The sequence below is a fragment of the Lycorma delicatula genome, chromosome 9 (genome assembly GCF_047948215.1).
Source record: "Lycorma delicatula isolate Av1 chromosome 9, ASM4794821v1, whole genome shotgun sequence".
Taxonomy (NCBI): domain Eukaryota; kingdom Metazoa; phylum Arthropoda; class Insecta; order Hemiptera; family Fulgoridae; genus Lycorma; species Lycorma delicatula.
The window spans coordinates 62,773,987-63,210,793 of NC_134463.1; the positions used below are offsets into that span (position 1 = coordinate 62,773,987).

The 436,807-nt window shown below is 29.5% G+C and overlaps 1 protein-coding gene across 1 annotated transcript; it reads right to left on the reverse strand.

Moving 5' to 3' along the window:
• Nucleotides 1–3,859: 3,859 nt before the first annotated feature.
• Nucleotides 3,860–274,843, reverse strand: LOC142329964 (sodium-independent sulfate anion transporter-like). The gene is made up of 15 exons (XM_075374952.1): nt 274,573–274,843; nt 204,013–204,076; nt 129,436–129,788; nt 117,921–118,278; nt 27,522–27,811; nt 25,356–25,551; nt 23,678–23,898; nt 22,521–22,698; nt 18,697–18,861; nt 15,077–15,238; nt 12,778–12,918; nt 10,700–10,845; nt 8,137–8,310; nt 6,213–6,366; nt 3,860–4,516 (listed from the first exon to the last, which is right to left on the reverse strand). Exons 4-15 carry the CDS (start codon nt 118,096–118,098, stop codon nt 4,458–4,460), a joined length of 2,064 nt encoding a protein of 687 aa, XP_075231067.1. The 5' UTR covers nt 118,099–118,278; nt 129,436–129,788; nt 204,013–204,076; nt 274,573–274,843; the 3' UTR covers nt 3,860–4,457.
• Nucleotides 274,844–436,807: the final 161,964 nt, after the last annotated feature.

Genomic DNA, 436,807 nt, shown 5'->3' on the forward strand with positions numbered 1-436,807 from the left:
ATTTATGTATTGTATATCAATAAACAAAAAAAAAGAAGATATCCGTGAAGATAGAAGGAAAGAATTATTAAGGTTTAAGGTGTTTTGTAGATGTCAAGGGCTATTGTAGGACAAATGACATTGTCCAATCAAATGAACTATTGGACCTAATTTATTGCTACCATCTCATATTTATCATTATTTTCAATACATGTCCGAGGTCATAATATAAAAAAAAAACTTTTTAATGATATTCTCATTACCTTGCATAACTAGATATTTATATTTAATAAAGTACCTAATTTGATACCTACGTTTTTGTTTTACTTATTTATGTTATAATTACTAACTGAATCAGCATATGGTAACCCATAAAAGAAGCAATAATATAAAAAAGTTTCAAAATGCATTCTGTGGAATAATAAACATGCTAAATAGTAAAGAAAACAAAACTCATCTGTATAGTGTAGTGTTCTTAATAGATTTGCTTTTTAATATTTTGATCTACTCTCGTCAAAAGCATTTTTACTTCCTTGTACGCAGTAAAGGAAGTATATGATTGTGAAATTTTTGGTTTTCAGATTTCAATGGAAATATCCATTTTGACCGTCCCTGAAACCATTTTGACTAGTTTTGTCATGATGTCTGTGCGTACGTATCTCGCGTAACTAAAAAACAATTAGCCGTAGGATGTTGAAATTTTGGATTTAGGACTGTTGTAACATCTAGTTGTTGCACCTCCTCTTTTGATTTTCAATCGACTGGGCCAAAAGTGTCCAAAAAAGCCCAAAATCCAAAAAAAATTGAATTTTGAACTTTTTCTTACTGCAGTAATAAGCCCTCAACCAATGAAATAATGCAAAAAAATATTTTTTCAGATTTTTTACTCGCGCGGTTTTTTGTGTAGGACCTTGTAAAAAGGTTTCAAAAAACAAAGTTTGGGTAATTACAAAATAATAAATTCCTTAGCTCTTTAAGAGATAAGAGAGCTCATTTTGATGTCATTTTAAAGCTATTGTAATGAGCTTTCATATGAAATGTCACTTGGGAAGGTTTTGTGATATTAATAGTTCAAAGTAACCAACAAATTTCTTTGACCTTGAATATAACCAAAATTTTTTTTTTTTTAAATTTGAAAAAAAAAATTTTTGCTTCCTAATGTGTTATACATATGGTAAACATTTCATAATGGGATTGCAATGTGATCATGGTAAAATAAAATAATGGACTTGTACATACTCACCACTTAATTGCAATTCGTATAGCTTCCAACTCCTTCACAAACTGAAGTTTTGAGTGAAGATTTGAGTGTTCTACACTCAAATGTGGAAAATCAAACAGTGAGGATGAAGTTCTTATATCCACATGGACCTTCACTTTCTTCCACTACCCAGACTTTGAGGATGTTCTTAATATACATAGGAGTGATGTTATTTGAAGAGTAGATTCCAGGGCAAATCCAACAGGAAGAGTTTATTACCTCTCAAAGCAAGAAGTGGATAGTGCTTACCAGAAGTTGTAAAAAGAAGAAGTGTACACTGTGTAATTCTTCTGTAATTATCTTTGGAAACACGTTAGGAAGCAAAAATCTTTTTTTCAAATTTAAAAAAAAATACACTTTTGGATATATTCAAGGTCAAATAAAGTTTTTGGTTACCTTGAACTATTAATGTCACAAAATCTTGCCAATTGATATATCACATGAAAGCCCATTCCAAAAGCTTTAAAATGATATGAAATTGATCTCTCTAGCTCTTATAGGAGTAACCCACCGGGTTGGTCTAGTGGTGGATGCGTCTTCCCAAATCAGCTGATTTGGAAGTCGAGAGTTCCAGCGTTCAAGTCCTAGTAAAGCCAAATATTTTTACACGGACTTGAATACTAGATCGTGGATACCGGTGTTCTTTGGTGGTTGGGTTTCAATTAACCACACATCTCAGGTATGGTCGAACTGAGAATGTACAAGACTACACTTCATTCACACTCATACATATCATCCTCATTCATCCTCTGAAGTATTATCTAAACGGTAGTTACCGGAGGCTAAACAGGAAAAAGAAAAAAAAAAGAAAGCTCTTATAGGAGCTGAGAAATTAAATTTTTTGTAATTACCTGAAACATGCTTTTTGCATTTTTTTCACATTTTTATGGGGTTTTACACAAAAAACTGAGTGACTGAAAAATCTGAAAAAATTTTTTTTCATCACTTTATAGATATAATCCTGTGAATTTTGTTGAAATTGTTGGTGGTCAAGTTGTGAGGCTTGTTGATTTGACGTGGATTGACTTAGCTAGAGCTTCTTTCAGCCTAGTAGGAATGTGCCTTTCAGGAGTCCTAGTGTTTGGAGGATGGAATACGCTCCCCTTTCTGGAGGGAGTCGCATGTGGTGGCGGTAATTTTATTAACAGATCTTCTTTTACGAAAATAGAACTATATTCATTTAATTAATTTAAAAAAATCAGTGTAGAAAATTAAGAAACATATTTAGTTATGCTTTTAGAAGATGCACAAAGTAATTACACATGTTTGTGTAAAATAATTGTTTTTAGGCCAGTTTTTAAGGAACAAAAACCGATTATAGAATGAATGCTTATTTTGGAATTTTTAACAACCAGTTTATATAAAGCTTTTTATTATAAAAAAAAATCATCTTTTTTAGTATTACATTTCTTAAATCACTCATAATGATGTTCTAAAATGTTTTTAAAATAGTTGTTATTAGGATAGAAAGATGATAGCTCAGCATTTGTAAAACTTCTTTGCATTTCTAGTTAAGGGTCTTTCATCATAAATCATGAAATTTTCTCTCTCAACTTCTTTTATAATAAATATTTTATTTACTATTTCTACGGAGTTGAATTATTAAATGAAAATCAACTGCAGCAAGGGCATTTTTTCATTTACCACTTATTTTTAATTTTTTTATTTATTACTTAAATCTTATTGATTTTTTACTGATCAACTGAACCGGATTTTTTTGTATTGTTAGGGGTACTATGGACCACACTAAGAATCAGTTTATTTCTTTTTCTTCTCTTTCCATTTGTTGTCTCATCTTCTTATAAATTTGAACCAAATTTTTAAATATTTGTTTAATTCATATCATTTGGGAATATTAGATGCAGACCTTTTGAGGAATATTAAGGTTATTAGGATAAAAAGATGACTGCTCAGCATTTGTAAAACTTATTTGCATTTCTTAGAATGCTTTTAAATATTCTGTTCACTTTTTCATACTGAATTCACACATGTAAACCCTTGAAACATCTTTTATTGAAATCTAGTAAAATTGTTTTTCTTTAGTAACGCAAAAGAATTTCATAGTATTCTGTTAATAATAAACAGACTCAAACCCATGTAATGAAATACATAGATTCACTATTGAGATGTTTGCTGAAAATTATACTGTTTTTGTTGTACTAACATGCAGAATAAACACCAAAACTGTTGATGTAAGTGCAACACTAAGATGGAAGAGGAGTCAACCCTAAAAAAAAAATGTTGGGTAGATTAATCTCTATCTTAAAGTTGAATGATCATTAAATTCTCTTATTTATTAATATATCTTGTCAAAATATAGATTTTATAAAAAAATGTTTGTATTAATTTTAAAAATTGCAAATTAAACTAGTGTAGATAAATCATCATTCTTTATTTTTCGTTTAGTGAGACTTTGCGTAACTGCATTTCATTTTAGAAAAGTATTAAAAATTTAAGTTTTTTGTTCTCTATAATTTTTGAGTTAAAAACTGTACAAAATGTGCAAATTGTTGCACATAGCAAAACTATTGTAATTATCATAATTAAATGTAGTTTTGAAAAGTAGGTGTAATTTTATTAGATTAATTTGGGAACAAAAAGAAAAAACACAGTTCTGTAATTAAATAACTTATTCATTTCTAAAAATATTATTATACATTTCATTTTACTTAGTTAATTACAGTTTATACTGATTATTAACACACATACACACATGCAAACACTGACACTTTACATATATATATATATATATGTATATGTACTAACATTTCTATAATACTATCAATTCATTAAATGCTTTTTAACATTGAGTAATGTTAAATATCTAAGCTACATAGAAGTCCATATTTATATAATATTTATCACATATGATATGAATAGTTAATAACATTTTTAATTAAACATTAATAAATTATGTCTTATGATATTGGTGATCCAAATTTGGCAGATAATTTTTTTTTTTATCGGCCCAGTCTTAACTACTGATTTATTATTTTTTTAATTTTTATGTAATCACAACCCCATATATCAAAATGTAATAAGTCTAAACAAGAAAATTCTATGTACATTAAAGTTCTTTATTTTGTATTTAATACTAACTATATTTATATATCACTTTATACATTTTGGCTATAAGCCTTATCATCTAAATTTTCTCTTCATATAAAAAAAGAATTTTTTTCACTATACACATTATTATTACATAATAAGATTATTCTTATTTTTCTCTGATGGAAGGTGGTTGTACTGTTGTAACTGAAGATTTATTACTGTATCCTGAAAAAGAAAAAAATTCAGATTATTGTGTTATTCTAATAAAAGTAATTTTTTACGTATTAATACTCTTCAAATGATTTGATCAATTTTCTCCTTATCAAGTGACCTTGGTCAGCCAGTGGTTCATAAATTGGTATCTACTTCTATCCCTCCACTAAACTTCTTCATAAACTATTTCTACTTCTATAACTAATTAGAATAGTTTATTTAACTGCTTTATCCAAGGATGGTGTATCTCTCCAACTTTGTTCAGTATTTATATGAATGATTTAATTAGAAGCTGGAAATTAAATTTTGATTTGGGAATACAGCTTATCCTGGTAATTATCTCAGCTCAATTTGTATGTCAATGACATGGTTGTCTTTCAAAATTTAAAGGATTCTTTGCAAGGGTCTGTTTATACTTTTATTTTTTTGATTTTTATTGCAGCCTAAAAATATAATCACTTAAGACAAAGAATGTAGCTTTTAATGGAAAGGGTCCAGTTCGATTGAAAGTTTTGTATTTGATAACATCTAATACTTTATCAAGTGACTCATATATTTGTATTTAGATAATTAAGGATATTATGAACCTAACAGAGATACTGGGTGTAGATTGAGTCAGTTCAATCATTCATATTGCAGAATTCAATGAATACTTCATAATAAAACAAGGAGAGATAGAGAGAGAGACTTGCTTAAGTTTTATAAGTGGCTGAGCCTACTTTATGTTATAGCAGCGAGAAAAGTATTAGTGAGTGATCTCACTGATACTTTTTTTTGGATAACTAGTGGAAAATTTTTAAATGAAAAACTATTCCATCTACAGAGAGATCTTAAATTTTGTTATCATCATACTTATTTAATACATTACATTATTGTAGTGTAATGCTATATTTGTTGTACTTCTAATGTGTACGTTGCAGTCTGTTCAACTAGTGAATAATAACATCCATCCTCCTTTGGCCCAATTAGATGAGAAAGATATGTGCAATATAAATGAGGTGTAGCTTGTACAGACTCAGGCCAATCATTTTTGAGTCTAGTATTCAAATCCATATAAAAGCAACTAACTTTTTCTAGGATTTGAATCTCAGTACCTTCAACTTCAAAATTCAGTTGTTAAATAACTGATTTAGCGATGACGAGTTAACTACTAGACCAGCCTGGTAGGCTATTGATTGATGTCAATGATGTTTTTATCATTATTCTTAGCTTCAATATAAACTTTCTAAGCCATTAAAAAAAATATATTTAATATCAGAATTATAACATTGAAATAAAAAAACCTTTTTTCTTATGAAAGTGTAAGTTTCTCACATCTTTGTTTCTTGTTAGTAGTTTTTCTTCAAATAGGCAGTATTTTTGTGTAGGTCTTTACGTATTTAAAATAGAAAAAAACTAAAAAAATATAAAATAACATATACATAAAAATATATTAAAAGAAAAGAAAACCAAAAAAGTACAAAACTAATAGTTGTCAAGTTTTATTTATTTAGTTCTGACTTCTTGAAGTTGGTGTTTAGTTTAAAACATCAAAATATAAAAAAGAATCAAAAATAGTATCATTTTTAGTGGTTTTTAAAAGTGATTTTATTATTTTTTGTCAATCCTGTTACACATGTAATTACAGTTGTTTTTTTTTTTGTTTACAAACCATTTCTTTAACTTCTAATTAAACAGTTTGTTTTTTTATGTAAAAATAAATTTTTACCTTTTAGAAGATCATACAACTCCATTTCAGTTTGGCAGTGAAGGAACTTTACCGGCTGAACTGCTTGAAAAACTTCAACCACACTTGGCTTCAAGTTATAAAATAATAATGGTTGATTTCGTTTGACAAAATCATCTATGAGTGATTTAACTCCCTAAAAGAGATTAATGCACATATGTTAGTATTTTATATCATCCATAATATTATAGTTTATAAGTGAAACTCTTTGATTAAATGCCAGAATTAACAAGCACTTGCAGAGTAAGAATATATATACTTGTAAGAATATATATATATATATATATATATATATGTGTGTAATTCATTTATTACAAATTTGATTGTTATAGTAAAAAAAAAAAAAAAATTTAAAAACCGACGTAATATATTTTTTAATTATTTTTGTTGATAAAGTTTGTCCAGAGTCTACAGATACCACCATACCTGTTATTGGGCGTATTATCAACTAGTAGGTTATCATGTAACCTACTAGGTTATCATGTATTCTCTATGACTGATTTCAATAGTTCAGTGACTATGAATCTTATTTTGTATACTTAGCATCTGCCACTTGACTTGTTCACAGATATTTTGACTCAAAATTTATGAAAATTGGTTCAGTGATTTTGGGTTTATAAAGGTTTATTGTTTATTAGTGAATAATTCTTCTTTGATATCACCTTTAAAAAAAATTATGACAATTTTTATTAATTTATATATGGGAATAAAATTTGTAAGTGTGATTCATATATTTTTTATTTTTTTTGTTATAATGTTACATGTTCTTATCAAGGGAATATCTTCCGTAGTAAAAATGACTGTCCTTTGTGGACACAATTCAATAAAAGTTAATTGCAGTTTGACGCTACATGTAATTTTAGTATTTTCATATATGGCAATATAATTACAGCTTATGTACATCTAAATACATTATAACAGAATTTAATCAATAATAATTGAAAAAGAGCTTTCTCTAAATAAAATTTTATTTAAAAATAGATAATTTAGTGTGTTCAAAGTTGATGTAAGTTTTACTATATTTACAATCTAAGGTGGAACTAAAATTTATTTATTCTCTTTCTAACGAATAATGTGAATTATAATATATGCAAAATCTAAAGGTGGATCCTTCCTACAAGCTGCCTCTATTTGCCTCATCTACCCCACATGCGACTTCTATAACCCGGCTTGGAAACATGCCAGGTTATAGTTACCGATTGCCACAAAAGTAATGCGTACTTGCTATTTAAAAATAATTTTCGTAATTAACTATGCCACATCAAAGAAAATCATAACATTACAGCTTATAATAAATAAACAACTCATTTCATATACTTTTGTATTATGTCATTGTTATTGTTTATTTATAGCAAAACCTCAGTTTGACATACTTAAAAAAAATATATACTTTCAAAAAATAAATAAATAAATTACTTAATATACATCTTGAACAAAATATTGGCATAAATAATTTTATTTTGTAATAACAAATTACCAGAACAGGTTTCGGTACTGTATTAGTGAAGTCATAATTAGAAAAGGTGCAAATCATTGCAAATTAATTGATGTGACTTTTGGAATACACTACTTTGGATACTGGTGTGAGGAGAAGTCACTGAGTGATGTTAAGAGTAATGGAGGGGATGCCATAGTGTACTAAGAACCTGCCTTCAGGTATTACATACACTATAATATAATTTCTTTGTGAAAGTTAAGACTTAGATATATGACTTAACTATATGAGATTATGATTTTCAGTTATATATTGTAATATAAGTTTTAAAGTAATATATATTTTTAAATAAGAAAAAATGAAAAACCTTTTTAAATTCTACAAAAAAAATTAAGGTTCTGTTTTGGAAAATTATTTTAATACTGTAATAAAGTATTGTAATTAAGCAAATTAAATTAAGGAATTGACTACCTTTGCTGCAGTGAAATCTGCACATTGAACGTGTCTGCTATCTATTACTACTGGAATTGAACTGGAACCTTGTTTAACTCCAACTTTGGTCACCAGATTACGAACATATTCTACAGATGGAAATACTAAACTTCTATCTGGTGTTATCATTAAATATTCACAACCCCATTCACTCTGAAAGAGAAATAAATTAGAAATTACATGATTTATTTATACTGTGATGGAAGTATTGTATGCATTAATTTCTAATCAATATTTTAAAGTTTAGTCACAAATTATTTGCTAAGTAATTATTTGTTAACTTACTGTTGTAATTAATATTATCTTTAAAATGATTCTTAGTTATTATTTATTTAGAATAAAATTACTGTATAAAAAATTACTTGATGGGTAATATGAAAAATGCTTAAAAAATATAATCTAAAATGGACTAAATTTGACTATAGAAAGTTTTAAATATCAAACATCTGCATTTTTTTTAAAGCTAATGTTTGTACTAATATATTTATTTAATATTTAATTGACTAATCTTATAACAAAATAACTTATTATGTTATTAATTATTAAATAATAATTAACTTTAATTAGATTTGTTTGCCTTTGTTGCTAGTGTGGTTTAGCCATTAAATTTGTAATAATGGTACTGCTAACTCAAAATAGTTGATCTGAGACTGTAATGCTGAACTGTTGTATAATAGGTTTGCTTTATAAAGGGCATTTGATAATTTGTTAGAATGACTATGAAAACATTTTTTTTATAAAAATTTTTTCCTTTAGCTTGATAAATTTATTTTGGCCATATTTTAGTATTTTGATAATATCAAAAAACATGATCACTAAAAACCTCCAAAATATGCTTTTGTTTCATTGATTACTTCATTTTTTAAAGTACGAGTAAATTTTTTTCCAGCAGGTCTCTTTTCACATTAAGAAGAGAAATAAAGTGAAAATATGATGTATATAGACGCAATATGTAATTCATACAATTTGCTTGTATAATTACTACTTTATTAGTAGGTGTATTGTTATTAAAAAAAGATAATTCTTTCTTTGTTAAATAAAGTTATTTTTGCTCATTTTCATCATTCAGATGTCTTAATATAGTTGCTTTGTGTTGTTTTTTTGAAGATATTTAATTAATAATGTATCCTCTGCACCTCAAAAAACAGTACCACAATTTCTCCAGCCTATGTTGTGAATTTTGCCTTGATTGGAGCATTTCCACCAGTCTTCTGCTGATATATTTTTTTGTTATTTAGTTTTTGATGAGCAGTAATGAATCCATATTTCATTAGCAGTTATGGATCACTGGAGAAATTAATTCGAATTATCTTGAAATATGCTTAGAAGTGGCCACGTGATATTTTTGATCAACTGCTAACAAATGCAGCAGCCATCTTGCTGATACTGATACTTGCAGATGTTCATGCAAGATATTGTGTAAGTGTTCAGTTAAGATGTTTACATTGTCAGCAATCTTGCAAATGTTTATTCATTGATCTCACAAAACTATATCATTGATTCTTTCAATGAATTCTGATGTTTTTCATTTGGACATTCACTATACAGTTTACCATGTATAAGTACATTTAAGTTCACCAAACAAAAGATTAATAAAAAAAAATAATAAAATGGCCATTATAATAATATAATGGTATGGAGTTGAATAAATCTATTTAACTCTTATACTCAGAAAAAAAGGTGAAGATGTGTTAAGAATGTTTTTGAGCTCTGTGATCATATCCTGAGTCATTAAGCCTTTAAAGACAAAAATAATTAATCTCACTGAATGATGCTTGTTTCTAATGAATTAAAAAAAAAAAAAAATCAAAAGCTGCTTACTTTGAATGGCTATAGCAAATAAATTAATCAGTAGAATGTCATGAAAATTTTGATTGAAATTATGTAAAGGTTGATTTTGTGCTATTGTGCTATTCATTAGTGCTGTCATCTGTTACAAATGTAATAATAATGTATGCTAATACATACATCATATGTTATCATACATCCTTTGTGTTTCGTAAATATATAAAATCTTTAAAGATTACATAAAATCCATTGCGATTTAAAAAGAATTAAACTTATAGAATTTATATTTTTATTTTGAAATAAAAAATTATATTCTAAATTTTTCTTAATTAATATTATTTAATTTCAAAATTAATTAGCTGAGGTTAAAATTACAATGTGAATTTATAATTATTACAGATTTATTAATTTACGCTTACATGAATTTTAGGTAATAAATGCTTTACTCAGAGAACTAATTAGCAGCCAGTTCTTTTAAAAGTGAACATACTATGACACACGTTACAGAGTAGAGCTTGAGAGAACTGTAGACAATGCTATATTTTAATGATAATGTCTTAAATTTATTCATTATATCCAATTTAAAAAAAGAATTAAAAATAGAATAAATTTATGTTAGCTTTTAATACCACTCATTCCAATGAAGATGATGTGGTCTTACATACTGTAATATATATATATATAGAATTAACTATTTTTATATAATTTAGAATTTTTGGTTAAATTAAATGTACACCTTTAATAAATTACTTACTCTGAGTTTTTCAACGTGTACTGATGGTCTAGCAGAAGCATATAATAAAAATAGAATATTAATCCCAATACCAATAACAATGCCTAATTCAAGTCGGATCAACAGACATGATAAAAATGTTGCTGCAGCAGGAATCAGATCCATTTCTGTGTTAAAAAATAAAGAAGTTGTTAATAAAGATGGCAATCAAATTTTACACATAACTTGTAATATTGCAAACTCAGTACATTTTAATATTAAATATACAAATAGAAAATGTATTAAATTAACAAATTATTAATTGGCCACAAATTACTGAAGTTTTACAACCACTTCAAGACTATTGCTATTTACAACAGTGCTATGCATGTGTATGCCAAATGTCACAATCAAAATAAATGTTCATAGGTAAAATGACACAAGATATAAAGACAGCCATTCTCAAAGTAACTAGCACCCTATGTCGGGCTTACTAAGGACAATGAGGAGTAAAGTGTTTCTTTGCTGAACCAACTGTACTGTTGTACATCAGTATTACAAGCTCACAATCATGCAGGAAATGTTCAGCTGTATAACTTGACACTTTCACTCTGGCTGTATAGTAAATATCATTACTCATAGAAAAGAAAATCTAATTGGTGATTCTTCTGTTTCAAATGCTTTACATGCATCACAACTATAACAAAGACTGAGGCATATAGTGTAAAGAAACTAACTAATGAACTCTGCTGTTGAGAAATTATGATTGTGTAAATGGCCTCTACTCAGCAGCTGGTAAAAGTAACTATGATAAAGATGAAAAAAATACTTAAAAATGGTAAAGATGATGATGAATCAAAAGTCATTTAATAAATATATGTATGAAAATTGATACAAAAGAAGTAATTTTAAATAAATTTAATTAAATTATTGAACAAATTATTATTATTGAATTATTATCATTATTTAAATTTAATTAAATTATTATTATTTAATTAATTTATAGTACATTTAATTATTGTACTGGAAAAAATACATAAAAATTGATAAATTTGTATTGTAGTCATCAAATAAAAATTTTAATTTACTATTATCAGTAAGAATAACTCTCTCCATCTAGTTCAGATAGCTTTGTAAGTAAGAACCTGTTAAGGTGTAGGCCTGAAGTCTTGACACCTTTGTTAACCCTGAATGTTTCCTTGCAAAATTTTCTTTCATGCTATGTTAATTGATGTAATTGTAACAGCTCGTTTGTAATAAAAATAATTTTTTTTTTTAATTCTTGTAAGCACTTTAATTAATAATGTTAATTATAAAATTTAATAGGCATTAAGTCATTTTAATAACATTTCCTTATAACATCATTTATTAAGTTATTTTTAATACTTCTTGTTTGAATTATATATTTTTCAAAATTATTCTTTCGATTTTGAGATTTAGTATGTTTATGTCTCTTTTATTACCAGTAATTGTGACTATGAATGTAATCTATGACTAATTTAGTTATGGCATCGGTAAGTTATGAGAGGAGATTCATACTGGTGAACAGAAAAAATAAAATTTTTATGTTTAAAATTTTATGTTTTTCTTTTTATCATATTAAAAAGGTTATTGCCACTTTTAATACTTTTCACATCCCAACCCTGTTGGGCAAGATGCCTTGTGACGTTGCTGTTCACCACACCCTCCCTTCCTTGCCCTGATCGGCTTTAACAGGAATTGTCTTTGCCCTCTAACTTTTTACATCTCACAGTAATAAGCCAGGACTCATTCGGATGCCACTGGTGTAAATGGCTCAGTAGAAATTTATATCTGTGATTTTCAAACTCAGCTTTTGCCTTCACTGTAGGCCTCACCCGGACATCTTGAATGTCCTACATTGTTGCCCTCTGAACTAGCTAACCGAGTTCATGGAAGCACGAACCCTGCACCTAGTTCTACTTTTACTGAGCCACTGTCTTGTAAATGTCTCATAGATTTCGAGGCAAATTGAAAAACAACATACCACCAAAAAATTTTGGTTTGTAACAACAAAAATTTAGTCCTAGTTCCCTTAGTGAACTCAAACTTTCAGTTCATATTTCTGATTTGATTAATACTTTTGACAATATAATACTCACTGTTTGTCCTCCATATGGGTTTAACTACATGAAATTCAACCATAAATACAACAGCAGCAATTATAACAGCAGCCAAAGATGCTTTTGGAATGTAGTAAAAACATGGAGTGAAGAATTGTAATGAAAGAATTACAATTATACCTATAACAGAAATGACAATGAATTATTTAAAAAAAATTGACATTATAAATAACAATAAAGTTGTACATAAAATAATTGGCATAGTCTGGTTGAGATTTGTTTTTATTACTAAAAAAAAAATGTATTCTTATTGCTTTATTTTTATTGAGGTAACATTTTTTTATTTTATACCAAATTATACGTAGTTTACAACTACTCTGTATCACAATCACAATCAATATTATGTATCATAATCTTCAATCAGGATCATATTTAGAGATTATTAATCATATTTCTTATGATGTACTCTAGTTTCATTAGGTACATCGTGAATATTTTTGTTATATATGTTTTCCTTATTAATCTATATTCCTACCATTTATTTAATGGTATTATTTTGTCATATTCTGTTTCTAATTTTTTTTTTGTAGATGAGATCTCCAAATAGGGTTAGAGAGATCATCAGTTTAAGATAATCTCTGTTGTTTAAACTTGAATTATATTATCTTATTAATAATGTTTTGTCTATTACAGTGTGTTGTTAAAGTTTTACTTATTCAATTATTGTTATTCAGATGGAATAAATTACATTAAAAATGTGGAACCGAAATAATTCTAGAAGATATTTTCTGACCTTTTATTAGATTCTTAATTAATTGTATTGTTGACATTACCCGTTTTGAGGTATTAATGGAAACATGTAGAACAGAGGGACTTACTATATGAAATTTGTCTCAAGTATTTCAAATAATACATTTAAATCTATGGTCTGTTTGTGTTTATGTAATATGTTTTTTCTTCAAATTTAATGTGTATGTAAATTTCATAGTGCTCAAATCTGCTAAGTTTATGGATTTTTATCGGTATGGATACATGTGACATTTTCTTATTTAGTGTCTTTGTACCATTGCTGTTTCTTTAAAGTGATTTGTAATTTTTATTTTGTTTTTATGTGTAGTGCTTAGTTTTATCCTTTTTCCTAAGGTACATTGTGTATCAGATCTACAGACTATAATTTTTTTATGGAATAATTGGTGATTAATTTGAATACTTCTAAAATGTTTACTGGTAGTATGGTACTATTTTCTTAACTTGTTTTTTCAAAAATATAACCACATTTAGTCATGGCACCAGTAAGTTATGAAAAAGGAGATTCATCCTGGTAAATTGAGAAATGAAACACTTCCAAATGACATTGTATTAAGTTAACTGAAATAAAATTAAATATTTATAAGTTCAAAAATAATGTGTAATTTCTGGATTCTTTCAATAATGTGAGTACAGTGTGTCTTGCATCAAATTGTCATTTGCAGTAAAAATTCTTTAGGATGGAAATTAATTTGAATAGCATAACATTTTAACTTCACTAATGACTCATTTTCTCTCTTATTTGTTGAGGAGTTTTTCTCTGACTATCTGTGATGCTCCTTTGCCAGTACTCGATAAAGTTCTTTGGTGGCATAAAAGTTGTGCAGCAATTACAGAAGGAGTTTTTATTAGCAAATAATATAGAAAGGGAAACATGTAAATTTAATTATTTTCTCAGTCATTGTTTCACACAGACTATGCATCCATATCATGATTTTTTATCATTATCATTTTACATATATCTTTATTTTGATTAATGATAAAAAATCATGGTATGGATACATATTCTGCTTGAAATAATGATTGAGAAAATAATTAAATTTACATGTTTCCCTTTCTATATTATTTGTTAATAAAAACTTCTTCTGTAATTACTGCACAACTTCTATCCCACCAAAGAATTTTATCGTGTACTGGCAAAGGAGCATCACAGATAGAGAAAAACTATAAACTATAGTTATAATTATATTTCCAGAAGATCTTTTTGGTCTGATTTCTTCATCATTAATCAAAATAAAAATATATGTATAATGCTAATGATGAAGAAATCAGACCAATAAGATCTTCTGGAAATATAATTATAACAATATACAAAAATAATAATTTTTTAATAAAATTGAAATTGAGCATTGTACTCGGATAGAGTAAAGAAATCTGAAAGGTTAAATTCTGAATTATTAGGAAATTGTAAATGAAAAAAAGATGGTTGTGTTGAAACTTGTTAGAAAGACCAGGAAAATATTAACTTAAGAAATGAAAGTGTTACACTAAACCACCAGATATTCTATAATAGCTTATAAAAGAGAATTACCGGTATAAATCCCTCCAAATGTTGTTTGTACACCACTTGCGTTATTAACTGCACCTCTTGACAGTGCACCAGAAACTGGCATTGAACCAACGAAGGAAGATACAAAATTGCATAAACCAAGTGCTAACATCTCTTGTGTAGCATCAATACTTTTTCCATCAGCTGAAAAAGGAAAAAAAAACATTTGAAAGGCTGTGAATTACTCTGCATAAACATTTATAATAAAGCTTAATATCTCTTACAAGTAATGATATATTTATACTTAGAGAAAACAAATAGTATATAATTTCATATCACGTTTAAAAATTTTGACATACAACTGTGGAGTTATACTCATAATATAAAAAAAAGTACGATTAACTTTTATTTGTTGAATTAAAGTGAACTTGAAAAGAATGAGATTATGTTAAGATTCTTAACATGAATATGAAAAATTTGTTTATGTATATTAAAGATTTTAACCATTTAAAGTATTAAATAAATAACTTTCTAGAATAATTTTTCAATTGAATTCATAGTGAACAAAATAGTAATAGTTGGGATTTTTAAAACATAGTATCAAATATAACAGCCATTCTAAAATATTTGTTAAGAGAAAATTTATTTTTTTGTGCACCTTATTTTAATAAACTGAGTTGAATATCAGAGGACAATAATGATATTTATTTCCTTTTGCAAATTTTTCATTACTATAAGAGTTACTATAGTCAGATAGATTATTAGTATGTATGCTACTAATATATGTATTAATATATTATGCAAAAATTTTTTTTCAATCATAATTTCATTTATCACAGTCATTTTTTATATTAAAGGTGTGTTTCACTCCTCTTCACAGATGCTTATGTAAGTCAATGCAGTTGAGTTTAATTATAACAGTTGATTTATCTCACATCTCTTGTAACTCCCACCATGTTTTTTTCCAAAATGTTATTCGTACACTGCCTTTCTACCTTCAGATCTGTCTATCTCTTGATTTAGTTTTAACGACTTACTTATTCCTTCTCTTCTTTTGTTTTCTTTTATCTGTAAATTACCAAAAACCTTAACTTGATGTAGTTGATTTTTATGATTTGCATTGATAAATACTTCTTGATGTTATGTTCTCATGTACATATAGCTTTGTACATTGTACATCATCTACGTCTTACATGCTTCTAAAGCAGAAATTATGATAAAGAAATTAAGATGTTTATTTCTTGGTGTATTATATGAGGTTTAATAAAAAAGTAATGAGAACTTTTAATTTTCTCTGAAATTATTTATTTAGCCTTTATTGACCCCTTCAAAGTAGTCTCCCTGTGATATTATACACTTGCGCCAATGTAGCTTTCAGTTTGAAACGCCTCTTTGAAAAATAGATGTTTCACCATATGGGTTTAAGTTGAGTTTGTGACTTCTTTCTTTTTCTGTTTAGCCTCTGGAACCACTGTAAAGTGTTGCTTCAGAGGATGAAAGAGGATATGTATGAATGTAAATGAAGTGTAGTCTTGTACATGCCTGATGTGTGCCTGATTTCAACCACAAAAGAACACTGGTATCCATGATCTAGTATTCAAATCTGTATAAAACTAACTGCTTTTACTAGGATTTGAACTTTAGAACTCTCAACTTCGAAATCAGCTGATTTGTGATGATAAGTTGGTTAACTTGTCGTCACAAATCACAAATGACTTGTCGCAAGGTCGGGCTGATCTAGTAACCACTAGATCAGCCCGACCTTGCGACTTATCTCATCTCATCTATTTTTGAAAAACTTTTTCGGAAAAGTTTTAGAAAAAATCACGGAGCCATTTTTGGAGAATAGGGTGGTTACAGCATCACAATGGTATTATATTTTGCCAAGAACTGTTCAATAAGTAAACTATGTGTGCTGGTGCATTGTTGTGATGCAAATCCACAAGCTGTCTCTTCAAAGTTTGGATCATTTTTTCCGGAATGCCTCACGCAAATTGTGTAAAAATTCTGGGTAGTACTTGTTGACTATATAACCTTGCGGTAAAAATTTGTGATGAACAGTTGCATTGTAGTTGAAGAAAATGGTTAGAAGGATCTTGATGTTTGATCAGATTTGATGCACTTGATTTTGTCTTGGCTCCTCAGAAACTTTCTGAGACAACTAAGCCTTTGTTGCAACGTAGTAGCCATACCCTTGCTTTGTCACCATTTATGATGCGTTTGAGTAAGTTTCTAACCAAAATTTTTAAAATTTTTGCCATGTCTAAGGCGTTATTACCTTGTCATGACAATAAAAATTAATTATATTTGACATAGATGCTCTTGATATACACATGTGGAGATGCTCTAAAAGATTATGATGAAAAACCTATTATTAAATAGTATATATTCTTTTGTGGTATTATTAACTTAATAGAAGAATAAGTTAGCAGTAATAATAATTAAACAACCCCAAAAAATAACAATAATACAATGTGTAATACTGAAATATGGTATTTACTGTATTCTACTCTGTGGGTGGGAATTCTCTTTACATTGTAATAAATCTTCTGGAAATATAATTATAACACTATATACAAAAATAATAATTTTTTAATAAGATTGAAATTGATCATTGTTCTCAAGAGAGAGTAAAGAAATCTGAAAGGTTAAATTCTGAATTATTAGGAGGTCTACTGCTGCCAATTCTCACTGCTGACATCGCTTACTGCTGCTGGAGAAGATATCCTTGGTGGGGATGGTCCAGTATGTACATTCATGGTGGGATAACCTTAGTTGTAGTTGAGTGTGGAACGATGGCAGATACAAGTACGTTCATTGTTGAACAACATTTGTTTGCTTGTGTGTGGGTCCACAAACATTGACACCTTGTAAAATATTGGAAAACATTATGAATGACTTCTTTGTGTGTTCTGGGAAATCATCACCATACACCAAACGTTACTGACGTCAGAGAAGAAGGCTTTTGCAACAGGAAGTGTTTTTGATATGCCACACTGTGGAATGTGGGCGCTTGAGCTGAAACATGTACTGCTATGGAGACACTGATTCAGTGATCACCGATGAAATCAATGCGCAAACGTTCTTCAGAGTTAGGCATTCAAAGATCGACAGTGCTAAATGTTTTCGTCCAGCCACAGTTAATGAGTTGGGTGATAATGATCTTGATTAATGAGTTTATGCATGTCGGTTATTGCTTGAATGCTTTCTGAGAGCAAATAATAAAAAGGATGTCATATTCTCAGATGAGTGTGCAATTTATTGATGCTCTCGTAACCAAAATGTTTTTTCTGGTTGAAAGACAATCCTCACTTTTTTGAGGAAATCAAACACCATCCACCTCATGTTATGATTTGGGCTGGGATGGCAACTAAACATCTCCTTGGCCCGTAGTTTTTGCTAGCGTAAGTTTTTATATCCTTAAAAAATAAGCACTTTATTGATGATAAAGTACTTTCATGATTGTAAGATAGTAAGCCAGTGGTTTGGAGAGAAAATTGCTACAGTTTGCTTAAAAAATGATATAAATAGGTCATAAACTTACATTAATTAATCTATATATGTTGTAGAATGTAAGTGACAAACTGTTTGTTAATTATAAATACAATTTATTATATATTATATAATAAATAACTATACTAAATAATTTTAAATAAACTTACAGAAAACTTTAGCAAGGGAAATATTCTCAACTAAAGATAACAAAGGTAGTACTATCACAGCTGATCCTAATTTTGAGCATAACTCAAGAAAACCCACAGTTTGATTTCCATTACTTATTGAAAATGGTGGCATCTGCCATGTTGGTAGTCCTGGTTTAACTTCACCTGAAATATATTATAAATCATTTGATTATTCTTTTTTAAAATGATTAAAATATAATAAAAGTAGTTAACTAAATATAATTGTGCTACCAGATCTTTTCAAGGCTATTATGAGGCTCCTTATTCATCACAGTGTTGTGGATGTACTGTTATTTTCTTTTAATAATTGAATTATTTAATTTCTTTAAAAATTTTCATCATAATGAAGTATAATGTTGTATGTGTATTTTATACATGTACTCTGTTGTAAATAATAATCTTATTTAATAATGCACAAAAGAATTGGATGTTGTTTAAAGTTCAAAACTAGGAAAGGACATCAGAATTTTTCGTCAATTTTTAGGTAAATATCATATTTCATATAAATTTAAAATTTTAGGCAAAACTAGAACTGTTCTCAGATATTCAATTTTATCTCTTTCTGTTCATGTTACATTTCTTAACTAATTAAAATAATAAGTTGGTAACTAAATTACTCCATCATGTTGTGCGTTTTTTGAAAATATTCTACACTGTGAACACCTTAGTCATATTTCTGTATCCATATACCAGGGAAATACAATATATCACAAGTGAAAATATTTTTTATATAGAGAGCAAAATTACAAAAGGTGGATAAAGTTAAGCAGATATAAAAACATACATCTGGCAAAGGAAAGTTTTATGAATGTAGAAAAGAAGTTTGTTAGCATCAAATATTAGATCTAAGAATTACAAGGAAATTCTTAAAAATATTTGTAAGTGGAATGGCTTATGACTGTGAAACTTGGACAGTTGGAAAAACCTCAAAAAGAAAATAACAAATTCAATTGAAATTTTGAAATGTACTATTACAGGAACGTTTTAAAAATCAGTTGGACTCATCAAATTTTAAATGAAGAGGTTTTAATATGAACAGCAGTGAAAAAAAATCTGTGGCAAAATCTTGGAGACACAAAATTGGTTAATGAGCCATTTATTAAAACATGCAGATTTATTTATGGAAATAGAGGGATGTATAGAAGGTAAAAACTTTACTTGTAGACAAAAATTGGAATTTGTAGAAGAGATAACTAAAAGAGTAGGATTTAGTATGTTGAAAATAAAAAGGTTTGCCCAAAACAAAAAGAATTGAGAGATAACCAAACCAGTCAACTGACTTGATCAAAATAGAAATAAAAACTGCTATGTTTATCAGTAATGAAATGATATCACTTCGCCTATAATGTAGGTAAACTGTTTGCTCTCATTGGAAATCCTTTTACAAAGTATGAATTTCTTATTGTTTGTTTAATTATCAAGATACTGCACTAAAAGTTATGGATGCTCAATTAATTAATGAAAATATTAATGTTAATGTATTCGTTATTATTTTCCTACATTGATTACAAAGGTATTTGAAAGATTTAATCTGCCTGGTCAACAGATTTACTTTTTGTTTGTACTGTTTATTTGCACAAGTATAACTAAATGACTATGCTATTTATGATCCTTAGATGGTGACCTGTGATGTTTCACACATGTGTGTTTAATTGCTTGTTTGTGGCAATTGAATAAAATAAACAAATTTTTATATTTTCTGAAAAATTAATAAAATTCAAGTTCGAGCTGTTATAAAGTACTTTGTATTAAAAGGTTTAAGCCTGATGAACATGCAAAAAGAATTAGATGCCACTTTAAAGGATTCTTTCCCTTAGTTTTCGATAGTAAAAACGTGGGCTGCTGAATTTAAATGTGATCAAGATTTGGAATGCTTGGCATGTCCAAAACCACTATGACCAACATAATCATCACAAAAATCCATAGTGCCATATTGATTGATTGTCAAATGAAGGTATATGAGTTTTCTGACATTTCAAACATCTCGATAGACCATGTCCAGTACATTTTTATATGATGTTTTGGGTATGAAAAAACTTTCTGCGTGATGGATGCCACATTTGTTAACAGTTTACAAAAACGTATTTAACAGATCAGTTATCGAGGGTGTTTAGACTTTTTAAACCTTATTCTGCTGAGTTTCTTTGATGTTTTATAACAGTAGATGAAACATGGATTCACTCCATGACCTACACTTTGAAGTGTTTTCATATGCACAAAATTACCCCTAAAGTTAATGAAAAATATGAGTTAGGGTATGTATTTAGAACAAGTGGTATTTTTGTTGGGGTCGGTTGGCAACAGTTTTTTATGACACATTCCGAGTAAAAGACAGTTGTGCTAAAATTGTCTAACACGAGTAGCTAAGTGTCTGGGAGCGATTAGTGACAAGTGTATGGGTTCATAAACGACAACATATGAATCTAAATGATGAAGTTAATTAGTGATATGTTTCGGCAATGCTTTAATAAGCTGCCAGCACGAAAAGCAACTATGTTGGCTTGGGAAAAACGTGCGTTTGTTAAAGGTAGGCTGCAAAGTGGACGAAAGTTAATACGGTTAGAAACGTGCTGCTGTTGCAATTTTCATTGAACAATTCCCAATGAAATCGACTCGTAAATGGTCAGCTGAACTTCATATACTCTGGATGGCAATGCAGTACCACATGAAAAAGGACTTGTAAGTTAGGCCATTTCATCTGAAGTTCATCAATGAACTGTCAGATGCAGACATGGAACTTGTGCTGCATCCTACTGGGCTTTATTAGAAACATTCCCCACTGCAGTGCACCGTGGAAAGGTGCTTTTTACTGACAAATGTGCACTCTATCACAGTTCGTGTACCAGAAATGTGTTATTTTGGGTAAAAGAAAATCCTTATTATGCAACATAGTTGAAAAGAAATCCACCGCACGTCATGATGTGGACTGGAATGACAGCTCGTCATTTGTTTGGTCCTTATTCTTTTGACAGGCCTTGAATGCACAAACTTATTTGGAGATGTTGGAGGCATGGTTAATACCACAGCTTCTAGAGAAGGGGATCTCATGGGAGTAATATGGTTGCAGCAGGATGGAGTACCTGCACATTTTGCTCTATCAGTCCGTACGTTTCTAAATGAAAAATTTCCAGGACGTTGGATTCGCCGTGGTACTCCAGCGTTACCAGCTTTGTTATCATGGCCACCATGAAGTCCTGATCTTACCAGACCAGACAATTCATTATGGGGAACTATCAAGGCACATGTACCATATCTGTACGTTGTTAAACCACAAATGAAGAATTGCATGACACTGTGAGGGACACCTTCTGTAATGTAACACCAGAAATGATCTGTCACATGTTGCAGAGGATGTAGTGACATATAAAATTGTGCGTGCAACATGAGGGCGAATACACAGACCCACTGGACCATTAAAATTAATATTATGTATCAAGTGAGTAAATAAAATAATTCATTATTGTATTTTTCATTTGTAACTCATTACAAATTTTTTGTTCTAACTTTGGGGGATACAGTGACTTCCTGGCCAATCTATATATATTTAGTATATATATATATATATATATATATTTATTTTTTATTTATTATATATATATTTATACTTTTATATATATTTTTAATACGTTCACCTCTCATATTAAATATGAGAGGTAAATGTATGAAAAAATGTGTAATCTGATTATTAACTGAACCAGTGCTTTCAGGATCAAGTTCAGATGTGCAGATGATATTTTTTGATGTTACAAGAATAATAATTTCTCTAGCAGTTATAGATGTTAATAAATAAGTAAAATATTAACCTGTAAGTCTAAATGGTTCCATATTATGTTGATGAAACAAAAAGCCTATAAACGCACAAAAAACTACAACTAAAATATTTCTTGCTGTTGAAATAAACCAAAGGAATGATGCCAGTGTGCGCTGAGATGATGTTTTATCTTTGGTATCTGTAGGACCCACGGAAATGTCTTTTACTTTCTGAAAAAAAAAAAAATTTGATACTTTTTATTACATTATAGATTTCATTTCATTATACATTATGTATATATTACACATTATAGTAAAGGAAAGGTTCATACAATTTATGGGCAGAGATCAAATATCCATTCATTTTAAGATATTTTGGATTGATCTTTCCTCATAGTAATAATGGGGAACCTCTCATTTATTGACAGGCATTTTAGTCAATTTTAGGGTTCTTAATACAATATTTGAGTCTGAAAAATTCCCTGGACTAGCACAGAGAGCTAGATTTTTTTTTATTTTAGTGTTAAAAATTCAGACATGCTATAAGTGAAATTTAGTGATGAAAATGAACTGAGAGATGAAAAAATGCCCTCTCCTAGAATCAAACTTAAGCAGGTGGGCTACAAGCCAATATACTAACCATTACTCCAATTGATATATTTGTTGTTCTCATAAAGCTCTACCACGCTTTGCACTCATATAATGACATCAGATTTTATGCTTTCTATCCAGGGGAAAAAAAAGAAAGGAAAAAAATACTAGGGAGATTGCATTTATTAATCACAATGGCAAAACAGCAATGTTGTCTCATGACGATGGGACAGAAAATGAGGGTCAAGTAGTTTATTATCTGGACCAGAATGAACAGTTCCACTATGTTGCTTCAGTACAATTTTATGCACAATGCTTAAGGAACATATTATTGTTCAGTGTATTTCTTTGACATATTTTGATTTTTTCCTTTACATTATATTAAGTGAGACATAATTACCAGAATAGGAAATTTAGAATTAATTTATGTAATGTAATATTTTATTTATTAATATATAGTTAATTAATATTATTTTCAAAAAGTTTTGAATTAATATTCTGGATTTCATCTCCCATCAAATGTCTTATTTGTTAGCAAACCTTTAAAACAGAGAATGAATGATTTTAACACTATTTTGTTATAAAATTTAATGTCTTCTAAAAGAACAATTATGCTTACCCTTAGAAGTAAAAGTATAATCATACAACTTAAACCGAGAACTGAATCCCATAATTCATATTTATCTATATTATGGTAGATGTTACACCATGTTTGCAGAAATTCACTGCCAGTTATCGGTAAACCCAACAGATCTTTAACTTGTGATGTAGCTATAATTATAGCAGCAGCAGATGTAAAACCAACTGATACTGGTCCGGAGATAAAGTCTATTAAAAAGCCTGTGAAAAAACCAGAAAAATTAATAATGTAGTACTCCGAAAAATAAATTTAATTTAATAATTTTTGAATCTTTTATGATTAAATTTCATCATAAATAATAAATAGTCCTTGAAAATGAACAATAATAAAACATAAAATTATTACTTTTTATATGAAATAAACATCTATAAAAAATATTTTTTTTTTTACTTCTGTAAATATTTTCAACTACACTCAGGTAAATTTTATTTTAATTAACATTTTTGTTATTGTTATTACATTTTAATTTCATCTGAAACTTTTCTAAAGATAAAATATGTAAGATTTTTAGTTTGTCCATGAAGGTAATCGTGCTTTTTTCCAACATATAATAATGGTTATACCACTTACTTGAGCAGCGTCTGCTCATATTAAAAAAAAAAGTAGAAATTTAACTAAAAACTTTTTTCTACAGAAGACATGAAATAAAAATGGCATAATACAAAAGTATTAAAAAAAACCTTAAAAGAGGTTATTTTTAAATAAGAAAATTTAATAACTGAGTGAATTGAGGATGTGTTCTAACTTGAGCTTTTGGGATATTTAATGTTTGTGAAGCAATTATGGCGAGAAGGCTTTTTCTGATTTCTATGAAATATGGTAGTGTTCCATAGTAATAGACAAAACAACATATGTGTAATGATTTTCATAAAATTTTCTGTTTTAAAGGGTTTTTTCTTAGACAGGATATGGTAGAATGGAAGTTCATTCTACCATACTCTCAGTTCATCAAAAAGTTACTAGCTGTGAAGAGGTGATCTATTACTCCTCCACTTCTGACTTCACCCACATTTTCAATTTGTCATTGGCTGCAGATTATAATACTATGTTTAGATTCATCTTTTAGCCTAACTTTTGTCTTCGATCATTCTTTTACTACTGAATCTTTCCTTTCTCAGAGAATTTAAACTTGGTTGGTTTTCAATAAACTTTTTTTATCAGATATCTTATTTATAAGGTAATTTGAAAAATATAAAAATAAAATATGGTGAAGTACTATTCCAATGACTAGTATTAACAATATATGAATGTATTATTAATGTAGTTTGTATACAATGTATGCATTAATAATGTACACCTAGTATTAGTAAAACATGGTGAAGTATTGTTATTACTCAATAGTGTCTGGTGCCTCTATAATCAGTACTTAATGCTAATGCAGTAAGATTATTTTTGGCAGTGACAAAAGATTCTGCTATCAATTATGATCCACAATCCTGATTAGCTTTTTATTTTATTAATTTCTGTTTTCTTGTAAAGTAACAATTAGTTTTGGAACAGTACTGAAATCTATTGTTCACAAATCTATAGTGTAAATTAATAACCTGTTTTTTTTTTTACTTTATTGTGTATTAATATGAATTATTTATATTGTTTGCATAAAATTTAATGTTCTTAAATATGTACTAATATAATTTCTTTTACTAATAAAACTTACCAAGCTGAAATGCTCCCATAATTAGTTGAACACAGCCGGTTAGGAAACAAAGTAGTATGGCAGCTTCTGCATTAAGGCCGTGTAAATTTTCTCTAGTTAAAATGGCCATTATTGCTGTTGGACCAATAGGACTGTCCTTACAGCTACCAAATATTGTATAAACAAAACATGCCATAAATGATGAATATAACCCGTACTGAAACAATAAAATTACATTAAATAAATAAATAAATAAAATAAACTTTTTTATTCTAATTGGAAGTTGTTAATACCGTTTATACATCACAACATTACCAAATAGATTGTAAATACAAATATAAATTATAAGATAAATAATAAATGTGACTATAGTCCAAATTAAATATTTAAATACATATACATAAAATGATAAAGTAAATAAAATATATAAAGGTACTAAGTATTAAAAAAAACTACAAAATAACTCACAATACAGAAGGTGCTATTTAAAATTATTTTGAGGACATATTTATATTTATTATTGGGTTGCAAATAAATAAGTTTTTGTCATTAATATTATTTAAAAATTTATTGACAGCAATTAATATTGTTTCTGTAAAAGATCTTTTAACTGTGTTTTAAATAAATTGGTAGGAAGATTTTTCAAATGGTTTGGCAATTTATTAAAAATGTCAGCAGAAGCATAATAAGGGCCTTTCTTGTAAGCTGAAGTATTGTGTTGAGCTATAAGAAAATAGTTCCATTGTCTGGTTTGGTAGAGTTATTTAGATATTGTTATTTTTTTTTTTAAGACTTAAGACTTCTTTTTAGCAGAGATTGTGCATTCATAAATAAAACATGAGAATTACTTAATATATTTAATTTCCTAAATACTGGTCTACCCAATTCATACTTATGGGTCTCAAACAACAATCTGACAGCCCAGTTCTTATCTTAAAAACTCATTCTGACTTTTTTTAGAGTTATGTTTTCATTATAACATTTCATTTATATTAAATTTTATATAACTATATCTTAAGGACAGGATGAGGTTCGGTAGAAAATATTTCAATGTAAATAATTAAAAAAAGATTATAATTACTTTCTTGATAAGTTTAATCGACAGTAGTGACTATCTTAAATTATAAGAATATAACTGTGCATGAGTTTTTATTTAATATTAACTTGTCAAACCTTACTGAATATCAAACTTAGAATCCAGAATAAATCACCAAAATTTACATTAAAAACCAAATAAATCTCTTAATAGTTAATTTTATGAAGTTAAATCATTATATAGTCTTTACGTTGTATTTGTTTCTTAAAGTCCTTTTATAATTGATAATGATAGTAAGCATAGAACGACCCGGATCTAAGTATAATTTAATAAAAGATCAATCAAAATTGAATGATTAGTGATGAAGTTGCAAAAATTACTATCTGACATTGAATTATAATTCAGTTCATTGAACATTAAGTGACAAAATAAACAATAGAAAGGTTACTAACGAACAGATAATTATTATAACATTAAGCATGTAAGCATTAAACATTCCTGTTACAGAATTAATAATATAGGTTAATGAATATTTAGTTAGTACAAATACTTTTTTATTAAGCGATATTAATTTTTATAAAATGTAATGTTAAAAAGAAAAATTAGTTTCGAAATTCGTGTAATACTGAGCCAAGTAGTATATTGTTCTGTATTATTTGTTAAACATTTACGTTTTTTGTCAAATTTATTATATTTGTTAATTTCATATTGTTCATCTGTATTGAGTTCATGGCTTATATATTCTATGAGTAAAATTTGCATCCAGTCTTAATATGTTTGTATGTGCAAAAGTTTATTCCTTTGTTGTTATTTAATGTTTGTTATGTGTTGCTGCATCTGTATATATTTATCCATAAATATTGCAGTTAACATCATTTGGACTTTTAACCTCAAACTATTTTTTTTTTATACAAATTGTCAAATGATATTTGCTTTGTTTTTACCCGTGATGGTTGATGATGAAAATTATTTACAGCTGTGATTTTATAAATAAAATATTTTTAATAACTTATCATCAGAAAGTTTTTGGCACCTTTTGACCGTCTTCAGTTTATCAATAAATCAGTTAATGTAATAAAAATATTTTAATTATAAAATTATGTTTGGTTAATTATTTCAAACAAGCTTTTAAGCTTTTTCATATTTCTTACCTGGGCCGGTAGTCCAGCAACATTTGCATAAGCTATTGCTTGCGGTATAACAGTAAAACCAACTGTAATACCGGCTAATAAATCAGCTATACCGGTGCATGCTGAGTAATGAGGTAGCCAGCCAAATACAGGCACCCTTTTATTTAATACTTTTCTTGTACAACTACGTCGTGCTCTGTTTCCTGCCCAGCGTACAATTTCTTGAAATCCTATTCCGTTACTGTAGCTGTTGTTACCACTTCCTTTTCCTTTAGTATCCGTTATTGGTAAGGTGACCGATACATGGTTTTCTGGAAAAAAAAAAATAGTTATTTTAAAAATATGTAGCATGACAATTTTTTTTTAGTTTTTATATAAACTTTTCACATGCGCGCGCGCGCGCGCACACACACACACACACACACACACACACATACACTTACACTTTTTCATTTAAAGAAGAAATATTAAGTAAAATTTTTACAGCTTCCTGAAATCAACTTTTTACGAAATTCAACTATATTTTATGTAAACCTATTATATAATTTTATTGTACATATTAATAATAATTTTATAGAGTTCATTTTAATTTTAACGTAATAAATACAAAACAGAAAACAGTTTTATGTTTATGTATTATCTTGTCTGTTTTATTATCATTATAAATATTTCTATTTGTAATAATAATTTATAAATTCTCTAGAATATGGGATTTGATTACTGATTTAGGTGCAGTCATTGTTCTAAGGAACCCTGATGAGTTTGGTAGTAACCTTTGATTAAAAAGTATGAATATGTATGAACAAGTATGACAAATGAATATGTCAAAATTTAATCCTTGCGAATATAAGCTGCATGAAAATGGTTTAGTTGCAAAAGATTAGGAATCGTGCAATGAGGTTTATAAACCCAAACTTTCTTTTTAAAATAAATTTTTGACTTGTTGAAAACAAAGTTTAAAATGAGGTTAAAACGTATAGGGTCTCCTTGTCCCTATACTTTTCCTGAAACCAAATTGGTCTTCTCCTAACTCTTCTTCCCCTCTCCTCTCAGTTCTTCTGTACAGAATTCTAGTTAAGATTAATGATGCATGGCTAGTTAAGCTAATTGTTCTGTATTCTTCATATTTATCTGCTCCTGCTTTATTTGGTATCATGACTATAACACTCTTTTTGAAGTCTGACGGAGCTTCCCCTTTTTCATAAATATCACACCCCAGTTTTTTATAATCTCTCAATCGCTTCCTCACCAGTACTGCGCAATAATTCTACAGGTATTCCGTCTATTCCAGGACCCTTTCTGCCATTCAAATCTTTTAACGCTCTCTTAAATTCAGATATCAGTATTGTTTCTCCCCTTTCATCCTCTTCGACTTCCTCTTCTTCCTCTATAACACCATTTTCTAATTCATTTCCAACGTATAACTCTTCAACATATTCCACCTACCTATTGACTTAGCCTTTCATATTATAAATCAGTGTACCATCTTTGATTAACACATTATTAGATTTTAATTTATGTACCCCAAAATTTTCCTCAACTTTCCTGTATGCTCCATCTATTTTACCAATGTTCATTTCTATTTCCACTTCTGAACACTTTTCTTTAATCCACTCTTCTTTTGCTAGTTTACACTTCCTGTTTATAGTATTTCTTAATTGTCTATAGTTTCTTTTACTTTCTTCTTCACTAGCATTCTTATATTTTCTATGTTCATCCATCAGCTGCAATATATCGTCTGAAATCCAAGGTTTTCTACCAGTTCTCTTTGTTCTGCCTAAGTTCGCTTCTGCTGATTTAAAATTTCCTTTTTAACATTCTCCCATTCTTCTTCTACATTTTCTACTTTATCTTTTTACTCAGACCTCTTGCGATGTCCTCCTCAAAAATCTTCTTTACCTCCTCTTCATCATGCTTCTCTAAATTCCACTGATATATCTGACACCATTTCTTCAGGTTTTTAAACCGCAATATACATTAAATTAATTAATTTATTTTTATTTCATTTCATTAATTTTAAATAGATAATTAAAAAATTTTTGAAAGTAAATAAATTTTAGTAATATTTATGTTACTGAAATTTAAATATCTCGTATTTTATTGAACAAACTAGGAAATATTTCTATTTAATAAATTTTAACTTTCATAAGTCTTTATTCATTAGCTTACTTATAAGTGTGATGATTATTATCTTGTTTTAAATTTTTTTTTTACGTTAATAAATTTTGCTAATATGAGTAGTGTGCAATAAAAGTTGTATATTCATCTTTTTTTTTACGTCTAATTAAAGTAGCCTAACTAGTACTTATAGTAAGCTATAAAATGGATTTTAATTATTTTTATGTACAAATTTTATGACTGGTAAACTGGAAACTTCCTTTCCTATAGCAAACATAAACCAGTTCTGTTATAACTAAATCTTTTTTCTTTTTTTTTTAGGAATAAAAATAATTTCCAATATTTAATTAAATGCAATACAAATTAATTAGTGTTGTTTTTGATAACCTATTAAACTTTTGATAACCTTGTTTCAGTTTTTATATTATTTATTAGGAATTAAACACTGGATTCTTCAGGTTAAGTCTTCTTTATTGTAATGGTAGTTATCAGATTTAAGAGGAATTTAAAAATGCTGTTCTTTCATATTAAACAGCAAGAAGGGAATATAAAATATGTTCTCTGTTATATTTATTTACTCAATTTAGTATTTTTCAGTCTTCATGATTTTTCTGTGTATGTATATTTATTAATTAGCTCTTGATAAATTTTGATCTTTTGTAATATGCCTTTGAACCAGTCTTACCTTCAGCTAACTTCCTTCAGGTCCTCACTACTATTACCATCAAATCTCTTTATGTCTCATCCATCCATTTTTTCTTGATAAAGTCCCTCCTTTATATTCTCTTTAGCATTCTTTATTCCTCCAATCATATTACATGCACTAAGCACGTTGATTAACTTCACTATATTTTTATCATCCATTAAATCTTTCAACTCTTTGTTTTTGTGCAACCCTCATTCAGTGCTCACTTAATCAGAACAAAAACTTTCTTCAATATCCCTTTACAAAATGTTTTAGGTGATTTTCATGTGATATATTAATTGTTCATGTTTAATGCTTATATGAATGATGCAGTTATGCAGTTACTATAAATTTGATTTTTCTCGTCTTTTAATTTGACAATTTGTAAAAAATGCATGATAATGAAATCTTAATTTGTTATGTAAAATATGCACAATGTTATTTCTTATTTATTTGAATTGAGTATTATTAAATTTTAACTGTATATGTTATAATAATAAAATGATTTAAAAAAATACATATGTAATGAAATTTCTACATTTAAAACTAGAATAAACCGAATTAATGTAACATAATTAATAAGACATATCTCTGAAAATAATAAATATTTTTTAATTGAATTAAAAATGATATAATATTGAAAATCTCAGTTACAGAAGATTTTACTGTAGTCTATTTGTCATAAGAGGACTTGACATCTCTAGAACGATGTAAAATTTGTATAAAGTTAATTCTTTGAACAGCTAATTGATCAAGTGGTTTTATCTAGTAATACAGCAAGTTACTTTTACAAATTTACTTCTTTTTTTTATTTCTTATACTATTAAATAAGAAAAAAATAATATAATGCAAGATGAACAAAAAAGCGAAATTGAAGAATATATGTATATATATATTTTTATGATTAGGAAGCCCAATTTTACCCGATGGAAAATCCAACCATTTAGCTTATTATGCATCACCAGACAAGAAGCACATTTCCTAAATTGGTCAGGCAACACCCTCCTATTAGATACCAAGGATGCTCTGATTTTTCAGGTTCTGGGATCCTTATCATAGAGAACCTAGCAGGTCAGACTTTCACATCCACAAAACCAATAGTGGGGAATTTTCTTTTGGAAAGAAGGATCAATTAATGGTGGGGACCTATATGATGGTCCTTCAGTTACTAGTTTTGGCAAAATTCTTGTTTTTAATTTATGACTTAACGTGTTTTCCCTTTTTTCCCTCTGAACATTATCAAGCACTCTTCTTGAAGTACCAGTATTCATAATTTTTTAAATATACAATAATGAAATTAATAATTTATAAATTAAAATTTTTTACGTGTGGAGAAAAAAGTATCTTTTTCTTGCTTCAAAGGGATTTTCTATCGGAGAATAAATTATTATTTTTAACAAAAAAAGAGTGAATTTTATTGAAAAATTATATTTTTTAATATAATTAGTTTAAAATGATATTAAAATAGATTGCAATTTTTGAAAAAATTAATTTCTTTTTACAAATACTATGTCAAAAATAACATTGTTATTTTTATTATCATTATTATTTGTTGTTATTGATGACAATCATTTTATGATGGAAATATGCTGAATGAAATCATGTCATTTCCTTTATCAAATACCATGACCTCTAGATTTTTTTATTTGATAAAATATTTTTTCCGTTTCAAATAGTTTTTTAATACAAAAAAAAGTTGTTTTTGAGAAATTCTTGTAAATATTTTTACCCAAGTATAATTTGGTTAATTTATAAAATAAAATTTTATTGGACAAATTTATCATAGTATCAGTTCATTATGGGTAAACAAATTTGCTTTTCCTGAAATTTAATAAGGATAAAACTAGGGTTTTTGTGAAATTTAATAAGGAAATATAAAAAAATAAAAAAAATAATTTTTTAATGCATCAACAATTACAGTTATTAGACAAGAAATGTAATATTACCTGACCAAATGGAACGGTACCCAGGTTTATATTACTTTACATGATCTATAAGAACTGGTTTATTCAGTTTGCTTTAAACTACTTATTTCAGCCTTCTGAAATTACTATGTAGTAATATGGAGCTAAACTCGAGGGATCATTTGGTAAACTATTATATTTGGAATAAATTGGTTGTGAAGTATTAGATTCTAAGAAAAAGAGAAAGAGAAGGCTGTTGGAATTTGAATGTAGGAAGGGTTGGAAAAAATGAAATGTAGAGAGCGGTGAAAAATGAAGAAGTAATGAGAAGAGTAAACAAGAATAAAGCATAATCAGAACAATTCAGAATAGAAAGCTAACTGGCTGAGATATGTCATGAGAGGAGAAGTTTAAGTGGACGGTGGAAAAAACAGAGGTCAGAAATGAAAATTGTAGATGATCTATCAGGTTGACGGGAGCTATAAGGAACTCAAAAGTTTAGCTGAGAATATAGGTGGACAATGTAATGAAGATGGACATGATGTAAGGATGTAAGGGACCTATCTAAGGGCAAATAAACATGTGATGATGATAGTAAATGTTTTCTTTTCTCATCATTTTGATTATTAATAAGAAAACGTTAATAAAAGATCTGATGTGATGATGTGGATACCACATGACTTCCTTGTACGCCTATTAAATTACATATACACATTTTTTTCTGCACTTCATTTACACTTATTTCATTTGAGAGTGAGATATGATCTTCAATTCTTTAATAAAGTGGACAGTTATGCAATTGCATTGTGGTTGAGACCGCATTCCATTACGTTTTTTTGTGGTGTTCATATCAGCATTTTAAATTAGTTTACATATTAATTTTGTTTCATGTCGCTCAAGTAGTTATGTGGTGTAAGTGAGAACTTATCGGATTAATAATTATTAACATCTGTAAAAATTTTTGAATTAAAATTAAAAGTACATAGAATTTTATTTCACTAATAACTTGTGATTTTTTTTTATTTTTATTGTTATTATTGAATTATTATTTATTGTACAATTTTTTTTACAATCTGAGGTTAATAATTATTAATAAAACAATATATTTTAAATTAAAAAAAAAAAAATATATATATATATATATATATATATATATATATATATATATAGGAAATCGGATTTGAATTGATGTGTCTTCCCCTTGTAAGATCCAAATATTTCATTAATTAAAATTTTATTTGGCTATTATTCTGGAACCAATGAAAATAAGTACCACTTATGATATATCGTTGAAAAGCCCTCAATGAGGGTTTATTACTGTAGTTAAAAAAAGTCCAAAATCCAACCTTCTGGGAATTTGGGCTTTTTTGGACAGTTTGTCCAGTCAATTACAATCAATGCAACAACTAGATGTGCACAACTAGATGTTACAACAGTCCTAAATTCAAAATTTCAACATTCTATGGCTCATTGTTTTAGAGTTATGCGAGATGCATATGTTCGTACGTATGTACATACAGAGATCATGCCAAAACTAGTCAAAATGGATTCAGGATTGGTCAAAATAGACACATTTCAGTTGAAATTTGAAAACCGAAATTTTTGTGATCACAGTACTTCCTTTACTTCATATAAGGAAATAAAGAGATAATGTTCTTTACATGATTAGTACATGCATGGAGCTTAGTGGGGGAGTGACCTTGTGTGCTTTCTGACCTTGTGACCAGGAACTTTGTTTTCTGACTAGGTGTTGAACATACACCACATTAGTGATTGAGGCTTCAAGTAAATAAAACTATGCTTTCTATTACTTCATAATCAGTCGATCAGATGGTCTGGTAGTCAAGTATTTTAACAAGGAATTAAGTAATCCATGGATCCACACCAACAATCATGGTTATCCTTTTATTTACTATAATTAAACACCTTTCCCTACTTCTATAGATTGCTGCCAACTTTCAGACTTAATATGGCAATCCACAAAATTTAGAACGCCCTCAAAATTATAATTTATATCCCACAAACAGTTCTATATTGTTTGTCAGCATTTTATTTAATTTCTTTTCCAGGTACAACTTCACACTTGGAATTTAACATAGGTATTCCCTAGTTATTCGTTAAGGTGATCATAGTTAGAATATAACCTAGGAAGGTTATGTAGCTGATAGCTGGAAGTGTTTTATTTTATTTTTTACTTTAGTATATTGACGTCTGTAGTACTACTACAAATATTTTAACAAGGAATGATGAAATGATAAATGGAAAATACCTGAACTTCTTGGAACTGTACCTGAGAGCAGCTGATCTAAAAGCTAGTATAATAATACTTACTATACTAACTGGCCAGACTAAAAATTACTAAAGCGTAATTAAAATATTTCTTAAGCCTTTTTATTGGTTTTTGGGAGTAGGTAATGTTTACTCGATAGATACTTAAGCCATTAAATTTATTGTGTAATCATCAGTCAGTAAACAAGAGTCTCTGGTTTCACGAGTTGGTTCACAGGCGCTCCTCCCAGTGCTAGATACCAAGAATGCACAACCTCTTCACGCCCTGCAACCTCAGAACGAAGAATGTTGTTCTTCATGCACCCAAAAAAAATTTGATCCTTGAGAAGGGATCAAGGATAACGAAATGGATGATCTGTTCATCTGAATATGTTGGGGTAGTTTAGTAAGTTAAATTTAGATACAAATAATGTTAATTATGTTAACTATAAGAAAAATTAATTAATAATTTAAATTTTTATAATGACTATCAAAAAAAAGCTTAGCAGCTTGATAGTTTATTGTCTCATAAGATTTTTTGGTAATATAATTTTATATTAGTGCTGCTGCTAACAGCTTTTAATCAGTTAAATAACAAATGCTATTCTTATTTAGTCACTTCTCGCCTAATATCTATACAATTTCAGTAACTTTCTTCATATGTATATATGTACGTGCGCAACTTTCACTATTCTGTTGTTAACTTATTCACACATGTGAATTAACTTTCTTACAAATGTTTGTTTACTTCTCATTGAACTATACAATCTTGTCAACTCTCTTTGAACATGATTTATTTCAAAATATATAAATATGTTTTTTTTCGTAACACTACAACAGATATTAATTAATTAATTGAATGTTTATGGGGAACAGAGCACTTTTGTCCTAATTTACTTTCTTGATAAATTTCAGATAATTACAAATTAGAATTATACATATGCTAATAATTAATTGGTAAAATTATAACTATTTTGCACTATAAAATATTCTAAAAGAAAATTATTAATTTATTTGAAGTAAATTATAAATTTAAAAATTAATTTAAAATGAAAAAAATCGTATGATCTTAAAAAATGACAAATGAATTCCAGAACCTGGGATGTGTAATTAAATTACTAAAATCCATATGGATTTAAGACATTTTTTTTTATGCACAGATTTTTAAATGCATTGATTTACGGTGTATGTATATGATTCAATTAAAAAAAACATATATATGTGCTTATGTATTAGATGTTATTAAAATACTGTCATGTTTAAATTTGAAAAATTAATTTTCAAGCACTGATCTCACTTTATAAAAAATATTTGTGTTTTTAAAAGTATTGTAAAATAAAACTGAAATATATTAATGGAACTAAATAAAATGTATGCAAGAGAGAATTTCTATTACTTAAGAATGCCATTATATAAAATTTTTTTAAATTTATTTTAAAATTATGTAAGAATTTCTGTTGCAGCCTCTTTCATTGATATATCTCATTTTCTCATTTATTTTATATATTTTTAGATGTTAGTTGGATGTGCCATTGCACTTCAATTGTCACTTAACATAATTATTTATTTATTTTCCTTAGGCTTACATTGCAGTCTGTTCAACTAGTGAGCATAAACTATATTTATTTATAGTTAAATAATTTGGCTCAATTTGGTGAAATGTTGATCAACAAGACTAAAAATAAAAACAATCATAGATCACTAAAAAAAGTGTGAATACCGAGATGCTCTCTTGTCTGAGTGTCAGAAATCAAAGCTGAGATATATGTAGCCAAATTTCACCTCTTTTGGTCAATATGTTTTCGAGATATGAGGCAAAAACTGTTAAGAAATAATGTCACCTCTAAATCATCCGAGTGACTTAGGTATTTAAATGTTAAATAACAATAATTTCATTTTGTTAAAGCTTAATTTCTTGCACGGCTATACAAAAATTAAAAATGGTTAAAACTAACATTCCTTCTTTTTTATTTCGTTTAAAATTTAATGCTTCACATATAGACATTTTTCGAGAACCCACATGATGCTTTTCATTATAGGTTGGCCAGATTTGGTTTGATTAATTTAGGCTTGTGTCCGGAGTGTAGGGCCATTAATGATATCTTGTCGTATCTGCCCTAGGTATGAAGCTGAACGTATTAAAGTTGCCAGAGAGCTTGCGAGGAACAATTCTGGTTTTGATCTCCAAGTTAATTGGAAAACCGAAAGAGAATGATGGAACGTAGTTGCTGGCTTCCTTAGATTCTTAGCCCTGCGGTGGATGGCTGAGGGAGGTATGATGCTTAGATATATAGATAGAATAGCAATTCGGGTGACTAGGAGCCTGCCTGGATGCTTACTTCGCCAAGATAGGCGTTTTAGTGACATCGAACCCCGGTTAGCTGAGATATTCACTGTTAGGATGAGATGGATGTGTGGAGAACTATGGTGTGGTAGGCGTTGACCTTCCTCCTGAAAGTGGACCACAGCACAGAGGGTATTTTTCATTAGAGGCTTATTAGATTTGTGAATCTGTTTCTTGATTTTTAAGTAAATCAAAAAGACTTGGAGTAAATTGAATTGTAGGACAAAATAGTCATTGTTGCGATCAACACTTGTTTTGTTGGTATTAGGTAGTATTTTTGGTGTTTAAAGACTCAACCAAGTAATGATCTGAGTATGTAGTTTAGTTGAAGTTAGATATAAAAAGAGTTTCTGTGTGAAACCCTCGGTATTAGAGGAAGGCGCGGGGATTGCGCTTTCACAAATCGGTTAATTTGATAGTTGAGAGTGTAAGTTTTGGTAGGTGGTCGTGGTTGGGAGAGGCTAAACGAAGGTAATAATAATAATGGGTTGTGTAAATACACTGATGAAAATTTTTGCCGAAGGCATACGCATCGGTGCCATCCTGACAGAGGAAAGCTGATGGCTGTGGTGTGTTATTAAGTTTAGAGGGTCTAAAAGACGACTTCCGGTAAAGCCCATCAAGACTAGGAACCGTTGTGATGGTGTGGCCACTGGGATAGTCATAAGACGGGGGTGTCTTCTCCTACGGGGGTCAGGATGAGCGTCTCCTCACATCTCAACTTATGTTGAGCCTAATTGAAATAAAATTGAAAAATTAATTTCGGGAATTGAAAAACTGACTTACTATGTAATTTTCATTACCAGTAATGCATCATACTAGAAACCGAGAAACTGTGAGCCCAACTAATAAAAGTTAATTTTTAATTGTTATTAATAATGATTTTTTTTTTAAATATTAACTATGAGCCCAACTAATAAAAGTTAATTTTTAATTGTTATTAATAATGATTTTTTTTTAAATATTAACTATTAAAAAAAAAATAATGAAAACAATAACAAAATATAATAATATCGTATTATAAAACATTAAAAAATGTGCTGACTTTTTCAGTAATTTGACAGACGGACTTTATTTTACAATTTTAAAGGAATTGATTAATGTTACACATTTGTAGACGGATATTATTTTTTTTCTTTTAAGCAGTTTACAGAGATAGAATTACAATAACAAAGAAAAAAAAATTAATTTGATGACATCAATTATTTAATTCTATCTGAAAGCTTTTCCTGACCTTTTCCGTTAGGATTTATTTTGCATCTTCTTATTATCTGAAAAAAATTATGGTATAAATGAACGTATGTATTATCTTGCATCCGGTTTCATTTTACGTCGGATTTATAATTTTTTCTATCTTACATGATTTTAATTGCTAACAAAGTTAAATAGAATATTAATATAATTTTAGAGTTAATATTCCCTGTTATCTTTTTAACTTTTTTTTTTATTCACACGATTTAAAAAATATTTTAGTTAATTACTATATTTTCTTTTTCTTTTTAGCAGACCAATAAATTACTGTTTTAAATTTAATCCTTGTTTTTGCTACGTTAAAGCTCTAATTTTCACGAAATGAGGCGATTTCAATAGTTTTTCTTTAGTAGAGGAAAGTCCCCTGATGGTTTTCTTGAAGGTTTTTTTTAGGTAACTTAAGTGGAAAATTCTGTAACAAAAAAATACTTACGATGGCAATTTTAAGTTGATTTTATTTTATTATGTTGTCATTACTGTTTATTATTAAATTATTTTATCATATTGATATATTTTGGCTGATATCATTGTGATATTCAAAGAATTTCCACGTGGAAATCTAACAAAATTAATTGGAAAACTTAAGGTTAAAAAATAATATATATTCTTATATTCCAGAGAGCTTCAAATCATACCTGTATAACAGTTTTCCATTTTTCATTTCTCTGTTTCTTACTATTTTTTTCATATTCTTATAAAGACGCAGGCTTATCATATTTGAATTTATTAAAATGAGATAGTTTTAATACGTAAAGCGGTTTTTATAGGCGTATTAAAATTCTAAATTAAAATAAGAAACAAATTGGTATTAAGTATTAAAAATTATATTTTTTCAATTTTTTTTAATTTGTCTTTTTGAAATCGGCGTTAAATTAAAAACAACTACCAACAATTTAGTAATCATTAATTTTTAGTTCTAAATGTAGAAATTTAAAGAAAAATTGACAATAAAATTGATATTTATAACGTTATTGTTTTTTTATCGGCTTTATTTTGTTAAAAACATTATTCAACGTTCTTATAATTTCACTTTATTTATTCAACACATTAATAACACTAGTCAACATGATTTTTGTCTTACGAGTACCAATAGGTATACTTAATGCAGTTTTTTATCCTGTTTTCAAATATGTATTTGGAATTTCTCCATCACTCACAGTTTTTTTGTTATTTTAATTTTGTTAAATATTTAAAAACTTTTTGTCGTCCATTTGTCCATTGATGAGTAAAAACTCCTAGAGCATTGCACATATGATGGAATCAAATGAGCTAACTCAAACGGTAGCGTTGCTACTGTTCTGCAGGTTCAGACGTGTTAGACATATAAAAATGTGATCTAGTCTAGCACACATTCATCAGAACGTTGCCAGTTGTGAGATAGTAATGAACCAGTAAACACGTCATTGTGAGTGCTTTGTGTGTCTGAATTATTGTATATTACGTATTTTCATTTTATTTCTTTCAATTAGTCGTTAGTTAAAAAATGCCTAGAGTTTGTTTAAATCATTCTAACTATTTTTGTTATGTATGCGGTGAAGTGACGCTTAAGTCCTAAAGGCGGAACCCTTACCCCATTAGTAAAAAGGTGTTATAAACTTTATTTTGGTTGTAAAGTCGGGGAACCAAACAAGGGCCTTGGCCCCACACACATGTTGTTTATCGTGTTCTAGGCTTCTCACTGCATGGAAAAATGGCACATGCCATTTGCTATACCTATGATTTGGAGGGAACCCAACAGTTATTTCTGCTTAAAAAACATTAAAAGGATACATCAAAACATACAGGGGTGTACCCTAACTTGCAATTTGCAATGAGACCAGTTCCACACTGCGAAGAATTGCCCATACCAAAGCCTTCAGAACATGTGACATTACATGAAGAGAGCTCACTCTGATGGAAGTAAGGAAGAAAAAGAAACAGATTCTTGTGATACAATTTTTGAATAAAGTAGTTTATTTGAGCTTCATTTACTGATTCTGGAAAATCTTAACAGCTCTCATACAAGATGTAATGTTATCCAAAAAGAAAATCTTTGCGGCTAAAAGGATAGTAGAATCTTCTTCAAAAGAATACAAAGATATGTACTTATCGTAATTGTCATTCGGAATGTAAAGACTATATTTCTGAAGAAAATGGCTTAGTGTTTTGTAATGACATTTCTTCTCTTATGGAGACAATTTGTAATGAACATAACGCAACAGAATGGCGCTTGTTCATTAATTCCTGTAAAGTTAGTTTAAAAGCTGTGCTTCTGCATAATGGCATTAAATTCCCATCAGTACCATCAGTGGCTCACTCTGCTAGTATGAAAGAAACATATGAAAACTTTAAATTTATATTGGAAAAGCTTCAATATACATTGTATGAATGGAATATTTGTGGTGATTTGAAGTGAGAAAAAACCATTTCATTAGAAAAGAATGACCTAAATGGGAATCACTCTTTCCTGAACAGAAAAATGTGAAACATTACCCATTGTGTAATCCTAAAAATGTGTATCTATCTCCGTTGCATATCAAACTAGGATTAATGAAGAATTTCGTCAAGGCCATGGAAAATACGCCTGGTTTCATGTAATTAAAACAGAAGTTTCCTTAAATTAGTGATGCAAAAGTTAAAGAAGGAATATTTGTTGTGGGTCCACAAATACGATCACTAATCATGATGAAAAGTTGAGAAACTATTGAATCCACTGGAGAAAGCAGCTTGGCAGGCGTTCAAAAATGTTAAGAGTTTTTTGGGAAATTGAAAGGTGGAAAATTACCGTGATAGTGTCAACAATCTTATAACATCTTATAAAAATTTGGGTTGTAATATGTCCTTAAAAGTACGCTTTCTGGACCCTCACGTAAATTTCTTTACGGAAAATCTTGGCGCAGTGAGCGATGAGCACGGGGAACACTTTCATCAGGAGATTTCAGCTACGGAAAAGAGCTATCACGGCAAAAGGAATCTTAATATGCTGACCGATTATTGTTGGTTTAACAATAATCGGAACAATAATTGGAGCATCAAAAGGGATGCTCCACAGGGGAAATGTTGCAGAAAATCGTCATTTCTTACTTTATAGGTAAATCAAATGTTTGAATATTGTATAGTTACGAATGCAGAAAGTATTAAAATGTCTGAAATTATAAATGCCTGTTTCTCGGAAACCTTGCGTGTTGGAGGAAAACCGATAACATATTTGAATTCAGGAAAAAAAATACTATCAAAATCACGTATCTTGAGACAAAAAGAAATTCTGTTTTGTTCCCCAATTTAATTATTAATATTAGTTATAGCGTACAAATGAAACTAGCAATTTTATATACATAGTTTCCGTAAAATAATATGATGTTTTAAATGGTTATAGCTTTGGATCAAAGCATTGTAGAGAGGTAAACTGTACGTTAAATGAAAGAGAAATACTCCAAGTTTATGTACGAGAAAGCTAGCTCATGCCCGTTGTGTTTCCAGTACGCGCAAGCAGCACGTGCGCGTTAGTCATCATATTTGCGGTGAATAGGAAGATTTCAATGTGTGTTTTGGCTTGCTATGTTTGAGTCAGTTACATATGTTAGATGTGAATACCGTCATATGTATAATGAACACGCCCCTTCGCATGAAAATAACATTCGGGGACCGACGACTCAAAGAAGCAGGCAACCTACTGAAGCAAACATATCCAGGACGGCCATCAGTCTCTGGTAAAACGATTGAAGAGTGCAAGAAAGTTCCTTTCATAGCCCGAAGAAATCCGTGAGGAAGTGTTCTAACCATTAGGGCATTTCTACGACAATTCTTCACAATGTGTTAAAAAGACGGCTACGTTTTACTGCGTACAAAATTCAGGTGTAAAACAATTTTATCCACAGAACAAAGTGAGACGATTTGATTTTACTGTAGACATTCTGGATAGGTTAGAACAGGATGATGATTTTTTAAACAAATTCATTTTTAGTGATGAGGCAACGTTTCATGTTTCTGGACGAGTACATTGGCATAATGTTCGTATACGGGATACTGAACAGTATTATTACAATTATATAATTATTCTGGCATTAGATACTGTCACTATGAATACTGTTTATAATTTTAAAGGTTGTTATTTGTTGTTTTTAGCAAGACATTACAATTAAACGATTAATCATTTAATTTTAATACACGTTAAAACTGAAATTTAATAAGTTAATTAAACATAGTAACGTTTACATTAGGCCATTACATCAGTTAGCCACTTCTTTATGATTAAGTCATTCCCCTCTCTGTCTATATATTTTCTCCTTCTCTAACCTTTCCTAAGGTCCTTTTTACAACAAACGACCTTTAAAAATTTTCATTGTCCGTAGCTGTAATATTTAAACGCTTCTGTTTATACCGTTAAACAAATACAGCTAATAATTTGTTTTATTAATTATATATTCACGAGTATTTAAATAAATTAATCGTGTCTGGTCGGTTATATAACATACATAAATTTATTTATAAAAAGGTTACATACCATGTAATTATTCTTCAGGTTTAAAATAGAGTGGAAATAAAATGAAAAGCAAGAACTGTGATATTTTAAAGATGAACAAGTTTCAAATAAAAGAAAAGTTTTAACCTTGAAATTTATGTATTATATAAAAAAATCTTTCATCTTGATCTCTTTACATTTATGTAACATCTTAGAATATTTATGTGGTTGCGATAAATATATAATATTATAAATTTAAGAATATGTAAATGTTTTTACGGGATATTTCTTTTGATCGCAATATCTCGTTTAGTGTTAATTATTATAAACATAAAAATGTAAAACCGATGTTGTGTTATATAATAATATTTTAGATTATATTAAAAAGCCTGGGTTTAATTAAAGCAAATTTTTATCAATAGCTCTTAAATATAATCACACACATGAAAGCAAACGTGCGCTTACATATTTTATTTTGAAATTAGTTAAGTAAATGTTTTTGATGAATAAACTTAATTTAAATCCCTACGTACAAAGAAACACAATAATTTTATATATATATATATATATATATATATATATATATATATACATATATTTATAAAGCGATATAGAACGTTAAAGAATCTTATGTAGCAAAAACATATCTTTATATAAACCGTGGGAATAAAAGTACTTAATTAAAATATTTGGTGTAGTAATTTATAATTTCATTTTTAGCGAATAGGTTCTTAGAAATTTTTAGAACTTCTAATCTATTTCAAAACTTAGAAGTTAGAGAGGAAGAAAATTAATTTAAACGGGTTTAATCAGTATTGAAATTTTTCTTTAATAATAATAATATTAACAGTTATTTAAAATGTAATCAAATGAGATTTACCTGTTCAAACATTTTTCTTTTGGTGGTCAGGTTGGATTTTACGACACAAAATAATCCGTATATCTTTAAAAAATATATGTAATACGTTTTAAAATGAAAATTTAATTTTTTTTCTGGGATTAATCTTAAAGTAAATTAAATAAAAAGAAAAAAAAATTTTAATATTTTCTATCTTTGATGAAATGTATATTTTTATTGAAAATGTTGTGTTACATAGAGAGTTAACGTAAATTTGAAATAGTTGAAACATATTAGTACAAACATGGTTAATTGTTTAATTATTTAAACGAACTTTTTCGTTTTCATAGCAAGTATATAAAATGCTATTTTTGATTATAATTTACGTTATTCTATTCCTTAGCTGTTAATCAGGTTGACATACGATTTGGACAGGCAAATATTATGAATTGAAATTATATAAAAATCTGTAGAATTTATTTAAAAAAAAAAAAAATAGTTTTATTATATGTTTACATAAAAGAAAAGTATAAACTACTTACATTTGTCGAAAAGTATAAACTAAATACTGTGGTATAGTTTGTCAAAGTTAACTTAGTGAATTTTTTGTATAGATAGAGAAATGGTGACGTTTTGATTGCGTTCGTTATGGCTACGATTAGTTTTAAGCGCAGATGATTTGTATAATCTTTCTTACACCTTGTATCTTCAATTCCTGTCTACTTTCACTACCACCACCTTATATTCTGATTATCTCCTCTAATAACCCTTTGAAGGCCACATTTTTGATGGCTCGAAACACTCAATGACATTTTTAACCTTTTTACCATATTTCAAATTCATGGTAGGAATAGAATTTTATTCAGTAAAAAAAAAAAAATGTTTACTCATGGTGTTTCTTATTCGTTTTATGTACTCTTATCTATTAAAATTGTTGAATTATTTTCACTTTATAACAATTTAGCTTAAAATAAATCCTGATATTAAACCTTTTTTAAAGTCCATTTATTTATTGACTACACGTGTAAGGCATTGTAAACTTTTTTAAGCGCTAAGAATTGTCTGTGCTATGAAAATCTTTAACTGTATAATACGTGAGCTGAAAGTTCACCCCTCGCGAACTGCTATGTCTGATATACTAATTAATAATAGGAAGAATCGTGAACGAGTCGTTCCTTCGATTCGATTCTTTATACTGAACGAAAGAATCGAGAATCTGTTTGCCGGAGAAACCGATTCTGTTTTCGATTCTCAACAATGAATTGGATAGGCGATAGGAAACCAAATCTTTCTCAGTTACGATTCGATTTGATTCATAGCAATCTTTCTTTAGGAGTCGAATAAGAGTTGAAAAGAGAAGAATCGAAGACATTTCGTAGGTATGCATTAGTCGAGTCGAACAGGAGTATGAAAAGAAATGAAACGCTAAACACGGGTGAAGAAGAGAAAGAGAGCATGCGCATTAGAGTTACCACCACTACCAGTAAAAGAAAAAGAATCGTTGAATCGGACAAACGATTCTTTTTAAAAAGATCCTTTCTGAGAATCGAATCGATTCTTGAAAAAAGAATCGTTTATACCACCACCAGTACTAATCATTGTATTGTACTAGTTTGTTGTGTTTGTATTTTATATACAAATGTGTCATGTTATTAGTAATCGGATGATGTCATTTAGTTAGCTAGTACAACAAACCCCGCTCGCCCGTCCAGCCATAGCCAGCCAACCGACAGTTCGGTTGATAAAGACAGGGGTAAACCTTCAGTTTACTTAGGAGTACATTAGTCTACAAATTTTTTTTTAATGCACATATTACAAAGCACCGCATATAACATGAATTGACAACGGGCGGACGATATTTTCTCTATCATGTGCTAAGATTGGTGCACTAAATGGTTTGATAATTCTTTCCTAGGGAAAGATTTGAAGGCATTTACTCTTTCTATCTAATTATTGTTAAATAAATTTAGTTGATATCTGAATTCTTTTCTGGATAAAAGTTTTACTTATTATACTAACTTGCTTTTGAAATAATATTACATTATTTATATGAAAAATACGGGTTTTCCGTTGTTTTTCTTTTAACGATTTTTGTAATTTGATCTGTTTTTGTATTTGTAATTAAAACAAAAGTTCGCTAAGTCAAGAAGTGGTATTTTTCTGTTCAGATTAATTAACTTTCAAACTAAAGTGACTGCAATGAATTAGGTATGCATACGATGTTGGGCTATGCAAGTTAAATTAATAATAATAATTGTTTATAGCTTATGACAGATTTATTATAGGTTGATTTAAAACATGATTGATTTACAAATATATTAACATAGATTTTAGTTTTACTTCCTTCCGTTTATGGCAATCTCTAATAACTTATTTTTCATTATAACATCACTTAAATGATAATGGGTCAAGTACGACTAGATTTATTGTCGGGATTTACATTAGCTTATTCATATAAGTATAATCCGTATATGGTAATGACATTCAGAATTATTATTATTTTTTAATCCAACATCTATGTAACTATTATGTTATACAGTAATAATATAATATTTCATTGTGTTCTTAAATCGCAAATATGCAAACATGTACAAATATATATAAATTATAAACACTTGTACAGTACAGATTATAATGTTAAATCAGTCTGAAATTTCTTGATCTTGATCCAAAATTAGAAATATTTGATAATAAATATACTTTTATTTGACTTACGTATTATACATTTCAATAAATTTCGGTTGTTTAAAATTTTATATTCTTATCAATTAAATAATTGTAACAATCATAAGTATTAAAAAAATATGATTACAATATAAAGTCATTAATAGAATTTAAAAGTAAAGGTTACCGAAATTGGTTTACCTACTTCTATAGAAGAATAACTGATCAGGATAAAGGAAAATTAAATATTTCATTTTTTTATTAAATAAATATCTAATTATAGTAAATTATATGAAAGTTGTATTATATAATCAATATTCACGGCGTGAATAAATATTTTCCAGTTTTTGAAGTGAGATTACGAAAATTTTCATATACTTTTATTGTATTATATCATTTCTTAAAAAAGAAAAAAATGTTTACATTTTATTATTATTATACGATTTTAATTTAATTTAATTTTATAAATAATAATGGAAATATACGAGTAGTATTTAAAAGATAATTGATAATCCTTGACTGCCAGTTGATTGGAATCTTATACCTAGAATTATAGTAAAATATTAATAGTTTGCTTCTTTAAATCAATCTATGCGCTACTATAATACATGATAAGTTAATAAAAAACTGATATACTAAGAATGGATGAAATAGCCCGTAGTATTCTGTGAATTTCTATCTCTGTTGAGATGTATTAAAATTTTTTAAGTAAATGCCAGAAGAAAAGAATTGTAAAACTCGTTATTTTCTTTTATGTTCTCATTTTTTAGATAAAAATAATTATTTAATTTCGTATATATTTTTTTAAATTTTGAGAAAATAAGAGTGAGGAGTATAAAATCGGAGTGATAGCCTCCGAGCTCAAATGCATTTGGTTAGAAACGTTTATGTCATTGTATTTAAAATACTAATAAAATTTGTTTTAAATTTTATAATGGCTGTATTATTTTTCATAGTTTTCTACGTTATTATCGTATTACTCTCTATTGCAAGTTAAAAATTTAACAATGGTATGTAGTGATAAAAGTTGATAGCTTACGAGTTCCCATGCTAAGATTTTTAACTCTAATATCTTTTATGTAATAGAGATAATTTTGGTTCATCAAAACTATCATTTCATTCCGTTAGTTTCTACGTAAAAGTAGTGTTGAAATCTCACTTTTACATGGTTTTAAGGAATAAAACGAGAAAATACGGTATTGGAGAGATAGCGTGTTTATATATATCCGTATCTTAATCTTTTTAGAATATGTTGAAGAATCATACAGGTTATATATTGTAACAGGAACAGTATAACGGAGGGTAACGGATAAAAAAGATAAAAGAAGGTAACGGATAATAGAATCACGAGAAAATATTAATGAAAAGAAGAATCAGAAGGAAATAAAAGGGATCCTTTTCTCAGAATAACGGGCCCGTTTAACACAAACTGTTCTTCGATTGTTGTTCAACCAAAGACTGTTTGTTCGATCAGAAGGGTTACCGGACCGGAATAAGACTTTATAGAAAAACACAAGAACGCGGGCGATAAAAATTATTACGCATCAACAATTAAAGGTATGAGGTGGGTACTGTTTCTGCAGGCCAGGGGATATAAATACTGCCAGAGATCAGCGAAGAGTTAGTAGTTCTCCGACGCCGTGTTCGACGCAGTCGTGATAACAAACGATAACACAGTAGTTTCGTAAGCCCCAGTTCGATGCGGTTGCGGTGACGACGATATCAGTAAGCGTGTGGTAACTACGACTGAAGAGTACGTCACGAGTATCCCCGCGTGGACAGTGTAACCCACCGGGTTGGTCTAGTGGTGAACGTGTCTTCCCAAATCACCTGATTTGGGAAGTCGAGAGTTCCAGCGTTCAAGTCGTAGTAAAGGCAGTTAATGTTTACCAGGATTTGAACATTAGATCTTGGATACCGGTGTTCTTTGGTGGTTGGGTTTCAATTAACCACACATCTCAGGAATGGTCGAACTGAGACTGTACAAGACTACATTTACACTCATACATATCATCCTCTGAAGTATTATCTGAAAGGTAATTACCGGAGGCTAAATAGGAAAAAGAAAGCGTGAACAGTGGGTGAATGCGGGAAGTTGTTCGGTAAGTTATTCGTAAACCGTGTGAAGGAACAGTATTCTACTTATTCATAAAGTACACTTTGTAATTGTATTTTTGTTGTAAACATAGTTGAAGATCTGTTTTATTCTATTTCATAAAGTGACTGAAGAATTATTCTCTTCTTTTTCTAATTAAAATGACAATTTCATAGTATTATTGTATTTGGAAGTATTTAGAAGATTTTCATTACTTTTGTTGGTCCTAGAATTTTTCCTCAAGATTTTTCTTTCTTTTTATTCCTTGTACGAAGTAAAGGAAGTATTGTGATCGCGAAAAATTTTGGTTTTCAGAGTTCAATGAAAATATTCATTTTGACCATCCCTGAATCCATTTTGACTAGTTTCAGCGTGACGTCTGTACCTGCGTACGTACCTACGTATTGTGTCACATAACTCAAAAACGATTAGCAGTAGAATGTTGAAATTTTGGATTTAGGAATCTTGTAACATCTAATTGTGCACCTCACCTTTTGATTGCAATCGACTAGACCAAAGGTGTCCAAAAAATTTGGATTTTGAACTTTTTCTTAACTGCAATAATCAGCCCTCATTGACAGCCTTTCAACGATATATCATAAGTTGTACTTATTTTCATTGGTTCCAGAGTTATAGGCAAATCAAATTTTATAATTAATGAAATATTTGGATCTTACAAGGGCAAGGCAAGGCACATCAGTTCGAATCAGACTTCATTTCTTTTTTTAAAGATTTTTTGTTTTAATTTAATTATATTGATTTATTAGTTATTATTAACCTGCGATTGCAAAAAAAAACTTTTAACAATAAAAAATTTAATAATAAAAAAAAAAATGGAAAAAAATAAAAAAAGTTTTTATTAAAAAATTGGAGGACATATCTCCCTTTCAAATGAAATAAGTTTTTAATGAAGTGCAGCAAAAATGTATATATGTAATTTAATAGCCGTACAAGGAAGTCATGTGGTGTCCACATCAAATTTTTTTACAGTACTAGTAAGGTTAGAACGTAAAATCGGTTAAAATATGCCATAAGTAAAAAGATAGTTTTTTCGAACTTTTTGGGAAAGTGGAGAATTTTGGGGCAAAGTTTTGTTAAAAATTGTAAGATAAGCAGGTACACATGTATTGGGTTTACTATAAAGTGGGCTTATGCTTGCAAAATTTTGAGAAAATTGATCTCAAATCTATCCCATCTCTTGGAAATATTGACCCCCAAAAGTTTAGCTAAAAGTTGCCCCTTCTATTATATATATATATATATATATATATATATATATATATATATATGTCTTTAAACAAAATTTCATCAAAATCAGTTTATCCAGTCAAAAGTTATTAAGTTGCAAACGTGCCGGCCTCCATGGCGCGAGTGGTAGCGTCTCGGCCTTTCATACAGAGGTCCCGGATTCGAATCCCGGTCAGGCATGGCATTCTCACTCGCTACAAAAACTGTCATTCATCTCATCGTCTGAAGTAGTATCTAACTATAGTCCCGGAGATTAAAAAATAAAAAAATAAAATAAACAAAACGGACGTACGTACGAATATTATCCTCACTTTTTTCTTTTTTTTTGGAGTCCCTGGGTCATAAAACGTTGAGGAATGAAAAAAACCCATACCCCATTTTTTTTAACTGATTATCATACTTTCCTTCCTACAGCATAACTCTAGAACTATGATGCTAAGAAAATAATAAATTAATGCCAGTATGAAGAGTTAATCACTTCGTTTATTATAAAGCACACCTATTTCAAATCAAATTGAAAAAAAAAAACATTTTAAATACTTTTTACATTTTTTTTTAATTTAAAAATAATGTTTTCATTCTGTTTAATTTGTATTTCAAAGAATCTGTTTCTATATTATTCAGCCTTTTTGCTGCTGCAGTAACCCATACCCACACTCTTAACTGATTGTGAATTTTAAATCGTACGATAAGCAAGCGATACATATATAATGAAGAAAGAGGGGGTACTCAAGTAAAGAGAAACGTTTCAAAAAAGAAGACCTTCAACAAATGAATGTAAGTTTTAACAATATCAAGAATTCTGCAAACGCGATTACATAATCTATTGGCAACGTTTATGTTTACTTTATTATTGTTATACACACACCGGTGACTGTTCAATTTCTTGGATCTTAGCTATCGTAGTAAGAAATCTAAAACAGGTTTTAATACGCATCTAACGAATCATGGAGGAAATTACTAATGGCTTAACACGATACACTGTACACCGAACACCTTGAAAACCTTGACTCTGAGTGATACCAGACTGTTCAACTGTAATTTACGTATATTGTAACCGCCTATAGGCCAAGGAAGGCTATCGACACCGTATTATGAAAAAGGACATTGAAATGTTACATAATAATGATTCATAAATACATAGTATAATATTTCATATGCAAAATAAATTAATATAAAGGGTAACAAAAAAAAAAAAACGAACTAATGTACAGTTCATTGAATACATGAAAATATAGCCTAATTTGATTTTTCCTTAATTATAATTATTCTTTTTATTGTAATCATATTTAGTCATTATATTTTTGATATTATTCTTTAAAAACTATACGTTGAATATAATTTTACGAGTCTTTTTTTAATGAATAAATATGTAAATTTGTTTAATGTATGGGTACTATTGATTTCATTATATCTTTACAGTTGAGTTGAAGTTAATAACATGGTTTATAATAGACGTATAAAATAGAGCCTGTATTTATGTTCTTTCCTATCTAAATATTTTTTCTTTTAACCTAAAAAAAAAACTTTCTCAGATCTACGCAAGAAGATCGATTTTTCCTTAATTTAATTTGGTTTTAATAATTTAATATTTTTACTTTCCCCTCTATATAGCGCTGTAACCGAGCTATAGCTCTAGAAGGAAAAGTACTGTAATCGGTCAGATTTGAGCACAAGCGGTTTTCACCGGATCTTGACGTTTTTACACCTAAGGAACCCAAAAAAACCGGATGGAAATTTTCTGGATCTTAATGTTCGTATGTACATTTGTGTTCGGTGTTGGCCTCTAAATCACCTTATATTTCCAGAAGTACTGGACCGATTTTGACCGTACTTGCACAAATTACTTTATATATGGAGCATTGGAACCATTAAATTTTCAACTTAAAAGGTCAAGAGGGTGAGGCTGTAGAGCAAGGTTATCCTTAGTATTTCGAGATTTCGCCTAATTTTAAGGTCATATTTTTTTTAGGCACATTCGTTAACAATGAAAAAATAATATTTTGCAAAAAAAAAGTTTTTGCAAAATCGCACCTCCACCCCAAAAGATGATGTTATAGTCGTCTGCCATGTTGTGACGTCACAAGTGAACGGTAGAATTAAATAAATGAATAATGTTTAAAGTGTAAAAAGTAATTCGGTCTGGCTGGGTCTCGAAGTCGATCGCTCTGTCGACTCGGTACCTGATGCGTTAAGCCTCAAGCTACACCAGTCTGCCGACCGTTCAAGCGAAATTTATTTTGTGTAAGTTTAGAAATTACATTTGTTTAGTTCGTGCCGACCGTTGCCGCTTGTACCACCAAATCTGCGCGAATTAAACACGGTATACGCACGCGTTTTATTTAGAATCATTGAATTAGACGAAAAAATATTATATTTAAATAAAATGATAAATATTTAAAATTAAGTTGTGCTTGTAAGCCTAGCATCACGAATAACTGCGTTGTCAAATTTTTTTTAATTTGGTTTAACAGCTAACAGTAGATACGTAAATAAAGAAACGTCTACGTTCCAACTTGTATCATCACAACGAACCACGCTTTTAACTTGCACCGATAAAATTTCTTCTACCTTAAATTGTACGTAACTCGGGAACGTCTCAAACAATCGTTATCAAATTTTCACACGCACTATTTCTGATAATCTGCTATTATATAAAAGTTCAATAAAATTGATGTATTAGGTTTGGAGATTTTTGAGCAACAAAATTTTATGCATAGGCCTATATACATAAGAAAACCCAATTTAAGTGAATGGTATTTTCGTACTCCTCATTCCTCAAAACATAAAGAAAATTAATTTTCATTTCCCCCATTTCCATCATACGACCTAAAGTAATACTACCGTACTTTTTATCATGTTTTTCAGAAAAAAAACATGAAGGAAAATTTAATAAAATTTGTTTTTTTTTTTTATTGTTATTCTTAATCTAACTCGACCTAATGCCAACATTAAACTAAAAAATAAATTTGAAAACCATAGATAAAAAACTCTTCACTTATTTTCTCCTGTCTAATTTCGAAGATTTTGGAACAACATACAACACGGTTAATTTAATCAAAACAGACTAAGTATATTATTAGCATGATATTATTTTTTTCAATCACAGCTTTATAAGTTAGTTTTCTAAACTGAAAAAAATGTATTTGTATTGGTTATATATTACACAATATCTTATAAATAACCATAAATAAATAAAAATCATAGATAGTTTTTTTGTTGTCTTTTTTACATCTGGGACCACCATTAGGTACTATTTCAGAGGATGAGATGAACGAAAATTTTTGTAGCTTGTGAAAATGCCATGCCTGACCGGGATTCGAACCCGGGCCCTCCGGATGAAAGGCGGAGACGCTGTCACTCGCACCACGGAGGCCGGAATAGATATTTATATGGTTATATGGATAGTAAAAAAGGAACTTTCCTCTAAATTTTCCTGAAAGGATCAGCATTTTTAAGTACAAAATTATTAACAAAAAAGTAGTTACAGTCCATAATTAATGAAATAATAATACACACATAATAAATAAATAAATCTATATAAAATAAGATAATATAGGGTACGCTATAACTTTAAAGACTTTTAATTGTTAGGTACGCCTATTTGAATAAGTATTCAAATTAGATAAACAGATTTATGTTGAAAACTATCAACAGAGTAATACAATTTCTGTAAAAGAAAATCTGTTAATTTAATTTTAAATAAGCTGATTTGAAGATCTTGTAAATCGATAGATAAATTTTTAACAAGAAGTCTGATCTAGACAACACATGACTTCCTTGTAAATTTACCCGTTTTAAAAAAAATGAAAAGTATTTAAAATTTTATTTCATTAAAAACTTCGGATATTTTTTCATATTTCTTCTTTTCTTTTTGTTATTATTGTATTATTATTCTAGAAATTCTTTTATCATGAGAGGTTAATAATTATAATTAAATCAATATATTCAAATTAAAAAAAAAAAAAAATGTTAATAAAAAGAAAAGTCTGATTCGAATCGATGTGCCTTCCCAAATATTTCATTAAACTTTATTTGGCTATAATTCTGGAACCATTGAAAATAAGTACTACTTATGATATATCGTTGAAAAGCTGTCAAGGAGAGCTTATTACTACAGTTAAGAAAAAGTCCAAAATCCAAATTGTTTTGGATTTTGGACTTTTTTGGACACTTCTTGTTCAAAAGGGGAGGTGCACAACTAGATGTTACAATCTTAATTTCAACATCCTAAGGCGTTTTTGAATTATGCGAGATACATACGTATGTACAGACGTCACGCTGAAACTAGTCAAAATGGATTCAGGGATGGTGTAAATGGAGATTTCTGTTGAAATCTGGAAACCGAACGTTTTCGTGATCACAATACTTCCTTTACTTTGTACAAGGAAGTAAAAAGGAAACATAAGCATACAATTTTTTCGGTGCTTTTAATATCATGCTGTTTTTTTTTCTGTCTTTAATTATATTACTGGTTTTTGATACAGTTCTCTAAGATTCCCTATCTAGTGCCAGTCGTTTCATTTCGGTACACTCTCTACATCCTACATTCCTAACAGTTTGTTTTATATTCCAAACGTTGCCTGCCTGCACAATTTTTCCCATCTACCTGTCCTCCAATATCAAAGCGACTATTCCAGGATGCCTTAATATGTGGCCTATAAGTCTGTCTCTTTTTTAAATCATACTTTTCGAAATTCTTCTTTCTTCATCAATTTGATGACGCAACACCTTTTCATTCGTCACTTTATCCACCCATATGATTTTTAATATTCTCCTGTAGCACCACATTTCAAAAGGTTCTAATCTTTTCTTCTCAGGTACTTCGATCGTCCAATTTTCACTTTCATACAAAGCTATGCTTCAAATATATACTTTCAAAAATGCTTTCCTGATATTTAAATTAATTTTTCATGTAAGTAAATTATATTTCTGACTGAAACCTCGTTTCGCCTGTGTTATTCGACATTTTATATCGCTCCTCCTTCGTCATCTTTAGTAATTCTACTTTCCAAGTAACAAAATTCTCCTACCAGTATAAGCTTTTCTCGTCCTACATTTATATTCATTGGTCCATCTACTTTCTTTCTACTACATTCGTTACTTTCGTTTTGTTCTTGTTTATTTTCATGCGGTAGTTCTTGCGTAGGACTTCATCCATGCCATTCATTGTTTTTTCTAAAAAACTCTCAGCTAGAATTACTATATCATCAACAAATTGTAGCTTCTTATTTTTTCACCTTGCACTGTCACTCCGGATCTAAATTGTTTTTTAACATCATTAACTGCTAGTTTTATGTAAAGATTAAAAAGTGACGGGGATGCTGATAAGTTTGATATAAGTTAATATATTTTTTTAAGAATAAATGAATATTAGCAAAATTAGTATTTCAAAATTTTTTAATTTATTCAAGATCGTTGTAGTCATTTTTACAGGCGCCGAACGAAAACGTAACAACCTATTTTTCTACATGAAAAACACATTATACTTTTTCAAATAGTAACAAGAGTATAATATAGTTATACTTTAGAAAATAATAATAAGTATTTAACAATGACGCCAACCTTAACGATGGGGGCTAAACTTAGTGGGGGGTATAACTTAGAACGTAGTAATTTTCTACCCATAACAACAAGGACTTAAATTATTAGTTTATGTAGGAGAACCCGAAGCAACTGTATGACTTAATATGAGTACTTAAGTATGATTTATATTAATGTGTAGATGAGATATAAGTTGGATATACCTACAAAACACAAAAACATGCACTTGAAATAAGGAAAACCTTTTTCAAGTATACTTTGATTAGATATTAAACTATTAGAAATATTAACAGGTGAAGTCTTACGGTCAAAAAATGGTTTTAAAACAATTTAGTGAATTTTTATTAAACTAGAATTGTAATATATTCATAAATCTATTTCATGAATATAAAAATTTATTGCAATTGACAGTTTTTAAATTTGTATATTTTATATTTAATCAAAAGGTTGTTTTATTAGAACGGTTTTAATTTTGAGTCAGGATCTCATCGTTTTGATCATCCTTCATCGTTACATCCTTAAATTATGATACCATTAATTCAAGGGTTGGTAATCTAGCATTTGATTGTATTTCCTCTGGTGAAGACAAAATTTTGTTACGGTAGACCTTCTTAACGTAAATGAAATAACATTTTGGGTAGGTGTTGTTAGTTGTTACTCGTCTTCGTTTTCCTGTTTAGCCTCCTATAATTACCTTTCAGATAATACTTCGAGGATGATATGTGTATGAGTGTAGTCTTGTACAATCTCAGTTTCAGTTCAACCATTACTGAGATGTGTGATTAATTGAAACCTAACCACCAAAGAACACCGGTATCCACGATCTAGAATTCAAATCACAAGCACAAGCTTGGAAGGCACAAAAATAAAATAAAATTTATTTTATTTATTAAAAAAAATAAATAAACACGTTACATTACACTTCACATTCCTTGCGCAGAAGGCACACTCCTTGCTCCTGCTCACCGGCTGGGTTAGTTGTTACTATGGGAACGTAAGTCAACAGCCAATGAGAAGAGACGATGTCGTGTATTTTTATACAGCAGCAATACTTCCTACAATTATTTCACTATTTCAGAATTCTATTTTACTAGATATTTTTATAGATGGTAGGACTAAAGGTTAAAAATTTTTTAATTTTCTAAACAGGCGTTTATCAATGAAATATATTTTGAAATTATTGTTTTATTAAATACGTATATTTTATTCTAGAATATTCTGTATATTTTTAAGGAAAAATAAAAATAACATTTCTGACAAGAGTAATTTATAAATAATTACTTTTTATTATTTTTTTTTAAATTATTACCTGGAAAGTTAACTTTTTTTTTACAAAATAAGAAAAAATTCCGGTTTTGTATTTAATATTATCTTAAAGCTTCGAGAACTTGTCTTTCATTATCTTAAACACTTAACATATTTTATATTACGTATATACTGTATACTTGTTTCACATTGGTATTCTTTAGTTTATTTGAAATGCTAGTTACAGGCGTTCGGAATGAATAAAATACTGACCTACTGTTTTTATCCCTACTACTAATAATTTATATCGATAACTTTCCCTCTCTTTCTCATTCGTACATACATATACATTTGTATGCGCTTCTTACTTATATACGTATAAAAGATTATTAATGTTTATACGTGATGATCGATATAAAATAAAACATTACACAGTTGACGGGTAAAAAATTTATGTAAAAAATAAATCTTAAATTTATTACTTTTATATTAATGATTAACAAATTTATTGTATTTTTATATATATATATACGAGAAGTAAAAGATTATTTTAGTTTCGGTGATCACTTTTAATTTAATCTGTTTCGTTCGTTTAATGCATTTAGCCAATAAACTTTCGATTAAAAAAAATAGTTTTAAAACGAAAAATCATCGTTAATCAATAAACTTATTTTTGTACTTCACACCCAGTTTTTTTTTTAATTTTCCTTGGATTTCGGCGGGATTGAGTTTGTAAGACTTACATGGATGGGCTCCTTTCTAAAACCAATCTATTAGAGTACGGGGAACACCTCATGAACGCTCACCCATCCATTTTTATAATCCTACTTGATATTTCTTAACTTGAGTTTTCATATAGAAATCAATCAGTTGAAACGATCAAGAAGATTTTTTATTAAATTATTTAGATTTAGTTTTAATTATTAATATGAATGGAAATATTAAAATATATGTATCGTTATATTAGGCCCGATTGACCCGGTAATAGAATGGACCCGTTAGAATTTTATGAATCGTTCGAAATGTAAAATCGTAAATTCCTAGAAGGAAAGTGGGAGGGTTTATAATATAAAAAATTTTTTTTTGTATATTAAAATTCGAAAAGTAATGGACGTATTTTTTTAAATGGATTATTCACATGTCGGATTTATAAATGCCAGCCTATACATAAAAATGTATTGTCCGAAGGGGATAATAATAGGAATTTACTAGGATTATCAACGGGATTTCCAACTGAAACTTACAATGCACTAATAACATAAAAACAAATCCAATTCTTCCTGACCATGAAAGTTTAACAGATGGAGTCCCATCACCACTAATTAATTATAATCGATTCCTTCTTCTTTCTTCTGGCTGGTACCTGTTGTTGAGTTGTAATTAACAACATCCTGATTAGCGGGTAGGAATTAACATAATTAGTACAATTTATTTCTATAGAGTGTTCGCAAACTGTTTCTTCACGAAGAGGAGATGCTGGTATCTATCGGTTATACAATATATATATAATATATATATATATATATATATATATATATATATATATATATATATTAGGTGAGTACTTAATTAAATCGAGATGGTGGATGGAATTATATAACGGTCAGGAAGTGCGGGATTTGTTTTATTTTATTACGGCATTGTAAATATCAGTTGGAAATCCCGGTGATAATTCTAGTAAATTCCTGTTACTCCTATTTTAAGGCATTAAATTTTAAACGTGTATATGGTTATACCCCGAAGGATCTATTTATAAACGGTCTACTTGGCTGATAGATTGTAGATATAACTGCAACAATTTATGAAAACATAATTCAGGTTTTAACGGTGGATTTTATAATTATCACATATTGAAGAAGATAAGTTCTTAATTAAATAACGAAAATAACTTCTTAGTGTTTGAAATAATTGCAGTTTTCCTTTTAACCATCCAAGTGTAAAAAGTCTGATGTAGACACCACATAACTTCTTTGTACCCCTATTAAATAACGTATACAAATTTTTTCCTTTACTTCATTTAAACTTATTTAATTTGAAAGTGAGATACGATTCTCCAATTCTTTAATAAAGTGGACAGTTACACAATTGTTTTGTGGTGAACACCACAGTGCTTCACATTTTTTTGTGATGTCCGTATAGCATTCTTTATTAGTTTATATATTAATTTCGTCTCACTTTGCTCAAGTAGTTTAGTGGTGTAAGTGAGAACGTATCCGATCCATAACCATGCACACATCGATTCGAATCCGACTTCATATACATATATATTTTTTTAAACTTTTTACTTCCTTGTGCGAAGTAAAGGAAGTATTGTGATCGCGAAATTTTTCGGTTTTCAGATTTCAACGGAAATCCATTTTGGATGTTGAAATTTTTTGTTTGGAATGTTGTAACATCTAGTTGTACACCTTCTCTTTTGATTGCAATCACTGGACCAAAAGTGTCCAAAAAAGCCCAAAATAAAAAAAAAAATTTGGATTTTGAACTTTTTTTTGACTACTGCGGTAATAAGCCCTAATTGAGATCTTTTCAATGAGTTAAGTGATACTTATTTTCATTAGTTCCACAGTTATAGCCAAATAAAAGTTTAATTGAAAATAAATTTAAATAAAAGTTTAATTGAAATATTTGGATCTTAGAAGGGGGAAGGGACATCGGTTCGAATCAGACTTCATCTTCTTTTTTTATCTTTTTTTTAAATTTAAATATATTGGTTATTTACAATTCTCTGATTGTAAAAAAAATTACAATAAATAATAATTCGATAATAACCATGCAAAAAAATCAGAAGTTATTAGTGAAATAAAATTTTATATACTTTTAAAAATGTGTATATGTAATTTAATAGACGTACAAAGAAGTCACGTGTTGTCCACATTATATATTTTTTTAATTTAAATATATTGATTTATTAATAATTATTAACCTTCGTAAAGATTTTTGAATTAAAATAAAAAGTAATAAAATTTTACGTAACTTCTGATTTTTTTCATATTGTTTTTATGGTTATTATTGATTTATTATTTATTGTAAAACTTTTTTTACAGTCTGAGGTTAATTATTAACAAATCAATATATTTAAATTAAGAAAAAAAAAATTGTTAAAAAAAATATATATGTAATGAAATCCGATTCGAGTGCCTTCCCCTTGTAAAATCCAAATATTTCATTAATTGAAATTTAATTCGGTTATAACTCTGACGCCAATGAAAATAAGTACCGTTTATGATATATCGTTGAAAAGCTGTCAATGAAGGCAGTTTCATTGCTTATTACTGCAGTTAAGAAAAAGTCCAAAATCCAATTTTTTTTGGATTTTGGGCTTTTTTGGACACTTTTGGTCCAGTCGATTGGTGCACAAATAGATGTAACAACAGTCCTAAATTGATAATTTCAACATTCTACGGCTAATCGTTTTTGGCTTTTATGCGAGGTACATACGTGTATGTACGTACAGACGTCACGCCGAAACTAGTCAAAACGGATTCAGGGATGGTCAAAATGGACATTTCCGTTAAAATTTGTAAACCGAAATTTTTCGTGATCACAATATTTCCTTTCGTCGTAGAAGGAAGTAAAACCAAAAAAAAAATATAAATTCTCTATTTCGTGTGAATGTCTTTTAGAAGTAGAATAAAAATAAATATTCTGTAGGTGCTAATTACGAAATTCTATAGAAACGTATTTCGGGATTTCCAAGAAATCGCTGGATTTAACAAAAGAATCACGTGACCAGACATACATAAATACATAGATAGAATTTCGTTTATAGATAAAATTTCAAACTAACTTGATATGTAAATTACATATAATTTTGCTGGTACATGTTTTTCTGAACTAAAAAAAAAAAATAGTATTAAATTCAGTATTTTATCGTGTAAAGAATATGTAATGTCATCTAATGACTAAAGCCGCGCAAATATCTAGAATATCATACAATTCTCTCGCTTACTCATTAAATTCTTTTATTTCAACGTGATCTCTTCCTACATCTTGACATTTTGTCACTTTATTTTGCATTATTGTTTTCGTTTTCATGGTTAAGTTAATGAAAAAAAACTGCTAAAAATAAATATTCGGTTCTATAACCTTTTTACGAATAGATCCATTTCATTCAGATTCATGCCAGTTTTGTTATTCGAAGCATAGAATTCTTGTTCCCGATTCGAACTTAAAAAGGAAACTTCAAGGAAAGTCGTTTCATATTATCTATCAGTTGAATTTTTTTTGTTAAAATACATCCTAAAAAAACCACCAGCTAAAAGAGAGCGGTTTTAATTTTTTATTCTATCCTTTTTATTTTTAATTAAATACATCCTCTCAGTAAAAACAAAAATATATTTCTCATCAAGAGATCCGTCGGTAAATATCTCAAAACGTTTTATTTTAAAAATATTTTTAAAAAATTTGGCAGTAAAATTCTAATCATATATATTATTGCCATGTCTGATGGAAACAATATAATTCATCATATTTTGTTACTACATATATTTTGCCGTCTAAAGGTAATCCCAAACAAGTAGAAAAACAAATAAAATCGAGATAATTGAAATAATAAGTTTTTGTTTGAATTTGTGTGAAACGAAAAAGACAATATGAAAATATAACGGATCTATGAAATTTCTTGGTGTAATTTTAATTATTTGCATACTAACGCTCATTATATAAAAAAAATCACTTCAATCACTTAGTTTAACTGAAAAATTTACTTAGTTTAACTGAAAAATTTGTATTTATTTATACAGCAACTACAGACTGAAGCTCAAAATAGTTAGTATCTGGTGAAATGAATCTTGTAGCGTGTGGAAACTGCCATACTTGATCGGGATTTGAATCCGGAATATGCAGATGAAAGATAGAGGATATTAACACTACGCCACGATCATCGGTCGAAAATAGATACAAAATTTTCTATTAAATTGCTGATATAACGAAAAACGTTTATCAGATTTACATAAATGATTTAAAAATATAATTCCTTTTCTTTGTTAAATTTCATTCGTGGATCCATTCACCTCTCTTACAGAATGTGGTTTAGCGAATGGATTATTAATACATGAAAAATAACGCTGTATCGTTACTGATATTTTCTTTGTTTAAGTCTTACTGCTACACAATTAATAGAGTAATCTTGCCGATTTAAACCATATCTAAAATTCAATAAAAATATTACTAAAAGAATCTTCCAGAAGATAAGAACAGGATTTCTTGTCTGAGTTATTACAAGATCATTAGTATATACACAAAAATAAACATACGAACATTCTGATTATATTTATATATATATATATATATATATATATATAATATAATTCTCAGTAGGTTTACATCACTTTATAAAGTTTCGTCAAAATCGGTTGAGATTTGCGTCCGACAAAGCGGACAAAAAGATCTTATATATACATATGCATATAAATATCGTAGAATTGTGTTCATACGCTGGGAGTACTCTTTGATGTCACCTTTAGTGGTCATATCTAGTCGGACCGGTGAGCTCAACTCCCTAACTTTATGCAGAATGTTATGCACAAAACATTTCTTCCGCGATTGAAGGCTCTTTTCCGAGTGACCTGCTTCTGGCCCCTCTTCTATACATGAGACGTCCATAAGAGATTCAGACCTCACTAAATCAGCAAGTATAAGGAACTCCAGGAACTTACTTCTGACTTTTCTTCTTACCCTCGCCTACTGGTGGGGAACCACAGAGCCTTTGCTTCCCGAAAGGTTTCAAAGGACGCTTCCCGCCATTCATGACGTCGTCCGACCGGACCGGAAGTGCTGGAAAGTCTTCCTCGACATCCCTGCTCGTCGATAGATTCAGACAGACAGCCCTCTGCTGCCTCCGAGTCATCTTCTCAACCGTTTTCTTCCCTTTACGCTTCGTCAACAACCGACCAGTGCGCCCAAGTTATCACGGCCATTACTGTCCGATAGGACTTCTCTCACCTGAACCCTAGAGGCCTCCTTCCTAGTGGATCGTCGCCCCATCACAGGAGAGAACCCCTCTTCGTCTGGTGGAGGCACTCCCTCTGACTGATGAGGGTCAGCCATAAGAGTAATAAAAATATTGAAACAAAATTAATTAAACCAAAAGAAATTAATTAAGTGAACGAAAAATAAATTAAAGAAAATTAATTTAAACAAATCAAAAGTGAATCTTTCAACTTAGGAACTCCCTCAACTCGAATGTAAATAGTCTATAACAGCTGCGTGACTAGGTAAACAGACCTTAGTTACCCTAATCCCAAAACCGAAAAATAAATATAAAATATTTATTTTACAGAAAATAAAATAACGAAACAAATAAACAAACAACAGAAACATAAAACAACAGAAAATAAAACGACGAACTCAAAACGATAAGAAACAATTAAAAAGCAATAAAAAACCTCGGTAAAACAGCGTACGTAAGTACAGCGTAAGTACGTAGCATAGAAAAAGCAGTATCGATCTAGATCTCAACTTAACCTCCCCAATGCTAGTTTTTTTTTTTTTTTTTTTTTTTTTTAGAAGATGTTGGTTTGATATATGTACATCAAATTTAATTAAAATATCTCAATAAGTTGAAAAAAATACATAATGACGGTCAAAGGGAAATTAAGCTTTTGTCCATATGAAATTTTTTGTTTATTTTAATGGCCTGAATCAGTGACTTAAGTTTTGTCGTCATGTTCATATATATATAACGAAAATAAATAAACAGTTACATCACTTTAAAAAAAAAAAAAAAAAAATAGCAATAAAGCTATGCGCATACATACAGTTTGAACTTCCATAAAGGTAAAAATCATAAAATATGATTTAAAAAAAACGGGATGTTTATTACTGCAATACAATCAGTGTAGTATATTAATATTATTTATAGTATTTAAACATGGAATTGTAGTTTTAATAAATTATTATTATATTGCATTTTATACTATTTATAATAATATTAAATTAATTAGTTATTATTACATGACAGTCGTTTATTTTTCTATTATTGTTATGGAAATAAACTTATTTACTTTCACCATATTTTATAAAATTCACGTTTTCACAACGTACATTTAAATATCAGTCCGACTGGGCAGAAATCCATTATTTCTTATATACTGGTGTATCACGTTGTCTTAGCTACTACTAGACGTATGTACAAATTGAATTCCATTTAATTAAAATGAATGAATGTTCTTAGAGAACACTCACCTTGATAAAATTCTCAAATTTTCATTTTTATTTCACGTTTGTCTGTTTTAACGGACATTATAAATTTAGAATTTTGATATAATTATTATCCGCTTAGATCTCATTTAAACATCTTTGAATCCTCAGCACGGACCTGATTCAGGTTAAATCTTGATTAAAGAATCTACTCGGTTTGAAATTAGCAAACTGAGATTAAATAAAAAATTAAGTATAAAAATAAGATTTTGTTAGTGAAAACAATGATCTAGTCATTTAAAAGACAATATGTGGTATAAAAAATCTACGGGAAAGATAGCTTTCAGGTTCTCTCCGTGTACAACCCGTTCGTAAGTCTACGGAAATCGAAGTGAGATTTAATAGGTCATTTGACCAAGTTAAGTGTGGGCCTAATATTATATTATATTGTAAAAACTTTGTTTTGGAATAAATCTAAAGTAGGCTAAGGAATTGTTTTAAAATATGTTTTTTTTTTTTAATCGGTATAGCGGAGAAATACCATTTACGTATCCCCTACCAGTGGGTGAGTGTCAGACTTGTACGGGTCCTCTATACCTAGGGTGTTCGGACCTATTCACGCGCAAGAGTGGGTGGGTCGTCGGAGCTCTTCGTTGATGGCATAGGGGACCCTCGAGGTGTGCTTGATGGGACGCGTAGCTGTGAAGGGCACGCGAAATGCGTGTCTGGATCGGGTATGATAGGAACGGGAAGGGTAGCTTCCATGCGGAGAAACATTCCGATCACCGGAAGATGTGATTAGTATGTTTTCGAGGAGGCACGGGAGACCCCGATGGGATGTCCGAGTACGGACGAGCTGTGGAGGGCAGACTGCGCTGCCACAACACCTTGAGGCGACTGTGTTAAGCATTTTAGCATAAGCTGGTCGTCTTGGGAGTGTCTTAAGAAGTCTAGAAAGGTAATAAAAGGGTTCGGCTAAAATCGACCGAGCATTGAATAATTATAATAATACGTTATAATTATGAGATAATCTATTATTTTATACCCTAAAAAAATTAAGCTGTTGCCTGTACGCAATAAAAAATTAAAATAATATTTATATATTATTATTAATTATGCTTATTAGAGGTCCTTTAGATTTATTATTCTATGTCAGGCCTGACGTAGCCGGACATTTAGTGCAACATAAGTATAAGCGTCCAGTAAACATTTGGTCTTTCTTTCTTTTTCCTGTTTAGCCTCTGGTAATTACCGTTCTGATAATACATCAGAGGATGAATGAGGATAATATGTATGAGTGTAAATGAAGTGTAGTCTTGTACAGTCTCAGTTCGACCATTATTGAGATGTGTGGTTAATTGAAACCCGACCACCAAAGAACACCGGTATCCACGATCTAGTATTCAAATCCGTGTAAAAATAACTGACTTTACTATGACCGGAACGCTGGAACTCTCGACTTCCAAATCAGCTGATTTGGGAAGACGTGTTCACCACTAAAACATGTAGTCCGGAACAGACTCAAGTCAATCACTCCTGAGAAGTGTGATTGAAACCAAATCACCATTATCCACCAGAACACCATTATCCATAGTCTAGCTTAAAAAATAATATTAATTTCTTAACCTTTGATTTTTTAATTTTTTTTTATAACATCAATTTGTTTCAATTCTTTCCACTTAAATTTATTTTTTAATTAGCTATTCATATCTATCTATTAAATAAATAAATGATGGTATAAATGTATTTGTATTAATAATGATGTATATATTACAGATCATGTTTTAATTTAATTTTATAATTATTTTTAATAAATTTTATATACTTTTCTTTATAAAAATATATTTCTTTATTTGCTTACCGTTTATTATTATTATAATATATATATATGTTATATATTTTATGTTATATATATCAGAATAAGTTTTATGTTAATCGCTTTACAGAGATCTCTACAGAAACGTTGTTATAAATTTATTTTTTCTCAATTGTATCTTCTATACGTCATGTCTGTGATTAAGAGAATGGTGTAATATTTATTTCATGATAATCAATGAATCGATACTGGAATTACATACATACGAACAAGCAATAGAGAACTTCTCTACTCAGACAAGTTAACCTTCTTTTGGAGTATCGATTCAACAGAAATTTAATTTTTATTTTGTTACATTATGTTAATTTGTTTAAAAAAAAAAATTATTTTTGTATGCTTAGGGAAAAACTTTCTTCAACTTAATACATTTTTAAAATCCGGTTCAGTATTCCTTATTCGTAAATAATAAGTTAAATATGGTGTAAGTAAAAGAGGATAAAATGCGAAAAGAATGGGGAAACAATAAGAAGAAAATAAAAATAAAACGAATAACATACATAGCACCTAACAATAAAAATTTAACATTAATTTATTGTAGAAGTTTTCTTAAAATTATTTTTCAGGATTATCTTAAAAAAAAAAACTATATGATTATTATCAAACATTGATTAATCAACTCGGTTACAAGAAATGTATTTCTTTGCTTACTGTTAATTACACAGACATTACATTTCTCTTTCATCGTTATAGGTCTACGTATATATTTGGATGTAGAGTCCATAGAAATGAAAAGCGCTTTAGGTGTTTGCACGCATTCAAGGTAATGTTTGAGACTATTCCGTAGGAATAACAAAAGAAGACTGCTTCGTAAAAGAATAATACATTTAATTGATGTATGAAGTATATGGGCGCCTTTTGTTTGGACTCCGATCTCCTTGGGTGAAATTTAATAGGCCAGGTCTACTGTATATTGTTGGTTTAGCTTTTTATTATTTTATTTTGTACTGTACATTTGTACAAAACGCACGTGTTACACTTCTTTTTTCGACCACGATATAAAAACGCATTTTTAATCTGTTGTGAGTATCTACGTCGATTTTATTTTTTTTATTTTAACGAATTAATATTTATAGTTTAAGTGCAGCAGCCAAAAGTCATTAGCAATGTTTTTTTAAAAAATAAAATATCATTTATAACGCATTAGGCAATTATAATTGGTAGGAAATCAGTGGATGGTATTTTCGATTCGTTTATATGTTCAATACTTTTTTTTTTTTTTAATGTAAAGTCATTTATGTAAAATAATATTTCATTATACCAGTAATTATTAATAGTATGTTTTGTCACGTATAGTGGAAGTACTCTATTAAATTTAATATATATTTCATTATGTATTGTCATGTATTAAACTTTTAACTCCTTGATTTTTAGCACCTTGCGTTATTTTTCTGTATACTCAAAAAGTGATAGTTCTACAGAATCATGAAGATTATATACAACCGGTTTCTACATGCAGACATTAACAGGGTAATTTAGAACGATTCGTCTAATAATAAAAAATTTTCTACTTAAAAAGAATTGTCTTGACGATAAGAAAAATATCGTTATACCGAAGCATATACGAGAAGTTATAAGAACGACAGAAAACTCTCAAAGTATTTTTGTAATATGTAAAGCTTTCGAAGTTTAGATAAAACTACTCTTAATGTACTTGAATTTGCGAACGAAAGTTCATTAATTTAAAAAAAAAAAAAAAATGTAATCTTATATATATATATAAAATGATGTTTGTCCCGTATGCGTTCCTATACCATTCATCCTATTGGGATGAAACTTTCCTGAGTTGTTGCGCGCACGCTCGTGAAGGTTTCTGAATTAGTTTGGACTGGACCTGCTAGATGGCGCTGGGGACGAGATATTTCAAAAAACTCGATTTGACTCTTATTCAGAATACATATTAGTTGCGTGAAAAGAAATATTTTTGCAAAAAAATGAATCGCTAGGTGTGGCTGGGGGGTCGAGATATTTCGAAAGATTATATTTGTGGTCCGATTTGGCTCAAATTCAGAATATATTAGTTATGTAAAAATAAATATTTTTGTGATAAAAAGGGAAAGCGGTGATGTGAAGTGGCGAAGGGGTGAAGATGAGAAGTTTGAAGACGGGCGGAGGGGAAAAAGGGAAAGGTTAAATTTTGTGATCTTCCGTAATGTTAAGTTTTTTAATGTTTTTTCAAACTTTAATTTGTGTTCATTTTATCTATCTATCTATCTATATATATATATATATATATATATATATATATATATAGTATATATATATATATACTTAAATCTGGTAATAGTGAATATACTGACCCGGCATTTCGGGTCAGCTAGTATATAATAAAATAGTATAATTGGTTACGTAATAGAAGAATTTGTTAGAAATAGAAGGAAAAGAAGTTGACAACGCAGTTGTGTTGCTACAATTGTGGGTTGTTTCTGATGCACGGCTTACACACACAACTTAATGTAAAATATTTATCATTTTATTTAAATATAATATTTTTTCGTTTATTTAATTTAATGATTCTAACTAAAGTGTGCGCGCGTACCGTATTTAATTCGCGCGGGTGTGGCGGTACTTGCGGCGACGGTCGGCACTAACTAAACTAATGTAATTTCACAACTTAGCACAATTTTCGCTTGTATAGTCGACAGACTGGTGTAATCGCAAGACTTAACGCATTAGGTACCGAGTCGACCGGGCGATCGAGTTAGAGACCCAGCCAGACCGAATTACCTTTTTATACTTTAAATATTATTCATTTATTTAATTCTACTGCTCACCTGTGAAGTCACAACATAGCAGTAGTTTAGAGCATTTTTGGTGGTGGGGGTACGATTTCGCAAACTTTTTGCAGATATTGTTGTTTTTTAATCGTTAACAAATTTGTCTAAGAAAAATATGACCTTAATTAGGCGAAATCTCGAGGTACTGAGATTAGCCTTGCTCTTAAGCCTCACTCCCTGGAAATTTTGTTGAAAATTTAATGGCATCATTGGCCCAAATATAGAACTAATCTGACCAAGTTTGGTGAAAATCGGTCCTGCAATTCTGAAGGTAGAAGGTGATTTAGTGGCCAATACCGAACACGCACACACACACATACATACAAACATTAATATCCAGAAAATTTCCATCCGGTTTTTTAGGTGTCTTAACGTCAAGATCCGGTGAAAACCGTGTGTGCCCAAATTGGACCGATTACAATACTTTACCTTCTAGAACTATAGTTCTGCTATAGCGCTATCTAGACGGGAAAGTAAAATTAACAAATAACTGAAAATTTTTCTAGAAAACTGTTCATTTTATGAGGAAAACAAATTTTTAAATGAAAATAACATCGTCTGTTACAAGTTTTCAAAAGAAAATTTAACGGGTTATTTTAGATTTATTAAGGACAACAAAAATTTAAATTTTAATTAAACTCAAAATTTATGTTATGTTAAAATATTAAGTCTTTTATTTTGAACAAAATGACATTTTATTTTTTTAAATCGGTTAACATGAGTTATGGGAGAAAATTGATGTAAATATGTCTGTTTTCATGTTCACCACTTTACGTTAATTCTATGAAATATTACTTGTTTTTATAAATTGTTAATTCTAGTAATGTAAATTAATATCAAATTAAGTATAATTTTCTCACAATAATACACCTAATAATTATGACACAAAATTACATCAATTTTCTCCCATAACTCGACTCTTTGTTAACCGATTTAGAAAAGTGAAATGTCATTTTGTTCAAAATAGAAGGATTAATATTTTAGCAAATAACATAAATTTTGATAAAGCTAATATTTATGGAGATATAACGGATTAAAAAATAATATAAAAATAAAATAAATAATAATAAAATATATATTAATTAATTAAAATTATAAATAATAAAATAATTTTAAAACTTTATTACCAAGATGCTTATCAAATATTAATGTGATTTGTCTATCCGAACTTGAGATATAAATTTTTATATAAAAATAACAAAATGGCGGACAGGGGGAGAATAAAGGAGAAATTGCCATTTTTCCTAAGGATATTTTTTTTTTGGGCTGGCTATAGTTTTTTGGATTCTACTTGTAAAACTAAACAAAAAAAATATTCTTAGGAAAAATTACAGTTTTTCCTTCGTTCTTCCCCTGTCCGCCATTTTCTTATTTTTATATAAAGTTTATATCTCAATTTCCGATACAGGAATTGCATTAATATTTGGTAAGCGACTTTGTAATAAAGTTTTAAAATTATAAAAAAATCAGGACTTAAATACCTTCGCAAATTACAAAATGGCGGCCGTGTTTATTTTTCAATCCGTTATATCTCCATAAATATTAGTTTTATCAAAATTTATGTTATTTGCTAAATTATTAAACCTTTTATTTTGAATAAAATGACATTTTATTTTTTTAAATCTGTTAGCCTAGTTATAGTAGAAAATTGATGTAATTTTGTGTCTGTTTTCACGCCATCCACTTCACGTTAAATTTGATTAAATATTAATTGTTTTTATTTATTGTTAATTCTAGTATGGTAAATTAGTACCAAATTATATAATAATTTTTTCATATAAAATATAATATATATATATAAATAAAATTTCTTGATTTAGTTGGGAATAAGTTATTATATTCAAGGTAATATCTGTTGTTCTAACGATCGAAAAATACACATGCTTGGAATTTAATTTACTACTATGTAATCATAAAGTCTCTATTTCGCGTAACTGATTAAAATGTATGTTTTGTAAGAATTACTTAATTACATATAACATTTATTTTTTATTATGTTATTGTTTGTAGTCATTTTTAAGAAATTTTTCTCTTAGCAATAAAAATAATACAAATTTCCTTGTACATATTAAGAAATATTATTTCATTATTAATTAATAAAGTGTTAATAAGCGTAAATAAATATTATTTTTTAATTGCTACGTAGAATTTAATAACAATAATTATTTATTAATTAATAACATGTTAAATTATATATTTATACAGTTAATGAAGGACAATAGACTTACATACATGATTAAATTTTAATCAAAACTTACTGATTATTCAGTTTTCATATTCACAATTTGTCTTTAAAATTTATAAATGAATGACATAAAAACATTTGTGTTTTTGAACTGAAAGCATAATTGTTATGAGTAAAAAAGAATCAGGATATTGTCTACATCATCCTTCGTTTTCTTTTTGATCACCATACGGCTTATTCGTATAATAGACATCATTATTCTTATAAATAAGTAATTATAACTAGCATTACGTGTACTTTACATTTTTGTTACATATATCATAACCATGAATAAGACTTGAGTGATTAATTTGTTGTTAGGATAAAGTAAACAGATTATAATGTACGGTGTCTTTTTCTGTCAAGAACACATTATGTATAATCGCTCTACCCAACAATAGAAGATGTATGCTTATATATTACTGTATAATAAAATAATTATACTTATTAAAAATGTATTATTATAAAGCGATTTTATTATTTCTCACATTGAACTAAATTTTAGCAATAAATTTATTGCGTAGATCCTATAACTGAATGTAATATTATATGTTACGCGTTTCTAATAAAGTAGTTGTATGTTCAGGTGGGCGGTAGATTATGAATAGAGTTAGGTATAAGAAAGTAGAAGAAAAGGTATAGATTTTATTGGAAAAGAACGAAAAAAAACCAGGTGGTTAACCTTGCTGAAGATTTTATAAGTCTTGGAGTAGTTGTAGTAACTTTTTGTTGGACAAGAGCCAGCAGGGTATCGAAATGCTGTTTATTTTGCTCTGAAAATGTTGTACAATACAAGGTCGTAAATCTTATGAATAAGTCTTCCGCGTTATTATTTTTTGTAATAACGTTATCTGTAGAAATCTGTTAGTTTTATGCATATATTTGCATACTATGATAATTACATGAAGTATAGAAATTAATTTGAAAAGAACAACTTTATTATAATTTTACAAGTCATTAAAAAAATATAATATTTCATATTACGTTGTTTTATAATATAATAAAATTTTAAATATAATTATGTTAAATAAATGTGTGAAATAATTAGTTTGAAGACGTGTGGTCTTTGTGATAAATTGTGCAATATTGGAATACTTTGCGCAATAATGTATATAGAACGTTAGTTTTCTAGCAAAAAAAGTTGGTTTCAAAATAAATTTAGCAGGATTGATTTTATTTAAAGAAAAAGGAATTTTGATTTGATAAAAAATTCATGAAATATTTGAGGCTACTTACTGAAAAACAGTTTCCTAAAAGCGTACAGATTTTTTAGTTTATATATAAAAAAATTCTTGTTTATTTGAAAGCGCATAAAATTCAAATAAACAAGAATTATGATGAAATCCTTTATAACAATTCTGAAGAATTAAGAATGATAAAATTCTTTATTTTCTTTAAATAAGAAAATTAAAAAAAAATTCTTTTAAACGTTTCTTTTGGGAAGATTCTTTTATGCCATGAGAAAGTTTTCTAAGCTTCACATGAACTTTGAACTAATATTGAACAGAAAAAAGCCAGCAATGAATTAAATATGCATTTAAATCCATTTTGATTTTATTTAAATCTTTTAATTTTTAAAGCCAGGATGCTCAACGAACGAAATCGATAACTAAAATTTATAATTTTAATGTATTAGCATCACAATTTCTAAAAATAAGTTTAGACATTTTGAAAATTTGGAGTTCATGAATCAGTGGGCTTTTTAATGATAAAATTTTCATTAAAAATTGATTTTAAATAAATAAAAAAACATTTTTCATTTTTTTAATAAAAATCCCCGTTAAGTTCCCCATTGGAGGGGAAGAGTATTAAGTTATTTTAGCGACTTTATTGTTAAAAAAAAGGGCATTAAAAATTTTAAATTGTGAAAAAGAATTTTTTCATTTTGGGGGTTCATACTCAAGGAGAAGCATTCGGGTAAAATTAATTTTTAAGAAAATAATCCCTAAATGATGATAATAGATTTAAAAAACTTTTTAAAATTAAAAAAAAATATATACAAAGATACAGACATCTAAATAAAAAATTCTGATGTGGACACTACATGACTTCCTTGTACGCCTGTTAAATTACATATACACATTTTCAAAAGTTCTTAAAATTTTATTTTACTAATAACTTCTGATTTTTTTTATTGTTATTATTGAATTATTATTTATCGTAAAATTTATTTTAGTCAGGTTAGTAATTATTAATAAATCAATATATTTAAATTAAAAAAAAAAAACGCTAAAAAAGGAAATAATAAAGTCTGATTCGAACCGATGTGCCCCTTGTAAGATTCAAATATTTCATTAATTAAAATTTTTATTTGCCTATAACTCTGGAACCAATGAAAATAAGTACCACATGAATATCGTTGAAAAGCTCTCAATGAGGGCTTATTACTGTAGTCCAAAATCCAAATCTTTTTGGATTTTGGGATTTTTTGGACACTTTTGGTCCTATTGATTGAAATCAAAAGGGGAGATGCACAACTAGATGTTACAACAGTCATAAATCCAAAATTTCATTCATTCTACGGCTAATCGTTTTTGAATTATACGAGATACATACATATGTACATACAGACGTCACGCCGAAACTAGTCAAAATTGATTCAGAGATGTTAAAATGGTTATTTCTGTTGACATCTGAATACCGAATTTTTTTTGCGATCCTTACTTCATTTACTTCTAACAAGAAAGTAAAAAAGAAATTTGATTTTCATCAATTCAACCCATAATTCGAGATATAACACTCCCACATTTCATTATTATCATATTCGACTTTACAAAAAATTAATAAAATCATTTTTTCTTTCTTATAAAATCCCAGACCAAGTTTCATATTTGCGAGTTCAAAACTTTCTTGATATATAATACAGTATTGAAACCACATAAATAAAAATTTATAGAATTTTACATGCAGTATTTTATTATATTTTTTTGTTACGTAGCTGAAAAAACGAGGAAAGTAAAAAAAAAATCATCTCTTTCTGTTACATCTTTCAAATATTAATATTTCCACTGTCATTTCCTTTCTGATACTCGAATCAGTACTACTTATAAGCACTTAAAAAATAATATAATTAAAAGAAAATTCATCGACTGATTTAATCATGATAAAATTACACTAAATTCACTTAACACTGACAAGTTTCTTCCACAATAATGTACAACACTTTAATTGAATAACGTCTTTACTCTTCATATGCACATTTTACAACTAGTAAATACCAGTACCGTGAATCTGGTTTCTGATACCATGAATACAGAAATGGTTTAAGGGATTTTATCCTCATTAGACAATATCAAGTTTATTAGGAAATCCCCTCTAAATAATAGGTAAAATATGTATTGTTAATATTAGCAATACCATCTATTTTTATCAATAGGTTACAAATTTAAGGCAAGCCTAATAGTTATTTTTAGACTATTATTTAGTTGAATCAACAATTTTAAAAAAGATACTATCATTAATTTTTAACGTCTTTACTAAGAAATGTATTATTATTATAATAGCTAAGTTTTCCTTTACCTCAATAATATTTTGTTTATTTAAAAATAGTCAATTTGATGTTTCACGATATTCTTTCGATACTAAACTAATATTGTAATTATTTAATATTTATTAATTTTTATTTTGCCTTACTGAATATTGCTAGTTCACTGTTTCTTTATAAAAAAGGGCTAACTACATTAATTTTTTTATTCTGTATATCTGTCACATTCTTTCTTTAAGTTGCGATGCGTGTAAAGCATCTGTGGTATTAGAAAAATCAGTAAGATTTACTTTCTCTGAGATTAATGATATTCATTTGTGTAGCCAGTTACTGTGGCGAAAAGAATGATAATAATTTTCATTAAATTAAATAATAAATAAATAATCTTCATTCTTGCAGGGCTGAAAAATCACTTAAATTTTTTTGGCTTGTCTCACTGATTAATAGCAGCAGTGGTGGCTCGTAGCTAAAATTAGTGGGAGAGTTGCTCCAGAAAATCTTTTTCTGTACTTTTTCAAGGCCATGGTTAAAGTTTTCAGTAAAATAAAAGAACCGAAAAAATGAATCAAATGGAATTGCTGGAAGCAGGATTATAATCTAATTCTACACTTTATCATATTCAAGAATATGGTACACGGTTTTTAAGCACAATACACGCGGAATAAAATAAAACTACCTTCCACCAGCACGTCAGGGTCGGCACTGCGGGAACGACAGTGCTCCATCGCAGCCTCGCGTACAGCTTCCTATGTGCGCATGCTTACAACAGCCAAACACCATGCCGCTGGAACTGTTACATACAAAGCGCATAGTTCCATACAAAGAGTTTTGTATCTTTTTCTTAAACGCTTGGCTTTTCTTAAACGATGGCTACTGATATTAAGCTTAAGGATTATTTATTTTACAAGTATAAAGAAAGAATTAAAAAAAACGGGATTCGCTATATTAAATGTCATCGATAATATCAAGTGGTTATAGGGGGTGCTGGAGTTACACGGTGCTTATACGCGAGCCGCCACTGAATAACAGGATATCCAGCTCAGTGGAGTCAAAATGGAATAATTAATTCACTATTTCTCTAGTAAGTCCAGTAGTAGACCGTTGTTTACTCTTAGGAATATCTATACTTTCAGGAGTGACGTGTCTCATGTCATATCACCTACGATCATTCGGTTATAGATCTGTTTATATTTAATGGGAAATATAGAAGCTCAGGTTTATCCGTAAGTATTTTAACCATTAGTTTTATTTTTTAATATTTTTTAACCATCGGACAGGAAACGACTCCACGGATCGGCGTAACCATCACACTATGTCAAGGATGTTGTGATTTTACAGGTCCCGGTATCCTTAACATGAAGATCAAAATCGTGAAGAAGAATCGAGTTAAACGAGTCGATCGATGATTGGAAAGGATGATCGATCCATTAAGGATTAGCAGTACAAAACTAACAATCCCAGCCCAAAGGATGCCTTAATGCTCTTCCAGGCAGTGGATGCCCATCCTGTATACATTCCTAGGGAGATTTGAAATTTTTACCTAGATGGGGCCGATCCTACCAGTAATAAATAAATCCCGATATAGGTTTGCTGCAGGATCAGCTTCGTCTATTTGAAAAAAAAAGAAAGAAATTATGTGCCGTGCAGAAATATTCAACTAAAATGATAAATATTCTAGTTTGACAGAGTCTTACTGAAAATTAATGGCCTCTAACGAACTTTTGGGAACTTTTAGTTCCATCAAGATAACCCACCGGTTGGTCTAGTGGTGAACGCGTCTTCCCAAATCAGCTGATTTGGAAGTCGAGAGTTCCAGCGTTCAGGTTCTAGTAAAGCCTGTTATTTTTACACAGATTTGAATACTAGATCGTGGATACCGGTGTTCTTTGGTGGTTGGGTTTCAATTAACCACAGATCTCAGGAATGGTCGAACTGAGAACGTACAAGACTACACTTCATTTACACTCATACATATCATCCTCAGAAGTATTATCTGAACGGTAATTACCGGAGGTTAAACAGGAAAAAGAAAGTTCCATCAGGATGATGAGATATTAGTCGAATATCATTCCGCAAGATTTTTTTCTTTTGGCCAAAGGAAATATGAAAAAGTTAACAATGACGTTCGTAGAGATAGACAATTCACTGTTATTAAATTTACTGTTGTTGTATTTGTCAAATTTTAAGATCTGTTCTTTATTTTATGAAGAACAAACCAAAGATATATTTAACATTTTTACCAAAAATGTTTTATGGAATGGGTTCCTGAACTATTGATTGGAGAAGACAAGAAAAAGCGAATGAATGAATCTTGATTGATATAAGATAGAGGACGACGAATTTTTTAATTGTATTGTTACTTTTCTTTTCTTTTTCTGTTTAGCCTACGAAACTACCGTAAGGTATTACTTCAGAGGATGAATGAGGATGATATGTATGAATGTAAATGAAGTATTAGTCTTTTACAGTATCACGTCGACCATTCCTGAGCTGTGTGGTTAATTGAAACCCAACTACCAAAGACACCGGTATCCATGATCTAGTATTCTAATCCATATAAAAGTACCTTTACTGTGTTATTACTGGTAATGAAAAACCCTACTGAAACCAAACGCCAATCAATAAACGTTATCATTCAGGAATTTCTTCAAAACCGAAGAAAGTCAAATGAATTAAACACACTGAAAATGATGGCGAGCGTTTCTTACCGGTAAGACTCTTGTTGATTTTATGCCAAGTGAAATGATACACGTTTATTGGTGAAACATTTAACCGGCTCGTATCGAAATATAAAACAACGCATTCTATTGCCAAGTTCATTTATTTTCTTACAAGTAGGACCCGGTTGCAATAACGCAAGAACTTTCTGAGTTTGTGAAGTATTCGAGTACTCATCATTATAAATTCGATATATTTCCTGGTGATTTTACTTTTAAGTAAATTTACTTTTAAGGGCTGTCATTTTTAAGGTTTATAAAATTAATTGCTTATAAATTGATGAAGCAGATATAATTTGTGATACAACATAACTAATTAAATTTATATAATGCCTATGAAAAAAACATAAATAAAAAACGTCTTTTCTATTCCTAAATACCTTACAAATAATTTTTGATGATTTTTTCATTGTAAATTTATTACATCCAAATAAATCTTTATATCTGAATTTCATTTGTATTTATAACAATAATAATAATAATAATATTTTGTTATTATTAACCGCCATAAAAAAGTCATCACAATACAAAAACTAGAACATGTGAAGTAAAAAAAAAACATAAAACGAATTGCAGCCTGTTATAAGATTAGTAATTGTATAAACATAATAATTATTACTATTATTCTGTTTTATTATAGATTTAAACTTTCTTATAAACTCGTTTGAAAGTGCATTCACGATTATGAATATATTACAGTAATTTTATGACTCATTATATACACAATGAATTTATGTACGTACACCAACTTACGTCGTTTATTACTGTATTATTTTCGTGATTGGGTAAAAAAATAAATTACTAAGATTTAGAATGAAGAAAGAGGAAAATTTATTCGCGCATTAACAATAATAATTAATATTTACAGACTGTATTTCACTGGTACTTCTTTATAATTAAATTAATGATTATACCACAATTGAAAAGATTTTTTTCATTCAGCGTTATCAGTAGTAATATATTAAATTCAATAAAATGCATTTATTTTTATTTTTAAAATCTATTCCTTGAATTTATGGAAATTTTAGCAATAATTTTTTTCACTTTTTTTAAGCTATAAAATATCTTTTTAGTTTTTTGTGCATATGAAATCATTGCGAATAAAATATCAGATTTGTGGTTATTTTTATTACTTATAACTGCTGGACGAAAATTTATATTAATATAACGAAAATTTTATTTTGAAAATTTCCGTTATATTTCAATTACTTTTGATCTTTTTACTTTAAAGAAGTGAAAAAAATGATTTTATTATTTTTAACCGATTTCGTAAAAGAATGAGGTTGTTAATTCAATTGATAATTTAAAAAGTAATTGCTCTTGTATTTTTCAGAATTGTACGATAGATTTACGCGGCAGGGAACCTATAATAACCAATATTAAAGGAACAGCTTATATTAAAAGGAGAAGAATATTTATTTCTCATTAAGTTCTCCCATCGAGCTGTGCTTAAACTGTCAATTCACCAATCTGTACCCACCAGTATTATCAACCGTTGCGAATTCATCAAATATTTACTTGTGTAGGGCAGATAATTGCTGGTCATAGAGCAGGAGAGAAAACAAGTGAATGGTGGTTGAATATACGTTATGACGTCTTTATTTTCTGAAAGATGAGCAATTGGTGGGGATAAAAGTACAGTCGAGTTCGGATGGTTGCTTTTTTAATATCGTACACTCTAGATTTTACTTTCTTAGCATCTTAGCTCTAGAGCTGTGCTGCAAGAAGGAAAATAGGTAATCAGTCAAAAAATGGGGTATGGGACATTTCTCGACGTTTCATGATCTACGGATTCCAAAAAAAGGAAAAAAAACGTGTGGGAATAATATTCGTACGTACGTATATACGTCTGTTGGCGTGTTTGAAGCTTAATAGCTTTACATTGGATAAATCGATTTTGATGAAATTTGGGACAGAGACTCATGTACACGGGGCAATCGTTTGGTATAAGTTTGGGGTCAATATTTCCAGGGGGATAGTTTCTTTGGGATCAATTTTCTTAAAATTTTGCAAACATAAGTTAATTTTATATTAAAAAAAAATAAAACCATCTCACTCGGTTCCCCCAAAATCTATCCTTCCCAAAAAATTGAAAAAAACTATATTTTTTTATTGTAATTTTTTAACCGAATTTTTTTTGTGTCTCAAGGATATCAGTTAGGTAGCCCAAAAAAATAGTTTACGCTGGAAAAGCCAATCAGAGTTTAAAAACATAGTTATTTTTAAAACTTTTTTCACGTATAATTATTTTTCCACTGTATAAAAATAGATAATCAGTGCCAGGAAAGTATAAATACTTTGTTGTCAGCTTTTTTTTTGTAGGCATTGGCTGTGATCATGACTGCACAACACTTACATTAAACCGGGCGCAACGTTGTTAAATAAAATCGTCACGTTAAGCGGAGACGTTATTTTGGTACAGTGTAGAAACTTATATGAAATATGAATACTGGTCTCGTGTTTATGTTGACCGTTAACTATATTTCGGGCATGGCCTGCCGGCCTCTATTTCAGCATTCAGATCTGAAAAATTTATGATAATAGATCTGGAATTTTTTTTATCAAAACATAACTTTTTGGTTTTTAATTATGGTGAGATGCGGCGTTGAACTCTATTTATCAACAGATTTTTAAGTAAATACTCTATTTTTATAAAGCTTTATATCCAATTTAAGTCGTTTTGAAAAGTTTTAGTTTAATTTATTCGATGTTTACTCTAATTATCTCTTCGAAAGATAAAAGGAGGAATTTTAAATACTTTGTATACTTCATTAAAAGATATTCTATAGAAAAAAAAGAAGATATTTATTTGTAATTGCAAAATAAAGAATGATGGATTATTTCAACTTTCTAGACTAACTTGTAGAATTCAGAGCTGTTAACCATTGGAAGTTAAAAAAAACTTTTTTTAATGATTTTATTTTATGTTACTTCTATAAATCTGTTTGTTGCATGAAAACCTCCGGAGGTCGCACTCTTTTCATTTGCGTAATCATATTTTCGTAATAACTAAATTCAAGAAAAGTCGTAAAAAACAAACCAGTTATATTTTAAACCGCTTTAATATTTAATCTACTTTTTTAATGTATCGATATTATCAAGATGTAAATGAATGATGTATGTAACAGAATAGTTTTATTTTGTTTAGATAATACCAAATGAAATGTTTAAATATTATAAAAATATTTAAATATCACATGAAATGTCATAGTGTGATATTTAAATATATTATATATATTTACGAATCGTTAATAGTATTTGATTAAAACATTTCGCTTGTTATTATACGTTAATGTATTAGTTACAAAAAAAAAAGAATGCTATAAGAAAATAGAATAAAGTGTGAGATGATTAAAGTAAATATGTAGTCAAGAGGTAATTCACGAATTACTTAATGCACTCTTCATGTTCCTTTTGATCGCTGTCCAAGAATTCATGTATGTACGAGTATCTTTAATTCATTACGTGATTATCAGTCGTATCTCTCTTGAATAAAAATTTGTTTAAAATTATGTATTAATTATGCATAATGGAACGCAAAATTCTATCTAACCAAATTTATTGTTATCGTTATGTTGTTTAAGAACCACTTCTTTAATGATTAAAAATAAGTTGTTATATTTAATTAAAATTAAATTTACAACGTTCAAAAACATTTTGCAATAAGTAAAATCTGAATGTGTATTTAAATTATTAAACTATCATCGTCAGTTTAAATAAATGCAGTAGTAAAAATCTGACAACATTGTTATACTTTCCTGGAATTTGTCATTTATTCTTATACAGTAGAAAAATAATGATGATACATGAAACAGTTTAAAAAATTGATATTTTTTACTTTTTTCTGCTCCTCCATTCCCAAAATCACTTCCCAAAAAATTTTTGTTTAATTTATTTTACGTTAAATGAAAGAAAGTAAACAAAGTTCCACTGAAAAATCTATACCCAATAAATAAAATGTATTAAAATTTATCTTTTTTGTGGGGAGAAGTGAATTATGATGATATTTTATTGTTATTAATAGAAATATATGATTATTAAAAGCTTAAATAAACTAAAGAAGTTTTTAAAAAAAATCAAAAAATCTATATTTTTAAACTTTGATCGGCTCAACCGCCTCCAAAGTATTTTATTTGGGGTCGCTTTAATAGTACTATGTCTAGGAAACCCCAAATCAAAATTCGGTTAAAAAATATAGAATAAATAAAAAGATAGTTTTTTTTTTTGTTTTTTTAGGAAGGGAAGAATTTGTAGGACAAATTTTTTTTTAAGTAGTAAGATTAGCGTATACGCATATTCTAACCTTTATATAAACTGGTTTTATGTTTGTCAAATTTTTATGAAGTTGACTTCAAGAAAACTACCTACTCTATCCCTGGAAATATTGACCCCAAATTTTACTAACAAATTGTCTCCTGTACAAAAATCACTGTGCCAAATTTCATCAAAATCAGTCAAAAATTATTAAGCTTCAAACCCGCCAACACACGTACAAATAATACCCGTTACGTATTTTTTGTTTTTGAGGGTTCCTGGGCCATCAAACGTCGAGAAATGAAAAAAAAAAACACCCCATTTTTTGACTGATTACTATACTTTCCTTCTTGCAGTGTAGCTCTAGAGCTACGATGCCAGAGAGTAAAATCAATAATTCAAATAAATATATTCGAGAGTGTATATATATATAATTTGTTTTTCTTATTACGATTAGACCCTGTTGGATCTCACTCGAGCTATTATGATCCAATTTTCTGCGTTTCTATGCAGCTCTCATTTTTTCTCCATGGATTCTCTTTCTTTCTTCTGTCCACTTGTTTCCTGGTCTCTTCGCGACTTTATTCTCTGACTGTACTTCCCATTTCCTAATTTTTGTGGGTAAAATTTTCCATCTAAAATTTCCGACGAATTTATCTGAGCTTTTTCTACGTCTTTTTTTTGACTTGTTGGATCCAGGGGATGCTTTTCAGTTGTTCTATGTAGGTTAGAATTTTTTTTTGTGAGCCTTGTTGTTGCGATTCTGTGGGTGTGTGTAAAACTGTAATCTAATCTTTTTCTTTGGATGTCTGCTGTAATTTTGGATAATTTTTCGGTTGTTTTCCGCGATTTCAATCTGTAGAAATCTTCTGCTCTTTCCGGGTCGAGAATTTTTCTCATTATTTTGCGTTCGTCTTCAAGATGTTTTCTAAATCTTCTTTTCTATAGATTGTGAGAGTTTCGCTGGCGTATAAAGCTTCAGGTTTTACTAACGTGTTGTAGTGCCTACGTATCAACATTTAAAAATTACATTTTTAATTTTTACTTCCTTGTACGAAGTATTGTGATCGCGAAAATTTTCGATTTCCAGATTTCAACGAAAATATCCATTTTGACCAATCCTGAATCCATTTTGACTAATTTCGGCGTAACGTCTGTACGCACGTGTGTGCGTACGTATATATACGTATGTATCTCGCATAATTCAAAGTCTACGATTAGCCGTAGAACGTTGACATTTTGGATTTAGGACTGTCTAGTTGTGCACTTCCTCTTTTGATTGCAATCAACTGGACCAGAAGTATCCAAAAAAGCCCAAAATTAAAAAAATTGGATTTTTGACTTTTTCTTAACTGCAGTAATAAGCCCTCATTGAGAGATTTTCAACGATATATCATTAGTGATACTTATTTTCATTGGTTCCATATTTATAGCCAAATTCAATTTTAATTAATGAAATATTTGGATCTTGGGAATACTCATCGGTTCGAATCAGACTTCATTTCCTTTTTTTAACCTTTTTTTTTAAATCTTAATGTATTGATTTATTAATCTCCGATTGTAAAAAAATTGCAATAAATAATAAATTCAATAACAAAAAATCATCCGACGTTTAGTGAAATAAAATAATGAATTAATTAAATTTTTAAAATTATATACTTTTAAAAATGTGTGTATGTAATTTAATAGACGTAAAAGGAAGTCATTAGGTGTCCACATCAGATTTTTCTTTTATTAAAAAAAATATAATATTGATTTTAAATCATCAAATTCAATTGGTTAAATTTGGATGTAAAGTTACAGTTAGCATGAAGATTTAATTTGATCTTTACAATGTCCATGTAGGTAAACCTATTTTTTTTGTTTCAAAATAATTAAATTTTTGTTTTAATAATTACTTTCTGTTTACTGATCGATTGTTTGCATTAAAACAACGTATTTAGTTCTAAATTTTGCTTAACAAATATTTTTATATTTTATTCTAAAAACCGTTCAGGATATCTCATTTGGATATCGTTTTTTTTTTTAGATACAACACCTTTTTGAAATTATGTTAGAATTACTATTAAAATATTATTAGGTTTTTTGAGTCAGACCAGAAATACTGGTTTACGGTCACCTTCTATTTTTTTTTCGTTTAATCTCCGGGTCCGCAGTTAAACATGTTCTCGCAAAGGATGAGATGAATGCTTTGTAGCGTGTGTGAAAAATGCCATGCCTGACGGGATTCGAATCCAGGACCTCCGGGTGAAAGGCCGAGACGCTACCCGTCGCGCCACGGAGGCCGGCAACTTCTATTTTTTATCTATAACCAATAACACGGTTTTTTATACGTGTTATATTCCCGTACTTTGTACCCGCACATTTTGTATTCGATTAATAAATATAATCTGAGATAAAAAATTACTCTAAAGAGAATATTTACTAAAATTTTATAGTTTATTCCTTAAGAAGTAGTAAGTTTTAGTTTCAAATGAATATGATTACGTTTCAATTTTTAACTAATTATTTAAGGAATATAAATGATTTAGTTTATGATGCTTTTTAATATTTTTTAGTATGTTTGCAAAGCTTAGTAAATTAATGTACGTTGTACATTGCAACGTTGTACGTTGACAATAGCCGATCTTTATATACGTTGATGCCAAAGCTAACTTTCTTTTTTAATAGTGGCTAACACGGTAGAGAAGACACGCCCCGTGCTTACAAAATATAGTCACGTCAATGGGTATAATAATGGGCGCGTATGTAAATAAAAAGAGCGATCAACACGCTCTAAAACATTTGATTAATAGATGAGCCACTCCGTCATGTTATTCGTTACGTTTACGCATGCGTAATCGAACTTCGATAATCTGGCAACATTACTACTTAAAGATCAATGTTTTTACTAAGCAAATATTATTTATTTTTCATTATGGTATGATGGATATTAAAAAACGGGTATAGAGCATAGATTTCAAGGTTGGATATCTTTTAAACTATTTATTTATCTTATTTTCTTATAAAACAGTACTGTTATTTGTAAAAATATAATTTGCCGTCTTTCGTAATAATAATATCTCCTGAATAATATTATGAAATAAAACCTAACGTAAGTGATTATTAGTGGTGAATATTAAAGTTATTTTTTCGGTTTAAGTTATTTTTTGTTTTACAAAACGATTGATTTGCTTTTTTTTCCATGTAAACGAAACTAGAAAAAAAGTTTCGTTGTACTTTCACTCTTTTTTTTTATAACGACTATTCATCAAGGATTCTTTTATTCATTATTTCTTTTTTATTTAAAAAATTATCTGGATAATTAAAAAAAAATTCTAGGTTGCTGACCTTTAGAAATATAAAAACATTCAATAATCTGTGATTACTATCAAATTTTATTATTATTATTATTATTAATTTCCTTTTGAAAGAATAACTGAGTTTGTTACCTTAAGGTAACAATTACATTAAACAATTTTATTTACAACTATAATATTACTTGTTAAACCTGTTATAAATTCTAAATAACAGGTTAACAGTAATTGTTATTTTATTTCTTAATAATTCATTCTTAAATTTTTAAATGGGTATTTTTCAGTAGCCTACTTATTTATTTATTTTTTTTATAAATAAATGTTTCTTATACAGGATATCATTTTTTTAAAGTAATAATATACAGTAGTACTAAGAATTGAAGAAATCTTATGATTAAAAACGTTACGATTAATTTACTGCTTTGAAACTAATTTTTTTTCGTATTTTCTTTCTTTGTCTTATATTAGAGCATTTCTTTTAAATTTTCTTCTGACTTTTTATTTTATTAAAGGATTTGTTTACTGTGTTCGACATGTTACTAAACTGTTGTTTAATTATTTACAAAATAATTTTAAATAAATTAATAATATTTCTGTTCATTTTTGTAAAAACATTCTTTATATCTTCTTTAAATTTCATCTTTTTGAAATCATTGTCAAAGTAAAACAAAGTAAAAAAATTGGTACTTTCTCCAAAAGGATGAAACTACTACCCAAAAGGAGTATAATGTATATAGGGTGTATGTATATATGTATGTTTATTCACCGTAACATCTCAACGGCTGAACCGATTTAGATGTATAACCCCGCGTTGGAATCCTTACGTTACCGAGAGGTATCGTAAGCTATCTAAATATATATTTGAGAAAATTACGGATTGAAATGAACGGCTTTTTCTCTTCTATAATCACTTAAAAAATTAAAATCTTAAGTTAATCGTTAATATAATTAATATCCTTCATTAATATTATAAAAAAAGTTTGTAATTTTTTATAAACATAGATTTTATAATAAAACTTTACGTCAATTAACTGTTGGTTAAGAAAGAAAATCATTCGAAATTGTAGGTTTGCATCAGGCTATTATTTCATTAACGTCGCTGTGAGAGTTGTGGTCAATAATAGTCCATGTGATTCATTGTACAATACAATAATATTAAATAAAGAGTGACTTTAATTAAAGTGATGCTATAGCGTGATGTAAAACTTCCTTTTGCCTCATGTCGCGACTTATTCATTATACAAATTTCCTAATATTATTTTAGTGAACTTGAGAAAATATTTGTTTAAGATCTCGCTATAACATTCCGTTCTATGCAGCGATGTTCTATTCATTGCTGAATTTTCATCGTAGTCTGATAATACAAATACTTCGTTGTACATTTGACAATTGATGTATTTTAGATATTTTGTAATATTGTATTGTCTACTATGCTAAGAAAAGTTACACGGATTATCGTCAACAAAGCACAGAGAAGTTGGTATGCTGAACCAGACTTTTTACATTTTTACGAAACGTATACATACATATAAGATTTTTATACGAAATAGTGTAAGATGAGTTGAATAAAACTAAGAAAAGTTAAACAATTTGAATTTTATTTATAAAGAGTACACTAGACCAAAGAACAGTATATTATAATAAGTGTTCAAAAATCAGCCCGCCATTTTCAACATATTTCTTGCTACGCTGCTGACCTGCTTTTGTTACTCTTTTTACTTCTGCTGGACTGTCCCTAAGTTGCTCAGACGCATCCATAACCCGGACAATTAATTTCTCACGAGAATGTATTTTCGTTTTGTAAACAATATTTTTCATCCATCTCCAGACGCAAAAATCTAAAGGTGTTAGATCAGGTGATATTAGTGGTCAGCAGTTGCACCCCCACGACCGTTCCATTTCTAAGGGAAATAATAATTTAAGTGAATGGAAACGGCATAATAGAAGTGGTAGGTGCACCTTCGTTCTGGAAGTATAATTTGCGTCTCGGTTCTAGAGGAACATCAAGCAGCTGTGGCAATTTTTTTTTTGTAAAAAGTATAAATGGACCTCAGCATATAAGCGGCCAGGTAATATGAACGGTCCAAACAGCTGATTGCGAAGAAGGCCGCACCATGCATTGACACTAAATCGGTGTTGAAAACTTCCTTCCACCGTTTCATGAGGATTTACTTTTGCTCATGTATGCTCACTGCGTAAGTTGTTGATGTGCCATATCGATTGAAATATGAGTTGTCGATTTGTATTCCACCAGTTGCAGAATCCAAGCGAAACGAACAGTTTCTCGGGTGTAGATGTTAAACTGGCTGTTTATGATAAGGATAAAACTTGTTTTGTTTAAATGTCCTCCAAACCATCTATGCGAAACTCCATACCTGTTAGAAAGACGTCGTGTACTGACGCCTGGACTGCGCTAACTGCATCGATAATATCAATTTCATCAATAACAGCGTCGTGTGGGACAGATCGTTCGTAGCTGGTACGAATAATAGTAGTGAACCCGTTTCCCGTAAATTGCGAAAAGCCGCGCTAATTATTTTGGTATCTGGAATTCTGATATTCGGAAAACGTATTTCATATTCCACTGCAACAGCTACAGTATTAGCAGTACACATACCCGAAATGAATACCATATCAGTGCATTTTTCTCTGTAAATAAATACGGCATTATTTAAATGGCAAACCGATCACTTTTTAAACTAAAATTCACAGAAAACCTTCACTTAAGATAGTACAGTTCACAGTACCCGATGTACTTAATGTACCATACAGAATGATTTAAACACCAATACAGTATTGTGCTTTGTAGATCAGCTGTTTTTTATTGTTGCCAACTTTGAAATAATAATTTTTCAAATAATTTATTGTATTTCAATCATTAATAAACAAATTATTAACGAAGCAATTTTTATTTCAATTGTTGAGTAATCTCCAGTTTTTTTAAATTTTTTAACAGAAATATTTTACAATAAATTTTGGTTTTACAAATTTTTCGCATCATCAAAAAAGAATTTGGTTTTTTTTTTACATTAAATAAGTACTTATAAATGTAGTAATGCACCGCTTCTAAATGAAATTTGAATATTTCTTCTTTTTGTTTTATTCAACTTATCTTACACCATTTTATTCAGAATTAATTTCTCTGCAAGTTTTGTTTATTACCTATTTAACAAAGTTATTGTCCGTCAAACATAAAAAAGCAGGGGTTTTACCCCCAATTTACTGGATTTTACCCCAGGTTTCTCAAAAACGACTGTAGATATTCTGGAACTTATTTTATTCGATTTTCAGGTCAAAGGCCGTATGAAATCACTAATTCTGTTCCTTAATTAACGTTCTAAACGTTTCAATACGATCTCATTTCACCGAGGTAGCTGAAATCCAAGCGAAACCTTTCACTAGCCGTAACTCACAAACGAAGCATTTTAGGATATATGTTTATATGTACTTTTTCCATTATCTTCGCTGGTAGAATAGGTTAGGAAAGTCCCTGTAGAACTTCATGGTAAACTCTGTATGTACAAAATCTATTTCAATATGGATTTTAGGGTACCAAACTGATAATTATTGAGATAACATTCTTGGTGTTCATCTCTCTCTCTCTTTAGATATTTTTTGGTTTACCTGGGTAGTTTCGTATGTTTTATTTGTATGTATAATTGAAAACCGATCTTGTCATATAAAGTAATAAAAAAAACGCAAGAATATCTTTTCAAATATCTATATTTGTGTTTTTTTACTTTTATTAAAAACAATTATGTACATATATTGTTTAATGTATGCGTATTTTTTCAAATTTAATTCTTATTTTTCTTTTAAGATAATTTATCGTAGTTCTGATTCACTCTATTGAAGAAACTTTCGTATTTACAAATTAATTGATATCTACACATGTGAAAGTTTGTCCGGTTATTGTTAAATTTGTATGTATTTTTTTTAAAGGAAAGTTTAATTTAATTGACTTTGCTTTAGAAAATTAACGTCTGATACTTAAAAAGATGCAATCCTCTCTAAACTTATCAGTTAAATTCATGGAAGAAGTTTTTAATATTAGACAAGTTATTTAATTGTACTTTATATTATTTTTAATCGGTTATTAAAAATACTATAATTTTTTTTAAGGAGGGGAAAATGTACATTTTTGGTAAATACCCATGAATATAAATTGAGTGTCGGAAGTAAATCTTATTTTGAGATTTCTTTATTATTAATATTATTACCAAAGGAATGCAGTTGATCTGCATTCTGTGAAAGAAATACCCACTCCTAAATGATTATATCTCTTCTAGATTATTCTTTAAGGCCACCATGTGCTTACTGCATGATTTTTTCCACTCTCTCTATGTACAGTTTTACGTTCTCGTATTTCTTAAACTATATTTCTTTCATAATTTAATACTGTCCTCTCACTTAACGTAGTATATAGTAATATTGTAACGGTTCACAGTCGTCTAGACTGTTCTGTGATATAGGATCGTAGAAAGGTTACACGCATTTATTATTACTCTATCTTTTATAAAGAAAAAACAAATAAATGAAAAATGTAAAACATAGTTTTTATTATAATTACTATTAAATTTTAATTTATTTTTTTAAAATTTACTTAACGAAAGCTATTCATAAATACAGTATGTTCGAAAAGTCAATGTGCACTTAAATTTATATAGATTAATAGCCAGCCATATACATTGATTATGAAAGACAATGAAAAATAATCTTGTATGTGTGTCTTGGTCATGATTTAGTTTTTTTTTTTTTTTGCTTGGTGATTTCGCCAAATAAGCTTGAAGCTTGTGCGTGGGATACGGGAATGGAATTTTGTAGCGTATGAAAAAAATTTCATGGCTGACCGGTATTCGAACCCAGGACCTTCGGATATTTTGATAACGATTCGTATCGTAAGAATTATTTGTTCTAGGCTCTTGATAAGTTGCAATAAACTTGGATTTAGAACTCCTTATAGAAAGTAATGTGGTAAGCTCAAATCCAGTTATCGGAGAGGCTTTAAAATGAATCTTAAACATGATCTAATTTTTTCTGAAGACTACAAGAATGTAATACGGTGTAATACAAATTTTTTTTTTTGAAATTAACATAATTGATTTTCGCTTCTCTGAATTAATCAATTAAATTCATTATAAATTACAGAAAAACAATCAGTCTTTTCAAAAGAGATAAGGCCCACAATACAATTGTGCCTATAATTTACTTTTGATCGAGTAAAGGTTTTATATTCAAATATTAGTATTTATCAGATAATATTACATTCTGTGAATTAATATATATATATATTAAAACTTCTGTTATAAAATAAATTGTCATTGAAATTTTGTAAAGAAATAAAGAGAAAAAAAAACTTGCCCAAAACGTTTCTCTGAATTTAAAAAAAATATTAAAAGTAAGATTTGTAACTCTAGCGATACTAAAACTAAAAATGTTGTTAATTGAAGAATATAATTCCGCTGGATTACAAAATTTTCCAACTTTTTATCCTTTGCTCTTGATTCAACAAGGATTTTTTGAAATTCAAAATTTAGAGTTAAAATGGAATAATAATAAAATTTACATTTTTTTTTTTAATTTCTCGGTAATAAATCTAAATATCAATTTGATTTTGATGTGTGTAATCTTTATCTGAATATTTAAAAACCAGTTTCTAGATTTTTTGGAAATAAAGTCGAATTCGAACAGATGTGCCTTCCGCTTGTAAGATCAAAATATTTCATTAATTAAATTTTTATTTGGCTATAACTCTGGAACCAATGAAAATAGGTACCACTTATGATATATCGTTGAAAAGCTCTCAATGAGGGGTTATTACTGCAGTTAAGAAAAAGTCCAAAATCCAAATTCTTGGGATTTTAAGCTTCTTTTAGACATTTTTGGTCAAGTTGATTGCAATCAAAAGGGGAGGTGCACAATTAGACGTTGCAATAGTCCTAAATTCAAAATTTCATTATCCTATGGCTAATCGTTTTTGATTTATGCGAGATACATACGTACGTATTACAGACGTCACACCGAAACTAGTCAAAATGGATTCAGGGATGGTCAAAATGGATGTTTCCATTAAAATCTGAAAACCGAAATTTTTCGCGATCACAATACTTCCTTTACTTCGTGCAAGGAAGTAATAAATTGTGGAATTTTCAGCGAAATCGGTTAAGTAGTTTTTGAGTTATTAGGGCAAACACAAAATGAAGATTGTTCATTATATATATATATATATATATATATATATATATATATATATATATATATATATTATAATTATTTACTGATCGGAACAATAGAACCAAAATATGAAAATGAAACAATTTTGGTTAAATGGAATTTACTTATGGACATAGTTGCATATGATAGTTTATATAAAACTGAAATCGATACTATTTTTTATTAATTAGTTCTAAATTTGCGGTCATTTGACATCTTAAAATTTTGCTGACTATAGGTGTCATCCTAAGTGATGGCAAAACTTTTATAACTATAGACCTTTAACAAACATCGAGTAGTGTATTGGCCGAACTAAAAACACAATAAAACATAAACATTAGTATGGCATTTTTAATACGGTATAAAATAACATTTCCATATTCTCACGAACAAGCTTTTCTGTGAAGCTTTTGTGGTGAATTAATTCATCTAGCAATATTTTCATGTAGTTAATTTCTATTAGTTGTCATTGTGGGAAAAAAAAGTTTGTGGTAACGTAATCGGTTGTTATTTTAATACTGTAATTTCATTGTTTTATTATCTTGGTAAAAGTATGATTGTATCTAAAAATAAATTTTTAGGACGAAAAAATAATTTTTTTATAAGAAAGGAGCAAAATTTATGTTAATGTTTTCTTTACAGAGAAACACGAATTAATCGTTGAATTTTAACAGATTTTATTTAATTTTTTTTTCGTTATGTTGCAAATCTGTTCAATTAGTGAATAATATGCAACCTCTTCCTCCTCCCGACGCCCCAGTGTGATGAGGATGATATATATGACATGTAAATTGGTTGTTTTGTTCAGGCTCAGGCCGACCACTCTTGAGACTTGTGGTTAATAGAACCCCAACCACCAAATTACACCCGAGTAATATTTAAATCCGTAAAAGTAACTAACGTTTACTAGGATTTGAACCTTCAACTTCGAAAATCAGCTGTTAAACAACCGAATTGCGACGACGAGCCGCCCGGCTAATCTAGTGGTTAAATTTTGCTTAATTTTGATCTTAAAAATTTTGTTTTGAAACTAGTTTTAATTAGTTAAAAATAATTTATATATACTCACAAAAGTTTCCTCCTCTATGAATCATGAGACCTTGCCGTTGGTGAGGGGGCTTGAGTGCTCAGGGATACAGAGTAGCTGGACCGAAGGTGCAACCATATCGGAGAGGTATCTGTTGAGAGCCAGACTAAGGAATGATTCCTGAAAGAGGGCAGCAGCTCTTTCAGTAGTTGTTAGGGGCGTGAGTCACAATGACTTAAACGGCCATATCAACATCACTCAGTCCTCTGAGTACTGCGCAGCTGAAAGCAATGGAAAACTACAGCTGTTTTTTTTTTCCAAGAAAATGTGGCTCTCTGCATTTTAAAAAGCAATAATGGAGGCGCCTTCCTTGGTAAAATATTCCGGAGGTAAAATAGTCCCCCGTTCGGATCTCCGGGTGGGGACTACTAAGGAAGGGGTCACCAGAAAAGTAAAAAATAACATTCTACGAGTCGGAGCGTGGAATGTTAGAAGCTTAAAAAAGGTTGGTAGGCTAGAGAATTTAAAAAGGGAAATGGATAGAGTAAACGTGGATATAGTAGGAATTAGTGAGGTTCGGTGGGATGAGGAAGGCGACTTTTGGTCGGGTGACTTTAGAGTAATTAACTCAGCGTCAAATAATGGGCAGGCAGGAGTAGGTTTCGTGATGAACAAGAAAATAGGGAGGAGAGTGGAGTATTTCAAGACGCATAGCGATAGAGTCATTGTAATAAGGATAAATTCAAAACCTAAACCGACAACGATTGTTAACGTCTATATGCCTACAAGCGCCCATGATGATGATGAGATAGAATGTGTATACGAAGAGATTGATGAAGCAATTAAACACGTAAAAGGAGATGAAAATTTAATAATAGTTGGAGATTGGAATGCAAGCATTGGAAAAGGCAAGGAAGGAAATATAGTGGGTGAATACGGGCTGGGCAAAAGGAATGAAAGAGGGGACCGACTTATAGAGTTTTGCACGAAGTATAATTTAGTAATTGCCAACACCCAATTTAAAAATCATAATAGAAGAATATACACTTGGAAAAAGCCAGGCGATACTGCAAGGTATCAGATAGATTATGTCATGGTTAAGCAAAGATTTAGAAATCAACTCGTGGACTGCAAAACTTACCCTGGAGCAGACATTGATAGCGACCATAATTTGGTGATAATGAAATGTAGATTGGGGTTTAAAAACCTGAAGAAAAGGTGTCAGATGAATCGGTGGAATTTAGAGAAGCTTGAGGAAGAGGAGGTAAAGAAGATTTTTGAGGAGGACATCGCAAGAGGTCTGAGTAAAAAAGATAAGGTAGAAAATGTAGAAGAAGAATGGGAGAATGTTAAAAAGGAAATTCTTAAATCAGCAGAAGCAAACTTAGGCGGAATAAAGAGAACTGGTAGAAAACCTTGGGTTTCAGACGATATATTGCAGCTGATGGATGAACGTAGAAAATATAAGAATGCTAGTGATGAAGAAAGTAAAAGGAACTATCGGCAATTAAGAAATGCTATAAACAGGAAGTGCAAACTGGCGAAAGAAGAGTGGATTAAAGAAAAGTGTTCAGAAGTGGAAAGAGAAATGAACATTGGTAAAATAGACGGAGCATACAGGAAAGTTAAGGAAAATTTTGGGGTACATAAATTAAAATCTAATAATGTGTTAAACAAAGATGGTACACCTATATATAATACGAAAGGTAAAGTCGATAGATGGGTGGAATATATTGAAGAGTTATACGGAGGAAATGAATTAGAAAATGGTTTTATAGAGGAAGAAGAGGAAGTTGAGGAGGATGAAATGGGAGAAACAATACTGAGATCTGAATTTAAGAGAGCATTAAAAGATTTAAATGGCAGAAAGGCTCCTGGAATAGACGGAATACCTGTAGAATTACTGCGCAGTGCAGGGGAGGAGGCGATTGATAGATTATACAAACTGGTGTGTAATATTTATGAAAAAGGGGAATTTCCGTCAGACTTCAAAAAAAGTGTTATAGTAATGATACCAAAGAAATCAGGGGCAGATAAATGTGAAGAATACAGAACAATTAGTTTAACTAGTCATGCATCAAAAATCTTAACTAGAATTCTATACAGAAGAATTGAGAGGAGAGTGGAGGAAGTGTTAGGAGAAGACCAATTTGGTTTCAGGAAAAGTATAGGGACAAGGGAAGCAATTTTAGGCCTCAGATTAATAGTAGAAGGAAGATTAAAGAAAAACAAACCAACATACTTGGCGTTTATAGACCTAGAAAAGGCATTCGATAACGTAGACTGGAATAAAATGTTCAGCATTTTAAAAAAATTAGGGTTCAAATACAGAGATAGAAGAACAATTGCTAACATGTACAGGAACCAAACAGCAACAGTAGCAATTGAAGAACATAAGAAAGAAGCCATAATAAGAAAGGGAGTCCGACAAGGATGTTCCCTATCTCCGTTACTTTTTAATCTTTACATGGAACTAGCAGTTAATGATGTTAAAGAACAATTTAGATTCGGAGTAACAGTACAAGGTGAAAAGATAAAGATGCTACGATTTGCTGATGATATAGTAATTCTAGCCGAGAATAAAAAGGATTTAGAAGAAACAATGAACGGCATAGATGAAGTCCTACGCAAGAACTATCGCATGAAAATAAACAAGAACAAAACAAAAGTAATGAAATGTAGTAGAAATAACAAAGATGGACCACTGAATGTGAAAATAGGAGGAGAAAAGATTATGGAGGTAGAAGAATTTTGTTATTTGGGAAGTAGAATTACTAAAGATGGACGAAGCAGGAGCGATATAAAATGCCGAATAGCACAAGCTAAACGAGCCTTCAGTAAGAAATATAAGTTGTTTACATCAAAAATTAATTTAAATGTCAGGAAAAGATTTTTGAAAGTGTATGTTTGGAGTGTCGCTTTATATGGAAGTGAAACTTGGACGATCGGAGTATCTGAGAAGAAAAGGTTAGAAGCTTTTGAAATGTGGTGCTATAGGAGAATGTTAAAAATCAGATGGGTGGATAAAGTGACAAATGAGGAGGTATTGCGGCAAATAGATGAAGAAAGAAGCATTTGGAAAAATATACTTAAAAGAAGAGACAGACTTATAGGCCACATACTAAGGCATCCTGGAATAGTCGCTTTAATATTGGAAGGACAGGTAGAAGGAAAAAATTGTGTAGGCAGGCCACGTTTGGAATATGTAAAACAAATTGTTAGGGATGTAGGATGTAGAGGGTATACTGAAATGAAACGACTAGCACTAGATAGGGAATCTTGGAGAGCTGCATCAAACCAGTCAAATGACTGAAGACAAAAAAAAAAACACAAAAGTTTATTTTAAATGTTGTAAAGATAACTTCAACAGTTATAATTAGTATTATGAAAACAGCTAGGATATTCTATTTTTCATATATTCCTATACTTCATTTTTAAAATAATAAACACAGTAATTAATTCCAACGAGAGATTAGCGGAAGTTAAATCCGGTTTTGCACAACATAATTCATATCTTGTTTAAGTTGAGGTTATCTGGATTCAGGTATATCATCTTTATCCATCTAATCCTTATTGGATTTTTAACATAGTATGTATTGTACAATTATAAAGGACGAAACCTTTTGATAAGATTTAATTGACGTTTTAATCGTTTTCGATGAAATTGTTTAATGTTTATTTATTATTATTTTTTTAAATACAACTAAAAATTAAAATTTATTTTAACAAACTTTTGTAAAATCTACAAATATCCTTAATAAATATTTAACATTCGTTTTTAATTTCCTTTAGAGCTATGCTGCAAGAAGTATGGAAATCAATAAGTAATGGGGTAAAGTTTTTTTTTGTATTTCACGTTTCACAACTCGGGAACCTCAAAAAACAAAAATGGGGGGTAATGCAAACGTACGTATGTACATATGTTGGCGCGTTTTAAGCTTAATATTTTTGACTGGATGAACCGATTTTTATGAAATTTTGTACAAAAACTATATATGAGCAATTTATTGGTAACATTTTGGGGTCTATGGATATGGATTGGGGGCGGTGGTGTAGATAGTTTCTTTGGGGTCAATTTTCTCAAAATTTTAACACCATAACCACGTTTATATTAAGCTCAGTATATGCTCGGTTCATGCATGTATGCTTATCATACAGTTTTTTTAAAAATTGCCTCAAAATTTTCACCTGTTCTCCCAAAATCGAAAAAGCTATCTTTTTATTAATTGTATATTTTTTAACAAAATTTTTTTTCGACTTCCTAGGCATAGTAGTAATGCAAGCAACCCCCTCCAAAATAAAAAACCTTGAGGACAATATTGGGGGTGGAGGAGCCGATCAAAGTTTAAAAATATCAATTTTTTAATCTTTTAAAACTTTTATTGGTTTATTTTTATGTATCATTATTTTTCCACTATATAAAAATAAATAACCATTGCCAGGAGAGTATTACAACTTTGTTAGTTTTTTTATTTTTATCTTTTTTGTTAATATTATAGCATTGTTTATTTTATTTTATCCAGTATTGTAAGCTTAATAGTTTTAATTATTCAAATATAATAAAAGGTTCTTTAGAGAGTAACATATTTAAATTTTTTTCGTTACCGCGCAAAAATAATTGGTACATAAAATTCTTCAATAATTCATGGGAACTCGCTTATTACAACAGATTCTCAGAATTATTTTATATCAGATAATTAAAATGGCATTATAAATTATACAACAATTATGGGAAGATTTTTGTTTTCCCGTAACATATCTTATGAAAAATAAATTACGGTTTAGACATTATTTAGAACTATTTTATTTCATACACACACACACACACTCTCTCTCTCTCTCTCTCTCTCTCTCTCTCGCTCTCTCCCTCACTCACTCTCAAAGTGAACGTGTGCTCTAGTTATTGCCTGGCTTCGACAGGATCGAGACTTGTTCCTCAAAGAAGGGATATATCTTTGTTAAATATTTAAAACCCATATTAGGCCAAGTCTAAGTACCGCTTTATTTATTGTGATGTGAGAAGAATAGATACATGAAGGTACTTGTAGATTGACGGAGTTATAATTGGGCTAACAGACAAAATAATTATTATTAAATATATACGTATACAGTCTGGTTGTATCCGTGAATCTATCAGATACATTTCTATAAGCTAGTATAGATATTTAAAAAAAAGTTATAAATATGGAGAATATATATGAATACTTTTAGAATTTTTCTTAAAATTTATTTCCCACCTAAAAAAAAAATTATATTCTGTTTTTTTTTTCTCTATATCTTTTAATTTTTATTACAATTTTATTTGGTAGTATTTTCTTCATAACTTAAAGGTCTATAAAAATTAAAATAACTTTGGCATCTATATTATATTCCGGAACCAAGATGGAGTGGAATGGGTTGCAAAGTTGGCAGGAGTTTATATATTCTCCCTACGGATCGCAGAACCTGGACAGAGTCCCTTGCTGCTGGATGATTCTATCGGGCGTGTTTTTAAGGTCTATTTTTTAAATGACGGGTCTAATTTTTCAAGTTTTGTCTTACTTAGTATTTTGCATTTTAAGGACGGATTTAATTGCATTCCAATCCGTTGTTAAACCAGCGTTATCGAACCCATTTCATGGGCCGACCGCGGAAGGCTAGGCTTATGCAACCTGTCCTCCCGACGAAATTCCCCTTCAGACCGTCCACTGAAGTCCTTTCGGTGCTAACGCTTAATAGGCTAGCAGGAATACGCCACAACGGGGCACTAACTATCTGGAGGGAGCAATGCGACCCCTTCTCCGGAGGAGTTGCTGGTTTAATTTAATTAACTTGTAAGTGTTAAAGGAGAGGTTAGGTAGAAGTTCTTCATCCACTTCTGTTATGGCTGCCTTTCAGGACGCATCTCTGCTGGGCTCTGTTCCGGACTCCTGTCCGTGATGTTGGGACGAGTAGAGGGTCTTCCTTCTTCTTCTTCCGATGACCTCTTCATTCTTCTTTGGCCTGCACTTTCCGAGAATCGGCAGTAACCGAAGTTACATACCGTTAACCTTAGTATTCCCGTGGCCCCGAAGGGCTGAACGGGGGAAAGTGCAGGGTTCTTCTTTCTTCCATGCTGTCAGTGGCTGCTGGGCAGGTGACTGCTGGGCTCGTTCCCTCATTCTTCTTTCTTGAAAGGAAAGGGAATAGGGAACTTACAAATTGGTGGTACCTATTCGCGATCGCGGTTTTGGGGCGGCGAATGCCTTTTCAGAAGCAAACAGAAGTTCTTTACTGTACATAATATTAATCTCCAGATACACGTGTGTCCGGGAAGGGGAACCAAGATGAGAAGCAATTTTTTAAATTACTTTCATAAAAGTTATCCTTTATTTTATCAATATTTTTAAACAATTCTCTTTTAAATTAATTTTTTTTTTTGTTATGGGTCACTCTTTTATTAATAAATTTTTCCTAAATTTTCACCACAGAGTAAAAAACACTAAAATGAAAACTTTTTTTATTCCAAATTTGGGTATTTTGATACCCAGATTTGGTAATTATGAATTGACCGTCGTAGCCGGTAAAGACATGCAATTAATTCTTTGCCAGCTTTTTTAAATCGTAGAGTGTTTTTTATTTTAAGTCTGTGCAGTTTTGTTATTCGAAGTTGATCTTACTTTTTTTTTAATAGTAATAATTTTGTAAGAACTTTATAATATAATACTACCTTATTCGCATCAAGCTTGAACTTTATCGTTTATGTGTGATTTTTACCTTAAATCTTATCGGTGAAAAAATAATTATTATTCGGAACGAATCGTATTATACTGTAACCTATTGAATAATGCAAAAAGTAAATCGTATATATTATTTTTCTTTTCTTTTTTACAATGTAAAAGTATATTGTAAAGAATAATCATTAAAGGATTGTACAACATAATTTTATACGGCCTTCTACTAGTAATTATTACAAGAAATTGTGTTAAAAGTTTTATTATTTATCCTTACTAATGTAGTAAATAATACGTTATGCACGCCAATAAAAATAATTCAATACCTATGACAACAAAAATAAAAAATTCTTAGGTTATAACAGTTGGCGGAAACAGAATCATTAACTTCCGGTACCGGATGTGATGTCACATTCAACCTATCTATTCAATTCAACCGTAAAGTTACAACACTAGTTTTCTAAAATGTCTGTTTAATTCTGAATTTAATTTTAATATATTCTTCTAAAAATAAAATATTTTGTTAACTAGAATAACTTAACTAGGAAATTATTATGAATTGATCTTTATTAAATTGTCATACACGCGTAGAAAATATATATTATTCACTGTTTTACTAATTAATTTACTTTTATAAAACATGTTATGAAAAAAAGCTTACAACACAGTTGTAGGACTTTCCCATCAAGCGGCTTTTTTCTGATGCACGGCTTATACACACAATTTAAAATATTTATAATTTTACTTAAATATATTAATTTTTGTTTATTTAATTCCCTGATTCTAACTAAAGCGCGCGCATACCGTATTTTATTCGCGCGTGTGTGGCGGTATTAGCGGCCACTTTAAATGCTTTTTTTATACTTTAAATATTATTAATTTATTTAATTTTACCGCTCATCTTCTTTTTCCTGTTTAGTCTCCGGTAATTACCTTTCAGATAATACTTAAGCGGATAAATGAGGATGATATGTATGAGTGTAAATGAAGTTTAAGTCTTGTACGGCCTCAGTTCGACCATTCCTGAGAAGTGTGGTTAATTGAAACCCAATCACCAAAGAACACCGGTATCCACGATCTAGTATTTAAATCCGTGTAAAAGTAACTGACTTTACTAGTACTTGAACGCTGGAACTCTCGACTTCCAAATCAACTGATTTGGGAAGACGCGTTCACCACTAGACCAACCCGGTGGGTTAATTTTACCGCTCATCTGCGACGTTACAACGTAACGGATGACTACAGCAGATCTAGGGGTTAACTTGTCGTCGCAAATCAGAGCTGATTTCGAAATCAAGAGTTCTAAAGTTCAAATCCTAGTAAAGGCAGTTTTTTTTTCGGATTTGAACACTAGTTCGTGGATACCGGTGTTGGTGGTTGGGTTTCAACTAACCACACATCTCAGAAATCGTCGACCTGATTCATATCTTCCTCATTCACATCTTCTGAAGTAATTCCTGACGGTGTTTCCCGGAGGTTAAACAGGATACAAAAAGAGGTTGACCATCCGCCTGATATGTGTGGTTAATTGAACCCCGATTCAAAGTACATCGGTGTGCAATGTCTATTTCTCAAATCCGTATAAAAGCAACTAACATTTACTTTACTAGGATTTGAACCTCAGAACCCTTGAATTAAAAAATCAACTTTTAAACAACTGCTGATTCTCGACGATTAATTAACCACTAGACCAGCCGGATGTCTATATAAATATATTTTCATTATAGATTCAACATGAATTTCATTTTTTGATCATAAATTAGATTGAATTTATTAAGGAGTGTGCTGTATAGATAGATCTGAATAATTGAGAACATGTGTGTTTGTGAATAAATACTCTTTACAGTAATATGCATAAAAAAAAACTTATGTTTTTTAAACTTACATGTGTACCGGTGCAGTTTTAAATTGCCAGCAGGTAGAGACCTAATTCCTTTTTCAATCGATTATTGATCCTTGAAAAATTATAAGGAACCTTATCTGCGAAACCATGGTTTCGTATGGTTGTGGTTATTTCTTTTTCTTTATTCTAGATTAAACTACGAGTAATGTACCTTTTTTTTTAAATGCTCGATGTAAATTCTATAAAATATTTTTTATTATTAAAAAAGACTATTGCGCAGTTCTGCGCAAGAGTAGCTTTTTTGTTAGTTACTCTCTATTGGTAAATACTTTACCAAACATTTATAAAAAGAAACATCAATATTCAAACTTGCGTAATTATAACGAACCACATTTCTAACTTGCCCCGCTCATTTTTTTCGACCTCAAATTGAGCGTAACTCAAGAAGACTCAACCAATCCTCATTAAATTGTCACAAGCACAAATTTAGATACACTACTACAGTATATTTAAATTTCAGTAAAATTGATCAAGTAGTTTGAAGATTTTTGAGCCAAAAAACTTTATACATAGGCCTATATACATATATATATACACAAGAGTATATACAGTAAGTATCGTTTATAGTGACATCGGATATAGTGACCAAAAACTTGTCTCTTGGTCAGTTTATGTATAGTGGTACCATACATAAATATAGTAAGTACATTGTGTATAATTATATCGGTTGTAGTGAGATATCGGTTATTATGACTTATTTGTTTTACTGCAATGCAACATTTTATGGCTTATAATGACGGACGGAAGTGATTTGTCGCTAACGTAGTACAACTACATTGTAGCTACAGAAATATTTTGACGGTTAAAATGAGTCCCTTTACCTTTTTACCTGCATATGTAGTATAGTTCTTGTTTTTCTTATCTTCTACTTGTACAAATATGACTGCAACTGACAAAAAAAAAAATCTTCTGGTTATAGGGAAAAGTGGTAAACCCTGATGTTTAAAAATTTGAAATCGTTTCCTGTTATGTACGAAAGTAACAAGAATGCTCGGATGACAAGTAAGATCTTTATCGTACTTTTCTTAGAATTATTTTTTCACTTAATTTTTTTTCGACCAAATTAAAAGTAACTTAAGAACGACTGAACCAATCTTGAACAGATTTTCAAATGGACTTCAGATACACTACTACATCATACATAAATTTAAAGGAAATTGATCCAGTAATATCTTACTTTTCTTTGTATATTATGTAAAAAAAAAATTAGAAGAATTAACGGTAACTTATTGTTGTCTGTTCAAAAAAAAACTTATTAAATTTCTTTCCCCGTACAGTGTATCATGCCATATGGATCTTATAATTACAACCCCGCTGTTATTATTAGAGAAAAAATAATTCTGTACCTTTACACATAATATATTTCTTTTTCTGTTGTATATCTCAACTAAAATAATAGTTTATGATGCATGGTTAATCAAGGAGACATTGTGTGTCTATACATAATGGCGCCATGAACTGCAAAGTCATCATGTCTGCTAGTGACTTTTGTAGAAACAATGATATTACGCAAAGTATTTTGTTTACAGGTGCAATTAAAATATTAATTTATTATTTTATTAAGTAATAATTAACTATTTTTGATATTAAAGACAAAATACATCCACGTGTCCTTAAACAACAATTAATAATTTATGTAATTAGATCTTATTAAGTATTAAATGTTAATTCTTTAATATTTCAGCAATAATTCATCTTTGTATTCGTGTATTATTGACTGCTAATTTATTTTTCATTAATATTTACGAATTGTTTTTCTTAATTGATTTATTTTTTCCTTCCAGTTTTATTTCCTTAGATATGTGTTAAATTTTTAAAAAATTGTAAAATTTTAAGGAAGATAGCTATGAATGCAACTATATCAGTGGGCAGGAGTTTCCCCTTTGTTGATGTGTTAATGATTATAATTTATATATAAAATTTAATTAATTCTTAACTTTTTTATTACGTGTAGTATTTACTTAATATAACAATTTAATTTAATTTCTTTTGTAATATGTCTATGCGTGAATAAATTTTTATTTTGGGAATAAATTTTAATTTCCGTATAGAAAAATTGTGCGCGTGCGTGTATGAAATATATATTTTAATTGTATTAAAATAATTGTTTCTAAGTATTTAGTTCTCAGTTGTATCAAAAGGGAATGAGATGCTAAATGTATGAAGTCAGGGCTATGGAAAGCGTCAGTATAGAGGACATCGTATAGCTGTGCACATTGCGTGCGAGAGAGATAGAATTATAGAACGGGTGGAACATTAGATAGTCATTCCTTTGCGAAAACATCTCGTTTAGCTCCGTATACTTACGTAGTATGCAGTACATTGTCAGAGTACATTAGATATTTTCAGGATAGTTAATAGCGTGGTAAGCTAGCAGTCAGCCTATGTGCGCAAAGTACGCCGCTAGCTATACGTTTGTTTACAGCCGCTATCAACTTAAATGAATCTTTTCCAGATAGAATGTAAATTAAAATTTAACCACGAAAAATCAATCAAATATGATGAAAATATTTAATTTAAAAGTTGGACGTAGAACAATGTTGCGAAATAAAATTTATCGCATAAAATATTATTCGGTTTTATAAAATTATGAATGAAAAAGATGAAATTCCGTGATAATTGAAGAAAATAAATTTCAAATAATTTCTTATTTTTAAAGTAAAACTATTATTTAACTTTTTATTTTATGTCAAATCTTTTTTCTTAATTTTTTTTTTTTTTGCGACAGTTAACAATAATAGTAATTCTTGACGTATTAATTAAAAAACTGGACTTGACTTGAAATTTTTTTTAAAACTGTAAGTTATAATTATTTCTGTATATATTTATTTTATTTAGGGCAATTTGGTTAAGGGATTTGCACACAAAAAAGTATATATATATATATATATATATATAAACGACAATAATAATTATTATAATATGATTGTCAGTTACATTTTGCGTGACATAATAACTTGATGTCCTTCTAAATACAAGCCAACTCCCTTTCCTATATTGCCGACATAGATTGTCTTTTTATTATATTGTAAATCATGATTTCGTTCAACCATTCACGTTATAAATTAACTTGCTTTATATAAACTTATACTAATATATGTTTATTTAAAAAATATGAACATATTTTATTATTTAAAACACGCCTTTTTACATCGCTAAAACATTATTGTTTTACATTTTTTATTGCACTGAATTATCATAATTTTTAGTTCATTTGTAATGTTATCTGTTATTGTTGGTATAATAACAATTAAGGTAATATTATAAAATATAAAGCAGTAGTTTATTTTTTTCGCGTTTTGTTTGTTCATGACCTTTTGTTTACGATCTGGCGTATCTATTATATACGTAAATATGTTTATATATATTAACGAATACCTTTTATTTATAGTGTTAAATAAAATTTTATGTATTCTTATAAGCAATACGCAGCCGGATGGAAAAATTGTAAACGAATGCCTACGATGTTTACGATCCGGAAAGAACATTAAATATAATCAGGTAGACTATAATTAAATGCTGTTAATTGATAAGTTATCTGATAACAATAGAAAAAATAAAAATGTGGAATTAAGTTTTTATTTGAGTTGTGACATTTTATTATCGGATTAAGAACTGAAATTATCATATTTTATTTGCCCCGACGCTAGTTCCTTGGAACATCTTAATCTACATCTATTTATATTTCCAACTAAACTCTTTTCTTCAAGATAACTCAACTTTTTTTTAATCGTCTATTATTTTTATGGCCGCTCTTTTTTGCGCATCTTTTACAGATTTGTTCTTGCACTGGATTTTTTTTTGCTTGATAAATTAATTCACCACAGAAGTAGAGAAACTTGTACGTGGGAATGTTTTAATGGAATTTTGTATCGTATGAAAATTTCCATACCTGGCCGGGATTCGAATCCGGGATCCCGGGATAAAAGGTCGAGACGCTACCACTCATACGGAGATAGGTGAGATGTTTTAATATAACCTTTTCCTTTATCGAGAATAACTTTAATGTGATCTCGTCGTTTATAACCGCAGTTATAAAGAAGAAAGATGAGGAAGGTCGTCAAGAAGAAACCGCTCGCTGATGACGGCTTGTCGTAGGTGGAATTTCCGTTTGTCAATATTTGAGAGAATGAGCAATATTGAGATATAGCTCTGAGTGTGGTTTACACACCAAAAAAAAAAAAAAAAATTATAAAATATGTATAAAAATGTATTAATATACTGAAAACTTACAAGAGGAAATTGTTTGTTGTTGAGGGGAAGCTGATGATGGAGCTCTGGTTTGTAGGTTTTATCGGATAAGTGGTGAAGGAACTTATAGATTCTTAAACTTGTGTTTCTTATATTATAAGTTTATAAAAATTTGTTAAAAGATACTGAAAACTGTCATAAGGTAACTGTTTGTTGTTGACGGGTAATTTAAGGTGGTGCTCTTGCTCGATTGTGATGACGGACAGCCGAAGGTGGAGCTCATGCTCGTTCGTGGTTGCGTGGATGGGCAGAGAGGTGAAGAAACCTGAGGACTCCGTGGCTTAAGTTTTAAACTAATTGGTTGGGTTGGTATGATATCATATAAAAAAAAAGAGAGAGAGATTAAAGAATAGGGGTGACTGTTACTGAGAGAACAAGGGTGGTGGACTCTCAGTAATCAGTGTATGATGAATATCTATAAAAGAAATAAAAGAGCTAACCGGTGAACTGACCTGCCGTGCCGGACATACAGCCGGCGGGCGGGGAGGCGAGCTAGAGTAAAGGACACTCCTCTGGCGCGAGTCAAACTTGATTGTAGATCCGTTCCAGAGGAGTAGGTGGGATTATAAAAAAAAAAACAAAAAAAAAAAAAAAAAAAAACCTTTTCCTTTATGATATATCTTAATTTAATTTATTTAATCTTGAATTTTTATGATTAAATTCCTATTCTAGTTCTATTTCATCATTATTATTATTATTTTTTTTATGGCCATATGTTTCATATAGGTACTAAAGTAGACGAATATTTTACAAGACGCTTCTTTAACTTTTTCCCCATAATTGCTTCTTTTTTTTTTTTTTGTTAAATCTTTTATGACATTTCTATAGTAATATTTATTTCATTATCGACTTTGCAAATTTCTGTTAACATCATGAGTAATCTCTCTATTTCTATAGAATTATTTATTATCTATAGAATATTTCTATAGAAATAGAGAGATTAGGCACGATATAATGATGATTCTCGGAGGCTAAACAGGGAAAAAACCTTTCAGCGGATTTCCAAAGAATTTGGAAATTGCTACTGCGCCAGTCTTGTTTGTAATTTATCTTCGAGTATGTATCTTTAAGATTTTTATCGTCCGTTCTACAGAGCGCAAATTTTAACCGATTTAAACGAAACTTGGTGGGGCGATGCAAACCTCGTAGAAATAGAATCCTTTTGATTTTCAGTCGAATCGGTTCACAGTTACCGGAATTATAGCAAAAAAAAAGAAGATTTTTTGGTACATTTCGCTTTTTTCTTTCTACTGAGTACAATTTTTAACCAATTTTGATGAAACTTGGTAGGACGATGTAAACCTAGTAGAAATAAAACCCTACTGATTTTCAAGTGAATCGGTTTACGTGAACGATGTTTGAGGCAAAAAGAGTGAATTTTTGGGTACGTTTTCAAGGTTTACTAAAACCGGAAATCCGCCCTTCTGACGCATTTACTGCGACAGAGTTTTTGTGTATATTTCCCTTATTTTATCCCATTTAACACGATCATGTTAAATATTAAAATAAAAAACTTAATGAATAGTAGCAGAACATATTAAAAATTATATTAGATACATAAAAAGAGTTACAGAAAAATCTTATGTTTAGAACTGAAGAATTCAATTCATTCTTTCTGGTAACTTTCAGTTTTAACAATTTTTCTAATCTTGGTAAGGTAGGTCAGTAGATAATGGTCAGTGGGATGGTTGTTTATCGTGTTATTATTATGTACTTTCTACAAACAGTTTCTTTAGATTGTGTTCAATGACACTCATTATTTTAATGGAATCAAATCATCATGGACGTTTTAGTTAACAGATTATACGATCTGTTCTTGATAATTTGTTCTTTATCTCAATTTTATCACTAATGGTTGTTTTATGTTTCTCATCGGTTTCTTTATTTACTGATTTAGTGAAATTTAATAATTGAAATAAAAACAAATGTTTGGATTACCTTTATCTAATAAACCGTTATATAAATAATGACTTAACAATGCAACTTACGCTAACAGTATTATTTGTAAATGTCTTAATCACATGTTTACTGGTGAACCACAATTACAAACATTTTTTTTTATTTTTCTAAAATATATTCATTCTTCTTTTCAATAATAATATAATATAAAATGAATTAAAACCTGTTTATAAAATTTATTATTTATAAATTTTACGATTTAATTCCAGCAAATGTCAATTCATTATAACCATAATTTTTCATTGAATGAAGGAAAATTATAGTAGTAATCTGTGTCAGCCCGTGCCTAACATTTGTGCAAATTGCCTTATTTTATTCCTCAAAAATAAACAGAAAAAAATCTGCTTTTAACCGGAGACATTGCTCTATTGAAGAAGCATCGGTTATAATGGGAAAGTATAGCGATCGGCCTAAATTTTAGGAATCGGAAGTTTTGTAAATTTCGACTTTTCAAGACCCCTCTTTTTGGAATTTTAAAGTTTTAATTAGTAGTATATTTTTAATTAATTTGTTATTAAACAAAGTCCTTTAAAAATAGAGATCTTAAAAAAAATACTAGATTGATATTATTAAAAAAAAACTTAGTGAAAAAATGATATCAAATTTTTTTTAATTCCCTATCGTGTACGTTGCTCTCTGTTCAACTAGTGAATAATATGTACCCCTTCCCCACTGCCCAACGAGATGAGGACGATATATATGATATGTAAATGAGGTGTTGTCTTGTACAGACTCAGGCCGACCATTCCTGAGATGTGTGGTTAATTGAATCCCAACCACCAAAGTACACCAGTATTCACTCTCTAATAATCAAACCCGTGTATTTAAGTAGCTAACGTTTACTAGGTTTTAAACTTTGGACTTCGAAAATCAGCTGTTAAACAACTGATTTGCAACGACGAGTTAAGCACTAGACCATTCCGGTAGACTAGGTATAAATAATAAAAAAAAAAAAAAAAAAAAAACTGCAGTTAGGATGTAATCTGTTAATTAATTTATGTAATTATTATATGTTATTTTGATTTCCCATGTGATTTTAATATAGGTAAAACTAAATTTACATTGTAACATATATGTGGTTGTGGTATAATAAATAATTTCTTATGTAAGTATTTCCACACATTATTGCATACATCAGTTAGCTATGAAATTTTGTTATGCAATTCTCACTTAAATTTAATCTTTGTTATTAATAAATTGAATTATAATTCTCTCGCGTTAAAATATTGTTATTAAATTTAATTTTATATTTAAATTAAATTAATTATTTAATTACCTTAATATTAAAAAAAAATTAAGGGTGACCGTACATAAAGTACTAAATTTTAATTGATTTGTATAAATATGAGGAATACGAGAGGATAAAAGTATAATAGAAAAGGGTAAGTTTGAATCTTTAATTCTCCTCACCTTGAAATACGAATAATATTACATTTCTCTCTCTCTTTTATTTTCCTTTTAATAAAATTCTAATAGTATCTTTATTATTGATCATTTCTCTTTTAAGTACACTGTGAGCTAAAAATCAGACTTCCATGCGTATACATTTTACAATCTGTAACCAGTAGGAAAATTTTGGTTTGCTAGTTGGTATTAATCAGCTTATCTAATTACTATTCAGTTCTTGTTTAATTCATTTTTATATCTGCATTCAGAATAACAATAAGGTATATAAAAGAAGAATGATTTTTTTATTCTGAAGTGTTGGCAGAAATGATAATGATACTGCTGTCGTACGTGAAGAACTGCATGGGAGATTTCTTAATTTTTCCATTACTGACCCGTTAAAATTTCGATAAGCGGTAGATAAAATTTTGAAGTACTAAAAATGTTGGATTAGCTCCAAGATCAGGCAGGCCTAGAACGAGTTACATTTTAGAAAACAAAGACCTTATTGAGTTATTTATAAAAAGCCCTCAAATATCAACTGAAAAGAGTTTTGTTATGCTAGAAATAATTAGAATAAATTTTCAAAAAATTCAAACGGAATTGAAGTTGACGTATTATCTCATGGTTATTTCCTGCATCTCCGTTAAAATGATTTTGACCGAAGGCTGGAATATTGAAGCATATTCTCATTTTATGTGGGCTGAGGAAGTATTCTTTAAATTGAGTGACCTGGATATCTTCATAAACGAGGTTATTTTCTGAAGAAATTCCTGGAAAATTATGAAGAAGGATTTTATCTCCGGTGTGAGATTTACCAAAGAATTGAGTGGTAGGATTTATTTTTTCGACGGACTTTTAACAGGCGATTATTACCTTAAGATGTTACAAGATTTTGTTATTCTATAGAATTTAAATAATACTTCTGTAGCAAGATAGGGTACCTCCCCATTTTTCTCTTTAGGTTAGAAACTAACTAGATCAAACTTTTTTATTTTTTGGAAAGGACAAGACTCTGAGTAACAATTGATTAGCCATCATGTTCAGGAGTTGTGATGCTTTGCAGTTTTCCATTTTGAGGTATCCTGAAGATTGTCTTTTTTAAATCCAAATAAACAGAACCATCTCAAATTGTCGGGTAAAAATTCAGTTGTTTTTATGAAATTTTGTTGGAAAAATATGAAATTCTATTTTAGACGCCGCCGTTCTTCGTAAATGTAGAAGGATGTCACATTAGACACTTTTTCGGATGTATATTAAATATCTATTAATAAAAACCTTTTGCACAGTTCTGCCCAAGAAGACCGTCAGTTTGTTTCTGGCACCCCCAACTAATTTTCAGTCAGAAATGCTCTGTTTTTAGACTATACTATATACTTTCGATTAACTAGTAGACCCTACACACAAACATCAAGTTTCAACTCGCTCACCACTGTGACACACTGCATAAGTACGTATGAAATATACACCAATACACAGACAGGATAACCTCAAACTGAGGTTATGTTGCCTGTTTTCAACATTAAATTGAGCTTAATTCAAGAACGACTCAACCAATCTTCATAAAAGTTTCACTTGTATAACTTCAGATACACTACTTTAGCAAATCTAAATTTCAATGAAATTGATGAAGTAATATTGGAGATTTTAAGCCACATATTTTATACATAGGCCCTGTATATATATATATATATATATATATATATATATACAGGGGGAATTGGCTCGTGATACTAAATCAGAAACGTATACCTCCTCGTGGGATGCACGGTGTATATATATATATATATATATATACAGGTTGTCCCATATAAAACAACCCAACCTTATATTGGTCGGTATTGAAATATAAAAAGGCTTGTGTAAATGTAATTTTTATTATTACCATCCATTTCCTTACATTTAGAGTAAATGTGGGAAGTGGCCGCCATCTTCTTGAATACAAGCTTCAATTCTTTTTACAGCGATTCTTGCAACTTTTTTCAAAGTTTGTGGCTGGATATTTAATACAGCTTGTTCAATATTGACTTTGAATTGTTCAAGTGTTCGTGGTTTGTTGCTGTAGGCTTTTTCTTTGAGGTAACCCCGTAGAAAAAAATCCGCCGCAGTCAAATCTGGAGATCTTGGTGGCCACAAGCCTCGACCGATAACACGATTACCAAAGAATTCCTCAACGAAATCAGAAGTTGAACCTGCGTAGTGCGATGTCGCACCGTCGTGTTGTAGCCAGCAGTGTCTGTCTTCCTCTTCCAAGAGTGCAATGAACTGAAATAAAATATCCTGATATCGTTCTGCATTAATGGTGTACTCGAAAAAAATAGGACCGATTATTTTCTTCCGCGATATCGCGCACCACACGCCCGACTTCTGCGGGTGTAATTGTTTTTCGTGATAAACGTGGGGATTTTCAGCACTCCAAATTCTACTGTTTTGGCTGTTTACGTAGCCATCCAAATGAAACCGTGCTTCATCTGTGAAAAATAACGAATCCATAACATTAATTCCCTCACGCAGAAATCGACGGAACCGTTGACAATATTGTAGCCGTTTTTCTTTGTCTGGCTCAAGAAGTCGATGAACCGTTTGAATGCGATAAGGTCGTAATTGTAATTGTTTGGTCCCCGATGAATAGTTGATTTAGACACAAATTAATTTCAGCAGACAAACGTCTGATCGATTTATTTGGCGATGCGAGTAATCGGTCTTTGATTTCAGTGACTGTATCTATATTCAACACTGACGCACATCTTTTGCGTTCCTTGTTATTAACAGAACCAGTGTCTCTAAATTTTGCAACTAACCTTAATACTGATGTTTTGTTAGGAGCTGGTTTATCTGGATACTTATGGCGAAACAAATCTTGCACTACAACCGCTGATTTCGTACTGAAGTACGACTCAACAATGAAAACACGTTAATCTAGCGAAAACACAATCTTGTCTCTAGCAATACACTGAACGTTATGATTGCATTGTTGTTACTATCGGTAGTGTTCTACTGCGTCGCCGCGATGTTCAGATGTTGGACGAGTCCATTTCAGTAACGAGTAGGGTAGTAAGCTTGACTTTTGAAATTTCATGGATGAGTGATTGATTGATGGGTTGCGTTTATATGGGACACCCTGTATATATAGTATCAGGAGCCAATTCCCCCACCGATTCTGTTGAAACTTAATAGCTCTTTTAACAAAAGTTCCCAAAATGTTCTGTGAAAATTTCAACATTCAAGGACTTATAGAAACAAAATGGAAGCTTTCAAATAAAAACATCAATTTCAGAAAAACTACATGTTTTATTCATTACAAAATAGCTGAGAAAATAATTAAAAATAGATGATAATTAGAATTAGAATAATTGAATACAATTAGATAATTATTAACGATTATGAATAATTATTAAAATGCTTTATTTAACTTGAACAACTGTTTTAACAATACATCATCTGCTTTTAATCATTTTTACCAGTTATTTTGTAACGAATAAAAATGGGGTTTATCTGAAATTGGTGTTTTCATCACTGTTATATTATTTCTCTCTTGGACTATGTATGTGAGATTCATGATACGGAACCTTTCAGTCGAATTTTGAAGCACTTCCGCTTATCCATTTGCTCTGAAAGTTTGCATACAGGTTTGCTCCTGATGACAACGCATTTTAGCAACATTTTCAAGTCGCTATGATGCTCCTATATTGCCAAATTGCTAAGTGAAAAAAATGCTTCTTGAACGTATGCCTCCTCATTTACATGGATATTTTCTTAGTGAAAGAAATTTTCTTGGTAAAAGATAACCTAGCCTGTTTCGGTAAAATTGGATCTAAAATTCGCACGCGTTTGAAATACATGATTTTACCAAAAACGTAGGGTTCTATCTACTATAACAACTGACTGGAGCTAAATGATAACACGCTGTAAGTTTTATAAACAAGTGAGGTATATATTAGAGTATACAGTTGATACTAGAAATTCTGTACAGTAGCAATCGAAATTTTGAGAAAATTTAGTACTTTTTAACTGGATCCGAATTTTCGGACGAAAATCGCAAATATCTCGAAAACGGTCGTCCCTAGCGCTCTGAAGAGTTTTTTCGATCCCCCTCGTCGTTACCTCATCTGTTTTCAGCGGTGCCCGTCGGATGATAATATTTTCAAGTACCCTGTGCGCCGTTCGGAAATTGGGGAGGGGGTGCGATGGGGTGCCGTCGTAATATCTCGGCAACCGCTTGTCCGATTTTCATGATTCAAACGGCGTATGTATGAACAGGTTAAGCACTAACTGTTGAACATACCTGGTACATTCTTGATTGACCGGATCTTGGTTAGTTCAGCCGTATTTTTTGAATGCGCTCACCCACCGTAAAACGTACCGATGTGATCTTTCGCTAAATACGCTCAAGCTTGTGCGCTAGCGCAGCTGTAAAGTTTAAACTTATGAAGACTAAAAAGTAGAAAATAAGAAATATATTAAAAAAACTTTTTAAAACCACACTCATATTAAATGCACTAAAAAGTAGAAAATAAAAAAAAATATGTAAAAAAATAAAACACTATTAAATTAAATGGTAAAATTAAAAGGTAAAAAATAATTTTAGGACGGTATCTCAGAATGGATTTGGCAAGCTTTGATGGTAATATGTAAGATTATGTGAAAGTCATAGCTTCAAATTAAAAAGTTGATGTTTTTGCCAATTTTTTCATATGTGTGATGAATGACCTAAAGAGTGGGGTGCAAAGATTTGTAGTTTGACATGAGCACCCTAATATTTAGGCCGTTCATCAGGTATATGAAAAGATTGGCAAAAACATCAGACTTTTAATTTCAAGCTATCACTTTCACATTATCTTACATATCACCATCAAAGCTTTCTGTCACTCCATTCTGAGATACCGTCCTAAAACTATTTTTTACCTTTTAGTGCGTTTAATTAAGAGTGGTATTTTAAATATTTTTTTTACATATTTTTTATTTTCTACTTTTTACAGCATTTAATATTAGAATGTTTTTTTAAAATTTGTTTTAATATATTTTTCATTTATATTTTTATTTAAAAGCCGTCTTTTATTTCTATAAATCTTAGAAGGTTGAAATTTTAACAGAAAATTTTTAGAACCTTTGACAAAAAAACGTTAAAGTTTCAGTAGAATTTGTGAGGGAATAATTGAGTCATACTACCTCTTCGTGGGACACGCTGTATAAAAAAATTACATTTTATGTAAATGGTATTTTCTTCTCGTCATACCTCAAAACGTAAAGAAAATTAACCCCCCAATTCCACCATGCGACCGAAGTAATACTGTACTTTTCTTCGAAAAATCAGTAAAAACATTTTTTTTTATTAACTGCCTTATTACTAGTAATTGGGAAAACAGAATTTTTGCATAATCGGTACTTCATTGTATACTACAAATGTGTATCAAATTAAATGATTTTTATCACAGTCTTCTGTATTAACACTGATGTGTTAATGTAGTGATGTGACTGTATTAACATTGACCTAATTTTTAAACTTTATACTTTTGGAAAATCCGTACTCCAATATCAGTAAGCTAAAATATAATATTATGTTATATTGTTCTCTTTCTTCCATGGATCGGTACTTATTTAATAAGTTTGATTTCACTAAGAAGAACTGGAAAAACAGAAAATTAGAAATATACAAAAATCTTTTAAGGTTGAGGTTTTCAGGGATTGATTTGTTTCTTCAAAAATAGAAAATAATCTTCTTGGATAATAATTTATATATATTATAATATAATACAGTCTGGAATATTTTCCAGAATTTACCAAAACCGAAGATATAGGTATTGGAACTGAAAGTGTAATTAAAAAAACTGGGATCTTTATATAGTATAACTTAAAATGAAATGTTCTAATTTTTCAAAATTAGTTTATTAAAGCATACAATATAAAATAGTAAAATTAACATTTTTATTAAAAACCGAGGTAAAAGAAAAAGAGTTACTAAAAATAATATATTCATTATTGTTCATTAAAGTAAGTCATTTGGTTTTGAAGATTGTCACATCAATTTATGTGTTTACGGATAGTTAGCATAAAAATATCTTACGCAAAGATTTAACTGTTATGTTAAAACCATGCACGGGATTTTTTTATTTTTAAGTTGCATCAACTACTAATGTCATTAGCGATTTTTTTTAGGTTAATTTGTTATAAATATTTCTAGATTGTATCTGGGAGTCGATCGAACCTGAAACCTTCAGTATAGCAGATAAGTTACCAGCCACCGAATTTGGCTTTAGTCTGTTTATTTGTGTAAAGACTAATAAACTTTAATTAAAAAAAAATTCTCCAACTAATGTATTTAAATTACAATTAGAAGATCTTATTTTACAGAACCAATATTACTTTTTCGATGAATTTTGAAATAATTGTGTAATTAAAAAAAACTTAAAAAGCTCTAAAATATGCATGAATTTTGTAATTCTTTTTTATGTTTAGTTTTTTCATATGTTTATGTTTTAAATAATTATTAGGATTTTTAATTACATCTATTTTTTATTTTACAATAATTGTATACCTATGCTGCTCTGATCAAACTTTATCAGTTTCCCTTGATTCGTTCAGGCAAATGTTGGAGGAGCTTCTTTTTTATTCATGAAGTAACACATCTATCCATTTCTAAATTTATTCCCATATGATCTATATGTATCATTATATAGATTATTTTATACACATTATATTACACGTAATATACACATTGTATATTACATATTACATATTATATACATTATTTTCCGGTCATAATAAAAGATTTATTTATTTAAAATAATATAACTAACAGTTTTCTACATTATTATTTAATTTAGGCCTTATCTTTACTTGTTTAAGTTTTGATTGAAGAATTAAAATATACTAATTTTTTATACTTTTCTTAATGTCGTCATTTTTTATACTTCGTTATTGTTTAGGTTTATTTTAAATGCAGTATATAAATTACAACTAAAATAAAGAATTTTATTTTATAGCATTTTAAAACGCTCATATAAAAAAAATATATTTATCATAGAATCATAAAAATAAAATATGCTGTTAAATGAATAGAAGCAATTTAAAAAAATAATAGCATCTCAGTTTACAAAGGGCCGATCGCGAACAATGACAGTATATTCTTAGGAATGAATAGTTAATGTGTTCGTAGTTGTTATTTGATCAATACATTACTAACAATAGCTATTTAAAATCAACTTACATGGCAGATCTCTTTTTAATCCTCTGAAATTCTTTCAAATCTTATAAAAATGAGTTTGGACATTTATGTCAGGTTTTAAGAAAAGTATATTTATTTATTTATGTTTTTCACTAATAACGGGATATTGTCCGATAACAATTTCTTATAATGATGAAGAAAGATAAATTTTTTTAGCGTGTGAAAAGCCTGATCATGTTTCGAACCTAAAACCAATCAGTCGTGTGAAAGGCAGAGTGTTATCTACTCTTCTACGGAGTGCAATAGTATATTGTAATTTTAAAATAAAATTTTTGAACCAATTCTCTAAAATGGCAATAAACGTTTTTTGTTTAATCTCTTGACGGGTTATTACTTTTCTGCCTAGCGATATAGCAAAGTATAATAAAAAAAAGAAGGTAAGACCAAATTTCGAATTCTCCTAACCAGGAAATATGAATAATCTTTCAAAACTCCCTCTTTTCTTTTACTTTCCCGTCTAGATAGGGCTATAGGATTAGAAGGGAAAGTATTTTAATCGATCCAGTTTGGGCATATGGGGGTTTTTACCAGATCTTGACGTTTTGACATCTAAGGAACTCAAAAAACCAAAATACCGGATGTAAATTCTCCGTATGTACGTGTGTGTGTTCGGTGTCGCACTTTAAATCACGTTATATCTCCAGAACTATTTGACCGATTTTGATCAAACTTGGTCAGATTACTTCTATATGTGGGGCATTAATACCGTTAAATTTTCAACTTAAAAGGTCAAGGAGGTGAGGTTGTAGAGCAAGGTCACCTTCAGTATCTCGAGATTTCGCTTAATTTTCTTAGGCATATTTGTTAAGAATTAAAAAATAATATTACCAAAAAAGGTTTTTTGCAAAATCGCACCTCTAACCCCAAAAAATTTCTGTAATTAAACTAGTGGCTAAGTGAGTATAGTATGTCGATATTTAACCCTTCTCACAACAAGAGAGAGTCTTACATAATTGCTAGTATAGCATTGATGTACAGCTTCTATAGTCGTCTGATATGTTGTGACGTCAGAGGCAACCAATAGAATTAAATAAATGAATAATATTTGAAGTGTATAAAATTATTTTAAGTGGCCAATTGTACCGCCACACACGCACGAATGAAATATGGTATACGCACGCGCTTTAGTTAGAATCATTGAATTAAATAAACAGAAAATATTATAATTAAATAAAATAATAAATGCTTTAAATTATAGTGTGTTGTGCGCGCGTGTCTGTTTAAGTCGTGCATCAGAAAAAGCCGCGTGGCGGGAATGTCCTATAACTGTGTTGTAAGTTTTTTTTTGTAATTAGTAGTTTTTTTAAGCTCTTGATTATCTTAATGCATAAATAATAGTTATTTTTTTATTTTAGGTGTGGCAGATTTTATAAAAATTAGTTGTAATATCTTAATTAAAAAAGTCTTTATTTACGAGTATTCTCCATTATTTGTTCGTTGTTGAAGTAAGTAATTTAAAAATTGGTGTTTGTAAATTTTGTAAAAAAGTTTATAACTTTTATTCTATTAACTTTTGTGTGTGTATATATGTATAAAATTTTACCACATGAAATTTTACAAAGAGGTTATACAATTTACGAAACAGCGTACTATATGTTTTATAAGTTTATTTATTTTTACATAAGAAAAATTGGACAGTAATTGAGGAAAGCGCAAATGAAAAAAAAAAAACAAATACGCTATTTTTACCTGTGGAACTGTGGGATTGCTTATTATTGTAAAGGAATATTACATGTATAATACTAGAACTTACAATTCAAATATTACTCGTTCAATAACAATCAGTTTCATTGCCTGGTTGAGGTTGACTTAATATAAATTTTTCCAACCGTATTCAGAAACGATTTCAGATTTTTTGGTATGGTAGGCGAGCTCATTTTCATCTGGGCCACTGAGTCTAGTTTGGTTTGGAGCCCTTGGCGAGCGAAGCTCCCCAGAGGGCGAGCCTCCTCAGTGTTCCCCCGTTCCCTGTTCCTCCGTAGTGTTCGTTACTCTAATGTTTGTGACAATAATATTGTTAACAGTTGAGTGCTATAACGTATTTTCATGTATTTGCCAACTTTTTTTGGTTATAAATAGTACAAAAAACACTATAACAACACTTTATATATTTTTTCTTAATTGTTACTTTAAAATAAATTCAAATATTTAAAAAAAAACATTCAGCAAAAATGACCCAAATTTTTGTTGTTGTTGAATAATCAGTCTTTGATTTGTTCTCGGAGAAATAAATATTTCTCTCATACCACTCAACCTGTTAAATAACAGTTAAAGCACTCAGGTTTTATAGAAATAACAAAAATAAACTAAATTAGAAAAGGAATAATAATAATAATAATAACTAAAGTACACACATCTATGACGATGCGTAATGTATTTAAAATTCGTAATATATTTCTGTTGCCATGGTGATATGAAGTAAAAGGATTAATTTTTTCTTTAATGTATATCTTTATTTCACAATTTCACCTCTAAGGAGGCTAGGGCCTAAGTTTATGTTTTAAGACCTTTCCTGTAATAACACGAATGTAACTTGGAAATTTGAAAGCAATCGGTCAATTGGTTCTCGCGTGACAAACAGACAAATAAACAAACGTTCGGCTTTACATATATAAGATAATGTGAATTCTTATTATTTGATGAAAATAAAAATATTTTTAAAAAGAAGTTTTAATGATGTCTAAAAGAATAACGAAACATTTTCTTCGATTATAGTTCAAACAAATCACAATAATAGTAATTTTATCAAACGTGGTTCGTTGGTATGATTATACAATAAATAATTAGAATATAAAACCCACAACAAATCTCTTATGTGTTTAGGCGCTCTCGGAAACGAATTCCATCTTCAGGAACTTAACATTTTTATATTATTCTTAATAAAACTAAAACTTCGTTGTTTATGTAAACTATATAACATATAACAGGAGTCGTCATGTGTTTAAAATTATGTCGACTTAACGTCCTTTCATTATGAATGTCTCCGCCGACACAATTTTAAACACATGACGACCACTGTTATATATTTTGTACACTGTACATAACAATTTTACTTCTGACAATAAAGTTTTAGATTTATTAAGAATAATATTAAAATTTTAAGTTCCTGAAGATGGAATTCGTTTTCGAAAGCGCTTGAACGCATAAAAGATTTGTTGGTAAATGGGTTGTGTATTTTAATTATTTATTACACAATAATAGTATTTGAAAATCTTAATTATTATTAAATAACAACAAACGAGCAAATCAAACTACTTTTTTTAGTTAATTTTGTTAAGAAGTTCGTGTTAGTCATCAAAATAAAATAAATTATATCGCTAGTATTAGAATATAATGAAAACATTTACTCACTTGGTTGTGAATTGTTGTCTTCAGGATCGATTAAAAATCCCTTATTCGTCACACCACCGTCCATATCGGCTGACAATCTATCGTCGAGCGGATTAGAATTAAACCCAGTCAATTTGACCTCCTGTAAACCATCCTGACCGTTTGACTTCATGTCGTATTCTTGTTTATTGGTGAACATTACCCGCTCATTAAATCTTGTCTCGGTCTCACAAACATTTCGCTTAATCACTTTTACTTTTGTCACTATAATTTTTTTTTTTAGTCACTAATTTTATTTTTATCACTATTTTATTTATAAACACTCAATAATTTCACTCGTCTTTAAATAATAAATTAAAATCCACTCTGTATATTTTACCTGAAACATAAAATAATTTATTTTTCAATACATATTTTATTTATATATTATTAAAGAATGATTAAAAGTAATAGTTTAAGCCGATTAAAGCATTAATTATTACATTTTTGTATCTTCGTATAGGTACTTCATTTTAGTAACAGCTATAGATGATACTAGTATCGATTTTTAAGTACAATAATATCGATTTCTACGATGTAAAATATTATATAGTATCAATATGTTTGTTCAATATATTAAAAATTATGATCTGAATTATTTTATGTTTATATGTGTTGCAAATTATTAAACGACCTTGAAAGATGAGGAAATGTAAGGTAAATTAAACGATTTAAAATGGATATACTCTCGATTAACTTCTTCCGTATTTATAACACTGTGACCGTTTGGCTGGCGATTGCAGTTTCGATTTCCGTTGTACCTAAACATACGTTTATTGGTTCGTTAAAACGTTTATAATAAATGACAACTGAAAGAAGTAGTTGATTAAAACCAGTACATATTCATTCGATTAATTTTTTTTTTATTATTGATGAACGTGGAATGCGGAAGGAATTTTAAATAATTATGTTTTATGCTAAGAAGAAACCCTGAAAAACTGTCATTGAGAAAATCTGGAAAACAAGAAAATAAACTAGACTTTTCAAGTTTAAAAACAGTTTTTTTTTTGTTTTTATGATTATCAGTAGATAATGAAGAAAATGTATTTAAAAGAAAATTGTTGTATAACAACATAATAAGGATATGATAAAACATCTGAATTACTATGTATTTTATATGAGTAAGATTTAACAGGATATTTAAATTAGAAGGAAAAATTTAACGTCAACGTAATAAAGACAATAATACACACAATTTTTTTCAAAAATGAGAAGTCATCATTTTAGGCATTTCCAGTCGAAAGAGTAAAGTAAGCTTAAGAAAAAAAAACCTCTCACAGTAAATGCATCAGAAGGGTGTATTTCCGATTTTACTTAACCTTAAAACCTTCCCAAAAACCAAGTTTTTCTCTCCGTTCATACGAATCAATTCGCTTGAAAATCGATAAGGTTCTAATTCTACTAGGTTACGTTATCCAACCAAGTTTAATTATGTTACATTAATAAGAAATACTGTGGCAAATAGTGTAAAGTAACAAATTAATGATTTGTTTTAAAACATAAAACAACACATTCATTATATTCATTGTAATAAGGAATGTAACACGTGTTAAAATGCTTTTATCTTTTTTTTAACATAAGGATTCACAGCAAGAAAAAAACATACTAAAACTTTTTTTTTCATTAAATGTGATAAACACGGAATATTAGTCCGTGCCGGAACTTTTTATTATTCAGGTATAATGTACCGTACATTATAAATTATGCAAAACATGTTTTACGAATGTACAAAGTCTTTTCCTTATTATTCTACTTTGCAAGAAAAAAAATTATATAGGATTGTTAAGTTAAATAAAAATAAATATGCGTTTTGTGTATTTTTTTTTGTAGTTCAAAGATTTTGAAATGTACGTTCATACAGATGTGTACGAATAGAAAAAATAATATTTGTAACTTTAATTGATTAAGAAAATTTTTCGTTCGTTTTTTTAAATTTTTATTATGTTTGTTATTTATTTAAAGTAGTATATTAGATTTAATTATACAAAACTATAATGAGAAACATAAAATTGATTTCTGAATAATTGTTTTATTTATTTATTTGATATTTCATTCTGTATATTGTCTTAATGTTAGTGTATAATCTCAGAAAAATTGCGATACTTTTTTGTTTTCCTGCTCATAATGTATGTATATAAATTTTTTAAATTATTAAATCACCATTGCCCTCCTTTTAGTATTGCTGAAGCTTTAAGTAATATTATCCAATCGGGGAGAGAAAAAATCTTATTTTCAAAATTTCTTTTTAAAACGAAAAATCGTTAAAAGTATTTTAATATGTAATATACGAGTGCTAGAAAAACGCGAAATGTTATATGAAAAAAATTATATTTTCTAAATATACAGTAAGTACCGTTTATAGTGGCATCGGATATAATAAAATATCGGATATTGTGACCAAAAACTTATCTCATGGTTGGTTTGGTATCCTGTTAATACATAAATATATATTATGTATAATGTTTATAATTACATTGGTCGTAGTGACATATCAATTATTATGACTTATTTTTTCTACTGCAATGCAATATTTTATCGTTTATAATGATGGACGGAAGTATTATATCTACACTGTAGCTACAGAAATATTTTGACGGTTAAAATGAGTCACCTTTTCCTTTTTACCTGTACATGTACTATATTCCTTGTTTTTCTTATCTTCTTTCTGTACCATATTGTTGTAAACTGAAGCAGCCTCATTCAGTTGTTATTAATCTTTTGCTGTGAGCGTATCATATCGTGCGGGTACAGTATTTTATTTTACGTATCTGTGCAATTCATTTAATAGTGATTTAATTATGACTTCGCGAAAAACTTTCACGATATAGGAAAAGGCGCACATTACCTGGCGGTTAGAGTACGGTGAAACTAATAAGGATATTTTCCTTATAAGAATTAGGCGTAGGTCATTTGATAATATCGGTGGTGATATGGAAGAACCGTGAAAAATTTAAGAAAAATTTTGAAACAAATTCTAAAAAAATCAAAAAAATTACGGCCTAATCAAATAATGATGTAGGGCCAAGCGCTGTTAAAATGATTTAAATACCAGAGGGATAGTTATATCCCTATTAGCGGCCCTATATTACAAACTAAGGCGAACGATTTTCATGGAAAACTCGGTAAACCACATGAAATAACTTCAGCTTGGTTACAACGGTTCCGTTAGCGTTACGATATTGTGTCGTGGAAAATAAGCGGCGAGGTCGCAGCAGCTCCAACCTGTGTGTCAGAAAAATGGCTAGAAACCATTTGGCCAAAATTAAAAGAAAGGGTTATTCGGACGATAAAATCTATAATGCTGATGAATCCGGTCTTTTTTTAAACTGTTGCCAGAAAGAACCCTTTGCCTTAAACCCACGGTCAGGCGAACCCACGTTTTGCGAAACTTGTTCGGGGGGAAAATTATCAAAAGAAAGACTAACAGTATTAATTGCTAGAAATATAACTGGAACTGACAAAAAACTTCTGGTTATATGGAAAAGTGCTAAACCCCGATTTAAAAAAATTTGAAATAGCTTTCTGTTATGTACGAAAGTAATAAGAAAGCTTGGGTGATAAGTAATATCTTTACGTCTTGAAAATGGGATCGTGAATTAAAGGTTGAAAAAAAACAAAATACTGCTGCTCATTAACAACTGTCCGGCTCATCTACACGTTGAAAATCTTTTTTGTATAAAGTTAGTGTTCTTATCACCGAAGACAACAGCAGTTTTACAACCTCTAGATCAAATCTGTAAAAGTCCACTATAAAAAACACCTGATTTTTACAAATGGTACAGGATCAAAAAAAGGAAACACAAATAACTATTCTGGATGCTATAATTTTGGTTGGAAGATCATGGAATGAGGTTTCTCCGCTGACTGTAAAAAATCGCTTTCGACATGCAGGATTTTTTCACCACAAATTGGCGAAGTTACTGATGTCGCATGCGAAGAAAAATCTTTAGCGGAATGGGGCAATAGTCTGCAAAACCAATTGTTGTCAAATGCATTGTTTGAAGATTATCAAGAGGTTGACAAAGAGACAACAGTCGTTGAACTTTCCTCCTGGCCTTCCATAAAGAGTAGTCGTCCTTATTTGAAGGTACGAGATTACTGGATACATTTTAAATGTCTCCTCCTTGAAAGAATTTAGAAGTCGTTTTATTACCTTCAAGTAGCCTTATTTAAAGACATAGAACCTCTGATCTCCTCTTGAGACGTCTCTTCGTTAAATGTGGTCCATTATCTCCGGTGGATAGTCTGCTTCACCTTGCCTCTCATGCTCGTCTCCAGGCATTGAGCGGCAAGCTGCTTCCTACAATACCGAGATCAGGTGTTCGGTCGCATAGTCTACATGAGCAGAATATTTTAACTCAGTGAGTGCGTCTCGTTCATCCTCGACACAGTTCCTGTAAGACTCCCAATCTATTCTGTTATTGTGTAGAATCGGGGGTCTCTTCTTCCAAAATGTCACTGTGCGAACAGGCGAATGATCAGACTTAAGTCGCCAATCCTAGCAGAAGATGCTATACCAAAAATCACATAAACGTCTAATAGGTCCTGTACCTTTTTCAGGTCTGATGGCCAATATGTCAGTTGTAATCCGTAGATTACATCAAGCTGTATGTTCATAATGCAACTCCTTAAAGCTCTACCTCGGGTTATTGTAAAAGTCGTGATTCCCATATAAACATATTTAGTATTCCAGTCCCTACCCGCAATGAAACACGGATCCAATGTTTTAAAAAACTCGATAAAATAATTCACTCGGGATCATAAGCCTACGAGGGTGTAGGCTGCCGATAGTTTGAGGGACCGGAGCCAGTCAAAACTTTCAATTGAGGTCGCTTGGATATGATTACTGCTGAAATTCGGAAAAAGTGATGATGTCTTATCGTATTACAAGCAGCGCAGTGTTCCCATGCCCCCTACCGTATGGATGGTTAGTTGAGAAGTCTGCGGGGCGCCTCTTGGGTGTCTTCTCACAAGCATATAACTCATGTTTTTTTCGGGCGATGGTGGTTTTAAGGTAGGTGATTCGTTTCGGCCTGGCTGATTAAGGTCGGTATCCGTGATGTGATATATAAGATGATGCCTTCCTTGTTTTATATGTCTGCTATCGGTACGATGCAAGACGATTAGAAGTAGTAAGGCAGCTCGGGGATATTGGATCTACGTTAGATTTAAATTTAAACTGGAAAAGCCGGGCCGAATGGTCAGTTGTGGGGAACGTCATGAAATATTTGGTTCTTTAGCAAGTTGCAGAGGGAGTGTATGATGGGCGTGTATGACGGGTGATTAGGGATCGCTTGGGCGTTCTCTTGTCGCCAAGATAGGCGCTCCGTAGTTGTGTTTTTGTTTGGTTATTTCGTAATGTTCGTTTATTTCGTTGGTAGGGCTATAGCTCAAAATTTATATATTTTATTTCTACTCATTTCTGTTCATTTGAGTAGTTTGTTTTTGGCTTTGTTTTGTGTTCATTGATAGTACGTTCTTACACCGATAGAAATATCATTCGTGGCATTTAAATCGATGGCAATCTGACGGAGATCAAGCTGTTAACTGAGAAATGTTATTCAGTGTGTGGTTTCAGAAGATGACCTCCGATAAAGCCCATCAGGACTAGATACGGAGGGAGTGGTGGCGTGGCGACCGGAATCGTCTCATGGCGGGATTATTCCCTTCGGAGTCAGGATGTATATAGAGAATAACCCCTAAGATAAGGTAGTTTTGATCAGTGATAAGAGTTTCACAAAGTAGGACAATATCTAACGATTTTGTGAACGCCTCTAATTCTTGTCTGCGAGTAGCAGGATCATTATTCTTCCAGGTAGCTACTACAAATTAAAATTTAAAAAAAATTAAAAATAACATTACATCATTAAATACTTAATGTATATTAGTAATCAAATAGATTTAAGACGATTTGAAGTTAATACTGACCTAGAAATCCGACCTATAAACAAAAAGGACCACACCTCAACACGTTTTAATGATGTAAAATGTATAACGTAATTTAAATTCAATGAGGTTTTCTAAAAGAATTACAAAAAAAGAACACACGCCTTCTAAATTCGGTTGTGAACAGAATGGAGAGCAATTAAAGCTATAATAATTGATGAAAATTATCGGTGCGTAGGTAAAAATATCTTGATTTTATTACAGAATCTGAAATATTCCGGGTCTTTTTTTTAATAAAAAATCACTTTATATTATGCTCAATGTCGAAAGTAGGAAGGAACAAAATTTTTGAATTTATAATGAAAAAGCTACGAAAGAAACATGAAATATATCAAAAGATTTATTTGCGTTTAATAACATTTAAGTGAAAGTCTCATACAAAATTTTATTAAAATGTTATTTTCAATCAACAGATAAGAATAAAAATTATTCACTTGCAGTCATGTATGTGTTAAAAAAATTAATTTATGGGTGTATGGAAAAATTATTTTTAGTGAAATGTGTGCGTTTTTTACATTAGTGTTTGGAATGAAGTTTACTTTTTAGCTTTAATTAAAAAAAAAAAAAACAATTAGCCTAAATTAATTCTGGAATCTTATGTAAATATTACGTGAATCATTAAATTTATAATTAACGTTTTATTAATCTACATAACGCATTGTTCTATTGTGTGTAAAAATTGCTGCGTCCAATCAGAACCACAAAATATTTTTTTTTTTTTTTTTTTTAAGAAAAGGTATTTAATCATATGTTCTCTTAATTACTCTGTATGATTTTAATCAAATAATGACTGAAACCTTCTTCATATTGTTCTGAAAAGAAACACATTGGTATTTTTTTTATAAATATTGACCGTTCGCCAAAAATAAAAATTATTGGAGATGAAATACTGGGATGGTCTTACAACAGATATGCGTGAGAAATTTGGAGTTAACTCCAAATTAAATGCACTGAAAAAAAATGTTCACCCTCCCGATAAAATAAGTATCATATTACTCTGATAGCCACGAACATAATTTACTTGTGTAAGAGATGGTCTATGAATTTTGTTAACGATTAATGAAAATTATAAATCTGTAATAAAGAACAAAAAAATATATGCGGTTAAGTTTTAGTTACAAAGAAATATTAGTCGTATTGAAATAGTACCCTTTTCTGATTGCAAATTTTTCCGTAAGAATATTCTGTTTCACCATAACATACGAAGATATGTATTGTTAGTTTTTAAAACTCATTAATGATTTCTTTAAACGTTGACTCAAGCATGCATTATTATTACTGGATACAAAAGTCTATGGATTAACATTTTTTCAATCAATGAACATGTGCAGGCTAGAACAATAATGAGAATTATTAAAGTTGTAATATATCTAGCAACGATAAATATAAATTCGGTGATAGTTCAGTAATTTTTATTGTTTCTCAGCTTTTAATTTAAATCTACTGACCAAATTATATCGAAAACAGGAATTTTTAACTCCATTTAACATAAAGTGTAATATCTAAATATGTATTTAAAATACACTTTTATCTTACTGCTTCTTGATACTCCTTCCTGACATCTATTCTATTATTGGATTCTAATTGACAATGCTTTTTGAAATGGCTGTCCAGAGAGAGATGTACAGACGGTAGTATCTCATTATATGAACAAAGAAATCCAGCTACGAGTTCTGAATCAAAAATATATTTCCAGAAAATTGGGTTATAAGAATCCCGCCTTTATTAGTTCAGCTAATTATTGATCTTATGCGGGCACCATTTAAGGGAGAAAAGCAGGTAGAGATAGGTTACGGGCTAATCTCCCATCATATTACACCAAGAATTTACAAATCCCGGTGAAATTAGCTTTTGGACCTAGGATTGATATTGCAGAATTCATAATGAGGAAAACCCAACGATAAGGAAAAGGATTGAACGATGAGAAATATCTGCTAATGATATAACCGCAGTAAACAATCTTTGTTAAAGGAAAATTGAAGATTGCCTCCAGGGAACGGGCGCTCATTCCACCGATAATTCTTCCGGAGATCCGGCTTTTTTACCCAAATGAAAGTAGCACATTACTGGTAAACGGTTTTACTTAGACCAGTACGACGAAATAAAAATTTAATTTTTTATCAAAAATTAAAGATGTTCGAGAATAGGTGTAGTGTTCCCACAGAAAAAACCTCAGAAATGTTTTTGAAATTCTGAGGTGCTTGGAAGAATCCGTTACTTCGGAAGGAAGAAGCATATAACTTCTGCTAGTTTAAGTGTACTCTATTTTCCAAAAAAACTTGAATTTTTCTAAAGATTAATTAATTAGTTAAGAGAAAAAAAATTAAATATAATAAAAACGTTTTTTCATTCGCCTTTATTGTTATCTTTAAATATTTTTTCTACGGCTGTTTTATAACGTTTGAATTACGCGGCTAGAACCTGTGTCATAATGAGATTCAATATGAAACAGATTTTCAGTATGGTGCAGGTGTTCAACTGATCAAAAGCCTACTCTGTTCAACCACTGACCAATCTGAAACGGATATTGTTTTATGTATATTGTGTTTTTAGATTGATTTTATAAGAAAGCTACCTATTGTAATGAGTGCCATGATTCTACTTTTGGAAAGTTTAGACATATTCGCTTCGCTTTTAACATCCTTCAGACCCCAAAACCACCGTCAGTTCAAGAGTTTACGCAAAATTAGGGAAGTTATCGTAATTTTGCGATAACTTCACAAAAAAGTGGAAAAAAAAAATATTTTTTTTCGCTTTCTTGTGGATACGATAACTTCCATAATTTTGCGCCAATTACTTTCAAATTTATACATAAAATGTAACAACCCAAAATCTCGGTCGAGTTCGTTAATGGACAATATCGGACCATCGTGGTGGAATGGGGGGGGGGGGATTTTACGAAAACAACAAAATATCGTTATAACTTCTTATTAAGTAAAATGTCAAATTCGTTTAAAGTTCCTACTAGTCTTTGAATAAGGACCTAAAACGTATCTAAGTAAAGTGTTTGATATCACCAACCATTGGCCCAGAGGGTGGAAAAAATGGGGTTTCAGAGAGAAAAAAATCATATTTACCATAATAGGTGCAGTATCGAATCGGTTTAAATTGGTCATTAGATCTGTAAACATTACCTAAAACTTTTTTCTGAAATAATTTTTGATATGATCAATTCTTACGGCAAGGGATGACCAAAATTTTGTTTCAATTGTAATAAGATGGGGCTTATCGTATGCTGAATACGTGAAACGTTTTTTCACATGCATTGTCGTATTGAGTAAATTTGAAGTTTTTCTTAACTTTAAGGTGGAAATCTTTTTTATTCCCTAGTTAGCACTGGTGAAATCTACCTCCGCCTTCCGGTGTGCCGAATGGGATATTTTTTTTTACTTTGATTTTAATCCGATTTAGTAATTAGTAACCAGAGGTTAATTTGAACGTGCACCGATAGGTAACTAAGTTTCTCTATTACACTGTTTATCCTTTTGTTAATTATGTTGGATTCTGAGGAAGAAATATCCTTATCAGCGAGCGATATTAAAGAAAAGGCAGAACGTATGACTAATGACCTAGTACCACAGAAACGTATTTTTTAATGTATTTTGAAAAATTATAAAAAAATATTCCGTAAACAATGTATTCTATCATTGATTTAAATTAATAATCCCAATATTTCTCAGCCGAAGAAAAAGTACGGTATATAACTCTTTATATTGCCCATTAATGTACTCTTGCAAATTAAGTTACGTCACTCGTTAAGGTTCGTTTAGCATATTTCGCATTCGTATGTATCATGATATGGCTGTCATTATAAGCTAATTGCATAATCTCGTATTATTTTAGGAATTCAGAATGATTTCATTATGTTTTTACTTTTTTCAGGGTTTCATTCTTGGTTTCTCAAATGTATTAATGTATCTGAACAATGTAGATTCTTTATATCGTTTTCCAGTAAAAAAAAATCTTACAACAGTTGTAGGAATTTCTACAAACTGTGGGTTGTTTCTGATGCATAGCTTATACACACAACTTAATTAAAAATATTTATCAATTTATTTAAATATAATATTTTTCGTTGCTTTAATTCAATTATTCTAAGTAAAGCGCGCGCGCACACCGTATTTAATTCGCGTGGGTGTGGCGGTACTAGCGGCGACGGTCGGCACTAACTGAACTAATGTAATTTCACAACTTACATAAAACAAATTTCGCTTGTACGGTCGGCAGAATGGTGTAGCCGCGAAGTTTAACGCGCCAGGTACCGAGTCGACCGGGTGAACGAGTACGAGACCCACTCAGACAGAGTTATTTTTAAATTTTAAATATTATTCATTTATTTAATTCTATCGCTCAGCTGTAATGTCACAACATAGCAGACAACCACAACAGAATTTTTTGCGATGGGGTGCGATTTACAAATGTTTTATTTTGCAATTATTATGATTTTTTAATCGTTAACAAATGTGTCAAAGAAAAATATGACATTCATTTGGCGAAATCTCGAGATTCTGATTGTGACCTTGCACTACAACCTCACCCGCTTCACTTTTAAGTAGAAAATTTAATGGCATCAACGGTCCATATATAAAAGTACTCTTACCAAGTTTGATCAAAATCGGTCTAGTAGCTCTGGAAATATAAGGTTATTTAGAGGCCAACACCGTACACAGGTGTACATACGAACATTAATATCCTGAAAATTTTCATCCGGTTTTTTTTGGGTTCCGTAGGTGTCAAGATTCAGTGAAAACCGCATATGCCCAATTTGAATAGATTACAGTACTTTCCCTTCTGGAGCTATAGCGCTATCTAGACAGGAAAGTAAAAGATAAAAACATACCGGATTAAAAATATTTATCATAATCTACCTCTTTTAACTGTAACCATGAATTTCGTTGATAAATGTTTACGATGATTAATATTTTTATTTTTTTTAAATTGTAAAACCGTTGTCAATTTCAATAGAATGATATATATCTTTCTAGAAATATATCAGAATTTTTTTCCTCATCTTTTATCGTTCAAATAAAATTTTTTTCTGATTTTATCTGCTGATCAGTATGATTAATAGAGTAATTAAAATATATTTGAATATTATACAGTAATATTATTAAATAATTGTGGTTCAACGTTCTCAACGGTTGATTAATTTAGATATATTCTACTTTTTTTTAAGCTATGTTACACTAAATCTGTTCTATATTTCGTAATAATCTAATATTGTGGTAATGAATTAATTAAAAAGTTATACTGAAATGTATACATAATATATATATATATATATATATATATATATATATATATATATATATATATATATTTATTTTTTAAATGCACACGAATAATAATTTAAAAAATCAGAATAGTATGATTTTATACCGTTACATATAATAAATATATGTAACGGTATATATTTATTATATGTACGGTATGTATTTATTATAATACAACTAATTATCATACGATAAAAGTTTTGGTATAATTTCCACAAAAAAAAATATAAGATTTCATTAAAACTTAATTATAAAATTAAATGCTGTAATTAACTTACCTATTTAAATTTATTAACTAAAGTTCTTTTACATTGAAGATATTTATGAAGAAAAGCAACTTGTTAATCAAACAAAAATAATTATATAAAGACAATTAGCACAGTTCTTATCAATTTTATAGATAAAGAATATGTTATATCACACACGATTATCAGGCCTGATTATTTAATCAAGTATTAAATATATTAATTTAATATTTCTAAATGGTCAGTTGATTATGCAATTATCTTTTTTGATATTTATCTATATATATAGACTTAGTGCTTAGATTAAAAAAAAAAAAACAAAAAACGGACGGTCGTGTGCTGTTATAATCGTTGATATTGCAACGAAAAGCTGTACCACTGGATATCTGAAACAAACAAAAAGACAAAAGAATTAATTCAAATGAAAAAGGTAATAAAATAGCTGACATTAAAGTTGTAATACTTTCCTGTTTATTGCTTATTTTTTCGTATGTGGAAAAATAATTATACATGAAAAATGTTACCTAAAATTTCTTTTTTCGAGGTTGGGATTAATTTATAATAACATTCTTTTGTAACATTATACGTTTAAATAAAAAATAAAAAATCGGTATTTTTTCATTTATTCCCCCAACTTCAAAATTATCTTCCAAGAAAACGTTTTAATTTTTCTACGATTACTGTATTAAATGAATGAGAACAAAAAAATTTACAAAAAAATTACGTAGGATTTCTTTTTTTTGGGTGTGGGGAGTCAATTATGATGAAATTTTAACGTTATATTTCGACTTAACTTTATTATTTAAACTTTTCACAACATTAATAGTTTAAATAAACAAAAAAAATTTTTTTTTAAATTAAAAGAATCGATATTTTAACTTTGTTTAGCTTTCTCACTACCATTATTCCTCCCAAAGTATTTCTTTTTGGGGCCGTTTTTACTACTACTATACCTTTTCTTTTTCTGTTTAGCCTCTGGAATCACCGTAAGGTATTACTTCAGAAGATGAATGAGGATGATATGTATGAATGTACATGAAGTACAGTCTTTTACAGTCAGGGTCGACCGTTCCTGAGATGTATGGTTAATTAAAACCCAACCACTAAAGAACACTGGTATCCACGATCTAGGGTTCAAATCCGAATAAAAGTACTACTGCTATACCTAGGTAGAAATTAAAGAATATGCAATAAAAAAAGATAATTTTCTTTAGATTTTTGGGGCTGGGGAAATTCTGGGCCAAATATTTTTTTTTTAATGGTAAGATTGGCATGCACGCATGTACTGAACTTAACATAAAGTGGGGTTATGTAGATTAGTTGAGTCGTTCTTGAGTTAGGTTCAATTGTTCTAAAAAAATGAAAACTTTGTGCCTCGAAAATCTCCAAACTTACGTGATTAATTTCATTGAAATTTAGATATTCTGTAGTAGTGTATCTGAAGTTGTGTCTGTGAAAATTTGATGAAAATTAGTTGAGTCGTTCTTCAGTTACACTCAATTTAAGATCGACAACAAACAACATAACCTCAAAGTGAGAGTTTAAACTTGATGCTTGTACATAGGGTCTATCGTAATTTGAATTGTTTTATATAGTTGCGGTTATAATAATTTAATTTTCTTATCAACAAAAAATATATTTTTATATTAAATAAAAACTAAACCACCGGGTTAGTGTTTTGATTAAATTCGTCATCGCAAAATCAGCTGATTTTTAAAGTTGAGAGTTCTAAGGTACGATTCCTTGTAAAGACAGTTGCTTTTATATGGATTTTAACGCTATATTGTAGATACCGGTGTTCTTTTCTAGTTGGGTTTCAATTAACCACACGTCTCAGGATTGGTCAACCTGAACCTTTTCTAGACTACATATTTACCGGTATATTTACACTTACATCGCACTGCATCTACAGCTACATCAGGCCTTGGTAAGCCGGTAGTAGCAGTAATGAATTTTTTTTTGCTTGATATCGCACATAAGCTTGAAACTTGTTCGTGGAATGTGGAATGTAGCGTATGAAAAATTCCATGCCTGACGGACAGGATTCAAACGCAGGACCTCCGAATGAAAGGTCAAGATGCTACCAATCGCGCCACGGAGGCCGGGAAATTTGCTTGTATAAAAATTAAACAGACCCGGGAGTAGCTGGAAAAACCAGCTGGGGAAGTATATGTATATATATTAGATTAAAAAAAAAAATTATACCTCTTTTAGTTTTCTCGTTTAATTTGTTTTGTACATCTTTTGCACCAAAAATTGTTCAAAATAATTGAAAAAAAATTATATAAAATAATTTAACGAAAAGTCGGTCGTCTTGTGCAGAACTGTGCAAGAATTTTTTTTATTTTATAAGACGTAATCATTATTTTACATATATTAAAAATAAGTAATTGAACATTATTAAACATTTGATTTGAAGTTAAGCTTACTTATCTCAAATCAAGTCGGTTACAGCCAATCAAAACAAATTATTAACCTATATATAATATAGTTACACGAAAACAGGATGGAATAGATTAAGTCGTTAAATATATATATTGTTTTTACATCTTAAAAATATATTTTCTGTTATTATATATATTTATTTAAAAAGAAAAAAAACAGAGGTTAACCATGAATGTTAATTTATTTTTAAAATTAATGCAACAATTTTTAGAAAGGTATTAAAATATATATATCTTTTTTTAGTAATTTATCATTATTTATTAACACACATTGTAAAAATTGTGGTTAAAGATGTCTTTAACTTATTTTAATATCTCTTTAAATAAACGGATGCAGACGAATGCAAATTTGTTTACTGAACCTCGCTGAACTTCCGGTAATTATCACGGTAAACTGTACAACTAACAAATATAAGATCAAACTGGATTTAGCCAAACTTATTTGTAATACAACGGACTCATATGAACTTATAAGCCATGTATAATGACGCTATGACACACACATAAATACATAATACGTACTTTATTGTGACTCAAGGGATGTACACATCCTAATTAAGATTATTACTAAATGCTTAGTATCAAAAATTTGATTAGATTAATTCTATATTAACTGTAATAAAGTATAGAGAGACAAGATAATTTAAGTTATAGTATTTTACCCGGAGATATATGTCGTTTTATTAAGACGATGTGGGCCGTAAAATCATGGACTATTGTATTAATTATATTGCGTAATAAACCTAAATAGTAATAATAATTATGATTATTATTATTACTATCAGTGAATAACGGTTGTCTGTTAAAACGCCCCGCTACGATTTTACGCAATTTTATGTCCACATACACGAATCTATATAGGCTAGTCTACGTATCTGCACGTCTTTTAAATTAGCGTTAAAAACAATTATACATAACACTTCCTTGTACGAGTATTTATAAATATATTTTAAGTACAACGAACTGTATGTTGACATTTTTATTTGTTTTCTTTTCTCAGTTCAATACTGATTTTCTATTTTATTTTTTTTTTGACTTATCATTATTCTTATTATTATCATCAGGTTTTTAGATAATGGTAGTGTTAAAGACCTACATTTTATTGTTTATAAATTAATTTCGTTTATAGTGCTTTATTTCTTAAAATTATTTTAATGGTTTTGTACCATTAATAGTAGGCGAGTTAATTCAAGAAAACTTTTACGAAAAATTTTAGTGAATGATTCCTGATAACCATTACTTCCCTGGCAACATAGCTCTGCGAAAAGGAAAGTATTAAAACTGGGGTATGGGTTTTTTCATTTGTCGATGTTAAATGATTCAGGGACCCCCCAAAAAAAAAGAATAGGGGGTAATATTCGTACTACGTACATGCGTTGGCGTGTTTGAAGCTTAATAACGTTTGACTGGATAAACCGATTTCGATGAAATTTGGCGCAGAGACTTGTGTGTATGAAGAAATTTGTTGGTAAAATTTTGGGGGTCAATATTTCTAGATTGTGGGACGAAGGTTTGGGGGTCAACTTTCTCAAAATTTTACAAACGTAACTTCACTTTAACCTCAGCACATGCATGCATGCTAATCTTACCATTAAAAAAAAAGCCTTTGCCCCAGAATTCCCCCTTCTCTAAAAATCTAAAGAAAGTATTTTTTTTTTTTTTACTGCATATATTTTAATGTCTTCCTTGGCATAATAGTATTTTAAGTGGCCAAAAAAAAAATATTTTGGGCAATATTGGAAGGGGGAGCCGATCAAAGTAGTTTATAAATATCGATTCTTTATATTTTTGTAAACCTTTTTTGGTTTATTTAAACTGTTAATATTATGAAAAGTTTAAATAATAAAAGTTTAATCATAATATGACAATAAATCTTCGTCATTGTAAGTATGTACGTGTGTTGGCTTGTTTGAAGACATAACTTTTGACTGGATAAACCGATTTCGATGAAATTTGGCGCAGAGACTTGTGTGTATGAAGAAATTTGTTGGTAAAATTTTGGGGGTCAATATTTCTAGATTGTGGGACGAAGGTTTGGGGGTCAACTTTCTCAAAATTTTACAAACGTAACTTCACTTTAACCTCAGCACATGCATGCATGCTAATCTTACCATTAAAAAAAAAGCCTTTGCCCCAGAATTCCCCCTTCTCTAAAAATCTAAAGAAAGTATTTTTTTTTTTTTTTACTGCATATATTTTAATGTCTTCCTTGGCATAATAGTATTTTAAGTGGCCAAAAAAAAATATTTTGGGCAATATTGGAAGGGGGAGCCGATCAAAGTAGTTTATAAATATCGATTCTTTATATTTTTGTAAACCTTTTTTGGTTTATTTAAACTGTTAATATTATGAAAAGTTTAAATAATAAAAGTTTAATCATAATATGACAATAAATCTTCGTCATTGTAAGTATGTACGTGTGTTGGCTTGTTTGAAGACATAACTTTTGACTGGATAAACCGATTTCGATGAAATTTGGCGCAGAGACTTGTGTGTATGAAGAAATTTGTTGGTAAAATTTTGGGGGTCAATATTTCTAGATTGTGGGACGAAGGTTTGGGGGTCAACTTTCTCAAAATTTTACAAACGTAACTTCACTTTAACCTCAGCACATGCATGCATGCTAATCTTACCATTAAAAAAAAAGCCTTTGCCCCAGAATTCCCCCTTCTCTAAAAATCTAAAGAAAGTATTTTTTTTTTTTTTTTACTGCATATATTTTAATGTCTTCCTTGGCATAATAGTATTTTAAGTGGCCAAAAAAAAATATTTTGGGCAATATTGGAAGGGGGAGCCGATCAAAGTAGTTTATAAATATCGATTCTTTATATTTTTGTAAACCTTTTTTGGTTTATTTAAACTGTTAATATTATGAAAAGTTTAAATAATAAAAGTTTAATCATAATATGACAATAAATCTTCGTCATTGTAAGTATGTACGTGTGTTGGCTTGTTTGAAGACATAACTTTTGACTGGATAAACCGATTTTGATGAAATTTTGTATACAGACTGGTGTGTGCGAAGCAATTTGTTGGTAAACGTTTGGAGTCAATATCTTCAAGGGGTGAAATAGGTACTTTCTTTGGGATCAATTTTCTCAAAATTTTGCAAACGTAACCCTAATTTATACTATATACATGCGTACATTTTCAAAAACAAATTTGCCCTCAAATTCTCCACCTTCCCCAAAAATCGACTTTTTAAATTATTATCGATCATTAATTGTTATGATTATTATAGATTTATTTAATTTTTTAAACTTTTTTCATGTATTATTATTTTTTCACGGTATAAGAATAAATAATCAATTCCAGAAATTCCAACAACTTATTAGTTAGATTTTGTAATATAATATTTATGTTAATACATTAATTTTATTTGTTCAATTTTATCTGATATATTTTCGGTTATATTAGTACTATCTAAACATGCATTACTACATAAAAAAAATCCCTTTCGGCACGCCGGAAGGCGGAGGTAGATTTCGCAGGTGTTAAGTAAGGGATAAAAAAGATTTCCACCTTATAGTTAAGAAAACCTTTAAATTTACTCAATACGACAATGGTTAAATGTGAAGAAAGTTTCACATGTTTAGCATACGACAAGCCTCATCTTCTTACAATTCCTGCAACATTTTGGTCATCCCTTGCCGTAAGTGTTTGGTCATATAAAAAATTGTTTCAGAAAAAAGTTTTAGGTAATGTTTAGAGGACTAACGACCACTTTAAACCGATTCGATACTGTGCTTATTAAGGGAGGTATGATATTTTTTGTCTTCGAAACCTCATTTTTCCACCCCCTGGACCACTGGTTGGTGATATCCAAAAACTGTACTTAAATAAGTTTTAGGCCCTTATCCAAAGAATAGTAAGAACTTAAAACTAATTCGATATTATAATTAATAAGAAAGTTATAGCGAAATTTTATTTTTTCCAAAAAGCCATTTCCCATTTCCACCCCCATGGTCCGATATTGCCCATTAACGAACTCGACCGAGATTTTTGGTCGTTATATTTTACGTATCAATTGGAAGTGATTGGCGCAAAATTATGGCAGTTATCGTGTCCATAAGAAAGTGAAATATATATATAAAAACTTTTGAACTGACGGTGGTTTTTACGTATGGGGAATGTGAAATGCGAAGATTTGTCGAAATTTTTTGGAAGTCGAATCATTGTGCCCATTGCAATAGATAGCTTTCGTATGAAATCTACGTAAAAATACTGTATCGGTTTTTGTTCCTATTACAGGCGAAATAAAGAATAGTAAATTTGTGAATGAGTATATACGTATAAGAGTGTGGTGTAATTAAGATAAGTAGCCAATAATTATAAATAAGTATTTGCATGACCAGTTTCGCCAAGGTCAGTCCTCATAACTGGTAAGAGATGATTTATCTCCGTATATATATGCTTTTTTTTTGTTAATCTGAAATTTCCTTTGGGTACTTTGTAATGCATCCGTGTCGAAGTGTGAATGACCGAATTTATGCATCCATGCGTGAAGTAATTCTTTCTTTTAGACTACATTTTTTTTTTGGAAGATCTATCTAAATTCTGTTAGTATGAATTCCCCATGAACAATTTCTAAAATCGACATTGGCTAATGTTGTAATTTTATTTTTTTTAAATGTATTCTTTTTTTTTATAAAATTTTAGTAATTTTTTTAAAAATGTATTAGAATATAAGATTAGTTTCAAAACTGTTTACAATTTTCCTAAAAACTAAAACCGTTCTTTTGAAACCTTTCTTCAAAAACGGTTTTTTTTTTAAATCTTAAATTTCACGGCCATTTGGATTGTCAAACAGTCATAATAACTAGACTACGAGTAAAAAGTACGAACAGGATATAACTAAATTTATTGATCAAGAAAAAATTCTATAGTACAAAAATAAATGATTAACAAATAAACAGTATTTAGTGAAATATATATATATATATATATATATATATATATATTTCAGTGTAAAAGTAAAATATATATATAAAAAAATTGTGTAAAATAAATATATATATATATATTTTTATGAATGAGCGGGCATCAGCAGCTATGCTCGTTAGTCCGGTGGAAATTGGTAGCGCAAGTAAAGATGCCATACCTGACCGGGATTCGAACACAATGACCTCCGCACGTAATGTCGAGTTGCTACCCACTCAGCCACGAAAGTTAAAATAATTATTTTTTCTACACTCACATTATCCATCAAGGTTAATACACACTTTTTTGTTATCTGATTAATTACATCCAGAAAAATTATATCAATGAAGGTAAGAATCAACACGAACCTTAAGCAATCAAAGAATTAAACGTGATTATAAATAGGATTTAAGGAAAGGATGTCATTTTAATGTTCTTAAAATTTCCAAAAATAAAGATTTTTAATAAATTTCGAATTTAGAGAAAAATTACTGATACCGTATTTTTAGTTGATTGGGTCGTGATGGGCGATCTGATTTCCTGGTTTAAGTGGTATATTTATCTTTTAACTAAATCTACGCTTTGTATTGGAAATATTTAAAACTACACCGGTTAATATTTTTTTTAACCTTTATTACACAAAGTGTTAAAAATTCTCTTTTTTTATTGTTTTGTTTGTGCTGATTATTTGGCAATTATTTGGTAAATAATTGCCAACTTATTGATAAAAAAATAAATAAAAAACAAATCCTCCTCAATTTCTACAGTTGATGATTAATTTTGTAATAATCTCATCAACAGTAGCTAAAATTATAGCTACTTAATATTTTAATAAAAATTTTGTAAACGATATATAATATTCAAGTTCGTTATATACCCATATATATATATATATATATATATATATATATATATATATATATATATATATATATATTAGCATTTCCCGTCGCGTCTTTGCTCGAAATACATAACAAAAATTAGAGCATAATACAAAAATTAATTTCTTAACGCCAAATTTATTTTATTTTTTTAATTACAAAAAAAGAGTAACTATTCAAAAATACAAATTTTCTTAAAAATAAATGAACAGAAATAGTACGAAATGTGGATGAGTTGGAAAAAGATAGAAATGTAGCCGGTTAGGGGGCTCTGCCCACTGGACCCTCTGTCTTCATTATTGTTTAATTCATGCTTGTAAGTATAATAATGATAAATAGAAATTAAAACCTTTTCAATCTATAAGAAATATCAGTGTAATGTAATTTCTCCAGCGCAATAGTTTGTTCAGTACAGGACTCGAAACTTTGATTGCTCTAAGAATGTATTTCAAAACTGTCGATCTCGATGTTAAACATTTTAGTTATAACGAGTTACCTGTACTTCGTACAGGTAAAAATGCATTTTGTCCGGTTCTTAGCGTTACCCGACAAACACCACTAGAAGGCGGCCGTACTTCGTTTCTCATTTTTTTTTAAAATTTTAATTGCTTTTATTTTATGATTTTTATTCAAGTAACCGGGAGGCAGGTGCACCCAGTCGCGTCACACATACAGTAACAGTTGCTCTTTAAAAAAAAATGTAAATGTTCTTAAAATTACGCGGCGTGCCGCGCCGCGTCGCGCTGTACCCGTAAGCACTCCTTTAAAAATCGTAATTTAAAAAAAAACCCGAAAATTGTGTTTAGATATTTACCTTAAGAGTATTTGTAAGCCCAAATCTAGTGAAATTTCGTTTAGCATAGTCTGAAATGGGAAAAATTTGCAATTATTGTTCAAATTTTTTTAATTTACTTCACCCCTTTCATGGTTGAATTTCGAAAAATCTAGAAATTGGTTGTTAGATATTTCCATGAAATTTACACACACAGCAAAAGTCAAGTTGATACCTTCATTTCTTATCAAGAAATTAAAAAAAAAAATAATAATAATAGCCGGGTTTCAAAAAAAAATCAAAATTCATTTTAGTCCTTTAAACTTGAAATTTCAACAAAAAAAATTCTTATTGTGCACTTAAATCATAAGCAGGTCGTGTATACAAATTTTCATCTATTTATCTTTAGTAGTTTTTGCTGAACGCTGATGAATCAGTCAGTCAGTCAGGACAAGTTACTTTATAGGTACATACATACATATATATAAAAAGGTGACAGCTGCGGGTTGTTAACATACACACACAGGTTAATTTAAAATATTTTTCATTTTATTTAAATATAGTATTTTTTCGTTTATTTAATTCAGTGATCTAACTAAAGGGCGCGTGCATACCGTATTTAGTTCGCGCGGGTGTGGCGGTGCTAGTGGCAACGGTCGGCACTAACTAACCTAATTTCACCACTTACATACAAAAAATTTCGCTTTGCGTACGGTCGGCAGACTGGTATAGCCAGGCTTAATGCATCAGGTACCAAGTCAACCGAGCGATCGAGTACGAGATTCACTCAGACCGAGTTACTTTTTACATTTTAAATATTATTCATTTATCTAATTTCACCGCTCACCTGTGACGTCACAACGTAGCGGACGACTACAACAGAATTCTTTGGGATGGGGGTGCGATTTTAGCACGTTTACAAAATTTTTTTTGCCAACATTGTTATTTTTAATCGTTAATAAATGTGCCTAAGAAAAATATGAACTTTATTCGGTGAAATCTCGAGATACTGAGGGTGGTGACCTTGCTCTACAGTCTCATCCCCTTGACCTTTTAAGTCGAAAATTTAATGGCATCTGTGCCCCCATATTTAGAAGTAATCTATATTACTATTTATTTTATTTTGAATTTGACCACGTTTGGTCAAAATCGGTCTAGTAGTAGTTTCGGAGATACGGTAATTTAGAAGAAAACACCGAACACACACAGATGCATATAAAAATTACTATCCGGAAAATTTCCATCCGGTTTTTTGGGTTCCTAGGTGTCAAAACGTCAAAATCCGGTGAAAACCGCATATGCCCATATTGGACCGATTATAATAGTTTCCCTTTGGGAAAGTAATATATAAAAATAATAATAATTATTATTACTGTAAAAATTGTTCTCAGAGTCTACCTTTTATATGCGGAAGGTCGTTGGCATTTTTACACTCTAAAAATTCATTTCTTACCGTAAAAAAAAATAATTTAGCGTAGATGTAATTGGGCGAAGCCATATGTAGTTACCGGAGAAAGAATAAATAAATAAATAAAAATATATATATATATTTTTTTTTAAATATATTTTTTATATATAAATGTATATACAAGATTTGTATATACATGTTGCAGGTACATTGTACCTGCAACAATTAGACAATTTGCATATTATGTTGCATTGGAGGCTAACGCGCATGCCTATGTGTGCGTGCGTAAAATTACCAATCCTGCGAGTATATGCATAGGCTTTTATGGTTTGCTAATACTCTAAAAAGCTGGTGTACATATATAAACATTAAACGTAACTAGGTTATGAATGATCTTCAACAAGTAAACCGACAAGTTAAAGAACATTTTTCTCTAATTTACATAACATGAAATGTATCAAACTGGTTTTTCTACGAGCACAACTGATGTATAGTTTTTCTTTTTATACGGTCGATAATTCGGCACGAAAGGTATACCAAATACGGTATCTCGCATTTTGCACAGTTACTTTTTTTTTGCAGAGTTATAAAATGGGAAGTGTTTTCAGCCAAATGTTAATGATATAGTCACGGTTTTTAACGTTTAATTTAAAGACAATAATAATAATAATAATAATAATAATAATCGTGATGTAAATTCGTTTTGAATGTTGAATTACAAATGATGATAACTATGTTTAGGTTATGCGATGTAATTGTGTATTCCAAAACATCTAAATTATAGTCAATCGAGAAATTGTGAAATATTTTACTCCTCAAAAATTTATATAATATTCCTAATTTAAAACGGAATTATCTATTTCGGATCATTTTTATGCATCATATCTAAACTCACCATCTAATAAATATTTTACGAGTACATTTTAGATTTTCAGAGAGATTGTTTTATATCTGAATATCGCTCTGCCATAGTATTACGAATATTTGCTGTTATAGCTTTATAAATATTGTAGGAAAAGATGTTAATAGTTAAACGTCTCAAACAAAAAGCAACTGATAGCCGATTAAAAAGTTTAATTTATAAAAATGTTACTTAACGAAGAATTAGAATGATAGGTCATATCTTAAGGTTAGTTAATTTTATAATGGAAGGAAGAGTTATGGTTAAAAACTGCAGGAAGACAAAGGTTAGAATATGTAAATTAAATAATTGAAGATGTAAAATACAATAAGGATGTTTGAGATTAAATAAATGGTAAATAGAAAAAAATAATGGAGAACAATTATGTGTAAAATTAATTAACTTGATGTTGACAGTAGAATAATACAAATAATCTTAATCATTTCATAAAATTATATATGCTTTTTAGTTTTCCATGACCGTCAAAAATTAGATTAATTTGAAATTTAAACTTTTGTAACAATGCATTTGAACCAAATTATATTATAAAACTTTTCACTCGTTTTTTCGACCGTACTTACCGATTTCAAATAAAACGCCAGCAGTAATATCAGCTGATACCACTGTGAAAACAGCGACACCAGTCACTGAGTTGGTCCCAAACCGTTGCCCTAAGTTTATTAAAAAGGTTCTATAATTAAATCTGGTTCGATTAATCATTAAAAAAGTTTGAATTTAATATATATGTTCTTGTTTTTATTATTTATTGAAGTGATTATATAATTTTACACATGTAAACTCATGGTGAAATAAATCATATCCGAATTAATGAATGAATTTATACGATAAGTAGGGGAATGAAATAATACGATGAGAAGACAGATTTTTCTATGGACTTCAGTCCGACAATAATCGAAAGAACGAATCAGTTGCTGTGTTTATTAATATTATATTTTTATTATTAATATAATTTTACCGATGCGCAAAGATCTAACACATATTTTGATGTAACAAAAATCTAACACTTCAAAAAGCGAATACACATATTTTTAACTGGAATATATATTTATTTATATCAAGAGAAAAAGACAGGAATTTCAACCAAAAAGGACATTTAACTGATGTATAGTGGAAAATTCAATGAAGTTCATTCATTGGTTCTTTAATAATGAAATTTAAGCAATTTTTTTATATTATCAAACAAATTTTATAGCTATGTATTCGTTAAATAAGAATTAAGTGATACATTATTTTTTTGAGGTAAAATATGAAACTCCATTTCATTTTCTTCTTACCTACTACTGACTATTTTGCTCTACGAATTTATTTTATTGTATATTAGGAAATATTTTAAAGATATGATAAAAAAAAATGGGTGTGATTTTAACTCTTAGATTAATTTTGGCAACCCACCGGGTTGGTCTAGTGGTTAAACTCGCCATCGCAAATCAGCTGATTTCGAGAGTTCAACGTCCAAATCCTAGTAAAGGCAGTTGTTAGTTTTATACGAATTTGAGTACTAGATCGTGGATACCGGTGTTCTTTGATTGTTCGGTTCCAATTAACCGCACGTCTCAAAAATGGTCGACCTGAGACTACAACACTACAACACTTCACATAACACTCATACCATCCTCATTCATCCTCTGAAGTAATACCTGACGGTGGTTCCCGGAGGCTAAACGGGTGAAAAAAAAAGTTTATGGATTTTTTCCAAATTATTATTTTCTAACAGTTATTGATACATTACAATAATAACCATATATTCTGTTTTAAAATTGATTCGTAACCCTCTTTAAATGAGTTGTAGTTTAATTTAAACCCTATAACAGTTTCTTAGGAAATATTTCGTTAATAAAAATTATATTATTCAAATAAAATGCTTTTAATTTTTTTGTTGTAGAAAAACGTGTTTCCTGTTAATATTTATACTTCTCCTTATCACAATTCTATTTTACCAAATAAAAAAGAATAATTTTATTATTTAAAAACAAAAAATAATTGTACAAATCCTTCTTTATTAAAGTTACTAAATATCAGCGTATAGATTGAATGTTGAACTGCGAAAAGAGAATTTTAATAAAAATATTTGTATTATTATGTTTAATAAATAAATAAATATTACTGTGATGTAAAAGAAACAAAAAATGTTTTATCATAAACTTATTGGACTATTTTAACTAGAATCTTTGTGTTGTATTCTGTGTACAAGTATACCGCATTTATTCGATAATTCCTGCGTAATTTTTCGTGATTTCCTATTTAAGATTACGTGGTGCAGGTCTTATTCGAATCACTATAATGATTGATTGATTATTTTTGCATGAACGTTATATTACGGGTGATTAAAAAGAACTTGACAACTTTAAAAGCATACAAAAATTTATTAAGATAACATATAGATTCGGTTGAGGTCTCATTTCATAGCAAAAAATCTCAAGTTTTGATCCTCTTAGTTCATTAGTACCGAATTCTGCAATCAGCGTTGTCAACAATATTGTTAAAAATGGATGCATTTACTATTATGGGACGTGTTCGCAGTGTTTTTTGGTTTCACGATTTGCAATCAGCAAATCGTGAAACCAAAAACTGCTAACTCACTGATCGTGAGTTCAAAAGTTCAAGAGTTCAAAGATCGTGAGTTTTGAAACCAAAAACTTTTGGTCTCACTGATCGTGAGACCAAAAACTGCAGGTCGTAGACAGTACGGCAGGGAGCCTCCTGGTAGCATAAAATTTATTCATGGCACCAAAGCTTCATTGAGACAGGGTTGTTCTGTTAAACATACAAAATCACCAGGATGCCCACGCGTTCCTGAAGCTGCTGTGGAACGACTCAGAGAAAGATTTGCATGTAGTCCGAAGAAATCAACTTGACGTGCGTCACTTGACACTGGTGTTCCACAAACTACTGTTTGGCACGTATTATATAAAGGATTACACTTGAAGCCATTCAAACTAACCAAGCTTCAACACATTACAGATAGCGACAAAATTGTTCGAATGTAGTTTTATACGCAAATGATGGATAGATTTGCGGACAACAATTCATTTTTAGACAATGTAATTTTTAGTGATGTGTCAACGTACCGTTGACTGGCCGTACAGTGTGGCCGTGTGAACGACCTTGTTGACCTGGCTACATTAGTGGCCATAAACTGTCGAATATTGGGTTGCGAAAACCCTCCTAAAATTTTGCAGTGAATTCGTGATAGCCCTAAGGTCTTTTGTGATCCAAGCAAACAAAGACGGTGAGGGCCGTTCTTCTTTTAGGAGGCAACCGTAAATGGTATCGTTTATCTGGATATGCTTCAAAGTTTTCTAATTCCTCAGTTAGGCTGCAATGATGACCAAGATGAACGCCATTAATACCAGCAAGGGATCGGTCGTGAAGGTCCAATTACATGGCCATCTCGTTCCCCAAATTTAATACCAATACAGTTTTTCTGGTGGGGTTTCAATAAAAATCGGGTTTACACTATTTTCGCCTTCTGATCTAGTTTAGCCGAGACATTTTTCGAATTAACGCCGTAGTTACAGAGGTAATGCCCGAATTACTGGTGACAGTCTGGAATAAAATCAACTTCAGGTGAGATGTATGTCGCATTACAAGTTGAAGCCATATCGAACCAAAGTGAATGTTGGATGAGAAATTTAGTTCGGTTTTATTATTTAGTTTTTTTATTTATTTTAAGTATAATTTTTTTTATTTTCTGATATGTTTTCCTGTAAAATGAGACCTCAACCGAATCTGTAAGTTATCTCAATAAATTTTTATATGCTTTTAATGTTGTCCTTTGTAAATCGTCCGGTATATTTTATTAAATATAATATAATATCTGTAAATTTTATATTTGAAATGATCACTCAAGAATTTGTAAATAAGCAATCTTAAAGCTAGCATTGATTTATTTTTTAATTAATTAAAAGTAATTTGCGTGTATTTTTCATCAAAAGATCATCATCATTGTTGAAAATATCATCCACATCCACAATAAGTTCAAATTCTTCCTTTTCCTGTAGCTCAAATTCTATTAAAATGTCTTTCGTCAACAAAAATACGTTTCCGTTTAAAAAACACTGGTACACAAATAGGAAAAAGCTCACGATCAAAAAATAAAAAAATTTCATTCACAAAAAAGTTATTTTTTTACCAGCCAATGTTGTATATGACTGTAAATATTACAGGTTATACAAAAACAGGTACAAATCGTAAAGATAGATGAATTTTACTATAATACCTTCCTTTGCCACTAGAGGAAAAGTAGAAGGAAAGATACTGAAACTTATTATGATGTGACAATAGATGGCACTTCGGTAGAGCAAAAATGGTGAAGTTCATGTCTGATACGGCAATACCTTGTACATTATGGGTTGATACTGTCTTGTCTCCATTATTAATTCTTTATTTTGTAACAAAATACGTAGAATGAAACAATTTTTTCTTTCTCATTAATTTTAAAAGTAACCACCTATGGATAAATACGATGGATCCAATCGTTAAAAACCTACAACATTATTCCACTGACTCCAGATAAACTAAAAAATCTGATGTGAACACCACATGACTTCCTTGTACGCCTATTAAATTACACTTACATATTTTTAAAAGTACGTCAAATTTTATTTCACTAATAACTTCTAATTTTTTTCATATCTTTTTTTTTATTGTTATTGAATTATTAATTATTGTAATTTTTTTTTACAATCGCAGGCTAATAGTTATTAATAAATCAATATATTTAAATTTAAAAAAAAGGAGATGAAGTCTGATTCGAACCGATTTACCATACCTAGTAAGATCCAAATATTTCATTAATTAAAATCTTATTTGGTTATAACTCTGGAACCAATGAAAATTAGTACCACTTATGATGACACATCGTTGAAAAGCTCTCAATGAGGGCTTATTACTGCAGTTAAGAAAAAATCCAAAATTCAATTTTTTTTTATTTTGGAATTTTTGGACACTTTTGGTTCAGTCGATTGCAATCAAAAGGAGAGGTGCACAAGCAGATGTTACAGCAATCCTAAATCCAAAATTTCAACATCTTACGGTTAGTCGTTTTTGAGTTATGTACTTGTACGAAGTAAAGGAAGTATTTTGATCATGAAAAATGTCGGTTTCCAGATTTCAACGGAAATATCTATTTTGACCATCCCTGAATCCATTTTGACTAGTTTAGGCGCGACGTCTGCACGTACGTATGTATCTCGCATAACTCAAAATCGATTAACCGTAGTATGTTGAGATTTTGGATTTAGGACTGTTGTAACATCTAATTTTGCACCTCCCTTTTTGATTGCAATTTACTGAACGAAAAGTTTCCAAAAAATACCAAAATCCAAAATATTTGGAATTTTTCTTAAGTGTAAGAAAGCCCTCATTGAGAGCTTTTCAACAATGTATCATAAGTGTTACTAATTTTCATTGGTTCCAGAGTTAGAGCCAAATAAAACTTTAAATAATGAAATATTTGGATTTTAGGAGAATGCACATCGGTTCGAATCAGACTTCATCTCCTTTTTTATAACGTTTTTTTAAAATTAAATGTATTGTTTTATTAATAATTATTAACCTGTGATTTAAAAAAAATGTTTACGATAAATAATTCAATAATAATAATAAAAAAATATTAAAAAGAAATCAGAAATTATTAGTGAAATAAAATTTTATTTTATTTTTATTTTTAAAAAAAATGTTTGAATGTAATTTATTAGGCGTATAAGGAAGTCATGTGATGTCCACATCAGAATTTTTAAACAGTAATCTTCCGTTTTTAAGTTCGTCATCTTTTTCATGTAAATTTAAAAAATCTGTTAATGGCTTAAATAGTCCTTTTTGTTTGTGCTAGTATAGTTTATATCCGCTATATCTGTAACAAGATGTCCCATATTTTCTGTAAAAAGTTTATTATTACTTATTCCAGCATTGGTTACTCTTTTTAAATCCATTTCAAGTTAAAAAATTTTATTGTTGTATCTGGAGTAGTTGGAATTTATTTCTAAGTACCTTTTCCTCAATCATATTCTTTGTTTCTTCATTATAACACATCACCCCTTTCTTTTCCAATTTGTTTAACACTCCTATCCATTTTCCAATTATTTTCTCTTGTTTTCCCTTACTTTACATTCTACCTAATTCTTCTTGATTCATCTTATTTTTGATTCTGTTTGTGTTGTTAATATTATTAAATTTCTGTGGAGATCTTTATAGTATTTAAGTAGTTGAAAATTTGTTAATTTCAAAGGTCAGGCTAATTTTTTATTTATCTGATATTTAATTTGAAGAAAAGGTTTTAATGGGCTGTGGTTCAATAGAAACAATGTCAAAATTATTTTTAAAGAATGTTAAGTGAAAATTATCATAATAGAAAATCCATTGAAAATTATTTTAAGAAAAAGTTAAGCGAGAAGTTTTTTAAGATAAAGTTAAGTGAAGCTTATTTTAAGAGAATTGAAACTCTCTTTTTGCTCCAAACCATCAGTTTACTACTTTGTGTATGGGTGTGTTTGCTTGTGCGCGCGCGTGGCGTGTATGTGTTAATTATTAATAGAATATTTTATGCTTATAAAAATGTTTTATTTCTACTGCAATCATTTGTTAACAAGGTACTTTATGAATTCAAATAGTAGCCTGTGTGTGCTCAATATTGTTGTAACAGATGTTATAGGCATTCAGTATCAACTTCAGAATCTTTTAATTCTATGTACTTAAAACATTTCTATGTAGATTTAGTAATATATTGTAGATTTATGATTTAAATAATTTATATTAATATTATATTAAGTTTTTTATCAGTAATATGAAACGTTTTCTTTTGAAAGGTGTTTTTTAGTATCTTTACATAATCTAAATTTCTATAATAAATTTCGTAAAAATGTGATAAACGAGTAAATAAATACGTTTCGTACCGAATATTATGCATATTTATTGTGTGCTGAATAACATCACAACTTCATTTCCATTTCTTGACAAGAATCACAAGTCCTTTTCTCTTATTAAGATAGCGTTTTGTATTTTAGAGATATTTATGATTTCAATCTTAATCATTTGTACATTTACTGATTAAATTTATTAATTATTAAAGTTAAAAAGAACTAGTGTATAACTATTGGTAGAATCATAATGGAATTTTACTTATTTAACATCAATTAACCCAGAGGCGCAAAGTCAATGTACTATGATATATAGATTGATAGGTGGGTAAGGAACAACGATACTTCCTAGACAAGTTAGAACAATAGGGTACAACGGAATGAATTGCGTGCCGTACAAACAAACAAATAACAAACAACCTTCAAGAACATTCTTATTAACTATTTTTATTTTCGTTACTATTTAGTTTTCTTACATGTTATTTTTCATCTTGTAATTTTATGATATATATACCGATTTGTTTACGATTTTTAAATAAATTTTGAGTATGTTTTGTACGTTCGATTCAGATTTCCGTGGTTGAATGGTATGGCATTTTTACCAGGTATGATATGTAAGTAAATGCGCAGTGTGATATGTAAGTAAATGTACCGGTAAATGTGTAGTCGTGAACGGATTTAGGTCGACCACTCCTGAAGCATGTGGTTAATTGAAACTCAACCACCAAAAAATACCGGTATACACAATCTAACATTCAAATCTGTATAAAAGGAACTGCCTTTACAAGGACTCGAACCTTACAACTCTCGACTTCGAAAATCATCCTGATACCCTAACCCTCCGTACGAAGCCCTGATGGGGTTTACCGGTGGTCAACTACGAAAATCAGCTGAATTATAATCGGGTATCAGCTAGTTTAATGAATAAATAAAAATATCATAAGTGAAATGCGGATTTTGCTGTAGATTTACAGGCCGGATGCGTCCACTACTCTTAGTATTTCGAAATTGTATGGAATAAGTTTATAAAATTTATTTACATTAAACAAGCACTGATGGAAAATTTTTATTTAGAAAAAACTGTTGTTTTTGATATTATTTTATCTAATTATTTACATTCTGAAGTAGGGGGTTATTGTACCAGGTGAGCAACGTAAAACTGAACCGAGCCGACTCGAACTACAATTACTTGGTGGCAAATTTAACGCTGCTACTGGTAGCGCTCCTATTACTTGTGTATATTACTGTTCTCATCTATTGTTGTCAGCAGTAAACTTTTCATGTTTCAGTGCAGTATAGTTTTGTTCTGTAAAATACTTATTCGTTTGATGAAAGAATTCCTATAGTGGAAGCTTTTGTGCGTTCTAGATCCTTACAAGAAACGCGTAAAAAATTCACGGAAAAATATCCGAATGCCAGTATTACAGTAAAGAATAGCATACACGATTCGATTAAAACGTGGGGTGCAATGGGGTCGGTTTCAAAAACAAAATAGGATTTTTCCGTTAGGACTCCAGAAACCGTAACCGATATTCAAAGAAGAATTTCTCCCGGTGTGAAAAATAAAGTGGTGTAAAATACATATCTTACCGTAAGATTCTTCATTATTTAAATTTGGAACCGTATTGTTTTACAACCGTGCAACATCTTGGTGAATAGACAAACTGAAACGTCTTAATTATTACGACTGATTTCTCAAAAATATTGTCGATGGTCACATAGATGCTATATTTCATATCAGTTATGGCACGTTTTTATTTATCTTTCTTTTTCCTGTTTAGTCTTCGGAATTACAGTTCAGGTTAAGAACAGAGGATGACTGAAGATGATATGTATGAAAGTAAATGAAGTATAGTCTTGAACAATCTTAGTTTGACCAGTCCTAAAATGTGTGGTTAATTGAAACCCAACCACCAAAACCACCGGTATCCACGATCTAGTATTCAAATCCGTATAAAAGTAACTGCCTTAACTAGGACTTGAACGCTGGAACTCTCGACTTCCAAATCAGTTGATTTGGGAAGACGTTCACCACTAGACCAACTCGGTGGGTCGGTCTTATTTATCCTTTCTTTCTCTCTTTTTCCTGTTTAGCCTCCGGTAACTACAGGGTTAGATAATTCTTCAGAGGATGAATGAGGATGATGTGTATGAGTGTAAATGAAGTGTAATCTTGTACATTATCAGTTCGACCATTCCTGAGATGTGTGGTTAATTGAAACCCAACCCCAAAGAACATCGGTATCCACGATCTAGTATTCGAATCCATGTAAAAATAACTGCCTTTACTAGGACTTGAACGCTGTAACTTTCGACTTCCAAATCAGCTGATTTGGGAAGACGCGTTAACCACTAGACCAACCCGGTGGGTGGTCTTATTTATCCTTCTTTCTTTCTTTTTCCTGTTTAGCCTCCGGTAACTACCGTTCAGATAATACTTCAGAGGATTATCTTATTTATCCTGGGTATACACTTGGATTACTGAAAATCCTTATCAGATATTTAAGCATCCACTTTATAATGAGAAGATATACGGTGTGCTGTTTTTGTTAATCATATAATGGAGCCAATATCTTTTGGTCGGACTGTCAATACATCCTGACCCCCGTAGGGGAAGACCCGTCTTGTGACAATCCCGGTCGCCACACCACCCCCTCCGTTCCTTGACGTGATGCACTTTATTGAAGGTCATCTTTTAGACCCTCTAAACTTGATAACAAAACACAGTCGTACCTCTGTCAGAAAGCCACCGATGCAAATGTTTCGGCAGACATTTCCATCAGTGTGTTTATACAACCTAGTATTGCCTTCGTATGGTCTCTCCCAACCGCGACCACCTACCATAACTTACAACCCTCAGCTATCAAATTAACCGATTTACGGAAGCGCGATCTCCGTGCCTTCCTCTAACGTCGAAGGTTTCACACAAAAATTTTTCCTATAGCTAAATTCAATCAGACTATGCACTCTGACTAATAATACAGTAGTATATCGTACAATTGTGGAAAAATTTTACGTTCAGATAACAGATCGTGAAAAGTAGTACGACTTCTTTAAAAAAACGGGGCTGCGTGTCACACATCAAACTGTTTACTAAGACGCGTTCTTGCGGCTTTTAAAGAAGAACGAACTCTCGCAGAGAACGGTGACCCCCGAATTCCTCAGATTTCTTTAGTAACGATTTTTTTATTTAAGCCTATTTAAACGATAGAGTTTATGAATTGGTCCCCCATACTTTCAACGACTGAAGGTGAACATTCAACAACTCGATGGTATCGACAATATTATGCGTCAGGTGACTAAATATAAAACTGCATCGCGGCTCAGGGCGCTCACTTCGAACTTTTTTTTGTAAAAATATGATAAATATGTAAACTTCTGTTAATCTAAATTCAGGATTTAATTTACGGTTTCATTTTTTCATTTCGTTCATAAAGTGTTGCATGTTGCAATCGTGTTTACTGTGTGGTGGTTCGGTTTTAAGTTGCTCTTCCATTATGTAGTCTACCGAAAATAGTTTTGCAATGTACATAACAGAATGAACAACCTTGCAGTTCATCCTTATTCAGTTATTTAAACTAATATACAAACTTCACTAAGTTTACCAGTACCGGTATATTTTTTGGTGTAATTTTCCTCAATAAACTTCAAAATTTTTCTATCTGTTTTTCTTCCTGATTTAATGACTCGTGCTTATATTTCAATGTCGTCATATTTTCTCAATGTCTCGAACTAGCAAGCTTATCTTTCCTTACTTTGTGGTTTTTATTTTTAATGCCAATAAGTGTTAATATCGTCATTATTATTATGCTATAAATGTGTTAATAACTTGTTGCGTGGCGATATAATACTATCTTAAAAGGCCGTTTAATAAAAACTGTTAAATAATAAAAATTTAAATACCTTTCCGCTTCATAGTTTTATTTTAATTATAACAGGCATTAATTAATAGACAGAGCGTATAAAATATTATTGTTGTAATTCTAAGGTATTATAATTATTTAAAAAAACAAATTACTAAATTAAATTACGCATTAAAACTAATACATTTATTTAATAAAAATTAGTTTACTAATTTGATTCTATTAATTTACTGAACTGAAACAATAATTATTTAAAAAAAAAAAAAATACTACAAAAAAAGGTGTGATGACAGGCATTAAATTTATGATTTTATTGCTGTTTTCCAAAGTCATGGTCATTTTATACAAGGACAACAGTATTATTATTATTTCTATTGTTATTATTGAAGTGAGATTTATTTTATTTATTCAGTTTTTCTAATAGGTAAACTTAAAATAACAAAAGACAGGTACGGTTAATTTAATTAGTAAACAATAATAAATATCGGAAAAAAAGAGAAATCATATTATTTATAAATATAAACTTTCAAATAAAAATTTAAAGTGAATAAATTGCATCCTAGTTGCAAAAGTTTACTATTTATAAAATTACGGTTATTATTTTCACTTACTGCTTTGATTTTTTTTTTAAATTTAATACTTTTGATGAAAAAATCTCTGCTTCATCAGAATGTCTTTTTTTTAGAATTAATTAAAAAATAATATTTAAAGTATTAACATTTTGAAGTGTTTAAACAACCAGTCATTAATATAAAATTATTTACTCTGATGCTATTACAATCTGTAGCAAATAATGAATCAAGATTTGAATATTTAAATTAAATGTGTTTTCTAAAGAAATCATGTCTCTATATATAATAGGAAAGATGACAGTTTTGCACTATTTGTAAAATCTCATCACTACAAACCTCAGTAGATGTGGCATTGAGAATAAATGTGGTATCTAGAATTACTCCCCAACAAATTTAAAATGAAAAAGTAAGTGAAAAAGTATTGAAAGTGCAAAATTATCATTTAAAATTCAAACTTATTACATTTCCCGTTGGTGCGTTCAATCTCCACCAACGGTCAACGGTCAACTGTAATGTACTAAGTTTTGTGGCAGCTATATTTTTCATGTTTTTTAATATTTTCAAAGTTTTTTATTGTAACATTACAAACATTGTACGTACTTTTCCTCTGTTTAGAAATAAATTATTTCTGCAGTTTTTTTTTCTTTTTATAAAATTTAAACTGTGAAATTTTCACATGGATCCGCTTGTTATATTCAAATTTTACTTGTTCATATATATATATATATATATATATATATATATATATATATATTTACTTACTTATTTATTTTATTTATTTACTTTGCTTATTTATTTTACTATTTTACTTAGTACAGAAGCTTACAAAGAAGCTTGTACGTGGTAATATGCAAATGGATTTTTTAATATATGAAAAATGACTTCCCTTTCTGGGATACTAACCCGGAACTCTCGGATTGAAGGCCGAAACGGCCTTCATTCGGGGGCACTCCACCAAGGAAATCGGCGTATTAATTCTATTATATATATTTTCTCAAGAGTAAGGATTTAATTTTGTCGCTGTTGGTTTCTAATAAGTACATTAACCCTTTACCCTCCATTATGAAATCAAATAGTGCCGTTGGATCTCCGATTTTTTGATTAATTAGTTCCCTGTTAGCTATTAATTAAATTTATGGTTGGTATATGATAAAATTGCTTATATCAAAAAAATTAAATTTTTTTTACAAATACTTCATTTAATAAAAAAAAAAAAAATGGCCGTGCATGTCAATTACGATAATTTTTTTCAGTGTGATATTTCTTGAAACAATTTTCTGGGTGTAAACCCGGGTTTCTGGAACGTTAGGAGTAGTAGAAATCAACTATTTCATCATCACTACCTTCACTTTCACTACAACTGTTCAAAATAGTGTTTTTTGATCACGTTCTTCAAAATTATAATCAGGATATTCATCACTATTACTATTAGACTCATTTTCAATATCAGAATCAGTTAAAAACCTTGAATGACATGTAGCTGCCATGCCGACTTGTGGAGTACACAACCTCACTTCAAGAACGTAGTTAAGCGTAAAACGATCTATTTTCGATTATATCAATTTGGAATATCGATATTACGTGGGTTTACTATTTTACAAATAGATGTCCCGGAGGTTAAAAAAAAGAAATAATAAAAAAAGAATAGATGTCAGTTGCCGGCCTCAGTGGCGCGAGTGGTACCGTCTCGACCTTTCATGCGGAGGTCCCAGGTTCGAATCCCGGTCAGCCATGACATTTTAGCACACGTTAAAAATCATTCATCTTATCATCTGAAGCAATACCTAACGGTGGTCCCGGAGGTTAAGCAAAAAAATAAAATAAAAAGTAGATATCAGTTCGTTTTTTAATTTCTGTTCTTAGCCGCGGTTAGTTTAAAAATGTCAAGCCATACTCGAAAAAAGAGTGCAATGGGTTAATTTACAAAGAGAATTTTTAAGGTTTCTTGTAGTTATAAATCAAAGATTATTTTTATTGTAGTAAAACTGATCTAATAGTGAAAGGTTACATGTTTTTTTTTTTTAAATTGAACACATCGATTTATAAATTTTTATACTCTATTTTGTCATATTATGAAAATATTTGTTTATGATTATTCTTATTTGTACTTATGACATAAATCGTAAAAATAAAAAAAAAAAACACCAAATATTTGGTGATTTTTCATAATAATAATTTTGAACGTGAATTAATGATGACAATATGAATAATATGATTAATTGGTAGACAAATATAATAATAATAATTTAAAATAAATAAATATATATGTAAAATAAAAAACAATAATATATATTAAACAATAGTATATATTTATTTGGTGATAAATATAAATGTGTATATATATAAAAAATATTTTTTTTTTCAACGCTATATAAATCTAATTCTTATAAGAAGATTTCATTTTTTTCCCTATTGTTTAGGTAACGTAAATGTTAAGTTACGGGTCAAATATTTAATCGTTTTAATGGTGTTTACACGTGCTTTGAATTGGTGTCTTAAGAATACATCCTGCACAATAAGTGATATCATCACTTTAAAATTTAATACAATAAAATATTCCACAGAAGTTTAGTTTAGATAATGAAAAGAGATCCTTATCATAATTGAAAACCTGAAATGAAAGTTAGACATTTTTCGTTATAGATAGGAGCGCTATTCTGTTGGATTTCAAATTTGATTTTCCCTAATATAGTTTTATGATTTTAATAAAATTACTCTATGTATCATATTATAAAAAAAATATTTTTTAAGTCTGTATAAATAGTTTTCATAGAATTGTAGTAAAAAAATTCACTTTTGCAAATTTAAATTAATAGTCGGAATTCATGAGTTAGAAGTTACTCCGTAAAACGATACACCATTGCTATTACAAGCATTACATGGTAAGCATACTTGCAAAAATTGGGAGGATTATTATTTCTTTTAAAACTCTTATCGCATTAAATATATATATATATATATATATATTTAAATAACCGCAGATGAATTCGGTTATACTTATCATGTGCTAATTCAAATAAAAATTTTATTTATTGTCTCTTTTATATTTTACGAAACAAGAAAATAGTTTTTCGTTTTAAGATAAATCTATTTATTTTTGTACTAGACAAACAAGAATTATTTCATCAACCTCCGTGGTGGAGGAGTTGATTCCCTAGTCAGGTTAGTTATTTTTTATACGTTCCAAAAATTCATCTATCATAAAAAATAGTAATTATTGTAATTTATTGGGCGAAACCCTATTATTATTATTTTTTAAATAATAAATAGTTATTATTATATATACATGCAAAAATGATTTTTACACATACATAGAAAATTTCTTTAGGTCCTGTTTAGGATCTTATCTTGTTAGATCTTTAGGACCTTATAAAAAATGATTTTTTTTTTAGATATTTATAGTTTTGTTATTATGGAAGATAGATTTATTCAATCAAAACAACAAACAATTTAGATTTCTATAGGCTCAATTCAAGGTTAATGCTTGAATTTTAAAATAATTTTTAACCGACTTGAATAAAAAGTTCTGTAATCCGACCAGAATATATATATATATATATATATATATATATATACAAAACATATGTTTCATGCAAATAGACCAACTTTGATGGTTCTATTTTTTTTACTGTAAGAGGAAACTCCTCTTCTGATCACGTAATAATTTCTCCATGTTGTTTAATCAGAGCATGATCCTAAGCATTTTATTAAAATAAAAAGTGTTTAGAAATGGTGTGTTACACTGTATTAATATCTACACAGATTTTTTTTTTTTTAGTAGTAAGAGAATTTTTCTCGCTTACATTCAATTTAACTGGTATGAATACTGGATTAAAAAAAATCTGATGTGGACAACACATGACTTGCATTTTATTTTTGCTTGATGATATCGGCATATAAGCTTGAAACTTGTGCGTGGGAAATGGAAATGGAATTTTTTAGCGTATGAAAAATACCATGCCTGACCGGGATCCGAACCCAGGACCTCCGGATGAAAGGCCTATGCCCCAATGAGATGAGGATGATGTGTATGACATTTAAATGAGGTGTTGTAGTCTTATAAGACTCCGGCCAACCATTCTAGAGAGTGCAATTAATTGAACCCCAACCACCAAAATACATCGGTATCAACTGTTTAGTATTCAAATCTGTATAAAAGCAACTATTACTAGGATTCAAACCTCAGAACTTTTAAGTTCGAAAATTAGCTGTTAACTGATTTGCGACGACGAGTTAATCACTAGATCAGCTCGTGGGCTATATAATTAAAGATATATTAACTAATATAAAAGCAAAAGTGGTCTATAGATAATTAGCACAGCAAACTGTCAATAAATCTAATGATGTGAAAAAAAGTTAAATGATAGATGTGACGTAACGACAGAAAAAGAAAAATTACTGTTACATTTATAACGGTAATTTATACTAATTATAGAAGCTTATCTTGTTAAATATAGGTATTACTTTCATTAAAGTGTCATTTAAAAATTTAAGTTCAAATTTAATTTATAGAAACGCGACAAAAAGTTAGATAATTTCAATAAAAATCGCCCATTAAGAAGATATGACTACTTTTAGAAAACGTATTTATTAATAATTTATATATAATCTTGCTTATTTTTACGTAATCTAATGCGACTGACGACGTTACAAAATCGTTTAGTACTAACGAATTCTTTTAAAAGTATTTTGTAACAGTTTTTACTGAAGATGCTTTGTTAAGAAAAATCGAAACGCGATTTGATTGAACAGGTAACAAAATAAGAGTTTTTAAAATAAGTTATCAACATTATTCAAATATAATAATAAAATTAAAAAAATAAATAATACAATAAAGAAACGAAGAGACGAGTTTATTGGTAATTTTTACAGATAAAATAACTTTATGGTGAACTTAATCTTTGTAAACCTATTAAAACGAAAAGTGCAAGGTAAAAGAGAGGCGAAAAACCAAGGAAATAATACTTGTAATATTTTTAAGAGGATGTTGGGAAATATTTATATAAAAAATTAAAAATAAGAAGAGGTTGCAAAGCAGAGAACTGTGATGAGGAAAATATTATACTAATCATCAACCTTTCGATTGAGAAGAAAATATCACCAATTTTTTTAATTTCTCAAAAAAAAAAACAGTTCGTAGTTTTCTTTTTTAAAAAATAAAACAAATATATCTTTAATTTATATTGAATAATTCATCGCATAAACTAACATTTTACTAGCAGAATTATGGTATAGAAAATCCGTAAATTATAAAAAAATTAAACCTGACTGAGAAACGAACACGGTCACTTAAATTCGTATACGGCGTTAAATCTATGCTACCCTGGTAGGCATCTGTAAAAATTAGTTATAGTTTCTGTAAAAAGGATGACGAATAAGCTGGTATGTATTGAGATACTGACTCTTGTAGGGGAAGATATTCGCCTTGTGACGATTTTGTGACTCCCTTACTTATTACGGCTTCTTTGTTATGTTCTTCAATTATTAGTGTTGGTATTTGGTTCCTGTAAATGTTAGCAATTTTTCTTCTATCTACAGAGATAGAAGAAATTAGGGTTCAAATACAGATTTGAACCCTAATTTTTTTCAAAATGCTAAACATTTTATTCCAGTCTACTTTATCGAATGGCTTTTCTAGGTCTATAAATGCCTAGGTCTATAAATGGTCTATATATATATAAATTGTTTTTCTTTAATCTAACTTCTACTATTAATCTGAGCGCTAAAATTGCTTCCCTTGTCCATATGCTTTTCCTGAAATCAAATTGGTCTTCTAACACTTCTTCCATTCTCCTCTCAATTCTTCTGTAGATATATGATATACATATATTTATGTGTGTGTGTACGTGCGCGCGTGCGCGTGTGGTGGTAGTAGTAGTGAAGACTTGCCGGTTGAAGCACAAACTTTAATGAAATTTGAGCCTCAATCACTGTTTGAGCTGGGTTTGAACTGATTGATTCCAGTAAACCGAATGAACAATATTACAAAAATAATAGAATTAAATTTATGTTTAATAAAATAAAATAATATTGAATAAATTAAAAAAAAAATTTTTTTAAATAATAATGGGCTTCCCGTGGGGACTATATATGAGGCTAGAGTAATCATCACCATTAACTGGTAACAAACGGGACACTGGTTTGGAAGCTGCAACGCATCCACGGGCTAGTGGTTAACTCATTATAAAACATCAGCTGATTTCGATGTCAAGAGTTCTAAGATTTAAATCCTAGTAAAGGCAGTTACTTTTATACGGATTTGAATACTAGATTGTGGCTACCGGTGTTCTTTGGTGGCTGGGTTTCAATTAATTATACATTTCAGGAGTGGTCGACTTGAGACTGTACAACACTATTCTTCATTTATATTCATACATATCATCTTCATTCAATCTTTGAAGTAGTACCTTATGGGGGTTTCGGAGGCTAAACAGAAAAAGAAGGGAGAGGTGCAACGCGGTGCTCTTATAATAACTTTGCAAACAATCGTCCGATTTTCTAATTTCATCGAGATATTTGTTTGTAGGTTAAAGGCTAACTTTTGCATGCTTCAGGTACACTCTTGATCTAACAAATCAATTACTATTATTATTTTTTATTCGGAAATATTGATATATCTTCACAATCAATTTTCCTATTTTCAAAATTCAAACGGGGTATTTGCTAGTATAATACAAAATCAGGATGGAACCAAACCAGAACAAAAATTAACTGATATACTTAGAAATGGACCTTATTTACACGATTTTCCAAAAAGGAGTGTAATGTATTTAGAGCGTATGTATGTATGTTACTTCCACTGTAACAGCTCAACAGCTGAACCGATTTAAATTTATGAACCCACGTTGGAATCCTTACGTTACCGGGAGTGTCATAGGCTGTATGTATGTACAATATGTATGTTTAAATAAATTTAAGGAAATCTGATGTAGACACCACATGACTTTCTTGTACGCCTATTAAATTACATTTACACATTCTTTTAAACTAAAAAGTACATAAAATTTTATTTCATTTATAACTTCTGATATTTTTTCATATTTACTTATAATTATTAAATTATTATTTACCGTAAAAGTTTTTTTATTATCAGAGGTTAATAATTATTAATAAATCAATATATTTAAATTAGAAAAAAAAGTTAAAAAAGGAGAAGAAGTCTGATTCGAACCGATGTGCCTTCCATGTCTAAGATCTGAATATTTCATTAATTAACATTTTTTTTTGCTATAATTCTGGAACCAATGAAAATAAGTAACAGTTTTGATATATCGTTGAAAAGCTTTCAATAAGGGATTATTACTGCAGTTAAGAAAAAGTCAAAAACCCAAACTTTTTTGTATTTTGGGATTTTGATTCAATCGATTGCAATCAAAAGGGGAGGTGCACAACTTGATGTTAAAAAGTCCTAAATCCAAAATTTCTACATCCTATGCCTAATCGTTTTTAAGTTATGCGAAATACATACGTACGTACGTACAGACTTCACGCCGAAACTAGTCAAAATGGATTCAGGGATGCTCAAAATGGATATTTCCCTTGAAATCTGAAAACCGAAATGTTTCGCGATCACAATATTTCCTTTACTTCGTACAAGGAAGTAAAAATTGAAAATAAAATTATACTGTATATAAATACTATATAAAAAAAATTGTCGTACACACACACACACACGCTCTTTGATTATCCTACATTAAAGAGTAACGTTTTTTATTCTGGCAGTCGTGTTTTTTAATTTTTTAAATTTATATCTTATTCTGTACATTGAGTAGCACGTGCGTTACTGTCATGTTCCAGTTTGAATGCGTAGATTACAAAACTAGACAACGATAACTTTTGTCAACAGGACTGGGGGAATTTCACTACATTGTGAGATCACGTCGCTGTTGTGTCCGATTAGATCTTTTTAATCTTATTTTTCCTGATTAACGTTTTCAAATCAATATAGAGTTTATTTAATTTTCCTTTATATTTTCATTTTGAAGTTACAAAAAGTGTTTGTAATTCGATACTATTAATTAAAAATATTTAAGTTTCATAAATTGAAAACTATCGATACTACATGAAGAAAAATTCGATTGATAGAAGTTTAAAAATTTTTTTTAATTTGATAAACATAATTTGACTACAGTATTTTCAAATATATTTAACACGCGTATCATTAAAATACAATTAATCAGGTTTATTTGTTTTAATCACGTTTATTTCTTAAATATTTATACTATATTGTAACATTACTCACGTACGTATTGTTCTAAGATGTGAACCAGTAATAAAATTTAAACAAAGAACAAATGTAAAATAATATTTATTTTTATTGTATAGACCATACAATAAATTATTATCATGTTTTCACCTTTGCCATATAAATGTACGAAGGCCACCGCTTAACACATTGTTAGAAATTATGAAGATTTCATTATTTCTTTCTTTTTTTATTTTAATTTACTTTTTTTGAATTTGCATTCGGGTATTATTTATTATACTGCACTTTATTTTATAACTATTCATTAAAATGTACTTAGTAATAATAATCTTTACTCGAATAGTGGGAGAGAACCGGTTTTTATTGCAATTAATAGCTGTTTCGTTTTTTTTCTTAGACTATGTGGTCATATGTGGCCTTAGTAAGTGAGGAAGATTCGGTGCAGGATCGATTAAAAACAATTAAGGTTTTGACTCACCCGTGAAAATAAAATATGTTTTAATTAAGTATTCCGATATTTAATTATTGTGGCAGAATTTTTAAATGATAACTCAGTTGAAAAACGATTTTAATGAGGAAATGATTGTAGGTTGTAGTAATATATTTGAATGAAAATATTTCTGGAGAGAATAATACTGTTGGGTAAAACCCAGTAAATTCAGAGCTGATACGGCTCATCTTGAATTTAATGTTGTGGTTTGTGCGTTAAAGCATTATAGGAAATTTCATGATGATCGGATAAGGTTTTAAGAATTAGTGTAAATTACACAACATATAATTAATTCAATTCGAATTTGTTTTTTTTTTTTATAGAAAAAATCGTTTAATATCTTAAGTGTGTAATGTATTTTCCCTGAATTTTTAACGTAACAAAAATTTTTTAAACGTTAAAGTTTATTGAAGATAATATAATAAAAGTTATATTCTTATTAAATAAATATTTTATTTACCATATCATAATATACAAAAGTAAATAGTGTTAATAAAGTATAAAAATCCTTTTAAATACCTTTTAGACAGTTAGGCATAAAGTAACGGAACTTAACATACTCGTATGTTCCAAACTCGATTTCGTTTAAAATTTTCCGGGTTTTCCCCCTACGGGTATTTGGGGTGTGGTGGTCTCATACTGAAAAATATATAGTTTCGAGGTATGTGCATCTGCTAAATTTAATTTTTTTATGTTTAACTGTTTAAAGATTATTTAAGAGTTTTAATTAACATCCTATTAAATTAGCAGGATATAAATTTAAAGTTCGTTAACTTAAAGATTACAATAAATGGTTACATATCAAGTGTTTACTCGTATTAGTGAATAAATTAGTTCAATTTATAAATTACTATTAAATGAATTACAATTAAGTGAGCAATAATAAAATTACAAAATAAAAAATGTTGTACTAAACTATTAATACAGTTCCCAACACGTGTTAATCATTAAAAAAAATAATCAAGGCTAAAGGAAAATATTATAAAATAAAATTTATTAAAAAAAAATATTAGTGGTTTCACAATACCACATAATGCTATTTATATAAATTAATGAACTGTGAATAAATTGAAACTGTGAATAATGATCAGAAACTGATTTTTTTTTTTTAATTAACAATATATATTTTGAAAAAAAAAATGTTTTAAATATATATAGTGTATCATTAAATTCTTACAGGACTTTCATAACCTATTTTACTTGTGAAAATAATGAAAAAAATTCATATAAACATATGTCCTAAAATGCTTTCTTTGCGAGTTGCGGATAGTGAAAGATTTTTCTCGTTTTTCAGCTACCCCAGTGAAATGAAGTCGTACTGTAATTTTTAGAATGTGAATTAAGGATCTGAATTAATGATTTCTTATGGTTATTGACCTGAAAAATCGAATGAAATAGGTCCCAGAACCGTATCTGTAGTAGGTTTTGAGAAATTTGAGGTGAAAATCAATAAATTTGAGTAAAAAATCCTTATTTATTTGTTCATCGTATAAATTTGTTAAATGGGTAATATATATATAAAATTTTTAAACAAAACTTGTAGAGAATTTAATTGTGAAAAAAATAACAGTGTAAGATATGTTGAATAAAACAAAGAAAAGTTAGAAAGAGTGGCATTTTAATTACAAATAGTACTTTACTATATTTATCAGAAAAATAATATTAAATGCAAACAAAAAACTAAATTCTTTTTAGTGATGTGAAAAATTTGTAAAAACAAAATTTGTTCTTAGAAAATTAAAACAAAAAAACAAATTGGAAATTATACAGTAATTGTACAATAAAAATTACTTTAATAACTTTTTTTTTGTTAATGACAGAAATAAAATAAATTATTTGAAAAATTATTAATTCGAAGTTGGCAATAAAATAACAGCAGCTGATAAAAAAAGCACAATACTGTGTTAGTGTCTAAATCAATCTGTGTTTAAATCAAAGTTTATATCAGTAGTCTGAACTGTTTTGTCGTTAGCAAAGGTTTTCTGTGAATTTTAGTTAGAACGTGATCTGTTTGCCATTGAAGTAATGCCGTTCAACGAAGAATATGCTAATATGGTATTCATATGCTAATATGGTATGTGTGTATTGGTAATGTTACAGCTGCTGCAGTAGAATATTAAATACGTTTTCTGAATCGCAGGGTTCCAAAACCCAAAACAGTTAGCTCGACTTTTCGCAATCTTCGGGAAATAGATTCACATCTTAGTATTCCTACTAACTACGAACAATCTGTGCAACATGACGCTGTTATTGATGGGATTATTATCGATGCAGTTTACCCCGGTCCAGGCTCAGTACACGATGTCTTTCTAAGCGGATCGGAATTTCGCATTCGATGGTTTGGTGGACACTTCAACAAAACAAATTTTATCCTTCTCATAAACCGTCAGTTCAACATCAACACCCAGGACATAGTCCGCTTCGCTTGGAGTTCTTCAACTGTTGGAATGCAAATCGACATCTCTACAAGTATGTTTTGTTTACCAACGAGGCAAATTTCACTCAATACGGCGTCAAAAACTTACGCAATGAGCATACATGGGCAGAAGTAAATCCTCATGAACGGTGAAAAACAATTTTCAGCACCAATTTAGTATCAATGTTTGGTGCGACCTTCTTCACAATCAGTTGTTTGGACCGTTCATATTACCCGGTATATTACCCGGTCGCCTAAATGCTGAAATCTACTTTCACTTTCTTGAAGAAGAATTACCACAGCGGTTTGAAAATGTTTCTCTAGCGCTGAGATGCAAATTATACTTTCAGCACATTGGCGTGTTTTCTCAATTTTCCACCCGCTTAGATCAATTCCCTGAGAAATACCGTTGTAAACCGTTGAAATGTGGACCGTTGTAAAGGTTCACATTTCTGGCCTCCAAGATCACCTGATCCAACACCTTTAGATTCTTGCGTCTGGGGGATGGATGAAAAATATAGTATATAAAACAAAAATACATTCTCGTGAGAAATTAATTAGCCGCAGTACAAAAGCGTGCCAAGAAAATTCCTGAAAATAGCGGTCTCAATTTTTTTAAAACTGGTACGTAAAATGCAGTTTGTTCTAGTACTGTTTCTAAATAAAATTCGTTTTTTTTCTAAATTTTCTTTGTTTTATTCAACTTATCTTACACCATTTTTTTCAGAATTAAATTCTCTACAAGTTTTATGTAAAAGTGTTTTGTGATTATTTTCCGAATAACATAGTTATTGTGCGTCAAACAAAAAAAACAAGGTTGTTTACCCCAACTTATTGGTTTTCACTCCATATTTCTCAAAAACTACTGCAGATACGGTTTTGGGGCTTATTTTATTCGATTTTTTTTTAGGTCAGCACCCATAGGAAATTACTATTATGATCCTTAATTCCCGTCCTAAAATTTCAGTACGACCTTATTTCACTGGGGTAGCTGAAATTCGAGCGAAATTTTTCACTATCCGTAACTCGCAAACGAAGCATTTTAGGATATATGTTTATACGAACTTTTTCCATTATTTTCACGAGTAGAATAGGTTATGAAAGTCCTGGGAAAACTTAGTGATATATTCTGTATAATTACGGTGATACTGAGAAAAATTATGTTACGTAGTGTTTCTAATGGTGGGTTGCTATACTTTTTGGGATTCTACTTGTAAAAATAACAAAAAATATCCTTAGGAAAAATTGCAATTTCTCCTTCTTTCTTCCATTGTCCGCTATTTTGTTATTTTTATATAAAAATTTATATCTCCAGTTCGGATAATCACATTAATATTTGTTAAGCATCTTGGTAATAAAGTTTTAAAATTATTTTATTTTTATATTATTTTTTAATCCGTTATATATCCATAAATATTAGTTTTATCAAAATTTATGTAATTTGCTAAAATATTAGGCCTTTCATTTTGAACGAAATGGCATTTTATTGTATAAATCGGTTAACAAATAGCCCAGTTACGGCAGAAAATTGATGTAATTTTGTATCTGTTTTCATGTCCGCCACTTTACGTTCAATTTGATTTTCATTATTGTTAATTATAGTATTGTAAATTAGTATTAAATTAAGTAATAATTTTCTCACAATTACAATATAAATTTTCTGCCATAACTCTGCTATTTGATAACCGATTTAAAAAAATAAGATGTCATTTCGTTCAAAATGAAAGGCTTAATATTTTAGCAATAACATGATTTTTGATAAAACTAATATAACGGATTGTAAAATAAATATGGCCGCCATTTTGTAATTTGAGAAGGTATTATTTAAGTCCTGATTTTTTTCTAATCTTACAACTTTATTACCAAGACGCTTACCAAATATTAATGTGATTCATCTATCCGAACTTGAGATAAATTTTTATATAACAATAACAAAATGGCGGATAGTGGGAGAACGAAGGAGAAATTGTAATTTTTTCTAAGGATATTTTTTTTTAGTTTTACAAGTAGAGTCCAAAAAAGTATAGCCAGCCCACCATTGCATAATTCGGGTTTATAAATTACAATAGGTAAATTTTTTTTTTGAGATCTGGGCTGGTGATAATCTTTGAAATATGATTAAGAAGATTAAATTTCTTAGATTTTATGTATTTATTAAACGTTGGTTGTTCTTTTAATGTATGTATCTTTGATCAGATGCGTGTTGTAGGTATATATTTTCTATGTTAGTAATCTTTGTCATTTTTTAGTTTTTAGTTTCGTTTCCTTCGAGGATCAAAACTTTCTTTATTGTATACTAATTACCGATCATTCAGGTAAAATTAATGCCCTGATTTTGAAATATTTAAAAATATTAACAAGCAATTAATTTTTGGGTTGTTAATCTTTTGAATGGTTCCATGTCATTATCCAATTATGTTTTATTAAAAATATAATAATAATAATTCTCTTGTTTTCATCCTACAATGTATGTATTTGATGTTATTAATGTTTATATTAAAATAATCAGTAATTATTATTTACAATTACATCTTAATTAAATCAAAAATTGAAAATTTTTTGGTAATAGTAGAAATTTAAATTAATTTAAACAAAATGTTGAATTTAAATTAAAAAAAAGTAATATTGTGAGACTTTAATCGTAATGTGAAATAGAAATAATTTCTACAATATACTTGAATTTGACATAACGTTACTTTCCTTTAGTATACAATATAAATTGTCGTTTAGGAAAGCAGAGTCACGTTTCTTAGATAACGCATTAAAATTACCGTAACCGAAATGAATAAAACTAAAATTTATTGTTTTTGTTTTTTATTCACCGAATGAGAAGTGATTATAGTATTTGATGTATGCATATTGATTTAGATACAAAGAGATTGTTAATATGTGGTTAAGTTTATTCATTTAAACGATAAATATTTTTAACAGATTTCCTTTGTTTAGTATTGGGTTGAAAAAAAGGAGTTTTTGAGAAAAATTACACTTAAATTTTATAATTTGAATTCAAGTAAATAATTTTCTATCCGTATTATTAGATAAATTAATTAATTATTGTTAGTTTTTTGATTGATTCGTATAAATTAATTTTCCTTTTACAATAGAAATCTGAGTATGCTGATTTATCCATATACGATACAATAATAAAAAAAAGAACTTTTGCGCAGTTTTCTCAAGAAGATTGACCTTTCATTATTTTAACTTCTTAGGCCCGCTCAAATTTTGTCGACTTTAAATTAAGCTTAACTCAAGAAATATTCAACCAATCTTTGTCAAATTTACGTATGCATAACTTCATATACGCTACTACAGCAAATCTAGATTTCAATGGAATTATAGAGTAATTTTGGAGATTTTCGAGCCACAAAATTGTATATATAGGCCTATATAAATGTAAATTATATAAAGAATATATATTATATTATTAATTAATATTATTATATATAAGAATATGTAAGTATGTAAAAGAAAATTATATTTTAATTAATACTATTTTCGTACTCCTCATTCCTCAAAATTTATTTTCATTTCCCATTCCCACCATGCTCCCGAAAGTAATACCGTACTTTTTTCTAAAAGTCGGTAATAAATAACATTTACAGTTTTAGGACTTTTCTGGTGCCTCTTTTGAAAATGTTGTAGTCATACACACGATAAATAAACCTGTTCACCATTCTTCAATTCATATCGTTATAAAAGTATGACTCACAATGAAAAAAGTTAATTAATTTTTTTTTATGATACTGTTTTACTATATATCGTTTTTGGTATAGCGCTTTATTTTACTTTCGTTACTTAAAATAACTTCATTTTCTTTAACAGTTCGTGCGATACTCAAATATTTGTTTGGCAACAGAGCATCAGAACAAAAAAATACTGCCTTATTCTAAACTCTTGAGTAGTTCCAGTATGAAGAGGACGTATTGTCAGTATTCTGTTCTAATTAGAGAAATTAATTTATTAATAGCATACATTTCCATACGTTTAAGTCGGTTTGTTGTAACTAATACTACAAAAATAGCTCTAGTAAAATATTTCTAATCAAATATATTTCCTATTACAGCGCAAATATGACATCATTTCTTCCAGTTCGTTTGAGCGTGGACTTGACTAATTATTGAAAGAGTACTGGGTTGTTTTTGATGTACCTGAAATGTGGTAACACTTTTCTTTTTTTTTTTAATAAAGCCAACTGTAAGAAATGAGATTATATATATATATATAATCGTCACAATTTTTCATCTTTACCAATATTTCGGTGGTTACAGTCAGTCTTATTTTTTATTGAAATAGAGCTTAGGTCTGCTAGGGAAGTAAACAATGATTTGCTTAATCTTACATTAAGACGAATTAAATGATTAAATTTACAGCAAAGAAAAATTAAAAAAATTGAATTATCATCGGAGAGCGATAAAAGGTACCCTTAATATTAGCGGCACTGAAGAAAACATTTTGGCTACCGGGTCGGTCAGCAGTGGCGGCGGGCGTCCACTTTTATAGGTTGATTCTGGAAAGAGCGGTTTGGTCCGTTAATCTCCAGGAGATGACAGCAGTGACAGTACAAAAGTCGTAAGTCTTGGGTTGTTCTTAGGAGAAACCTTTTAGCTTTCTATTAGGTGGCAGTCGGTAACCCGACCGGGCCAATCTCCGTTGACAGCGTTCTATTCTAGACATGCAATATGCTCTTTTTATAGTTACCGGAATGCATTGATTGGTTAGGTGGAAGCACTGTATTTTTCCAGAATAACGATCACTGTGATTGGTTGCCGTGGCACGAGTCCTGTACTTCATTGGTAAAAACAACGAGTCTTTCTATTGGGTTGTTTTGTTCTAGACTGGTAGTGTAGTAAAATAATATTCGAAACCTTAAAGGATTAATACGTGTCTTTATACAGAGTGTAAAAATTTCCATAAAAATATGCTTATTACACAGTTTTAGTTTTACATTTCACTGATTACATCTGTACCTAAGTTTGATTTCCAAAATTTTATCAAATCGCTTAGACGAGTATATCTAAAAGTTATTATTTTCTACCATGTATATAAAAACTTAGTAAAATGCAAGCCTCCAATCATTTTTTGTGTTGTACATATTACCTCGATACTTAAAATGATCTCACACACACACACACAAAATATATATATACGCGCGCACGCAAACCTTTTACAATTTTTTAATAGTTATCATTTTTTTTAAATTCATTAATTTATTTTATGTTTCGTTTGCCTGTATATACTTTTACTAATTTTTCTATTACCTGTTGCGGATGATTATTTGATTATAGAAATTCGCATCTAATATAAAATTTTATTTTTGTTTTAACGGATCTTTAGCTTTTTCTTTTTGAACATTTTATTATAATAATGATTTAACACAGATTACTGTTTTGTATTACATAGAAAATAAATTGTACAACTTTTTTTTTTACATTTAAAAAAGAATAGTTAAATAAAATTATTCTCGATTCAATGTAAAGTTACATTTGTAAATTACAATTTTCTGCTATTATAATTATATCATATAAAAATTCATGAAGATTCGGAGAAACTACTTTCCTTTTTTCCTAGAAAAAAAATCCATTTAATGCTTAAGTAATAGATTATTTTTTTATTTAAAATCCCTGTTTGTTAATACGAAACCATAATGTCGGATATAATAAGTATGAATGGGTGACCGTTCAGTTACATTATGTACAGCAGTCATCCTTTACACTAGTAGGTTGAGGTGAACAAAGTCTAGATATCCGACCGTGAAAATATTCAAACATCTCCCGCCTAAGGCCAGAAAAAATAATCGGTAAAATAGAATCAATTAAAAAAAAAAAATGATAAACGAGCTGAAGCAAAATTTTAAGGGACACAAAATTTGATAAGACACGATTTACATAATTTAAAATCTGTGTGTCCTAAAATTTTGGTTAAATTATATTACTTAAAACAATTTTTCCGTTTTTTACTTACCTTATTCGCAACCAGTTTAGAAACACTGGTCAGAAGGACTGTTATATCGAGATGAAGTCGAGTTTGCAGTACTATTATTAAAAAACAAGCTGTTAAAATCTGTGTAATATCGACATGGATGGATTAAATACTATCAAATGCACGAACGTTTCGTATTTACTATCGTTGCAGAAAGTAAGTGCACTCGAGTTTAGGTTTAATAAAAATAAAACTCCATCAGATTTCGAAACAAATTGTATCATTTTCAGATTTTTTTTGTTGAAATTCATCTTTTATTTTTTGCTAATTTTTTGAAAACTTTATTATTATGAGTACGTAAAGGGACCGTTTTTAAACGATTCTGTTGCATAGCTTTAACTTTATTGCAAGTTATCTAAATAAATTTTTATATGCTTTTAAAATTGTGAAGTTCTTTTTGATTCACCCGTACTTACATGCCTAATTAATGATATAAAAATTTAATTACCATAATTAAAAAAAATCTTTACATTGAAATTTGAATTCGTGTTCATTATAATATTTTTAAATATTATTATTATTATTTTATGTTACTTTCGTGATGAATTAATTCACTTAAGTAGCAGAGAATAAAATCTTTAAAATAATTATAAAACCGGATGTTTATTACCTTTAAGTATTTACAGTTTTCCTTTTATTTTAATCTTATATATATCATTATGATGCAATTCTGTAATAGTTTAGAATTGTAACACAAAATTACTCGGTTGAATGCGATTTATAGAATAACTTGAGAATTGTATTTAAACGGTATGTGTGTGTATGTGTGTGTGTGTGTGTGTGTGTGTGTGTGTGTGTGTGTGTGTATATATATATATATATATATATATATATATATAATTACATAATGTTACAATAAACCCTTTCACTCGATGATAGAAACGTTACCTTTCTATTAACTTATTATCCATAACAAGAATAATTTAGAGGTCGTAACAATATTCGTGATTTTTTAAATACTTTTTTTTTTACTTAGTTAACGTTTAATTATTTTAATTACTATTCTTTGCAATTTTTTCTCAATGGTTATTTTCTTATTTTTATTTTCAAGAATGTTACAATTTAATTTGATTTTTAATTAAAATGAAAGATTTTTTAAAAATAACACGAGTAAATCAGTAAAATAAAATTAACTTTATTCAAATAATTTTTAAAATAAAATAATGTTAAGGTAATTTTTAAAATAAAATAAGGTATATTTAAAGTTTTATAACTTGAAAGTGTTTGGTTGTCAATTTTTGAAGAAAAAACTTATATAATCACAATGGAATATAGAAAGTGATTATTCTGCAAAAAAAAACGGGGCCAAAATCGATCCTGGAATATACCACCAAAAGTACAACCATAAGACTTCAAATTAAAATATCTCATTGTTGTTTTATTCCGCTTTTAACATACATCATCGGCGTTTTCCATTTTTAGGGTGTTTTCATATTACTGGGTTTCAGTTTTTAATTTAATTTTTAATATTTATTTATTTACTGTATAAATATCTTGTCCGGGCGCTGAACCCGGAAAAAATGGTTAGATTTCTGCTTACAAAAAGAAATGGGCAGAACATTTCTTAAAAATGCAGGAAGGTAGAATTCTCAAGCAAGCGTTAAATTACGCACCGGTTGGAAGAAGATCAATTGGATGTCCGAAAAAACGCTGGAGAGACGGACAGGTCTATGATCTAAATCGATGAGGAAGTGTTGATGAAGTTAAAGATAATCCTTTTTATCACTATGTGTGTTAAAAATCATGCTAAATAAATATCTTGCTTGATTTAATTTATTGTTAAAATGTAAGAGAAAGCGGAATTATTTGCCATAAAATTTTCGAATATTTCACATTAAAATAATTCAAAACTCTGATGTACGAGCAAATATTTATAATATTTTTGAAATTTTTTATTATAAAATATTCATTTCTAAGAAGAAATCATTTGTTTTATTTAATAATAATAATTAATTATGATTTGATTTTTTCTGCTTTTATTGATGATCACTGTTATAATATTACTCGTAAAAAAAACATTCTCGTAAAAAATAATAGAAAGTGGGATGATAGAGTCGTTATTTAAATAATAATAATTACATGTTGCGTTGTATTGATTTATTTTGCCAAAACATTTAATATTCAGATGAAAAAAAAACAGGTTTGTAACTTTTTAAAGGGATACCAAGGTTGTTAATGTTAATAATAATATACGTTAAGTAAAAATTATTATTAATTATTTTATATTGATTAATTTAAAATTAAAACAACTTAGTAAACTAGATAATCTTTTATTTCATTAAGTTAAAGTTTTTTTTTAATTTTATGGTAGTTTTTCAATGTGGGGTATTAACTCATGCCTTGTTTTTTATTTCTATGCTGTAACTTTTTTCTTTTCAAGATTTAGGTTAAAATTTTAAAATCCTTTTTAAAATATTTTCCTGTAAAATTTTTAAAATAAATTTTGAAAAAAACAGTTATTAAATGAAAAAAAAAAATTGTTGTTCAGATAATTACTATTATCATTTCTGCTAAGATCATTATAGTTTCTATGTTTAGTACTGCTTACCTTTCTTAGCTTCATTATTTTATATCTCCGAAACGCATCAACAAGAGATAAAAGAATGAAGACAAGAAAGGTAAGTGATGCTAAACATAGAAATTAAAAAAAAATTATCAAACTGCTGAACAATATTTAAGTTTGAATACCTTGTATGCCTGTTACACTATTACTTCATTCTATGGTTGCAACTGTTGTATTGAATAAAGTATTTGATTTAATTACGCAAATGATGTAGGTAAAATCGATAAAAATATTTTGAAATTTTTACTTTATATATTTTTGTTTATAATTTCTCATAATCAAAATTTTCGCTTTTTTTTGTCTTGGAGATTCAGCTCTCCAAGATTCCCTATCTAGTGCTAGTCGTTTCATTTCGGTATACCCCTTACATCCTACATTCCTAACAATTTGTTTTACATAAACACAATTTTACCCTTCTACCTGGTTCCAATATTAAAGCGAATATTCCAGGATGCCGTAATATTTCGTCTATAACTCTGTCTCTTCTTTTTACTGTATTTTTCCAAATGCTTGTTTCTTCTTCGATTTGCCGCCATACCTCTTACCTCTTCATTTGTCACTTTATCCACCAATCTGATTTTTAACATTCTCCCTTAGCACCACATTTCAAAAGCTTCTAATCATTTCTAATCAGGTACTTCGATCGCCCAAGTTTCACTTCCATAAAGCTACTCTCCAAACATATACTTTCAAAAATGTTTTCCTGACGTTTAAATTCATTTTTGATATATACATTTTATTCTTCTGAATGAAGGCTCGTTTCGCCTGTGCTATTCGGCTTTTTATATCGCTCCTGCTTCGTCCATCTTTAGTTATTCTACTTCCCAAATAACAAAATTCTTCTACCTCCATAATTTTACTCTTGCTATTTTTGCATTCAGTGGTCCATCTTCGTTATTTCTACTACATTTCATTACTTTCTTTTTGTTCTTGTTTATTTTCATGAGGTAGTTCTTAAGTAGGACTTCATCCATGTCGTTCATTGTTCCTTCTAAATCTTTTTTACTCAGATAGAATTACTATAACATCAGCAAATCGTAGCATCTTTATCTTTTCACCCTGTACTGTTACTTCAGATCTGAACTGTTCTTTAACATCATTAACTGCTAGTTCTGTGTAAAGATTAAAAAGTAAAGGTGATAGGGAACATCCTTGTCGGACTCCCTTTCTTATTACAGCTTCTTTCTTATGCTCTTCAACTATTACTGTTGCGGTTTGTTCCTGTAAATGTTAGCAATCGTTCATCTATCTCTATTTGAATTTTTTTTTTTAAATGCTGAACCTTTTATTCCAGTCTAAGTATCGAATGCCTTTTCTAGATCTATAAATGCCGAATATGTTGGTTTGTTCTTCTTTAATCTTCTTCTACTAATTGCCTTCCTTGTTCCTATGGTTTTCGTGAAAGCAAATTGGTCTTCTCCTAACACTTCTTCCACTTTTCTCTCAATACTTCTGTACAGTTTTATTCTTAATCATCCATTTATCTTTTATCACAGGAATTGTGCTGTTTTAGGAATTTATTTGATTCTGTTTTAGGTCGATGCCATAAGAAAGCTACTCCTTGTAATGGATACCATGATTCGATTTCCGGAAAATTTCGACATATCTTCACGTTTCACATCCCCCAGACCCCAAAACCACCGTCAGTTAAAACGTTTATTTATTCATTATATATATATATATATATATATATATATATATGTATTTATTTCACTTTCTTGTGGACACGATAACTGCCGTATTTTTGCGCCAAGTCTAATCACTTTCAAATTGTTCTCTAAAAATAACTCGAGTTTGTTGAGTGCTAAAATCGGACTATGGAGGTGAAAATTTGGGGTGGGGGCTTTTTCGAAAAAAAAACAAAATATCGCTATAACATCCTTATTAAGTAGAATATTTAATTGGTTTAAAGTTCGTACTATTCTTTGGATAAGGGTCTAAAACATATTTAAGTAAAGTTTTTTGATATCACCAACCACTGGCCCAGGCGGTGGAAAAAATGGGATTTCGAAAACCAAAATAAATCATACCTTCCTTAATAGAGACAGTATCGAATCGGTTTAAAGTGGTCGTTAGTCCTCTAAACATTACCTAAAACTTTTGAGTGAAACAAGTTTTGATGTGACCAACCCTTACGGCAAGGGATGACCAAAATGTTACTGGAAGTGTAAGAATGGGCTTATCGTATACTTGAAACGTTTTTCACATGCAACCTATGTCGTATTGAGTAAATTTGAATTTTTTCTTAACTTTAAGGTGGCAATTTTTTATCCCCTACTTACCACCGGTGAAATCTACCTCCCCCTTCCGGCGTGCCGAAAAGGATTTTTTTTAAAAATTATTTTATATAATTTCCTTTTTTTAAAAATGAAAATTAATGGTGGGTACAGTGTCATGTGTTAATAACTCATTTGTCTTAATTAAGATAAAAAATGTGTAAAATTAATCGTGTATCATTAAAAATAGTTTGTATTATATATTATTTCCTCTTACATCATTTTTTTCGATTGCCATATCTGGATCTTGGAAAATCAAAAAAAAAAAAGATAAAATTGATCAAATATCATTATATTCTAATAAATTAGTATAATTAGTACGTAAAAATGTTTATGTAAGACGTATTTTCAAAATATTATTAGTTTTCTCCTACTAAACTAATATTTTTAATTTAAAAATTTATTATTTAATCATGACGAATACCAAATAATTAAAATATAATAAGACGGGGTGGTATACGTCGTGTAAAACTTTATTGCGAATAATATCGTTAGAGAATATGTAATTACATAAGGTTATTATATTACAGTGAGCGTAGCAACAGAAGTAGCAGGCTAGGGAGTTGACCTACTGATTAAAAAGTAAGAAGAGTGGTGGAAATGTAGTCTTATTTACAAGATGAGTGGGGGTAAGTTGGTGTTAAAACTTTATAAAACCGCTCTATATTTATTTTTAATGCTCATAATATTAACTGATATTTATACTTAATTATAAAATGTATCACTTTTCAAGGAAAAATGTTATTGTTTTCCTGTAATAAATTATTTTTAAATATGTATCATTCGAGATGTAACCATAAATATTAAATTATAAATAAAACTTGACCACAAATAATTAGTTTTAATGAAGTTAATCTTCATCTCCTGTAAAATAATATTTTATTATTATTCAATAATATTATAAGATAATAAATAATATTCTATTATCTTCGATTTTATTTATATAATTTCTACTTAAAATTTATATAATGATTTAATTAATATAAAGAAACTAATTAATTTTGTAGTTAGGAATCGAAAATATTTAAGTTTTTCTATTTAGTTTTTCCTTTTGAATTTATTTTAAAATAACATTAAAACAAATAATATTCTTTTTATTGTTATCTCGTATCATATTTTCTAGTTGATTTAACTCCAGAGTTCTTAACAGAGAAACCTATTAAAAATATATATATATAGAAAAATGACTGAAAAAGCACAGGGGTACTTATAAAGCTACTTGTCTTGGCTGATTCATCAACGCCCAACAAAAAATACCTAAGATAAATTGATGAAAATTTGTATGCATATTTTTCTTACGGTGTAAGTACACACTAAGAAAGGAGCTTTTGAAAAGTGTTTGATATTCCGATTTTAAAGTGTTAAAATGAAGTAATAATGAAATTTTTTGAATTTCTTGTTTATTAATGAACATATCAGCTTGATTTTTGGTATCTGAAATTTTTATGTAAATATCTAAAAAGCAACATCTAGATTTTTCGAAATTCAACCTTGAAGGGGTGAAGAAAGTTAAAAAAAATCCGAACAATAATTGTAAATTTTTGAAATATTTACTTGATTGGGGCTTGCAAATACTCTTCAGATAAATATCTAAACACAATTTTCGGTTTTTTAAAAAAAATGTTGATGTTTTAAGGGATGCGACGGTGTACGGCGTGGCGGATCAACCAACTCAGCCACTGTTACTGTATGTGCGACACGACTGTGAACACCTGCTTCCGGTTACCTGACTAAAAATAAAATAAAAGTAATTAAGAAATTTAAAACAACTATAAACGAAGTACGGTCACTTTTTAGTGGTGTTTATCGGGTAACGCTAAGAACCGGGAAAAATGGATATTTACCCGTAAGAAGTACAACTGGTTAGTTATAATTAGTATTTTTAAGATGGAGGTTGACTTCCCGCATTCTTCACTAAATTTTTAGGTCCTGTGTGACCAAAAACTGTTGTTTAGAACTGCTGCTCTGAACAAATTACAATACGCTGATGGTTTTTATAAATTGAACAGGCTTTAATTTTTATTTATCATTATTATTCTCATAAGTATGGGTTTAACGAACACAGCGATCACGCTGTGTTAAATAAACCCATGCTTGTTCCCGCTGTGTTCAATTTTCACCGGATCTTGAAGTTTTGTTACTTAAGAAACTCAGAAAACCGAATGGAAATTTTCCGGATGTTAATGTTCGTATGTACGTGTGTGTATGTTCAGTGTTGGTCTCTAAATCACTTTATATCTCCAGAACTACAGGACCGATTTTGACCAAACCTGGTGAGATTACTTCTATATATGGGCATTGATGCTATTAAAGTTTCAACTTTAAAGGTCAAGGAAGTGAGGCTGTAGAGTGCAAGGTTACCTTCAGTATCTCTAGATTTCGCGTAATTATATTTTTCTTAGGCACATTTGTTAACAATTAAAAAATAACAATATTTTCAAAAAACAAATTTTTGCAAAATCGCACCCCCATCCCCAAAAAATGCTCTAAACTACTGTTATGTTGTGACATTACAGGTGAGCGGTAGAATTAAATAAATGAATAATATTTAAAGTGTAAAAAAAGGTAACTCGGTCTGGCTGAGTACCTGATGCGATAAGCCTCGCGGCTACACCAGTCTGCCGGGTATATAGGCGAAATTCTTTCTATATACGTGTGAAATTACATTAGTTTAGTTAGTGCCGGCCGTCGCCGCTAGTATCACTACATCCGTGCGAATTAAATACGGTATGCACGCGCGCTTTAGTTAGAATAATTGAATTAAATAAACGAAAAGATATATATAAATAAAAAAATAAATTTACGTTACAATTGCATAGTTCAAGTGTTCGAAGAATGTTAGTAAAGGACTTGCAATACCATCCATACAAGTTGCAGATCGTCCAGGAACTGAAACCGAACGATGCAGTTGTGCGAGCACAATTCTGTAATGTAATGCTTCAGAAGATAAACGATAACGAAGAGTTTGTTCAGGAACTGTGGATGTCAGACGAAGTGCATTTCCACCTGAGTGGATTTGTTAACAAGCAAAATTTCAAATACTGGGCACAAGAAAATCCTACGCAGCTACACCAGCGTCCGTTGCACAGCCAGAAAGTGACCGTGTGGTGTGCTATGCCATCTTACGGTGTTATAGGCCCTTATTTTTTTGAGGATGACAACGGTCTTGCGATTACAGTGACGTCGGCTCGTTACGTAGCCATGCTTGAAACCTTTGTTGCAGAACAACTAAAGAGATTTCCACCGATTCTTAACACAGCCTGGTTTCACAGCAAGACGGAGCATCGTCACATACTGCACGAATATCGATGGCATCTGTACGTCGATTGTTTGGACAACGTGTCATTTCACGAAATGGTGACATTAGATGGCCTCCCAGATCGCCTGATCTCTCAGCTTGCGATTACTTTTTGTGGGATCACCTTAAAAGCAAAGTGTTCCACAGTAGACCTGCTACAACGAAAGAACTGAAGGCAAAGATCCGAGAAGCAATTGCGCAAATTCCAGTTGAGATGTTACATCAAACCATGAACAATTTAACGAAGAGAGTTCGTGAGTGTTTACGTAGAAGAGGAGATCACCTGCAAGATGTCATCTTTAAAAAATAAACTAAAATGTATGTATCCTAAAATGGCAACATTTGTACAATTACATGAAATAAAATTCATTTTCTAAAAAAAATTTTTCATTAACGTTATTTAATTTTTAAAATTTCCCGTTTCTTTGAATCACTCTGTACATGTATATTATGGAACTTTTTTACAAGTCAAATTACTTTTATGACCTGTTTCCAGGTAATCTTCACAAATAGTAATTTTGTTAAATTCAATAAAAAAATAAAATTTTCAGTACTTAAAGGAAACTTATACTTCATCTAAATTTTAATCCTTTCTTACTAGATGGATTTTTGGGTCATATTTAACCGTATGGTTATTCTCAGTTATTATAAGTGCACGTGAAAACGTGAAAGCAATTACACGTTTCACATGTAGTCCACGACCCTGTTATTATCATAACGTTTGGATCTAGTTTACCTAATCGGAACAAGCACACATAGTCCTTGTTTCAATTAACTTACTTGCAGAATTTAAATGCAAGTAAAATCGAATAAATAAAACATTAACTGTTAAAAAAATGGTTCATAAATCTATCGAGGAAAAGTATCGTTTGTTAAATTATTAGTTGTAACCTGTTTTTTTATCTTTACATCCGAACTACATTTAACTGTATTAAGGTAACTTAAGTTTAGCGACAGTAGAAATTGTTCACTGAGAGAGACCTTCTGGTCATTGTCAGAACGTACTTAAGCATTAATCTATTTGAATGTGAATTATTATTATTATTTTATTTTATAAACGACATTTATAATTTATCATTATTATTGTTAATTATACATTATTATAATTTAATTAATGATATAATTATATGCAGTGTTAAATATTATTTATCTGATTAATTTTTTTGCGTGGATTTTTACAAAAACAAACTAAGGGACCTTGTCGCCTTCTTTAACTTATGTTTGGTATAAGCTTTTAACCCCAGCAGCGAAAGCCTTGCAAGGGACAACTTAAATAACCTCTAACGTATCGGCCTCGCTCCCGACCTCTTCTTCAAACAAGGCCTTCCTATCCCGTAATATAAGCAAAAGGGATATTCCACTAGAAATATTGCGTATTGCTACTTTTCCTGGTTTTTTTTTCGGTATTTAAATTAAAAATATGAACCCTTTTATTTTATTAATTGTTGTTATTAATTCATAAATTATCAGAATTACATGTAATTTTGTTAATTAGGATATTTAAATAGACTATAAAATATTTTAATTTTGATATTTTTTTTGCTTCAAAGCCGATTAATATCATTCGTCTTCCATTTTAGATATATTAATCCAAGACATTTCATATGGTACAATGAAAAATTAATTTTCCAATAATCCATTAACAATAAAAAAAATTTTTTTATTCGGGTTTAAAAAATTGATGAATAACCATCCCGCACGCGCGCGCTCATGCACATACATAATACACACTCAAAGATTTAAATAAGGTAAACTAGAACTTAAAAAAGGTTTCGGTTTACTAGAAATTTCATTTATTTGGGAAAATTAATCATTTACAAAGTATTTCCATATTTGATAATCCCTCAACTAAAAGTAACCCGCTCGACTACATTTGGTAATCTTGCATAATAAATTACCGCATAAAAAATTTGAGGTGGATACCACATAACTTCCTTTACGCCTATTAAATTACATATTCACATATTTTTAAAATGAAAAGTACATAAAATTTTATTTCATTAATAACATCTGATATTTTATCATATTTTTTTTATTATTACTGAATTATTATTCATTGTAAAACTTTTTTTTGTAATTAAAGGTTATTAATTATTAATAAATCAATATACTTAAATAAAAAAATAAAAATAAAAAACAGAAAGGACATGAAGTCTGACTGAAACCGAAGTGCCTTCGTTTGGTTAAATCAAATTATTTTATATTTTGTGATGCGCCGGGCGGCTGCGCGCAGCGTACGAATGATTCATTCGTTCGAACGATTTATATTTCTTCATACGAACGATTTCTAAAATCTAAAATTATATTTGTTTTGTGGAAATAAAAAAAGGAAAACATTGAGGTTAGAGCTGTGTTATAAAACACTCAAAAACAGCTAAAAATGTTCAGTATTTTGAAGATTTTCGTTGTAAAGGTTTTTGTTGTTGATAGTACGGTAAATTTTATGAAGGTTATTTAGTTACAATTGGCAAAAAGTTGTTATAAATTGTAGATCTACCAGTATTACCTACTTGTAGATGGTATTATTAAGTATTAAATTAAAAAAAATAATCCCTTCATTCATTACTAATCACTAAAACATTAAAAAGATTTTACATTTATTACAAATACTTAGAATTTTCAAAAGTTATATTTTTAGTAATCCTAAAATTATATAACACTGCATTTGTTCATACCTAAAAACTAAATATTTGAGTTATTTTTTAATTTTTATTTATTATAAAGGATATTTGTGTGTTTTGTTTCTAATTAAAGTTCTCAAATTTGTGTTTAATTTTAATAAACATCATTTATATAAATTTTTCTCAGAATTAAATTCTCTACAAAATAACTAAATAATTTTTATTTTTTTTTGGTAAATTAACAAAGTTTATTTTATTCCAAACTTTAAAAAGTATTTTCCATTAAACGTTTTCTGTTTTAACCCGTTCTTCTTAAAACCTAAGTGAGATAGAGATCTGGAACTACATTTGTCCAATTTCTTAGGTCAAAAACCATAAGGAAGTACCGAATTTACTCCTCGATTTATACTTCAAGTATTTTAGTACGATTTAATTTCACAGAGCGAGCAGAAAGCAGGGATAAAGGTCTGGGACCACTTTTATTCGATTTCTTAGATCAGAAACCATTTGAAAGTACCAAATTTACCCTTCGACTTGTACCCCAAGAATTTTTGTACGGCTTAGTTTCACAAGGGTGCAGAAAGCAGGACTATAAGTTTCGCAAGCTGAAACTTACCAACGAACCGTTAAGGTACGAAATATGTTTATATGAACTCTTTCTTATTTTTGGTTATAAAATCATCTCCCCAGAAATTTCCGTGCAATTTGGAATCTCTCTCTCTCTTTCTCTCTCTCTCTCTCTCTCTCTCACTCTCTCTCTGTGTGTGTGTGTGTGTGTGTGTAAACGTAGTAATTCCAATCAACTATTTGCCGCAAGACCTCCAGCGCTATAATCTATTTTATATATATACACATAGTAACTCCAAATTGTACATGAAGAATAAAATAATTTAAATAATGAAATAGTAGTATTTATAAAACGAAAAAAAAGAAAATAAATAAATATAGAAACATTATTTAACTCTCAATAAAAATGATGATGATTTTATACAAAAAAAGAAGAAATAAAACAAAAAAAAACTTAGGTCTATTAACTTATACTGTTATTATTAAATATAATAATATTATAATTAAATATAACTGTAAAAGAGAATGTAATTTTTAATTAAATATAATTTATGTCCTCGCACGAAATATATTACGTATAATGTATATTAATAAAAGTAAGCCTAAATGTTTATATGTACATTGTACTGAATAAAATAACTGAATTGTTTTATTCGACTATTTTAAGGCTTCTGTTTCTCAAGGATAATTCAATGCCAAGGCAAATAGAGCGGCTTTGTTTTTTTTATTTGTTTTTGTCTTTTTGTTGAAATATAGTATTTTTGTCATCTTTAAAACAGGTGTTAAATTTTATTTATTAAAACCAATACCAGAACATAATCGTCATTATTAGTAATATATTAATTTTGATATTCTAAATACTGCTTATTCATTTCTTTTACATCATGAGCTCTTTCGTGGTGACTGCGACTAGATCAAAGAAATTAAATTAAATTCTAATTTAAAATTATAAAGAGTATATCTACCATTTATAATAAATAATTATTTATTATTTAAGCAGTAACAAGCTTACAATCTTTTACAGTCTATCTGTAATACAGTCAATCTAATACAGTCGTTTTACATTACATATAATTCATTGAAAGTTACGAAAATTGCAAAGCCTAATTAGGATTCGAAAAACCTAGAAGCCTCTAGTTGAAAGGCAGACTGTCATCAATTCATCTCGGAAGTTGGCGGAGAGATAGCCAAAATAAATGCGAAATTCGTTTAATAAAGAGAAAATTACCGTACAAAGATTATTAATTCAATGAAATTAACCGTACTTTTTAATGTAATCTCCAGATAAATTTAAAACTTTTGTTAGATTTTTCTGTAAGCTTTTTATTCTACTATTAAACCTCGGTTCACCTCGGTTCTGAGTGATTCTTCATTCACGATCTGCTCATTTTTTTATGAATATGGTTTCACATAAAAACTCTTTGAGAAGTCCAAACAAAAAGAACAAAATGTGATAGTGTAAAATCGGAACTGTACGGTGAATACGGCAGCATCTTCCAACCGACGTTTGAATCGTTTGCTATATTCTTACAGCAGGACGGGAGTTATTATGCAAAATAATTATGGCTTCTGAGAGAGAATCAGGGCGTTTCCTCCTAACGGATTTCACTTTATTTTAAAGTACATCACAATACTACTCGCTGCTAATTTTTCGTTATTCTTCCAAATAATAAAAATAAATTGCACTTTTATATTCCTAAAATCACAGTTACTATCATTTTATCGGCTATCCAGTATTTTTTTTTCCTAGTTGGCGATATTTTTATTCAATACTCTTTAACATTTTGATTTCGGTTCAAAAATTTGAAGTTTTATCACAAGTAATTAAAAAATGCATTATCTTCCGCTAAAAAACCATTATTTAAGTTATTTTAAAATGCGAATTCAGGTTTCTCTGTGATCTCGGAAACTAATCACGTTTTAAGTAATTTAGCTTATCATGGAATGGAAAATTCCGATAATCACACTTAAAAATTTCACCAGTTATTGAAATTTTTACCCCACTGTCCTTGAAAATAAAATCATGAATACGATTTTACAAAATGGATTTCCGTTACGATTGAAATAAGTGACATTCAACTTGTTCCAACGAAATTCTTACACAATTTTTGGACGGTTAATACACTTGTAAATTTTTTAAACCTCCACGAGTTAATTTCAACCGGTCTTAAGCCTTTGGAAAATAAAAGTCTTCAAGCGATTTTACGTTTCAGGCGGAGCTGAAATTTTGAAATAAACAATGAAAGGTTATATTAATGTAAATTCTTTTCAAACAGCTGATATTTTGTCAGGGATCCCAACAACTTGTTCGTCAACAGATTCAGCTTATTCTATTAAATAGTTTTTTACGCTGTTGCCATTTATATCTTTAATTATTGATTGATCCTCGAATAAAAATAAAAAAATTAAGTTTATATTTAAATTTTATAAATAAGAAAGGAGGTAAAAAAGATTGTTAAGCAATTTACGGTTTAAAAATATATACTTTTCTCTTCGTTAGATGATAATAAAATAGTACAGCCGAGCTGACATCAGATTAAAGTTATTCCGACAACCATTCTCAAGAATAAGTATCTTATGCAAGGCTTATTGTGTAAAATGAGGAATTGAACATATTTTTTGTGGTTAAGAATTGGGTGTATTGCTGTTAAAACCTACTGAAATACAGTTAATATTTGAGTGAAGCCTTGAAAATGGTATGGACTAGCTGTAATATGATCATTATTTCATAATACGAGATCTTTAATTAGATAATTAAACTATAAGAAGAAAAGGAAAAACTAATTTAAGAATTGAATTGATTTATCTTCGTTTTTCTCGTGAAACAATGCATTTTATTTATAAATACGTTGATCTTAACCAATAGAATAATACATTATCTCTTACAATGAATAAAAACTTATATATTAGATATTAATAAGTGTTAACAGGATCTTCAACGATTAATTTATTTATATTTCAAAGAAAAAATACATTAATATATGCATTAATAGATATACTAACCTTTGTAAATTAAAAAAATAAAAAATACAATAAATCCTACATATCCGTTCGTGTAAAAATATATATGAATAATAAATAATCTTAAAAAAAAAAGAAAACACTAAGAGAATGAATATAAATTTATGCATTGTGTAATCCTTCAGAAAAATAATGATAATATATTATGACATAACTAAATAAAAATTAAAATATTACAATGAAATTTTAAAAATAGGAATAATATATTATGCAATATAACAATAAGTATGAATTTTATGCATTTATTAGTCATTAAAATTAAATTATTATATATTGCACAAAAGTATATATGGTTGTTATTTCACAATTTATTATTTTAAATACAGTGTACGCTAAGCCCTGATATTTATATATTTATTATGTGAAATTTTGGAAATAAACTAAGAAATAATTTACTAATCTACTAATTTATTATTATTATTTATATATATATATTTTTTTAAATTTAATAAAATTACTTTCATAACTACTAAAAAATATTCTCTAGCAAAAAAATAAGTAGAATTGAAAAAAATCCTCAGATAAAATATATGGTCCGAAATATAAGGATGGAATGTACCGACTAAGAAAAGCGAAATATTTATATCAAGAAATATAAAATATTAAAACAACAATAAAGAAAAGTATAAAATTTTATATTTATATACAGAGTGTACCTCGAAGTTCTTCTGAGACATTGATAACCTATTCTACTCGTGAAAATAAAGGAAAACGTTCATATAAATATATGTCCTAAAATGCTTCGTTTACGAGTTACGGCTAGGGAAAGATTTTGCTTGGAGTTCAGCTAACCCGGTGAAATGTGGTCGTATTGAATTTTTAGGACGTTAAGGGGAAGAGTTAGTAATTTCTTATGATTTTTGACCTGAAAAATCGAATAAAATAGGTTTCAGAACCTTATCTACAGTAATTTTTGAGAAATCTCGGGTAAAAGACCCTGTTTTTTATATTTGACGTACAATAACTTTGTTAAATTGATAATAAACAGATAAAACCATTAACAAAACTCTGAACAAAACTGTGTAAGATAAGTTTAATGTCTTAATGGTAGAACATTATCAATGAATCTATACAAAAAAATTTGAATTTGAACTTAAAGCAAAGATTAAATCAGTCTCGAATTTATTTTTATATTTTAACCGTAATTTTACATCGTTTAAGTACCTTAATATTAGTTATTCTACAAATTTTAATACGATTAGTAAAGGCAAAAATAAATTTTCAGAGGAGCGGATAAAATGTAATGTATACTGGAACATAATGGGTTATAAAATATCGCATAAAGAGACAGTGTTCTCATTTTTAATTCTATTTACTTACCGGTAGCATTCCGAAACTCGCTGACCTACGCTCTCTTATTATTTATCAGTTGAACAAAGGAAAAATGAACTCTAGTGATATTCTTCTTTTTAAAAGCCACTTCTGATTACGTGATGATTGTAGGAGTAAAGTTTTGTCCTTCAAAGGCTGGTAAGCGAATATTATATTGTATTCGGCAATCCATGTTGTCAATAATTTTGGAACACGATAATATCGCATATTTATCGCTTTCAGCCGCCGGGTCTAAGGTAAACTTAAAATATGACCTCTACACCCTACACTCACCAGATTTAGCGCCCTGTGATTTTCAGTTCTTTCTGCTACAAAAAATTAATTTCCCCATGGATACTGAATTGAAGTACGCAGTGAGGTCGCGGTTTAATGAAAAACCGCCTGAATTCTTCGTGGACGGAATGAGAAAATTTGTTCACTGTTGGAAAAAACGTGTAGGTGGAAAACAAATGTAAATTTATGTACAAAATAAATTGTTCTTTTATGTCATATTTTTTTCATTTGCGAGTTATATTCGAGATTTCGGTACAGTTCAGCCATTCCTCGTATAAGAAGGCTTTATTTTTTCCTCAAAAAGATACATTTTTTTTTTACTTTTCATAAGTTTAGTGCGGGTTAACTTAATAGGGAAATTTTTGAAAATCAGTAAAAAAATAAATAAAGGTTGCTTGTTTTATATTCAAACTATTCTTTCTTTTATACATCTGTAACGAAAGAATATAGCATATTTTCTGATGATAAAGAAAATTTGTAACAGTTATAAAACATAATTTTTATTACCAATAATAAAAATTATTATTGTTTTGATATAAAAAGATTATATCATGTACTAGTTAAACTACTTTTATTATATTGTAGGGACTATACAAAGCATAAACGATATTATTATTTTAACATTTAAAGATTTTAATGGCTAATGCTTCATTTATCTTAATAACAATGTATAATAAGATTTTTATAACTCAACTGAAAACAATTCTCTTTTATTTGTAACAGTGATAATCAAATCTTTATTAATCATATTGTAAAAAAAATAATTATTTAATGTTTAATATATTTATGATTATATTCGTAATATTATTTTTCATATATTTTAGATCCCTTTAATATAAAATAAAGATTTATATATTTTAAATAAAGATTTATATTCGTGGAACATCGATTTTCTAGTAAGTACTAAATGTATCGCATTCAGTTAGTTACAACAGTTGCACAATAAATCGAACTCATTCGGTGTTCACGTGACAGAGATGCTTATCGCATTGTCTAATTCAACCTAGAAAGGATAACTGATTAAACGATAATATAAATATACTCCTATATGATACTATCCAACATTTTTTAGTAACTGTTGCATTGTAAGTTTGGCAATGAGGCGGATTTAAATCTTAATCTTAGTAACTGTTTAAAAATTGACGATATTATTTATTTTATTTCTTATTGTTATTATTGCTTCTTATTATTTATTTTGTTAATGAAATTTTGAGTAACATTTCTTCCAAAAATCTATTAAAAAGCTTTTTACTCATTTTTTTGTAATCTAATTTGAATCTATTTATCTATAGGAAATGCAAAAAAAAAATTTTAATTATTTTCTATTGAACATGTAATAGCTTATCTTTTCAAAATATCCTGCCCATTTTAAATGTTGTTCACCAGTGGATTCGTGGATTTTTCATAGTTGTCACTGTGTTGGAGGAAAAGGGCTGAACTTGTCTGAAATATTGTTGCCGAATTGCGTGAAAATATTTTTTTCAATCAATCGCTCTTGTACATATGGAAGCAGCATAAATTATGGTAATTAAAAGCGGGACGATTTGGCAGTGTTGCATCCAGTTGATAGTAATGTTTAGGTAATTAATGTTGATAGTAATTAATCCAGTTGATTGGTAATAAAACAGCTTATTAGGACTACAGCCAATGCCAATAAAGGTCATAGGTACCCTCCCAACAAAATCTAGTGTTATTTTAGAAAAAAAATAGTAGTATTAAATCATCATGTTTACGGGTAGCAGGCAAACACAGCACAGTGGGTTTTGTTATAATAAACTAAAGTTTCTTGTCTAACCCACCGGGTTGGTCTAGTGGTGAACGCGTCTTCCCAAATCAGCTGATTTGGAAGTCGAGAGTTCCAGCGTTCAAGTCCTAAGTAAAGCCAGTTATTTTTACACGGATTTGAATACTAGGTGTGGATACCGGTGTTCTTTGGTGGTTTTGGGTTTCAATTAACCACACGTCTCAGGAATGGTCGAACTGAGAATGTACAAGACTACACTTCATTTACAACTCATACATATCATCCTCATTCATCCTCTGAAGTATTATCTGAACGGTAATTACCGGAGGCTCAACAGGAAAAATAAAAGTTTCTTGTCTGATGGGCGTATTCGCATTGGGTGGGTGAGCTGTCGGGTTACGCAGCGTGCCTCCGACGACTCTGCTTTAGATGCTGGAGTTTAGGCCGCAGGGCCAAGATCTGTAATGGCGCAGATAGAAATGGCCATTGGTTTACGTGTGGGAAGGCCGGTCATATTCGTAAAGATTGTAAACAGGAGCCTCGATGTACATCCTGCAAGTTGTACGGTCATGCGCCCGGAGGTCGAGGATGCAAGAGGGGTCCATCTGCGACAGGTGTCTTCAAAGTAACATCATGGTGACCTTTGAGGGACAGCTTCACCCGGGACGGATAGGAGGCTTCAGTCTTTCACCTTCAATGATCGGGTGGGGACCACTTTCAGATGCCATTAGGGGGAATGTAAGACCGCAGCTCCGGTGGGGATCCCTTTGGGGGTTCTCACTAGAGACGAGACGTCAAGACCGGAGTCCCGGTGGGGAGTTTCCTTCTGGGAATTCCTCATTTGAGACATGGCATGCAAAAAGATTGAGTCTCGGCTGCCTGGGCTAGGCCTTGCGTCCTTTCGAATTAGTTTCAGACGAAGCCAACCACCGGATGCTTAATTGCGAGACCGGCTCCGGGAGGCGGGGTAACTACATATGTAAAAAAAAAGGTTTCTTGTTTTATAATGAAAAAAAGAAAATTACATACAAATCTGAGTTTTTTCGTGCAGTTTTTTCGTTAAACCGGACATTCTCGGAGTCATGCGTATAAATGTTTTTACTTGGTAGATGTATTACTCTTGACCAAAATTGGAGCAACCAAGCATATATATCAAGAAAAATCTTTAATAAAATTTAATGTTTAAAAAAATGAAGCTTACATCATGTTCCAGAAGTTTCAAACTTTACACAAATATATTTTATTTCCTGAAATCAAATAACAATTCTTGTTTGTTAATTTTATTTAAAAATCAGTTTTTTTTCTGCTTGGGTTTTTCTTTGTTTATTGTTTTAAAAAATACATTTTAGTAATTTCAAATATTTTGTGTTATTATTCTAATTATGTTTCTTTTTAATTGTTTTTTTTTTAAAGATAAAACAAATAAACAAGGTTTGTATTTTGATTGAATTTATTTTAATATGATTAAAAATGGTTTAATCTTCAAAGAAACAAAGATATGTAGAAAAAGATATGAAATTTTAAAAAAAATTAGCTGTTTTTATTTAGTGGTTTTATTTTCTCCTTTAATTTTTTAATGTGAAAATTAATCGAATAAATATATATATATATATAATTATTTATTCAATTAATATATAAATACACAACACACACACACACATTTGTATTTACGTGCCTAGTTTTACCAGACAGAAAAAATAGGCTACACAACTCGTTCTACGCCCATCGCGTGAATTGTTGCTTACGTATAATGCTCCCTTTTCCGTGAATGAACCGTACATAAGCCTAAGATTAATTTCTTATCAAATAAACTGATCACACCTTCCATTCCAGACCAAACCAACATTCTTTCGACCTTCAGATTTTAATAAAAAATTACTTTTAGCAAAATTATCTTATTTACATGTCCTTTCTACTACATTAACAAGTTTATTTCTTTATGATTGTTTTTCTTCTAACCGATTATTTTCAGTTTTTCATATATTTTCATTTCGGACCAAATATATATATATATATATATATATATATCATTTTATTTGTCTGATGGTAATGTTTCATGAAAAATAAAACTATTCTATTTTATTTTAAAAAAAACTATGCACTAAGCACTAATTACTTTTTTTTTAAATAAGCTAATTTTATCGACGTAATCAAAGATATCAGACACCGTTTTGCCATCTAACATCGCCAAAATCTGCTCAATAAAATATATGTCGATATTATTACTGTATAATACATATTTACAGTAATTCTTTTTTATCAGTATTGAAAAGATCGACGACACCTTCACAGTTATTATCTTGAATTACTTCTACAATGTCGCTGTTTATTTTATGTGTTTACACTATCGTCTAGTCACGTATTCGTATTCATTCTGAGAAGTCTGAAACATTTAACAGAATTTAAATATGATAAAACCTTTCAGAAATTGTATGTTCAATTTCTTTTTATTATATTATGATTGAAATAAATTTCAAACGTGGACGTTACTAAATTTCATATTGTTCATAACATGTTATCAATTTCCAAGTAGCAATATAATTTTTTATTTATTTTTGGTCTGAAAACAATCAAATAGATTGTAAAACATGTCAGGCAATTTACAATAGATAGTACTTAATTTGAAGAGGATAAACTGTTCATGAGGTAGCTGAAAAAGCGATGGCTTTTCGTAACTAACTTTGTAAAATTGTAGAAATAATATAAATCAGAGGTGGAACGGATTCCTTATGTTTACGAAAACTATTTCTTCAAATTTAAAAAAATATTTTCAGCATTTTATAGATATATTTATTTTTTAATTGTTATGTAAATGTCGGCAACAAACATATTTTCTGGCATTAATTGATATTCTTTAAGCAAAGCTTTGTTGTAAACCGAAAAGAAAAAAATATTATTATAAAATAGCATGTAATAAAAACCACAGACAAATTTAAATACATCGGAGAAATAACATCAAGAAACATAAATGAAAAACCAACAAACCAAAATAGAATCAATAAACTCCAACTTGTACAGAAACTAACAAGGTCCACATACAAAAAGATGTCCCTCTCTCAGTAAAGACAAAAATTAGATACTACAATACAGTAACACAACCAAACTAATCTATGTATGTGAAATACTATTCAATTTTACAAGTAAAAATAGAACAGAACAACTTAAGAAAGTCGAAAGAAGAATCCTAGGAACAATTATTAATAAAAAAAAATATTAGTAAATTGAAAATATCGACTAATGAAATCGTATATCAAGAGAACGAATCCTTACTGAACAGCATGAGGGAAAGAAGATTCGTCTTCAAGTCATCTAGCAAGTCTTTCAGAAGAAAGGCTAAAAAAGAAACTACTAACCTACCGATAAAAAAATAAAGTTAAAAACAACTGGCTAAAAAAAAGCAGACGTCATTAAAGAATTTAAAATTACAAAAGAACAGATTTTGAACAGGGAAGAATAAAATTTCCTCAAAAACAAGAAAATAAAATTAAAAATCAAAACTGTGAAATAAATAAATTATAATGTCGCAGGTGAATAAAAATGCCAGAGGTCTAAAAGAATGAGAAAGTATTGGGCAAAGAAGAAAATTACCTAGAAATGATCTTCCCAACATTGACTAGAATTGCTCTTATTAGGACCTAAACCATATAAAAAAAGGTAGCGTATCGGTTGAAACGGAAACTGATTAATAATATTATATACGAGTATAATACAAACTGCTTACAGTATGTTAATCGTTTCCCTCAAGCGCTTTCGGCTATTCTACCATCTTCAAAGGGATTATAATTTTTTGATTAAAATACATAAAAACATAAAATTCTAACAGAATACATAAATCCAAAAATGCATAAAACCAGTAAAATTGCAAATAAGGAAAAATGATTGAAAACATAAAAGAGAGATTTATTACAATGTAATTGCATAAAAATGAAAAAAAAAAAATGTGTCCTATTTAAAACAAATTCAACTTTCTTTCCGTACATTGATTCAGTTCAAGGATAAATTTAAACTGTTGGAAAATTTAACTTCATATTTTATTACCTTTGGTTTTGAATTATAAGTTTAATTCTGAATAATAAATGTTCTTTCCTTCGATCGGCTGTTAAAATTATTCTAATTAGAGTATAAAAAAAAATTTAAATTATCATTTTGATGCATCGATTGCATTCTATTTATCTAAAATTGTTTTTAAATGGGTATTTAGATTTTAGATACATATTTGTTGAATAAAGACGTTCTAATAGGCTATAATAAAGTGGCCTTCGTTATGTTTTGTTTTTTCATTTCAGTTCATGTATATTATATTATATGTATGTATATACCGACAGGTTTGACTTTCAAATTTGCTAGCAGCCTTGTCATGATCTCTTATTACATTATAAAATATAATGAACTGCCATAAAATATTGTATAATGTTGTGTATATATATAAAAATTAATTCAATATGAGTACGATATAAAATAAATTACATCGTTAATACACGTGTAACCTTATATCGTACTTTTATATACAATAAAGTAAATCAAAGTTTTACGCATTTAAACAATTTTTGTTTACTGTGTTATAGCCGAACATATAAAATCCTGTTCCTTTTATTTACCGATAACGAAAATTAATAACATTATATTAACAATATCGAAAGGAATAGATAATACTACATTTATCGAGTTTAAAAACAAATAATTTATATTAAAATAAAAAGTTTCAAAGATTAACTTAATCAAGTGTAATAAAATTATTTTTTTCATATACTGCTCTTATTTTTTTATCCCCTTCTATACAGAGAGGTTTCTAAAATGGTGGGTTGGCTGTACTTTTTCAGATTTTACTTGTAAAAATTAACAAATAATATCCTTAGGAAAAATGGCAATTTCTCCTTCCTTCCCCGCCGTCCACGATTTTGTTAATTTTATATAAAAATTTATATCTCAAGTTCGGATAGAGGAATCACATTAATATTTGGTAAGCGTCTTGGTAATAAAGTTTTAAAATTAGAAAAAAAAAATCAGGACTTAATACCTTCTAAAATAACAAAATTTTCGACAATATCTATTTTTCAATCCGTTATATCTCCATAAATATTAGTTTTCTCAAAATTTATGTAATTTGCTAAAATATTAGGCCTTTCATTTTGAACGAAATGGCATTTTATTGTATAAATCGGTTAACAAATAGCCAAGTTACAGCAAAAAATTGATGTAATTTTGTATCTGTTTCCACGTCCACTTCTTCTCACAATAATAGACCTAACAATTATGAGACAAAATTACAACGTAAATTTTCAGACATAACTCGGCTATTAGGAGATTATAAAATCAGTTAACAAATAGTCGAGTTATAGGAGAAATTGATGTTGTAATTTTGTGTCGTAATTGTTAGATCTATTATTGTGAGAAAATTATTACTTAATTTGACAATTAATTTTTTAAATTAATTATTACTTAATTTTTTTTATTACTTAGTTTACAATACTATTAACAATAAATAAAAACAATTAATATTTCATCGAATTGAACGTAAAGTGGTGGACATGAAAACTCACACAAAATTACAACATAAATTTTCTGCCACAACTGCGCTATTTTTTAACCAATTAAAAAAAAATCCATTGATTATGTGCAAAACAAAATAAAATATTCTTAACAAAAATATTAACTTGAATGAAGTAAAGAGTTATTTGGAATTTCCAAAGTTCAGTTCGTATATATATATATATATATAAAAAGCATTTCAAAAAATATATATTAAAAAAAAGGAAACAAATGTATATTTTTATTCCTAGAATAAATAATAAAATATCATGAGGTAACGGGAACGATAAAACCAGATGATGTCAGGCCAAGTGTAACTAATGTTTACAATATGAAGTTTACTTTACTGAGAAAATAATCGTAAAGGTTTTCCAAAATTATGGAATACGTCATCCACGTTAAACTCTATAGCTACTTCAAATATTAGGATAAGGAGAAAAAACTTTTTCACCTTTTTAATCTAATGGCAAACTTTTTTTTTATATTACATACAAAAACCATTGGTAATTTACCTTAAGTTTTATGTATTCTGGAGAAAAGCTTCATGTTTTAATTCATTAATGTTTAGAAAAACTTGCGGAAAAGCCTGTTTTATTTTATCATTGTAAAATGTAAGCGTAATTATAATTTGTTTCATTAAACTAATTATTTAATTCGTTGCGGTAAGACATAAAATGTTATGTTTATGGTCGTATTGACGTTATTAATAGTTATTTAATAACTAATATTATAATTATTAAAAATATTTTATCATTCCAATATTAAATAAAACTACAACAGATAATATTTTTGTTTGTCTAATGTTATTAATGAGACGATACGTCTATCGATCAAATATTTCCCTCCCTTTTTTGTATATGTCTCATCGGTTTGAAGACCCCGATCTTCAATCATATTCACCACACTCAGCATGCACTGATGTAGAAAGTTGAATAAAAATATTTTTATAAAAAAATTGAACATAAGGCAAACCATCTAACCATTTATTTGTATAGTTATCCATGCAGTTACTGTATTCTGTATATTGCGACTGCCCCTTTCAATTTATAAAATGCTGAAAATTTGTTTAATTTTTTTATAAATGCGGTGAATTTGATTAATCTCCTCCAATGTGAAGAACAACATTTATAATTTATAAGTTTAACGTTAATCAGACGAGGTTGGCTGGCGAAGCGAGCGTAGGTTATGTTTCACTTGAATTAAACTATATTTTATTCACAAGGGTTTGTCGTAATCTATTTATCTGAGAGATTGGTTTTGGGTGATTTTTTTTTTAAATTTCTAATTGTAGTTTCAACCTCCTCCAGATTTTATCTGTGTTTGTTGACGTATACCGGCGAAGATCCGAATAAGCAAATATTTCGGTATTTCTTCGATGTATTTGGTATGTGTCGACATTCACAGGAGAATATTTACGTTCTCTAATTTAGGTCTTTCACGGTAACATACATAATTATTACAGAATCGAGTTCAGGATACTCCAAAACGTAAAGAAAAGTTGGTCCCTCTTCCCCCCACAAATCACCCTTATAAAATCTGACCGGCCGCAATAGCGATTTCTTCTAATTCATTGGAAATTCGCTATACAGACGCTCCTCAAACTTATAATGTGCATATAAAATTTAAACACGAAGGATATCTCTCAAGAAAAGACCGCTGAGAAATTCGTCTCATTAAAGTTGGCGAACCTGTGTCGTTTACGGCCACGCTAGTAATGTACACACAGCATTGTTGTCTGTAAGTTGTCGCGTTGTAGTATCTTTGATTACGTGTGAGTTATTGCGTTATAAAATGAATAGGAAAATCGATGTTGCCGCTGACTGTGAAATAAGTGGAGTCGTACGTTTTTTATACTAGCCGGCTGAAATTCGTAGGCAGTTAGTTGCTGTGTACGGTAATGTAATAAGTGAAAGAAACGTCCGAAAATGGTATGGAAGGTTTACAGATAACAAAATGTGCATGATGAAGAACGTTCGGGGAGGTCCTCGATAATCACCGAGGACTTGTTGATACGCATCGATGATGAAATCAGAAAAGATCGTCGCTCCACGTTTTTCTATCTGTTCCTTCTTTTTCCTGATGTTTCAAGAGCTATTATCGGTCACATTCTTCATGACCATTTAGGCTTCAGAAAGTTTTGTGCACGTTGGGTGCCGTACGTCTTAACAGAATGCCACAAAAATCCGATGGGATCTGCTTTGGAATTTTTGATGCGCTACATAGAAAAAGGTGATGAGTTCCTTAATTTAATTGCTACCGGCGATGAAACATGGATTTCGAATTACACGCCAGAGAGAAAACTGCAGTGAAGTGAATGACGTCATCTCAGTCACCAACAAATGTCAAGCCACAGACATTTAGACGCAAACTGATGACCACAGTCTTTTGGAATGAGTTTGTCAAGCTGCTGATTGATTTCATGCCACGTGGAACAACTATAAACGCAGAAACCTACTGTGAAATTCTACGTAAGTTACGGCGCGCCATTTAAATTCGGTGACGTGGGCGGCTGACCGGCGGCGTCGTCCTGCTGCTCGATAATGCACGTCCACATGTTGCTGGTCCGACACGTTATTTACTAAGAATATTGGGATGAGAAATTTACGATCACTCACCATATAGTCCGGATTTAGCTCCTTCTGATTACCATTGTTTGGGAAATTGAAAGAATTTTTGAGCGGTAAGCAATTCCGGGTTTCGATGAACTTAAAAATGCTGTTAATCAGTGACTAAATGGACTGGCAACAGAGGAATATGACGAAGGTGTATTGAAGCTGATTTATCACTACGATAAATGTCTTAATTCATGTGGCGAAAGTAATATAATGTATGTAAGAGAAATAAAAAAATATTTATATACTTTTTAGAATAAATTTTTTTATAATGAAATTGTCTTTAATTTAGAGATAACCTCTAGTATTATTTTATATTAATAAAATACTAATTAATTTTGTACAATTTTACGAATTATATTTAACAAGGAATAATTTTTATAACGATATTTCTTCTGTCAAGAGAAAATAACGGAGGTTGTTTAAATGGAACACATTATTTAGGGAAAGAGATCATTATTCATATATTTTAATACCCAATTTTTTCTCTAAAATATTTTGATTCTTAATTTAATTTTTTATCTTTGATAAAAACTGTAATAACAGCTGTCAGATTTTCACCTGCTAATAATCAAAGGTCTTTTGAATTTTTGTATTGGAAAACTTAAAGATATAATTTTTAGTATTAAATTTTACCATATTATCATTTGTAAATAATAAAAAGTTTTAATTATTAATGAAATGATCTTTGCAAAATTTGTGTACTTTATTACACAGTCAAATAGTACTTGTTTTATTTTTTTGGGGGGGTGGTCTGTAAATAAATGTAGGATCAATATTATAATGTTTTGTTTTCAATAAACTACGAAATTCTTACGTAAGTTAATACATACGATTTCAGATTTATTCATAATCTTAAATAAAATCAACTTGAACGCAACTTTGAGACGTATAATGTCATAGTATGTACGTTGGCTACAAAAGCTAACATCGATGAATTCTGCGAAAGGACTGTGTTCCTTTGGCACCGTTTCTCCTTAGTACAGTACCGTACAGAACTGTGTAGGCCACTTAAATGGTCCGATCACTATTGCGAGCCATTGTAAACCAAGCTGTCGTAAATTGTGGTTTACTGTATATCTTACTATTCTTTTTTCATATTAAATTAGTGTTCTTCAGTATGCCATGTGCCTATTTTTTTGTATAGATTTTAATTAGTATTTTTGAGTACTTGAGGTTTACAAAAACTTGATAGTTTTTGTGAACTTTTTTCGTACTACTTTACTCAGAATCAAATTCTCCATAAGTTTTGCTTAACACGCTTATTATTCATGTAACAAAGTTATTTTACGTCAAAACATAAAACAGTTTGTTTTCCGACCCGAATATTGTATTCTTTTACCCCAGATTTCTAATGAACTATAAAAATTCAGTTTTCGGACCTATTTTTTTCATTTTTTCAGACAGATTTCATATAAAAACACAAAATTTATCCTTATTCTGGGATCTAGGAATTATCGAAGGCGCAGAAATAAGGGCGAAATCTTTCGCCAGCAGACACTCGCTAGCGAAGCGTTTCCGAATCTGTGTTTTTGGTTTTTATTTTAACCTCCTGGACCACCGTTAGGTATTGCCTCAGAGGATTCATACATCTAAATCGTTTTAAGTCTAAACAGATTACACGCCTTTTTCGGGAGTCGTGTAATAAATTATTAAAATATATACAAACTACAGTGAGTATATTTTAAAAGAAAATTAAAAATATTATAATTTTTCAAAGGACTAAATTTATTGTATAAAAATCTGATGTGGACACCACATTACTTGCTTTTACGCCTACTAAGTTACATATAAATATTTTTTAAAATTAAAAGTACATAAAATTTTATTTCACTTATAAATTCTGATTTTTTTCATATTTTTCTAATTGTTATTATTGAATTATTATTGTAAAAATTATTTTTTAGTCAGAGGTTAATAATTATTAATATATCAATATATCTAAACTAAATAAAAACGAAAATGAATTCGGATTCGAACCGATGTGCCTTCCCCTTGTAAGATCCAAATATTTCGTTCATTAAAATTTATTCGGCTATAACTCTGGAACCAATGAAAATAAGTACCACATTCATCGTTGATAAGCTCTCAATGTGGGCTTATTACTGCAGTTAAGAAAAAGTCCAAATTAAGAAAATCCAAATCTTTTGGATATCCAAAATTTCAACATTCTACGGCTAATCGTTTTTGAGTTATGCTAGATGCATACGTATGTACTTACAGACGTCACACCGAAAATAGTCAAAAATGTATTCAGGGATGGTCAAAATGGATATTTCCGTTGAAATCAGAAAACTGAAATTTTTCGCGATTACAATACTTCCTTTACATCGTACAAGGAAGTAAAAACAGCTGTTTTTAATTTTTACTAATTCATAGGATTTTTTTTCTTAAGTTCGTTATTATTAATAAAAGTTGATTTATTTTTGTTTTTCATAGAGTTTATTATATCAGTTTTCTCAGAATAAAATTTTCTACACGTTTTGATAGCAAAATTTACACATTTATTAGTCGTTTAATAAAGTTATCGTACTTCAAACCTAAAAACGTTTTTTGTCACCGAATTTTTATTTTACGTTGGATATCATAAAAACTACGGGAAATACAGTTGTGGGAGCTATTTTATTAGATTTTTTTAGGTCAAAAAACACAGGGAACTATCAAGTTTACCCCTAATATACTGAAATTTCACCGGCGGAATTAAAATCCACGCGAAATTTTTCGCTTACTGTAACTCGATAACAAGGCTTTTTCGGACGTATGTTTGTTTATTTCAAGCCCTAGAATTAGTTTCCATATTATTTCTCTTCCCTTTTGAATGACATTCCTTTATACATATATTCATATTTACATAGTCTATGACACTCCCGGTAACGAAAGAATTCCAACGCGGGGTCATACATCTAAATCGGTTCAGCCGTTGAGCTGATACGGTGGAACAAACATAGACGTACACCTTAAATACAATACATTCCTTTGGTGGCAGTCGTGTAAAAAAATCTTCAATATTTTAATTGTCCATATATGTTTTTCGTTAAAAAGATTTTCAGCATAAGTTATCAATTTTATAAAACCTCTCAAACACGATAAGAAAGCTAAATGAACCTTTATTAACGCAAAACCTGTTTTTATTACGTCTTAATAGTACGTAGAATTTCTAAAAATAAATAGATTTTATATAAATGTTTAATAAACTACATTTTAAATGATTTTTACTCATCATTTAAATAAATAATTAATGATATAATTTGAATAATTAAATGAAAAGATTTAAATAAATGATGATGTAATAAAAATTCACATAACTAAGTCTTTATGTAGAGAATGGATTTTAAAGTAACTTTATTTCGTTTATACCGTCGGGGACATTTAGAGGTGAGAAGAAAGCATTATCGATAGATCGGTTGACGATTTAACAAATTATCTTTTAATTCGATCTAACTATCTATCTGTTTGAGAATTCATCGTGGGTCTTATCAAAGAGAAAAGTAAGGTAGAGGGAATAACTCGTCGATCCTGCTTAACGGCTACCGACTGACTTACTACAGCGGTTGTTGTCTTATACTTTCACGCCACCCACTTGGGTCGCATTCCACTCCGGAGAACCCGGGGGCCATCATTTCCCCCTCTTAATGATGGTAGGTTGTATCATATACCGCTTGTCGTAGTCTCTTGTTAGCTTTCAGTCTTCGTAAGCTTTCGCAAGTAGCTTTGCTTTGCTCGTTAGAGGACCTTGACCGCCTGCAAACATAGCCTAAGATATAGCGTACTGTGCTTCGAACGTCTATATGTTCAACGTAAACTAAACGAAGCGTCTTCAACATCCGGTTTACATTGTTATGTAAATTACCTATCATTATAATAAAATATTAAATATTATTCTTACGTTAATTCTTTTAAAGGCCATCAAAATCATTCAGTTAACAGTCAGGTGTCAAAATAAAAATTTCTTTATAATTTAACAATCTATTATGAAATTTAAAATGTTAGAAAAAATTACAAATGTTTAATAGTTCATAATGAATAATTGTTATTAAATTATAAATAAAATTATGATAAATATATTAAAAGAAACTAATTTGCTAACTTAAAAAAAAAAATTAATTACAAAAAAATTATCAGTAATTATTGCCAATATTCTGGGACGGTATTAGTAAGATTTTTTTTTTTTAATATCTAAATAAGTTATTATTATTTATCATTTTTTTTAAATAATTTATCATAAACTCAAAATACAATCAAAACTTTTTGTAAGAAACAAAACTTGCTTCATTTTATAAAAAAAAAACCGTAAAATAATTTAATTTCTTATATGATTATATGTGTACATATATATAAAGCCGAAAATTTGTTTGTCTATCTTTGTTCAGGTACTACGCGAGAACTAAGCAACCGATAGTTTTCAAATTTTCAGGATTCAGTCCTCCAGTCCTTCCAGGACTTTATTCTGAGATACAGTCCTGGGAAGGAAAGGTTTAAAAATAAACCGAGGACCTTGCCCCCTTAGGGGTGAAGTTGTGAATTAAAAATATTTACTAAAGAAAAAAAGATTAACACTTTTACGTCGTTATTATATATCTGTCAACATGGCAACTAAAATAAGATATGAATTTTTCGTCATCTTGCGTACTTTAGTTACCGTAGTTACTAGTTTTCTGTCTTGTAATTTAATTTTTTCAGGTTTTTTCTATAAAGCTTGAATACTTTAAATGTTATTTGTCACTATTATTCTCACATCTATAAGGGTAATCAACACTACAGGGGACCAGGAGTTCTCTGGCTAAGGAAGTGGTGACCGAAGCGAGCTTGCGGTCTTGGGGTAGGACCGGGAAGCCTTTGAGTCAGCTCCGGAGTTCACCTGATTCCATTGTCTAGACAATGCCGTAACCAAACACCTATGTGTGTGTGTGCGCGCACGCGCGCGTAGATAAAAAACTAAATAAATGAAAATTGAACAAAAAATAATAATAGTAGTAATAAAATATTAATTGAAATATAAACAGTTCTTATGAAATGCCATAAAACTAAAAATTTTATCAGGATTTACGGTGTAAAAGTAAAATATACAAACAACTATTGTTTTAGGCTAAAAAAATCGAAAACTTAAGTAAGTTTAAAAAACATTTAAACACCTGAAACCTCCAATTTTATGAAAAACATAAACTATATTTATTTTCATAACCTCTGTAAGCAGTATTAATAAGTCGTGGGGCGCAATTTAATTTAAAAATTTAAATGGTTGAGATGTTTTCCGTAAACCTTAAGACAATAAAAAATACATATCCTAACCCATGAAAAAAAATCTTTTCTCTAAAAAAGTACATGTAATTTACATGTTTCTGTGATTGTTTGTAAAGCACTTCTTTTAAGATGGTTTTCTGCTCTCACTCTAATTATACAACATTGGATAAATCCTGCAGATGACATAATAAAGAGGGAATAGTAATATTGAGTTGGAATCGATTGAATAATTAAAGATAAGATTTAACATAGTAAAAAATATTCAGCAAATACAATTAGTAACAATTAACTAAAAAAAAACTTTAAATAAAAATTATGTTTAATTTTCTTAACAAATTAGACAAATTATTTATTTAATTGTTTTAGACGCTAACTGGCTTATAATTTATAAGAAACTATTAAATCATAAATATTTGTTTTTCTTAATTTTATTTATAGCTTTTGTTTGTATTTAAAATTTTTATTTTATTATATTTTGTTAAAGTAATTGTAATAATAGATAATTAAATCAGATGAACATTTTGATTAACGAATAATTTGATGCAAAACTAAATTGTGTGAAATTACGCATTTTTTATTATATAACATTTTATTTTCATAAATCTCATAACAATTATACAATGGTTACGTAAAACTGACTTGAATTATGACGAATAATTAACATTTTACTCATTTTTAATACCGTGTAATTTATAATTTTAACAAAAAAAAGTTAATAATATCATGATTAAAATTTTAAAAAAAGAAGAAGTTGTACCGTGTTTAATGTAGTTATTATTTTTCTAATCTTATAACAGAAATTACATACACTTAGATTAATGTGAACGTTTTGGGCATTTAATCGGTAGCCTCTTTATTGTTTTTACGCTTTTTATTGACTGAATGAGGTGTTTGAAACAATCTCTCTGGTGGTGATTTTAACTTATAATTTTTGAGTTTCTCAAAAGAATCACTATAGGTGAAGGATGACTGTACCTCATTTATCAATACTTAGTTTTTTTTTATACCAGTAAACATATATAAATCCTATAATTTCTTTTTTGTCTATTTACAAGTTACTTAAACGTCCGATGCTTTTTAGACATTTTGTATACTATTATTTATTTATGCAGCAACTGGTGACGTCCAACAAATTGTCTGATGAATAATAAATAAATAAATATTGTATATTTCACGTACTTAGCAATATTTCATATACTTAACAATATTTTACGTGCTTAATATAGATGTCATTTTGTTTGCAACAAAAGGCCTAACATTTATCTAATAAAAACAAAAAATAAGCTAATCTTTCCGAAGCTATTAATGATTTAAAAATTGAAATGGCCGTCAATTTTCGGTTTCCATAGGTAGAATTTTCAAAAATATTAATATTTTAGAAGATATAGGTTTCTCGTGTAATAAATCTATTAAAATTTCTTGATCTGTCCTTACATATTTATTAAAAAAAAAATTCCGAATGGATAGAGGGGAAGTAAAGCAAGATAGGGGATTTGTCCACATGAATTTTTATGATTTTTTTATGTCCTGAATCAATCCCTTAACTTTGGCTACGATCTCCTGGGATCCACTATATATATATATATATATATATATAATATTTAAAACTATGTAATTTAAAATTGTTAGTTTTTTCTTAAACAGAAAAAAAGCTGACAACACAGTTGTAGGACTTTTCCAGATCGCGGCTTTAGCCAAAAACTTCGGGTTTTTCCGATGCACGGCGTATACACACTACTTAATTTAAAATATTTATGAGTTTATTTAAATATAATATTTTTTCGTTTATTTAATTCAATGATTCTAACCAAAGCGCGCGCGCATGCCGTATTTAATTCGCGCGGGTTTGGCGGTACTAGCGACTTTAACTAAACTAATGTAATTTCATAAGTTACATTGAACAAATTTCGTTTGTACGGTCGGCAGACTGTACATGTAGTCACGACGTTTAACGCACCAGGAACCGGGGATCGAGTTCGAGACTCAGCCAGACCGACGTATTTCTTTACACTTTAAATATTATTCATTTATTTAATTCTACTGCTCACCTGTGACGTCTTAACATAGCAGAGGACTACAACATTTTCTGGGGTTGAGGGTGCGATTTTGCAAACTTTTTTTTTACAAATTATTATTTTCTAATTGTTAACAAATGTGCCTAAGAAAAATAAGACCTTAATTAGGAAAAATCTCGAGATACTGAAGATGACCTTACTGTATAGCCTCATCCCCTTGATCTTTTAAATTGAAAATTTAATGGCATCATTGCTTCATATATAGAAGTAATCTGACCAAGTTTGGTAAAAATCGGTCCAGTAGTTCTGGAGATATAAGGTGATTTATAGGCCAACACCGAACTCACGTTTACTATAATCCGAAAAATTTCTATCCAGTTTTTTGGATTTCTTAAGAATCAAAACGTCATGATCGGTGAAAGTCGCGTATGTCCAAATTGGACCGATTATAATACTTACCCTTCTAGAGCTATAGTTCTGTTATAACGCTATCTAGACGGGAAAATAATAAATCAAACTACAGTTTTCATTTTCAACTAAAAAAATATTTTTATTTTGTCATGACAGATGACAGTTTAATATTGTTGTGTTTCATTAACAACTAACATTTTCTAAAAAAAAAGAACATAAAAAAGACCATATTTCACAAAAAAGACCATATTTTTAAACATGTTGATATCATTTAAAAATAGAGTGATTTGTACCAGATAAATTAAGTAAAAAACTAAAATTTACACGTCAGTTTTCTACAGTATAAACCGACACCATAATACATAGCAGCAGCGGTAATGTTACTGAAGATGGTGGCAATAGCAACTGAAAGCGTGTTACGATAAAAGTTAGTAAAATAAAACAAATCGGTTGAAAGTAAATTTCGTTCGGTTTTTCATTAAAAATTAAAATATTTTTTATTTTTACCGTCGAATACATATGCAATCATATTAAGAATTTATTTAAGTTAATGAATTTCACTACGAAAATGTCGTAGTTTCTATAATAAAAGAGAAAAATTTCTTTAATCTTGTACTTGTATTCCCAAACTGAGCGTCGCAGCACCCAGAGGCGTCAACAAATGTAGGGTAAGCACCATGACTGTCTATCCTAGACACCATGACTATCCTCTGTTATTTATTTATTTTTTGTACACTTATTTAAATTTTGTACCTTGGGGGGTTAATATTACAATTTTATGTTTTTACATTTCATTAATAATATTATTAGATGTGTAACTTGTGTGTGTGTGTGTGTGTGTGTGTGTGTGTGTGTGTGTGTGTGTGTGCACGCGCGCGTGTGTCAATATATATTTACTTTCTTTTTTTTTCCTGTTTAGCCTCCGGTAATTACTGTTCACATAATACTTCAGAGGATGAATGAGGATGATATGTATGAGTGTAAGTGAAGTGTAAGTCTTGTACGTTCTCAGTTCGACCATTCCTGAGATGTGTGGTTAATTGAAACCCAACCACAAAAGAACACCGGTATACACGATCTATTATTCAGATCCGTGTAAAAATAACCGACTTTACTAGGACTTGAACGCTGGAACTCTTGACTTCTAAATCAGCTGATTTGGGAAGACGCGTTCATCACTAGACCAACCCGGTGGGTTATGTCAATATATATGTGGACGAAGACGAAACTAGTGTTGTGTAAAGCGTGACTGGTTTTAAAATTCTACGCAATATTACTTTAATATATGATCGTTCAATTCTTGTACACATTTTTTCTTTTGTTTTTTATATTTTTATCAGAAATAAATAATACAAATAATATTGTCGGGTACGTTACCTTTATGTAATTTTTCAACTCTAGTAGAGAGAGAGGAACGCAGCACTACTGCTCTCTGTTAATCCTGAAAGAATAAACAATTTTTTTCAGTAATATTATTCACATAAAAGAGTAATAGAAAAAATCAAATATTTTTCCTGTTGGATGCAGGTATTTTTTTAAAAGATCTATTTTTTCAAGATAGTAAAAAAAAAAAAAATACATTTTATCTAAATTATGACTAGCTAACATAATTATATTAATAGTATTTAAACTACTATCTGTACATTAAAATATTTGAATTTTGAAACGTTTTTTATATTCTTATTACAAAGAGATGGTTAATAATATTAACTGCTTATATTTGAATTAAACATTCATCATATCAAATGATCTTAAAAAAGAATCACAACCGTATTTAGTTAAAAAAAATTGTGAATTTTTTTTAAAGAAAAACTGATTTTCGTCATTTTGTTGTTTATCTTGCCTTCTATCGAAATATTGATAAACGATAGATTTAAACACCCATACAATTTTTCATTGTATTTTAAAATTGATTATACGTTGCTCGTATTCTGATAAACAACCATTCTTAATTAAGAAAACATTAATTAAAAAACGGTCGACAACGAAGAATGTTTGGTTAAAAAACATCAAAACAAGACGAAGACAAAGTGAGAAGAATACATATTAGGTATTTAATACTACATAAATTTTTTTAGCGTTCATTTACACGTAAATCCAAATTAATTTTAACAAATAATACGAGCGTTTTTTAATAATTAAAAGAGAAAAATGACTGAATAAAATCATTATTTATTACATAACAATGAAACTAACACTACTTTTCTACATACTCTTCGGTTATATTTAACCACTTTTCCCATCTCTCTGTGAACTTTCTTATTCCAGTAATAAATAATTGTTCACCTCGGTGTCTTGTATCGTATTCTTGACCCGATTTTATAAACCATTTGAAAGAACCAAACAAAGATTATGATAGTGCCAGATGGGGGCTATAAGGTGGATGTGATATCATCTCCCGAATCGACTTTTGAATAATTTCCAATGTCTTCTGAGCGTTTCCTCCTTATTTCCGGTTTCATTTTATTTTTGGGATGATACAATAGTGCTCGCTGTTAATTGTTAGTTGTTCTTCCAGATAATCACAATAAATTGCGTCTTTATAGTACCAATCACCGTTAGAATTATTTGACCGGCTTTCTTGTGGGTTTTAAATCTTTTCTTGGTGGGAGAACTCGGATATTTCCATTCAATACTCTGATATTCGGATACCAGACTCATGAATTCAGGTTTCATTACAAGTTAACGATCTAAAAAACCCATAACTTTTCGCTAAAAAAAATCATTAAGTTCCATAAAAATTTTAATTCGGGCATTTTTGTGATTTTGAATCGTTTGTTTTGGAACCCAATATGAACACGTTTTACGATAATTCAGCTTATCATTGATAATGAAATTGACACTGCCGATACTAGTACCATAAAAATTTCTACAATTCCCCTTTTTTTTTTGCGTTTATCCTTACGAATAAGATATTTATAATTAATAGAAACTTCTATTGATTTTCCGCTACGATGTAAACCTGTGATTCTTATTCTACATGATTTAAACTTTTGGATTTACTTATAAAAATTTGGACCGTTAATAAATATTTTACTGCATACTGCTTTAACATTTGGAAGGAAATTTCTGTCTGATTTACGCCTTCAAAAAATAAAAAAAATCTTATCGCATTATACTGCTGTTTCGCAGTAAACGTTTCAAACGAAGCCGATATTTTGAAACAAAAAGGAGATGTTTTTAATAGTTGATAGTTTCTACGTCTTGTATGCCAACTTGAATGTCATAAAGTTTCGGTTATTTAAAAACATTTTTGCTTGATGAATTAATTCATCACAAATAGTTTGAAACTTGTTCATGGGAATATGAAAATTAAAGATTAAAGGGTACGAAAAATGTCATGCTTCATCAGAATCGAACCCGGTAGAAAACCCCGACGTTACCATTCCGCCACGGAGATCGGAAAATAATTTGCTGATAGATAAATAATTTATTAAATAGTTTTCCCCTGTTGTCATTTATCTACTTAATTATTTATCTATTCCCATAAAAAAATACACCTTTATTATATGGTTTTTCTTCAGTCTATTAATTAATTTTTAAACATTTTTAAAAGTGTCCGTAAGCATTTTGAGACATAAATTTTCTCTATTGAATATTAATTTCGATCGTCCTGCGGGTCTGTTGTTAAATTTTCACGAGGTCATAAAAGAAATGTTCTTGAGATGCTCTATTGACCCATACTATGGGCGTAATTTTAATCTCCGGATATTATTTAGTAGAAGAAGCACTATGAAAAGTGATTGGGTAACTTATAAAAAAAAAAAAACGTATAAAATTCTAAGTAATTATAGATAAATATTTTGTTCAAGATGTAATGGGATATATAATTTATTAATTCTTTCAGCAAATATAACGTAGATTAATTTATTGAGATATAATAATGGTTTTCTTCTTTGATTATCAATTTATTTTTCTTATTATCATAGTAAACATTTTTTTCTTTTATAAACTAGTAGCTTAGCATGTTGTATTGATCTATTATTTTTACAAATATTTTAAAAAAAATCTAATGTAGACACCATATGACTTTCTTGTACGACTATTAAATTACATATACATATATTTTGCTGCACTTCATTTAAAATTCTTTCATTTGAAAGTGAGATACGATCCTTAAATTCTTTAATAAAGTGGACAGTTACACAATTGCTGAAATATTAGTTTTTATTAACATAAAATATTTTACAATTATTAATTCAACAATCTTACATGAAATATTAGGATAGAGTAAAAGTCTCTTTATTATTTGTATTTACTAGATCAGTATTATTCGTATCTTTCGTTTACTCTTCCGTTTAGTGAACTCAGTTTAATACTATTCAGTTTAGTGAACTCCTGTATACTGATTACAAATGTTAATTTCGACCTTACTGTGTAAAATATTAAGTTTTTATTATTGGATTATTTGGTGAATAATCAAAAATGAAAAATAAACAATCATACAGGAAAAATAAAGATAACATGAAGAAATATATCTCAAAAAACGACAAGAAGATTAATATGAAGAGTAAGAAAATGTAAAAACAAAACAAAGAATAAAAATATTAAGAGAAGATGATAAATATAAAAAGGAAGAAAACGTTAAGACCAACGAAAGAATAAAACGATTAAGAGAGGATGATGAATATAAAAAGAGAGAAAATTTGAAAACTAGAGAATATGAACAAAAATTAAGATAGAAGAATTATATCAAACCAATGAGCAATTAAATGATCGCCAACAAAAAACAAATAAACGAAATGATGATCGACTCCGACCTAGGGAGAATATTATCTGACAGTATCAGAGGAGTAGTGAACTAAAAAGTAAGAATTTTTTGCAATTTATTAAAGATCGGGCATGTATGCCTCAGTATATATGTTGTTCTTGTGAGGTTTTTTTCAGTCACCCTGTAGTTAACTTTAATGAAGATAAAATTAAACAGTAATTCCAGAATAATTAAATAAAATTAAACTAGAAAATCCAAAAATAATATGATTCTAAATTATAATTTTCAATTAATATTAAATAATCAGATGTTTCACCAAATCTATTACATATACAATAATGTGCCGGCCTCCCTGGCGCGAGTGGTAGCGTCTCGGCCTTTCATCCGGAGGTCCCGGGTTCGAATCCTGATCAAGCATGGCATTTTCACACGCTACAAAAATTTCATTCATTTCATCCTCTGAAGTAATACCTAACGGTAGTCCCGGAGGTTAAAAAAATATATATAAGTAATAATGCCTATTAAATTACATATACACATTTTTAAAAGTACATAAAATTTTACTTCACTAATAACTTCTGATTTTTTCATATTTTATTTTTATTATTATTTATTGTAAAACTTTTTTTTTACAGTCACGTGTTAATAATTATTAAACCAATATATTTGAATTAAAAAAAATATGAATCTGATTCGTACCGATGTGCATTCCCTTCTAAGATATTACATTAATTAAAATTTTATTTGGCTGTAACTCTGGAACCGATGAAAATAAGTACCACTTGTACTTATATGATGTACATCGTTGAAAAGCTCTCAATGAGGGCTTATTACTGCAGTTAAGAAAAGGTCCAAAATCCAAATTTTTCTGGGTTTCGGGCTTTTTAGCATGCTTTTGATTCAGTCGATTGCAATCAAAAGGGATGTTACAATAGTCTTAAATCCAAAATTTCAACACTTTACGGCTAATCGTTTTTGAATTACGCGAGATACGTACGTACAGACGTCACGCCGAAACTAGTCAAAATGGATTCAGGGATGGTCAAAATGGATATTTCCGTTGAAATCTGAAAACCGAAATTTTTCGCGATCACAATACTTCCTCTATTTTATACTTACTTTATTCCTTTACTTTACTTACTTTATTTCTTACTTTATACTTTATCGAGGGAAGTAAAAATATTATTTTAATTTAGTTTTGTATTATTTTTAATCATGCAATTTTATTGTGTTCATATTTTTATTTGGCAGAAGAATTAGAAAATTACACTTTTCTTTCACGTACTGTTAAATTATTATGCATATGTATGTAAAATGTAGAGATATATTTTTATTTTTAATCCCCTTAGGTCATTTATTAAGTTGAAGGTTTAGATAATAATTTATTTATTTCGGCAAACAAAAAATTTTATTAAATTTTATAAAAGAAAATAATTTTATCTATTTTGTTTGAATAAAATTAATATAACCTAATTTTAAAATTATTTCCATTTGAATAATTTTAGGTAAAATTAATTTAAACATTAATTTTGTGATCGTTTTGTAAGGTGAATGTGATAATACATCTACAATTAACGTGTTTGAAAAGGACTATACTGTGACAATCAAACAGTACACAAATAATACATAAATTTATTTCGATGATAAATTTTCTTAAAAAATTAAATACAAGGTAGTCAACTAATAATAATTAAAACACGTTTATATGCAATTATCATTATTTAAGGTTAGCAGACGTGCAGATTTTTACATATCGCTTCCGGTCATGGCATAAATGTAATGCCCTTCGATTACCCGTAACTTGAAGCTACATGTGTTATAATATTTGGGTATCTCCCTCCCCAAATTGATTTAAATACCATTATTTGATCCTACTTTGAAATATTTTCTTACCGGTAAAGCATATCTATAATATTTATCATACTGAATATTAATTTCGATTGTCCTTCTGCGGGTCTGTTATTAAATTTTCACGAGGACATAAAAGAAATGTTTTTGAGTTGTTGTAATGACACCTATTGTGGGCGTAATTTTAATTTCCGGACTAAAATATTATGCACTAGAAGGATCATTATCGACAAAGAGATTATTCCTTCTTCCCGGATTTTAGGTAGATTTCATAAGAAAGCTTTTGTTCTTTTTTCTTTTTACCCTTCGGGTTCACAGTTAAGTATTTCTTCAGAGGATAAGATGAATAATTTGTATTGTGTGTGAAAATGCTATGCCTGACCAGGATTCGAAACCGGGACCTCCGGGTGAAAGACCGAGACGCTACCACTCGTGCCACGGAGGCCGGCTAATGCATAAGAAAGCTACCTATTGTAATGAGTAACATGATTCGACTTCCGGAAAATTTCAACATGTCTTCGCGTTTCACATCCCCCAGACCCCAAAACCAACGTCAGCTCAAACGTTTATATATACGTTTATGTATATATGACTTTCTTTGTGGACACTATAACTGCCGTAATTTTGCGCCAACCACTTTCAAATTGTTTCCTAAAAATAACTGGACCCAAAATCTCGGTCGAGTTCGTTAACAGCTAAAATCGGACTATGGTGGTGGAACTTTTACGAAAAAACAAAATATCGCTATAACCTTCTTATTAAGTAAAATATCGAATTCGTTTAAAGTTCCTGCTATTCTTTGGATAGGGCTTAAAACTTATCTGACCAAAGTTTTTTGATATCACTAACCATTGGCCCAGGGAGTGGAAAAAATAGGTTTCGAAGACAAAAAAAATCATAACTCCCTTAATAGGCACAGTATCGAATCGGTTTAAAGTGACTCCTCTAAACATTATCTGAAACTTTTGATTGAAACATTATTTGATTTGACCAACCCTTACGGCAAGGGATGACCTAAATGTTGCTGGAATTTTGAGATGGGCTTGTTCGTTAAACATGTGAAAATTTTTTTCACATGCAACCATTATCTTATTGAGTAAATTTAAAGTTTTTCTTAACTTTAAGGTGGAAATTTTTTTTATCTCCTACTTAGCACCGGTGAAATTTACCTCCGTCTTCCGGTGTGCCGAAAGGGATTTTTTTTTAATTATTAAGTTTTAAATCTATGAGTTCAAAAATAAAAAGTATTTTTAAAAATGAAATTCTATACGTGGAACATATCCATGTAGGTATTTGTGTTACTGTATTTTTCTTTGTAACTCAGGAACGGTGTATTCTACATTCCTCATGTTTAATGTCATAATTTAAGTATCTTATGTGTAATTTAATAACATTAAACTTTTGAAGAATGAGGACATATTGAATAATGTTCTACATTTCAAAGTAATTTGATGAACCATTTTTTATTTTTTATTTTTAGGTTATTAACTTCTATCCGATTTAAACTGTTCGATCTACTTAATAAAAATTTGGATATTGAATAAATTTTTTTTTATTCTGCTTTAATATTCCCGAGTGAATTTCGGCCTATAAAATCTTATCACAGCCCACTGTTATTCCGCGGTATACATTTCAATTAGTGCGGACATTTTGAACTAAGCAAAACAGATGGAAATGTTTTATATACATTTATTATATTTATACATATGTCCGATGAATATAATTATCCAATGACATACATACATATGTATATATGTATATATATATATATATATATATATATATATATATATATATATATTTAATAATAGTATCGGTATATACACTGTGACTCACGAAGAGGTATACGCTTTTGAAACTTTACAGAGCTTTAACGAAGGTTCTAAAAATGTTCTGCAAAAAATTGCAACCTTCTTGGATTTATTAAAACAAAATGGTGACTTTCAAATAAAAGTATCAATTTCAGATAAATCTCATTATTATTTATTACAAAATAGCTGGTAAAAATGATTAAAAACAGATGATAATTAGTACTAGAATAAATAAAAACAGTTAGATAATTAATGACTAATTATTAACTTGTTTTATTCAATTTCAACAGTTGTTTAACAATAGATAATCTGGTTTTAATCATTTTTATCAGCTATTCTGTAATGAATAAATAAAAATGTGGTTTATCTGAAATTAATTTTTTATTTTAAAGTCATCATTTTGTTTCTATAAGTCCTAAAAGGTTTTAATTTTCACAGAACATTTTAAGAATCTTCGTTAAAACGTCTGTAAAGTTTCAGTAGAATCGGTGGGGGAATAGACGAATGATACTAAATAAAAAGCACTCTTCGTGGGATACGCTGTATATTAAAAAACAAAATTGGAACCAAGCACTTCTAATTATTAAAAAAAAAATTGAATAGATTTTCAATTTTTTTTTTATTCTTTTAACAAATCAACTTGAATTTAGAAAAAATATAAGTGAAGGTTTTTCAGTATGAAGGTAATTCTAAACTATTATATCAAAAGAATGTAAATATTTATTTATGTTAAATACTCTAATTTCTGGGCACAATTAATATGGCAATAAAATTGTCAAAAATATAATCTTACAGGGAACCTGACGTAAGTAAAAAGTTACTTCTCCAAAGGATATTGACGTACTTAAGAAGATAAATAATCTCGTGCCAGAAACACTGGGGTTAAAAAAACAAAAAACTAACGAAGGGGTATTTCAATTTTATTTCCTTGTATGAAGCAAAGGAAGTATTTTTTTTGCGAAAAATTTCGGTTTTCAGATTTCAACGGAAATATTCATTTTGACCATCCTTGAATCCATTTTGACTAGTATCGGCGTGACGTCTGTACGTACGTATGTATATCGTATTACTCAAAAACGATTTGTTGTAGAATGTTGAAATTTTGGATTTAGAACTGTTGTAACATCTAATTGTGCACCTTCCCTTTTGATTCCAATCGAGTGGATCAAAAGTGTCCAAAAATGCCCAAAATCCAAAAAAAATTTGGATTTAGGACTTTTTTAACTGCAGTAATCACTCCTCATTGAGAGCTTTTCAACAATATATAATAACGGGTATTTATTTTCATTGGTTCCAGAGTTATAGCCAAATAAAATTTTAACTAATGAAATATTTGGATCGTACAAGGGGAAAGTACATCGGTTCAAATCCGACTTCATTTCCTACGTTTCATTTTTACCTTTTTTTCAATTTAAATAAATTGATTAATTATTAGCTTCCGATTGTAAAAAAATGTGTATATGTAATTTAATAGGCGTACAAGGAAGTCATGTGATGTCCTCATCGGAATTTTTTTTCACTGAGCTGAATAGCCTGTTGTTAATCAACAAAAAAAAAACCCAATAAATTGTTGTTGATATTCAAATTTACAAGTGATATCTTCATTTCTACTCGCTTTATGGTTAGTTATATAATGAACATCATTATTTTCATAGAAAGTAATTTTGATAGGTACTTTCTAGTATCTCTGATATTTTACAAGTGTCAGCCGTAATAAATATTTTGGTAAGTTGATGCAACCCTTTCAGTTATGAAATGATAAGTTAATTGTTAGGTTTCTTTTTTTAAATAATATTAATATAAAAAAAAATTATGAAAACATCCTAAAATTTTGTGATTTAAATTTTTACGATTTATTAATATAAATTTAACAAATTAAATGTTGAATTTCTTTTAACGTGTTTGTTCCGTTCCAAGTCGAGCCGCCCGGTGCTGCGATCTAGTGTGTGCTAGCGCTCACCGGAGAGTTCCGCTCGTACTATCATTCGGCGCTCAAATCTGATCCAAGTCGGTCACGTCATACTTTTAGTCCGGATGGAGTCCATTCTTTGTTCTGATGAACGTTAGCTTTAATGTTATTAATTTACATTTTTATATGTAAAGTTATACGTTATGTTACAATTCATTTCATTAACTGTCAAGACAAGTCATTAAACCATTATTCAACAAGCAACAAGGCGTTGTCTTTATTCATCACCTATGAACATACAGTCCAACCTCGCTCTAAAATCTACCAGTGTTATTATAGAACATTTATTATTATTTTTGTTTTGATGAAAATGTTTTTTTAACTCTTTTATTACTGTGCTTCATGTATTTGATAAATTATAGCATATATAACTTTTTTTCACTTTTTAAAAAATCTTTGTAAAGAGACTGCTTTAAGAACTTAATTTCTTTTTAGTAAATATCAACTTTTTTTCTTAAAAATTATTTAACCCGAATTATATTTTTAGCTTGTTTTGTTTTATAGAAATATAGATGATAGGGTATTCAATTTTTGTTGAACAAGAGAGAAAGTTTGTTATAGTGGATATCATAGTAAATGTAAAGGTTGAATGATTTTGGAACAGTCTTAAGCTGGTTAAATTAAGATGGCCCACCACTCTAACTTAGCTCAGTAGTACAAGGTAAACATGTATAGTTGTGCCACATGATATGGCTCTCTAAGATATCGATTAATTTTTTTAAAAAAATAATTAGTCTCCTTAAAATTATAATTGTATTGAAGGGAGAATTAATTCTCAAAATTTTAAGATTTATTTAGGTGGTTATTACTATCTGTTTAAAATAACAGAATCTCTCGTCGCAGACTCATCCGTGACAAAATTACAGCCTAAAGAATTAAGCACATTCAAAACACATTTTCAGTAATTCCTATTAAGTTTCTTCGCTGCAAAATAGACTAAAAAATGGAAATACATTTTTTACATCCTTAATCTTTCAAAAAATAAAATAAACAATTAAAGCAAGAAAGTTGATTTTTTTTAATTTTGGAATATGGAATAAGTATATATACACCTAGGTGTCAAAAATTTAATGATTTTCTGTAACCTGAAAATAAAAACAAATACTTCATCGGAAGGATAAAATCCCAAGCCAGCTATACTAAGGAAAAAGAAAGTAGTGTGATTTCCTGTTGTCTCCTGTTAACTGATTCGAATATAATAAACCTACTTTTGCTACTGCAAAAAAAGGTTTTGCATAGGCTACACTAATAAAACGTATTTAATATCCAGTTTCAACGTAGGAACGTGGGTGAATAGTGAACATCATAACTCAATAAAATGAACTCTGTGTACTTTTGTTTCATACGCGATAGTATATACGTGATACTTTTATGAACTGGAATATAATGTAAAATATTAAATAAATGCACTCTTCTTTTTTTTTTACTGAAACAATAAAAGTATCTAAATAGAAATAGTATTAGAAAAAGAATATTTTTTAATTGGTTTACATTAAAAACTTTTTTTTTCAATTAAAATTTCTAAAAATAAAAAAAAAAATTCTCATGTTTTTTTCAATCGTTTATGTTTGATATAAGTCTTTTGTCGTATCAACGACAAAAGTCATTAGCGACTTAAATATAACTAAATGATCATTAATAATTAGATAATTATTACCAAAAAAAAACTGGAACATGAATAACAAATATTGGAACATCACTAGTAGACTGTATTCACTGCGCACACAGTATTCCGTAACGGATCTCACGTAAGCAAAACCGATAAATTAAGTTCTTCATCCCATTTTCACAAAGAAACCGCAACAGTCTTTTGATATATTTTTTCTGTTGGAGTAAAGCCTCCACGTCTGAACCCAGGTTTAATTGTCGACAAATAGACCCGAACATTGGATAATCTATGTTTAAGTGGTTTACGATTTTACATTGCAAGCCTCACAATTCTGCTGAGAGCCAAATAGGTGGACGTAGGTTAAATTTGTGTGTCGGATCCTCAGCCGATTTAGTCTTGTTGTTCAGGATATAAGGTTTCTCGAAGACGTTCTCCCGGATGCCATGTAATACCGTGAGAGGACTCAGCAGCCGGAACTTATTCCATAATAATAATTTATAAAAACCACTTACCAATAACTTTTTTTATGTGTTCAAGTACTTTCTGATACCAAATCCATCTTCAGGAACTCAAAAAACTTTTATATTATCTTAAAATAAAAAAAATAAAACTCTTTCATCGTATAAGTCGTTATGTAAAATGTAAAAACGTACAACAGTGGTCATGTTTTAAAAAATTATGTCGACTTAGCGTCCAGTGACAATAAAAGTTTCACCGTTATGGTAAAATTGAAAACAAACGGCGTGGTCAACTCATTCTATAGTTATAGTTCAGAACCTGCCTATACAATATATCATTGTCAAATCTTGTTTGTTCATTCATTAATTTATTATTATTATTAGTACCTTGTATATTATTTGAAAAATCAAAAATTTCAATAAAATTTACCGGATTATAATTATGGTTATTATTGTTGTGTTTAGCAATATCATACCAACGTGCCATGTTTGATAAAATTATTATAGAACTTATTCCACTGAGTACATTATTTGACACGGACTGTCTTCGTCAATTCGCTCTCACAAGTTAATTCTAATCGGAGGCCATTTGTTGCTGTTCTCTTGGAAGCCTCATCAGCCCGCTCGTTCTCGAGGATGCCGCAATGCTCTGGAACCCATACGAATACCACTGACTTGTTTACACTGTCTCATGTTTTGTGTTTTTTTTTTTTTAAATATAATTTTTCCAGTAATAAGGTTTTCATGTTCTCGTATGAAAACTAATTACTAAATTTGTAACTTTAAGAGTTGAAATATGAGGAAGTAATGTATGTACATGATGTACTAATAGAAAAAAAAATTAAATGTAATAAAAATTTGCGTAATATAGATTTGTCTTTTTTTAATTGCTACATGTATTTTTTTTGTGTGTTACTAACAAATGTTAAACTATAACAAAGATTCTTTTTTTTTTTTTTTTTTTTTTATTAAACAAGGATATCACATAATAAACCTTATTACACTAATAAGATTGTGAAGGATAGAAACTATGGAAAAAATGAAGAAAATTTACGTAAATATGCAAATTTTAAGTAGACTGCAATTATCCAAATTATTTAAAAACTAATATACAGTGTTTACATTATTTAAATACAGTGCATCTAGTTTAAATGGAAAATGCAATGTTATTGTTGTGAAATTAGAATCGTATGGAGACTATTAAAATAAAAAGAGGTATTTAGAATTATATTTTTCAATAAGATGAATTTTTTATTGACATTAAAGTACTACAATTAAAAATTAAAACAGTACTGTTAAATTTGAATGCAGAAAAAATGTAAATTTATTAAAAACTGCATAATAGAACCGAGATAAGTAATAATATTATTGTAGAATGAAACAATACCGACTAATCATGTAATTTTATTTTCCTTTTGTCAATATACGTACGTGATTTTTCTGAACTAGTGGAGACAATATACGTAATGCATTAGTCCAAATAAGATAGAGGTACGTTAATTTGTTGTTCTAAAATATTCGATTCGGTCATTTTTATGGGTATGAAATATATCAAACATTTCAACTAACGGAGTGGATTTAAAGTTATTTTCTCTGAGAATAATGATGATCATTATAAAGCCAATCCTTGCGGTTTAATAAAATGAAAGTATAAATTTCAATGGATTTAGCTTACTGATACGTACCAGTATATTCATCTCGGTAAAGAAGGCCACATGTTAACCATTTCCATCCCTAATAATCCTGGCATGGAATAAATAAAAATATTTAAAAAAATATATATACTTAAAAATTTAACCTAGATGGCTGTTTCGATTGTTAAACTATTATCATCAGTAGATACTGTGTAGAAAGTGTAAATAAAAAAGAATACAATACATATTTAAAATAATAAATCAGTCAGAAATCATGATTGAAATTGGTCGTTCCACAACTAAAACGATACGTCTAGGAGATTATAAATGATAAAAATATCTTTGATAAACGTAAAATTAAATCCTTCAAAAGTACGATCATATTTATAAATTGATTTGTCAATGCAATAGTTATAATTTATAATAGTGTGGGAATCTTAAAGAAATTTAAATTAGAATAAATTTCACTTCTAGATTTGAACTTCCTTTTTTACAAGGGTTTCTCGTAATCTATTAATCTTAGAGATTGGTATCAGGTAATTTTTTTTTTAATTTCTAGTTATCGTTTCGATCTTCACCAGAGCTTATCTGGGTTTGTCGACATGTACAGAGGCGAAGGAAATAAGCAAATATTTCGGTATTTCACCGACGTGTTTGGTATCTGTCGATATTCACCGGAGAATATTGGCATTTGCCAGATATCGTTATTTCACATTATCATATTTATATACATATATATCCCGTGAAAAGTTAACGGAAAGCTTTTTAAAATAACACAAAAGAAATAGAAAAAAAAAAAAACATTTACTTCACCTAGTACGTACACATACTCAATAAAAAAATTGTTTCTTTTATTTTTTATAAAATACAATTTTTGTTTTATGAATTTATATTTTGTAATAATGAGTTACTGTGACTATAATGTAGCACTACTAATGAAACCAGACAACGGACGCTTAGTGACAAGAGTTAAGATGAATGATTTAATAATAAGAAAAATAATGAATATTCATAAAATTATAATACAATAAATGTAACCAGTAATATAATTTAAAAGTTAAAGTGTTTGTCAAGTTTACATTGATTTATATCACTTTTTAATAGCAAATATCTATCTATACGACAGTAAAACAGAATAATATAATTGTAATAATCCTGCATTAAAAATGTTTTTATGCAGGATTATTACAGTAGTCCTTCTTAATAATTTACCATTCAATAAAACACCTCAGAAAATTTAAAAAGTAAAAATAAACTACTAAAAACGTATAGAATAAGTTTTGAATATGGATTTTTAGTAAAGTTAATTTAAAAATTAAAATTATAATAATGTATAAAAAAAGTTTTTTTTAATCTTACACTTATAAATTTACCTTGTAATATATCTATAATCTCTTCATAGAACAATAGATAAATCTGTTGTTTGTTTGATGTTTTGATTGAGAAGATACGTCCATTTGTATACCTCTAATATTTATTTATCAACTGTGGTCGTTTATTTATTAAAATAAGTCTATTAACTTTTCAATTATATTAGTCGCTTTGTATTTTCTGTTTTTTTTTTTTTTGTTGTTGTGACTTTCTAGGTTTTTTTTTTAATTTTAGGTAGATTTCATAAGAAAGATACCTGTTGTAATGGGTACCGTGATTCGACTTCCGGAAAATTTCGATATATTTTTGTGTTTCACATCCCCCAGATCTCAAAATCATAGTCAGTTCAAAAGTTTATATATATATTTCACTTTCTTCTGGACACGATAACTGCCATAATTTTGAATCAATCACTTTAAAATAAATATAAATGCCATAAACGACCCAAAATCTCGGTCTAGTTCGTTAATAACCAAAATCGGACGTTGGGGGCTTTTTTGAAAAAAAAAAACAAAATATCGCTATAACTTTCTTATTAAGTAAAATATCGAATTCGTTTAAAGTTCCTACTATTCTTTGGATAAGGGCCTAAAACTTATTTAAGTAAAGTTTTTTTATATCAACAACCATTGGCCCACGTACTGGAAAAAATGGGCTTTTGAGGACAAAAAAATCATACCTCCCTTAAAAGGCACAGTATCGAATCGGTTTAAAGTGATCGTTAGTCCTCTAGACATTACCTAAAACTTTTATCTGAAACAATTTTTGATATGACCAACCCTTACGGCAAGGGATGACCAAAATGTTGCTGGAATTGTAAGATGGGGCTTGTCGTATGCTAAACATGTGAATTTTGTTTCACATGCAACCATTGTCGTATTGAGCAAATTTGAAGTTTTTCTTAACTTTAAGGCGATTTTTTTCTTTAATAATCAGCACCGGTGAAATCTACCTCTGCCTTCTGGCGTACCGAAAGGGATTTTTTTAAATATGATGCTAAAACATGTATATTCATCAACCACTTAGGAAGTGTTCATATCACTACCATTGATTATTCTAACTAGATATTTCTAACTGGAATTTCTGAAGTACCTTATCGTATTACGATTTTTTTTATAAACAAAGCAAACAGTTTTTCTAATTAAATATTTTTTTTTTTTAAGTTTGAGTTGTGTGCGAATTCTAAATTTAAAGATAAAAAAAATAGTATTAATAAGTTTAAAGGTATTCCTAAATACAATATTAGAAACTTCAGTAACAAACCGTGTTTTGTGATTTATTCGATAATTATTAATTCTACTAAAAGGTTATAAAAACCAAAATAAAAAAACATATTCATTTTTATAGAAATGGCTTTCTGAAATTTTAAATTATAGCCCTGTCTCCTTTTAGAAAAATTAATTTTAATAATTTATTCCTTTCGAGTACATTTTAGTGAAAAAATCTACAAATAGTAATTAGATTGATAAACCATATTAGAAATATTTTTTGAAATTTTCACTCGGTGGTTCCGTTTTTACTTGGCAGAATTAAATAATTCTTTTAGTTTTATTTTATCTTTTAGTAATTGAATGAATTTCAGCAAATGATTTCAGGGAATAAAATTAAAAATAACGTTTTATTTTTATGTTTTTGGAATATTTCATGATTGCATTCCTTCCAGATATGATGATAATTGTTGATACTTTGAGCAACGCTAAGAAATTGAGAAGAGTCATATCTCACTAAACTTTCATCGACAAGAAAAAACTTTTACAATTTTTGTTGATTTTTTAATTATTAATATACATTACGCAAGAAGTGTTGTGTTTTGCTGCAAATGTTTTAGTATTAAGATATTACTAGCATTATTACTTCCTGATATCGCCATAAAACAGAATTCTACCGAACTTTTAGCAACTAGAAGTCTTTTTTGCATCAGCTTAGGTACTGAGAACGCGATTATAAAATTCCATTATTTTTCATTAGTAAAACTGCCCTAAGAAAGGTATCAATTGGTTCTCCATCTGTCTATATTCCATTTCCTACGCGTCCTTTGTTTGCTGAACGAACTTCCTTTTCTCATTATGTCCGATAATATACTAGTCCTTTTTTTATTCCTCTTTCTATTTTACCTTCATATTATTTCTTGTTTATACTACTTTCATCAGATATTTTTCTTTCCCTACTCCTTAGCACCAGTTCATTTCAATCCCTCCAATTTATTTTATCAGTTTCCCACAACTACATAACAGAAATTTCAAAATATTTCTCTTCTTCCTTCTTAATGGCCCATGTTTATCCGCTGTACTTCATCACACTCCGAACAAAATATTTTGTAAATTTTTTCCTTAATTCTAACTGTATTTTTCTGGCTGTTAGGGATCCTTGAACCCTTTAAAAAAACTGTGTAAGTTCTTCTTTTTATTTCCTCAGTACAGCTTCCGTTTGAGATAATTGTTTCCTAAGTACGCTCTAACCCGCTATAATTTCTTTTCCTCTAACTAAATTTTGAAATCTCAGTTTTACCCTTGTTTTTCCCAGTATTTGAAAATGTGTACTCTGCTTTTACAATTCTTTCCATAATGTTTTGTAATTCTTTATTTATCTCTGCAATCATTGTCTCAATAATTATAATAAAAAATATATAAAAGTGCTGGTGACATGCAACATCCTTGTGGTACTCCTTTATCGATAATTCCTACTACTTTTCTGTTTCTTCATCTTCTGATTTTACTACTATTTCAATAAAATTACAATATTATTCCTACATAAAAGTCTAAAATTATAAAACAAGCAGTTCATTTTATTTACGGGTATCATAAATCTACCGATTAGTCATTAGTAAGGATTATCGAGATTTGATCCGCATTCAGATATTTACAGTATTTTATTAAATAGTATAAGCTATAAAATTTTAATGCTTAAGAAATAAAACGAAAAATAATAAAATACCCTTCATTTATGACTATTATAAACACCTACACATAACTAGATACCAAATGTGAGTACCGTATAAAAGATATGTAGAAAGAATTTATTTATCTTTTATTTTATTTATATTTATATATTCGTATTTATATTCATAATCATATTACTCAATCGCAATAAAAATTATTTTTAAATGACTTAAAAAAATGCTGTACATTCATTATCAATAATATTGCTTACTCAACACATTATATTTTAAAACGTAATTGCATTGTTTCCGTTTTGTCATCGTTAACTTACGATAGGTCTTAATATACTACAATTACATATTGCAGTAATTATATAAAGGATTTTTATTTTCTTGGCTAATTAAGAGTATATATGAAAAACAAAAGGAAAATTTTTACGTCAAAATCTCCACTCCTCCGCTCTTACGTCCTCTCCTCCATTGATTTTTGTTTTGTTTTTTTATACGTACTGTTTTCAAATAACGGCTAGAATATAACAGTATAAACTATACGGAAGATAAAAAAAATTAATAAAAATGATTGTTTCATTATCACGAAATAGGTATCTTATGTTATGAATTATATACATAACAGAAATATTGTATGCTGTGTTAATGTCCTTGGTTCATTTTTTCTTCTATTTTTAGTGTTATTATTTTTAGTTCGTCCTTCCTTAACGTTCTTTTCATTTTACTATTCTTTTCTGTTTTCTAATACAACTGCTCTCTTCTGTCCATTATTATTAATGTACATACGTACTTACCATTACGCAATGTCATATGACGTTAAATAAGTAATACACAATTTATAAAGCGGTTAAAATAAATATCTAGATTGACATTTAAATGAATGATATTAGAATCCATGTCGTGTAATACACTACGTAATTATAAGAGATACATTTATTTATATCTAAAAGAAATTGATTTTCATGGATTTACGTTATATATATATATATATATATTAGCCGCTAGTGTAGTTGTTAGCCTATAAATACAGAAGTTCTGGGTTCAATTCCCAAAGATTCGGAATATTATCACTTAATTTTGTATTAATCTAACATTACTTAGATGCAAATTTAACGATTTGTATGAAAATCATATTGGATAACAAATTCTAACATAATTAAAATTATTTTGGGGTTTGATTTAAAATTTAAAGAGATTGATAGGTTTGTATTAAGGGCAGATTTATTTACCCTGATTTTAGAAGGAAATAGAGTGAGTAAAAAATTGAGGATGTACAATGTAAGAAGTATATTGAAGCAAAGAGTATTGTACAGTTAAAAAAGAGTAGTGGTCCATCAAACCAGTTGGAAGGACCGATAAAACTAGAAAACAAGTTTTTTTTTGTTGTGCTTTTTTCAGTACCTGTTCGAATTAAGTATTTAAAATAGGCGCCAGTGGTCATATTTTCATTTATTTAAGTTACATATCCCTATTAAACTTCAAACAAATGATTTAATTAGATATACTTTCATATTTCTAAAATTTTTTTCTGAATATCATTTTTCCTTGATCGGAAATAATTGAATTTTTTGTTTAATAACCATTATTTAGTACTTAAATTGTATTAAGTATTAAAAAGTTTCTTCAAAATATTAATTTTTAGAAAATTTAGGTTTTAGCCATTGATCTATATAAGCTGTGAAAATAAATTGTTGTGGAGAATCTGTATAGTAAGAAAAAAACTACGTCTAACAGCAATAAGCCTTTTTAAACGTATGAATTTGTTATGAATTTGATTTCCAAATGCTTTCTTTTTCCTGGCATGTAAGCTCTAGAGAGCTATGATTCAAGAAGTAAAGTATGGTAATCAATGAAAAAATTTATTATTTTGTTTTGCATTTCTCGATGTTTCACAACCCAGGCAACTCGCCCCCCCCCCAAAAAAAACAAGTGAGGGTTATGTTCGTAAGTACGTATATATATGTACGTGTATGGGAGTATTTGAAGCTCAACAACTTTTGACTGGATAAATCAGTTTGATAAAATTTTTTTACAGAGACTCGAGCATATAGGGAGTAATTCGTAGGTAAATTTCTGGGGTCAATATCTCCAGAGGGTGCGGTAGGTAAATTTTTGGATCATCCCAATTTTTTCCCCAATTTTGAAAATATAATACCAATTTACATTAAGGTAACAAGTGTCTATACTTATCTTACCATTAAAAAAAAAATCTGATGTGGATACCACACGACTTCCTTGTACGTCTTTTAAAATACATACACACTTTTTTTTTAAATGAAAAGTACCTAAAATTTTATTTCATTAATAACTTGTGATATTTTCATATATATTTTTTTATTGTTATTATTGAATTATTATTTATTTGTAATTTTTTTTTACTATCACAGGTTAATAATTATTAAAAAATCAATATATAACAATTAAAAAAAAAAAACCTAAAAAATGGAGATGAAGTCTGATTCGAACCGAAGTGTCTTTTCCTTGTAAGATCCAAAGTTTCATCAGTTAATAATTTTATTTGGCTATAACTCCAATGAAAGTAAGTACCACTTATGATGTATCGTTGAAAATCCCCCAATGAGGGCTTATTATTGCAGTTAACAAAAAGTCCAAAATCCAAATTTTTTTTGGATTTCGGGCTTTTTTTGGACACTTTTGGTTCAGGTGATATGCAATCAAAACGGAAGGTGCACAACTAGATGTTACAACAGTCCTAAATCCAAAATTTCAACATCCTATAGCTAATCGTTTTTGAGTTACGCGAGATACATAGGTACGTACGTACAGACGTCACTCGAAACTATTCAAAATGGATTCAGGGATGGTCAAAATGGATATTTCCGTTGAAATCTGAAATTTTTCGCGATCACAATACTTCCTTGATTTTGTATAAGGAAGTAAAAATATATTCCTCAACATTCCCTACTTTCCCAAAAATCGAAAAGAGCTATCTTTTTATTTATTACATATTTTTTAACCGATTTTTTTTTATCTTTCTAGGCAAGTAATAGTGCAAGTGACCTTCCCTCCCCTCCCCCCCAAAAAAAAATACTCTCTGGAAACGATCAAATTTTATAAATGTTTTTGGTTTATTTTCATGTATAATTATTTTTTCCGCTATATAAAAATAAATACCCTTGCAGCTTATATATTTTAAAACTTATTATTTATAAAAAAAACTTATAATACTTAGCGAAGTATTCCAAGTTTTTTATCAAATTTTATGATTTTCCAATTCAATAAAAACGGTGTATCAAATTTTATGATTTTCCAATTCAATAAAAACGGTGTCAGCTCTCTGCAACTTAAGGATATTTAAATCTTCAGATCATAATCAGTAATATTACTATTAACAGGACAAATGAGATGAATTATTCATTAATACCTATTTCATGAAAATGTTTGTTGATTTTTTAGAATAAAATATAAGAGAAACATTTGATAAATTCTATGTGGCAAGGTGTTATTTCACCATTAAGTAAAATATTTTTACCATAATAAACCAGGAAGTTAAGAATTTAATATGTTAGAATACCTATGTTGATGTTAAATTATTACAAAACAGAAGTTTAATTATAAGTAAATGCATAAATCAATTCATATAACTTTGACAAAAAATTATATTCATTTGAATTATAAAAATTATATTTTATGGAAATAACGTGGGAAAAAAATATTTTTTTAAATCTATTTTTATTATTATTTAGTTTAAGTATCCCAATTATCTTTAAGTAAATAATAAGAAGGAAATTATTCATGAATTGAAATGACTTGAAAAATTATATCATTATTATTATTTTTTTATAAATAACTTTTTAAAATATGCTTGGATTTTTTTTCATAAATGATTTAATGTGATTAACTTGTCATCGTGTCATAGTTAATTACTTCCTTGTACGAAGTAAAGGAAGTATTGTGATTGCGGAAAATTTCGGTTTTCAGATTTCACCCGAAATATCCATTTTGACGATCCCTAAATCATTTTGACTAGTTTCGGTGTGACCTCTGTACGTACGTATGTGTCTCGTATAACTCAAAAACGATAAGCCGTAGAATGTTGAAATCTTTGATTTAGGACTGTTGTAACATATAGTTGTGCACCTCCTCTTTTGATTGCAATAGATTAGACCAAAAGTGACAAAAAAACCCAAAATCCAAAAAATTTGGATTTTAGGCATTTTCTTAACTACAGCAATAAGGCCTGATTGAGAGCTTTTTAACGATACAAGTGGTACTTATTTTCATTGGTTTCAGAGTTATAGCCAAATAATAGTTAGCCAATAATATATTGATGTAATAATAATAATTATTATAACTGATAATTATTAACCTGTGATTGTAAAATGTTTTATACAAAAAATACAAATAATAACAATAAAAAAAAAAAAAAAAGAAAAAAATCAGAACTTAGTAGTGTAATAAAATTGTATGTACTTTTAAAAATATGAGTACGTAATTTAATAGGCGTACAAGGAAGTCATGCGGTGTCCACACAAAATTTTTAAATTAAATTTTATAAATTATGACTAATAAAGTAGGTTCTGGATATATTTAATGTATAGAAAAAGTACGTTATTGAATTGAATTACTGTATTAAAGTACAAATTTATTATTTTTGTTTTTTTAAAGGGAATAACCTAGATCAGAAAATTTTGATCTCCGTGGCGGAGAGATAATGTCTACGGCTTTCATCGGAGGTTCCGGGCTCGAATTCCGGTCAGGCATGGCATTTTTCATACGTTACAAAATTTCATTGAATTAAATGACCAAAGCAATCGATGCCCGTAATCTCATAAGAAAAGAATAATGATATGAATCTTTGCCAGATAGGATGGATTACATTGGTATTTTAGTAGAATCAAATTGGAATTGTATAAGAAAGATTGAATAAGATATATACACTGGCTGTTACGCCTACGCTCGCGGGGATTTTGCATTTATATTTAAAATAAGTTTTCAAGAGTTTAAATTTTTACCACTTTTCGAAGAAAAGTACGGAATTAATTTCGGCTGCACGTTATGATTTAGGGGGTTAATTTGAATTTTCATTACATTTTAAGATATGAGGATTACGAAAATACTATTCAATTAAAATTGAATTTACTTATACATATAAGCATGACGAAGTTCTCCCAGGATGTTCGTAACCTATTCTACTCAAGAAAATAATGGAAAAAATTCATACAAACATATGTCCTAAAATGATTCGTTTGTGAGTTACGGCTAGTGAAAGATTTATCTCGGATTTCAGTTACCCCGGTGAGATGAGATCGTATTAAAATCTTTTCGATGTTAATTAAAGGGCGGAATTAATGATTTCATATGGTTTTTGTTCTGAAAAATGAAACAAAGTAAGTCCCGGAACCGTATCTCCAGAATTGTTTGAGAAATTTGGGATGAAAACTAATAAATTGAGGTAAAAACCCCTGTTTTTTTATGTTTGACGTAAATAACTTTCTTAAATGGGTAATAAACATCTACAAATTTTAAACAAAACTTTTAGAGAATTTAATTCTGAACAAAAGTTGAATAAAACCAAGAAAATTTAGAAAAATTCGAATTTTATTTAGAACAGTACATTACTATATTTGTCAGAAAAATACCTATTTAATGCAAACAAATTATAAATTTATAAAAAATAATAATTTACTGTTAATTTTTAATTATTAATTTTTTTTATTCTTTAATGAATATTTTTAACTGACAACTTAAATCCCAAGGAGACTAGAACCTCGATCTATGGCTTAAACCTTCCCAGAGATAACATGAATTTATGCTGTAAATTTGGAAGCTGTCTGTCGATTGTTTCTCGCATGATCCGAGAACTTATAAACAAACAAAGAAAAAAAGAAACAGACAGATAGTGAGAAAAACAAACTTTTGGCTTTATATAAAAGATATATTTATTTAACGTTGATTAATTTAAATGTATTTTAAAAGATTACTTATAAATTTAGGTTTTTACATTAGATAATTGCATACTTTACTATTGAATCTATAAAAGATTTTTGTTTTTATATATAATGAGCTAAATAAAATAATAATAATAAAAATTAAAGCGTAATGAAATATATCAGAAAGAGGAAGAGAAGAAAAGAGAGAAATAAATTATTTATCAGAATATAATACCAAATATGTAAAAGAATATTGATATTTTTAATATTTATTTGTTTATTGAGTCAGCAACAATAGGCTGACGAACAACTGTTACTGTGATGAATGATAATGAATATTTATTTATAGTCTCTGAAAAATTACAGGTAGTAAAATTATAATGTAAAATGAAGGTAAGTTAGATAGTATTATTATATGTACAATATTATTAATTACCAAAATTACAGTGATTAAAAAGTAAGGAAATATAAAATAGTAGATTATTAGAACAAAGGAGAGGTTTCACAAATAAAAGAAGTTTCATAGTGAAAATAAAGTTGTACGAATCTGAAAGAAATTCATAAAGAAAATTTTTTTCCCATGTATAACATTTTTAAATAAAAGCTTATTTTTACTCCTACTTATATGTTTTCAGCAGATACAAGTGGACTAATGAAAAACATAAAGAAAAGAAATATATTATTTTAAAATACTGTTATATCAGGTTGAAGTTATTTATATTTAGTCATCCCAGATTTAGGAATTAATTTTTAATTACAAGAAGTAAATTTTTTTGAAATTAAAAAGATTGGTTCTAGTAGAAAGAAATTGAAAATAATACATAAATCAAGTATATTTATTTGAGTTTATGCGTATTTTATCTATCAGTCATTTGAGATTTCTTTAACATTTTTTTCCAAGTCTTCAGTTAGGTTATTGGTTTGATATTACCCACGATTCCATCCACAATTATCAGTTTTATTTTTTCCAACCTTTGTCTTCATCTAAATTTTTCTTCTCTCCTATTTCTACTAAGGACTCTTCATTTCAAACATTACCGATGCACGTTATTTTCAATATCCTTCTATAACATCATATTTCAAAGGTTCTTCCCCATCATCCATATTTTTCTACGTAAAGTACTAAAAAAATAATAAAAATTTTTAGTTCTAATTTCTTAAATCTACAATATTTTACGCTAGTAAACTTCTTCATTGCATAAAAACTTTCCTAGCTTATCCCACAATTTTCCTTTTATGCATTACTTCCGTCTTTCTTTTTCCTGTTTAGCCTTCTGTAATTACTCTTCTGATAATACTTCAGAGGATGAATGAGGTGATATTTATGAGTGTAAATGAAGTGTAGTCTTGTACAGTCTCAGTTCGATCATTCCTGAGATGTGTGGTTAATTGAAACACCCAACCACCAAAGAACACCGGTATCCACGATCTAGTATTCAATTCCGTGTAAACGTAACTGACTTAACTAGGACTTCATATATATATAAAACTCAAATCTAGCAATAGCTAAGCATTGCCGGGTCTGCTAGTTATTTTATATAAATTTGTTATTTATTTATTTTATATTTGAGTATCTGTCTACTTCTTTAATATTTTAACAGTATTTATATTACAAAAATTATTAATATGTAATTTTTATAATTTCTTTTTTGTAAAGTTATAAATTTTTTAGTTTTTATCTTATTTCATTTCTTTATAGATCATTTTATTTACCTCGTATATTTAAATCGTTATTTAATGTAATTCATTTCATTTAAGTTTGAATAATTGTATTATTGTCATGTTGCATAATATGTACAGTTCGATCGATCATATTTTTGTTCATAATTTGTTATATTTTAGTGGTAAGTATATATTAATTAGTCATTTATCGTTGTAACTTTACATAAATTCCTTATTTTTGTTTTTCTTTTTCATTTTGTATAATGTTTAATATTTAAGAGAATTATTCACCTTTACTTTAATACGCATTTTATAACATATTATAAATTTATATAATTTACAGACGAATAAAATTCGTTGTGGAATCTGTAAAAGGTGAAAGCTAGTTGTTTCAGGAAGAGTTTGAATACAAGGAATACCATTCTACCCTTTATAATAATCTTATAAAGTGTGATTAAGTAGAATAAAACAACCTGTATGTTATTTATAGATCTGGAAATAGCATTTAATAATGTATAATGAAATATTTTTTTTTTTAAATTCAAAAAAATTAGAAGGAATATGTATAAACGATTTGTAAAAAAATTAAATAGCTATGAAAAAAATGAAGAAAGGCAAATTTTTATTCAAAAAAGTTAAATTTAGACCTGTTGTTAAATTGCATATTGGAAAAGCAATTTAGGAATTGAAAGAAAATTTGGGTATGGAGTAGTACCTATCAAAGAAGAAGAAAATAAAGATTTAAAGATTCTTCGATGGGAGAATGTAGTAATGAATTTACAAGAAATTCTGGTTGGCTTAGTTTTAGAAGGGAAATTCAGTTTAAAAATAGAAATAACAAAACAGAAATACTGTGAAATAAAACTGACAAGAGGATAATGAAGAATTAAATAAGAAAATAAGTGAGTATTATATCATAAGAAATGGAAGAAGTATGTTATTTAAGAAATTATTAAAGAATGGACGAATTAATACGCGTTAGCACACGCAAGGAGAGTTTTTTTTTTTGAGAAAATCTTAGTATTAAATATACACCTATAATTATTTCATTCATTCATAGTAATGAATGAAATAATTATAGATGTATATTGGAAATAATTATACATAATAATGGAATTTTTATTAGTAAAATTTCGCTTGGACAGTATCAAGTTTATTTGATACTCTCGGGAAGTTTCATTCACTCAAGAGTGTTCTGCCATTAGGACAGGTCCTGTTACATTTGCTGTTCTCCACCTTGTTCTGTCCTTTGCTAACCTCTTTGTTTCCGCACATTTTCCCTTTTCCGTAATCCCATCCATCATTTGAAATCTCTTCCTTTTCTTCCATTCATCAAACCTTCTATCCCATCTACTAATAAACACTTTCTTCTCATACAATATCCTAGCCATTTCCTTTTCATATAATCAATCGCATTTAGCATTTTCCTGATCTCTCCAATTATCCTTCACACTTCATTTGCTACATGGTTTTGCCATCTGATATTTATATTTTGCGTCACACTCACATCTCAAAATCCTCAATTCGTTTTCTGATTGCCTTTCTCATCGTCCTTGTTTCAGCTCCATAGAGCATCACATTCCAAATAAAAAATCTCATTAATATCTTCCTTCTAAGTTTAAATTTCTACACAGCAGTCTTCCCCGTAATTAGTATAATTAGGGAAGTTCTATAATTAAAATTTCTCTAAAAAAAATATTTTTATAAAGGATCCTTTATGTTATTAAGGAACTTAGGAAATAAGAAATGTAGATAGGAAAGTAACAGAAATCTTTGAAATGTAATGTTAATGGCAGACATTAAAAATTAGGTGATGAAATAAAACATAAATTAGATTTTAAGTTGAATAGAAATGGAGAAAAAGTTACAAGGCAGAATCTTGTAAAAAGACTACCTCGGTTGGTGTTTCATCTTTTAAAATACCCTGGTTTTGTTAATTTGTTGAAAGATTTGTAGGAAATGAAAAATGTAGAGAAAAATGAATATTAGAATTTATATAACAGATAATTGATAAATGAAGAATAGCATCAAACCTGTGAAATGACAAAATTTCTAATTTTTAAAATTACAAAAAAAGAAATGCATTACTATTATTATTCTTGTGTTTTTTTTCATGTAAACTGCAGAATTAATTACATATTATATTTTGAATTATTTTTTATTGTAAATTACTAGAATTATCTACACACCGATCCAGTTTTTGTTAGTATTTATAATATTAAAATTTGTTATTTGTTTCGTAAGTCTTAAAATACTTCCAAATTATTATTTCTTTGGAACGAATTTTTAAGCCTTAATTTTGTAAGTACTAATAAGTAATCATGGGACGTAGAACAATTACTTCGATTTATACATTTTTGATACATAAGGGAGTATAACATTAACATATACTCCTAAATGTAATAAGACAGGCCAAAAAAAATTAGTAATATAATATGAAAGTTATCATCTCTAATTAAAAAAAAAACAAATTTTTATAAAGCAATTAATCATTGCTATTTCTTTAATAAAGCTTTTCATATTGGTAGCATTGACTATATATTATAAAATGTTGGCAATAGTGTTTATTTCTTTTATAACTGGACTGGACATCAACGATTTACTGTTACAGTATTTGTTGGATATATTACAAACTTTCTCAATTGCTTAACTTGAAAGTTGATAGGATAAAATCATGAAGCGACAATTGTCATAAAATAACTTAATTTATAGTCAAATAAAATTCTTATAAAAATTGTTTTATTATATTTACGTTTCTTGTCATTATATTTATATGAATTTGTGCTCAATTAAACTTGTCCTTTTAATTTATAGAATATAGCGTTCATAAATTTTCGTTCTTTAACAGAGTTAATTTGAATACTTCAGATTATCGACGTCTTTCGATGGTATAAATAGCAGAAATAAATGTATGGTTTATTGAATAAATGGGACATTTATACGGTTAGGAAATTCATAAAATAAAAGTTAGCGAAGCTTATTTATCTATGTTTTAATGGTTATAAGAATATTTTTGTACAAGTATTCCAATATTATACTTGTTTATTATCTGAAAATATTGAGAAATATATTTATTATTTATACTATAAATTAAAATATATATATATATATATATATATATATATATATATATATATACATATATATATGTTTATATATATATATATATATATATATATATATATATATATATACATATATATATGTTTGCCTAAGATTATTACAGTTACGAGTAGAAACTAGAAATTTTTATTTATTTATTATTTTTATTTTATTATATTTTAATATATATAGAAAAACCAGTAAGTGAACGCGTAATAAATGATTTAACACAAACGGCCAAATTTCGGAAAGTGATAAATTGATAAGAAAAAAGATTTCCGTTAAAAGAAAATGCTTATTTACTTCTTATATAAATATATACTTTCCTTAATTTACAACGGTTCAACCGTGTCCTCAAATCTTGCAACCTTAACTAAACTCGCTCATTTATCGACGGTATAAAATAGTGAAATTTTACACAGCGACGTAAATCGGATGACAATATAATATTCCATTCTAAATTTTATGTATTTCTATATTTTATATACAGAAAATTTATTTATAAGTTGTCGGAGTTACGAGGGGATCATCTTGTGGAAGGGAGTAAATCGATAAGATGTAGCTATCGATCCGATTGATTTTGACTGTCGATTCAGTATGAATAGATCAGGTGGCAGTTGAAGCTGATGATTTTAATATATATTATTGCATTCTAAAATTTATGTACTAATCATCTGATTTAATTATAAATAATCGGGATCATTTATAATAATGGAAACTAATTCTTCAGGTTATGGAATAAAACTGTGTATAATTTTTTTTTCTTTTGCTTAAGAACTAAAACAACTAAAAGTAAAATCTTACTTGTCAGTTTAAATACTTATGCAAAAAAAAATATAGCGGTAAAATTACCACTTAACGAAGAAATTTTATAACTTAAGAAAATTTCATTTGTTCAAATATTTCAAACAATTCAGTTCTGTGGAGAAAAAAAAATATATAAAATATTTTTTCAATTGTTTAAAAACATGCTTTTCTTCAAAAAACAAAAAAAAATTATTAAATTACGTATATTATATTTATTTAATTCTACGTGTTCTGCAAATAAGTAAATAAATAATTCGCCAGTCTTAATGTTTTCAAAGTCCCGGAACGTCGGCATTTTGGAATTTTTAAAACATTTCTTTAACTATTTATGATTCCTTAACTATTAGTTCATTCAAATTTATGTTTTTTTACGTAAATTCCTTAGAATTTTTAAATGTTTACTTATTAAACTTATTTAAATATGGTTAAAAATTATAGAAATTCTGAGAAAATTTCTTTAGCGTGTTGACGCTATATAAAAAGAAACTAAATTTTGAGCCGGTTTCCATTTTCTTCTTTATGAGTAAAGAAGATATTGTTTATTAATAAATCTATAAATACTTATTAATGCTAAATAAATAAAAAAATATTTACTTTATGTGTAAGAAAGAAGAAACCAGATAGGAGCAACGTACTTTATCGATATTTCATCGGAAATTTACTTGCAGGGATCTTGGAACGCATTCAGAATCCTTTATTAAAAAGAGCTTAAATATGTAACGAAGGTTACCACTTTGTGCACTTACTACAAGTAAAGAATCATCAAATTTTATTTAATAAAAAATAATAATAATTTGACGAGATTAATTGTTACAGAGGTATTCGAAGATATGATTCGAAAATTGATATGTTTGTTACCATGAAAGTTTTAAAATATAAAAGCACGGGATTTATTTATTCCGTAGACAGCATCGGATAAACGTATATATGAAATTTCAGTGGAATCCTCTCTTGTTATATGATAAATATTTAAAAAATGTTTTAAAAAAGGCGACAGATGGAGATGAGAACTTTTCGGGGCATTTGTTAAAAGGAATGTTTTAGCTGAGTTATTGTCTTGAATCATTTCCTGGAGAGGTAAAACTAGATTCATTTATCCAGAAAATTATGTTAAATTTCTACCTTTACCATTATATTTTGAAGATTTTTATCTAATTTTATAATGAGTTTAGTTGATTGGGAACCGTATCTTATATAGCCTGTAACACTATCACTTAGCTCCATGCCTTCCAGGGCATCAGCGGTTACCCACCGGGTTGGTCTAGTGGTGAACGCGTCTTCCTAAATCAGCTGATTTGGATGTCGAGAGTTCCAACGTTTAAGTCGCGTGTTATTTTTACACGGATTTGAATACTAGATCGTGGATACCGGTGTTATTTTGTGGTTGGGTTTCAGTTAACCACACATCTCAGGAATAATGAACTGAGACTGTACAAGACTACACTTCATTTACACTCATACATTATTACACTGACAATTATTATTATCGATCATACATTATTAACGATTATTATCTATAGTCAGAACATTTGAAAAAGTTTCGAAGGATTATATTACACCATTCTCCGTACAGTTTGGATGTAGTGCCATCTGAGTTTCATATTTTCCTCTGCTTGAAGGAATTTTTTATCGAAAAACGCATACAAGTCGATTATATCATCCGTCGAAGATGTCACTCATTGGTTTAAGGAAAATGTAGCGGAATTCTTTAACGAGAGCATCGTAAAGCTCGGTTTCCGATCTAAAAAGAATGTTTGGATGTCAACAGGGAACATGTTGAAAAATAGTTTAAAACGTATTTTTATACTAAAGCCAAGATCTTTGAGTTCAACATTTTATGACAAAACGATTTGATTATTGCTTAAAACGTCTGATGTGTACACCCTATAAGTTCCTTGTAGACCTATTAAATTATATATACACATTTTTTTAAAAATGAAAACTACATAAAATTTTACTTCATTAATAACTTCGGATATTTTTTCATTTTTTTTTTTTTTTATTGTTATTGAATTATTGTTTATCGTAAATTTTTTTACAATCACAGGTTGAATTATTAATAAATCAACCTGGTCAACTAGGTTGAAATAATAAATATTTAAAATAAAAAATTAAAATTAAAAAAAGAAAAAGGAGATGAAGACTGATTCGAACCGATGTGCCTTCCCCTTACAAGATACAAATATTTCATTAATTAAAATTTTATCGGGCTGTAACTCTGAGATCACTGAAAATAAGTAAGCCTTATGATATCGTTGAAAAGCTCTCAAGGAGGCATTATTACTGCAGTTAAGGAAATGTCAATTTTTTTTTTTGGATTTTGGGCTTTTTTGGACACTTTTGGTCCAGTCGATTGCAATTAAAAGGGAAAATGCACAACTAGATGTTACAACAGTCCTAAATCCAAAATTTTATCATTCTACGCCTAATCGTTTTTCAGTTATGGCGCGATACATACGTACGTACAGACGTCATGCCGATACTAATCAAATGATATGGGTGGTCAATATGGATATTTCCGTTGAAATCTGAAAACCAACATTTTTTATCGATCACAATTCTTCTTTTACTTTGTAAAGGAAGTAAAAATTATCTTCGTGAATAAAAAAAAATATATATATATAATGTAGGGTAGAATTAAGGGAAAACCTCTTTCTTTTTCTGAAGTCTGTTGAAGATTTAGTATAAAAAACTTTTATATTCATATAAATTTATATAAATTTACGAATAAATTAAAAATATTTTTCGAGAAATGAAAATTTGAAATTTTATAATTTATATAAAATACAATTTAGTAATTATTTTTCAATAATATTACGATAATTTTTTCCAGTTACGAAAAATATGAGTCGCATATAAAAAAATTTTCCAAAATAGTAAACCGTAAATTAGTAATAATAATAACAGTAATATATATTTTTGAAATTAAAATTTGATATTTTGGAAAAAGGTAATATTTTAGCTAGTTGAAGATAAAAAACTGGAACATAAAAAAAAAATGTCTTAATAAATCTAATAGGAAATTTTATTTCATATGATACAGTCCGATTTATGAATATTCAAGTGGAAGTTATGGATACGTAGATTAATAACTGTGAGTATGTATGTATATATATATATATATATATATATATATATATAAAATCTCATACAGATTTTATTACGTCTTATAAATCTTGAATTTAAAAATATACGACTATATGAGATAAACAAACAAACCTTAAGTGAAAGGACCAATTATGTCACCTCTTAAATAAAATTCAACCCCTGAAGGACAACCAATTCAATTCGAATAGCCTTCTCCCTTTCTTGCACCTATTATTACCGTTTCTCTATAATCACTGTTCAGTCTATTTACTAATGACGCGTTTCATTTTGTATTATTTTTAAGGATGTTGTTCTTCTTAATACCGTGAACTATTTTCACTGCACAAAATTTTTTAAATTTTAAAGCGATTACGTAAAACGAATTCTTGTATTTATTTGCTTTACATTTATCATTTCTCCTTTCAGATGACTTTCAAAGAACTACCTCTGTATAGACTACTAAGACCTACTGACCCATTCTTCTTCTTCCTCTTTTAAGATTAATAATCCTATTGCATTATAAGAAATATATCATATGTTAATATATATGTATATTAACATATTCATCCGGAGATCCCGGGTTCGAATCCCGATCAGGCATATCATTTTTTCACACACGCTACAAATCATTCATCTCATCCTCCGAAGCATGCCTAACAGTGGACTCGGAGGTTAAACAACAAAAAGATATATATGTATATATATATATATGTATATAAAAACTGTAAAATATAGTATGTATTAGTTAAAGTTTGTATTTTTGGAATATATATATATATATATATATATATATATATATATTAAAAAAAATAAAAATAAATATAAATATATATTTATATATATAAATATATATTTGTTTGTTAAGTTTATTTAAACAAAGGATTTCACAAGTCAATTAAGACGTTCATCAATCAGAAAATTTATTTTTTCAGTCAAGAGTTTTATTTAATATATTTTATTTTAAATGAATATTAAAATAGTAATAAACACATGCATTAGAATATAAATAAGCTTTGAGTACTATGCAATGTATTTATCATAATATTTCCACAGGTGAAAAATGAGTTTTAATTAAAGTATAACATTAAGTAATTTTACGGTAATTAAAAAATTATTTACGTAATAGAAATATCACAACCTTACATGATAATAATTATGATTGTTTTTGAATTAGTTTTTCATTGTATATTTATTATTTAAATTTCGATTTCCGTAGCGGAGTTGTAGCGTCTTTTCTTTTTTATCGTAGGGTGTGCCGGGTTCGAATTCCGGTCATGATGGCATTTTTCATGCGCTACAAATTTTTTCAATATTCCTAAGTATAAGCATCGTTTCCTTCTGTTGTGAATTAATGACTTAATTCATCATTAAAAAAAAAAAATACCATAACCTTACAGTCATTTCCAAAAAAAATTACGTAAAATATTTATTAATGATAACACGCAACTCATATAAGATTTAGATGGGAGATTGAAAAATGATGTTACCACTAGGCCGATCTTTGTGGCGAGTAATAATGTATTACTCTTTCATTCGGAAGATCCCGTGTTCAAATCCTGGTCAGCCATAGCATTTTTCATACTTAACAAAATTTTCATCCAATACTTTTACGGTAATATCTTGTTAAAAAAGTTCAATTTATTAGAGATTTAGAGTATTTTTGAAGATATTTTTACGACCTGAAAGTAGCTCGGATTAAAACATCTAATACTGTGATATCAATAAATATAAAAAAAAATTTTTTTTTTTGCTTCATGAAATTTACTATAGAAACTCGAATTGTGTGCGTAGAAATCTGAAATGTAATTTTGTAGCGTATGAAAAATGCCATGCCTGACCGAGATTCGAACCGGGACCTCCAGATTAAAGGCCGAGACGCTACCACTAGCGCCACTGAGACCAAATAGATGCTTAATAAATAGCAAAACGTTCTAAAATAATAAAATATTTAATTTTAAAAAAAGTTTAATAATTTTTGAAAGTCAAAATTTGAGGATAAATAAATGTTTAATTTTATTGCTGTAGACGTAAGTTTTTTTATTTGGTTTGTGTTAGAAAGTTTTTACTATTTGTAAGTATTTGATTTTTAACACTCATTTTTATGTTGTTAACAATTTAATTCATTCATAATTAATTAAAATAAAAGATACTAACACTGTTGTCGTTTTCCAATTTAGTTTTAAAAATACAAGTATCTAAGCTGCTGAAACAACCAATTAGATTTCCCGTCACGACTTAATATAGGTTGTACAGATGAAACTTATCTCAAGAAAAATAAAGATAACATCAACTTAATCAATCAAAAACGGATACCACTCATGAACTACGTAGTTGCAAGGAAGGGGATAATCGTTCAGTATTCCTATACTTAAAAACTTTCACAAAACAATTGTTTTTTATAAGTTGAAAATTCTAAAAGGCTAATAAATATTAGTTTCTTTACTGTAGTTCAACAATGAAATTTACACTCGCTCAAAAAACACCGCAAAAAATATTCGTTTTTTATAATGTTTCGTATTTAGTATTTAATATTATTATTTTTTGTTTGTTCATTTATTAATTTAACTATTCTCTTTTGCATACTTTTTCGTAATATCTCTACTAATGATGATTGATTATAAATCATTCATTAGTTTTAAATTTTAATTAAAATTAATTAATTTAAACTGTTTTTTAGCGTTATCCTGTTTTATAATATCAATAGCATAATATTTTCTATTCTTTGTAGATTTTGTACGATTTTCATTATTATTTAAAATAATATAATAGTTAAAATTATCGAGCGACACAATGTAATATACTCTAAATAAAACAATAAACTTTATATTTAAAGCAAGAAAATTTTATTTTTAGCTCATTTTTTTTAAAGTTTTAAATAAATCTGATTATTTCTTATTTAATTAGAACAATTGTAAGAATATTACATATTTTATTGTAATATAATACTAATGGGATATAAAATATGTTATTATAACCGCTTATGACATAATAAATAAAAAATATCTCGCTCATAACAATCAGTCAATTGTGTTATTACAGATGATATTTTATTAAAATAATGCAGAGATGAGATTTTTTCTTCTTTTTAAAATTTAATTTATTTCTACATTTTAAGATTATTTTATAAGTTATTTATATTTATATAAATGTATTTTTATTTAAACGTAATTAAATCATTATATATACTTCTTTTTTATGATTCTTTAAATGCTATTTTATTATTATAAAATTAAAAAAGTAATAATCAAACTGTATGGCTAAAGTAGATTAAGTAATACGATAACTGATTCGTTTGCGTAAATATTTTTTATGTACATGACCTGAACTTTTTTGAGGATTAAGTGAACTGTACTTATCATTTTGGCTCATAAATGACATCCTGAATGATGAAAAAAATATCCCGAACATACATCTAAGGCCCCTTTAGAAATCGCTTAGCAAATAGGTACAGGCCCCTTAAATATAAATTACATTTTTTATTAATGGAAATAGATTGTTTCGAAACTGTCTGCTGTGGGGTTACTCTGAAACAATATCTTATATAGAGTTTGTCATCGATTTCCGGTGACTGTAAAACATATTATCCTTAAATCTATCGCTCTTAGTAGTAAACGTTTCAGGTTTCGGGAGATATGAATTTTCCTTAACGGATTGGTAAGGCATTAGAAGTAACAGACCCCGATAAACTCGAGTTAGATTTCCGGTAGTATAAAATATGGCTGCTTTAATAAGTTCCTATGTGATAGGAAGAGGAGCAGCTCGCCGGAGTGTAGGTATTGTGGGCAATGCGATACGGTTGAACACACGGTGTTTTAACTGTTTTAGATGGGAGGAGACTAGGACGGAAGTGCTTCTGCACTTAACGTGCCCAGCACGTTTTTATAAGTTTCAGCACTTTAAAAATAGTTAGTTTTAAACAAATAAAAATTTAAGGATAACGAAAAGGGAGAATAAAGGAGACAATTTAATCTCGAAAACGTCCAGTGAATTCAAAGGAAAATCAACGTTCCTCCAGGCGGCAGATTCCTGGAATTCTTTCGCCATTCCTTGGAATCCCTTCGAGATTTGCGCCTTTTACTAAGATGGTTGCAGAACATTATTGATCAATCTGTTTAAATGTATGATGGATAAAATTTCTTTTCTTAGAAAATTTAATGAGCCGTCCTCGAAGAAGAAGTATCCATCCCAAATATTTCGTGACATGAGGAAGCCCCAAATTGAACTACAAACCGTTCAGCTAGACCATCAATGGTAGCACATACGAGATCTCGAAAAACGAATAAAACTTTTATCTAGAAATTGGAATTCTATAATTATTTTCTAAATAAATTTAAACATTTTTTTTTCTAAATGTTACATTTTCCTAATGGAAATAACTTTTAATTATTATGACAAGGACATGTAGTAATACAATGTGTTTCTATAAATCTGTTAATCAGTTTAAACTACATAGAAAATTTTTTGTAAACAAGGCTTTATCAGTGTAGAATATTATGTTGGAAATGGCGTAAATATCGGTAGCCTTTTCATGTGGGAGGTTGATAATACGAAGCCAAGCTAAATCAGTTATAATTTCTCCACATTGTTGTTTTAACAGCAATATATTTGTTGTTACTCGCATATTTTTTATTTTTCCATATTGTTGTTTTAACTCCTCCATATTGTTTCCGACCACAGTATTGTTGTATTCTAATTCAACAACGTATATTAATTTATCTAAACACAGATGTAATAACTACAACACAGATGTAATAAGCTACAGGTAGGTTCATTACACAAAAAATCATCGTAAAAATTGTTTTACAATCAGAGGTTAATAATTATTAATAAATTAATATATTTAAATAAAAAAAGGGAAGTTAAAAATAATGGAGATGAAGTCGGATTAGAGCCGATGTGCCTTTCCCTTATAAGATATAAATATTTCATTAATTAAAATTTCATTTGGCTATAACACTGGTACCAATGAAAATAAGTACCACTATATGTCGTTGAAAAGCTGTCAATGAGGGCTTATTATTGCAGTTAACAAAAAATCTAAAATCAAATTTTTTTTTGAGATTGAACTGTTTTGGTTTAGTCGATTTCAGTCAAATGGGAGATGCACAACTAGGTGTTACTGCAGTCCTAAGTCCAAAATTTCAATATCCTATGGCTAATCGTTTTTCAGTTATGCGACATACATATGTACGTACTTACATATGTACTTACAGACGTCACGCTGTAACTAGTCAAATTGATTCAGGGATGGTAAAATGGATATTTCCGTTGAAATCTGAAAACCAAAATTTTTCGCGATTACAATACTTCCCTTACTTCGTACAATGAAGTAAAAAGGTATACAGTTGCCTTTGAATTCCAATTAAAGAGATTTGCTTTATATATCTGGACGCTTTCTTTAATATGAATCAATCGAAAAAGGTAGGAGGGATATATTGTAGCCTATAAGAGTGAAAGTAATTTTTAACGTTGAGAATAGAAGTTAAATTTTAAGCTCGGTACAAATATCAGGAAAGTTTAACAACAGATACCTGAATTTTCCCGTTTAATTGATCTCTGATGTCTCAAATTCGAGGTTAAAATACGAGAAAATTCATGGTTTTTTTTATTTTATAGATATCCTCACATTAACAGCGTGTAGTAAATTTTTGTTGAATTAATAATAATAGCTTAAGAATGATTAGTCAAACTGTAATTTCTTTTAGCCAGTGTTTTTAAAAATTAAGTAAGAAATAGGACATGTTTACCATCAATTTTTTATGTAAACTTTTAAATAAAATATTTTAATTATTTCTTGTTAAAATATAACTTATTCTTTTTGCGTATTTAAAGTTGGGTAAAGGAAATTAAAAATGGAATGTACATTTAAAGTTAGATTAAAATTTTTTTTCGCCTACATTTCAATTTAATTGTGGGCGAAATTTACGTAGAAAAGAGTTTGTCCTTAATAACAAATTCAATCCATTATATTCATATATAAATTATATATTATTATCAACTTGTATTTTCACTGATACCATATGTAATAATATATTGTAAATAATTGTATATAATTATGAACATAATATTGGTAATTCAGTTTATGGGATGGCAAGAAATGTCTTTCACAATAGAAATTAAATGGCACATTACATAAGTACAAGCTATAAAATATTTATATTCCTAGAATTTTCACTTTTATTTTCATCATCAATTGAAGAATAATTTTGAACATAATAAATTTGTATTACTACTTAGAATTTACTTCCGTGTATACATAAGGAATGTGGGAGGGAGTAATGTCTTACATTGCTACATTATATGGATTGAGACCGACCTCTCTAAACTTGAGAGAGACAAATTTGGGTTATATCGAAGCCTAAAACTAGACAGAATGTACAGACACTGTCTTGACCAAAATTAAACGAAAGAAATCAGAACTGTTATTGCACAACTGCCCAAAAGGAATATAATGTATTTAGGGTGTATGTATAGTATGTTTGTTCCATCGTATTGGCTCAACGGCTGAACTGATTTAAATGTTTGACCCCGCGTTGGAACCCTTACGTTACCGGGAGTTTCATAGGCTATATAATAAATAAATAAATATATATATATATATATATATATATATATATATTTATTTATTTATATATATATATGCACGTGATTCAAAAGGAAAGATACACTAATACTTGCGACATTATTGGTTGTGAATGTTACTGCTCTCATCTGTTGCCATCTAAAAACTGTTCATACTTCAGTGTAGTATAGTTTAATTTAAAAAAAAATGCCTTTTACCATCGCGAAAAGGTTGCTATAGTAGAAGCTTATGTGCGTTCCTTTCAAAAAACCCGTCAAATATTCTTGGAAAAAATACCCAGCAAAGATTAGCATACACAATTCGGTTAAAAAAATGGCGTATAACGGGGTTGGTTGCAAACGATAAAAGAAATAGGCAATCTTCGGTAAGGATTTAAAATAACATAGCCGATATTAAAAGATGAATTTCTGCCGGTCCAAACAAATTTATTCGTATTTATCACAACAAAGTAATGTAATATACATATCATACCGTAAAATTTCTGATGATTTAAATTTGAAACCATATCGTGTAACAACTTTAGAAAACAAACAAACCGAAAAGTCTTAAATATTGCGGTCGGTTTCTCAAAAACATGTCGCTGGACAAATAGATTCAATGGTATATTTTATATCAGAAATCCTCACCCGATGTTTGCGGTCCACCTCTTGATAATAAAAAATATGTTCCGTGTATTGCTTCTGGTAATCATATATTGGGGGCTAATATTTTTTGATCGGATTGTCAATACAGAATTGTACCGTACAATTTTCGAAGAAAAATGTTAACACTCATTTAAACTGTAAAAAAAAGTTCAGCTTCTTCCAACAAAACTTCCACACGTCGTACATCAAACGATTCACAAGCATCTTTTACAGAAGAACGACGAATTGTCAGCAATGAGCAGTGGAATCTATGTTCCTAAGATTTGTTTGTAGAGATTGTTTCCTTGGGCTGTTTGAAGGATAGAGTTTATAAATCAAATCCCTCACACTATCGATGAAGCAAAGATTGAACATTCAACAAGATCTGGCGCAGTATTGACAACATTTTACATCAGGTGATTTTCAATATGGTCACTAGAGCACAAAAGTTCATCGCTGCGCAGGGACTTACTGCGAACATCTTTAGTAAAAATTTCATATGAAAATAAAGTTTAAAGTTTACAATGCAAATAAGTAACACTTATAATAAATCGTTAAATAGTTCTCAATGAGGGCTTATTACTGCAATTAAAAAAAAGTCCAAAATCCTAATTTTTTTGAAATTTGTTTTTTTTTGGAGGCGTTTGGATTCAGTCGATTGAAATCAAAAGTGGAGGTGCACAGTTACAATAGTCCTAAATCCAAAATTTGAACATCCTACGGCTAATCGTTTTTGAGTTATGCGAGATACGTACGTAGTACAGACGTCACGCTGAAACTAGTGAAAATGAATTCAGGGATGGTCAAAATTGATATTTGCATTGAAATCTGAAAACTGAGATTTTCGCGATCACAATACTTCGTACAAGGAAGGAAACATGTAATAAATATGTTAAATTTTGTTAATGTAAATACAGAATTTAATTTAATTTATGTTTTCATATAATTCATAAAATATTATATGTCAAAATTGTGTTTAGCATCTAGCAGTTCGATTTTAAGTTTGTTCACTCTGTATATATTTATTTTATTTAATAAAAATGTTAAAACATATGTTGTCAATGATGAAATAATGAAAAAAAATTACGAATAAAAAAACAATTTTTTCTTATTTATCATATATTTATATATATTATCTACAAAGTGAAGAAAATTGAATAATTGGGATGACAGAATGTTCAATAAGGAGAGAGTGAACTGGAACCGGGAGCGTTACGGTTGAATGACCACCTTAGGCGACTGCGCGTCTATATAGAAAAACTGCTACATCGTATACGATGTGCATAACAACTATTATTGTAATGCTCATACTAAAAAATATGTTTTTATAAAGCATTATTATGAAGAAATAATACTTTTCGTAATTTTGTTTATAATATAGGATAAATTTTATATTTACTTTTTATTTACAAATAAATTTCTCATTATATTGGTCTAAGTGTATTTAAAAAGCGGATTTGAATCATCCTCTTGTTTTTTAGATTAGAAAGTACTGGAGTTTCGTTTCATGCAGTTCTCCATTACATACGTTTTGCAAATATCAAGTGATGTATGAATGACATGAAACATCGTGTTAGAGGACTCGAATACCAATGACAAATATTTGCTGTACGGTCTTGTTCCTATTACAATTCATATTGTTACATCTAGTCCAAAAGCTTTCCAATTATTGTTCACCTCGTTTATTGCTATCGTACTGGATGGTATTAGCACAGATGTCCTTGAATCCTTCCATTTTATTTCATTACCAGTCTTATTTAAAAGTAGTGAATTCCAGTTATGAGAATTCAATTTTTATATACATTATTAAAATTCATGAGTCGTGTGAGATGAATAAATTTATGTAAATATTTCAGAGCAATTGAAAAAATATTTATAATTCATTGAAAATGTCATATATTTTATGAAAAAAAAGTTATAAAATATATTTATTTATATATATAAAAGATATAACTTATAATCACATACATAACGTTTTTTGCTGTCATCTAAAACTTTCCATGTGATAATGATTAAACTGTTTAACCTATCAAAAAAATTTTCTGTGTAGAAATTTCATGGTTTTGTTTTTACTTTTTTCGCTTTTTTTTTTAAAGCTTTCAGCACAATTGAAGGACTTTCCTGTCACGCGGCTAAAGCCGCTTTCCGGGAAAGTTGTACAACTGTGGATTGTTTCTGATGCACGGTTTATACACACAACTTAATTTAAAGTATTTATCATTTTATATATATATATATATTAATTTTTCTTTTATTTAATTCAATTCAATTAATTTAATTCAAAAATATGTGCGGTCGGCAGACAGGTGTAGCCGCAAGGCTTAATACACCAGGTACCGAGTCGACCGGGGATCGAATTCGAGACCTAGCCAGACGAATTATTTTTTTATACTTAAAATATTATTCATTTATTTAATTTTACTACTCACCTGTGACGTCACATAGCAGACAATTACAGCACTTGTACGTCAGTGCTACACTAGCGCTCCTTGTAGTGACAAGGGGTATTGTTGACGCAGTATATCCACTTAGTCACTAGTTTTGAGCATTTTTTGGGATGAGGATGGGATTTTGCAAAATTTTTTTGAAAACATTGTTATTCTTTAATCGTTAACAAATGTAACCTTAATTAGGCGAAATCTCGAGATACTGAGGGTGACCTTGCTCTACAGCCTTACCCCCTTGACCTTTTAAGTTGAAAATTTAATTGCATCAATGCCTTATATATAGAGGTAATCTAACCAAGTGTGATCAAAATCAGTCCAGTAGTTCTGGAGATATAAGGTGATTTAGAGGGTGTCACCGAACAGAGGGTGTATATGAACATCCGGAAAATTTCCATCCAGATATTGGGTTCCTTAGGTGTGAAAACGTCAAGATCCGGTGAAAACCGCATATGCTCAAATTGGACCGATTACAATACTTTACCTTCTAGAGTTATAGCTCTGCTATATCTATCTAGAAATCGGAAGTAAAAGCGCCTTATATTTCTAATGTTTAAATTATCTAGAACATTAAGTTGTCCGTTTTCTTATCGATGAGAGATTATTGTTCAAGATATTGAAATAGATTTTTAAAAAATGCAATGCATATTAGTTACTAAAATTAACTATTTAAAAAAAAAACAAAAAGAAAGAAAAATAAACAGAGAATAAAATTTTAGAATTGGAAAAAATATTTCATAAAAACAAAATTTGTGAAAAACTAGGCTATGAATTTCTTTTTCATGATTTTTAAAATAAAATAATAATAGAAATATTGCTCGTTCTAATAAACAATGTATAATAATGTTCTATAATAAACAAATGTAATTAATTTAAAGCATTTCTTAACTTTAAGAGAAAATAAAATTTGATGTGGACACTACATGACTTCCTTGTACGCCTATTAAATTACATATACAAATTTTTTTTAAAATGAAAGTACATAAAATTTTATTTCCTTTATAACTTCTGATATTTTTTCAAATTTATTTTTTTTTATTGTTGTTTTTGAATTTTTATTTATTGCAGAAAATTTTTTTTACAATCAGAGGTTAATAATTATTAATAAATCAATATATCTAAATTAAAAAGAAAGTTAAAAAAAGGAGATGAAGTCTGATTCGAACCAATGTGCCTTGTAAAATCCAAATATTTCATGAATTAAAATTTTATTTGGCTATAACTCTGAAACCAGTGAAAGTAAGTACCAGTTATATATCGTTGAAAAACTGTCAATGAAGGCTTATCACTGCAGTTAAGAAAAAGTCCAAAATCCAAATTTTTGGGGATTTTAGACTTTTTTGTTTACTTCTGGCACAGTCGATTGCAATCTTATGGGAGGTATACTACGAGATGTTACAAGAGTCCTAAATCCAAGATTTCAACATCCTTTGTCTAATCGTTTTTGAGTTATGCGAGATACATACGTACGTACAGACGTCACGCTGAAACTAGTCAAAATGGATTCAGGGATGGTCAAAATGTTTATTTCCGTTGAAATCTGAAATTTTTCGGGATCACAATACTTCCTTTACTTTGTACAAGGAAGTAAAAATAGATTCTTTTAATTGCATCAACTAGATATTTGTTTGTATATTTTATAATATATACTTTAAAACGGAAATGATATATTTAATAAAATTTACGACAAATAAATAAGGAAAAATGATTTTAATTTAATACTCGTACATTATTATTACTCTATTAAGACATTTATGTTGTAACAAAGTAATTATTATATGGTAAATAACTCTTCTGTAACATATATTAAAATTGGATTTGTACAGTAAAGAAAATTAATTCTGATGACAGAATTAAATTATAATCGTTATGTAGTTGCGTTTTCTTTTTTAACTTTAGAAAAAACACATACAATTGACGGAAATTAAATTAACAAAATATATTTATTTAAATATATATAAATACAGGAAAATTAGTAATGTTATTATTTTTTTTTTTTTTTTTATTAAAGTAACAAATTAAAAAAATTGTGTTAATTTAATGTCAGTCAAATCAAAAATTTTCAACAATACTTGATTTATTTAAAAGTCACAAAGCGTATCCATTATTCATAAATTATATCCTTTAAAAATGTATTCATATTTAATTGTTTACAAAAACAAAAAAACTGATGTGGACACCACATGACTTCCTTGTACGCCTATTATATTACATATACACATTTTTAGAAGTACATAAAATTTTATTAAACTAAGTTCTGATTTTTTTTAATTTTTTTTTTATTGTTATTATTGAATTATTATTTATTGCAAATTTCTTTTTTACAATGAGAAGTTAATAATTATTAATAAATAAATTTATTTAAATTAAAAAAAAAAAGTTAAAAAAAGGAATGAAGTCGGATTCGAACCGATATCTTTCTCTTGTAAAATGCAAATATTTCATTAATTAAAATTTTATTTGGCTATACATAAAAATATGCGATAAATAAAAAAATAGCCCTTTTCGTTTTTTTGGGGTTGGGGGAATTTTGGGACAAAATCTTTTAAAAGCTTAAATATAAATTGGGGTTATGTTTGAAACTTTTTAAGAAAATTAACTCCAAAGCACTCTCTACCCCAGCCCGTAGAGATATTGACCCCAAAATATTACCCCATATCTTTCATCAACGTTTATTTGTGTATGTACTTATTTATTTTTAGTATATATTTATGTATGTTGTATAATATATGTATGTATATACGCAGTTGTTTGAGGTATTTCAATGGAAACCCCTCTCTGCATGTAAATATTTTGTTATTCAAAATTAATATTGGTTCAGGTAGATTGGAACCGATTGTAAATTAAATACTGTAACAAAAAAAAAAAATAATAAAATTTGCCCCATATAAATTCTGACAAAAATTTTTATTTGTTGGTAAAATTTGGGGTTAATATCTCGAGGGGATGGGATAAATAGTTTTTGGAGGTCAATCGTAACAAAATTTTGCAAATGCATCCCCCACTTTATATCAAGTTCAGTACACGCTTCATGCTTATTTTACCTCTTAAAATAAATTTATCCCAAAATTCACCCTACCCAAAAAATAGAAAAAAGATTTTATTTATTACATATTTTAACCGATTTTAAAAAATATCTTCCTAGATGTAGTAGTAGTGCAAGCGATCAAAAAAAATATAAATTTGTTTTTCCAACAGTAAAATAAATATTTTGGGGACAATATTGGTGGAGGGGGGAGGGGGTTAGCCGATCAAAACTCTTAATAATATTACAAATTTAAGTAATAAATTTTATTAATAATATTACATTAAAATTTCAACATAATTCATCCTCCCCAATTCCAAAAAATAAATCTAGGTAACATTTTATTTGGTTGTACATTTTTTAGTGATTTTTTTAATCTATTCTATTTAACATACTAAACGTAGAAAGATAAAAAAAAATTCTTGAAGGTGATTTTGGAAATGGGGGAGCAGAAAAAACCGATTCTTTGAATTTTTAAAACTTTTTTTGGTTTATTTAAACGTATAATGATAATTTTACAAAAACTTCATCATAAATTATCCCCAGCCTAAAAAAGATATCTTAGGTAAAACATTTTTTCATGTAACATTATTTTAAATAACCAGTTCCAGGAAAGTATTACAACTTTTTTTATATTTTTTTAAAAGAGCTTTTAAAACGTGATGAAATATCGAATGCTGGCGGAGAAATAGTCAGTAAATTAGACTATTATAACGTTTATTATTATTATTACAATTCCTATATTATATTATTACGAAGTGCAAATTTAATGTTTAAAATCACTGATAAATATATAATATTATTACTTTAAAAATATGTGACTATTTGATTTTTTTACACGATGTAAAAGAACTTAAGCAATTTGTGGTTGATTAGATTTTAATAATGCATACAATTTAACTACTTCTATTTTACATTAAAATTAGACATTATTTATAAAACATATAATTTACGAAATAATTCTTTATTTTTTCTTCACTTATCATGATTTATTTTATATATATATATATATGTTATTCTACGGATATGAATAATAAATATATATAACGTAAAAAGAAACATAATAATAAAATTCGTATCTTATCTTTACAGTGATAAATGTATAATTGCACTGTTCGGTATGTTGCATTTTGATAAACTGGCAAAGAAAATATTAATAAATAAAGGACAGCAGGTAAATGTTCAGTATTTTAATATCTTATTGCTCAGTAAAAAATCTGATGTGGAACTACATGACTTCCTTGTACGGTTATTAAATTACAGATATTTTTTCTGTATTTATATTTTTTATTAGATATATATTTTATTAGATATATATATAGATTTTCATATTTTTTGTTATTACTTAATTATTATTTATTTTTTTTACAATCAGAGATTAATAATTAATTGATATTAATATATCAATATATTTAAATTTAAAAAAAAGTTTGAAGTCTGATTTGAATTGACGTGCCTTTCCCGTGTAAGATCCAAATATTTAATTAATTAAAATTTTATTGAGCTATAACTGTGGAACCAATGAAAATACGTACCACTTATTATATATCGTTGAAAAACTTTCAGTACGGGCTTATTACTGTAGTTAAGAAAAAGTCCAAAATTAAAAAAAAAATGGATTGGGCTTTTTTTGAGCACTTTTGGTAATGTCGATTGCAATCAAAAGGGGAGGTGCACAATTACATGTTACAACAGTTCTAAATCCTAAATTTCAACATTCTAGCTAATCGTTTTTGAGTTATACAAGACACATACGTACGTTTTGGCGTGACGTATGTCACGCCGAAACGTGTCTAGTCAACGTGCCTAGTAAACATGGATTCAGGGTTGGTAAAATGGATATTTTCGTGAAATCTGAAAACCGAAAATTTCGCGATCACAGTACTTAAAAGCGAGAAAAAGAATTCTAAGTGTAATTTTTATGCTTTTTATTTTAAAAGTGCATAATTTTTTTCTTTAACCGCTTCAATAAAAAAAGCTGACGTAGTGCTGTATAAATTTCCCGGCTACACCAGTCAAGTCATGCAATATCACGCACAGCTTTTTCTTTGCTAAGTTTTTTCTGTTTTTTAGGTCCAGAGTCTATAATATAAAAATCCTATAGACATTTCTTGATAGTTCTGTATATGAAGTATAAACTTTCAAAGGTTTTTGAAAATTGAAACCGAAGGGAACAGATAGAGCAAAAGAACAAAAATAGGTATATTTAAATTTTAAGAAGTGCATGTTAATTTTTTAACATGTTACACGAGGTACAACATAGTTCTTACTTCATAAATCGAACGTTTAGTTGATTTTTTTAAATAGAAATATATACTCTGGTATTCCCGTTATAAACAATCTTTTTTAAATAATTTAACGATGAGATTTAAAAAATATATATAGTTTTTTTGGCTATTTTAGCGGTCATAATTTTTTATTACTGGATTGTTATATAACTAAATAATATTTTCGATATTTAGGTGAAAATGCAAGAAGATTAATTAGAAAAGTTAGGGTTAACAAGATGATACTTATTCCTACATTCGAGATAACAAGCCTTAGTTATCATCTCTAAGTAACTTTCTTTACGTTCTTTCTTTGCATTTTTTTACTTTCACGAAAACGAAATGAAAAATTCTTCTGCAGTTCTGCGTAAGAATACCTATTTTTCGTTATTATTTTGTATAGTATTCTTTGTATCATTCTTTGCCCAAGAAATATATAAAACATAAATTTAAAAAAAATCATTAAATTAAATATTTATTAATTAAATGTTTTTAAATAATCAGTGTTTATTAAAAAAGATCCCTTTCTTCTCGCCGGAAGGCGGAAGTCTTCTTTCTGCGAGGTCTGTCCGCCTCTCCCTTGTAGACCAGACAGGAGTCCGTAAATTAACCTAAGTCAGAGGTATGAACTGAAGTTGAGTTCACGAAGGGAACTAGGACTAAATTTTGTTGTTGCGAACATTTTTGGTAGTATGTTGTTGTTAATTTGCCTCGAATTTCGAGACTTTTACTAGAAATTGGCTCAGTAAAAGTAGAACTTGGCGCGGGGTTCGTGCTTCCGCGAGCTCGGTTAGCTAGTTCAGAGGGCAACGACGTAGGACATTCAAGATGTCCGGACTAGGTCTACAGCGAAGGCAAAAGCCTTGTGGCCCGGATAAGTTCCAAATATATATTATGTAAGATTTCATTATCCAAGGAAACATATTTCAGCAAATTTAAGAAGAAGTCAGATGTAACTTTCCACTTGAAATTAAAACCATGAACAATGGATCTAATAAGTATGTTGCATAACAATCGATTAGTTCAACTTAGTGGTATGTTACTTAGGAACATATATATATATATATATATATATATATATATTTGAAAAGGTCTGGCGGCTATTTTATCAATAATTTTTTTATCTATATATTAAGTATAATTAATTAATTTATAATAAATATAATTATTTTATTCTGTAGATTGCAGCCGAAGCCGCAAATACAGCTGGCCTTATTGTGAAAATGTTTTATTCTAATATATACGAGTATACTCCACTATACGTAAGTTTTACTTCATGCAACTCAAGTCACATCTGTCTATAGTTTATAGTAAAGAAGATTAGGTATGGTAAGTTTGCAAGCTTATTATTTCATTTTCTTTTATAGCATTTTATTCATACTCTCTTTTAGCCTTTCTTTCACTTTTTCATGATTGTAATCATCAACATTATTCATTGTTATTCCTCTTTCTTTCTCTCTTATTTCAAGGTTAAAATATGCGTTTGATTAGACTAATAACGTTTTTATTTTCTTTCTCATCGTTCACTTTGGTATTTCTTTTCAGTAAAATTTTAAAAATAGAACGGAATATCATGACGTTGTACAAACAGATACACGCGCGCGCGCGTAATGATTTTGGATGTTGTATGAAGCATTTATTGAATTAATCATTGATTTAAACAAACAAAATGTAAATTTAAATATTATTATAAATTACATTCCAATAAAACAATAAGATATATTTTTAGATTTGTGTGAAGCGTATATGATTTATAAAATATATAACTTTTTTTTTTTACAAAATTACGGGCTCAACTGCTACGGTCATTAGTCCAAATGGAAATTTGTAGCGTATAAAAAGTGCCATGCCTAACCGTTGTTCGAACCTGGGACCTCCGGAGGAAAGGCAGAGACGCTACCACTTTGCCACGGGGATCGACATCTAACTATTACAATTCATCGTATAATACCCCTGGTTTTTCTTTTTAGATTGTCTACCGTTTAAAAGACCCCTTTATGATTATTTTCGATAAATTATGTGTCTTTAAATCAGCGGATCCCTGAAAGTCCGTTTCGTTAAAACTCTGTTGTACGTTTCATTACTTTAGTGTTATCATTAAAAAAAATCCTTAAATTGCGCACACACGTACAAGTTGCAAAAGGTTTTGCAATTAGGTATAAAAGTTACTTGCAGCCCACAGACTAAAATATTAACTCGTTATCGCAAATCAGTTGTTTTAGGAGATGATTTTCGTAGTCGAAGGCTGTGAAGTTCAAATCCCAGTAAAGGTTAGTAGCTTCTATACTAGACAGTGGATACCGGTGTACTTTGGTTGTTGGGGTTCAATTAACCAAACGTCTCAGGAATGGACTGGCTGAGTAATTAGTAAGCAAAAATTATCATGTAAGCTTTGTTCTTAAAGTACATTAGTAAAAGAATATATGCCTTCACTTCATAGTCCATAAAAATAAACAAATAAATAATCAATAAAAACAAACATGTAATCAAGCGATATCGAGTCGATAAACACATAACAATATAGAAATTGACAAGACAAAACAACATGCATTATAAAAAAAAAAAAGTAAGGAAGTATACAAAAATAATATCACTAGATTTGGTGATAGTAACTGCAACCTGTCATTCAAAAACCCTTAACCCAGGCACATTCAGTAACCATGAAGTCAAGCGCATGAAGACGTTTCAATGTTCGGACGTCCCCGCTGTTATCAAGCCGATTGATTGCTAAGTGATTTACGTGATTTTCTAGAAGTTGTTGGTATTTAACACTGCGCTGTCTCACAACCTCATGAACCGTCGGAAGCTCCAGATATTCGTGAATATAATATAAAAAATAAATAATATAAAATATTCATATTATATATCCATAAATAATATGATATAATATTCGTGAATCTCATCATTCCAATTGAACGATGGCGCCTCTGCAACTTTTCTATTTTGGAAGCGTTGTATATCTATGTTACTATTACTTGTTGTCCCCCACAACTCCACGCCTTAAGTTCAGGTTTATCGTAAGATAGATTTGTGTATTAAAACTTTATTGGATAGTGTGAGGTGTGAGTTTCTCCGCAAAAGCCAATGCAGTTCTCTGTACTTCGCGTTCACTTGTTTTCTTTTCACTCTCACGTGATACTTCCAGATCAAACGTCGATCTCGGTGTAGTGCTAGGTAAGCGTACTTCATACTCTGTTTTTGGGATAAAGACACCGTCCACGACCACACAGGGGGAATTACCCTTCTCGTGGCATTTTTGACGTGCTTCGATTTATCCTGAAAACTTTAATCCTTCATTGTTCACTAATTGAACAGATTGCAGCATACACATTAGGAAAAAATAAATAAATAAAAAATGAATTGGGCGAATAAATATTGAGTGAATAAATAAATAAATATAAATTTTAAAAATGTAGGAAGACTAGTTTTAGATCATGTTGTCGTCACCTTACATAAGGTATGATTTGAGTACTTATGGAAGGAAAAATTTAACTATAAGGAGCGCTTGTGGTAATACATATAACATCTTGTAATTAGTGCATGTTGAGACCTCTTGGAGATTGATCGACGGTTGACTGATGACTGATCGAAGACAGATATTTATGTAGTAGTAAGGAGCCGTGAATCTGCCCGGAGCTGTGTGAACTGTACGGAGCCGAATGAAGCCGACAGGACCCGAGTGCATCCGAACGGAGCCGCTGAATCGTCAGGAGCTGTGTAAATCCGACCGTAGCCGAGTATTTTTTCTTTCCAGAACGGTTGGACAGTTTTTATGAAATAAATAAAAACCGTTCTTTACAAGTATTAGAATTACATTTAAGTACATGACAATTTTAAAAAAATAATATAGCTGTACTAAACTAAACCAGGCGTAAGATCTGTAAACTTTTGAAAAATCATAAAAATAAAATTATTTAAAACTATTTAAGTTAAATGGAGGTATATAAATAAATATTACTTAGAAAACGTACCTCAAAAAAACATTATTGAAGTATTTTCAAATAATACATTTTCAAATTAATACGTGGAAAATAAGATTATTTATCAGAAAATGTTTACGCTGTGAAAAAGTCCAAAATTAAGAATAACGTATCAAAATATTCATCTTTTATCTAGAGGATCTATTCTACTTCGGAGTTTTATGTTCACAGAATAAAAAAGCAAAAAAAAAAAAATCGAAAAAATGTTAATCTTAATAATTTTATTTAATTCACTTTTACTAAAAAGTCGCTGAAATTATTTCTAATTTAGAAATTCTTGTCATAAAAATTTGTTTTCTTCTTCACTCTATCTTCTTACAATATATATTTAATTTTTCATAATTTCTTAAAATTCGACTTGAAATATGATTTTTTTTTGTTTTCATACCGGTTAACTAACATCTATTTTACAGCTTTTCATTTGAATCTTATTCGATAGCGTTTGTTATTTTACAGTAAAGGATTTGATTCATATAACTTCAATTTGTTAATTACAACTTTGCGTTGTTGGTAAGATTGTTGAGTGAAGTTCAAGTTTACACTTAATTTTTGTTCATTAAAATATATGTCTTTAAATATATATATATTTTTTTTTTTCTTCATAAAATGACCTTAATCTGGTTAAATCACCTTAATTTGGTTATTTAAGAAACACTGAAGAAAAATGTGTGTGTGTGTATATATATATATTAACGTTAATATATATATATATATATATATATATATATATATATATATATATATATATATATATATATATATATTAACGTTAATAAAATTATTTAAAAGTTTTGTTTTTTTTGTTGTGAAAAAGCAGGCATCAACACCTATGGTCATTAGCCCGATAGTAATTGGTAACGTATAAAAAGACGCCATGTTTGATCGGGATTCGAACCCGGAACCTCCGCACGAAATTTAAAAGTTTTGTTAGTAATATTCATAAAAATAATTAATTTAAAAAAAATCATTAAGATTCAAAGTTAAATCGTATCATTTAAGTAGTTAAATCTTATAAAACAGTGACCTTATTTTTCATTATACAGATTATAATTACTATCACACATATTACAATATAGTATCATTATTACTATATGTTTATATTATTATAGTCGTACGTTTATTATTATTAATTAGGTAACATTCTTTTTGTTTTAATATTTACAAATCAGTATCTTTCATGAACGGTTCATTTTTATAAACTATAGTATATAAATTATGTATTTTTCACCACAGCTAATATATATATATATATATATATACATACTAGCTAGGCTCTCCGGACGAGTTGTCCTGGCAGGCGGCGTCTTGGAATGGGATTATTAGGTGTCCGAAATTGATTACCTGTTGTGTGAAAATATTTTTTTTTTGAATGATGAAAATTGATATAGCGAAAGTTAAATCCGAAGTTTTAGTTTAACCTTCGGGACCATGGTTAGGTATTGCTTCAGAGGATGAGATGAATGGTTTGTATGTAGCGTGTGTGAAAATGCCATCCCTGACCGGGATTCGAACCCGGTACCTTCGGATGAAAGGCCGAGAAGCTACCGCTCGCGCTACGGAGATCTGCCAAATTAGTAGCTTAACTCTAGAAATTGATACTAACGAATCGGGATTTTCCGCTAGTGATCGGTACATTCCGGTCCCTACTCTTTGGTTATAGTTCATTATTTTATGAACAAAAAGAATCGCTTAAATTAAAAAATGTATTGTTAATATATATTTCACATATATATCGATATATATATATATATATATATATATATATATATATATATATATATATATATATATGCGATATATCGATATATTATAATATAAAAAGTAAACACCGCGAGACATGTACTTACGAATCAGGATTTTCCTGTAGTGATTGGTACATTTCGGTGCTAAGCTAGGGGCACGGACACACATACAAACTGACACACATACAAATGTCCTTTAGTAGGGTAGGATATACTTATATTAAATCGGAGGTGTTACTCAATTTTATGGTTTTCACTAATAATTACATTTTTCATTGTAATGATGTAAAGAATTTATAAATATAACCCGTATGAGGTAATAGTTATAAGCACTCAAGTAAGTTTTACTGTATGTAGGTAACTTCATATAAAAATTTTTTTTTTTTAAGTATTACTTTTTTTTCAATTTATTTTCAAAAAAAATTATTAACAGCTTTTCTTTATAATTTATGTAAAAATATTCACATATAACTGGGATTTAAACTCTCAATTCTTTGTTAAACATGATTGTTTGACAAACAACACCAGTTTTTTTTTTTTAAAGTTGTATTTTAAATACTTTAATATGAAAGGTCATCCTATTTTAAAAAGATTTCTGACCTACTTCCATTATTTTTTTTCATTAAATGATTATTAATTTAAGAAAACGTTTATGAAAAACTTTACGGACAGAATGTGAAATCAAAGCGTTGTGTATTTAAGTACTTAATTAAGACTTAATGAAAATAATATTCCATTTTTATTCTTAGTAACGCTAAGAATAAAAACTTTACTAATAACAGAACCAATTTTTATTTGAAAAATAATTAGTGCAAATAAATGCTTCAGAAATTCAAAGGGATTTAAAATTTAATAAAATAAATTTAAAAAAGTTTTGAATTAAACGTTCTGTAGGTGAAAAATAAAACTCAGCATAGGAGAATGTACAGAAGAAATAAATGCTAAACAGTCCGAAAGAATGAAGAACTTTTAGAAGAAAAAGAAAGAAACTACATGAAATATTTGTGTGGTCCTTGAAGAAGGAGAAAAAAATAATAAACTTACAAATATAGAAAATATTAAGTATTTGTTATTCTGATTTTTTTAAATATATTTTTTATTGATAAATAATAAGAGTTATTTCCCTTTATTAGTTTAAATAAGTTCAGATTTAATAAATTTTTTTTTTAAATAGTCTGAGAGGCAAAAAAAGTATTCTTTCATTAAATAGCGATTTTCCTTAGGAAAAAAATTATCATGATTACGAATATTTCTATTTAAATTACGCATATATTTGAATAAGTAAACGGAAAGGAAATGCTGTTTTATAAATGATTCATTAAAGATGTTATTCGGTCGCTAGTTCATGTAATATACCTTATTACCATACCAGTTTTCCTTGAAATGGAACATTTTTGTCATATGTTTTACGCTACACCGGTAAATTTTTTTTCGTCAGATACGAGGCCAACATTTTTTATTGTGATTTCCACGGGTTTTTGACAATCTATTTGAAATTATATCAAATAACTACGTACATAGTTAATTTATTCATAGTAAACTAGTAAATGCATAAATATTTATATTTTTAGATCTAGAGCGGAACGGAACTAACTACTCATGCTCTTATTTATGAAATATTAATATCAGTTTATGGTTGTTATTTAATTATTTAAAATTATGAAATGTACTCCTTTGTATTCATTTTTTCGATCTATTTTTTACTTCATCAGCAGTAATGAAAGTGGTTAATGTAACTAATGTCGTACAATTTTATATTAATATATGAAAAATAAACTTAAAAAGATCTGATGTGTACACCAAATGATTTCCTTGTACGCCTATTAAATTATATGTATACATTTTTTTTTTTTTTAAAAAGTACATAAATTTTATTTCATAACTTAGATAATTAATTTTTTTTTTTATTGATTATTAATAGTAAAATTTTTTTACAATCAGAGATTAATAATTATTAATAAATATATATATATTTAAATTATAAAAAAGAAACAGTTAAAAATAAAAGGAAATGAAGTCTGATTCGAACCGATCATGTGCCTTTCCCTTGATCCAAATATTTCATTAGATAAAATTTTATTTAGCTATAACTATGGAACCAATGAAAATAATACTTCTTATGACATATCATTGAAAAGCTCTCAATGAGAACTTATTTCTGCAGTTAAGAAAAAGTCAAAAATTCTTTTTGTTTGGATTTTGGGTTTTTTGGTCAATTTTGGTCCAATCTATTGCAATTAAAAGGGGAGGTGCACAACTACATGTTACAACAGTTCTAAATCCAAAATTTCAACATTCTCCGGCTAATCGTTTTTGAGTTATGCGAGATACATACGTATATACGTCACGCCAAAACTATTTAAAAAGGATTCAGGGATAGTCAAAATGGATATTTCCGTTGAAATGTGAAAACCAAAGTTTTTCGCGTTCACAATACTTCTTTTATTTCGTACAAGTAAATAAAAAGTTAAACAATTAAATAAAAATTTGCCTAAATAGAATTTTTTTTTATTACTGTTTAAATTTTTCATTTTAATACTTCATTTCAAATTAAAAACGAAATACCTAAAATTTAATTTTTCCATTTGGCGACGATTTTAAACAGTTGTAATTTTAAAATTCGACTGATAAAGTATTATTTTTTAAAATATTTTATTGCAGACTTTTTTTGAAGTCGGTTGTCTGTAATCTTTAAGTTTATTTTATTTTATATTTTCTAGGTTTTTAAATTTAAAAACTGAATCAGTCAGTAGAAATCCTACTAATATTAAAAAAGCAACTTGCACAAAACAGGTAATAGAACAAATAATAACTAAGTATAGACAATGATAACAAGCATGAATTAGGAGAATTGGAATAGAAGAATAAGTTTTGTTTTTATCTGAGTTTTCCAACTTGTGTCATTGAATTTTCTTGAATTATATATCATTATGCTATAATACGTCAATGATGACCGTGAAAAAATTTTTTTACGAATATTTTCAAATCTTATATTAAGACAATGTATTTTTGATTAAAAAATTTTCCATTAAATAATATGAAAAATATTACAACGGGATTCCCACTTGAAAATTTCCAGTCGAAAATAATGAAATGCAGTCATCAAAATCAGGCCATTTGATGATAAGTAAGGCTTGAATATACACATATAAATATATATATATAAAACTATACATATATATTTATGTATGTAGATTGAGTCATGGAAATCCCCTCAACAACTTTAAAACTTTTCCAGAGAAAGAATCCTGTAACTTTCAGGATACAGTTTTACCTTTCAACTACTTTAACTTTTGCCGAGAAATAAAATTTCAACTCCTTCATGGAGTGAAGGGGAGTGTCCCAGGGGTTATAATTAAATATTTTAAATGGTAACACTCTTTGTGTGATACATGATTTTAAAGGTCTCTGTAAGAGAAGAGAATTACATAAATAAAAATTTGGTAAAAATGGCGGCTGGATAAAGTTTAATTTTGGAAAATTTTATTTTATCTTTTAACACAAAAAAATTGTTTTTGTCGCAATTTAATGAATAAATAAATAAAAATATTGTCACCTAATCATTCTTATCACCTGATCATTGATAATCTCTTACCATTGTTGCAGAAATGAAGCTTACTTCATTGTCGTGTAATATTACATTTAGAGTGCTTCATTACTACACTATTAGTTTCTTATGAGAATTTATTGTGATCGGTTGGCTAATTGATTTTATCTTTTTTTACCGCATTTGTAAGCTACTTTTGTTATTTATATCTATTTTCCCTTTTTTCAATTGTTTTTTACTTAATTTATTTTTTTGTGTTCTACCTGCTAACATTGCTATCAACATGTCACTTAATGAACAGGAGAGGGTCACAATTTTTTAATGATGAGATGGTTTGGTGATTGAATTTGATTATGAAGTTTGTGAATTGTTCAACGCAACAATTAATAATTGCAACCCTAGTTCAAAAGGTACGCTGTCAAAAAACAGCAAATGATTTGAAAAAACGGGAAGCATTAATAATAGGGGAAAACTATGGAAAGCTAAATCTACAACAAATAATAACAGATCGTTAGAGATTACGCAAGAATTTTTTTGAGAAACCTCATTACTCGATCCGGATAGCAGCACGAGAACATAACATTAGCCTAAGTTCAGCGATTTAAACTTTAAAAAGCGAAAATTTCAAGTCTTTCAAAATTCTTCTGGATCAAGAACTTAATGAAGAAGACCACTCTCGAAAATTTGAGTTCTGCGAAATTATGATGAACAATATTTGTGTAGATCTAATTGATTAAACAACATAGTTTTTAGTGATTAGGCCACATTTTTTAAAATAGTAATGTAATCGCCATAATTGTCGATATTGGACTAATAACTACACTGGTATCCACACTGATCGACATTGGACTGATCCACAGTGGTATCTTGACACATACACATGATCCAGTCAAAGTAAATATATAGTCAGGTATTGTTGGTGGAGATTGATAAGGCCTATCTTTATTGATGGAAATTTAAAGGCAGTGATATATGAGGTTTTGCTTCTCGACCATATCATTCCAAACATTCAAAACGTTGTTGGCCCAACTTCCGTTCTCGTCTGATCACCGAAGTTAAGCAACGTCGGGTGCGGTTAGTACTTTGATGGGGTGATGGCCCCAACTTTCTTTCCTCGTTCTGAGCAGATCAGCTGATGGGGTATAAGTAGAGTAGTACCCCGGGTGGCTAGGGTCCGCCTGGGCAGTTGATTGGTCGGAGGTAGGCGAATTAGCATCGAGCGACGGATAGTGAAAATATGTTTGGAAGTAAGTAGCAGAATTGCTGTCAGCGGACGACGACGCGTTATGGAGGGTGTGGTAATCCATGTAGTTGAGAGGTGTAGGGCCGTTTTGATGAGTGCGGTTAATGAATGAGTAATAGTATCGCTGCCGGGGGAATGGTGACTGCACTGCCGCGGGCATGCTTTTCTATGCAGCCGAGAGGTGTAGCACTATCTTGACGAAGCCAGTTTTATGTGATGAGGTAAATGTCACACGGGGCTCTAGTGGGAGTAAGAGGTCTGTACTTTTTTTCCCTGGCAGACCAGACCAGAGTGCGTAGTTGCTGTTTAAGTTTAAAGGCTTGGAATTGATCATCGCTATGAGAACTAGGTCTAAATTTCGTGGTTGCTAAAAACATTTGTTGTGGTGTGCATTATTGTTACTGAAAATAGACTCGTATTAATGGGACATCACTCGTAGCTTGTTTACGATATTGAACTAGGCGCAGGGTTCGTGCTTCCACGAACTCGGTTAGCTAGTTTAGAGGGCAACGATGTAGGACAGAGAAGATGTCCGAAAGAAGCCTACAGCGAAGGCAAATGCTGATTTTAAAATCACGATGTAAGTTTCTACCGAGGCATTTACATTATTAACATCCCAACTGAGGATTGGCTAATGATTGTGATATGTAATCAGTTAGAGGGTCAAAAGACGACCTTCGTTAAATCCCATCAGGGCTATGAACGGGGGAGGGGAGTAGTGACCGGGATCGTCGCAAGGCGAATGTCCTCTCCTACGGTGGTTGGGATGGCCCCAACTTCCAAGACATTTGGTTTCAACAAGATGGTGCTCCGTTTCATTTCGGTCATCAGGTACGTGAAATTTTAAATGCATTTTTCCTGGAAGATGGATTGGCCGAAGGGCCAATAGAAAGGCTAGCGAGATCACTCGATTCGTCACCATCGAATTACTTTCTATGGGACCATTTAAACAGTGTTATTTATTATTATAAAACCCAAGACATCGATGATTTACAAAATGGAATTCAAGAATCAGCACAAAATATCACTAAGGAATCATTGAATAATGCAATATCATTCATCCTTTTATAACCGACTGGATTACTGTCAAACAACAGAAGGAAGACGTTTTGAACATTTATAAAATGATATGTAAGTAAATAAGCAAATATGCTTAATAATTTTTTTTTTAAATAAATTTATTCAAAATATTCATTTAATAAAATTTTTATAAATTCATTTATTTTTTATAACAGTTCCTCAAATTATCCATGTATTTTTCTCAAAAATCCAAAATTTATTCCGATGAAAGTTTAGGTACAGAAATCGTACTAACGTTTTATTTATAACTTATTTCTTGTCTTAAAGAGAGCTCTAAAATGATGTGTCACACAAAGGGTGTTAAAATTTAAAATATTTAAGTTACAACCCCTGGACCACTCCCAAAAAAAAAATTCAATTTCTTGTCAAAAGGTAAAGTGGTTAACTGATATCTTTTCCTGAAAGTAATAGTATTTTATCTGAAACGGTTTTAAAGTTGTTGTGGGGTTTTCATACTTTTGACTCAAACTGTACATAAGCAAATTGAGAAGCTTTTCTTTTGTTCGAACGGAGTTCGATTAATAAAAAATTCAATGGCTATGCATATAACAACAAATAACATTTAAACAGTTATTTATAAAACGAATGTAACGTTTAACTAAACATTACAAATTTACTTTATATGATTTTGTTTTATTTTTATACACTAATTTACATAAATATATCGTTATTTGCAATTTGTTGTTAGTCTTTTTTTTATTTAACATACTCGTCACAGCTTATCAGAAAGTTAATTATTAAAAAAAAATATTACGGTATTTACATATTTTAACTGTTTTGTTAGTTGTATTAAATTAAATTATTTAAAAAGATAATTTTAAAAATTGCATGATTTATTATTCATAAATTATTACATTATATAAATTATAATCTTTGTTTATTATTATTAATGGTCTGAAATTTTATTTTAATGTATCTGTTTATGTGTTTGAAAGTAAAGTTTTAACGGTTGAATGAAATTGCAAAAAAAAACAAACAAAATGATTTTTTTTGTAACCGGAGAAAGAAGTAGTTTTTTAATTTGTTAAAAAAAGGAAGCAAACAGTTTCTAAAAATTGTTTACAGTTGGCTCTATTTTTTAAACATTTTAATGAAAAAAAAGTTATAACTAAAAATCAAAATGATTAGAAATGAATGTAATAAGATATTCACAAAACAAAAAAAGTATTCACAAAAATAGTAAATATAAATATCTGAAAATACAGTGAAAATATTTCGCGAGTAGAAGTAAAATAAAATTCTCTTAGGGACTGTAAATGTCTCTATATACAACCCGTAAAGAACACTATTTCTGAAGATAATTTCTAGAGATAAAAATATGGAAAAAAATCATATTATCACAGGTTCGAAAATGTTTTGTTTTCTGTATCCTACTTCGGAAAGATTTAACTTTAATTTTTTCTTCGTAGGTAATACAATGCAGTACTAAAAATTTTTTGGTCACTAATTGGTATAAAATATTTATTTAGTTTAATGTTTTTCGGCCTGAAAATTATTTTTAAAAAATAAAAAATTTCTCAAAACAATATTTATAATATTTTTTGAGAAAAGCCACGTAAAACTAAACATAATCAGAGAAAGATTAAACGGTTTAGCGTAAAATAACTGTTAAATTGCCAATTAACAAAATGTTATAAAGAATTTAATTACGTGAAAATTAATAAGAGTACTTATTTATTTCTAATCATACTCATGAGATGTATAAAAAATAATACTAAATGATTCTATTTAAATTTAATAATTTAAAACGAAAATGGCAATTAAAAAAAAAAAAAAATTTACAAGCGCACGTATATATAAACAAATATTTATTATTAAACAATAAGATATTAAAGTAAATATATAGCCAAAAACGTATATTTCCTACTTTTTTCTCTTATTACAAAGAAAAATCCTGTCTGTGTGCTTATCTTTTTTTTTCAATTCTATTCATCCGTTAAATCTTTACTTTCAAACAAATAAATAGATGCATTAAAACAAAATTTCAAATCGTTAATAATAGTAAACAAAGAGTTTAAAAAAAAGATTATGATAAATAATACCAAATACTTAAAAAACCAATAACATTTACTTTGTTAATAATGTATAAATAAAAAATCTGATGTGGACACCACATGACTTCTGTACGCCTATGTACGTAACTACATAAAATTTTAAGTACATTTTCTAAACTTCTCATTTTTTTTTTTATGTCATCTGTACATCTACTAAAGTGGAACTATTTGCAATAATTATTTAGATTTCTTTAGTTTGTTATATATTATTCGTATCAGTATTTAAAACTTAAACAAATAAATTATGTAAAAAAAGATATACCTGTATAACCGCAATTTTTTCTATTTATAAATACATTTCTCGGTAATTACGAAGACAAAAAATAATATCTAAAGATCATTTTCACGTATACTGAAGTAAGATGCATAACACGTCAACAGACAATTTTTTTCGAAGTTTCAATGAATAAAAAAAAAATCTGATGTGGACACCACAAGACTTCCTCGTACGCCTATTAAATTACATATACACATTTTTTTTAAAGTAAAAAGTACATAAAACTTTATTTCATTAATAACTTCTGATATTTTTTTATTTTTAATTTTATTGTAATTATTGAATTATTATCTATTGTAAATTTTTTTTATAAAAATTAATAAGTTTTAATAAATCAATATATTAAATTTATATGTATAAAGAATATATTTAAAAAAGTAGATTCGAACCGATGTGCCTTCCCCTTGTAAGATCCAAATATTACATCTATTAAAATTTTATTTGACTGTACTGAAACCAATGAAAATTGTGACATATCGTTTTGTGATATATCTTTGAAAATCTCTCAGTGAGAGCTTATTACTGTAGTTAAGAAAAAGTCCAAAATCCAATTTTTTTTTTGGAATTTGGGCTTTTTTGTACACTTTTAGTCCAGTCGATTGCAATCAAAAGGAGAGGTTCACAACTAGATGTTACAACAGTCGTAAATCTAAAATTTCAACATCCTACGGGTAATCGTTTTTGAGTTATGCGAGATATATACTTACAGTTGTCACGCCGAACTAGTCAAAATGGATTCAGGGATGGTCAAATTGGATATTTCCGTTGAAATCAGAAAACTGAAATTTTTCGCGATCACAATACTTTCTTTACTTTGCACAAGGAAGTAAAAGCCTAACACCTGTTCTTCTTTCTAAAAAATCTGGCCACAAAATTTTTCTCTCTCTCTCTCTTCTAATAATAGTTTTAAAACATTTTCATTTTGTACTCTATCAACCCACTTAGTTTTCAATATTCTTAAAAATAACATTTTAAAACTTTTTTTTACTTTATATTTCATAATAGTATATTTAAGAATTTTTTTTCTAATTCTTAATATGAATGTACCAGAATAAAGTTTTTTTCTTTTTTTTTTCTTAAAATATTCTCCTTGGTTGAACAAATTTTTTTTAAATTTATTTGATACTTTTATTTTTTGTACAGATCTTATTTCCCAAATAAAAAAAATTTTGCAAACATATTTTATTTTACAAAAATATAATTTTCAAAAATTAATATTATTTTTGTCATGTTCATTTTCAAATAAATTCATACTATTCATTACATTTAGCTCATTCCTAGTTATAAATAAATTAGTAATATTTTAAATAAATATTGCAATTTAAATTTCTTGTCTCTGGAATTTATTTTAATTTTTTATTGTTTCTTCCTGATAAATTAAGAAATAAAAGAAACAAACTTATTCATTATTTTCTTATCATTGTGGCAGAATAATAGCTTATCCCAACATTTCATTGGAAAGTTTCGGGTTTGAATCCCCCAGTCAGGCATGTTACTTCAAATAATCTACAAAATTCCCATTCCAGTTTCCCATTAAGTTCTCATTTTTCCATTCATCAATTAAGATTTAAGAATTGTCATCAACCCTCAAAAACCTTTCCTGATTACATATTTTTCTTATAGAAATCTTTTACAAATTATAACTAATGTTTCTTTTTCTAAATTTTAATGAGGATTTTAAAAAAAATTATTCCATTTCATACTATTAAATAGTACTCTACGACGTAGATTGTTTTTAAAACCCTCCATACCCCATTCGCTTTTCTAATATTACTTTCAATATTCGATCCTTCATCAAAACAAAACTAATTAATTAGGCGTAGAAGGAAGTCATGTGGTATTAACATCAGATTTTTTAAATAAAAGTCAAAAAGTAAAACATTTTATATATCACGTTGGTCTTATGGAATTATAAAAAGTATTTAAACAATTTTATTTCTCTAGCATCATAGCTCTAGAACTATGCTGCAAAACGGAAAGTATGATAACCAGTCAATAGATGGGGTGAGGCGGTTTTTTCCACATTTTTCGGCGTATATTCAGGGACCCCAAAAACAAAAAAAAAATTGCAGGTTAATGTTCTACGTACTTACTATATACGTGTGTGGGAGTGTTTGAAGCTTAGCTTACAATTTACTGGATAAACCAATTTTGATGAAAGTTTTTAAAGAAAGTTATTTGTAGGGAGCAATTTTTAGGAAAATTTTAAGGTCAATTCTCCAGAAGGTTGGGTAGATAGTTTTTTGGGATCAATTTTTCCAGCATTTTGCATACATAATCCCACTTTATTTTCATGCTTTTTAACACATTTTGCCCCGAAAGTTTCTCTTCCTAAAAAATCAAAAAAGTTCTTTTTTTATTTTTCCAAACTTTTTAACCGAGTTTTAAGTCTTACTAGGCATAGTAGTCGTGCAACTCACTCCAAAAAAGTACTTTGTGGGTGGGGGAGCCGATTAAAGTTTAAAAATATTGATTTATTTTTAATTTTCAAAATTGTTTGGCCTATTTAAACCCTTAATATTGTTAAAAGTTTAAATAATAAACTTTTAATAATAATATTACGATAAAATTTCATCATAATTTACCCCCCCCCCCCCCAACCAATAAAAAAGGACTCTTCGGTAATTTGTTATTGATTGAACATTTTTCAGTGGAATTTTCTTTAGTTTCTTCCATTTAACATATTAAACGTAGAAAATCAAAAACATTTCTTGGAAAGTGATTTTGGGGTGGGGAGAAGAAATTTTTTTTTAAAAATACCGATTTTTAACTATTTTTTTGGATTATTTAAACATCTGATACTTTTACAATAAAACTTCATAATAAATTACCATTACCCCAAAAACATTTTAGGTAACTTTTTTTTCATTATAGAATAAATAACCAATGCTAGGAAAGTATTACATCTTTGTTGTCACCTTTTTTAAGTTAATGAATGTAAAGAATCTTTTCTTTGAATTATTATCCTTTCTTTACAATTTTTTTTTTATTAGTAGTGGTTAGTTTTTTCCAATTTATTTTAATAAATAAAGGAATTTATTCCTTTAAAATTTGTAAAATTTACAAATTTATATATATATATATAGGTTACGGTAAAACCCCGAATACCGGTAAATCTTAAGTTTTACCGGTAAATTCTAACATTTACCAAGTCACTTGGTAAAAGTCCGAAAAAATCACATTTATTTCGGACTTTTACCAAATCGTTTTGGTCATTGTTGACAATTACCATAGACTTTTGGTAAAAGTTGACAATTCTGTAATGAAATCACTCAAAAGTATGAATTTAAAAATGCTCTTCCCAATTTCGGAATTTCAATGCACTGCAAGTGAAAAATGAAACAGGTTTTTTTTTCAAAAGATTACAAAAAACTTTATTTTGCTATATAATACTAAATCATTCAAAAACTTTACAAGTAATTAATTCATATACGCTAATATTCAGAAATGAATCATTTTCAGCAAACTTCTACAATAGTAAATAGCAATATGTTCGTTGTTGTGTTTAAATGAATCCTTTCGAGACTACAAATTTAAAAAATACTCTATAACTAAAAATAATGCCCATCTCAAGTACTAGATAATAACTCGTATGCAAGAAACATTTGCTCTTCATATTAATTACTTTTTGAATCAAAAATTTTGTTATCCTTTTCAAAGGATAAAGCCTGTAAAATACAATTACCATTAAGAATAATCGATTAACTTTTTTGTGTGAAAATTATTCTTAATAATATTAAATAAAATTCAATCACATTTTCTTAGCAGCATGTTTTTTTAATCATGGTGTTTTGTATATGGAAAGACGAATTTTACGATAAACAGAAAACTGGAAGGCTATATTTTAAAAAACAGAATTTTTAGTTATATTTTTTAGGTTTTTTATATCTTTCCTTAAGTTTTACAACGGTTTGAATGGTATTTAATGAAAAACGTCAGTTGGGATTCAGAACTTTTTTCCCGCAGCAAAAATTGAAAATAAACTGGGTTAAAAAACAATCCGGGAGTTAGACACAGACTGTGTGTTTAAGAGTTAACTATTAATTGATTATTCTCACGTTTGAAAATGATTAATTTTAATGCAATTTTTGAACTGAAATCCCGAAATTGAGAAGAGCATTTTTAAATTCATGCTCTTTCCTATTTAGAAGTGATTTCGTTACACAATTGTCAACTTTTACCAACAGAATATGGTAATTGTCAACAATGACCAAAACGATTTGGTAAAAGTTCGAATTAAATGTGTTTTCAAGATTTTTTCGGACTTTTACCAAGTAACTTGGTAAACGTTAGAATTTACCGGTAAAACTTAAGATTTACCGGTATTCGGGGTTTTACCGTAAGATATATATCAAGACTTGTAGGAATATTAAAACAGGATTATTATTATTATTATTATTCTTTGGTTGTTAAAAGTATAATGGAATACTGAAAAATATTACATATGAGAATAATTTATACTACATACATATTATATGGTGCATTCTTACAGTACGCTTCTGATTTATTATAAATGGAATATACTCAGACAATTATTATCATGTATCATAAATGATTTTAATTCTAAACTTATATATCCCTTATACAATATCCGGTTTGTCAGGGTTTTTTTTTACTAGTAAATCGTTAAACAGGTAAGAATTGAAACTAACTTTTCTTTATACGGAATGGAAATATCTATCTGGTTTTTCATTTTACGTAATTTGAAAATTTAAATAATTATAAAAAAAAAGTAATATGACAGTCCGGGAATTTGAATTTACGATGTTTATAAATATATTAAAAGGTTACGTTGTCGTCAAGATCGATAAATTGTAATTAAAGATTAAATTAAGTGTACAAATAAATAATTATTTTTAAAATAACTATTTTTAATTTAATTTCATAGGCGTTATAATATTATTAATATTTCATATTCCATTTTTGATACGTTCTCTATAGTTAGTCACATTTTAATTTATTTCTTCTTTTTGCTTTTAATTTTCTGTAGTATTATTTCATATATAGGTCATTACTTGAGGAGATTTAATGGTGTATTTATGTGTAATTATGATTTTTTTTATTAACAAAATGTTTATAAATGTTTAATTATTACTTACTTTTCTTGTTTCATTTTTATGTTATAGTTGTAAACATAATTTTGTATTATGATTAATTTGGTGTTTATTAATTGTTAGTATTATTGTTATTTATCAGTGATAATATCTTAGTTAGATATTTTTATTATTTTAATGACGTGCTTAAGATAAAATTATAATATACGTAATGTATAAAATACACGTTTGTAAACCAATTGAAGAATATGTATGTTACATTCTTTAGATAATCTATTACAATTTAATTTCCTTTACTTTGGAGTACAGTTCAAGTAATATATTTACATATTACATATAATTATATGAACCTTCTCGTACATTTTCTTCTGATTTAATATCAAATTAATCACTTAAATTAGGGTTAGAAAAAAAATCAGTCCCCGAAAAAACTATAAACTTTAAACTTTTCAACAAATTATGGTGAAATATTATACATTTTTTAAATGTAGTAAAAAAAAATACAGAGGGTTGCACTTTAATATAAATTTTAGTTATGAAATAATTAAGTTTTATTTTTAAAATTAGGTTAGGTTTTTAATAACTGTTATAAAGGATTTTTGTGTTGATTATACAACCATTACTGGAATATTTTTCGACCCACCGAGTTCACTTTATTTTATTTTGTTTATGTTTTAATAATACTGTAATATTATTCTTTAAATAACTAATTATAAAACTGTAATAATACTCTTTAATTGTGCCCTTGAAAAAGTTATAAGAGAATGGAAGAAAGAGCTTAAAAAGTTAAGAGTACACAAAAACATAAAAATCGGCGCTAAAACTAAATTCATGAATACAAAAATTCTGGCCTTCGCAGACGATATTTCAATTTTCGCAAAAGATGTAGATGAGGCAAAAATCAAATTCAAAAACTAAGCGAATTTGAAATCAAAATTGGTCTTCAAATTTCGTATGAAAAAAATACTAACTGGTTTTCCATTGACAAAGAGAACAAAACTGAAACTTTTAAAATTTTCGACAACAAAGATATGAGTAGAACTCAAAAATGTAAATATTTGTTAGAAATCATAACACCGAATATAATGGGCTGCTGAAGGGTAAACGAAGAATAGAGTACGGAAAATAGAAACTATCATCACACGAACTACATTTACAATAAAAAAAGCCTTTGTCACATAATTCCAAATTGAGGCACTATAAAACTGTAGTCCTACCAGAAGCACTGTATGGGGCAAAATATCTGCATTTTTTTTTCAGAAAAAGAAATAGCAAAAGTAGAAAGAATAATTTAAAAAATGATTTTAAAAAAATATTATGAACCAAAATATGAAGATGAAATTTACAAATTGAAAAGTGAAAAATAATTTATAAATATACAGAAAAAATAAAGCACTTAATCCAGAAAAGAAGATTACAGTTTTATGGACATTTACGCAGAATGAACGATCAAAGTTTGACAAAACAAATATTTAATTTCTACATAAACAGAGCCACTAAAACCAACTGGTTTAAAGAAATAGAATTAGATTTAAAAACATTAAAAATTTCGAAGGATTTGTATAAAGATAGTGATAGATTGAGAAAAGAAATTCGGGAATCTAAGTTTCCAGAAAGAAAGAAAAAGAAAGGTATTAGCCCGAATATATAGACGAAAGAAAGGCGACAACAGAGCAAAAGAATAAAGCTTTTGGGAAAAGAAAAAGAAGTCAAAATTGTATAAACGTGATCCATAGTGTCGGAACGAAGAGAGAAAAAATACTGTAATGTATTTTTATCTTTTTTAATATATAATATTTTGTGAAATTTTTTTACGGGAGAACAAAATTACAAGAGGTAAGATTTATTTTTGTAAATTCTACAGGAAATAATTTTTTTTAGACACAAATAATTAGTATAATTTCTAACTAAATTTGTTTTCTTACAAGTAATAAATAAGACTGTTATTTTCCCGGCGAATATAGCAGGAATATGTATATTAAAGGGGAAAGTATGAGTCATATCAAAATTGAGTATCAAACTGGGTTTTGAAAACTTTTACGTTTTAAGGTCAACTAGTTCATCTAAACAAAAAAAATTATTTAAAAAAATAATGGAACTGACATCAAGAACATGTAATGTTATGTGATGCACGTATATAGAATAATAGGATTCCCACTGTTCCTACCGATTGGGTATTGGGTCTGAAATGTTTAAGACGAAGTATCTCGATTTTTTATGATTTTATTAACTTAGCTACATATCTTACGCAGAAAGTCACATTACCTTCTTTATAGAAAACCATATAACCTCATCTAACGTGACGGATACATATAGAATATCAGGATTCCCACCTACCCAAGGGACGGCGAAAAAATATTTTTTGTCAATTTTTAGACCGATTTTTGTATTTAAAAAAATTTTTCAACATCATGGTACTACTGCGAAAAGCAGTTGCGTCGATTCCAACAAGATTTATTTCAATCGGGTTATAGGAAAAAAGTTATGCGCGAACAAACATAAAAAAAAAAAATTACGGGTCGAATACATAATCTTCTTTTAATTCCTTTTTTGTGTGTGTATGTGCGTATGTATGTATATCGCACTGCATTTGACCTTATATGTCAAGATTTACTGAACCGATTTTCTTCAAATTTGGCTCAAATATTTTTATATATATGAGGCATTGGATCATATTAATCTTTTTTCAAAAATCGTTAAGGATGTGAGAGAATTTCGCGAAAAAAACAATTTCGATTTATTAAGAGCTATTTTAAAGAAAATTTTACTAAAGTAAATTTGTTATCTATAATGCATATATAATAATAATATAAGAAAAACTTTCCAAAAATCAACCCTCACTTCTTAAAATTGAAATATGTATATTTTTATGTCCTTTTGCTCTATCTCTCTTCGTTTTAAATATTTTTCAAAAATGTTTTGAAAGTTTATACTTTATATATAGAGCTTTCAAGAAATGTCTAAAAATTAAAAAAAATAATATAGACCTAAAATTCAGAAACGTTTTTTTATTTAAATAAAACTCAAACAAATTTGTTAAGCTTAATTTATATATTAATATTTTTTAGGAAAGTTTTTTAAAATTTATACCCACCCCTAAAAACCAGATGTACTTTTTTTTTAATTTTAACTCTGAGTCTTTGTTATTAATAGTCATGCAATACTTTGCCAGCTTTTTTGTTCATACAAATATACTTATTTTATAATAAATTTATAAGTAATAAATTTATGTTCATTTATTAAAAAAAAAACGTAGTTCGGTTTGCTTATGACGTATTAGTTTCAATATGTAAAAACTTAAATATCGGCAGAAATAATGGTCATATAACAAATAAAACCCAGTTTTTTTATGCTTTATTAATTAAAATATATGTTTATATATAGCAATAAAAAAATTAATTTTTATTCATTTTTTAAAATTTAAACTTTCTAAAGACGTTTAATAAAAAAAAAAATCTAAAAAACAAAATAACATATAGATATGTATGAAATATATATAATATAAACATCTATAAAATGTTAATAAAAGAGTAAATTTTAAAAAAAGGATTTGAAAAATATTATTATTTTTATTTATCCTACGATTTTTTAGTCAGTTTTTTATTTTGTTTTAAATTTATCGTTAAATTATATAAAATTTCAACCGGTCTATAAAAAACTCAGCTCGTTTGAAAAAAGCACTTTGTAAGAAACTAAAAGGAGAGAAACCTACATATTAATAAAAACAAGAAAAGGAATTCTTAGATGTTAAGAGACTACAACCAAGCATGGGTTAAGGGTATCTGAAAAGTAAGAATATATAACTTTTTTAACTAGGTTTTTTTTTAAATATCCGAAAATACTTCTTTATGATATAAAAATTAAGCAAACATCGTTTTATCATTATAGAATATTTATATACGGTATAAGTTATATTAAATTATATTATATCTTGATATCAACCATAATAATAATAAAAAAAAAAAACATGTTCAAATCATTATTTATACGGAATGAATGATAATTTCTCGTTAAATATATACGAGTAATCTTTTATTTTAAGATATGTAGAAGAATCTTACAAAGGGAACAATTAGAGCAACTTTCTCTAAAGAAAAAAAAATCATTGAAATGGATCTATTTTATAAAAAATAAATCTTAAATATCCATCATATAAATATATATAATTCGAATTGGAAACCTATTTTTTTTTTTTTAATTTGATTAAAAAATAAAATTTAAATTAATTTATATAAAATTCATTTAATTATCAAGGACATTGTTTTTATCTAATTTGTTTTTGTGCAGCTGAAATATTTTCCTCTATTAACAAAACACAAAAAGTTAAAAATATTTACATATGTATGTGTATTGTATAATTACAATTGAACAAATACAAGATGCATTATTATTACTTTTGCCCTATTTACTAAAATAAATGTTTCATATACCCGCATAAAAAACTGTAGTTTTTTGAATAATCCCTCTCTTTTACTTTCAATGTAGGTTATTCCATTTAGTATCAGACTGTTAGAAATTTTATATTATATATATATATATATATATATATATATATATATATATATATATATATATATATATATATATATATATATATATATATATATATATATATATATTAGTAATTTTACTCAGTATTCTAATTAATTTGTGTTAACATTAAAATATCTTCTTTAAAAGTTATTTTTTTTATTTTTTAAAATTGAGGTAACGTACATTTCACAGAATATGAGGTAAAGTATATAAAAATATACACGTCATTAGAAAATAAATTGATTTCTATTAATTTCAAACGTGAATTATATATGAGCTTATTTTGTATAAGCGTATTCTTTTTTATTTCTGAGTTATTTAGTTATAAAATTTTATAAGATACATTTTTTGTTATATTTATTATCAATTTATTAATTTTTTTTAAATAGTTATAAAATTTTTAAGAAATTTGTTGTATTTTTTCCTTAGCATCAAATTTTTGTTTATTTATATATACTTTCTAAATAAATATATTTAAATTTAATCTATAATGTAGATTAAATTTACAATTATTTTTTGTAAAACAATTTAATTAAAATCAGGAAATTTTATGCTTTTATAATTTTTAATATATAATAAAATAAAGCAATTTAATTTTAAATTAAAAAATACAATTATAAATTAAAATAACTTACCAGTTTTTCCAGAATCTTTTAAATATTATATTTTATTATAAAATTTGGTCCATTCATTAATAAACGATTTTACACAGCACTATTTAGGCTAATAGTTCGCGACTGTCTACTTTTAATGTAGAGATTATTACTGAACAACAGGTGTTGGCCGATTGCACTCACTGTCCTGTCCTAGTGCAATGTAGTTCCACGAGAGGCGCTGTTGTGCTGCAACCGACCGGTTAGCTTGACGACCTATCCACGACTAAATATTACCGGTGTTAAGTTCCCTCTACTAAAGGGAAAGAATATTTATTTTGTTTTCCTGATTATACGTCAAAAACGACAAAATAAAAACAACCTATCGAATGGCCGCGAATTATCAGAGAATTCTTGTCTCCCACCGATCTTAAATAATTATTATATAGAATGACGTAAACACTGTTATAATCTTATTATATTTTTGTTGTTACAAAAAGTAAGTGCTAAACCGTCGTTGTTTCATATCACGGTTACTAGAGGTCGTATTCGATCAACATACGATTTCATATTGTTGTAATGAATCCGAAGTTCCGTGAAATAAAGGTTTCTCTTATTGTAGTTTACAATTTAATTTATGACCGGCTTCATTCATATTTATCATCGATTTTATTCGTATCATATCACCCACTTATAAACCATTAATTTATAAATATTATGTATTTCTTATTAATTAATACAAAATATAGGTTAGCTTGGATTTAACAATAATATAATAATAGTCTTATAGATTTGAGTATTTAGTGTAGAATATATATATATATTTCTTCTCTCCACTGTTAAATGCCTAAATAAAAAATATTTGTTGGCTAAATTTATTGAAATCTTTCATTTCACTGTATTTTTTTAACCAGTTATATATATACAATTTTTTAATTGCTCTTATTAATTTGTTCTTTTACAGAATAATAGAACTTATTAAATCTTATAAATAAAATGATGTAAATTATTTGATTCTGAGAAAACTTAGCAAACCTAGTAATCCTATCTTGAAAGAAATATAATATATATTAAAATAATATATATATATATATATTTTTTGTTTACAAGTTTATATCAGATTCTCGGGTACTATGTTACTGGAATAGTATTTCATGTAAACTTTGGGATCTTAAACTGAAGTACATCAAGAAAAAATTTTATGAACGGGTAAAATTTATGTTGTGTCATGTTTAAAGTAGAAGATAGTTTTTTTTGAAGTGCGATCTCGCTCAGCATCTGATCAGTTTTCTTTTGATCAATTTCCTTTCCAAAGTAATTTAAAACTTCCCCCCTAGTGGGAAGATATATATAAATAAGCTGTTTTTTTTTTTTTAAATATAATCTCCAAATTTTTGAACTGGTAGATTGTTACAAAAAAGGTGGTAAATATTACTTGATTTTCCCGGTTATGCAGATCAAAAAGTAGTACTTTGAAATCGTAAAAAAAATTTTAAAAAAATTGTAAAATAAAATGTTCAATGAATTAATAAAAACAATAGTAAAATAAAAGTTAAAAAAAAATAAAATCCCAAAAAATTCTACGAAATGTTAAAGTAAATTAGACTACAAGTCATTATATGTTCTTGCAAAATTTTGCAATATTAAGAACTCTTTTAATTCTTAATAACGCTTATAGTCACCAAAATTAGTTTTACAAACGTGTTTGATTGAAAACTAAAAAAAATATTTTCCTAATTTTTTTAATTTTGGAGCCTAAGTATCAAGGGTCGTTTTTTATTGATTATGATGATGATTACCGAAATAAGATAAAGTATAAAAATTTCAAAATTTCGAATAAAAAGATTTTTGATTTTAGGGGCTTCGTGATTTTACACGGATATGAATACTAGATCGTGGATACCGGTGTTCTTTGGCGCTTGGGTTTCAATTAACCATACATCTCAGGAATGGTCGAACTGAGACCAAGTGTATAAGACTACACTTCATTTACACTCATACATATCCTCATTCATCCTCTGAAATATTATCTGAACGGTAATTACCGGAGGCTAAACAGGAATAAGAAACGAAAGAAGGGGTTTCGTGACTGTTAGGGGAAAATTTATGAAATAATTATTTATAAAAAAGTGATTCCTAATAAAAAAAGTTAATTTAAAAAAATAATTGTTTAAAAAAACTTTTTTAAAAAGTATAACTTTTATGAAAGTAATGAAAAAAATTCTTCTCATTTTGGGTTCGGAATATAATATCGGCGCCAAATCTAGGCTAATTTTAATAGCCCATTAAATGATGAAGAAAAAAAATTGAATATATATATATATCTTTCTTGTGTGCGTGTGTATGAAAGTGAACTCCTCCTAAACGGCTGGACTGATTTTGATGAAATTTTGTGTGTGTGTTCAAGGGGATTCGAGAATGATTTAGATTCACATTTTGGTCCACTGGAAAATGTTTTTTTTATTTATAAGTAGTTGTTGATTTTGGAATGTTTTACATTGGATCCGGCAGACTGCACTACCATCGCAGTATCGAATATTCAATAATATTCTATTTAATTTTAGTTTGTCCCGACAGTTGGTGCTGCGATCAAATTGAGAAAAATATTTCGTAATTTTGTGTTATTATTGTGTTACAAAAAATCGCGAGAAAACAGTTTTTTAATAAATAAGAGGCTAATAAATCAGATGGAATTGTAAACAAAGGAAAACCAATCAGATTAATGCAAGATGGCCGCTGTCAAACATAACGACCACAAAGAGCAACACCACTGTCAATCACAAAGAGCCCGTATGGCCGTTGCCAATGTAAACAAAATCACAACTGATTAAGTAACAAGGCAGCACTGCGATCGCGTTTAGAATTGTGCGCGTATTGAGAAATACGCGCATAATAATATATATTATTATTTATTGAAATAACGTTTTAAAGTGTAATTAAAAAATATACATTGTGCAAATTTGTAAGGTACAGTATTGAAGTGAAAATGTTTTTTTAATTTATTTATGTGTTGTTGATCTTGGGATGGTTAAGGTTCACAATTGGGTCCGGTAGGCAGCGTGTGGGTCCGGTAGGCAGAGCTGCGATCGCGTTTTAGAGGTTTTTTTTTTTTAATTTTTGGTTTATCAGTCAAACCCGGTAGTTGGTGCTGCGATCGGATTCTAGGAATTTTTTTTATTTTGTTGCTTTTTCGCATATCAGTTACTTGCGTCGTAGCTTAGTGTTGTTCTTACATTAAAATTCGTATTTAGAGAATAGTTTGAATTAAATCCGATAGATAGTGCTTTTCAGACAATTGGATTTATTTACATTCTGACTTTTATAAAGTGAAAGGTTAAATTTTGTTAAATTGCTAATGTTCAGTTTTTAAGGTTTTATGAAACTTTCAATTGTTGTCATTTAATCTGTATGTATTCTCAGATCTAACAATAGCGAAGGATTGCCGAGTCTGCTAGAATTGCGCGCTTATGGAGAATATTATATTATATTATTGTTTATTGAAATAACGTTTTAAAGTTTAATTTAAAAAATGTACATTGTGCAAATTTGTAAGGTGCAGTATTGAAGTGAGTATTTTACATGATTTTTCGTGAATTTTAATGATGGATACACGTGTATTCAATAACAATCACCTTAACCTACAAATTTAAATTGTCAGTTTTCTTTTGATTCTATGCAACTTATGAAGTATTGAACGGCTCTTTGAAAATAAATCTTTAAGTTTGTAAAATAAATTATAACATTTATAAAATTAAAATATAAGTTACTTATAATATAGTTTAAAGTATATTTGAAAAATTGAATTTATAATGTTTTAGCTGATTAATTTTATAAAAAGTTTTCTAAAATTATTTTTAATTTACAATTATCTAAAATTTGGTAAAATAGATGTTAAAATAAAGAAGGAGAAAAATGATAAAAATTTCTACTAAAATTTTAACTACGTTGCTTTTTTACAGTGCTTTAATTTTTGTATTAATTGATTAATTAAGCTGTTACATGGTTATGAAACATCAAAATTATTAAATAAAAAAATAAATATGTAGGAGGTACTTTTTTAGAATAATGTTAAGTGAAAATTAGTAGTAATGTGGATGAAAATTTATTAATTACACTAATTATTAATTTTACGACGTTTCGATTTTTTAATTAAATTTTCATCGGACATCTCAATATTTAGTAAAAATAAATATTAACCATACTACACATAATTAATCAATAAACCCATTACAATAATACAACAATCACAAACTGATAATATCATACTAATAGTCATTTTAATGAAATTTAGAACACATTCCTGCTAATTTTAACTTAATTAAGTTACTTATATTTATTTATGTGTGTACATTTATTACAGAATAATGCCGCGTCAGGACGTCTCTCGGGTCCGCTTGTATATATATGTATATATATATATTTATATTAGAGGAAGGGAATCAATTTTAAGAAAAACTTTTCTGAAAAGATGTATATATAGGTCAAGATTAACAAATTTTCTTAAGTAAACGTTTCTCTAAATCTAACACTCCCTCCAATAAACGTTAAAGCAAGAAAAAAATAATTTAAAAAAAATTTTCCTGCTTTTTATTTCCGTGGTCTGTAATTTAAAAAAAAACCTAGACATTTCTTAATAGCTCTATATATGAAGTATAAACTTTCAAAAACATTTTGAAAAAAAATTTAAACCGAAGGGAGATAGAGCAAAAGAAAAAAAGAGCATCTATTTCAATTTAATGAGGTGGAGGTTGATTTTTGGAAAACATATTTTTTTACTTATTTACGCATTGTAGGTGACAAATACACTTTAATAAAGGTTTTTCTAAATTGGCAGTAGAGAAAGCCATAAAATGGTTTCTCGCGATATCTTCTCACCTCCTTAAATAACTGCGAAAGAACATTTTTATGATCAATGTACCATTTATACAATTATCACAAAGTTCTCACAAAATCCGTCCATAAATAAAATAAAATAAAATTTAAAACCTATAACCGACATTAAAAGAAAATCCTTGAAACACGCCCGTTACAGAATCGTACAGCAGTAAGGGACACTGTCCAGGCTGTGCGATTCTTAGGAGAATTGTGATACTCTCGCCATTTTTGCGTTCCGTTCTCCGTAGACTTTCATAATCTTAAATTGCTTAGTTTGAGAGTTACGGCTAACGAAAGATTTCGCTCGGATTTCAGCTGCCCGGTGAAATGACATCTTACTGAAATTTTTAGGACGTTAATTTAAATTATCTTACACCGTTTTTTTCAGAATTGAATCCTCTACAAGTTTCTTTTTAAAAATTTTTTGTGTATATTACCGATTTAACAAAGTTATACATCAAACATAACAAATTGGGATTTTTACCTCACTTTATTTGTTTTAACTTCAGATACGGTTTTTGAACCTCTTTTATTCGACATTTCAGGTCAAAAACTATAAAAAATAATTAATTCTGCCTCTTAATTAACGTCCTAAAAATTTCAGTACACCTCATTTCACCGGGGTAGTCGAAATCTGAGCGGAATCTTACACTAGCCGTAACTCGCAAATGAAGCATTTTAGGACTTATAGTAATATGAACTTTTTCTATTATTTTCACAAGTAGAATAGGTTATGAAAGTCCCGGGGAAATTTCTTGGTACACTCTGTATAGAGATATCTGAGCCAAATTTGAGGAAAATCGGTTTAGTTAATCCTGCGATAAAAGGCCTAAAGCAGAGCGATACACATACGTATATGCATATTAATAATGTTCATTTTTTTTTTGCCTAGAGGAAGTAATTGGACCCTTATACCCTTTTTTACATGACTACTTATTTCCCCATTAATATAATTATTTTAGCATTCGTGGGGAAAGTAAACAGAATCAGAACGGTGAGATAAAAAATTTTTCTTTTTCTTTGTTCTATTTAAAAACATTTACATGAAGAAAAGGTAATAATGTAATTAGAAAATCTTATATATGATATATTGAAGAATGCTTAAAATATCTTTGTGTGGTAAAGCGAACAATTGAACATTTTTAATCAGATAAAAAAATGATTGAAAGTAATGAAAAGTGTTAAGGAAGAAAAACGTGAATATCGAAATCAGTTAATGAGGAAGGAAAATATAGTGTAATTTTCAAAGGAAAACAATTCAAAGGAAAAACGTGAAAAGAAATATAAGGCAGAGAATGACGTGGCTGAGGAATATCAGATATTCTATTGTATATTTAGTCATTTGTGTCACATTAAATAAAATTTTGTAATTGCCAGATCATTTCCAACTTTCGGTAAAAGATAACAAAAAAAGAAAGTTTTATAAAATAAACTTTCCTAATTTCACTAAAAAGGATAAGGCTTAATTTTGTTTTAATTAATTGATTTTCTTCAGGAAAAATACGTTTTTTAACTTAGAGTATTATTATAAGTGTCATTTAATTCTCATTTAGAAGGTTTTGAGTTCGAATTTGTAACAGGATTTAACATTTTAAATACGGTATAAAACTAATTCCCCTTAAAAAAATTCCTTTCATCACGCCGGAAGGCAAAGGTAGATTTCACCGGTGCTAAGTAGGGATAAGAAAGATTTCCACCTTAAAGTTAAGAAAAACTTCAAATTTACTCGATACGACAATGATTGCACGTGGAAAAAAGTTTCACATGTTTAGCATACGATAAACCTCCATCTTACAATTCCAGCAATATTTTGGTCATCCCTTACCGTAAGGGTTGGTCATATCAAAAATTATTTCAGACAAAAGTTTTAGATAATGTTTAGAGGACTAACGACCACTTTAAACCGATTCGATACTATGCATATTAAGGGAGGTATGATTTTTTTTTGTTTCGAAATCCCATTTTTCCACCCTCTGGGCCAATGGTTGGTGATATACAAAAACTTTACTTACATAAGTTTTAAGCCCTTATCCAAAGAATAGTAAGAACTTTAAATGAATTCGATATTTGATTTAATAAGAAAGTAATAGCGATATTTTATTTTTTCGAAAAAGCCCTCCCATTTCCACCCCCTTGGTCCGATTTTGCCCATTACAAACTCGACTGAGGTTTAGGGTCGTTATATTTTATGTATCAATTTGAAAGTGATTGGCCTAAAATTACGGCAGCTATCGTGTCCACAAGAAAGTGAAATATATATATAAACTTCTGAACTGACGGTGGTTTTGGGGTCTGGGGCATGTGAAACGCAATGATATGTCGAAATTCTCCGGAAGTCAAATCATGTTACCCATTACAGTAGGTTGCTTTGTTATGAAATCTACCTAAAAAGGAGGAACTTAGCGAATATTGAGTGTATTTTTCGAAATAAACAGTATATCAGTATAAACTTATATTAATAATAATTAATAATAGAATTGAAGTTTTTATCCACCAGTAAAATGGATAAGCTATTGTCATGTGATTTCAGTAGGTTGAGCGGTAACATACGAAATAAATGAATATTAAATATTTCTTAAATTAATTATTATTCATCTGAGGTTCTGATAATGCGAACTCACAAAGCGCAGTAATGCTACCTGATGTGTTTGAAGTAATGTGCGCTTCGACTAAGGCTTCTAAACTTTAATGAATAATACTAGAAACTAAATCAAAAAAGAAGAATATTTTATTTTTTCTCCATATAGTCCCGAAGACTGTATAAGGAAAAAGTTTAGTACGAGAATGCTTTTATTGTATGAAAAATGTCAACTTAATCAGAACTCCAACCCGAGAATTTACAGGTTAAAAGCTGAAAGCTATCATTATTTTAATTTTTGTAGATATTTTTGTTTACTATAGTGTAAAAAGTTACAATAAAAGAATTCTACATTATATTATTTCTATTATGTTCTACATTATTTCCGAAAGCATTATTTAAATAATAATTTACTCGAAAACTAAAATTACTCCATGCATAAATTTGTTTTTTTTTTTTTTAAGTAATTAGTTCTTTGAATATACTTTCCTGACACCCAGTTCTAAACCTATGCTGCAAGAAGGAAACTACGGTAATCACTCAAAAAATGGGTTATAGGTTTTTTACATTTCTCGACGTTTCATGACCCAAGGATTCAAAAAACAAGAAGTGTTGGAGTGGCGGGGGGGTAATGTTCATTCGTACTTATGTACGTGCGTTGGCGTGTTTGAAGCTTAATATTTATTGACTGGATAAACCTATTTAAATGAAATTTGACTCAGAGACTCGTGTATATGGGCAATTTGTTGGTAAAAGTTGAGGGTCAATATTTCTCCTAAGACACAGATTCTTTGGGATCAATTCTCTCAAAATTTTACAAAATAACCAGAAAATATATGAAACTTTGTACATACGTGCATGCTTATCATACCATTAGTAAACAAAAAAATTGCCCTAAAATGCCTCTTTCCTCAAAAATTGTAAAAAAATTAATTTTTTATTTATTGAATATTTTTAAACATTTTTTATGTCTTTCAAGGCATAGTTTTGGTCGGAGTGATCCAAAAAATGCTTTGGGGTAATATTTTTGGTGGGGGGGGGGGAGCCGATCAAATTTTTAAAATCTTTTCAATTTTTTAAAATTTTTATTGTTTATTTAAACTTTTAATAATAATACTTCTTTCTTTCTCCTGTTTAGCCTCCGGTAATTACCTTTCAGATAATACTTCAGAGGATGAATGAGGATGATATGTATGAGTGTAAATGAAAGGTAGTCTTGTACAGTCTCCATGTTCGACCATTCCTGAGATGTTTGGTTAATTGAAAGCCAAACCACCAAAGAACACCGGTATCCACGATCTAGTATTCATATCAGTGTAAAAATTTACACTGATATGAGTTCCAGCGTTCAAGTCCTGATTTTACCAGGACTTGATTGCTGGAACTCTCGACTTCCAGATTAGTTGATTTAGAAAGACGAGTTCACCACTAGACCAACCCGGTGGGTTTAATAATAATACTACTACAATAAAATTTCATCACAGTTCTCCCACAATCCAAAAAAAAAATATAAATATTTTATTGATTGTACATTTTTCAGTGGTATTTTTTTTAGTTCCTTCCATTTAACATAGTAACGTTGAAAAATCAACAAATTTTCTTAGAAAGTGATTTTGGAGGTGGTGGAGCGGCAAAAAATAACGATTTTTTTAAATATTTTAAAGTTTTTTAAGGTTTATTTAAACCTATAATGATAATTTTGCAGTAGAACTTCATCATAAATTTTTCCCATCTCAAAAATAAAAGAAATCTTAAGTAACTTTTTTCGTGTATCATTATTTTCCACTATATAAAAATAAATAACCAATGTCAGGCGATGTTGTAAGAATTTTTTTGATGTAATTTAGCAACAAAATTTATTTTAAATTGTTTAATGATCTTATTGATATAAGAAAATCCATTAATCTTAATTTTTGTTTGAATTAGGGTTAGACGCAACCGATAATGAATTTTTTATTTGCATTAATAGATGAATTATAAATATTTTTTTTAGATATTAACCAAATATTTTGTCCGTTGATAACTTTTAATCTTACATAACGACGACAATTTATTGGATTTAAATGGTAGAAAAAAATTTATGAATATAAAGTTAAAAATAGAATAATATCGTTTTAATAGTTTAATAGGTATTAAATCAAAAATCGATAATCAATAGATCGATAATAACTATAAACCATAATTTGTATTAACATTATATAGCAGACAAAAATATATGTTTATAAAATAATTAAATACATATTCCGGAAGCGAATACAACTGTAGTCCTGAGCAATGAAAATAATGTATTTGGTTCATAAAATTTCCTTGAACCGCCAACAAAATTCACACAAAGGAATTCATTACCAAGGACGTTTGTCTTTTAATTATATCTGATACGTAATTCTTCGTTACAAATTAATAATCATAATTCCCTAAGCATTTGTAGCATTTAATGTCTGAAAGATAAATAAAATTACAGAATGAGTCAGTGAAACGGAAAAGTCTGAAATTAAATATTCTTAAGAAAAAATATATTAAATAAATTTATTCATAGTATATAAATAGAAAAAAAAATCCCATTTATGAATGCACACAATCTATTTTTTAAAGATCACAGGTTGCAGATGAGCTCCGTCTCTGCGTAGACATTCTTGGATTCTCTTTATGAAACTTTACGCGGTTCGACGTAACATTTCAACAGAAATTTCAGCAATCTGATCTTGGCTTTTAGTTCTTCTTCCGTATCAGGTCAACTAATATACACTTTACTTTTAAGGTGCCCCTACAAGAAGAAATCGCACACCGAAAAATCAGATCTGGAAGGCGATAGAATGTCACCATTTCTCGAAATTATACGGTCCCCCAAACAATTAACGTACAGCAGCCATTGTTATTCGGCTGTATGTGCTGCTGATCTGTCTTGTTGGAAAGAAGAGTTGTCAATAATTTTTGGAAATATCTGTAGTCTTTTCAAAATGAAGTCTTACAGTACAGCGACGTATCAGTCAGAAGTGACTGTAGTACTGAGGCCAGCCTCGTTTTCAAAATAAAGGGCCTATTATGCTATACGATGTTTTCGTTTTTGTACACATGAGAATCCTGCTCAGCTATACCAGCGTCCCGTCCCCTTCACAGCAAGGTTACCGCGTGGTGTGTTACTTCATCGTAGCGGTTGTTGCTGTGTAGTGGGCTCTGGTATAGCTGTGTAGGATTCCCATGTGTACAAAAACGAAAATTTTGTTTATTAATAAATCTGTTAAGGTGTAAATTGGCTTTGTCTGATATCCACTGTTAGTTAACAAAGTCGTTGCTCTCATTTATTTTTACGGCCATTCGTTCACAGAATTGATGGCGTATTATACCGATTAGTTTCTTGTTGTGGACGATCTTTAATTTGTACAGATGGTAAAATAAGTCCTGCAAGTCTACTTTGAACTATGCAACTGTAAAGACACTGCATGTCGACGAATTGAACCGTGTCGGCTTTTTATAATAGCAACTCGAACGGTCTCGATATCGAGACCGTTCGAGTTGCCTGAGTTAACCTGAGAATTCCTCATAATAACGTATCCACATCCGTTAACTGCATGTGTTGACGGTACACGATCGTGGCGTCCTAAATTAAACTTTTTTTTTCCTGTTTTGCTTCCGGTAATCATCGTCAGGTATTACTTCAGACGATGAATGAGGATGATATGTATGAATGTAAGTTAACTGTAGTCTTGTACAATCTCAGATCGACCATTTCTGAGATGTGTGGTTAATTGAAAATCCAACCACCAAAGAACACCGGTATCCCACGATATAGTATTCAAATCCATCCTAAATTAAACTGGCGGCGAAATTATACGCAGCCTCAACACTGTCATTATTTTTATAAAAACGTTTGATGGCAAATGCACGTTATATGCAACACCACGTACTCACGGTAACTAAATGGCAAGATGGCGCACGAGCTGGCTTCTAAAAGTTATTCAGTGCTGACACCACCCAGGTCTACCAACAAAAATCTCAAAATTTCCCGTTTTCGTAAGTCACTCTACATAAACGAATTATACAGCTGAAAATATGGAATTTATTTCAATAATTCGATAGTAAATCGGTTTAAAATTTTATTTCGTTTTTATCTATAATATGACCGATAAAATTTAATATATTTGACCCTTATTTTAGTACGCTGACTTAATAAGTATAATATAAAAATAATTTTATTTATGTCTTCTTAATTTTTTTATTTATTAAAACTAATTCAAAATAAAAAAGAAATTCTATCCTATAATAAAAAAATTCTTCTGTGATAAAAAAATGTTAGTTTGTTGTAGTTATTACTAATTTTTTAAGAATTTTTTATTTCTCTATTTTATTCTAAAATGTAATATCATTTGAATGCATCAAGTTTTTTGCGTCTGATTTTTTTTACTTTATCAGTCTAATTTATTTTTATTAAAATCAGGTAAATTCCAAATTGCTAATAAACGATTTGAATGTAATGATGTTGTTAACTTTTTGTAATTTTTTAAAAATTATTCTTATAAGCTGTATAGAAAAAAAAACTAATATATTAAAAAAGTTTCATTTTACCTGACAGGCATTCTTTAGTCGTTAGACTTTATATATATTCACCAAACAGGAAAAGAGAGTCCTGGGATGGGTTAGTTGGTTTATCACCTTCAACAGATCAAGAATGAACTGATTCTATATAGGTCCTCAGCACCTAGTGTGATCATATGTAGAGCTGAGCACCCACAGAGGGTATAGACCCGCAGAACCGAAAATGTGTTATCAGGAACCTAATCTTAAGAAAAGAGGCGGGTGATAAGAAAGGAAAGTTTTCCTCAAAAGAGCAGCAGTATACGCCAAACAACCTCAACTAAAAGTCAAGAGGGCTTTCATTTTGCCTACAATCCTCAAGAGATCGGAACATTTTTACCAAAAAGGAGCAGTGCATTAGAATTTAGCGTTGATTAACTGAAAAAAATTGGTTTATTTCCAAAAATGATTGAGCTTCCCTAAAAAATAGGTTCAGGTTTCTAAAGAGTATTCATCTGGAGTTGTTTGGCATGCAGATCTCTAAATGAATACTAAATTAATTAGTTTCTGCGTTTAAAACCTATTTTTTAGAAAATTAGAATAAAATAATGAATTAACAACTGTCCCAACTTCTGAGTTTCATGAGCGATAATGAACTTCCTTACCTTCGAAAGTAAAATCAATTTTTTTCCGATTTTCATGGAATTTTAATGTAACATAAACTAAACTTTTCCCAATTTTTATTTGAAACTTAAAATTCGTGTAATTACTTTTAAATATATTATTAATTTTTAAAAGGTACAGTTTTCTATCCAACTAGTGTTCCTGGAACCTTACAAAATTTCATTACCGTCTTTCTCTGGTTATTGTTTGTACAACACCTGTATATATTTAACTGTAAATACAGTTTTTTTTTTTTTTTTACTAATTTCTGTTTAAATGTAATATTAAGCTAAAATTACTGAATGGGTGGTAAATTTCTTTCAGACATGCATAGGTTTGATTACGTTGGTAATATTTCTGGGTAAGAAACAGTTGTAAACAATTTATTATTTATTAACTTGTACTTTATTTTATTTACGAATTGTGCATCGGTTACCCAACAGGTTTAGTTATTATATCTTATGAACATCAAACAGTTTCGATGATAGTGTACTCCTATTTCTACCGATAAAGTCAACGTTTTTAGGGTGGGTGACATTGCAACAAAAGTGCGGTTGGGGGTAACTGGAAAGAATTTTTTTTATTTTTCATTTAAACTGTGAGAAGAATATATTTACCTTTTTGATGTTCATTTTACAGTTTACTAGTTAAAGTCTTTACAGTTATAGTCTCCACTACTTTTCGTTAGTTCCACCAAAGAGGTGTATCCCCTTAAAAGTTAAATCTATGAGAGCAAACTTTATAACAAGGGTTTAAAAACTGATGATTGGATCTTTTATACGTTTGAATCACTTAGCATTTTAAAAAAAATCTTTTATTTTTAAATTCATTTTTATACGTTTATAAGAGGATATTTCTTCTTTGTTTTTATTAGAAGTACGTTAAACATTTCAAGATCTTTAGCTGTTTTGTATTTTGATCGTTAATTTGAGGAAGTTTTGACTCGCTCGGAAAGGGGCATTTATTCACATAATAAATCAATGCGACAATAACCAACATAGAATTTATTTTTAAATCACGTAAGAATTCTTTAGTTTATTTATCTAATTAATTTATGATTTCTTGTTGAATTTACTTTTCGACAGGTTTCAACTGAACTTCCTCTCAGACCCGAGCATCTTCCTTCATTTCTTTCTAGCTTTTCCCTTATCTATGTTTTTAAGAATCCGATCTTTTTTTTTTACTTTTAATTTTTTCTCTTTAATTTCTACGTAGAATCCCCATCCAAGATTTTTCCATTTTCCTTATCTTCAAAAATTCTACTCTTCTTTTATTTTTAATATTTTTTTCATTTTTCATTTGTCTACCAATATCCATTTCTCTATTTTAAATCACAATAACTTTTCAAAATTAACCAAATATTTTTAATTTCGCTACGCGAAATAGTTAAAAAATTAAAAATATTAAACATACTTCTGATTTCTGAATGTTCAGATTTAATAAAATATTTTTAAAAAAATGGTTGATAGTATTCTATAACCGGTTAATGCCGTGGATCTCCGTCCACAACCCTCTTCTTGGTCTTTAAAAAACAATTTCATAAATTTTTGTTTTTTTTTACGTGATTTTTTTGAAGCGACTGTATAAGTCGCTTGACAAAAATATGACAATATGATTGTCATATTTATTATACTGATTTGTGTTCTTATTTAAAGTATAATGTCGTATTTTCGGGCTCCTCTAAAAGTAATAACGAGTTATCAAGTTGTAAAAATGGGTTGACAAATTAATATTTGCTGCCTATAAGTATGAAATCATGTAGATCGATATTTAGAAAATTAAATATGTTAACATATCCTCGTGTGTTTATATTTATGAATTTCTTAAAAAATAAAAATATCCATCTGTTAAACCAGACAACAGAACTGTTTTCTAATAACTCAACATATACCTCAATAGACAATAGAGGTTAATCTGAAAGGAATTAATAAGAAAAGAAGGAAAAATAGAAAAATATATATAGCTGAACAAAAAAGTTGACAAGAAGGATTGTATGGCGAAAATGTGGGGTTATTTTTCTTAAAATAATTTCAATATTTTTTAAATCAAACTAAATAATTCAATTATTTCATGAAACGTATCTTTAATTTTTTTAATAAACGAAGATAATGGCTACGGAAGCTTATTCTCTCTCTCTCCCTCCCTCACTCACCCCCCCCCCCCTCTCTCTCTCTCTCTCTCTCTAGCTCTCTCTCCCTCTCTCTCTCTCTCTCTCTCTCTCTCTCTCTCTCTCTCTCTCTCTCTCTCTCTCTCTCTCTCTCTCTCTCTCTCTCTCTCTCTCTCTCTCTCTCTCTCTCTCTCTCTCTCTCTCTCTCTCTCTCTCTCTCTCTCTCTCTCTCTCTCTCTCTCTCTCTCTCTCTCTCTGTGTGTGTGTGTGTGTGTGTGTGTGTGTGTGTGTGTGTGTGTTTTTTTTACTATATATGTTGATCAATTAGTATAACATTTCTTTTTCAAAGATTAAAAGAAGTTTATTAAATAATTTTATAAAACAATTGAATTATTTCAATTGTCTGGTTTAAAAAATATTTTCAGAAAAATAACCCCATATTTTCGTCATACAATTTTCTTGCTCCTGGCAACTTATAAATATTACAACTTACTAATATTTTTTCCTTCTTTGTTTTTTCATTCCTTTCAGATTAATCTCCATTATTAATATATCTTTATTTTCCGCTTCTGTTCCGATAATTATTTTATCGATCGTTAGGGGTCATCGACCGTATACCGGTATTTCAATTTAATCGATTTTACTCGATCTAAGCGGACATATATGAATATTTAGATGGTCGTAATAATAATTCTGGTGTTCGCGATCTGGACCCTACCATTTTTAGAACTAAGTGAAAGCAGCTTCAACGGCGTAGCGATGGAATCGTGGTTCGATGTCGCAACTAGTACGATGCACCATCATACTAGGATAACATGTAAATAGCATCATATAAGTATGAATTAACTTTTCTACGGTACTTCTTCACTCTTTAATTTATCGAATCATGTTTTCCTCATTATGATACGTGGTAGATTATTTGCGCAAAGCCTTTTGAAAGAGAACGTTTTATTTACGTGTTTCTATTTTATGTCGATGAGATCGAATAATAATTTTAATGATAATACTACACGGATTCGGTTTAAATAACCTCATACTCATTCTGGGTATTGCTTTCTTAACTATATCTTAACGGATTATTACAAGGAAAATATAAATAAAACTATTACATTATAATTTAACATATTATTGTTATTACTACATATTTTTTAATCAAATTCCATATACTATTATTAGTGCTAAAGTAGGGTTTCCGCTCCATGAGCCAGTCAGAAAGCAGGATTTTGGTCACGATGATGTACCGCAATGTGACCAACACAGCTACTGCCACTGTATGTACGGCGCGACTCCCTGCAACTGCCTCCGATTACTTTACTAAAAAAACATAAAAAATAAAATTTGTAAGGTTTTATAGATCCAAATATTGCATTTAACTTGGTAACAGGAGTTTTGCGTTTTATAAAAAGGGATAAAAAAGAAGTAAATTATTGTGGAACTACTATTTCTACTGCTACTACTACTACTACTACTACTACTACTACTACTGTACATTATACTTTTTTATTTGAAAGTTACTTATCAGCAAAGAACAAAAAGTAAAGTGTGAAGTCTGAAAATATCAAAACGGATTCAGAAAAAAATTCTTATACACAGAAGTTTTTAATTGATACTTAAAAATTAATGACGGTAATTATTGTAAATACTATGAAATAATATTCATGAACTTTAAAAAACACACTTCATATCCTGATCGCCAAGGGAAAACTTAAAATTATCAAGCCGAATGTTGTGTCATTAAAAAAAATCATGAGATTTAATTAAAAATCATGTACAAAACATCCAAAATTAAATTTTTGAAAGAAACTTTACAATCATTTGAATTAAAAAATTAGGTACCTGTCAAAATAGTGAATCTCATCGATTTATTTAATTTTTTTTTTTAATTCAATAGGGTATAGAATGCAGTAAAGGTAAATAGGGGAAAAGTGAAAAAGGGAAATAGGTAAAAGGGGAAAAGTTAAATAGGGGAAAAGTAAAGAAGGAAAAAGGGAAATAGGGACAAAGGGAAAAAAGAGATAAAGTGAAACATTGAATTTTGTGATGTTCCGTATTGTTAATTTTTTAATGTTTTATCAAACTTTCAATTGTTTTCATTTAATATATATATATATATATATATATATATATATATATATATATATACACTCAAAGCTAGCAATAGCGAAGCATTGCCGGGTCTGCTATATATAAATAAAAATTTACCGGTAATCCCATCTGATTATGGCAGGACCGTCCAAAAACAGAGTAAGACGAAAAATGAATATAATAAAAAAGTAATTTCGTTAAATAAACAACAAAAACCAGCAGAAATAGAAGCAAGACATTATATAATACGAAAAGTAAAATTCAATTGTCGACAATTAAAAGACCTCCAAAAATTAAACAAATACAAAAGAAAATTCCCTCCAATACAGAAATTAATTCTTACTTAAATCCTGTTGTTCCTTCCTGTTCCTGAAACGAATTCATCCGGAGCAGCCCAAAAAAGAGATATAACTTAATTCGGTTATAGTCCCGATAGAGTTAGGCTTAACGAAATAAGAAGCCTTACTCTACATTGATTTATTACAGTTTGGGTACATAATTTCCTATAATGAGCATAATAAATATAATGAGTGATTATTTATAATCATTAAGAAGATTTAAATAACACAATATTATTCAAATTTTCTTAAAAATACTTTAATACATATTCATAAATTTAAATTTATGAATGTATATTAAATTATTTTAATAATCCCTGATAGACAAAACACGTTTTTAATGTTTCTCTAAGTGTGATACGATTTCTTGAATTGATTTTTTGCGTACATTACAGATCTGCAAATATAATTTTTCTATCACTCTTAATTTTAAATAAATTACGCTTCAAAAATTTTTTTTTAAATCGGAGCTAGAATTTCTTTTGCTTCTGTTCTTATTACTCTATTTGATTTTAATATGAATTATATATACTCTTTTTTCCTCTACATTTCAGTTCAATTTTTATTTAAAAGTTAAAATAAACATTTTTATTTAAAATGGTTTTTTAGATGTTTGGATATTAACGAAGAAAATGTTTAATAATTAACGTTTTGGTGAAATTTTTTGAGGAATTTGAGTAATATCTAATGTATCTAATAGGCGTTCAAAAGGTATCTTATATTAACATTCAGTTTAACGTTTTCTTTAAAAAAAAAAATAAATAAATAAATTGTTCTAAATACTATAATTAATACCCACCGGGTTGATATAGTGGTGAAATCGTCGTCGCAAACATCAGACATCAAACATCATCGATTTCGAAATCAGCTGATGCCGTTTTCGAAATCGAGAGTTTTAAGGTTCAAATCCTAGTAAAGGGAATTACTTTTATACGGATTTGAATAGCAGATCGTGGATACCGGTATTCTTTGGTGGTTAGGTTTCAGTTAACCGCACATCTCAGGAATGGTCGACCTGAGGCTGTACAAGACTACACTTCATTTACATTCATATATATTATCCTCTTTTAATTTCTGAAATTAATACCTTACGGTGATTCCGGTGGATAAATAGAAAAAAGGGGAAAAAAGAAGAGAAGTACTATAATTAGTAACTACACAATTATTATTTATTATTATTATTATTATTATTATTATTATTATTATTATTATTATTATTATTATTATTATTATTATTATTATTATTATTATTATTATTATTATTATTATTATTATTATTATTATTATTATTATTATTATTATTATTATTATTATTATTATTATTATTATTATTATTATTATTATTATTATTATTATTATTATTATTATTATTATTATTATTATTATTATTGATGTGATTATTTTTACATGAGAAGAAAAAACGTGCAAATAATTAATCATTTTTAAAAAAAGATGTAAAAAAACATTTGAGATTTCATGACCAAAAATTACTTATGTCTTCATGATAAAACAATACTAGCTACCGTGGACAGTAAATATTAATTTTTTTATAAAAGCACGAACGTTTTTTGCCGAATACAGTAAATTTATTGGCAACAATTCAAACTGTTTAGAATCAAGTTTTTTACAGCTCGTTCTGGCAGCGTTGAACTTCATATATATATTTTTTTTCACTGATGTTAAATGAATGTTTTGTAAATATTTAGATTAAGGATACAAAACAAAAACTTTGAAGTCATTATCCTTATGAAATTTTTTTTTAATTAGAAACTTCTGTATGGAAATGGGTACGCGCGCTTGTGTGTGTGTGTGTGTGTGTGTGTGCAGAAACGTTCACACGCTTACGTGTATTTACTTTAATTTTTTCATTACTGTATAATGTGTAATTCAGTTCTGTATAATTTTATCGATAAACGAGGTGGTTGGACGCGGCAGAATTGAAGTTGTTTTCCCGTTCCTATAGTTTCTAACATTATACATTTTTAATCCAATCAACTAATTACAGATTTTATCAAATAAAAAAAAATTAATAATTGAGATACAGTTCACAAAGTATTGTTTGCTCAATGATTTTTACCTTTTTTTTAAAAATAATCTGTTTAAACATTAAGAAAGGTTTCTTCAGTCTTCTTTTAGAGGGAAAAGAAATTTTAGTAATGAATAGATTTGATAGACTTTTATCGTTATTTTGAGGTCATTTTTTTTTTTAAAGCAATTTATATTTTTTTAGCAGATTTACATTTTTTGAATTACTATAATGAATCTTCTTTCTATATCTTTAAAATTAAATTAAAAATGTTTAAATTTAATTTTAATTTTTTATTAACATTCTGGCGTAATAATTATATATATAATATATATACAGGGTGTCCCATATAAAACGCAACCCAACCTTATATTGGTAGGTATTGAAATAATAAAAAGGCATGTGTAAATGTAAATGTAATTTTTATTATTACCATCCATTACCTTACATTTAGAGTAAATGTTGGAAGTGGCCGCCATCTTCTTGAATACAAGCTTCAATTCTTTTTATAGCGTTTCTTGCACCTTTTTTCAAAGTTTGTGGCTGGATATTTAATACAGCTTGTTCAATATTGACTTTCAATCGTTCAAGTGTTCGTAGTTTGTTGCTGTAGGCTTTTTCTTTGAGATAACCCCGTAGAAAAAAATTCGCCGCAGTCAAATCTGGAGATCTTGGTGGCCACAAGCCTCGACCGATAACACGATTACCAAAGAATTCCTCAACTAAATCAGAAGTTGAACCTGCGTAGTGCGATGTCGCACCGTCATGTTGTAGCTAGCAGTGTCTGTCTTCCTCTTCCACGGGTGCAATGATCTGAAATAAAATATCTTGATATCGTTCTGCATTAATGGTGTACTCGAAAAAAATAGGACTGATTATTTTTTTCCGCGATATCGCGCACCACACGCCCAACTTCTGCGGGTTTAATTGTTTTTCGTGATAAACGTGGGGATTTTCAGCTCTCCAAATTCTACTGTGTTGGCTATTTACGTAGCCATCCAAATGAAACCGTGCTTCATCTGTGAAAAATAACGAATCCATAACATTAATTCCCTCACGCAGAAATCGACGGAACCGTTGACAATATTGTAGCTGTTTTTCTTTGTCGGGCTCAAGAAGTCGATGAACCGTTTGAATGCGATAAGGTCGTAATTGTAATTGTTTGGTCGCCCGATGAACAGTTGATTTAGACAAATTAATTTCAGCAGACAAACGTCTGATCGATTTATTTGACGAGGCGAGTAATCGGTCTTTGATTTCAGTGACTGTATCTGTATTCAACACTGACGCAGATCTTTTGTGTTCCTTGTTATTAACAGAACCAGTCTCTCTAAATTTTACGACTAACCTTAATACTGATGTTTTGTTAGGAGCTGGTTTATCTGGATAGTTATGGCGAAACAAATCTTGCACTGAAGATTTCGCCGCTGATTTCGTACTGAAGTACGACTCAACTATGAAAACACGTTCATCTAGCGAAAACACCATCTTGTCTCTAGCAATACACTGAACGTTATGATTGCATTGTTGTTACTATCGGTAGTTTTCTACTGCGTCATCGCGATGTTCAGATGTTGGACGAGTCCATTTCAGTAACGAGTAGGGAAGTAAGCTTGATTTTTGAAATTTCATGGATGAGTGATTGATGGGTTGCGTTTTATATGGGACATCCTGTATATATATATATATATTTATATCCCTCTGTATATATATATATATATATATATATATATATATATATATATATTTATACAGAGGGTATCACAGAGTTCTATCGGAACTTTTATAACACATTCTACTCGTGAAAATAATGGAAAAAGTTCATACAAACTTACGTTCTAAAATGCTTCATTTTCGAGTTAAAGCTAGTGATAGATTTCGCTCGATTTCAGCTAACCTGGTGAAATGAGGTTGTACTGAATTTTTTAAGAGGTTAATTAAGGAGTAAAATTAGTAATTGATTATGGTTTTTGACCTGAAAAATTGAATAAAATTGGTCCCAGAACCATATTTATTTACAGTAATAAATTGAGGTAAAAAATCCTGTTTTTATGTTTGACGTAAGTAACTTTGTTAAATGGGTAATAAACGCAAAACTTAGAATTAGAATCAAAACAATACTTGTAGAGAATTTAATTCTAAACAAAGTGGGATAAGTTGTAAAAACGAAAAAAGTTGCAAAAATTTCGAATTTTATTTAGAAACCTTACATTACTACATTTGTCAGAAAAATACTTATTTAATGTAAAAACAAATTATAAAAACTAAATATTTAAAAACAAAAACCGAATTTTTTTGATAATGTGGAAAATTCAAAAAACAAAAAGTACTGTTGAAAAATCTTAAATAACCTGAAAATTACAAAACATTTTTAAAATAAAAGTTACTTATGTATAATTATTATTTTTTATTAATAAAAAGTAATTACATTTAATAAAAAGATAATTTTTTATTAATGAAATAAATTATTATTTCAAAGTTGGCAATAAAATAACAGCTGATCAACAATGCGAAATATTGTATCGGTATTTAAGGTATATAAGTATACTATGAGTATATAGAAAGAAACAATATTTCTCATTCGCATCCATAAACCGCCAAATGTCCTTTGCTGGAGATAGACACCCAATTTTATGCTTTTTGGTATAAAAACAGGACTCGTCAATTTCTGTGGTATATAATAACTATTGATATACTGATAAACGATTCTGTTTAAATTTTTTGCATGAAATTCTTTCGATCCGACAAACTAGTTGACGAAAAACCGTATCGTCTGCCTAACTTAAGTTCTGTGTTTTTTACGTACATGTAAACTAAAACCATTTCCGTACAAGTTTTTTTAATATAGCAATATTTAAATATCATTACACGGCTATATATTTGTGAAATCGATGCAAAATATTTCGTTCTTGTAAATATTCTACAGCATTATATAACCGGTTTAGAATTGATTTAATCTAAACATTATTTCTAACTTGATAAATATTTATAATGAATAACAGTTTTGTAGAGTTTTAGCAAAATTGTGTGTGATAATATTTGTAGACTTACAGTTGTAGATAAGCAGTAGTGTTAAACATTGTGTGACCTTTCAACAGTTATAGATAAGTAAATAAAAACTGCAGGTAAATTGTAAGTAATTAAGAGCATCAATTGCTGGAAATTACTTGTTGAATTGCTAATAGCAATAATTATTTTGTAATATAATAAATGCTAGTAATATTTATAATTAAAAAGTAAATACTGTTAGATAGTTTACTAATAATTTTAGGAGACCACCTTGAGTCAGAATTGGGTAAGGAAAATTTTGACCTCAACGATTTAATTGCCGTTAAATCAAGGAGATAAAAAGATAATGAAGTACTGATAAGCCTCGCAAATTCCTTTTGATTGGTGACAACCGCGCGAGAGACTTAACCACGAATGGACTCAGATTATTTAGTAATTTGAATAGTAATCCCAAGGGGTTCTCCGATTTTAACTTCCTTGTAAAGTAATTGTGATCGCAAAAAATTTCGGTTTTCAGATTTCAACGGAAATATCCATTTTGATCAACCCTGAATCCATTTTGACTAGTTTCAGCGTGACTTCTGTAGTACATATGTATCATATGTACATATGTATCTCGTACAACTCAAAATAAATTAGGCGCAGGATGTTCAAATTTTGGGTTTAGGACTGTTGTAACATCTAGTTGGGCACCTCTCTTTTTGATTGCAATTGACTGAACCAAAAATGTCCAAAAAAGCCCAAATTCCAAAAGAATTTGGATTTTTGAATTTTTCTTAACTGCAGTAATAAGCCGTCATTGAGAGTTTTTCAACGATATTTCATAAGTGGTACTTATTTTAATTGGTTTCATAGTTATAGCTAAATAAAATTTTAATTAAATATTTGCATCTTACTAGGGGAAGGCACATCGGTCCGTATCAGAGTTCATCTTCTTTATTTTTTACCTTTTTTATTATTTAAATATGTTGATTTATAAATAATTATTAACTTCTATTTTTAAAGAAATATTTAGTATAAATAATAATTCAATAATAATAAACAAAAAAAATATGAAAAAATATCAGAAGTTATTAATGAAATAAAATTTTATGTACTTTTCATTAAAAAAAAAATGTGTATGTAAAATTTAATAGGCGTACAAGAAAATCATGTGGTGTCCACACAGATTTTTATACTCATGAGACTTATGTAAAGATTTTATTCTTGAGTAAAATCCTTATCGTTTTTGGTACTAATGGCATGAATAGGCTGTGTCCGGTGGTGCTCTGTTCAACCGTATGAGGGTGTTACACACAAACATCGTAAGCAAGTTCGACACGTCAGTTTTTGAAGAAAACCCGAAAGAAAGTAAATTGTCAAATAAGGGGAAAAGTGGTACAAAAATATCTAATTGTTGTTGTATGTATCCAAATATAGCTGTCAAAGGCAGTACGTAGAAGCGTCATGGATTTCATTTAATTTCGAGTGATAAAAAGGTTCAGAGTTAAGTATTTTTGTTGGGAACTTACTTTTATAGGGATTTGAATACTAGATCGTGGATCCTGTTGTTCTTTGGTAATTGGGTATCAATTAACCACACATCTCAGAAATGGTCGACTTGAGACTATACAACACTAAACTTCATTTACAGTCGTACATATCATCCTCTGAAGTAATCCTGATGGTAGTTCCGGAGGCTAAACAGAAAAAGAAAAAAAAAGTATTTTGTTGAAAATTCTCAAGAGGTTTTTTTTATTAATGACAGGAGGGGATTATTTTTCTATCTTTGAAACAATTCCCGTCTTGAGTTCTTAATATACCTAATGTAGAAGAGTTCCAATTACTTCTAGTATAATAAACACTAAGAATTCTGTCCCTAAAAATAAAGTAAAATTTTAATGCACATAATTTTTACAATCAAAATGACCTAATCTTAAAATGTCACACTGTGATTTCTACTAATGCTGAAAAATAACTACACTGATTTTAAGATTTTCTATATTCAACGTAAAGAAATAATACCGAAAAAGTTGAAATATTTCTTTCCAGAGAATTTTTCAGACATTTTTTATGTTTTTCAAAACATTGGTTACCGTTATTTAGTAAATTAAATAATTTAGCTTATTCATATGTTTGTATTCATGAATATACAACCTCTAGTCAAAAAAAAAAAAAAAAAAAATAGTCTAATTCTTAAAAATTTAGTTATAGAAACCCATTTGTTTCAATCCAGAATTATTTTCTTGTAACTAAACACAAATTTCGGCTTCTGAGAAAGGGCGTTATTATGATTCAAATTTTTATTTTTAATAAATCACCGAGACATTTAAAGATTTTCCCGTCGATTCATTTTTAATAAAATTAAGAACATTCTTTACAGAAAACAATATTACTGGTTTCAAACTGAAAAGCCTTCAATTTTCTACATTCCCATTTAACGTGTTCAAGTCATCTTTATTAACGCCTTCTGAATTGTTATTTATTTATTTATTATTATACCTTCGCATATTTAATTTACTACTACTATTTCATTGATATATAACTAGCTGACCCGGCAATGTTTCGCTATTGCTAGATTTGAATATATATATATAAATGAACACAAATGAAAGTTTGATAAAACATTAAAAAAACTGAACATTACGGAATTCACAAAATTTAACTTTTCACTTTCTCCCTTTTCTTCATTTCCATATTTTCCTTTTTCCTCCCCCTTTCCATTTGTATTTTTTTCATTATCCCCATTTTCCAATTTTCTTCCTTTCCCTTTTTCTTATTTCCCTTCCCCTTTCCCCCTTTTCCCTTGTCCCTATTTCCACTTTTTATTTTTCCCTTTCACCCTTTTTCCCGCGCGTAAATCGGTCTAGTAGTCTTTCAGACTATAGCGGACACACTTACGAACATTGCCATAGAGAAGAAGAAAGTCTGTTAGTATATTTTTTTGTTAGTTTCGTAAATATATCGACACCGGTGCCACCTTGCAGGTATAATTTTTGGATAAACTTTTCTTTTCTCGTAACTAATATATATTCCTATTATGATCTAAATCGGTCCATAAATACAATTTTTTCAAATAGCTCAACCCCAGCGCCATCTAGCGGATCCATTTTTTGCAAAAATATTTCTTTTCACCTAACTAATATATATTCTGAATATGAGCCAAATCGGACCGTAAATACAATTTTTCCAAATATCTCGACCCCAGCGCCACCTAGCGGGTTCAAACTAATCCAGATATTTTTGCGGACGTGCGACTAACAACTCACCGAAGTTTCATCGCAATCGGATCAATAGTATAGGAACGCATATGAGACAAACTATATTCATTTTTTAATATGTATATAATATATATATTAATATATTTATATATTATATATATTAAATTTAAATAATTAATATGTGTTTTAACTAATTATTTTTTTTATTTTATAATTAATTACGCATTTTGTGACAAATCTCTTATCAAGGTTCACCACGGTTGTTTACCTTCATCCATTCTGGTTCTACTTGTGGAGTACCATACCTACCCATTCTTGATGTGCTCTGTATAGTGAATTATTACGTCCCGATTAGTATAAAATATTTATTTGTTTATTAAATATATCAGATAGAAGTTTAACGGGAAGATCTAAAGAAATATTTTTTAAGTAAAAAAAAAAAACAAACACGATTTTTATATGAGTTTCACATTAGTAACGTGTATTGTTGAGTCATTATATCAAGTTGTCTAAACGGTATTGAGTTTTTGGAGGCCAAATTTGAGAATACATTTATTGTTAAACCAAAATAACATTATTCACAATTTTTTTTTTTTTTTTTTTTATGATTTTCTGCTACTTTCCCGGCAACATCATAATTCCGTCGCTATAGAAATTCTGTGGTTTCTGGTCAAATAATTGTTATACGTGGTTTTCACAGGCCTCTTTTAAAACTAACTTATCACCATTCAGGGTATTCGGCAGAAACCGAAACAAATGATATTGTAATGTTGCCATGTTTGGGCTATTTACAAATGTATTAAAACCTCCCAGTCCAAGTTCTCTTAATTTCTGACGGCGTTAAAGATGTATGCGGTCTGGCGTGTCAGCGTGGTGTACGACACCCTTTCTGTTAACCAGTTTAGGTCGTTTATTTTAAATAGCTGGGTGCAATCGCGCTAATTATCGACAGTATAGCTCTATCACTCTACCTGGCGGCAACAGCTCGTGGTTCAGGATGCTCTTCCAATCCTTCCAAACGCATTATATAACCGCGGGCTTTGACATAGATTATGGAGCTTCTCCTCGCTTCGTCCACGATATTTTTCGCACATTCTTATCGTAGGTTATCCACTTTTCATCGCTCGTGATTATCTGCCTCAGAAATGGCTCGATTTCGTTACGTTTTATTAGAGATTCGCAGATAGAAATTCGATCGAATAAACTTTTCTGAGTCAAATCATGTGGCACCCAAACGTCGAGCTTCTTTTTGTAGCCAGCTTTCTCCAAATGGTTTAACACTTTTCAGTGATGAATGTTTAGGTCATTGGCCATGTCATTACCGCTTACATGTCGGTCTTCCTCGATTTTTGCTAGAATATCATTCACTTTTTCTATGATTGGTCGCCCACTACGAGGAGCAACTTGGACATCGAAATTTCCTGTACAAAAGCGACTTTTGTACTCTTTTGGCCGTTATTTTTGACAATGCATCTTGCCTATAAATAGCACAAATTTCTTCACTAATCGGTGCAAATGATACAGCGGCTCGTGAAGAGCCTTTATCAAAATAAAATTGTAAAATATTCACTCATCTTCACGACGCAATACCTTACGTCTGAGTATAACAATTTTTACACTTTTTGCACATCTATTGGCTTCAACTGCTTGCTGTCAAATGACGTTCAGCCTGAAGACCCCTTGCGAATCATATACCCTTTCTTTTTCCTGTTTAGCCTCCGGTAACTACCGTTTAGATAATTCTTCAGAGGATGAATGAGGATGATATGTATGAGTGTAATGAAGTGTAGTTTTGTACATTCTCAGTTCGACCATTCCTGAGAATGTGTGGTTAATTGAAACCCAACCACCAAAGAACACCGGTATCCACGATCTAGTATTCAAATCCGTGTAAAAATAACTGGCTTTACTAGGACTTGAACGCTGGAACTCTCGACTTCCAAATCAGCTGATTTGGGAAGACGCGTTCACCACTAGACCAACCCGGTGGGTGAATCAAATACCCTGAGATCTGAGACGCTAACGCTATCTCGTGCGCAAAAGGCTCACTACTTTTTAGACTAATTATAATGATTCAATAGCAAGATTCAATTCTGATATTTGAAATATTTTTTGAGTGAGAAATTTACAGTAATTGGTTGAAAAATCTCCTTAAGGTTATCTAAATGTAAAATTTAAATTAAATAAAAGTTGGCTTTATTTACATAAGTCTATTTATAAAAATCCAAGATTAAAATTATTATTTATTTCTACATTTTAAAGGATTTTAGGTACGCTCATTAATGTTTTCTTATCGTTACTTTACATTCCATCTAAACAGCGCTATAGCTGTAGAAGGTAAAGTAATGTAATCGGTCCAATTTGGGCAAATGCGGTTTTAACCGGATCTTCACGTTTTGAAATTAATTTTACTTCCCTGTACAAAGTAAAGCAAGTATTGTGATCGCGAAAAATTTCGGTTTTCAAATTTCAACAGAAATAATCATTTTGACCATCCCTAAATCTATTTTGACTCGTTTCGGCGTTACGTCTGTATGTGCGTATGTATCTCGCATAATTCAAAAACGATTAAATTTTGGAATTTTAAATTTTCGATTGAAATTTGGGATTTAGAACTGTTGTAACATCTAGTTGTGCACCTCCCCTTTTGATTGCAATCGGTTGAACTAAAAGTGTCCAAAAAAGCCTAAAATCCAAAATAAAGGTTTGGATTTTGGAATTTTTCTTAACTGGAGTAAAAAAAAATAAGCTCTCATTGAGCGCTTTTCAACGATATATATAGCTTTGTATAATATATATGTAAGCTAAAAAAATAAAATAAAAATATATAAGCTAACAATAAAATATATATAAGCTATATATATAGCTTTATAACGATAACGAAGTGATACTTATTTCATTGGTTTCAGAGCTATAGCCAAATAAAATTTTAGTTAATGAAATATTTGGGTCTTAGGGGAAGGCACATCGGTTCGAATCAGACTTCATCTTCTTTTTTTTAACTTTTTTTTTTTAATTTAAGATATTGTTTTATTAATAATTATTAATTATTAATAATTATTATTATTAGTTTTATTTTATTAATAATTATTTTATTATTATTGTAAAAAAAAATTTACGATAAATAATAATCCAATAATAACAATAAAAAAACATGAAAAAATATAAGAAATTATTAATGAAATAAAATATTACGTATTATTCAGTTTAAAGAAACGCGTATGTGTAATTTGATCAGCATACAAGTAAGTCATGAAGTGTTCACATCAAATATTTTCATATAAGACAATTTTTAGGTCTACTAATATTTTAAATAAAAATAAAATTCAAAACTTTTTATTTGCTTTTTATTGAAGAGCGGGCATCAACAGCTGTGTTCATTAAGCCGGTGGAAATTGGTAGCTTATAGAAAGATTCCACGCCTGACCGGGTTTCGAACCCGGTACCTTTGCACAGAACATAAAATCTTGGAAAAAAAATATTTATAAAGTAAAACTGTTTTAAAAAAAAGAAGAAAACTACATTTTGTAATTTGGCGTTAAATTAATGATTAGTTAGTTCTTTTTGCTTTTATTTATTTTTTAGTCACAGTTTTTATATTTCTATGTGTTTACAGTGGTGTCGGCTTTTATTTAAATTATAAGCTAATTAATTCCAATTGAATGCAGTAATTTCTCATCCATTAATGAATAATTATTTAGTAATATTATGAAAACTGCTAATTATAACAATACAGTACTTGATTAGGTCTTATTATACGTTCTGTTTATTGTATGAGACTACACTAATTAATGAATGATCTTAAGAAAAGGTTTTGCTCGTCTAATGATCTGACTGAATTCATAGAACATGTATAAATTGCATGTACACATTTAACAAAATATTTTCATTGAATATAAAACCTATAGTGGATCTTCTAGAACGCAAGAGTTTTGAAAAAATGTTTTATCTGAAAAATGTAAAAAAGCTGACAACAAAGATTTAATACTTTCCTAATTATTCCTTTTTAGTGAAAAAATAATGATACATGAAAAACGTTACCTAAGATTTCTTTCTTTTTTGGGTGGAGGTAATTTATGATGAAGTTTTATTGTAAAATTATTATTACATATTTAAATTCAACAAAGTTTAAAAATTGGTTTTTTGTGCTCCTTTACCTCCAAAATTACTTCCTAAAATTGTTTGATTTTGCTATATTTAATGGATAAACTAACAAAAATTCTAGTGAAAAATGTTTGTCGAATAAAAAATTACCTATCATTTTCTTTGGTAGTGGGGGATGAATTATGATAAAATTTTATTGTAATATTTTTCTCCCTTAGATTCAACCATTAGGAGGCAATGATAAATCAACATACAAAAGTTCATTTTTTCACTTTCCTCTTAAATGTTTTTTCTTTTGTTTCAGCCCAGTACTTTTTAATATTTTCAGAAAACCGTTGTTTGCTCCATTTGAGTTTTTCAGTACCACTTTTCCTTTCTCTAGGAAACCTTCATACGATTTAACAATATCTTTAAATTTGTTGCTATCGTCAAAAGTTTTATTTGTGATTTTTAATTCTCTAAGATCCTCTCTGACTTCTTTAAATCAGCTGGAACTTGCTTTTAGTATATCCAATTTATTAAAGATTTGTCTTGTTCAATTTCTCTGTTCATTCAAAGAGATGTTTATAAGATAGCACTCTTCTTTTTTGAATTGCATTTGATATTTTGCTACATTTTGATAAATCTTACTGTAGATTCTTCCATGGATCTTACTGTGAAATCATTAATATTTATTAATTTGGCCGAGTTTTTTTTGTAATATTATTATCAAAAATTTAAATAAACCAAAAAGGTTTTTTAAAATTAAAAATTGATATTTTAAACTATGATCTGCTCCCCCACCACCAATAATGCCTCCAAAGTATTTATTTTTTGGAACATTTTGGATCACTACTACTATGATTTGGAAGACAAAGAAAATTCGGTTAAAACATATGCATTGATTAAAAATATAGGTTTTTCGATTTTTGGGAAAGGGGTGATTTTGGGGCAAATCTTTTTTAAAATGGTAAGATAAGCGTGCACGCATGTTCTGAGCTTAATATAAATTAGGATTATGTTTACAAAATTTTGAGAAAATTGATCCCAAAATCCTTTTCACCCACTAGAGATATTTACTGAAATTTTACAAACAAATTACTCCATATATACGAGTCTCTGTACATACAAAATTTCATAAAAATCGGTTCATCCAGTCAAAAGTTATTAAGTTTCAAACACGGAATGAACGAAAATTACCCCTTCTCGACTTTTTTTTATTTTTTTGGGGTCACTGGGTCATGAAACGTCGTCGATAAATCCAAAACAAACTCCATACCCCATATTTTGACTGATTACCGTACTTTCATTCTTCCAGCATAGCTTTAAAGCTATGATGCCAGGAAATAAAAATCAAAAGACGTAATTGATGGAAAAAAATATACACAAATTTATGTATGGAATAATTTTCGTTTTCAAGTAAATTATTATTCAAATAATGCTTTAGGAAATAAATAACGGTTATTGTCAAATTATTAACTTTCACTACGTTATAATTATTGTAATATTCTTTTGTACTTTATTACTTGCATATTATAAATAATTACTAAACTGCATTCTAGTGGTCAATAGAGAGAAGATGACCTTTCTTCAATGTGATTATGGTAAAATATTTTATAGTATTTTTACTTGAACGCTATCTGAAAATAAAGTAATCACGCGATTAGACGTGAAAATATACTATATATTTGTTCTTAAAAAAAAAATCGCAGAAAACAGGTTACAACAATTTACATTATTTTATAATTTATTTAAAAGAGAATTTAAACAATAGATATGTAATTTTAAAAGTAAGTAGAAAATTAAAAAAAAAATCAGTTCGATCCGTCCAGCAGAACGTCTGAACAGACTAGAAATAGGTTCTGAGCACGCATTTTATCTGTGGTAGGAACCGAAAGATAAAAACAATGAAGTTGATGGTGAGACGTGTTGTAAATGTAATAGGTTTTTAGCCAATTTTTTAAATATGTAACATTAATTTTTAATAATAACTTTGTGGAGCAGCACGGGTCCAGTAGGACTTTAGCTGATTTTTTTGAAATATATAACATTATTTTGTAATAACGCTGTGCAACATCACGGGTCCACTAGTATTTCATTAAAACTGGATATGTGTGTGTGTTTTATATATATATATATATATATATATATATATATATATATGTATATGTGTAAAATCCTATTATATGTATTATTATACTATGTTATTCTGTTATTTTGTAAATGATTTAAATTAAGTCTTAACTAAAAATATACATTAAAATTACCATTTTTCATCAAATGATTCAAGTTGTAGTAGACGATTTTCGAGTGTAATAAAATTGATTTGGACAAATTTTAGCGATTATCAGATAAGTTACTAACATTTATCACTTTGTATACAGAGTGTAAAAGTAGTAGGTTCAAGAAAATGGTAAGGCTATAAAAGCCTTTTTGTATGCAATATCGAACCATCCAAAACAGTTTAATTTTTCAAACCGACAGGAATATAGATAAGCTTTTTTTACTTCCTTGTACGAAGTAAAGGAAGTATTCCGATCGCGAAAAATTTCGGTTTTCAGATTTCAAGGGAAATATCTATTTAGACCATCCCTAAATTCATTTTGATTAGTTTCGGCGAAACGTCTGTACCTACGTATGTATCTCGCATAACTAAAAAACAATTATCCGTAGGATGTAAATGTTGGGTTTAGGATTGTTGTAACATCTAGTTGTCCAGCTCCCTTTTTGACTGCAATCGACTTTTAAAAAAATATCCAAAAAAACCCCAAAATTTAAAATAAAATGGATTTTAGATATTTTATTAACTGCAGTTATAAAGCTCTCATTAAGAGCTTTTCAACAATATATCATAAGTGGAACTTATTTCGATTGGTTCCAGATTTATAGACAAATAAAATTTGAATTAATGAAATATTTGGTTGTTACAAGGGGAAGGCACATCGGTTCGAATTCGAATTCATTTCTTTTTTTTTTAATTTTTTTTTTAATTTAAATATATTGATTTATTAACAATTATTAACTAGTGATTGTAAAAAAATAATACAATAAATACTAATTCAATAATAACAATAAAAAAAAAGAAATATGAAAAAAATTATAATAATTTTTTTAAGCTTGTACCGTTGGTATAAGTATATAATTAAAGTTAATATACAAAAAAAACCGCTTACCAGCAATTGAATTCGAAGCGTTCAAGCGCTTTCGGAATTAAATTACATCTTCAGGAACTCTCATATTCGTCCTATCTGTAATAGTAATTAAAAATTCACGTGTAAATTATAAAAAATTGTGATATTTGCTTAAAACATAACAATTGGTCGTCATACGTTATAAAATTATGTCAACGTAAACGTCCTGTCAATTTGATGGTCTCAACTTTTTTGACACTGAACTGTTTATTAGACATTGTTAGACAACAATTGAGACCATCAAATTGACAGGACGTTTAGGTTGACATAATTTTATAAAGTATGACGACCAATTCTTATGTTTTAAGTAAGTATCACGATTTTTTTATAATTTACATTTGAAGTTTTAATTATTATTACGAGTAGAACGAATATTGAGTTCCTGAAGATGGAATTTAATTCCATCTTTTTTCGAATGCAATTGTTGGTAATCGGGTTTTTTGTATATTAACTTTAATTATATGATAAAAAATCAAAAGTTATTAGTAAAATAAAATTTTATGTACTTTAAAAATGTGTATATGTAATTTAATAGGCGTACAAGGAAGTCATGTGGTGTCCACATCAGATTTTCTTATATCAAGTTTACCTGAAATCAGGTTCGTTTGTTTTTAAACTGATTTTATTATTAAATTGCATCGTTACAGTCCCTTTTTTTTAAATTTTATTAATGCGTGAAATGAATAGAATTTTAAATTTTTTCTTATATATAATTTCAAAATGTTTACTCTTATTTTCATGATATCAATAGATGATTCACACCATGATGATGATTATACCGTAAATAAACGTATGTGATAGAGGGGTGATATCATTTATACTAAGCCATTTAGCTGATAGATAGCCTTCTAAACCTTTTATCAAATTAAAATAATTAAAAATCGCTTTTTCTGGATAGGTTGACATTTTTCATTCATTAAAGAATTTTCGCACAAATTTCTTTCGTACAAGTTGTAGCAGATAAATCCTCTTTAGAAAACTTCAAAAAGTCAATGTCATTGGCTATGAAATGAGACCTCAACTGAATCTGTAAGTTATCTCAATAAATTTGTATGCGCTTTTAAAGTCGTGAAGTCCTTTTTGAATCATTCTGTATATAGCTTTAGCTTTTATATTATAATCTTGTAAAGCAGCAATAGTATTCTTTAGAAAAAGTGGTTAAATAAAAAGTTACAATTAATTGGAATGATTAGGTAAATATTAATAAAATAATAGATTATTTGTTCATGGTTTGAAATAATTTATAAGAAGGTGTAAGTATGAAATACAATCATAAAAATAAGGTTGTCCGGGCTAAAAGTATCCAAAAGTAATATCTTATATTAAGGTAACCAGTTAATATAATTTATTTTTTATTTTTTTAATAAACCAGCAGCTCACTTAATTTAGTAAAGTTCAATGTGCGCACCTTTTTTAGTTCGGTAGATGTCTAGACGATAATCTAACACTTGCCAGGTGTTTAGAAGCAACCACCGGGTTGGTCTAGTGGCGAACGCGTCTTCCCAAATCAGTTGATTTGGAAGTCAAGAGTTCCAGCGTTCAAGTCCTAGTAAAGCCAGATATTTTTACACGGATTTGAATACTAGATCGTGGATACCGGTGTTCTTTGGTGGTTGGGTTTCAATTAACCACACATCTCAGGAATGGTCGAACTGAGAATGTACTAGACTACACTTCATTTACACTCATACATATCATCCTCATTCATCCTCTGAAGAATTATCTTAACGGTAGTTACCGGAGGCTAAAACAGGAAAAAGAAGAGGTGTTTAGAAGCATCCACGGCGTTATTAGACTAACACCTTCAACAATTCTTTGTTTTAAATCATCCAAATCTCGAACCTTTCTTTGGTATACACACTTTTATTAAATTTCCAAGCAAAAATTTCAAAAATAGTTATATCTGGAGATCTAGATGGCCATGCAGTTGGAACCTCCTCGTCCGATAATATAACCGGAAAAAGTGTTGTTCAAGAACATGGGAATAACTTGATAAACGTGTGGCGCAGTACCATCTTGGAAACTGAAGCCTGCAGGAATCTAAAAAACAGCAAAATTCTCAAGTATGTTGGGGTACGTGTGTACAGTCCCAGTGGGCTCCATGAAAAAAACGAACCGATAATGCCATTTTTCTGCAATCATAACTAGACAATTTCTGGTGTGTCCTTTTCATTTTTGATTACTGTATGATAGTTTTCAGTACCTTAAATTCGACAATCCGTTAAGTTTCTCGCACGTATGTAACGTTGCCTCATCGTTAAATAAAAACTTATCAAGATAATTAGGATTGTTTTCGACACGGTGTATTACTTCTGTGGTAAACTGATATCGTAGGCGGCGATCATTTGAGTTAATGTAATCAAAGAGTTCTAACTTGTTCCCTCACAAACGGATTTGGTGATAAAAAATGTCGTGAACAGTGGAAGAGGAATTGTCAGTTCTTAACAAGCCCGCCTAATTGACTTTTCAGGACTGGCAGTGATTACATCCCATACACGATCCACAGTCTCGTCACTAAGTGAAATGTTTGCTTGATTTCTAATTTATGAAACCAAGTTCCAATTTCTCTTAAAGTCGTATCCCGCAGAAGAGTAGTGTTGGATATAGGAATGATCGGTATTCCGTTCAGTTCGTACAGGTCGTTGAGCACGTGTAACTGATTGAAACTCTGCTAATCGAAGCACGCACTGAACCTTCTGTTACGGGGTTCATATCTCGACTGACTACTACTGATTATAATTGCATTGTGAGTCGGCTTGCTTGCGCATGCGTATTCTGCTGACCTTGAAAGTATGCAGAACAAATCTTGGAGATATTTCCTGTCAATTGAGCCTACGTTTAAGAGATTATGACGATTAGTTTTCTAAATACAGGCTATTAGCTTCGGATGACTTTAACCTGGACATCCTTTTACGTAAAAGCAATTAGTTAAAAATACTGATATTGAAAAAATCACTAGTTTATTTTTTTGCGTTGTCAATCGTTTAACTATTTGGTGAAGTTCTCCACTTCTTTCTATTCTGTGCAACTCATTAGCTACAATATATTTCTTACATCCTACATCCTCGAATATCTGTTTCTTTAAATCTAACTTTTGATCTTCCTTTATTGTTTTTATTCTTTATACTTCCTTTTCCTTCTACACCCAGATTCCTGGATGATGCTTTAATATAAGACCTTTTGTTTTGTTTGTTTGTTCTCCTGCTCCCCTGGGCCGCCTCAACAATCAAGGATTCCTCAGCGCAGGGGAGTAGGGAGTGTCCTTGCGACTCTAATGAGCCGCCCCGCCTACCGGTAGTACGTCAGGCATGGCAGGTCGGCTCACCAGTTCCTTATCCTTATTTTTACCTTGCCTCTGCCTGTAGCCACTAAGGCCAGGGATACCGTGCTTGGCTATGCCGTTCCAGGGCCTTGCCCCAGTTGTAGCCGGGTCTCAGAAGTAACTCCTCCAACTGCTTGTAATCCACTTCCTTTGCTCGTATAACCTCAGTCACGGATCTCTCTGTTGTCAGTCATTCCTCTTTACCTCTCAGCATATACTTTGTTGTAGTTTCCGGGGTAATTTCTTGTATGTTATATCTTGCTTTTAGATCCTCCCAACGTGGACATTCAAAAAAAGATGTGGCAGTATACACAATTTGGAAGCTCCCTTCTTCTAAATCTGCGTAAGTAAACACCAAATCCTCCGTGACCAGAGAGGAATTGTGACTGGTAGTATCCCACATCGTCTTTTCCTCCCCAGCCACAGTCCTATCACAGGAATAAGCTTCTTTGTCCACGTTCCAGTTGTAACGGCGTTCCTCTTCTCTTGCCATTCTTGTAGCAAGAGATTATTGCAATAATATACAACCTAACAATCTTTTACTGCTTTCTAATTACTTGTATTTTATCATGAACTTCTCTTTTCTTTTTTTTTGCCGTAACGTATTTCAAACGAAATATTGAATGCAAAAGGTAAGATTGCCTGGCCGGAGCACGCCGCTCGTAGGTGATCAGGACGGTTACAGATTTCTCTCCGCTGAGCCTGATTCTCCTATAAAAATCGGTGGCCAGGTCGCGATATAAATTGTAAAATTCATATTTTAGAGAATGATGAAAATTATATGGTTAAATAAAGAATGTAGATTCTATAACAACGAAAGAAAAGAGAAATTCCACGAAATATTTTGAAGCAATTTTCTTTCTAATTACTTCCTTGTACGAAGTAAAAAAAAATATTGTGATCGCGAAAAATTTCGGTTTTCAGATTTCAACGGAAATATCCATTTTGACCATCCCTGAATCCATTTTGACTAGTTTCGGCGTGATGTCTGTACACAGATACATAGGTACGTACGTACCTATGTATCTCACATAACTCAAAAACCATTGGCCGTAGGATGTTGAAATTTTTGATTTAGGACTGTTGTTACATCTAGTTATGCAACATCTCCCCTTTTGATTGCAATCGACTCGACCAAAAGTGTCCAAAACAGCTCAAAATCCAAAAACAAAATTGGATTTTGGATTTTTTCTTAACTGCAGTAATCATCTCTCATTAAGAGCTTTTCAACGATATATCATAAATGGACTTATTTTCATTGGTTCCAGAGTTATAGTCAAATAAATTTTTAATTAATGAAATATTTCAATTGTACAAGGGGAAGGCACATCGGTTCGAATCCGACTTCATTTCCTTTTTTTTAATTTAAATTATATATATATATATATATATATATATTTATTTATTTATTTAGTTATACATAATTAAATGTATATTTCAATACGTATTTAATTTAAATATTGATATATTAATAATTTTTAACCTGTGATTGTAACAGAATGTGTATATGTTATTTAATAGGCGTACAAGGATGTCATGTTAAGTCCTTTGAAATATTTTTACCTTAACAATTAAATTATTCATCTTATGGTGTAATAGGTCCTTTTATCTTAATTGATTTTTTTAACTCCTTAATGACTTTTTCGTAGAATTTTATTATCTCTGTTACTCTTGTTTACTTCAAATGAATACAAATCTCTTATTACTTCTTTGTTATTACCTTTATTTCTGCTTTCAAATTTTCTTTTATTAAAGAACTAACGTAATAAGACAATTTATTTTATATACAAATTAAAAAGCAAAGAGGAATAGGCCATATTCTTCTAACATTTCTTTGTGTATTATAGCTTGCCGTTACTTACTGATAAATTAATATTTATGGTTGTCAAATAATATTCTGACCATTTATTTTTTAATAAATGTAATTCTTTTCTAAATATAATTCATTAATATGTTTTCATTAAAATTTTAAACTCACTATTTCATTCATTACATCGTCAAATATCATCTAATCAGAAACAAAATTGCATTAATTAAGTTTAAAAAAACTTTTCCAGCCCTAATAAGTATATTTCATACAAGTAAATATGCTTATATTTGTAAATGAACTTGCAAATAATATAATTAATATTTTTACTTCCTTGTACGAAGTAAAGGAAGTAATGTGATCGCGAAAAATTTCGGTTTTCAGATTTCCTCGGAAATATCCATTTTGACCATTCCTGAATCCATTTTGACTAGTTTCGGCGTGACGTGTACACAGATACATAGGTACGTACGTACCTATGTATCTCACATAACTCAAAAACCATTAGCCGTAGGATGTTAAAATTTTTGATTTAGGACTGTTGTTACATCTAGTTGTGCACCTCCCCTTTTGATTGCAATTGATTGAACCAAAAAAGCCCGAAATCCCAATAATTTGAATTTTGGACTTTTTCTTAACTGCAGTAGTAAGCCCTCATTGACAGCTTTTCAACGATATATCATGAGTGGTACTTATTTTTAATGGTTCCAGAGTTATAGCCAAATAAAATTTTAATTAACCTAATATTTGAGTCTTACAAAGGAAAGGCACATAGGTTTGATTTCGACTTCATCTCTTTTTTTAACTTTCCTTTTTTTAATATAAATATATCGATTTATTAATAATTATTAATCTCTGATTGTAAAAACCTTTTACAATAAATAATAATTCAGTAATAACTATAAAAAAATTAAAAAAAAAACATGAAAAAATATATAAGTTGAAATAAAATGTTATGTACTTCAATTTTTACAAAATTGTGTATATTTAATTTAATAGGCGTACGAGGAAGTCTTGTGGTATCCAGATCAGATTTTTTTTTATTCATTGAAACTTAGAAAAAAATTTTCTGTTCATGTGTTATGCATTTTGTTTCAGTACACGTGAAAATGATCTCTAGATTTTTATTTTTTCTCTTCGTAATTACCGAGAAATGTATTTATGAATAGAAATAATTGTGGTTATACAGGTATATATGTTTTTACATAATTTATTTAAGTTTTAAATACTGATACGAATAATACAATTCAACAAACTAAACAATTCTAAATAATTATTATAAATTATTTTACTTTAGTAGATGTCAAAAAACGGGAAGTTTAGAAAAATGTAACAAAAAAAAATTATTGACAGGAACCTAACAATTACATTTAAAAATATATTACATTAAAATTATAAAATACCAAATTATCAAGATACTTAATATAGTTTTTGAAAATTTCGTCAAATAGACGGCGAACTCCTCTACCCATGCCCTCTGCTATCTGACGTTGAGATTCCCTATAGCTCGCTGCAACATCTCAGGTGAGATGTTGCTCACCTGAATTTCGTTTTGAATTGTTCATTTCAATTCACCCAGTGTCTTTGTCCGTCTCTTATAGACCACACTTTTAAGGTATACCCACAAGAAAAGATTACAAACTGACAAATCCGGTGATCTTTGTGGTCAGAGAATTTTCCCGAATCTTGAGATGACACGGTTACCGAATAATTCTGCACAGCTACCAATGATTGCCTTGCAGTTTTCGACGTCGCACCATGCTGTTGAAACCAGGCTTCGTGCTGGTATGGGAAATTTTTCAGTGCAGATGTAATAAAAAATTGCAGCATGTGTACACAGCGATCCTAATTGACAGTCGTCACGATCCGCTCCTCATTTTCGAAAAAGTATGGTCAGATGACCTCATGTGACGAAACTGCACATCATACCGTTACATTGCTGCTGTGTAAAAGGCGTTCATGATTTCCTTGCGTTGCTACTTGCCTAGTAACGATAGTTCTGGTTGTTCAAGTAACCTGTGAGATGGAAATGTGCCTCATCTGATATCCACAATTTGTCCAGAAATTCGTTGTCCTCGTTAATGTTTGCCGAATTTTTTGACAGAAATCAAAGCGGAACTGGTGATCGTTCTCTTTCAGTTCTTGCACGATCTGAAACTTCTAAGGATAACATTTTAAGGTGAATGAGGAATTTGGTGGTCTTTCTTTCGGAAAAACCCGACCATAGCTGCTTGTTTACGAATTGAACGCCCTGAGCTATGTACAACTGAAACGCGTGCAGTCTCAATGTTGTGTGGAGTACAAACACTTTACGGCCGTCCAAGAAGTGGTTTCTTTTTCAGAGCCGATCCAGTCTTTTCAAAGTTTATCGCGTGTTTTGATGGAACACCCTCTAAATTGTAATGCCATAGGAACTCCCTCTTTGTCTCCTACAACTTTGGGGAACTCCTTCCAAACTACTGTTGGTTTTGTAAAACGCTTTTATGGTGAAAACATACTGTTGACCGTTTCGCTGCTCCATGATGGCTGAGTGGCAAGGTTGCCTCTGCATAAAGCAGTGTTACCAACTGTACATAGCTGCCACTACGCATTTCAAAAGTTCCCGTTTTTGTGTCACCTTGTACTATAATCGTATATTTGAGTATTTTCTTGACTGATTTTTCTACTGTCTACTTTTTTAAAGTGTCATTATTAATTTTTGTTTTTTATACATTTATAATCAATTTAAATAATATTAATATTAAGTAATTAAATGTTAAGACAATGTTTAATCCCTGATATTACTTACCTCTTTCAGTCTGACTCTCAGAGGCTACGCGGGGAAGATCCCTTATTCTTTCGCATTTTACTCCATCCTTAAATTTAATAATAGTCTCTGAAATTGTTATACTACTATTGTACAGCATCGTTCCTTATAAATTTGCTGTTTAATCTTACGTTGATTGAAATTGCACCTCTCTTATATACAATAGTGTTTTGGCGTACCATGTAATCGATATGTAAAAATTTTATTGGGTGAAATAAAAGGAAATAATCGTACTTTTACCAGGAATGGATTTTTATTACTAAGATATGACGTATGTTTAACTATTTTAAATTTGAGAACGTTGTAAAAAGTATTCTAATGAGAATTAATCAGAAAATTAAGAACAAAAATAAAATTAGATTTATGCGATTGAATAATCAAATTAGCTTACTATAAAAAAAGTAACATTAAATAATTATTATGTAAATATTGAGGTACATTTTCAATTAGTTAAGTTGTTTTTAAAGCAAGAACAGAGTTAATGTATTTAAATAAATACTCATTTGTAAGTAGGGTTAATGTAATTTCGGTTTTCTGATTTCAACGAAAATTACCATTTTGACCATCCCTGAATCCATTTTGACTAGTTTCGGCGTGATGTAAATTCGTACGTATGTATCTCGCATAACTCAAAAACGATTAGCCATAGAATGTTCAAATTTTGAATTTATAACTGTTGCAACTTCTAATTGTGCACCTCTCCTTTTAATTGTAATTGACGAAACCAAAAGTGTCCAAAATAGCCCAAAATCCAAAATATTTGGATTTTGGACTTTTTCTTAACTGCAGTAATAAACCCTCATTGAAAACTTTTCAACGATATGTAAAAAAGTGGTACTTATTTTCATTGGTTCCAGAGTTATAGCCAAATAAAATTTTAATTAATGACAAATTTGGATCTTACAAGGGGAAGACACATCGGTTTGAATCCGACTTCATCTCCTTTGTTTATCTTCTTTTTTTTTAATTTAAATATATTGATATATTAATAATTAATTATTAACCTCTGGTTGTAACAAAAGTTTTACAATAAATAATAATTCAATAATGACTACAAAAATAATGAAAAAATAATGGAAGTTATTAATGAAATAAAATTTTATGTACTTTTAAAAATGTGTATATGTAATTTAATAGGCGTACAAGGAAGTCATGTGGTGTCCCATCAGATTTTTTCATTTTGCCAAAGTCGGAACAAGAGAACATAGACCATTGTGGTATATATATATATATATTTCAAGATGTGCCGTACTAACGGAAATTAGAAAAATGCTTTTTTCACAAAGCTATCTTCAACCAATGGATTGAAATACATCTTAACTGAGAACAGTTGGACTGAATCTGCATTATATTGTCAAGCTACTTGGAAGAATAGGTAAGAACTAATTTAATTATTAAAATTAAACTCTGATTTTCGTTTAGTACTTTGAATTGTTTTATTTTTCTGCGTTTCTTTGGATTTTTTAGTTCTGTGGTAAATCAATTCTTTCTGACAGCTTTACGCCAAGAATATTGTCGAAAACTAGTATAAATTATGTTTAATTCACATACTTTTGTAATTAAAGACGCAATATTAAATCTTCCTTTGGTTTTCAATAAATAAAATTTTTATCATTTTCCCAAACCATAGAAATATAGTGGAAATTATAGGTAATATAAAGGTAGTACTTCTTCCACAGATATCAATCAGATCTCTGAAAATAGTGGTTAAGATGTTTGTAATCCAGTAAGAATATTTTTGGTACTTGCTAAAACCTCAGTGAATTTTTTTTACAGTCAATAGTTCCATTTTATTTTAATTTTCTCTGTATTAATTCAATTTTTTCCTTATAGTGGTAAATATGTTAAATTCTGTACAGAATATGTTAAAGGCGAGGTCTGTTGTTTATAGAATTATTTATATATTTGGAAATAAAAAAAATTATGAACGGAAAGTTCTTTTGTGTTATCAACATAAATTATTCATAAAATTCCATTACTATTTTTTTTTTTTTTATAGCTCCATTTCATGAAGGTTGTAAAGCCCTCATGTATAACCTTACTGTTTAAATACCACACAGGTGTGTTTGTGTTCGTCGTATAACATAATAATAATAATAATACATACACACACAAAAGAAAAGAGGTGTTGTTTTCCTCCTTTTTTTATTGAGTATAAAGACGTACATTCTAAATGAATATTCTTGGAATTACTTTTAAGAAAACCCAAGTGTTAAGTCCACACCCACATACTGTATTATAATCATCATGTATGAAAATTCCAGTGGTTTTGTGGTTTTTGTTTTACTGAACTATTTGATTATAGATTCTGGCAGTTTATATTAATAGTTATTGTTAAACTTTTCATAACCTCTTCATAAGCTATCCTTTAGCATGGGTTTATTAGTAATATCCCACTTTATGTTTAATAAAACAGGTTACAAATGTCAATGTCACAAATGAAAAAAACCTGTTTTTACAAAACTGATGTAGTTTATGAACTACTTTATGAGAATAATTTAATTTTTATATTAAATTAAAATTTCTAATGTTATGGTTGTAAGTTTTAATTTATTTGAAAAAAGCCTTATGGTCTCTTTTCTCAGAATTGTAAATAAAATTTTCCATAACTTTATTCAGTGAATTAATAAAAATATTAATATTTAAATATTTAGAACTATACGAGCTCTATTAAATTTTCAACAGGTTTTTGCGATGAGTTTTTTCTATAAAGCAACCTCTTAAAAAATAAACCTTTTCGGCTTTAATAAAAGAAAGGAAATCTTTTTCACTGAGCCATGTACTTTAACAGTAAAATTACGTTTATAATCTTATTATTAAAAAAAACAAAAAACGGAAGCAAACACTACAGAGAGAAGAATTTCTATTTTGTTAGGAATCTCGACTGTCTGTTACAGAAAAGAATATAATCGCTTCACGAAACCATAGAATGCAATACAGATCTCATAACTCAACCCACCGGGTTGGTCTAGTGGTGAACGCGTCTTCCCAAATCAGCTGATTTGGAAGTCGAGAGTTCCAGCGTTCAAGTCCTAGTAAAGCCAGTTATTTTTACACGGATTTTAATACTAGATCGTGGATACCGGTGTTCTTTGGTGGTGGTTGGGTTTCAATTAACCACACATCTCAGGAATGGTCGAACTGAGAATGTACAAGAATACACTTCATTCACATTCATACATATCATCCTCATTCATCCTCTGAAGAATTATCTAAACGGTAGTTGAGGCTAAACAGGAAAAAGATAAGGTCTTATAACTCGATGACGAAGACATTAACATAAAAACGGATTTCACCGTTGTTTTTCTTGCAAAATTTTAAATCGAAATTAAGTATCATATCTCCACCTTCCTATTTAAAAACTTAATGATTCAATATGGCGGACCCAAGAAGATGGACAAAAATTAAAAAATACCCTTCGGAAAGCCGGAAGAAGGAGGTAGATTTCACCTTTTTTTTTCTAACTAGGAGTTGAAAAAGATTTCCATCTTAAAGTTAAAAAAAACTTCTAATTTATTCAATAAAACAATGGTTGCATGTGAAAAAAGTTTCTCATGTTTAGCATACAAGCCCCATCTTACATTTCCAGCAAAATTTTGGTCATCTCTTGCCGTAAGGTTTGGTCATATCAATAATTGTTTCATACAAAAGTTTTAGGTAATGTTTAGAGGACTAACGACCACTTTAAACCGATTCGATACTTGTTTATTAAGGAAGGTATGTTTCTTTTTTGTCTTCGAAACCCCATTTTTCAACCCCTGGGGCAATAGTTGGTGATATCAAAAAACTTTACTTGCATACGTTTTAGGTCCTTATCCAAAGAATAGCAGGAACTTTAAACAAATTCGATATTTTCCAGTTATAACGATGTTTGTTTTTTTCGAAAAAGCCCCCCATTACGACCCCCATGGTCCAATTTTGGCTGTTAACAAACTCGACCGAGATTTTGGGAAGAGTGATTTTTAAGGAACAATTTGAAAGTGATTGGCACACAGTTAAAGCAGTTACCGTGTAGTAAAATATATATATACAGATATTATGAATGTATATATAAACTTATATATATAATTATATTACTTATATATGTATAATTATAAACTTTTGAGCTGACGGTGGTTTTGGAGTCTGGAAGTTGTGAAATACTAAGATATGTCGAAATTTTCCGAAAGTCGAATCATGGTACTTATTACAATAGGTAGCTTTCTTATGAAATTACCTAAAACTCACCATAATTCAGATTTTTTTTTTAGTGCGCAGAACCCCATTTTTTCTGCCTCCAAATACCTTTCACATATGCAGTATAAAGCTGTTTCCATGCTTAAATAACACTCTGTATATGTTAATATACATATACTTATGTATAGAATATTTTGGCTCGAAAATTTCCAAAACTGCTAGATCAATTTCATTGAAATTTAGATATGCTGCAGTAGTTTATCTAAAGTTGTTAGTGTGGAAATTTGGTGAAGATTAGTTGAGTCGTTCTTGAGTTACGCTTAATTTAAGGCTCATATTTTGTGGCTCGAAAATCTCCAAAACTACTATATCAGTTTCTTTGAAATTTAGATTTGCTATAGTAGTATACCTGAAGTTGTGCATGTAAAAATTTGATGACGGTTGATTGAGTCGTTCTTGGGAAACGCTCAATTTAAATGTAAAAAATTTAAGCGGGGCAAGTTAAAAGCGTGGTTTATTATGATGCTGCAAGTTGAAACGTTGATGGTTCTTTATCAGCGGTATTTATTATTAGCAATATTAAATCAAATCATAAAAAAAAAAGTAAAATATTTAAAACGAAACTAAATTAACCAAAAGTCGGCCTTATTGCGCAAAATTACGCAAGAGTTTGTGTTTTTAATTTATTTAATTGAAAATTAAGAATTGGTAAATGATTCCATTTTAATTACCTTTATTTTAAACGGATTTTCTTTTTCAACTAATCTTTTTGGTATCACTTTTATATTCTTAAATAAAAGTGAAAATCATAAAAAAAAGATAGGTGAACAAAAAATGAACCAAGGTAGACTAAAAAAAATAAGTGGAAAGTAACTGGGAATTTTGAAATAATATGTCTAGTTGCTATAGAAATGATTTCTAAGAATCGTGTAAATTTTTTAAACATTAGAAATATAATTGTTACTAGAAATTCTATAATTGTCATAGGAAAAATGGTCAATAAAATTTAAACAATCATTTACACTAATAGATTTCTAGGTTAATGAGATAAGTTGTTAACTAAAAATATATTTATTTAGGGGGAAACAAAATTAGTTTATTCGTCAGTTTAAAGAAAAACAATTAATTATACATTACCCATATATTGCGATACCGTAACTATATACTTTTCATAGTGATTATCCTTAAACGAATTATCTATTAACTTCTTTCCTTAACAAAAATCTTGCTTCTTCGTAAATGTTTAAATTTTTTGTTGTGTTATATGCATAATTAATTAAAATCTCCCTTCCCGATTGTATTGAACACATGTCGTTTTAAAGAAATATTAAATTTTCTTGAAAATTTATGTAGCTTTAACAGGCATGAGTAAATCACGGTAATTTAATTTGTCAACTATTAAATTTGATCTGTCCTTTATTTATTGTAGTAGTAGTTTTATTATTAAGTATCCTTACACCATAAAACTCGTGCATTCATATTCATTAATTTTATATGAAAAATATAATTTTTTTTTTTAGAATTACAATTATTTCTGTTGTGATAACATGTTTGGGAATAGATTAAACTCGAAGGACGTACAATTTTTGTTTAAAAAAAAAATTAATTTTCTGGTTTTTTTTGGTTAACCTCCGGGTCTTACTCTTAGGCATTGCTTTAGAGGATGAGATGAATGATTTGTAGCGTGTGTGAAAATGCCGTGCCTGATCAGGATTCGAACCTGGGACCTTCGGATAAAATACCGAGACACTACCACTCGCGCTACGAAGAAAATGTTTTCTTGTTAGAGTTAACATCTTTTTACTAAGTAAATCAGTTTATTTTAAATAAAGCTTCTTAAAAGATCTTATCCTTTGTTCAATAAATGAAAACCTAATCAATTCTACATATTGAAAAAAAATCTGACAATAAAGTTGTAATACTTTCCTGGCATTTGGCTTATTTATTCTTATATAGTGGAAAAATAAGTGAAAAAATACTTAAAATTTCGTTTTTCGAGGTGGTTTTATTGTAAAATTATCATTATATGTTTTAATAAACTAAAAAAAGTTTCAAAAATGAAAAAAAAAATCGGTACTTTTTATTTTTTGCGGTTTCCGCTTCACCAAAAGTACCTTTCAAGAAATTTTTATGATTTTTCTATGGTTACTATGTTAAATGGAAGAAACTAAAAAAAAAAAAATACTCTACTGAAGAATGTACAACTAATAAAAAGTTACCTAATATTTATTTTTGGTTTATTTGTGTTTATTTATAAAAACAAATTTTATTAAAAAAACACAAAATGTTTTTAAAGTTTAAAAAAAAAATCCCTTTCGGCACGCCGGAAGGAAAAAATCTATTTTATTCCGTATTTAGCACCGGTGAAATCTACCTCCGAGATTTCACAAGTGCTAAATAGGGGATAAAAAAGATTTTCACATTAGAGTTAAGAAAAATATAAAATTTACTCAATAAGACAATGGTTGCATGTGAAAAACGTTTCACAAGTTTAGCATACAAGCCCATCTTCTTACAATTCCAGCAACATTTTGGTCATCCCTTGCCGTAAGTGTTGGTCATGTGAAAAATTGTTTCAGACAAACGTTTTAGGTAATGTTTAGAGGACTAACGATCACTTTAAACCGATTTGATACTCTGCCTCTTAATAGGCACAGTAATTTTTTTGTCATCGAAACCACATTTTTTCCACCCCATGGGCCAATGGTTGGTGATATCCAAAAGATTTACCTAGATAGTTTTTGGGCCCTTATCAAAATAATAGTAAGAACTTTAAACGAATTCGATATTTTAATTAATAAGAAATTTATAGCGATATTTTTTTTCGTAAAAGCTCCCCCATGGTCTAACTTTGCCCATTAACGAACTCGACCGAGATTTTGAACCGTTATATTTTATGTAGCAATTTAAAAGTGATTGGCGCAAAATTACGGCAGTAATCGTGTCCACAAGAAAGTGAAATATATATATACGTATATATTTAATAAATATTGTAAATATATTATAAATATATATACAGTTATATACAGTTCAAAAGTTTGTAAATATATATATATATTTACAAACTTTTGTTTTGGAGTCTGGGGGATGTAAAACGCGAAGATAGACGAAGTTTTTCAGAAGTCGAATCATGGTACCCATTACAATAGGTAGCTTTCTTATGAAATCTACCTAAAAGTGGATATTTTAAAATTTGATCTGCTCCCCCATCCCCAATGTTGGCCCCAAATTTTTTTTTGGATGGCTTGCACGTTTACTATACCTAGGAAGACATTAAAAGAAATTCTGCAAAAAAATATGCTATACATAAAAGAATACATTTTTGGGAGTTTGAGGAAGGGGGAATTTTGTGTGAAATATTTTTTTTGAAGTGGTAAGATAAGCATACATGCATATACTAAACTTAATATAAAGTAGAGTTCTGTTTGCAAAACTTTGAGAAAATTGACGACTAAAAACTCTCTACTCCCCCTGGAGTAGAGAGTTTAACAATCATTTTTTTATAATTAGCGACTGAGTAAATTGAATTGTAGGAAAAAATTGACGTTGCGATCAACACTTTGGTTTTTGAGTATGAGAATGGTATTTTTGGTGTTTAAAGACTCAATAAAGTAATGACCTGAGAGCATAGTGTAGTTGAAATTAGATATAGGAAGAACTTTAATGTGAAACTTCGGTATTAGAGGAAGGCGCGGGGATCGCCTTTCCGCGAATCGGTTAATTTGATAGTTGAGGATTGTAAGTTATTGTAGATGGTTGTGGTTGGAAGAGGCCATACGAAGTCGATAGTAGGTTGTGTAATGTACTAGTAGGTAGTAGTAGTAATGCACTGATAGAAATGTCTGACAAGGAATTTGCATCGGTGGCATCCTGAAGGAGGCCAAACTGACGTTTGTGTTGTGTTATCAAGTTTAGAGGATCTGAAAGACGACCTCCGGTAAAGTCCAACATGGCTAGGAACGGAGAAGGCGATGTGGCGACCGGGATCTTCACAAGGTGATTGACTTCCACTACGGGAGTATGGGGGTCAGGACGTAGTTATAACGGAAAGTATGGTGATCACGGTCAAAATTTTGGGTTTAGGGTTTTTGTAAATATCGATATTTCATGACCATCTTTAAGTGAAAAAAAAGACAGTATATGGTAAATTCTGGAAGAATGTATGTTTATAGATGTTGACTTTTTTTGTGAGGAGGGGGAATATCAGTTACGTACGCCCCATAAGGGGCAGTGTTGACTCGCCACAGGTTCCGGAAGGTGTTACTTAAATTGCGTATGTGTTTCTGCGCCCTACCGACTAAACCTAAACCCCCTCACCAACTCCACCCGTCCGGGGAAAAACCGGCATTGAAACATTACCACGGCTCCGGTGGGTGCCTTCGGACTAAGGGGATTGAGAGTCTCCATCGCCTATCCACGCAAGCGCGGATCAGCGACAGCTCAGCAGGGAGCTGTCCTTCACTCCTTCATCCTCCGTTCGTGCTCTTCTACCTCTCTCAGAGGACATTTCCCAGAAACTATCATCCCGCTGGCGGCACTGTAGAAATCCTACCGAGTACCCAGCTCAGTCGGTCAGCGTTCCAGTTCTCTGTTCTATTTCCTTTGTCCTAAAGTGCTTCGTTTGCGAGTTACGGCTAGTGAAAGATTTCGCTTGGGTTTTCAGTTACCCCGGTGAAATGAGGTCGTACTGAAATTTTTAAGACCTTAATTAAGGAGCAATATTAGTGATTTCTTTTGGCTTTTTGACCGAACAGTTGAATAAAATAGGTCCAAGACCCGAATACGCGTCAGTTTTTGAGAAATCTGAGATGAAAACCAATAAATAGGAGTAAAAGAACCCTGTTTTTTTTTTTTTGTTTGACGTACGATAACTTTGTTACGTGGGTAACAAACATGTAAAACTTTTAAACAAAACTTTTAGAAAATTTAATTATGAACAAAATGGTTAAATTGAATAAAACAAGGGTTAGAAAAATTCGGGATATATGTTTATATTAATTTTTTCCATTATTTTCACGAGTAGAATAGGTTATGAAAGTTCTGGGAGAACTTTGTGATATTTATATATATTTTTTTTTTCTTCTTGTTTAACCTCCGGGACCACCGTTAGATATTGTTGCAGAGGGTGAGATGAATGATTTGTAACGTGTGTGAAAATGCCATGCCTGCCTGATTTGAACCCGGAACCTCCGGATGAAAGCTACCATTCGCACCACAGAGGGCGGAATATATAATATATTAAAGTATTCTAAACAAATCTAAAAATTATGAATAATTTTATTACTGAAATCCTAATTCTGCTAGATTGGTTATTAAAATTAAGACGATATACAACAGATGAGAAAAAATTTGATGAACGAGGAAGAATTTAAAAAAATAAAATTATTGAATAATTTATAAGATTAATTAAATGTAATAATGAATAAGTAATAAATTATTCTGATTTTAGTGATTTTAAATACAGGAAAAATAAATATTTGTTTACTTAAATATGGTATCTATGCAAATTGTATTTAAAAAAAACTGAACTAAAAAATATCGTTGAAAAAAATTGAGAAGTCCTAAAATGTCCATTTGTTATTTCCACTTCTTATCTCTAAAAAAAGTTTTAAATTTTAAATTGTAAAAAAATATAGAAAATACGACACTGTTAGAAAATAATTTGTAGCTATTTAGCTAGTAATTAATTTTTTTTAGGTTGTAGTGTTAATATAAAAAAGAAATAGAAAAAATTACAGAAAGTTAATATAGAAGACCTTTCAATAAAGCCATGTACATTAAAAAAACATTTCCTTGTAAAAATTGATAAAAGTTTGTGAAAGTAGGAAGTTTGTATTTTTAAAATGCCCTTCAAATGTATTGAATATTACACACTGAAATCTTATCATTACCCCATACTAATCAATGAAGGTAAAACAATGAAAAAAAAAAAAACAAAATGCCTGAAATTTTTTATTTAATAACAAATCTCACATCATCACATTATTCGATGGTAATACTTTTTCTTCTTCATTAAATGTTAAGATAGATTGCTTGTTATTTAAAAATATGATTTAATAATAAATATTACGTCCTTATTTTAATATAAATGATTTTTGTTATTTAAATTTGGGTTTTATCTTATTAAATATTTTTATTTTGTAACAGGAAAAATAGGATTTAAAATGATAAGTATACAATAGAAATAATATTTTCTTAATTCCGTATAGAAAAACATTTAGTTTTACACATAGGTAACTAAACCATTCTGTTAAAAAGAAAATTAAAAACTTCCTCGCTATTTTTTTGAAAAATAAAAGAAATATATTTTATATAAGAAAATACGATTATTTTCCACATTCTAAGCAGAGAAGAAATTTTTTTTTTACTAGATTGTCTCGTAGTAGTTATGTATGTTCAAAACCACCGGGTTGGTATAGCGGTGAACGCGTCTTCCCAGATCAGCTGATTTGGAAGTCGAGAGTTCCAGCGTTTAAGTTCTAGTAAAGTCAGTTATTTTTACACGGATTTAAATACTAGATCGTGGATACCGGTGTTCTTTGGTGGTTGGGTTTCAATTAACCACACATCTCAGGAATGGTCGAATTGAGACTGTAAAGACTTCATTTACACTCATACTTATCATCCTCATTCATTCTTTGAAGTAATATCTGAACGGTAATTACCGGAGGCTAAACAGGAAAAAGAAAGGTATATATGTTCAGTTGTTTGTATTTCTAATTCTCAACGGCGATAAAGAATTTCAGGAAATAAATTACCTTTTTCTAAAAGAAAATATTAAGACACATTTTAAGATTGTTTAATAAATCTTATATGTAAATGCGAAAGTTTGCAACAGCATCACGCGAGAACCAAGGGAAACAGGATTGCTTTCAAATTTTCAGGATGCATTTTTGTTATCCCAGGGAAGATTTTAAATCATAGATCCGATATTCTTGGGGATTAAGGTATAAAAGATGTTCGTTAAAGAAACAAAAATTAATCTTTTTCTTCATTGTTATTTTTCTGTTATCGTGACAATAGAAATAAAATGAAGTAAAAGGATTAATTCTGTTGTCTTTAATATATATAAAGTATTTAACATATCACAACCATGAAAATAACGAACGATTCGGGGGTCCAGATAGGCTAGACGGTCGGGCGAAGCAAGTCCTGATCGGCTAATAAATAAATATAAGAATAGGTAATTTAAAATATATTTAAACTGGAATCAATGAAGTCAATAAAGAATTCTTCGAAACCAATGCTGGGAAAAAACAAATTAAAACAACTCTGTCGTTCTAATTTTAGTTAAAAAGAAAGGATCTTACACTGCTGTAATAACTTTTAAAAATAATGTTACTTTCGGTATTTTAGCTAGCTTTCGATATTATATTTGTATAACAGCGGAAGATTCTGTATATTCCTTTTCACACAGTTGAGATGTGACTGCATCAGTTTATTAGCACTGTTACTTGTCAACAAATCATTTTCGTAGTGTTACCCATAATTTGTATGGTTTTGAAGTCGTGCTCACAAAAAAATAAAAAGGTTTAAATTAACCCAAAACGATTAAAACTTCAAACCTGATTTTCTGGACACTAACCCCTTTCCTTTATACCACATCACATTTTGGATTATTGTGAAACTAGCTAGCACCTGGCGGTGCTCACAAAAATTTGAGTTTGGTTTCAAACATGATATTTTTAGTTTAAATTATTGCGAAACCAGTTAGTTCCTAGCGTTGCTCGCAAAAATATGATTTGGGTTACAATTTTCATGTTTTGGGACAACTGGGAAACCACCTTGCACTAAGCGGTGCTCGCAAAAATTTAATTTTAGTTTTCTTACATGCCACCTTTCACGTTACAACACGTAAACCTTTAAAAAGGGCAGCACTGCCCTTTGCAAATTTTTTTCGTACGTGGCAGATTAACATATGATGGTAGTCTTTAATGCGATTGTTTGCAAGGCAAATTGGGTGCCATGTAAGTATTGATTGAGGCTTATTGCAAAAAAAAGTATTAATAGAAGGGAATGTGAAGTGAATGCTCAATGAGTGAATGAATGCCCAAATTGAGCTCTATGGCCCGTACTTCAGCACCGGAAACATGGTCATCGAAGGTGCGCTGTGAATTTCTACAGGCACCCACCCAATACGGATCCGCCCATCTGACAACAATTTCTCCTCAAGGATGGGCGGCATCGCTACCGTGACCACCACCTGCGTTGTCCTCCCATAAGCTGGCCGCATGGTATCTACCGTAACCGATTCACCAGTCACCTTGCGAAGTTCCGCAATGAATTCTTCTTTTGTCGTCAGCAAATCCACATCCTTAACCAGGATGTGGTTCCTTCGACCGCCCCTCCCCCCTCCCCAGCACTGTGGAGGCGCCTTCAACCTTTGTATCTACAAATGATTGTAGTTTAACAATCAACGTGGCCAATGAGAATAAAATTATAAGACCACTTTTTTGTAATCGTATTTTTACTTTCGTGACATAGCTCTTTGAAGGAAAGCATGGTAATCGGTCAAAATATAGGATGTGGGTTTTTTTGCTTTTCTTGACGTTTCATGACCCAGGGATCCCAAAAAACAAAAAAAGGGGGTAGTTTGTACGTGCATATGTACGTGTTTTGGCGTGATGAAGTTTAATAACTTTTGAATGGATAAATCAATTTTGATGAAATTTTGTAGACTGGTGTATATGGGGCAATTTTTCGGTAAAACTTTGGGTCAAGTGGGGGGGCGGGATTTTGGTGTCAATTTTCTAAAAATTTTGCTAACATATACCCACTTTATATTAAGCTTTTACCTTACGATTTTTTTTTAAATTGGCTCAAATTCTTACTTAAAAATTGACAGAAAACTGTATTTTTATTTATTGCATATTTTTTAATCGATTTTTTTTGTCTTTCTAGAAATATTAGCAGTGCAAGTAAACTAAAAAAAAAACTGTGGGGGCAATATTGGGTGAGGGAGTCGATCAAATTTAAAAATATCGATTTTTTTCATTTTAAAAAAAATGAGTTTATTTAAATATTTAATATTATTATTAAAAATTTAAATAATGAACTTTAAGTAATACTACAATAAAATTTCATCATAATTCACCCCCATGTACAAAAACTTAGCTAATTTTTTATTGGTTGTACATTTGTCAATAGAATCTTTTTTTATTTTGTTTCATTTAACACAGTAACCGTAGAGAAATCAAAAATTTTATTGGAAGTTGATTTTGGAGGAGGGAAGCAGAAAAAGATACCGATCTTTTTTTAATTTTAAAACTGTTTTTGCTTTACTTAAAAATATAATGATAAATCTACAATAAAACTTCATCGTAAATTACCCCCACCCCAGAAAATAAGTATTAGGTAACTTTTTTCATTTATAATACTTTTCCATTGTATAAGAATAAATAATCAATGCCAGGTAAGTATACAACAGTACAGTTTCTTGTTTTATTTTGTCTTCAGTCATTTGACTAGTTTGATGCAGCTCTCCAAGATTCCCTATCTAGTGCTACTCGTTTCATTTCAGTATACTCTCTACATCCTACATCCCTAACAATTTGTTTTACATATTCCAAACGTGGCCTGCCTACACAATTTTTTCCTTCTACCTGTCCTTCCAATATTAAAGCGACTATTCCAGGATGCCTAGTATGTGGCCTATAAGTCTGTCTCTTCTTTTAACTATATTTTTCGAAATGCTTCTTTCTTCATCTATTTGCCGCAATACCTCTTCATTTGTCACTTTATCCACCCATCTGATTTTTAACATTCTCCTATAGCACCGCATTTCAAAAGCTTCTAATCTTTTCTTCTCAGATACTCCGATTGTCCAAGTTTCACTTCCATATAAAGTGAGTTTATATAAAGTAGTTTCTTGTTATCTTGTTTTAATTTATTTTAACTATTCAGCTTAGCTTTTTATTTGTATGAAAATACCTAAGGATTCAGAATACTGAAAAATATTGTAGATGTATTTATCTTATTTGAAAACAGTAGATATTTTTGAGCTGTTGAACAGATGATTATTTTTTTTTTAATGGTTCTTTTTTAGAAATTCTGGCTAAAATCAGAATGAAATTTTGTAGATTTATGATAATATTCAAAAGCAGGGCTACGTAAGTTTAAACGTCTCTAAATAGTGTATTGTACATACAGGGGAAGTGATATCTTTTGCTCTATCAAACCGTATAATTTGTGGGATCTTAAATTAACAGATTAAACGTATGAATACATACAATACGGTTGAGCATCATTCTTAAATACTATACTTAATAATTTTAATTGGCGTTTGTTAACATTTAATGTTAGATAATTTATAGATCACATAATTATTCATAATAGATCACATTATTAGATTTGTGAATAGTTCACATAATAGATTATTCATATTAGATCACATGATTATTCATAAATAATCAAATCGATATTATTTATTCATTTATATTTATTTATTCATATTGATATTCATAAATAATATCGATTATTGAACCGATATTATTTATGTCTTATTTTCAGGCTGCAACTATTATTATTTAACTGAGCTTAAATTCATTTGTAAATGTTTTGAAGCACTGTATAATTTTGTGATAGGGAAATAATCGAGGTATTTTCTGAAAATTTACATGTTATTTTCAAAAACGATGGAAAACCATGGATTTAAGTTGGAGCTGTGTAAGGAAGTATTCTTACGAGATAAATAAAAATTTATTCTGAAGATTAAGAAGCGAAGTTTAAAACAGGTAAAAATTTTAGTTGCAAATTATGGTTTAAGTATAGATTTTGAAAACTTTTAAACATTTTCAATTTTCTTCAGTGAAGTATTGTACACTTCGTCCTTTTTTTATGTGATATTGGGTTCATGCTAATTTAAAATTAAATTGTAAAACCACAAAGTATTATTGGCATTTCCGGGCAAGGTTTTCCACCAACAGATCACGTGATTTCTTTCATGTTATCCCCACACCTTTTTCCATTCTGTCATAATTATAATTAAAATATCGCTTACAGCTAAGGAGTTTCCTTACATGAGCCATCCCGATTAATTTACATGTTATTTACAGAATTATAATAAATGAATTAATATCTTTTAAGCAAAGAATATTTAAAACGAAAGAAAATATAGATTTATATTTTGCGTTTCTTATTTAAAAAAGTCTGATGTGAACACCACACCATATCTTAATGAATTATTATTTATTGTAAAACTTTTTAGAATCACAGATTAATAAGTAGGTTCACAGATTACTAATTTAAATCAATATATTTAAATTAAAAAAAAAAAGAAAAGTAAATGAAGTCGGATTCGAACCGATGTGCCTTCCCCTTATAAGATCCAAACATTTCATTAATTAAAATTTTATTGGGCTATTAATCTTGAATCAATGAAAATAAGTAAAACTTTTGATATATCGTTGAAAAGCTGTCAATAAGGGCTTATTACTGCAGTTAAGATAAAGTAAAAAAATCCAATTTTTTTGGATTTTGAGCTTTTTTTTAGACACTTTTGGTTCAGTCGATTGCAATCGAAAGGGGAGGTGCCCAACTAGATGCTGCTGCAACAGTCGTAAATCCAAGATTTCAACTTCCTACGGCTAATCGTATTTGAGTTATGCGAAATACGAACGTACGTACGAACAGACATCACGCCAAAACTAGTCAAAATATTCAGGAATAGTCAAAATTGACATTTCCGTTGAAATCTGAAAACCGAAATTTTTCGCGATTACAGTACTTCCTTGTACTTGTTACTGAATTTATAAATTCTTCAAATTATGTTTTTTTTTCTTTTTGCTATTTTTGATGTTAACTGTAATATTTTTGAACAATTTTCTATATTTTAATATATATATGAATTCGATTTATTGTCATAAATTTCTTGACGTAACTTAATTGAAATTCTGTAATTTAGGTTTTTTTGGTCAATACGGTTTATTTATTTATTTTTTTTTTTTTTACATCTTACTTGTTTAAAGAGGATTTTAAAAAATAAAGTATTTAAATTAGTTTTGTTATCAATTTGAAAATTCAACCGAAAATTATTAAATCTATGAAAACAAAATTTATTTCGTTGAAACGAATACAAAAGTTATATAATTCAATTTTATCACTATTTGTATTAAAATTTCATCCGAGAAGACTTTTATTAAATACATACATACATTTTTTACAGACTTTTAGAAGAAAAGTACGGTATTACTTTCGGTCGAATGGAGGAGGGAGTAAAAATCAATTTTTTTGTGTTGAGGTGAAAATATCTTTTGCTTTAAATCAGTTTCCTTATATTGAGTTACGCTCAATTTAAGGTCCAAAAAATTTCAGGTCTTGTTTTCTGTATAGTGGTATATTTTTTATGCGCGGTTATGCAGTGAATCACAGTACAGCGGTGAGTGAGTTTAAACCTCTGTTTTTTTTAATGTAGTGTTTTTTTGAGTAATGGGTAACTATTTTTTATCTATCGATTTTTTTTTTTTATAAAATTTTAGATTAAAATATATTGCTATTTTTTCAAAAGGAAACAAAATAACGAAAAGTCAGTCTTTTAGCGCAGAATTGTGCAAGAATTTTTTTCATATTTTTTTATAAATAGTGCAATCCTTTTTTTTCTTTTTTTCCCCTTCTTCCCAGGACCGGACCCTATTTAAGGATAAACATGACCCTGAGAAGTGCCATCACCTCTATGAATTAAATTTATTTCCTCATTATTATGATATTCGAACATTGTTCCTGGAATTACTATGATCATTTATTTGACCGAGGGGTATACATTTTATGACGTTAAACACGATTTATTACGTATAACTTAATTTACAATACGGTTCATCGTGCTTTTTAAAAGATAATTCCAAAGTTTACATTTATAAAAGATTTTCCCCCCTTATTAAATAAATATATATCGTATTGTTTCGTACAGAAAAAGCTTAATCTGTTACTTTACATTTTAAATCCCAAATTTTCTTGCGATTGAGAACTATCTTAAGCTTAAGAGGTATATTAGTATTGCTTTCATCAATAGTAAAGATGTTCAGTATTCAAAAAATACGAGTAGTAAAAAAAGAGGACATGTCATTTTTAGGGCTGGATAACAGTAATCGTAACATGATTCTCTTGAGAATGGTAGTACCTTATCGGAAATAGTTTGTGGAGCATTTCAGATTGTTTACAGGCTGGACTGCCGAACTATTTTGTAATTAAGTTGAACATATATCACAATTGTAATAACGATGAAAAACAAGTGTTAGATCTTATTTCTCAATGGTTTTTCTGTCGAACTATATAATATTTTTTTAAACCTAGATTTTCTTAAAAAATGACGAAAAAATGAGCCCTTTTTTATTATTATTATAAGTCAAGAACTTCCCAATGGAAGATGTTAAGCATTCATAATTCATATTTCTTTCGCTTGGCATTCTTCTTTTCCCTCCAAAATTCTTTCATTCTTTCGGAAAAGACCTTCTTCCGTTCTTCACCCCATTTCGGACGATGTTGTTTAGGATTCGGCGCTTCTGGTTTAACTTCCCATCTCTTTATTTTGTTTTTGTATGTGTTTCTGTCTATGATCCCCTCCAGGGTAATTCCGGCGTATTCTAAATCTTTTCGTGTTTCTGCGAGCCAGGGGATTGCAAATTTTAATGATGTTAATTACGCGATTATTCTTTTGGTCAGTCGGTTTTCCGGCAGCCTGCAAAGGAGTCTGAAGAATTTCATTCGTCTTTTCGTTATGTCAGTTCGATGTTAGAGTATGTTTCAACAATTTCATTCGGTCGTAATCCGTATCGTTCAGTGTATCTCGGTCCCAATATTTTCCTTATAATCTTCCTTTCCTGTTTCTTTATTTCTTCTATTTCGGTTTTCCTATTTATGGTCAATGTTTCACTGGCATATAATGCTGTGGGTTTAATAACTGTGTTGGAATGTCGAATTTTCGTTTGGCATCAGAGGGATTTCTTGTTGTAGAGATTTTGTATTAAACATAGAGCTTTCCTGATCTTCTGCAGACGGTCCAATTAACTTGGTTTCTCAGAGCTGTTCGGCGTAATAAATTCTCCTAGGTATTTAAGGTGAGGGGCTTTATTTATTACACTATACTTTGAGTTTAAATTTGGGATTTGTATTCTGGAGCAGATGAATACTGTTTTTCCAAATGAAATTTGTAGTTTGTAGTCCCATTTTTCTGCACATTCCTCGAATGTTTCTATTTGCCCTTTTATATATATAGAAAATTAATCTTGAATTTAACTTTATTTTATTCCTTTATTCACGTAGTAATAATTACTTTTAATTGCTGAAAATATTACTCAAATTATCAAAACGAATTACCAGTTTTTCCTTTTGAAATTTGAAAAAAAAAATAACCATTCTTAACTGAAATGACTGTTACTACATATATATATATTTCTATAATTGGAATACCATTGGCTGAAAGTATCAAAATTGAGTGAGGATAATATGAAAATATTAATATTATTAAGCAATTAATAGAAAATATATTTTTAAATTTTTGTGTGTGTTTCATACCGGCTGTAAAGTAACTTTAAGTTAAAAAGATTATTATAAAAATGTACTTTTCTTTATTATTATTATTATTTTTTGTAATAATAAAATGGGTTAGGTTCAGTAACCACCATCGATATTTATTTCATTGTTATTAAGCTTTAAATTGTGTGGTAAGCACACATCTTAACTAGTGTAAGTTACGGCACAGTTTGAATATGGCTTCTATCGCACATCATGAAGAAGTATGAAAGAATTGAGATTAAAAAAGCAAAATTTTATGATAAAGAGCGAAGGAGAGTCGTACCTATATCTCCTTAAATTCTTCTCCCATGAGTTCAGCTCTCAATTCACGCGTGCGTAATCCTCTACCCCGCTTTCTCACCCAAAATTATGGAATTGTAGGAAAGGGTAGACGGAGAGCGATTGAGTTGATTGGTGGATGAATCTACGTGATGGTGCTTAATGGTAGCCTTTTGGTAGGGATAAACGGATAGAGCAGTTCATTCGGGTTTGGTTCTTTAATATCATGTAGTCTAGTAATCCATTATAAATATTTTTTTTTTTTGAGATACCAGTTCGATTGTGGAGCTCATACTTCAATTAAGCAAATTCATAAAGCAAAATATAGGATTTTTTTTTATTTTAGAAAAAAAAGGAAGATGAAGAAACTTGAAAGCGTTGTCACAATTAATTTAAAATTTTGTTGAATCCTAGTTAAATTGGTGGTTTTAACTTTTATAGATTAATTAATTTAATAAATTATATCCGTCCATGTGAACCTTTTAGATGGTATCTAGTTACTTTTTTCGGAACTTTGCTCCATCCTCAGAAAATCATTCAGATATAATGACTTCAAGTGAATGATTTTCTAATGATACAAACAAAGTTCCGAAACGCGTTAAAATGAAGTAGATACCGTACAAAAAGTTCACGTAGACGGATATATTTTATTAAATTATCGTTTGTGATTTATATATTAAGATGAATCGCATAAACTATTTTAAATTATAATTTTATTGTGTTTTCGTGTTCACTTTTATAACAATAGTACACTTTTACAACAAAATAAAGACATTATAATCTCATATTTGGCCTTTTTGTCTTTCTTTAGCGTATGGCTTCCTATTAATTTGTAAAAAAACATTTAAGTAAATCGTACAGCCGGCCTCCGTGGCCCGAGTGGCAACGTCTCCACCTTTCAACCGGAGGTCCCGGGTTCGAATCCCGGTCAGGCACGGCATTTTCGACACATGCTAGAAATCATTCTTCTCATCCTCTGAAGTAATACCTAACTAACGGTGGTTTCAGAAGTAAGTAAGTTGTACAGGTACAGAAGTATTACGACAGAAATTAGGAAGGACCGGTAAATTTGTTTTACCTTCTATTTTGTTCAACTTTCCCTTATCTCCCATATACTAGGTAAAGTTTCTTTCTCTGTTAGTTATGTCTTATTAAAGATATCACTATACTGCTACTACCTGGACTGAATAAATTGTAGATCATATGGAAGACTGAATATCACCTGTATTTCCTTGGAACTCGGATGCCTACGTAACTGGAATGCACCTCATTTCTAACGTTTCCTAGTTTTCCTGGCAAAGGATATTATTTTTCATTGAGAATCTCTACATTATTTTTCGGTACTTACGTATTAACGCCACTGCAGCTACAGCTGTATTTAAAAACAAAGTAGTCAATCGGATTTCGGTGGAAAATGAACAGTCTCTTTATTAATTTTAATAAATGGCTATTTATATTTATTTATTTTATAAATATAATTTAACCAGACTTAACCTACGCTCGCTAACCTTGACTAATTAACAGGAGTGTTTTGATTATTTAAATAATAAATAATTGCAATAATTACTGAATTTATTAAATAAATACTCAAAAAATTACGGTGTTAATTAGTCAAGGTTAGCGAGCGAAGCGAGCGTAGGTTAAGTTTGGGTAAATTATATTTATAAAATAAATAAATATAAATAAACATTTATTAAAATTAATAACGAGACTGTTCATTTTCCACTGAAATCCGATTGACTACTTTGTTTCTAAATAAAGCTGTAGCTGCGGTGGCGTTAATACGTAACTACCTATTTTTGTAAATAATTATGTTTCTTTTGTTACGCTTCCTAAATCGTTCGGTTATCATTCTTAGCAGGCTTGAAATGAATGAAGTGATACTGAGCCTTAAAATGATACTTTGACTTGATTCACCGCAAGGGCTGTAAAAATGAACTTCACTATTTTTAGGGAAATCTACTGCGAGTGGAAGTAGCTAAAGAAGAATTTCCGTAGGGTTTTTAAGACACAGTTCAGGAAAGAAATGGGATGGCAGAAAAAATATATTAGGAAATGAAATTTTACTTTATGTCGATCTTTAACCAATATAACGTATTACTTGTTATTTAACAAGTAATAACGTAGTAATCACTTTTAACCGTTACTACAAAGCGAGCTGTTGCGCTTCAAAATTATCGGTAACAAATACAATACTACTACGGTTGTTCCAAATTAATACGGCAGCCAATAAACGAATGAACAGTTAAGTCAGAAACACGTTAAGTTACACGCGCACGTTTGTGGGACTGTCCCCACTTCGTTAGCGAAAATGTTAAAATATGTTAATTAAAACACCTAGATAACATAAAGAAGAGCCAGGTTTTTTTTTTTTTAATAATTCGGTTTACCAGTAACCGAATACAGGAAATGCAATTACAGGAAATGCAATTCGATCATACTTCAATCCTTCAGTAAAAATTATTGTGAAAATTGATTAGTTAACAATCATACATCTGATCTTATGCGATGTCTTCACACAACGAGTGACCCTTCTTCTTGAAGGTCAGATGCCTAGTTATGGTTTGATAGAAGTGGACGTGCCATTTTTAAAAGAATAATTGACCATTGTTTTTTTTAAAAAAATATTGCACATTCGTAATGTAAACGCATGAATATAAACACATAAATTAAAATATTTAATTTGCAAAAAACTTCGACCATGACATGCGACCGTCATGGATATACATTATAACCGATAATGCATATAACAGATTGATATGAATATTTCGGTCATGGTTTATATTTATTGACGCCATACAAGGATCTGACTGCCTATTACTGTTCTTAGAGATAAGAAATCTAATATATAAATGCGAAAGTTTGTGGCGGTTGTCATAACAGTTCTTTGTAAAAGCATCTCGTGAGAACCAACCGACGGATTACTTTCAAATTTTCACGATATATTCGTGCTATTTCAGGGAAAATTTTAGACCATAGATTGAGGGTCTAGCCTCTTTTGGAGTGAAGTTGTGTGAATTGCTCCTCTTAAACGACGCCCTAATACCTTTTTTGATTTCGTTTTTCAACGAAAAGATTATAGAGTTTGCGTTTTATAACATATCCGATTTTCTAACGTGACTTAGGGTGTTATTTAGGGTGTTCTATAGTAATGGAAAGGAGGACCAAACGGGTTGTTGACTTTAAGGGGGGCTGACTTCTACGTTAAGAAAGACGTAAACTCTGGAGGAAAGAAAGCTTTTCAGTTTTAATTTTTGTTTATCAGTACTATTCCACAACCATCAGGATAAAGAATAAGTTGGAGAACAGGGAACGGAACAAATCAATGCAGTTTGATGTTGATGCACACGAAATCAATTTGGTCGTGCCACAAAAACTTTAAATCTCACAGAAAACCCAAAAATGTTTGAGCAACAGAAATACTAATGGGAGTTCAATTCGTGTGGTTATGTAACGTCTGCTTGAGAAGCTTAATATATAACATTTTTATTCGTATTTAAAATTAATTCATCTTGTGAATAATGTTTTACTAGAATTTTCTAGTCCATTTTTATAAATATCTTCAGCAATAGATATAATTAATTATATATAAACGAAGCTGGAAAGAAGTATATATATAGTTATTTCAACATTTTGAAGTAGTAAATAAAAGTAAAAAGAATTTTTTATGTTCATATTGAGATATAGTTTAAGAAAAAACATCAGTTAATTGTGTTAAACCTTGATGGATGTGACCCTGACGTCTGACATATCATCTCATATATATATATATAATTAAAAATAGAGAATTATATTCATTATATTAAATGTATTATAACTATTCATTACCTGCCGCAGTGTTTGTTTGTATTTGTGGTGTCATATTTTATGTTGTAATATTTTAATGGGAAAAAATAAAATAGAAAAATTTTTCATGTTATATAAGACAATTTCATCAGCGGCTACGTGATATATTCTTAATTATAATTATAAATATTATCATTATTTTAAAGATTACAATTCATCAATCATAACTTATAATCTTTTTATACCTTACGGGGTACTGGATATTTCTATAGTTCATTCATTTATTAATTCATTCATCTTTTGGGCTGTAAACTGATGGAACTCTTTGAATCAAGGTTTTATTTTTGCTTTAGAGGTTTAACTCCGCGGTATATTTATTTCTGCAAGGTTTTAATTTCGACAAAGTTTTATTTCCTTTGATTGTTTCCTGTTGCTTTCATTATATTGTTTTTAACGTTATTATATTGTTATAGAGTATTATTAATTTTGTATTAATAATTGTTATCTGACTTATAATTGTTAAAAGCATACTTGATGAATCCAGTCTTCTTCTCCTTGGGTGGTTAAAAAAAAACTGAAAAATTATTTTGTTAAAAACTTAATCTATTGTTTTACGGAACAGTAGCCTTAAAGTAATATTCTCTTATGATTATAATTTGTGCTTATAATTCTTGTGCTGTTTAGGTGCATTTTTTTAGACCTACAAACACAGAGCCATATAGTGGAACCTCCAGCCGTTTTAATATCAAGGTGTTCTTTCCTATTATTTTATTTAAATTTAAACGAGGGTTTTATGGATTCCTTCTCCATATCCATCCTGAATGTCAGAGTCATCTACTGTCTTAATATCCACCCTCTAATTCTTTATTCTGCAATATTTCTATTATACCCTCTACCCATATCTACCTGGAATGATCTCTTTCTGGGTAGTAGTCCAAAATTTCCGTTGACGCCTCACCTCATCCTTCCTTTTAAGAAGGCCATACTACATTAAAAGGCGCGCTGTATCAACAACCAAGCCCTTATCCCCAAACTACTATTTATATTCTCATTCGTAACTTGTTATAACCTTGAAATCTCATCAGATCGTCTTAAATAATCCATCTTCAAAACTTCCACTATTCTCTTACTGCCGTGATCTTCTTTTCTATTATTAAATAAAAAAATCCTAAGGACTTTTATCAACAATCTACTTTCTTACTTATAATTTATGTAAATGAACGTGGACTTGGTTTACATCACAGGATGTAAAATGTAAAAGAATTAAAAAATAATTATTCATAAGTCTTCATTAAGACTCTAATAACAATTTATATAAAAAGTGATCAGCAGCAACAAAACTACATTCGCACTACTTACAACATGCTAATATACAGCATCAAACCGCTCAAATCTTTTGTAAATTTTATTTTTTTACCTAAGATTTTCAATGAAATCCCTGCAGACATCAAACAACTAAAAAAAATCCTTTCTGTACGCCGGAAGGCGGATTTCACCGGTGCGAAGTAGGGGATAAAAAAAAATTTCCACCTTAAAGTTAAGAAAAACTTCAATTATACTCAATACGACAATGGTTGCATGTGAAAAAAGTTTCACATATTTAGCATACGATAACAATGAAGCTTCTTACAATCCAGCAATATTTTGGTCATATTTTACCGTAAGGGTGCTCATATTAAAAAGGTTTTAGGTAATTTTTAGAGGGCTAACAACCACTTTAAACCGATTCGATACTTACCTATTACGGGAGGTATGATTCTTTTTGTCTTCGAAACCTTATTTTTTCAACCTCCTGGGCCAATGGTTGGTGATATCAAAAAACTACTTACATAAGTTTTAGGTCCTCATCCAAAGAATAGTAGGAACTTTAACGAATTCGATGTTTTACTTAATAAGAAACTTATAGCGATATATTTTTTCGACAGAGCTCCTCGTGGTTCGGTTTTGCCCATTAACGAACTCGACCGAGATTTTATATTATATTTTATTTATCGATTTGAAAGTGATTAGCGGAAAATTACAGCAGTTATTTATCGTGCCCACAAGAAAGTGAAATATAAATACACATATAAACTTTTGAACTGACGTTGGTTTGGGGTCTGGGGGATGTGAAACGTAAGATATGTCGAAATTTTCCGGAAGTCGAATCATGGTACCCATTACAATTGATAGCTTTCTTATGAAATCTACCTAATTCTTTCTTTTAAAAAATAAGCTATTTTATCGAAGAATTTTAGGTATAAATATATATTTTGATTAAAAATAAGTAAAGTATAAGAAAGATAAGTATTAATAAATTCAAGTACATTAAAATGAATAAAGTAATTAGATACATATTCAGTTTTCCAAATCATCATAATCCATACCTTGAATCATTTTACACCGCTATTAATTTTACTTTTTTCTCTGTTTCGAAAAGTTGCGTATTAATATGACTGCACCCAGCGTCGTAATATATCGAAAATATTTTAGGTAATTTTCTTTCGTTATTATAACAGTGCTATACAGAGTGATTCTAAATGTCACGGCAATTTCTCGGGAGATGATTCTACAGCCAAAAATAAAATAAAAAATCATATAAACATAGATCAGAAAATGGTCTTTAGCGAGTTCCGGTTCGCGAAAGATTCAAACCTGCTTTCTGCTTCTTCTGTGAAATTAAACGTTACTAAAATTCTTGGAGTAAAAATTGAGAGGTTAGGTGCTTCCTTATATTTTTGATTTAAGAAATTGAATAAAAATGATCCTAGACCTCTATCGCTCTTAGGTTTTAAGAAAAACGGAGTAAAACACGAAGAGGTGTTGTCGGAAAACACACTTTTTTAGATTTGGAATAAGATAACTTTGTTAATTTACCAATAAAAAAATAAAAATTTCTTGTTAACTTTGATGGAAATTTACGTAAATAACGTCAATTAAAATTTTAAAAAAATTTTACAAGTTCAACTTTAATTAGAAACAAAATACAAACACCGGATCGGAAAAGTGTTACGATTGATAAAGTGAAAAGTTTGTCAAATTTACCCTTTGATTTGTTCCCCTAGAATTTCGGTACGATTTAATTTCATAGAGAAAGCAGAAATCAAGACTAAATATTTTGCCAGCCGAAAACTTTATATGAACTTTTTTTCTTATTTTTGACTGTAGAATCATCTTTCAAGAGATTGCCATACAATGTGTAATCACTTTGTGTGTGTATATATATATATATCCACATAGCTGCGTATGTTTTATTTATTTATCTACATGTGTTTTTTCTTTTTCCTGTTTTACCTCCGAGAATTACCGGTCAGGTATTACTTCAGAGTATGAATGAGGATGATATGTATGAGTGTAAATGAAGTGTAGCTTTGTACAGTCTCAGGTCGACGATTTCTGATATGTGTGGTTAATTGAAACCCAACCACCAAAGGACACCGGTATCCACGATATAATATTCAAATCCGTATAAAAGTAACTGATTAGATGTCTAGCTCTTGATCGGTAGGTCGAGTTTTTCTTTCTCCGTGTATTTACTGTTTTTGCGTTTTTTCTTTATAATTTTGTAGTTTTTTCGTTTTGTTGTTCGTTTTTTTAAAATGTTTTATTCCGTTTTTTGTTGAGTTTTTGTGTTTCGTTATAGTTTGTTTTGTTTACGTTATATTTGGTTACGCGTAATTTACTCGTTTTTCGTATTTTTTAGTTACGTCGTTTCGTTATATTTCATTAATTAACGTTTACGTTGTATACTTTCTAGTTTTATCGTTTGGTTTAAATTAAATTCCGTGTTTTACATTTTTGTTTTGTGTTTGGCCTACGGTTGTCAAGGTCTAGTAGAAAAGTAGAGGTAAATAGAAACGAGCATAGTGTAAGAGATAGGCCTTATGACAGATAATTCTACAATGATTACGGTAATACATGTTTAATAGTGTTCAGTTGATGTAATACATCATATATTCGAGGGGTGGTTGAAATGTTATGCATAGCGAATAAATCAAAAATGAAAAGAGAAAATAAAATTCTTCTTGATATCGTAACGTAATTGGCGCTCAGTCGCAAGGATATCGGCGAGTTTAAATACCAGAAATAACTAGAACTGCCTCTCTAACGGTTCTGTAGGCAACAATCATAGATTGCAATAGAAGAAGCTGGGCTCTCGACAAAATGGTTCTATAGCATTTCTGCTTTATTCGATGAGCCCGTAATGCTGTATAAAGCATTATGGCTTCGCAAACGGTTGTTGAGAACAGTGATAGCTGTTTCTATTCTCAAAATTATAAGATGTAGTTCAGTAAATTACGTAGTGAAGGTAACTTAAACTGGTTCACATTTTCAGTGTTGCCTAGGCTTTCATCTAAGAGTAATAGTGGGAATAATCATCACAACCTATTATTAAAATAAAAGAAAATCGAAATAAATTGTGATTCCTAAAAATTAGGAGGCCATTTAAGATGAAAGTGCGAACGTATTTTACTCTAAAAATTATACTTTTTTAAATTAGCTTTTCCTTTTTGGACAAAATTAACGTGTTATGAATCTGTGTAATTGTGCAAAAAGACAACAGAATAAAAATTACGGTTGTAATATCAAAATACTAACATTAATCATTGCTATTGTATTGATAAATATTTATAATTATTATTTACAAATATTATTCCTAAGCTTATCAACCAGGTTCATAATGTTATAATTAGTAAAGTAGACAAACGCCAATTTCCCAAATTCTAGTATTAAGAAGCAACAAAATAGTTCTGTCATAAATTTTCTTTTTTATATCAGTTATGCAAAAATATTCTTAGAAGGTGTTTTCTAGATACATTTTTAGAAGGTGATACATTTCAGCTGAACTGGTTTCGGGAAGGGATTTCCGGCAAGGCCAGCCATTTTTTACCTATGATTTCACTAATTTAATTTTCCTTGTTGAAACATGAATCTATCTTATCAGTTTCATAATAAAAATAAATTAAATTAAAATATCTGTTGAATGAGTCATATATATCAAACCGGGATGTCTTTTTTTACATGTAGCCTTCTGTTCTTCGCTAGGTTTTCGTAAGATTTAAAGTTCTGTTTTCTATGTTCATCAGTATACCTATATTATAATTTTACGACCTCATTTTTATTATAGCCATTAAGCAATTTTTAAGTTGTATTAACTTCTATAAGGGATCGAAAACGAAATTTATAAGTTTTCGCGTTCATAAGGGGTTATTAAATTTAATAAAATTGTATTATGACGAGCAAGATATATTGCACCCTATTCGGCTAAGAAAGTCTTCTTTGTCAACTTTATTAATTACCTTCAAATTCTCTTTTTTCTAAACTTATTGCGTAAAATCCATTCTTCGTATTTAACCAGATATTGTGAAGTCTTTCCATAACTCTCGGGTAGCTTCGCACAACAGTGAGGTAGGAATCTTTCCCTTAAATAAACTACTGATGCCGGTTGAACAAAGCATGGGCATCAAGGAACACCAACACAGTCCGACAATGTGGCCCATTCCACATTGACTCGCCGCTTATGAGTGGCCAATTTTCCCCTTGACCTCTAAGCTCCAGGGTGGCCTGAGTTCTGGCCCCCGTAAAGCTGGGCAGTCTAACATCATATGTTCGTTCGACTGGACCTCCCCGCAGACACACAGCTCAACAGCTGCCAGGCGGAACCGAAAAAAATATTGGTTCAAGTTCGCGTGGTTGGAGAGCACCTGGATACCCGTGCCCTTAAAAACGGAGAGGCACACCATCCCCCCAAGTCGTGTGTAAATCTATACAAGGACCTTCCCTTAGTTGTGGTGTGCCATTCTTGCTGCCATGCATCCATTGCGAGGCTGTAAATCCTCCTCCTCAGGCGGGAGATGGGCAGCTGAACGAAATTTAGAACTGATGCATTGTGATTACCGTTCCGCTCCGGTACAGGCTCGGCTCGAAACTGTATCCTAAATACCTCGACCTCCCTGCCTTTTCGCAACTTCCACATGGCCGCCCGAACTTTCACCACTAAATCGATTGGGAGAGCCTTTCCCAATACGGTGGTAGCCTCGTAGGAGGTTGTTTTAAAAAAACCAGTGCATACTATTAATGCTCTGCGCTGGGCACTCCTTAAATTCTGAATAAGTGCTCTATTTTTATCCAACCAATGCGTCCAAATGGACGCAGCATAACAGGTCATACTTTCGAAGACACCTCGGTACACCATGTACAAATGACGGCCTGACAACCCGTAATCCTTCTTAGCAATCCTGCTAAGCTTGTGCATCACAGAGACGGCGTCCGCCGCTACTTGCCTAATGTGGTTGCTAAACAGCAACTTCTCATCAAATAAAACATGTAGGTACTTATGAACCCTAACTTGGCTGATCACACAGCCTTTATACTTAATATTAGGGTTATGACTGTATGATAATTTGCCTGCAAATCTTCGTCTTGGGCTCAGAAATCTTTAAATTTTAAATGTCTATCCAGTCTTCTGCGGTTGACAAGGCCGTTTGCGCCCGGTCTTCTAGCTGCGGTCGTGAGTTACCACGCACTAACAGGCGACAGTCATCGGCGAAAGCCTGGGCCATGATCCCTTCCGGGAATGTCAGTCCCAAAAATCCGTTGAATACCAGGTTCCAGAGCAAGGAACCGAGAATGGAGCCCTGCAGGCTTCCCTTGGTGACGGACGTTTCCACAACTAACTGCGCATCCTTAAACAGAGCCGTGCGATCAGACAAGTAGTCACGTACTACAGCCTGCAGGGCTACGGAAACATTGCGGCGTTCCAACTCATAGAGGACAGAACCCCAACACAAGGAAGGAAATTTCAGTCTCTATGTCAATAAAAATTGCCAAAACATATTTACAGTCGGCGCTTTCCACCTCGGCAAGAGCATTTAAGATGCAATCCTCGGTGCCGACCCCTTTCATGAAGCCATGCTGGCCTCTATTTAGAATTATTAAACGAAGAGACAGACTTATAGGCCATATATTAAGGTATCCTGGAATTGTTGCTTTGATATTGGAGGGACAGGTAGATGGGAAAAATTGTGCAGGCAGACAACGTTTGGAAAGGCCCACCGGGTTGGTCTAGTGGTGAACGCGTTTTCCCAAATCAGCCGATTTCGAAGTCGAGAATTCCAACGTTCAAGTCCTAGTAAAGTCAGTTATTTTTACTCGGATTTGAATACTAGATCGTCGATACTGGTGTTCTTTGGTGGTTGTATTTCAATTAACTACAAATCTCAGGATGGTCGAACTGAGACTGTACAAGACTACACTTCATTTACAGTCATACATATCATCCTCATTCATCCTCTGAAGTATTATCTGAATAAACCGTTCAGCCTTACCAAAGGCTAAACATGAAAAAGAAGGCAACGTTTGGAATATGTAAAACAAATTGTTAAGGATGTAGGAGGTATACCGAAATGAAACGACTGGCACACTAGATAGAGAATCTTGGAGACTGCATCAAACCAGTCAAATAACTGAAGACAAAAAAGAGATTATTACTAAGCGTGAGGTAAAATGCTGCAAGAAATGAGATTATTTATTTATTTTAATTTTCTTAGCCAATTTCCTTCCGAATACACTTTAAATTTCTGAATATATCATACTACGTATAATTATTACATCCATTATCAAGCAATGATGACGATAAAAGATAATTTTAAACCGTTTGAGTAAAAAAAATCTAATTTTTCCTGTAAAAACGTTTACACAGTATTTTACATCAGGACTTTATATAATGTAAAAAAAAAAAAATAATAATTAAAATCGGTCCATTTGGCAAAGAAATATCTGAAAATACTTAAAAAAGCATACTAGTATTTTCTAAACCTTTTCGGAAGTCGGCTTATAAATTAAAAAAAACTATCTTTTGTTCGGTATATAAAATAACAGAGGAAAATACAATTACGTTCTTAATGCAGGAAATTATTCTTTATGTTAGGCAATAATTAATTTTGACTTAATTGAATAGTATTATATTTTAAAATTGAATGAATTATTTTTCTAATTGTTTGAAGGACAACAGGTTAATAATCTTATTCGTGAAAAAAATCCCAGTGTGAGTAATCGACTATTATAAATAAATAAAAGCGAGTGGTCCATAACCTGTTTTTTCTTCACTACGAAAACAATATAACAATAATTTTATTCTAATAAATTAAACTGTCCTATTTTTCATAATAATATTAATATTTATAATAACTACATTTTTATAATGTCATGAAGAATATTATTGTTTTTTGTGAGGAATAACATTTTTTTATGGTGATTTTTATAGGTTTGTTTTTATATATGTTGCATAAAAAGGTAGTTTGACGTGAAACAGAAATAATAATTAAAATAAGTTACAATAATACATATTTTTTAATACATATATTTTTTTTATGAAAAATAACTTATAAATTAGGTAATTATGACCAAATGTAGAAATATCTAAAATATGTAGAAATATACTAAATGTAGAAATATTAAGGAAACTTACTGAGTTTTTTTTCAACAGGTAATTATTGTAGCATGTAATAAAATTGTGTATTTTATGTTAGTGAATTATTGTTTGTATTAACAGAAGCATTATTGTTTGTGTTTATTATTGTTTGTATGTTAGTGAATTGTTTTATTGAACAGGTTTATTCCAAGAATCTTAATAAAAATTATTCAGTAAAGTTGGCAATGATGTGGTTGACTGGCTGAACTTCCTTTCTTTTAACTTAGGAGCTTTAAATTTACTAATTTCTTTTAATAAAGTTGGAAAATATTTTTACTCTTACGATTGAATTTTTTTTCTTATTCGATATTAAAAAAAAGAAAAAAAATATTCTAGATTATTTTTTTATAAATTTTTACAAAATATTTGTTAAAAAGATGTATACAAAATGTTTTACGAAGAAAAATTCAAAACATGTTCTACTGGAAAAAATAATGAAAAAGTTTATATAAAAATAGGTCTGGAAACGCTTTGTTTTCGAGTTACAGCTAGCGAAAGATTTAGCCCGGATTTCAGCTCTTCTAATAAAAAGAAGGTGTGCTGTAATTTTTGGGACCCAAATTAACCAGTAAAGTTGGTGGTTTCTTACGTAATTTGGCTGGGAAATACAATAAAATAGGTCCCAGAACTGTAACTCCAATAGTTTTTAAGATATTCAAAGTAAAATACCAAATTCGTGTTGAAAAACAAGTTTTTTTAGGTTTGTAGTACAAGAACTTTGTTAAATGATTAATAAATACGGAAAATTTAGTAACAAAACTTGTAGAGAATTTAATTCTGAGAAAATTATTGTAAATACAGCCAATAAAAAAGGAAATAAAAACTTTAAAAAATGTTTTTTTTTGTTGAAGTAAAACAGACGAAAGAACCAGAAAATCGTATTATTCCTTCTGTACCTAATAAAATTTTTTAAACATTCTTCAGTGTGTTAACATTTACGAACGAAAGGGTAGTTCCCACGTGTTCGTTTTCTGTTCAACGCTAAGTAAATCATCTTGTTAATGATGAACATCGTGTGATTTAGCGTAGCCCAGGCACTAGTACAAGTTGAATTTCATGTCGGACTGGTTTGGAAAAAACAAAATGTGCCGCATCCTACCGAAAGAAAATCTTTATCCTTTCCGCCTGCAGAAGGATCAAAATTTGTGACCAACAGATTACTCCCAGCGGTTAAACTTGTGTCATCGGATTCTGGACTGACAATGCAAATTCAATTTTATTTACTGTTGAAGTAACTCTTTTAAGAAACGGAGTCTTCAGTTCTAAAAATAGTCATTTATAGAGCGAAGACAATAAACATTTTTATGCTTTCGCTTTATTTTCTCTCTATTTATAATTTTGTGTTTTTTTCAATTAAGAATTTTTTTTATTAACAACGGATTAAGATATTCAATGAAATTTGATATAAATCTTTCCAACAAAATCCTCTAAATAAATTTTAAAATTTTACCTTTGAAAATTCCATAAGAGCAGTTGTTCAGATCGGTTTATAAACAGCTGAGATATGTCTGATAATGTTAAAGAAGATCGCAAAAATGATGCAGTCTGATAACACTGCCGAACAATGAAAATGTTTCGGGCTCAAAAATACCTTATTCTTATGTATTTCCATCTGCTGAATTAAAAAATCACAATAAAAATGAACGATTAGCTCTTGCTGTGGAGATAAAATGACATGTCATTTTTTACCCGACCTTCATTTTTAGTTTGGGGGTAATTTTGTTTTTGGAGTTGTCACACCTGTTAAATTACAAAACACAACGTTTTCCAGCTTTTTGTAGGTTATGAACATTATTACTGTTGCTGTCACTCTGAGTTTCATATTGTTTGTGTTGTAATTAGTGCAGAATTTCTGATTTTCGAGTGCTTTTGAAGTGAAAAGTTTGTTAAATCAAGATGCCACGAAAATGTGTAAATTTAGTGAATGTTTTTTGTTACATTTGTGATGAAATAACATTTTCATTACACAAACTCAATCTGATACCTCTTCTGAAGATTGCCTATCAACATTATTTTGATAAGAAAGAACTAGGATAAGTCATAGGCTCCACATAAATGTTGCATCTTTTGTTCAGTTATACTACGAGAATGGCTGAAAAAAAACGATCTATTGGTTTTTGCTCTGCCTGTGGTTTGGCGGGAGCTTACAAACCGTATAGGTAACAACTACTTCTGCTTGATTCTACCTATAAAGCCACGAATGTCATTGAAGAAAAGAGGAACAGTTCAATACCCTAATCTTCCATCTACTGTTCCACCTATTCTACATTCAGATAGTTTACCAGTTCATATTATATTCTAAATTATGAGCTTGAAGTAGAAATTGATGACAGTGTGGAAGAAGAAGAACCCAACAGCCTTTCACATTCCATGACTCTGATTTTGACGAAAAAGATGGTAAACCGCACAGACTGAGTCAAGCGGAATTGAGTGATCTCATGTAAGTCCTTGATTATCGAAGGAAAAGGCAGAACTTCTAGGGTCAAGACTACAACAATGAAATCTTCTCCAACTTGATGTCAGGGTCTCACAATACAGATATCGTCATAGGATTTGGTTTCTTTTTTTTAGAAGAAAAACAATCTTGTTGTTTGCTGCGACGTTAATGGCTTGATGAAATGTTTGAATTTGAATCATGATCCTACTGTTTGGAGGCTATTGATAGACTTCTCCAAGCTTAGTTTGAAAGCTGTATTACTTCACAACGGCAACCGTTTTCCTTCCATTCCTGTTGGTCATGCAGTTCACATGAAGGAGACTTATGCAAACATGGCAGTCCTTCTAGACTCAATCAAATATGCTGAACACAAGTAGAAAATCTGTGGTGATCTAAAAGTCATCGCTGTACTTTTAGGAATGCAACTGGGGTACATTAAATACTGCTACTTTTTATGCATGTGGAGACAGTAGGGATAGGAAATCACATTATATTCAAGCAGACTGGCCTGCAAGAAATCTTAACTCTAGCGAGAAAAATTCGTTGCCGAGCCTCTCGTGAATCCAAAAGATGTTCTTCTTCCACCCCTTCATATAAAGCTGGGTTTGATGAAAAATTTTGTTAAAAGTATGAACCGAGAAGGACAAGCTTTACCGAGAAGTACTTAAAAGACAAATTTTCTACATTAAGTGATTGAAACGTTAAAGAAGGTATTTTTGTTGGACCACAAATTCGACAATTGATAAAGGATCCTGCGTTTGACTGAATTTTGGAGGGGAAATAAAAGGAAGCTTGGGAAGCCTTAAAGGGAGTCATTCATGGATTTTGAAGAGTTGAAAACTACAGTCGATTGGTCAGAATACTTCTCCAAAAATACCGTCAACTCGGATGCAACACGTCTCTTAAAATCCACTTTCTCCAGTCATACCTGGACTTTTTCCCTCCTATTGTGGAGTTGTCACTCATGAACATGAGAAAGCATCCATCATGATATTTGTATAATGGAACAAAGATATCAGGGCCGTTGGAATGAAGCAATGCTTGCGGATTACTGCTGGTCTGTGTGTAGGGATGCTGTGGAACTCACGACAGGAAAGCCAAAAGACAGCGATCTCACGAAGCCACCACGTGATTTTCTTCAGACCCAACCAACTGCCAGGTATATTTCATCAACTAAGAACTCTTAGTATATAACTTTTTTAATATAATATTAAAAAAAATATCAAATGGTTTTTCTATGTTGATTGTATATGTAATTAAAATGTATGGTTTTTTCTTAATCCGTTAAAATAAAATACTTTCTCCTATTGCATATCACAGAAACTAGAGCTAATAAAAATATTTCTTTGTCATATTCGTTTTTCTCAAACCAAAATTAATAAAATTTGACTCATGAAGTGAAGGAAACATATAAAAAAAGATTTTTTGTTGGGCCGTATAATTTTGTGTCGTTCTATTATTGCTAAAATAGAAATTATTAATTCAATCAGTAAAGAAGTGAAAACAGAATTACGAGAAATGAATTTTTTTATTTATATGAGTCAAATTGATTAAAAAATCAATTACAAAGTTTTATAAAACTTGAATTTTTAAATGATGAGTTCTTAAATTAAAAAAAAAAAAAAAGAAAAGATGACGTTATATTGATTTGCATCATTATATACTGATTTCCTTACACGTAGTTATCGTGTAATCGTAACGTTTATAGACAGAATTTCCGCCATACGTCATAGTCTCTCATCAGATAATGAAAAATATTCCTCTTTTCAGAAGAATGAAAAAAGTTTCTTCTTCTGAACTGTTTAGAATTATAAATAAAATTTCGTGTTTTTAACTATATTTAAAAACACTTTGTTTTCATGTTACGGCTAGCGAATGATTTCGCCCAGATTTCTAATCTGAAGTTCAAACTAAAACTGAACAGACATAATTATTGAACAAAATTTATTGGTTTTTGTATGAATCTTTCTTCTAAAATTACAAAAATAATTGATTCCAGTATTGTATCTTCAGTAGCCAGATAAAAAAATAGCGGAACGGGACGCAAGAACAGCTGAAGATTTATGTATCTTCCTACTAATCGCAGAACCAGGACAAGAGTCCCTTGCGCCTATTTTTTTGTTTTATCGGACGGATAAAAAAAATTATTTATTTTGTTTTATTTATGGACGGGATTATTTGCTGCGTTCCGATCCTTTAGACCGGGAAGAAATTGTTTGATTGAGGCTGATCTTGGGAGGCTAACCGCGTATGAGCTTCGTTCTCTCTGTGTGATTCTCCTTCAGTCCGTCCTCTGAAGTCCTTTCGGTGCTAGAGCCTTCCGCTCTAGCAAGAATGCGCCTTTCGGGGGCCCTAATTTTTGGAGGATGCAATGCGCTCTCCTTTCGTAGGGAGTCGCATATGCTGGCGGTGACATAATTGTAAAGTTTAGGAAGGATGGGTGATTGGTGAGACAAAGTTAGGAAACTTCTTCACTCGGGCTGTCTTCATAACTGCATCTCGGTTGGATTCAGGTCGGGTCGGATTCCAGTCCGTGATAGCGGATCGTTCTTCATTCTTCTTTCTTTTTGCTTCCTTTAGTCTGCCTTTCCGTAAATCCGGCTGTAAATGATTTACAAATCGTAAACCTTAAATTGTCCCGTGGCTCTGAAAGTGTTGATGCGGGGGAAAGCGCAGGCCTCTTCTCTCTTTCGTAATAAAAAAAAAAAACAAGTTTAGTAGATTGAACTTATAAGTAAGTATATAATATATTTTTTATAAATATCAAAGTTTATTGATCTTATTTTATTCTAATTTTGTATGGTTAAATTAGAATAGTTATAATATTTCAGTTTGAAAGAAAAACAACTTCTTTGATGTTCATATTAGTTACAAATGATTCTTTATATTTCAAAGAAATTGTTTTCTTTTCATATACTGTTTTATTATGTTGGTGCAGGTTAAAAAACAAATACTAAAAACTTTTTTCTTATTTAAAGATATGTGAAGAAACCAATGTAAGAACACTACCTAATCTTTACCCCGAAAATATGATCAAAATTTTTGCTTTTCATTTTATTATATTAAAAAAATTTAATAATTACCTTTTAGTGAAAATGCAAGCTTAATAAAAAAAAAACTCTTTTTATTTAATAACATGTTTTTGCTAAGTTAAAATAATAACAGTAATTTATTTTAAAGAGACTTCATTCCTTTTTTTTATTTTGAAAGTAAGATAATCATATAAGAAAGAAAGATTAATACTGTATTATTATCTTCTTTTAAACCAGTTTTTTAAAACTTTTTCCAGTGATATCTATTTATTATCTATATTAAAATCAGTATTCATAATTAAAGTAATGTGTATCCATTACTAACCTATCATTGGTCCATAATCTTTTTTTTTTAGTTGTTAGTAAAAGTATATTCATGCAATTCGATAAAATATTATAAATTTAATTTTTGGCAATATATAATAATAGTACATGTTATCGTAAATAAAATAATAAAATAAATACGTTAAATTCCCATTATTAATACATTTAATTGCCAACTTTTTAAGCTGATAAAATTACTTAAATTTTTGGCGGATTATCTTATAATTAAAGGGAAATCTCGATTTCGATTGGGTATTATACTTTTTTGCCGTTTTCAGCTTAACAAGTTATTTTTCAAAATGAAATATACTTGTTTTAATATCATAATTAATTTTTTTTTCCACCCTACCCCGCCACACGAGCCAGAAAGCAAAGCAATGCCCAGGGGGTTGTCTACTCAAACGGGTTTCCCAGTCCGCCGACCATAAATCTAGTCCGACAGGTCAGCCCGCCGGTTAGATCTTTTCATTACCTGCCTCTAAACCGTAGGGCGGGGTTTTCAAGCCCGACTATGTCGTTCCTGGACCCCACTACAGAAGCGGGGACTGGGTCTTGACGCCAATGACTCTAGTGAGAGCAGCGTATGTACTAATATTTTATTTAGAAATATTTTAAAAGTAATTAAGTCAACTTACATCACTGATAACTTTCTCACCGAAAAATGGTGATTAAAATATTTTTCTTAGATCCAAACTAGCTTGAAGAATTCACAAGAAAATTAGTTAGTGTAAGCTGTCACCGAATCTCAATGGTTCTTTTTAAGTATTTTTATAAACTATGGTTTTTAACTTGATCCTTAAATTAATAAGTTTCTCACTGATCAACCTATTAAAAGTTTTACTAGATATATTTTTAAATTGTATAGGAAAATTCTTAGAAAGAATGTTAAGTTTCCTAAATAAAAATTATCTTCTATAATCATTTAAAAACTCGAGTTATTATTTTTTTTTAGGAACTAAATACATAAATTATGGTAATCCAGTGGTAGACATTTATTACAGAAATATAAAGGGCTCCCCTAATACCACCTACTCGTAAAATAAGTGTTTTTAAGTATCTTTTTTCCAAGCATAGATTCTGATTTAGTATACCAGGATTTACTTTCTACTACGGACATAAATCGGACTAAAAGAACCATATGATTCTAATGCATGAGAAAAATAATTTATGCTATGGTACAGCCGGCTTTGAATGGTTTTGAAATAGATTTTAGACTCTTGAATATATAAAATATATACATACAACCATATTTATATATTAGCTGCCTTTTATGTTTTTACAAAAACAATGAAACAAAAAATATTTTGAGATACAAATAATTTTATTGTTTCTTAAAGTATTCGCTTTTAAGATTTATACACTTTTGCATGTGTTCGAATCAATCCTCGAACATTTCTTCCACTCTGAAGTTGGTAGCCTCAAAAACGCGGTCTTCGGAGGATTTAACAGCTTCTTGTGGTGACGAAAATCGCTGTCCACGCATATTTTGTTTGACATTCAGGAACAAAAAGAAGTGTTTAGGCGATAAATCAGGTGAATACGAACAATGAGAGATTAATTAAATGTTTTTCTCCGTCAAATAATTCATTGTTTGACTTGCTGTGCGAGAGTTGGCATTGTCATGATGAAGAATGATACGATGTTTTCAGTTGTTTTTCCCGATTTCATTGGGAAAAACAACTGAAAACAGTTGACTTCTGGCAGATTGTTGTACACTATTCAGCATTAAATGTTCTTCCATCCTCTAAAGCAGCGGTTACTACATGTTCAGTACAACCGAAGAAACAAGCGATCATTTTCTTGGAAGTGCTTCACGAACGAACCACTATTGTATTCGATTCATCTTGGAACACCCAAACAGTTGATTGTTGCTTAGTTTCCAGCTCCGACAAATATATCCAAGTTTTGTTTCCTGTTACAATATTGTATACGGATTTTACATTTCCTCATCGTATTTTTTTAGCATTGCCTTACACCAATTGTCAAATTACGCAGAACTCATCGGGGACAGATATTTTTCACAGCTAAATGTTCATGCAAAATATTCTACAAATGTACTGTAATCGTTGATATGTCTAAAGATGCCTCTATCTCACGGTAAGTCGCATGCCGATTCTCTTCAATTATGTTGCGCACAGCATCGATAATTTTTGGAACAACAAGCAGTTTTAATTGAACTTTATGAAATTCATCGCTATTAGAAGCTATTAGAGGCACTGTTTTTGAGTTAGGCCCTTACTAAAATCGTAAAAAATCATACAACGAAAACCTTCAAAAAATGGTTTTCCAACGAAAACCATTTTTTCATAAAACTGTTTTTTTTATTTTATTTTTTTAACGCTCACTATAAGCAAAATACTCGACCGATTTCTGAGTTACCACTGTTCTAACAATAAAAAAAGTCAAATTTTACAACAAAACTAATGTCACACCTCAACAGCGCCATCTAGTAGTCGTGTGTAAAAACATAAAAGGCGACCTCCGTATTAACATTAAATTTAAACGGTTATTTTTGTTTTAGTGGGTAGATCTTATAAATTATACGAATGTAGATTATTTAGAATTGATTATTAAATGCTAAGCTGTTAGCACTTGAGTGCTGTGACCCGCTTAGGTGCTGTTGATAATGGATTTAAATATTGGTAAAGGGAGGAGTCAAAGAAGAGAGGCATGGTAATGTCACAGCTTCCTTTTCGTCTATTGGCTTTTAAAAATAAAGTTAGTGGGAGGGATTGAGACAGAGTAGGCGTGGTAACATTCACTCACTCATTTGCTAATGAATTCTAGATAAAACTTTTTTTGTTTTAAATTGCGTGATTATTATTTTTTTTTAATACTTTAGTGTGGATTTTAATCAATATATTTCTTTATAGATTATTAATAAGAATAATGATATCAAAACAATTAAGTCGTGGTGACCAAATAAAACAATACCTATTGCTACCGCTATTTTCATAGCCTTATATTAATAGCTACTGTTTATGCGATAATAATCACCTAGAGAGAGAGAAAGAGTGAGAGAGAGAGAGAGAGAGAGAGAGAGAGAAAACCATACTTTTAAAATGTTTATATCATATGTAAATTTAATTTAATTACTGTAAAATTCAACTTCAGCAATGTTTTAGAACTTGTTTTTTAACTTTGCAGAAATTAGTGAACTTGTTTTTATATTGCCTGTTATTAGTGAACACCATCAATTAACAAACGTTTGTATTTTTTCAATAAATAATAGGTTTTACTTGTACAATATTTATTTATTTATTATTACTTTAGAAAATACAAGTCTTAAGAAATACTTTCCTACTTAATAATTAGGAAAATCAAGTGATACATGTTTTTTTTATACTTTTTTGGTTTTTTTCCATCATTACTGTGCAAAATGTTTTATGATTTGTTTTAGTTAATTTGTTTCTAAAAACACAGATATGCAATTTTGAAGCTCAGTGAAGTCATTATTTCTTATTTTTAGTGATAAAATTAGCACGACTAACTTGCTGTACTCCAGCATGATTTCATTATTTCGGTTGTTTTTTTTCTTGTATCAGATCGTATGTTACACAAGACACGTATTTTACTGTTCGACATGAATAATAAATAAATATATTTTACTTTGATCTGTACATTATAATATATAGATCACTTCACTATAATATAAATTATAAATATGGAAAAAACTTAAAGATAAAAAATAGATGTGGTTAAAGCCCATATTAATTATTTAAGTAGAAATGTATGATATAATGTTAATGTAAATAAGTTAAATATAAAAAAAATTACTCCAAATTAATTCACAATTCAGAAGTCACTATGAATATTATTTTGTGCACATATTATATGTATACGTTGAAATTATGCAAAAAAATGGTTTTTAAAAAAATCAAAAAAATAACATTGTTTCCGTAAAAAAAAAATTAACTGTATTTTAAATAAATTTGTGGGAAATTTTTCAAATCATTCAGCAATTTATTAAAAATGTTGACAGAAGCAAACTAAGGTCCTTTCTTGTAAGCAAAGTATTGTATTGTTTACACAAATCAGATAATCGGATTTGATAGAGGTGGATATTATTGTAATTTTCTAAGAATAAGTAACTATCCTTTTTAGCAAAGATTGCAAATTCATAAAAATAAACACAAATATTAGTTAATATATTTAATCTTCTAAATATTGATCTACAAGATTCATACTTATGGAAGCCAGATAATGATTTGATATTCATATTTATCTTGGTTATAATTAATTACTAAGTTTTCAAATTCGAATCCTGACAACTCTTCAGGTAGAGAGCTTAATAAATATTTATTTTGATAGTGTATACCATTAATTCTCAAACTTTTTCGCCCACCGCCCACATTGAAAATCAAGAATTTTCTAGCGCTTCCAAAATTTTTAAACTTACCATCTGATAAAAATAATAATTGCAATTGCTGTTTTTAAGATGCGCTCTTAAAAATAGCAATTGCAATAATTGTTTTTAAACATGATATATCCTATTTCTGAGTTGAAATTTCTATTTTAAATGAGAGCAATTAAAAGGCATATTTAATCATATTTGGAAGTATTTTTATTAAAATTACTTTCAAAAAAATTACAATTGTCTATACAGTTATATTACAATAATAGTGGTAGTATATTCAATATAACAATACAATAATTAAAACAAAGCTCTCAATTGAAAAATTACGCTTGCATTAATGTGAAGGATAAATCTGATTTGCTTTAACGAGTTTGTTAATATCAGGTTCGAATTTACTTAAAAACGGTTGTTTTTAAGTAAATTATGTCGCCACGTTCGGTAACATGCAGCCGATTTCTTTTGGTTACCAACGTTGCTACAGCATTAAATTAACGTTCACACAAATACGGCGATAAGAATGCTATCAGAAATGGTTGAAAAATCGTTCATAATCCATAGTACATTTGCGGGATTGGCTTTTGGAGCCAAAACTCTTGGTAGTACATAATTATTGCCTTTTTTTTAATCAGCCATCGCCTTCCTAGACCATCTAAACACCCCCAATTTTCTGTGGGCCTTCTACCGCCTCCCTGAAGGTCTCCAACGCCCACGAGGGGCGTTATTGCCCACTTTGAGAAGGAATGATGTATGCTAATCACAGGTGTAAGTCCAATTGGAATATCTGTACTTTTTCGTGATGTAGTTGAGATGAACATTGTCTAATGAGAATGAAAAAGTCAAGATTGTTGGTTATTAGGATAATTATTATTATATTTTCTGCTAATACTATAATTTCTATGTTGAGTACGGTTTATTTTTTATAGCTTCGTTCTTGAAGCCTCAAAAGAATGAAGCTAAGAAATGTAAATAGTACTCAACATAGAAAAAAGTCAAATTTTTTGAATGAGAGAAAGTTTCCATCTGCTATTAGGTCCATGGATATTAGTGTATAATTATTTCAAAGCAGCACCCATCTTAGATAATACGATTAGTCAAATTCCTAAAGTGGCTAACTCTACTTTTACAAACCTCAAAAAGCTTATTCCTGAGATAGGACCGTGGCTGGGGAGGAAACACGCCGACCTGTCACAGTTCCTCCGGTCACGGAGGATTTGGTGTATACTTACGCAGGTTTAGAAGAAGGGAGCTTCCAAATTGTGTGTACTGCGATCAAGAGGACACTCCCTGCCACATCTTTTTTTTGAATTTTCAAGTCAAGAAGATCTAAAAGCAAGATATAACATACAAGAGATTACACCGGAAACTATAACAAAGTATATGCTGAGAGGTAAAGAGGAGTGGCTGACAATAGAAGGATTCGTAGCTGAGGTTATACGAGCAAAGGAAGTGGATTATAAGAAGCGGGAAGAGTTACTTTAAGAAAATCAAAAAAAAAAAACAACGACCGAGACCCGGCTGCTGGGTTGAGTAATAGTTAATTGTTGAGCCGGATCAAGGGAACAGGAGAACAACCACAAAAAAAGAGGTTTTGGAGTTTGACAGTTATGGAACAGGATGCTGAGAGACTGTTACAAATAAACAACAATTTACAGTAAATTTTAATATACTTGAAAAAACAATTGATTCTTTCTAGATAACTATATTAATACTAAATCGAAAAAAAATTATATTATTATAACTCTTATCATTTTTATTGTAAATGTTGAAGAATTTTTAGAAAATAATCGGTAGCAAGCAGAATTATAAATAAATCAAGTCCAAAAAGACTATGTTTTTAAATAAATGTTTGTTTTCATTGGTATAATGTTATTAAAATATGATAGACGTTCCAAGTCCGCCCTCCAGTTAAAAGCAAAATATTGTAGGAATAAACAAATAACATTATTTAATTTTATTAGGGATAGCAGATTTCTTTAATGCCAGAAGAAATGTCTAAGACTTGCTTAACTTGCTTGCTAATTTAGTCTAATTACTTTTCCGTCTAGACAGCATTGTCGTAAAGCTATAGCTTTAGAAGGGTAGATAATCGGTCTAATTTGGGCATACACGTGAAGATGTTCTCACCAGATCTTGACGTTTTGACACTTAAGAGAGCCAAACAACCGCATGGAAATTCTCCGGATGTTAATGTTTGTATGTACGTGTGTGTTTTCGTTGTTGGCCTTTAAATCACCTTATATTTCCAGAACTACTGTACCGATTTAACCAAACTTTATCAGATTATTTCTGTATATGGGGCATTGATGCCATTAAATTTTCAACTTAAAAGGTCAAGGGGTCATCCTCAATATCACGAGATTTCTCGAAATTAATGTCATATTATTATTATTAGACACATTTGTTAACAATTAAAAAAGAACAATAGTTGCAAAACACACTTTTGCAAAATCGCATTTTTTGTAATCGCCTCTTATGTTGTGACGTCACAGTGAGAAGTAGAATTAAATGAATAATATTTAAAGTGTAAAAAAGTGACTCGGTATAGCCGGGTCTCGAACTCGATCGTCCGGTTGACTCGGTATTTGGTGTGTTAAGCCCCACGGCCACATCAGTCTGCCGACCGTACGTGCGAAATTTGTTCCATGTAAGTTGTAAAATTACTTTAATTTAGTTAATGCCGATTGTAGCCGCTATTACCACCAACCCGTGCGAATTAAATACGGTATGCGCGCGAGCTTTAGTTAAAATCATTGAATTAAATAAACGAAAATATATTATATTTAAATAAAATGACAAATATTTTATATTAAGTTGTGTGTGTAAGCCGTGCATCAGAAACAACCGTATGTCAGCTTTTTTATATTTGAAAAAGTTTCTGAGAAAGACCTACAACTGTGTTGTCAGTTTTTTTTTTATTAAAGTTTTTCTTTTAAAATATCTAAACTTTACGCATTATATTACTGATTTTATTAAAGCACTAGATTCTAATACTGCCATATCAGTTTTATACTCCATCTTGAAAGCAGATAAAGATACAACTGTTTCCCCCTACCTTTTTTTTTTTGTTAAATATAGAATAGTTACTACAACCCATATGCTAAAAATGAATATTGAGAGATTAGCAGTTCAATATTTTTATTGTACGAGTAGCACTGTTTTAAAGTGCTGTTTAAGTTTGTTAGTGTTGAAGCACTGAATTTAAAGTGGTGTTTAAGTGTTTATTCAGTAACGCTGTTTTAAAGATACGGATTTAGACAGTTTTGGTTTGGAAAAACATATTCACTATTAATTTTAAAGAAACCGGACAATTTTGAAACTCACTTGGAGATAGGATATTCCAACCCGGAGTATAGTCGAGTTAGCCAGTTTTACTGTAGAATCGAATTTTTAAAGAGCAAAATAAATATTAGTTGTCAATATTTAAAAATTTAATACTTGGTGGTGTCTAAAGTAATGCTGGCACTGTTATTAGTAGTTTGGAGGGGATAGTGTACTTTGAAAGGACGCTGTAGTTCCAACAATCCTCCATCTCTACCCTGCAAGTCAACCGAATTTTTTAATCGTTGACGAAAAATAAAAAAATGGTTTCTAAAATGGTGGATTGGCTATACTTTTTCGGATTCTACTTGTAAAACTAAACAAAAAATATCGTTAGGAAAAATGGCAATTTCTCCTTTGTTCTCTTCCTGTCAGCCAGTTTATTATTTCTATATAATAAATTATATCTCAAGTTCAGATAAACGAATCACATTAATATTTGGTAAGCGTCTCGGTAATAAAGTTTTAAAATTAGAAAAATAATTAGGACTTAAAAAAATTACAAAATGGCGGCCATGTTTATTCGTTATATCTCCATAAATATTAGTTTTATCAAAATTTATGTTTAAAATATTAAGCCTTTTATTTTGAAGAAAATGACACTTTATTTTTGAAGATCGTTTCACGTTAGACGAACTTAGTGAAAACTTTCCTGTATGTTTACGGTCTCCGTTACGTGAAATTGTGACGTTCACCATAATTACCGCAAATTTTGCACCTACGAATAGATAAAAAATGTTGACAATCAGTCACAAAAAAGAAACGCTTATTTTCTGTCCTGGAGCGGTACTATAGAGATGACGATGAAATACTGCATCACATAGTGACTGGTGATGAAACGCCCAACCCTGTAAGGGAAGGCACCCACCTAGTGACGTTCACCCCCCCCCCCCTTCATTGCCTTGTTGGGCTTTAACGGAGTCTATCGCTCTCTTGACCTTTTACATATCATAGTAATAAACCTGGCCTCCTTTAAATGCCACCAATGTAAATGCCTCGGTAGACAATTGCATCGGTAATTTAATAACTCAGCTTATTGCCTTCGCTGTAGGCCTCGTCCGGACATCTTGAATGTCCTACATCGTATCCGTCTGAAATAGCTAACCTAGCTCGCGGAAGCGCGAACCCCGCGTCTAGTTCTACTTATTATGAGCCAATTCCGTGAATGTCTCGTAATTCGAGACAAATTAACACAACATACCACCAAACATGTTGTCGAGACGCCGCTACACCTTGCTGCTGTATGGTGTCCCATATCCTTCGACAGTGAAGCCGCATCCCGCCGACAGTGTCGTTTTCTCATTCTAATCTGCCCTCGTCAAAACGCCGCTATACCTCATGGTTGCATGGCATCCCATTCCCATCGGCAGTGCAGTCGCCGTTCCGCCGACAGCTTTAACAGTCATTGATACCTCTTATCTAACTAACAGTGGCTCGCTGCCAAAGCGCCTACCTTCGGCCAATTAACTATCCAGGCGATCCCTAGCCATCCAGGTTCCTACTCTACTAGATCCCCTCGGCTCTCCTGTGCAGAGCGAGGAAGCGAAGGAAGCCAGCAACAATTACCCAGTCTCTGTGAGTCGATCGATTTAGTAGCATCATTCTCATTCATCTTCAAAGCCAAAAAAAACAACACTTCAAAACGGAAAGTGATGGTCATAATTTTTTGGGATCGCTACGGAATCTTACTGTCCGAGTTTATACCTTGTGGAGAGAATTAATGCCGATTCTTATTCGAAAATTTTAATGAAACTTCGTTGCGCAATTCAAAATCGCAGGCACAGTTTTTTGACTAGTGGAGTGTATTTTTTTTAATAATGCACGTCCACATGCCGCAATAAAAGTTGTGAGCTCTCAAAGGTTTCGGATGGGATGTTTTGAATCATCTGCCGTACAGTTCAGATTTTGCTCCAAGCTATTTCCACCTGTTTAAACTATTTCCACTTTTTAAGCTATTTCCATTATGTGAAAGTGACGACGACAACACAGCTGTTCCTGACTGGCGGCAGACTTCTTTGACGACGGTGTACAAAAATTAGGGCCACGATTTGACAGTTGATTTAATTTAGAATTATATGGAAATATAATTTTTTTAAAATGCATATTATGATGCAGTTATTAAAGCTGAAATAAATAAAATAAGTTTGTTACTAAATAAAACCGGGTTTTACTTTCTGGACGACCTTAATATAAAACTAAGAACAAAATAAAACTACCGAAATTTCTTAGATGTATATACTGTATGTCGCATGAAGAGGTATACGTTTTTGATTTAGTATCACTCACCTGTTCCGCCACTGATTCTATTGAAACTTTACAAACCTTTTAACTAAAATTCTAATAATGTTTTGAGAAAATTTCAACCTTCTAGGATGTATACAAACAAAATGGCGGCTTTCAATCAAAAACATTAATTTCAGATAAACCACATTTTTTATTCATTAAAAAATAGCTGATAAAAATGATTAAAAACAGAATATATATTGTTAAACAGCTGTTTAAATTGAATAAAACAATTTAATAATTAATAAGAACCATAACTAATTACCTAACTGTTTTTAATTATTCCAGTTCTAATTACCATCTTTTTTTAATTTTTACTAGCTATTTTCTAACGAATAAAAAATGTGGTTTATCTGAAATTGATGTTTTTGTTTGAAAGTAGACATTTTGTTTCTATATATCCCAAAAGTTGAAATTTTCACAAACATTTTTAGAACCTTAGTTAAAAGGTCTGTAAAGTCTCAGTATCACTGGGGGATTGGGGAGTGATAATAAATCAAAAGCGTATCCCTCTTCGTAGAACTATTTTAACTTTTTTTTCTTTCTTAACTGAAGTTTTATTTCTATTACAACTGTCAAACACAATAAAATCAGAAAACAATAATCTGTAAATTTAATAAATTAGAAAATAAGGAAAAACCTCTGGAATTAGTAAATGTAAGTCAAGTTCATTTAATAAAGAAAAAAATTAGGATATGGGAGGTCTATATTGGGTAAAACTAAGCAAAAAGGAAAATGACAGTTGTATAAGGAAATTCAGTATATAATTTACAAATTAAATATTCTAATTCTAAGTAAATTTTACTATTGCAAGGTTATAATTATAGTATTTAACTATCAAGACTTCTTGTTTCAATAAACGACATGTACACAATTATACTACCCATAATTATGTAAAATCTCCATTTTAGGACAATTAAAATTACTACAAAAAATACTATGTATTTATTATATTTGTGTGTTTTGTGCATACGTAAGTATGAATTTGTCTGAAATAAATTACGATTCATACTATTATTCCTCATGAATTTTTTATACGATTTACGTAATCAAAATGTCAGCGTAAACATATGATGTTCTATAATAGGGATGATTAGCAATACTATTAAGGAAAATGAGGTTTTATAATTTTTTCTATGAATTATAGTAGCATAACAATTTGCAATATAGAAAAGGTACTTACTATTAATGTCGCATGAATAATCTACCCTTTTTCATTCAAGGTAAAAAGAATAATATATTTATATATATATATATATATATATATATATATATACACACATAAATTTTTGACCTTCAAAGTATTCAGTTGTACAATATTTATACGAAATCGTAAGTATCTCAGGTACTCTTTTTGTGTAAGAAATGTTATTCAAGCAGCCTGCATGTTAATAGTAGCTAACTTTGACAGTAAGAATATTGTTTTAACAGTCATAAAAAAGACATACTCTGTAATAATAATTTGAAGTAATAAAATAATTTTTTTTGTTATTTTAACGTGGAAACTAAGATTATACTTATTACTTGACGTACAGATATAGAAATGTCAATATATATTTTTTCTACTTATTTTGTACAATCTATTGTTGTAAAATTGAAGATATTTTTTTTGAATAATTTATCGTTAGGTATTTGTTATGTTTTTGATTTTTTTATTCATATCTTTTTCAAACGTTCTCAAGATCTGTCATTATATGACATTTAAATATATATTTTTTTTTAATATTTGTGTCAATTATTTAAATTTTTTTAATAAATCTTGTTTCATAGTTATTGAAAGTTGTATTTCTTAAACATCATGAAGGTGGAGTTACAGAAAAATCTAAGTGAAACCCTGATTATCAACATTTCGAATCACTTCATCATAGCATCTTTATCTAATTAATTTTATCAATTAGATTTTAATTTTATCTAAGGAAATTTTATAAATAGATTTATAGAAAGAGTAAATAATTTTTTTTAACAAAAATTCTATTTTAATATAGTTATAAAAATTTACTTCTTCCTAAGGGTCATTTTTTTAATGAAATTTATTATTATCCACTTTTCATCTTTAATTAACCTATTTTTAATACCCCTTTTTCATGATTAAACAATATTATAAAAAAAAAAAAAAAAAAAAAAAAAAAACAGTTTGATTATAAGAAAATTGTTTATAGAACATCTACGAAAATTTGTGAACTATTTCAATAAATATGAAAAGAAATTGTTCTTACATTTCTTCAGATTCATAATTTCTTAACCGCGATTAACATAGGGAGATATTAAATATTTAAATCATGATTTTTTTTAAATAAGTTCTAACTTCAGGAATAAGGACTTAATACTGTTCAAGACGCTTCTTTCCTAAGTCAACATTTTTCCTTCTAGTTAAATAATAAAAATTTTACAAAATTCAAAACGTTATATGGAAAAACTACCCTAAATAATATTTTTAAATGTTTCCGAAATGCCACTGATCGCAGTTTTCATTGAACTTATAATATAAGTTAATCAGTTACAGTTTTTTTACATTATGAAAAAATGAGATTTTTTAGCATGCACCTCTCAATCCCCTTAAAGCCCTAAACCATTCTTGCTGAAACGACTTACCTAAAAAAAAAAAGCCGAGTCTAAGATAACAGTAGAGGTACTTCAATTTGCTACATTAACCTATCAAGGAATACGAAATGAGGGCTAACAAATAAATAATACTTCGTAGTCAATAATAACAGTACATAGAAATGTATGTACTTTATCTAAAATGCAAAACTCTTAAGAGTATAAGCAATTGGCAACTAAATCTAATGTCACGTACATTAGAAGCTAACAAATAATATTAATGTTAATAGGTAACAAGTTATTAATATCAATGTGGATATCGACAATGCGTCAACAACGTTCAATGAAATAAAAATGAATTAATAAAATTAATTATTGGATAATTTACGAAAAATATTACTTTTTAATGTTTGAAAGAAAGCTCAACATCGTTGTATTTTAGGTAGATTTCATAAGAAAGTTACCTATTGTAATGGGTACCATGATTCTACTTCGGAAAATTTCGATATATCTTTGCCAGACTCCAGACCCCCAAAACCACCGTCAGTTCAAAAGTTTATATATATATTTCACTCTCTTGTGAATACGGTAACTGCCATAATTTTGCGCCAATAACTTTCAAATCGATATATATAAAATATAACGACCCAAAATCTCGGTTAAATTCGTTAATGGGAAAAATCTGATCATTGGGATGCAAATGGAAGGGCTTTTTCGAAAATAAAATTCACTATAACTTATCTATTAAGTAAAACATCGAATTCGTTTAAAGTTCCTACTATTCTTTGGATAAGGGCCTAAAACTTATCCAAGTTAATTTTTTTGATATCACCAACCGCTGGCCCAGGGAGCGGAAAAATGGGATTTTAAAGGCAAAAAGAAAATCATACTTCCCTTAGTAGCCACGGTATCGAATCGGTTTAAGGTGGTCGTTAGTCCTCTAAACATTACCTAAAACGTTTGTCTGTAACAATTTTTCATATGAACATCCTTACGGCAAAGGATGACCAAAATGTTGCTGGAATTTTGAGATGATTGTCGTATGCTAAACATGTGAACATTTTTTCACGTGCAGCCATTGGCGTATTGAATAAATTTGAAGTTTTTCTTAAGTTTAAGGTGGAAATTTTTTTTATCCCCTACTTAGCACCGGTGAAATCTACCTCCGCTTTACGGCGTACCGAAAGGGATTTTTATTTTTTTTATTTCTTTACACGATACGGTTATATTTTAAAATAATTTATTGATTAAAAATGAAAGAAAATATAGCTGTAAGTGACTAGTGTTAAAGAAATATATATTTTTTTAATTTTAGGCCAAAATATTTTTTTTTTACACGGTTTGAATTTCAGTAAAAAAAGTTGAAGAAGTAGAATTATAATGTCTAAAATAACTTCGTGGGAAATATTCGGTAAAACTTTTGTTGAACAATTTTCCTTCTAATAATAGGGCTGATAACAGCCCGTTAATTAGTAATCTACCCGGAAAATACCGTACTTATAACTGTATTTTACATTCTACAATCGTTCTGTTATCAGCTGAAAGCTATATTACGTGACTAGTGTAAAAACTGAATTTTTCAATTTTGAAAATAATTTATATCGATTATCTTAAACACGTGATGAATTTAGTTTTAATTTTTTTACTTAGTAACCTTGTTCTTTTTATCGAAAAAATGTTTAAAAAAAAAATTTTACGATTTGTTATTAATTTTTCCTACAAATTATAATCTTTTTTTTTTATAAATTCGGTATATAAACAGAGTATCCAACGGAGAAACTTTCAGGACATGTTCTACTGGTGAAAATAATGGAAAAATTTTATATAATCATAGTTGTGGAAATAAAAATTATTCAATAAAGTTGGCAATGATGTGGTTGAATGGCTAAACTTTCTTGCATTTAATTTAGGAGCTTTAAATTTACTCATTTCTTTTAATAAAGTTGGAAAATATTTTTACTCTTACGATTGAATTTTTTTTCTTATTCGATATTAAAAAAAATACAAAAATATTCTAGATTATTTTGTTAGAAATTTTCCAAAATATTTGTTAAAAAGATGTATACAAAATGTTTTACGAAACATGTTCTACTGGTAAAAATAATGAAAAGGTTCGTATAAAAATAGATCTGGAAACGGTTTGTTTTCGATTTACGGCTAGCGAAAGATTTCGCCCGGATTTCAGCTCTTCTTATAAAAAGAAGCTCTGCAGTAATTTTTGGGCCCAAATCTGCCCAAATTAACCAGTAAAGTTGGTGGTTTCTTACGTAATTTGGCTGGGAAATACGATAAAATAGGTCCCAGAACTGTAACTCCAATAGTTTTTAAGATAGCCGACGTAAAACACAAAATTCTGTTGAAAAACAAGTTTTCTTACGTTATAGTTCAAGAACTTTATTAAATGACAAATGAATGCGGAAAATTTACAGACGAAAAATAGACAGAAAATCGTATTATTCTGTACGTCATAAAAATTATTCTTAATATAAGAAAAACAAAAAAAAAAAAGAATGCATGAAATAAATGGTAACAGAATAACAAACCTCGGTTACAGTAATTATCGAAATTCCGTCCTTCACAGTGTACACACCACTTTGCTCGACGTAAAATATTTCCGGTGTGGATTTCCGTATCACTTCAGAATCGTTTGTATAAATGCAATAGAATTTCGTATTTTAATGAAGTACTCTTCTTTAGTATTACCTTTTTGTTGGTATACTATCGTTATCCTATAGCCCCAAATGAAGTAATCTAGTGGCGTAAAGTCAGGTGATCATAGTGGCCAATCGATTGGTCCACCACGTCTAATTCAGTTTTAGAAATTAGCATTCAAGTCATTTCTAGTTACTAAAGATATATGTGGCGTTCACCATCGTGTTGGAAAATCATTTTCAATCTAGTTTGTAAAGGTACAGCCCACAAAAGAGCCGGCAAATTATTTTTTAAGTAATTAATATCTCCCGTAAGGTATTCATTAAAAACAAACTGTTCCAGAATTTTGTCATAAATAATGCCAAATCAAACATTAAAGTGAAATCTAGTGTCGACAGTACCATATGGATGTCTTCGCTCCATAAATGACTATTTTTAGAATTGAAGACTTCGTTTCTCGTAAAAGCGGCTTCATCAGTAAATAAAATTGAATTTACCTTATCAGTATTATCTAGAAAACAATGATAGAAGTTTAACCGTTACGGGTAATCTGTTGACCGCAGATTTTGATCTTCTGCAGGCGGAAAGCATAAAGATTTTTATTTTCCATAGGATGTGCTACACTTTGTTTTTATTCAAACCGGTGCGACATGAAATTCGCCTTGTACTAGTGCCTGCATTACGCTGAATATGCTGAATCACACGAGTTTATCAACACGATGATTTCCTTGGCGTTCGACAGAAAACCAAGATGTTAGAAATGACCCTGTCGCTCGTAAATGCAGATACATCGGAGAAAAAGTTTTCGTATTTGGAATCCGCATTCCAGGAAACCTTTCCTGATAGTCATGTCAAGCAGCTTCAGAATTTCCGTTACAAAATCCATAAACAAAAATTATAACGGTATATTCCTGATTAGAAATTTGAACCGGAATTTTTGCATTACGATATGAAAACACTACACTTCCTTTACCTGCATGAATAATTTATGACAACAATTCAAACGAAGTACACAATTTTCATTGTTGACCAGCTGTTAGTATTGTTAATCTAATAACATGTAGCTGTAGGTATTGCCAAGTAACATTTATTTCAATTCGGTTTTTTTCGTAATTGTTTCGTTTTACCTACGTAAATTATTGAATATACACAGCTAAAACATATTTTATAAATTTTTTATTTCTTTTAAAATTATTTTTAGTAATTAGAGTTTTTATTTTAAAAAAAAAATGTTTATTGGGTACAGAAAGAGTAATACGATTAACGATTACTTTTCGCCTGCTTTGCTTCAATAAAAAACCTATTTTAAAAGTTTTTTATTACTTTTTATTTGCTGTATTTATATTTATTTTTTCATTTTCTACAAGTTTTGTACTGTATCTTCCACATTTATTAGTCAATTAACAAAGCTATTGTACTACAAACCTAAAAAAATTTGTTTTTCGACAACGACTTTTGTGTTTTTGTTTTTCTCCGCGTAAAATGCCAAGGCGCTGTCTACTCAATCACATAATACTTTAATAATTATTTATTCTCACTTGATCTTTCTGTATTAAAAAAGAATCTAGAAATGATTTTTTTTTTCTAAATCTAGTAATTAAAAATGCAATTACAATGATAAAAAAGGTTAAACTTTTATTTCGACTTTTAACTAGAAATGGAAATCTGTCAAACAAATTTATTAACATTTATGAATGCTCTTAACTACTTATATGAAAAACTAACCTTTTACTATTTTATTTTTAAGCATATTTTTTACAGAATGATAAAGAAATTAATTACAAGTAAAAATAATAGGGCTTTTCATTTTTTTATTTTTCTAAAAATTTAACTGTTTTTATTTAAATTGTACTTTTCTTATTATAGCACTCTTACCACAGCGATCGGCCAAAATGTTGGGTATCGACCGTTTTAAAGATTTCAACGTTTCAAAAACCTCTTAGTTTAAATAATTATAAATCGTTTTGAAGATAACGTACAAGTGTTGTCATGTATTTTGATAAATATCTTCAAACAGGCTCTATATAAATTCTTCGAGAATGTCTCAAAAAAATTTTCTATGCCAGGCGTTGATAGAATTAAATTTTGGATAACATTAAAAAAAGGTGAAGGGTAGTTTTATATTTTGAATTTTTTACTGGTATAATGATCGTAAAAAATTGAACATTAATAATATGGGAGTACGTTTTCAAATTTTTAAGCCGGTCTGACGTACGGGAGGGGATATTCAACACAGTTTCAGAAGCGTGGTGTTTGGTTGTTGTGAGCCTGCGCACGTAAGAAGCTGCATACGAGGCTGTGAGGGAGAGAGAGAGCACTGTCACTCCCGCAGTGCCGACCCTGGCGTGGTGGTAGAATGTAGATTTTTTTACTCCGCGTGTGTATGGAATGTTCCTTGTTCGTTCCCTTTTCTAGTTCAGACGGTGAAAAGAATGTGAAAGTGGTTTAGTTGTTTTTTCAGTAGTGTCAGAAATTGGCGGAAAACAAGGGCTCTTTGATTGCAAAATCTATCCAAATGCACGCTGGAAGGGCGAAAGAGAAGGTAATTAGTAAAAACTAATTATGTATCTGTTTCTGTAAATATAGAAATTTAAATTAAGCACCAATGGACTATAATGTTTTAAGCGGGCATTTTATTAAGCTGCGTAATATTATTAAAAGATATTATCTGTATTGACTGCTTATTATTTATTCGGTTAAACCGAATAAAACACAATGTGATAAAAAATCGTGTACCATTATCTTGAATCTGATAAAATATAAAATTAGATTATTATCCTGCTTCTAGTTATTCTAATTGATTCATTTTTTCGGTCCTTTTATTTTACAGGAAACTTTATCCATGGCCTTGAAAAGGCCCAGAAAAAAATTTTCTGGAGCAGCATCGTCTACTAATTTTAGGTGCAGGATGTAGACAATTTGATTGGAACGTTTACACAATGTATCTAATATCAGAAAGTAAAATATAATGTAGCTTTCCAAAAAATAATTCAAATCTATGGCAAATAAAAACGTTGAAATAGATAAAATATGAAACGAATATTCACAATTGAAATTTCAAATGTAAAAAAATAAAAAGAGGCTTGTTCAAAACGTTTAGCGATACATTAAGCTTTATCCAAAATACTCTGAATTATCATCTAACCTTTCCTTTCTATATAATATATGGAAACTTTTCAACCATCCAACGCAGACTGCTACTGTAGATTTTTTGTTATGAATTTCATAAAAACAAAATACCGAAATAGACTCGAAAATTAACCTTTGGGTAACCTTATGAGAATTAAATTACATCTAGTCAGTGGTCAAGAAGTAAATACAGATGAAGTTTACAAAGAATGGACTTCTATGAAAGACAGAAGAGAAAAAGTTTAAAAAGTTAAGAGAAATGTTAATCTAAAATAAAACAAGTTACATAGGTTTTTCGTTTAAATATGTATATATATTTATGAATATATTGTATAATTGATACCTATGTATATAATAACAGTAAAAGGTTCTGCACAAATTGTTATCTAAATAATATTTTTTGGTCACTATTGATTTCTGTGCGCGCAGCTCTGAAAAAAATCGAAGGGAAATTTGTTCTAGAAATAAATTTTTAAGAAAATCTTTAGATTTGTATTAGATACTTGGAATTTAATTTGCATAAAAGCTTTCCGTTCGATTAGTTTACTTGTGATCTCTATCTTATTTCGTATAATTTTACTCGCTAAACAGCAAAATATTGTAACTTGTAGTATATTTTCTTATCATAATATTACTCCTTAAACTTTTTTATTATTAATAGTTTCTCCCGGAGGAACAAATCATAATACGATGAATCGTAAATTTTATTTCTTATTCTTGGATAGTTATTCAACTCCCAAATTTATTTTTAAATTCCTTTATCGCTTATTCTATATACAAGTAGTAAAGCAATGAAGATGGCCTATATTCTTATTTTATTCTTTTCTGAATTAGATTGCCATTGTTTACCTTTTAACTGCTACTTAATTAATAAACAACTTATTGATAAATATGTGATGCAATTTCTTTCCGGCCTTGGTGCTTTTTGGGACAGACTGCAGAAATTCGTCCTGGTTGATTCTGAGATGTGTCCTCAGCGTGAACAATTGGACGACACCTACCATGTTCTTTATGAGTGCTTAAAGTAGGAGTTAATGCGTACGGAGACCATCTGTCGACTTGATCTTATCGGGTCGGCGTTGGATTTCCGTTTAAACTGGAGGAGCCAGGCCGAATGGGCAATAGTGGAGAGTTTTATAGTGTACTTAGCAAAGGAAAGAATTGCTGAAGGGATCTAGAGCTCTGCTTGGATTTCTGTTTTATTCTATTTTTGTCGATATTTTCTTTTATAAATTATGTTTTGTTTTTATTTTTCCAAAGGGAGAGGAAAAAACTCTGCCAGCCGCTGTCAGGCCCGCACTGACGGCAGTGTGGGGCTCTCACCCGCTAAAAAATCTCCCATCTTATCATACAGGGGCAGGATCTAAGCCATATGGTATGTACAGCCCCTGCATGATCACCCAGGCCCTCTACTATCCGAATCCGGATGACCGGAAGGCGTCCCCAGTGGGCGATCGACGACCGACGACTCAGAGGAGACCCCCACCGCCGACCCCCAGAAGCTGGCCCCCCCTTGATCACCCTTCATCGAACTCCATGTCTCTATCGATCCGCATCTGCTCAGCCTGTCACCGCCTCTCTTCATTGGCTTTCTCTTCGATCATTGATGTGATCGTAGTCGAGATACATACCCATTTGTCGCTATTGCTGAGCATCACCTTGATTATATTGTTGACCCCCTCCACACCCTGATCCTCGAGCACTACTCTTAAGTCACGCCATCTAGGGTAAAAAAACACCACATGCTCTGCCGTATCCAGTCCGCCGCAATCATGACAGTGACTTGTACGGCATCTGCCCATCCTGTACAGATAGTCCCGGAAACATCCGTGTCCAGACAGGAACTGGGTGAATTCGTAGCCTGTGTTACTATGCTTTCGCTCCACCCAGTTCCTAACTTCGCCCTTAGGTCCTCCTTCTTTTGTCCGAATCCCGCCATCTGTCACGTCAAGCCATGTAGAGACCATTAGCTGCTTCCTTTCTGTCTCGTCCGGCCACTATTGAAGCTCTCATTTGCGCTTGATGTTTTTGTTGTTGTTCTTGTCCTTTGTTTTGTTTTGTTTCAGTGTTTCTATGTTGTTATTATTTCATGTAATATTTTTATGTTTTGTGTTGTGTGTTGAACTCACCTTTACCTTTCTACGGGTAGGTAGTTCAGTTCCTTTGTTTACTTAGGTTTTTTCAGTATTGCTTAAGACTGGGTGAGATGTGTTATGTTTTGAGTTCATTAAATAGTAGTTCACCGATGGGAATGTCACTCCTGGCATTCACATCGGTGGCGTCCTGGCCGAGGCTGACTGGAATATGTCAAAATCCGAGGTTTCGATGATGACCTCCGGTTAAGCCCATAAGGACTCGGAACGGAGGGGGTGACGGAGGGTGTCTTCCCTTACGGGTCAGGATATTTTCTATTTCTATATTTCAGTCCTGCTTTTGTTTAAAATGTTTAAACTTTTGTTCCCATTCTGTATTTCAAATGAAATAAATAAATAATTTATTTATGAACTTCGTTAACATATAAAATACATCAACTCATTTGTTTAAATTAAATATTCCAAAACGTTTAACAAAATCTATTACTTCTATAAAATGTATAACTGTAAACAGAATCAAACAATCTATTTAAATCAACTTGTAAAAAAAAAAATAAATCTACGTGAACAATATGTCATTAGTTTCCGTACTTAATTATGTAAGAAAAATATATAATTTAAACATTTATTATGTTAATTTTGTTACATGTAGAGTAGTTAATTTATAATTTAAAAACATTAACAAAATAAAATAAACCATATATCAATTAACAAATTCTTTTTCAGTTACAAAAAAAAAACAACTATTTAAAATTTGTATTGTGTTTTATGTACAGATTTTAACTAAATTATGAATTCATTTATAAAATATTTAAACAATAACATTAAAAAAACGTATTTAAACATTTTTAAAGTAATATTATTTTATATATAATTAACCATAACTATGACAAAAATTGTTTTTTTATTATTTTAAAAGTATTTTAGCATTTTTGTTTAAATATTTACTTTAGACATTTTTTTTAAACAAAAAACTAGAAATTTACATTAAAATAACAATTTTTTTTTTGCATACAATTATTAATGTTTTTTTAAAATAATAGATTTAATTATTTATATCAATACATGTAACTAACGTATTATTAATTGTAAAGAAAAAAAAAAGAACTGAACATTCTAATATATATTTCATTGTTATTTGATAAGAATATTTAAATTTTTTTGTATAATATGTTTTTTCTGGTCATGAAAAAGTTGTGTAACATAATTTAACAAAATGTTTAATTTGTATAAATATTTCATCATGTATATATTTTGGGTATTTAGTCACGCATGTGGAAGTATTTTTTTTACTGATTTTTTTCCTGAAATTCATATGATTTGATTATATTTAGAAATGTTCAAATATTTAGCATATTGCATTTTCAAGGGCAACAGTTAAAAAAAAAATTGTATATTTAATATTTAAAGGTATTACATTTAAAATTCCGTATTAGTATAGTATTAATTTAGCCACCAAAATTATGTTCACTACTTCACAACTATTATCTATCTATCTTCTAATTGAAACCTTAGAATTTTCTATCTAATATATTATTTCCTTAACTAAGGCAGAAACACTAGGTGTATCCGAAACTAATAAATCCGATTTAAAATACAAGGTTTTTTTCATGATATATTCTATAAAAATTTTCGATAAGGTTGTTTTAAATGTTTAAGAGAAATCTTAATCAGATTTCGATTACAGATTTCATTTTTGGACTTAGATATTTAATATTAAGCATTGATCACGATCAAATATTTGATGGAATTAGTCTTCTGATTAAGCTCGGGGGCCGTCGGATCGTCGTTTAGATTTGAATATTTGATCATTGATTTTAACATCTGAAATCCTATGTCTTGAATTTAATACTACGTGGAAAATTATTGATAACTGGAAAATTATTGACTTGTTAATGTTAAAACTGACCAAGAAAGATGAAAAAAAAAATAATAGACATTTCTATGTCAAGTTGAATTATTAAGAAAAAAGTAAAAAAAAAACTTTTCTTTGGTGTTCATTAATTTGAAGATAATTTTATAAATTACTAGCTGTACCCGCCACGCTTCGCTGTGGCACATTGTGGTTACATGGATGAGAAATGAGAAACAAAGCATACGTTTCATAGAAGTTTAATTTGCAATACTTGTGCATATACAATATTTTTTGTTTTTCCACTGTCTGCGTAGACATAAAGGCTATCTGGTTTGCCGACTCGGGAACACGCACATACAGTTGTCCATGTGAGAAGCAATCCGCATCTAAATCTAAACCTTACAATTCTAAAGATTGACCTTGAGCTTTATTGATTGTGATTGCAAGTGCCAATCGAATTGGGAATTGCAATCTTTTAAATTGAAATGGTATGTCGGTCGGGATCATGGGTATTCGAGGAATGAGGACATCTTCACCTTTGAAAGGCCCCGTTAAAATCGTTGCTTCCACTACGTTATTCATCAATTTCTTAAATATCTACGTTATTCATCAATTTCTGCAAGTCGCGTGCCGTTGCAGAGTTTTGGCTGATAATATTCCGCAACAGGATAATTGGCACACCTATTTTCAATTTTAATATGTGTGGTGGCATCCCTGGCAGATCAAGTGAGTTTAAAAATTCCGTTGGATAATTAACTACTTCATCTGCTTCCACAACGGTGTCTATCGACTTATATGTAATTTCCTCGCTTTGAATGCTGGATTGAATAACATTATTAAGTTGATAGACATCTTTATTCTTTGCGGCAAGGATAGCTCGTTCACTGAGCCGATCGTGATTTCTATGATTAATTTGAATATCAGGAAATACTTTTTCGATCAGTTCTTCTTTCGATATTACTAAATTACAAAAATTATCAGGAAATGATATTCGTCTAGACGTCTCATCGACTGGCAGCTGTCCGTTTCCAATGTCCAGTAACTGTCGTGAGAATACCTCAGCTGATGGATAATTCTGCTACTGGACACGCATATTCGTAGTCAACTGCAATGTACGTACGTGTCGCCACAGTGTTGAATATTTCAGGCAAGCATTTATTTCGTCTGCTGGTGTCGATCGAGAAATTACAGGCAATGTTTGCCTAAAATCTCCTACGAGCAATATCAAAGCATTCCCGAATGGTTGAACGTTTCCACGCAAATCTCGTAACGATCGATCAAGAGCTTTAAGCGATTTTTTATGTGCCATCGTGCTTTCATCCCAAACAATGAGTTTACATTTTTGTAATACTTTTCTCATCATACAGGATGCTTTGGAAATATTGCACGTGGGAGTCTCGATGATTTGCATGTTTAACATCAACTTCATAGCTGAATGCGCAGTCCTTCCACCTGGTAACAATGTCGCAGCTATTCCAGACGAAGCAAGAGCTAAGGCTATGTCAAATTTTGATCGAACCGTTGCTAGAATCAATCTAATGAGGAATGTTTTCCCAGTTCCTCCTCGCGCATCCAAGAAGAAGGTCCCCCCAACTCCGTCATTTATCATTTGCATTATGCGATCATAAATGCCTTTCTGTTCACGCATTAATTTGGGAATGTTTGATTGGACATATGACTGAAGATCACCAGTTTTGTAACTCTGTTCACGGCGTAAATCCACATCAAATGAAGCAATCGCAGCTCGGGTGGGTGCTGGTATTCCCAATTGACTAAGAAATTTATTTGCATTAGCTAAGCACTTATCTTCAATATTTATCAATGCTTCGTTGTAAATGCCTTCTGTAAATTCAGACAAAAGTGATTATTTAACCTAACAAAGGATTTTTTGGTCATTATGTAGGGATATTATTTTCTGTGTATTTTTTGTTTGCATAGTCTTAAGTCTATCTGGGCTATAAGAAAGTTGGGTATTTTAATTTATTTACTGTAAGTCATCCTTCTTGGTGGCTTTTCTTTTTGTTTTGGTGTGTTTTTTAAAAATAAAATACAGATGTTTTAACTGTTAATTATAATTCAAAGAAATTTGTTACTTAATCAGTTGTGATTTTGTTTACATTGGTAACGGCCATACGGGCTCTTTGTGATTGGTCGTTGTGTTTGACAGCGGCCATCTTGCATTGATCTGATTGGTTTTCCTTTGTTTACATTTCCAAATTAAAAATGTACAAATTAAAAATTGATAGATAGATTTATTAAAAATTGATGAAAACAATCTTTGATGCGGGTTATATATCGTGCTAAAATTTGAGCTCAATCGGTGCAGAACATTTTGAGTTTTTGAAGCGTACACAAACGAACTTAACATTTTTATATATATAGATTTGGAAATAAAATCAGACCATCCTCAATTTTTACTGTTGTTATTAACTTTAAAATTCATCGATAAAGATATAATACAAAGTATTCAAAAAGTGACGCAAACTAATGGAAGAATGTTTCCTTCTTTTGTTGCATGTTTAATTGAGGAAACATTAGTTACACAATGCAGCAAAGAATATTCATTTTCTCCCAATACATTAGACGTGCCAGTTATGTCCAGATCCAGAATGCCTTCACAGAAAAGTATGGTGTGGACTGTGGATGCACCAAACAAGTCCTCCATCAATCGGCTGTACGGCAAGTTCCAATAGACAGGGAGTGTGACAGATGCAGCAAAAGTGGTCGACCAAAAAAGTTGATCGACGTAGAAGCTGCATATTCTGTTAGTTCCAAAGAAGTCTGTGCGATTCCACAAGGCATTGCGCAAGTGTTTAAAGGTAAACCCTTTACCTTTAGAATTACAGAATTAGTATTGTTCACAAGTTGTTTCCTGCAAACACTGGAAAACGTGTAGCTTTCTCTCAGTGGTTCATATCACCTGTAATGCCAGATGGGGAAAAACTGGATGATGATTGGTTTTGGGTCTGACGAGGCACTGTTCCACCTTGATGGATATGTAAATGCATAGAATTTTCTTGCATCTGATTTACAGAAAATCAACATCAGCTGCACGGACAAAGAGTGGGTGTTTAGTGTGCAATGTCATGTAGGTGAATCTTCATGACACTTTTTTATGGCACAGTGAACAGTGCGCTACTACATATAGATGGTGCAACAACCTGTAAACACTATACCTTTTTTCTTTTTCTGTTTAGCCTCCGGAACTACCGTCAGGATTACTTCAGAGGATGAATGAGAATGATATATATATGTCTAATTGAAGTGTAGTCTTGTACAGTCTCAGGTCGACCATTTCTAAGATGTGTGGTTAATTGAAACCCAACCACCAAAGATCACCGGTATCCACGATCTAATATTCAAATCCGTATAAAAGTAACTGCCTTTACTAGGATTTGGACCTTAGAACTCTCGACTTCGAAATCAGCTAATTTGTGATGACGAGTTTAACCACTAGAACAACCCGATGGGTTCGTAAACACCATACATGCAGACGGCTAAAGTACACGTGGTTTCAGCAGGACAATACTACACCTCATACAGTCAACAATACTATATTAGTTTGTTGGATCTGTGTTTTCATGGACAAGTGATTTCGAAGGGGTTGTGGCTCCCTCGGTCTCCTGATTTCCTCCTGACATTTTCTTTTAGGGATACCTTAAGGATGCTCCATACAGAATTCATCCACGCAACATTCCCAAATTGGAAAGCGAAATTAAACGATGTTTCGCTACAATTTTTTAACAAATGTGTTACAGCATGTGTTTAAGAGCATACAACGACGTATTCAATTATGTGAATTGCATAATGGAGTCCACTTTTAACAAGTACTGTAACTTACTCATTTTCCCATAAGGTTGCGTCACTTTTTGAACATTTTGTGTTATTAATAATATTTTAATACAAGAGGTAGTTTTTTTTTGTCTTCAGTCATTTGACTGACTGGTTTGATGCAGCTCTCCAAGATTCCCTATCTAGTGCTAGTCGTTTCATTTCAGTATACCCTCTACATCCTACATCCCTAACAATTTGTTTTACATATTCCAAACGAGGTAGTTTAAATGTTTCTTTTTTTACCAAGTAAAATTTACTATATAAGTATCCAATAATGACGTATTGTATTCAACAGTTACTGTTAATTTTCATAATTAAATATAAATGTTTTTCTATTAGTAAGAAATAATTTTTTATATAATTAAGATTATTATTTATACAAATATATATTTTAAACGATTATAATGTATTGATTACAAACAGATGCCATTAACTGTATATATGTTTTGGTTAATAATATGATGTAGGTTAGCAAATAATACTAGCTTCTTAAAATTAATTAACCGAATTGCAATAAATCATAACTGGTTGTAAAAATAAGTAAAACATACTGCATATGAGTAAGGCAGTTGTTAAATATTTAAATATATAATACTAAAATGAAATATTTATAAGAGAAAGTAATAATATTACATTTCTTAGAACATGACGTTTTATTTGTTAAACGGTTCCTTTTAAACAAATAAATTAAAGCTAAAACGTTAAATATATATTTTTTCTTTTTAAAAAAAAAAACCTATATATTTAATATCTTAACGCCTTTAAGTTGTAAAGCAGGACAGTAAGTGCGTCATCATAACATACTCCCATCCTTCTTATTCCTGCGGTGAGACAGGACGTTGACATTGAGTGGTTGTCGTAGTTAAATATACAACAACGCTACCTACATTGCAGAATGTAATTTCTTTTGCATTAAATTTTGTTGGACAACACTGTTTAACTGCTTTGACCTGTATGAACTATTTATTTGCTGTATATTACATGTTTACCTTAGGTCTTTCATTTTTATATTGGATGCTTGCCAAATGCAAGTCTAGATTCGAATACTTATAACTGATAATATTCATGTAATGTTGGATAAAACACACACACACACACACACACACACATATATATATATATATTTTACAGCATAGTGCAATTTATGATAAATTTAAATTGTATTAAACTGCAACTGTCTTGCCCAGCTTTTAAGGGGTTTGATGAAATATTAACAAAATTTGACATGAGTAAAGGTAAATTAGAACAGAATTATCAAAATGTTTTTAAAAAATCATCAGTTTTTTCAATTAAAAATAGTAGTTTGGGTGATTTGGAACTTTCATTTACGCAACTAACCATTCGAGTAACAATTCTTAAGGTCGATTTTAATAATTTTTTTTTTTTGATGGCTTGTTCTACAATAATTTTATGTTGATCTGTAGAAAGTATTACTCAATATCTAATAGAATAGGACTCGATATTATCAAGAGTTTTAAACTGAACAAAATTGTTTTCCTTCCTTAATTTTTATGCGAAGGTTAGATTTTGTTGTGAGAGAACTTATTTTCCTGTCAGGAATTGGGTGTAGTCAATCAAAACAAGACATCCCTACCACTTAACTGTGTAACGTTGTCAAATCCTCACGTATACGGAAACGTTACTTGCTACACTGGCAGCTAACTTACTACCGTCTTGTATCAGGGTGGGAGTGAAAGATTTATACAATATATGCAGTCCGGCAACAACGTTTGAAGTAAGCTCTGCGCTTCCTGTTTATAATGTCCAACTTTATAAAAGGCAGGAATAGAATTAAAGTTTTTCAATTGATTTTTTTAATTATTAAAATTCATAATAATTTTATCAAACATGGCTCGTTGGTATGATTATATAATTAATAATTAAAAAAACCCATTTACAAACAATTTTTTTAAATAATCAATTCCAGAAAAGTATTACAACCTTTTTTGTCAGCTTTTTTATTTACGCGTTTAAGTCAGTGTGATATCAAAAATCGCATTCTTTCGACATTAAGTAACTTCAATACACATGCTTTGGATAAAAACTATTAAAAAAAAATTAAATTAAAAAAAATAATAAAATTTCTTTAATAAAATAATCTTTCAAATCTGGTGATCCTATACACGGCGAGATAAATGTTGATGTTCAATAATAATTTGTGTACGTAAGTAAGAAAATTCCGAGCTTGTACCCTTTACGATAATTGGATTTTCTTAAGGATTTCTATTTACTACTAACAAGATGAAAAAACAAAAAAAATTACAAGATGGATTTACTAATTATTTGTCGAAGCTTTATTTAACTCTGTTACATATCTTTAGAATTAGTTCTGATGTTTCATAAAGAATCACCTAAAAAGATTTAGCGTAGCTGATGTGATTTCACGGAATAGTTTTTTCCACATAATTTTCAATGCTTTTTTTAAATGAAATAAAGAAAATAAAAATATAAAAAATACTTAAACAGAATTATTTTTAAAAAAACTCGTTTATATATAGATTTTTTTACTTTCTTAATTGCTAACTGAACTTTTTCTTTTCTAAAGAATATATAATTTTCTTCTGGAAGTCTTTTCAGTAGATCGAAATCACAAGTTTAAATTTTAAAACTACTTTAGTATAGTAATGCTATTTTAGGTGTGTTAAAAAGCTTTTCATCTCTAATCACACTGTCAGAATTGTCTATTATTAGTTTGATTTTCTGACCTTTCAGTTTACTTTTGTAAAAGAAGAAATAAATAATTTTGTCATTAATGCAATGTTCTTCATTGGATTTTTTAATCGCATGGCTAATAATATTTCTCTCTTAATTTTGGTTATTATTAACGGAAAACGTGTTTCGGTTAAACCAAGTTCTAAAATAATTTTTTAAATGAAAAATTAGTAATTAATTTAAATTTGTTAAAAATATTATATAATAACTCTTTTTTTTTTTACTAACATATAAAATAAAATTGCATATCTGAACAAAGTAAATTCATTATATCCTTTTCCAATAAAAAAAAGAAGCTTACAACAGTTGTAGGACTTTCTACAAACTGTGGGTTGTTTCTGATGCACAGCTTATACACACAACTTAATTAAAAATATTTATCATTTTATTTAAATGTAATATTGTTTCGTTTAATTAATTTAATGATTCTAACTAAAGCGCGCGCGCATACCGTACTAAATTCGCTTGGGTGTTGCGGTACTAGCGGCTACGCTCGGCACTAACTGAACTAATGTAATTTTTTAATTTACATTCAACAAATTTCGCTTATAAGGTGGGCAGATTGGTATATCCGCGAGGCTTAAGGCAGCAGGTAACATGCCAACCGGGAGATCGAGTTCAAAACCCAATCAGATCGAGTTACTTTTTTACATCTTAAATAATATTAATTTATTTATTTCTACGGCTCACCTTTGACATCACAACATAACAGATGACTAAAACAGCATATTTCTAGGGTGGGGTGCGATTTTCCAAAAAATTGTTATTTTTTAATTTTTAAATGTCCCTAAGAAAAATATGACCTTAATTACGCGAAATCTCGAGATACTGAAGGGGATCTTCCTCTAAAGCCTAAACCCCGTTGACATTTTATGTTAAAAATGTAATGCCATCAATGCCCCTCATATAGAAATAATCAGACCAAGTTTGATCAAAATCGGTTCATTAGTTCTGGTGATATAAGGTGATTTAGAGGCTAACAACGAACACATGTACATATGAACATTAACATCCGGAAAATTTTCAGCAGGTTTTTTGGTGTTTTGGGTTCCTTAGGAGTCAAAACCGCTTATACCGAAAATGGATTGATTACAATAGTTTCCCTTCTAGAGCTAAAGCTCTGCTATAGCGGTACCTAAACGGGTAAATAATAATAAAAACAAAAAAATAAGTTTATGTTTTGCTATGTTTGAGTCAGTTAGTTTGTTAGGCGTGAATATCGTCGTGTGTGCAATGAACTCCCCCCCCCCACCCGGATGAAAATAACATTCGGTGATCTGACAAACAACCTAAAGAAATCGGCAGCTTACTGAAACAAACTCGTTCAGGACAGCCATTCGTGTTTCACTGCGTACAAAATTCAGGTTTTACATCATTAACTACAGCACAAGTGAAAATATTTGATTTTACTGTAGACATTCTGGATAGGTTAGAGTAGGTTATTGATTTTTTTTAAACAAGTTCATTTTCAATGATGAGCCAACAATTCGTGTTTCTGGACGAGTACATCGGCATAATGTTCGTATATGGAGTACTGAAACCTTTCCACATGCCATCATGCCACTGAATATCAGCGTGACAGTGGAAAAATAAATGTGTGGATTGCTATTGGACGAGACAGAGTTATTGGTCCCTTCTTTTTTGCTGATTAATTAATAACGGGGAATATCTTCCTCGATGTGTTAGAAGGGTATGTAGCACCCTAAATACCGGAGAATTCCATTTTCCAGTTAGACGAAGCTCGTCCACATTTTGTTGCAATCCAGCAGGATTTTCTTAGCGAAACATATCATCAGCGATGGATTCAACGAAAAGGGTGGATTGCCTGGCCCTCACGGACGCACTCTATATCATTAAATTAATTTAATTTTTACTTGATTCAATATAGAATAAATTTTATTAATCGTGGACCTTTGGTATTGATATATAAATTATTTGTATAACTGTTTATTATATATGTTTATTATAAGCATAACTATTGAGACATTCATACTGACATAACGGATAACGTTAATTTTATTTTACCTTTTGACGATCAATTGTTATATTTATATTTTTTAAAACTATTTTTGGTTTATTTTCATGTATCACATTATTTTTCCATTATATAAGAATAAATAACCAATGCCAGTATTACAACTTTGTTGTCAGCTTTTTTTATTTTGTTTTCTAAATATGAAAACTTTTGTTTTTTTAATGTTGGATAACAGAAATTCTTTTAACTTACCTTCTATAATAAACAGTTTGTTATAAGTGTCAAGTTGAATAATAAATACGTAGCAATCAACAGTTTTTCCAGCGGGATATTTTAGTATGGATCTGATAAATTTAGATACGCTTTAACGATGAATCAATTTTTTTTAATAAAAAAGGAACTGCAGTTAGTTTTATTTGTTATTTTTTTTCCTTTGTCGATTTATTTAAATAAAAAAAGGAACATGGGATGATGAGATACTGGTACCAATAAATTATTACGTAAGATACAATAAAACAACATCCTTGTGATCGGTCAGCTGTTTTAAAAATCTGCGGATGCCCGGAGCGACTGATCTTCAAGGTCAGAGGGAGTTTGCACTAACAGGAGGCCATTGTTATAAATTCGTTACGGATTGTATGCGTAACTAATTTCACTTCTCCGTAGAAAATGTCTTCTCCTATCTTTACAGCTTCTGCGACAAACAAGAGATTATACGTGTGTTTATTATGATACGGTTTATATACACGGTAGAATTTTTAAAAAGAAGATAGATAGGTCGAAACGACAGGAATTTCCAAGAGTCATTTTATCGGCATTCAAATAATTTTAGATAGACTAACGTTGCAAAATTTTACTTTTTTTTCAAGAGGACATGTTATTACTTTCTATAATAGATTATTTTTGTATGAATGGCAATGAAATTGAATTTTCCTTACGGTCAAGAAGTGAGTGAACTGTTTTAGTAGTATCAAGCGATAAGCTGCCTCGGTAGCCCACTGGCTGATATCATCAGCAGATATGTTCGATTCCTATAAGGAATTAATTATTTTTTTTAATTGCTATAAATAATATTCATTTTTATTTTTCTCTGAACGTTAAACATAAGAACATAGTTGTTTTGTTACGCAACAATTTAATATTAAGAGCTTTGTTTAAAATATAAATTTTTACCGAAGAAAAACTAGAAAAGTAAATTTATATAAATAAAAGAGAATCTTCGTTTTATGTGTGCTCTAATAACCCAAAAACTCCTTAACCGATTTCGCTAAAAATTTCACTATTTATTATTATTTATCTCGGAAGTGTTTACATGTTATTAGTTCCATAATATTATTATAATCTAATATTTTTTATTTTTTTTTTGTTTAGCCTCCGGAACCACCGTAAGGTATTACTTCAGAGGATGAATGTAAAGAATTGTAAGTTGTGTACAGTCTCAGGTCGACCATTCCTGAGATGTGTGGTTAATTGAAACCCAACCACCAAATAACACCGGTATCCACGACCTAATATAATATTTAATCACATAATAACTGAGAAAGTCGATATTGACATGGACAACAATCGATATAGATGATATCTTTCGATATCGACATTAAATTTAGTAAAAGAAGTTTTAGCTTATTTATTTATACGTTTTTTTTTTTAATGATTTAACGAACTCATACACTCAAATTTAGCAATAGTGAAGCATTGCCAGGTCCACTAGCAAATTATCAATAAAAATTAATTAGTAAAATTCAGTTTATAATATATATATATATATATATATATATATATATATATATACTTTTCAATAAGTATCACTCAGTCACCTCAGCGTGTCGTGGCAGCAGCCTGCCCCTCTCTACCTCCCTGTGGGGGTATTCCACCGGAATCTCCAGCATCATCAGGATACCCCGACTTCCTCTTCTGGATAGCCAGCCCACCCCTCAGCTGGAGAGCTACCCTTCCAATCCCTAATTATATATTTAAGTAATTGTAACGGTTTTAGGCAATCTGACATGAATCACCAAGTCAATTATAATAATTACATAGTCATCTTCAAGAATAACAATCATCCCATACCAGGTCTACTACGAGGGAAATAAAGAAGAAAGTGTTTATCTAGATAAATAGTTCATTTGTCATCTTCAAGAATAACAATCATTCCATACCAGGATTACTACGAGGGAAATAAAGAAGGAAGTATTTACCTAGGTAAACAGCTCTTTCGACATATATTTTTATAATACGATGTTTATTCTTAAATATATTAGGAATAGTTAACCTACATAAAAATTAAATTATTAAAGATCTAATAACTTAGAAGGTTTTATAGTTTAGAATGATGCTCTCTTAAGATTATCTTCTTTTTTTTTATAAAATTGAAATAAAAAAATACAAAACTCTTTGCCGGATATCAAATCTTGGTTCTAGTTAAAGGAAAACCATGATTCTAAGTGGTTTTACTCAGGGGGTGAAGAAAACTAAAGTTATTTGTAAGGACAAGTTAAGTAAGGGCCATCGGTCCTTTTTCTGTCATTTAAATAGTAATATAGAAACAGAACTACATATTTAATGATCAGCTTCTACTTAATAAACAATTAAAGATTATTTATTATAAAAAATTATAATAAAAAAATTTACATCGTAATAAAATAAAATTAATAAAAATAAAATCAAATTTTGAAAAACAAAAATTATTTAAAAAAAAGTTCACAGACCTAAACATAAATTAATAAAATGAAAAGATCATATTTAATGGAATGGAGATCCAGCCTGTAGGAAATAATTTTCATATAGTTGTGCAATTAGTCTGTTTAGTCTTCTACAGCTATTTCTTTTATAAACTCCTCCCTCATGGTAGCATTTTAGTTGGTTGAGGTGTTAATAAATGAAAATAATAAACCACACGACATAACTACACTATTTAATTACTATGATTCACTATAGATATTATTACTGCTACAGTAGTAAAAGACACTTTACCACTATTCAAAAGGTTGCATCGATAATTTTGAAATAACGATTTCGAACAGTTTCCATATTTGTTTTTCTAACGTACACTTTATAAAATATTACTTTTGCTGAATTGGATAATCTTTAAATAACGCCTAATCTCAGAAAGCATAAAATATTTGACAAAAAAAAAGAAAAACATAAGAAAAAATCTGATGCGGACACCACATTATTTCCATGTAGGCCTATTTAATTACATGTACACATTTTTTGCTGCACTTGATTTAAACTTATTTCATTTGAAAATGTGGTGGACACCATATGTATCACTTTTTTTGTGGTGTCCGTATCAGCATTTTATATTAGTTTATATATTAATTTTATTTACGTAGCTGAAATAGATGGTGTAAGTAAGAAAGTGTCGGATGCATAACCATACACACATAGGTTCGAATCCGACTTCATATTTTTTTTTTTTTAATTTAAATATATTAATTTATTAATAATTATTAACCTGTGTAAAAATTTTGAATTAAAATGAAAAGTACGCAAAATTTTATTTCACTAATAACTACTGACCCTTTTTTTATATTTTTTCAATCAGAGGTTAATAATTATTAATAAATCAATATATTTAAATTTTAAAAAATTAAAAAAGAAGGAAATGAAGTCGAATTCGAACCGATGTAGCTTCCTCTTGTAAGATTCAAATATTTCATTAATTAAAATTCTATATGGCTATAACTCTGGAATCAATGAAAATAAGTACCACTTATGATATATGATTGAAAAACTCTCAATGAGGGCTGACCACTGCAGTTAATAAAAGTACAAAATCCAATTTGTTTTGGATTTTGGGCTTATTTGGACACTTTTGGTCCAGTCGATTGCAATCAAAAGGAAAAGTGCACAACTAGATGTTACAACAGTCCTAAATTCAAAATTTCAACATCCTATGGCAAATCGTTTTTGAGTTATGAGGCATATGTACGTACGTAAAGACGTCACGCTGAAACTAGACAAAATGGATTCAGAGATAGTCAAAATCGATATTTCCGTTGAAATCTGAAAACCGAAATTTTTCGCGATCACAATACTTTCTTTACTTCGTACAAGGAAGTAAAAAACATTTGGATAACTATTTCACAATTACATAAAAATTATATAAATTATTAGAAGCGAAATATTTTATTTATAATTAATTAATATGCCCCATAAAATGAGTACAAACCGATCTCGATCACTCAATTCTAATAAAAGTTTATAGGAAACGTACATAAAATTTTGTAAATTAGTATCAAATTAAGTAATTATTTTCTCCCAATAAAATTTAACATTATATAATAATAAAGCAATTGATGATAATTTTTCACTTTTGAATAATTTTACACACTTTTGATCATGTTAACAATGTAAAAATGAAGCTTCTTTCAACAGGAATGGTGTTCAAAACTATCATAAAACCAGCGTATCTGGAGCGCGACGAGAATCCTCATGATACCTTCCAAAGTAGCCATCAACAAAGATTTTTCCTGAACATACGGGCAGGTATTTTTAATAACTATCTTTTGGGTTTTGTCATTCTATCAAATCATTTCAATGGAAAAAATTATATCGCTCATTTTCTGAAAATCTCCCACATTTTTTTGGAGCCTCTACAATTAAGAGGAAATATGTGGTTTTACCATGATGGAGCTCCAGCACATTTCAGTCAGTTTGTATCAGATTTCCTGCATGAAACTTTCAATGAAAAAAATGGATAGGTTGCAGACGGCCAGTACCCTGGCCTGCCCGATCATCTGACTTAAACCGTCTTTGACTTCTACCTGTCAGGCCATTTGAAACATATTGTTTATTCAACTCTAATACTCAACACTGAGGATCTTCAACAACGGATCCAAAATGGATTTCAAGAAATTAGGAGAAATATTCAAGGAAATTTTGAACAGTTAAGACAATCTCTCAGAAAAAGACTGGAGACTTGTGTAATCTCTAATGGTGGACACTTTGAACATCTCTTATAACTTTTAAAAATTATTAACTGTTGATTTTAAAAAATGTACATCTAATGTTCTACAACAATTAACGTAAGATTATCACAGGTAGTTGTATAATTTTTTTAATTATTAGGTCTATTATTTTGATAAAATTATTACTTGATTTGATACTAATTTACTACATTAGAATTAACAATAAATAAAAACAATTAATATAATCGAATTAAACGTAAAGCGGAGAACATGAAAAGACACAAAATTACATCAATTTTCTGCCATATCGGCTATTTGTTAACCAATTTAAAAAAATAAAAGTTATTTTGTTCAGATTAAAAGGCTTAATATTTTAGCAAGTAACATAAATTTTGATAAACTGATGTTTATGGAGATAAAACGAATTTAAAAATAAACATGGCCTACATTTTGTAATTTGCGAAGGTATTTAAGTCCTTATTTTTGGCTAATTTTAGAACTTTTATGCAAAGACGCTTACAGAATATTATAATGTGATTCCTCTATCCGAACTTGAGATATAAATTTTTATATGAAAATAAAAAAATGACGAACAGTGAGAGAACGAAGGAGAAACTGCCTAAGGATATTTTTTGTTTAATTTTACAAGTAGAATCCGAAAAAGTATAGCCAGCCCACCATTTTAGAAACATTCAGTATAGTAAATGTTTTAAGTTACATACTACTTTATTGTTTTATTTTCATTTTCCTTTGTTATGAATCCTTTAATAGAATAAACTATTTCATCAAACAGCGATGTTAAAGTTATTTTTATAATTTTCTTTAATTCTTAAAATTTAAATAAATATAGTTAAGACCGTTATAAGTGTAAATTACCTTATAATACTGTAATTCTAAACTGAAACTATAGTATCGTTAACGACATAAATCTTTTGTTTGTTTATTTTTTTATTATTTTAACCTTACTTTCAATGTAGCACTATAGTAAACAGCGAAACAACGAATTATATAACAAAATTATTCAAAATGAAGATATAATGGCATGAAAATAAAACTAACAATAATTCATTGATAGACTATTATTTTATGGATTTAAAATTTTAAAAAACATTAGAATAAAGATTGCATCATCATATTGATAAGATTATACAATTGAAAATATATTTAAAAATTAAATATTATATCTTTTAAATATCTTTTTAAAAATAAAATATAAATATATTTTTTAAATATTTATAGAGAAAGTTATGAAGACGATCCTTGAATCAGCCATCTTCTTTCAACATTCTGATACCTTATTAGTTGATTTTTTGAACGGGTAATTTGTAATAAAATCTAAAGTATAATTCGTTTATAACAACTTCTATGAAAGGAACTTTTACATCTGAATGTACCATAAAATTAGATTTGTAATATAGAAAGTAGCTGATCGTATGATAACATTTTTTTTTTGAAGGATTTTAAATTCAGTTTTTTAGAAAAAACCATGAAAGAGGCATTTCGTGTTAAGGTCCCGGTTTTAAATTTCAGTCAGGTATGGCATCTTTTCATATGATACCATCCAGCTAGTAGCTAGTTAATACCCGTTATTTCATAACAAAAAAAAACTCTTTATTTTAAATTAATGATTGATTTTAATAAATAAATTATACACCTTCTTGCAAATTTCAAGATAAATTTAATTTTACTGTAATGTTTCCAGGATAGCAGTTTCTCAACATAAAGCTCGAGGTAGTAAACAGTGAAGTGTTGAGAAATAACTATATTATTTAAGTATAATAATATTATTCATGTATATAATCATAATCATGTGATCTTAATTTACTGATGTTTTTTTTAAAAGTAAAAGAACTCTAAATATTCATTGTTATTATTAAATTACAGGTAAATGAAAATTAAATATAAAATAATTGGTAAAAATCCCTTTCGGCACGCCGGAAGGTGGAGGAGGTAGATTTCACCTGTGCTAAGTAGGGGATAAAAAATATTTCCACCTAGAAGTTAACAGAAACTTCAAATTACTCAATACGACAGTGGTTGCATCTGAAAAAGTTTTCGCATGTTTAGCATACGACAAGCCCCATATTCTTACAATTTCAGCAACATTTTGGCCATCCCTTGCCGTAAGGGTTAGCCATAACAAAAATTATTTCAAAAAAAAAGGCTTAGGTTTAGAGGACTAACGACCACTTATAACCGGTTCGACACTGTGCCTATTAAGGGAGGTATGATTTTTTTGTTTTCGAAACCCCATTTTTTCCAATCCCTGGGCCAACGGTTGATGATATCAAAAAACTTTACTTACGTAAGTTTTAGGCCCTTTTCCAAATAGTAGTAGGAACTTTAAACAAGTTCGATATTTTACTTAATAAGAAAGTAATAGCGATATTTTATTTTTTTCGAAAAAGCCCTCCCATTTCCACCCCCTTGGTCCGATTCTGCCCATTACAAACTCGACTGAGGTTTAGGGTCGTTATATTTTATTTATCAATTTGAAAGTGATTGGCCTAAAATTACGGCAGCTAAAACAAGATATCGCTATAATATCTTGTTTTTTTTTTCGAAAAAGCCCCCCATTTTCATCCCCGTGGTCCGATTTTGTCCATTAACGAACTCGATCAAGATTTTGGGTTGTTATATTGTATGTATCAATTTGAAAGTGATTGGCGGGAAATTACGGCAGTTATCGTGTCCACAAGAAAGTGAAATATATAAATAATGTATATATATAAATGTATACATTGTATACATAATGTATTATAAATGTATATATATATATATATGTACATTTATATATATATAAATGTATATATAAATCTTTGAACTGATGATGGTTTTGGGGTCTGGGGGACGTAAAACGCGAAGATATGTCGAAATTTTTGGGAAATCGAATCATGGTACCCATTACAAAGCTTTCTTATGAAATCTACCTAAAAAGCTTTAGGTAGATATAGAAAATTTTAAGATATAATAAAAGTTAAATATAAAAAAAATGAATAAATAAATTACCGTTCTCCGTGGCGAAATGGAGAGAACTTGTCCTTTCATCCAGTGGTCCGAATTGGAATCCCAGTAAGACGACATGACATTTCTCATACATTACAAAATTCCATTTCCATAAAAGCTTCTATGGTGAATTTATTCATTCATAGAAATAAATTTAAGATTAATCTTTTTTAAATTAGATTTTTTGAGGTTTTTTCATCCGTATTTTAGTACGGTTGGATTACTCAAAGTAATACATTAAATAAGTAATTTTTATCTTATTTCTACTGATTTTAACGTATGGCTGCGTAGTATTACCAAACGTCAAAACGCATATCATGTTATTTCAGCTCTTAAAATACACTTTAATTATTTAGTTAATATTAATTACTTGTTTATTTAATTATTTCACTATAGTCTAAATGGAATTTATTATTTACCTTATAAATAATTATTTATATAAAATAAGACTAGATAAATGTTTTGATTAAATTAACTGTTTAATTTCTCTCACAAAAAAATTAAAATTTTCAAATTTTAATTGATCATTAATTAATTTATTTAGTATTTATTCTTTATTTTACGTAAATTTTCAAGTTTGTGGATTTTTAATTATATGGATATTTAGAATTTAAAAGTTGATTTCTGTTTAATTCTTGAAAAGTTATTTATTTTATTTTTTTGTTTAATGAGATTCGCATATTTTTTGAGCGTATATTTGTGTTACTATAAATAATAATCAGTCTTACATAATACTTTTTGTAAATTTTTTTCCAGTAATTTTTTTTTTTAATATTATTTCGAACTCGGAGTTAATACGTATTTTACGAGGGAGATGAGACGGATGAAGTGAATTGGTAAAAAAATTCAAGATCTTTTCCGGGAATCGAACTCTAGCTGGTTAGTAAAAGACCAGTATGTTAACCATTTGGCTACCAACCGGTATGTAAAATTTGGTATTATTTACATCTTTATATACATCTAGTACTTTTATTATTATTATTATTATTGTTATTATTACTTTTTTTGGTATTATTGTTGTTACATGTTTATTATATTTTCATTTTTAAATTAATTTTTGATTAACGTTTATTTATATTCCTTATATTATAATTATTTTTAATTTATTACTAATAATTGTTTGTTACAAATTTGGAAATTTAGAGCTCTATTGCTGATAGATATTATTTTTTAATTTTAAAGGTGTTTTGATTTTTTTGTTTATTTTATAAAAAAAATTATTTTATTTTATTCTCAAAGCGAATACTCGTTCAGTTTTTAATCTGAACATGACTGAAAAAGAATTTTCTACTGTTTTAATTAAAGTTTAAACTTTTTAAATTATAGAAAAGGATTATTGAGTATTGTTTTTTAATGAAATAGAAAATACGAAACTATTCACAAAAAAAACTTAATAATAGTAATTAATTTGAATTCTGTATAGTAATAACACTTTAAATAAAACTTTTACATAAAAATAATGCATCTTAAATTAGGCATTTTACAAATGTAGTATTGAATTAATGAAATTTCATTGTACTTATAAAAAGAGAGATTACCATTAATTTAAATAGTGTAAAGAAAATGTTATTTAAGTAACGAAATTCTTTGTGATTTTCAACAAACAATTTTCTGATTCTATTTTTTATCTAAGATAAAATATAGTTTATATAATTTTGTTTAAAAAAAAAAAAATAGCTTTACAAACCTTAAATTTTATAAATTTTTTTTAAAAATCTTCTTTTATAAATCTTGATTTACATCCTAGAATTTATTGCATCACTGAACAAAAACTAATACGTAGAAAAAGCAACCCACTATAAATGAATGAGTCGTTTTCTAGTTCTGATATAAATATATATACAGCCTACATTTATTTAAGATTTTATAGATAAAATTTATTAATCCTTTTGGGAGGAGAATTTTTTGGTTTATATTAGGTCATTGTTATTTTTTCTTAAATTTTTTTTTTCAATTTTTTTGTTATTTTATTTTTATATTTTTGGAACGAGGACATTTTTATTTTATAATTAAAATATATAGGTCATATTTTTCATTAATATTATTATCATTAGATATTAGTTAAAAAAAACTGTTTATTATTAATACTGTTGCAAGGTCCAGTGTTCTTAAACTTGTGTTTACAAGAACGTAGGCTTATAAGCCTACCTATTATGTTTGTTATAAAGTTATAAGATAGATACCTCATTAGATATTATTCAGATTGTAAAAATGTCATTGATTTAACTAACCTTTATAACCTCATTTTTTCTATATATTTTTTATTTGTCTGCTCTAATAAAACTTGTTAAATTTTGTAATAATAGTCTGCGATCAGATTTGAAATTATATTATTTTTTTTAGAAGGAGCAACAGCTAAGTTGTAACAAATTTTTTATTTAATTAAATTGTACAAAAAAATCCTAAACAACCGTACAAAAGCTTTATTAGTGATATTAAAGAATAGCATCCAATAATAACTCTTACATACCGGGTAGATTCTTTCTCAATTAATAGGAGGAACTTATGTAAACTGATGCATTGAAATTATTATCTCCAAATTTGTTAATATCATTAGAATTATTTCTGTTAAATGATAGTTGTTTTGAATTTTATAATTATAAAATCAGTACGTATAAAAATATCGGTTTAATCTATAATAAATATTTATTAAATTTGTTTTAAGCGCTTATAGTAACTTATTATATCAAGTATTTTTTTTTAATATTTCTATTTTTAATCGCATTTCAATTAACTAAAATCATTAGCGAATCACCAACAACTGTCTAAATATACCGATAAATGTGGGGTCTTGATCAGACTCATGCTGACCGTTCCTGACGACGTGTGAGACGTGTGATTAATTGAAACCCAACCGCCAAAACACACCGGTATCCACGACCTAGTATTCAAATTCGAATAATAGCAACTACCTTTATTAGGATTTGAACCTTTGAACTCTGACTTCGAAATCAACTGATTTACGCCAAGTTTTACTATTATACCAATCTGGTAGGTTTATATCAAGTATTTTTAACAAGTTTTAATCTGTTAAAAATTAAAAAACACGACTACCAAAAAAAACTAACCAAAAAAATGGTCGGTAGTCTGGCCATTGCAGATCCATTACTTGACAGTGTAATGTAGAAGTGCGGAGCCCCTAAATTTTGGACCATTGCCATTAGATTCGTGAAGACTTTATGCCAATATGATTTGGTTAAAGTGTTCACGTACTATAAATTTCCCGTTGTCTACATCTTGGAAATGAAATTGTTCATTTCGTTTGACGTATTGATTTTGCTGCATTATTTGTATAGAGTATGATCTTTTTTCTATTTTTTTAAATTTATTTAAACATGTATATATATTTACCCTACCCTACTAAAGGGCATTTGTACGTGTGTCTATCTGAGTGAGTGAATGTGTCCGTCCCCCTTAGCTTAGCACCGGAATGTGAAGATCACTAGCGAAAAATCCCGATTCGTTAGTACATGTCTCATGGTGGTCAGGTGTATACTTATTATATCATTATATATCGATATATATGCGAAAAATAAATTATTAATATATTTTTTTTTATTTACGTAATTGTTTTTCTTCATAAAATAATGAACTATAACCAAAAAATAGGCATCGGAATGTTCCGATCACTAGCGGAAAATCCCGATTTGTTAGTATCAATTTTTAGAATTAATTTTCTAATTTAACTTTCGTTATATCAATTTTCATAATTCAAAAGAAATATTTTTACACAAAAGATAATCAGTTTTGCCCACCTAATAATCCCGATTCAAGACGCCGCCCGCCAGGGCAACCCGCCCGGCGGGCGTGCCTTAGGCACGCCTCTGCAGTTAGTATACATAATAAATATATAAAAACCCCACTCCCTTTTAACGTAAGGATTCCAACGCGAGGTCCCGTTGAGTTGCTACGGTAGAACAAACATTCATATATACATAACCCTAAATACATTGCACCCCTTTTTGGGCAGTCATGTAATAAAAACAAGATGACTTGGCAAGATGACTGGATTTCCACGGTAGAAAACAAACTTCGACGTGTCAAAGATATTTTTTTTTGCCATGGGATTCCTCCCACACGAAAATTCGCCGAGAGGAAGTGATCCTCCGCCCATTGCGGATAGGACATACGAGAGCTACTCACGGATACCTGATGTTAATAGAAAATGCATCGATATGCGTACGATGCAAGTGCCGCTTTTCTGTGCGCCACATCCTTTTGGATTGCATACGTTATGCGGTCTTGCGTCATAAATTTAAATTGCCCGGGAATTTTCGCCAAATCCTGGGCAGTAATAAGAAGTCTTAGACCGGATATTTTTATTTCTTCGAAGTTTATCTTTAATAGTGTTGTTAAATATTTTTGTACGGTAGTTGAATATTTTTATGTTTAACATTTTATTTAAAATTTTTTATTTTATCTTTGTTTTTAGTATTTTAGTTTTAATATTATTTTTACATTTCTACTTTAGGTTTTTATTTTATTTTAATTTTGTGTTGTCTTATTAGAATTATTTTATGTTTTATATTTTTGTTTTCCGGAGGATGATAACACGGAAATGTTCAGTCGGAAAACGAATCAATTGATCTGTTTATAAATATTTATTCTGATTGATCAAATCTGTATAAACAAAACCTACAATCTCTTCAATGCCGGGTTATTCGAATAAAAAATAATTACAGTAAAAATATTGTAAATTTTTTTTTCACGAAAATACACCTAGTTAATTCTTTAAAGCATACAATTCTTTCACAATATTCTTTCATAATTTTTAGAAACGTTTCCTACATCTTTTATGAACCTCTTTTCCGATTTTTATGTACGTCATTTAAATACCCGTGTATTATACATTTTTCTATTTTTTGTTATAATTTTGTTATTATTTATTTTAATTTCATTATTGTTGAAAATTAGTTCATTCCCATAACACAAACGGACACAAAATTATTCGTATTTTGTCATAATGATGTTTGATATTTTTACGTGACGGTACCGAAAATTTTAGCATCATGAAATTTCATTTTTAATGCAAATCGATAGAGTCGTATTTATGAAACTTTTTTCATATAAAGTTTGAGACATCATATGATTTTCAGTGTCTATTATCCAGAATATTCTCTAAAGAAGTCTTATATTAAAAGATGTATTTGCTATTAAACAGCGCAGAGTTTCCTGCTGAGAACTTACAATGCCGTAATAATTAAATTTTTTAATAAATGTTCTTGTAATTCTTTATAAAATTTATGAGTAGAAAATAAAATATTTATTACAAAGATATAAAACGTAGTTTTTTTCATAGTTATTCTATGTTGTTTTTATCAAAACTATAAGAAAAATAAGCCAATGTATTTATTTATCATTTATTCAACAATTGTCCATGATTTTGCGTTGTTTGAACACTTTTTAATATGATAGTTTCTGATTAAATAAATTTCAATAGATACAAAATTTTATTTTATCTGTTAATTTTATGATACTGTAGACTCCTTTCTGCATAATTATTATATCTTACGTCTTTCTATAAACTATCTTTTTTATAAATTAGGATTTCTGTTTTCCTCAGTAGTTTATTCCCTCTACACAATCCTGTGACACCAAATTAAGTAAATTTGGAAGTCTTAATATATATTCTACAAGTATAATATGTCTTTTTACGAGATTTTAGCTCAAATTTCTTTCCTCTCCGATTCGTTTGAAAATCTTTTTCTTCTTTATGAACCCAAACAATTTTCAACATCACCTTGTAACACTCTATTTCAAAGGCTCCTTCCTTTTTCTTTCTGTATTTCCTACTGTCCATGTTTTCCCTACTATAAATCGTTACATTTCACTCGAAACATTTCAAGAATTTCTTTTTAATTAGAGATTATATTAGAGATTATATTTTGGTGTTAGCGGATCTTTTTCTTGCATAAAAGTTCTATTTGCTTGTAACACTCTGCTTTTAATCTACATCCTACTTTGTCTATTTTTTATAATCCTGAATATAAAAATATTATAACATCTGGTATTATGTGGATTTACCTGAATATTTTTTCCTTTATTATACTCTTTCTACAACATTTTACTGCTTTTGTTTTACTGTTATTTACTTTCAAACTAAATTTCTCTCCTAGTAATAGAACTACGCTTTCAGAATTCCTTTTAAAACATTTTTGGTTTCCCACAAAAAAAAATAATAACATCAACGAATCTTAATATTATTGTTTTCTCCTTGAATAGTTACTCAACCTCAATTTTTTAATTTTTCTGTATTTTTTTTGTTTCTTCTTCTATATACAAGCTGAAAAGCAATAAGGCCAGGCTATTTCCTAATCTTATTCATTTCTTAATCAATCTACGATTTTTTATCTTTTAACTATTACTTGATCCTTATGCAGATTATAATATACGTTCTTTTTTTTTAAATTTCAGTTAAATTTTCCTTAAAATTTTAATCATTTACTTCCCTTTTACGTTATCACTAAACTCTAAAAAAAAACTTAACTTGAACTTAATGTATAATGCTGGCACAACATTTTTTAGTTCTAAAAAGTATAACTTAAATTAAACTATTAATTTATAAAAACTGAAAATAATATAATTCAATCATTAGGAACAAAACAAGTAACAAAAATTTACATGCATTATAAACTTAAAATCAAATTTAAAAACAAACAAACCTCAACGACGAAACAAAACTTCCTTCTCCAGAAATCGTGATTTCAAACAAAAATCTATTACCACCAGAATAACAATTATTATAACATTCATACTAAAAACTAAATTATCAAATAGTATATTAACAGAAAGACAAATAACAGAAACAATTTTGAACTACAACACCATCAATTACATTCATATTCATCACAATCCCATCACTTAATCCAAATCAATTAATTAAGAGAGAAGGAACCTAAATCCCTTCAAGTTCCTTGGTTGGTTATTAATCAATTAATTTAGAAAAAGGATGTGAATCCCTTCTCCAGATTTACTAAAACCTTTTTTGTGATTTTTTCCCTTAAGCCTATCTTCTAAGATTAATCTTAGAGCCAGAATTTTCTACTTTTGTATAGTCATACAAATAAATATGTATTTAATATGGTGATTTAGTAGACAGAAAGATCCACATCCTTTTTCAGATAATAAATTTCTTTCATAAGATCTATTAAAATTAATTTTTTAGGCTGTAAGAAATTAAGTTCATTTTATAACATTCCATCAATTTTAGATTTAATTTTTGTTTTAGATTTTTATTATTTATTGCACTTCTTTGTGCATTCTTCCTTTTTCCTTCTTTTCTTTCCAGTAGTACATACATATATAATCTTTTAATTAGGTTAACTACTACAAAATCCTATTATTTATATAGATTTCTTAGTTTTATGTTTTTTATTTTTATTTTTGATTTTTATTTACTCTTTCTTGAATATCTTTCAACTGAAATATCGATTAAAATCAATTTTATAAGCACACTTTTCTTTGTATTTGTGAATTAATGCGTTCTTTATTACACAGATCTTATTACAGTTTATTTTGTTGTTTTTTAAATTATTTTTAATTTAAGAATTTCTTTTTTCAATATTATCTTTTATTTGTGTGATCTCTTGCTTAATTTTATTTTTAATATGCCTTTGTTCATACGCGTAAATCTTTTTACAGTAATACTTTAATTTATTCGCAAGTTCTATATTAATTTCTCCCATTAATTTTTAAATAATTTGTTTTTTTCTCACTTAATTTTAACCATACTTTTCAAAATTTTTAGTTTACATTCCTTGTAGATTATTTCTTAAAATATATCGATACGAAAATTTTTAAATCGCTTTTCTTTATTAAATATAAAGAAGAAGAGTAAACCTTTAATTCATTTTATTATTTATCTTATTTCAGTGCCCCTTCATTAGATATAAATTAACCTTGAAATTTATAGTTATAATTTAAGTACTCATATTGGTAGATTACTTACTTAGCTGCTCCTTTACAGAGAGAAACGGAGGTGAAGGTTGAATAGTATTGAATTATAAAAATGTTTTGTCTATAACAATACTTATTCTGTCAAGGCTGAACACTGCCTTAGAAAAATGTAATAATACTAATTATTATTATTATTACTTTATCAGTTATTTCTTTAACACAGTTAGTTCTATTCTTTCTTTTATGTTTATGTATGTATGTATATATACATATTATTTTGAGTTGTCATTACAATGTTTACATCTGTTTGTATGCATTTATATATACGAAAAATGTTGTTATCATTCACCTTTATATACAACTACATGCAATAATGCAATAATTATTGTTACTTTTAAGCTGTTTGCACACAATGCAGACTAAGTGTTTAGTACTGCTTAGCTTGAGTTCATATTGGGGTGTCCTTAATTTATGTCAAGCATATAAATAGAAAGGGCGATACAATTATTGTATAGATGTAAAAGAGTAGGAGAGGTCTGAAGAATTTGATTTGATGAACAGAATTCTTATTTGAATGACTAATAGAAAGTAAGAAACTAATATAACAAAAAAATGAGCGTTTTCTTGTATTAAAATTTATTTAAATAATTGTTTAACATATCTCTTGGTGTAATAAAAAATAGAATTAAAAAAAATGAAAGAGCCTGAAATAATTAAATAACTGCATTTTTACCGTATAATCCGCTGTGACATTGTGATATTGTTCTTAAGTCAATAAAATTTAAGATTTTGATTGACCGTCGTACGTGATTATGATGATAACTAAACTTTATCTAAGTAGTCTACGAGTCAACCCATCGGGTTGGTCTATCGGTGAACGCTTCTTCCCAATCCAGCTGATTTGGAAGTCGAAAGTTCCAGCGTTCAAGTCCTAGTAAAGTCAGTTATATTTACACGGATTTGAATGGATACTGTTATTTGATATACTAATATTTGATTTTATACGTTATACTTTTATTTGATTTTTGATATACTGATATTTGAGTGGATACTGGTATCTTTGTTGGTTAGGTTTCAATTAACCTCACATCTCATAAATGGTCGAACTGAGACTTTACAAGACTACATTTCATTTACACTCGTACATATCGTACACAATCATCCTCTGAAGCATTATCTGAAAGGTAGTTACCGGAGGCTAAACAGGAAAAAGAAAAATGCCACCAGGGGGCGCTGTAGCAGATGTGTTTCTCTAAAACGACCCTGTCATCCCTCTGGAGCTTAGTAAATGCTTAATTTCGAATCCAGATCCGAGGATGGATAAACCAGTGATGTACTCAAAAAAAAAGAAAATTTATTATACAGTTGTTTGTATTATTATTTTTCTTCATTTTGTTTTTATTATTTAATTTTTGTTTATAAATGTTTATGTAAAATTATATTTGTGTTTTGGGGATAAAAAGGAAGACAGTGTGGTTACAAATATGTTAAAAAATCACAACTCAAGAAACAGTTAAATATGTTCAGGATTTTGAAGCTTTTCGTTTTAAAGGTTTTTGTTGTTTACGCTAAATTCATAAACAACTTTTTAGTTACAATTGACAGAAATATTTAAAAAAGCACGGCTTCCTTATAGTAGCTTTGTCGTGTTAAAATTCGATTAATTACATAAATATTTTATAAAATATTTATCAAGAATTTTCACAACCTGTTGATGAAGTTGTAATCCCAAAAATTGTAGTCATATAATCAAAGAGATTTCATTAGGGGATAAAGAAACAAGAAAATTGTAATCTTTTCCTAATAAAAAAAAATTCCAGTTTGAATATAAAAGTATCAAAATGAATTTTTTTATTTTGTTTTTGTTAAAGATAAATAACGTTTTTATTTTTTCTTCATTTCCGGATATTAGCACAGAAAAAATTGATTAAGAAAAGAAAATAAACGACTTGGATAAAAATTTTCTTAAGTATTTAAAAATACGAGTACTTTTACTAAAAAAATTAGTAATAAAAATTTCTATCCTTAATGGATCGAAGGGGAAATGTTTTGCGAAAAACATTTTTAAAGAAAAACGTGTTCAGTACACATTTTTTATGGTTATAATATTATCTTTATTTTTTTTATTTTTTTTTTTTTTTATTTTTTGTATTTGCTACTGTACGACAAAAACTGACCGACTTATGACAATCATCTATCACCCTGATTTTCCGTTCATGACATATTCAACTTAGAAAGTTCTTTGGCTAATGTTGAGAAGACTTTCTACTCATTTTAATTATTTTATTTTTGTTTGCCCAACTAAAAGATTTATAAAGAAATAACCTACAAAATTTCAATTGTTGGAATTCTTAAAAAATTAGGACTGCTAAATAATTTTATTAATAATAAAAAATATATATAAATATTAAAAAAACTATGAAATTTTAAATTCTTTGGATTGTAATTGTTACGGATTGTAACTGTAATATTTTTTTAAATTTCTGAATAAACTTTTTTTTAATAATATTTTAGTATGAAAATATTTTTTTTTTAACAACAAAATAATAATTTCTTAATAACAATTATTTTTTAAACAAATTAATTCTACTATTAAAAGATTTTTTGTTAGTATTCATTATACCTACAAGGATTTCAAAATATTTACTTGAATTAAAAAGGGTAACAAAATTTTCATAAATAAAAAAATAAGAATATTATCGTTAAAAATGCGTTCATAAAAAATTGGCTAAATTTTTTAGAAATTTTAATTTTAAATTGAGAGATAATCAACCCAATTATTTTATAGTATTTTGGAAGAAAAATACAGTGTTTTACTGTAACAATCGGTAAAATTAAAATCTACTTTTAATATAAAATATAGAGAACAATAGATAAATAAATCTTTCCTGTGTTTAGGACATAGTAAACTTTATATAGATCACGTAAGCAGTAAGCGGCTGTATTATTTCACGTATAAAGCAAAGAATTGCCAGAATTTGCCTGGATGAATCAAGGGAAACCATGATAAATAATTGATCAGTGCTGCCACATACATTACCCAATTAATTACAAAATAAAAAATAGATGTAGTTAAAAGTTCACATTATCTAAAATATAAGCAAATGAAATAATTTAATGTAAATACATGAAGATTTCTAAAGAAAAAAAATAATTACAAGATTATTCATAATTCAGAAGGTTATTGTAAATTATTTGGGCACAGTTACGTATTTTTAAAATTATTATAGTGTTTTTCTAATTTGTAATTAGTATTATTTTAAAATTTACTAACAGGTTGATTTTGTTCCTGTAAAAAAAAAAATTATATTTTAAATAAATTGGTGGGAAAATTTCTAAATAGATTTGTTATTTATTAAAAATGGAACGGAAGCTCAACAAGGTCCTTCTTGTAGGCCATATTATTGTGTTGAATAGCACGAAAATAGTTCTGTTTTTTAGTGTGTTCGTATGGTAGAGTTGGAAATTATAATTTTTTAAAGATGAAGTACTATTATTTTTACCAAAGGCTGCACATTCATTAATGTAAACATAAGGATAGGTTAATATGATTAATTTTATAAATATCGGTGTATGTAATAATTCATAGTTATGGGCACAAGACAGTGATCTGAAAGCCCATTTTTGCATCTTGAAAACTCGTTATTATGATATACACACACACACACACATATATATATATATGTATAAGGAATTGTATAATTTGGATGGCGTAATTGGGAAAATTCAATCTCAACTTTTTTTTATTCTAACGATTTTTAGCTATTTCTTTATGTTTAAAAATGGTCAATTAATTTATTGTCTGAAGCTATCATACTAAAAAAAAAAAAAAAAACATTATATTTGCTGATCTTAATCAGCAACGACTAATATGGTACGTTTTTCATAACTTTTTTTCCTAATTTATACGTTACAATCTGTTCAATTAGTGAACAATAAGCAGTATCCACCCCATGCTCCAAAGAAATGAGTATGGTATGTATGACATGTAAATGAGCGTAGTCTTGTACAGTCTCATGTCGATCATTCCAGAGAGACGTTTGGTTAACTGAACCCCGAAGTACACTGGGATCCACTGTCTAGTATTCAAATCCGTATAAAAGCGTCTAAGTTCTACTAGGATTTGAACTTCAGAACCTTCGACTTCGAAAATCAGCTGTTAAACAACTCATTTCCGACGACGTGTTAACCACTAGACCAGCCCGGCGGGCTAAAACGTAGAAAAAAACAATAAAAAAGGTTAGATTTTAATAATCCATTCAAATTTAATTATTTTTTGTATACAGCAAAGCGGTACAAGAACGTAAGTCCTAGAAGAAAAATTAATTAATACTGTGACCGTTTTGATTTGAATTACGATACTATATGCAGCTGATTTATTTAAAAATAGATTTAAAACTTGTCCTATTACAATTATAATTACCTATTCTTGTGTAGAGTTTTTAAATAATACCAGTGCATTAAATAACTTAAATTTTGTGTATTTTCTTTTATTGTGTATTTAAATATACCATAAAATTTTTATTTTATTTTGTATTTGCGTATTTATTTACTTTCTCTTGATGACTTAAATGAGGATTGCGAAAGTAAGGGTATGAGGATCAATAAAAAGAAGACAAAACGTATGGTGTTAGGTGAAAACGAAGAGAGGATTGAGGTTAAGATAGGAAATGAAGTTTTAGAGCAGTTGAAAATATTTCAGTACTTAGGGAGCTTTGTAACTGATGACTTGACTTTCACAGTAGAAATCAAAACAAGGGTATCAGGAAATAAGCAGGTATTTAATAAAAAGGGAAGACTGCCGAGTAGAAAGTTAAACTTAACCTTAAGGAAGAGATTAATGAAATATTTTATTTGGAGTGTGATGCTCTATGGAGCTGAAACATGGTCGATGAGAAAGGCAGACAGAAAACGAATTAAGGCTTTTGCTATGTGGATGTGGCGAAGAATGATAAATGTCAGATTGCAAGACCGTGTAATAACTGAAAAAGTATTAAAGAGAATCGGAGAGAACAGGAAAATGCTAAATGTGATTGAATATAGGAAAAAGGAACTAGCTAGGGGATATTGTATGAAAAGAAGGTGTTTATTAGTGGATGCGATAAAAGTCTCAGTAAATGGAAAAAAAGCAAGAAGAATGAAGAGTTTTCAAATGATGGATGGGATTATGGAAAAGGGAAAATATACTAAAAAACAAAGAGGTTAGCAAAGGATAGAACAAGTGGAGAGCAGCAGCCATGACAGGACCTGCCCTAGGAATACCTGCCCCACTACGAATGAATGAATACTTTCTCACAATTTATATCGCTATGTTATTATTGTGATTTTTTTCTTGTTTAGCCTCCGGGAATTACCGTTCAGGTATTACTACAGAGGATGATTGAGGATCATATGTATGAGTGTAAATGAAGTGTAGTCTTGTACAAACTCAGATCGACCATTCCTGAGACACGTGGTTAATCGAAACCCAACCACCAAAGAACACCAGTATCCACGATCTAGTATTCAAATCCGTATAAAAGTACGAGGGCTTGAATGCTGGAACTCTTGACTTCCAAATCAGCTGATTTGAAAAGACGCGTTCATCACTAGATCAACCCGGTTGGTTGATGTATTGATTTAGCGTGAACTATAATTACTTCTCTTTTTTTATCTTTCCTTATATACAAAGGATATATAAAGAAGAATGTTATGTGTCCGTCTGTCTTTTATACTGATCTAAAGTTTTATTCCGATCATGATGAAATTTTGCACGTTAACAGTCCAAACAAGAGGAAAATTATTATCTACATTATTTCATTTTTTCAAAATTTTGTGCGAGTAGATAACAAAATTTTAATGCGCAGCTTTGATATTTTTCGCAAATATATCAAAAGCGGTAAAGAAATATTAAGTAATAGTGACTTTCTGAAAGCGCATAAAATTTTACAACAAAATGCAATTTGTCCAGTTCTGATTGCGTTTTAGTTCGGAAATTATTATTTAACAATTAGAAATGAAAACTGGTGCACAATCTTTTTTTGTCCTTTACCCCGTTGTAATGGTGAGTCACTATTTCATCTGCTACCTCCTTCTCACCCGTTTTTCACCTCATTGTCGGACTCACTCGCTCAGTGTTAGGCTACAAAAAAAGAAAGCTGAACTTCAAGCAACATCCAGAGCTGATGAAACTGAAAATCAAACGAACGTGGAACAGCTCAAGCTACACGCGCGAAAAGCCGCATATCCGGTATTCGGTAGCCGCTAATTTATTAATAAAATTAATTTTTCTGTCACTTAGTTTAAGTTTTTATAACTTTTTCTTGCCTGTTTCCTTGTTCGCTTAAAGAAATACATTTTATAAACGGGAAATTTCCTTTTTGTTACCTTAGATTAGCTTCATTTTTATATAATACGAACGCATGTTATAATAACGTGATGTAATTAATACTTATATAATGATCTGTTTATTCTAAATCGTCCTTCAAACAGTATTTCTTTTTAAATCGCCCACGAATATGTACGATATGCATACTGATGATATAAATTGATTTTCTAAGTAATTTTTCAAAGGCTCCGCGATTTAAAAATTCAATGCTATTCACAGAGGAATTTTTATTAATAACCTTTCTTTATTAATAATTTACAATAAATTAATATTTCTTCTATTCAATGAACTTTCATATGATGATTTAAAATCATCATGTGATGGTTTAAAAGCAACATCACATATGTAATATTGTAAAAATATTACAGATTACCGAATAAATAGTCTCTTACAAATCGTAGGAATATTTCAACACTCGCGTTTGTAACGTTCCCAACTAAAATGATTTTTTAACATTCTTTCACATAATTCGCACTTAAAATTTTTGATGTTAGTTCAAATATTAAACAGAGGTATTGGGAAAGAAATTCCTCCTCTATTTTTATTTCCCGGCTATAGTGATTATGCTTCTACAGCAGTCTATAACGGGAAAGTATATAAATTTGTAAAAACAAAAATCAAAAACTTTATCTTTTTTAAGTTTTATGCCTTAAGGAGACATTTGAAGAAAACCTTTTTTTAACAAAATCTCATGTGGACACCAAGATACCACATGACTTCCTTGTACGCCTATTAAATTATATATACACATTTAAAAAAAAAAATGAAAGTACATAAAATTTTATTTTATTTTATTACTAACTTCTGATAGTTTTTATTGTTATTTTTGAATAATTATTAATTGTAATGTTTTTTTACAGAGATTAATAATTATTAATATAACAATATATTTTATTTAAAAAAATTTTTTTTAAAAATAAGGAGATGAAGTCGGATTAGAATCGATGTGCCTTTCCCTTGTAAGATCCAAATATTTCATTAATTAAAATTTTATTTGGCTCTAACTCGGTAAGCAGTAAATATAAGTACCACTTACGATGTATCGTTGAAAAACTTTAAATGAGGGCTTATTATTGCAGTTAAAAAAAACTCTAAACTCAATTATTTTTGGATTTTAGGCTTTTTTTGACGCTTTTGGTCCAGTCGATTGCAATCAAGAGGGGAGATGCACAACTAGATGTTATAACAGTCGTAAATCCAGAATTTCAACATCCTACGGCTAATCGTTTTTGAGTTATGCGAGATATATACGAAGGTACGTATAGACGTCACGCCGAAACTAGTAAAAATGGATTCAAGGATTGTCAAAATGGATATTTCGGTTTAAATCTGAAAACCGAAAATTTTCGCAATTACAATAATTCTTTTTCTTTGTACAAGGAAGTAAAAATAAATTTAAATAAATTATAAATAATATGTGAAAAAAAATGTTTTACACCAATGCTCCCAAGGTCAGAAGATTTATTTTTCTCAGACGGAGGTTTGGGCGTATGTATGGTGACTTTAATTGGTCTAATTTTCTTCAAACTTGATAGACAGGTACTACCTTCGATTGAAAAATTGATTAAATTTTTTCAAAAATTTTAAAAGGGGTTGGAGTATTTTGGTCGAAATAAAATTTCAAATTTTTACCGGGTTCTTTAGCAATAAATTTTTCTTTCAAAAGGCGAAGTTTTTTTTATCAAGATCATATATTACCAAACCTTTTTATTTTATATTCACCACTTCCTCAAAAATGATTATATATTTTTAATTTTTTTAGTTATTTTTTGCTTCAGAAACCCTATTAACCGAAGGCTTTTACATCTATATTTTCTATAGAAATAGTCTTTCAAACTACTATAAAATTTTATGTTATCCATCCTACCTCAAGGGTCTGTGATAATAAAAAACATTAACTTTTAATTTAAATCCATCTGGCAAATTACCCTGCATTTAAAATCTAGAAATTTTAATTTTTGATAGCCCTTACTCTAGTATTTCTTAAAAAAAAAGTTTAGAAAAACTTTTTACCCCTTCCTAGGAAACTACAACTTTGTTTATTTAGGATTGTCTGTATCTTTATTTTTTAAACAATTTTAAAAAGTTCTTTCTTTAAATTTATTATAACCACTTAAGAATTATTTTTAAAAAAATTAGTTTTACCCGAATGCTTTCCCTTGAGTATGGGAACCCCCAAAATACAAAAATAAAATAATCGCAATATGTTTTATGCTTAAAACGTATTTTGTTAAACAGTAAAGTCAGTAAAATAGCTTATTTACCTCTCTCCCTGTTAGGGGAGCTCCCAAATTAAAAAAAAAACGAAAATTAAAAATAATTATTTAAAATCAATTTTAGTAAATATGTTAATCATTACAAAAGCCCCCTAATGCATGAGCTTCCAAATTTTCAAAAGGTCGAAAACAAATTTTTCAAAATTGTAATGCTAATATCACAATATTAAAAATTTTAGTTATTACTTTATTTTGTTAACCATCTTGGCTTCAAAAATTAAAATTAAAAGATTTAAATATAATCACACAAGTAATTTTATGTTTAATATATTTTTTTTTTTAAATCAGTAACATTAATATTTATTGTGATGCATGTGTTTTATTTCCTTTCGTACAAGTAAGTATTGTAACCGCAAAAAATTTCGATTTTCAGATTTCAATGGAAATATCCATTTTGACCACCCCTGAATCCATTTTGTCTAGTTTCGACGTGACGTCTGTACGTACGTATATATCTCGCATAACTAAAAAAACGATTAGCCATAGAATGTTGAAATTTTGGATTTAGGACTGTTGTAACAGTCTAGTTGTGCACCTCCCCTTTTGATAGCAAATGACTGGACCAAAAGTGTCAGAAAATGCCCAAAATAAAAAAAGAATGGATTTTTAAAAAAATATATCGTTGATTTTTTTTTTACGATATATCATAAGTGGTACTCGTTTTCATTGCTTCCAGAGTTATATCTCAATTAATTGTAATTAATTAAATACATGGATCTTACAAGAGAAAAGCACATCGGGGAGACTCCGACTTCATTTCCTTTTTTTTTAACTTTTTTTTTTAATTTAAATACTCGTATATTGACTTATTAATAATTATTAACCTGTGATTATAAAAAAAATTGTACGATAAATAATATTCAATAACAAAAAAAAATATGAAAAAAATATATGTAATTTAATAGGCGTACAAGGAAGTCATGTGGTTCCTCATCAGATTTTTTTTTTCTTTAATGTCTAAGAAGAAATAATTGAAGTTGTTTAACCATTTTTGGTTAATATTTTATAACACATTCATACATTTTTTTTTTCTTTCTCCTGGGCATTTAAGTTTACATTTTTGACCATTTTTTATATTCAATTCTCACACCGGTAAAACGTTGGAGAATATGATGAATGACTGCTTAGTGCGTTTTCGGAAATCGTCACTATTACGGAAAACGTTACTAACGTGGAAGAAGAAGGCTTTCGCAACCGGAAGTATTCTTGATGCATTACGCAGTGGGAGGCCGAGCACTCGAGTTGAGACTTGTGCTGTTGTTGAGGCATCGATTCAACGATCACCGATGAAACCAACGCACAAACGATCTGCAGTAGTGTTAGGCATTCCAAGATCGACAATTCGAGACCATACGTGGAAAGACTTGAAAGTTAAATGTTTTTGTCCAGCCACAGTTAATGAATTGAGTGAAGATGACCTTGATAGACGTGTTTATACTTGTCAGTTATTGCTTGATTGCTTTCCGAGAGCAAAAAGAACGTCATGTTCTCAGACGAGTTTTTCTGCTTTCCTTTTCTTAACACACATCTTTCACGACCAGACATAAAATTTTACAGGACATTTTTGTGGTCTATGTCCATCTTAATACATAATGACTATTTCTTTGTATTAAATGCTTCCTTAGCTATTGATCTTTATGTTTTTATCTTTTTTACCTTTGAATTTTTCTGTTAATTCAATGTTTAGGCGTGATGTAAATTTGTTAATATAACTGGTAAATATTTTATTATCTTACTATTTTTTTTTGTTAGGTTTCTTTTTGTTATAAAAATTACTTTAAAGTTATAACTGAATATTATTAAAAAAAATCCCTTTCGGTACTCCGGAAGGCGGTACTAAGTAGGGGATAAAAAAGATTTCCACCTTAAAGTTAAGAAAAAAATTTCAAATTTAGTCAATTTTGCCTGAAAAAAGTGAAATTAAGTTGAAAAATTATATTTTCATTGAAAAACCCTGTGATTTTTTTTAAGTTTGTTAAAAATTGTTATTTACTTAATGTTTCTAATTCTTTTCATATTCCCTGCAATACAAAAGCAGTATCGGTAATTGAGACACGATCAACACGTATCTTTGACATAGATACTGAAATGCAGCAACTATGAATAAAGATAATTTAAAGCCATATGAATCTAGATTTAAATAGAACAGGTTTCATAATTACAGATCAGTAAAATGGTAACTATTTTTTCATGTGAAAAATGTTTCATATACTTAGCAAACGAATGCCTCATCTTACAATTCCAGCAACATTTTGGTCATCCCTTGCCGTAAGGGTTGGTCGTATCAAAAATTGTTTCAGACAGAGGTTTAGATAATATTTAGAGGACTAACGACCACTTTAAACCGATTCGATACTGTGCCTATTAAGGGAGGTATATATTTTTGTCTTCAAAACCCCATTTTTTCCATCCTCTGAGCCAACAGTTGATGATATCAATAGACTTTACTTACATTGGTTTTAGGCCTTATCCAAAAAGGAACTTTAAACGAATTCGATATTTTACTTAATAAGAAAGTTATAGAGATATTTTTTTTTTTCGTAAAGCCCTTGCATTTCCACCTCCATGGTCCCATGGTCCAATTTTGTCCATTTACGATCTCGACCTAGATTTTGGGTCGTTATATTTTATGTATCAATTTGAAAGTTACTGGCGGAAAATTACGGCAGTTATCGTGTCCAAAAGAAAGTAAAATATATAACATATATATATATATATATATATATATATATATATATATATATATACTTTTGAACTGACGGTGGTTTTGGGGTCTGGGCGATGTGAAACGTGAAGATATGTAGAAATTTTCCGGAAGTCGAATCATGTTACCCATTACAATAGGTAGCTTTCTTATGAAATCTACCTAATATACATAACCCAATCATAAAATTGTGTGTTAATGTAATTGTACATTAAATATGCATAGTAAGGACTTCGAAATCGGGTCTTCGATCATTCTTGATCGAAGATCATTCTTCGATCATTCTTTGATCATTCTTGATCTGTATTTGTGCGAAAGTTTCCAAAGGTCATATAATCTTCTGATTATGGACTTCTTTATTTCTTCACTTTCTTTATTTCTCATCTCTCATCACTCATCTCAAGATGATAAAAAAATGAATAAATAATATAATGAGGATATCGGCTTATAAAATACTTAGATTTGTAATATTTTATTTTTGTTTTTCGACTGTTAAAAAACTGTCTTTTTTTCTTTTTACATCAATATTGTTTAAATTTTCACTTCAGCTATAAATTCTAAACAATTTTGTTTACGTATTTATTTTATATTTTAAATACATATATGAGCTAAAACATAATTTTATGCTGCATCTTATAGTACGTGATTTAATGGGATATAAACTAATGAGCTTAACTTATTAAACCATATGTATGAACATTTCTTTAAAACATAAACAATTTTCTTTTGTAATGATCTAAAATTTACATCAGCCAAGTTCTTATCTATCTATTTTTTAGAATCTTTTTCTTTTTGATATACATACATTTTAATTTTTTTTTTTGTATTTTAAGCGTATATTTGTCCAATTAAAGGAAAATTGATGTCATGTATCTCTCGATTCCGTGGTAATGATACCTTGTCTGATTATCATCTGGCTGTTTGGATTCGAGTCCCGGTAGGGCATGGCGTTTTTTCACACGCTAAAAAACGTTCCTTTGATTATCATCCATCGCCAGCTGTTACAGACGTCCAGTCAAAATAAATGGAATATAAAGGAATTAATTACTATTAGGCTTACTTACATTCAAATCAATTATTTACATTTAACCATTCAATGTTCTGAGGAAAGAGATTGTAGATATTTAATTTTGTCAAAAAGAAAATTCTTAACATAGAAAAATAAAAATGTGAGTTTTTACCCTTCTTTCTTTTTTCAATAAATCCTTTGTAACGTATAAATTAGTTTTCTTTTAAGTTGCTATACAACTGTAGTTATAAGTAAATGTAGATTATTTAAATGCTAAATCCAAGATTGTTAATAATAGTTAATTTTTAGGTATTAATTATCAGAAATAAATATTGTTGTACAAAAAATATTTATTAATAAAAATAGTAAGTTGAACATTGGTTAATAATATTTTAGTGATGTCATTTCTTCCAGTAGCAGAAAGAGCGATAGAGAAATCCTTCTAGGTCAACTTCTCAGGTAATTCAATCACCTTTAATAAATTTGTATAACTTTTTTAGCAAAAGATATCCTAAGGTGATTAAAAACTAATTTTTTTATTATCTGAATAAACATTATAAGTGAATTTAGGGATGTTAAGATTCAGTATTAGCAACCTAATGCTGTGTTGACTACACTGGCAATTATAAGAAGAAAATTATAATAAAACTAGTAGCCGGATCGTCCAGCCAAGGGCTGTACGCCCTGGACCCTCGTGGCTCAGGTCGGTGCAAGCGAGCCCCGGGGCCGACACAACGGCTCTTCAGGCTACAGAGCTAGTTTTTCTCGACATTAAATTCTAGTCAGGACCCCCTGCAGGATTCGTTAACTTCATAGTTGTGAGAATAATACTGATAAACAACAATTAAAGAATTCAGGCTTTAAATAAACCTGATAAAGAAATTAAATTACAAAAAACAGAATAGTAATAACTACGGTAATTAAAGTTCATAGATCTTTGAGAAGTAAAAATTCACAACTTATTTCTGTTGTCATGATAATAGAAATTTATTTAATTTTTAATTATTAATCAATTATTAATTTTTTCTTCTTTTATGAATATTTTTAATTGACAATTTTACCTCCAAGGGGGCTGAGCCTTGATCTTTGGCTTAACATTTTCTCTGGGATAACACAAATGCATCCTGTAAATTTGAGATGATCGGTCGGTTAGTTCTCGCGTAATGCGAGAGCTAACATTTTCTGTCTGTTTTACTTCAACAAAAAAAAACATTTTTTAAAGTTTTTATTTACCTTTTATTGGCTGTATTTACATTATTTTTGTCAAAATTAAATTTTCTACAAGTTTTGTTACTAAATCTTCCGCATTCATTAATTATTTAACAAAGCTATTGTACTACAAACCTAAAAAAAAGCTTGTTTTCGACACCAAATTTTGTGTTTTACTTCGGATATCTTAAAAACTAATGGAGTTACAGTTCTGGGACCTATTTTATCTTACTACCAACTTTAGTACTTAATTTGGGTCTCAAAAATTACAGTAAGACTTCTTTTTAATAGAAGAGCTGAAATCCGGACTAAATCTTTCGCTAGTCGTAAGTCGAAAACAAAGCGTTTTCAAACCTACGTTTATAAGACTTTTTTTCATTTTTTTCGTCAATAGAACTTGTCCTGAAAGTTTCTCTGTTTCTTTGTAGAATACTATGTATAAGATTTTACATCGACAATCTTTTAATAAAATCTGTCTTCTCTATTGAATACGTAAAATTCTGCTTTATTTAAAAATATTCTAAAGTTCTTTTAATCCAATCTAAAAACTGTAATGCTTAATAATCGCTGGATGCAATGGTGATTTATCTATTGAAGAACATTTGCACGCGAACCTCCAATCAAATAAATATATTATTTCCGTCTGTGTATGTAAAAATGAATATTTGTTTGTTTGTCCCGTATGTGTTCCTATACCAGTCTTCCGATTGCGATGAATCTTTGGTGAGTTGTTGTGCACACGCCCGCGAAGGTTTCTGAATTAGTTTAGACCCGCTAGGTGGCGCTGCGGTGGAGATATTTTTTTAAAGTCTTATTTATGGTCCGATTTGGCTCATATTCGAAATACATATTAGTTACGTGAAAAAATTTTTTTTTGCAAAAACTATACCCGCAAGATGGCGCCGGTGTCGAGATATTTACGAAACAAACAAATACACAGACTTTCTTCTTCTATATATATATATATATATATATATATATATATATAAGGCAATGTTCGTATATGTGTCCACCATAGGCTAAAAAACTACTGGACCGATTTACGTGCGGGCTTTTGAAAAATAATCCACGTTTTCCGGAGAAGGTTTAAAGCTATTGCAATCCTCAATCTGATCAGTAGAAAGAAATTTAGGGGTATTTTTAACCGACTACTGTGTTTTGATAGTAGTATAAATTAAATCCGACAACTGGTTCTATTTACATTCTGATTTTTATTTAGTGAAAGGTTAAATTTTTTAAAGTTCCGTAATGTTTTGTAAGTTTCTTAATGTTCAGTATTAATTGTGATGATTTTGCATCCTAATCTCTTTTCGCTAAAAAGTTATTTTCCAGCGACTAATGTGTTTAGAGAGTGGTTTGAATTAAATCCGATAGGTAGTGCTGCTGTTTTTCCAATTGGATTTATTTACATTCTGACTTTTATAAAATGAACGATTAAATTTTGTGAAGTTCCGTAGTGTTCAGTTTTTAACGTTTTATCAAACTTTCAAATGTGTTGATTTAGTCTTATATATACTCAAATTTGGGAATAGCGAAGCATTGCCGAGGCTGCTAGATGCTCAATAAAACGTATTAAATTATTATATCAACGCTGTAAATTGTATGTTGTTATTTCAGTCTTGATTTAATTTAGGGAAATAGTTTAATAACTTTCTTGGAGTGCCGAATAGATCCGATAAATTACTCCCACATTATTCAGAGTCGAACGATAGATTGGCTGGCAGGTTGGATGGACAAGTCCGCGTTAGATGTTTTATTAGCATTGGATGTAATCAACGAGCCACCACTATTGTTCCTTCAAGCGCAGTATTATCGAATTTAATACGAGTAAATTACTTGCGATCTTTGCCTTTCTAAAAAAAAGACTTATTATTTTGGCATGAGTTATCGTCTCCATAAAATTTTAGATAGGTTTTTTTTTATATTAATATGTATTAAAATGGTCATATGTCAACTCGGAGCTAATAAGCTAGGTGTTTCGTTTCTGAATAGTCAGTTAAATTCAACTCTATCCCTCAGTCTCTTACACTGTGAAATAATGGAAGCAGTAAGATGTGAGTAGGTTCTATTAATATTAATTATGCATAAAGATACGTTCTTAATGATATTGTCAATTAATTAAGGCAAAGTTAAAACAAAATGTATAACTGTCACGAATCAGCACGTAATAGTTGTGTTCAGCAAGAGTTACAGTTTTTCTTTTTTGTTTTTTATCGAGATAATAAATTCATCACGTTAGTTTTGTCTTTATTCTGTGAAAAATGTTATACCTGGCACGGATTAGAACTTTGAACCTTTCGGATGAGAGGCAGAAACAATTTACCACTACGCAACGGAGGTCAGCCAATTAATTGCTCGAACATCAATCTCGGACCAATCGGTTCGAGGTCGGCCAGTTCTACTAGTAACCGACTTCCTAGAAACTATAAATACATTAATCAAAATTACTCGTGTTTTACTGAATATAACAATCCAGAAAAAAAATTCTTTACATACAATATTTTTATATATATGAATATAATTTTTTTATAATGAATGAAAAAAGTAATAAATATTATTTTTAGAGGTCTACAGCATCTTATATAGTTTTTTCTTTTTTTTTTTTTGAATAAGTTCCATGATTATTGATTTAATAGCGTTTAAAACTTTTTTCCCCTGTTTTTTTTTCAACGTAAATCCTTTTACAAATAACATACGTTATGCCAATATTGAATAGAGACAATTATGAAGTAGTCTGTTCATTCTTTTATATTACACTATAAGACTACGTATTAAAAATTCAGAAACGCTTAAATAATTTTAAAGTAACAAAAAAGAATTTTCTTATTAGAAATATAAATAATTTTATTATATTTTGATTCATTTTTTTTTTGGAACACGTGCATGTAAACGTGTCCCTTATCATGTTCTCATACAATTAGTTTCCGTTTTGTCGAGGAAATTTATGAGTATATATTTTTTTTAAAAAGATACTGAACAATATGTTTTGTTCTTTTTATAACTGAATAATCTTTTTACAGTATCATTCAGTCCCATAATCGAAACTAATTACCATATATATATTAAGTAATATATCAAGTTGTATATATATATTATTATTATTTATTTATTTATATTATATTATATATTGTTATTATTTTTATTATATATATATGATTCCAAATTGCTTGGCCATCTCTCGGGAGATGTTTCTATAGCCAAAAACAAAAATAACCAAAAAAAGTTCATATAAAAACATAGGTTAGAAAACGGTTCGTTAGCGAGTTTCGGCTTGCGAAACATTTAGCCCTGATTTCTGCTGCGTCTATGAAATTAAACCGTATTAAAATTCTTGGGGTACAAATCAAAGGAAAAATTCGGTGCTTCCTTGTGGTTTTGGAATCATGGCTTTGTTTTGATTTCCTTATGGATAGAGGTCCCAGACCTCTATCTCTCTTAGGTCTTAAGAAAAACGGGGTAAAACGCGAAAACGTTTGCCAGAAATACACGTTTTTAGGTTTGGAATAAAATAACTTGGGTTAATTTACCAATAAAAAAATAAAAATTTCTAGTTAACTTTCAGAAAATTGATGTAAATGACTATTAAAATTAAATACAAATTTGAGAAGTTAGAACAAAATTAGAAACAGAACACATAAATTGGATGAAGTTGAACGATTATACAGAATCTATCTTCGTGGCGCGAGTGGTAGAGTCTTGGCCTTTCACCCGGTGGTCCCGGGTTCGAATCCCGGCCAGGCATGGCATTTTCCACACACGCTACAAATCATTCATCTCTTCCTCTGCAGGCAGTAATGCTTAACTGCGGACCCGGTAAAAAAAAATAAAAATAGAAAACCTTTCAGTAAAAGAAAAAATGAATAAAAAATTGATTTTTTAAAAATAAATATTACATAGTTTTTCTCTAAAGATTATTAAATATTAAAATGGTTACTTGATAAGACTGCAAACATTTCTTCAAAGCAGTTGCTCAATGTGGCCACATTCCGTTCAATACACACTTCAGCTTGGCAAATCGATGCTATCCACGCACATCTAATATCATTATTATTCCTAATAATAGCTCCGGCTTCTATTATACTATGTCTCAATTCTTCCTGTGTGCCATTACAAGCAGAACGACCTCATCCAACCCTCAAAGGAAAAAGATTGCTGGCGTGGAATCGGAAGATCGAGGTGGCCAATTTAGTGGTCCGTTTTGACTTATCCATTGCTTAATAAATGTGTTATTTAAATGATCATCATATCACGAAAGTAGTGAACGGGTTCGCCATGTGTGTTGGTAAACCACATCTGCACTCTATCTTCTAGTGGAATAACTTCGAAGAGTTCGATCAAATTTGTTTGGAAGAAATGCATGTACCGCTCTCCGTTCAACCTTGGTGGTAAAAAAAAGGGTCTATGAGATTATCACCAAGACCACACCATACGTTGAACGAAAAAGTCCGTTGGAAATGACTTGTAGCAGTCTCATGGGGATTTTATTTTGTCCAAGCGTGAGTGTTTCGATAATCTACAATGCCACTTCTTTTAAAACAGGATTCATCGGTAATTAGAATATTACTTAGGAAATCGCGATGATGTTCACATTTTCTAATTAACCATCGATAGAATTTCATCCATTCATCAAAGTCAGGTGGTAATAACTCTTGCAGACGTGTTGTATGAAAAGGGTGTAGTTGTTACTCTTTTAACGTTCACACACTTGATTGGGAAACATGAAAACGATGTGACAAATTTCTGGTGCTTGAGGTAAAAGATACTTGTACCACATTCAATACTGCTTCTTCAGCGTAGGGATTTCTCACAAAACAATCATGACCAGCATCGAATGATTGAGGTTTAAGCTTACCTCTTTCTCGAACTCGCCTCTCCAAACCTCAAATGTTTTACGATCCGGTACTGTTCGATCTTGATCATTTTACCGGATACACGCGCAGCAATCAATCCATTTTTATTTACTTTATGGTAAATTAACATGTCCGTCGTCAACTGTCAAAACGAAAATAAATTTGTGGTATCACCCATTGTGAATGAATGACTGACCGAAAAAATAACAGCACAAACACCGCTCAAATGAATACTCAAATGCTAGATACTAAACTTAATTTTTGATCTGCTGTTATTGCCAACAAATGAAAAACAAATATAATTGTAATATGTTTAAGACGGATGTCTTTGAAATTTATTTTTATAATTTTTAGCATTTGTATGTAAATTATTCTGTTTATCTCGTTTTTCTTAAAGCCTAAGTGAGATCTGACACAACTTTTAATCAATTTCTTAGATCAATAAGCATAAGTAAGTACCAAATTTATCCCTCGATGTATACCCCAAGAATTTTATAAGTTAATTTTACAGAGGGAACAGAAAGCAGGGATAAATGTTTCGCAAACCGAAACTTGCTAACGAATAGTTTTCTGACCTATGGTTATAGTGGACCTTTTTCTTATTTTTCGCTATAGAATCATCTCCTGAGAGATTACTGTGCAATTTGAATCACCTGTATTATGTATACAGCGTGTATCACGAAGTTCTCTCGGGACTTTCATAACCTATTTCCATTTGTAAAAGTAATGGAAAAAGTTCATTAAAACATATGTACTAAAATGCTTGGTTCGTAAGTTATGACTAACGAAATATTTCGCTCGGGTTTCAGCTATTCCTCTGAAATGAGGTCGTAGAAAACTTTTAGGACGTTAATTAAGGAGCAGAATTAGTGATTTCTTATGGTATTTGGCCTGAAAAATTGAATAAAATAGGTCTCAGAACGGTATTTACCCTGTTTTTACTTTCTTGTACGAAATAAAGGAAATATTGTGATCGCAAAAAATTTCGGTTTTCAGATTTCAACGGAAATATCCATTTTGATCATCCCTGAATCTACTTTGAATAGTTTCGGCGTGACGTCTGTATGTATATACATTGTATTCCGCGTAACTCCAAAACGATTAGCCGTAGGATATTGAAATTTTGGATTTAGGACTGTTGTAATATCTAGTCGTGCACCTTCCCTTTTGATTGACTGGACTAAACGTGTCCAAAAAAGCCTAAAATCCAAAAAAATTGGATTTTGGACATTTTATTAACTGCAATAATAAGCCTTAATTGAGAGTTTTTCAATGATATATCATAAGTGGTACTTATTTTCATTGGTTCCAGAGTTGTAGCCAAATAAAATTTTAATTAATGAAATATTTTGATCTTACAAGTGGAAGACATATCGGTTCAAATATGTATTTTTCATATTAAAAAAATGTGTATATGTAATTTATTAGGCGTACAAGGAAGTCATGTAGTGTCCACATCAGATGTTTTATGTTTGTTAGATAGAACAAAAGTACAGAAGCGTGCCAAGAAATGTGGTGAAAATGGCGGGGTCATTTTTTTCACATTTGTTATAAACTGGTACGTATAATGCACTTTGATCTAGTGCACTGTTTTTAAATAAAATTCGAATTTTTTTAACTATTCTTTGTTTTATTTTACTTATCTTACACCATTTCTTTCAGAATCAAATTATATATATGTTCTGTTTAAAAGTGCTTTGTATTTATTATTCATTTAACAAAGTTATTTTACGTCAAACATAAAACCACAGGGTTTTTTTATCTCAATTTATTGGTATTCACCCCAGATTTTCCAAAAACGTCTGTAGATATTGTTCTGATACTATTTTATTCGATTTTTCAGGTAAAAAACCATAAGTAATCACTAATTCTAATCCTTAATTAACGTTCAAAAAATTTCATCTCAAAAATTTCACGTCCCATTTTACCGGGATAGCTGAAATCCGAGCGAAACCTTTCACGAGACGTAAATTGCAAATGAAGTATGTTAGGACATGTTTCCATGATTTTTTCGATTATTTTCACGAGTAGATTAGGTTATAAATATCCAGGGAGAACTTCGTGATACACTCTGTACATACCGGGGAAAATTAACTTACACTTCTCTTTAATTTTTTTATAATTGAAACAACTGGGTGTAGTTTGCGGCATTTTTCTTTGTATCGAGCGGCTACTTCAATGAACGTATTTTTGCGCTGTTTTTGATTTTTTGTCGGCGGAAGGTGGGAGGCGACTCAAAAATTTCAAATGGGGACTAATAGTCATTTGATATATCATCTTAAAGACCTCGATGAGACGAAAAAAATGATACATTTAACACTAAATTCTGATTGCCCAATCCAAAGTGGCGGCTATCAATGTGTTTCTTTCAGATAGCTAGAACTACGTTGTATGTTTCCGTTAAATTTTTTATTATTTGAGGTTATCCGATTCTCCCTTTGGTAATATTCTCCGATAAGAGAGGGTAACTCAGTAAACCCCGGCCTTTAGGTGTGGTAGATGACAGGGGCGGCTCAAACCTTTTAAATGAGGCTAATGGTTATGTAATGCGCTTGTTTTAAAAGTTTTTGCGAGACAAGTAAAATGGTATCAAAAAGTTAAATTCTGGCTATTTAAACCAAAATGGCGTCCACAAATGTCAGTAAGTTAATTAAAAATTCAAAAAGTTAATTATTCAAATCATTCACCTACTTATACTTATGTATAAAATACATTTAGGTATAAAAATAATATTTCGATGTATATATATATTTTTTTTTTGTTATGAAAGTGTGGGTATCAATAGCTATGATTATTAGACCGGTGGAAATTGATAGCGCATTAAAAGGTATTTGGATAAACTGCTTTCCTGGAAACCTTATATTAAAACGAATTCTGTCTTGAAATCACGCAAGAAGAAGATTTACAGTTTATTTATCAAAATCAATCATTAATTTAAAATAAGTTTATTATTTTAGAAATCTTTTCTTAAATTAATATAGCGATTTATGTCTTTCCTGGTTTTCTTCTTTTTTTGTTATGAAAGAGCAGGCATCAACAACTATGATTATTAGCCTGGTGGAAGGAAATTGGTTGCATGTGAAAAGATGCCATGCCTATTCAGGATTCGAACTTGGGACCTCGGCACGAAATCCCGAACGCTACCTACTACGCCACGAAGATTTCTAAATTTTTTATAAACTTCGGATATACTTAAAAATAACTATTAAAATAGTGAGCGTGAAATTAATAGTAATTGTACACGTGTACGAGTATTAATGTAATTATTTTTTCACTTCTTATGTCATGTATTGATGTAAATAATATATAAATTTATAACTGATTAGTAAAACGTGATTTTATGCTGTATATCGTTTCCTTTATTCTCTTCACGGCATTTATCAAAAGAATAAATAAATATAATATTGCACCCGATCGTAGCATGGAATGAATTAAATAAATAGTGATTTACAATACGCTGTAACATGCAAACCATTCGCTTATAAAATAAATTTAATTTATATATTAATATATAAATTACATTAATACATTTTTGTATTTATGGAATAAAAGATTATATTTGTAAAAAAAAAAAAATAATAATAATAATGGAAAGAATAAAGGAATATATTCATGAATTTGTATAGAAAAATATTTGCCAGTGTGTTTTTATTTTATTATATTCATCTTGATTTAGTATTGAATTAATTATTAATACCGTGTTACATGAAATTTATGAATTAATTAGCTTTTACATTATACACATGTTATAATGTTTTAGAAGAAAATATCATTTTAATTTATTTTCTGTTCAAATCTAAATTATTATTTTATGTTTAAATGTGACTTTATTTTATAATAGCGAATACACGTCTAAAGAGTTTATATGTTAATTTTAGTGATGTCATAATTTTTTATTTTACACAATCATTATTTTAGAATTTTTTTTTATATTTATGTTTTTAGTACTGAGATAAGTTGCTATAAAAAAAGTAAAAATATTTTGATATTCATTTTAAAAATTAATGTCTATATATATATATATGAGTATATATAACTTTTTACTTTCATTTACACCCTTCATAGTTCACATTAGATACGCACAATATGTTCGTAATCCGTATACAATTAGTGAATTCATCCGTAATATTAAGTAAGTGAAATTTTTATATTTATCGAAAGTACACTATTTTCTAACTTTAATTTTTATTTAAGAACTAGCTGATCCGGTAATGCTTCGCTATTGGTAGATTTGAGTATATGTATATACATATATATATATATATATATATATATTAATGAACATAAATGAAAGTTTGATAAAACATTAAAAAACTGAACATTACTGAATTACTGAACATCACAAAATTTAACTGTTCCTTTTTTCCCTCTCACCTTTTCCCGTCTTCACCCCTTCACCTCTTTCCATTTTTCCATTTTTTGATTGGTTAAAAAACAACGAATATGATTGTTTGCAATTTCGTGCCTGATAATGATAAGAATTATTCTCACCTTATGATTGGTTAAAAAAGAAAGAACGAAGTTCCAACCAATCGTATTCTTTGTATTTTACCCATTGAATGGGAGTGTAATTCTTATCATTATCAGGCAATCAATTTCAACCAATCGTATTCTTTGTTTTTTAACCAATCATAAAATGAGAAGGCGAGGGTTATTTTTTTTCAAGGTCCGATCGGTCACAAAATTAAAACCACAGTGAAAATATTTTTTTATATTTTTAACAAGTACTTACGTAGTTACGGTATTTCTCTACATAGTCCCCACTCTGAGTTAGACATTTGTTGTATCGTGGTACCAGTTTTCTTGTACCCTCGTCATAGAACCGAACCGAGCCGTAGAAACATGGCTGAAAACACAAGCCATGTTTCTACGCTGGTCTGCAATTCGATGTCTGTGCCAAAATGTTGTGCTCCTAGCCGGCGTTTCATGTGAGCAAAGAGGTGAAAATCGGATTGAGCCAAGTCCGGGCTGTATGGTGGATGATCAAACACTTCCCAGCGAAATCTCTGCAGGAGCTTCTTTGGCAGCTGCAGTGTGCGGCCGAGCATTGTTACGGAGATAGACAATTACTTATGACAACATTTCTCTCTGCTTATTCTTATTCACCCACCATATAGCCCGTACTTGGCTCCCTCCGATTTTCACCTCTTTGCTCACATGAAACGCTGGCTAGGAGGACAACATTTTGGCACAGACATCGAGTTGCAGACTAGCCTAGAAACATGACTGCAAACACAGGCGGCTTCGTTCTATGACGAGGGTATTGGAAAGTTGGTACCACGCTACGACAAATGTCTAAATCGGTGTGGTGACTATGTAGAGAAATAGCGTAACCATGTAAGTACTTGTTACAAATAAAATTTTTTTTTATTTTCACTGTGGTTTTAATTTCGTGACCGATCGGACTTTGAAATAAAGTAAACCTCGTAGTTATTTAATTTGTCTATCTGGATTTTAAACAATAATGAATAGCCACTTATTTTAAATAAAAATTTCATCAGAAAATGTAAAAGCAGCTGTTCTTTTTTTTTTAATTATTTTCGCATTAATTGCAGTATTTTAGAAAATGATCTTTCAATCAAATTTTTATTCATAACATATATATACCCATATAATATTTATAACCATAAAATATATTTTTATTTTATTTATTTATTCAAAATAGTCTTACGCCCTCTTACAGTTACTAGATGAATGATAAATAATTTTTTTAGCTGTGAAAAATGCCATCCCTGACGGGGATTCGAACCGGGAACCTCCGGATGAAAGGCCGAGACACTACAACTCGGCCATGGAGATCACCTGAGTGATTGCGTCTCGACCTATATTTGTAATTTATTTCAGCTATTTTTCCATCGAATTTTCATTAAAATGTTAAATATGTTTTTTGAAAATGATTACGAATCAGCGAATATAAGTAAACTTGTTTTTTTTCTTGTTTATAAAATCTCTACTTATATAATTTTTTTTAATTTTATTGTTTATTATTATTTAAATAAAACAATCTAATGAAAAAAATAAGAAAAAATAAATTTTTTTTTGGACTTGCAAAATACGTACATTCTTTGCCTATTTACATCATTATTATTTTTATTCTAAATTTGATGCAGATTTCTTTAAATAACCTTCTTATAATAACCCTCTTTATAGTAAACTTCTTATTTGAATATAATCATTCAGTAGACTGAGCAATAACGATTAATGCGAATTTAATTTTTTATTTTGTATATGCTCAGAAGTGAAATTCAAAACGATGACTTCCGAATTCAATAACGTACTCATTAAATATTAAAATCCTTTTAAGAAAAATTCTCATGTATAAAAGGCTTAAAGAGTTGATTAAAATCGTTTTAAAGGTATTTATTTTTAAAAAAATCTTTACTTTGTAATCAAATTACCAATCGTAATCGTATGTTACTATTTCAAAGAATAATAACACTAATATTAAGGATAATGAAAAAAATATGGTTGATTCAGTTTATTCAAGTATTTCCTTGATGTCAACACTTTAATGCATTTGGCCTAATCTAATTGCAATAGTTAAAGAATGTGTCATAGACACGATGTTACTTTTTCATGACTAATGTTATCAACATTTTGAATCATTTCTCAATAAATTTACTTGTTCCATCATAGTTAACAGTAAACATTAGGAGATTTTGAAAAAGGTTCCGTAAAAATAGTTTGAGCCGTTTTGATAAAATTTTTGAATGTTTTACTAGGATATAGATTATCCTAGTAAATTATACTACGATAATAATAGATTTTGAATACTAGATTGTGAATAAATTTTCAGAATTTGATAAAAATATTATTTTTAAAGATATTGACAAATTTCTTTATATACAAAATTGAATTTCTCAAAAACAGTTTGCAAAATTTTAATAAACTTCTTAATAATACATTTATTGTTGGGTTTAACAATATCCCAAATACTTTTAGAATTTGTTGGCAATTTTCACATACTGAAATACAATAATTTTTTGGGGGTATTTCACATTATTTGCTGCTATTTCCAAAAATTATCCCACGGAGTTGATCTAGTGGTTAATTCATCGTCGCAAGTCAGTTGTTTAACAGCTGATTTTCGAAGTCGAAGGTTATAAGGTTCAAATCCTAGTAAAAGCTAGTTACTTTTATACGTATTTGAATACTAGACAATGGATACCGGTGTAATTAAGTGGTTTGGGGTTCAATTAACCACACGTCTCAGGAATAGTCGACCTGACTCTGTACAAGACAACATCTCATTTACATGTCACATATATTCTCATCTCATTGGGCGGTGGAGGGGTTGTTTATTGTTCACTAGTTGAACAACAGATTTCAGCTTAAATATTAGGAAAATAAAAAAAATAAATTAAAAAAAATCTATCTATTGTTATAATGATTTACTAAGAAAGAAAAATTTAAAGTCTGTCTAAAAAGTGATCGCTACATTAGTGAATTCATAAATTCAGATATGTTCTCTCTGAAGTAAATATGTTAACCACATAGTTGTAGGACTTTCCCGTCACGCATCTAAGCTGTGTTCTGGGAAAGTCCTACAACTGTGGGTTGTTTCTGATGCACGGATTACGTGCATCAGAAACAGAAACAGTCTTGTGCATGTGCGCGCGCGCTCATGCACAAGACAAAACTTAATTAAAAATATTTATCATTTGATTTAAATGTAATATTTTTTCGTTTAATTCCATGATTCTAACTAAACCGCTCGTGCATACCGTATATAGTTCGCGCGGGTGTGGCGGTGCTAGCAGCTACGGTCAGCAATAATTAAACTAATGTAATTTCACATCTTAACACAGAATAAATTTTGCTTGTATGGTCGGCATATTGTAGCCACGAGGCTTAATCCACCAGGTACCGAGTCAATCGGGCGATCGAGTTCGAGACCCTGCTAGACCGAGTTACTTTTTTACACGTTAAATATTATTAATTTATTTAATCCTGCCACTCACCTGTGACGTCACAACATAGTAGAGAACTACAACAACATCTTTTAGAGTAGGGATGCGATTTTGCACAAATGTTTTTTCTTGCAGACAATGCTATTTTTTAATTGTTAACAAATGTGTCTAAGAAAAATATGACCTTAATTAGGCGAAATCTCGAAATACTGAGAGTGACCTTGATCTACAGTCTCACCCTCTTGACCTAATAAATTGAAAATTTAAGACCCATATCTATGTAATCTGACGAAGTTTGATCAAAATCGGTCCAATAGTTCTGGAGATGTAAGGTGATTTAGAGGCCAACACCGAACACTCGTACTTACAAACATAAACATTCGTAAAATTTCCATCCGGTTTTTTGGGGTTCCTTAGGTGTCAAAACGAAGATCCGGTGCCCAAATCGGACCGATTACAATACTTTCCCTTCTAGATCTATAGCTCTGCTATATCGCTATCTAGACGAGAAAGTAAAAAAGGAGATTTCGATTATCAATCATTAAAAATCATTAAAAATTATTTCTTTAATTGATAATTTTCAAAAAAAAGTTTTGATTCTAAGATAAAAAAACTCCTTTTGGTCTTGCTTAATTTAAAAAAATTATTTTTCAGAAAGAGTTCTGTTAAAAAAAACATCTACGATTTATTTATAAATTACAAATAATAACTTTAATGAAACTATGAGATAAACATTACTCAAGTTTTTATGAAACATTTTTTTGAACTGTGTGTATTTTTTTGAAATATGTTATTTCAAATATATTTTTTAAAAAATATTTGTAGGTATCTTAATTGTGTTTCACCATTTTATTGTTGTTTATATTTTTATCCTTAACTATCAATCCTTTTTAAGTTTTAAACCTATATAGGTATTTTATTTTGTTGTAATTTATTTTTTTTAATTATAAATTAAATACATATAAAAATATTTCTGAAGAAAATTTTCAGTTAAACAGCGTTCATAATTAGCCCACTGTAAAAAGCTATTGTAAAGTTACATAGAGAAGGAAAAAAATAAATAAAATTAAGAACATGCACGTGATCTGCGCGTGATAATACGTAATATGATTAAGATTCCTGTACGTCATACATATTTACATAAGGAAAATAAAATAAGGGTCATTACGGTTTACTACAATTTCAGTATATAACTTTTTAGTAGAAATTGCCAGGTGATGAAATATTACGTACTTTATAAGATTCTCGTTCTCGAGATCTCATTTTTATATTTTTTTAACTTTCCGTTTTTGTATAAGACCTTGAATAATAGCCGGAAGGTATAACATGGGATGTCCTTGATGTACACAGCTTTGGTTATTGGTATCAGTCCTGACCTAAGCGCATCACTGTTGACCGTATAGTTATTTTGTAATACATGAAATTAGCTTGACATAAACAAGTAATTTTTATTTTTTTTTGTAATATACTCGTACAACCGCTTTGTATAACAGGTGTTTCATTAGAAATACGAGTAAATAAATAAAACATTAGGTAGCCTGCGCATAATTCAGTAAAAGTATTTATTGTTTCCGAGAAATCATAATTAATATGTATGTTTACGTGATTGTTATCGACCAGGTTGTTTATCTATACTTATTAATAGTACTACAGTTATAAGGTAAAATCAGTTGTACTGAATTCAGTTCTAAGAATAATTTATACGTTACGAAATTGGTGTTTTTTTCTACAAAAATTGTAAAAATCAAATAGTTATCATTCGAAAAACTTTGTAATAAAATTAATATAACACTTTAGCTACTATCAACAATTAATTTATGCAAATAAATATTTTTATTAGATAAATTATGTTTGTATCAACCCTTTCAATCGGATTCAAGATTTCAAAATTTCTTTCAAATTTCAATTCCAACAGTTCAAGTGTTCATGGTTTGTTCCTGTAAGCTTTTTCTCCAAAGAAAAAAATCTGACGCAGTCAAATCTGGAGATGTTGGTGACCATAAGTCACGATCAATAAAGCGATAAATGAAGAATTAGTTAAAGAAATCGGAAGTTGAATGTGCGTAGTGTAATGTTGCGTTCAAATCCTAGTAAAGGCCATTATTGTTATCCGAATTTAAATACTAGCTCGTGGATACCGGTGCTCCTTGGTGGTTGGGTTTCAATTAACCAAACATCTCAGGAATGGTCGACCTGAGACTGTACAATAATACTACACTTCACTTACACTCATACATATCATCCTCTGAAGTAATACCTGACGGTAATTCCCGGATGCTAAACAGGAAAAAGGAAGTGTGATGTTGCACCGTCATGTTGGAACCAGCAGTATCGATCGATCTTCTTTTTCCAAGAGTGCAATGAATTGCAATAAAATATTCTGTTATCGTTCTGTAGTAATGGTGTAGAAGAAAAAAGGTCCAATAATTTTTTTTCATCATATCGCACGCCATACGCCCATCTTCTACGGGTGTAATTGTTTTTCATGTTACGCGTGGGGATTTTCAACACTCCAAATCCTACTGTTGTGGCTGTTTAATCACCCAGATGAAACCACGCTTCGTCTGTTAAATATATCGAGTCCATAACATGAATACCTTTACACACGAATCGACGTAACCAGTGACAATATTCTAGCCGTTTTTCTATGTCTGGATCAAGAAGTTGATAAAATGTTTGAATTGGATATGGTCGTAAGTTTAATTTTTTGCTGCCCCATGAACGGTTGATTTTTATATATTAATTTCAGTTGACTAGCATCTAAATGACATTTTTTGGCGAAGTAGTTAATCGTTCTTTGATTTCAACGAATATAACTTAATTCAGCGGTGTCGATGTTTTGTATTCCTTGTTATTAACAGAATCTGTCTCACTAAATTTAGCCACTAACCTCATGTCACCTCATTTAGCCACTAACTGATGTCTTATTATGGTACCGTGTTTATCATAGTACTTACATAAAAATTCTTGCACTGCAATCACTGTTCGCGTGCTAAAGTATGACGCAAGAATAAAAGCACGTTCGTCTAGTGAAAACACCATCTTTTCTCTAACAATGCACTGAGCGTTATGATCGCTTTGTTATGTCTACCAGTACAGTGTACTGTGTCGATGCGATGTCCACTTGCACGTGTCCATTTCAGTAAAAACTATGGGAGTTGGGCGGTCAATTCAAATATTATAGAAGGCTGCTGATTGGTGGGGTTGGATTTTAAATGGAACTCCCAATGTGTGTATGTGTGTGTGTGTACGACTAAATAGACCCTTTACTTATATCTTTACAGCCTTCGACTTCCTAATCCTCAGTGAGAAAAGTAATCACTGTCAGTAAATTGAATCGAGTTATTATTAATTACAACTTTTTAATCAACTGGATAAATTAAAAAAAAAATAATAATAATAAACCTTTTATTCTGATTGCTACATAAATAATACATTGTATAGATCTCGTCAGGAATGGATAGATATTCTACGTCGCGGATAAAAAGAAACTGTCCAGCATTTGTCTGCATAGATCAAGAGAAACCGTAGTAAAACCTTGATCAGGGCATCGTCACGAAATGATCAATTATTTATAAAATAAAAAAGTAGATGTGATTAAAATCTACATTAGTTATTACAAAATGTGAACATTTGGAATAATATTAAAGTAAATACATGAACATAGCTAAATTTAAAAAAAATTACTACAAAATAAATCACAGTTCATAAGGCGTTAATGAACATTATTTGAGTTCATATTTTAGTTCACGTTAAACGGAGATACAGAAAATTCAGTCTTTTTTCTTAATTTTTTCTTGTATTATGTAACAGTTCTTAGGGAACAATAATATTGTTTTTGCAAAAGAATAATGTTAATTGTATTCTAAATACAGTTGAATTGGTGCGGAAATTTTTTAAATGGTTGGATAATTTATTAAAAATTATCATGGGAAGGTCCTTAAGGTCATAAAAGCCCCATAAGCTGTTTCTAAATAAATTTCTAAGTTTTCTAACTTTCTTTGTTTTATTCAAATTTTTTTTAATTTTGTTCAGAATAAAATTCTCTACAAGTTTTGTTATAAGTTTTAATGTATTTATTATCCATTTAACACAGTTATCGTACGTCGAACATAAAAAAAAACAGAGTTTTTACCTCAATTTATTGGTCTTCGCCACAGATATATAAAAAACTACAGTAGATTCGGATTTGGGACCTATTTTATTCGCTTTTACATATAAAACCCATATTAAATCACTAATATTGCTCCTTAATTAACATCATAAAAAATTTCAGTACGACCTCATTTCACTGGGGTAGCTGAAATCCGAGTGAAATATTTCACTAGCTTTAACTCGCAAATGAAGCATTTTAGGACATATGTTTATATGAAGCTTTTCCATTATTTTCACGAGTAGAATAGGTTATGAAAGTTCTGGGAGAACTTTGTGATACAGTCTGTATAATTATTAATTTTGCATATTATATTAATTAGCAAAAAGAAATAATTTTTTAAAGATAGAATGTTGATGATTTGTGTGATGGTAGGAATGACTAACTGTTCCACCCGTCCTATCAAACTATCTCTCTTCCACGCAATGTGAACAGCTATAAGTCGCCCGCTATACCAGTGGCGGTATTGGTTGAGTCGCCACGTCGTACCACCGTCTCATCCCTTAAAAAACTGAAATTCAAAAAACTGGAAAATCGTTTCTAGATATTTATCTGAAGAGTATTTGTAAGCTCAAGTCGAGTAAATATCCGTTTATTTAGTCGGAAATGGGGGGAAATTTGCAATCTTTGTTCAACATATTTTTACCTTTCTTCCCCTTTTAGAGGTCGATGTTTCGTTGGCCGTCATAAGACGGCCGAAACATAACCTATATAAGTGCATAATAACCTATGCACTTATATAAAAGTGCATAGGTTATTAGCTTGAAAATCTGGAAATATGTTAAAATTATTTAATTTTATATTTTTCTTGTTGTATTCAAGAAAAAAATTAAAAATTTTAAGCCATAGAAAGCTTGTCAGTACCTGGTATAAATAATTTTTTCTTCTTATTTTTCCTTATAAGCATGAAACATTTCTGCTAGCTAAATGTTAGTCACTTCTATTTTTTTTAATTATTCATTTAAGTTTTGATTTCGTAAATAATTATCGGAATAATGTCTAGCTTTTAAAATTTTAGATTTTTTTTCCTTATGTAATGGGGTTTTCCATGTTTGATTTCATTATTAAACTGAGTTCTGCTATTTGAAATCTAAACATTCGTGTTATATTTTTATTTCAATTTTTTCCTAGTTATTTTTATTAAGTTTCTTATGAAAATACTTCAAATAAGATGATTTCAGGTTATGTGTCACTATAGCATCATGTGTTCTGGACAAAACAAATTAATGTTCTCTAAAATATCCACAGATATCTATTTGATAAACCGATGCACAAGGTCGTTATTTCTGAATTAGACTTCACGGCTTGATGTAACTCATATATATATATATACTAGTATCCTCGGCACGACTTCGCCCGCGCTGTATGGTTACTTGCGTTTCCCGTTCAGGTCAATTTTTTATTTTATCATATCTTTTTTAGTCAAGTAACCGGAGGCAGGTACAATCAATCAAGTTGCACATACACTAACAGTATAGCGGGCGATGTATTACTGTGTATATAGCTGTGATGGCTGACTTACCGCGCTATTAACTATCCTGAAAATATTTTATAACTTAATTGTTATATTTTAAATTTAACGTCGTCCATCATTATTGGTTGATAACAAATATCCTAATTTAAGATTAAAGAAAATACAGGTTTAAATTAAACACTCGCGACAGACACCAAATTTAATGCATTCACTATATATGGTTTAAACAAAACAGGAACAAGAAATTATTGCGCAAGTGTGCTGAATACTCTCTCAAGACTGAACTGTATAAAGTGTAGTGCTATTACACTTCAAATTCATAACATCATCATGCCATGAATATTCAGCATTTCGGATATAAAATTATTATAAAATTAATTATATTGTCTTGACTAAAATAGCCTTATAAATAAAATTAATAATTGATTCGTACTGTTATCAAATAATACTTAAAATTTTCCATGCGTAAGATGATCTCATTTTATTGTTTTGATATGTGTAAAGTAATTTACACACGTAAAGGATATGTTTAGATTACTTTCAGTAGTCGTTCGTAAAAATAGAGTATTTATTCTAGTATTTAAAATTAGTATTTTTAAATAAATAAAAGTTGTAACAACTCTGACAATGTACTGCATACTATGTAAGAATACGGAGTTGTACGAGATGTTTTCGTAAATGAATGAATATCTAACTACTCTACTAGTCCTATCTAACTATCTCTCTTGCACGCAATATCCACAGCTATACGCCGCCCGCTATAGCAGTAGCTGTATTGGTTGAGCCGCCACGTCGTACCACCGTCGCACCTTTTATAAAATTGAAATTCAAAAACTTGAAAACGGTTTTTGATATGTATCTGAAGAGTATTTTCAAGCTCAAATCGAGTGAATATCTTGTTTATTATAGTTGGAAAGGGGGAAAATTTGCAATCTTTGTTCAACATATTTTTAGCTTTCTTCCCATTTCGTAGTCGAATTTCGAAATATCTATGAAGATAACACAAACAAAAAAAAATCAATATCGAGAGATTAAAAAAACAACCGGATTTCAAAAATCAATTTTAACCCTTTAAACTTGGAATTTCAAAATTTGTAAAAACTGGTGGTTAGATATTCACAAGCATCTACATATAAAATATTTCACAAATATTTTACATTAAAATCAAGTTGATATATTAATTTGTTACCGACAAATTAAAAAAATATTGAGTTTCATTGTATTCCAATTTAATCCTATAAACTCCGAATTCAAATAATCCTTTCTTAAGCACGCAAGAAGAATGTATATACAAATTTTCATCAATTCATCTTCAGTAATTTTTGCTGGGTGTTGATTATGAATTAATCACGATATGTCGTTTTATATATGTACAACATTTCTGTCACGGTCAGGGGATATTTAGCCGGTCATGGCTCGCTTCGCTCCCCCATCCCTTCTAGTCAGAGGGCTCTGTCCTTTGAAATATCTGCCCATGAAATTATTCATGGAATCTGCCCTTAAAAATACCAGTGTATTGTAATTTTTTCGGAGTAACAGTTTGGTCATTAAAGAACCCAAAACTTTGAGTAATCTAAGAATTTGGGTTTATAAACAGCCGGCTTCCATCTTAAAAATATTAGTTATAGCTGGTTATCCGTACGAAGTACGGGTAAAAAAGGATTTTTAGTGTTAACCGACAAACACTACTGGGAGGTAAACGTACTTCCTTTCTCACAATTTTTCAAAATTTTGAATTACTTTATTTTATGTTTTATAGTTAAAAAACCGGAGACAGGTACAGTCAGTCATGTCGCATATACAATAACAGTGGCTGTGTTGGTTGAGCCGCAGCGCCGTACACTGTCACACCCGAAACGGAACGCAAGAATGGCGGGAGTTTCAATATTTCTCCCTACAGATCGCAGAGCCTGAACAATGTCCCTTGCTGCTGTATCTTTCTATTTTCAGTCGGGTTTCATGGGTTATTTAATGGCGGTTATAAATTTTAAGTTTTATTTATGGACGGATTTGGTAATTTGCGTTCCTATCCGTATGGACCAGCGTGAAATCTATTTACTGGGTCGACCGTGGGAGACTAAGCTTTTGAGCCTAGTACTCCCGGCGTGATTTCCCTTCTGTCCATCCGCTGAAGTCCTTTCGGTACTAGAACCTTATGGACTAGCAGGAATACGCCTACCGGGGCCCTAGTTATTTAGAGGGAGCAGTGCGCCCCCTTCCCCGGAGGGAGTCACATATGCTGACTGAATTAAATTTTGATCTCTTCTTGGGACGGTGTGGGGTGTAGTCTAGGTTTTTATAGTTTTAACAAAATTTAATCGTGAAAACGGTTACTTTCGCGGCCGGAATTTTCGCGCGGTTTCTATTTATAGGTTACGCGATATAGAGGCTCCTAAGCCTGGTTTGTCATTTTTTGACTCCCTTACCGGCTCTTCACGGTGGTTCGTCTAATACGTCATGAGACCGTTTTCTTATATCCTGTGGAGTAGGGTCCTCTCGGCAGATGTCCCAGAGATGGTCGTATTCGGACACGGCCGCTTTCCCGAACAGTCTGCGTAACTGCGCCACTTTTACCTCTGATACGGTGTGTAGTCCCGCATCGTGGCGAAGATTGGCATTTCTGACGAACCACGGTGCTCCAAATATCGTCCGCAACGCTATGTTTTGGACGGCTTCTAATTTCTTTTGAAGCGTGTAGTTCAAAAAAGCTCCCCATGCCGGGTAAGCATATGTTAGAATCGGCAGAACGTACAGCCAAAAAATGAACAGTTTGGTCGCCAGTGGATATGGGCTGGCACTGTTCAGTACTGGGTATAGTGAGACCCTGGCAGCATTTGCCTATTGGCTCACATATTTAACATGTTCTCCTAAGGTAAGCCGTTTATCCCGGACTACTCCCAGGTACTTGACTGTTTTCCCAAAGTGGATTCTCTCTCCTGAGAGATTTCCAGCTGGCTGGCTGGAGCATGTGTCTTCTATGTGAAGTCGTACCCTTAAAAAAATCGAAATTCAAAATGCCCGAAAATGGTTTTTAGATGTTTATCTAAAGAGCATTTTGAAATCACAATCTAGTAAATATGTCATTTACTGTAGTCAAAGGTGGGGAAAATCTACAATCATTGTTCAGATTTTTTTACCTTTTTTCACCACTTTCAAGTTTGAATTTCGAAAAATCTAGAAATTGGCTGTTAGATAGATATTCACTTGAAGATTAGACGCTACAAAACTCAATTTGATATCTTTATTTATTACCGAGAAATTCAAAAATTGTAAATTTCATTGACACACCATTTTAACCGTTTAAACTAGGAATTTCAAAAAATCCTCGCTTGGTGTACATTTAAATCGTAAGAATTACACGTATACAAATTTTCATCAATTTATCGTCCGTAGTTTTTCTGGGAGTTAATGAATCAGTCAGATGGTCAGAACAGGTTGATTTACAGGTACAGAAAAGATATATATATATATATATATATATATATATATATATATTTGACAACGTTGCGGAAAGAAACTTTTATAATCTTTTTTAAAGTATAAAATAATGACTAGTTTGCTCTGTACTTCTGCAGTACCACGCGTATAATTTATTTCACTAAAGGTATCCTAGTATTGAATCATGATGCACACAATACAAGAAATGAATCAGTTATAAGGTGTGGCTTTACAAAAATACTTTCAGCTAAAAAACAGCTCGATTCTCAAAGTTATCAAATTTTTCGACACATCTCTTTTTATTTGGCAGTTCCTTTTGAAACTTTCCTTTGAAAAAAAATTGAAAACTCTTTTTTAAAAGGTGTTTATAAATATCAGATTTAAATAGTTTTTAATTTATTTTTAATAGTGCTTTCTGGACTAATTTTCGCTTTCTCGTAATGTAAATTATAATTGCAATAAGTCAATTATAATCACATTTAAAATGTTTATTTTAATTTCATAAATTTTATTATTATAATTCATCATTATTGTCCTCTACAAACGCACTCTTTGATACTCTATCAAACGCTTTTTAAACTCAATAAACGTACTGAATGTGTCCTTATTCTTCCTTACTCGCTTCTCTGTTATCTTTCTTAAAGCAAGGATAGCTTCTCGTGTACTTCTTTCCTTCCTGAAACCAAACTGATCTTCTGAAATATACTCTACACTTTTCCTATTAGCCTTCTTAAGATTATTGTTGTGAGGATTTTTGATGCACAGTATATAAGGCTTATTGTACAGTACTGTTTGCATTTCTTTGCCGAGAAGTTTTTTGTTATTCGGATGATAATACACTTTTTGAAAAAGTTAGGCGTTACACCGGTTTCATAAATTTTGCAGACTAACTCGTACAGTGCATTCTTACATCTATTTCCAATTGATTTTATTAGTTCTGGAGGTAGTTCAGCAATTCCATATGCTTTCCTAACTTTTAGATGCTTTCCTATGCTTTTAAAACTTCTTGGTTAAATTTACTTCTCAATATGCTATAGCCCAATTCGTTTTTGTTCACATTCTCATCCTCCATCACACCTTTCATGTCTGGCTCATCATATATAATTTCTCTAAATACTCTTTCTATCTCTTAGCTATATCTTCCTGTTTACAAGCTATAAAGTCGTCTTCTTTCAAAATTCCATTATACATAATTTTCCTACCCCCAAAAAGTATTTTACTATCGTAAAAGCTCCACCAGATTGTTAACCTTAATTAGTTCATCAACCTCTTTGCATCGGTCCTGTAGAAATCTCTCTCTGGCTTTCTTTGTTTTTCTAATAATATTCCTATTTATAGGAAAACAAAGGATTTTTTACTTTCCTATATTACCTTCTACCTTCCTCTATTTTTGCCCTTTTTATTTCCCTTCTGTGTTCTATCATTTGGATCAATTCTTCCATCATCCCTTCGAATCATCCATTTTGGTTTCCCAAGCACTTCCTCTGCTGTTTCTGATAAACCCTTTTTGATCGCATCCCATCTCTTTTCTACATCTCCTTCATGATTATTCATTGTCCTTTCAGTTGTCTTCTTTTCGTATTCTCTCTTTATAGATGTATCTCTTAGGGCCCTTAGATTCCACTTACCCTTTTCCTTGCTTCTACATTTTAGCTACATTTATTTATAACCATGTTGTATTCACTGTTTATATCTGGACTTAGGTATGCTCCACAGTCTTTGGCTTGATTCTTAAATCTACTTCTGACCAAAATACTATCTATCTGGTATCGCCTTAGGTCTCCAGGAATTTTTCAAGTGTAACGTCTTCGTGGATGATGCTAAAATAAAGTAATTAGCTACTACCACTTTGTGTCTTGAACAGAACTCCACCAAACGTTCTCCACGCTCATTCTTTTACCCGTGTCCAAACGGCCCGATCCATTTCTCCGTCCACACCCTCTCCCACAACAGCATTAAAGTGTCCCATGATGATGAGATTCGAATCGTTATACGAGCTTAATGCCCTCATTCAAGTCATCAAAAGCAATTGCCATTTCTTCATCACTATGTGCTGAGGTTGCCATATAACTATTATTGTTCTTCCAATGTATTGTACCTTAACTTTCTGCCCCAGTATTATCACCCTTTCCCTGGCCTTAATTTTTCTCTATTGTTTCTGTGTAGATCACTCTGAACTCCCTATTCCAGAAATCTCCCTTAGTAGCCCATCTAATTTCGGCAATTCCAAGAAGATCTAGTTTCATTTTATTCATTTCTAGGTTTAGGTTTACAAGTTTCCCACGATGTAGTAATGTGCGGACATTCCATGTTACTGGTCTACTACTTGTGGTTTGGTCCGTTTCTTAGGTTTCTGCTTTGTTAGAACCATATCTTGTTGGATTTTCAATCATGAAAATTGATATTTAAAAACATTGATATCTTAAATACGAGCCCCGTTTAGCCTTGTTTTTTGGGGCTTAAATGTTTATTTATTGGAGTAATTATTTACTTCAATATTTTGGTCCAGTTTGGTGCAATGTTATCCAACAGGATAAAAAAATATTGTTTATTAAAAAAAAAAATAACGAATAAATGGGTACCGTGGTACCCCGTTGTTCAGTTGGGTTGAAAAAGAGAACAACCCTGGATATATATACAGAATGAATCAAAATTGCACGGCAGTCTCTCAGAAGATGATTCAATAGCCAAAAATAAGAAAAAAAGTTGATATTAACTTAGGTCAGA

What these genes read in the sequence shown, in the direction of transcription:
- LOC142329964 (XM_075374952.1), bottom strand. Translation starts at nt 118,098, where the DNA reads ATGTTCACCAATAAACAAGAATACGACATGAAGTCAAACGGTCAGGAT. An exon ending in ATTTGGAGGGATTTATACCG is followed by an intron (nt 12,919 to 15,076) that starts GTAATTCTCTTT and finishes TTTCTGTTATAG; the next exon opens with GTATAATTGTAATTCTTTCA. An exon ending in ACCCATATGGAGGACAAACA is followed by an intron (nt 10,846 to 12,777) that starts GTGAGTATTATA and finishes TTTTTAACACAG; the next exon opens with AAATGGATCTGATTCCTGCT.